Source organism: Mobula birostris, chromosome 1, assembly GCF_030028105.1.
Source record: "Mobula birostris isolate sMobBir1 chromosome 1, sMobBir1.hap1, whole genome shotgun sequence".
Classification (NCBI taxonomy): domain Eukaryota; kingdom Metazoa; phylum Chordata; class Chondrichthyes; order Myliobatiformes; family Myliobatidae; genus Mobula; species Mobula birostris.
In genome coordinates, this window is record NC_092370.1 from 151194143 (window position 1) to 151757048 (window position 562906).

Here is a 562906-nt window from a genome sequence, read left to right on the forward strand (position 1 = left end):
TTTTGGAAAGGTGCAAAAATAACAGGGTCATTATCATGGGTGACTTTAACTTCCCTAATATTGATTGGCACCTGATTAGTTCCAAGGGTTTAGACGGGGCAGAGTTTGTTAAGTGTGTCCAGGACGGATTCCTGTCACAGTATGTGGACAGGCTGACCAGGGGGAATGCCATACTAGGTCTAGTACTAGGTAATGAACCAGGTCAGGTCACAGATCTCTCAGTGGGTGAGCATCTGGGGGACAGTGACCACCGCTCCCTGGCCTTTAGCATTATCATGGAAAAGGATAGAATCAGAGAGGACAGGAAAATTTTTAATTGGGGAAGGGTAAATTCTGAGGCTATAAGGCTAGAACTTGCGGGTGTGAATTGGGATGATGTTCTTGCTGGGAAATGTACTATGGACATGTGGTCGATGTTTAGAGATCTCTTGCGGGATGTTAGGGATAAATTTGTCCTGGTGAGGAAGATAAAGAATGGTAGAGTGAAGGAACCATGGGTGACAAGTGAGGTGGAAAATCTAGTCAGGTGGAAGAAGGCAGCATACATAAGGTTTAGGAAGCAAGGATCAGATGGGTCTATTGAGGAATATAGGGAAGCAAGAAAGGAGCTTAAGAAGGGGCTGAGAAGAGCAAGAAGGGGGCATGAGAAGGCCTTGTCGAGTAGGGTAAAGGAAAACCCCAAGGCATTCTTCAATTATGTGAAGAGAAAAAGGATGACAGGGAGAACAAGGATGACAGGAGTGAAGGTAGGACCGATTAGAGATAAAGGTGGGAAGATGTGCCTGGAGGCTGTGGAAGTGAGGGAGGTCCTCAATGAATACTCCTCTTCGGTATTCACCAATGAGAGGGAACTTGATGGTGAGGACAATATGAGTGAGGTTGATGTTCTGGAGCATGTTGATATTAAGGGAGAAGAGGTGTTGGAGTTGTTAAAATACTTTAGGACAGATAAGTCCCCGGAGCCTGACGGAATATTCCCCAGGCTGCTCCACAAGGCGAGAGAAGAGATTGCTGAGACTCTGGCTAGGATCCTTATGTCCTCATTGTCCACGGGAATGGTACCAGAGGATTGGAGGGAGGCGAATGTTGTTCCCTTGTTCAAAAAAGGTAGTAGGGATAGTCCGGGTAATTATAGACCAGTGAGCCTTACGTCTGTGGTGGGAAAGCTGTTGGAAAAGATTCTTAGAGATAGGATCTATAGGCATTTAGAGAATCATGGTCTGATCAGGGACAGTCAGCATGGCTTTGTGAAGGGCAGATCGTGTCTAACAAGCCTGATAGAGTTCTTTGAGGAGGTGACCAGGCATACAGATGAGGGTAGTGCAGTGGATGTGATCTATATGGATTTTAGTGAGGCATTTGACAAGGTTCCACACGGTAGGCTTACTCAGAAAGTTAGAAGGCATGGGATCCAGGGAAGTTTGGCCAGGTGGATTCAGAATTGGCTTGCCTGCAGAAGGCAGAGGGTGGTGGTGGAGGGAGTACATTCAGATTGGAGGATTGTGACTAGTGGTGTCCCACAAGGATCTGTTCTGGGACCTCTACTTTTCGTGATTTTTATTAAATCATGTGGGGGTAGAAGGGTGGGTTGGCAAGTTTGCAGACGACACAAAGGTTGGTGGTGTTGTGGATAGTGAAGAGGATTGTCGAAGGTTGCAGAGAGACATTGATAGGATGCAGGAGTGGGCTGAGATGTGGCAGATGGAGTTCAACCCAGAGAAGTGTGAGGTGGTACACTTTGAAAGGACAAACTCCAAGGCAGAGTACAAAGTCAATGGCAGGATACTTGGTAGTGTGGAGGAGCAGAGGGATCTCGGGATACATGTCCACAGATCCCTGAAAGTTGCCTCACAGGTGGATAGGGTAGTTAAGAAAGCTTATGGGGTGTGAGCTTTCATAAGTCGAGGGATAGAGTTTAAGAGTCGTGTTGTAATGATGCAGCCCTATAAAACTCTGGTTAGGCCACACTTGGAGTACTGTGTCCAGTTCTGGTCACCTCACTATAGGAAGGATGTGGAAGCATTGGGAAGGGTACAGAGGAGATTTACCAGGATGCTGCCTGGTTTAGAGAGTATGCATTATGATCAGAGATTAAGGGAGGTAGGGCTTTACTCTTTGGAGAGAAGGAGGATGAGAGGAGACATGATAGAGGTGTACAAGATAATAAGAGGAATAGATAGAGTGGATGGCCAGCGCCTCTTCTCCAGGGCACCACTGCTCAATACAAGAGGACATGGTTTTAAGGTAAGGGGTGGGAAGTTTAAGGGGGATATTAGAGGAAGGTTTTTTACTCAGAGAGTGGTTGGTGCATGGAATGCACTGCCTGAGTCAGTGGTGGAGGCAGATACACTAGTGAAGTTTAAGAGACTACTGGACAGGTATATGGAGGAATTTAAAGTGGGGGCTTATATGGGAGGCAGGGTTTGAGGGTTGGCACAACATTGTGGGCCGAAGGGCCTGTACTGTGCTGTAATATTCCATGTTCTATGTTCTATGCACAAGCAGCATAAAGCATCGACCCCTCCTCCCTCCACTTATTCCAGCATAAAGCATCAACCCCCTTCCCCTTCCTTCCACTTATTCCAGCATAAAGCATCAACCCCCTTCCCCTTCCTTCCACTTATTCCAGCATAAAGCATCAGCCCTTCTCCCCCACCACTCCCACCAATTAATGTTGGCAAAGAAAAGAAGATATGATACTTCAATATTTCAGGCACAGAGAAACAAAGACAAAAGGGTTCATCAAAGTTAAGAGTGCAAGTACTGTCTCAACGGGGAAGAAGCTGTGAGTGACCTCAGGGCGAGATGCAGCATCTGTCAACCCAGGACGGGTGACTACTGTGGGGCCACAGCCAGAGTGCCGACCGCACAGGCCTGGGGCAGACACCAGCTTCTACCCAGTACTGGTTCAGCAAATCAAATGCTTTTAAATGCTGGAAGAAACAAATATAATGTTGTCTGTGCTCCTTGGAGTTACGGTTCCCTGATCACTAGAGTTGTTAGGTAGTCATTCAGTGATGACTTTTACTGGCCTATCTCTTCACCAAATATATTGAAGAACAATGAAATTAATAGCACATGTACAAAGAAGGGTGAATCCAACATTAGGTTGGATATAGTAAGAAAAACAGAGAGATGTATAGAAAAATTGGAATAAAGGTCACAGAAAAAGAGGTGAGGTGCAATTAAAAGTAGGATGTCACTCTGGACTAGTAATATTTCACTGCCAGGGTAAATCGACTTGACTGATAATAACGCACTCATGTAGTCGGCAGGGTGACGAGATGAGAAAGGGCAAGTTTAGTCTAAATCTGTCGGATGCATCAAATTCATGTCGTTCAATGCACGTCAGTAGTGAGGCCGAAATGCTATTTCCACAAAGCGAATGGCAGGGTGGTGCATCACAGGAGCTAGGCACTTTAAAAGCACATCTGCCTCTTGCTTGTCATTACTGCACCATTTGCGCATAAACAATGATGAAAAACATTAGTCTCCTCCTTGTTTGCCAGAACATTCTGGGCTATTAAGCAACATTTTTCTCATCGATGGAATACTGCAGCAGGAGCTGAGGTAGACTGAAGGTCAGCAGCAGTCTCCAAAGCTGAGTGTTATTGATCCTACAACTTATGGTAACACTTGAGCGGTGTGCTGATCATTACTGAAATATTATACCCTGAAACATGATAGGAGGACAGGAACACATTTGACAAGATAGATTGTAAGTGGCTTAGTTCTCAATAATTTACGAAGAATTAGAAAATGCAGTATTCTGTAAGAGAAAAGTCTGTGGCCATTTTCGGAAGTTACTGGGAAACTGTGCTCAGACATTACAGCAGCCATCTTCCAAGTACCATAGGACCCATGCTATTTTGCCAGACAAACTTAAATACATGCTTCACTCCTGTTTGAATCATTTCTTTTAGGACGCAGGGCCCAATTAACTGAGGAATAGCCATTTTAAGTCTGGTACCATCCATCAAGAATGGGACTCCTGAGCAAAAAGCCAAACTGCTAGAGGACACACAAAACACTGCAGGAACTCAACGGGCCAGGCAAAAGAGTACAGTCGATGTTTCAGGTCAAGACCCTTCCTCAGGACTAGAAAGAAAAAGGAGAAGTCAGGGTAGGATAGTGGGAGAGGGGATGAGGAAGTATAAGATGATAGGTGAAACCGGGAGAGAAGGCAGGGGTGAAGTAAGGAGCTGGGAAGTTGATTGGTGAAAGAGATACAGGGCTGGAGAAAGGGGAATCTGATAGGAGAGGGCAGAAGACCTCACCGTTCTTCTGTCTCTGCCACATCTGCTGTCAGGATGAGGCTTTTCACTCCAGAACTACTGAGATGTTCCTCTTCAATGAAAGGGGCATTCCTTTCCTCCACCATCAAAGCTGCCCTCACCTGCATCTCTTCCATTTCATGCATGATTGCTCTCACCCCATCCTCCTACCAACCCATCAGGGAGAGGGTTCTTCTTATCCTCACCTACCACCCCACTAGCCTCCGTGTCCAGCACATAAGCCTCTGTAACTTCTGCCATCTTCTACGGAATCCCACCATCAAGCACGTCTTTCCCTCCCCCACACTTCCTGCTTTCCGCAGGGATCGCATCTGTATGCGACTTCCTTTTTCACTCGTCCCTCCCTCCTGGTACTTATCCTTGCAAGCAAAACAAGTGCCCTGTCTGCTCCTACACCTCCTCCCTCAGGGTCCCAAACAGTCCTCCCAGGTGAGGAGACACTTCACCTGTGAGTCTGTTGGGTTCGTCTACTGTGTCCGGTGTGGCTTCCTGTATATCGGTGAAACCCCCCATAGATTGGGTGACTGCCTCGCCCAGCACCTATGCTCTGTCTACCAGAATAAGCAGGATCTACCAGTAGCCATCCATTTCAATTCTACTTCCCATTTCCATTCCCATTCCAACACATCAGTCCATGGCCTCCTCTTCTGCCGTGATGAGGCCCCACTCAGGGTGGAGGAGCACCACCTTATGTTCTGTCTGGGTAGCCTCCAACCTGTTGGCACATACATCGATTTCTTAAACTTCCAATAATTGCTCCCTCTCTCTTCCTGCCCATCACCTCCCTCCAGTGCTCCTCCTCCTTCCCTTTCTTCAATGGTCTTCTGCCCTCTCCTGTCAGATTCCTCCTTCACCAGCCCTTTATCTCTTTCACCAATCAAATTCCCAGCTCTTTACTTCACCCCTCCCCCTCCCGACTTCACCAACCACCTTGTACTTTTCCTCCCATCACTCCACCTTCTTGTTCTAACTTCTCTTTTCATTCCAATCCTGATGAAGAGTCTCGGCCTGAGATGTCGACTGCTTATTCCTTTCCATAGATGCTGCCTGAGCTGCTGAGTTCCTCCAGCATTTTGTGTGTGTTGCTTTGGATTTCCAGCATCTGCAGATTTTCTTGTGTTTGTGAGACTGCTAGAGAAACTCAGCATCGGTGAAGGGAAGTGAACAGTCTACATTTGGGGTCGAGACTCTTCTGGACTGAAAGATAGCCAATAAAGAGGTGGAGGCAATGAGTGGGACAAGAACTGGATAGGTGGATGGGTGGCAGGCATGCAGAGGGGAAGAGAGTGGAAATACCAACAGAGGCCGGGAAGTGACAAAGGACTGAAGATAATGGAATCTGACAGGAGAGGAAAGTGGAACAGGGAACCAAGAACACACAACAAATGCTGGAGGAACTCAGCAGGCCAGGCAGCATCTATGGAAAAGAGTAGAGTCGACGTTTCAGGCCGAGACCGTTCAGCAGGACTGGAGAAAGAGATATATGAGGAGAAGAGTTAAAAGGTGGGAGAAGAGGAGGGAAAAACAGAAGGTGACAGCTGAAATTAGGAGGGGGAGGGGTGCAGTAAAGAGCTGGGAAGTTGATTGGTGAAAGAGGTAAAGGATTGGAGAAGGGGGAACCTAACAGAAGAGGACAGAAGGCATTGGAGTACTGCACAGATGCAACAGGAGCATTCCAACGCAGGTCCAACAAAGAGCTTGAAAAAAAACAGTCTCTATAAAAGAGAGGTACTGACTGGTGGAGCGGTCATCGTCCGAGCAGTCTTGAGTCAGTGTAGTAAGGCTTTGGCTCAAACAGGTCTTCGGAGAGAACAAGTGGAGGCAAGGTAAGTAGGTGAGTCCATTCCTTATTTTTCTACAGAGAATAGGGAGTATGTCTATAGAGCCAGTGTTCTATTCTGGCTGTCAGATGTGGGATTTCCAGGAGACTCCCAGCCACATCTGCACCAGGTGCATCAAGATGCAGCTCCTTGGAGACCATGTTAGGGAACTGGAACTGCAGCTTGATAGGGAAAATGAGGCAGTAACAAGCAGGGGGGGTAAAGGAGAGGCAGTGGATGTCATTTACTTGGATTTTCAGAAGGCATTTGATAAGGTGCCACACATGAGGCTGCTTAACAAGATAAAATCCTATGGCGTTACAGAAAAGATCCTGGCCTGGATAGAGGAATAGCTGACAGGCCGGAGGCAGAGAGTGGGAATAAAGGGGGCCTTTTCTGGTTGGCTGCCGGTGACTAGTGGTGTTCCTCAGGGGTCAGTATTGCTACTTTTCACAATGTTTGTCAATGATTTGGATAATGGGATTGATGGCTTTGTGGCAAAGTTTGCAGATGATACAAAGATAGGTGGAGGGGGAGGTAGTGCTGAGAAGGCAATACACTTGCAGCAGGACTTAGACAAATTGCAAGAATGAGCAAAAAAATGGCAGATGGAATACGGTGTTGGAAAATGTATCATAATGCATTTTGGTAAAAGGAACAATAGTGCAGACAATTATTAAAATGGGGAGAAGGTTCAAACATCAGAGGTGCAGAGGGACATAGGAGTCCTCTTGCAAGACTCCCAAAGGTTAATTTACAGGGTGAGTCTGTGGTAAAGAAGGTAAATGCAACGTTGGCATTTATTTCACGGGGAATGGAATATAAAGGTAAGGAGATAATACTAAGCCTTTATAAGACACTAGTCAGGCTGCACTTGGAGTATTGCCAACAGTTTTGGGCCCCATATCTTAGAAAGGATGTTAAACACGAGGAATTCTGCAGATGCTGGAAATTCAAGCAACACACATCAAAGTTGCTGGTGAACGCAGCAGGCCAGGCAGCATCTCTAGGAAGAGGTACAGTCAATGTTTCGGGCCGAGACCCTTCGTCAGGACTAACTGAAAGAATGTGTGTATATAAATAAATAACGGATGGGGTACGAAGGGGAGGTGGGGCATTAGTGGAAGTTTGAGAAGTCAATGTTCATGCCATCAGGTTGGAGGCTACCCAGACGGAATATAAGGTGGTGTTCCTCCAACTTGAGTGTGGCTTCATCTTTACAGTAGAGGAGGCCATGGATAGACATGTCAGAATGGGAATGGGATGTGGAATTAAAATGTGTGGCCACTGGGAGATCCTGCTAATGCCCCACCTCCCCCTCGTACCCCATCCTGCTTTCTCTGGTGGACAGAGCGTAGGTGTTCAGCAAAACGATCTCCCAGTCTGTGTCGGGCATGAACACACATTCTTTCTCTCTCCTTTTTCTCCCTCTGTCCCTCTCACTATACCCCTTGCCCATCCTCTGGGTTTTCCCCCCTTCCACCTTTTCTTTCTCCCTAGGCCTCCTGTCCCACGATCCTCTCATATCCCTTTTGCCAATCAACTGTCCAGCTCTTGGCTCCATCCCTCCTCCTCCTGTCTTCTCCTATCATTTTGGATCTCTCCCTCCCCCTCCCACTTTCAAATCTCTTACTAGCTCTTCTTTCAGTTAGTCCTGACAAAGGGTCTCGGCCTGAAATGTCAACTGTACCTCTTCCTAGAGATGCTGCCTGGCCTGCTGCGTTCACCAGCAACTTTGATGTGTGTTGTTAGAAAAGATGTGTTGTCACTGGAGAGAAACCAGGGAAGGTTCACGATGATGATTCCGGAATGAAGCGGCTAACATAGAATGTGTGGGGATCTCACTGAAACCTATTGAATGTTGAATGGACTAGATAGGGTGGATGTGGAGTGGATGTTTCCTATGGTGGTGGTATCCAAAACTAGAAGGCACAGCCTCAAAACTGAGGGGTGACCCTTTAGAACAGAGATAAGGAGGAATTCTTTTAGCCAGGGAGTAGTAAATCTGTGGAATGCTCTGCCACAGACTGCGGTGGAGGCCAAGTCCATGGATATATTTAAGGTGGAAGTTGATCATTTCCTGATAGGTCAAGGCATCAAAGGATATGGTGAGAAGGCTGGTGTATGAGGTTGCGTGGGATCCGGGATCAGCCATGATGGAATGGCAGAGCAGACTTAAAGGTCTGAATGGCCTAATTCTGCTCCTATGTCTTATGGTCTAAAGAAAAGGGGAGGAGCACCAGTGGAGATGTTGGGCGGGTAAGGAGATAAAGTGAGAGAGGGAAAAGGGAATGGGAAATAGTGAAATTGGGGTGGGGCCATTCCCAGAGGTTCAAGAAATTTATGTTCATGCTCTCAGGTTGGAGGCTACCCAGATGGAATACAAGGTATTGATCCTCCAACCTGAGTGTGGCCTCATTGCAATAGTAGAGGAGGCCATGGATAGACATATCGGAGTGGGAATAGGAAGTGGAATTAAAATGGATGGCCACCGATTGATCCTGCTTTTCTGGCAGATGGAGTGTAGGTGCTCAGCAAAGCGGTCTCCCAATCTACGTTGGGTCTCACCGATATACAGCAGGCCACACTAGGAGCACCAGACACAGTATATGACCCCAACAAACTCATAGGTGAAGTGTCGCCTCACCTGGAAGGACTGTTTAGAGCCCTGAATGGTATTGAGGGAGGAAGTGTAGAACTTATTCCACTTGCAAGGGTAAGTGCCATGAGGAAGAGCAGTGGGGAGGGATGAATGGACAAGGGAGTTGTGAGTTACACAGGGAGCAATCCCTGCAGAAAGCAGAGAGTGGTAGGGAGGGGGAGGAAGAGAAAGATGTGCTTGGTGGTGGGATCCAGTTGGAAATGGCAGAGGTTACGGAGAACTATATGCTGGATACGGAGACTGGTGGGGTTATAGGTGAAGACAAGAGGAATCCTATCCCTGGTAGGGTGGCAGGAGGATGGGGTAAGTGCAGATGCATGTGAAATGGAAGTGATGCAGTTGAGGGCAGTGTTGATAGAGGAAGGGAAGCCCATTTCTTTGAGAAAGGAAGATATCTCCTACGTTCTGGAATGAAAATCCTCATCCTGAGAGCAGATGCAGCGGAGATGGAATAATTGAGAGAAGGGCATGGCGTTTTTACAAGTAGTAAGGTGGGATGAGGTGTGGTCTAGGTAGATGTGAGAATTCCGTGGGGCAGGAACAAGCTGAAATAATGGGTCTACCTAGACAAGCGCGTTTGTGGATCTTGGGAAGTGGGAGATGGCAGATGGGAAGAGTAGATGAGAAAGCTATGGAAAGACTGATCTCAGTGGAAAGCGGAGAGGGGTGGGAGGGGAAGACATGAATGGTGGCGTGATCATGTAGTACTACTGATCATGTTTTATTTTGCTTTACCTTAAATCTCCAATTTTCCATTAAAGTATCCATCGTAAAATTTTATAAAAAAAACCACTGTCCCACTCTATTGAAGGTTATCTATTAACATCTTGACTTCAGGACTCCTCCCCCCTATTCGAACCTCATGTCCTCTGTCCATTTTCTGCACCAATCCCAACCTCATTATCACACCTGCAGACAAAGGGGTGCTATTGTAGTCTGGCAAACTAACCTCTACCTTGCTGAGATCAGGCAGCAACTTTCAGACACCTCTTCTTACTTACAGGACCCCACTAAGGATCATCAGGCCACTGTCTCCCACACTTTCACCAATCTCATCGATTCTAGAGATCTCCCATCCACTGTCACCAATCTCATAGTTCCCTTAACCCAATCTGCTTATTCCTATCTCCTATCTGACTTGAGTGTCTGGGTAGGCCCATTGTTTCTGCCTGCTCCTGCACCATTGAACTTGGAGTCAACACACCTCTATTCCATTCTGTCCGCCTTTGGTGCAGTCCTTCCTATCTACATCTGTGACAGTCACACCCTTTCGCTCACTTTAATCACTTTAAATTCCCTTGGCCCTGTTGCCTCATTTTCACTATGGATGTCCAGTCCCTGTACACTTCTCTTCCCTCATCAGAAAAGCCTTCAAAACTCTTTGCTTCTTTCTGGACAACAGAGGTAACCAGTTCCCCTGCACCACCACCCCCCTCTGTATGATGGAACCAGTCCTAACGCTCAACAATTCCTCCCACTTTCTCCAACCCCATACTTTTGTATAGGTCATACCTTTCACAGAAGAGATCCCAATGATACAGAAATCTGAAAACTCTGAACCCTGAACCAATTCCTCTGCCAGACATTCGTGGCACAGGCAGTAAGAAACCATAGAAACCATAGAAAAACTACAGCACAGAAACAGGCCTTTTGGCCCTTCTTGGCTGTGCCGAACCATTTTCTGCCTAGTCCCACTGACCTGCACACAGACCATATCCCTCCATACTGATTGAACCTGCATCTACCATTCCCATTGGCTGCTCATTCAATATTCACACTACCCTCTGAGTGAAGAAGTTCCCCCTCAGGTTCCTGTTAAATATTTTCTCTTTCACTCTAAACCTAGAGGTCATAGGTTAAGGTTAAAGGTGAAATATTTAAGGGGAACTTCACCTTCACTTAGAAGCTGGCGAAAGTGTGAAACGAGCTGCCAGTGATATTTGTGGACGTGGGTTCATCTGCAAGTGAAGAGAATGTTGTATAGATACAGTACATGGATGGGAGGGGTATGAAGTGCAACAGTCCAGGTACAGGACGATGGGATTAGGCAGAGTACCAGTTTGGCATGGACAGGATGGGCCAAAGGGCCTGTTTTTGTGCTGTAATGCTCTATGACTTTATGACTGAATGGCACAATTCTGCTCCTAGATCTTATGGTCTTATGGACTCCTGGTAGCATGTATGGAGGGAATTGGACACTCAACATTTCAAAGTTCAAAGTAAAACTTTTTGTCAAAGAACTACATGTCACCATATACAACATTGAAATACAAAGAAATATAATAGAATCAATGAAAGACTGTACCCAACAGGATGGACAAACAACCAATGTGCAAAAATCAACAAAATGTGCAAATACAAAAGGAAAAACAAACAAACAAGTAAATAAATAAATAAGCAAACTATAAATATTGAGAACATGAGATGAAGAATCCTTGAAGGTGAGTCCATAGGTTGTGGGAACAGTTTAGTGTTAGGGTGAGTAAAGTTATTCCCGCTGGTTCAGGAGCCTGATGGTTGAGGGGTAAGAACTGTTCCTGAGGCTCCTGTACCTCCTTTCTGATGGCAGCAAGAAGAGAGCATGGCCTAGATGGTGGGGTCCTTGAAGATGAATGCTGTTTTCTTGTGACAGTGCTCCATATAGATGCACTCGATGGTGTGGAGGGCTTTACCCGTGATGGACAGGGCTGTATCTACTACTTTTTGTAGGCTTTTCCATTCAAGTGTATTGGTATTTCCACACCAGGCCATGATGCAACTTGTCAATATACTCTCCAATGCATACTTACAGTATAGAAGTTTGTCGAAGTTTAGATGACATGACGAATCTTTGCAAACTTATGTAAAGGGGTTTCGACTTCTATGTTACTGCGGAGGCTAATTAAAATGGCGTCTTTGTTATGTTAATCTGGGGAATGTGGCTTTGTTGTGTTAAACGCTGAGAAAGTTTGCGCTAGCAGCTTGTTTTTGCTTTAGAGTGTGATAAGAGGGTACTATTAACCAATTGGGATAGTCGTTATGGTTTTGGTGTATTTGAAGATACTGTATGCGCAGGGTTTTGGGGCGGAAGGCGGGAGAGCGAGACAGAGGATGGACGAGGTGCTGTGAGTCCACTAACGGGGTCGGACCCCGAGCGGGACGTTCGGCGAGGAGAGGAGACAGAGACGGACTCGGACTCGTATGGAGCGTCTGGTCGACCACCGTTGTTGGTCCCAGGCGGCCGGTTGAGGTGGTCCGAGGGGGTCGCAGGGTGAAGAAGAAGGTCCTTGAGCTCCAACGGTTTTTGTGCACGAAGAGATTGAACTTTGATAAGTGTGGCGCCTTTTATTTTCCTTTTATATTTTATTCTCTTTTAATTATATAGTTCCAGTAATATCTATAAACTGTATATCATTTAATTGCATCTGGTGTATTGTCTGTTATTTGGGTGGGGTGGGGTACATCACACAGCATCCACACAAACGAATTACCCAGTTTGCCGGGGCCAAGGCTGTTTCCCTAGACGACAGAGCCGAGCGACCCTGAGGGTGGCCAGGGGGGCTACACTTATAAGGAAATAGAGGCACTGCCTTGCTTTCCTTGTAATGGTATTTATAAGCTGGACCCTGGACAGATCCTCTGAAATGATAACACTGAGAACTGGAGTTACTGACCCTCTCCACCTCTGATCCCCCATCAGGACTGGCTCCGCTTTCCTCCTTCTGACGTCAATAATCAGCTCTTTGGCCTTGTTTGCACTGAGTGAGAGGTTGTTGTTGTGGCACCATTCAACCAGATTTTCATTCTCCCTTCTATATTCTGATTTGTCACCACTTTTGATTCGGCCAACAGCTGTGGTGTCATCATCAAACTTATGTATAGCATTGAAGCTGTGCTTTACCTCACACTCATTAGTGTAAAGTGAGTAGAGCACACAGTCTCATGGTGCACCTGTGCTGATGGGGATTGTGGAGATGTAGTTGCCAATCTAAATTGACTGGGGTCTGTAAGTGAGGAAATCGAGGACCCAGTTGTACAAGAAGTTACTGATGCCTAGGGCTTGGAGCTTATTGATTAGTTTTGAGGGGATGCTAATTTTGAACACCAGTCTGTAGTCGATGAAGAGCATTCTGATTGATGTCCCTTCGCAGTCCAGGTGTTGCATGATTGAGTGAAGAGCCATTGAAATGGCATCTGCTGTTGATCTGTTGTGATGGTAGGCAAATTGGTGTGGATTCAGGTTGTTTCTCAGGCTGGAGGTGATATTTTTCATCACCCACCTCTCAAAACATTTCATCTCTGTGGATGTAAGTGCTATTGGATGATAGTCATTAAGGCAGGTAGCACGTTCTTCTTAGGCAGTGGTATAATTAAAGGCTGCTTGAAGAAGTTGGGTAACTCAGACTGCCCACTGGAATCAAGACCCATCATTAGGCCTTTGAGTGTTGCTCCAAGTTTCCAGGATGTGCAGTCTCTAAAGTCTCTGAAATAAACTCTCGCCCTGGTAGGAGTGGAAAGACCAGTATCAGACTGACATTACCAGAGACTGGGGGGAGATGAGAAGTTTATTCATGCAGTGGACTGCTGTGACCTGGAATCCACTGCCTTGGGATACCTGAGCACCAACTGTGATAATGACTTGCCTGAGGAGGTGAAATGAGAGGAGGGGTTGGGTATTTGAAAAAGGGTGGTGGGTTTAACCTCACAAATTTGCAGCAATAAAACTAAACTGGATCATTTTTTTCAGCTGAATTTACTGTGCGCTGAAAACGGAAAACGTCAGGAATACTCAATAGGTTAGGCAGCTTACATAGTGAGAGACCCTTCATAATTTTTTTAAAATACTTTATTTTCAAAATTTTCAAAATACACTGAAATCAACAAGAACATATAAACTCAGATATGTGTAAAAATAAAATAAGAAAAAAAAAGGAACACAACATCAGACGGATGCCTATTGTACAAAGTGCTCAAAAGTGCTAAACATTAAGTCTCAAATGAGGGCCGTGAGAAATCAGCTGGGGGGGAATTATTCATCTGCCCCCGGCCTCATCTAGGTAGGCAAGAAATGGATCCCAGATAGCTGAAAATTTTATAATTGAATTGGTTCTCAAGAACCTAAGTCTCTCCATCTGTATGACTGAGATCATGTCAGTCATCCACCTCCGGAAGGAAGGGAGAAGAGGGTGATTTCCATTCCCTCAAGGTAAGTCTTTTGGCGACAATCATCCCCAGCATCAGAGACTGTTGTATGGCTGTAGAGAAACAAATAGTAGATTGTGAACAGCCAAAGATGGCAAGACCAACTTCCAAGGGGAAGGATCTTTTATAGGCCTTTGAGTATCAGTCAAATATTTTGGACCAAAATCCAGTCAGTGAAGGGCAAAACCAAAAGGTGTGTGACAACGTGCCCTCAGTCCCTTGGCATCTGTCACACATTGGCGAAACAGAAGGGTAAATCCTGTGCAATCTAAGTTTAGAGTAATGGAGACGGTGGACAACTTTAATCTGGATCAGTTGGTGTCTGCTGTTAACAGAGCAAGCCTGTATCATACAAAACTCTTGTCCCAGGCAGCTTCAGATAATTCAATGCCCAACTCCTCTCTCCAGGCCTCCCTGATCTTCACAGTAGAGGCTGTAGTACAACCACTGAACAAACGTACAAACTTAGAAACGACGTGCTTGGAGTCAGGAGTGTTCGTTAAGATATCAAAAAATATATGCTTCCGTGGAAGGATTTCAAAATTACAAATCTTAGATTGAATGTAGTGTCTCATTTGTAAGTAACGAAAAAAGTGCAAATGAGGTAGTTCAAATTTCTCTTTCAGAAGACTAAATGTTGCAAACCGTCCCTCTTTGTACAGGTCTTCAATAGAAACTAGATCCCTCTCCTTCCAAGCAAGTTTTATCTGACCATGAGGGTAGGGAGGAGTGATTGAAACAGACTGGTGTTTGTACAAAGGTCTCTGGTAAATTCAGAACACTCCTAATCTGATTTAGAATTCTAAAGGAGTTTTTCAAAACAAAACTTAAACTTTTTAAAATCCCAGGCTTTCTAACTTAGAGAACAGCATGGCTTGCAAGGAGGAATTGACAACAGAGTTACACTCCATATATAGCCACAAGGGGGCCCCAGGGACTAAGTTATCCAGAGCCCCCGGTTGCCAAAACATTGGAGCCCTAACATTGACAGCTCAATAATAGTGTCTGAATGCAGGTATTCCCAGCACTCCTTCAGACTTGGGCTTTTGCAAATGGATTTTCGAAATCCTGTGGTTCTTGTAATTCCAGATGTAAGACAAAATTATGGAGTCCAACTCTTTAAAGAAGGCTGATGTAAGAAAAGTGGGGAGATTTTGACAAAGATAGAGAAACCTAGGAAGGGAAACCATTTTAATTGAATTTATACGACCAATCATGGACAGAGGAAGGGTTTTTCAACTTCCTATATTCTGTTTAAGTTTTGAAATAAACTCCACGAAATTTAATTTAAAAATTAATTTAGGATCTTTGGGTATTGCCAAACCAAGATAAGTAAAGTGATCTTTAACTACGTTTGTACTTTAAATGGGACACTTCGCAAAAAACCCGACGCATAGACGTCGGAGAGGGGCATGAAGTCACTTTTTGTCCAATTGATTGAGTATCCCGATAGTTTACCAAATGAAGTGATTAAATCTAGAAGAAGAGGGACTGACTTTTCTGAGTTTTGTAAGTAGAGTATCACATCGCCAGCATATAAACTAGTAAGTGTTTCAATACCTCCCACTTTCAAACCCACAGTATTTGGGTGACTTCTTATTTTTAGGGCGAGGGGCTCTACCGTGACGGCAAAGAGGACCAGTGAGAGAGGACACCCCGCTGAACTGAACGGTGTAGGGGAAGCAGAGTTGAATTGTCACCACTAGGAAATCTACAGGTCCTGACGAAGGGTCTCGGTCCAAAATGCCGACTGTACGTCTTCCTATAGATGCTGCCTGACCTGCTGCGTTCACCAGCACTTTTTGTGTGTGTTGACTTGTCACCATTAGTTATAATAGAACACATTGGGCTGGCGTATATCAGTTTTACCCAAGATACAAGTGACTCCCCGAACCCAAACCTGTACAGTGACTCAAACAGGTAAGGCCACTCAATCTGGTCAAAAGCCTTCTGTGCATCAAGGGATAAAATTACTGCCCCACTGGCTTTCCCATGATCAGCATACATAGTGTTAAGGAGGCATCTGACATTGGAAAAAGAGAACCTACCCAGGATGAATCCTGTCTGATCAGGATGAATGATAGATGACAAATGCTTATTTAGCCGGTTAGACAGCATTTTAGTGATTACCTTTCTATCAAAATTCTGGAGTGCAATGGGCCTATAGCTGGCCGGGTCTGTTTCCTCTTTACCTTTCTTTCTCCTCGTACAATGTTTTCAGCAAGGCTTTGTCCCTCTTAGAGCAAGATATCATTCTGAGGAGAAGTGGGGCAAGGATATCATAAAATTTCTTATGAAGTTCGCAGCCAGATCCACCTGGCCCAGCTGCCTTACTAGACATCAATGACCTAATGGCAGAAATTATTTCTTCCAATATGAAGTCAGAATCTAGGTCCTGCCTAGCAGCATCACTAAGTTTCGGCATTACAAGAGAGTCAAAGAAGTCATTCAAATCAGATTGAGTGGCATGCATTTAGAAGTGTAGAGTTCACTGTAAAATTCTTTAAAACAGTCATTTACCTCCTTAAGATTGGTTAACAGGATACCTGCCCTCGATCTAATGCAATGAATTGACCTTAGGGCCTGGGCGACCCTGAGCTACCAAGCCAGGAGCCCCTCAGGCTTGTCCCCCATTTCGAAATGCTTTTGTCTTACTTTGACTACCCAAGATGCAATTGTACTCATATTTAAGCTTCATTATCTTACTGTAGTCTTCAAAGGATTTCGAGGCCTGGTATGTCACTTCGAGGGTTGGGAGAGTATTCTCAATCTCTAATAATCGCCCCTCTCTCTCCCTCTTAGCAGCAGATTCATATGAAATTATATACCCATGAATTACAACTTTTAATGTCTCCCAGAGTGTGGAATCTGACACCACGTCATTATTGTTAATTTCTATAAAATCTTCTAATCTGTTGGTGGTGTTTTCTATAAATTTCATATCAGTGAGTAGGAAAGGGTTAAAACACCAAGAATAGATTCATTTGGGAAGGGAGAGATTTAGGGACATTGTCAAGGGGCTATGGTCAGAGATTAATATATTATGATATTTTGTATTGGTAACACGAGATATTAAATGAGAATCAACCAAAAATAGTCTATTCAACTATAGGATTTGTGAACATGAGAATAATAAGAATAGTCCTTGTCGGTGGGATATTGAACTCACCAGATACCTAGTAAATTCCTAGATATAATCAAATTGTTTAGGACCGGCACTGACATGATATTTGAGGGTGGGCGGAAGGACAATTTATCTAAATATGGATCTAGGTAGCAATTCAAATCACCACCGATTATTATACTTGAATTACTGGCATCCGAAAGTAAATCAAAAACTTTCCTTAAAAAATTTGGCTCATCTGTGTTTGGACCATAAATATTGAGGAAGGTTAGCTGAAACGAATTAGTGGTGCCAGAGGCCATGATATACCTGCTGAAAGGATCCGTGGTCATGGAAGTGAGTTGAAATGGAATATTCTTCCTAAAGAGGATAGCCACACCACGGGCATGAGAAGTAAATGGTGACTGGTAAACCTGTGATATCCAGCTAGACCTCAATCTGCGTTGCTCAGTTACTTTGATATGGGTTTCTGGTAGAAAAGTCACATCTGCAGATAGAGATTTGAGATGTCTAAAGTCTTTGTCCCTCTTAACAACATGACCAAGCCCCTTAACATTCCACGAGACTATTGTAATATCTTTGCCCTCTAGCTGTGTTCTACCACGAGACTTCTGCATATGAGAATAAAAAAGAGACTATTACAGTTGAGCACAAACATAGTAAACAGTGCAAAATGGCTGGCAGCCTCATAAAAACACAACATACACAAAAAAACCTGTTACAAATCAGTACCACAAAATAACAGAGAGTACACTGTGTACAATTAAATGATTTAGCTTTATAATTCTTAATTTGGTTAGAGGGTTAGTAAAGAAAGACTAAAAAAAAAGGGCCCATTTTAATGGAATAGTCTAATGTGCACAAGTTGGAGCTCACGGTTTCCCCTTCACCGATCCTCCTTTGATCTCCCCGGCCTTCGACAAGTCATGGATTTGCTCCGGCGTCTTCTCTCTTCATCGCCCGTTGAACAAAAGACCCAGATCACCCTGGTGTCAGGCACACGGCACGAAAACACTCTCCCGTCATTGGACAGCTCACATTCCAAAGCACCCGTCATCTCTAACCATAACCCAAATACTGCTCCTACAGAAAGACCATTACATCAGCAGTGAAACCTTTCCCAAGGTGTTACACTCTTCCCCCCACCAAATTTAATCATGTCCTCATAACATTGAGATAATTTGCCAACACTTCATTCAAAGCACAAAGTCCAACCCAGGCGTAAATGGCAGTGACATAGCTCCCCAAGGTAACAGGTGCCACACTCTGTTCCCCCAGTGCTACATAGGCCAGCCTATCCAGTGGTCTCCTGATTCTTTGAGACCTCCTTACCCCCTCATCTACTTTTTCAGGTTCAGGCATTCTTTGGGATACTTCAGCTCTACCTGGTGAGGTCTCCCTCAGTCTATCACTCCTGCCCTCCTGCAACTCCGACCCCTCTGTCCCTTGGCTGAGCCCCACTTCATCCTTTGCAGGGTCCCTCTGAAACTCAGTCTGTCCACAGATAATCCCCCCGACTTCACCTGACTCAGTCTGAGAAGGGTTGGGAATCTCTTCCTCAATCAGTGGGAGTTAGCAAAAGGCAGCATATACTGCACCTCCATTTCCTCATCCTCCGAGTCTGTATCTCATTTATTGGTGCGGGCTGGTTTAATCTTTCCTGCTGCTGGTCCTTCAGTCTCTCTGCATTGTCGCAGAGTTCTCTAACCAGGTGTAGGCTCCAGGTCGGGCTCTGGGTTAACCCGCACCTCTTGTCACGAAGGCAGAGGTTGGTTCCGATGGAGAATCTTGACAGGCCCATTCTCATCCTCTGGTTTTACCCGGAAAACTGGTACGTTTGGCACCTGACTCTCCAGCATATAGGGCATAGCTGCCCAGTGGTCAGCTGATTTACACATCCCAGGTAGCCTCAAATTCCTTATGAGGACTCGGTCTCCCGGAATGAGTTGGGAGAACCTCACCTTTCGATCATACCTCCTCTTATTTCCTTGATTCTGCTTGGTAGCCATGACCCCAGCTAATTCATATGCCTTTTTCAGCTCACTTCTCATATCAGACACATCAGATAAGTCTTCGGTGGTAGGTCTTCCTCGCCAGTCCCAAAACAAAGGTCAATGGGCAACCTCACCTCGCGCCCAAACTTCAGATAATATGGTGAGTACCTGGTAGCTTCATTTCGTGTACAGTTGTAGCAGTGGACCAGATGTTCAATATGTTGACTCCACTTGTTCTTTTGCTGATTTCCAAGTTTCCGAGTATGTCTAGCAAGGTCTGATTAAGCCTTTCTGGCTGGGGATCATCCTGCGGGTAATAAGGCGTAGTCCTTGACTTCTCGACTCCAAGTATGCTCAATAACTCATGGATGAACCTACTCTCAAAATCCCATCCCTGATCACTATGTATCAGGCTGGGAAGGCCAATATAAATGAAATACTTCTCCCATAACACTTTGGCCACCCTGGACACCCTCTGGTCCTTGGTAGGGAAAGCCTGAGCATATCTGGTGTAGTGATCCGTGATGACTAAGACATTCGCCATGTTGCTGGCATCTGCCTTTATTGACAGGAAATCCATACGCACTCTGCGAGTGAGACAACGGAGTGGCCCTCATAGGCAGCATCTTCCTCCGTATGCATCGAATGCATGACTTGCAGTATTCTTCAACCTCCAGCTTCATTCGGAGCCAGTAGAACCAGTCTCTGAACAATCCATAGGTGTTTTCAACCCCCAAATGTCCAGAATCATCATGAAATGACTTCAACACAATCCTCCGATACTTCTCAGGCAGAACCAGCTGGGAACAGCAAGGTCGGTCCAGAGGTTATGTGACCCAGTATAGAATCTGGTTCCTCAACTCCAACCTCGGCCATTCTCTCAGTAATGGAGGCACCACAGTGTGTTTCGTCTTCTCCACCTGAGCCATGACTCCCTTTTCGACCGCTGACCAAATGGTACTGATACCTGGGTCATCTCGTTGAGCAGCTGCCACTTCCCCAGGACTCAATTCCGGCAGCTGATTTGTCTTCAAAGCAGTCAGGTTACAGTAAACTTGTGGATTAGCATCGTCAGAAGCTCCCAATTAATCTACCACTCAATCCTGTCCTTGCTTTCCGTCTGCCTTCACCATGATGGCAAACTGGGACATGGCTTTCACCCCTCGAGACAGTAACACTCTCCCACTCTTCGTCTCCGTCCAGCCCTTCATGCGTTCATTGGGACAAAGCATCAGCATCAATGTTCCTACTTCCTGGCTGGTACTTCAAGCTGAAATCATAGGCAGACAATGCCGCCAACCACAGATGGCCTGTGGCAATCATTTGGGAGGTGACTGTGGGAGGTCAGGATATAAGTTAGGGGATTGTTGTCCATCCTCACCTCAAACTTGGCACCAACATCCACCATAACCCGTTTCAATGCCAGAAACTCCAACTTGTGCATGGGATAGTTTTTCTTGGAGGGCGACAGACTCCAGCTGACAAACGCAACAGGTTTCAACCCAGTGCCCTAATCCTGGTACAGGACACCCCGTAAGCCCTCTCTGCTGGCATCCATATGCAGTACATATGGCAATCAGGGGTCTGTAAAAGCCAGCAAGGTCAGCAGCTCCTTCAGCGACTGAAAGGCCTCCTCACATTTTACATCCCACCTCTGTCCAAAAGGCTCCAAAGGGCTAAGATACTCTTTACCCTCTTCTCCTTTTGTCCTCCTCCCTTTCTTCCCCAAGGGAAGGTAAACACACAGAAGCTGATTTGAAGGATGACTCACTTTCGTAAAGCCCTTCACAAACTTCTGATAGTAACCACAGAACCCGAGGAGCAAGCGCAGAGCGCTCACAATCTGGGACCTTGGCCATGTGGTCACTGTCTCTATCATAGACGGATCTGTGAGACTATGTGGCCAACATAGCTGACAGACGTCTTTCAGAACTGACACTTGTCCAGGGGAGGTATTAACCCTTCAGCTTTCAGGCAGCCCAGCACTACCCAAACACTATGAGGTCATCCAGATACACCAATACCTCAAGCAAGTTCATATCCCCCACCATTTTCTCCATGACACGCTGGAAGGTCGCAGGGGCTCCCGATATGCCCTGGGGCATCCTTTTGAACTGGAAGAATCCAGTGGACATATAAATGCTGTCTTCTCTTTGTCAGCCTCACTCATTGGATCTGGTAATATCCTCTTCTCAAGTCCAGCACACTGAACCACTTCACACCACTCAGATGGGCCAGTGCATCTTTGATGCTTGGGAGCATATACTCGTCAGGTACAGAACGCTTGTTTAGAGTCCTATTGTCCACACATCTGTACCTTCCCATTCTTCTTCCTGGCCACGACTATTGTGGACGCATAGGGTGATGATCCCAGCTTCCTTCAACTTACACAAAGGGGGAGGAGAAGATGGCAACGCGACGCAGCACGTGGCCACTCCGAATTGATATTGTATTTGTGAAATAGGATACCGTGCACAATCCTGATTTGATGGAGACAGCCGTGAGAAGCACGGAGGAACATCTGGAGAAACTTCTGAAAAGCCTGCTTTGCTGCCGCTGCTACTGTGCGATCAAGAATCTACGGAGGGGCAGGCCCCAAATCCTTGGCTTTACCTATTGGCTGTTGCCCAGGCTGGGGTCAAAGCGCTCGGCAGAGATGGTGCTCGGTGTCGGAGAGCTGGTCAGAGGCTTGAGGTTTTCGGACGGACTCGGAGTCGGACTGTGGTCGGGTGCTTCCAGGATGCTGCATCAGCAAGTTTGTGGCACTGGAAGCTTCCTTCAACCGTCTGCATGAGATGATGGGACTTTCGAGAGACTTTGAGACTTTTTTTACCGTGCCCATGGTCTGTTCTTCCATCAAATTACGGTATTGCTTTGCACTGTTGTAACTATATGTTATAATTATGTGGTTTTTGTCAGTTTTTTTCAGTCTTGGTTTGTCTTGTGTTTCTGTGATATCATTCTGGAGGAACAAATTGTATCATTTCTTAATGCATGCATTACTAAATGACAATAAAAGAGGACTGCGTGTCCTCATAATCTTATCTAATGCTGCCGAACGCCTTACACCTCTGCAAGGGCCAGTTGCCGCGACCTCTCTCTGAACAGGGTATCCTTGGTCACCTGGACAGTGTGGTGAGTGCTCTTGGAACAACCCACATCAAACGCATCAGTAGAAAAGACACACCTTACAGCTTCAACATCATCTATATCAACCTCCTCTTCCAACCCGCAGGTACCGGGAAGTCCCTAAAGTTGAATGATTCAGCAGTCAACTTTCCCTCTTTTGCAAATAGTTTCTCCCCGGTTTGTCTCACAGGGACACTAGACATTACCATCACTGGGAAGAGATGTGCCAGGGGAATTCCCTGCTTGAAGGTGACCTCCCTCTTCGTAGTGTTCCTGACAGTCACTGCCATCATGTTCGTCTGTACAACCGAGGGTTTCTGCAATTTGGACCTCACCAGTACCCCAGCAGGCATTTCCGACTCCTCTCCGTGGTCTTCCGGATCATCCACCAAGAGGGTCTTGCCCTCAAGCATTCTGGGAAATTTGGGGTTTCCCATTATTCTCTCTACTTCCCCAGGCCATAACACGATTGGCTTTGACTGGGTGAACCACACAGTCCCTCGTCTAAACTCGTTACCTGGCCCAGTGCAGACATGCACTTCCTCAAAAACAGCTCGAAACACCAGGTGAATGGACAATGTCCTCAGGAACCTCTCTCCAGCTTTCTCCTTGCAGGCTCCCATGAGCCTCCTCGCAATAGGAGTGTTGGTCTCCACAAGAATTGAAACACCGACTCTCTCAATGGGGTCCGGACAAACTAGCGCTAATGTATCAAGGACCTCAGCCACTCTCACATCGTCCTCTGAAAACTCCAGCTTCACTGACAAATAATCATCATACAGATAATCACGCGCACTAAGACCCCAGATCTCTAGTGCACTGACTGGCATCAATGGTAAATGCGTCAAATACTGGTTGTAAAATGAATGGTACAGCAAAGTGACCTACGACCCTGTGTCAAGAATGGCTCTAGCATAAATACCCTCTATCTGTAGCGATACACTGGAGCTTGGCCCCACTAAGCCTTCAAGAATATCATCTTTTGCTTTAGGATGTTCCTTGATATATTGCTGGGAATGTGTTCCCCCGATACACCAGGCTGTACCCTCGATGGGTCTCTTTTAAATTTTCCCAACGACTCTGTTTGCTTAGGTAACTGGGTCTCACTCTCCGAGGGGTTTCCTGTCATTCACACTCCCACCTGAGGTGTCCCTCTTCACCACAGTTATAACAGACAATACCGCTCACTCCCTTCTCGTGTGACACTGGCTGCTAGCAGCCCTCCACATAGTCCATCCACTTAGAGGATCCACCTCCCTATCAGCTCCTTCATATGGGGGGGGTGGTCACACCTGCTGATAACAACTGGGACATCTCAGTTCTCAACTCTACCACAGTCTCCTCTACTCCCTGGGGCAGGCTATCCGTGGTCATTTCATCGCAGGGGACCACTACCGGGGACTGTACCCTGCTGACGGAGGCCTCCTGTAACCTCTGACGCATTCTCCTCCTCTCGTACCTCTGATCAGCTCAACAAATGAGGGACGGGGTGTGTCTTACGAAATAGTTGGAGACCCCAAGCGATCAGGTCCTGGGACTGGGTGCCTTTCGCTATCTGGTCCATTCTTAATTGATCCACCTCAGCCGTCTGAATGGCGCCTCTACGCTGCAAGCAATTTAGCTACCTCTCTAGCCGAAAGATGTAGACAGAAAGCTTCTCCCCCTTCTCCTGACACATGTTCTGAAACCCCACCATGAGCTCCATTGGGCTTCCTGTTGCACCAGACACCTTCTCTAGTGCTTGCATGTAGGGTGCAGAAGTGGCAAGGGGGTTCTGTGCCTTTACAGCTCTCACTACGTCAGCAGCCCGCCCACTCAAACTTTCAACCAATCACTATCGCTCTATGTCATCAGAGCACTGCCACTCATCTACAACTGAGAGGTTTGCCTCACTCAAGTCTCATACTCCTCTTCCCCTTTAGGGGTGGGCTTCGTTCCTCAGAACAGGCGGAACCTACAATAGCTGGGACTTCAAAACTGGGCATTTTTCATTTATTTGCCAAGGAGGTAAGGGCTGCTACCAATGCACTCTGCACTGGGGGGGGGCTAATTAGACATTCCAGATCACACTACTACTTCCCCTCGCTCCGCAGAAATGAGAGCACCCTATCTTTTAAGTCTCCGTCCCCAGCTACGGGAGACTTGACTTGTGATTTGGCCTGCTCTCCTACACTGTTCCCCCCCCCCAAAGGGTATGGACAGTTCACAGCACCCCCTCTCCTGGGGCCCCAATAGTACCAGGCAGTTTCACTGCCTTTACGTCAGCAGTAGACTGAACTAAAACAAAGACTGTGCCCACCATTTTATCAAACCTCCACCCCACAATCATAACTTTCCCTGCAGCTTTAACAGCTCTTAAAAGTTCAATTAACAATTCATCAGGAGTACGAATATCTACCCCACTCAACACACATGCATTTGTTACCAGTAACCCCGTGGATTCACACCACCGGTCACCTGGCAGCATCCATACCCATGTATCGTAATCACTTTATCAGACAATAGTTTGGCACAGGCTTAAACACACAACCCACTGGTTCAATGCTCAGGGAATCACACAGCATCCAATGAAATCGATCCCGGACCAGCCCCCACAATTGTAACCCTCGTGTTCTGTCGGCTGTGTAAGTCTGGGGAAGACAATCTCTGGCTCTGTTAAACAGGTGAGATTGAGATGTGAGTCCACCCTGAAACCCCCGTTTGTGTGGATGCTGTGGGATTTGTTACCCTGTTACAAAACAGTACCACAAAATAACAGACAGTACACTTTATAATTCTTAAGTAAATAGTGAAGAAAAAGCAAAAAAAGAAGAAAGTCCATTTTAACGAAACAGTCTAATGTGCACAAGTTGGAACTCATGGTTTCTCCTTTACCGATCCTCCTTTGATCTCTCCGGCCTTCATTGGGTCATGGATTCGCTCCGGTATCTTCTTTCTTCATCTCCTGCCAGACAAAAGATCCAGACCACTCTGGTGTCAGGCACACGGCATGAAATTACCCTCCCCTCATTGGACGGCTCAGATTCCAAAGCACCCATTATCTCTAAACATAACCCAAACACTGCTTCTACAGAAAGACCATTACATTAGCAGTGAAACCTTTCCCAGGTGGTTCCTGACACCACCACAATCTCTTCAGCCACCTCTTTCCGAACTCTGGGGTGTGCACCATCTTGTCCAGTTGACTTACCTACCTTCGGACCTTTCAGTTTCCCAAGAACCTTCCCTCTAGTTGTGGTAACTTCACACACTCCACGACTCCTGACACCTGGAACTTCCACCATACTGCTAGTGTTTTCCACAGTGAAGACTGATGACTGATTTCATTTCTAGCTCTTTATTGAGAAGATCTTACCAGACGGACAGACCAAGAGATTCAAGGATATGTTCACAGCCTCCTTGAAAAGTCACAACATCCCCATTGCATGGAACACCTGCCCCTTTACTGCTCAAAGTGGAGTAGAGACATTTTGGATGGAACTGAGCTGGGGAGCATACAGAGGCCCTTGAGCAAGTGACAGGAAGAGTGCAGCAGTTCACCAACAATCCCCAGCCCTGCAGAGTTGCTGTTCCCACTTTGGCCTCATCAGAGCTTGCATGGAAGCAGATGATTTCAGGACAGCCTAAGGGTTACGCTAAATGGCAGCAGGAGGTCAGAGCTTGCATGGAGTGCATGTTGATTGTTTAGATGTAGCTGCTACAGAAAGCCTCTTCCCAGTGATCACACAATGGGTCAATATGTGGAAGCTAGATGGCAACATTCTCCTCTAAAATGGAGTCCCTTGTAGGTCTGGGGCTTGAGGAAATTTGCAATATTAAACAGTTCCTGTGAGGATACGCCTTTCACGTCATCATTGCTGGTTGTTGGCAGGAACGGGACTCAGGGTCCAGGGTCATTGGGATATGGACAGACGGAAGGTGCCGTGTGTGGTGTGTTTAATGTTTCAGTAATATTTGAGTAATACTGCGAACATGTTGTTTGATTAAGCATTCTTTGTTTCTCTAAATCACATATTACAGTATATATGTAATAGTACATGAATTGTATACGTCATCACACCCCCACATCACATGTGTGTGCCTAAAGTAAAAATGAAGGTACAAGATCTCCCAGTCTCCCCCTGTTCTTATTCTAATTGATTTATGTTTTGGACTTACAAAACATAGCAGTGATGAGGAAGTTTTAAAAGAACCCGAGATGACTACCTACCTCTTGAAGTGCAGCGAGATGTTAGAGTTTAAAAACAAGCAGAATCAGGATAATTCATGGGTTCCTAAACTGTAAGTACCATATGAAAATAATCATAAATAAAACAAGAGAGCAGAAATAGCTGGCTTCAATCGAAAGATAGATGTGTTCAATTACTGCCAGTGTCTTCCACAGTGAAGACTGATGGAAAATACTTTTCAGTTCATCCGCCATTACCTTGTCCCCCATTACTACCTCTCCAGCATTGTTTTCCAATGGTCGAATATCCACTCTCACCTCTCTTTTAAACTTTATGTATCTGAAGAAACATTTGGAATCCTCTTTAATATTATTGGCTAGCTTACTTTTATATTTCATCTTTTCTTTCTTAATTACTTTTCTAGTTGCCTTCTATTGATTCTTAAAAGCTTCCCAATCCTCTAACTCCCCACTCATTTCTGCTCTATTATATACCCTCTCTTTGGTTTTTATGTTGGCTTTGAGTTCTCTTCCTAGCCATAGTTGTGTCATCTTGCCTTTAGAATACTTCTTCCTTTTTGGATGTATATATCTTGTGCCTTCCAAATTGCTTCCAGAAATTTCAGATCCCTGCCAATGTTCTTTTCCAATCAATTTTGGCCAACTCTTCTCTCATGCCTCTGGAATTTCCTTTACCCCACTGTAATACTGATACATTTGACTATCTTCTCCTTTTCAAATATCAGGGTGAATTCGATCATGTTATGATCACTCTCCCCTAAGGGTTCTTTTACTTTAAGCTCTCTAACCATTTCTGCTTGACTGCACAACACCCAATCCAGAATAGCCGATCCCCTAGTGGGCTCAGCCACAAGCTGCTCTAAAAAGCCATCCCATAGGCATTCTAGAAATTCCCCCTCTTGGGATCCAGCACCAACCCGATTTTCCCAATCTACCTGCACATTGAAGTCCCCCATGACTATTGCAACATTACCCCTTTGGCATGCATTTTCTGTCTCCCACTGTAATTTGTAGGCCACATCCTTACTACTGTTTGGGTATCTGTATACAACTCCCATCAGGGTCCTTTTACCTTTGGCTCTGTTCACAATCATTCAACATCTTCCGACCCTATATCACCTCTTTCTAATGATTTGATTTCATTTTTTACCAACAGACCCACACCACCCCTCGGTCTGTCTGCTTGTCCTTTCAATACAGTGTGTGTCCTTGGACATTAAGCTCCCAGCCATAATCTTCTTTCAGCCATGATTCAGTGATGTCCACAGCATCATACATGCCAATCTGTAACTGTGCTACAAGTTCATCTACCTTATTCCATATACTGCACACATTCAAATATAACACCAGTCCTGTATTCGCCCTTTTCAATTTTGTTTGCCTTTTACATTGCAACTCATCCTGTTGACTGTAAGTCATCAGCCTCTCCTTGTTAGGAGTCTCATTACAGATTGCCTTTGTTTGTAAACCAACTACCCCATCCTCAGCACTATCACTCTGCTTCCCACCCCACTGCCAAATTAGTTTAAAACCTTCTGAACAACTCTAGCAAATCTACCCACAAGGGTATTGATCCCCCTCAGGTTCAGATGTAACCTGTTCCTTTTGTACAGGCCCTATCTCCCCAGAAGAGATCCCAATAATCCATAAATCTGAACCCCTGTCCCATGCACCATTTCCTCAGCCACGCATTCACCTGTCAAATCATCCTATTCTTACCCTCACTGGCACGTGGCCCAGGCAGCAATCCAGAGATTATTACCCTGGAGGTCCTGTTTCTCAGCTTTCTTCAGGACCTCCTCTCCTTGCCTATCTACGTCATTGGTGCCAATATGCTCCAAGACCTCTGGCTGCTCACCCTTATCCTTAAGAATGCCTCAGACTCGATCCGAGATATCCCTGACTCTGGCACCAGGGAGGCAACATACCTTCCTGGTGTCTCTATCGTGTTCTCAGAATCTTGTCTCTATTCCTCTGACTAAGGAATATCCTGTCTACACTGCAGTCTGCTTCACCTCTCTGCTCTGCTGAGTCACTGCACTAAGTGCCAGGGATACGGTTACTGTGGCTCCTCCTCGGTAGGTCGACCTTACAACAGTATCTAAGGTTATATTCCTATCATCGAGCGGACCAGCCACAGGGGTACTCTGTGCATTTCCCCTCCTTCTCCTGACAGTCACCCAGTTACCTGTCTTCTGCAATCTAGGGGTAACTACCTCCCTGTAGCTCCTGTCTATCACCTCCTGATGAGTCGAAGGTCATCAAGCTGCAGCTCCGTTTCCTTAATTCATTCTCTCAGAAGCTGCAGGGTGGTAATCTCTGGATTGCTGCCTTTAATTGTGCCAGTGAGGGCAAGAATAGGATGATTTGGCAGGTGAACGTGTGGCTGAGGAACGGGTACAGCGGGCAGGAGTGAAGACCGAAAGAGAAAGTTGCCTCACCCAAGGTTGATGAGCCAAAGCCACCCTAAATACCAGCACACTCAAAAGAATGGCCACTCCACTTGCACCTGCGTTACTTTTATTCGCCCTTTCGAATGAATCCCTCTCTGTCGATTGGTTGCCACACAACTCAGAGAAACTGCCGTGAAGCTCTGCCTGTTAAACCTTGATCATGGAATTAAGAAAGGTACTGGATGACCTTCAAGGCTGGCATTGAAAAACTCAAACATATCAAGGGTAAAATAGTTAAATGAAAATACCACAAAGTTTTACAAGGTCTGTCTGGTTTCTTGTACCATCTGTGATAAAATATCCAATCAGCCAGATCACATGGAGGCTGAAGGGATTCTTTCCAAGGTTAAGTGGAGCCCATGGGCAATGCCAATGGTACCAATAGCTAAGAAGAATGAGTCTGTCAGGATCTGTGGTAATTTTGTGGTAATCAACTGATTAACAAAAGTAGATCAATACCCTCTGCCCAGGATAGAGGATATCTTTGCAAACCTTTTTGGAGGACAACTCTTTGGCAAAGTGGACTTAGCTGAGGCCTATGTACAGATGGAGATGGAATTAAGAGTCCAAAGTGTTTCTCACTATCAACACTCACAAAGGGCTTTATTGCTATAATTGGCTTATTTCTGGAGTAACATCTGCACCTGCACTCTGGCAGTATGGACTATGGACCAGGTGCTGCAGGGCTGCCCAGGCACTCAGTGTTACCTGGATGACATTATTGTTACTGGAAAGATGACAAGAAACACCTCCAAAATCTTAAGACAGTGTTAAAAAGATTAGAAGATTATGTAATCAGAGTACATTGCAACAAGTGTGAATTCTTTAAACCAAACATCACTTACTGTGGTCACACCATTGTAGCACAAGATTTTACACAAGAACTCTGAGAAAACTCAAGCAGTGATGGATGCCCCAAGGGCAAAATATGTGTCACAGTTGTATTCCTTTTTATTATTTATCAATTACTACAACAGGTTCCAGCCAGACCTGGCTACTATGCTCCTCTTCTTAAACTCATTACTACAGATCAGGAATAAATAGCAGTGGACAAAGCTGTGTGAGGTGGTTTCCAAAAAGGTAAAGGAAATGGTGATGTCAGACGTTGTACTTACCCTGTCCCGTGAAGTTTGCTATGCACTGTTCCGGATGCCAACACATCCAGAAGAGAGGTGTCCAGAGCTGGCAGAACCTCTTCCTGCAGTCCAGAGTCAACTCCTACAACCCAGGAGGAAGCCCCTGAACCTGAGACTGTCTCACAGCCACAAGTCTCACCTGCCAGCAGAGTGACTCCTTTGTCAGGAAAGGCATTACCCCACAAGAGTAAGAAATCCTCCACAATGATTAGATCTCTAGGCCTGAATGGGACAATTTAAAGTTTACTACGCTGTGGACGCTATAGTAGTTGAATTACTTATTTTTTCTCTTTTTTTTAAATTTTATTTTTATTTGGGTAAGGAATTCACAAGTATCATGTACTTTTTTCACATGTATAACCTTTTCCATTTTTTTATATGTATAAAACTATAATTATTTATACATTTTTAAGTACACATTGAGATGATATAAAAGGAAGTTAGACACTTAAATAGATAATTATGTACAGTGGTAATTCTAATCTATTAGGCTAAGTAATGGTATTAGTTGTTAAGAAAAATAGTAATAATAGTTTCCATATATCTCTTCTGGACCATTTCTACTGGTCCAAAATGTTGTATGTAACAACCATTGTAGGCGTTTATATCCTAATTTGTTCATGCTTGCTCCTGCCCCCCAACATAATTATCCAATCCCTATGTACTTATTTACTTAATTTTATCATTTTTTATCCCTTTCCCAAATCTTTTCCTTTACTTGTATTAATTCTCTATTTTCCAAAAGAAAACAAAAAACAGTAAACATTTAGACTAGGGGTGCTTACGTTAGCAATATCACTGTGTTGGTGAGAAGAGCAGTATAAATCATTAAGAGAGTCACCTAAAGTCTGCTCCCATTGGGGTTATATATTCAATCCATTTATTCCAGATTTGATAAAATTTTTCTTTTTGAATTCTCAGGGAGTAAGTCAACTTTTCCATTTTAAATATTTCCAAGATAATTCCGTGCCAATCTTCTAATGTAGGTGGTATTGGGTTTAGCCACTTTCTAGTGATTGATTTCTTACATGCCGCTAAAAGGGCCTGCAGCAACCTTATATCTTCCTTCTGTTCAAGAAACAATACATGCCTCAAATAGAGCGTCTCAAAGTTCAGAGGTATCTGGGTCCTAAGTACCTTAACTAATGTTCTATGAATACCTTCCCAATATATACTTAATTTAGGGCAATCCCAGAAAATACGAAAATGATTTGCCTCCTTGGAGCCGCACCTTCTCCAACACGTCACGTTTGTATCTTTATATTTTTCCTGATATGGGGTCTTGAAGTATCTTATAATATTTTTCCAACAATGTTCTCTCCAAATCAAAGAATTAGTCGAAGACCACTGAAAGCTGCAGATTTTCCCCCAAGCCTCCTCTGAAAGTACCAACCCCGCTTCTTTCTCCCACTTCTCTTTAATATACAATGTGTTTACATTTTTAGCATGGGAGAGTGCATTATATAATCGAGAAACTGATTTACTAGGTATTGAACTGCAAGCCGAATTCAGAATCTTGAAAAATTCTAATTGTTGATAGGTCTGTATATCTACAACTCTGGTTAACATAATTTCGTACTTGAAGGTACCTAAAAAAGTCATTGTGTTCTAGGCCATGTTCGTCCTGCAGGATTTGGAAACTTTGTAATACTCTTTTATCTATAAATGAGAGGTAGGTTGTAAGACCTTTTTTTATCCATAGTTCAAATCTTTTATCTCCTCTGTTGGGAAGGAAATCGGTATCATATGCACACCATCTGAAGAGCTTTAACATGTTATTAATTCCACACGAATTAACCACCTTCTGTCATACTTTTAATGTAAGATTTATCCAACTGTTTTTAAATTTTTCCAATTGGGCCATCAATCCTTTGTCAGCTATTGAGGCCTGTAGAGGAAAACTGTCAACTAATCCAAATTCTATTTCCTTCCATCTAGCCTTATATTCCCTATTACACCAATATAACAGAGGGGTTATCTGTGAGGCATAAAAATAATTTCTTAGGCAAGGAAGAACCATACCTCCTCCTTCCTTCCCTAACTGTAAGGTGTTATATCGAATTCTAGGTTTCTTTCCTTGCCAAATGAAGCGGGAAATCCATTTGTCCCATTCCCTGAATTGATTATCATCCACCTCCACAGGTAAAGTACGGAAAAGATACAGTAACCGAGGAAGAATATTCATTTTTATAGTATTTATCCTTGAATTTAAACTTAAAAAGGCGATAAGATTCCATCTATGCATATCTGCTTTTATCTCTGAGATTAATGGCCCATAATTTACCTGTGACAGCATTGAAAGATCCTTCGGCAGGGTTATTCCTAAATATTTTAACGATTTAGCTTCCCACTTAAGATCGTATGTATCCTGCAATTTTTTGGATGGTGTATAATTTAGGGACATAATCTGCGTTTTCTTTACATTTATTTTTTAACCTGATATTTTCCCAAAGTCATCCAACAGTGTAAACAATCCTATAAATAATTTTTCTGGTTCACTCAGATAGACCAAAACATCATCTGCGAATAACGCCACTTTCTGTTCAATCCCTGCCACCTTGATACTGAATATATACTGTATGTACATGGGTTGACAAGCATTCAGTCCTGATAAAGGGCCTTGCCCAAACCATCCACTGTTTATTCATTTCCATAGATGCTGCCTGACCTGCTGAGTTCTTCCAGCAATTTTTGTATATGTTGCTTTAGATTTCCAGCATCTGCAGATTATAAAAACAAGAAGTAAGCAATGTACACAAAATGCTGGAGGAACTCAACTGTTGTGATGAGGCCACCCTCAGGTTGGAGGAGCTCCACCTATTATTCCATCTGGGTAGCCTCCAACCTGATGGCACGAACATCGATTTCGCAAACTTCAGGTAATGCCCCCTCCCACTTCACCAGTCCTCATCCTGTCATGGTCCGGTCCGTGAAGTCCATATTCCGGTTCATGGTCCAGTCCATTGACCCTTGCTCCAGGTTACCCTGCCAACTCTGTTTCTGTTCTTGTTGAGTATTAATTGAGGCAGCTGATGCTCGTTGGGGCTGGCTGCATAAATACCTTCAGAGACCAGGGCATGGCTGCTGGATTGTTCTTGTCCTTACTCTTTGTATCCCTTCCTCTGCCTTCTGTTTCGCCTGAAGCCCTGCCTTGTCTTGCTGGTAACTCTCGCCTCGCCTGAAGTTCTCATCTTGCCTTGCCTTGCCTTGTCTTGTCTTGCTGGTAACTCCCGACTCATCTCGCCTGCAATCTTATCCTGGAGCCACCCTGTACCTAGCTCCCTTCCCGTCCCTTGCCTCCGCCCAGGTAAGCCAGGCTGTCTTGCCGTTACCTGCGGTTGGTTTTGTCCCTTCCTGTCCCATGCCTCCGTCGGGTGGTGATCCGCGCCCTGCCCAGGAGTACCACGCCCTGCCCGGGAGGAGCCTGCCTAGCCTCCTGAAGACTCCAGCCTCCTGCCAAGCCTCGCCTCAAGTCTCTAGCCTCCAGCCTGAAGACTCCAGCCTCCTACCAAGCTTCGCCTCTAGCCTCAAGCATGAAGATTCCAGCCCCCTACCTCCTGCCAAGCCTCACCTCTAGCCTCAAGCCTGAAGACTCCAGCCTCCTGCCTCCTGCCAAGCCTCGCCTCTAGCCTGAAGACTCCAGCCTCCTGCCTCCTGCCAAGTCTCAAGCCTGAAGACTCCAGCCTCGTCCTGCCTGCCTGCCAAGCCTCGTCCTTGCCTAGTTCTGGGGTCTGAGCCAGAGGCAAGACCCAGGTACTGGGTCCTTGTCCAGTCTCTGACTTGGAGTCCAAGCCTAGGCTCCCAGCTCTCTTGTCCAGTCCTGTTCCAGGTTCCTGGTTTTCATGTCCATGTTCTTGCCCTCACCCTGTATCCTATTCCTGTCCCTAGTACTTCAGTGTCTGTGTCTTGCACTTGGGTCCATTCCTAGCCACCTCCGTATGACACATCCTTTTTGTTTTTCTCACCTTATCTCTTTGCCTGCCCATTTCCTCCCTCTGGTACTTCTCTTTTTTTCTTCCATGGCCTTCTATGCATATCAGATTCCCCCTTCTCCAGCCCTGTATCTCTCTCACCGATCAACCTACCAGCTCTTTACTTCACCCCTCCCCCTCCCGGTTTCACCCATCACCTTGTGTTTCTCTCTCCCCTCCCCACTACCTTTTAAATCTACTCCTCAGCTTTTTTTCTCCAGTCCTGCCAAAGGGTCTTGGCCCCAAGCACGGACTGTACTTTTTTTCCATAGATGCTGCCTGGCCTGCTGAGTTCCTCCAGCAAAATATTATCTGCAGATTTTCTCGATTTTCTGCATCCTATGTTGAGTTGGAGCTTATAGCTAAGCACAGTGTGTTGTGTATTTAACATTTCAGTAATATTTGAGTAATCTTGTAAATATGTTTGATTAAACATCCTTTGTTTAAATAATTCATTGTGGGTTCTATGTAATACTATCATATGCGCGCGTCTCACTTAACGTGTAAAGGAAGCTGACAAGTTCCCACTTCTCCCGTGTTTTTCTTCCAATTAGTGTGATATTGTGCACATCGCCGAGGCGTGGCACCCGAATGGGTAAAACATTAAAGGCACCTTGCAGTGAAGCGGCAGTATATTCCTCAGTGCAAAACTAGTATCAGGAAAAGAACATCAAACCATTTATCAGTGTATACAACAGAATTAATGGCAGTATTGAGTGCATTATCTTGCATAGAAGAAAATAATATCAAAAAGGCTGTAATCTGTCTAGACAGTTTATCTGCATTAACCTCGATCAAATCAAGAAAATCAGAGAGTAGACAGGATATTTTATTGGAGATTTTGTGCAAGTTATATACACTGACCAAAAATGGGGTAGAAGTAAGCTTTCTTTGGGTTCCTGCTCATTGTGGAGTGGAGGGTAATGAAAAGGTGGATAGTGTAGCTAAACAGTCGCTCAAATCATCTATAATGGAGGTCCAGATCCCTCTCAGGAAAGAGGAAGGCAAGAGCATTATTAAAATACGTATTGAGGAGGCATGGCAGAAGCATTGGGATGAGAGTGAAACAGGGAGACAACTGTACAAAATACAGAGGCAAGTCAGATACAAAAGATTGTCAAGTGGATATAGAAAGGCAGAAGTGATCATCAGTCATCTGAGAATTGGACACACAAGTCTTAATTACACATTACACAAAATAGGGAAACGTCCAACTGGGTTGTGTGAATACTGTAATCAACCAGAAACAGTTGAACATGTATTGATAAAATGTAAGAAGTATCAAAAACAGTGAAGATGATAGGAGCATTTAAGATAAACAAAAAAAATTGATGTGGGTATAGAAGACATTTTAAGTGGGAATTCAAGAGAAATATAGACCTATATCATGAAGTATCTGAAGGATTCAGATTAGGGAATGCAATTCTTTTCCCTTCTCCTGTTTATCCAACGATCCACACTCCAGTCTCGCAGGTGGCGGTAATGCACCAACCGCCATAAAACAACACAGGAAGAAGCAGAAGCAGCGGCAGTATCATCATCGCAAATGAAACTCGCATTTACCAGCCAAAGCTTCTCCTGAAATTCCGCAGCCCGTCACTTAAGAAAATCACAGGGGGGGGGGGGTGTGGCATTACGAGAAAGGAGGGAAGGGCAGGTAAATGTGAGAGGAAAGGACGGGAGAATTGTGAGTGGGAATGGATAGGAGTGAGGAGGAATTTCAGTAGGGAAGGGGAACGAGGATATGCGGAAACTGGTAGGAGAGGTGCGGGATGTGGAGGGGCGGGCTGCGGGGGAGCTGTGGTAGAGGAGGGGCGGGATGCGGAGGAGCTGCGGTTGGGGAGGGGTGGGATGCGGGGGAGCTGCGGTAGGGGAGGGGCGGGATGCAGGGGAACTGCGGTTGGGGAGGGGCAGGATGCGGGTGAACTGCGGTTGGGGAGGGGTGGGATGCGGGGGAACTGCGATTGGGGAGGAGTGGGATGCGGGGAACTGCGGTTGAGGAGGGGCGAGATGCGGGGGAACTGCGGTTGGGGAGGGGCAGGATGCGGGGGAGCTGCGGTTGGGGAGGGGCGGGATGTGGTGGAGCTGCGGTTGGGGAGGGGCAGGATGCGGGGGAGCTGCAGTTGGGGAGGGGGCGGGATGCCGGGGAACTGCGGTTATGGAGGGGCGGAATGCGGGGGAGCTGCGGCTGGGGAGTGGCTGGATGCGGCGGAGCTGCGGTTGGGGAGGGGCGGGATGCAGGGGAGCTGCGGTTGAGGAGGGGCGGGATGCGGGGGAGCTGCGGTAGGGGAGGGGCGGGATGCGGGGGAACTGCGGTTTGGGAGGGGCGGGATGCGGGGGAGCTGCGGTAGGGGAGGGGCGGGATTCCGGGGAACTGCGGTTGGGGAGGGGCGGGATGCGGGGGAGCTGCGGCTGAGGAGGGGCCAGATGCGGGGGAGCTGCGGTTGAGGAGGGGCGGGATGCGGGGGAGCTGCGGTTGAGGAGGGGCGGGATGCGGGGGAGCTGCGGTTGAGGAGGGGCGGGATGCGGGGGAGCTGCGATAGGGGAGGGGCGGGATGCGGGGAACTGCGGTTGGGGAGGGGCGGGATGCGGGGGAGCTGCGGCTGGGGAGTGGCTGGATGCGGCGGAGCTGCGGTTGGGGAGGGGCGGGATGCGGGGGAGCTGCGGTTGGGGAGGGGCGGGATGCGGGGGAACTGCGGTAGGGGAGGGGCGGGATGCGGGGGAGCTGCGGTTGAGGAGGGGCGGGATGCGGGGGAGCTGCGATAGGGGAGGGGCGGGATGCGGGGAACTGCGGTTGGGGAGGGGCGGGATGCGGGGGAGCTGCGGCTGGGGAGTGGCTGGATGCGGCGGAGCTGCGGTTGGGGAGGGGCGGGATGCGGGGGAGCTGCGGTTGGGGAGGGGCGGGATGCGGGGGAACTGCGGTAGGGGAGGGGCGGGATGCGGGGGAGCTGCGGTTGGGGAGGGGCGGGATAGCGGAATGGACCCCAGGGTCCCACGAAGTGAAAAATAAAAACAGCAGATGCTGAAAATCCGAAACAAAAACGGAGAAGTCCCGATGAAAGTTCTCCGCGTGAGACGTTTGTTTCCCTCGATACCGTCTGACTTGCTGAGTTCCTCCAGCAAGTTTGTGTTGGTCAAAACCGGAAAGTGTCCCCGACAGGAAACGTTGATGCAGTTTACGAGCCCTGACCTGACTACATTACTGCCAACATTTTCTGTTCATTTCCGGCTGGATGCACCTGCATGACAATTGAATTTAGAACTTGAACGTGTTCACCCAGTGCCGCCAGAAATACGGTGTGTATGTCAGCGAGAGATTTCCTGTCCCCGTTGCTCGCCTCTCGGTGTGGAGACGGGACGCTGCCTGCCTCGCTCTTTAAAACCCAGGGATTTGAAGCCTTTGGGTGCCAATGAAGAGGTTCATACGGATTCGGTCCAAATTAATATTAGAAAGATTAGTTTAACGCTTTTGATTTTGTATACCTAGTGAACGAATATATCACCTTAAATACAATAATGTTAGAGTCAGCTCTTCTATTCAGCGCGGTTACAGTAAGTTTTAAAGGAAGTCAGGAATCTTCTGAATCACATTTGGTCCCGTGTTTATTTCTGGAGGATTACGGCGGTGGCAGAAGGCGTTCCATTTTAATCCATTAGCCCCAGGGCCGGCCGGGAGACCAGCTCCGTCCGCTTCACCAATGCCACTGCCAACGGCTTCATCCGCAGCCGCCCCAGAGCAGCCCCGCAGCTGCGGAAGCCCCGCTCCATCTCGAAGGTTTGTGCTTTAAAGTATTGGAATGGCTCCTCGAGCGACGCTCTCTGGTGGGCGGACGGCTGGGCCGGTCGGTCCAAAACCGGAGAACATTTGACCAAAGTACAGTACAGTTTTCCCCTCATCATTCGCGACCGGAATGTGGGGGCACCACGGATTGGAAAGGACATTCAAGTGTACTGTTGGGAAGAAAGAGTTAGCGAGAAAGAAGCCGGGAGGTTAGATGATATGTTGTGATTCGAGCCCACGCCGGACGTCCCAGATACGTGCTTGTGGCAGGTTTATTCTTTGTCATGAGCTGCTGTTACGTTTTGGCCAGCCTGTTATAGGAAAGATCATTAAGCTGATAAGACGTGCAAGAATGTTGCCAGGATTCGAGGGGTTGGGGCACGCTAGGACTTTATTCCTTGGAGCAGAAGAGTCCTATAGGCGATCTTAGAGATGTATGAGATCACGGGAGGGGCATAAATAGAGTTAATACACACAGTTTTCCCTTCGGGATTTGGAGAACCAAAAAACGAGAGGACATAGTTTGAAGATGAGATTTACTGGAAAGATGAATGGCAAGTTGTTCGTGCAGAGGCTGGAACAAGCTGCCGGAGGAAGTGGTTGAGGCAGGTAGACGGATAGGACAGGGACGTGGATAGGAGAGGTTTATGGTGTGCTGGGTCGGTAAGGACTGATCTGAAGGGTTTAATTCCCTGGTGTATTACTCTGAGGTAGAACAGAGTTTGGTCAGACCCAGTGCAAACAGCTGACAAAAATGGTGGAAACACAGCAGTGTCTGGGGTGGGGGGGGGGGAGGGAGAAACAAACCACATCCTATCTGTAGATCTGGGTGGAGGCATCGAGCTGCCAGTGGGCTGCCAACATCTGTGGGTGGGGTTGGGCTGGGATGGGCATCCTTTGCCTGTATCCGCACCCTTGCCCACCCCACACTCTCTGCACCCACTGTCCCTAACCACCACCATCCTTTACTCCACTAACCTTGGCCACTGAACCACTTCTGCCTCCCATCCACCCTTTGGCTGTTAACCCTTTCATGGGCCTGGAAAGGAACTACCCGCATCCCCTCCACAGTGGCCGCCCAACCTATTGTGGACGTTCTGCTAAAGTTTAAGCACTTGAGACGGTTCTTGGGGTGTGTTGGTGACGAATGTGCTTTTTGCAGGAAGGTTTTCCCGTGATCTGCACTCGGGCCAAGTCTTCATGTGGACTTGTCCATGGCTGTTCTGGGCGTGCGGTTCACCAGGAGACAGAGAGACAGACTGGCCCAGGCGCTGCGGATGCTGAACTGGGTGTTGGTGCTGACGGGGATGGTTTTGATCAGCCTAGGGATCTACCTGACCCTGGAGGTGAGGAAACGCAGTGAGGTAATGGTGATCAGTGGGGGAACCTCTCTCCCCAAAATGCTGGTGGTGGTGGGAGCCATCACCTGTGGCATCAACCTGCTGGGGAGCAAGATCTGCCATGACTGCTGGGACAACAAATTCTCCTGCTGGAGGCTGCTCATGGTTCCCTACATCACCTGCACCACCTTCTTATCCATCTTCATCCTGGTGGGGGCCTTGATGTGCTACAGCATGAGGAGCACACTGGAGGAATCCCTCGACCTGGGCCTCCAGCGTGCCATGAGGTTCTACAAGGACACCGACACCCCGGGCCGCTGCTTCCTCAAGAAGACCATGGATGAGCTGCACGTGGAGTTCCGTTGCTGCGGCAACAACGGCTTCAGGGACTGGTTTGAGATCCAGTGGATCAGCTCTCGCTATCTGGACATGAACTCCAAAGAGGTTCAAGAGTAAGTGGAAGGGAGGGGTGGGGTGCGGGGTGGGACAGGACCTGTGATTCCCCTTGCCATTCCCCTCATCTTCAATATATGTATTGAATGTGGCTGCTTGGAGATTCAATTGATACCGATAAATTGAGACATTTCCATTTCCTCTCCCCCCACCCCACCCCGCCCCGCCCCTCCCCAATCCTAGTATTTGACCAACCGGCAAATACCCGTCTTCCTCCTCCGCTCCATCTTCAGTACGGGTTATCTTCGATTTAATTCAAGAATCCCAAATCCCTCATTCCCAAACCATGAATGCACTTTGCCTCACAGGACAGGATTACAGAACTTGGGCCCAAACTCTCAAAGCTCAGGGCACCATTCTCACCGGCTGCCCTCTCAACACAACATCTGTTGTAAGTGGTTCTGGCCACCGTGGGTTTGAATTCTTCAGACCCGGAGGCTTTCCCAGGACACCATGCTGAGAAGGAAGTGGCGAAAGATAGCTGTACAAATGGTCTAGGGCGGTACAGTCGCAAAATCTGCAATAGATTAGGCTACTATTGGTAAATCAAAATTTTTAAAGAACCAATGCTGAAAATCTTGAATAAAAAGAGGAAATGCTGGAGGTGCTCAGCAGGTTAGGCCGTATCCTCAGAGAGAGAAGTTCATTTAGACAATGAGTCTTCAATTTGAAAGGTTAACCCTGTCTCAGTCTGCCTGTCATGTACTGAACGTTGAAATATGGATGCAGTGGGGGCAGGTTAACAGGAGCAATAAAGCTATGATGAGTGGAGCAACGGCTGGATACTTGAATTAATTGCACTGGCGGCGAGAAGGGTGGGGGGAATACACATGAAGGGTTTGAGGAAGTGCGAGCAAGGACGGAGTGAAAGTGGTGTTCGAACAAAAGCAGAACACAACTAGTGAATCAGAGTAAATGCCCACCTTTGGCACGTTGGGTGAAGAGCTAAACATCCACTCTTCACATGTCTGAACTCCAGCAACATCATTCGCATTACTCGAAGAGATTCCTGATACAAGGTGGAGAAGCTGGGAGAAGGAAGGGATTAATGAAGGAGGATGGGGGGGAGAGGGGATGAGAAGCTGGAAGAAGGAGAGGATGAGGGTGGGGATCTGAGGAATGTGGTATGGGAGAAAGTGGGATCAATGTGCGTGTGTGGTTAGAGTACAGGGTGTCATTGTGCAGTCGGCGTCAGTGCATGGGAGGAGAGGGGGCGTCAGTGCATGGGGGGGAGTGGGGTGTCGGTGCGTGTGGGGAGTGGGGAGAGGGGGTGTCGGTGCGCGGGGGAGTTGGGGCGTCAGTGCGCGCTGGGGAGTGGGGGTGTCGGTGCGTGGGGGCAGTGGGGGTGTTGGTGCGTGGGGGAGTGGGGTGTCGGTGCACGCGGGGGAGTTGGGGGTCAGTTCGCGCGGGGAGTTGGGGTGTCAGTGCGCCTGGGGAATGGGGGTGTCAGTGCGTGGGGGGAGTGGGGATGTTGGTGCGTGGGGGGGGGGAGAGGGAGTGTCAGTCCACGCGGGCGAGTTGGGGCGTCTGTGCGTGTGGGAAGTGGAGATGTCTGTGGGGGTTGGGTGTCTGCGTAATATACTGTATTAAAATGAATGTGAATAAAACCAATGTGTAAATAAGGTCGAGTTATAAGGATTGGTGTTAAGTTCCTGTCCTCTGTATGCTGCACCATATCTCTCAGAAACACAGCTGATCAGTCAACAAGAAATGCAGTATAGCTTAAAAATATGATGAAATTCTAAAACTGTGCAGAAATCAGAATAATTCATTTTTGTTAAACTTACTGTTCATTATCAAAGAAGTGTCTCATAAACTGCTTCTATCAATATCACACAAAGCACTGAGGGAACTCGGTGGTCAGGCAGCATCTATGGAGGGGAGTGGACAGTGAATATTTAGGGTCGAGATCCTTGATCTGGTCCAGATGAATCTTCAAAGGTGGGATAAACTGGGAGTGTGAAATATTCACTAATTATGAACCATTGTTATTACTGAAAATGTGCAATCCCCATTAAGCTATATTCTGAAAGCAAAAATATCAAATCATTCATACCATACTTACGGTAATATATTTATATTTTTCCTGTAAAAAGCAGCACTTTGATAAACAGCTCAACGTTGGGGGTCGGGGTCGGGGGTGGGGGTGGGGGTGGGAGCCAAATAGAATTGGCAGCACTTGATTAAAGCCCGGACAAGAGTGACTGTGTGCCCATCGTAACTCGACATGTTCGGGAGTCTAACTTGCACTATTACACGTTCTAGGAGTTGGTTTTCTTGGCACATTTGTTTGTTTATTTAGCGATACAGCGCTGAGTAGGCTGTTCCAGCCCTTGGACCCACTCCGCCCCTGCAAGCCCTGATCCTAACGCCGTGCCCGGTAATAGCATTGCTCTAACCGCTACAACGCCATGGTATCTAAAATTTAAGTGGAGTAAAGCTACAGGGAGTTCTGGAGGAAGCAGAGAGTCTCTGGCACTTCTTGCTCCGTGGGTCTGTGGGATAGAGGCAGTGTCCTGAAAGTATGAAAAGATTAACCATAAATGCATTGGGTTCTTCAGCTGCTAATTACAATGTAATTTAATGGAATCATCTGCAAGTCAAGTAGCAAGACATAATCAAAAGGACAGAAAATGGTAAATGGGAATAATATCGCTACCAATTGGCTTCAGATTTCGGTCTGATCAGTAATCTCATTGTTAATCCTAATGGTTGTCAATCAAAAGATTTAGAAACGTGTTAGTCTGTGCCCCGAGGATGCGGATGTCACCATTGACAGAAGATACACATGAGAAATAAAAATGGCAATTTGGAAAAATGTTACAAGAACCATAGAGCTGTGGAGGCAGATTGGTTCTTGCCTTTCAATACAAAAAGTATTTCCAGCCACGAGGAAGGAGGAAGGAATGGGACTAATGGAATAACTCTTTCAAAGAGCTTGTCTGGTTAGCTGGCTGAATGGGTTGTCTCTGAGAGCTCATTGACTTATTTTTTGGGTTAATTGAAGTTAAATTGGTGTTGTATTATGTTCACATGTGAGCTGTTCTCCCACTGTAGCCGTTTGAGGAGTAATGTGGATGGGAAGTATTTGTTGGATGGCATTCCCTTCAGCTGCTGCAACCTCAACTCGCCCCGTCCTTGTATCCAATTTCAACTCACCAACAACTCAGCCCACTACAACTACGACTACCTGACTGCAGAGATGAACCAGTGGATGATAGGCTGTCGACAAGCACTACTGGATCATTACACCCCAATTACGCAGTCTATCGGGCTCTCCATGCTGTTCATCTGGCTCTTTGAGGTAAACCATCGCAGCAGAGTGTGCAGTAACTCCCTTCCCTCCCTTTGTATCGATGCTGGCTGCACCAAGCTGCAAACTTAAAACGATTTTTTTTTGAGGACTCCAGCTTCTCAGTCAGAAGGTTGTGGGGAAAAAGCCCATTGATGGAATTGAGTCCAAAACCCTGAGCTGATGAACCAAGGGCACACTGAGAGTGTGTGCTGTAACAAATGCTTCTTTCAGGTGAGGTGATAAACAGAGGCCTTACCTGGCCTCTGAGTCTGTGGAGGAGGAAATATGAAGTTCCACTCTGTCTGAGCTAATATTTTCTTCTGATTTACAGAGAGTCCCCGGTTATGACAGAGTTCTGTTTGTAAGTCAGAAATGAACAGAAACAGTGTGTGGGAGAGGATCATAGGAACAGCTGTGGTGGAGAGCAAGCGGACGCAGGAAGAGTAGACTCCCTCGGTGAGGGAGGGAGTGGGTCCACTCCATGCTCACAGCTCTGTTCAGCTCCACTCAGCACCTAGTTGTCATGGCTGAGGGACTGGGGGTTGCAAGGGAGAGAAGGCACATGGGAAAATTCCTGTTCCCAGAAGATGCAGCAACTGGCAGGTCCATCTTCTTGCATCTAAAGGCCCCCCAAACATTAGAGGGTTGCATGTAGAGGGTTGTGCATGCGTGACCCAGGGAGAATCTGTATCTATCAGTGTGAAATCCTACAGTGTGCAGAATTTCTCTCAGTCTGTGTCACCATAATTTCAAAAATACCTAACAGATTGTAGTGTGCATTTATGTTGGCTATAGAGATGCATCTCTCTGTCTTTGCTAACAAAATAACTACTGTTTGGCTGCAGATTTTGCTTCTGATTGGTGTCAGGTATCTGCAGACTGCAATGGAGAACGTTCAGAACCATGGTGACCCAGACAGTGCATCGGAAGGTTGGCTACTGCAGAACAACTTTGTGGAAAAAGCCAAAACAAATTTCAACATCATTAAAAACCTGCACAAAGTCGATCAGATATCCACGATCTCAGGATTGGAAGATCGCAATAACGTTGCCAAGTATGGACCGGACAATACTCTGCCCCAAATTATCACTACCAGTTAACATTGGCGGCGTCTCTCTTGGCTCTTTAAGCTCCTGCTTCAGAATGATGTGGATTTTAGTTTCAGTGTGATTGAGTGTACAATCTCACATGGCTGCAGAGAGGTAACTACTCTAACAATGCTGTGACTGAATGTTTATAATCAATGGACATCTTTGAGTAATATACCTTAAATCTGTAATACAGCCTTCAACTGATACCATTGATATTGTGGGTACTTAGGTTAGCTTCAGTGGAAATTTCAGCACCCTCTGGTAGAAAAATAGATAAACATATTTTCCTTTAAAGAATTAGCATTGAAGGATGAAAATCCAAGATCATTGTAGACCATCACAGGAAATCTATAGTGTCTGCTGGAATCTGTTTTTGTTGAGAAAATTGCATTCATGAGGACAATTTTAAGTTGGAAATATGGAAACAACGGCAAGCTGCGTGACACCTCTCTTCCCCTTTATTAGAGAGAGAGAGACTGGCATGTTGAATTTGCCCTGGTGAATGATTAGATTTTGTTGGACTGCAGATCACAATCCCTCTTTGGGGGCTTTGCTGTTGCTTTCTTTGTGGGTGATGCTTCCTGCTGAAATAAGTGTGGAGAGGGAGGTGGGGTGGTTGATGCTTGTGCATGGGAGCGGGGAGAACAGGGCTCTGGGGTTCCAATATTTTACAGTTGCTCATTCTGTGCGGTGCTCTTCTGTTTTTCGCGGATGCCTGTGAAGAGCAAGGATTTCTGGTTGTATAATGCATACGTTCTCTGATATTAGATGGAACTACTTGAACCATTTTGAATATTGATCCACCAGTCAAAATCACATAAAAAATATGGAAATACAAAGTAAACCCAGATCATCGAATAGACATGCACAAAAACCTCAATAATGCACATCCAAATTATTTACTACCTTGTGCATGCAAAACTGATATCCTTAAAAAAAATCTTTTTATTCCACCCCTCTCCCTGGGTGAAATCAGAGATGGAATCAAACTGTTGCAACTTTGGCCTGTGGCTGTGCCACGTGTGAGCTATTGAGGATACATTCGGGTTAAGATCACAATTTATATTACCAATTCTGTCTAGAATCAAAAGTCCAGGCTGGGAGTGACAATTAGTTTTAAGGACTGAAACGACTTACTAAAATTTAATAAATGGAGATACAACTGGCCAATTAAATTCATTATATAAATGTGATGTGAGACATTTGACAAAGAAAAGCAAGAATGTTGTATTATTTAGGAAAAAGGCATCTAAATAGAGAAGGAAAGGCACCTGAGGGAACCAATTTGGATGGAATTCACTAAGGCCACAACAAAAGCAAACCAATCAATTGGATTTATTCGTGACTGGGTGTCTATAGAAACTCAGCTCATTAGCCCCTTGCTAACAGCCACTGGACTCAGCGGTGAGAAAACCATCTTTCTCGAACTCTGTGCATCTAGGGTCAGCATGACTTGGGTCCCACCAAAACCGTGAAGTTGGGATGTTTCAACTATCCGAACCCCGGTCTGTGTAAATACTGCTCAAGTGCAATTAGTCATTGGCAAGAAATAACAGATTTTACACTATTGAATTATAAACAAAGTATATTTACAAATTTCAGCTTTATTGAACAGTAAGCAGGAAAAAGGAAGAGAAAAAATAAATAAAAGGGCCCATTACTGTTATCCCAGTCCAAATGTGCACATGAAGTTGGAGATCTTGTTGAAGTTGTCTTTTACTCACACATGGGACCCATGGTCTGTGTGAAAGCACACACCATCTTCTGAACATCACTCAAAATCCATCTCTAACAAATGGGCTCTTCCATGAGAGTATTAGCCCTTCCTCCTTGAAGCCACCCATCAGCATAAAAGGACCCCGTGCAACCGAGATGGCATCCTCAGCCATCTTCTCACCAGTATTCTCCCAGCTCCTGCCAAAAAGACTTCAAACCAAACCTCTCCACCCAGCTTTCTCTCGAACCTTCTCTCAATTCCACCATCCTGATTGGCTGAGCCAACCTTCCTAAGTTGGACATCACAACCCCTTATCTCTAACTGGAACCCAAACAGTCAGCAGAACACACTGCTTCTATACAAACACTATTAAATGAAATACCCTACAGCATTAGCAGTAAAATCTTAACCAGGGCTCTACAGGGATGGGTTAGAGATAGAGATTACACCATATTTGAACCTTGGATGAACCTCACCTGTGATGGCTGTGCATGTTATGGTTGCTGTATAAAGAGGATATAAATTCTCTAGCGGAGGTGCTTTGTTGCTGAAAACTGACGTCTGAAAAGGAAGCACGAATCTGCTGGGTCCGGAGCTTGGATCTTGGAATGGTGCTGAGAAAACCAAACAGGGGTCTTTAAAATGATGATAGTGTAGACAGTGTTTTCACAAGGGAAAGAGGAAAAAAACTAGTGAACTAGACAAGGTAGTCATCCATGAAATCAAGTCAGAAATGTAAGAAAAACTTAAAATATGGTGCCTAGAATTGGACACTACACTCCAGCTGAGGCTCAATATTTTACAAATGTTTACCATAGCTTCCTTCTATACTGCAGTCTCCTATTCATAAATCTATCTTTCCAACAAGCAACTTGGCAACTTGAGCAACACACAGGAATGTGGGAGGAGCTCAGCATCTGTGAGAGGGAATAAACAGGAGACATTTCAGAATGAGACCCATCGTCAGGATAGAGTCTCCAGTATTTTGCGTGTGGTGCTGCTGGAGTCTTTACTCGCCTTGTGTTGATATAAACAAGGAGCAGATTGATGTTACTCACTGTCTCTTCATGGGCAATAAATGATGACCTTGAAAGTGATACCATATGCTTAAACTTCAATAGGTTAAAAACAAATGACAACTGAAATACCAAGAAAGAGAGATGCCCAAACTGATAATCTTGTATTTTACAGAAAGAAGGTGAAGTTTTTCCACTTCTGGAAATGGTTTCTATGGTATGTTAAATGGTGAATTAGGCTTTGAACGGTGCAAGAATCAAATCAGGACTTGAATTGACACTAATCTCCTATTCAGTTAAATGCAAGATATTAATTTCATTAGGCAGAATTTGCCAGGCTGTTAAGGGGTAAGTTTGCTGTGTATGTTATGTGTTACGTTGCACGTTATTACGTTTTGGAGCAGGGTTTTTTCTGATAGATATATATATATATATAACGTTGCCATTTGTTGGGGAATAAAGTGCACATTAGAGTAATTACACTCCTGTCAATCTTTGTCAACGCTCCTACAATGTCACATTTCTGGTCTAGTTACAATGCAACTCAAGAACATTAAGTTATACAATTTATGTACAATTATACACAAATATGTATATTTTACATGATTACTTTCAGTCTTAACATAATAAAATCACTCATTAGAAAGCTACATGAATCCTTGATGGAGACAGACACCTCTTCAATGATAGGTTCTGTTAAGACTTGCATCAAAACATCACATTGCCAATAGTTCAGTGAAAACATCCATGTTATGTGGATAATTCATATCTCAGTTTTTTTTCCTGTGGTCCCCAAAAAACCTTCTGACCAACTTTGACCCCTTCCCTTAGAGTAGTGTTATAACATTTTCACTCAGACCCTTTCTTCTTCTTTACCTCAGCCCTATCCATGATTCAAATATCCAGTCAATTCCACTGGCACAGGTCATCCTAGCGATACTTCTGTGTCATGAAGTGAGCCCTTCGTTTTCACATCATTCCTTCAGCTTTCAATTCCTTAATCTTCACTTTGACCCAATTGCAGAGTGATAGTCAAAAGATCAGAGGTTTGGTCAGTTCATTTAGCTCCTGGAACCTGCCTCTTTCCAACGCTATGATCTCAGGCTGTATCATACTGACGAGGTTGTCCCTGGCTCTCATTGAACCAGGTTGCTGAGAGAAGGTCCAAAAGTGACCTCAACTCCAGTTAGGATGCCAGTTATCCCACAATTTGTAGGATTCCCATAAACAGGAAGTGGATAACTTCCAAGGATCGCGGTCGGATTCTGACTGATCTTCCGACAATCTTTATTCTCCTCCTGACAGGTGGCAAATACATTATTCCAGATAGAATTAAGAACAATACAGCACAAGAACAGGCTCATGTTGTCTGTGCTGACTACATTGATAACTCAGTTTAATTATATACCGAGGTACAATGAAGAACTTTGTATTGTATTCTATCCACACAAATTGGTGCATTGAGATAGTACAGGGGACAACAATAAAGTGCTACAGAAAAAATGCAGGGCAAGTTAGCAATCCAGTGCTGGCCGTGCAATGACAGATTGCGAGGTTAACCGTGCCTTTTATCATAATAGGGGACTATTCAATGGTCTTATAACAGGGAGAAAAAGCTGTCCTTGATCCTAGTGGTACATGCTTTGAGAATTTTGTATCTTCTGCTTAGCAGGAGGGAAGAGGGAATACCCAGAGTGGATGGGTCTTTGATGATGCTGGCTGCTTTACTGATGAAGTGAGAAGTGTAGACAGAGCCCATGGGGGTGGGGGGAGGCTGGTTTCCGTGATGTTCTGAGCTGTGTCCACAACTCTGTAGGTTTTTATGGTCACAGGCAGAGCAGTTATGGTACCAAGCTATGATGCAAAACTCAGCTGCACACACCTGATAACCCCCTGTCTGTTTACATGTTGGAAGGAATCAGATTTTCAGATCCTAATTTACAGAGAAGATTTACAAGGATGTTGCCAGGACTTGAGTTATTGGACTGTGTCAGGGAACTGGAGTTGCAGCTCAGTGACCTCTGGCTTGTTAGGGAACGTGAGGCAGTGATGGACAGGAGCTACAGGAAGGTAGTCACCTCAAGTCTACAGGAGACAGATAACTGTCGGTGAGGGAAGGGAGAATGTCAGATAGTGGAGAGCACCCCTGTGACCATCCCCCTCAACAATAAGTACTCCATTTTGTGTACAGTTGGTGGGGGGTGACCTACCTGGGGGAAGCAACAGTGGCCGTGTCTCTGGCACTGAGTCTAGCCCTGTGGCTCAGAAGGGTAGGGAACTGAAGAGGCAGCAGTAATAGGGGACTCTATAGTCGGGGGACAGATAGTCAATGCTGTGAAAAGGAAACATGGATGGTAGTTTGCCACCCAGCTACCAGGGCCCAAGATGTTTCTGAACGCATCCACAATGTCCTGAAAAGAGAGGGTGAGTAGCCAGAGGTCGTGGTACATATTGGTACCAACGACATAGGAAGAGAAAGGGAGGAGGTCCTGAGAAAAGAATACAGGGAGTTAGGAAGGAAGTAGAGAAGCGGGACCTCAAGGGCAGCAATCTTGGGATTGCTGTCTGTGCCACACGACAGAGAGGATAGGAATAGAATAAGGTGGCAGATAAATGCGTGGCTGAAGAATTGGAGCAGTGGGGGGCAGGGGTTCAGATTTCTGGATCATTGGGACCTCTTCCGGGGCAGGTGTGACCTGTACAAAAGGGATGGGTTGTACTTGAATACAAAGGGGGAACAATATTCCTGTGCGCAGATTTACTAGAACTGTTGGGAGTGGTTTAAGCTAACGTGGCAGGGTGATGGGAACCAGTATGAAAGAGCTGAGGATGAGCCAGCAGGTTTACAAGTAGGTGATGGACAAGCCAGTGATTGGGTACAAATACAGGCAGAGCAGAGGGTTAAATTGTACCACAGATGCAAGATTCAAAAGGGCAAGGAATGCAGGACTGGAGGTGCTGTATTTAAATGCGCGTAGCATTTCGAATAAGGTGGACGAACTCGTGGTGCAATTAGAGATCGGTTGGTTTGACATTGTGGGCATCCCTGAGCCATGGTTAAAAGAAGGCCATAACATCAAAGGATACACTTTGTATCGAAAGGAGAGGCAGGAAGGCATTGACGGTGCTGTGGTGCCGTTGATAAGCTAAGGAATTACATCTTTAGTTAGAGGTGACATAGGGTCAGAGAATGTTGAATCTTTGTGGGTGGAGTTAAGAAATTCCAAGGGTGAAAAAATACCATTATGGGAATCATATATAGGTCTCCAAATAGTAGCCAAGATGTGGGGCTGAGATTGCAAAGTGAGCTGGAAAAGGCCTGTAATAAGGGTAATGACATAATTGTGATGGGAGACTTCAAGGGTATTGGAAAAATCAGATTGGTGTCAGATCGCAAGAGAGGAAATTTGTTGAATGCCTACAAGATGGCTTTTTAGAGCAGCTTGTGCTTGAGCCTACTTGGGGAAAGGCTGTCTTAGATTGGGTGTTGTGTAATGACCCAGATCTCATTAGGGAGCTTAACGTAAATGAACACTTAGGAGGCAGTGATCATAATATGAGTGAACTCAAACTGCAATTTGAGGGGGAGAAGCATAAGACACATGTGTCAGTATCGCAATGGACTAGAAGGAATTACAGAGGTATGAGAGAGGAACTTGGCCAGGTGGATTGGAGGGGGATACTGGTGAGGATGGCGGCAGAGCAGAGGTGGCTGAGGTTTCTGGGAACAGTTCACAAGGTGCAGAATAGATATGTCCCACAGAGGATGAAGTTCTCATATGGCAGGGGTAGGCAACCGTGGCTGACAGAGAAAGTTAAGGACCATATTAAAGCCAAGGAAAGGGCATATAAGGTAGCAAAAGTGAGTGGGTAGTTGGATGATTAGGAAGCTTTTAAAATACAACAAAAGACAACAAAAAAGCTATAAGGGAAAAGATGAAAATATGAGGGAAAAGTAGCCAATAATATAAAGCAGGATACAGAAAGTTTTTTCAGTTCTATAAAGAGTAAAAGGGAGGTGAGAATTGATATTGGACCTCTGGAAAATGATGCTGGTGAGGTAGTAATGGGGGACAAAGAAATGGCAGATGAACTTATGGGTACTTTGCATCAGTCTTCACTGTGGAAGAAACTAGCAATGTGCCAGAGGCCTCTGAGTGACAGGGAACAGGAGTGACTGCCATTGCTATTACAAAGGAAAAAATGCTAGGCAAACTGAAAGGTCTTAAGGTGGATAAGTCACCTAGGCCAGATGGACTACATCCCAGAGTCCTGAGAGAGATTACCAAAGAGATAACAGATGCATTGGTCATGATCTTTCAAGAATCACTTGATTCTGGCATGGTCCCGGAGAAGACAAAAGAAAGGAAGGTAAAGGGCCAGTTGGCCTGACCTCAGTGGCTGGGAAAGTGTTGGAGTCTATTATTAAGGATGAGGTTTCAAGGTACTTGCAGACTAATGATAAAATAAGTTAAAGTCAATATGGTTTCTGTCAAGGGAAATCTTGCCTGACAAATCTGCAAGGAAGTAACAAGCAGGGTGGACAAAGGAGAGGCAGTGGATGTCATTTACTTGGATTTTCAGAAGGCATTTGATAAGGTGCCACACATGAGGCTGCTTAACAAGATAAAATCCTCTGGCATTACAGGAAAGATACTGGCATGGATAGAGGAATGACTGACAGGCAGGAGGCAGAGAGTGGGAATAATAAAAGCTTTTTTTGATTGGCTGCTCGTGATTATTGGTGTTCTGCAGGGGTCAGTATTGGGACTGCTGTTTTTCAGATTGTTTGTCAATGATTTAGATAATGGAATTGATGGCTCTGTGGCAAAGTTTGCAGATGATACGAAGATAGGAAGAGGGGTAGGTAGTGCTGAGGAAGCAATGCGATTGCAGCAGGACTTAGACAAATTAGAAGAATGGGCAAAAAAGTGGCAGATGGAATACAGTGTTGGGAAATGTATGATAATGTATTTTGGTAAAAGGAACAATAGTGCAGACTATTATCTAAATGGGGAGAAGGTTCAAACACCAGAGCTACAGAAGGACTTAGGACTCCTCGTGCAAGACTCCCAGAAAGTTAATTTACAGGTTGAGTCTGTGGTAAAGAAGGCAAATGCAATGTTACCAATTATTTCAAGGGGAATACAATATAAAAGCAAAGAGGTAATGCTAAGGCTTTATAAGACACAGATCATGCCACACTTGGAGTATTGTCAACAGATTTGGGCCCATATCTCAGAGAGGATTTGTTCTCATTGGAGAGAGTCTAGAGAAGGTTCATTAGGATGATTCCAGGAATGAAGGGGTTAAGATATGAGGAGCTTTTGGCAACTTTGGGGCTATACTCACTGGAATTTAGAAGAATGTGTGGGGATCTCATTGAACCCTACCAAATGTTGAATGGACTAGACAGGGTGGATGTAGAGATGATGTTTCCTATGGTGGGGTATCCAGAACCAGAGGGCACAGCCTCAAAATTGAGGGGCGACCTTTAGATCAAAGGTAAGGAGAATTTTTTTTTTAGCCAGGGATTAGTAAATCTGTGGAATGCTCTGCCACAGACTGCAGTGGAGGCCAAGTCCGTTCATATATTTACAGTGGAAGTTGATCGTTCCTGATCGTTCAGGGCATCAAAGGATATGGTGAGAAGGCAGGTGTATGGAGTTGAGTGAGATCTGGGATCAGCCATAATGGAATGGTGGAGCAGACTCGATGGGCTGAGTGGCCTAATTCTGCTCCTATGTCTTATGGTCTTATAAAGAAAGGTTGAACGTTAGGACTTTATTTCCTAGAGCATAGGAGAATGAAGGGAGATTCAATAGAGGCATTCAAAATTATCAGGGCTATAGATTGGGTAAACGCAAGCAGGCTTTGGGTGAGAGTAGAACTGGAGGTCATGGGTTGACAGTGAAAAGTGGAATGTCTAAGGGGAACCTGAGGAAGAACTTCTTCGCTCAGAGGGTGGTGAGAGCTGCCAGAGGAAGTGGGGGATGTAGGGTTTGATTGCAACATTTGAGAGAACTTCGGATAGGTACATGGATGGAAGGGCTGTGGAGGCTTAAGGTCCGGGTGCAGGTTGATGGGACTAAGCAGATTGATAATTTGACATGAACTAGATGGGCTGAAGGGCCTGTTTCTGTGCTATAGTGTTTTATGACCAGTTACTATCCCGGTAGGTTTCTTATTCTTCCATCAATCACCTTTCACTCGATTCTTGGGACTCCACCTAGACCGACAAATCACGATTGATAGATGCTGAGGACGACCCAGGGTGATTTCTTGAGTCAGAGTTTGGAACTTCTTCCAACAACAGTGGCATTCGAGTGGTGGCTGAGAATTGTGAACCCTGGAATCTTTGTAACCTACTACGTAGTATTTAGTGTGATGTATTTGTGCTTTCTGTTTTATGAAAATAAATTAGGCTTCTGACTTTATTGTGCTTGTGTTCCTATTATAGAATTTCATTGAAAACTCCAATTGGTTTGGGTCTTCCGGATCTGATTGCCCAAGCCCAGTACAGATTTCAACTCCAACACCATAAGACAAGGAAGCAGAATTAGGCCATTCAGCCCATTGAGTCTGCTCTGCCATTCCATCATGGCTGATCCCAGATCCCACTCAACCCCATACATCTGCCTTCTCACTTTACATCTCCTTTGATGCCCCGACTGATCAGAAACTATCAACTTCCACCTTAAATATACCCACGGACTTAGCCTCCACTGCAGTCTGTGGCAGAACACTCCACAGATTTGCTACTCTCTGGCTAAAGAAATTCCTCCTTACCTCCGTACTAAAGGGTGAGCCCTCTCCACATCCACCCTATCTAGTCTTTCCAACATTCAGGAGGTTTCAATGAGATCCCCCAAATTCTTCTAAATTCCAGTGAGTACAGGCCCAAAGCTGCTACATGCTCCTTACATGTTAACCCCTTCACTCCTGGAATTATCCTCGTGAACCTCCTCTGGACTCTCTCCAATGACAACACATCCTTTCTGAGATATGGAGCCCAAAACTGTTGACAATACTCCGAGTGCAGCCTGACTAGTGTCTTGTAAAGCCTCAGCATTATCTCCTTGCTTTTATATTCCATTCCCCTTGAAATAAATGCCAACATTGTATTTGCTTTCTTTACTACATACTCAACCTTTAAATTAACCTTCTGGGAGTCTTGCATGAGGACTCCTAAGTCCCTCTGCACCTCTGATGTTTCAACCTCCTCCCCTTTAAGATAATAGTTTGCACTATTATTCCTTTTACTAAAATATATTATCATACATTTCATATATAACAACCATATAACCATTTAATAATTACAGCACGGAAACAGGCCATCTTGGCCCTTCTAGTCCGTGTGGAACTCTTACTCTCACCTAGTCCCACCGACCTGCACTCACCCCATAACCCTCCATTCCTTTCCTGTCCATATAGCTATCCAATTTAACTTTAAACAACAACATTGAACCTGCCTCAACCACTTCTGCTGGAAGCTCGTTCCACACAGCTACCACTCTTTGAGTAAATAAGTTCCCCATCATGTTACCCCTTAAACTTTTGCCCTTTAGCTCTCAACTCATGTCCTCTTGTTTGAATCTCCTCTACTCTCAATGGAAAAAGCCTATCCACGTCTACTCTATCTATCCCCCTCATAATTTTAAATACCTCTATCAAGTCCCCCCTCAACCTTCTACGCTCCGAAGAATAAAGACCTAACTTGTTCAACCTTTCTCTGTAACTTAGGAGATGAAACCCAGGCAACATTTTAGTACATCTCCTCTGTACTCTCTCAAATTTATTGACATCTTTCCTATAATTCAGTGACCAGAACTGTACACAATACTCCAAATTTGGCCTCACCAATGCCTTATACAATTTCAACATTACATCCCAACTCCTATACTCAATGTTCTGATTAATAAAGGCCAGCATACCAAAAGCTTTCTTCACCACCCTATCCACATGAGACTCAACCTTCAGGGAACTATGCACCATTATTCCTAGATCCCTCTGTTCAACTGCATTCTTCAATGCCCTATCATTTACCATATTTGTCCTATTTTGATTAGTCCTACCAAAATGAAGCACCTCACATTTTTCAGCATTAAACTCCATCTGCCATCTTTCAGCCCACTCTTCTAACTGGCCTAAATCTCTCTGCAAGCTTTGAAAACCTACTTCATTATCCACAACGCCACCTATCTTAGTATCATCTGCATACTTACTAATCCAATTTACCACCCCATCATCCAGATTATTAATATATATGACAAACAACACTGGACCTAGTATAGATCCCTGAGGCACATCACTAGTCACCGGCCTCCAATCTGACAAACAGTTATCCACCACTACTCTCTGTCGTCTCCCATCCAGCCACTGCTGAATCCATTTTACTACTTCGATATTAATACCTAATGATTGAACCTTTCTAACTAACCTTCCATGTGGAACCTTGTCAAAGGCCTTACTGAAGTCCATATAGACAACATCCACTGCTTTACCCTCGTCAACTTTCCTAGTAACCTCTTCAAAAAATTCAATAAGATTTGTCAAACATGATCTCTCACGCACAAATCCATGTTGACTGTTCCTAATCAGACCCTGTCTATCTAGATAATTATATATATCATCTCTAAGAACACTTTCCATCAACTTACCCACCACTGACATCAAACTCACAGGCCGATAATTGCTAGGTTTACTTTTAGAACCCTTTTTAAACAATGGAACAACATGAGCAATATGCCAATCCTCCGACACCATTCTCGTTTCTAATGACGTTTGAAATATTTCTGACAGAGCCCCCGCTATTTCTACACTAACTTCCCTCAAGGTCTGAGGAAATATCTTGTCCGGACTTGGAGACTTAACCACTTTTACATTCCTTAAAAGTGCCAGTACTTCCTCTTCTTTAATCATCATACTTTCCATAACTACCATTCTTGTTTCCTTTATCTTACACAATTCAATATCCTTCTCCTTAGTGAATACTGAAGAAAAGAAATTGTTCAAAATCTCCCCCATCTCTTTTAACTCCGCACATATCCGTCCACTTTGATTCTCTAAGGGACCAATTTTATCCCTCACTATCCTTTTGCTATTTATATAACTGTAGAAACCCTTTGGATTTATTTTTACCTTACTTGCCAAAGCAGCCTCGTATCTTCTTTTATCTTTTCTAATTTCTTTCTTAAGATTCTTTTTACATTCTTTATATTCCTCCAGCACCTCATTTACTCCAAGCTGCCTATATTTGTTGTAGATCCCTCTCTTTTTCCGAACCAAGTTTCCAATATCCCTTGAAAACCATGGTTCTCTCAAACTTTTAACCTTTCCTTTCAACCTAACAGGAACATAAAGATCCTGTACCCTCAAAATTTCATCTTTAAATGACCTCTGTTACATCCTTCTCATAAAACAAATTGTCCCAAGGAACACTCACAATGTGCTGGAGGAACTCAGCAGGTCAGTCAGCATCAGTTGAAAAGATTAGTCGACGTTTTGGGCCGAAACCCTTCGTCAGGACTGAAAGAAGAACTTTGAGGAGGGTTTGAAGAATGCTGGTAGTTGAAAAAAACAGTAATTGTCCCAATCCACTCCTTCTAAATCCTTTTGCATCTCCTCAAGGTTAGCCTTTCTCCAATCAAAAATCTCAATCCTGGGTCCAGTCCTATCCTTCTCCATAATTATATTGAAACTAATGGTATTGTGATCACTGGACTCGAAGTGCTCCCCAACATATACCTCCGTCACCTGACCTATCTCATTCCCTCACAGGAGATCCAACACTGCCACTTCTCTAGTTGGTACCTCTATGTATTGCTGCAAAAAACTATCTTGCACACATTTGACAAACTCAAAACCATCCAGCCCTTTTACAGAATGGGCTTCCATTCAATGTGTGGAAAATTAAAATCTCCCACGATCACAACCTTGTGCTTAATACAAATATCTGCTATCTCATTACAAATTTGCTCCTCCACTTCTTGCTCCTCATTAGGTGGTCTATAATACACCCCTATAAGCATCACTACACCTTTCCCATTCCCATTCCTCAATTCCACCCAAATAGCCTCCCTAACAAGTCCACTGATCTATCCTGCCAGACCACTGCTTTTATATTTTCTCTGACAAGCAATGCAACACCTTCCCTTCTTGCCCCTCCTATTCTATCACACCTGAAGCAATGAAATCCTGGAATATTTAGTTGCCAATCACACCCCTCCTGCAACCACGTTTCACTAATAGCTACAACATCATATTTCCAGGTATCAATCCATGCTCTGAGCTCATCCACCTTTCTTACAATGCTCCTAGCATTAAAATAGATGCATTTAAGAAACTCTCCACCTCTTACTCTCTGTTTATCTTTAATGGAGCAAACAACTTTGTTATCTTTTTCTACCTTCTCCCCTACATCTTTGGTCTGAGTGCTCCCGATCATACATTTATATATTTCATACATTTCCCAACACTGTATTCCATCTGTAAATTTTTTGCCCATTCTTCCAATTTGTCCTGCTATGATCACATTGCTTCCTCAGCACTACCTACCCCTCCACCTTTCTTCATATCATCTGCAAACTTTGCCACAAAGCCATCAATTCCATTATCCAAATCATTGTCAAACAATGTGTAAAGTAGCGGTCCCAATACTGACCCCTGAGGAACACCACTAGTCACTGGCAGCCAACCAGAAAAGCCCCTTTTATTCCCACTTGCTGCCTCCTGCCTGTCAGCCATTCCTCTATCAATGCCAGTATGTTTCCTGGATGTTATCTTGTTAAGCTTGTGAAGCACTTTGTCAAAAGCCTTCTGAAAATCTAAGTAAGTGACGTACACTGCCTCTCCTTTGTCCACCCTGCTGGTTACTTCTTCGAAGAATTCTGACAGATTTGTCAGGCAAGATTTCCCTGAACAAAATCCATGCTGTCTTTGACTTATTGTATCATTAGTCTCCAAGTACCCTGAAACCTCATCCTAACACTGGACTCCAACATTTTTCCAGTCACTGAGGTTAGGCTAACTGGCCTATAAATTCCTCTCTTTTGTCTTCCTCCCTTCTTAAAGAGTGGAGTGCAACTTGCAATTTTCCAGTCCTCCGGGACTATGCCAGAATAAAGTGATTCTTGAAAGGTCATGACCAATGCATCCGTTTTCTCTTCGGTAACCTCTTTCAGGACTCTAGGATGTTGTCTGTGATCGAAATGGTTAAAACTAGTGTATGATGGGATACTTGACCATTCTGGATCAGCTGGGCTTAAGACTGCTGATGCTTGTCGAGAATAACCTTGGATGATAAGCGCAGAACCAGGAACTCCAATTAATAAGATACTAGGCCCCTGGAAACAGGAGGGAGGATGCGTCTGGGGGTAAGTTATGAGTCCTGATAACAGGAAGCAGGAAGAACTGTTAGACTCGCGCTGAGAGATAATTGATATGTCTTTTAGACGATTGATCATATACTGACCATGGGATGCCAAACAAAGTTATGTGAAGTTGTTTGTCTTGCTGTATAAATATGAGCTCGGTACAACCTAAAAATCAGAGTTCTGGTGGCAGTGGAGACTGCTGCAGACTCTCCGTGATACCATGTTAATAAACTCTTAAAACAAAACTCGAAGTCACTCTGGTGTTCTTTGTTAGTGATTCCATAATAAGTCCATCTGGTCCAGGTGATTATCCTGCTTAAGACCTTTGAGTTTGCCTAGCACTTTTCCTTTGTAATAGCAAGGACACTCCTGCTCCCTGACACTCACGGACCTCTGGCATTTATTTAGTGTCTTCCACAGTGAAGACTGAAGCAAGTACTTATTAAGTTCATCTGCCTCATTACTACCTCACCAACATCATTTTGCAGTACCCCAATATCAATTCTCACCTCCCTCTTACTCCTCAGAAAACTAAAAAAACTTCTGGCATCCTGCTTCATATTATTGGCTAGATTGCCCTCATATTTCATCTTTTCCCTTCTTATAGCTTTTATAGTTGCCTTTTGTTGGATTTTAAAAGCTTCCCAATCATCCAACTTCCCACTCACTTTTGCTACCTTATATGCCCTTTCCTTGGCTTTTATGCAGTCCTTAACTTCCGTTGTCAGCCATGGTTGCCTACGCCTGCCATTTGAGAACAACTTCTTCTGAGGGACATATCTATCCTGTGCCTTGTGAACTATTCCCAGAAACTTCAGCCACCTCTGTTCTGCCGCCATCCCCACGAGTCTCCTCCTCCAATCCACCTGGGCAAGCTCCTCTCTCATGCCTCTGTAATTCTCTTTATTCCATTGTGATACTGATACGTGCGAGTTGTGCTTCTCCTCTCAAATTGCAGTATGAATGCAATCATACTATGATCTCTGCCTCCTAAAGGTTCCTTTATGTTAAGCTCCCTAATAAGATCAGGGTTATTACACAACACCCAATCCAAGATCAGAATCAGAATCAGGTTTATTATCACCGGCATGTGACGTGAAATTTGTTAACTTAGCAGCAGCAGTTCAATGCAATACATAATCTAACAGAGAGAGAAAAAATAATAATAAACAAAATAAAACATAAATAAACAAGTAAATCAATTAAGTATATTGAATAGATTATTAAAAAATGTGCAAAAACAGAAATACTGTTTATTAAAAAAGTGAGGTAGTGTCCAAAGCTTCAATGTCCATTCAAGAATCAGATGGCAGAGGAAGAAGCTGTTCCTGAATCTCTGAGTGTGTGCCTTCAGGCTTCTGTACCTTCTATCTGATGGTAACAGTGAGAAAAAGGCATACCCTGGTGCTGGAGGTCTTTAATAATGGACGCTGCCTTTCTGAGACACCGCTTCCTAAAAATGTCCTGCGTACTTTGTAGGCTAGTGCCCAAGAGGAGCTGACTAGATTTACAACATTCTGCAGCTTCTTTCGGTCCTGTGCAGTAGCCCCTCCATCCCAGACGGTAATGCAGCCTGTCAGGATGCTCTCCTCGGTACAACTATAGAACTATAGCCTTTCCTCTAGTAGGCTCGAGCACAAGCAGCTCTAAAAAGCCATCTCATAGGCATTCAACAAATTCCCTCTCTTGCAATCCGACACTAACCTGATTTTCCCAATTCACTTGCATATTGACATTCCCCATTAAAATGGTGACCTGCTGCCTCACCCTCCGCTCTATCGTACTGGTTCTCATCACGCTGCCGTATTAGTTTAAACCACTTCAATAACTCAAGTAAATCTGCCCGCAAGTATATTGGTCCCCCTCAGATTAAAGTGCAACCCATCCCTTTTGTACAGGTTACACCTGCCCCAGAAGAGGTCCCACTGATCCAGAAATCTGAATCCCTGCCCCCTGCTCCAATTCTTCAGCCACACATTTATCTGTCACCTCACTCTAGAACAAAACACAAGAACCAGGATCAGGAGTAGGCCATCTGGCTTCACCATTCAATAGGAAAGATGTCAATAAAATTGAGAGAGTTCGAAGAAGATTTACCGGAATGTTACCCAGGTTTTATCTCCTAAGTTACAGAGAAAGGTTGAACAAGTTGGGTCTTTATTCTTTGGAGCGTAGAAGGTTGAGGGGGGACTTGATAGAGGTGTTTAAAATTATGATGAGGATTGATAGAGTTGACGTGGATAGACTTTTTCCATTGAGAGTAGGGGAGATTCAAACAAGAGGACATGAGTTGAGAGTTAAAGGGCAAAAGTTTAGGGGTAACATGAGGGGGAACTTCTTTCCTCAGAGAGTGGTAGCTGTGTGGAACGAGCTTCCAGCAGAAGTGGTTGAGGCAGGTTCGATGTTGTCGTTTAAAGTTAAATTGGATAGATATATGGACAGGAAAGGAATGAAGGGTTATGGGCTGAGTGCAGGTCGGTGAGACTAGGTGAGAGTAAGAGTTCAGCATGGACTAGAAGGGCCGAGATGGCCTGTTTCCGTGCTGTAATTGTTATATGGTTATATGGTTAATAAGGTCATGTCTGATCTGGCCATGGACTCATCTTCACTTACCTGCCTTCTCCTCACAACCCTTAATTCCCATACTATGCAAACATCTATCCAACTTTGTCTTAAACATATTTACTGAGATAGCCTCCACTACTTAATTGGGCAGAGAATTCCACAGATTCACCACTCTCTGGGAAAACCAGTTCCTCCTCATCTCTGTCCTAAAACTACTCCCCTGAATCTTGAGGATATGTCCCCTAGTTCTAGTCTCACCTACCAGTGGAAACAACTTTCCTGCCTCTATCTTATTTTCATAATTTTCATAATTTTCTGTTTCTATAAGATCTCCTCTCATTCTTCTGAATTCCAGTGAGTACAGTCCCAGGCGACTCAATCTCTCCTCACAGTCTAATCCCCTCGTCTCTGGAATCAACCTGGTGAACCTCCCCTGCACTGCCTCCAAAGCCAGTATATCCTTTCTCAAGTAAGGAGACCAGAACTGCACTTAGTACTCCAGGTTCGGCCACACCAATACCCTGTACAGTTGCAGCATAACCTCCCTGCTCTTAAATTCAATCCCTCTAGCAATGAAAGACAAACTTCCATTTGCCTTCTTGATAGCCTGATACACCAGCAAACTAACCTTTTGTGGTTCATGCACAAGCACTCCCAAGTCCCTCTGCACAGCAGCATGCTGCAATCTTTTACCATTGAAATAATAATAATCTGTGCTTTCAATTTTCCTTCCAAAGTGGATGACCTGACATTTACCAACAGTGAACTCCATCTGCTAGATCCTTGCCCACTCACTTAACCTATCTATATCTCTCTGCAGACTCTTTGTATCTTCTGTGCAGTTTGCTTTTCCATTCAATTTGGTGTCATCAGCAAAATTGGATACACTACACTCGGTCCTCTCTTCCAGATCATTAATGTATATCATGAACAGTTGCGGGCCCAGCACTGACCCCTGCAGCACACTGCTCACTACTGATTGCCAACCAAAGAAACACCCATGTATCCCGATACTTTGCTTTCTAATAGTTAAGCAATCTTCTATCCATGCTAATACATCACCCCCAACTCTACGCATCCTTATCTTATGGATAAGTCTTTTATGCAGCACCTTATCAAACGCCTTCTGGAAATCCAGGTAAATAACATCCATCTGTTCCCCTCTATCTACTGTGCTCCAGTAAGTCTATCAAACAGGACCTGCTTTTGCTGAATCCATGCTGTGTCTGCCTGATGGATTAATTTCTTTCCAGATGCCTCACTATTTTTTCTTTAATGATAGCTTCAAGCATTTTCCCGACTAGAGATGTTAAACTAACTGGCCTGTAGTTACACACATCAAAGTTGCTAGTGAACGCAGCAGGCCAGGCAGCATCTCTAGGAAAAGGTATGGTCAACGTTTCGGGCCGAGACCCTTCGTCAGGACTAACTGAAAGAAGAGCTAGTAAGAGATTTGAAAGTGGGAGGGGGAGGGGGAGATCCAAAATGATAGGAGTAGACAGGAGGGGGAGGGATGGAGCCAAGAGCTGAACAGGTGATTGGCAAAAGGGGTATGAGAGGATCATGGGACGGGAGGCCCAGGGAGAAAATCATCATCAAAACCTCTATTATAACTTCTGCCATTTCTTACAGTACCCTGGGATGCATTCCATCAGGACCAGGGGACTTTTCTATCTTCAGGCCCACAAGTTTGCTCAGCGCCACCTGTTTAATGATAGCTACTGTATCGAGGTGCTCACCTCCCATCGCATCCATAACATTTCTCTTCGGCATGTTAGACGTGTCCTCCACAGTGAAGACCGATACAAAATAGTCATTGAAAGCTTCGGCCATTTCTCATTACCCAGTATCAATTCCCCCTTCTCGTCCTCCAAGGGACCTACATTCACTTTAGCCACCCTTTTCCGCTTTATATCATTATGAAAACGTTTACTAATTGTTTTTATATATTTCGCTAGTTCATTTTCATAATCTATCTTCGCTTTCTTTATTGCTCACTTAGTGGTACTTTGTTGCTTTTAAAGTCTTCACAATCTTCCAGTTTCCCACTATTCTTGGCGACTTCGTATGCACAAGTTTTTAGTTTGATGCCTTCCTTTATTTCCTTAGTTATCCAAGGCTGGCTCTCCCCACACGTAACATCTTTGCTTTTAACTGGAATATACTTTTGTTGAGCACTGTGAAAAATATCTTCGAAAGTCTTGCAGTGTTTCTGGATCGTCCCACCATATAGCCTGTGTTCCCAGTCTACACTAGCCAAATCCTCCCTCATCCCATTGTAGTCTCCATTGTTTAGGCATAATGCACTTGCTTCAGGTCGAACTATTGCACCCTGCATTTGTATGAGAAACTCATTCATACTGTATCACTCTTTCCAAGAGGATCCCTAACTACAAGATCACTAATTTTACCTGTCTCATTGCACAGGACCAGATCTAAGATAGCACGTTCCCTTGTAAGTTCAAGAAAGCCATCACGGATGCATTCTATGAAGCCTTCCTCAAGACTGCCTCAACCAACTTGATTCACCTAATCTATGTGCAAATTGAAGTCCCCTACGATAACTGCCGTTCCATTCTTACATGCCTCAGATATTTCTCTGTTTATTGCCCGTGCCACTGTAACGTTATTATTCAGTGGCCGATAGACAACTCCTACCAGTGATTTTTTTCCCTTTACTAGTCCTAATCTCTACCCAGATGGATTCAACATTCTGCTCCTTAGATCTTATATCGTCTCTCACTATCGCCCTGATCTCATCTATAACTAAGAGTGCTACCTCACCTCCCTTACCTTCCTGCCTATCCTTCCGTATTACCTGATATCCTTGGATATTTAATTCCCAATCTTCTCCACCTGGCAACCACATCTCCGTAATGGCTATGAAATCATATCCCTTTGTACTGATTTGTGTCAAAAGTTCATCAACCTTCTTTCGAATACTATGGGCATTCAAATAAATTGCCCTTACACTCACTGTGCTTTGAAAATCTTGTAACCTTTTACTCTTTTGCACTTGACTTTTCTTCACCACTCTTACTTTTCTCTTTTTGATCTTTTGTTTTTTTCTTTATCTTTATCCACAGACTTGAGAGGGAAAAAACAAAATCCAATGTGTTGGTATTTCAGTGGAATAAAGGAAATTACAATGGCATGAGAGGGGAACTGGCCAAAGTTGACTGGAAAGGGGCGTTCGCAGGAAGGACAGCAGAGCAGCAATGGCTGGAGTTTCTGCAAAAAATGAGGGAAGTGCAAGACAGATATATTCCAAACAAGAAGAAATTTTCAAAGGGAAGAAAGACAAGTGAAGTCAGAGACAAAGTAAAAGCAAATGAGAAGGCATACCAGGATGCCAGAGCTAGTGGGAAGATAGAGGATTGGGGAGCTTTTAAAAACTTGCAGAAGGAAACTAAGGAGGTCATTAGGAAGGAAAAGATGAATTATGAAAGGAAGCTGGTGACTAATATCAAAGAAGATATTAAAAGCTTTTTTAAGTATATAAAGGGTAAAAGAGAGTCGAGGGTAGATATAGGATCAATACAAAATGACCCTGGAGATATTGTAATGAGAGGTGCAGAGATGGCAGAGGAACAGAATGCATATTTTGCAAAGGTCTTCACAGTGGAAGACGTCTGCAGTATACTAGACATTCAAGAGTGTCAGGGAAGTGAAGTTTGTGCAGTGGAAGTTACAAATGAGAAGGTGCTCAGGAAGGTTAATGGTCTGAGGGTGGATAAATCTCCTGGACTTGATGGAAAGCACCCTCGGGTTCTGAAGGAAGTAGCTGGAGAGATTGTGGAGGTGTCAACAACGATCTTTCAAGAATCGATAGATTCTAGCATTGTACTGGATGACTGGAAAATTGCAAATGTTACTCCACTATTTAAGAAAGGTGAAAGGCAGCAAAAAGGAAACTATAGACCTGTTAGCCTGACATCAGTGGTTGGGAAGTTGTTGGAATCGATTGTTAGGGATGAGATTACAGAGTACCTGGAGGCACATGACAAGATAGGCCAAAGCCAACATGATTTACTGAAAGGAAAATCCTGCCTGACAAACCTACTGCAACTCTTTGAGGAAATTACAAGCAGGGTAGACAAGGGAGATTCAATAGATGTGGTGTACTTGGATTTTCAGAAGGCCTTTGATAAGGTGGCGCACATGAGGCTGCTTAGCAAGATAAGAGCCCATGGAATTACAGGGAAGTTACTAGAATGGGTGGAGCATTGGCTGGTCAGCAGAAAACAGAATGGGAATAAAGGGATCCTATTCTGGCTGGCTGCCAGTTACCAGTGGCGTTCCATAGGGGTCGGTCGACATTTCGGGCCGGAACCCTTCGTCAGGACTGAAGAGGGAGGTGGCAGGAGCCCTATAAAGAAAGTGGGGGGAGGATGGGAAGGAGAAGGCTGGTAGGTTCCAGGTGAAAAACCAGTAAAGGGAAAGATAAAGGGGTGGGGGAGGGGAAGCAGGGAGGTGATAGGCAGGAAAGGTGAAGAAGGAATAGGGGAAAACACAATGGGTAGTAGAAGGAGGTGGAACCATGAGGGAGGTAATAGGCAGCTGGGGGAGGGGGCAGAGTGACATAGGGATAGGGGAAGGGAGGGGGAAGGAATTACCGGAAGTTGGAGAATTCTATGTTCACACCAAGGGTCTAGAGACTACCTAGACGGTATATGAGGTGTTGCTCCTCCAACCTGAGTTTAGCCTCATCATGGCAGTAGAGGAGGCCATGTATGGACATATCTGAATGGGAATGGGAAGCAGAGTTGAAGTGGGTGGCTACTGGGAGATTCTGTCTATTATGGTGGAGGTGCTCGATGAAGTGGTCCCCCAATCTGTATCGGGTTTCACCGATGCAGAGGAGGCCGCACCGGGAGCACCGGATGCAATAGATGACCCCAACAGACTCACAAGTGAAGTGTTGCCTCACTTGGAAGGACTGTTTGGGGCCCTGAATGGTGGCAAGAGAGGAGGTGTAGGGACAGGTGTAGCACTTGTGCTTACAGGGATAAGTGCCGAGTGGGAGATCCATGGGAAGGGTCGTGTGGACCAGGGAGTTGCAGAGGGACCGATCCCTGCGGAAAGTGGAGAGGGGTGGAGAGGGAAAGATGTGCTTAGTGGTGGGGTCCTGTTGAAGGTGATGGAAGGTTCTGGCCCAAAACGTCGACCGATCTTTTCCACGGACGCTGCCCAACCTGCTGAGTTCCTCCAACGTGTTGTGTGTGTTGCTTTGACCCCAACATCTGCAGATTATTTTGTGTTCCACAGGGGTCGATGTTGGGACCACTGGTTTTTACAATGTATGTCAATGTTTTGGACAATGGGATTAATGGATTTGTGCCTAAATTTGCTGATGATACAAAGATAGGTGGAGGAGCGGGTAGTGTTGAGGAAACAGAGAGCCTGCAGAGAGACTTAGATAGTTTAAGGGAATGGACAAAGAAGTGGCAAATGAAATACAATGGTCATGCATTTTGGTGGAAGAAATAAATCGGCAGACAATTATTTAGATGGGGAGAGAATTCAAAATGCAGAGATGCAAAGGGACTTGTGCAGGATACCTTAAAGGTTAACCTTTAGGTTGAGTCAGTTGTGAAGAAGGTGAATGCAATGTTGGCATTCGTTTCGAGAGGTATGGAATATAAGAGCAGGGATGTGATGTTGAGGCTCTATAAGGCACTCGTGAGACCACACTTGGAGTATTGTGTGCAGTTTTGGGCTTCTTATTTTAGAAAGGCTATACTGACATTGGAGAGGGTTCAGAGAAGATTCACAAGAATGATTCCAGGAATGAAAGGGTTACCGTATGAGGAACGGCTGGCAGCTCTTGGGCTGTATTCCCTGGAGTTTAGGCGAATGAGGGGGGAATCTCATAGAAACATTCCGAATGTTAAAAGGCCTGAACAGATTAGATGTGGCAAAGTTATTTCTCATGGTAGGGGATTCTAGGACAAGAAGGCACGACTTCAGGATTGAAGGACGTCCATTTCGAACTGTGATGTGGAGAAATTACTTCAGTCAGAGGGTGGTAAATCTGTGGATTTTGTTGCCACGAGCAGCTGTGGAGGCCAAGTCATTGGGTGTATTTAAGGCAAAGATAGAGAGATTCTTGATTAGCCAGGGTATCAAAAGGTATGGGGAGAAGGCAGGTGAGTGGGGATGACTGGAAGAATTAGACCAGCCCATGATTGGATGGCAGAGCAGACTTGATGGGCCAAATGGCCTACCTCTGCTCCTATATCTTATGGTCTTATGGTCTTCTCCAATCTGTTGTACCCTCCCCCCTACTACTTAGTTTAAAGCCCTATCCACAACCCTAGTTATGCAATTCGCCAGGATCCAAGTCCCATCATCGTTCAGGTGGAGCCCATCCCAGTGGAACAGCTCCCTCCTTCCCCAGTACTGGTACCAGTTTCCCATGAATTCAAACCCACTTCTCCCACACCAATCCTTGAGTCACGCATTGAACTCTCTAATCTTCTTAACCCAGTGCTAATTTGGATGTGGCTCAGGTAGTAATCCAGAGATTACCAGCTTTTTGGTTCTGCTTTTTAATTTAGTCCCTAGCTGCTCAAATTCCCTCAGCAGAACTCTTTCCTCATTCTACCTGTGTCGTTGGTGCCCACATGGACACGACAACGAGATCTTTCCCCTTCCACTGCAAACTCCTCTGCAGGTCAGATAAAATGTCCCGAAGCTGGGCACCAGGCAGGCAACACAGCCCTTTGGGGTGCTCTATCCTCACGACAGAGAACTCTGTCTATTCCCTGACTACACTCTCCCCAATTACCACTACATTTCTCTTCTTTCCCCCCTCTTGAATGGCTCTCTGTACTACAGTGCCATTCCTATCCTCACTGTCGCATGGCACAGGCAACAATCCCAGGATTACTACCCTCGAGGTCCTGCTTCTCAGCTTCCTTCTTAACTCCCTGTATTTTGTCTTCAGGACTTCCTCCCTTTTTCTACCTGTGTCATTGGTACCAATACGTACCACGACCTCTGGCTTCTTACCCTCCCTTTTCAGGATATCGTGGACTCAGTCAGAAACACCAGCTCTTCCTTTCTTCACATGCACTAAGACAGCTGCTGAATATTTCCAGCACTTTATCTTTTTCCGGGTTTTCAGCAGCAGGTTTCACTTTTCCTTGTTTTAGAGAATTTTTTTTCAATGGCTCAAGTGATCACTATCAAATAAGCAGAGTTTCTTCATGATTAGTAGTGACAAGCAATACTGACAAGTTCTGAATCTTTACCACCAGCTGCATTGACTGAACTGTAAATGTGTACATAGCATTTAACCAAATTAACCTTACATGAGATATACATTTAACCGGATGCTTGGTTGAAGTACTGGCCAAATTGAGCTGCCTCTCTGCACATTTATCAAGATACCAATTGTCTCGAGAAAACAACACATGCACACATGCCCGTGAACTGCTTAAGATAAATCTAATGCAATTAATTTAATTGGTCTATTAAGTTGCAGCCATTAACTAGATTGAATTTTGAGCCGGATCTCTGTCTGCCCCCTATCCAGCATGACTGTTTGACCCTTCCTCTTTCTCTAATCATTATTAACTGAATTGTAATTTTCTGTAGCTTATGCCTGAAGCAATTACTCTCATAGAAGCGTGGAGTTGCATAGGATGAAGAAAGGTCTTTCAGCTCATACTTGTCCATTCCAACCAGAATGTGCATTCAATCTAATCTCATTTCACAGTATTTGGCCCACATTCCTCTAATCTAAACTCTTGTTATCCATATAGATGTTTGTGTACTCCTTAACTGTTCCAATGCAGCTGCCTCCGCCACTTCCTTTGGCAGCTGGTTCCACGCACTATGTAATAATAGTGTTCTTCAGTTTCTTAACAAACCTTTCACCTCTAACCTTAAACAGCAGAAGAACGAGGAAAGATACTGAAGAGGGACAGTGGGTCTGCTTAGAGAAGTAGTGGATATGCAACATTTTAATGCATATTAAGTTTTATAAACCAGTTTAATATCTAGAACTTAGGCTGCAGCTTCCCGGTCTTACAAGGGTCTTTCTAAAAACAGAGGATCTTCCAAACAAATGGATCTAAGAGTTGTCCAAATTCTGTCAGAACAGCATCCTTTCCAACTTTAGGTTTTTGCAGGTAAAATGGTGGAGGCATTTTATGTTTCAGAAAAGCTGTAGCTACCATTTATTGAACACCAAGATCCTGAACTCAAAGCATGCTAAAAACCCCTTTATGTAATTATGTCATCACCTCAGGCCAGCCTCTTAAAGTGAAACTGCAACTCAATGTCGGTGGTTGTGAATGATGTTCATTTCTTCCGTTTACGTTACCCTACACAGGACACCCCCGCCCCCCCCCGTCCCCAGAATTCACTAAAACTGCATTGTGAGCCAGTCTGGAGCCCAGGTCCCATGTTGCATGGGTGGAGGAACAGCAGGAACACCTGGCTCGTCCACAGGTGTGTTGACATGCTCATGGTCATGTCGTGACGGCCGGGGCAAGCTAATGGAATCCTCCAAACCTTGGTGGGCCGGTTTAAGGTGAACTACCGAAATACGTTCGGGTTTAGTCCTCTTATCTATGATAGAAGTCTTTTCTCCCCGTTCCAAAATGCAGAACGGGTCATCATAAGGGAGCCTAAGGGGATGTTGGTGGATGAAAACAAACAAGGTGGAATGTAGGTCAACAGGAACCCAAGGGAGGTAGGAATAGGAGCAAAGGAATTGAATTTACTGAGGAGGGTGGAACGCTGTCGAGAGGCCGACCAGGCCGTGTCAGGAATGAAATCATCTGACACTCGTAATGGTTAACCGTATACCAACTCAGCCACGGACAGCTGCAGGTTCTCTTTTGGAGCTGTTCTGAGCCCCAGCAAGACCCATGGGAGATGATCATGCCAGCAATCATCGGTCAGGGAAGCCCTCAGAGCAGCCTTTAAGGAGCAGTGAAACCGCTTGCCTGGGGCCATTGGGCTGCAGGTTTGGACTGTACTGTGATGTTTCCTAATGCTGAGGTTCTGGGCCATCGCAGCCCAGAGGTTTGATGTGAATTGGGGACCATGGTCAGAGGAAATATCAAATGGGGCACCAAACCGAGCAACCCAGGTGCTGATGAATGTCGAGCCACGTCTGTCGCCATTGTCGATGCTGGAGGCACAACCTCTGGCACCTGGTGGTGTGGTCCATCGTGGTAAGGAGGTGTGTGAAACCACGGGAGGGGAGAAAAGGACCAACTAGATCCTCATTGACATGGTCAAACCATTGCTCAGGAACCTCAAAAGGTGCCTGAACACAACGATTAATTTTTGCCTGCTGACACTCCACACAGGCTGCAGTCCAATTGTGCACATCTTTCTGAAGCCATGCCAACAAACTTCAGTGCATTCGGTTTCTGTGAGGCCTTCTGGCCCGAATACAAAAGGCCACGTATAGAGTTGAAAGCAGCCTGTTTCCTGTTTGGGATGACGGTGACTGTGGAGACATTGCACAGGAGTGGAACCCCATCTTAATGTCAGCCACCCTCAGGTCTGTGACTGCTGTTCAGTAATCCTGGATCTCTGGGTCAGTAACTTGGTCAGCTACCATACCGGCATAGTCAACCCCCATGTGTATGGCTACAATGGCTGGCCGTGAGATGCAGTCAGCCACAGCGTTATTTTTGCCTTAACCATATAACCAAAAAACAATTACAGCACGGAAGCAGGCCATCTCGGCCCTTCTAGTCCGTGCCAAACTCTTACTCTCACCTAGTCCCACTGACCTGCACTTGGTCCATAACCCTCCATTCCTTTCCTGTCCATATAGCTGTCCAATTTAACTTTAAACGACAACATCACACCTGCCTCAACCACTTCTGCTGGAAGCTCGTTCCACACAGCTACCACTCTCTGAGGAAAGAAGTTCCCCCTCATGTCACGCCTAAACTTTTGCCCTTTATCTCTCAACTCATATCCTCTTGTTTGAATCTCCCCTACTCTCAATGGAAAAAGCCTATCCACATCAACTCTATCTATCCCCCTCATAATTTTAAATACCTCTATTATGTCCCCCCTCAACCTTCTACGCTCTAAAGCATAAAGACCCAACTTGTTCAACCTTTCTCTGTAACTTAAGAGATGAATCCCAGGCAACATTTTAGTGAGTCTCCTTTGTACTCTCTTAATTTTATTGACATCTTTCCTATAATTCGATGACCAGAACTGTACTCAATACTCCAAATTTGGCCTTACCATTGCCCTATACAATTTCAACATTACATCCCAACTCCTATACTCAATGCTCTGATTAATAAAGGCCAGCATACCAAAACCCTTGTTGTGAACTCGGATGTGTTCGTCAGGTGGTATTGCTGCTGTGCAGTCTGATGCTCTAATATTTTGGCCACTGTGTGCACGAAGGGTTTATGGTCAACGAACAATGTGAAATGTGAGCGTCTAAGTGGCGGATAGCGAGATAGAGACAGAGATATGTTTTTCCCGTGATATGTTGTACATCAGTTGTGAACTCTGGTACATAGGCCAGGAGGTGTTGCTGCCGTGCAGACTGACAGTCTGATGTTTTGGCCACATGTGCACGAGAGGTATGTGGTCAATGACTGCTCTGATATGGTGACCCTCTAGAAGATAATGAAAATGGCAGACAGACAGCTACAGATTGAGAAGCTCACAGTCAAACGTGCTGTACTTCATTTTCGGGGGGATGGAGCTGCCGGCTGAAGAAGGCGAGCGGCTGCCTCACGCCTCCGAACAACTGTTCATGCACAGCACCCACGGCACAGTCTGAGACATCAATAGCAATGGCTACGGGTGTGTTGGGGAGTGGGAGCGGCCATAGAGTCTCATTGGAAACAGCTCGTTTGGTGTCACCAAATGCCCTGGTCATGTCCACTGACCAGTCAAGCACGTGATTGGGGGTATTACCTTTAAGCGCACTCTACAGGGGGAGCATAAGTTCAGCATCTTGCAGAATGAAGTGGTGATAGATATTCACCGTGCCTAAAAACTCCTGTCATTTTTTAGTAGTGCCGGGTGGCGTGAAATCTATAATAATGTCTACCTTTGAAAGGTGTTTCACACCTTCTGCGGAGATGCGATGGCTGAGAAAATCAATGGTTGCAACCCAAACTGGAATTTAGCAGGGTTAATAATCAACCCGTGCTGGCTTAAGGACTGGAAAAGTACAGAGATGAGATACGTGTTCAGATTTGGATGCACTGGGGACAAGTATGTCATGTGGGTAAACAAAAAGAACATCTAAGTCTTTTAATACAGAGTACATCAGCCGTTGGAAAGTCTGTGCTGCATTTTTCAGTCCAAATGGCATGCACAGAAACTGAACAAGGCCAAATGGGGTTATCTCTGAGCACATGGGCACCTGATGGTAGCCTTTAACTAGATCAACTCTGGAAAATATTAACTTTTCATCTAAATGTGTCAAAAGATCTTGGATGTGTGGAACTGGGTGACAATTGGGGGAGGTGGCCTTGTTCAGGCGTAGGTAACAACCACCATTGGACTATTTGGGGACCGTGTGGAGGGGTGAACCCCAGGGGCTATTCGACCGGTGTACAATGCCAAGTCTCTCCATGTTGACAAAATCAGCCTTTGTGGTTGCCAGCTTTTCTGGGTCCAGTCTATGCGCACAGGCAAGGACTGGTGAGCCAGTTGTGGGAATGTGCACGACCCCATGTTTTATGACTGTAGTGGAGAATGTGGGCTTGCTAAGGTCTGGGAGTTCACCCAGCGGTCGAGTAAACTCACATGCAGTGGTGCATGTGCTTGACAGGGTCGTTGTGGGGAACTTACTGGAGGAGCTGGGTAACGACACAAAGTCCTTGACATCCACAAGTCGGCAGTTCTTCAGATCGAACAACAGTCCTTGGGCACACAGGAAATCTGCACCGAGCAGAGGTCTAGTCAGTTCAGCGAGGACAAAGTCCCATGTGTAACGTTACCTACTGAAGCAGAGCATCACCCATCGTGTCCTGTAAGTCTGGATCCTGCTGCTGTTGGAGGTCTCCAGCGAGGTTTTGTCGCTCTTTGTCTTCTCATCAATAGACGATGCCGACAACACACTCACTTCAGCACCCGTGTTACACAGGAAGGGTGTCTGTAATGAACAGTAGACGACCCTGCCAGCTGGAACCCACAGTGTTCACAGACCTCTGATGGCCTGATGCAGTAGCACTGTCAAAGCTGCAAGGAGCTCGGCACTTTCTAGCATTTGTACCAAACCAAGTGTGGTAAAAACACAGGCTTGGCATCGTCTGTCTCTCAGACACGGCATCCTTATGTTGGGAGCCTTGCTGACCGGGCTTATTGAGAGAGAGAAAGGAGGAGGAATGATGCACCACTGCCTGGCTGAGTGCAGACCATCAGCCATCTTAACAAGCTCCCTATAGTCCATCACGGGTGCATTAGTGAGGACTATGCAAGCTCGGTCAGGCATTTTCTACATGAAGAGTTCTTGCTGGTGTTGTGTTCTGAGGCATGGCAGAAGCAGCAATATCGAAGACAGCGAGAATGGCTGTCGGAGGGGTCAGCACTCGGTAATTGATTTGCCGATTCTTGAGTCGGGGAACTCGAAATAAAAAGCAATGCTTCAGACTGACTTTAACATCAAAATAGTGACTGTTGTCTCCCTGTTGCTGTGGAAGGAGGGATATCCGTCTCTCCCTTGTTAGTGAGAGGGAGAATATCGGAGTGAACAGTTAGTTTTGATGGACTGTAGACCAGTCTCTTTTTGGGGGCTTTGCTGTTGCTGGCATGGTGGGTGGGTGGAATGCTGACACTTTCTGCTTAGAATAAGTGGGGGATGGGGTGGGGGAGGGTTGATGCTGTTTGAGTGTAGGAGGGAGACAGGGAGCTTTGGGGTTCTTTTGTTTTTTCTGCTATTCATTCTTTGGGGGTGTTTCTGTTTTGTGGATGTCTGCAGAGAGTAAGAATTTCAGGTTGTATTTTGTATACATTCTCTGATATTAAATGGAACCATTGAACTATTCAACAACAACACACACAAAATGCTCAGCAGGCCAGGCAGCATCTGTGGAAAAGAGTACCGTTGATGTTTCGGGCCGAAACCCTTCATCAGGACTAGAAAGGGAAGGGAGAATTCAGAATAATAAGGTGGGAGGAGGGAATGAAGATATGCAAGGTGGGTAGGTGATAGGTGAAACCGGGAGAGGGGGAAGGAGTGAAGTAGAGGGCTAGGAAGTGGATTGGTGAAAGAGATACAGGGCTGGAAAAGGGGGAATCTGTTATTTAACCACACACAGTCCTTAAAATTTTAATTATAATGGAATTGTAATTAAATAATTCCCTCAATTATTTTGAGATTCCATATTTTAAATTAAATCTTTTGTATTGTTTCATATTCTATAATCCATTTATTGGTATTTTTCACTTTCTCTAAATTCAGTAAGTTGAGCATTAGCAAAGAAAGTTGCAAAAGCACTGACTGAAAATTCTTCAGTGTGATTGCTTGCTCAGCCTCTATGATGTTGACAGTCATTCTGCACACCAGGGATTCCCCATGACAACAACTGATACTACATGTTCAAAGTTCCAGGCAAAGCTATTGTCAAGGCATGTATATGTTACCGGGCATGTACTCTGAGATTCATTTTCTTGCAGGTATTTAGAGGGGAGAAAAGAAGTACAATAGAAATTTATGGAATCCTATAAATAAACAAAGCCTGACAAACACCAACATGCAAAAGAAGACAAACTGGAGAAATAAATACAACACTGATAATGGATATGGAGTTGTAAAGAGTCCTTGAAAATGAGTCTGTAGATGATAGAATAAGTTCAGAGTGGTGGTCAATGCCAGCTCAGGAGCTTGATGGTCATCACTGATCCTGAACCTGATGGTGCGGGACCTGAGGCTTCTGTACGTCCTACCCGATGGTAGTAGCCAGAAGAGAAGGTGACCTGGATGACGGAGGCTGCTATCTCGTGGCAATGCTCCATGTAAACAAACTCAGTGGTGGGGAGGGCGGGCTTTGCTGGCAATGAACTAGATTATTTCTACCATTTTCTGCAGCCTTTTCTGTTCCTGGGCACTGGCATATCCATACCAGGCAGTGATGCAACCAGTTAGGATACCCTCCACTGTGCATCTATAGAAGTTTGTCAAAGGTTTTGGTGACATGTCAAATCGATGCCAACTTCTAAGAAAGTAGAGGCGCTGTCATGCTTTCTTTGTGCTGGGCCTAGGAAAGATCCTCTCATATGTTAACTCAAAGGAATTTAATGCTACTGACCCTGAAGTGAACTGGCTCATGGAGCTCAGGCTTCTTGCTGTGATCAATAATCAGCTCTTTGGTTTTGCTGACATGAAGTGAGAGGTTGTTGTTGTGACACCACTCAATCAGGTTTTCAATCTGCTTCAATATTAGGATGTGAACTTAGTCTTTCTGTGTTTGCTAGATGTTTCTAAGGTCAGCAACAAAGCACCTTAAAGACATATTGCTTCTTGAAATGTCAATTAATAGATTTGCAATTAGCTGCTTGGTGAGATGATGATAAGGGCTTCCTTGGTCAGGGTTGACCATGGATGTTGTGTCCTAGTTGTCTAGATACACAAGCCCGGGCAGTACGATATGGAGAGCAAGCTGTTGCCCATGTAGCAGGTTCCCCCTCTCCACGCATCTGTTAAACCAAATGAACAGCAGAGACCGATACAGTTTGGCACCAGCAGTGACACAGGATTTGCCAGTCAGCATTGAGCTCAACGTAGGGCTGCCTCAGGGTCTCCAGCTCTGGAATTTACCTCGGGGTTTACTCCCGAGGTCTTACCCATGTGTGGGTATAGCTGCAAGGCAGCAAAGATTTGATATCAGAGATTTCCTTCTCCTAGACGAGCTGCCAACCATGGCTGACAAGCCCCATCTGCCCAAAGGTGCTAATAACCCACCTTTGCCCCTTCTTCTGTCAGTAGAAGTGGTTCTGCTGGGCTTAGTAACTAAGCCACATGTGAAGGTCCAGGAGCTGGACTTGGTTGTCAGAGTCTAGTTGAGCTGCATGTCATTGGGAGCATTTAATAAGTCGAGGGAGCTTATCCCCACTACCACACCTGGCTATAACAACCTTAAGGAAGCAATTAGCTGCTTAATCAGACAGATATCAAGACTATCATGAATTTCAAAGCAGACATTGATAGATATCTGCATGATGCTTAAAATGGGCTGTCTGGAGTCACAACATACATTTAAAATATATAATTAGCATTTTGCAGCACTTTTGTAATCAGGACAGAGCTTTGGTTTTGAGGACAGTAGCATTATTGTGTGCAAAACAAAATGCAAGTGTTAATCTGTGGTTCCAGAGGTCTTTGAAAATCAATTATATATGGAAGGTAACACAGTGGAGGCAGATTATTCCAGTCACATTCTTGAGGAATGGGTTAAAGATTATACACAAGACTGAGGAAAGCAATTCAGCTTGCACTTGTCTTTTGAAATACAATTGTAAAAACTCAAAGCCCAAAATACAAGAAGACGAAGTCCCTGAATTAACTGCCCACTCAAGGGGATGTGATTGTAAATGCAAGTTTCTCTTTGTTCATGCAATGACATGAGACTCTGTACTCTTACTCACTTAGGTGGAAGTGAAGCCATAGGTGGGGATCAACACATATCAGAATCAGGTTTATTATCACTGGCATGGGACATGAAATTTGTTAACTTAGCAGCAGCAATTCAGTGCAATATATAATCTAGCAGAGAGAAAAAATAATAATAATGTTGTGTATGTGGCCGGGTTACACAACAAAACTATAAATGAAAACACTGGAGATGGGAGCTAAGTTAACAGGGTTCTTTACTGACTGAAACCGAACTGAACACACACGTACAGATCAATACGCGCCTAATAGCGCATGCAACGATGTGTTACTACAACATAAAGTAGTCCCATAATATACAGTAGGCTATACAGTACACTCCTCCCCTTTTATTTTAATAGTGTATCAACTGTTCCTTTTCTGGGGCACTATGCTAAACAAATATGTGTACCCTTAACATAGAAACGCCTACCAATTGTTTACTAAGCACCTTAATAATATCAAATTATTACAAAATAACATAATAATAATAATTATAACTCAAATCTCTAGGGAGGGGGTGGGGGGGGGGTTCTTCTCTGCCTTGCCAGGTAACATCTGCCCTGAAACATTTGCTTTGGGGAATGAGTCTCCACAGGTACATCAGGTGGGTCCTCAGCACTGATGACAGGCTTATCTGTGGATGAGGCTGATGTGGCCACATCAGGGGTGTTTGTTTTTATGTCCGGGGAGTCAGGGCAAGGTGTTGTTGTGTTTTTCACCTGAGCATTCAGGATTTGATCCTCATGACGTCTCTATACGTTCTCTCCCACCTGTACTCTATACATCAGTGGCCCATCTATGGCAGAAATTATACCCGGTTGCCACTTTTCAGTCCGGTAATCATGTGCAAGAACTGACTGTCCCACGCTGAAGCTTCGTGTTGACTGAGCAATCAAGTGTTTGAACTGTCTGTTCTCCACATCACGCCGTACATCTGGTCTGAGAAGATCCATGAGGGACCTCAGGTTCCTGTTCAGAAACATCATCGTTGGAGTCTGGTTAGTGGTTGCGTGTACTGCATTACCATAGGCAAGGAGGAAGTTGTCTATCTTGTGTTGCAGTGGTCGATTTTCGCTGTCCATTGCCTTGATGGCTTTCTTGAATGTCTGTACAAATCTTTCTGACAAGCCATTTGTGGATGGATGGTAAGGGGCCGATGTAAAGTGCTTGATTCCATTGTTCTTCACAAAACTTTGGAATTCTTCAGAGACGAATTGTCATCCATTGTCTGTGCAGATTTGTTCTGGTATGCCATTCCTGGCGAACATGGTCCTCAGAAACGTAATGGTCTTTTCTGATGTGGTTGTTTTCATTTCGATAACCTTTGGCCATTTGGAATGTGCATCAATGGCGTTTAAAAAGATAGAGTCCATGAATGGTCCAGCAGAGTCAATGTGCTCTCGTTGCCATGGTGATGAGGGCCACTCCCATGGATGGAGAAGGGCTTATGGTGGTGTGTTCTGGATCTTCTGACATCCAGAGCAGTTCTTGGTCAAGTCCTCAATCTGTTTATCGATTCCTGGCCACCACACATAGGCACGGGCAAGACCTTTCATCTACACAATACCCAGGTGCCCCTTGTGAAGTTCCTCCAGCACTGTGGTGCGTAGCTTGGGAGGAATCACAACTCATGAGCCACGCATTAGTGTTCCTGGACACACTGACAACTGCTCCTTCCTCACTGAGAAGGCTGGAAACAGTGTGTAACCCCGCACTGGCCATCCGTTTACCGCGATGTCATACACTTTTGACAACGTAGGGTCATTGCGTGTTTCCCTTGCAATGAGGCTGTTTGTCACTGGTAATCGTTCAGCTATTGTTCTGTGAAAGACCTCTGCTGAATCCATTTGCGTAGTTATCTCGGAAGCGGGCAGTGGTAAACATGACAAACCATCTGCATTGCCGTGTTGCTTGGTCCCCTTATCTTCGATGTCATACCTGTGACCTTCTAAGAAAAGAGACCATCACTGCAGCCTTTGTGCTATCATCACTGGAACGCCTTTCCTTGGGTTGAAGATTGACACGAGAGGCTGATGGTCAGTCAACAGAGTAAACTTCTGGCCATACAGGTAGTGACTGAATTTCCTGACTCTCCACACGAGGCTTAGGGCCTCTCTGTCAATCTGTGCGTAGTTGTGTTCAGCTGAAGTTAGCATTCTTGAGGCAAAGGCTATTGGTCTTTCAGAGCCATCTGGAAACTTGTGCGATAACACAGCTCCTATCCCATGGGGCGAGGCATCACAAGCTAGTTGGATAGGTAAGGAGGAGTCAAAGTGCGTTAGCACCCTTTCTGAAATTATGAGTCTTTTAGTTTCCTGAAACGTTTTCTCACAGCTCTCAGTCCACTTCCAATGTGTCCCTGACTGTGATAATGCATTTAGTGGGTGTAGGACTGTGGATAGGTTAGGCAAGAACTTGTGGTAGTTCACTAGACCAAGATATGCTCTCAGCTGAGACACATTTTCAGGTGGTGGTGCCTTAAGCACCACTTCTATCTTGTCTTGAGATGTGTGTAAGCCATCCTTATTGATTCACATGCCCACAGTATGAAATTTCCTTTTTGTAAACCTCACATTTCTGTCGATTAGCTCTGAGCCCATATTCTCGTAACCTGGTGAGCACTTGTTTTAGGTTAGAAAGATGTTCGTCGTCATCTTTGTTGGTGACAATGATGTCATCCAGGTAACACTGAGTCCCTGGATTCCCCTGCAGAACCTGGTCCATTGCCCTTTGCCACATTGCAGGAGCTGATGCTATCCCAAACACCAACCTATTGTACTGATAAAGTCCTTTGTGTGTATTTACTGTCAGGTATTTCTTGGATGCTTCCTCGATTTCCATTTGAAGGTAAGCCTGGGTCAAATCTATTTTTGTGAAATGTTCCCCTGACAGGGAAGCAAAAATGTCCTCAGTTCGGGGTAGGGGTACTGTACTGTGTGGAGCACTGGATTGACAGTCACTTTAAAGTCACCACACATGCGCACCTTGCTTGGTTTTCCTGGTTTTGTGCTGGAGGTTCACTTCATCACTGGAACAATAGGGGTGGCCCATTCACTCCAACCCACCTTCGACAGGACCCCAGTCTGCTCCAGATTTTTCAGCTCTGCATCTGCTGTAGGACAGATTGTATATGGCTCTGGTCTGGCTTTGTGAAATTTTGGACATGCATTTTCCTCAATCTCAATCTTTGCCTTCATGCCCTGAAGTGTTCCTGTTCCTTTCGTGAACACTTGCTCAGAGTCAGCAAGAATTTGTGACAGTCTCTTAGATGTAGCCTTGCTGCCCTCCTTTGCTGACACATCTAGTGCCTTGATGGTGTGCCAGTCCAACGGAATTTTCCTGAGCCATTCACGTCCCAGCAACGGTGGTCCTCCATTTTTCAGTACATAGAGGTTCAGCTGCTGAGTTTTGTCTCCGTAGGTCACTTTAATTTTACCTTTGGGACGTACTTTCTGTCCTGTGTAAGTCTTTAGCAGCAGCTTAATTCGTTTCAGAGGTATGTGAGAAAACAGTTGTCTGTAGTCGTGTACAGAGATCACTATTAAAGCTGAGCCTGTGTCCAACTCCATTTTCAGTCTCACGCCTACCACTTCTGGAGTGATCCTTATTACTCTTCGATCATCTGTCTCTTTCACGCTGTGAAGTTGCAGACAAGACAATTCGCTTTTGTCTAAGTCGTTTTCATCAGAATTGCTTTCTTTCATTTTGTGTACCTTGTTGTGTTTTCCTTTCTGGGGTTTCTTGTTTCTCCGTATCTTGCCCTTTTTCTGCTGTTTACTAGCTTTGCATACTGTGCCAATGTGGCCCTGTTTGCCACAGTTTCTGCATTCTTTGTCTTTAAACCAACAATCATCAGGGTCATGTGACCTGTTCCCACAACAGTAAAATTTCTTTCCTTCATTTCTGTTCAGTGACATTTTATTAGTGGCATATTCCAGACATTTTTGTTGTATCTCGGAAGCACCCCGTGCCGCTGTTTCCGTTGATATTGAGATGTTTAGCACTTTCTCGAATGTATGGTCTTTTTCACACAGGAGCTTCTTCTATGTGATTTGACAGTGCATGCCACACACTAACCTGGTCCTCAATGCATCTGATAGACCAGGTCCAAATTGACAACATTCTGATAATTTGCACAATTCAGCACAATATTCAGAAATGCTTTCATTTTTGCTCTGATTCCGTTTATGGAATTTAAACCTTTCAGCAATGACCAGTGGTTTGGGGTTTAAATGCTGTTGGAGGGTGTCTACTATTTGCTTGAACGTTTTGTCAGCTGGCTTTTCAGGGGTTAACAAGCTCCGTAGCAGCCCGTATGTTTTTGCTCCCATAATACTGAGTAAGGCTACGTCCACACTAGACTGGATAATTTTGAAAACGCCGGTTTCATGTAAAAACGATAGGCGTCCGCACCAGGTGTTTTTGAAAATACCTCCATCCACATTAAAACGGGTAATTGGGCGAATCTCCTCCTACTGGGCATGTGCAGGACACATCTACAGAAAACAAGCGACATGTTTGGTGTTGAATCTCGCTGTGAAAGTGCGTGTTTGTGCAGTTACAGACTAGAAAAATTTAGAAGGAAATTGCCAAATGAGGGACAGCTGTTGGCTCTCGCGCAGGAGGACTTAAAACTAAAAAAAAACAAATACTGGAGCATATGGAGGCAACCAATAGGGAGTTCATGGACAGTATGACATGGCTGATGACGAATATTGGAAAACTGACTAACTCTGTTGCATTAATAGATTAGGTTAGATTATGATGACACTCAGTCCTCATTTATTGTCATTTAGAAATGCATGCATTAAAAAATGATATAATGTTCCTCTAGAATGATATCACAAGAAAAACACAGGACAAACCAAGACTAAAACTGACAAAACCACATAATTATAACATATAGTTACAACAGTGCAAAACAATACCATAATTTGATAAAGAGCAGACCATGGGCATGGTAAAAAGAAGTCTCAAAGTTCCGATAGACTCATCATCTCATGCAGGCGGCAGAAGGGAGAAACTGTCTCTGCCATGAACCTCCAAGCGCCGCAAACTTGTTGATGCAGCACCATTGGAAGCACCTGACCACAGCTGACTCTGAGTCCGTCCGAAAACTTCGAGCTTCCGACACCGCCTCTCCGAGCACCATCCTCTGCCGAGCACTTCAACCCTGCCCTTGTTAATAAAGCACCTTGTTAAATGTATAAAACATGTCTGCATCAGTGTTATCTTGTATTTTCATACAATGTTACATTAGGCTGTTACACATCTACTGTCAGAGAAGTGCTTGCGTCAATAGGCAAACCACCTTCATACAAGCAAGGACAGAAAACAGGGCAAAGTGAGTATACTTATTTATTCAGTAAGCTATGGGTCAAAGTATTTGGTGAGTACATTTCTAACTCTTCTGGCTTCAGTCTTGTTGCCGTCTGTTCTGAAACTGTTAGGTTGTGTGGGGAGTCGCGTTCAAGAAAACAATGAAATGCCGCGCTGCCGCTGTCTGTTCCGGCACGTCATGACAGCGTTTTTATAAATCTCTGGTTACCCCGTCCACACTGCTCTGCAAAATCGGCATTTTCAAATTTACACACTCTGGACGGCATTTTAGAAAAGCTCCGTTTTTGGGGGAGGAAAACGCCGTTTCAGTGTGGATGGAGGATCAAGGTGAAGAGAAAAAGCTTTGGTTATGGATTTATCCGGTCTAGTGTGGACGTAGCCTAAGACGCTGGCTTTCTTTTCATCATTAACACCATTAGCCTCACAATATAACTCCACCCTTTCAATATAAGTTGCCCAGTCTTCAATGCCACTATCAAATGCTGTAATGGTTCCAATCACTGCCATCTTTGTTATGTTAATTAAGCCCCGCTCGCCCCTTATTTTCTTTTTTGACTCACGTGTCCTTTTGGCTAGCACCACGAGCGCACTCCGCCTAGATATGTGTGTCGCTTCTTTTTATCTCCCTTCTGGGGCAGGCAGACCCTCAGCCCCTGGGGTCAGCACCGGCTGTGGTGTCGGCTGGATGTGCTGTGGCTCCGACTGTGTCGCTTGGTCTCTCGATGTTCCCGACCTGCAGCTGTGCTTCCGTTTCCTTTTGGACTCGTGGCTTCGCTCTGCCTTGGCTTGTACCTTGCGCTCTTCTTCCGAGTGTCGTTATCAATTAAAACACAGCGTTCCGATACGATGTAGTTTCATTAACCTCATCGCCAATTTGTTGTATATGTGGCCGGGTCACACAACAAAGCTATAAATAACAACGCTGGAGATGGGAGCTAAGTTAACAGGGTTCTTTACTGACTGAAACCGAACTGAACACACACGTACAGATCATGAAATGACGTATTACTACAACATAAAGTAGTCCCATAATATACAGTAGGCTATATGGTACAAATAATAATACATAAAATTTTAAAAATAATAAATAAACAAGTAAATCAATTACGTATATTGAATAGATTTTTAAAAAGGTGCAAAAACAGAAATACTGCATATTAAAAAAAATGAGGTAGTGTCCAAAGATTCAATATCTATTTAGAAATCGGATCTCGATTTCTATCCGTGAACATCGAGAACATGAGATGAAGAGTCCTTGAAGGGGATCCCATTGGTTGTGGGAACATCGAACATCAAATGTAGAACAGTACAATACAGGAACAGGCCATTTGGCCCACAATGTTGTGCTGACCCAGCTAAAAACCAAATCAAAAACATCCAAATATTAATCCCTCCTACCCACACCATGTCCGTATCCCTCCACGTTCCCCACATCCATGTGCCTATCCAAACATCTCTTCAAAGCCTCTAATATATTTGCCTCTACCTGCACACCAGCAGTGCATTCCAGGCATCAACCACTCCGTGAGCAAAAAACTTGCCCCTCACATCCCCTTTGAACCTAGCTCCGCTCACCTTCAATGCATGTCTTTGATATTAGGTAGTTATACTCTGGGAAAAATACTCCCCGTCTGATCCATCGATGCCTCTCATATTCCTATAAACCTTTACCAGATCTCCCCTCAGCCTCCAGCACTCCAGAGAAAACAGCCCAAGTTTTTCCAGCCTCTCGTGACAGCACATGCTCTTCAGACAAGGAATCATCCTAGTAAACCTCTTCAATAGTGAGGCAACCTATCCTATTGAAACTATCCTTTCAATAGTGAGGCAACCAGAACTGTATGCAATACTCTAGATGTGCCTTAACCAGAGTTTTATAAAGTTGCAACTCCTGACTTTTGAACTCAATGCCTCAACTAATAAAAGCAAACATCCCATAAGCCTTCTTAACCTCATCATTGACGTGTGTAGCCACTTTCATAAGAATATAAGAGATAGGAACAGGAATAGGCCAACTAACGAATGAGCCTGCTCCACCATTCAATAAGATCATGGCTGATCTGGCCATGGATTCATCTCCACTGACCTGCCTTTTCCCCATAACCCTCAATTCCTCTACTATGCAAAAATCTATCCAACCTTGTCTTAAATATATTTACTGAGGTAGCCTCTACTGCTTCATTGGGCGGAGAATTCCACAGATTTACCATCCCCTGGGAGAAGCAGTTCCACCATCGTAAATCCACTCCCCAAATCTTGAGGCTATGTCCCCTAGTTCTAGTCTCACCTATCAGTGGAAACAACTTTCCTGCCTCTATCTTATCTATCCCTTTTATTATTTTATATGTTTCTGTAAGATCTCCTCTCATTCTTCTGAATTCCAGTGAGTACAGTCCCAGGTGACTCAATCCCTCCTCACAGTCTAATCCCCTCATCTCTGGAATCAACCTGGTGAACCTCCTCTGCACCACCTCCAAAACCAGCATATGCTTCCTCAAGTAAGGAGACCAGAACTGCACTTAGTACTCCAGGTTCGGCCACACCAGTACCCTGTACAGTTGCAGCATAACCTCCCTGCTCTTAAATTCAATCCCTCTAACAATGAAGGCCAAACTTCCATTAGCCTTCCTGATAGCCTGCTGCACCTGCAAACCAACGTTTTGTGATTCATGCATAAACACTCCCAAGTCCCTCTGCACAGCAGCACACTGCAGTTTTTTTACCATTTAAATAATAATCTGATCTTCCATTTTTCCTTCCAAAGTGATGACCTCGCATTTCCAACATTGTACTCCATCTGCCAGACCCTTACCCATTCACTTAACCTATCTATAGCTCTCTGCAGACTCTCCGTATCTTCTGTACAATTTGCTTTTCCACTCAATTTAGTATCATCAGCAAACCTAGATACACTACACTCGGTCCTCTCTTCCAGATCATTAATGTATATCATGAACAGCACCGACCCCTGCAGCACACCACTCACCACTGATTGCCAACCAGAGAAACACCCATGTATCCCAGCTCTCTGCTTTCTATTAGTTAAGCAATCCTCTATCCATGCTAATACATCACCCCCAACTCTACGCATCCTTATCTTATCGATAAGTCTTTTATGGAGCACCTTATCAAACGCCTTCTGGAATTCCAAGTAAATAACATCCATCTGTTCCCCTCTTTCCACTGCAGTCATTGTATCCTCAAAGAACTCTAGTAAGTTTGTCAAACAGGAGCTGCCTTTGCTGAATCCATGCTGCGTCTGCCTGATGGATCCATTTCTTGCCAGATGCCTCACTATTTCTTCTTTAATGATAGCTTCAAGCATTTTCCCAACTAGAGATGTTAAACTAACTGGCCTGTAGTTAATTTTAAAAATGCAAACAACAGGAATTCTGCAGATGCTGGAAATTCAAGCAACACACATCAAAGTTGCTGGTGAACGCAGCAGGCCAGGCAGCATCTCTAGGAAGAGGCACAGTCGACAAAGGGTCTCGGCCTGAACCGCCAATTGTACCTCTTCCTAGGGATGCTGCCTGGCCTGCTGTGTTCACCAGCAACTTTGATGTGTGTGGCCTGTTGTTACCTGCCTTTTGCCTATATCCTTTTTGGAACAGTCATGTGACATTCACCAGTCTACACTAGCCAAATCCTCCCTCATCCCATTGTAGTCTCCATTGTTTAGGCATAATGCATTGGTTTTTGATTGAACTATTGCACCCTCCATTTGTATGAGAAACTCGATCAAACTGTGATCACTCTTTCGAGGAGCATCCCTAACTACAAGATCACTAATTTTACCTGTCTCATTGCACAGGACCAGATTTAAGATAGCACGTTCCCTTGTAGGTTTAGTAACATGCTGTTCAAGAAAGCCATCAGGATGCATTCTATGAAGCCCTCCTCAAGACTGCCTCAACCAACTTGATTCACCTAATCTATGTGCAAATTAAAGTCGCCATGATAACTGCTGATCCATTCTTACATGACTGAGATATTTCTCTGTTTATTGCCTGTGCCACTGTAATGTTATTATTCAGTGGCCGATAGAAAACTCCCACCAGTGATTTTTTCCCTTTACTATTCCTAATCTCTACCCAGATGGATTCAACATTCTGCTCCTTAGATCTTATGTCGTCTCTCCCTATCGCCCTGATCTCATCTTTAGTTAAGAGTGCTACCCACCTCCCTTACCTCTCTGCCTATCCTTCCATATTACCTGATATCCTTGGATATTCCCAATCCTCTCCACCCTGCAACCACATCTCTGTAATGGCCATTAAATCATACCTTTTTGTACTGATTTGTGTCACAAGTTCACTGACCATCTTTTGAATATATATGGGCATTCAGATAAAGTGCCCGTACACTCACTGTGCTTTTAGAATCTTGAAATCTTTTCTCTTTTGCACTTGACTTTTCTTTATTCCACTCTTATTTTTCTGTTTACCTTTAGCTTTTACTTTATCATTATCTATACTTTTCTTTTTTGACTTTATCCATACTTCTCCAATCTGTTGAACCCACCTCCCTACAATTTAGTTTAAAGGCCTATCCACAGCCTAGTTATGTGACTCACTAGGAGCCAGATCCCATCACAGTTCAGGCAGAGCCCGTCCCATTGGCACAATACTGGTACCAATTTCCCATAAATTAAGTCCACTTCTCCCACACCAATCCTTGAGTCACGCACTTAACTCTCTAATCTTCTTGACTCTATGCCACATTTCTTTCTCACATTTCTTTACATAACATTTCTTTCTCATTCTGATGTTTGGTCTGAACAACAACTGAACCTCTTGACCAAGTCTGCATGCTTTTATGTATTGAGTTGCTGCCACAGAATAGGCTGATTTGCATTAACAAGAAGTGTACAGGTGCACCTAATAAAACGGCCACTGAATGTAGAAAGTGAGTTATCTCAAATTGTCAAACTTAAACTGGAAAACTGCTATGTGCAGAAATAGAAGATAGAGTGTGGTTTATGCTTATATTGAGTCTCATTGGAATCAAACAAGAGGCTATAAACAGAATAGGAATGGCACTGAGTAACCATATAACCATATAACAATTACAGCACGGAAACAGGCATCTCAGCCCTTCTAGTCCATGCCAAACTCTTACTCTCACCTAGTCCCACCGACCTGCACTCAGCCCATAACCCACCATTCCTTTCCTGTCCATATAGTCATAGACATAGTTATAGTCATACTTTATTGATCCTGGGGGAAATTGGTTTTTGTTACAGTTGCACCATAAATAATTAAGTAGTAATAAAACCATAAATAGTTAAATAGTAATATGTATTATGTCAGGAAATAAGTCCAGGACCAGCCTATTGGCTCAGGGTGTCTGACCCTCCAAGAAAGGAGTTGTAAAGTTTGATGGCCACAGGCAGGAATGACTTCCTATGACGCTCTGTGTTGCATCTCCGTGGAATGGGTCTCTGGCTGAATGTACTCCTGTGCCCACCCAGTACATTATGTAGTGGATGGGAGACATTGTCACAGGCTCAGGTTGAATACACGGCGAAGTACTCCACGTAGCTGAGGGGCACAGGCTTTGAGCACCCTGGTACTGACACCATCCGGTCCTGCAGACTTGCTTGGGTTGAGACGTTTCAGCTGTCTTCTCACCAGTTCAGCTGTGAAGCCCACCATGGTGGTTTCATGTGGAGAAAGGGTATAGTCATGAGATCAGGGTGGGGGACTGTGAGGAGGGGTAGGAGGGGAGAGTGGAATATGTGTTGGTTGGGGGCCGACAACAGATGGCTCATGTGGGGGATGGGCTGTCCAATTTAACTTTAAATGACAACATCAAACCTGCCTCAACCACTTCTGCTGGAAGCTCGTTCCACACAGCTACCACTCTCTGGGTAAAGAAGTTCCCCCTCATGTTATCCCTAAACTTTTGCCCTTTAACTCTCAACTCATGTCCTCTTGTTCGAATCTCCCCCACTCTCATTGGAAAAAGCCTTTCCACATCAACTCTATCTATCTTGCTCATAATTTTAAATACCTCTATTATGTCCCCCCTCAACCTTCTACGCTGCAAAGAATAAAAACCCAACTTATTTCACCTTTCTCTGTAACTTAAGAGATGAAACCCAGGTAACATGCTAGTAAATCTTCTCTGTACTCTCTCAATTTTGTTGACATCTTTCCTATAATTCGGTGACCAGAACTGTACACAATACTCCAAATTTGGCCTTACCAATGCCTTGTACAATTTCAACATTACATCCCAACTCCTATACTCAATGCTCTGATTTATAAAGGCCAGCAAACCAAAAGCTTTCTTCACCACCCTATCCACATGAGATTCCACCTTCAGGGAACTATGCACCATTATTCCTAGATCCCTCTGTTCTACTGCATTCTTCAATGCCCTACCATTTACCATGTATGTCCTATTTTGATTAGTCCTACCAAAATGTAGCACCTCACATTTATCTGCATTAAACTCCATCTGCCATCTTTCAGCCCACTCTTCTAACTGACCTAAATCTTTCTGCAAGTTTTGAAAACCTACTTCATTATCCACAACTCCACCTATCTTAGTATCATCTGCATACTTACTAATCCAATTTACCACCCCATCATCCAGATCATTAATATATATGACAAACAACATTGGACCCAGTACAGATCCCTGAGGCACACCACTAGACACCAGCCCCCAACCTGACAGTTATCCACCACTACTCTCTGGCGTCTCCCATCCAGCCACTGCTGAATCCATAGAACCATAGAACCATAGAAACCACAGCACAGAAACAGGCCTTTTGGCCCTTCTTGGCTGTGCCAAACCATTTTCTGCCTAGTCCCACTGACCTGCACACGGATCATATCCCTCCATACACCTCCCATCCATTTATCTGTCCAATTTATTCTTAAATGTTAAAAAAGAACCCGCATTTACCACCTCGTCTGGCAGTTCATTCCACACTCCCACCACTCTCTGTGTGAAGAAGCCCCTCCCTAATGTTCCCTTTAAACTTTTCCCCCCTCACCCTTAACCCATGTCCTCTGGTTTTTTTCTCCCCTTGCCTCAGTGGAAAAAGCCTGCTTGCATTCACTCTATCTATACCCATCATAATTTTATATACCTCTATCAAATCTCCCCTCATTCTTCTACGGTCCACGGAATAAAGTCCTAACCTATTCAACCTTTCTCTGTAACTGAGTTTCTCAAGTCCCGGCAACAAACTTGTAAACCTTCTCTGTACTCTTTCAACCTTATTTATATCCTTCCTGTAATTTGGTGACCAAAACTGAACATGATACTCCAGATTCGGCCTCACCAATGCCTTATACAACCTCATCATAACATTCCAGCTCTTATACTCAGTACTTCGATTAATAAAGGCCAATGTACCAAAAGCTCTCTTTACGTCCCTATCTACCTGTGACGCCACTTTTAGGGAATTTTGTATCTGTATTCCCAGATCCCTCTGTTCCACTGCACTCCTCAGTGCTTTACCATTAACTCTGTATGTTCTACCTTGGTTTGTCCTTCCAACATGCAATACCTCACACTTGTCTGCATTAAACTCCATCTGCCATTTTTCAGCCCATTTTTCCAGCTGGTCCAAGTCCCTCTGCAGGCTCTGAAAACCTTCCTCGCTGTCTACTACACCTCCAATCTTTGTATCATCAGCAAATTTGCTGATCCAATTTAGCACATTATCATCCAGATCATTGATATAGATGACAAATAACAATGGACCCAGCACTGATCCCTGTGGCACACCACCAGTCACAGGCCTCCACTTGGAGAAGCAATTCTCTACTACCACTCTTTGGCTTCTTCCATTGAGCCAATGTCTGATCCAATTTACCACCTCTCCATGTATACCTAGTGACTGAATTTTCCTAACTAACCTCCCATGCGGAACCTTGTCAAAGGCCTTACCGAAGTCCATGTAGACAATATCCACTGCCTTCCCTTCATCCATTTTCCTGGTAACCTCCTCGAAAAACTCCAATAGATTGGTCAAACATGACCTGCCACGCACAAAGCCATGTTGACTCTCCCTAATAAGTCCCTGTCTATCCAAATCCATTTTACTACTTCAATAATACCTAACGATTGAACCTTCCTAACTAACCTTCCGTGTGGAACCTTGTCAAAGGCCTTACTGAAGTCCATATAGACAACATCCACCACTTTACCCTCGTCAACTTTCCTAGTAACCTCTTCAAAAAATTCAGTAAGATTTGTCAAACATGACCTTCCATGCACAAATCCATGTTGACTGTTCCTAATCAGACCTTGTCTATCCAGATAGTTATATATACCATCTCTAAGAATACTTTCCATCAATTTACCCACCACTGACGTCAAACTCACAGGCCAATAATTGCCAGGTTTACTCTTAGAACCCTTTTTAAACAATGGAACAACATAGGCAATACGCCAATCCTCCGGCACCATCCCCATTTCTAATGACATTTGAAATATTTCTGTCAGAGCCCCTGCTATTTCCACACTAACTTCCCTCAAGGTCCTAGGGAATATCCTGTTAGGACCCGGAGACTTATCCACTTTTATATTCCTTAAAAGCACCAGTACTTCCTCTTCTTTAATCGTCATAGTTTCCATAACTACCCTACTTGTTTCCCTTACCTTACACAATTCAATATCCTTCTCCTTAGTGAACACTGAGGAAAAGAAATTGTGCAAAATCTCCCCCATCTCTTCTGGCTCTGCACATAGCCATCCACTCTGATTCTCTAAGGGACCAATTTTATCCCTCACTATCCTTTTGCTATTAATATAACTGTAGAAACCCTTTGGATTTATTTTCACCTTACTTGGCAAAGCAACCTCATATCTTCTTTTAACTTTTCTAATTTCTTTCTTAAGATTCTTTTTACATTCTTTATATTCCTCGAGCACCTCATTTACTCCAAGCTGCCTATATTTATTGTAGATTTCTCTCTTTTTCCGAACCAAGTTTCCAATATCCCTTGAAAACCATGGCTCTCTCAAACTTTTAACCTTCCCTTTCAACCTAACAGGAACATAAAGATTCTGTACCCTCAAAATTACACCTTTAAATGACCTCCATTTCTCTATTACATCCTTCCCATAAAACTAATTGTCCCAATCCATTCCTTCTAAATCCTTTCACATCTCCTCAAAGTTTGCCTTTCTCCGATCAAAAATCTCAACCCTGGGTCCAGTCCTATCTTTCTCCATAATTATATTGAAACTAATGGTATTGTGATCACTGGACCCGAAGTTCTCCCCAACACAATCCTCCATCACCTGACCTATTTCATTCCCTAACAGTAGATCCAACACTGCCCCTTCTCTAGTTGGTACCTCTATGTATTGCTGCAAAAAACTATCTTGCACACATTATACAAACTATTAATGTGACAGCAGACTGGAAGGTCACAGGTGAACCTATGCACTGAGCACATGTCCTCCGAAAGCACTCATCTAATCTATATTTTGTTTCTCCAATATAGAGGAAACAACAATGCAAACACTAAATGTAGTGCAGGAAGTTGTAAATGCAAATGAATCTGAACGATTTGATTTGGTTCCTGGATAGTGAGAAAGGACAAAGTGAAAGTATAGGCATTGCACTTCTATAGGTTGCTTGGCGTAGTGCAGTCAGTAGAGGAATGATTAGTGGAGATTGAAGATCTTAACATAGTCACATAGACCTTTCAAAATGCCAAAAAGGAGAGGAAGGAAAGATGTGACAGCTGGTGAAGTCTCAATGAAGGGGAAATAAATTGTTAAGAATGATTCACTAAAGTAGAGGTTTGTAGGGTGGAAGAGGGATCTTTTCTCTTTCAAGGAGACAGCATGAGGGCACAAGTGTAAGAAATAAATGAAATGTATTCAAGGTCTCTGTCAACTATAACTGTCACAGAGCACTTGTATGGAAATTCCTGGAAGCAAATACAACAGAAGCAAAGAGGCTGGAAGAACGGTGCCCATACAAGAAGCAGAGTATGTGTATGTGTATAGCTAAAATAGCTGTTGGGGTTCATAGGGTTAAAATCTTTGTGTCAGAACTGTTGAGTTCTACTGTAGTGTACCCATCCCTGTAATAACTCACTTCTTACTCTTTCTACTGAAGGTGCCTGATCTGCAGAGCATCTCCTGCAATTCTAGCCTCCATTTGATCTTGGATCCTCAGATGTCTTTGCTCAGCAACACTGTTAAGGACCTTGCCCGGAACAGTGTACTGTCTCCTTGAATGTGCCCTATCATCCACAAACTTACTAACCTCACCCCTCCACTACGTTTTCATACATCACCAACAGCAGAGGTCCCAGCATGGATTCCTGTGGAACTCCACTAATACAGACCTCAAGTTTTAACAAGTCCCTTCAACCACTACTGTCTGTGCAAGCCAGTTCTGAATCTGAACAGCAAATTCAGGGCGGACCCCATGCATCTCAATCTTCTGGATCAGCCCCCCATGAGGGACTTTGTCAAAATCCATGTAGACAACATCCACTGCCCTACCCTCATCAATCTCTCTCATCATCTTGTCAAACAACTCAATCAGGTTGGTAAGACACAGCCTGCCCCACACAAAGCCATGCTGGCTCTCCCTAATTAGGCCTGGGTTTCCAGATACTCATATATCCTATTCCTTAAGAATTTTCTCCAGCAATTTCCCTACAACTGACATGAGACTCACTGGCCTATAGTTCCCAGGACTTTTCCTTGTTCCCTTCATAAGTAGACATACAACATCAGTCACTTGCCAGTCCTCTGGGACATTGCTTGTGCCTCTCTCAATAACCTGGGGACTCATTAAGAGACCCAACACTTCATCTTCCTTGACCTCTAAATGCCCTAACGCATATACACTCAGCACTGATCTCCTGGTCCCCATGTCCTTTTCCTTGTTAAATACTGAAGCGAAGTACTCACTAAATACCTCACACATATTCTCTGCATCCAAGCAAATGTTTCCCCCTGTACCCTTGAGTGGTCCCACCTTCTTCCTAGTTATCCTCTTGCTCTCGACATATGATATAGAATGGCTTGGAATTCACCTTAATCCTATTTGTCAAGGACTTTTCATGGCCCTTGTTGGCTTTCCTAATTCCCATCTTGAGTTCTCTTCTGGCTTCTATACACCCTTCAATTGTTTTGTTACTAGAATATAAGAGGAAGGGTATAATGCTGAGGCATTGTCAGACCACACTTGGAGAACTGTATGCAGTTTGGTCCCCTTATCCAGGAAAAGATATGCTGGCAATTGGAGAGGTTCTAGAGGAGGTTCACAAGAATGATTCCTGGAATGAAAGCATCAAATGTAGGAGGAGTGTTTGATAGCTCTGGGCCTGTATTCACTGGAGTTTGGAAGAAAGGGTGGGGGTGGGGTGGTGGATCTCATTGAAATCTATTAAATATTGAAAGGCTCAGGTAGAGCGAGTGTAGAGAGAATGTTTCTTATAGCAGGGGGTGTCTAGGACCAAAGGGTACAATGTCAGAATAGGGATATGTCGATTTAGAACAGAGATGAGGAGGAATTTCTTAAGATAGAGGATAGCGAATCTGTGAAATTCATTGTTATAGACATGCGTGGAGGCCACATCATTGGGTATATTTAAAGCGGTGGTTGTTAGGTTCTTGATTAGTCAGGGCATCAAAGGATATGCAGAGAAGGCAGGAGAATGGGGTTGAGGGGGATAATAAAGAAGAGACTGGGGAAGAGGTGGTTGACTCACAAATAGAGAAAGCTTGAAGACAGTGCGAGAGGGAGGATAGGCAGGTGATAGAGAAGGGACACGCTCAGATCGACAGTTTGAGATGTGTCTATTTTAATGCAAGGAGTATTGTGAACAAAGCTGATGAGCCTAGAGCATGGATCAGTACTAGGAGATATGATGTGGTGGCTATTACAGAGACTTGGATGGCTCAGGGACAGGAATGGTTTCTTCAAGTGCCGGGTTTTAGATGTTTCAGAAAGGACAGGGAGGGAGGCAAAAGAGGTGGGAGCATGGCACTGTTGATCAGAGATAGTGTCACAGCTGCAGAAAAGGTGGACGTCATGGAGGGATTGTCTACGGAGTCTCTGTGGGTGGAGGTTAGGAATAGGAAGGGGTCAATAACTTTACTGGGTGTTTTTTATAGACCACCCAATAGTAACAGGACATTGAGGAGCAGATAGGGAAACAGATCCTGGAAAGGTGTAATAGTAACAGAGTTGTCGTGGTGGGAGATTTTAATTTCCCAAATATCGATTGGCATCTTCCTAGAGCAAGGGGTTTAGATGGGGTGGAGTTTGTTAGGTGTGTTCAGGAAGGTTTCTTGAAACAATATGTAGATGAGCCTGCAAGAGGAGAGACTGTACTTGATTTGGTATTGGGAAATGAACCTGGTCAGGTGTCAGATCTCTCAGTGGGAGAGCATTTTGGAGATAGTGATCATAATTATGGGTAAGTTCCTTTAATAAATCTAATTACCTTAAGAGTAGGTAATGGAGGCAGCAGTTAGGGCAGTTGAGTGTTCCGTTTGCAGGATGTGGGAAGTCAGGGTTAGCACAATCGTTTCTGATGACTACACCTGTAAAACGTACATCCAGCTGCAGCTCCTGACAAACTGAGTTAGGGAACTGGAGCTGGAGCTGGATGAACTTTGGATCATTCGGGAGGCAGAGGTAGAAATAGAGAGGAGTTACAGGGAGATAGTCACCCCTAAGAGTCAGGAGACAGGTAGCTGGATGACTGTCAGGAGAGGGAAGGGGAATAGACAGAATGAGCAGAGCACCCCTGTGGCCGTTCCTACCAATAATAAGTATATCATTTTGGATACTGTTGATGGGGACGACCTACCAGGGACAAGTTGCAGTGGTTGTGCCTCTGGCACCGAGATGGTACCCTCAACTGAGAAGGGAAGGAGGAAAAAGAGGAGAACAGTGATAGGCGATTCGATAGTTAAGGGGACAGATAAGAGGTTCTGTGGAAGAGATCGAGAATCCCGGATGGTCTATTGCCTCCCTGGTGCCAAGGTCCACGATATCTCGGATCGAGTTCTCGGTATTCTCAAGAGGGAGGGTGAGCAGCTGGATGTCGTGGTCCATGTAGGGACCAATGACGTGGGTAGGAAGAGTGAGGAGGTCCTGAAGGGTGAGTTTAGGGGGTTAGGTGCCAAGTTAAAGAACAGGACCTCCAGGATTGCAATCTCAGGATTGCTACCAGTGCCACATGCAGGTGGGTTTAGAAATAGTAAGATAGCGCAGATCAACACATGGCTGAAGACATGGTGCAGAAGGGAGGGCTTCAGATTTATAGATAATTGGGAGGTTTTCCAGGGAAGGTGGGACCTGTTCCGGCGGGACAGTTTGCATCTGAACTGGAAGGGGACAAATATTCTTGCGGGTAGGTTTGCTAGAGAGGCTCCAGTGGATTTAAACTAGATACACTAGATACAAGGGGGGAGGGGAACCAGAGTGTAGGAACAGATATAGAGAAGAAGGAAGAAAAAGAAAATAGTAAAGTTGTTTGCACCGTTAGTGACAAACAGACAGTAAGAGGTGGAAAATTTCTTAAATGCATTTATTTTAATGCTAGGAGCATTATAGGAAAGGTGGATGAGCTTAAAGCGTGGATTGATACCTGGAAGTATGATGTGGTAGCTATTAGTGAAACATGGTTGCAGGAGGGGTGTGATTGGCAACTAAATATTCCTGGATTTAATTGCTTCAGGTGTGATAGAATCGGAGGGACAAGAGGGGGAGGTGTTGCATTGCTTGTCAGAGAAAATATTACAGCGGTGCTCTAGCAGGATAGATTTGAGGTCTTGTCTAAGGAGGCTACTTGGGTGTAATTGAGGAATGGGAAAGGCGTAGTAACTCTTATGGGGGTGTATTATAGACCACCAAATGGGGAGCGAGAATTAGAGGAGCAAATTTGTAAGGAGATAGCAGATATTTGTAATAAGCACAAGGTTGTGATTATGGGAGATTTTTAAATTTTCCACACATAGACTGGTAAGCCCATACTGCAAAAGGGCTGGATGGTGTGGAGTTTGTAAAATGTGTGCAGGATAGTTTTTTTGCAGCAATACATAGCAGTACCAATGAGAGAAGGGGCAGTGTTGGATCTCCTGTTAGGGAATGAGATAGGTCAGGTGATGGAGGTATATGTTGGGGAGCACTTCGAGTCCAGTGATTACAATACCATTAGTTTCAATATAATTATGGAGAAGGATAGGTCTGGACCCAGGGTTGAGATTTTTGATTGGAGAAAGGCTAACTTTGAGGAAATGCGAAAGGATTTAGAAGAAGTAGATTGGGACAATTTGTTTTATGAGAAGAATGTAATAGAGAAATGGAGATCATTTAAAGGTGAAATTTAGAGAGTACAGAATCTTTATGTTCCTGTTAGGTTGAAAGGAAAGGTTAAAAGTTTGAGAGAGCCATGGTTTTCAAGGGATATTGCAAACTTGGTTTGGAAAAAGAGAGATATCTACAATAAATATAGGCAACTTGGAGTAAATGAGGTGCTGGAGGAATATAAAGAATGTAAAAAGGAACTTAAGAAAGAAATTAGAAAAGCTGAAAGAAGATACGAGGTTGCTTTTGCAAGTGAGGTGAAAATAAATCCCAAGGGTTTCTACAGTTATATTAATAGCAAAAGGATAGTGAGGGATAAAATTGGTCCCATAGAGAATCAGAGTGGGCAGCTAGGTGTGAAGCCAAAAGAGATGGAGGAGATTCTGAACAATTTGTTTTCTTTGGTATTCGCTAAGGAGAAGGATATTGAATTTGGTAAGATAAGGGAAACAGGTAGGGAAGTTATGGAAACTATGATGATTAAAGAAGAAGTAGTACTGGAGCTTTTAAGGAATATAAAAGTGGATAAGTCTCCAGGTCCTGACAGGATATTCCCTCGGACCTTGAGGGAAGTCAGTGTTGAAATAGCAGGGGCGCTGACAGATGAGAGAGATAAGGGAGAAGCATTCAAAATGTTAATGAGAGATGAGAGAGATTAACAAAAAGAGACACAGTTCCGAGTATTGACAGACCGGTTGCTTTGAACCTGAACTGTTTGAAGTTTGATGGACAGGCGATACCCCAGCAGGGGGATAAAAGGAACAGGTTCGCTAAGACAAGACAGACACCATGAGATTACGAGATAACGAGACCCTGGAAGTGCGGTGTGCCCCCACAAGTTGGTGGGAGTTTGGAGGTATGGTTGCGGGACTGACCATAGACGCACAGGGTGAAAAGGTACGATCGGCGGGAACCTGGTGTGTGTGTCCGCCCTTGCCTGGGTGCTGGGTTCACTGCGGAAGAACGATCGTATCCGGAACAGAGGGGTCACAGTCGGTGACCTCAGAAGACATTAAAAAGGGCTCGCCCGAAAGCTAACTGTGAGGAATATCAAAGGTCTGTGTGAATCTGATTTGCATATCATCATTCGCTCTCTCTCTCTCTCTCTCCAATGGCACAACAGCGATTGCTGCAAACTGTACTGAGCTGAGCTGAACTCTGTGTCACTTGAGACTGATCATTTTACCCCTAGACTGCGATAGAGCTTGATTGATTCCTATTATCCTAGTTCTGTGTACATGTGTGTCTTATCATTGCTAACCCGTTGCATTTATATCCTTAAGATTAGAGTACTGTGTTACTTATTTCTTTAATAAAACTTTCTTAGTTCCAGTAATCCAGACTCCAACAAAATAGAGAGAGTACAGAGAAGATTTACTAGAATGTTACCTGGGTTTCATCACCTAAGTTACAGAGAAAGGTTGAACAAGGTGGGTCTTTATTCTTTGGAATGTAGAAGGTTGAGGGGGGACTTGATAGAGGTATTTAAAATTATGAGGGGGATTGATAGAGTTGACGTGGATAGGCTTTTTCCAATGAGAGTGGGGAAGATTCAAACAAGAGGACATGAGTTGAGAGTTAAAGGGCAAAATTTAGGGGTAACATGAGGGGGAACTTCTTTACTCAGAGAGTGGTAGCTGTGTGGAACGAGCTTCCAGCAGAAGTGGTTGAGGCAGGTTCAATGTTGTCATTTAAAGTTAAATTGGACAGCTATATGGACAGGAAAGGAATGGAAGGTTATGGGCTGAGTGCAGGTCGGTGGGATTAGGTGAGAGTAAGAGTTCGGCGCAGACTAGAAGGGCCGAGATGGCCTGTTTCCGTGCTGTAATTGTTATATGGTTATATTATTCTATCTCCTTTACAATAGCATTGGAGAGAGATTGGAACAGACAAGCTAGAAAAGTGTTTAATTGACGTAAGGGGAATTATAAGGCTATCAGGCAGGAACTTGGAAGCTTAAATTGGGAACAGATGTTCACAGGGAAAGGTACTAAACAAATGTGGCAAATGTTCAGGGAATATTTGTGTGGAGTTCTGCATAGGTACGTTCCAATGAGACAGGGAAGTTATGGTAGGGTACGGGAACTGTGGTGTACAAAGGCTGTTGTAGATCTAGTCAGGAACAGAAAAAAAGCTTACAAAAGGTTCAGAGAGCTAGGTAATGTCAGAGATCTAGAAGATTATAAGCCTAACAGGAAGGAGTTTAAGAAGGAAATTAGGAGACCCAGAAGGGGCCATGAGAAGGCCTTAGTGGGCAGGATTAAGGAAAACCCAAGGCATTCTACAAGTCTGAGAGAATAAAACCTATCAAGTGTGACAGTGGGAAGTGTGTATGGAACCAGGGGAAATAGCAGAGGTACTTAATGAATACTTCAGTATTCGCCACGGAAAAGGATCTTGGTGATTGTACGGATGACTTGCAGCAGACTGAAAAGCTTGAGCATGTAGATATTAAGAAAGAGGATGTGCTGGAGCTTTTGGAAAGCATCAAGTTGGATAAGTCGCCGGGACCAGATGAGATGTACTCCAGGCTACTGTGGGAGGCGAGAGCGGAGATTGCTGAGCCTCTGGCGATGATCTTTGAATCATCAATGGGGACGGGAGAGGTTCCAGAGGATTGGAGGGTTGCAGATGTTGTTCCCTTATTCAAGAAAGGGAGTAGAGATAGCCCAGGAAATTATAGACCAGTGAATCTTACTTCAGTGATTGGTAAGCTGATGGAGAAGATCCTGAGAAGCAGGGTTTATGAACATTTGGAGAGGTATAATATGATTAGGAATAGTCAGCATGGCTTTGTCAAAGGCAGGTCATGCCTTACGAGCCTGATTAAATTTTTTGAGAATGTGACTAAAGACATTGATGAAGGAAGAGCAGTAGATGTAGTGTATATGGATTTCAGCAAGGCATTTGACAAAGTACCCCATGCAAGGCTTATTGAGAAAGTAAGGAGGCATGGGATCCAAGGGGACATTGCTTTGTGGATCCGGAATTGGCTTGCCCACAGAAGGCAAAGAGTGGTTGTAGACGGGTCATATTCTGCATGGAGGTCAATGACCAGTGGTGTGCCTCAGGGATCTGTTCTGGGACCCTTATTCTTCATGATTTTTATAAATGACCTGAATGAGGAAATGGAGGGAGGGGTTAGTAAGTTTGCTGATGACACAAAAGTTGGGGGTGTTGTAGATAGTGTGGAGGGCTGTCAGAGTTTACAGCGAGACATTGATAGGATGCAAAATTGGGCTGAGAAGTGGCAGATGGGGTTCAACCCAGATAAGTGTGAAGTGGTTAATTTTGGTAGGTCAAATATGATGGCAGAATATAGTAATAATGGTAAGACTCTTGGTAGTGTGGAGGATCAGAGGGATCTTGGGATCCGAGTTCATAGGACACTCAAAGCCGCTGTGCAGGTTGACTCTGTGGTTAAGAAGGCATGCAGTGCATTGGCCTTCATCAATCGTGGAATTGAATTTAGGAGCCAAGAGGTAATGTTGCAGCTTTATAGGACCCTGGTCAGACCTCATTTGGAGAACTGTGCTCAGTTTCGGTCGCCTCACTATTGGAAGGACGTGGAAACCATAGAAAGGGTGCATAGGAGATTTACAAGGATGTTGCCTGGATTGGGGAGCATGCCTTATGAAAACAGGTTGAGTGAACTTGGCCTTTTCTCCTTAGAGCGATGGAGGATGAGAGGTGACCTGATAGAGGTGTATAAGATGATGAGAGGCTTTTTCCCAGGGCTGAAATGGCTGTCATAAGAGGGCACAGGTTTAAGGTGCTTGGGAGTAGGTACAGAGGAGATGTCGGGGTAAGTTTATATGCAGAAAGTGGTGAGTGCGTGGATTAGGCTGCTGGCAATGGTGGTGGAGGTAGATATGATAGGGTCTTTTAAGAGACTTTTGGATAGGTACACGCAGCTTAGAAAAATAGAGGGCTATGGGTAACCATAGTAATTTCTAAGGTAGGGACATGTTTGGCACAACTTTGTGGGCCGAAGGGCCTGTATCATGCTGTAGGATTTTTTCTATGTTAAATCAAACATGATGGAATGGTGGAGCAGACTTGATGGGCTGAATAGCCTATGTCTTCTGATATAAGAATCCTAAAAGAAATACCAGAGCACTGAGGGTCCAGTGAGAATGAGGATCAGAGGGCAGCAAATCCAACTCCACTATATAGGGAAGAAAGGAGAGAGAAAACTGACCAGATTAGGGAAACGATAGAAATCAATACTGAAATGTAATGGGAGCACACTTTGAACAGAATGACAGGATTGAGAGGAGTCAGTGTGGATTTGTGAAATGCAAATTGTGTTTGGCATATCTGCTGGAGTCCTGAGAATGTGACAGATAGAATTGATTAGGTATTGGATTTTCAGAAAGGCCTTGAGGTTCCACACAGGTTGGCCAACAAGGTTAAGCAGAACTGACAGGGATTAAGAGTTACTTATCCATTGGGAAGAGAGAGTTTTTTTTTTCTCATGATGACAGGCTGTTAGTGGTGTTGAATGGGACCAGAGATCAGAACTTGGTCCCAAAACCTTTTGTGACTGATTTGGCTGAGAGGGTCAAATGGCATTTTTATGGGTTTACAAAGACAAGAAAGTGTAAGAAGCTTCAAAATGATATGGATAAACAGAGTAAAGTCAAAGTTGCTTATTGTCATCTGCACAAATACATGCACACAGAGGTGTAATGAAAATCTTGTAGCAGCATTACAGACATATAACATCAGAAATACAAAGTCTTAAATCAGCAACAAAATTATGCATGTGGACAACATGATGGATGCAACATGAAGTGTAAAAATGTGAAGCTTTTTCCTTTAGTCCACTGAAGAGTGTATTTATATATGGTAAGATACTGGGTAATGTTGTGTAAAGTGGTCTGAGTGGCATCACTGAAAACCAACATGTTAATAGAAACACAGAAAATAGGTGCAGGAGTAGGCCATTCAGCCCTTTGAGCCTGCACCGCCATTCAGTATGATCATGGCTGATCATCCAACTCAGAACCCTGTACCTGCCTTCTCTCCATACCCCCTGATACCTTCAGCCACAAGGGCCATATCTAACTCCCTCTTAAATATAGCCAATGAACTGGCCTCAACTGTTTCCTGTGGCAGAGAATTCCACAGATTCACCACTCTCTGTGTGAAGAAGTTTTTCCTAATCTCGGTCCTAAAAGGCTTCCCCTTTATCCTCAAACTGTGACCCTTCGTTCTGGACTTCCCCAACGTCGGGAACCATCTTCCCGCATCTAGCCTGTCCAATCCCTTTAGGATTTTATACGTTTCAATAAGATCTCCCCTCAATCTTCTAAATTCCAACGAGTATAAGCCTAGTCAATCCAGTCTTTCATCATATGAAAGTCCTGCCATCCCAGGAATCAATCTGGTGAACTTTCTTTGTACTCCCTCTATGGCAAGAATGGCTTTCCTCAGATTAGGGGACCAAAACTGCACACAATATTCCAGGTGCGGTCTCACCAAGGCCTTGTACAACTGCAGTAGTACCTCCCTGCTCCTGTACTCGAATCCTCTTGCTACGAATGCCAGCATACCATTTGCCTTTTTCACCGCCTGCTGTACCTGCATGCCCACTTTCAATGACTGGTGTATAATGACATCCAGGTCTCGTTGCACCTCCCCTTTTCCTAATTGGCCACCATTCAGATAATAATCTGTTTTCCTGTTTTTGCCACCACCAAAGTGGACAACCTCACATTTATCTACATTAAATTGCATCTGCCATGAATTTGCCCACTCACCTAACCTATCCAAGTCACCCTGCATCCTCTTAGCATCCTCCTCACAGCTAACACTGCCGCCCAGCTTCCTGTCATCTGCAAACTTGGTGATACTGCATTTAATTCCCTCATCTAAGTCATTAATATATATTGTAAACAACTGGGGTCCCAGCACTGAGCCTTGCGGTACCCCACTAGTCACTGCCTGCCATTCTGAAAAAGTCCCGTTTAGTCCCGCTCTTTGCTTCCTGTCTGCCAACCAATTCTCTATCCACATCAATATCTTACCTCCAATACCGTGTGCTTTAAGTTTGCACACTAATCTCCTGTGTGGGACCTTGTCAAAAGCCTTTTGAAAATCCAAATATACCACATCCACTGGTTCTCCCCTATCCACTCCGCTAGTTACATCCTCAAAAAAACAATGAGGAGGACAAATATATATTCTTATTGCAAGAAGACTTAAGACAGGAGCAAAGATGTCTTACTGAAGTACTACAGAGTCTTAATGAGTCTGCAGTGGGAATGCAGATTCAGTCTCCTTACCTAAAACAAAGGATATATGTGGCATAGAGGAAGTGTAGCAAAGATTTACTTTACTGCTATCAGGGACAGCAGCTTTACTGTACAAGATAAAGTACAAAATGTGTAGTGTACCAACCAGAGCTTAGAAGAGTGAAGATATCTCGTTGAGACTCAGCAAATTCTTATTGGACTTAACAGGCTGGATGCAGGGAAGATACTTCTCCTGCCTGAGGAGTCCAGGACCAAGGTAATAATTGTAGAATAAAATGGAACTGTTTGTGATTGAGGCAAGGATGAAATCCTTCAACCAGTGATTAAATAACAACACTGGTTAAGCAACATTATGACCACATTGACCACTTTGCAATGGAATTTGTGTTTTATGCTCTTTCTTGTACAATTTTGCTTTGTACTTTATGTTTTTCTTGTGAATGCTGTGTATCTTGTGCAAGGTACTCGTGATGCTGCTGTAAGGAAGTTTTTAATTGCATCCATACATACATGTAAATAAGATAAATTTTCAAGTTGGTACAGTGAAAAATGTCTTGCACACTGCTCATACAGATCAATTCATTACAACAGTTAGTTGAGGCAATACAAGTTAAAACAACAATGGATTACAGGATGAAGCATTAAAGTACAATGCAGATAGACAGTAAGGTGCAAGGCCAAAGCAAGATTGAAAGGTCAAGAGTCCATCCAATCATACTATGGAACCATTCAATTGTGGGGAGAAGTTGTCCTTGAGCCTGATGTAACATACTTTCAGGCTTTTGCCCAATGGGGGTGGAGGTGAAAAGAGAGAATGTCTTGGATGGATGAAATACTTCATTTTGCTAGTTGCTTCACTGAGGCAGTTAAGAAATGCAGACTGAGTACATAGAAGGGAGGCTGATTCCTGTGATGTGCAGTCTGGTCAAAGAGTTGAGAGTGTAGAGGGAAAAGAGTAAAGTGCAGCTTTGTGGGGCACCAGTGTTGAGAATAATATGGTGGAGGTATTGTTACCAATCCTTACTAATTGCTGTTCTTGGTTAGGAAATCAAGGGTCTAGGTACAAAGGGAAGCGTTAAGCCTCAGGTGGAGGAGTTTGGAGATGAATATGCATGGTTTTATAAATTCTGATGGCAGAGCTGCAGTCAATAAACTATGGTCTACTATCAGATACTGCAGAGATGAATGTAGACCTGTTTTGGCAGTAGGTCAAGGTTATGAGAGGCTGGAATTAATATGTGCCATAATGACCCCCTCATGTCACTTCATGATGATGGGTTCCAGAGCCATCAGGTAGTAATATTTAAGCAGGTTATCTTGTCTTTCCTAAGTACCAGGATGGCAGTGACTTTCTTTTTTAAAGCAGCTGAGAATCTTAGAATAAAATATAGAGAAGTTAAAAATTGTCTGGAAATACCACCAGCAGCAGATTGGTGCAGGGTTGAAGGACAGAGCCAGGGACACCCTCCTTCTGCAAGTTGACTCAACAGAAGATTGACACAACAGTATTGTAGTAGACCAGCACTAAATCAAAGAACAGCAAAGCAGGTCTGAAGGGCTTGATGGCCCTCTTTTTCTAAATATAACCTTTCATGTCAACTGGGGAACCATATCCACTGGTATAACAAAAATTCCTACATCTAACCAATTACTGACGATAAAGGAAAATTCATTACTAATGGAGAAACGAGACTGATGGTTGCTCCAGATTCCAGCAAATGCAATCTTAGTGGATCCAGCAACATCCATGGGAGGAAAGGAACTGTTGGTGTTTCAGGTCAAAATCCCTCAAGACCTGCATCAGAGTTGCAAGAACCCTGACTCCTGTCCTCATAAATGCAGCTTGACCCTCTGAGTTCCTCCAGCACATTGTTTGTTGCTCCAGATTAAGATGATGTTTGTTAACAGAACAATGTAATCTACATGATCAGTGTGACAACAGTAGGGGAGGCATACATGTGCTCTTGACAAATTTGGTCATTAATTTCTGAAAGTACTTGACTTCTGGCACACTTTTCCTGTGTGAGAAAATATTTAGTTCACTATGTCAAATTCTCCACAGATGTTGAACACCTGCTGGGCTTTCCCAGCATTTTTTCTGCTTTTATTTCATAACCTCTGGGTAGCTCTGTAGTTTACCAGGCACTAGGACACTGCATCAAAACACTGTGCATGTAGGCTGCTCCAACCAATATGACCGTGGCAACTTTTATTGAAATATACATAACCAGATTCTGGTTGGTAACAATACTGTTAAACTCCTTTTCCTCAATAGTGCTATGTTCTCTGGCTAACCTCAAATATGAGCTGTGTTTGCTACACAAAGCAGCCAAATGAAAAAGTAACACACATAAAAAATGCTGATGAACGCAGCAGGCCAGGCAGCATCTATAGGAAAAGATACAGTTGATGTTTCAGGCCGAGGCCCTTCTCCGAAATGTTGACTGTACCTCCTCCTATAGATGCTGCCTGGCTTGCTGCGTTCACCAGCATTTTTTGTGTGTATTACTTGAATTTCCAGCATCTGCAGATTTCCTCGTGTTTGCGAAATGAAAAAGTAGGTCATTGGGTGAGGTGGTCACTTTACGGGACTGTCATCCAAATGTGAACTGTCAGTAACTACTATCAGACTGGTTGTCAACAATTCACTTTCACATCATCTGCATTTGCACAATTCACTTTTTATTTAACCAGTTCCTGAAAAATCAATTCCAGTTTTAAATCAGTGTGCGATGATTGTAAGTCTTAAAATACAGCTCACCATATTCTTGCCAATGTCCTTATTCCTGATACGAGAGGTATACTTACGTAAATGCAAGCAGGCTTTTTCCACTGAGGTAGGGTGAGATGAGAACTAGAAGTCATGGGTTAAAGGTGAAACATTTAAGGGAAGCATGAGGGGGGACCACTTCAATGGTGGTGAGTGTGTGGAATTGGTGGATGAGTGATCAACTGCAACGTTTAAGAGAAATTTGTATAGGTACATGATGTGAAGTGGATGGAAAGCTATAGGCTGATTGCAGGTTGATGGGACTAGGTGGAATAAAAGTTCAGCATGGACTAGATGAGCCAAAGGATCGATTTCTGAGCTGTACTATTCAATGATTCTATGACTCTGACTTCCTAATGTTTTTCCCCACAACATGTGATATATTTGCAACAGGTAAAGAAGGGGTGAGGAACAGTCAAGACACTGAGCAAGATTCTATTTGTTATTGTGCCTGTATTGACAGCTGATCAACTGCCCTGGCGTTGTGGCAGTCCTCAGGAGAACTGAACAAAAACCACAGTGGCACTGAATAAACTACACTCATTCAATAACTGGTTCATGCCCATGTATGTGAAGTGTAACAAGCTATCGTAACTTACAACAGCGTGACTGTTAAAACACAAATGTTAATGAGCATCACCAGCAATTCACCAATAAACAACTTAGGAATACATAGCGTTTTATTTATTTAGTAACCATGTCATTTATTACAGTCCCACTCCAAAAGTAAAAACAGAAAATATGCTATATTTGGTATATTCTTTATTTGTAATTAACTTTATAAAATATTTGTTTAAACTTGGTAGACCCTATTACTAGGTCACATAGCTCTATTAAGACAAAGAGAATCAAGTGAAAGATCAGATACCTACAATGGAGCTCAGAGAAGATAAAAATCTTCCTTGTTCCAACAATTCTGTTTTCACCATGCTAAAGAGCATCACAATCAAATGCAATTCACTGTAAAGCATTATATGAAACAGGGCAGGCACACACAGATTCCACAACTTCCATTGTATTTTAATCACCAAATGTCCTTTTACATGAACTTCCAGCAATTGCGCATATTTTTGAGCTCTCTCAAGTTCAATATTGCAGTATCCCCTCTGAAAGTTTTCACATTTAATATTCAAGGATAAGATAAAAATCAGCTTCTCTTCAAAAGTTTTTTTTCATCGTACTACCCACACTTTAAGCCTTGACCGACTGAAGGCATTTGCATTGTTTCGGACTACAAGACACAGGGTCAGCCATGACCTTATGAATGAGGCGGCAAACTTGGGGGGTGGGCAGTTGGCAAACTTCTGCGATTACATTTAATTTCCTATCACTTCATACATTCAAGTGTGGATAATAATTTCTGCATCCATAAAACAATGTTATTTACAGACAGAAATTAAGCAAAACCAGAACAGAACCTGTCAGGTACTGTTAATTCCTGGCTGATATCAAATACATTGACTAAAATTATGGAATAAAGCAAACTTTATGGAGATAAATATGTTTCTCAAATCCCTGTGATCAAAACATGTGTATCTGGATCCCTGATACATCCCGAACATAGTTAAGGGCAGTAATTTTGTAAAAAATGTTTAGTGCATGCAAGGCGTATAAATGAATGGCCGTGATCACAGCTCACTAAATGTTTATCCTCCTTCAACTGTTCTTCAAACTGGTACAGTTACACCAATTCAAATATCAGTGCTTGGACTGATCTGACCTCTCCAGGGCTGGAAAATTACTTACACAACAAATATGGCAGTGCTGGGGAAGAATTGGGGTTGGAAGAAATATAACCATCAAGTTGAAGTTTCTAACTTTGCCCTCCAATTAGTTTTCCTTTTTTACTCCAAGGTCTCCATGTAAGACATATGGTCAAAAGGCATTTTAAGAATATCTGGAGGCCTGAAACTACAAGTTATTGGCTTCCTTGCTGGTGTGAGCTGGCTGCACTGTAACCAGATTACAGCCACAGCAGATTAGAAACAGCGCACATCAACTTAATCAGCTCTGAGAAACTAACCACTGACGTGATACAAATAGCAAGGTACAGTGATATTGCTGATCAAGTGTTCAAAGCTGCTCCCAATCAAAGACGATTTGATTTACATCTTGGTTCCTTGTGATCTCTTCGAGAATGCGGTGCTGTAGCCATAGCTGTTGGAGTTTCTTGTATCGCTCAGTGCACAGATGCAGTGGGTTGCCTCTCCTTTTAAGAAAAGCAACAAAATTCAGTATGCAGTTGGAAATATTAAGGTTTCAGGTGAAAGGTGCAACTAGCTCACAGAGATAATGTCTGTGAATACAAAGGGATTGGAAAAACCCAACATGACTGCGGAAAAAGGAAACAAGTTGATGGAAATATAAATATGCAAGCTACCAAAGGATCAGGTTCATAAATTTAAAAAAATCCTTCCCATTCGTCAACCACCCTTGTCTTTATAGGGATAGAACTCTCATACCACATTCAATCACCATATGTGTTTTTGAGTAAACTTGGAAAATTAAATTCCCTGGAAATCAGACCTCCTTTTGGTTAACCCTTTAGTAAACTACCCCATTGTGCTTCTCAGAGCAAAGAATGGGGAGTGAAAGCAGAAATTTACCATAACTTTAAAAATGGGGAAGAGAAAGAACAAATTAGGCAAAAATAAAACTGAAGGCTTCAGGTGGATTAGAAAGGTAAGGGGGCAATAAGATCAGAAAGTGAGTATTCGATATACCATCTATGGACACAACTAATCACAATGGAAAATTTAGGTAGCAAAAGCATAGGTGAGTTGTAAAGATGGTTCCATAAACAATACCTTCAACCAGCAAGACAGGGCTTTTGTCATCTAAGGATGAAGCAAATGTGATCCTTTAAAAGTTGCCAGGAAGGAGGATGGATCCTGTACCTGATATTCTTTTTGGGCTTGTGGGCTTGTTGTCTTGTATGCGTGAGAACTGGGCCTCAACCCACAGTGTCACCTGATTGGGGAGGGGCACTGGGGGCAGTGTGGCGCGGTGTCCAGGCAGGAGCTGGTGCTGGCCCCCTCAAGGCTCGCTCGGTGGGAGAGCTCTATTGTGGTCAACTGTGGACTGATGGCGTGAATTTTGATGTCTTTTTATTGTGTGATTGTGATACCATTTGGGCTTGCTATTTTGTGTGTGCTTGTGCTATGTGTGACTATTGGTACTGTGTTTTGTACCTTGACAAACGCTGTTTCATTTGGCTGTTTTCATGGGTGTTCACGTAGGGTTGAATGACAATTAAACTTGGATTGAAATAGTTTGAATTGAAAAGGCAGCGTTTGTGAAACTGTCTGTCAACAATGGCTTAATTTTAAACATGAAGATTGAAATTTCATCTCGTGCTAGGTGGCTTAAAGTAGCAGATGCAGATTAACAGAAATTTATATCAGAGATACCAAACAACACTTTCTAACTCTCCTTCCTTAGCCCTGTTACTGCTGTTCAAGTTCTCTTCAGAAGGGTTTCTGCCAACTCAGTAATGCCAGTCTTTCCATGTAACTCGCTCCCTGTCCTGGGTTACAGCTCTTGAGGACAGTATGATTACAGTAGTAAACTGGGACTCAGTATGATCCAGTGCAGAAGTAATTTGGAATAATTTACACTGGAATACTGATACAGACACACTGTTCTGAGCACTGTCATAGGAAGGAGGTTACAAAGGGAACAAGTACACAATATGAACAGGAGCAGGTCACTCAGCCCCTTAAACTTGCTCTAATATGATCATGGTTGATCTATGGTGGCTTCAACTCCTCTTCAAAGCTAACTCCACATAATACTTACTCAGGAGATGGAAACAAAATTGAGAAAAGAGATGCAAAGCAGAAAAGTCATCGACCATATACAGATTACAGAACAGAAGGGGATAAATCCTCATGTTGTTCTGTTGTTTAAGAAAGGCTCCAAAGGTAAGACAGAAATTAGGCTGGTGAGCCTGACATCAGTAGTGGATAAGTTATTGACAGGTATTCTAAGGGATCTGATATGTAAGTATTTGGATAGACAAGGACCTATTATGAATAGTCAGCATGGCGTTGTGCATTGTAAGTTATGTCTAACCAATCTTACTAGAATTCTTTGAGGTTGCTAGGAAAGTTGATGAAGGAAAAGCAGTCGATGTTGTCTACATGGACTTTAACAAGGTCTTTGACAATATCCCACATAGGAGAGTAGTCAAGAAAGTTCAGTTGCTTGGCATACAGTATAAGGTAGTACATTGGCTTTGTGGGACTAATCCAAAAAAGAAAGCCAGAGAGTAGTAGTAGACAGTTACCTCTCTGATTGGAGGCCTGTGACCAATGGTGTACCACAGTGATTGACACGGTGTCCATTGTTGTTTGCAATCAATATCAATGATCTGGATGATAATGTGGTAAACTAGATCAGCAAATTTGGATGACACCAAGATTGGGGGCATAGTGGACAGTGAGGAAGACTTTCAAAGCTTGCAGTGGGATCGGGATCAGCTGGAAAAATAGGCTGAAAAATGGCAGATGGAATTTAATGCAGTCAAGTGTGAGGCGTTGCACTTTGGGAGGACAAACTAGGGTAGGATTTAAATGCTAAGTGGTAGGGAACTGAGGAGTATGGTAGGACAAAGGGATCTGGGAATACTAGTCCATAATTCCTTGAAAGTGGCATCACAGGTAGATAGGGTCATAACAAGCTTTTGGTGCACTGGCCTTCATAGATCAAAAAATTGTGATGGGATATTATGTTGAAGTTGTATAAGACATTGGCGAGGCATAATTTGTAGTAATGTGTCCAGTTCTGGTTCCCTACCTATGGGAAAGAATATCAATAAGATTGAACGAGTACAGAGGAAAATGACAAGTATGTTGCTGGTACTGGAGGACCTGAGTCATATGAAAAGGTTGAATTGGTAGGATTCTATTCTCTGGAGTGTAGCAGAATGGGGGGAGATTTGATAGATGTACATTAAATTATGAGGGGTATACTGTAGGTACGGTAAATGCAAACAGGCTTTTTCCAGAGGTTGGGTGAGATGAAAACTAGAGGTCATGGGTTAAGGTGAAAGATGAGGTGTTTAAGAGGAACATAAGGGGAAACATTTTCATTCAGAGGGTGGTGAGAATGTGGAGTGAGATGCTAGCAGAAGCAGTGGATGTGCTGTCGATTTCAACACATGGGAGGGGTATGGAGGTCTATAGTCTGGCTGCAGGTTGATGTGACCAGACAGAATAATAGTTTGGCATGGAACAGATGGGCCAAGGGGCCAAGTTCTGTGCTGTTGTATTCTATGACTCTTCCATGGAGGCTAACCATTTGGTAAACCAACTGCGGCTCGACGCAGCAAAATTACTTGAAAGGATTCTTATTTCCATTGCTTTAACAATTTCCTGTACATTTTCTCACCATGACTCATTGCTCAGAAGAGCTTCTGTAACTGGGTCGTAGGCTTATTCTAACCGAGATTTCTTCTATAAACAGAATGGGATTCCCAATACAATGCAATATAATAAAATTGGATAGTTCACTAGTTAAACTTCAAACAGAATGAAAATCAAAGAACTGCAGTTGCTGAAAATCTGAAATAAAAGCAGAAAATGCTGGCACCCCTCAGCATGTCAGACAGCACCTGTGGACAATGAAAAAGTTAACATTCCAGTAAGATGGCAGATTGCTCAGAAGCAGTGGCCTCGCTGGGTCCGAGCAAAGGTGTGATTGCTCGTCCATTACATCTTTTTACAACTGCAAGACGCTGCTGCTTACCAAGGACATCAGGTACTGCAGGTTTACCCCACTAGCGAGTTGCTGGCTAGCAATGGAGCTGGACTTGTCGCAGCCTGTTTCAGCCACCCGAGGAAGAAGGCATTGTCGGTGCTGGTGTGCAATCTAATGGATGGTGTGGGACACTTTTGTTGCGATCGCAAAAGACCCTGTTGTACATTGCTAATGTAGAATACCGCAAGTCCGATTCACTGGTTCATTGGGAGCTGCATGGCCTTGGTTGTGGCATGAACCAGGCCTCATTCATGCCTCGGGCTCGCCTGTTGCGGCTGCCAAGGAAGGAGTTGCTGGAGCTGGCTGTGTGCCACTCGATTCCCTACTGAGCTGGGAGCTGGCCCCTCTCATCGGTGACAGCCTCCAATATTCACTCAGTGAAAGACAAAGGGTTTGACTGTGGCTGCACCGTGTGATGTGAGCAATTGCTATGGGCTATTCTTACAGAAATGTGGCACCAGGGCAACATCCATGTACCATCAATCTATAGGCCAATGGGCACTCAGGACTTGGACAAGGTACCATTTTTAACACTGAGTTTTTTTGCTATCATTTTCCTATGTGCTATATCTCTAGTGCGTGACTGTGCACCTTGGCTCCACAGGATTGCTGTTTTGTTTGACTCTATTCAAGTGTATGGTTGAACGACAACTAAAGACTTGAAGACTCTTCCTCAGAACCAAGAACTATGAACAGAAAGTTTGGCTGTTACACTGCTCTAATGGAACATTGTGTGCAAATAAGCTGCAACTTTTCATGAATTACAACAGGGCCTTCACTGTCAAATGCTGTTCACAGATTTCATTTCAGCATTCAACACAATCATTCCTCAGCACCCGATTGGAAAGCTGAAACTGCTGGGCCTGAACACCTCCCTCTACAACTGGATCCTAGACTTCCTGACTGGGAGACCTCAGTCAGTCTGGATCGGGAGCAGCATCCCCAACACCATCACACTGAGCACGGGGTCCCCCAGGGCTGTGTGCTCAGTCCACTGCTGTTCACTCTGCTGACCCACGACTGTGCTGCAACACACAGCTCAAACCACATCATCAAGTTCGCCGATGACACGACCGTGGTGGGTCTCATCAGCAAGAATGATGAGTCAGCATACAGAGAGGTGGTGCAGCGGCTAACGGACGGGTGCAGAGCCAACAACCTGCCTCTGAATGTGAACAAAACAAAAGAGATGGTCGTTGACTTCAGGAGAGCACGGAGCGACCACTCTCCGCTGAACGTTGATGGCTCCTCTGTAGTGATCGTTAAGAGCACCGAATTTCTTGGTGTTCACCTGGCAGAGAATCTCACCTGGTCCCTCAACACCAGCTCCATAGCCAAGAAAGCCCAGCAGCGTCTCTACTTTCTGCGAAAGCTGAGAAAAGTCCATCTTCCACCCCCCATCTTCACCACATTCTACAGAGGATGTATTGAGAGCATCCTGAGCAGCTGCATCACTGCCTGGTTCAGGAATTGCACCGTCTCGGATCGCAAGACCCTGCAGCGGACAGTGAGGTCAGATGAGAAGATTATTGGGGTCTCTGTTCCTGCCATTACAGACATTTACACTACACGTTGCATCCACAAAGCAAACAGCATTATGAAGGACCCCACGCACCCCTCATACAAACTCTTTTCCCTCCTGCCATCTGGCAAAAGGTACCGAAGCATTTGGGCTCTCACAACCAGACTGTGCAACAGTTTCTTCCCTCAAGCCATCAGACTCCTCAATACCCAGAGACTACACTGACACCTACATCATCATTATTTTGTAATTTGTTCTCTACTGTGCCTATTGTCTTGTTTATTATTTATTGTACTGCCCTGCACTGTTTGTGCACTTTATGTAGTCCTTTTTAGGTCAGTAGTCTAGTGTAGTTTTTGTGTTGTCTTACATAGTCTAGTGTAGTTTGTGTTGTTTCATGTAGCACCATTGTCCTGGAGGAACGTTGTTTCATTTTTACTGTGTACTGTACCATCAGTTTATGGTCAAAATGACAATAAAAAGCGACTTGACTTGACTTCAGAAATAAATCAATAGCCAAGGACCCCTTGAGACATTCCAAGATTGCAAGAGACATTATATAAACTTTTCTATGTACATCTAATACTTGAGATGAATAAACCATGTCTACCCTTGGTGTATCAAATCTTCACCTATGATAAAACTCTCTCTCTAGTCTCAGTATTCTTACTTTGCTTTCTTACTGAAACCATAACATTCATTGATGAATTTTTACAGTATCTAGTTATTCTGTAAGATTTATGCAATCCTTGATAACTCAGTTTTAAACTGGATGCTATTCAGGCCTGCTTGGAAAGACACTGTGGCCATACAGTAACTATTCTATCATAGCACAGGAAGAAATTTCTTTGAAATAATCATACCTGAGAAACTGATCCGTCTCTCCATAATCATCCAGGTATGGAGCAGGTATGAAACATCCTCTGTTTTTTCCTGCCAGCAGCAGGACATCACACTCCCGTATCCTGGTGGTAAATTGGTTTATTATTTACATGTACTGACGTACAGTGAAAAGTTTGGTTTTGCATACAGATCTTTTCTCATGAGCACATTGAGGCAGTACAAAGGGAAACAATGGAAGGAATGCCAACAGTGGAACAGCAACAAATTTTCTGATGATTTACTACGGTACCATGTTTGCCAAGGTGAATTTTCCAACTAGCTTCAAATATCGCAGTGGATAAAATAAATTTGCATTTACCATTTCTTTGTAGTAGAGTTTAAACTTTAAATCTGCTATCTCAAGGCTTAAAAGAATAGATTTTTTTTACTGAACTATCATATTAGGGAAGAGTTGCTAAAGTCTAGGTTTTTGTTTATTGTTCGAATGGTTCCTAGGATCCTTGGAAGTGCTACAACTCCAAGGTGTTGGAGTCTGCCTTCTTCTGGTGCCACCTGAGTACTGAACCCAACAATCCACAAGCGAGTCAGTATGTGGGCTGGACTGCAAGTGTAACCAGGCTACTGGGAATTCAGTTCTGTAAACACGTTAGGTCTGGGTCACTAGATTCCAATCAGAAATGGGAACCCCAAGATGATTGTTCAGTGTAACATACAAGATGCTGAAGGAAGTCAGTGGGTTAGGCAGCATCAATGACAGGAAATGGATAATTGATGTAAAGGTGAAGGAAAAACTTGTAAGCAACAGGTGGATCCATGTGAGAGGGGTGTGTGATAAGGGATGGGAAACTGGCAAGAACACCAGAAGCTGGGATGTGATAGGTGGAAGTGACAAAGAGCTGAAGGTGATGGAATGTCATAGGAGGATATTAATAAGGTTGAAAGAGTGCAGAGGTTTACAAGGATGTTGCCGGGACTTGAGAAACTCAGTTACAGAGAAAGGTTGAATAGGTTAGGACTTTATTCCCTGGAGCGTAGAAGAATGAGGGGAGATTTGATAGAGGTATATAAAATTATGATGGGTATAGATAGAGTGAATGCAAGCAGGCTTTTTCCACTGAGGCAAGGGGAGAAAAAAACCAGAGGACATGGGTTAAGGGTGAGGGGGGAAAAGTTTAAAGGGAACATTGGGGGGGGGGCTTCTTCACACAGAGAGTGGTGGGGGTATGGAATGAGCTGCCAGACGAGGTGGTAAATGCGGGTTCTTTTTTAACATTTAAGAATAAATTGGACAGATACATGGATGGGAGGTGTATGGAGGGATATGGTCCGTGTGCAGGTCAGTGGGACTAGGTAGAAAATGGTTTGGCACAGCCAAGAAGGGCCAAAGGGCCTGTTTCTGTGCTGTAGTTTCTATGGTTCTATGAATGGAATAAAGAGAGCGAGGTGGGGAAGGCAGCGAGGAACCAGTGCGAGGAGTATGTGAGTAACGGGCAGATGAAGAAGGTTAGAGAGGGGAAGGAGATCTGGATCAGGAAGAGAAAGAAGGGGACAGAGCTGGAGCAGTTAACCAGAGATCAGAGAATTCAAAGCTCATGCCACCAGGTTATAGACTCCCCAGGCTGAATACAAGGTGCTGTTCCTCTAGTTTGCATTTAGCCTGATCTTGGCAGTAGAGGCGGCTGAGGACAGATGCATCAGTATAGTAATGAGAAGTTATCTCCAGATTCCAGTATGGGGAGGAACTGCTGCAGAAGCTGCAAGCCCTTGTCTTTGTTGTGACTGTCAGATATAGCTGTAACATTGGAATCACTGCCCAGAGCAGTGAACCTGTGGAGTTCATCACCTATCAAGCTTATTGGTTATCATTAACTCACCCAACTGGATGGAATGGATGATTATCATCAGTGCTGAATACAGCATCTGAAGAATGAATTTATCAGATATCAGTAAACATGGATTTAAACCCCAAAAAAGGTGAAGAAATTGAAATGTGTTGAAGAAACAGTGAAGTATGTCTCTTTCAAAGGGGAATTGAATAAATACTTACAAAAAGAAAGCTCTTTCAGACATACTCTTTCCTCATGACATGATTCCATGATACCTTTATGTTTAATTAATCAATCAATCATGGTGCTATGTACCTGTGATACTGCTACAAATTTTTCACTGCAGACATGTAATTGTGTATCTGACAAAAAAAAAGCTTGACTTTGGCTTTGGTCACAAATTAGTTCGCACAACAAGATACCTGAGGAACATTCCCAATCCAGACCCGTAGTTGATAGTGTGAGCTACACAGGCGCCAAACTCTTCTCCATTCACTTCTTCCCTGCAACACTGACTCTGTGAACACAGCATAGCTCCACAAAACATGCAAAGGGCAAGGTTCTTGGGTTCATCATCTGACGATCTGGGGCAACTGAAGAAAAAGCTGAAATTAGCTTGAGGTTCTGGCACTTAATTTTAAATACAGTGGCATGCAAAAGTTTGGGCACCCCTGGTCAAAATTTCTGTTACTGTGAATAACTAAGCAAGTAAAAGATGACCAGATTTCCAAAAGGCATAAAGTTAAAGATGACACATTTCTTTAATACTTGAAGAAGACTTCTTTATTTCCATCTGTTACAGTTTCAAAATAACAAAAAAGGAAAAGGGCCTGAAGCAAAAGTTTGGGCACCTTGCATGGCAGTACTTAGTAACACCCCCTTTGGCAAGATTCACAGCTTGTAAACGCTTTCTGTAGCCCGGTAAGAGTCTTTCAATTCTTGTTTGGGAGATTTTCACCCATTCTTCCTTGTAAAAGGCTTCCAGTTCTGTGAGATTCTTGGGCCATCATGCATGCACTGCTCTTTTGAGGTCTATCCACAGATTTTCGATGATGTTTAGGTCGGGAGACTGTGAGGGCCATGGCAAAACCTTCAGCTTGCACCTCTTGAGGTGTGGATTTTGAGGTGTGTTTAGGATCATTATCCTGTTGTAGAAGCCATCCTCTTTTCATCTTCAGCTTTTTTACAGATAATGTGATGTTTGCTTCCAGAATTTGCTGGTATTTAATTGAATTCATTCTTCCCTCTACCAGTAAATGTTCCCCATGCCACTGATTGCAACACAAGCCCAAAGCATGATCAATCCACATCCATGCTTAACAACACACATCAAAGTTGCTGGTGAACGCAGCAGGCCAGGCAGCATCTGTAGGAAGAGGTGCAGTCGACGTTTCAGGCCGAGACCCTTCGTCAGGACTAACTGAAGGAAGACTGAGTAAGGGATTTGAAAGTTGGAGGGGGAGGGGGAGATCCAAAATGATAGGAGAAGACAGGAGGGGGAGGGATAGAGCCAAGAGCTGGACAGGTGATAGGCAAAAGGGGATACGAGAGGATCACGGGACAGGAGGTCCGGGAAGAAAGACAGGGGGGGGGGGGAACCCAGAGGATGGGCAAGAGGTATATTCAGAGGGACAGAGGGAGAAAAAGGAGAGTGAGAGAAAGAATGTGTGCATAAAAATAGTAAGATGGGATACGAGGGGGAGATGGGGCCTTAGCGGAAGTTAGAGAAGTCGATGTTCATGCCATCAGGTTGGAGGCTACCCAGACGGAATATAAGGTGTTGTTCTTCCAACCTGAGTGTGGCTTCATCTTTACAGTAGAGGAGGCCGTGGATGGACATGTCAGAATGGGAATGGGATGTGGAATTAAAATGTGTGGCCACTGGGAGATCCTGCTTAATCTGGAGGACAGAGCGTAAATGTTCAGCAAAGCGGTCTCCCAGTCTGCGTCGGGTCTCGCCAATATATAAAAGGCCACATCGGGAGCACCGGACGCAGTATATCACCCCAGTCGACTCACAGGTGAAGTGTTGCCTCACCTGGAAGGACTGTTTGGGGCCCTGAATGGTGGTAAGGGAGGAAGTGTAAGGGCATGTGTAGCACTCGTTCCGCTTACACGCTTAACAGTTGGACAGAGGTGTTCTTTTCATGAAATTCCGCACCCTTTTTTCCTCCAAACATACCTTTGTGCACTGCGGCCAAAAAGTTCTATTTTAACTTCATCAGTCCACAGGACTTGTTTCCAAAATGCATCAGGCTTTAGATGCTCCTTTGCAAACTTCTGACGCTGAATTTTGTGGTGAAGACGCAGGAAAGGTTTTCTTCTGATGAGTCTTCCATGAAGGTCATATTTGTGCAGGCGTCGCTGCACTGTAGAGCAGTGCACCACCACTCCAGAGTCTGCTAAACCTTCCTGAAGGTCTTTTGCAGTCAAACGGGGGTTTTGATTTGCCTTTCTAGCAATCCTACAAGCAGTTCTCCTGGAAAGTTTTCTTGGTCTTCCAGACCTCAACTTGACCTCCACCGTTCTTGTTAACTGCCATTTCTTAATTACATCACGAACTGGGGAAATGGCTACTAGAAAACACTTTGCTATAGCCTTCTCCTGCTTTGTGGGCATCATTTATTTTAATTTTCAGAGTGCTAGGCAGCTGCTTAGAGGAGCCAATGGCTGCTGATTGTTGGGACAAGGTTTGAGGAGTCAAAATATTTATAAAGCTTTGAAATTTGCATCACCTGGCCTTTCCTAACGATATCTGTGAACAAGCCATAGCCCTAACAAGCTAATTAAGGTCTGAGACCTTGGTAAAAGTTATCTGAGAGCTCAAATCTCTTGGGGTGCCCAAAGTTCTGCATGGTGCGCCTTTCCTTTTTCCCCCACTCTAAAATTGTACAAAACAAAAATAATACACTAATCTTGCTTAAAATGTTGAAAAGAATGTTTCATCTTTAACTTTATGACTTTTGGAGATCAGTTCATCTTCTACTCACTTAACTATTCAAAGTAACAGAAATTTTGACCGGGGTGCCCAAACTTTTGCATACCACTGTATACACTGTTTAGCATACAGTACTGTACAAAAATCTATTTGTCAATGCAGAGTGGAAAGTGAGTTTGTAAATCTGGCAGAAGCAAAGGATGCTGTGAATAGAATCAGAATCAGGTTATTATCACCAGAATGTGTCATGAAATTTGTCAACTTAGCAACAGCAGTTCAATGCAATACATAACATAGAAGAAAAAAAACAAAACATAATAATAAGTAAATCAATTTCAGTATACATATAGTGAATAGATTAACAATCATGCAAGAAACAGAATATATATTAAAAAAGTGAGGTACTGTCAAAAGGGTTCAAAGTCCATTTAGGAATTGGATGGCAGAGGGGAAGAAGCTGTTCCTGAATCGCTGAGTGTGTGCCTTCAGGCTTCTGTACCTCCTACCTGATGGTAACAGTGAGAAAAAGGCACGCACTGGGTGCTGGAGGACCTTAATAATGGACGCTGCCTTTCTGAGACTCCGCTCCTTGAAGATGTCCTGGGTACTTTATAGGCTAGTGCCCAAGATGGAGCCAAATAAATTTACAACCCTGTGCAGTTTCTTTCAGTCCTGTGCAGTAGTGCCCCCCATACCAGACAGTGATGCAGCCAGTCAGAATGCTCTTCATGGTACATTGGAGTGCATTTGTTGACATACCCAATCTCTTTAAACTCCTAATGTAGTCACTATCTTTCCTTCTTTAAAACTGCATCTTAGAGATCTTGACACCCAGGAACTTGAAACTACTCACTCTCTCTACTTCTGATCCCTCTATGAGGATTGGTATGTGTTACTTCGTCTTACCCTTCCTGAAGTCCACAATCAGCTCTTTCGTCTTACTGACATTGCATGCCACTGTGAGTTGTTGCTGTGACACCACTTCACTAGTTGGCATATCTCACTCCTGTACGCCCTCTCGTCACCATCTGAGATTCTACCAACAATGGTTGTATCATCAACAAATTATGGATAGTATTTGAGCTATGCCTAGCCACACAGACATGGGTATATAAAGAGAAGAGCAGTGTGCTAAGCACACACCCCTGAGGTACACCAGTGTTGATTAATCAGCGAGGAGATATTATCACTAATTCACACAGATTGTGGTCTTACATTATGAAATCGACGATCCAATTGCAGAGGGAGGTACAGAGGCCTAGGTTCTGCAACTTCTCAATCAGGATTGTGGCAAGGATGGTATTAAATGCTGAGCTATAGTCGATGAACAGCATCCTGACATAGGTGCTTGTGTTGTCCACATGATCTAAAGCCGCGTGAAGAGCCTTTAAGATTGCATCTGCCATTGACCTATTTGCGAAGGTGAAGTGCTGCGAGATGGTGTGGGACAGGTGGCAAAGGTGGATGCCAGGGGTGGGGGTGGTGTGAGTGCAGACATACGCAGTGAAACACCAGGCAAGGTCATTTGATTCCAAACAACTGGTTTATTGAGCATGTCAGACTTTCTCTCTGGTGTTTCCCACTCCCTCACTTCTCCCTTCCCCTTTTCCCAAACATTATTCCCCTTTCTTTGCCCCCTTTCTATTCTCAGTCTACAAAAGAGAATCAGGTTTATCATCACTCACATATGAAATTAAACTTGTTTATTTGAGACAGCAATACAGAAAATTACTACAGTACTGTAATTGGCAAGAACAAGGGAAAAGTGCCTTTTAATGTAGTGAGCAGTTTTGATTTGGAATGTCTAAAAACATGGAAGCATTTTGAACAGTAATAAACTGATGAATAGTTGAAATTAAACCATAAGCAGATTTTAAGGGAAATGAGCAGAGCATTACCATAACTAGCAAATGTTCATCTGAAGGGAGATTGGCCAGTTGGTCTCTTTTGGTACTGTGTTATTATCAGATTCCTTTACAGGAGCATATCAGAGCACTTGTCTTATCACTCATGCAGGTGTTCAAGAACAGGGGGGGCAATGAATGGCTTCAGTACCCAATCTGCGGACACCGAACCAAGGTAGCAAGACAAACACTAAGGATCCTGCAGATGTTGGAAATCCAGAACACACCCAAATACTGGAGGAACTCAGCAAGTCAGACAGCATCTGCGGATGGGGATAAACAGTCGATATTTCGGGCCAAGACCCATGAGCAGGGCTGACAAGTTGGGGGAAGAAGCTGGGGGAGGGGAAGGATTACAAGCTGGCAGGTGACGGGTGAGAAAGGTGTGGGGAAAGGTGACTGGGTGGGGGAGTGAAGTCAAACTAAGAAGCTGAGAGGTGATAGATGGAAAGGTAAAGGGCTGGAGGAAGAGGAATATGTTAGTAGAGCACAGCACACTATGGAAGAAAAGGAAGGAGGGGAACCTGAGGTAAGTGATGGCCAGATGAGAGAGAGAGTGAGAGGGGAAACAATATGGGGAATGGAAAAAGAAAGAAAGGGAGGGGGAAAATTACTGGAAATTAAAGAAATCCATTTCCACGCTGTCAGGTTGCTGGTTCCCTCCCACAGTCCAAAGACATCCCAGTTGGGAGGTTAATTGGTCAGAGTAAATTGTCCTGTGATGTGGCTAGGGCTAAATCAGGAGCTGCTGGGCAGCATGGCTCAAGGAGCTGGAAGGGCCTGTTCCATGCACATAAACATGAAGGGGTTCTTTGTAGAGGCCATGAACTGACGTGTCCAAATAGGAATGGGAAGTTGGATTGGAATGGCTGATTACCAGAAGACATAGGAGCAGAATTAGGTCACTCGGCCCATTAAATCTGCTCTGCCATTCCATACTGGCTGATTTATGATCCCTCTCAATCACATTCTCTTGCCTTCGCCCCGTAACCTCTGATGCCCTGACTAATCAAGAACCTAAACAGCTCTGCTTTAAAAATACTCAATGACCTGGCCTCCATAGCTGTCTGTGGCAATGAATTCCACAGATTCACAACCCTCTGGTTAAAGAAATTCCTCCTCATTTCTGTTCTAAATGGACATCTATTACGAGGCTGTGCCCTCTGGTCCTAGGTTCACCCACTAAAGGAAACATCCTCTTCACCTTCACTCTACCTAGGCCTTTCAGTATTCGATAGGTTTTCACACTGAGTGGATGTGCTGGACAGAGTGAAGGTGCTTAATGATGCAACCTTCCAATCTATGTTAGGTCTCACTGATGTTGAAAAGGCTGCATTGGATACAGTAGATGATCCCAACAGACTTGCAGGTGAAGTGTTGTCTCACTTGGAAGGACTGTTTGGGGCCCTGAATGGTGGTGAGGGAGGAAATGTAGGGACAGATGTAGCATTGTCCCATTTGCAGGGTTAAGTGCCAGAAGAGAGTTCAATGGGGAGGGAGGAGTGGACAAGGGAGTTACATTGAGTATGATCCCTGTGAAAAGTGGAGATTGGGCGGGGGGTGGAGTGGTAGAGGAGGGAAAGATGTGCTCAGTGGCAGGATCGCATTGTAGATGGTGAACTTACGGAGACTGATGTGCTGGTTACAGAGGTTTGTGGGTGGAAGGCAAGGACAAGGTGGGCATCTGATATGTTCAGAATGGAAAGCCCCATTCTGAGAACAGATGCAGCAGAGCTGGCAGAATGAGAAAAGGGAATAGCATTTTTACAATTGACAGGATGGGAAGAGGTACAGTCAAGATAGCTGTGGGAGTTTGTAAGTTTATAAAAGACATCAGTGGATAGCTTTTCTTCAGATATGGAGACCAGGGAGATTAAGAAAGGGAAGAAGGTGTCAGAGATGGACCAAGGGTAGGGTGGAAGTTGGAGGCAAAGTTGATGAAATTGATGAGCTCAGCATATATAACCATATAACAATTACAGCACGGAAAAAGGCCATCTTGGCCCTTCTTGTCCGTGCCAAACTCTTACTCTCACCTAGTCCCACTGACCTGCACTCAGCCCATAACCCACTATTCCTTTCCTGTCCATGTATCTATCCAATTTAACTTTAAATGACAACATTGAACCTGCCTCAACCACTTCTGCTGGAAGCTCGTTCCACACAGCCACCACTCTCTGAGTAAAGAAGTTCTCCCATATGTTACCACTAAACTTTTGTCCTTTAACTTTCAACTCGTGTCCTCTTGTTTGCATCTTCCCCACTCTCAATGGAAAAAGCCTATCCACGTCGACTCTATCAATCTTCATCATAATTTTAAATACCTCTATCAAGTCCTCCCTCAACCTTCTACGCTCCAAAGACTAAAGACCCAACTTGTTCAACCTTTCTCTGTAACTTAGGAGATGAAACCCAGGCAACATTTTAGTAAACCTCCTCTGTACTCTCTCAATTTTATTGACATCTTTCCTATAATTCGATGACCAGAACTGTACACAATAGTCCAAATTTGGCCTTACCAATGCCCTATACAATTTCAACATTACATCCCAATTCCTATACTCAATGCTCTGATTAATAAAGGCCAGCATACCAAAATTTTTCTTCACCACTCTATCCACATGAGATTCCACCTTCAGGGAACTATGCACCATTATTCCTAGACCCCTCTGTTCTACAGCATTCTTCAATGCCCTACCATTTACCGTGTATGTCCTATTTTGATTAGTCCTACCAAAATGTAGCACCTCACATTTTTCAGCATTAAACTCCATCTGCCATCTTTCAGTCCACTCTTCTAACCAGCCTAAATCTCCCTGCAAGCTTTGAAAACCTACCTCATTATCCACAACGCCACCTATCTTAGTATCATCTGCATACTTACTAATCCAATTTACCACCCCATCATCCAGATCATTAATATATGTGACAAACAACACTGGACCCAGTACAGATCCCTGAGGCACACCGGGTGCATGAAGCAGTCATCAGATCTACTTGCATCATACTTATGACTGTGAGGCTAAGTACAGCTTCTGTGCCATATCTAAGTTTGCTGATGACACTACTGTCGCTGGTTGAATCAAACGTGACAAAACAGCATATAGGAAGGAGATTGAAATCCTGGTTGAGTGGTACCACAACAACAACCTCTCACTCAATGTCAGCAAGACCAAGGATCTGATTATTGACTTCAAGAAGAGGTAACCTGGAGGTCCATGAGCCAGTCCTCATCTTGGAATCAGAAGTGGAGAAGGTTAGCAACTTTAAATTCCTTTATCATTTCAGACAATCTTTCCTCAGTCAGCATGTTAAGTGCCATTACAAAGAAATCATGGCAGCGTCTCTACTTTCTGAGAAGTTTGTGAAGATTTAGCATGTCATCTAAAGTGCTGACAAACTTCTATAGATGTATAGTGGAGAGTATATTGCATCTGGTTGCATCACGGCCTGGTATGGAAACACCAATGCCCTTGAAGGAAAATGCCACAAAGTAGTGAATACAGCCTAGCACTTTTGCAGAAAAGTAGCATCCATCATCAAAGACCCCCACCATCCAGGCCATGTTCTCTTCTCACTGCTGCCTTCAGGAAAAAGACACAGGTGCCTCAGGACCTACACCATCAGGTTCAGGAACAGGTACTACCCCTCAACCATCAGGCTCTTGAACCAAAGAGGATAACTTCACTTATCCCATCACTGAACTGTTACCACAACCTATGGACTCACTTTCAAGGTCTCTTCATCTCACGTTTTTGATATTTATTGCTTATTATTATTTCTTTTTTTTCTTTCTTTTTGTATTTGCAGTTTGTTGTCTTTTGCATATTGGTTGTTTGCCCATCCTGTTGTGTGCGGTCTTTCATCGATTCTATTGCGTTTCTTATATTTACTGTGAATGACCACAAGAAAATGAATCTCAGGGTTGTACATGGTGACATACGTGTACTTTGGTAATAAATTCAATTTAAACTTCGAAATGGGGAGAGCCAAAAGAAAACCCATTGAGGGTGAGAACCAGTTCCACCAGACAGAGGAGGAAGGTGGTGGAGTGGAACTGGTTAGGTTGGTTGTCTGGAAAGAAACGGTGAGGCTTAAAGCCTACCTAATGGGGGACAGATGGTTATAGGGACTGGACATCCAAGGTGGCAAGATCTTGTCTAATGCTATTGGTGGAGCCAGTTTTTGCACTTGATGCTTCTGGACATAGATCTCTTCTGATGTGAGGACACAGATAGGTCAGCAGCACGCCAGAGGATGACGACTTTGAGCTTCGAACTTTTTTGCGAAACAATGTTTCAATTGCTTTCTTTAATGCATCTTTTCTCGCTTTCAAGGTGCCTGGAGTACTGTCACAGACCATGATCTACAGCTGCACTCAAACTGCGGTTGTTCATGGCGGTACATTCCTGCCTGTGGAATTCGCCAAATGGCCGTTTTCAATGTACCCAGGAGTAGACTGGAAGACGTGCACCTTCAGGGTGCAGCCCCTGTGGACCGAATTCCTTGCCAGTGTTGTCAACTGAAACATCACAAGAGATCAAAACACTAAGACAGTGCTTGCGGTGGGTGTGTGTGTGTATATATATATATATGGTGAGTCTGCTGGCTCTTGAGTCAGGCAAGGTTGAATAAGCGTCACTTCAGACTGTAACATCAAAACAGCAATCTGTCGGTGTCCTCTCTTGCTGTGGAAGGGTTGACACCTCTCTGTCCCTTGTTAGCCTGTGGCATGCTGAAGTGCTGAGTCATTGACTGTAGTTTCTGATAGACCTGGATCATGGACTCTTTGGGGGTTTTGCTATTGCTTGTTTGGGGATTGGTGGGCGCTGCTGCTTCTTGCTGGAACAAGTGAGGGGAGGGGAAGGGTTGATGCTTTGCTGCTGCTTGTGCATGGAAGGGGGTGGGGGGGCTTTGGGGTTCTAACATTTTTCTGTCATTCATTCTTTGCGGTTTTCTTCTGTTTTGTGGATGTCTGTGAAAAGCAAAAATTTCAGGTTGTATACTGTATACATTCTGATATTAAATAGAACAATTGAACATGAAGCACAAAAAAATGGAATAAAATGGGGACATTGTGATCCAGATCCATTTCCATCCAGGTTGTCCTGCTTGGTTTGAATTGAAAGTTGTTTTGGGTTATATTGTTCTTTGCAATTAGAGGTACATACACCTGTAGCTTTACTCTCCCTCAACTTATATTACAGCACATTCCAAAGGAAGTGCACAATATAGAGTACCTATAAAAAGCATTCACTCCATTTGGAAGTTTTCATGTTTTATTGTTTTACAACATTGAATCGCAGTGGATTCAATTTGGCTTTTTTGACACTGATCAACAGAAAAAGACTTTCGTGTCAAAGTGAAAACAGATCTCTACAAAGTGATCTAAATTAATTATAAACATAAAACACCAAATAATCGATTGCATAAGTATTCAATTGCTTTAATACGATACACCAAATCATCACTGGTGTAGCCAATTGGTTTTAAAAGTCACATAATTAGCTAAATGGAGATCACCTGTGTACAGTCAAGATACTTCAATTGATTGTAGTAAAATAGACCCGTATCTGGAAGGTCCAAATGCTGGTGAGTCAGTATCCTGGCAAAAACTACGCCATGAAGACAAAAGAACACTCCAAGCAACTCCACAAGAAGGTTATTGAAAAGAACAAGTCAGGAGATGCATACAAGATAATTTCCAAGTCACTGACTTTCCCTTGGAGTACAGTTAAACCAATCATCAAGAAATAGAAAGAATATGGCACAGCTGTAAATCTGTGTAGAGTAGGCTGTCCTCAAAAACTGAGTGACTGTGCAAGGGACTAGTGAGGGAGGCCATCAAGAGACCTATGACAACTCTGGAGGAGTTACAGGCTTCAGTGGTTGAGATGGGAGAGGCTGTGCATACAACAGTTGTTGCCCGAGTGCTTCACCAGTCGCAGCTTTATGGGAGAATGGCAAAGAGAAAGCCACTGTTGGGGAAAAAAAAAACTTCACATGAAACCTTGATCAGCGTTTGGCCGGAAAGCACGTGGGAGACTCTGAAGTCGGTTGGAAGAAGGTTCTATGGTCTGATGAAACCAAAATTGAGCTTTTTGGCCATCAGATTAAACAGTGTGTTTGGTGTGATCCAAACACCGCACATCATCAAAAACACACCATCCCTACCGTGAAGCATGGTGGTGTTTGCATCATACTATGGGGGTGCTTCACTGTAGCAGTCCCTGCAAGGCTTATGAAGATAGAGGATAAAATGAATGAAGCAAAATACAGGGAAATCCTAGAGGAAAACCTGATGCAGTCTGCAAGAGAACTGCAACTTGGGAGATTTGTTTTCCAGCAACACAATGACCCCAAGCACAAAGCCAAAGCTACACGCAGGAATGGCTTTAAAAAACACAAAGTTAATGTCCTGGAGTGGCCAGGACAGAGTTCAGACCTCAATCCAATTGAGAATTTGTGGCTGGAGTCTGGGTAGCCTCCAACCTGATGGCATGAACATTGACTTCTCTAACTTCCGTTAATACCTCACCTCCCCTTCGTACCCCATCCGTTATTTATTATTCATTATTAATATATATATTTTTCTCTCTCTCTTTTTCTCCCTCTGTCCTTCTCACTATACTCCTTGCCCATCCTCCTCCCCCTTTCTTTCTCTCTAGACCTCCCGTCTGTCCCGTGATCCTCTCACATCTCTTTTCCCAATCAACTTTCCAGCTCTTGGCTCCAACCGTTCCCCCTCCTGTCTTCTCCTATCATTTTGGATCTCTCCCTCCCCCTCCCACTTTCAAATCTCTTACTATCTCTTCTTTCAGTTAGTCCTGACGAAGGATCTCAGCCCGAAACATCAACTGTACCTCTTCCTATAGATGCTGCCTGGCCTGCTGCATTCACCAGCAATTTTTGTGTGTGTTGCTTAAAAAGGACTGTTCACTCACGATCCTCTTGTGATCTGACAGAGCTTGAGCAGTTTTGTAAAGAAGACTGGAGAAGAATTGTAGTGTCCAGATGTGCAAAGCTGATACAGACCTATCCACACAGACTGAAGGCTGTAATTACTGCCAAAGGTGCATCTACTAAATACTGACTTGAAGGTGGTGAATACTAATACAATCAATTATTTTGTGTTTTATATTTGTAATTAATTTAGATTTTGTAGAAATATGTTTTCACTTTAACACAGAAGTCTGTTTTCTTCTGTTGATCAGTGTCAAAAAAGCCAAATTAAATCCTCTGTGATTCAATGTCGTAAAACAATAAAACATGAAAACTTCTGGGGGGGGGGGGGGCAAATACTTTTTTTTAGGCTCTATGAGCACTTGTGAAATCATCATATCTAGTAGTTCCCAAATATCAGCTCAAGAATCGAGCTGTAGAAATGCCAATTTAAAAAATTCATATAAAAAACTCCACCCCAGACACACTGTTCCAGTATCAAAGTACACAATAAGATAAATTAGAAATGTTTCTGAATGAACTCACCTGTGCTGACTTCCCTGATTCAGAAGCGAACTGTAATCCTCCGGGAGATGTATTAACTGATTTCTTTCCCTAGGATATCTTTAAGAAAGAATTTGTCAAGCATCAAAGGATATTGTTTGAAGAATATAATTTTAAATGTACAATATACAGCTTCAGTAGGGGTCCTATACTGTGTTTAATTCATCCGCCAAAGAAAGGCTAATTTCCCACTGGTTCTTGCAAACTCCAATACAGAAAAATGGAGGGCTACGAGGGAGGAAAGGATTAGATTGTTCTCAGAATAAGTTAAAAAGGTTAGCAGAACATCACAGGCAAAGGGCCTGTACTCTGCTGTACAATGTGTGTATGCTCTGGCTGGATAGAGATACAGTATCAGATGTGCTAATCATTGCTTAGGATCCTGTAGAGATTCACTGAGATCCATAGAGCTATACAAGACAGAAACAGGCATTTCAGCTCAACTTGTCCACGCTGTGCAAGATGGCTATTTATGCTAATCCTGTTTGCCTGTGTTTAGCCCGGAACCCTCTCTACACCTTCTCTATGCAAGTACCTGCCCAAATGTCTTTTAAACGTTGTAACTGCATCCTCCTCCACCACCTCCTCGAGTAGGTCATTCCATATTCCCACTACCGTGTGTGGGAAAGATGTGCCCCTCGGATTTCCTTTAAATCTTTACCATTGCACCTTAAACGTAGTTTTAGGTTCCCCTACCATGGGGGCAAAAGGTCATCTACCTGATCTATGCTCCACATACTTTAAGAAACTTTAGTTGCCTCCACTCCCAGCTTATGCAACCTCTCTTAGAACATTGCTGTGAATTATTTCTGCACTTGCTCCAGCTTACTCACATCCTTCCTACAGTGTGGTAACCTGAGCTATGCACAATACTTCAACTGCCCTTTAACCAATAATTTGTACATCTATCACCATGGCTTGCTCAATGAAAGCAAGAACACTTTAAAGCCTTCTTCATCACAATCTACCGATATTGCCACTTTAAGGCGAGCTGATTATGAAATCTGAGCTGAAATTTAATTGACTTTCTGAAAATCCACATTGGCAGCAACATACCTTCCCTGTCTCAGATGATTTAAGAAAACCCACTGGGTTGGTATTATAGAACAAAATACAACTGGGTGATACAACCCTTTGAGCCTGTTCCACCATTCAATATGATCATGGGTGATCATCCAAATTCAGTCCCTATGCCTGCTTTCTCACAAAGAACAACATTTAACATATCTTTGAATATATTTAATGATTTAACCTCAACTGATTTCTATGGTGGTGAATTCTGTAGGGATCACAGAGGGATGGCTTGCCCCTTATCCTTTACCCTGGTCCATCTGGCCATTGGGAACATCTTTCCTGCATCTCATGTTCAATCATGTTTGACATTTTGTAGAATTCTTTGAATTCCAACGCTCATTCTTTTAAATATAATAAAACTTAAAAGGCATGATTAAGTGAAAAACGATTGATGGCCCATTTGAAATCCTCTCCAGCCTCTAACTCATTATGAAACTTGTTGTTTTTTCCACTAATCCTTTGGTTCAAACATTTCTACAGCTTTCAGTCAGCTTTTATGTTCTACGCAGACTTACTTTTATACAGTACTTTCCCCTTCTTAATCAATTCTTTGTCATCTTTGCTGAATTCTAAACAGCTCCAATTCCTCTGGTTTGCTATTTTGACTAACCATTTTATCTTTCTCCCCTTTGGACCCAATATGATCCCAACTTCTCTTGTAAAGCACAGTTAAATCACACTCAAAAGAGTTGCTGAAGCATGCATTAACTAGCTAACAGCAGAAACCTTTCCATCTCCCACTGGCTTCCTTTAGTTCGAGTAAAGGACTGCTCATTGTTATCAAACCAGAACTGGGTTCAGACAGATGACGTCAATGCAAGCAGTCTCAGTCACTTGCTATTAGGTGCAAGAGCTGCAATGCTTTACTGTTCTCAGTGTGATATCACATATTATAAAAATCCAATCCTTCATGACTCTATATGTACAAGGGTTACTCCTCCTCGTATTCAGACTCCTTCAGTGATCTCCCACCTGCCCGTCCTTACAACTACCTGCACAATCCTCCAAGACCTCATTCACACTCTCAACCAATTATGGATTGTGAATGCCTTGTCAAAGAGAAAACACAAATTATGTTTCAAGACATACTGACCGGACTGATGTTCTCTGCCCCTTGAGAAAGCTTTGCACGGAAGAATCAAAACACCATCTGTAATAAAAGAAAAAAAAATCAAGAGAATATTTAGCTTTAACAAGTGTAGTCAGGTGCTTATGCTCCGAAATATGGGAAGTTGCTTTTTCAATTAAATAGATCTAAAAGCCCAAGCCACTATGTCTATCAACAACATATTTATTTTAACCCAGAAAATGTTGTGCAGTAATCAAAGGACTCAATAAATTTTTAGTGTACTAAATATAATGTTAATTTGATACAAACCAATGTAACTACTTGTGTTTGTTATCATATATACATGAAGTTCATTTTTCAAATTTTACTTTATCAGGACAACAGATTGTAAAAGCCCAAATAATGATTCAACAAGTCATAGAAGTTTGGAAGTGTAACATGATTAGAAAAGGAAAGGTGGACATGACTGTATAGAAGCATCTCTGAGTCTCATCAAAGCCCTGCACAATGGTAGCAAGACTCCTTTACCCCTGTATTCAATTTCATTTCGGTGAAAGATGCAAGGTCCTAAAATATCTTGATAGGTTAGATGTGACCGAATGTTTGCTGTTATAGGAGCCACTGTTTAAAAAAATATTCTGCCATTTAAAGCCAACATAAGGGAAAACGTTTACTCCCTGAGGGTTGTGAGCCTTTTGAATTCTCATTGTCGAAGTCAGTGGGAGCAGAGTCATTAATTTTTTTTTAAGGAAACGATTGTGGTAAAGCAAAGGTGAGTTCAGGTTAAATCAGATTAGTCATAAGCTTGTTAAGTGGTAAAGCATACTCAAGAGGCTGAATGGTCTACTCTAGTCCCCAATTGATTAGTTTGGTCTATTTCTGTTCCTACAGGTCCTCCCCAGATTAAGGCAGAACTTCGTTCTCATGAACTGTTCATATCTTGAACGGATTGCAAGTTAGCCAGAAAATCCAACCCTCTGGTCTTCCAAACACTCACTTCTGTAGAGCATAAGCTGAACACAAGATCATAAGATATAGCAGCAGAATTAAGATATTTGGCCCATCGACTCTGCTCTGCCATTTCATCATAGCTGATCCAGTTTCCCTCTCAACTCCAATCTCCAGCCTTCTCCCCGTATCCCTTCATGCCCTGACCAATCAAGAATCAATCAATTTCTGCCTTAAATATACGTAAAAGCTTGGCCTCCATAGCTGCCTGTGGCAACGAATTCCACAGATTCACCACTCTCTGGCTGTAGTTCCTCCTCATCTCCATTCTAAAAGGACGCCCCCTCAATACTGAGGCTGTGTCCTCTGATCTTAGAGTCTCTCACCATAGGAAACATCCTCTCTACATTCACTCTATAAAGGCCTTTCACCATTTGATACGTTTCAATGAGTTCTAGTGAATACTGGCCTAGAGCCATCAAACGATCTTCATATGACAAGCCATTCAATCCTGGAAACATTTTCGTGAATCTCCTTTTAACCCTGTCCAGTTTCAATGCATTCTTTCTAAGTTAAGGGGCCCAAACCTGCTCACAATATTCCAAGTGAGGCCTCACCAGTGCTTTGTAATTTGTCAGCATTACACCCTTCCTTTTATATTCTAGCCCTCTTGAAATGAATACTAACATTGCATTTGCTTTCCTCACCACAGGCTCAACTTGCAAATTAACCTTTATGGAATCATGCACAAAGATTCCCAAGTCCCTTTGTAGTTCAGATTTTTGTATTTTCTCTTCAGTTAGAAAATATTTCTTATACCCAGTACATGACCATACACTTCACGACATTGTATTCCATCTGCCATTTCTTTAACCATTCTACTAATCAAAGTCCTTCTGTAACCTCTCGACCATCCCCTCCACCTAACTTCATATTGTCTGCAAACTTTACAACAAAGCCATCAATTCCGTAATCCAAATCATTAACATGTAACGTAAAGAGAATTGGTGCCAACACAGATCCCTGTGGAACACCACTGGTCAGCGGCACCAACCAGAAAAGGCTGCCTTTATCCCCACTCTTCATCTCCTGCCAATCAGTCACTGCTTTATGCATGCGAGAATCTTTCCTGTAATACCATGGGGTCATTACTTGTTAAGCAGCCTCACGTGTGGCACCTTGTCAAAGCCTTCTGAAAACCAACCGATTCTTCTTTGTCTATCCTGCTTGTTATTTCTTCAAAGAATTCCAAAAGTTTTGAGAGGCAAGATTTTCCCTTTAGCATGCTGATAACCGCCTATTTTGACACATGCCCCCAAGTACCCTAAAACCACATCCTTAACAGTCAACTCCAACATCTTTCCAACCACTGAGGTCAGACTAACTGGTCTATAGTTTCCTTTTTTCTGCCTCTCTCCCTTCTTTCCAGAACCATTCCAGAATCTAGTGATCCTTGAAAGATCATTACTAATGCCTCCACAATCTCCTCAGCCATCTCTTTCAGAATCCTGGGGTGTACACCATCTAGTCCAAGTGACTTATCTACCTTCAGACCTTACAGTTTTCCAAGAATCTTCTCCCTAGAAATGGTAATTCACACACTTCATGACCCCTGACAGCTAGAACTTCCACCATACAGCTAGTGTCTTCTACAGTGAAGATTGTTGTAAAATACGTATTCAGTTTGTTCACCATTTCCTTGTCCTCCATTACTATCTCTCCAGCATTGTTTTCTAGCAGTCTAATATTCACTCTCACGTCTCTTTTACACTATGCATCTGAAGAAACTTTTGGTATCCTCTTTAATATTACAAGCTAGCTTACTTTTGTATTCCATCTTTACCTTCTTAATGATTTTTTTCGTTGACTGCAGTTGATTTTTAAAAGCTTCCCAATCCTCTACTTCCCACTAATTTTTGCTCTATTATATGCACTCTGGCTTTTATGTTGGCTTTGACTTCTGATAGCTACAGTTGCATCATTTTGCCTTCAGAATACTTCTTCCTCTTTGGGATGTATATATCCTGTGCCTTCCGAATTGCTTCCAGAAATTCCAGCCATTGCTACTCTGCTGTCATCCTTACCAGCATTCTTTTCCAATCAATTCTGGCCAACTCATCTCTCTTACCTCTGTAATTCCCTTTACTCCATTGTAAATCTGCTACATCTGACTTTAACCTCTCTTTCTCAAATTTCAGGGTGAATTCAATCATATTATGATCACTTGCCCCCAAAGGTTCTTTTACCTTAAGGTCTTTAACAAGATAAAATCCTATGATGTTATAGAAAGACACTGGCATGGATAGAGGAATGGCTGACAGGCAGGAGGCAGCGAATAGGAATAAAAGGAGCCTTTTCTGGTTGGCTGCCATTGACTAGTGGTGTTCCTCAGGGACCACCACTTTTCACATTGTCTGTCAATGATTTGGATAATGGAATTGATGGCTTTTTGGCAAAGTTTGCAGATGATACGAAGATAGGTAGAGGGGTAGGTAGTGCTGAGGAAGCAATGCGATTGCAGCAGACTTGGACAAATTGGAAGAATGGGCAAAAAAGTAGCAGATGGAATACAGAGTTGGGAAATGTATGATAATGCATTTTGGTAAAAGGAACGATAGTGTGGACTATTATCTAATAGGAGAAGGTTCAGACATCAGAGGTGCAGAGGGACTTACAAGTCCTTGTGGAAGGTTAATTTACAGGTTGAGTCTGTGGTAAAGGTAAATGCAATGTTGGCATTTATTTCAAGGGTAATGGAATATAAAAGAAAGGAGACAATGCTAAGCCTTTATAAGACACTAAGGACACACTTGGAGTACTGTCAACAGTTTTGGGCCCCATACGTCAGAAAGGATGTGTCGTCATAGGAGACAGTCCAGAGGAGGTTCACGAGGCTGATTCCAGGAATGAAGGCATTAACAAATGAGGAGTGTTTAGCAGCTTTGGGCCTGTACTCACTGGAATTTAGAAGAATGTGTGGGGATCTCATTGAAACCTACCGAATGTTGAAAGGACTAGTTAGGGTAGATGTGGAGATGATGTTTCCTGTGGTGGGGTATCCAGAACCAGAGGGTACAGCCTCAAAATTGAGGGGTGACCTTTTAGAACAGAGGTGAGGAGGATTTTTTTTTGCCAGAGAGTAGTGTATCTGTGGAATGCTCTGCCACAGACTGTGATGAAGGACATGTTTGTGGGTATACTTAAGGTGGAAGTTCATAGTTTCCTGATTGATCAGGGCATCAAAGGATACGGTGAGAAGGCAGATGTATGGGGTTGAGTCGGACCCAGGATCAGCCATGATGGAATGGCGGAGAAGACTTCGTGGGCTGAATGGCCTCATTCTGCTCCTATGTCTAATGGTCTCTAATCAATTCCATTCATTGCACAACAACCAATCCAGAATAGCTGATTGTAGGCTCAACCACAAGCTGCTCTGAAAAGCCATCTCATAGGCATTCTAGAAATTCCCCCCTTGGGATCGACCACCTGATTTTCCCAATCTATATGCATATTGAAATCCCCATAACTATTGTAACATTGCCCTTTTAGCATGCATTTTCTATCTCCCATTGTAATTTGTGGACTACATCCTTACTAGTGTTTGGGGGTATGACTCCCACCAAAGCCTTTTTACTCTTGCAGTTCCTTAGGTCTATCCACAATGATTCAACACCTTCTGACCCTATGTAACCTCTTTTAATGATTTGATTTAATTTTTACCAACAGAGCAATGCCACCCCCTCTGCTTACCTACCTGTCCTTTCAATACAATGTGTATGCTTGGACATTAAGCTCCCATCTTCTTTCAGCCTTGATTCAGTGATGCCTACAACATCATACATGCCAATCTTTAACTGTACTACAAATTCATCTACCTTATTCTGCATACTGCACATATCCAAAAAACACCTTCAGTCTTACATTCATCCTTTTCAATTTTGTCCACTTTTTACATTGCAACTCATCCTGTTGACTGCAATTTTGCCCTATCGTCAGCCTCTGCTTGCAAGGAGTCTCACTGCATAATGCCTTTTTCTGTAAACCAAATACCTCATCCTCAGCAGAATCACTTAGCTCCCATCCCCCTGACAAGTTAGCTTAAACCCTCCCAACAACTCTAGTCAAGCTGTCTGCAAGGATATTGGACCCCTTGGGTTCAGATGTAACCTGTTCCTTTTGTACAGGCCGTACCTTCCCAGAAGAGCCCCCAATGATCCATAAATCTGAACCCCTGCCCCCTGCATTAGTTCCTCAGTCACACATTCATCTGCCAAATCATCCTGTTCTTACCCTCACCAGCACGTGGCACAGGCAGCAGTCCAGAGATTACTACTCTGCAGGTCCTGTTTCTCAGCTTTCTACTTAGCTCCCTGGCATCTCTCTTCAAGACCTCCTCACGTTGTCTACCTGTCATTGGTACCAATATGTACCAAGACTTCTGGCTGCTCACAAGCTGGAGGACGCTAATTGATTTCTTTGGTTTAATCCTGCCCCATATTTTTAGATTAGTCACGGAACTGTCAATTTAGGCATATCCTGGGAAAGACACATTTACAGTTGCTAAAGGTTTATGGCTGGGAATTTAAGACCCAGGTTGAAGGAGTCAGGTCTCCAGGCTTCTGATAAGAGAGACTTCATAATAGAAAGAAAATACGTGAAGATGCATTTTGATCTTAAAAATGTACCAAAATGTTTTTCTTTGCAAACTAATGATTTTTAGCTGGCACTATTTGGAGGTCTGATCAGATAATTCTAGTCTCATTACCCTTCTTACTGAATTAAAGCAGAAACACGAGAAACATAGTAATTAGGCAGCATCTGTGGAGTGAGAAAAGCAGGTTTTAATACTTCAAGTCAATAGCTCTGATAAAGTTAAAAATAAAGCAAGTAGTAATCTGCAGAGAGAGGGGAAGGAGAGAGAGAGAGAAATGAAATGTGTGTGATCAGGTGGAGACCAGAAAGAGTGAATGAGGCAAGATGAAAGGAGGTAATGAAGATGTGTCTGCAGGAGGCATAAGGAAGAGAGTTGGTGAAAAAATAAGAAACAAAGACTGACTGAAGGCCAATTCTAAATTTGTAAACAAGATGGCACTTTGACAGTTGACCATGACGAGATTAATAAATCCTTTCAAGAATTTTATACCTCCCTTTATCAATCAGAATTTCCTGATGACTCCACTATAATGCATGAATTTTTTAAGAAATTGAATATTCCAAAATTATCTAATGAATGTTCAAAACTAGATGTACCTATTACAGTAGAGGAAATAAAGAATGCTATTTTTTCAATGAACTCAGGTAAAGCACCTGGTCCAGATGGAGTTACAGTAGAATTTTAAAAATTTTTCTCAACTACACTAACTCTTCGGCTATGTAGTGTTTTTAGGGATGTAGTATCTATAGGTAAATTACCACAATCTTTCTATCGAGCTTCTATTTCTCTAATTCTTAAAAAAGATAAGGATCCTACTGAAAGTGCATCTTATAGACCTATATCTCTGCTGAATGTCGATTCTAAGATTTTTTCTAAAATATTGGCAACGAGATTGGAGAATGTATTACCCCAAATTATTTCTGCAGATCAAACTGGATTTATTAAAAACTGTTACTCTTTTTTTAATATTAGGAGATTAATGAATATCATTTATATGCCTTCACCCAAAATTCCAGAATGTGTCATTTCATTGGATGCTGAAAAAGCTTTTGATAGAGTTGAATGGATATATTTGTTCAATACCCTTGAGAAATTTAATTTTAGTCCGATATTCATTTCCTGGATTAAACTGATATATTTTACCCCTTTAGCTTTGGTATTTACTAACAACCAAAGATCCCCTTTTTTTCATTTATTCTGTGGTACTAGGCAGGGTTGCCCTCTTAGTCCATTACTATTTGATATTGCTTTGGAACCGCTAGCTATTGCCATTCATGACTCCCCTAATATATTTGGTGTTACCAGTGGAAATGAGACTCATAAATTATCACTATATGCAGATGACCTACTATTATATATTTCTAACCCAGGAAAATCTATTCCAGCAGTATTAACTTTGCTTGCTCAGTTTAGTAGCTGTTCTGGTTACAAACTGAACCTAAGTAAGAGTGAACTCTTTCCATTAAATATGCAGGTTCCCATTTATAGAAGCTCTCCATTTAGACTGATTACTGATTATTTTACTTATCTGGGAGTTAAAATTACTAAGAGACATAAGGATCTATTCAATTTCAACCTTTTACCATTAATTAATCAGGTTAAACAACTGATTTACTAAACAGTCCCCTTTGTCTCTATCATTGATTGGCTGTATTAATGCTTTTAAAATGATTATTTTACCCAAATTTTTATATTTATTTCAAGCAATACCGATTTTTATTCCTAAATCTTTTTTTGATACTATTGACTCTAAAATTTCCTCTTACATATGGCAAAATAGAAATCCCAGATTAAGTAAAAAATACTTAGAGAAATCTAAGAAAGAGGGTGGTTTGGCATTGCCTGTCCTAAGATTTTACTACTGGGCAATTAATATTCGATACTTAATATTTTGGACACAAGATTGGAATATAACTGCAAGCCCACATTGGGTAAACCTTGAAGGCCACTCTGTACAAGGGTTTTCTTTAGCCTCCATTTTAGGAACTTCACTGCCTTTTGTACTATCTAAATTGAATAAACAAATTTTCAACCCTATAGTTAAACATACATTGCGAATATGGTTTCAATTTCGTAAATTTTTTGGCCTGAATGAATTTATGTTATCAAGCCCTATTATATCTAATTTCTTTTTCCAACCCTCGGTAATGGACCAAGCCTTTTTGATATGGAAAATGAAAGGCATAATATGTTTTTGTGATCTACTTCTGGATAACTGCTTTATGTCTTTTGAGCAGTTATCTGAGAAATTTGATTTGCCTAGATCCCATTTTTTTTAGATACTTACAAATAAGAAATTTTTTAAATACTACGTTGCCGACCTTTCCGATTTCAAATCCTTCTGGCATTTTGGATAAAAATTTTAGGTTTTAATCCTTTGCAGAAGGGATTAATAGCAATAATTTATGATATAATTATGAAATTACAGCCAGATATATCTGATAAAATTAAAAATGAATGGGAAAGGGAACTTCAACTTTCCCTACCTACAGAGAAATGGGATAAAATTTTTCAATTAGTTAGTACTTCTTCTATATGTGCTAAACATACTTTAATACAATTTAAAGTAGTACTCATATGTCCAAAGATAAACTAGCTCATTTTTATTCCCATATAAATCCTACCTGTGATAGACGTCACTCTGAAGTGGCTTCTTTAACTCATATGTTTTGGTCCTGTCCTCTTTTGGAAAAATATTGGAAAGACATTTTTGATACTATTTTAACAGTTCTATGCTTTGATTTAAAACCCCATCCTATTACGGCAATCTTTGGATTGCCAATGGTAGAACATAGATCTTTATCTTCTTCAGCCTCTTGAACGATAGCTTTTGTTACTTTAATAGCGAGAAGATTTATTTTGTTGAATTGGAAAGAAATTAATCCTCCAACTATATTCCAATGGTTTTCTCAAACCATATTAATTTTAAATTTAGAAAAAATTAGAAGTGATATTTTTGACCCTTCGGTTAAATTTGAAGATACCTGGAAACCTTTTATGCAACATTTTCATATGATGTAATCTGACCTTTCCGAATCTTTTTTCTAAAATTATATGATGAGAGGAGCGGAGTTAGCAACATTATGGATCATGTCTGATACAAGTTGTTGGTCTAGCCCTGTTTTGCCTTTTTTTTGGGTTTTTTTTTTCTCTTTTTCTTTTGGGTTTTTTTTGGTTTATATATATTTTTTTCTTTTTATTTCTTTGTTAACGTTTAATCTCATTATGAGTTTGGAAGTCTTTTATTTCTATGTTACTTAAAATTCATTTTATATATGCTGATGAACATTTTTCCAATCTCTTTGTACCAACTTTGTTATTGAGTTTATAATTTTGAAAAATTAATGAAAAAATTTAAAAAGAAAAAAGACTGAAGGCCAATTCTGAAATTGCTGAATTCACTGTCAAAACCTTAAGGCTGTCATGTGTCTTATTAGGCAATCATTCTGAATTGTTAACTCTGTTACTCTCTACAGATGCTACCTGAGCTGCTGATCACCTCCAGCATCCCAGGCCATGCTCAATTCTCACTGAGGAGGAAGGCAGAGGAGCCACAGGACCCATACCACCAGGTTCAGAAACAGCTATTAGGGCCATCAGGGCCTTGAACCAGAAGGGTTAACTTCACTCACCTCATCACTGAACTGTTCCTACAAACTAAGGACTTTTCATCTCAAGCTCTCTGTAAGTATTGCTTATTTATTAATTCCTTTTTCTTTCTTTCTTTTGTATTTGCAGTTTGCTGTCTTTTGCACATTGGTTGTTTTTCCATCCTGTTGATGTGGTCTTTCAGTGAGTTTATTGTGTTTCTTTTACTTACTGTGAATGCCCGCAAGTAAATGCATCTCAGGTTTTTATAAGATGGCAAATAGGTACTTCGGTTAAAAAAACTGAACTTTTGAACTTTGAACTAAATTTTAAAACTGAAAAAAAATCTCAATTACCAGAATTTCATTTGAGTTGCTACAATAACAGAAACAATACCTTTGCAGTAAAGGGTTCATTATGTCCTTATAATCATGAAAAAGCTTGAAAAGATTGGTAGGTAAAGCCAGGTAATAACATAAGGCTTCAAAATGCCCTTCTGAAGTACCTAGGAAGAAAGGGAAAACTTTGATGAGATGCTAGATTAGTACTTTTAAAAATTAAGCAGCAGGCTTGTACAGATGTTACTTGCTGATAATTGCAGGGGATTTAACTCATTTTAAGCAAAAATGTTTACCATAATCTCACAAAGGGACACCTGAAACTACTTTGCATTGAAACCATTTTTATTCCAACTCCTGATATTTATGTTGCTGAAAGGTTCTGTTCCTCAGCACCAGGTTCAGGAATGACAGGTCTAGGAGAAAGGACAAAGGATAACGGGACCAGATTTAACAGAGTGAACATGAGGAGACAGTTAGTGCCATAGAAACAGGAATTAAAATTGTGTCTTTGTAAAAGGGCAATTAAAATAACGTACACTTTTTGGTTATTGATTCTCAAGCAATGCTGCAACTATAAAAAAGTCATAACAATTGACAAAAAGTTAACCAAAAAGTGTACGTTTTAAATTTAAAGTCAGTAGTTTAATAACTGTGGGGACTTCCACCACAGTATGCATCCATTGTCACGTGGGGACTTCAGGATGCACAACCATATTTGCTGATGCCTTTGCAGTGGACCCAAGATTCAAAATTTGAACACTTTGGGGGGCTGTCATTCCACAGCTGAAGAACATGCAGGTAGTAGGTAATGAGACAAGACAAGCTACACAGAAATCCACAGAGCACTTACTCTCAAATTGGTACTCAATTTTGAATACTGAAGATAGTAATTCTTTGCCAATAGGAGTCCAATGCTCTGCGGTCAAAGGAGGGAGGAGGTACATACGCATTTCAGCACTGACAGGCACATTACCTGCCCAGTGCCCAAGTCAAAGACGTCACCGAATGGCTGCAGAACCTTCTGATGTTGTGTAGTGCAGAGAGGTGAACATAGGTTGTGGAATATGTTGGAATCAATGACATCGACTGAAAGAGTCATTAGATTTTGTTGGCATTTTATAGAGTGTTAGGAAATCAACTGAAAAGCAAGTCCTCACTAACGATCTCTGAATAATTTGTGGTGCTAGGGAATAGTAAATATGGAAACAGGACAACACATGGCTGAAGGTGCAAGAGGGAGAGCTTTAGGTTCCTAGGTATTGGGAGTGGTTCTGCTGGAGGTGGTACTTGAAATAGCTGGATGGGTTGCATCACTGGGATCAACAACGTTACAGGGAGATTTACTTGTGCTGTCAGAGGGTTCTAACTAGTTTTGCAGAAGGCATTGCAGCAGTATCAAACAAGAGAGAGAGAGGCAAAATTAGATACAGAAGCTGGAATTTAGAAGATGTTTGATTAAAAAAAAAGGACCAAAAACAAACTGTTGTAGGAACTCAGAGGGTCAGGCAGCATCTGTGAAGGGAAATAGACCATCAATATTTCAGCTTGGAACTCTTCATCTGGATTCTAACCCACTGAGTTCCTCCAGCAATTTGTTTTACAACAAAGAACAGTACAGCATAGTATAGGGCCCATTGGCCCCCAGTGTTGTGCTGACCCTTTAAACTGCACGAAGACCTAATCTAACCACTCCTTCCTACCTAGCCCATAACCCTCCATTTTTCTTCTATTGAAGTTCTCATCATCTTCCCTAAATCTTCCTCTACACACCTTAAAAGGATGTCCCGTAATAGTCATTCCACCCTGGGAAAAGGCACTGGCTGCTCCTACATCCATATCTCTATCAAGTTGCCTCTCATCCTCCATCACCCTAAAGAGAAAAACTCTAGCTAGCTCAACCTTTCCTTACAAGACATGTTCTCTAATCCAGGTAGCGTCCTGGTAAATCTCCTCTGCATCCTCTTCCACATCCTTCCTATAGTCAGGTGACCAGAACTGAACAAAATACTCAAAGTGCGGTCTATAGAACTGCAACATTACCTCGTGACTCTTGAATTAAACCGCTTCTAATGCAGACCAGCACACATGCACCTTTTTAACCACCCTGTCGGCTTGCGCAGCGACTTTGAGGGATCTACTGACTCGGACCCGAAGATCTCTCTGTCCCTCCATACTTCTGAGAATCCTGCAATTAACCTTGTACTTTGCCCTCAAGTTCGAACTCCAAAGGTGCATCACTTTGCACATTTCCAGGTTTAACGTCGTCTGCCACATCAGTTCAGCTCTGCATATGTCTATGTCCTCTTGCAACCTACGACAATCTTCTACCCACAACACCACCAACGTTTGTGCCATCTACAAACTTACACTTGCACTTCCTCATCCAAGCCCTGCAAAAAGTCACGAAAAGTGGAGGGTTATGGACAATATAGTGCAGAAGGGTCAGATTGATCTTGGAGTAGGTTAAAAGGTTGGCACAACATCATGATCTGAAGGGCATGTACTGTACTGTTCTATGTTCTAAAACAAACTGCTGGAGGAACTCAGAGGAAGGGGTTCAAGCTGAGAGTCAGCAGGTTTTGCTGCAAATTCCAGCAGCTGCCATCTCTTGCAGCTCTATTTGAAGAATGATGAATTAGTTTGGAAGGCAGAGAAACAGAAAGGAGTAGAAGAAAAACATAACCACTCTGATAGTTATCGACACAGGAATAGTATATAGAATTCTTAATTTTTTTTAGATTTTTACAATGCAAGACAAACAAGGGAGGGATGAAAGAAAATCAATACAATGCAGAAACAAAAAATCATGTTGAAAACATTCAGAGGAGTTGGCATTTGTGAGCAGAGAAGCAGTTACCATTTCAAGTCCAGGAGTCTTCATCACAACTGAACTGGACTCTCTGACGGTGGTGTCTGAAAAGAGGATGCTGTCCAAGTTGCATGCCATCTTGGACAATGTCTCCCATCCACTACATAATGTACTGGCTGGGCACAGGAGTACATTCAGCCAGAGACTCATTCCACCGAGATACAACACAGAGCGTCATAGGAAGTCATTCCTGCCTGTGGCCATCAAACTTTACAACTCCTCCCTTGGAGGGCCAGACATCCTGAGCCAATAGGCTGGTCCTGGACTTATTTTCTGGCATAATTTACATATTACTATTTAACTATTTTTATTACTATTTATTACTTATGGTGCAACTGTAATGAAAACCAATTTCCCCTGGGATCAATAAAGTACGACTATGACCATGACTAACACTCGAAATATGTATAAAGAAATCGCAGGATCATTATAAGCACTCAGCCCATTAAGCTTATGCCAGCTCCCGTACAGCAAACCATTCCCTCAATGTTTTCCAATAGCCCTGCAATTTTATTTCCCTCAAGTATTTATTTAATTGTCACAACTGAACTAACAAACATCCCAGTTTCAAGCACATTGCAAAAAAATGTGTAACATCACACGAAAGCCAGTTACTTTAAATCTATGTATTCTGTTGCTTGGACCATCTATTAATGGTAAGTTACTGAATACTTTTATTTTCTAAAACACCACTCCTTTCTTCGCAGCTTCTCATTTAATGACTGAAGACTAATTGGATCAGAGTCACAGAGACGTCGAGCACAAAAACCAGCTCATCTAGTCCATGCTGAAACCTTTGAAACTGCCTGCTCCCATCAACCTCCACCAGAACCATAGTCCTCCATATGCCTACCATCCATGTACCTATTCAAACTTCTTTTAAATGTTGAAATCGAGCTTGTATGCACCACTTGCGCTGACAGCTCATTCCACATACTCACAACTCCCTGAGTGAAGTATTTTCCTCTCATGTTCTCATTAAATTTTTCACTTTTCATCTTTCATCCTTAACACATGACCTCTGGTTGTAGTTCCAGCTGAACAGAGTGGAAAAAGCCTGCTTGCATTAACCCTATATATAGCCCTCATAATTTTGTACACCTAGCAAGTATAAGTGAAACCATTCCAGAAACTCTTTTCTGCACCTCTCTGGGACCTTCACATCTTTCTGAAAGGGCAGAACCAGTACAATTCTTCATGCAGCCTACATTTTGATGGCAGTAAACATAATACGAATTGATTGAGCAAAGTAATTGAAGGGGACAATGATAGTCATCACCGGAGCCAAGCCCAAATTTATTAGATTAAGATATGATTTTGCAAAAGCAGACTGGAATGTGTGACTTGACGTGTCACAGTGGTGAAAGGCGTTCACAGAGAAGCCAGTGAAGATTTGGAGCAAAGATGCTTCCATTAAGAAAAAGGGTGAAATCCAAAGCTAGACATCTCTTGGATATGTTAGACTACCATCTAGGATTTGATTATGTGAATAAGGGAAGCTTATTTTAGCTATGAAGGCCTCAGAATCTGTAGAAAATGCAGGTGCAGCTTCTAACACTCCATATCCACAATATTCTGAAAGGGAGGGTGAGCAGCCAGAACTCTTGGTACATATTGACATAGGAAGAAAAAGGGAGGAAATCCTGAAAAAAGAAGGGAGTTAGGAAGGAGGTGAGAAACAGGACCTCAAAAGGTAGTAATCTCGGGATTACTATCTGTGCCATATGACAAGTGAGGATAGGAATAGACTAACGTGGCAGATAAATGCATGGCTAAAGAACTGGAGAAGGGGGCAGAGATTCAGATTTCTGGATAATTGGGACCTCTTCTGGGGCAGGTGGGACTTGTATAAAAGGAACGGGTTGCACTTGAATCTTGGGGGACCAATATTCTTGTGGGCAGATTTACTAGAACTGTTGCAAGTGGTTTAAACTAATATGGCTGGGTGATGGGAACCAGTACAACAGAGCTGAGGATGAGCCAGTAGGTTTACAAGTAGTTGATGTAATATGTAATATGAATGACACGCCAATGATTGGGTATAAAAGTAGAGTTGTACCATACAGGCAAAATTCAACAGGGTAAAGAACGCAGGACTGAAGGTGCTGTATTTAAATAAGCGTAGCTTTCAGAAAAAGGTGGACAAACTCGTGGCACAATTAGAAATTGGTCAATATGATGTTGTGGGCATCACTGAGTCATGGCTGAAAGACAACCATAGTTGGGAGCTTAACGTCAAAGGAAAGACTTTGTATCGAAAGGACAGGCAGAAAGGAATAGGCAGTGGTGTGGCTCTGCTGGTAAGAGATGGAATTACATCTTTAGAAAGAGGTGACATAGGGTCAAAGGATGTCAACTCTTTGTGGGTGGAATTGCAAGGGTTAAAAAAACCATTATGGGAATCATATATAGGCCTCCAAATAGTAGCCAGGATGTGGAGTTGAGACTGCAAAGGGGGCTGGAAAAAGCATGTAATAAGGGGAATGACTTGATTATCGTGGGGGACTTCAAAATGCAAGGGGTTTGGGAAAATCAGGATGGTATCAGATCGCTGAGGGAATTTGTTGAATGCCTACGAGATGACTTTTAAGAGCAGCTTGTGCTTGAGCCTACTCAGGAAAAGGCTATCTTAGACTGGGTGTTGAGTGATAACCCAGATCTTATTAGAAAACTTAACATAAAGGAACCCTTAGGAGGCAGTGATCATAATATGATTGAATTCAAACTGCAGTTTGAGGGGGAGAAGCATAGCTCACATGTATCAGTATCGCAATGGAATAAGGGGAATTACAGAGGCATGAGAAAGGAGTTCGCCCAAGTTGATTGGAGAAGGATTCTGGCAAGGATGACGGCACAGCAGAGATGGCTGAAGTTTCTGGGAATAGTTCACAAGGCACTGGATAAATAGAATCCCACAGAAGTTGTTCTCAAATGGCTGGGGTAGGCAACTGTGGATGACAAAGGTAGTTAAGGACTGCATGAAAGCCAAGGAAAGGGCGTATTATGTAGCAACAGTAAATGGGAAGTTGGAAGATTGAGAAGCTTTTGAAGTTCAACAAAAGGCAACTAAAAAGCTATTAGAAGGGTAAAGATGAAATATGAGGGCAAACTACCCAATAACATAAAGCAGGATACCAAAAGTTTTTTCAGTTCTATAAAGAGTAAAAGAGAGGAGAGAGTTGCTATTGGACCACTGGAAAATGATGCTGGTGAGGTAGTAATGGGGGACAAAGATATGGCAGATAAACTTAATTGGTACTTTGCATCTGTCTTCACTGTGGAAGACACTTGCAGTGTGCCAGAGTTCTGTGAGTGCCAGGGAGCAGGAGTGACTGCCATTGCTATTACAAAGGAAAAAGTGTGAGGCAAACTCAAAGGTTTTAAGGTGGATAAGTTACCTGGACCAGATGGACTACATGCCAGAGTCCTGAGAGAGGTTGCTTAAGAGACAACTGATGCATCAGTTACAATCTTTCAAAAATCACTTGATTTTGGCATGGTCCCAGAGGACTGGAAGATTGCAAATTTCACTCCATTCTTTAAGAAGTGAGGAAGGCAAAAGATAGGAAATTATAGGCCAGCTAGCCTAACCTCAGTAGTTGGGAAAGTGTTGGAGTTTATTATTAAAGATGAGGTTTCAAGGTACATGGAGACTAATGATAAAATAAGTCAAAGTCAACATGGTTTCTGTAAAGGGAAATTTTACCTAACAAATCTGTTGGAGTTCTTTGAGAAAGCAACAAGCAGGGTGGACAAAGGAGATGCAGTGGATGTCATTTACTTGGATTTTCAGAAGGCATTTGATAAGGTGGCACTACTTACAACATAAAATCCTATGGCATTACAGGAAAGATACTGGCGTGGACAGACAGGAGGCAGCAACTGGGAATAAAAGGGACCTTTTCTGGTTGGCTGCCAGTGACTAGTGGTGTTCCTCAGGGGTCAATATTGGGACCGCTACTTTTCACATTGTTTGTCCATGATTTAGATAGTAGAATTGATGACTATGTGGCAAAGTTTGCAGATGATATGAAGATAGGTGATTGGCTAGGTAGTGCTGAGGAAGCAATGTGATTCGGTTACGGTACAGGGCTAAGGTAGGAAACTTTGTCACATGGTGTGAGCAGAATTATCTGCAGCTGAATGTGAAAAAGACTAAAGAGCTGGTGGTAGACCTGAGGAGGGCTAAGGCACCGGTGACCCCTGTTTGCATCCAGGGGGTCAGTGTGGACATGGTGGAGGATTACAAATACCTGGGGATACGAATTGACAATAAACTGGACTGGTCAAAGAACACTGAGGCTGTCTACAAGAAAGGTCAGAGCCGTCTCTATTTCCTGAGGAGACTGAAGTCCTTTAACATCTGCTGATCGATGCTGAGGATGTTCTACGAGTCTGTGGTGGCCAGTGCTATCAAGTTTGCTGTTGTGTGCTGGGGCAGCAGGCTGAGGGTAGCAGATATCAACAGAATGAACAAACTCATTCGTAAGGCCAGTGATGTTGTGGGGATGGAACTGGACTCTCTCACGGTGGTGTCTGAAAAGAGGATGCTGTCCAAGTTGCATGCCATCTTGGACAGTGTCTCCCATCCACTACATAATGGACTGGTTGGGCACAGGAGTACATTCAGCCAGAGACTCATTCCACCGAGATGCAACACAGAGCGTTATAGGAAGTCATTCCTGCCTGTGGCCATCAAACTTTACAACTCCTTCCTTGGAGAGTCAGATACCCTGAGCCAATAGGATGATCCTGGACTTAATTCCTGGCATAATTTACATATTACTATATAATTATTTATGGTTTTATTACTATTTAATTATTTGTGGTGCAACTGTAATGAAAACCAATTCCCCTCGGGATCAATAAAGTATGGCTATGACTATGATTGTAGCAGGACTTAGACAAATCTGAAGAATGAGGAAAAAATGTGGCAGATAGAACACAGTGTTGGGAAATGTACAATAATGCATTTTGGTAAAAGGAACAATAGTGTGAACTATTATCTAGATGGGGAGAAGGTTCAAAAGGTATATTTAATGTCAGAGAAATGTATACAATGTACATCCTGAAATGCTTTTTCTTTGCAACCATCTACGAAAACAGAGGAGTGCCCCAAACAGCACAGGTACAGAGGGACTTAGGAATCCTCATGCAAGACTCCCAGAAGGTTAATTTACAGTTTGAGTCTGTGGTTAAAAAAAAAGGCAAATGCAACGTTGGCATTTATTGCAAAGGAAATAGAATATAAAAGCAAAGAGATAATGCTGAACCTTGATAAGACACTAGTGAGACTGCACTTAAGAGAATTGTCAACAGTGTTGGGCCCCATTTCTTAGAAAGGATGTGTTGTCATTGGAGAAAGTCCAGAGAAGGTTCACAAGGATGATTCTGGAAATGAAGATGGAATAGACTTGATGGGCTGAGTAGCCTAATTCTGCTCCTATGTCTTATGGTCTTTATGGTTAAGGAGCTGGAGCTGGAACTGGAATAACTCTGGCTGAGGGGGGTGATAAGAGAGGATTTCTAGAGAGGTAGTTAAATCCAAGGTGCAGGACACAGGAAACTAGGTGACAGTCAGGAATGGGAAAGGGGTTAAACAGCCAGTGTAGAGTAACTCTGTGACCATCCTACTCAATGACAGGTATAACACTTTGGATACTGTTTTATTTGGGGGGTGGGGGTGGGGGTAGTTTTGCAGGGGAATACCCAAGCAGAGGAAAGTCACAGCTGTCGGTTCTCAGATACTGAGTCTGGTCCTGTAAACTCAGTGGGTAGGGAGGACAAGAGACAAGCTGTGGTGATAGGGGATTCGTTAGTTAGGGGAACAGAAAGGAGGTTCTGTGGACGAGAACAAAATTCCAGTGTGCTATGTCGCCAGGATTCAGGTCATCTCGGATCACGTCCTTAGCATTCTGAAGTGGGTGGTTGAGCAGCAAGAGGTCATGGTCCATGTACGTACCAGTGACGTAGTAGGAAGAATGATCTTCCAGTTCCTCATTGGTAAGGGTTTCTCTCTGTGCTCGTCTGTGTTCCTCAACGTCATCCTCGATCATGTCAGAGAAGCCTTCCCCACCAACTTCCTTTGCAACATTCAGGATATTCCTGACTTCTGCATCAATAGTGGGGAAGCCCCTGAAATCATTGACTACCTCACTCCATAATGGCTTCCAACATACACTGACTGTCTCCGGCTTTAGGGCATCTACAGCCTCTGCAATAAGCACATCACTCCATTCGCGTGGATTAAGCGTAGTGCTCAGCACACGGCAAATTTAAGTTTTGCTTTTTGGAACTTCCTGGAATTTTTTTTTCAAATATTTTCGATCCATGGTTGGTTGAATCCGCAGATGCGGAGGGCCAACTGTATGTTACTTTATTCCTTGGAACGTGGAAGATTGAGAGGAGATTGATAAAGGTATATACAAAATTATGCAGGGTATAGATAGGTCAAATGCAAGCAAGCTTTTTCACTTGAGGTTGGGTGGTACCATAACAAGAGGGTTAAGGGTGAAAAGTGAAAAGTTTAACATAGAAACATAGAAAACACAGCACAATACAGGCCCTTCAGCCCACAAAGCTGTGCTGAACATGTCCCTATCTTAGAACTACCTAGGCTTCACCCATAGCCCTCTATTTTTCTAAGCTCCATGCAGCCATCCAGGAGTCTCTTAAAAGACCCTATCGTTTCCACCTCCACCACTGCTGCCGGCAGCCCATTCCACGCACTCACCACTCTCTGCGTAAAAAACTTACCCCTGACATCTCCTCTGTACCTACTTCTAAGCACCTTAAAACTATGCCCTCTCATGCTAGCCACTTCAGCCCTGGGGAAAAGCCTCTGACTATCCACATGATCAATGACTCTTGTACATCTCTATCAAGTCACCTCTCATCCTTCGTTGCTCCAAGGAGAAAAGGCTGAGTTCACTCAAGGTATTCTCATAAGGCATGCTCCCCAATCCAGGCAACATCCTTGTAAATCTCCTCTGCACCCTTTCTATGGTTTCCACATCCTTCCTATATTGAGGCGACCAGAACTGATCACAGTACTCCAAGTGGGGTCTGACCAGGGTCCTATATAGCTGCAACATTACCTCTCGGCTCTTAAACTCAACCCCAAGATTAATGAAGGCCAATGTACCGTATGCTTTCTTAACCACAGAGTCAACCTGCGCAGCAGTGTCCTACAGACTCGGACCCCAAGATCCCTCTGATCCTCCACACAGAAAAGAGTCTTACCATTAATACTATATTCTGCCATATTTGACCTCCCAAAATGAACCACCTCACACTTATCTGGGTTGAACTCCATCTGCCACTTCTCAGCCCAGTTTTACATCCTATCAATTTCCCATTGTAACCTCTGACAGCCCTCCACACTATCCACAACACCCCAACCTTTGTGACCTCAGCAAATTTACTAACCCACCCCTCCACTTCCTCATCCAGGTCATTTATAAAAATCACAAAGAGTAAGGGTCCCAGAACAGAAACCTGAGGCACACCACTGGTGACCGGCCTCCACGCAGAATCTGACCCGTCTACAATCACTCTTTGCCTTCTGTGGGCAAGCCAGTTCTGGATCCACAAAGTTCTTGGATCCCATGCCTCCTTACTTTCTCAATAAGCCTTGCATGGGGTACCTTATCAAATGCCTTGCTAAAATCCATATAGACTACATCTACTGCTCTTCCTTCATCAATGTGTTTAGTCACGTCCGCAAAAAGTTCAATCAGGCTCGTAAGGCACGACCTGCCTTTGACAAAGCTTTTTCCTGCATGTTCCCCTCATGTTTAAGGGGAATTTCTTCAGAGAGTCTTGAGAGTGTGGAATGACCTGCCAATGGAAGTCAAGCTTGATTTCAATGCTTAAGAGAAGTTGGGATAGGTACATGGATAGTCGGGTATGGTCCTGGAGCAGTTTAAATAGTTTTGCATGGACTAGAGGGGCCAAAGGGCCTGTTTCCTTACTGTACTTTTCTACGACTCCATGCAAAACTACAAGGGAAATGAAACACTTAAGAAACAAAGGCACATAAAATCAGTGAAAGACTTGACTCCAGTAGAATCGAAAAAGAAGCTGCATGTGATGTGGAGGACCAGTTGTGCTGATGAGGTGTGTTCTGCATGGAAGTGCTCCATCCTCTCTCATCTGTGGGCAAGCCAAATCTGAATCCTTTCAGCCATCCCCATGGATCCCATGACTTTCAAATGAGCCTACCATGGAGAACCTTGTCAAATACCTTACTAAAATCCATATACATCATTTCAACATTTTGTCACCTCTTTGACAAACTCAATTAGGCTCATGAAGCACAACCTCACCTTCAACAAAACTATGTTAATTATCCCTCATAGACTTATGCTTCCTCAAATGCTTGAAAATCACGCACCTAAGAATCCTATCGAATAGTTTGCTCACTAGTGATGTCAGAATCACTGGTCTGTAATTCCCAGTATTATCTTCATTAACTTTATTACAATAGAACAACATTTGCCATCCTCCAATCCTTTGGTAACCACTCCTGTGGCCTGGGAGGTTGCAAATATCATCAAGGCCCACCAAATTTTATTCCTTGCTTCCCATAGTAACCTGCAGTAAATATCTCATCTGGCTCCACTGACTCATTTATCCTAATGTTTTTCAGAAGTTCCAACACTGACTCGTTCTCAACTGCAGCATATTCCAGCACAATAGCCTGTTTCACACTAAACTCACATTTGTCCAAGTCCTCCTCCTTTGATGAACACAGAAACAAAGTATTCATTAAGGTCCCCCCTTACCTCCTCTGCCTTCAGGCATTTCCCCACTTTATCCCTGACAGTTCAAACCTCACTCTAATCATCCTCCTGTTCTTCATGTATGTGTAAAATACTGCCTTGGGGTTTTCCTTAATATTTCTTGTATCTCTTTCTGTTTCTCCTAAGTCCCTACGTCTCTTCTTAAGCTTCTTTCTGACTACCTTATAATTCTCAGGAGCCCTGCCTGACTTTTGCTTCCGAAATCTGAAGTCGGCCACCTTCTTTCTCTTGACTAAACATCCCACTCTTCTTGTTCTTAACTCTACCATCATTTTCCTATGAGTGGGAAAAATCTAGTTCAAAATCTGTTTTCCCATCTTCAAAACTGTGCCTTCCTCCCCTCTAAAGGACTTAAAATCGACAGCTGTGACCAAACATTTGGTCACCCACCTCTTAAGGTGATTTAGGTGGGATATTTTGTTTGACAGTACACAAAAGATTGCTGGGGAATAGTTAACAAGTTTAAAAATGCTATGTTAATTTAATAGTCATTGCTTATGAAACCCCGCTGGTTTCCTTGGCTGCATACGTCTAGGAAAGACACACTCCAGTCCTGCCAATCCCGTGAGATTGAGCTGGCTCTCCCACCTCAAACCTCGGTTCGTGTGGATGCTCTTTAATTTGCAACCCTGTTACAACTCAGTGCCAAGAAACAACAGACAACACACTGCATATGGTTAAAGGAATTATAATTATGTATCCTATCTTAATTAAAGGGTTAGTAAAAAGAAAGAAAAAATACAAAAAAGGGCCCATTATAATTAAACCGTGCACAACTTGGAGCTTAGCTCTTCCAAACATCATACACATTCACTGATCCTCAGCAGACCCCGACACCTTGCTCCATCGAATCATGGTCCCCAACAGAGTCGAATCCTACAACCGGTTCTCTCCACCGTCCTCTCTGTTCATCTCCCGTCATTGGACGGCTCACATTCCAAAGCACCTGTTATCTCTAACCACAACCCAGACACGGCTTCTACAGAAAGACCATTCCATTAGCAGTGAAACCTTCCCAGGGTGTTACACTTAGCTTTCAGATTGGAATTTTGTGTGTGTTTTTTGCCCTGTTTTCTTACATAACCTAGACTTCCTATTCATGAAAATATACTTCCCCAAACTTATAATAGTCTTTCACTTACCTTTTGAGAGATCCCCAGGTGGTGGCACACCAAGTAGGTAGTTGAAGAACAAAGCAGAACAGCGGAGGAATGGAGTGATGCCACACTTCACACAATTCCACAAGTACCAGCCATGGGGCTTACTTTCTAAACATCTATTAATAAATGCAAGTTATTTCAATGTATTTGGCCCAAAGTAAACAAAACCTTTGCTTTGCCGTACAAACAATAGAAAATCTGTAGATGCTGGAAATCCAAGCAACATACACAAAATACTGGAGGAACTCAGTACGCCAGGCAGCATCTAGGGTCCTGCCGAAGGGTTCTGCCCTGAAACATCGACTGTACTCTTTTCCTAGATGCTGCCTGGCCTTCTGAGGTCCTCCAACATTTTGTGCACATTGCTTTGCTGCAACCTGAATTTCAAGAGAGAATAAGCAAAATTACAGTAATTCACATTAAAATATTAGCTGAAATACCCAAACACTGCACTGAATTCCCTTTTCAGTAAATGAAATGACAAGATTTAAAAGCGAACAGTTTCATGCTAATGAAACATGCCAGAGTGCTTTGATAAAAGTAGACCTGAAGAGTGAAAATAGTCTTATGAAACCAAGACCAAATTTAGAAGTCATGGAATTGGTTTGTGGCAGCAGTACAGCGCAAATGAAGGAGACTGGGGCTGGCCACAATCTGACCTGGAATTAAAGAGACAGGGGCTGGCTACAAGGAGAATGGCAACATTGCTATGATCGACTGAAGGTGACTGAAGGGCACTAATGAAAAAGATCAAGGTGATTTAGCCCATGCCCCATCTTAGTTCAATTTTTTTTCATTGACTTCAATTTTCCTCCAAGGTTAAGATATTATCTCACATATTCAAACAAAATAAAAGGCATGCTGCTTCTGGTAAAAGAATCCAACTTCTAATACATTCACATTTCTCACTTGGTGACTAGTGGAAGTAAGATCCAAAGACTAAGATTGATTGACATTATTAATCTTCATACTCTGGTTGAAGATTCCTAAAACATTGTGCTACACACATAAAAAATGCTGGTGTTTTTGAAAAAATGCTGCTAAATTATTATTTTAAATTTTTTTCCCCTTTTTTTCTCTCTCTTTTTTCTCCCTCGGTCCCTCTCACTATAACTCCTTGCCTGCTCTCCATCCTCTGAGCTTCCCGTCCCATGATCCTCTCCAGCCTTGTATCCCTTTTGCCAATCAGCTTTCCAGCTCTTAGCTCCATCCCTCCCCCTCCTGTCTTTTCCTATCATTTTGGATCTCCCCCTCGCCCTCTCAAATCTCTTACTATCTCTTCTTTCAGTTAGTCCTGATGAAGGGTCTCGGCCCGAAACGTCAACTGTACCCCTTCCTATAGATGCTGCCTGGCCTGCTGCGTTCACTAGCATTTTTTTGTGTGTGTTGCTTGAATTTCCAGCATCTGCAGATTTCCGTGTGTTTGCGTTTTTCGAACATCATGCTGATGATTTAATACCTTGGTTAGTCATTGATCAACCAAGTCCAGTTAGGAACAGCATGCCTGCTATAAGTTATACAGATCAAGAAGCCATTTGACCACAATCATTTTTGCCTCCTGATGATGCATACCTGCCTGTGTATTCTTGAAGAGTTTCATAAAGTTCTGCTGCTGAACGGGTCTCCTCACTTTCCTCTCCATCCTGCTCCATGGGACAGTCTGTTCATTAAAAATGTGCCATTACACTTCATACTAGTATCTTCAATTGTAATCAGGTAAATTATTTGGTTTAGAAGGGGATCCAAATAAAATGGACGAACAAAATCTAGGTTAGTTTATATGCAGATACACGTTGCATCATGTGCTTCAAGAACTTGTGACACCTAAGGGCTGATAAGCAGAAAGGTCAAACAATTCCAACCAAATGAGAATGCAAGTCTCAGAAACCTACTATTGGGGGATTTGGACAGAGCACAGACACTGCTTGCCACCTCAAAAAAAACCAAAATATTATGGTATTTGGAACTATAGTTCTCACAGATCAAATCTTTTATTCAGGTCAAATACTTCCATATTGTCTGTAGGACACACTAATCCTACACTCTCCCAAAAAAATGGCAACATCACCACTTTTCTGCACTTATACCCATCAATTCAAAGGCTGTTGTAAATCTAGTCAAGAAGAGCTTACAAAAGGTTCAAAAAAATTAGGTAATGATAGAGATCTAGAAGATTATAAGGCAAGCAGGAAGGAGCTTAAGAAAGAAATTATGAGAGACCGAAGGGGCCATGAGAAGGTCTTGGCAGACAGGATTAAAGAAAACCCCAAGGCATTCTACAGGTATGTGAAGAGCAAGAGGATAAGACGGGAGAGAATAGGACCAATCAAGTGTGACAGTGGAAAAGTGTTTATGGAACCGGAGGAGATAGCAGAGGTACTTAATGAGTACTTTGCTTCAGTATTCACTACGGAAAAGGATCTTGGCAACTGTCAGGATAACTTACAGCTGACTGAAAAGCTTGAGCATGTAGATATTAAGAAAGAGGATATGCTGGAGCTTTTGGAAAGCATCAAGTTGGATAAGCCACCGGGACCGAACAGGATGTACACCAGGCTACTGTGGGAGGCGAGGGAGGAGATTGCTGAGCCTCTGGCAATGATCTTTGCATCATCAGTGGGGACTGGAGAGGTTCTGGAGGATTGGAGGGTTGTGGATGTTATGCCATTATTCAAAAAAGGGAGTAGAGATAGGCCAGGAAATTATAGATCAGTGAGTCTTACTTCAGTGGTTGGTAAGTTGATGGAGAAGATCCTGAGAGGCAGAATTTATGAACATTTGGAGAGGCATAATATGACTAGGAATAGTCAGCATGGCTCTGTCAAGGGCAGGTCGTGCCTTACGAGCCTGATTGAATTTTTTGAGGATGGGACTAAACACATTGATGAAGGAAGAGCAGGAGATGTAGTGTATATGGACTACAGCAAGGCATTTGATATGGTACCCCATGTAAGGCTTATTGAGAAAGTAAGGAGGCATGGGATCCAAGGGGACATTGCTTTATGGATCCAGAACTGGTTTGCCCACAGAAAGCAAAGAGTGGCTGTAGACGGGTCATATTCTGCATGGAGGTCAGTCACCAGTGGTGTGCCTCAGGGATCTGTTCTGGGATCCCTTCTCTTCGTGATTTTTATAAATGACCTGGATGAGGAAATGGAGGGATGGGTTAGTAAATTTGCTGATGACACAAAGGTTGGAGGTGTTGAGTGTTGAGGATAGTGTGGAGTGCCGTCAGAGGTTACAGCAGGACATCGATAGGATGCAAAACTGGGCTGAGAAGTGGCAGATGGAGTTCAACCCAGATAAGTGTGAGGTCATTCATTTTGGGAGGTCAAATATGCTAGAAGAATATAGTATTAATGTTAAGACTCTTGGCAGTGTGGAGGATCAGAGGGACCTTGGGGTCCGAGTCCATAAGACACTCAAAGCTGCTGCACAGGTTGACTGTGTGGTTAAAGAATACAGTGCACTGGCCTTCATCAATCGTGGGATTGAGTTTGGGAGCCGAGAGGTAATGTTGCAGCTTTATAGGACCCTGGCCAGACCCCACTTGGTGCACTGTGCTCAGTTCTGGTCGCCTCACTATAGGAAGGATGAGGAAACCATAGAAAGGGTGCAGAGGAGATTTACAAGGATTGGGGATCATGCCTTATGAGTGAACTCAGCCTTTTTTCCTTGGAGCGATGGAGGATGAGAGATGATCTGATAGAGGTGTATAAGATGATGAGAGTATTGATTGTGTGGATAGTCAGAGGCTTTTTCCCAGGGCTGAAATGGCTAACACGAAAGGGCAGTTTTAAGGTGTTTGGAAGTAGGTGCAGAGGAGATGTCAGGGGTAAGTTGTTTTTGTTTTTTAAAAACGCAGAGGGTGGTGAGTGCATGGAATAGGCTGCTGGCGACGGTGGTGGAAGTGGAAATGATAGGGTCTTTTAAGAGACTCCTGGACAGGTATATGGACCTCAGAAATTAGCTAGGGTTACCCATAACCCTCTATTTTTCTAAGGTAAGGACATATTTGGCACAGCTTTGTAGGTTGAAGGGCCTGTATTGTGCTGTAGGTTTTCTAAGTTTCTACGTTTCTAATTCCAACATTCCAACGGTCTGCTCTTCCACCCTCCATACACAGACATCCCACCTCTGCCGGAAGTTTTGGGAGCCTCCCGCATATTGATAGCGGCTCCGATGCCCGGAAGTTATATACAATATCCCGCAAATCGATTTTTTTTGAGAGGGAGAGGGAGCATCCTGATTGGTCTCTCTTCGTGCTAAGTAGACCTATCAGCTTTCTCTGTGGGTGGGCTTTACAGTCGACTTCAAAAATAATGACAGTGTTGCTCGCTGCACTGTTTGCAACAGTGACTTTTCTATTGCCCATGGTGGGTTAAAATGTAAAAGACAAGTTGAGGTGAGTTTAACAGGTGTCATTCATTCATTAGTGTAGCTAATGTTATTTAAACTAGCTGCCTAGCTGCTAAGGAGCTACCCTATTGATGTCCTACGTGATGAGGCCAAACTCCCTGTAGACTTGCTTAAAGTTGTAATAGAATAAACATGATAATATATGTACACACTTTAATGTCACATTTTCTGCATATACCCAACTTGGTTTACAGATTAGACAAAATCACTAAACAAAGTATTACATACACTGTTGGAGGTCGACCGGGGGGGGGGGAATATGGGGTTGCGGGGGGCGGGGCTGCTACCCTGAAATGAGTTTTTGCAGGGTGAGATGTCTGCATACACATCTTTTGGCCAACCAACATGTTTCTCTGAGTAAACATATCAGCTTGGTCACCTGCACTGATTCCTGGTTCTAAGACACACCCCTCTTAAAATTCTCCTTCTCAAGTCCATGGCCTCAATGTATCCCATCATTAAACTCTCCAATTGCCCCACCCCCCCAAAGTGTTTCCATCTGGTCCATAATCTCCTATTTATCTGCCTCCACTTTACACCTTCTTAATTATTAGACTCCAGCATTTGTAGCATTTTGTGTCTCTACTTCACACCTTCAATCCAATCCTCTACCTCCACCCTCCCCCTGCATCTGCCTCTACCCTATCACACACTATTTCCCTTCATCGTAAAAGACTTTCAGCCGAGCTGGATACAGGGTCTGAAATCTGATGTTGTTTTCCTTCAGGACCCTCCGTGTTTCCGCATATTCCTTCCGTCTGGCAAGGATCCCCGGTGCGTAATCGTGGTCTAAACTGATTCTACAGTTGCTCCACATGAAACCTTTCTTTTGCCATGCCCATTTAAGCACCTCTTCCTTCGTTCTGTAACTGAGAAATTTGACCAGAATCGATCTGGGCTGCGCGCCTGCCGGAGGCTGTGGTGCCAACGCGCGGTGAGCCCTTTCTATCTGTAGGTCTTTTGCGGCTGGTATATCAAGGTTCTCTCTAAGCAGCTTCTCCACAAAGGGAATCATCAATCCGGGTTTACCTTCAGCTCCTTCGGGAACTCCGTAGATCCTCACGTTTTCCCTTCTTGAGCGGCCTTCTTGGTCTATGAGCTTCCACTGGAGCTGCTCTTGCAGCTTTAGCATTTCTGCTATCACTTCCTCTGCGTTTTGTAGCTTCTCTTCAATTCCAACAATCCTCGCTTCGGCTTCATCTATCCTTGAGTTAGTTTTTACTATTTCTCCTTTAATGTCCTCCAGCTGTTTGTTGTTATCTTGTCGGAACTCGCGAATTTCTCCAAGAAACAAAGACAGAGTCACCGATTCTTCCTCATTATCTCCGTCCTGGCTTGCTGTGGGGGAGCTCAGCCCGTTGCCTTGCTGCGTCTCTTTACGTTTATCAGCCTTCGGAGCAGACTTTTTAATCTTCTTCTTAGACATCATCCTTGCTCCTTTTATTAATATAGTTATACAATATTAAGTATTCGTCTAAATTCGATTTTGGGGCAGTTTACACACACCATTTCCCAACTCCAGTGCTTGCCCTTCTGGCTCAGTCAGCCCTTCATCCCCCTCCTCACCTGGTTCTACCCATCACCTACCAGGTCCCACCTCACAACCCTCTCAATCTCTTTATATTGGATGCCTCCCATCTGCATTCTCTTTGATGCAGGGTCTTGACTCAAAACATTGAGTATCTTTTTGCCTCCCACTAAGTTCCTCTAGTAGTTGTTTTGTTTTTGTTCTAAACTCTTCCAGGTTTAGAAATACTCTAAGAATGTGAAATTCTTCAGCTTCTTCTTGGAACAATATTCACCTAGTCCCATCAATGTTTGTCCTTAAGGTCTTGGATTTGTATTCCAAAACTTTTATTCCAATTCCTCTTTGTTTCACTCTACTAATATTGTCGCCTTTGACATTAATTTTTGTTAGCTTGCTCTCTTGTCTAATGTCTCTGCATATTGTGCCACATGAAAACGTATTACATAAATCCATGAGCACCATGGTAGTTTAGCAGTTAGCATGATGATATTACAGCTCAGGGTGTTGGAGTTAAATCATGATGTCCTCTATAAGGAGTCTCTGTACATCCTCCCTGTGGAATGTGTGGATTTCCTCCAAGTTCTCTCGTTTCCTCCGACAGTCCAACAGTCAGTTAAATGGTTATTGTAAATTGCCCCATGATTAGGTTTTTGGTTAAACTGAGGTTGTGTGATATTTCTCAAAATAAATAAATGCAGTAGCAGTAGCTAAGCACGTTTTACCATGGGTAGGGAGTAAAATTTGTTGATGCAATCACTCCGAAAGTTATTTTGAGATGTTTCAACAATTTGTGGCCATCTCTAATTGTCATTAACTCCGATCACTAGGCATTGAAATGAGAATAACAAGATAGCTGATACTAGTTCAGTTTCATTCACATTAGAGGAACACAGGAAATTCTCTCAAAAGTAGGTATGACCTGCATTTGTTTAAAAGTGTAAAAATGTAAGTGTCTTCTAGGTTTCAACCTGTATATTGGCCAAAAAAAAACCACAATGTGTCTAAGGGACTTAAGATTTTAAAAATATGCAGTCAAAGACAAAATTTATGTTGAGATGCTAAATGTTAAAAATATCAGAAGACTTCATTTAATACACTGCCCTGAGTTTTTTCCACAATCACTCAACTATGTAGATGAAGGAAAGAGCAGGTATGAAACCTAGAAAATATCCATTATTCCCCTGCTTCACCTTTAGTGTTCAGGTACTCACTGGAAAGTGAACATTAAAGGATTTACAGAAATGGGAGTTAACCCTTATTTTATTTAGTATCATTTTACTCAACTATTCTTTCCAATATAATAGTTAATAACTTATTTGCTGCTAGCGTTGATGAGTCATAGAATCCAGACGGGAATGCAGAGAGAATAAAAAGGAATAGGTGTAGACTGATTACAGACGAGGTGTGAATGCATGCTTGATGGTTGGCACAGATTCAATGGACCTGTTTCTGTGCTGGATGACTATGAATTTCTAAACACTGCAACGGTATGTCTTATTCTGTGGGGAAAAAAGGACATTGAGATAATTCTATACTTACAATCCCATTTGTGTTGACAGTAACATTTGGATTATAGTGACTGTTGCAGTATTTGTATTTGTAAGTCTCACCTGTTGTTGAGGTAAAAAGTATCTGCACGATATGTGCCATGGTAACCAGATGGAAGAGGTAGAGGTTGTTGAAAGCACAGCTGATATCAGAGGGTTGCAGCTCCACAGTCTCTTCCGAGTACAATGAAGGAAATGCTAAGACTAGACTTACCTTGAAAAAAAATTGCAAAAAACCCTTTAGAATTAAACTAAAAGATTCTTTTAAAAAAAAGCATATAATTAAACATACAAATCCAGCAACTACTTGCAGCTTAAGCATGGAACTCATTCACATCTTTGAAGAGAAAACTCCAAGACTTCTGGCACGGGAGATGTGGTCAAAGAAAAGTTTACCGTTACAACCAATCATAAGACTAGTGTTGGATGACTTCCTTTGTCTCAGTCTGTGACCAGAATTTAATTAAAAACCTTTAAAATGTTGAGGTCAGGGACACAGGCCAAGGAAAGAAATTAATGTTATACATTATGTTTGAACTGCTTACAAAGTTCTTCCCATCAACACTTAAGGTAAAAGACGTGAATTTTTGTTTAAGTCACCTGAACAAGAGATCAATTCCTAATGGATAAGCTCCATGAAATAGGTAGAATTATAAAAAATATTTGGTCAACATGGACATATTGGGCTGATGAGCTTGCTTCCATGCCATGTAATTCTATAATTCTCAAGAAAAGGCTGAGAACAATGAATTTAGAGATTCAAGACCTCCTGATTGACTCTGTATTTGAGGTATTTAAAGTACTGTATCATCCTATTAATTCTATAAATCCTATTCATTCGATTAATTCTTAATACAAATACTAGTTTTATCAACATTCAATGATCAGACCACATTGCATTTACATTCCTTCAGAGCGTACAGAGGGTTCCAATGTCACCTCTGGCAGCTGATATCAAAAACAAAAAGCTAATCAGACCATAGATGACAGATGGATTTGTGCTTCAGAACATGATGTTTATAGGCACAAAACTCCAAGCTTAACCCATTAAAATAGAAATAAGTTATTTAATGCTCCTAACCCTATTAAGGCATTCAATTAGATCATGGCCAAACAACATCATAACTCCATAATCCAATTTTGCTCCATAACTATATTCTATAATAATTATAAATAAAATAGATCAACTCAGTTTTGAAGAAAGAGATTTCTACCCCCATCTGTGTGAAATCTTTCTATACAAGATGAAGTTCATAAATTTACCAAAGAAACATACCATGAGGTGGAAGAAGTCAATATCCAGAAAAGACCAATTGTTTTCAACATCCAAGGGAGGCACAAAAACTAAAATTAAAAGACATACCATATGATATAAAAACACTTTTCCTGGCAAAGTTGATCATCAAAAGTGAATGAATATGAACACAATTGAATATGAAGTTACTCTCAATTAAATAATATTCATAAAACCAAACTAACACTCCACTATAGTTTCAACATGCAGGCATACATATGCACAATTCCTTTGCCGGAATCCTTTACTCAACATGACTGAGAAGGCAATGATGTGCCAGGTTTGAAGAAAGCCAGGAAGGAAGGTAACTTGCCTTCAGCTAGCTGTGCAATACATGTCAGCATTATTTCTATTCAAAGTCCCAGCCATGATCATGATAATCACAGTGCTGGTGGGGAAACGGCAATCAGTTGAGTAGATCATTTCAGATTAGAAAAGAGACAACTTTTCCTTTTGACACAACCTCCGATTTACCAAAAGTTGTTGTGTGTGGATTATGAGATCGGTGTCCCACAAACTGTTTCCCATTTACCATGAATGACACAATAACCTTTAACTTTATATTTCACATTATATCTATTGAAGGCTATGTCATGTAATTGTAACTGAAGTCTTGCCTGAATCTTCAATTACAATGGCAATGGTGCTTTAGTTGTTGACTTAACATTGTGGTATAATAATAATAGTACAAACTCTACTGGAACTTCCAATTTTGATCTGATAATTTCTCTACCTACTTCTGAGTAGGCACTGCTACAAACTATAATGGACTTTAGTAGCAAATGTGTTATGACTGATGAATACTAGCATGATTTATAAAATAAACAGTGTCAGATATCAACAAGGTCAATGTACATAGAATTTCCCATTCTGACATGTCAGTCCTCTACTGTCACGATGAGGCCACACTCAGGTTCAAGCATCAACACTTTCTGTTCTGTCTGGGTAGCCTCCAACTTGATGGCATGAACATCGATTTCTCGAACTTCAGGGGATTGCACCCCCCCCCCCACTCATTCACTATTCCCTGTTCCAGTTTCCCTCCCTCACCTTATCTCCTTACCTGCCCATCACCTCCCTCTGGTGCTCCTCCCCCCCTTTTTTCTTCCATGGCCTTCTGTCCTCTCCTATCAGACTCCTCCAGCCCTCTATCTCTTTCACCAATCAACTCCCCAGCCCTTTACTTCAACCCTCCCACTCTCCCTTGTACTTCTTCCTCCCCTCCCCCACCTTCTTACTCTGACATCTTTTTCTCCAGTCCTGATGAAGGGTCTCAGCCCAAAACATCAACTGTTTACTCTTTTCCATAGATGCTGTCTGGCCTGCTGAGTTCCTCCAGCAATTTGTGAATTGCTCCCTCTACAACTCCATTTTCTAAGACTCTATCCTTCTCCCTGTAACTACCCAGACTACCATGTCTCAACGTACACGGAGTTTTGTTCACACATCATCCACAAACCCCAACTTTAACTAACCTCTTATTAAGTAACATATATATTACGAAATTCTAAACCTTCTTTCAATCCTCTCCACAATCTCCTTCCTCCTGACATCTAACCTCCTCCAGCACGACAATCTTTAGTTTTTGTCTGAATTTACCCAATTTGCCATGTTGTGAGTTGTCAAGGACCAAAACAACTTTATATCCCATGACATACTTGGTGGAACTGCTTTTGTACTGTAAATGAAATGTAACAACGACCCTTAACAATTTTTATTGATACATCTTAGAAAGCATCCTATCCCAATGCATCATGGCTTGGTATGGCAACTGCTCTGTCCAAGGTCAGAGGAAATTGCAGAAAGTTGTGAAAAGAGCCCAGTCATCTGAAAACTAGCCTCCTTTCTGTTGCCTCTTTCTACATTTCCCACTGCCTCAGAAAAGCAGCCGGCATAACCAACGATCCCTCCCATCCCGGATATTCTCTTCTCCCTCTTCCATCGGGGAGAAGATAGAAAAGCTTGAAAAATACACACCACTAGGCTCAAAGACAGCTTCTATTCGCTATTATAAGGTTAGTAAACATTTGTATGATGAAGTCTTGACCTCACAACCTATCTAGTTAAGGCCCCTGCATTTTATCGACCCACACTGTACTTTTTCTGTAAATGTAACACTATGTTCTGCATTGTTATTGTTTCCCCCTTTTTCACTACCTCGATGTATTTATGGTGATCTGCATGGATGAAGGCAAAAAAGTTGTTCTCTGTATCTCAGTGCATGCAGGAATAATAAGCCAATTACTAGTTTGAACATAACAAGAAACTTCATGCAGAATATTCAGTTGTCAGCCTATTGGAAGTTTGCAATTCTGCCCATATTCAAGAATCCTGAGCTTTGGTCCTGTTAAGTGTTTAAAATTTAGCAGGTCAGAGCAGAATTGCTTTCTTGCTCAGGAAATTAAAACAGTTAATGACAGAACAAAGAACCTGTAGTTAGCTAAATTCACAATGAAGCATTCTCAATATGCAGGGCCAGTATGTCATTTCACTCATTATACTGGAATAGACCAGCAATCAAGTTCATAGACTACAACCTCTCAACTGTCTCGTATTTCCCTTGTATGAGATTTAAGTCAGGACCCTTTCTGCATTACTCAAAAACAAACAGAGATTTTTCCTAGTGCCTGGTTGATATTAATGCCTCACCTCTGAGGCAGTAAAACAAATATTCTGACCATAGGTTGTTCACTGAACCTTACTGTGCTAATCAGCTGCCATTACAACAATCACTACAGGACAGATGTATTTTAGTGACTGTATAGTACTTGGACAAGCCAGGTTGTGAAAGGTTCCATTTACAGGTTTCCCCCGCCATCCGAAGGTAGAGCGTCCCTATGAAACGGTTCGTAAGCCGAAATGTCGTAAAGCGAAGAAGCAATTACCATTTATTTATACGGGAAAATTTTGTGAGCGTTCGCAGACCCAAAAATAACCTACCAAATCATGCCAAATAACACATAAAACCTAAAATAACGGTAACATATAGTAAAAGCAGGAATAATATGATAAATACACAGCCTATATAAAGTAGAAATACTTTTCCACAATCATTGCCGGCACAGATCTCCATAGCAAAAATCTCACGCAAGCGCCGTCAGCAGAAAATCTCACGCAAGCGCTGTTGGCAAAAACACAGCACAAGCGCTCTCCAGTAATCTTTAAACTATGAAGCTGCCAAATCATACCAAATAACACGTAAAAATACACAGCTGATATAAGTAGAAATAATGTATGCACAGTGTAGTATCACTTACCGGAATCGGGACAGCGCAGACCACACTGATGATGGTGTGTTAGGCTGAGTCGTCGCAGGCTGGGTGGTGCAGTAGCCCCCACCCTCCGGGCCACCAACCGATACATTGCTGCGAAGCACGCAGGGGTCCAGTGGTAGCCGGGACGCACCCAGCACATCTTTAAGAAAAAAGCCGAAATAAACATGCTAATTAATTAGGTGCTGCCCGACACATAATTAATTAGCTTGTTTATTTCGGCTTTTTTCTTAAAGATGTGCTGTGTGCCTCCCGGCTACCGCTGCATTCTCCGCGAATCGGTATCTGTCCGCGGCCTGGGGGTTGGGGTGGTGGGACACTGGGGTGTCATCTTGTCTGTTACCATTAGCGCAGGCAGCTCATCTTCTCCTATGACTGCCCGCCTCGATGTCGAGGTTCGTCGTCTGCCGTGGCTGATGTGGAAGGTTTGCTTGACTGTTGAGCCTCGCGCATTTTTCTATCATACAGTTCTTTATAAGGACTCAAAGAATCTTGCAAATATCCCCTAAACCTACATACCCTTTCAAAATTAAAGTCGTACTTTATCATTACTCATTCGGTTTCGATTGTTATCCTTTCTTCTTCTAATTGCATCAGCTCTTCATCTATCAGTTCTTGGTCATGGGATGCCAAAACCTCTTCAACATCATCTTCATCTGCTTCCACAAGCCAAACTCACTTTGTCCTTGCTTCGTTCACCATGATCCAAAGGCTTAATTATGTCTAGTTTTACACTAAGTGTAACACCCTTACGAGCTCTTTCAGGCTTTTCCGACACCTTAGAACTCATCTTGCAAACGACTGCTCACAGGCTCTTGTTAAAGCAAAGCCGTTCCGAATCTGGGGAGAGCGGCTGCTCGGGGCGCGTGCTGCTTTTGATCGTGCGCTGATTTTTTTTGCACGCTGAATTTTTTTCGTAACAGTGAAAACACCTTCTGAAAGCGAAAACAGAGTACTAATGTAGGTCTTTCATAACAATGAGGTTTCGTAAAGCGAACGTTCCAAAAGCGGGGCACACCTGTAATACGTCTTTCTTTTCCAAGGACAGTTTGTGCCACTTAAAACCAGGCTGATATCTTATTTAATATATAATGTGCGGAGATACCAAAGAGTCATCTTCATCCAATATTTCCAACCTAAAATCACATGTACTGCTTTAGTACAAATTCTCCATCCTGTTTTGCATCAAGCAGTGCATTTCCAAGAAAAAAAAAGTTAACATAAGCAATGTTATGATAGTGGCTAGCATCAGTATAAGAATTCTCCACTAGAAACCTAAGAATGCAAATGGAAAACAGACCCTTTCAACATAGAGGATAAGTTGGTTTATTATTGTCACATGTACTCAGATATAATGGAAAAGCTCAACTTAATGTCATCCATACAAATCATTTCATCACACCAGTGCACTGAGGTAGTACAAGAGAAAATCAATAACAGAATGTAGAATAGAATGTGACAGAGTGAGTGGCCTTGAAATTATATTGAGTACACAATTGGTTTGGATATACAACTATGAAAATTGTTCACATCGCAACTAAAAATTTCACCTTTACTTGTCACTCATGCCATACTCACCAGATAGTAAGCGAGTTAGGTGCTTCTGGATAACTTTGGCTGAGGCCACCACTCTCTGAGAAGCAGCAAACTGTAGAACTGCCTTCAGGCTTATACCCTAAAATAAACATAACTAGTCATTGTTCAAATTTGTTCATCAACAGCAACACAACTTCTGAAGTTATAGATAAAGAAAATAAAATTACAATATTTCTCATATCTTCCTGCACTGTCAGAGGATATTTTCAGCTTCCTTGGCAAATTGGTGACAATTCATTAACTGAGCAGCTGTCCTCTTAGGGACACCTTCCTACAAGGAAGGTACTAACTCATCTAGAAAGTTGATCTTGGGTTTCTCTAATTAAGAACTCAGAACCTTATTTTCTTGTGAAATTACATATGAATTTATGAGTATGCAATTCTTAACTGGAACGTGGAATAATATTGAACTTGCCAGGACATGAAGGTGAGATGAAAGGAAAATTGTAACTGAGAACGTGCTTTGAGAAAATAGTACATAATGTGAAAAGCTGTTAGGAAAGTCTCAATAGACATGGTGTATTGAAAGCTGAAGAAAGTAGTCAGAGAGGTCTGGTTGGGGGGTGTGAAATGTAAACAGCAATACCACAGCAATGAATGCCAAAAACCCTGCTCTTTTATAAAATGATCAGCTAAAGAGGCTGGAGAGTGACGGGGGTTAAAAATGTAATTTAATTGAACTGAATATTAATCTTGATGTTTTGAGAAAATGGCAAAATGAGTAGATGAACAAATTTTTTTAAAAGATGGAAAATACATATTTTTTTAATTCAGTAAGTTCAATGCGACTTGATGCTGCCCATCTAGCTCCTAGTTTGAGCTGTAATGGATAGGGAGAGTATGAGCTGTAATGAATAGGGAGACAGAGTGACTAAAGGCTTCATTAAGGGCTGGTCACTAAATCTCATACTGGTTACTAAACTACATAAACTAAAGAAATACAAAAGCTAAGCTAACCACTGTACAAACTGTTACCAATCTGCAGTTAACTGTGCAACAAAATTATATCCAGTGCAGGGCAACAGGTGACACAAAACAGACTCAGTGAAATGATTCCAAGATTGAAAGTTTACTTTATGGGTTCTTACCACAGAGTGGTAAGGTGAACGTTGCTAGAGGCATTCAAAATGATATAGTATGAATAAAAAGATTAAGAAAATTTCAGGAGAACAAGGCTTTAGGGAATGATGTTCCTAGTATAGGAAGATCTTGTTGTTTATACACAGACACACACGAGGTTTATTCAACAACTGTTAAGAGAGAATGGAGTACACAGTTCTACCTGTCTGTCTGGCAATGATCCAAATAAAACTTTGTCCTCTTCATGAAGTATGTTCTCTATAGAAAGTGAAAGTTTTGTTAAAATAATTGATTTCTTCAAATTCAAATATTGATCAATGTAGACTGAAAAGTTCAAAGTAAATTTATTATCGAAGCAGCTACATATCATTCAGGCATTCATGATAGAACAAAGAAACAATGGAATCAATGAAGAGCTATGTTTAAAGATTGACAACTAACCTATGTGCAAAAGAGACAAACTCTGCAAACAAATATATAACCTCACAACCAAGAGACTCACTTTCTAGGACAGTGTGAGAATGGGGGGTGGTGGAGAGGCAGATTAGGAACGGGGGTGGTGGAGCAGCAGAGCAAGAACTCATAATAAGATAAGAAACAGAAGCAGGAGCAGGGCAACTGGCTTGCTGACACCGCTCCGCCATTCAATAAGATCATGGCTGATCTAGCCATGGACTCATCTGCACCTACCTGCCTTTTCCCCATAACCCTTAATTCCCCTATTATGCCAAAATCTATCCGACATTGTCTTAAATATATTTACTGAGGTAGCCTCCACTGTTTCATTGGGCAGAAAATTCCATAGATTCACTACCCTCTGGGAAAAGCAGTTCCTCTTCATCTCCGTCCTAAATCCACTCCCCTGAATTTTGAGGCTATGTCCTCTAGTCCTAGTCTCACCTATTAATGGAAACAACTTTCCTGCTTCTATCCTATCTATCCCTTTCATTATTTTATATGTTTCTATAAGATCTCCTCTCCTTCTTCTAAGTTCCAGCGGGTACAGTCATAGACTCAATCTCTCCTCATGGTCGAACCCCCTCATGTCTGGAGTCAACCTGGTGAACTTCCTCTGCACCACCTCCAAACCAGTATATCCTTCCTCAAATAAGGAGACCAGAATTGCACGCAGTACTCCAGGTATGGCCTCACCAGTACCCTGTACAGTTCAATCCCTCTAGCAATGAAGGCCAACATTCCACTTGCCTTCTTGATAGCCTGTTGCACCTACAAACCAACTCTGGCAGCTAAAGAATGGAGCAGGAAGACAAAACAATTACTTTAACCGAAGAGATTTTCAATTGCGAGTAATGTGCTGTGGCTGTTGAAATCTGGCCCATATCTATGACACATAGGAGTTAACACTTAAAAATTATGGAAGTTTGGATAAATTGATGTTCTAAGCACAACCCGAGGCAGTGAAACAGAGTGGGATTGTGCGGGGTAAAAGAATAAAGGACAGGTGTGTGTTAAGGTGGAAGACTGGAGAAATTATGAAATGATTAATCTTTTATTATCTCTTACTCCACTTCTGTGACCCATATTTTGCCTTGTATCATAACTTGTCCTGTTTTAACCCCTTGCACTTTTTTATATCTTACTACTTTATCCTCAACTTTTCCAAGCTATAATGAACATCAAACTGGAATATTATTTTTTCATGTCTTTAATATTGCTCTATCACGTCCTGAGTATTCTTTTAACATTTTCTGTTTCCTTGTCCATATCAGCAAAGAGCTTTGATCAATTCAGGCAGAAGTTGGGCTGTTTAGTTGCAATTTACAAGATATAGTGAGGCCCTATTTGGTCGATTTGAGGTTTTATGTTCGGTTTTGGTCACCCTACTAATGATGTCGTTAAACTGGAGAGAACGCAGAGGATGTTGCAGCTACGTGAGGGACTGAGTTATGGAAAGAGATTGAGTAGGCTGGGACTTCTGTTATTGGAAAGTAGGGTTATCTTATAGAGAAGCATAGTTAAAGTTAACATGTATATTCTTTTTAACAGTGCTGGGGAACCAAGAACTAGGAGCAATAGGTTTAAGGTGAGAGGGGAGAGACTTAATAGACTTCTTTCATACCTAGAGAATGGTCAGTATATGGAATGATCCGCCAGAGGAAGTGGTCAAAGGAGATATATTCACAACATTTAAAAGGTACTTAGATAGGTTCAACTATAGCTCAGAGGAATATGGAGCCAGTTGGGATGAGCTCTGATGGGAATCATGGTCAGCTTGGACCTGCTGGCCCTAAGGGCCTCTTTCCTTGCTTTTTGACTCTATAAACCCAAGCAATTTCAAGATAATGCATACCTGTGGATTGAATTGTAAAGGCACAGGCACTCCACGCCATCAGCGGAACTCGAGGATCAACTTCATTCGGGTCAACATTCAATCCCACCCGGTACACAGCGGTAGCAAACAGCAGCAGCATTTCCACAATGCTCTTTGAATACTTGACTCTGTCAAAACAGAAGGACATTTTAGAAATCAACTTAATTTTATTTTTAGGATTAATATACCACAAGAAATGGAGCAGGCCACATGCGCCTTGCGTCTGCTCTGTCATTGAGGAAGATCTTTCACTCCAATGCCTCCAGTCTATCCTGTTTCATATGCCTTGATTATCTCATTACCCACATTTTTAATCTGACTGCCTTTTAATTTCTAAATCTTCCTTATATGTGTGCTAGAGTTCAGCTGCACAAGTAGAACTTCTGCTTCAGTGCCAGTGACCAAAGTGGACCTGCAATCTGGGCGGACAGTCTATAATCCAATGGTATAAACATTGCATTTTCCAGTTTCAGATAACCCACACTCCCTGTGCTCTTTTCTTGTTTCTCCTGATCCACAGAGGTCTCACATCCATCTGTCATTAAAGTTTCATGCCCCTCCCTTATTTTGTTCTACTTATCACCTTCCTTCCTTATCAGATTCCAGCATCTGCACCCTCTTGTCTCCACAGCACCTTGCAGCCTCTGCTTTTACCTTCACTCTGTTTCCATTTGCTTTTTCTTTTTACTCTTATCAGTCTCTACCAGCCACTACATCCCAACTCCACCCCTTCCCCATCTGTCCATCATCTCCCTCCTTATCTGAGTCCACCTATCGTCTACCAATGCCTATTTCACACTTCCGCCCACACCTCTTTATACAAGCTATTTCCCCTCTACACTCCCAGTCCCGATGCAGGGTCTGAAACCAGAGGTATCACCTATCCACAGATATTGCCCGACCCATTGAATTCCTCCAGGAGTTTGTTGCTCCAGTGACCACAGTTTTATCTGGCTCTCTGGTGTCATCTCTGTGGCATGTGCTTATGTGTCTGCATGGAAGAGGAGCAGAGGCCAGCATGTTTCAAGCCATGAGCACACAGAATGGGGGAATACTTGAGGGACCTTGTGGCCTACTCCCACTTCTATTTCTTGTGTTTTTGTTTTGCCTGGGTACTACGGTTTCTTCTCACATCTCCACACATCCTTGTGGGCAGGTGAACTGGTAAATAACTTTCAATGCAGGCAGATAAGGGTTGTAGAAGATCCAGAAGGATGTTAATGGATATACAAGGGATACAAGCGCTGGAATGACCTGTCAAGAAAATATCACGAGGAAGTATGAGAAATACAAGCTGCCCCAAGAACTCCACCTTTCAGGGTCTTTCCTTACTGCAGCTGGACTGGAACCCACCTCAGCCAACCATCGCACAACTTTTCAATCTTTCATTCTCAAGATCTGAGCACAATGGGCCCATGCTGCCATTTTCATTTACCTCTCACTGTGCTTAAGGTGGTGATGGTGGAATGCTTTGTAAAGGTAGTTGCTTTAAGGGAATTTCAGGACTTTGAACAATTTTGCAAGGTAAAGTTAGAAAGCAGGATGCCTCAGGTCTTTTTAATGCTTTCTCAGCTGATGAATGCTGATCTCAATCATACAGACCACATCAGCACTTTGCCAGAACTGAACTAGTTCTATGAAATCATGGACAGAAGCACCCAAAATAACAGAGGCAACATCCAAGAGCTGTGTTAGAACTGCCCAGATATTTACCTCAACCCTTTATCATTCTTCCCTCTAAAGCAGGGGCAAATATATGTAGAGCTAATTTTCTGGAACAGACTAGATTAGAACTCAAAGCAGTAATCTAATTAAGTTTATTGTTACTCCAAGCCATAGTTACTGCCTGTACAAATAGTATATAGCATTGATTTTAGTATTTTTGTAATTTTAACTAAATATTCATGAAAAAACAAAAATGCTGGATTACGTACGGTGATTGGACTCCAAAGCTGAGGATGGACCTAAAGTCCACAGGACTTTCCCACAGAACTGGGTTCACTTGAATGAGACCGGTTTCCTCCTCTAGATAAAAAAAAACAACCACTGACTGCTGCAAAACTGAACAGCACAGAGACACTTCAAATAAAAGAGTAGCTCAGCTCAGAGGTAAACTTTTGGACTGATTAACTGACAGCAAATTATAAAACATGTTATGGCTTTGTGGAATACCCTCAATAGGTAGGCTGCAGCAGAAATGTTGACCTTGGAAAGAATTAGGTTAAAAGGTGCTTAGGTAAACTTAACCTGGAATCCAACCTCTTTGTTCTGGTCTCCTTTGCTGGATGTTAATACAGTAAAACATGCATCGCTCTGGATTTTGGGCATGCTGCGCTTGTAGATTTTGTGGTCTATTGGACAGTATTCTTTTTAATATTTCAATGTACTTTCAATCACACAATTTTTATGCAGACAATGTTTAAAGTGCATGCAGCAGACATTCCCTTCTTCCATGAGTTTGAAGAGCGTGGGAAACATTCCTCCATCTCCCCTGCGAGTTTTAAGGAAGTATTGGAAGCATTCCTCCCACTCCACCACGAGTTTAAAGGGAACGTGGGAAACGTGCCAAATCGGCAAGATTCCCAACAATGGGATTGAAAATTGTCTGAGTTTTACTATTATCCCAAAGCTATACATTTCCATCATTTTGTTTTTGTTTTGGGTTTTCAGCATCAATGGTATCTTGCTTTTCAAGTATTTTTAAATTTTATTTAGAAATACAGTCCTTCTGGCCCAATGAGCCTGTGACACCCAATTACACCTATTGAATCAATTAACCTACTAACGCGTATGTCTTTGTGGAAGGAAACGAGCACCCGGAGAAAACCCACACGGGCAAGGGAAGAATGTCCAGGCAGCAGCAAAATTAAACCTAGACTGCTGGCTATGTAATAGCCGTGCATTAACTGTGCAACCCTAATACACCCACTTTTAGAAAACACAGAAAACCTACAGCACAATACAGGCCTTTCAGCCCATAAAGTTGTGCTGAACATGTCCCTACCTTAGAATTTACTATGGCAGACAACCTACCTCTCCTGGAAGTTCCAGGAGTCTCCCGCATATTAATAGTGGCTCCCTGATGCCCGCAAATTATATACAATATCACAGAAATCAATTTTTTTTTGAGAGCGAGCGAGTGAGAGAGAGAAAGCAAGAGAGAGTGTGAGAGTGACCACGAGACAGAAAGTGTGCGCATGAGAGAGAAAGCAAGCGACAGCGCACGAGCGAGAGGGAAAGCGAGAGCGCGAAAGAGCGCGTGAGTGACCACCAGAGAGCGCGAGCAAGCAAGCGATAGCGCGTGAGCGGGAAAGCGAGTGAGAAAGCAAGTGAGAGCACAAGCGAGCGCGCGAGCGAGAGGAAGCCATGGCAGAGCGTTCCAAAAAAAGAAAATATAAAACGTACGTCACCCCAGACTACACTAAAGTGTACCCCTCCCTAATAGGGGTCAAAATAATGACAGTGCTGCTTGCTGTGCTGTTTGCAACAGTGACTCTTCTATTGCCCATGGTGGGTTAAGACTGTAAAAACATGTTGAGGTGAGTTTAACAGGTATCATTCGTTTATTAGCATAGCTAACATTATTTAAACTAGCTGGCTAGCTGCTCAGGAGCTACTCTATTGCAGACATTCTACCCCTCCCGGAAGTTCCGGGAGTCTCCCGTAAATTGATAGTGCTACCTCCCTGAAATGAGTTTTTGCAGGGATACCCATAGCCCTCTGTTTTTCTAAGCTTCATGTACCTATCCAAAAGTCTCTTAAAAGACCCCATCATATCCGCCTCTACCACCGTTGCCGGCAGCCCATTCCATGCACTTACCACTCTCTAAGTAAAAAAAACTTACCCCTGACATCTCCTCTGTACTGACTCCCCAGCACCTTAAACCTGTGCCCCCTTGTGGCAGCCATTTCAGCCCTGGGAAAAAGCCTCTGACTATCCACACGATCAATGCCTCTCATCATCTTATACACCTCTATCAGGTCACCTCGCATCCTCTGTTGCTCCAAGGAGAAAAGGCCAAGTTCACTCAACCTGTTTTCATAAGACATGCTCCCCAATCTAGGCAACATCCTTGTGAATCTCCTCTGCACACTTTCTACAGTTTCCACATCCTTCCTGTAGTGAGGCAACCAGAACTGAGCACAGTACTCCAAGTGGGGTCTGACCAGCGTCGTATATAGCTGCAACATTACCTCTCGGCTCCTAAATTCAATTCCACAATTGATGAAGGCCAATACACCGTACACCTTCTTAACCACAGAGTCAACCTGCACACCTGCTTTGAGCGTCCTATGGACTTGGGACCCCAAGATCCCTCTGATCCTCCATACTGCCAAGAGTCTTATCATTAATACTATATTCTGCCATCATATTTGACCTCCCTAAATGAACCACTTCACACTTATCCAGGTTGAACCCCATCTGCCACTTCTCAGCCCATATCAATGTCCCGCTGTAACGTCTGACAGCCCTCTACACTATCAACAACACCCCCAACCTTTGTGTCATCAGCAAACTTACTAACCCATCCCTTCACTTCCTCATCCAAGTCTTTTATAAAAATCACGAAGAGTAAGGGTCCCAGAAGATCCATGAGGCACTCCACTGGTGACCGACCTCCATGTAGAATATGACCCGTCTACAACCACTCTTTGCCTTCTGTGGGCAAGCCAGTTCTGGATCCATAAAGCAATGTCCCCTTGGATCCCATACCTCCTTACTTTCTCAATAAGCCTTGCATGGGGTATCTTATCAAATGCCTTGCTGAAATCCATATACACTACATCTACTGCTCTTCCTTCATCAATGTGTTCAGTCACATCCTCAAAAAATTCAATCAGGCTCGTAAGGCACGGCCTGCCCTTGACAGAGCCATGCTGACTATTCCTAATTATATTATACCTCTCCAAATGTTCATAAATCCTGCCTCTCAGGATCTTCTCCATCAACTTATCAACCATTGAAGTAAGAATGTCACTCATCACTTTTGTATGTCACTCATGTACACTGTGATGATCATCAGCATTTGACAGTGGGCAGCTGATGCCTGACAACTCTCTTCTCTTCTCACTCCCACCACATTCCTCCAAGGCTCTAATCAAGCACCAGAATGCCAAATTCTTGTCTCACACTGAGTAATTTTTTCTGATCAGATATCAGACTGTGTCTGGATTGCTTTCAAAACATAACCTTTCTGATTAAAATCAATTTCCCTCACATACGTACCTTTTGTGCCTGAAGCATTCAATCCCATAATTCTTGCTGAGACATTTTCTAGCCAGCGAGATATTGTGAGTGTAGGTGCTATTGCTTCGATATCTTTGCTGCAATATACAATAGATTGAACGTTATGAAGAGAATTCTCATACTATTTACATTTTCTAAAACTGTGAAGCTGGTTATTTGGTTGCCTTTCCAATACTAGATTTGCATTACACTCGGTTTAAACTTATCTCAGTTGAACCTAGTTGACAGTTTTGAGAGTGCAGTATTGGAATGTCAGTGACAGGCCTCTGGAATAGAGCACAGATAGGAATAGATCAGGGTAACAAGCAAGGAAGCCAGGATAAAATAAAAAAAAACAGATCAAAAGATTTAAGTGGGAAAGTGGAAACATCTTTTGAACATATTTTTAATTTTTAAAAAAATCAACAGTAGTGAGGTTATTAATTGAAAAGCAATTAACTACAGATGTTGGAAACAAAATATATATGACCAGTGCAAACAACAGGAATTCTGCAGATGCTGGAAATTCAAGCAACACACATAAAAGTTGCTGGTGAATGCAGCAGGCCAGGCAGCATCTGTAGGAAGAGGTGCAGTCGACGTTTCAGGCCGAGACCCTTCGTCAGGACTATATATGACCAGTGGACTGTTCAAACACCAAGCTATTTCCCACATAAGCTTTTATACATGCAATGAAGAATTAGATTGCTAACAAACATACCTGTCTAGACTGTGTGCTTGCAGTGGAATGACTGGGATGACAGTATTACAAAGAGTCTTGCACAAAGGGCAGAGGTACTCTCCATCTTCCAGACCAAAAGGAAGTTCAACATGAACTCGGTTGCGTGTTGGGTTCTGCATAGATCCAAAACATCTAGAAACGGTAAAAAAGAAAATCTAAATTTTGTGACCGACTACTGGAACATGTGGGCTTTAGATTTATATGTACAAAATATGATTTGTGAGCCGACTCACCAACCCTCTCATTAAGCAGAACCTTAACATTATCCACGTCAGGACCACCACCGTTGGGAGTGAGTGACAAATATGATTGGAATGAAATTATGGCTTGAATGACTGAAGATATTTCACAGTAACCAGACATGTTGCAAACCTCCAGGTACATGAAGATTAACCAGCTTAAGTCAGCTTGAAATCAGAATCAATACTCAATACATCTCTCCCCACATCAATATTATCTACAGAAGGCGCTGCCTCAAGAGTAACAAAATCCATCATTAAAGATACCCACCAGTTGAGCCATGCCATCTTCTCTCGTACAGAAACCAGAAGTTCCATACAATAAGTTTTAAGAACAGCTATTTCACTTCAAACATTCGGCTGTTCAACCAACTGGTACAACCTAATCACTGCAGTTTAGCAACAGTATGACCACTAAGATGGCCGTGCACTAAAATGGACTTGATTTTTTTGGTTTTAATTCTGCTCTTTAGAAGTTGTATACAATTAATGTTTTTCTCATGATGCTACTACATATAGGTTTGTCACTGTACCTGTGCACACACATACTTGTACATATGACAATAAACTCGACTTTGAATACCTTGCTACACCACTCAAATGTACTCCTACTGCCTCTGTGAAATTAATTCCTACCTGTGACATTTTTCCCCTTCAATTCTCTATCCTTCCAAGGCATATATTGCAGATGACAACATCTGCTCAACTTAATCTCATTTTTTATGGACTCCAGACTTCCATTGCATTGTATTCTTCAAGTAAAGACAGTAGAAATTGCGGCTTTTCTTTAGCACACCATTCTCACTCTCTGCCAAGTACCTATTCCACTCAGGATATCAAGTTTCTGCCGTCCATTTTATGCACTGTGAATACATGTCCTCCCAAAGTTACCACAGCTTCCACTTCTGAGAAAAGTTCTAACCCAAACAGTTTGGCTGTTGGCAATGTAGTTAAATAAGAACATAGGCCAACCAAGGGTAACAAGCAGTTTAGCCAGAGAGTTCAACCCAACTATTTATATATTGCCATAATCTGAGGTCCCATACAGTAGAAGAAACCTGTAGCTCAGCAGCAGCTGGCAAATCCATTCTATCAGCCTCCTAAGTGCTCATTCATATGTATACACTGTACATGTCGGAATCTCACAATTTTGTGAGGACTTGTAATTTAAACTCAATAAATAATGTTTGTGGAACAAGAATTAGAGGTTAAGACAGTGGAATATCTCCTTCACAAAGTATAGTTACTCCCTGTTCCACTAAGTTAATTCTTATAGCTGGAATGAAAGAACAGAAATACAGTGGTACAGATCTTGGACATAAAGTAGAAAGATACAATCCAGAAGTATAATGCCATGTTAAAAGGAGAAGAGCAGAACTTACAACAGACAGAATCTATGACCGTGTGGCATGCTGTGACTATAGTTTCATTCTCGGCAAACACTAGGGAGGACTGCAGCTCTGGAGATATCCAATTTTAGAGTGCACTCTCTGTGGCTTTTTATAAAATCAGCTCATGCACAATAATTAATGTTGTCACCTCTTAAAGGATTGTGTCTGATTCAGAGACAGAGAGCTTAAAAGAAAGGATGCCTGTTGCTGCCAGTGACTTCATGAATGAAGTACAGTGCTTTAGTTAGCAGCAGGGGCCATGCCCTGAGGTCTGACCTGACTGAATTCCTGACCTGCAGAGGCACCTGATGCCGACGCCCCAACAAGTCTAAAGCCGGCACCAACAGAGCACCCAGAGCCAAGTCCTGATGCCAAGGCTCCCAGAGATGCCCCCAACTTAACTGGTGGGACAGCTCACTCCTCGGCTGGTCTTTCAGGCCTGTATGTGAATCTGACAGCCGAGCTTAATCCAGTCCAGGCCTGCCCTTCAGCAGTCATTTACCTTCCAGCCCAGATGGTTCCATTTCAAGACCAACCAGAGGTGGTCACTTATCTTGAAAGTGCGGTAAGAGGGCTGGGCTGCAGCTGAGGTTCAAACAAGTTCTCCTTCTCCGGCATACTACCAGCTAAACTAACTGGGATGATAAAAAAAAATGGCGGGCTATTGTAGGGAAAAATGGAGGGAAGGGTTATTAATCTAAGAGTAGGTTAAAGGTCTGTATAACATCGTGGGCCAAAGGGCCTGTATTACACTGTAATGATCTGTGTTCCAGGCCATTAAGAACAGAGTTAATGAATTAAGAGTGAGACTGACCTATCAAAGAGAACGGAAGGGCTGCTATGTGCTAAACACACTAAATGCTGGAGGAATTCAGCAGGTCAGGCAGCATCTATGAAAATGAATAAACAGTCGACATTTCAGGCTGAGATCCTTTATCAGGACTGGAAAGGAATTGGGAAGAAGCCAGGATAAAAAGGTGGGTGAGGAGATGGAGTGAAAGCTAGAAGATGACAGATAAGGCCATATAGGTGGGAAAGGTAAAGCACTGGAAAAGTAGGAATCTGATAAGAGAAGGAAGTGGACCACAAGAGAAAGGGAAGAAGAGGGGACTGGGTGGGCGGGGGGGGGGGGGGGTGAAAGGCAGCTGAAGTGAAGTTGTAAGAGACCTGAGTAGGGAATAGAAGAAGAGGGAGAGGGGAGAAGAAAAAAGAGAAACAAAAATTACTGAAAGCTGAAATTGATGTAGTACAGGTTGGAGGCAACAAAGACAAAATATGAGGTGTTGTCCCTTGAGAGTGGCCTCATCATGACAAAACAAGCAGCTATGGACTGACACGTTGGAATGGGATGGGGGGAGGAATGAAAATTCTGCATTTTAGGAATGGAGCAGAGGTGCTGAACAAAGCAGTCCCCCAATTTACACTGGGTCTCAACAATGCACAGGAGGCTACATCGGGAGCACCGGATACAACAGTTACATCCCAGAGTCCTGAGAGAGGTTGCTGAAGAGATAATGGATACATTGGTCATGCATGATCTTTCAAGAATCACTTAATCCTGGCATAGTCCTGAAGGACTGAAAAATTGCAAATACCACTCCACAGGAAGACAAAAGCATGGAAATTATAGGCCAGTTAGCCTAACCTCAGTGGTTGGGAAAGCGTTAAGAGAACATTATTAAGGATGATGTTTTGGGGTATTTGGTGACTAATGAAATAATGTCAAAGTCAGCATGGTTTCTGTAAAGGGAAATCTTGCCTGAGATCTGTTAGAAATCTTCGAGGAAGTAACAAGCAGGATGGACAAAAGAGAGGCAGTGGATGTCATTTTGTTAGATTTTCAGAAGGCATTTGATAAGATGCCACACATGAGGCTGCTTAACAAGATAAAATCCTATGGTGTTACAGGACAGATACTGGCATGGATAGAGGAATGGCTGACAGGCAGGAGGTAGTGAGTGGGAATAAAAGGGGCCTTATCTGGTTGCCTGCCAGTGACTAGTGGTGTTCCTCAAGGGTCAGTATTGGGGCAACTACTTTTCATAATGCTTGTCAATGATTTAGATAGTGGAATTGATAGCTTTGTTGCAAAGTTTCCAGATGATACGAAGGTAGGTGGAGGGGTAGGTAGTGCTGAGGAAGCAATGCAATTGCAGCAGGGCTTAGACAAATTGGAAGAATGGGCAAAAATGTGGCAAATGGAATACCATGTTGGGAAATGTATGATAAAGCATTTTGGTAAAAGGAACAATAGTGTGGACTCTAAATGGGGAGAAGGTTCAAACATCAGAGGTGCAGAGGGACTTGGGAGAGCTCGTGGAAGACTCCCAGAAGGTTAATTTACAGGTTGAGTCTCGTAACGAAGGCAAATGCAATGTTGGCATTTATTTCAAGGGGAACAGAATACAAAAACAAGGAGATAATGCTGAAGCTTTATAAGACACTAGTCAGGCTGCACTTGGAATACTGTCAGCAGTTTTGTGTCAGAAAGGATGCATTGTCATTGGAGAGAGCCCCGGGGAGGTTCAAGAGGATGATTCTGAATGAATGGGTTAACATATGAGGAGCGTTTGGCAGCTTTGAGCCTGTACTCACTGGAATATAGGAAAATGCACTGAAACCTACCGAATGTTGAAAGGACTAGATAAGGTGGATGTGGAGAGGATGTTTCCTATGGTGGGGGTATCCAGAACTAGGGAGCACAGGGATGACCCTTTAGAACAGAAGTAAGGAGGAATTTTTTTTAAGCCAAAGAGTAGTGAATATGTGGAATGCTCTGCCACAGACTGCAGTGGAAGGCAAGTCCATGGGTATATTTATAGCAGAAGCTGATAGATTCCTGATTGGTTGGGGTTTCAAGGGATATGTGAGAGAGAAGGTATATAGGGTTGAATGGGATCCAGGATCAGCCATGATGAAATGGTAGGGCAGACTCGATGGGCTGAATGGCCTAATTCTGCTATGTCTTATGGTCAAAGATGACCCTAACAGATTTGCAGGTGAAGCCCTGAATGGAGGCAGTCATTCCTGAATGGTTAGTAGGCTCTAACCTGATGACATTAATATCAATTTTTCCTTCCAGTAGTTTTCTCCTCTTCCCCTCCCCTTTTCCTCTTCTACTTCCACTCTGGCTTCTTGCCACTGCTCCTCAACTATCTGTTTAATTTAGTGGATGGACCATTCAGCATCCTCTGGCAAAGCTAGAGGTGGAGGTCTGCTTCCTAATCAACAAATCATGGTGCTTGGATATATTGATTCCAGCAAGATTCTGCTTACACAGCTTGGAATATCCAATGGTGATAAATTGTCCATATTACCCTTCACAGGAGTTCACTTCAGAATCAGGATTAAGGTTAATATCACCGGCATATGTCGTGAAATTTGTTATGCGGCAGTAGTACAATACATAATTAAAACAGTGAATTACAGTAAGTATATACAAGTAAAATTAAATTAGTGCAAAAATAATAGTGAACTAGTGTTCGTGGGTTCAATGTCTATACAGAAATTGGATGGCAGAGGGGAAGAAGCTGTTCCTGAATTGTTGAGTGCTCCTTCAGGCTTCTGTACCTCCTTCCTGATGGTAACAATGAGAAGGGAGCATGTCCTGGTTAATGGGGATCCTTAATGATGGACACCACCTTTTTGAGGCACTGCTCCTTGAAGATGTCCTGGATGCTGTGGAGGCAAGTGCCCATAATGGAGCTGACTGAGTTTACAACTATCTACAGCTTATATTGATTCTGTACAGCGCCCCCATCCCATACCAGACAATGATGCAGCCAGTTAGAATGTTCTCCACAGTACATCTGTAGAAATTTGAGAGCATCTTTAGTGACAACCGAATCTCCTCAAACTCCTAATGAAATATAGTCATATTGCAGTGGAAGGCAAGTCCATGGGTATATAGAAATATTGTCGTGCCTTCTTTGTAACTGCATCGATATATCAGGCCTGGGATTTACCCTCAGAGATGATGACACCCAGGAACTTGAAATTGCTTGTTCCTTCCACAGCTGATCCCTCTATGAACACTGGTGTGTATTCCCTCGTTGTACCCTTTCTGAAGTCCATAATCAATTCTCTGGTCTTACTGATATTGAATGCAAGGTTGCTACTCCGACACCACTTAACTCTACCTCACTCCTGTAAGCCTTCTTGTCACCATCTGAAATTCTGCCAATAGTTGTTTCTTCAGCAAATTTATAGATGGCATTTGAGCTGTATCTAGCCACACAGTCATGGGAGTAGAGAGAGAATAGAGCAATGGGCTAAGCACACATCCTTGAGGTGCATTAGTGTTGATTATCAGTGAGGTGGAGATGTTATTTCCAATCTGCACGACTGTGGTCTTCCAGTGAAGAATCTGAGAATCCAGTGAAGAATCTGAGAATCCAGTTGCAGAGGGAGGTACAAAGGCCCAGGTTTTTGACTTTTTGATCAGCCTGTAAGAATGATTGTATTAAATGCTGAGCTGTAGTCAACAAACAGCAGCCTGACATACAGTTGCAAGAAAAAGTTTGTGAATCCTTTGCAATTACCTGGTTTTCTGCATTAATTAGCCGTAAAATGTGGTGTGGTAAACACAACCTGTCTAAGCAAATAACACACAAACAATTGTACATTTTATAGAAACAGAAAACCTACAGCACAATACAGGCTCTTTGGCCCACAAAGTCGTGCCAAATGTGTCTCTACCATAGAAACTACTAGGCTTACCCATAACCCTCTATTTTTCTAAGCTCCATGTACTTATCCAAAAGTCTCTTCAAAGACCCTATCGCATCCGCCTCCACCACCATTGCCGGCAGCCCATTCCAAGCACTCATCACTCTGAGTAAAAAAAAAAACTTACCCTGACATCTCCTCTGTACCTACTCCCCAACACCTTAAACCTGTGTCCTCTTGTGGCAACCATTTCACTCCTGGGAAAAAGCCTCTGACTATCCACACGTCTTTGTTGAACAGATTGTTTAATCATTCACAGTCTAGGCTGGAAAAAGTAAATGAACCCTTGCACTTAATAACTGGTAAAACCTCCTTTAGCAGCAATAACCTCCACAAAAATGTTTCCTGTAGCTGCTGATCAGACTTGCACAATGACAAAGAGCAATTTTAGACCATTCCTCCATACAAAACTGTTTCAGGTCATCAATATTTCTGGGATACCTTTTTTGAACAGCCCTCTTCAGGTCACGCCAGAGCATCTCAATTGGGTTGAAGTCTGGACTCTAACTTGGCCATTCCAAAACATGACCAATCGTTGTCTTGCTGCATCTTTCAACTTCTATTAAGCTTCAGGTGACAGACCAACTACATTGACATTCTCATGTAAAATGTCTTGATACAATTTTGAACTAATTGTTTCCTCAATGATCGCAAGCTGTCCAGGCCCTGAAGCAGCAAAGCAGCCCAAACCATGAAGCTCCTTCCACCATGCATCATAGTTTATTAAGGCTTTGATGTTGGTGTGCAGTGCCTTTTTCCCTCCAAGCATAGCCATTTATCAGAAGATCAGAATCAGAATCAGGTTTATTATCACCGGCATGTGACTTTGTTAACTTAGCAGCAGCAGTTCAATTTAATACATAATCTAGTAGAGAAAAAAAATAATAAACAAGTAAATCAATTACTTATATTGAATAGATTTTAAAAATGTGAAAAATCAGAAATACTGCATATTTAAAAAAAAAAATGAGGTAGTGTCCAATGCTTCAATGTCCATTTAGGAATCAGATGGCAGATGGGAAGAAGCTGTTCCTCAATCCCTGAGTGTGTGCCTTCAGGCTTCTGTATCTCCTACCTGATGGTAATAGTGAGTAAAGGGCATGCCTTGGGTGCTGGAGGTCCTTAATAATGGCCGCTCCCTAAAGATGTCATGGGTACTTTGTAGGCTAGTGCCCAAGATGGAGCTGACTAGATTTACAACCTTCTGCAGATTCTTTTGGTCCTGTGCAGTAGCCCCTCCATCCCAGACAGTGATGCAGCCTGTCAGAATGCTCTCCACAGCACATCTATTTCTGCCAGAAGTTCAACCTTTGTCTCATCTGTCACAGAACATTGCTGTAGAAGTGTGTGGAACATTCAGGTAGTCTTTCGCAAACTTGAGATGAGCAACAATGTTTTTTGTTTGGAAAGCAGTGGTTTCCTCCATGGTGTCCTTCCAAGAACACCATTCTTGTTCAGTCTTTTTCTTATAGTGGACACATGAATAGAGACTTCAGCAAGTTCTAGAGATTTCTGCAAGACTTTTTCTATTACCCTTGGGTTCTATTTCAGCTCCTTCAGCATTGTTTGTTGAGTTCTTGGTGTGACCTTTGCAGGACGCACCCTCCTAGAGAGATGCATTTTATCCATTTGTAGACTCTCTCTCTTACTGTGGACTGATGAACACTCAGGTCTTTAGAAATAATAAGGTCTTTTGCAACCTTTTCCAGCTTCATGCATCTCTTCAGTTCTTCTTCTAAGGTCCTTTGAAAGTTGTTTTGATCAAAGCAAGGTGCACATAAACAGATCTTTCTTGAGAAAAGCAGGTTCTGTCAGTAACTTGATTTTGAGTGTCTTTTTTTAGGGCAGTGCACCTCTACAAATCACACCTCCAATCTCACCTCATTGATTGGAACGTCCGTCTCCAAATAGCTTTTGTCATAGGCATTACCCCAGAGGTTCACATACTTTTTTTGAACCTAGACTATAACTGTTTAAATGGTGTACTGAGTATTGACAAGTACAATTGTTTGTGTTATTAGTTTAGGTAAATTGTGTTTGTCTATTATTGTGACTTAGATGAAGATCACAAACTTTTTCTTGCAATTTTAAGCATTAGTATTGTCCAAGTGATCCAAGGCCACATGAAGAGCTCATAACATAGAAACCTACAGCACATTACAGCCCCTTCAGCCCACAATGTTGCACTGACTATGTAACCTAATCTAGAAACTGCCTAGAATTTCCCTACCACATAGCCCTCTATTTTTCTAAGCTCCATGTACCTAACTAAGAGTCTACTGTATTCTATCGGCCTGTACAAACCTTTGCTGGCAGTGCATTCCATGCACCTACCACTCTCAGTGTGAAAAATTTACCCTGATATCCCCTCAGTACCTATCTCCAAGCACCTTAACACTATGCCCCCTCATGTTAGCTATTTCAGCCCTGGAAAAAAGCCTCTGTTACCCACAGGATCAATGCCCCTCATCATCTTATACACCTCTATCAGGTCACCTCGTATCCTCTGTCGCTCCAAGGAGAAAGACAAGTTCACTCAAGCTATTCTCATATGGCACGCTCTCCAATCCAGGCAACATCCTTGTAAATTTCCTCTGCACTCTCTCTATAGTATCCCCATCCTTCCTGTAATGAGGTGACCAGAACTGAACACAGTACTCCAAGTCCGCTGGCTAGTGGTGCAATGGGATCAGCACTGGATTCCAGAGCAAAGGCTCCCGAGTTCGAATCCAAGTCAGGCCACCCCCGAGCACACTTTCCATCCGTACCCATGTTTCCATCCGGGTTGAGCATCGAGCTAGCCACTCGGCCTCATAAAAAATACAAGGGTCAAGTTAGGAACGTTCACGTCGTGACCCGGTTAATCCTGATACCACGTGCCAGACAAGAACGGCTGGTGTGACAAGCTTAAAAAAAAGTACTCCAAGTGGGGTTTAACTAAGGTCTTACAAGGCTGTAACATTACCTCAAGGCTCTTGAACTCCTGATGAAGGCCAACACACCATAAACTTTCTTAACACCGTCAACCTGTGCAGCAGCTTTGACTGTCCAATGTACATGGACCCCAAGATCTCATTGATCCTCCACACTGCCAAAGTCTTACCATTAATATTATATTCTGTCTTCAAATTTGACCTGCTGAATCACCACACTTATCTGGGTTGAACTCCATCTGCCACTTCTCAACCCAGTTCTGCATCTTATCGATGTCGCGCTGTAACCTTTGACAACCCTTCAGACTACCCACAACACCCCCAACCTTTATGTCATCAGAAAACTTACCAACCCACCCTTCTACTTCCTCATCCAAGTCATTTATAAATATCACAAAGAGTAAGGGTCCCAGAACAAATCCCTGCGGAACACCACTGGTCACCAACCTCCATGTAGAACATGAACCATCCACAGCCATCCTTTGCCTTCTGTGGGCAAACCAATTCTGGATCTACAAAGCAAGGTACCCTTGGATCCCATGTCTCATTAATTTGGGAATGAACCTCACATGGGGAACCTTATCAAATGCCTTACTGAAATCCATATACAGGTTTCCCCCGCCATCTGAAGGTACAGCGTTCCTATGAAACGGTTCATAAGCCAAAATGTCGTAAAGCAAAGAAGCAATTACCATTTATTTATATGGGAAAATTTTGTGAATGTTCGCAGACCCAAAAATAACCTGCCAAATCATGCCAAATAACACATAAAACCTAAAATAACAGTAACATATAGTAAAAGCAGGAATAATATGATAAATACACAGCCTATGTAAAGTAGAAATACTTTTCCACAATCATTACTGCACTGTTCGCTAAAGCGAAAATCTCACGCAAACGCTCTCAGCCGATTGCTGATTGCGTCGTCTCTGATCTGGGCCACCATTTACGTGTGGGGTGGCACCTAATTAAATAGAATGTTTATTTCGGCTTTTTTCTTAAAGATGTGCTGGGTGCCTCCCGGCTACCGCTGCATTCTCTGCAAATTGGTATCTGTCCGTGGCCTGGGAGTTGGAGTGGTGGGACACTGGGGTGTCATCTCGTCGTCTGTTTCCATTAGAGCAGGCAGTTCATCTTCTCCTATGACTGCCCGCCTCGGTGTCGAAGGTCGAAGTTCGTCATCTGCTGTGGCTGATGTGGAAGGCTTGCTTGACTGCGGAGCCTCGCGCATTTTTCTACCATACAGTTCTTTGTAAGGACTCAAACCATCTTGCAAATATCCCCTAAACCTACGGACCGTTTCAAAATTAAAGTTGTACTTTAGCATTACTCATTCGGCTTCGATTGTTATCCTTTCCTCTTCCAATTGCATCAGCTCTTCATCTATCAGTTCTTGGTCATGGGATGCTAAAACCTCTTCAACATCACCTTCGTCAGCTTCCACAAGCCAAACTCACTTTGTCCTTACTTTGTTCACCACGATCAAAACGCTTAATTATGTCTAGTTTTACGCTAAGTGTAACACCCTTACGAACTCTTCCAGGCTTTTCCAATACCTCAGAACTCATCTTGCAAACGGCTGCTCACAGGCACGTGTTTAAGCAATGCTGGCCAGAATGCTGTTCCGAATCCGAGGGAGAGCGGCTGCTTGGGGCGCGCGCTGATTTTTTATCGTGCGCTGATTTTTTTCATAACAGTGAAAACACCTTGTTAGTGAAAACAGGGTACTAATATGGGTCTTTCATAACAGTGAGGTTTCGTAAAGCGAACGTTCGAAAAGCAGGGGACACCTGTACAGTACACTACATCTACTGCTCTACCTTCATCAATGTGATTTGTTACATCCTCTAAGAATTCAATCCAGTTCATAAGACATGGCCTGCCCTTGACAAAGCCATGCTAACCATCCCTAATCAGATTATGTCTCTCCAAATACTCATAAATCCTGCCTCTCAGGACCTTCTCCAACAACTTGCCCACTACTGAAGTAAGACTCATTGGTCTATAATTTCCTGGGTTATCTCTACTCCTTTTCTTGAACAAGGGCATATTTGCCACCTTCCAACCCTCTGGTACTTCTCCCGTCCCTATTGATGACGCAAAGATCATCGCCAGAGCTCAGCAATCTCCTCCCTCACATCCCACAGCAGCCTGGGGTACATCTAGTCCGGTCCCAGCAACTTATCTAACTTAATACCTTTCAAAAGCTCCAGCACATCCTCTTTCTTGACGTCTATACACTCAAGCGTTTCAATCCGCTGTAAGTCATCCCCACAATTGCTAAGGTCCTTTACACTGGTGAATACTGAGGCAAAGTATTAGGTACCACCGCTACCTCCTCCGGCTCCATGTATGTTTCCACTCTCGCTCCTGATCAGTCGAATTCTCGCACAGCTCATCCTCTTGCAGAGCTCTAACAGTACCTAGTTTCTTGAACCTTTCATAAGATTTTCTTTTCATCTTAACTAGATTTTCTACATCCTTTGTACACCATGGTTCTTTCACCCAATCATCCTTTGCCTGCCTCAATGGAACTTACCTATGCAGAACATCATTCAAACGTTCCTTGAACACTTGCCACATTTCTGCTGCGCATTTCCCTGAGAACATCTGTTCCCAATTTATGTTCCCAAGTTCCTGCCTAACAGCATATTTCCTCCTACCCCAATTAAATGTTTTCCCAAATTGTCTGTTCCTATCCCTCTCCAGCGCTATGGTAAAGGAGATAGAATTATGATCACTATCTCCAAAATGCTCTCCCACTGAGAGATCTGACACCTGACCAGGTTCATTTCCCAATATCAGATCAAGTACAGCCTCTCCTCCAGTTGGCTTTATCTGAATATTGTGTCAGGAAACCTTCCTGAACACACCTAAACCTCCACCCTATCTAAACTCCCTGCTCTAAGGAGATGCCAGTCAATATTAGGAAAGCTAAAATCACCCATCACAACTACTATTATTATTGCACCATTTCAGAATCTGCCTCCCTATCTGCTCCTCGATGTCTCTGTTACTAGTTGGGGGGGGGCAGGTGTTTATAAAAACACTCAGTAGAGTTACTGCCCCCTTCTTGTTTCTGACTTCTATCCACAATGACTTAGTAGACAATCCCTCCACGACTTCCTCCTTTTCTGCAGATGTGATACTTTCCCTGATTAATAGTGCCACTTTCCCACCTCTTTTGCCTCCCTCCCTGTCCTTTTTGAAACTTTTAAAGCCCAGCACATTGAGCAGCCATTCCTGCTGAGTGCCGAGTACTCCAAGACACTGTAATGGCCACAAAATCATAGTTCCAAATATTGATCCATGTTCTAAGTTCATCCGCCTTGCTCATGATACTCCTTGCATTAAGATCGACACATCTCAAACTATCTGGCTGAGTGCTTCTTTGCTCCATCATCTGCCTATCCTTCCTCAAACTCTCTACAAGCTGTCACTACTTGCACACCAACCACCCCATCCTCTGCCTCTTCACCTTGGTTCCCACCCCCTTGCAAATCTAGTTTAAACCCTCCTCAACAACCTTAGCAAACCTCCCTCCCATATATTGGTCCCCTCCAGTTCAGGTGCAACCCGTCCCACTTGTACAGGTCACTCCTTCCCCAGAAAAGGTTCCAATGATCCAAGAACTTTGCCCCCTCTGCACCATCTCTTCAGCTACTCATTCATCTGCGCTATCTTCCTGCTCTGACCTTCACCAGCTCGTGGCACTGGGAATAATCCAGAGATGACCACTTTGGAGGTCCTGCTCTTCAGCCTCCTTCCTAACTCCCTAAACTTACAGCGCAGGACCTCTACCCTTCTCCTGTCTATGTCATTGGTGCCAACATGTACTACAACCTCTTGCTACTCACCCTCCCCTTCCAAAATATTCTACGACCACTCAGACATCCTGGACCCTAGTACCCAGGAGGCAACACACCATCCTGGTGTCCCTTTTGCTGCCGCGAATCTATCTGTCCCCCTAACTATTGAGTCCCCTATGATTACTGCTCTGCCTGACTTCACCCTCCCCTTCTGAGGCTCAGAGCTATTGGTCTGGCTGCTGCTGCCTTGCCAAGATAGGTCATCCCCCTCATCAGTGTCCAAAGGGGTATACCTGTTGCTGAGGGGAATGGCCACAGAGGGACCCTGTACAGACCTTTACCTCTCTCTACTCTCCGAATTCTGCACTCTGGGTGTAAGCACCTGCACCGAAACGTTGACTCTTTTCCATAGATGCTGCCCGACCTGCTCAGTTCTTCCAGCATTTCGTGTGTGTTACTTCCTATAATACTTCCATTGGAATGTGTGCAGCATCCAGTTATTAATGGATACCATAAAACATTTTTGTATTCATGCTTGAAACACGCTTTGAAATGTATGGGAGAATTGTCATGAAGTTGAATTTTTGAAAATCAGATCATTTGTAACTTGGGGGAGCCATATATTTAACATGATCTTTGAAGCTTTGAATTTTTACTACTACACATTTGTAGAATAGTGTATGGTGTGATACACATTCACAACCCTCCACAAAGTAAAAATGAGAATTTAGAAAATGTTTGAGGATGCAAACATACAATGTCAAGATTTGGCACCATCTGTGCAAAGGCAGAGCTGACACAGTTAACAGACCTTATTTCAAGTATACAAGGAATGACATGGATATTCAGCTCAAGTACATCACCAAAAGACATATTCTAATCTTTCTCTGCTATTGATGCATGAGATTGATGAACCTACCAGACTCAATGATACAGATTGGAAAATAGCCAATGTGACAAGAGTACACACAGATTAAGATGTTAACTGTCCTGTGCTGGCACCAGTGGGATCAGCAGTTGGTCTGCCACCTGTCTTCAGGAGAAACAGAGAGAAGGAAAACAATGGAGCAGCGTTTGGAGATGTTAATGAAGGGACGGAAGGAGAGCTGTCAAGATTGGCTCCCCTTTGAACCCTGAACTGTTTGAAGTGATGGACAGGCGATACCCCAGCAGGGGGATAAAAAGGGACAGGTTCGCTAAGGCAAGACACACACGACACCGCGAGGTAACAAGACCCTGGAAGCGGTGCGCTTCCCACAAGTCGCTGGGAGTTTGGAGGGCTGGTCGCGGGACCAAGCCATAGACGCACAGGGTGGAAAGGTACGATCGGCGGAAACCTGGTGTGTCCGCCCTTGCCTGGGTGCCAGGTTCACTGCAGAGAAACGATTGTATCTGGAAATGGAGGGGTCACAGTCGGTGACCTCAGAAGACATCACAAAGGGCTCGGCCGAAAGCTGACTGCGAAGAATATCGAAGGTCTGTGTGGAAGCCGTTTGAATATTCATTCGTTTTTGCTCTCTCTCTCCTTCCCCCCACCGTCCATCGCCACGGCAGTGATTACTGTGAACTGAACTGAACTCAGTTGAACTGAACTTTGCGTCACTTTGAAACTGGTCATTTACCCCTAGACAACGATAGAGCTTGATTGATCCTGTTATCCTAATTCTGTGTACATGTGTGTTTATCATTGCTGAACTGTTGCATTTATTATCCTTCTGATTAGAGTACTGTGTTGCTTGTTTCTTTAATAAAGCTTTCTTAGTTCCAGTAATCCAGACTCCAACTGAGTGATCCATTTCTGCTGGTTTGGCAACCCAGTTACGGGGTACGTAACATAAGTGGGGTTCTCATCCGCGATTTTGAACGCTAAATTTGGGACGGAGTAAATTGGGTTAAAATTCCTGAAAGAATGAAAAGACAAACAGCAGAAATGGAGATTGAGGAATTTATAAAGGCGCCGACCTTGGAGGCATTAGAGGATGCCAGGAAAGCGGAATTGGCAGCTGTGGCCAAACAGTTGAATTTTGTTAAGGGGAAGTCGACAATGAGGAGAGAGGAGATACACAGAGCTATCGTAGAGCACTATGTATCTAAAGGTGTGTTTCCCCAAGGGGAGCTGGGGGTGGTGTCTATTGAAAAACCTGCTGGAGACGCGGTACAGGTGCAGCTTGAAAAACTGAGACTCGAGCACGAGTTCCGAGTACGGCAGCTAGAACATGAACAGAAAGAGAGGCAGTGGGAGTGAGAAGAGAAAGAGAAACAGTTAGAAAGGCAGGAGAGAGAGAGACAGTTGGAGCGAGAAGAGAGGCAGTTGGAGAAACAGAGGGAAAGGGAATTTGAGCTGGAGAAGTTAAAGATAAGGGCAGAGCAGGGGCCCGTGCCGAACCAAGGTGGAGGGTTCCGGGCGACCCAGGAGGTTAGGCTGGTTCCCCAATTTGACGATACCGACGTGGATCGGTACTTTCTCCATTTCGAAAAAGTTGCTACAAGTCAGAACTGGCCGAGGGATAAGTGGGCTGTTTTGCTTCAGAGTGTACTGAAAGGGAAAGCCCAACAAGCTTACTCAGCTTTGTCCGCGGAAGATGCCCAGAGGTATGAGGTGGTGAAAGAGGCCATCCTCAGGATTTATGAGTTGGTCCCGGAGGCATACCGGCAGAGGTTCCGGAATGCGAGGAAGCAGTGGGACCGCACATATTTAGAGTTTGCTCGTGAGATGCAGACACATTGTGAGCGTTGGTGCGCCTCGAAGGGGGTAGAGGGGGATTATGACAGACTGCTACAGCTGATCCTGATTGAGCAGTTTAAAGGTTGTGTCCCTGAGGGTACGAGACCCTACCTAGATGAGAAAGAGGCAGCCATGTTAGCCACAACTGCTAAGTTAGCGGATGAGTATGCGTTGACGCATAAAATGAAGTTTGCCCCGAGTAAAGGCTACCAGAAGGGTAGTCAGGACGGCGGGGAGAGTCCGCCAGAAAAGTCAGAAAGTGAGCCAGGGACTAGTGAGAAGGATAAGGTAGACCGGGAGCAGCCTGGTAGGAAGTCTCCTGGGGTCATCTGTTATAATTGTGGGAAAGTCAGACACTTTGCGTCCAGGTGCTTTGCCCCAAAGAAGGAGACGGGAAAAGGAAAAACGGCGATTTTGACTGGCTGTATTGAGCTGGTAAACCAACCGCTAGGAGAGGAAAGGTCTGCCAAAGTTCAGGAAGGGCGCGAGAGGTTTATCTCGGCCGGATTGGTGTTGGTGAATGAGGGGTTAAAACCAGTTCCAGTGCAGATCTGGAGAGACACGGGAGCATGTCAGTCATTGATATTGAAGAGCGTATTAGAGTTCAGCTCAGAGACCCAGACTGGGGAGGTCAAGGTCAAAGGTATTGGGGAAGGGACAGAGGCAGTCCCTTTGCACCAGATACACCTACAAAGCAACCTGGTCTCTGGACTAGTCACGATCGGGGTGAGGCCCGAATTACCGATGAAAGGCGTGGAAGTCTTGCTCGGTAATGACCTCGCCGGGGGAATCGTGTTCCCAGCCGTGAGATTGACAGGTCAGCCTGCCAGCATTGAGGCCCTGCCCATGGACTCACAGGTTCATCCCGGGACTGCCGAAGTAAATTTAGCTGAGACATACCAGGAGGAGGTAGAAAGTGAAAAGAAGGAATGCAGTGAAACAAGAGGTAGTGAGGGAGCTGAGACAGACCTAGCATTAGCCAGGAAGGAATTTGTGCAGGCGCAGGAGCGAGACGAGGGGCTGATGGTTTTGGCGGAGACAGCTCTCTCTGACGTAGAATTAAGAAGGGAGCCAGTAGGCTATTGTGTGGAGGAGGAAGTGCTTAAGGAAGAAAGGGAGACCAAGTACCGTACCCACAGATGAGGAATGGGGGGTGGTGCAAAAGAGTTATGGGGAGGAGATTTTTAACCTAGCCCACAAGGTACCCCTCGGTGGACATTTTGAGGTGCTGGAGGAAACAGTTGGTGGAATCATGAAAGAGGTTTACCGGCTACACAGGAGGAAGGATGTTATTGATTATGGCAGACGTGAACTGAGACGGTCACAGGCTTTCGATATGCTAACAAACCTAGTCGGTGTTAGCACGGAAATCAATGAAGCTAGGGTCCCCCTGATAAGAAAAAAACACCATTTTTTAAAGATTAGTATGGTATCGACCAGATGGGGGAAGGCTATTGTTTTGGCCAGCTCTGCTGATAAGGTCTCTCCCTTAATCCCCGAACAAAGCGACTCTTTAGGAGAAGTAATTAAACAACTCACACATGTGTGTTCGATTGTCCCGAGGCGATGCAAAGAACTGGGACGTTGGGTGGTGTTTGTTACGCTAGGTCGGCCTAGTGAGCAACACCCCTATAGAATGAGTAATTCAGTGACAAAAGGGCTAACGAACACAGAAGTGTGTACTGGCGATGTGATACGGCGGTCTGAAGCCAGCTTGATAGTGAACCTTGAAAAAAGTGAGTTCGGCCACACGAAGGTCACTTATCTGGGAATTGTGGTAACACAGGGGCAGCTGGCAGCGATACAAGCTAAAGTGCGGGCTATCTCTGTCATCCCAACCCCGACAGACAAGAGGGCCCTTAGAAGGCTCTTGGAGATGGTGGGGTACTGTAGGAAGTTTTGCAATAACTCTGTGGTTACTACCCCTCCCCCTCCTACTAAGCCCTTGCGAGAGAAAACTAAGTCGGAATGGGACAACCCTTGTTATTGTGGTCCGGGACGAAACCCAATGAGAGGTTACACTGATCGCAATTCAGTGTTTTTGGCCACTATGAAGTTTGCTAAGTTGGAGCCTGGTTTGAGGGATTATTAATAACACATATAAAAGGAACAGAAAATGTGATGGCTGACTGTCTGTCAGGTGTGGACAACTTAAAATTCGCTGTATTAGCCAAATAGCTGATGAAGATGTATATTTGTGTGTATCAAATAATGTATTCATGTTTGTAATTTTTACCCCGGTAAAAATCCTTAAAGGTGAGGGGTGTGACGAGAGTACACATAGATTAAGATGTTAACTGTCCTGTGCTGGCACCAGTGGGATCAGCAGTTGGTCTGCCACCTGTCTTCAGGAGAAAGAGAGAGAAGGAAAACAACGGAGCAGCGTTTGGAGATGTTAATGAAGGGACGGAAGGAGAGCTGTCAAGATCAGCTCCCCTTTGAACCCTGAACTGTTTGAAGTGATGGACAGGCGATACCCCAGCAGGGGGGTAAAAAGCGACAGGTTCGCTAAGGCAAGACACACACGACACCACGAGGTAACGAGACCCTGGAAGCGGTGCGCTTCCCACAAGTCGATGGGAGTTTTGGAGGGCTGGTCGCGGGACCAAGCCATAGACGCACAGGGTGGAAAGGTACGATCGGCGGGAACCTGATGTGTGTCCGCCCTTGCCTAGGTGCCAGGTTCACCGCAGAGAAACGATTGTATCTGGAAACGGAGGGGTCACAGTCGGTGACCTCAGAAGACATCACAAAGGGCTCGCTCGAAAGCTGACTGCGAAGAATATCAAAGGTGTGTGTGGAAGCCGTTTGAATATTCATTCGTTTTCGCTCTCTCTCTCCTTCCCCCCACTGTCCACCGCCACGGCAGTGATTACTGTGAACTGAATTGAACTCAGTTGAACTGAACTTTGCGTCACTTTGAAACTGGTCATTTACCCCTAGACAACGATAGAGCTTGATTGATCCTGTTATCCTAATTCTGTGTACATGTGTGTTTATCATTGCTGAACTGTTGCATTTATTATCCTTCTGATTAGAGTACTGTGTTGCTTGTTTCTTTAATAAAGCTTTCTTAGTTCCAGTAATCCAGACTCCAACTGAGTGATCCATTTCTGCTGGCTTGGCAACCCAGTTACGGGGTACGTAACACCAATATGACTCCCTTGCTCAAAATTGTCGGAAGGCACAAGGATAGCATGGTGTGGGGGGTGCTTTAAGCCACTTAGTGTAACATCTTTTTCTGTAAAGATGCTAGAATTAATAATCAAAAAAGAAATTTCTGCAAAGTTAAATCTCAAATTTTGTCTACATGGTTTCAATGAAAGGTTTGCTTAAATTCTGAGGATATGACAGGGTGTGTTGGTAGAGGGGAAGCTGGTAGCATATTTGGATTTCCAAAAGGCATTTGATAGGTTGGGTGCCACATAAGAGGTTGGTGCATTGATTAAGAGCTCAAGGTAATGCAGGAAGACCAGAAAATTATAAGACATAGGAGCAGAATTAGGCTATTTGGCCCATCGAGTCTATTCTGACATTCCATCATAGCTGATTTATTAACCCTCTTAACCCCTTTGATACCCTTACTAAATAAGAACCTATGAAGCTCTGCTTTAAGTATACCTGGGACGAAAAGTGTGTTGACCAGAACTGAAAACTGGTTGTCACGTAGAAATAAATGTTGGAATAAAAGTGTGCTTTTCAAGCCAGAGGTGCAATGCTTCCAAGTATATCAATGAAATGAAAATAGATGGCTGGACATTGTTCTAAAGAGGACATTGTGATTCTGTCAGATAGATTGAATAATTGCAGAAATCTCAGCAAACAGACTTTAATGTGGGAAATGCGAGGCCATATACTTCAGTGAGTGGAATGAAAATTGGGATTAAAGAAAAATTTGGTGTTCTAGTGTATGAACTACTCAAAGTTGGCAAGACAACAAATGGAGTCATCCGGACCACTTTATAGAATCAAAGAGTCATAGAGAAATACAGCACAGAAACAGGCCCTTCAGCCCATCTAGTCCATACCAAAACCTTTTAAACTGCCTGCACCAGGACTTTAGCCCTACATATCCCCACTATGTACTTATCCAAACTTCACATAAACATTGAAATCAAGCTCACATGGACCACTCGTGCAGGCACGACCCTGAGTGAAAAAGATTCCCCTAATTTTCTCCTTTATCTTTTCACCTTTCACCCTTAAGCCATGACCTCTGGTTGTAGTCCCACCCAGCTTTAGTGGAAAAAAGCCTGTTTACATGTACCCTATCTATAACCCTCACAATTCTGTATACCTCTATCAAATTTCCTCTCAATCTTCTACATTACAAGGAATAAAGTCCTAACCTATTTGACCTTATCTTCTAACTCAGGCCCTTCAGACCCAGCAACATCTTTGTGAATTTTCTCTGCACTCTTTCAATCTTGTTTACATATTTCCTGCAGGAAAGTGACCAAAACTGCACGCAACACTCCAAATTAGGTTCATCAACGCCTTATACAACTTCAGCATAACATCCCATCTCCTGTACTCAATGCACTGATGTATGAGGCCAATGTGCCAAAAGATTTTTTTTTACAACCCTATCCACCTGTGATGCCGCTTTCAACAAATATGCACCTGTATTTGCAGATCCCTTTGTACTACACACTCCTCAGTGTCCTACTGTTCACTTTGTAAGACCTACCCTGGTTGGTCCTACTGAAACGCAAAACCTCACACTTGTCTGCACTCAATTCCACCTGCCATCATCCTTCCTCACTGTCCACTAAACCCCCAATCTTAGTGTCATCTGCAAATTTGCTGATCCAGTTTTCCACATTATCATCCAGATCATTGATCCAGACAACAAACAGCAATAGACCCAGCACCAATCCCTGTGGCACTCCACTAGTTACAGGCCTCCAGTCAAAGAGGTAACCTCTACTACTGCTCTCTGGCTTCTCCCACAAAGCCAATGTCCAATCCAATTTACTACCTCGTCCTGAATGCTGAGTGACTGAACCTTCTTGACCAGCCTCCCAGGTGGGACCTTGTCAAATGCCTTACTTTTCAGAAAAGGATCCTTTTCTGGATGGCTGCCATTTAGAACGGAGTTGAGGAAAAACTTTTTCACCCAGAGAGTGGTGGATATATGGAATGCTCTGCCCCAGAAGGCTGTGGAGGCCAAGTCTCTGGATGCTTTCAAGAAAGAGATGGATAGAGCTCTTAAAGATAGCAGAATCAAAGGTTATGGGGATAAGGCAGGAACTGGATACTGATTGGGGATGATCAGCCATGATCACAGTGAATGGCTGTGCTGGCTTGAAGGGCCGAATGGCCTACTCCTGCACCTATCATCTATTGTCTATTGACTTGTGGTGTTTCGCAGAGTTTGGTATTGGGACCATTGATTTAGATGATAGAATAAGTGGCTTTGTTCCCAAGTTTGCAGATGATACGAAGATTGGTGGAGGGACAGGTAGTGTTGAGGAAACAGGAAGGCTGCAGAAGGACTTAGATAGATTAGGAGAATGGGCAAGAAAGTGGCAAATGAAATACAATGTTGGAAAATGCATGGTTACGCACTTTGGTAGAAGAAATAAATGTTCAAACTATTTTCTCAATGGGGAGAAAATCCAAAAATCTGAGATGCAAAGGGACTTGGGAGACTTTGTGCAGAACACCTTAAAGGTTAACTTGGAGGTAGAGTCGGAGGTGAGGAAGGCAAATGCGATGTTAGCATTCATTTCAAGAAGTCAAGGATGTGATGCTGAGGCTTTATAAGGCTGGTGAGGCCTCACCTTGAGTACTGTGAACAGTTCTGGGTTCCGCATTCCGCAGGGATCACTCCCTACGCAACTCCCTTGTCCATTCGTCCCCCCCCCATCCCTCCCCACTGATCTCCCTCCTGGCACTTATCCGTGTAAGCGGAACAAGTGCTACACATGCCCTTACGCTTCCTCCCTTACCACCATTCAGGGCCCCAGACAGTCCTTCCAGGTGAGGCAACACTTCACCTGTGAGTCGACTGGGGTGATATACTGCGTCCAGTGCTCCCGATGTGGCCTTTTATATATTGGCGAGACCCAACGCAGACTGGGAGTCCGCTTTGCTGAACATCTACGCTCTGTCCGCCAGAGAAAGCAGGATCTCCCAGTGGCCACACATTTTAATTCCACATCCCATTCCCATTCTGACATGTCTATCCACGGCCTCCTCTACTGTAAAGATGAAGCCACACTCAGGTTGGAGGAACAACACCTTATATTCCGTCTGGGTAGCCTCCAACCTGAAGGCATGAACATCGACTTCTCTAACTTCCGCTAAGGCCCCACCTCCCCCTCGTATCCCATCTGTTACTTATTTTTATGCACACATTCTTTCTCTCACTCTCCTTTTTCTTCCTCTGTTCTTCTGAATATACCTCTTGCCCATCCTCTGGGTCCCCCCACTCCTTGTCTTTCTTCCCGGACCTCCTGTCCCATGATCCTCTCGTATTCCCTTTTGCCTATCACCTGTCCAGCTCTTGGCTCTATCCCTCCCCCTCCTGTTTTCTCCTATCATTTTGGATCTCCCCCTCCCCCTCCTACTTTCAAATCCCTTACTCACTCTTCCTTCAGTTAGTCCTGATGAAGGGTCTCGGCCTGAAACGTCGACTGCACTTCTTCCTACAGATGCTGCCTGGCCTGCTGCGTTCACCAGCAACTTTGATATGTGTTGCTAAGAAAAAATGTGTTGGCATTGGACAGGGTTCAGATGAGATTCACAAGGATGATTATGGGAATGAAATGGTTATCTTACAAGGAATGTTTGATAGCTGAGTCTGTATTCATTGGAATTTAGAAGGATGGGGGTGGGGGGGAAGGAGCTCATTGAAACCTTTCTAATGTTGAAAGGCCTAAATATAGTAGATGTGGAAAGGATGTTACCCATGGTGGGGGAGACCAGGACAAGAGGGCACAGCCTCTGGAGAGAGGGGTGTCCTATTAAAACAGATGCAGAAAAATTTCTTTGGCCAGAGTGTGGTGGATTTGTGGTTTCTGTTACCATAGGCAGCTGGAGGCCAGGTCGCTAGGTGTATTCAAGGCAGAGATTGCTAGGTTCTTAATTGGACATGGTATCAAAGGCTAAAGGGAGAAGGCCAAGAATGGGGCTGAGGAGCGGAAAAAGGATCAGCCATGATTGAATGGTGAAGCAGAGTCAATGGGCCAAATGGCCTAATTCTGCTCCTATATCTTATGGTCTATAGTCTTACTGAAGTCCATGTAGACAACATCCACAACCTTGCCTTCATCCACTTTCCTGGTAAAACAGCAAATGGCATGATATCATTTATTGTGAAGTTGTTGAAGTTCAAGTACAGCGAAGTTTTGTGTCAGTTGGACAAGGTGTTGGTAAAGTCATACCTCAAATCCTGTGCATAATTTTGGTCTATTATCTTAAAAAGGATGCAGTGTGTATTTGGAGTATTGTGTGCAGTTTTGGGCTCCTTACTTTAGAAAGGATATACTGACGTTGGATAGGGTTCAGAGAAGAGTCACGAGAATGATTCTAGGAATGAAAGGGTTACTGTATAAGAAACATCTGGCAGCTCTTGGGCTGTATGTCCTGGAGTTCAGGAGAACGAGGGGGGATCTCATAGAAACATTCAGAATGTTAAAAAGCCTCAACAGATTAGATATGGCAAAATTATCTCCCATTTTGCCCAATGCCGGCCCCCTAGGCCTGAGTCGACATAGTAATATCTCCCATGGTAAGGGATTCTAGGATAAGAGGGCACGACTTTGAGATTGAAGGACGTCCATTTAAAACTGAGATGCGGAGAAATTACTTTAGTCAGAGGGTGGTAAATCTGTGGAATTTGTTGCCATGAGCGGCTGTGGAGGCCAAGTCATTGGGTGCATTTAAGGCAGAGATAGATAGGTTCTTGATTAGCCAGGGCATCAAAGGGTATGGGGTGAAATCAGGGGAGTGGAGATGACTGGAAGAATTGGATCAGCCCATGATTGAATGGTGGAGCAGACTCGATGGGCTGAATTGCCTGCGTCTACTTCTATATCTTAAGGTCTTATAGTGGCATTGGAGGAAATTCACCAGGCTAATTCCTGAAATGAGAAAGTCGTCCTATCAAAACGAGTTAGGTAGTTTGGTTCTGTATTCACTAAGGTTAGAACAACAGGCAACTTTATTTAAACACAAGAAACAAAAGAGTGCGTTACAGGGTAGATGTTGATGTGTTTCCACCCTTTAGAAGAATCACAAACAAGAGGACATAGCTACAAAATAAGGGGCCATCCATTAAAAACTGAAATGCAGATTTGCTAAGTTCCTTCTCTGAGATGGGAATGAGTTTCTGGAATTATCTGCCCCCCCCCCCCCCCCAAGGATAGTGAAGGCCTAGTCATCAGATACACTTACGGTGGAGACACATAAATATGCAAAAGGTAGAAGAATTAAGGTAATGGAAAATCGGTACAGAAGAGGATTTGAGGTCAGCATGGATCAGCCATAATGATATTGAATGGTGGGGCCTACTCCTGTATCTATTGAGGAGCAGGATACATGTTCATGCTACTCCTTTATCTATTGAGGAACAGGATACAGAAATGGGCCCTTCAGCCCATCATGTCCATGCTGATCTTTTGGCCACCTCCACTTTTTTTTTCAACAAATTGTTGCAAAGGTACTTGGGGATGGAGAGTTTCAGGTGGTAGCTCCTGGAAAGAAAATGTCAGTAAGGATTATAGCTGGCTCTGTAAGCTATTTTATAACAGAAGGACTGTTGTTAATAGTTAAAAACCACCAACTACTTTTAGTAGCTCAGCACGTGAACATGGGAGATACTGAGATGCATTTGCCCTTAATTTTAGATATGAATTTTAGAAGTGGTTTCAGTACTCTGACACAAAGGTGAACATTAATGACAAATCAAAACTCATTCCCAGCACTGGATCTGAAAGATGCACAGCACATTCTTGTATTAACTTACTTTTGCCAGCAGGTGGCATGCATCACATGCCCACAGCTTCCTATATGAGTGCCACAGCCGAGGTCAGGATGCATAATGATTGGATCGTAGTTGTCTAAAGTAAACAGGGAAAAAGGAAAACTGATCAAAATGATGTCAGAGATATGCAGCACAGAAAAAAACAAGCGCTTTCAATCATCAACCACCATGGAACTCCCTCCATGTCCATCAGCTACGATGCATTTACAGCAATCCTCGATAAACGCCACTTTGTTCTCCCCACACTCTCATCAACTCACACTCGATTCTACTATTCAAACACAAAGGGGCAATTTATAGCAGCAAGATAATCAACCCATCTGCATGACTTTGGGATGTGGGAGGTAGCCAGAGCACCCATGGAAGCCCATAGAAACATAGAAAATAGGTGCAGGAGTAGGCCATTCGGCCCTTTGAGCCTGCACCGCCATTCAGTATGATCATGGCTGATCATCCAACTCAGAACCCTGTACCAGCCTTCCCCCCATACCCCCGATCCTTTTAGCCACAAGGGCCATATCTAACTCCCTCTTAAGTATAGCCAATGAACTGGCCTCAACTGTTTCCTGTGGCAGAGAATTCCACAGATTCACCACTCTCTGTGTGAAGAAGTTTTTCGTAACCTCGGTCCTAAAAGGCTTCCCCTTTATCCTCAAACTGTGACCCCTCGTTCTGGACTTCCCCAACATTGGGAACAATCTTCCTGCATCTAGCCTGTCCAATCCCTTTAGGATTTTATATGTTTCAATAAGATTCCCCCTCAATCTTCTACCAATTCTAACGAGTATAAGCCTAGTCAATCCAGTCTTTCATCATATGAAACTCTTGCCATCCCAGGAATCAATCTGGTGAACCTTCTTTGTACTCCCTCTATGGCAAGGATGTCTTTCCTCAGATTAGGGGACCAAAATTGCACACAATACTCCAGGTGTGGTCTCACCAAGGCCTTGTACAACTGCAGTAGTACCTCCTTGCTCCTGTACTCGAATCCTCTTGCTACGAATGCCAGCATACCATTTGCCTTTTTCACCGCCTGCTGTACCTGCATGCCCACTTTCAATGACTGGTGTATAATGACATCCAGGTCTCGTTGCACCTCCCCTTTTCCTAATTGGCCACCATTCAGATAATAATCTGTTTTCCTGTTTTTGCCACCACCAAAGTGGACAACCTCACATTTATCTACATTAAATTGCATCTGCCATGAATTTGCCCACTCACCTAACCTATCCAAGTCACCCTGCATCCTCTTAGCATCCTCCTCACAGCTAACACTGCCGCCCAGCTTCCTGTCATCTGCAAACTTGGTGATACTGCATTTAATTCCCTCATCTAAGTCATTAATATATATTGTAAACAACTGGGGTCCCAGCACTGAGCCTTGTGGTACCCCACTAGTCACTGCCTGCCATTCTGAAAAGGTCCCATTTATTCCCACTCTTTGCTTCCTGTCTGCCAACCAATTCTCTAACCACATCAATACCTTACCCCCTATACCGTGTGCTTTAAGTTTGCACACTAATCTCCTGTGTGGGACCTTGTCAAAAGCCTTTTGAAAATCCAAATATACCACATCCACTGGTTCTCCCCTATCCACTCTACTAGTTACATCCTCAAAAAAATTCTATGAGATTCGTCAGACATGATTTTCCTTTCACAAATCCATGCTGACTTTCTCCGATGATTTCACCGCTTTCCAAATGTGCTGTTATCACATCTTTGATAACCGACTCTAGCATTTTGCCCACCACCGATGTTAGGCTAACCAGTCTGTAATTCTCCGGTTTCTCTCTCCCTCCTTTTTTAAAAACTGGGGTTACATTAGCCACCCTTCAATCCTCAGGAACTAGTCCAGAATCTAAAGAGTTTTGAAAAATTATCACTAATGCATCCACTATTTCTTGGGCTACTTCCTTAAGCACTCTAGGATGCAGACCATCTGGCCCTAGGGATTTATCTGCCTTTAATCCCTTCAATTTACCTAACACCACTTCCCTACTAACATGTATTTCCCTCAGTTCCTCCATCTCACTAGACCCTCTGTCCCTTACTATTTCCAGAAGATTATTTATGTGATGATCACAAGGAGAATGTGCAAATTCAACAAGCATTGAACTGGGGTCTCTGACGCTATGAGTTAACAGCTCTAACCACTGAACTATTCTTTAAAAAAATACCACATTAAACAAAATGATAACACAAGTCTAGTACAACTGAAACAACATTTAGACCTGGTTCTGTCACGAGACACAAGACACTAGAATACTACAGCACAGTACAGGCCCTTCGGCCCTTGATGTTGTGCTGATCCATATATTCCTAAAAAGTACTAAACCCATACTACCCCGTAACCCTCCATTTTTCTTTCATCCATGTGCCTGTCCAAGAGGCTCTTAAACACCCCTAATGTTTTAGCCTCCACCACCATCCCTGGCAAGTCATTCCAGTCACCCACAACCCTCTGTGTAAAAAACTTACCCCTGATGTCTCCTCTAAACTTCCCTCCCTTAACTTTGTACATATGCCCTCTGGTGTTTGCTATTCATGCCCTGGGAAACAGGTACTGGCTATCCACCCTATCCATGGCTCTCATAATCTTGCAGACCTCTATCAAGTCCCCTCTCATCATTCTACGCCCCAAAGAGAAAAGTCCCAGCTCTGGTCAACTTGCCTCATAAGACTTGTTTTCCAATCCAGGCAACATCCTGATAAATCTCCTCTGCACCCTCTCCATAGCCTCCACATTCTTCCTATAATGAGGTGACCAGAACTGAACACAATACTCTTAAGTGTGGTCTCACCAGAGATTTGTAGAGTGCAACATGACCTCTCTACTCTTGAACTCAATTCCCCTATTAATGAAGCCTAGCATCCCATAGGCCTTCTTAACTATCCTATCAACCTGTGCAGCGACCTTGAGGGATGTATGGATTTGAACCCCAAGGTTCCTCTGTTCATCCACACTCTTAAACTCACACTTACACTTATCCGGATTGAACTCCATCTGCCACTTTTCTGCCCAACTCCGCATCCTGTTTATATCCTCTTGTAACCTTTGACAACCTACAGCTCCATCCACAACTTCTCCAATCTTCAAGTCATCTGCAAACTTACTCACCCATCCTTCTGCCTCTTTATTCAGGTCATTCATAAAAATCACAAAGAGCAGGGGTCCCGGGACAGATCCTTGCGGCATTCCACCAGTCACCGAACTCCAGGCAGAATACCTTCCTTCCACTACTACCCTCTGCTTTCCTCCTGTAAGCCAATTTTTTATCCAAACAGCCAAGGTTCTACTGATCCCATGCCTCATGACTTTCTGGACGAGTTTCTCGTGGGGGACCTTGTCAAATGCCTTGCTAAAATCTATGTAGACCACATCTATTGCCCTACCCTCATCAATTTCTTTTGTTACCTCTTCAAAAAACTCAATTAGGCTTGTGAGGCACGACCTTCCCTTCACAAAGCCATGTTGACTATCCTTGAGTAGAGTGTACTTCTCTAAATGCTTGTAGATCCTATCCTTAAGAATCCTTTCCAATAGTTTGTACACAAGACTCATCGGTCTATAGTTCCCAGGATTCTCCCTATTATCTTTTTTAAACAAAGAAACTACATTTGCCATTCTCCAATCCTCCGGCACCTCCCCTACAACCAAAGAAGCTTCAAAGATCATAGCTACCGTTCCAGCAATCTCTTCTCTCACTTCCCACAGCAACCTGGGGTATATCACGTCCGGCCCTGGGGACTTATCAATCTTGATGTTTTTAAGAAGATCCAACACTACTTCTTCCTTAATCTTATAGTCATAGTCACAGTCATACTTTACTGATCCCGGGGGAAATTGGTTTTCATTACAGTTGCACCATAAATAATAAGTAGTAATAATACCATAAATAGTTAAATAGTAATATGTAAATTATGCCAGTAAATTATGAAATAAGTCCAGGACTAGCCTATTGGCTCAGGGTGTCTGACCGTCCAAGGGAGGAGTTGTAATCTTCACATTGTCCAGCACACAGGCCTGTTTTATTTCAACCTCACCCTGATCAAGGTCCTCTTTACTTGTGAATACTGAAGCAAAGTATTCATTTAGGACCTCCTCAACCTCCTCCGCCTCCAGGCACATGTTGCCTTCTTTATCCTTTAGCCTTCATTCTTGTCATCCTTCTGTTCTTCACGTACGCGTAGAATGCCTTGGGGTTCTCCTTAATCCTATATGCCAAGGCCTTCTCATGCCCCCTTCGAGCTCTCCTAAGTCCTTTCTTAAGCTCCTTCTGACTATCCTATATTTCTCATGAGACCCTCCTGCTTCCTGCTTCTGATATCTAACATATGCTTCCTTCTTCCTCTTGACGGGTTGCCTCACGTGTTTCGTCAGCCACGGTTCCCTTTTCCTATCATTTTTTTCCCTTGTCTCAGTGGGACAAACCTATCCTGAACCCAGCACAAGTGGTCCCTAAACTTCCTCCACATTACTTCTATGCTTTCACCCTTAAACATCTGTTTCCAATTTACTCTCGCTAATTCCTGCCTCATTCCTTCATAGTTAGCCCTTCCCAGTTAAGCACTTTCTCATTTTAAGACCATAAGACAAAGGAGAAGGCCATTCGGCCCATCGAGTCTGCTCCGCCATTTTATCATGAACTGATCCATTCTCCTATTTAGTCCCACTCCCCCGCCTTCTCACCATAACCTTTGATGCCCTGGAAACTCAGATACCTATCAATCTCTGCCTTAAATACACCCAATGACTTGGCCTCCACTGCTGCCCGTGGCAACAAATTCCATAGATTCACCACCCTCTGACTAAAAAAATTTCTTCGCATTTCTGTTCTGAATGGGCGCCCTTCAATCCTTAAGTCATGCCCTCTTGTACTAGACTCCCCCATCATGGGAAACAACTTTGCCACATCCACTCTGTCCATGCCTTTTAACATTCGAAATGTTTCTATGAGGTCTCCCCTCATTCTTCTAAACTCCAAGGAATACAGTCCAAGGGCGGACAAACGTACCTCATATGTTAACCCTCTCATTCCCGGAATCATCCTAGTGAATCTTCTCTGTACCCTCTCCAACGTCAGCACATCCTTTCTTAAATAAGGAGACCAAAACTGCCCACAGTACTCCATGTGAGGTCTCACCAGCGCCTTATAGAACCTCAACATCACATCCCTGCTCCTATACTATATTCCTCTAGAAATGAATGCCAACATTGCATTCGCCTTCTTCATTACTGACTCAACCTGGAGGTTAACTTTAAGGGTATCCTGTATGAGGACTCCCAAGTCCCGTTGCATCTCAGAACTTTGAATTCTTTCCCCATTTAATGTCCCCAATGTCTGTTTTTATCCTTTTCCATAGCTATGCTGAAGCTGAGGGAGTTGTGGTCACTCTCACCAAAATGCTCCCTCAAGAAGTCTGCCACCAGACCAGGTTCATTACCCAGAACTAGATCCAGTATGGCCTCTCCTCTCGTCGGCCGGTCCACCTACTGTGTCAGGAATCCTTCCTGAACACACCTGACAGATTCAGCCCCATCTATCCCCCTTGCAGTCAGGAGGTGCCAATCAATATAAAGTAAGTTAAAATCACCCATAACTACAACCTTGTAATTCCTGCACCATTCTAAAATCAGCCTGCTTATCTGCTCCTCGGTGTCCCGAGGGCTATTTGGGGGCCTATAGACTACTCCCAGCACAGTGATTGATCCCTTCCTTATTTCTGACTTCCACCCACACAACTCAGTGGACACTCCCTCTGCAGCGTCCTCCCTTTCTATAGCCAAGATACTATCCCTGACCAGTAATACTACTCTCCCCCCCCACCTCCCATCCTATTCCTTTTAAAACACCTAAACCCCAGTACCTGCATCAGCCAATCCTGCCCTTCCTCCAGCCAAGTTTCAGTAACGGCCACAACATCGCAGTTCCATGTACTGTACTGATCCATGCTCCAAGTTCATCCCCTTTATTTCCAATACTCCTAGCGTTGAAATAGACACGTTTCAACCCCTCTAACTGGCTACATTTATGTTTTGTCCCCTGCCTGTCTTTCCTCACCAACTCAGAACACACAGCACCATGCCCTTGTCCTTCTACCCGAATCTCTGCACTCACATTCTGATTCCCAACCCCCTGCCAAACTAGTTTAATCCCTCCCCAACAGCTCCGGCAAACCTGCCCCCCATTTCACGTACATCTGCTCTCACTCCATCCTCCCGCCACCCCACTAGGAATAGGGTTCCCCTGGTCCTCACCTACCACCCCACCAGCCTCCGGGTCCAACATATTATTCTCCGTAACTTCCGCCACCTCCAACGGGATCCCACCACTAAACACATCTTTCCCTCCCCCCCTCACTCTGTATTCCGCAGGGATCACTCCCTACACAACTCCCTTGTCCATTTGTCTCCCCCATCCCTCCCCACTGATCTCCCTCCTGGCACTTATCCGTGTAAGCGGAACAAGTGCTACACATGCCTTTACACTTGCTCCCTTACCACCATTCAAGGCCCCAAACAGTCCTTCCAGGTGAGGCAACACTTCACCTGTGAGTCGACTGGGGTGATATACTGCGTCCGGTGAATATTGGCGAGACCCGACGCAGACTGGGAGACCGCTTTGCTGAACATCTACGCTCTGTCCGCCAGAGAAAGCAGGATCTCCCAGTGGCCACACATTTTAATTCCACATCCCATTCCCATTCTGACATGTCTATCCACGGCCTCCTCTACTGTAAAGATGAAGCCACACTCAGGTTGGAGGAACACCACCTTATATTCCGTCTGGGTAGCCTCCAACCTGATGGCATGAACATCGACTTCTCTAACTTCCGCTAAGGCCCCACCTCCCCCTCGTACCCTATCTGTTACTTATTCTTATGCACACATTCTTTCTCTCACTCTCCTTTTTCTCCCTCTGTCCCTCTGAATATACCTCTTGCCCATCCTCTGGGTCCCCCCCTCCCTTGTCTTCCTTCCCGGACCTCCTGTCCCATGATCCTCTCGTATCCCCTTTTGCCTATCACCTGTCCAGCTCTTGGCTCTATCCCTCCCCCTCCTGTCTTCTCCTATCATTTTGGATCTCCCCCTCCCCCTCCAACTTGCAAATCCCTTACTCACTCTTCCTTCAGTTAGTCCTGACGAAGGGTTTCGGCCTGAAACGTCGACTGCACCTCTTCCTACAGATGCTGCCTGGCCTGCTGCGTTCACCAGCAACTTTGATGTGTGTTGCTTGAATTTCCAGCATCTGCAGTATTCCTGTTGTTTGCGCCAAAATATTGGTCCCTTTCCAGTTCAGGTGCAGTCCGTCCTTTTTGTTCAGGTCAGACATTCCCCAGAAGAGATCTCAATGATCCAGAAACCTGAACCCGTCCCCTGCACCAACTCTTCAGCCACGCATTCATCTGCCATAACTTCCTGTTCCGAACCTCTCTGTCTCATGGCACAGGCAGCAATCCTGAGGTTACCTCCTTTGAGGTCCTGCTTTTTAACTTCTTTCCTAACTCCCTATATTCTTTCTTCAGGACCTCATCCCTACTCCTACCTATGTCATTGGTCTCCATGTGGACCACAACATCTGGCTGCTCACCCTCTCTCCTGAGAACACTGAGAACTCGATCCGAGATATTGTGGATCCTGGCACCAGGGAGGCAACAGGCCATCCGGGATTCTCGATCTCTCCCACAGAACCTCTTATCTGTCCCCCTAAATATCGAATCCCAAAAGACCATAAGACAAAGGAGCAGAAGTTGGCCATTCGGCCCAGAGTCTGCTCCGACATTTTATCATGAGCTGATCCATTCTCCCATTTAGTCCCACTCCCCCGCCTTCTCACCATAACCTTTGAATCTCCTATCACTACTGCTCTCCTCTTTTCCCTCCTTCCTTTCTCAGCTGAGGGTTCAGTCTCGGTGCCAGAGACGTGACCACTACAACTTGTCCCTGGTAGGTCGTCCCCACCAACAGTATAGTCATAGTCATACTTTACTGATCCCGGGGGAAATTGGTTTTCGTTACAGTTGCACCATAAATAGTAATAAAACCATAAATAATTAAATAGTAATATGTAAATTATGCCAGGAAATAAGTCCAGGACCAGCCTATTGGCTCATGGTGTCTGACCCACCAAGGGAGGAGTTGTAAAGTTTGATGGCCACAGGCAGGAATGACATCCTATACAAACACATGGCAATGTTACAAACAGCGCTATTTGACCACAGATTTTCCATATTTCCAATGATGGTCCCTCAGTGGCAGGTTTGCAGTAATTGTTGAAGCAACAGCAAGTCCCTTCACCCAAAGTGAACAATTATGACTGAGAGACACAAAGCCCATAATAGGATAAACTATTAATTACTTTAAACATAACCAAACACTAAAATAAATGAAGTCAATAAAGATCGTTTCAACTCTACATTAATTTTTTTTTGAGGAAATCAGATTCCACACTTATCAGTGCCACAGAAAGACTTCAGCAGTGGTTGCTTCCTTAATTTCTCCTATAATTTCCTATTCCCAAATGTCACAATCCTTATTTTAGCAGGACATTTTAATCAAACACACCAAATTCACACTATTGCAGTAATTTCAAAAACTGTACCGTATGGAAAAAATGTACTAGATTCTTGCATCTTAACTGTGTCAGCAATCAGCTGATAGTACATTGTAGATTCCAGTTCCACTCCAGAGATTTCACAATATTCTCAGCTGATACCCCATCAGCTTACTACAGAGATGTTACCATTCAGATGTTAAATCAACCTATCATTTGCTCTCTTAGGGACACATAAAAACTCTCCTCTCACTACTTCTAAAGAGCTAAGTTATCTCCAATGTTTCTACCAATTCTTAACAAAATTATTAAATCATCACTTATAGGAAATTGCTGGGTACAAATTAGCTGTTGTATTTCCAAAAGGAGCATAGAGACTGTATGACAAAAGTAATGCTTTAATGCAGAGCACTTAGGCTATCTCATTGCCACACCTCTTCACCAGTATGTTGTCTGAAATGAAGGGTTAGAGGTAAAATGAGAGATTGGATAGGCTGGCCTTATTCTTACTACAGTGTATGAGGCTGAAGGCTAACTTTATAGAGGTTTACAAATTACATAGATAGGATAGATGATCAGTTTTTCTGCCAGGACAGGGTATTCCAAAACTAAAGTTTTAAGATGAGATGGGAGAAATTTAAATATCTGAGGGGCAAGTCTTTTTTCCAAAAACACATCAAGTGATAATTTCTGGTATGAGCTAACAGAAGTAGTTGTGGAGGCAGGGTACCTCTGCAAAACTTAAAAGGCACTTGATAAGCACTTTGAGTGGGATTTGAGAGAGTAGAAGGATATGGGCCTCATGTGGGTAAATGAGAATAGATCTTATAGGCATTATGGATGGTATGAGGAGGTAGGCCCAAAAGGTCAATTTACATGGGGTACAATTCTGATTCTATGATCTGAAAGGAATATAATGGCATATCAGTGCAAACATTCAACAGGAATTCTGCAGATGCTGGAAATTCAAGCAACACACATCAAAGTTGCTGGTGAACGCAGCAGGCCAGGCAGGCTGCGTTCACAAGCAACTTTGATGTGTGTTGAGTGCAAACATTCACATTGTTTTTGTTAGATTCAGATTACAATAATACTAATGGCTGATGGTTCTGCTATTATTAAAGTAATACAGAGCTTATGATTTGATCAGGAAATACCATGCATACCAAGGGCTAAATAAGAAAGGCTGAGATATCAAATACAGGTGTACTTTGTACTCCTGGATAACAATAATCACAACCATGCTCTGCCTTGACAATGAATGTTAAATGCAATGGACAGTATACCTCTCCACCTTGTACATAGTGCTAACTCAATGTGGGTGCATGAAGAGAAACAAAAGTTAGAGTGCTTCCAACCACGTATCCAGCTACAGGGGTAATTTATGGGCCCAAAACCCAATAACTGACACCAGACTGAGGCCAGTGTAAAACCTCTGGTTAACTCGTCATTTGCTACTTTTGGGATAGAGTGTGTTGATTACTCAGCAGAGTAAATTATGGACAGGAATGGTGTGGGAAGAAAAGAAGTTGGGTCTGGTTAGAAGAATAAACCTTATTTCGAATTCCCATTTAATGATTAGCGCTCACAAGTGTACACCAGGTGGCTAGAGGCTTTGTGACTTAATCAGAAATTCCTCTTGCGTTTCAGATTAAAAGTTGAGGGAACATTATTTTTTCCAAAGAACGTGGCTTTACCTCCTATACTTGTTATGATTTGACACCTATGTTTTGTCAAGGCCGTTGATCTCTGAACACAAGCTGCTAGTACCATGGCCATTTCATCTGTTTTCACTTCCTGCTCTTCCTGACACAAGATGCAGGTCAGTATTATTTTCTCGGTTGCTGTTGCACCTTGCATCGGTCCCAGCGCTATACCAGAACCTTCCACCGGAGGAATGCTGAGGAAAAACAAATTGCATATGGATTTTAAAAAGCAGCTTTATTACATGGGAAAAATAATGTTTTGTGTTTAATACATTTCCCTTCATGCACTTTGAAAAATATCAGACTAACTGTTCCAAATCCGTGAATTTATAGGAAAATACGTTTTCTCTTTCACTTGGGACTTGTATGTCCAAAAAAGTCAGTAGTACTGCACAGCAAAAGGCCCTTCAGCCCATCTAGTCCTGCACCTGGATCATAACCCTCAATGCCCCTCCTATCCATGTACTTATCCAAACTTCTCTTAAATGTTGCAATCGAAACCCCATCCACCACTTCTGTTGGCAGCTCATTCCACATTCTCACCACCCCAAGTAAAGAAGTTCCCCCTTAGTTCCCCTTAAATATTTCACCTTAACCTAATACCTCTTGTTCTAGTCTCAGTCCTCAATGGAAAAAGCCTACTTCAATTTACCCTATCTATACCTCTCTCAATTTTATTTACCTGCAAAAGATCTCCTCTCCTTCTCCTGCACTCCAGGAAATAAAGTCCTAACTTATTCAACCTTTTCCTACAACTCAGGTCTTCAAGTCCTGGCAACATCCTTGTCAATTTTCTCTGTACTCTTTCAATCTTACTGATATCTTTCCTGCAGGTAGGTGATCAGAGCTGAACACAATACTCCAAATTTACTTTCACCAATGAATTATAAACTTCAACATAACATCTCAACTCCTGTACTCAATACTTTGATTTATGAAAGAATGTGACACAAGCCAAAAGGAATTATGGATCTGTATTCCCAGATTCCTTTGTTCTATCACACTCCTCAGTGCCCTACTTTAACTGTCTAATCCTACCTGGTTTGTCCTCCCAAAATGCAACATCTCACAAAAAATTCCATCTCATTTTTTTCAGCCCTTTTTTCCAGCTGGTCCCGATCCCACTGTAAGCTTTGGTAGTCTTCCTTGCTGTCCACTATGGCCCAATCTTGGTGTCATCAGCAAGTTTGCTGATCCAATTTACCACATTATCATCCAAATCATTAATATAGATGACAAACAACAATGGACCCTGCAGCACACCACTAGACACAGCCTTCACTCAGATAGGCAACCATCTCTCTGACTTGTCCCACGAAGCCAATGTCAAATCTAATTTACTATCTCATCCTGAATGCCAAGCAACAGAACCTTCTTGATCAACCTCCCATGCAGGCCTTGTCAAAGGCTTTGCTAAAGTGTATGTGGACAACATCCACTGCCTTTACTTCATCATTTTCTTGGTAACCTTCTCAAAAAACTCTAAAATTGGTTAGACATGACCTAACATGCACAAAGCCACATTGACTAAACATGTCCTGACTATCCAAATACAGTGGATTTCAGTTAATTGGGCCCTCAATTAATCAGTGTCGCCACTTTTATTTGGGACAACTCACAAAAAACAAAATCTAATTGAGATAATAGCTGGGATTCCCTTTGTTTATTTGGGACGCTATTCCACTTAATTGGGACAGAAGACTGTTGCTGAACATTTTCTAACCAGTGCCAGTTGCATGCAAGTTATCTGGCTGTTAGACACTACATCATGCTTAGAGCGAACAGTTTTTAAATAGTGTCACTTGTGTGTTTGTGTTCAAAAAGCTGTGATTTTTGTCACTGATAATTGGCAAGTAATAAACAGTAAGACAATTCAGAACGGTTTTGCTCACTGCAGTTTCAAGCATTCAGGCTTGAAGATCCTAGAAATGGGTAGGAGTGAAAATGAAACGGTTTTGCTGCTTCAACAAGTTAGTGACTACAAAGAATTTGAAGATATTGTCAATTATCTTGAATGCTACAATGAAAATGAGGATTTGAAGGACACAATCAGCAATAGCACTGTATGCAGGTAGTACATTATCTGCATTAGGTATCTGTGCAGATTTTGTTCATTTATAGTCAATCAAAAGTACATGGCATCATGGCTACCACGGTAGTGTAACGGTTAGTGGGATGCTATTACATCTTGGGTGTCGGAGTTCAATTCTCATGTTATCTGTAAGGAGTCTGAACACCCTCACCATGGAACGCATAGTCCTTCCTCGGGTGCTCCACCTTCCTCTCACAGACCAAAGACGTACGGGTTGGTAGGTTAAATGGTCATTGCAAATTGTCCTGCGATTAGGCTCAGATTAAATTGGGAGTTGTTGGCTCAAAGGGCGAAAGGACCTATTCTGCACTGTACCTCAAAAATATAACAAAAGTTGTTTGTAACTCAGGTAAATGTATTTTGTCTTTGTTTAAACTTTAAAAAATTATTTTCATGAAATTTTGGCTAATGGGGAAGCCACTTAATTGGGCCGCCACTTAATTGGGCCAAAATATTCTGGCTCCACTCCAGTGTATCCCAATTTTAACCAGAATCCACTGTAACTTTACTTGTAGAATATCTTTCAGTAATTTACCCACGACTGACATCATGCCTCACAGAAACACCAGATGATAAAAACTATCTATGGACTGGAAGGAATTGAACAGAAGTACATCTCTGAACCCCTAAGTTGCAAGAAGTGATTTAGACTTGAGAAATGAATTTGCAAATATTATGAAAATTTTACAGTACAGTGCAAAGGTCTTAGACATTGTGTGTGTGTGTGTGTGTGTATATATATATATATATACACACACACACATATATATATTTAAGATTTTTGCACAGTACTTTACACACATGCAATTCATGAAAAGGCATTAAAATGGTAATCCGTGCAAATGATGAATAAGATTGAATGTGCATTTTCATACAAATAAGAAGCCATTTATTTTTATAATGTACATGGAAAAGAAGAACAAATCTGGGAATACAGATGAAATACTAAGGCATTGCAATGAGTGTGCAAGTGAGGTATTAAGGTTAACTTTCTGGTAAATGTAATGCAAAGGCAGGCAACTGTTATTAAAGTTATGCAGAAACATTTTAATTTGAGCACTGCAAGCTGATGCTAGATTACAAAATGAATATTTAATTACTGCAGGAAGACTAAGAATATCACTTGAATTGGGAAGTAATAACTATCCAGGCAGAATCTTAGACTGGAGCTTTTCCCTACAAGAATATACAAAAAAGAAGCTTTTAAAATTATAACAGGGATGTGTAGAAACTAAGCAGAATGCTGACTTTTCCAGGGCCATTGTACTGTTGACTATCTATTTCATCATCTTTCCTTTGCATCACATAGCAGAATTAGAATGGCTGCTTGTCCTTCTGTGTCACATACCTTTCATTCTCAGCTATGATTGCTCCTTGTTTTTGAACTTCTGTCACCTTTTCATATAGGTGTTTGTTTGATTCAATGAAGTTTTTCTGCATTGCAGACATCTGTGCCATGATCTTCTGTCGATATAATTTGGCAGCATCTGCTTTCCGTTTTCTCTCAGCCTTATCTTTGTCCTGTATGGACTGGAGTGCAAAAAAGAACTTCATGCAACAATGTGCACAACTTGCATTTTACAATCAAAGTAGTACTTTTGAAGCGTAGTCACAATTATATCACCATATAACATTTAACCATATAACAATTACAGCACGGAAACAGGCCAACTTGGCCCTTCTAGTCCATGTTGAACTCTTACTCTCACCTAGTCCCACCGACCTGCACTCAGCCCATAACCCTCCATTCTTTTCCTGTCCATCTATCTATCCAATTTAACTTTAAACCTGCCTCAACCACTTCTGCTGGAAGCTCGTCCACACAGCTATCACTCTAAGTAAAGAAGTTCCCCCTCATGTTACCCCTAAACTTTTGCCCTTTAACTCTCAACTCATGTCCTCTTGTTTGAATTTCCCCCACTCTCAATGAAAAAAGCCTATCCATGTCAACTCTATCTATCCCCCTCATAATTTTAAATACCTCTATCAAGTCCCCCCTCAACCTTCTACGCTCCAAAGAATAAAGACCTAACTTGTTCAACCTTTCTCTGTAACTTAGGAGATGAAGCCCAGGCAACATTCTAGTAAATCTCCTCTATATGCTCTCAAGTTTATTGACATCTTTCCTATTATAAAAAGGAAACACTGCAATTTGTACTGTATGTGCTTCTCATAACAATGTATTGTGCTAATGACCAGATTTTTTTTTTGGGACATGGGATAAACATTCACTCTGATTTTCTGGACAGTTCCCTTAAGTTTCTTTGAATATTTGCATTGTAATGGTTAGTGGGGTCTCAGTTTAATGTTTCATCCATGAGACACGAAGCTCACAAAGCAGCAACTCCACCAACACCACTCTGGATTGTCAACATAGACTGTGAACTTGAATTCATAACCTTGGCCTCACTACCTCTGAGTTACATCAATTGCTTCAGCCACTACTCAAACCATCCATTGAGCATCTATAAACTAAGACAAGTACCCTCAGTTACTTTGTTCAGCTGCCATTAACATGTTGAAAGGATTTTTTAAAACTATGAAATTAACTGGCTTTAGCTTGGCAGAGTCAAAGCTGAGACAGGAAACCAGCAGACTGCTCAGCTTTGTTTTTCTACGTATAACAAAATAAAGTCAAAATAGCATTACCTCATTTGCCCTTTGGATGTCAATGTCTGCTGAACTGGGGCTCGATTTCTCTCTCAGCCTTTTCACAACATCAAACATCTGGAGATATATAGATGTACATTTATTCCTTCAAATGTTCTATCTGGAGAGCACATGGTGCAAATGTCTCACCTTTCATTCACATTAACCATACTATAGTTTTGAAAGCTATATGGCAAGGCTACCTGAGACTATCTAAAGTATAAAGTTTTCTTACAAGTTAACTATTTCTCCCAGGTGAACTGGAGTGAAATCTTTTTCTTTGAAAAAAGTCCATTGATTTTAAGGAAAGGTTCTGCAATTATTCCAGATGTAACCCAAATAACTGTCAATTCATTGCATAGTTTAGATAATAAAATAAAAACAGAAGGTTATGGAAGTACTCAGCATGTCAAACTGCATCTGTGACAAAAGTCATTTTTCTGACAAAAGATCTTTGATATGAAATGTTTGCTTCATTCCTTTTCCCTACAGTCGGACATGCTGAATATTTCCAGCACTGATTTTCACTTGTATTAGATTACATAATGACAGCATTCGCATTGTGATGAATATAACAAGGGCTTACTGCTTGTGATAAACCTTCAACAGAACAGTGGAAGATGACTGCAGGATACTCAAAATATCATTTAAAAATCAAAAATCCATTACAACTCCGAAGTTCATAAATTACAATTTGGTATTCTTGCAGATCACATGGCAACTTCAAATCGTTTAGGATGAACCTCACTCCAAACATAATTCCATGAATTTTATAATAGCTTTTAATAAACTATGTTAGAAAATGTTGTAGATTTGCAATTCAAAGAACTGAAAGGGCCTGGAATCTCTCCATTTCAGATGAACTGACCCATTTCCCAAACAGTAGTCAATCAAGCCCATGCTCAGATGCTCACCAGAACTACCTTAGGCTGCAAGGCTAATTCCCATTAAGTTTGAGTCACAAATCAAAGTAAGTCTTGTTGTATACAATGTTACAGTTCTAAGTTTTTAAAAATCAGGAAATATTACAATGAAAATAAATGTCAGTTATTTATTTATAAATGTCAGCTATTTCAATCTATCTTTACAATAACATATTTGGTCAGAAAGCTTCAACAATTGGGGACTTCCGGTAGCGCTCATGGACTGAAGTTGTCTTCTTGACTCGCTCTATTACCTCTGAGTTTTTTCCTATGATCAGCTACATTTAAGCCAACCATTAAGGCACCGATTTTCATAACTCCTTGCAACAAATTCTTTTTTTTTGATATTTGGATGTTTTTAAGATCTGCTGTGTCTAAGAACGGGAAAGAACGCAAATCTCCAGTTAGACCGTAAGTTACCGATCCTCCTCCGACTGAACCAGCGTAAACTTTGAAAGCTATATCGGATCTGATTCAAACGAGAATTTCAACTACTATAACGGATCTGATTCGTGTGGAAATTTCAACTAAATTGCAGAAAACTATCGATGTAATCGACAAAATGGAAACATCTATCATGGAACATCAGACTGCTATATCTAATCTTCAAAAATCCACGCAACAAAATGAACTCAAGATGGGGAAAATTGAAGAGACAATTACTGGAATGAAGAAAAAACTTGACTTTCTGACTTTTAAAAACTTGGACTTAGAATGCAGAATGCGACGATAGACTATTCGAATTATTGGTATTCGTGAAGCTGCTGAATCTGATGACCCTGTAAAGTTCTTTTCTCAACTTTTAAAAGATGCGTTCCCTACCTTATTTCCTGACCAACCACCACTATTGGATCGGGCTCACAGAGTCCCATTATATTCGTCTAAGTCAGATAAACCTCGGCATGTTATTCTACGATTTCATTATTTTCAAGACAAGGAGAAATTGCCTCCATTCGCTCCACCTAAAGGTTACATTCATTATTCACAGCTTTGGTTCCGGCTGGTAGAGGATTTTAGTAAGTCGGTTCGGGATCAACGTGTCCGTTATAGATCTGTGATGTTGGAACTCTACAAGATGGATTTAAAACCAGTGTTGCTTTATCCTGCACGTTTGAAGATTCGTTCGCCTGATGGCTCTTCCCATTTTTTCGACTCTCCATCGGAAGCCCAGAGTTACCTTGATCAATTTTCGCCTTCAACATCTTAATCGCAATTATTAAACCATCTCTGTTTGTTCGGACGCAGTTAATCTGGTTTTTTTTCCCTTTATATGAGGGCAGAAAAGTTTTTTTTCGGTTAATTAATATGGTTGCCAAATTTTTTTCTAACTGCGTCATTCCTTTCTTTTTCCTTCGGGATTCTGGGTGGTTATTTCCTCTGCATCATTTTATGTATTTCCTTTGAGGCCTTAAATTTTGTAGTGTTCAAACGTACTTTTTGTAGTTTTCCTCGCTAGTCTATGTTAATTGTCTCATTTTCTTGTTTAACTACATGGTATGTTGTTGGTTAATGGTTTTCTTTATATTTACCTGTTTTTTCTTTATATTATATCGGGTTTGCTTTAATCGGTGTACTTTTTTTTATTTCTCTACTGTTTTATAACTTTAGCTGATCCTCTTATATATACACTTTTTTAGCGAGCGTCTATCCGAAGTCATAGGGGTAGTTCTAGTGCTTGCTTCTTTCTGGCTGGTCTATCTTAGATTTAGCTTTGGGGGTTCGGGGGGGGGGGCGGTGGGAGGGGCTTCACTTTTTAGTTTTTTTTCTCTTGGGCTACTTATATTACTGAACTATTGGTCGCGTTCTCCTTCCCGTTATCTCGTTTGTTCTGTTCCCTTTCTGGGTGCATGGGTTGACTTTAGGGTTTATGGAGTCTACTATTAATTTTGTCTCTTGGAATACTAATGGTCTTAATCATCCAATAAAAAGGAAAAAAGTTTTTAAAGTATTCCGGAGACTTAAAGCACATGTTCTATTTTTACAAGAGACCCATGTTCGGAGGGGGGAGAGATTACATTTTTTCAAATTCTGGAAGGATCAACACTTCCATTCGAATTCCAACGCTAAGATTCGAGGGGTTTCTATTTTTATAGATCCCTCAATCACTTTTGTACAACACGATATTATTTCTGATCTGAATGGCAAATTTCTATTAGTTAGTGGTTTACTCTTTGATAAAAAGGTAGTTTTGGTTAATGTTTACGCTCCCAACATGGACTGTCCGGAATTTTATAAATCATTATTTAATTTCTTCCCCAATTTGAATGAGTTTTCACTAATTTGGGGCGGGGATTTTAATACTTGTTTATCTCCATCTTTGGATCGTTCAGCTCCTTTACGGACCTTACCCAATAAATCTGCAACCTTGATTAACTCATTCCTTTCAGATTCCGGATCGACGGACATTTGGCGTTTTTTGCACCCTCAGGAAAAAGATTTTTCCTTTTTTTCACATGTTCATCGTTCCTATTCAAGAATCGATTATTTTTTTATTGACTCTCATCTTATTCCTTCAGTGGTCAAATGTGAATATGACTCTATAACCATTTCAGATCATGCTCCACTTAAACTTTCTATTAAAATATTGGCCAACACACCAAATAATAGACAATAGCGTTTTAATTCGTTGTTGCTTCAGGACTCGGATTTTGTTAACTTTATGAATGAACAGATTGATCTCTTTTTTACAATCAACTATACAGAAGATATTTCTATGAACATCCTTTGGGACACTTTTAAAGCTTATATTCGTGGTCAGATCATCTCGTATTCTGCCGCTTTGAGGAAGAGGTTGAAGGATGAGGAAGTAGTCATTGTAGACAAGATTAAGGAAATTGATAAGACATACGCTACGGCTCCCTCTAAGAAGTTGTATAAACAAAGAACTGAACTTCAAATGGAACATAGTTTATTACTTTCATCCTCGATTACAAATCAATTAATGAAAACAAGAAGTGAATTTTATATACATAGCGACAAAGTTGGTAAGCTGTTGGGTAACCAGTTGAAGACTAACTATTCCAAATTTCAAATTAATCAGATTTATAATCAAAATGATCAACTGATATCTGATCAAGCTGAGATTAATCAATCTTTCTTGATTTTTATTCCTCTTTATATCAATCAGAGTTTCCACGAGACTCTAAATATATGTATGACTTTTTAGATAACCTAGATTTCCCTAAGATTTCACATGATATATCTTCTATGCTTGACACTTCCTTTACTACTGATGAGATTAAGAAGGTTATTTTCTCTATGAGTCCAGGGAAAGCTCCTGGTCCTGATGGGTTTACCGTGGAATTTTGTAAATGTTTTGCATCTTCATTAATCCCTTGGTTATTCAGGGTTTTGGAGGCCTCATTAAAACTTAGTAAACTTCCTGAATCCTTCTATAGAGCATCGATCTCTTTAATATTAAAGAAGGATAAAGATCCTGCTCAATGTGTATCTTATAGACCAATATCCTTATTAAACGTTGATTCTAAAATCTTTTCTAAATTATTAGCAAACAGATTAGAAAAAACACTTCCTTATATTATTTCCGAAGACCAAACGGGTTTTATTAAAGGTCGTTACTCTTTTTATAACATTCGTACACTGTTAAACATTGTTTATACTCCCTCACAAAATGATCCTGAGTGCATCATTTCCTTAGACGCTGAAAAAGCCTTCGACAGAGTCGAATGGCCTTACTTATTTAAGGTGCTTGAAATGTTCAATTTCAGTCTGAAATTTATAGCCTGGATAAAATTGGTATATCACTCTCCTATGGCCTCAGTCCGTACTAACTCTTTAAGCTCACCTTTTTTCCCCTCATTTTCGAGGTACCAGACAAGGTTGTCCTCTTAGTCCCTTATTATTTGATATTGCATTAGAACCTCTTGCAATTGCCATTCGAGAATCTCCAAATATTATTGGGATAACTCGGGGTTTAAAGTCCCATAAAGTATCACTCTATGCTGATGACTTACTTTTATATATTTCTCATCCTCAAAAATCTATCCCTGCTGCTTTAGATTTATTAGCACAATTTAGTCTTTTTTCAGGTTATAAGTTAAATCTCGGTAAGAGTGAACTTTTTCTAGCAACTTCCCTTGTATTAGAATCTTCCATTTAAATTGGTTAATAATCATTTTTCATATCTTGGGATTAAAGTTACCTGTAAATATAAAGATATATTTAAGACTAATTTCCTACCCTTAATCGATTATATTACTCAACTTTCATTTAAATGGTCTCCATTTTATTTAACTTTGATTGGTCGTATTAATGCTGTTAAGATGTTTATTCTTCCAAAATTTTTATATGTATTTCAGGCACTACCGATTTTTGTTCCCAAATTCCTTTTTGATAAAGTTGACTCTAAAATTTCTTCATTTATTTGGCAAATAAAAACCCGAGATTGGGTAAAATACATCTACAGAAAGCTAATAGAGCTGGAGGTTTCACATTACCTAACCTTAGATTCTATTATTGGGCAATTAATATTCGACACATGAAATTTTGGTTACTTGATCAAGATACACTATCCATTCCTAAATGGGTAGTATTGGAATTACAATCTGCTCAAGGTTATGCACTTGGTTCCATTTTAGGTTCTTCTCTTCCTTTTGATTTGAAACGCTGTAAACTGGTTTGTAACCCGATAGTTAAATATACCTTACGTATTTGGTTTCAAATCCGAAAATTTTTCGATCTTAATCAATTTGGGCTTGCGATTCCTATTTTAGGTAACATATTCTTCCCTCCCTCTTCCACTGACCGTGCCTTACAAATTTGGAAGACTAATGGTATTTCACGGTTTTTAGATGGTTCCCTTATGACCTTTGAGCAATTATCTAACAAATATAACTTACCAAGAATACATTTTTTTTAGATATCTCCAAGTTAGAAATTTCCTAAGTACTATACTCTCTTCCTTTCTGACGCTACCTCCTACATATATTTTAGATACTATAATTAACCTTAATCCATGTCAGAAAGGTGTAACGGCTATTATTTATAATACTATTATGAAATTTAGGAAAGCTCCATTTGATAAGATTAGGTCAGATTGGGAAAAGGAATTGGGTCTTATTATTCCTGTGGATGACTGGGCGCATATTTTACAACTAGTTAATACTTCCTCTATCTGTTCTAAACACTCCCTAATTCAATTTAAAGTTGTCCATAGAGCACATATGTCTAAAGATAAATTAGCTCGTTTTTATTCTCATATTAACCCTTTGTGTGACAGATGTCATGGGGAGATAGCTTCTTTAACTCATATGTTTTGGGCCTGTCCTACTCTGGAAACCTTTTGGAAAGGTATTTTTAATATTATTTCAAAAGGTATTGAATATAGATATTTCTCCCCATCCTATTACTGCTATCTTTGGATTACCTAGAATTTCCAGTAATCTTTCCCCCTCAGCCCGTAGATTGATTGCATTTCTTACTTTAATGGCGAAAAGATATATCTTACAACATTGGAAGGAGATTAATGCTCCAACTACATTCTTTTGGTTTTCCCAGACGATACTAAGTTTAAATCTGGAGAAAATTAGAAGTAATCTTTATGATTCTTCAGTTAAATTTGAACAGACTTGGAGATCTTTTATTCAACATTTTCATTTAATGTAACTTTTTTTTTCTTTCTCTGGCCATATTTACATTCCCTTTTTGCTTTTTAACTGTTTTTAATGGAGGTCGGGTTTGAGGACGTGATTGTTTTAAGTTGTTTAACTCTACTTGATACCTAGTTAGCCCATTGCTTTGGTTTGCTTTTTAGTTTACTTGTACCGTGGGTTTTTTTTGGGTTTTTTTTCCTTATTGACATGTTTGAAAATTAGTATACTATTATATTACCTGGTTATTTTATATCTAAACTGCACTGTTTGTACTAACTTTTTTTTGTGTATTAATATCTCTTGTAAAGTTATATTGCAACTGTGTATCAGTGCCTATATGGTTTACCTTTTGTGTACTAATTCAATAAAAAGATTTAAAAAGAGAAAAAAAAAGAAAGCTTCAACAATTAAATTTAACAGTCCTAGTAAAGAACACTAGCGAGTCAGTCTCATGAGCCTACCTTCACCATTCAGTCACATCACTCTAACCACATTTACTCAAACCTGGTCTGTATTTCTCATTAAAAACAAAAATCAACAAATTTTAGTCTGGCAAATTCTCTACCAATTACAAGAAAATATTTTCTGATTTCAGTCGTGAATGGAGTAGCTCTAATTTAAGGATAATGCACTCTTACTCTTTCTCATCTGAGGAAATATCTGTAAGCAGCCCTGAAGAATTTTACCAAAATGTTTGTTCAGTCACAAAAAGCTCTTCAGATGGCCCATCATCAAGTTTGGGCAAGACTGTGGAATTTATTTTCCATGAAAGAAATAGAGTGTACAGGTCTTTTAACTTACAGCCCAGGTGTAGAAAGCTAACATTCAACTACTAAATCATTGTGCAATGAAAGAACATGGTAACAGAAGGAAGCTTCTCAGGTACACAAGACCATTCTATCATTGTGTTATGAGAGAGCTCTTTTACTCTTATTTGCTTGCTTAATTCCATATCTCTCAAATCTTAGTTCTGAAACTTTCAAAATCAGAAAACACGACCAGAAGTCTAGTACGTTATCAGCTTTACCTGTAAGGTATAAACAATCATGTCCTTCTGGGCATCTAATTGATGTACATGTTTTAGTTTCTCCAGGAGTGTCAGGATGCTCTCAGCATTCACGGCAGAACTACCTATCCCTTCAAAATACCAAACAATGATTTTAAGAAAACCAAATGCACACCTAATAGAATAGAAGTAAACTGGTCTTGTACTATATATTGACTAAGATATTTTCACATGAAATGCTGTGTAAAGTCAGATAATTTTAAAAAATCATTTAAAAATTCTGATTCACTTCGCAGTAACAGCAGCAAGGCTATATATCTGGAAAAAACTGTGCTCGGACGGCACTTGTAAGCAAATGAAAAGGCAGTCAAAATTCAAATGTGCAATAGCTGAAAAGTTTACAAATTCAAGAAAAATAATAACATGGCATTAAATATGAAACTCCCTTAATACGAAAAAAATTAGAAGGAATCATGTAAGGAATTTTAATTTTGACAACTGATGGAAGAGACAACTTTGGATAATATGTTATCTCCTGACAAAACACATACCACCCAAGGGAAGGGAAGATCTGTGCCATGTGCTAACAAAGATAGCTAACAGGATGACAGCAGCATGCTCATCAGACTGTGGGAAGTTCATTTCGGGGTGGGAAGGGATGGGGGTGCACAAGTTCAAATCCCTTGGATAGAAATCAAGACAGTCAACTACAGTCACGAAATATTGTGACCCAGTTTACCTGGAACCCATCCAAAACATCAAAATGTAATTTTGAATAATAAGCCCTTGAATAGTATTGGTGCTGACATTGGTCTACTATGATCTCAGTTTTAAAGTGGGAATGCAGTTTCTATGCAGCGTGATTTTGATTTAACTGCAAAGGAACATTATAAACCATTAGCATAGAAGCAGGTTCCAAATGCCAAAGCAGCCAACTTACTTGTTGCTTTGAGGTACACATCAAATGTCACATCCTCCTCTGCAGTGACTCCTTCGAGCTGTCTCTGTTCTTCTTGCAAAGCCAAGCAGATGAGATGAAGGGTCTACATGATGATGAAAAACACGCTCTGATGCCACAAGCCACACAAAATATGTTAACAAAGTAAATATTAAAACGAGTCAACTAATTTAAAAATCAACTTTGAAATGCTTTGGTATTTGATCTACCATCCTCCCCCTGCTCCACATTCTGGGATTTCTACTTTCAGCAAGTACCACTAATGGAAGTGGTTCAAATGAATTTGAATTTCATGCCACAACAACTTAGACTTCAAGCTGCTCTGTGACTTTTCACATGGAACTGCACTTTAAGAGGAACTGCATTTGGGCAAATCTTACAGTATCTGTATGCAGGATTTGTGGCATCCAAACAAATAAAAATAAAGGTGAGAAGTAGATCAACAAGACTGTCCTTTTTGCAAACTCCTATTTAGCACTCAGTTTTAACATGAAAGATCCAACAATCTCCAGCAATTAGGATACAACTTTAGTTTTTACACAGCTGAAAGTCGATAGTTGACAGGTTAAAATGAAAAGCTGAAGGAACATGGAATACAAAATAAAATTACTTTTACAAATGCAATATAAAAGACAAGAGTCTCCATTTCTTTGTTCTCAAAATGCAGGCTAATAGTTGCATTATACCATTTTTGAATTACTGCAAAGTACAGTAAAACCATTCTATTTTTTCAAAATTAACTTGGAGGTAATCAACATGTTCCAAGTCCATACCTTCTGCACCATTGCTTCATTGCACAACTGCCCAATGGAATCTACAGCTCGTTGAAGAACTGTTCTGATGATCAGCATAAAAACGTCACATTTCAAAATGTTTGCAACCTTTGCAAATGTTGCGTAGAACTGAGGGGGGACAGGAGGTGGAAGAGCTGCAAAACAAATTATCTTCATTTAAGGGGTTGAAGAGAGCGAAAACAATTGGTGCACAAAAGTTATAGTCATCCAAACATTGGTATAAGACTTTAGTTGCCAAGGATCCTCATCAAGTAAATTCCTACACTTATAAGCTCCCTCATTTTCTAAATGAATGGGGCAAAACTTCCACTGATGGATAGTGAGGAAGTAATGTGTCAGTTATGAGAGCCAGGGTTGGCTGAGGTAGTCTTCTGAGCACAGACAGCAGAGGAGCAGCCTGAAAGGATTAACACCATTATGAAAAGCATAGACTGGGTAGATGGTAAGAGAAACTTCTCCCCATGGCAGAAATAGTCAAAGAACAGAAAGGATAGGTTTAAAGTGAGGAGTAAGAGCCATAGGAGTAACGAGGATTTGAGAAACTTTTTACTGCAGGTAGAGGGTGGATGGAATCAGGAATGTGCTGTCCAAAAAGGTGGCGGAGCAGATAATCCACATATAAGCATATACGAGGAATAATTATCGAGTTCAGTTTTGGCCATCCTGTATAGGAAGGATGTGATTAAACTAGAAAGAGGTCAAAAAAGATTTACAAGGATGTTGAGGGACTGAGTTATAGAGAGAGGTTTGACTTTGCTCCTTGGAGCACAGGAGACTGAATGGTGACCTCAGGAGGTATATAAAACTGAGGGCAGAGACAGGGTGGGCAGTCTTTTTCCAGGGTTGGGAAATTAAAAACCAAGAGAACATAGTTTTAAGATTAGAGGTGAAAGGCTTGGAAGGATGCTTCTTAAAAAAAACACTACAGGTGGTAGATATACAGAACCTGCTGCCAGAAGTGGTTCAGGCAGGTATATCAGTAGGTTGTGGATAGATATATGGATGTCTAGAGTTTAGAATGATATGGGCCAAGTGCCAGTAGATGGGATTAGTTTTTGAATATTTATCTTGGTTGGTATAGACAAGTATGGGCCAAAGAGACCTTTTTCCATGCTGCAATACTCAATGAATAAGTGTTTGTGCTTCTTAATTGCTTTCTTTTTCTAGAGCAACTGCTTCAGGCACGAGCTAGAGAAAATTTAAGTTCCATCTGAATTTGCAGTTGAATCATTATAGTTTACAGAGTAAATGCTGGCAACAGTTTGGCACGAACGTGGTGAGCTGAAGAGCCCATTTTTGTGTCAATGATAATATGATTATGATACATTCTCTCTTCTTCAGGACACCATAGTTCACAGTGTGTGGAGTGGCTGCCTCTCTCTTCCACTGACCAGGCTGTGCCCTGACGCCTGGCACTGTGTGGGGTTTACACATTCCCCCGTGACTGGATAGGTCTTTTTCCCCAAGTCCCAAAAATATGCGAGTTGCCAAGCTATTTGATCACTATTAACTGCCTCCAATGTGTAAATATGTAACAGAATAAGAGAAGTTGATTGGAATGTTAAGGAGAATAAAATGCATTAAAGTATCATTATTGTAAAACTGGGTATGATAGTTGGCACAGAGTGAAGTCAGTTTTGGTGTCATATCTCTCCATGACTTGTGCCACCCAACTCAGTGCAGGTTTTCTCTCCAGAAGAATTATTAGAAAGGCTTCAGAAGATGATGAAGCTCACTCTAAGGCTTCCTGGTTATCCAAGCTACCGAAATTTAAATAGAACACCTGTAGATCTCCTTGACATCCAAGCAATCAAAAACACCAAGTATTAAAATGTAAAAAAAAATAGAAAACTAAATTTAAAAGAAAAATTAAAAATACAAAATATGTTTAAATCTATTTAATTAAAAAATAGTAAGGATTATTTATTGGAGACACAAAATTTAGCAGATGTTGGAAATGTGGAGTAACACACAAATTATCGAAGGAACACATATCAGGCATGATCATGGACCATAAAATATAGGAGCAAATTAATTCCATGATGAATATGGTGAGAGACCCTTCAGCAGAACATGGAACAGTACTGCACTAGACAGGCCATTTGGCCCATGATATAGTGCCGAACTTGACACAATTTATACTAAATGAACTCCTCCTGGTTATCATCATATTCCTCCATTCCCTTCATATTCACGTGTCTAAAAGCCTCTTAAACTCAAACAAATTGCATGCTTCCACTTCTACCCCTTGTAACCCTTTCCCAGCAACTACCACTCCCTCTTAAAAAGAATCTTCCTCCAACCTTAAAAGTATGTCCTCTGGTTGACATTTCCACTCTGGGGAATAGATTCTGACTGGCTAACCTATCTATGCCACCCAATTATAAAAACATTTATCACATCTCCCCTCAGCCCCTGACACCAAGGAGACCGATCCTTATTACTCATATCATCTAATCCAGACAGCACTCTGGAAAACTACATTTGCACCTTTTCACAACATCCACATCCTTCGTACAATGGTGTAACCAGAATCACACACAATATTCCAGGTGTTGCCTGGCTGAAGTTTTATATAGTTGCACCATGACTTCTTTATTCTTGTATTCAACACACTTCCAATACAGGCAATGATTCCATAGGCTTCTTGTGTATATGGGCCTTGATCTCAAGATCACTCCCTGCACACCAAGTCCACTCCAGCAAATCATTGGCTGGTTCCGGAATTCTGTCTAGTCAGAAGGAATAATTGCTGGCAATCCATGAGGTAAATGAGTCGGTGTGACTGGAGTTCAAGGCCTAATGTTCAGTGTCACATCATCGGCAAGTCTAGGGTTTGAAGGCCTGGAGTTCAGGGTCCTCATTTATTGCTATGATTGGTGAGTCCTGGGGTCAATACTGAAGATCAAAGCTCAAAGGTCAATTAGAAATTCAAAAGTCAAGGCCCAACAGTTAAAGCCCTGAACCTGCACCCAATGTTCATGAATAAATGAGGACGCTGGAAGCCGGAGGTGACCTGTCCTATACTTTCAGAACTGTGTGTGCGCACTATTCGGGAGGGATGAACAGGACTTGTTTTGCTGTTATTGTTTTGTTACTTATATGTTCTGTTTTGTTGTGCTCTAAGACGCTCTGTCGAGGATCATGGGCTTGCAGGGTGGCCCCAGCACAAATCATTAGGTTGTGTTGATTGTTAACATGAATGACACATTTCACTGTGTGTTTCAATGCACGTAATAAATAAATGAATTTGAATCTGAAGTGTACACTTCCTCCTACCCTTTCACCTCCCAAAGTGAAACACCCCACACTTGCCCAGGTTAAACACCATCTGCCACTTCTCTGTCCATATCTGTAACTGACTTATGTATCTCTGTATTTGATAGTCACTTACACTTTCCACAACTCAACGAATCTGAGTGTGCTTCGCAAATTTGCTAATCCAGTCATCTACATTTTCATTCAAATCTCAGGGTTCTTTTGAAGACTCTGACCTGAAGTTACACGCTGGCTTTGGTTCTTTGCGGGAATGGGACCTGCTCTCGGGGTCTCACAACTGGCCGCTTTCGACATACCAAGGTCACGGCCTAGAAGACTAGCATGGCTTCTGGGGGGGAGGGGGGGGGAAAGGAGACACATACACACACACACTGTGGTATACTCAGTGCTAGGTGAACGAGTAGTCTTTGGGGTACTGCAAGTCTGTGTCTTTGCTGCATGTTTGAATGCTCGGTGGTGGGTACCAATGCTTTTTTTTTGCTGGTGGGGGAGGGGAGATCGTTGCTTTGCTGCTGTTTACGCGTGGGAGCAGGGCTCTGGGGATCTAATATTTAACTGGCATTCATTCTTTGGGGTCACTCCTCTGTTTTCATGGATGGTTGCGAAGAAAAAGTATTTCAGGATGTATATTGGATACATTCCTCTGACATTAAATGTACCTTTGAAACCTTTGATATACAGTGGATTCCAGTCATTGGACCATTGGTTATTCAGGGCAGTTGTTTATTTGGGACCAATCTTAAAGAACAAAAACTAATTGAGAAAATAGCTGGGATTCCCTCCATTTAAGCACAAAATAATCTGCAGATGCTGGGGTCAAAGCAACACTCACAACACGCTGGAGGAACTCAGCAGGTCAGGCAGCACCTGTGGAAAAGTTCGGTCGACATTTCGGGCCGGAACCTGATGAAGGGCTCCGACCTGAAACGTCGACCGATCTTTTTCACGGATGCTGCCCATTCCCTCCATTTACTTGGGACACGATGTCACTAAAGATCTTTGACCACCGATCAATCCTGACATTGGAAGTTTTGAGAAAAGGGGGTTTCACTCAGATCCATAGACCAAGTAGAAAAGCCAGCTGTGGGTTGCTACAGTGAAAAACAGCTTTCACCAGTGACCAAATGTCATTTTGGATTGATTAGCAAGAGTAAACTGTCTAGTGCCTAGTGAAAGCAGGGGTAAGCACAGTGGCCATTGCCTGAGCGGACAGAGTCAAGAGTAGTGATCTTGAGGCTTTAGCACTTCAAGGCTTCAGTCAGAGAAAGCAAAGGACAGAAAAGTTCAAAATTGTTTTTTTTTCTCCTCTTCTTTATATCTGCTCAGCTAGAACAGCAGAGATGATCGGCAGGAGAGCTGAATGCTCCTCTTGCAGGATGTGGAAAGGCAGGGAGACCGCCAGTGTTCCTGATGACGACAACTGTGAGATGTGCGTCCAGCTGCAGCTTCTAACAATCCACATTAAGGAGCTGGAGCTGGAAATGGATGAACTCAGGATCATTCGGGATGCTGAAAGGGATGATAAATAGTATAGAGAGGTAGCTACATACAAGGGGCAGGACACAGGAAACTGGGTGACATTCAGGAAGGGGAAAGGAGTTAAACAGTCAGTACAGAGTACCCCTGTGGCCATCCCCCTCAACAATAGGTATAAAACTTTGAATATTGTTGGGGGGTGGGGTGGGGGGGGCTGATGACCTAATAGAGGAAGGTCACAGTGATTAGGTCTCTGGCACTGAATCTGTTTTTCTGACTCAAAGTGGGGAAGAAGAGGCACACTATGGTGATAGGGGATCCGTTGGTTAGGGGAACAGACAGAAGATTCTGGGGGTGAGAATAAGATTCCCAGATATATGTTTCATCCAGATGCCAGGGCCCGGGATAGCTCGGATCCCCAGGATTCTTAAGTGGGAGGGTGAAGTTGTGGCCTATGTAGGATGGGATGAATGACAAGGTTCTGCATAGGGAATTCAGGGAGTTAAGTGCCAAATTAAAGGGCAGGGTTTTAATCTCAGGATACCTATGCCATGTGCTAGTGAGCCTAGAACTAGGAAGATTATACAGCTTGATACGTGGCTAAGAAGTTACTGTAAGAGGAAGATTTTTGGATCATTGGGTTCTCTTCCAGGGAAGGTGGGACCCCTAGAGACGGGAGGGTTTGCACCTGAACTGGAGAGGGACTAACATCTTAGCATGATGGTTTATTAATGCTGCATGGTGGGGTTTAAACTGGAGTTGCAGGGGATAGGAACAAGAGTGCCAAAACAATTCGTGGAGAAGTTGTGGAGGCAAAATGTTGGTAAGATCTCACAGTTAGGAATCAAGAGTTGAGCAACTAGTGTCCTGAGCTGTGTATATTTCAATGCAAAAAGTTTTGTAGGAAATGCAGATGAGAGTGCTGAAGATGAGGTAGCTGGTTTACAGAGGCAATGTGTAGTGAGGAGAGGCTATTGATAGGGCCAAATTGCAGCCAACAGTATGAATTGCAACATAAAAGGCAGACAGAATTGAATACAGGACCGAAGGTATTGTATTTGAATACATGCAGTATATGGAATAAGGCATATGAACTTGTAGCACAGCTACAGATTGGCATGTATGATGTTGTAGTCATCACTGAATCATAGCTGAAAGATGATAATAGCTAGGAGCTCAATGTCCAAGGATACACATTGTTTGTAAGGACAGGCAGGAAGGCAGAGGGGCGGCGTGGCTCTGTTGGTAAAAAAAAAATGAAATCAAATCATTAGAAAGAGGTGACATAGGTCAAAAGGTGTTGATTAATTGTGGATAGAGCTTAGAAACTGCAAGGGTAAAAAGACACTGAAGGGAGTTGTATCCAAACAGTAGTAAGGTTGTGGTCAACAAATTACAACAGGAAAATGAATGCCAGAAAATGGACCAGATGGTGTACACCCTAGGGGTCTGAAAGAGGTGGCTGAAGACATCATGGAGGCATTAGTATTGATCTTTCAAGAATCACTAGATTCTGGAATGGTTCCAGAACACTGAAAAATTGCAAATGTCACTCCAGTAAGGGAAAGAAGTAGGAGGAGGAAACTATAGGCCAGATAGTCTGACCTCAGTGGCTGGGAAGATGTTGGAATTGATTATTAAGGATGAGGTCTCAGAATACTTGGTGGTACATGATAAAATAGGCTATAGTCAGCAAGGTTTCCTCCGAGGAAAGTCTTGCCTGACAAATCTGTTGGAATTCTTTGAAGAAATAACAAGCAGGATAGACAAAGGAGAAATGGTTGACGCTGTGTACTTAGATTTTCAGAAGGCCTTGGCAAGGTACCAGTCTAAGCTGCTTAACATGCTACGAGCCCATGGTATTACAGGAAAGATTCTAGTGTGGATAAAGCAGTGGCTGATTGGCAGGAGGCAAAGAGTGGGAATAAAGGGAGTCTTTTCTGGTTGGCTGCCTGTGACTAGTGGTGTCCCACAGGGGTTCATGTTGGGACCGATTCTTTTTATATTATATGTCAATGATTTGGATGAAGGAATTGATAGCTTTGTTGCAAAATTTGCAGACTATATGAAGAAAGGTGGAGAGGCATGTAGCTTTGAGGAAATAGAGGGGCTTTAGAAGGACGTAGACAGATTAGAAGAATGATAAAGAAATGGTAGATGGAATATAGTGTCAGGAAATGTATGGTCATGCACTTCTGTAGAAATTAAAGGGTTGACCATTTTCTAAATGAAGAGAAAATACAAAAAAAAACTGAGGCACAAAGGGACGTGTGTCCTTGTGCTGCAAGATTCCGTAAGGTTAAATGGTAGGTTGAGTCTGTGGTGAGGAAGGCAAATGCAATGTTACCATTCATTTCAAAACGGCTACAATATAAAATCAAGGATGTAATGTTGAGACTTTACAAAACACTGGTGAGGCCTCACTTGGGGTATCGAGAGTGGTTTTGGGCCCTTATCTTAGAACTGATGTGCTGAAACTGAAGAGGGTTCAAAGGGTTTCATGAAAGTGTTTCCATATTGAATGGCTTGTCCTATGTTGGCTCTGAGCCTGTATTCAGAAGAATGAGGGGTGACTGCATTGAAACCTATTGGTTGACGTAGGATCGGAAGGTGTACAGTCTCTATGGCAAGGGTAAAAGGACCCTAATGGCAGTTGAAAACAGGCCTCCAAACAGCAGCCGGGATGTGGATTACAAATTACAGCAGGAGATAGAAAAGGCATGTCAGAAGGGCAATGTCATGATAATCATTAGGAATTTTAACAAGAAATTGGATTAGGAAAACCAGGCCAGAACTGGACCTCAAGAGAGAGAATTTGTAGAACGCCTAAGGGATGGCTTTTTTAGAACAGTTTGTTATTGAGCCCACTATGGGATTGGCTGTGCTGATTGGGTGTTGTGGAATGATCCGGAGGTGATAAGAGAACTTAAGGTTAAAGAACCCTTAGGAGACAATGATCACAATATGACTGAGTTCACTTTGAAATTTGAGGAGGAGAAACTAAATTCCAAAGTGTCGGTATTTCAGTGGAATAAAGGAAATTTCAATGGCATGAGAGGGAAACTGGCCAAAGTTGACTGGAAAGGGACACTAGCAGGAAGGACAGCAGAGCAGCAATGGCTGGAGTTTCTGCGAAAAATGAGGAATATGTAAGACAGATATATTCCAAATAAGAAATTTTCGAATGGAAGGAGGATACTACCATGGTTGACAAGTAAGTTAGAGCCAAAGTAAAAGCAAAAGAAAGGGCATACAAGGAAGGCAGAGCCAGTGGGAAGATAGGCAATTGGGAAGATGTTAAAAACTTGCAGAAGGAAACCAAGGTGGTCATTAAGACCAATAGAAAATTACGCTGGAGATATTGTAAAGAGAGACGCAGAGACAGCAGAGGAACTGAATGCGTATTTTGCACCAGTCTTCACAGTGGAAGATATCTGCAGTACACCAGACGTTCAAGAGTGTCAGGGAAGTGAAGTATGTGCAGTGAAAATTACAACTGAGAAAGTGCTCAGGAAACTTAATGGTCTGAGGGTGTATAAGTCTCCTTGGGTTCTGAAGGAAGTAGCAGGAGAGATTGTGGAGGCATTAATGATGATCTTTCAAGAATTGATAGATAGTGACATTGTACCGGATGACTGGAAAATTGCAAATGTTACCCTGCTATTAAGAAGGGTGGGAGGCAGCAGAAAGGAAACTATAGACCTGCTAGCATGACATCAGTGGTTGGAATCGATTGTTGGGGGTGAGATTATGGAGTATCTGGAGGCACATGACAAGATAGGCCAAAGTCAGCATAGTTTCCTGAATGGAAAATCCTGCCCGACAAACCTATTGCAATTTTTTGAGGAAATTACAAGCAGGGTAGACAAAGGAGATGCAGTAGATGTGGTGTACTTGGATTTTCAGAAGGCCTTTGACAAGGTGCCGCATATGAGGCTGCTTAGCAAGATAAGAGCCCATGGAATTATAGGGAAGTTACTAGCATGGGTGGAGCATTGGCTGGTCAGCAGAAAACAGAGAGTGAGAATAAAGTGATCCTATTCTGGCTGGCTGCTGGTTACCAGTGGAGTTCCACAGGGGTTGGTGTTGGGACTGCTGCTTTTTACGATGTATGCCAATGATTTGGACGACAGTATTAATGGATTTGTGGCTAAATTTGCTGATGATACAAAGGTAGGTACAGGAGCGGGTAGTGTCGAGGAAACAAGAGAGCCTGCAGAGAGACTTAGATAGTTTAAGGGAATGAGCAAAGAAGTGGCAAATGAAGTACAATGTTGCAAAGTATATGGTCATGCACTTTGGTGGAAGAAATAAATGCACAGACTATTATTTCGATGGGGAGAGAATTCAAAATACAGAGATGCAAAGGGACTTGGGAGTCCTTGTGCAGGATACCCTAAAGGTTAATCTCCAGGTTGAGTCGGTGGTGAAGAAGGTGAATACAACATTGACATTCATTTCTAGAGGTATAGAATATAAGAGACAGGATGTGATATTGAGGCTCCCTGCAGAACACCACTAGTTACTGGCAGCCAACCAGAAAAGGATCCTTTTATTCCCACTCACTCCCTTACACCAATCAGCCAATACTCTAACCATGCAGGTTATATTGGTGAAGATGACAAATGTAATGTTCACATTGATTTTGAGAGGACAGAAATATAAAAGCAAGGACGTAACGCTGAAGGTTTATAAAGATATTGGTCAGACCACACTTGTGAGTATTGTAAGCAAGTTTGGGTCCCTCATCTAAAAGATGTGCTCGCATTGGAGGAGGTCCAGAGTAAGTTCACAAGAATGATTCTGAGAACTGAAGTGTTAACGTATGAGGAGCATTCATTGGCTCTGGAGCTGTACCTGCTGGAGCTCAGAAGAATGTGGGGGAGGGGATCTCACTGAAACCTATCAAATATTGAACGACCTAATTAGAGTGGATATGGAGAGGTTATAGGGGACGTCTCAAACCAGATAGCACAGCCTCAGAATTGAAGGATGCCCATTTGGAACAGAAATGAGGAGGAATTTCTTTAGCCAGAGGGTAGTGAATCCGTGGAATTCACTGCCACAGAAGGCTGTGAAGGCTAAGATATTGGGTATATTTGAAGCAAAGATTGATAGGTTCTGATTAGTCAGGGTGGAGAGAAGGAAGGAGAATCGGTTTGAGAGGGATAATAAATTAGCCAAGATGGAATGGCAGAGCAGACTCAATGGGACTAATTCTACTGCTATGTCTTATGATCTTAAGTTATTGTGGTTCTTGCAACATAGTAACTCATCATTGAGGTCTCCATGAGAAAGTTTTAATTCAGAAGCAGGTAAAGGCATAGATACCATGGGTGGAATGATTAAAGTATAATTAGAGGTTTCCAGTGCTGGAAGAAATTACTAAGATAAAGAGTGGTGAAGAGGGCAATAAGAAACTTCTTTTCCCCTCAGTGCAGAATAAAGATTTAGGGTAAGACATAGGAGATTTGAAGATTTATTTTAGCCATTGACATTATATCCCATGCATCTCATTCTTATTTATCCCAAATTCCTATCAATATTTCCCCAGATTCTACCACTCAGCTGTAAGAGAGTGAGTTATGTTGACCAATTGATCTAGTAATATCCTAAGCACATCCTTGGGATATGGAAAGAAACTAGCATGCAGAGGAAATACAGTCACATGGAGACCCTTACAGACAGCAGCATTGAACCCCATTCAGTGGAGTTGAATGGCAGAGTTCTACTAGTTGCAACACAGTGCTGCTCCCTGTCTGATTTCCCTCTGTTCCTCCTCCAGTTCCTTTTGTTGTACAATGGCATTTTATTAGCAGTTCTCCAGCCCTGGGGACCTCTCTCCTACTTCCCATCCTGTGTGAGTGAACTTTATGCTTGCCAGCCTTTTCAGAAAGTTGTTCTTTAACGATTTTTGCAGTTGTGTGAAACTTTAGTTAGATCACTTTTGGAGTAATAAAATAGCAATAAAATAAAATAGCAATTCTGGCCTTCTGAGCCAAGCTGCCCAGCAACCACACAACTCTGATTTACACTAGCCTAATCACAGGACAATTTACAATGACCAACTGACCGACCTGGCACACCCTTGGACTGTGTGAGGAAACCAAAGCACTGCACGTACTCAATGGAGAGGACATCCAGAGACCTCTTATAGAACAGCGCTGGAACTGAACTCCAAACTCTGGAATACCCCAAGCTGTAATTGCACTAGCTACTACAGTACTGTGGCATCCACTCTATAGGAGGAGGTGGAAACTTTGAAGAAGGAGTAAAAGAGCTTCACTGGGATGTTCTCTGGATTACAGAGTATTAGCTATAAGGAGAGGCTGTTCAAACTTGGGTCATTTTTTCTGAACTGGAGGCAAAGGGGAGACCTGACAGATAAAATTATATGAGGCAGAGATATGACAGAGTTTCCCCCGATGAGGAAATGTTGAACAATAGATAGCATAGATCTAAGGTTTCAGGTGGAAAAGTTTAAAGGAGTTTTATGAGGCAAGTTCTTTTTAAATACAGAATAGTAGGTGCTTGGAATGCACTGCCAAGGGAAGTGGTGGAATGACACATTCAGACGGACACATGCGAATGGAGGTATCAGCCACGAGCAGGCAGATAGGATTAGTTTAGACTGGCACCATGGGTGAGAAGGCCTGTTTCTGTACTTTCCTATGTTTTAGTAAAACTTTTGTTTTAAAACTATGATTACAGCATCACCACCCTGTTAACATCAATTACAAGGTAATCATTTAATACCTCAGTCAAGTCCTCTTCCTCCATGAGTAGGCACCCATCTTGCTCCCTAAATGGCCCCATTCTCCATGTCTTATTATTTAAATACATGCAGCACAGACATTTTGGTTTCATTTTATGTTAGCTACCACTCTCCTTCCTATTTGCTCTTTGCCCCCATCTCCTTTTCCCCACTTTCCCTCCATTTACATTTAGCCTGGTTCTCAGGTATCATCAACCAAGCACATGCCTGAGTCCCCCAGTTATTGTGTTACATGCTTAAGGAGATCTGTTTTTTTTTGAGAGAATGATGTAATGGTCTTTTGGAGGTCACCTGATGTGATTTTCCCGCCGATGTGAGGTCACATGATGATGTTTTCCCCCCGCCCCCGTGACTATATAAGGGTCGACTCAGGTGACGCAGTAGGTTTTTGAGTTTGTAGATTTCCAGGTGGAACGTGTTATGCCTCCATTTCTGTTGCATGTTTGTTTTTGTGACGCAGTTTCATTTTAAAAACGGAAGGTGCGTTCTCTTACAAGATATGGTATTTGGACTGGAAATTTGTGGCTGGAAGTGCCAATTTATTCAATTCCGACAGTTTTGAAGGGAGAGTGAAGAATTCATCGAAGTGAAGGATCGAGAGCAGTCGGCATCGTTTGGCAGTTTAATAAAAAATCGACCTTATTGAGTCTTCGTCGGAGAGAACCTGCATCGAGATAACTCTTGTAAAAGGGCAATGAGTTCATGCAAAAAGGTGCTCTCTCTAAAAGGAATTTAAGGTCAGTCGATTTAAACTGTTTAATTTTGGCATCGGGAATCCTGTGGACAGAACCAGCAGTAAAGTTGCGTCTGTGAAGAAATCTTTCTCCAGAGAAGTCTCTCCCAATTGAATGTGTAAAACCGTTGGACTTTCAAAGTTATCGCTTTAAGAACTATATCTGACTGTATCACTTTAAGAACTGTTTTCAGCATTTAACGCTTTCAGAACCAGAGCCGAGTGGCGAGTTGGTGAACGGCTGCGTACCTGTTAACCTCCGGTTAAATTTTTCCTTTGTTTTTTTTTTCCTTATCATTTAGACATGTTTAATAAATGTTTTGTTGTTTTTATATAACCAGTCTCGATTAATATTCATTGTTGCCGGTTATGTAACAATTGCTTCCATCATGCTATTGCTTGTACAATCTAGAGAGGTCTTTACACGATTGTCAGACTTTTCCTAATGAGGAAGTGAACTTAATTAAAGTGAAACAGTTCTCATTACTTTTACCAGATAATCTTTGACTGTAATTCAGCAATTCTCAATTCCCTGATTTTTCAAAAATCTCTCAAAATGCACCAGGAGTGATAGTGCCTCCACGACCCTCTGGGTAGAGAATATCAGAGATTTAATACTCTTGTGAGCTAAGGTTGTTAAGCACCTCAGTTTTAAGATTGCCCCTCACCTTGACTGGTCTTTTTATCATCTCTCATTAGTGGAAACAGTTCAACCTCAACTCTGGTATGCCCCCTTTGGAACTTATTTTTCAGTAAGATCATCCCTTACTTTTCTAAACCACAAAGAATAAAGGTCTAACATAAAAGGATAACCCTTTCATCTGAGAAATTAGCCTTCTGAATAAACTGTCTTTGATGTTAGCTCAATCTTTTAAATAAGAGATCAAAATTGTACAAGGAGTGGCTTCACCAACATCATATACCTCAGAAAGCTGAAACAGGCCAAACTCCCACAAAAGCTGTTGCTTAACTTTTACAGAAGCACAATTGAAACCATCCTGACCAACAACGCCACAGTGTGGTATGCCAGCTACACAGCCGCTGAGCAACAAGACCTGCATCGCGTGGGGAATGCGGCCCAGCAAATTGTCAGGATGGAGCTCCCAGGACTGGACACTGTCTGTTCCAGCAGACTCAGGAGGAAAGCAATCAGCATAACCAGAGACACCACACACCCCGGCCACTCCCTGTCTGACCCGCTGCCGTCCAGCAAAAGGTTCAGGGCACTAAAAGCCAGAACAAATAGACTGAGGAACAGCTTCTATCCCAGAGCTGTGGCCTCCATCACTCCACTCCCACAGAACAATGACTGAAACTGAGCACACATGGACTCAAATACTTGCACTAACGGCACCTTGTGCATTACTGTGATATTCTGGTGCTGCTGCTGCTTATATTCTGTAACTTATCTATTTAATACTGTTTTTCTATTACTGTCTTGTTTTTATCTACCGCGTTATTTAATTGCCTGAGAGGAAGCCAAACAGAGTTTCATTGTACCTATGTATAATGACAATAAAGATCATTCAATTCAATATACAGCCAACTAAGTCTGTGGTGACCATTGTGTCGATCTATCTCATCCCATTTGGCAATACTACAGCAATACTTTCCTAATTTTAAAATTCAACCTGCTAGCAGAGAAGACTGATAACCTTAACTACAGCAGTTGCAATCTAACCTACTGCATTTCGTACACAGCTAACTGGATCCTTCTGTGCTCCACTTCTATGCAATAGTTCTCTCTTTAGATAATAATTTATCTTCTAATACTGCCTACTAAAATGCATCACCTCGCATTTTCCAGCTAAATTTTCATTTGCCAAGGTCCTGCTCATTTCCTCAATTCCTATCCTGCTGAACCATCACGAACTGTGCAATGTCAACAGTGCTTTAGTTCATTTCACTATGCCAAGTTTATTCTTTTATTCTTTGTGCTGCAGATTAACTGTACTCCAAATCCTCAGACCATCCAACAAACCACTTATATAACCGAGAATTTTTATTTGTTTGCAGCAGTGGTTCAGAACAAGCTTGCTTGATTAAATAATGCATCCCACATTTGTCGTAAATAAGGACGAAATATTAGATTAAGCATTCAACTATTCTTTAATTGAAGTCCCATGCAGTATTATGTTTATGTGACCTGGAAAGAGCAGCTGAACCTGTGATTGAACTGCTACTGTATGACATTCGCCCATTTCTCCCGTAGCTAAACCATTATAATATTTAACCTCAACAACTTTATTGATGCTGGCTATCCCACTGTAAAATATAAAACTACAACCTGCAAATGCATCCTTAAATAGAAATTTAAACCTGAATTACCTTCATCACTGTTGGTTTGTTTTTTCTTTTTTTTCTGCTCTTCCTCAGCCTTTAATAAATAGACAAATAATGAAACTTAGTACTGGAATATCAAAATAACAGTTTTTATATCTCTCAATTTTAAAATTTGTAGGTCCCGGAGGCCCAATCAGATTGAATTTTAGCAGCCTTTGTCAGGTTGGAAAGGTCCATTGGAATAGTTTGTGATTTTAAGCAACTTAATTATGATTGTTCAGTTAATTGTTCAAAAGCCAGAGAGTGGAGAATCTGTGGAATTCGTTGCCACAGTCAGCAGTGGAGGCCAAGTGTATAATTAAGGCAGAGGTAGATAGATTCTTGATTGGTCAGGGAATGAATTGATACCAAAGGTAAGGCAGGAGATTGGGGCTGAAAGGGAAAAATGGATCAGCCATGATGAAATAGCGGAGCAGACTCAATGGGCCAAATGGCCTAATTCTGCTCCCACATCTTATGGTCTTATGAAAAGGTTTGCTTTCAATTAAGACTTACATACTGAGCAAGAGATTGCAACGGCTTTCTGAGCATGTTGAATGTTACTTTATCAATAAGTCACAATTGTGTAACATCAAGAGGTGGAAACAATTCAAGGTGCATCAATAACCTTAACATACATGGACAGTACATCAAGCACAGTGGTGTAGGAGTTAGATACACCATTTTACAGATTAATCTTGGCCTTAGGGACTGTATATACAGTGTTTGTACATTTCCCTGGTGTTTCAGTTTCGTTTACTATCTCAAAAGTGCTATGTTAATTACTATGATTTAACATGACTGTAAATTACCCCAATAATTGAGTAGCAACAAATTTAAAGGGGAATCGATGGCAAGTTTGACAGAATCAGTCACAGGGTAACAGAGATATGAGAGGAATGGAGCTGAGACATTCTACGGGGTTATTAATGGCACTAGTTAACTTTATAAAATCAAATATTATACAGCAGGGTGAAGTTTAAGAGATGATGGCTCCTAGTGGCGGCTCCTTTGTTTGCATCTTCAAAAACAGTTCTATTTCTATCTTTAGTATCTCTACTTTTCTCTTTCAGGGTTCTTTTGAAGACCCTGACCTGGAGTTACACACTGACTTTGGTTCTTTGCCAGAATGGGACCCGCTCTTGGGGTCTCGCGACTGGCTGCTATTCGACATACCAAGGATGCGACCCAGAAGACCAGCATGCCTTTGGGGTTCTGGGATTTTGTGGCTCTGGAGGTAGGCGTACTTGAGGTTGATGCCTCCACAGAAAATCACTGTGTTGTGGGAGACAGAAGATAGAAAGCAGCAAGCTGGCTGCGTGCCCAGAGATCCGAGTGCTTCGGGCACAGAGCTAGGAAAAAGCGACGCAATAGACTTTTAACATCGTAAATCAGCAAGTTGTTTGTTATGTTTCCCCTCTTGCTGTGAAACGGGGACACCTCTTTTTCCCTTATTAGGGAGAAAGAGAGCTTGTGGTATGTGAATTACTGGGTGAACGAGTAGTCCTTGGGGTACTGCAAATCTGCGACATTATTGATGCTTTGCTGCATGCTTGAGTGCTTGGTGGGGGGAACTGATGCTTTTGTGCTGGTGGGGGGGAATCATTGCTTTGCTGCTGCTTATGCATGGGAAGGGGAGCTGGGGAGGGGCTTTGGGGTTCTAACATTTAACAGTCATTCATTCTTTGGGACACTGCTCTGTTTTCAAGGATGGTTGTGAAGAAAGTAGTTCAGGATGTATATTGTATACATTTCTCTGACATTAAATATAACTTTGAAACCTCTGAGATAAAGAAACTTAGTAAATACAAATACAAAATAATCTGCAGATGCTGGGGTCAAAGCAACACTCACAACATGTTTCCACGGATGCTGCCCGACCTGCTGAGTTCAACAGACAATAGGTGCAGGAGTATGCCATTCGGCCCTTCGAGCCAGCACCACCATTCACTGTGATCATGGCTGATCATCCACTATCAGTATCCAGTTCCTGCCTTATCCCCATAACCTTTGATTCCACCAACTTTACGAGCTCTATCCATTTCTTTTTTGAAAGCATCCAGAGACTTGGCCTCCACAGCCTTCTGGGGCAGAGCATTCCATATATCCACCACTCTCTCGGTGAAAAAGTTTTTCCTCAACTCAGATCTAAATGGCCTACCCCTATTTCTTAAACTATGGCCTCTGGTTCTGGACTCACCCATCAGTGGGAACATGCTTCCTGCATACAGCGTGTCCAATCCCTTAATAATCTTATATGTTTCAATAAGATCCCCTCTCAGCCTTCTGAATTCCAGTGTATACAAGCCCAGTCGCTCCAATCTTTCGACATATGACAGTCCCGCCATCCCGGGAATTAACCTTGTGAACCTACGCTGCACTCCCTCAATAGCAAAAATGTCCTTCCTCAAATTTGGAGACCAAAACTGCACACAGTACTCCAGGTGTGGTCTCACCAGGGCCCTGTACAGCTGCAGAAGGACCTCTTTGCTCTTATACTCAATTCCCCTTGTTATGAAGGCCAGCATGCCATTAGCTTTTTTCACTGCCTGCTGTACTTGCATACTTGCTTTCAGTGACTGATGTACAAAAACACCTAGATCTCGTTGTGCTTCCCCTTTTCCTAACTTGACTCTATTTAGATAATAATCTGCCTTCCCGTTCTTACCACCAAAGTGGATAACCTCACATTTATCCACATTAAACTGCATCTGCCATGCATCTGCCCACTCACCCAGCCTGTCCAAGTCACCCTGTATTCTCATAACATCCTCCTCACATTTCACACTGCCTCCCAGCTTTGTGTCATCAGCAAATTTGCTAATGTTACTTTCAATTCCCTCATCTAAATCATTAATATATATTGTAAACAGCTGCGGTCCCAGCACTGAACCCTGCGGTACCCCACTAGTCACCGCCTGCCATTCCGAAAGGGACCTGTTAATCACTACTCCTTGTTTTCTGTCAGCCAACCAATTTTCAATCCATGTCAGTACTCTGCCCCCAATACCATGTGCCCTAATTTTGCCCACTAATCTCCTATGTGGGACTTTATCAAAGGCTTTCTGAAAGTCCAGGTACACTACATCCACTGGCTCTCCCTTGTCCATTTTCATAGTTATATCCTCAAAAAGTTCCAGAAGATTAGTCAAGCACGATTTCCCCTTCGTAAATCCATGCTGACTCAGACCAATCCTGTTACTGCTATCCACATGTGTCATAATTTCATCTTTTATAATTGACTCCAGCATCTTTCCTACCACCGATGTCAGGCTAACCCGTCTATAATTCCCTGTTTTCTCTCTTCCTCCCTTCATGAAGAGAGGAACAACATTAGCCACCCTCCAATCCACAGGAACTGATCCTGAATCTACAGAACATTGGAAAATGATTACCAATGCGTCTATGATTTCTAAAGCCACCTCCTGTAAGTACCTTGGGATGCAGACCATCAGGTCCCGGGGACTTATCAGCCTTCAGACCCAACAGCCTATCCAACACCATTTCCTGCCTAATATAAATTTCCTTCAATTCATCCACTACCCTAGGTCTTTTGGCCACTATTTCATTTGGGAGATTGTTTGCGTCTTCCCTAATGAAGACAGATCCAAAGTACCTGTTCAACTCGTCTGACATTTCCTTGTTCCCCATAATAAATTCACCCGCTTCTGTCTTCAAGGGCCCAATTTTGGTCTTAACTATTTTTTTTCCTTTTCACATACCTAAAGAAGCTTTTACTATCTTCCTTTATATTCTTGGCTAGTTTACCTTCGTACCTCATTTTTTCTCCACATATTGCCCTTTTAGTTACCTTCTGTTGCTCTTTAATAGTTTCCCAATCCTCCAGCTTCCCACTCGTCTTTGCTATGTTATACTTCTTCTCTTTTATTTTTCTGCTGTCCATTACTTCCCTTGTCAGCCACGGCCTTCCCTTACTCCCCATTGGATCTTTTTTCCTCTTTGGAACGAACTGATCCTGCACCTTCTGCATTATTCCCAGAAACACTTGCCATTGCTGTTCCACTGTCATCCCTGCTAGGGTACTGTTCCATTGAACTTTGGCCAGCTCCTCCTTCATAGCACCATAGTTCCCTTTGTTCAACTGTAATACTGACACTTCTGAGTTTCCCTTCTCCCTCTCAAATTTTAGATTAAAACTTACCATATTATGGTCACTACCTCCTAATGGTTCCTTTACCTCGAGGTCCCTGATCAAATCCGGTTCATTGCACAACACTAAATGTAGAATTGCATTCTCTCTGGTAGGCTCCAGTACAAGCTGTTCTAAGAATCCATCTCGGAGGGACTCCACAAACTCCCTTTCTTGGGGTCCAGCACCAATCTGATTCCTCCAGTCTACCCTGCATGTTGAAGTCCCCCATAACAACTGTAGCATTACCTTTGCGACATGCCAATTTTAACTCTTGATTCAACTTACACCCTACATCCAGACTACTGTTTGGGGGCCTGTAGATAACTCCCATTAGGGTCTTTCTACCCTTACAATTTCTCAGTTCTATCCATACTGACTCTACGTCTCCTGATTCTTTGTCATGCCTCGCAAGGGACTGAATATTATTCCTCACCAATACAGCCACCCCACCCCCTCTGCCCATCAGTCTGTCCTTTCCATAGGACGTATACCCTTGAATATTCATTTCCCAGGCCCTGTCCACTTGAAGCCATGTCTCTGTTATTCCCACAACATCAAGTTCCTCCAGCGTGTTGTGAGTGTTGCTAGTAAAAACAAATGCTTTCACAAATGCACAAATTTACTCAAAGAATCATACATTTATTCATCATTCCTGTTTCAGAAAGGTCCATTCACTTCATTAATCTTCCCTTGTAAAGAATTCCTTACTGCTTTCACCAGTCTTTTGGATATAATGCAACATTAGAAACTTCTTAGGTCAACTTGTTGATACTTTTTTGCCATTATCTTTATCTTAATATACTTAAACTGTTCTTTGGCTAAATTATATTAATCCTTTTCATGGACACCTATGAAAACTTAAGTTCACTCAATTAGAATACTTAAATTATCAATTGCAATACTGGTATCAATTTTTAGCCCTCAAGCAAACTATAACCAAAGAGAACTTACCTTTGTTTGTTGTGACTTGTAGTAATGGTAGAAAAAGAGATTGAAGTGCTTCTGACATTCTGGCTTCAGCTCATAAACACCATGCCCAGTTAACCCTGGTTTTCTAGAGAGAGCACAGCGGTCATGAAGCTCTTCCTGTGGAGTGTATATACAGTCCTCCAATACCCATAACAGTTACAAGCACTTTGAGGATGCAAATGTGAGTTGACTCTGCTTTTGGAATTCTGAGCAGATATTGATTCCAATCAGTCACCTCAACAAAGATCACTTTGTAAAACTGAAACTTTGCAGATTCAATCTGACATGCTGGAGAAGATTAAAATAATCTATAAAGATCAACTACATTGTGTTTTAGTGATAGGAAGGAACTTTCAAAGTACTTGAGCTCAAATTTGCATTGAAAGCAATAGAACAGCTCCATATAAATTTCTAGCCTATGGATTATAACAAACAGTTGGAAGGGGGCTGATGAGATGCACCCCACAGTCTAATTGCTCTGAAAGGAATTGTCTCTGGTGACCCTTCTTCTATTGATCAAGAGCATATCTTAATGAGGGTGATAAAAGTCCTAAGGTATGTGGAAGCAATATTTTAGAGTACCTATGAATGAAAATATTTCTAATTTTCCAAAAAGAAAATGACTTATAACTGAGAAAATTTAATTCTTCAATAACTAAACCAGCATATTAGCACCGAAAAAAATTAGCCTTTGCTCAAATAATTATACTAGTATATTCTACGGAAGTTTAGACTTACTTAAATGTAGCCACTTGATGTATAACTTTTTCCAAACCAGTTTCATTGTTCTCCTGTAAAAACATTTTGAAAACAGAAATGGCATTTTTGGATGCTTCCCCCAAAGGGTGGCTGATAATAATCACATTTTCATGGTGATCATTTACATCACTCACAGTATTTAAAATTGTACCTGATATTCTCCCAAAACAGTGTCATCACACAGGACAGTAGTAGATATAAAAAACACATAAATTGGAGATAGTCACATCAAAACGGCTTACATTTCTACTCTAATACACAAAATGCTGGAGGAACTCATCAGGTCAAGCAATATCCATGGATGAAAATGGACAGTCAACGTTTTGGGCTGAAACCCTTCATCACAACTCTTAACAAATTCCTATTTCCTTCATTAAAGCAGCCAGCAATGAGTAACATTGGCACTGATTACATCCTAAGCCAAAAAAAAATACACCAAACACCACAGGTATTAAGTACAATAATAAACTGGAATTTTAATTCAGGGTGCAATTACAATTGCAACAGATTTGTCAGGTGAGATCTCCCCTTCAGGAAACCATGATGACTTTGACCTACTTTATCATGTGCCACCAAGAAGTCTGAAACCTCATTCTTTATCATGGATTTCCAACCACTAAGGTTAGGCTAACTGGCCTGTTCTTTCTCCTGCCTGCCTCTCTCACCCATCTTAAAGAGTGGAGTAACATTTGCAATTTTTCAGTGCACAGGAACCATTCCAGAATCTGGTGGTTCTTGAAAGTTAACTACTAATGTCTCCTGCAATCTCTTCGGCGACCTCTTTCAGAACCCTGGGGTGTAGTTCACTACCCTTTCCAATCTTTTAGCTTCACAAACACCTTCTGCAAAGTAATAGCAACTGCACTCTCTGCCCCTGACACTCTCCAATATCTGGCATATTGCTAGTGTCTTCCACAGTTAAAACTGACACAAAATACTTAAGTTCATCCACCATGTCTTTGTTCCCCCATTAATACCTCTGATGGTGTCACATCTCATCACGAGTGGGTAAGTGTGCCTGACGAGGGTCACCAGTTAAAAATAAAACAGCTCATAAGCCATAACAGCATGTTAGTGCAAGGGGTTTTATTTAGTGCCAGGTGAAAAAAAGAGCAAAAGCTGCCCAAAAGTTGTGAAGAAACTAAGTGTTTACAAATAGACAAATGAAAACAAACACGTCAACAAATACACTCAAAAAACTTCTTGGCATGTCAACAAGTACTCTCAAAAACTTCTATAGGTGTACTGTGGAGAGCATTCTGACAGGCTGCATCACTGTCTGGTATGGAGGGACTACTGCACAGGACCAGAAGAAGCTGCAGAAGGTTGTAAATCTAGTCAGCATCTTGGGTACTAGCCTACAAAGTATCCAGGACATCTTTAGGGAGTGGTGTTTCAGAAAGGCAGCGTCCATTATTAAGGACCCCCAGCACCCAGTGCATGCCCTTTTCTCACTGTTACCATCAGGTAGGAGGTACAGAAGCCTGAAAGCACACTCTCAGTGATTCAGGAACAGCTTCTTCCCCTCTGCCATCTGATTCCTGAATGGACATTGAATCTTTGGACACTACCTCACTTTTTAAAAAAATATACACTATTTCTGTTTTTGCACTATTTTTGTAATCTATTCAATATATGTAATTGATTTACTTGTTTATTTATTACTGTTACTTTTTTCTCTGTTATGTATTGCATTGAACTGCTGGTGCTGGGTTAACAAATTTCACATCATGTCCCAGTGATAATAAACCTGATTTTGATTTTGACGTACAAGAATTTACCAATATACTTTCTCCATAACACACTTTGTTGTTAACTTTCCAATATAACCATTCACCATCAACAGCTCTCAGCAAAGCCAAACTGAGATATTAAATCTACCTGCGTAGGGTGTAGTGCATCTGCTCCCACAAACCTATGCATCATTTTAGGATGCCCCAAACTGTCCCTTGGGTCTTTTGGGGTCGTTCTGTTGTCTACAAACAGTGCGTGGAAATAAATGAAACTGTTTGGAATGTCTGTGTCTAGAATCCTTATTTGTATGAATTACAAACCAGTAGAGCACGTTAACTGAAGGAATTGTTTTGATTAACCAAGCTAGCAAATGTTTTACTGTTGGGGTGTGTAAATGGTGAACTCGCAAGAACTGCAGAATAGGAGGGCAAACTGTGTGAACTATGGGAGAGACTGGACCAGGGACAGAATAAGGAGGAGTGACTAACCGGGCAAAGGGGCAAGGTTAGTGGGAGAATTAGCAATGTCAACCTGTTCTGTTTAAGATGGCTTTGTGGCCACGTTTGCAGACAACATGAAGATAGCTAGAGGGACAGGCAGTGTTGAGGAAGTAGTGAGTCTGCAGAAGGACTTAAATAGAGTGGGCAAAGAAGTGGCAGATAGAATATACTGTAGAGAAGTGTATAGTCATGCACTTTGGTAGAAGGAATAAAGGCATAGACCATTTTCTAAATGTAGAAAAATTTCAAAAAAATCAGGGGTGCAAAGGGACTTGGGCGTCCTTGTGCAGGATCCCCTGAAGGTTAACTTGCAGGTTGAGTCAGTGGTGAGGAAGGCAAATGCAATGCTAGCATTCATTTCAAGAGGATTAGAATATAAAAGCAAGCTTTATAAAGCACTGGTAAGGCCTCCCTTGCAGTATTGAGAGCAGTTTTGGGCCCCTTATCTAAAAAAAGACGTGTTGGCATTGGAGAAGGTCTAGAGGAGGTTCACCAGAATGATTCTGCAAATGAAAGGGTAAATGCATGAAGAGCATTTGATGGCTCGAGGCCTGTACTTGCTGGAGTTTAGAAGAACGAAGGGAGATATCACTGAAACCTATTGAATATTGAAAGGCTTAGATGGAGTGGATGTTAAGAAGATGTCTCCTATATTGGGGGAGACTAGGATCAGAAGGCACAGATTCAGAATAGAGGGACTCCATTTAGAACAGTGATGAGGAAGAATTTATTTAACCAGAGGATAGTGAATCTGTGGAATTCAATGCCGCAGAAAGTTGCGGAGGCCAAGTCATTGGGTGTACTTAAAAGTGGAGATTGATAGGTTCTTGATTAGTCAGGACATCAAAGGTTACGCGTAGAAGGTCGGAAAACATGATTGAGAGGGATAATAAATCAGCCATGATGGAATGGTGGAGCAGACTCAATGGGCCGAATAGCCTAATTATTAGAATCAGGTTTAATATCATCAGCATATGTAGTGAAATTTGAAAATTTTGCGGCAGCAATAGAAAGTAATACATAATAGAGAAAAATGAACCACAGTATGACTATATTAAATAGTTAAATTAGTGCAAAAAAAATAGTAATATGGTAGTGTTCATGGGCTCAATGTCACACCACTCAGAAATCCAATGGCAGGGGGAAGACACTGTTTCTGAATTGTTGAGTGTGTGCCTTCAGGCTTCTGTACCTCCTACCTGATGGTAGAAATGAGAAGAGGGCATGTCCTGGTTAATAGGAGTCTTTAATGTTGGACACCACCTTTTTGAGGCACTGCTCCTTGAAGATGTCCTGATTATTACAGAGGCTAGTGCCCAGGATAGAGTTGACTAAGTTTATAACTCTCTGTAGCTTACTTCGATCTTGTGCAGTAGCCCCCAACCCCCCATACCAGACAGTGATGCAGCCAGTAAGAATGCTCTCCACAGTTAAATCTATATAAATTAGCGAGTGTCTTTAGTGACAAACCAAATCTCCTCAAACCCCGAATGAAATATAGACGCTGTCTTGCCTTCTTTATAGCTGCATCGATATGATGGGTCCAGGTTAGCTCCTTGGACATACTGACAACCAAGAACTTGAAATTTCCACTTCTGATCCCTCTAGGAGGAACGAAGCATTCCCTCATCTTACCCTTTCTGAAGTCCACAATCAACTCTTTGGTCTTACTGATGTTGACTGCAACACCACTCAACTATCTGGTGTATCTTGCTCCTGCACATCCCCCGTCGCCATCTGAGATTTTGCCAACAATAGTGGTATTGTCAGCAAACTTACAGATGGCATTTGAGATGTGCCTAACCACACAGTCATGGGTGTAGAGAGACTAAAGCAATGGACTAAGCACACATCCCTGAAGTGCCCAGTGTTGATTTCAGTGAGATGGTGATATTATTTCCAATCAGCACAGACTGTGGTCTTCCAAATTGCAATGGGTCCAGGTCTTTGCTGAGGCAGGAATTGATTCTAGCCATAACCAACGTCTCAAAGCACTTCATCACAGCATCCTGGCCTGCTGCGTTCACCAGCAACTTTTATGCATGTTGCTTGAATTTCCAGCATCTGCAGAATTCCTGTTGTTCATCACAGTATATGTTAGTGCTACTGGACGACAGTCATTAAGGCAGCTCACACTACTCTTCTGGTGTAATTATTGCAGGTCAAAACTTCCGACTGTAGCAATGAGAGATTGTAAATGTCTTTGGAAACCACCACCAGTTGGTTGGCATAGGTTCTCAGAGCCTTACCAGGTACCCCATCAGGACCTGTTGCATTGCGAGGGTTTACCCTCTTGAAAGAGGGCCTCCGAGATAAAGATCACAGGGTCACCGGGTGCTGCAGGGATTTGCACAGGCGTAGTTTTATTCTCCCTTGCAAAGCGTGCAAAAAAGGTGTTGAGCTTGCTTGGGAGTGAAGCATCACTGCCATTCATGATGTTGGGTTTTGCTTTGTAGGAAGTAATGGCCAGCAAACCCTGCCAGAGTTGACATCATCTCCAACCTTGCTCAGAACTGTTCCTTAGCTCTTGAATAGCCCTCTGCAAATCATACTCGGCTTTCTTGTAGAGACCTGGGTTGCCAGACTTGAGTGCCACAGATCTATCCCTCAGCAGACTATGAACCTTCTGCTTCATCCATGGCTTTTGATTTGGGTATGTATAGTATGTTCTTGTAGGCACACAATTATCCAAGCAGGCTTTAATGAAGACAGTGACAGCTGTGGCATACTTATTCAAATTCAAAAATGAATCCCTGAATACTGTCCAGTCCACCAATTCAAAGCAGTCCTGTAAGTGCTTCTGTGCCTTCCTTGTCCATACATTTTTGGTCCTGACTACTGGTGCTACAGTCTTCAGTTTTTACCTATATTCAGCCAGGTGTTTAGACTATCCAAAGTGTTTGGCATGGAATAGCATGGTAAGCACTCTTTGATGGTGGTATAACAGTGGTCCAGTGTATTGTTTCTGCTGGTACTACAAGTGACTTGATGGTAACAGAGACTTTTTCAAGTTGGCTCGGCTGAAGACCCCAAAATGATGGGGAAGGCATCAGGATGTGCTCTTTCATTGCTCAGTTTGTCTAGAGATTGTCTTTCATTAGCCTGAGGTGGAATGTACACCACAACCAGAATGATTGCTTAAATCTCACATGGAGGTAAAATGGACGACACTTGATCGCGAGGTTTTCCAGGTATGGTGAACAGGTCTGGGATACCACTGCCACATTTATACACCACAAAGAGTTGATCATTAAGCACAGTCCTCCTCCCCTGCTTTTCAAAGACTCAGCAGTCCTATCTTGGCGGTGTATCGTGAACCCATTGATCTCAATTGCTGCATCCAGAATGGAAAGGGTTAACCAAGATTCTGTGAAACAAGAGAGGCAAGTGGTCCTAATGTCCCTCTGATACATCGCCTTAGCTGAGATCTTCAATCTTATTTACCAAAGACTGTATGTTTGCAAACAAGATGGTTGGTATTGGAAGTCAAAAGATGTGCTTCTTTAAGTGAACTATTGGTTCAACTCAGCATCCCCTCTTCTACCATCTTAAGGAGAATCCGTGACCAGGGTCTGTTCGAGTTCTGTCAATTTTAAGTAATGATCGATTTTTAAAGTCACATTAAAATGATGTTATTAACTGTACAGACCTTAGATGTAGTTGTGGTTCTCAGCTGTAGTAGGCTGAAACGGGACTATTTGATGGTATCCATTATAGTTGCATGCACAAGTTGCCTTGTCGGTGGCGCCCCAGAAGCAACAATTATGCTCCTACGTCATATGGTCTGATAGCAATTCAATTGCTTTCAAATACTCTGAAGCAGCATGAGTTGACAAATGGTCAATATCAATGGAGGTACTATCTTTATCCTACTTTAAATATACAGCTCAAAGTGTCAAGAAAAATATTTGATGAGCTAGGTACACTCACGTTCTCAGGTAATAATTTTGCCAGTTCACTGTGAGGCATTGGTTCAATACACAGTAAATGGATCACCTCTCTGAGAGTGACATCATCTTTCATCACATGGCCTACTCCAGGAACATACCTCTCCCCTGCATGGAAACAAGATGTAAACTTATTAGTCTATGATGGTGGAAGGTTGGTATTCAAACTAATATGCCAACAGGTTAAAAGAATAGAATATCAATTACAGGCATAGATAGGGTGAATGCATACAGTCTCAACATAGAACCACATAGCAAGATACAGGCCCTTTGGCCCATGATTTTTGTGTTGACCTTGTAAAATTTCCTAGATCAGTCTAACCCTTCCCTCCTACAAAGCCCTCCATTTTTTCGATCGTAAATGTACCTCTTTAAGAATATATTTAATGTCCCTAATTTACCTGCCTCTACCTACACCCTTGCCAGTGTTCCAGGCAATAATCACACTTATTTTACCCCCCCCCCCATACTTACCCCTATCACCTTAAACTTATGCCCTCTCATATTAGTCACTTCTACCATGGTAAAAGTCCTTGGCTATCCACTTGATCTTTGCCTCTTATCATCTTGTACACCTCCATCAAGTCACCACTCATTTTCATTTGGCCCAAAGAGAAAAGCCCCAGAACAGATCCCTATAAAACATCTTGTTGACTTCCAGGCAGAAAACGCTCTGCCTTCTATGGGCAAGCCATTTGTGAATCATCCAATCAAGTGGAACTGGTCCTGTGATCAGTGAGGACACAAAGATCATTGTCAAAAGTGCAGTAGTCTCTTCCCTCACTTCCCATAGCAACCTGAGGTATATTCCATACAGCCCCAGGGCCTTGTCTATCCGAATGTTTTTCAAAGATTCCAACTCAACCTCCTCCTTAGCACTGATATGTTCCAGTACAGCAGCCTGTTTTACACTGTACTCACAAATGTCATGGTCTGGCTCACTGGTTAATACCAAAGCAAAATATTCATTAAGGACGCAATCACAAGGAAATCTGCAGATTCTGGAATTTCAAGCAACACATATAAAAGTTGCTGGTGAACGCAGCAGGCCAGGCAGCATCTCTAGGAAGAGGTACAGTCGACGTTTCGGGCCGAGACCTTTCATTGGGACCTGAAGAAGGGTCTCAGCCCGAAACGTCGACTGTACCTCTTCCTAGAGATGCTGCCTGGCCTGCTGCGTTCACCAGCAATTTTTATGTGTGATGTTATTCATTAAGGACATTCCCTACCTCCTCCAACACCAGGCACATTTTCTTTTCTTTCCCTAAACGATCCTACCTTCACTCTACTCATCCTCTTGTTCTTGATAGAAATGTGGAACACTATGGTTTTCCTTAATCTTACTCGCCAAGACCATCTTGTGCACCATTCTAGCTCTCCTTGGCCATTTTTAAGCTAGTTCCTGATGACATTGTAGCTCTCTTGAGTCCTGTCTGATCCTTGCTTACTAAATCTTAAGTAAGCTTTCTCCTTCTTCCTGACAAGATGTCCCATATCTCTTGTCAACCATGGTTCCTTCACCCTACCATATTTTCCCTGCCTGAAGGGAACAAAGCTATCTCAAACCCCATACAAGTGCTCCTTGAACAACTTCCACATTTTTGGTGTTGATTTCCTAGTACATCCGTTTGCAATTTATGCTCTCAAGTTCCTGCCTAATCGCACCATAATTTCCTCTCCCTTAATTAAATATGTTCCCATACTGTCTGCTCCTATCCCTGTCCAACACTATAGTAAAAGTCAGGGAGTTGTAATTAGTGTCTCTGAGAGAGATCTGATACCTGATCAGGTTCGTTGCCTAGAACCAGATCCAATTTGATCTTTCTTCTAGTCAGCTTGTCTACATACCGTGTCGGGAATCCTTCCTGCACACAGCTAACAAATTCTACCCCATCTAAATCGTTTGCACGAAAGAGTTGCCAATTAATATCAGGGAAGTTCAGGCCACTCATGAGAACCACCCTGATATTTTTGCACCTTTCCAAATTGTACTTACTAATCTGTCCTTTAGTGTTCCTTCTGTTATGGGGGGGGGGGGGTTTACAGAATACTCCCAATAGAGTGAATGCTTCCTTCCTGTTTCTGACTTCCATCCACAATGATTCAATAGAAAACCCCTCCATTACCTCCAGGATGTCCTCCCTTTGTGCAGCTGTGTTACCATCCCTGATTAGCTGTGCCATTCTCCCACCACTTATTTCCTTCCCTGTCCCTTTTGCAACAACTAAAACCCAGAACATCCAGCAGCCATTTCTGCCCTTGTGACAGACAAGTCTCTGTAATGGCCACAGTCCCATGTACTGAACTATGTTGCAAATTGATCACACTTGTTCCTGATACTTCTTGCACAAAAATAGACAAAATTTCAACCCTTACCACTGACTGCAATTTTACTCCATTAACTGCCTGCCATTACTCACAAGCTACAACTACAAGTAGCTGTACACCAAATGCCCCATCCTCTGCCCTGTCACTGATTCCCACCCCCCTGCCAAACTAGTTTAAATCTTTCCCAACAGCTCTGGCAAACCTGCCCACAAAGATACAGGTTGACCTTCACTAATCTGGCACCACTGAGACCTGAGGAGTGCTGGATTAGTGAAAATGCCAAATTACAGAAGGATCATATTAAGCATAATCAGTGCTGGATTATCGAAGGAACCAGATTACAGGTAGTCGGATTAGTGAAGGTCAACTGTATTACTCCCCCTCGAGTTCAGGAGTAGCCCATCCTTTATACACGTCATACTTCCCCAGAAGAGATCCCAATGATCCACAAATCCAAAACCATGCCCCTGCACAAATTCCTCAGTCACATATTCATCTACCAAATCATCTTGTTCTAACCTTCACTGGCACGTGGCACAGGCAGCAATCCTGAGATTACTACCATTGAGTTCTGCTTTTCAGCTTCCTACCTAGCTCCCAATATTCTCTTTTCAGATCCTTATTCCATTTCCTGTCCATGTCTTTATATCACAACCTCTGGCTGCTTACCCTCTCCCTTTAGAATGCTGTGGACCCAATCATCCCTGACCCTAGCATCTGGAGGCAACATACCATCCGAGAGTCTCATTCAGGTCTACAGAACTTCCTGTCTGCTCCCCGAACGACTAAATGTCCCATCACCACTACACTCCTCTTCTCCCCCGTTCCCTTCTGAACCAGGCTCAGTTCCAGTTATCTGGTCACTGCGGCTTTCTTCGGTAGGTTAACCACCCACCCCCACCAAACAGTACCCAAAGTGGTATACCTGTTATTGAAGGGAACAGCCATAAGGGTACTCTGCACCATCTGCCTATTCCCTTTCCCTCTCCCTCTCCTTACAGTCACCCAGCTACCTGCCTCCTGCAAGTTAGAGGTAACTAGCTCACTGTAGCTCTTATTTATCACCTCCTTATTTGGACATATGAGCTGAAGGTCATCCAACTTCAGCTCCAGTTCCCTGAGTAATAAGTTCACGCACATTTAGTTATCAAGCAGACAGAAGGTCTCTCACTTCTTTAGCTAGGCAAAGAAAGGAAGCTTACCAGAAACTTACCTTTGCCTCCACCTCTTCTTGCCAAAGCCCTGGGGGGCTCCACTCTGACACTGGCCACTCACACAATGATCACTTCGCTTAAACCCAACTTCTTTTTATAGAACTTTGCCAAATCCCTAATAAACTACAATATTTCAAGCCCACCAAAAAGTTCCAAGAGCTCAGAGTTTGTGCTCACCTCCCTCACCTCCAAACAAGTAACTGTTCGCAATACCTCAAGTCTGTCAAAAGTTCCGAAAAGCCCCACTCCCGTTTCAAACCTTGAGCTTAGCTCACTCACCTCCAAATAATTTCCCAGGGATGTGGAATCAAGAACTAGAGTCATCACAAACAAAAGAAAATCTGCAGATGCTGGAAATCCAAGCAAGACACACAAAACGTTGGCCAAGCAGCATCATGAAAAAGAGTACACCCAACGTTTCGGGCCAAGACCTTTCATCAGAACTGGGGGAGAAAAGATGAGGAGTCAGAGTAAGAAGGGTGGGGCAGAAGAGGAAGAACCACAAGGTGATAGGTGAAACAGGAGTGGGGGTGAGGGGTGAAATAAAGAGTTGGGAAGTTGATTGGTGAAGGAAATACAAGGCTGAAGGGGGAATCTGATAGGAGAGGACAGAAGACCATGGAAAAAAAGAGGGAGGAGCACCAGAGGGAGGAGATGGGCAGGTAAGGTGAGAGAGAGAAATATTAGTAGGCAATGGTGAAGGTGGGGGGGGGGGGGGCGCAGGGACAGCATTACCGGAAGTTCAAGAAATTGATGTTTATGCCATCAGGTTAGAGGCTACCGAGATGAATATAAGGAGTTGCTCCTCCAACCCGAGTGTGGCCTCATCGCGACAGTAGAGGTGGCCATAGATGGACACGTCGGAATGGGAATGGGAAGTGGAATTAAAATGGATGGCCACTGGGAGATCTCGCTTTTTCTGGCGGATAGAGTGTAGGCACTCGGCAATATACAGGAGGCCATACTGGGAGCACCAGATACAATAAGTGATGCTAGATTCACAGGTGAAGTAACACCACACCAGGAAGGAACACTTGGGGCCCTGAATCGTAGTGAAGGAGGAGATGTAGGGGCAGGTGTAGCATGTGTTTTGCTTGCAAGGTTGTGCCAGGAAGGACAGCAGCTGGGAGGGATGAATGGACAAGGAAGTCGCGTAGACCGCGATCCCTGCAGAAAGCAGAAAATGGGGGGGGGGGGGGAGGGGGAGGAGGAAAGATGTGCTTGGTGAGGGGACCCTGTTGGAAATGGCAGACTTCCAATTGAAAACAAGGAAAAATCTGCAGATGCTGGAAATCCAACCATTCCAATCACAAACAATACTGCCCTCAACTGCATCTCTTCCATTTTGCACACATCTGCCTTAGCCCATCCTCCCGCACCCCACCAGAGATAGGGCTCCTCTTGCTCTCAACGACCACCCCACCAGCTTCCATGTCTAGCACATAATTCTCCATAACTTCCGCCATCTCCAACGGGATCCCACTACCAAGCACATTTTTCCCTCCCGTCCACTTTCTGCTTTCCACAGAATCGCTTCCTACGTGACTTCCTTGTCCATTCGTCCATGGCCTCCTCCATTGTTGCGATGAGGCCACACTCAAGTTGGAGGAGCAACACCTTATATTCCATCTGGGTAGCCTGCAAACTCATGGCGTGAACATTGAGTTCTCAAATTTCCAGTCATTCCCCCTCCCCCAACCCTTCACCATTCCCCTTTCCCTCTCTCACCATATCTCCTTACCTGCCCATTACCTCCCTCTGGTGCTCCTCCCTCTTTTCTTTATTCTATGGCCTTCTGTCCTCTCGTATCAGATTCCCCTTTCTCCAGTCCTGTATCTCCTTCACCAATCAACTTCCCAGCTCTTTAGTTCACCCCTCCCCCAGCCTCCCTGTTCCACCTATCACCTTGTGTTTTTCCTCCCATCACTCCACCTTCTTACACTGACTCCTCAACTTTTTCCTCTAGACCTGATGAAGTGTCTCAGTCCGAAACATCAACCGCACTTTTTTCCATAGATGCTGCCTGGCCAGCTGAGTTCCTCCAGCATGAGTTGCAAGAACTAAAGTGCAAAGGCTTAAGGAGAAAAAAAGGCTTTAATAGAAATCTGAAGAGCAACTTTTTCACCCAGAGAGTGGTTAGTACATGAATGAGCTGCCAGAGAAAGTGGTTGAGGCAGGTACAGTAACAGCATTTAAAAGGTATTCAGGAAAGGATCAGAAGGATAAGGGCAAATGAGACCAGCTTAGATGTTGATCTTGGTTAGTATGGACCAGTTGGGACGAAGGGCCCATTTTCATTGTTTATGACTCAGGATAGAAAACTTGGACTGCAATTAAAATGTTACATAAATTCTGCATCTAACACATTAGAGCCTACACCAAATAGTTTTCAGGCCAAGAGTCATCTGCCTCTCAAGTGTATGTTGATTGATTAAATAAGAGGCTAAAAAAATCTTGCAGATTGAATATAATCTGGGGAAATATGAGAGTCTTGAAAGAATATAAAATCAGAAGTCTGTTTAGAGAAATTGTAGAATGCTGATGAACAGAAGGATCTCAGCATCTTCACTCAGGAAACAAAATCAGAACATTATTCCCTAGTTACCTACAAACAAGCCAAAAGAAATATTGACTCAAAGGTTTCTAACAAAAATAAAATAGGGTAGTCCTGCAGGCCTACATAGCATTGGTAAGACTAACCCTAGAATTAAATTTTCGTGCCTTTAACTGAGGATGAAATAACTGCAATACAGACAATTCACAACAGATTTTTATTTATTTAGAAGAAGAAGAAAGCCCTCAACTCCGAGTGGAGTCATTGGGACGCTGTCATGATGGCGTTTTTTTTAAAGCAGGCTTTCTTATTCTTACGAGGCCAAGTTGCTAGCTCAACGCTCAACCCAGCACGGATGGAAAGTGTGCAAGGGAGCCGGCTGGATTCGAACACAGGAGTTTGCTCTTTTTAAATTTAGCGATACAGCACGGAGTAGGCCCTTCGCTGCCCCAACAACCCCCTGACAAACCCCAACTTAATCATGGGACAATTTACAATGACTAATTAATCGCTAAGCCTTTGGACTATGGGAGGAAACCAGAGAACCCAGGGAAAACCCACGCATTCAAAGGCAAGGACTCGTTATAGAATTGCACCGGAATTGAACTCCAAACTCCAGAACATCTGAAGCTGTAATAGCAGCAGTGCCAAGGTTAATTAAGTTGATTGAGGGGGTGGGACTGTATTTGTGTTAGAAGAATTAACAGCTTCTTAACGAAACTTTAAGATTCTTGAGGGCACTAGTCAAGACCAGAGAGGATCTTTCACTCATGATGGATGCAAGAACAGAATGGCATAATTAGGTTTATTCATTTAAACTGAAGAGTCAGAATGTCCACTTTCTGAGGATGGACAATCTGGAAATATGTAGCTTAGAGTATGGTGGTGAACAAGCTTATATATCCAATGCTAGCAATTTTTAATGTAAGTAAAGGTTATTGAAAGCAGGTTATTGAAAGTGGCGTTGATGTCACTGATCAGATCTAGGCTCAAGAGAGGGACCATTTAGTATACTCTATTTAATGTTCTATACCATCAGCATAAGAGGGCTGTTGACTATACTAAGTTCTGCTCAATTTCTTATACTCTAATGCTGGTTTACAGTCTGCTATTGTTTTTCCTATCAGATATATTTAAACAAGTTGTTAATCTGAAGCATTAGCATGAGCCATCATCTATTAGTTTGAATTCATGCGACAAATGCTTTGTGCATCATCTGGTTTTTCACTGAATTGGATTCAGCTGGAACTCTAATTGGACTCATTTGTACATTACATTCAGCCTTTAATTAATAAAATGAAGTCTTACCAACAACCATAATAATGAGGTGGAGTAATTCATCTATTAAAATATTAGTCTGCTGGATTACATCCTGCAATATATAAAAGGCAATTAAAAACTCATTAACAGATTGGACAATTTTAAGTTAAGCTGTTTCATTGTTTTAATATATTAAATGACTCTCATGCAAAAATTGAGATTAAATACAAAAGTAAAACAACTTTACATTTAAACCAACTTCTTCCATTAAGCTGAGCATGTCGCTGAGTCAATCAGATACTGACAGAACTGCAAGTTACAGCTACCTGTTTCTTCTTTATCTACTCTACTTGATACTGTGCACAAAGGAAGACAGTTGTAGTTGCAGGAGGTGAATCATTCCAGCCCCAGAATGCCACTGGAAAAGTTCCCAGGGCAATGCCTTAAAGGTCCAATCATCCTCAGCAGTTCTGGATTGAAATGTTCTCTGATGATTGCAATATTCAACTCCATTCATGCTTTCTAATGTAGCATGGTACAAGGCAAGAACAACATTCATGCTGGGGGCGATAACAGCAAGTGACATCCACTGCCATACTAATACCAGGTAACAACCACCTCCAACAAAAGAATCTAAGACCATACATAGGAGCAGAATTAGGCCACTTGGCCCATTGAGTCTGCTATGCCATTCCAACAGGGCTGACTTATTATCCCTCTCAACCCCATTCTGCCTTCTCCCCGTAACCTTTGACATCCCAATTTATCAAGAAACTGCATTAAATACCAAACCTCTGCATTACGTATCCCAAATAATTTAGCCCTCAAAGTTGTCTGTGGCAACAACGTCCACAGATTCACTGCCCTCTGCTTAAATAAATTTTCCCTCATCTTGGTTCTAAATGGATGTCTATCTGAGTCTGTGCACTCTGGTGCTAGACTCCCCCACTATAAGAAATATCCTTGCCATATCCACTCTAACTAGGCATTTCAATATTCAATATTCTTCATTCTTCTAAACTCCAACAAGTACAGGCTCAGAGCCATCAAATGCTCATGTTAATCTTTCATTCCCAGAATTATTCTTGTGAACCTCCTCTAGACCTTCTCCAACGCCAGCACATCTTTTCTTATACAAGGGGCCCAAAACTGCTCACAATACTCCAAGTACAGTCTGACCAATATCTTAAAAAGCCTCAGCATTACATCCTTTCTTTTGTATTCCAGTTCTCTCAAAATGAACACTAACTTCCTTGCCACTGACTCAACTGCAAGCTAACCTTCAGGGAGTCTTGCAGAAGGACTCCTAAGTCCCTTTGCACCTCTGATTTTCTCCCCACTTAGAAAATAATCCACATCTTTATTCCTTCTACTAAAGTGTACGACCATGTGCTTCCCTACACTACATTCCTTCTGGCATTTTTTTGCCCATTCTCCCAATCTGTTTAAGTCCTTCTGCAGGCACTCTGCTTCCTCAACATTACCTGCCCCTCCACCTATCTTTGTATTGTCCGCAAACTTGGCTAAAAAGTCATCAATTCCTTCACCCAAATCATTTGACACATAACGTGAAAAGAAGCAGTCCGAACACTCACCCCTGTGGAACACAACTAGTAACTGACAGTCAACCAGAAGAGGTATATTTTATTCCTGCTTTTTGCCTCCTGCCAGGCAGCCAATCTTAGACCACAAGACATAGGAGTAGAAATTGGGCCATATGGCCCATCATGTCTGCTCCACCAATCAATCATGGTTGATCTTTTTTCCTTTCCTTAGCCCCACTCCACAGCCTTCTCCCTGTATCCAATCAAGAACCTATCAATCTCTGCCTTAAATACAAACAACAACCTGGCCTCCATAGCTGCCTCTGGTAACAAATTTCACAAATTAGCCACCCTCTGGCTAAAGAAATTTCTCCACATTTTGTTTAAAATGGACACCCCTCTATCCCGAGGCTGTGCGCTCTTGCCCTAGACTCCCCCACCATGGTAAACATTCTTTCCACATCTACTCTGTCTAGACTTTGCAATGTTCAAAAGGTTTCAATGAGATTTTCCCTAATCCTTCTAAATTCCAGCAAGTACAGACCCATCAAACATTCCTCATATGATAATCCTTTCATTCCCAGAACCACACTTGTGAATCTCCTCTGAGCCCTCTCCAATGCTAACACATCTCTTCTGAGATGAGGAGCCCAAAACTGTTCACAGTACTCAAGGAAAGGCCTCATCAGTGCCTTATAAAGCCTCAGCATCACATCCTTGCTCTTGTATTCTAGGCCTCTTGAAATGAATACTAACATTGCATTTGTCTTCCTCACCACCAACTCTACCTGCAAGTTAAATTTTAGGGTGTTCTGCACCACGAGTTCCAAGTCCCTTTGCATCTCAAATGTTTGGATTTTCTTCCCATTTAGAATATAGTCTGCATCTTTACTTTATACTACCAAAGTGCACGACCATGCATTTTTCCAGCATTGTATTTCACTGGCCACTTTCTTGCCCATTCTCCTAATCTTCAAAGTCCTTCTCAGCCTGTTTCCTCAACACTACCTGCCCCTCCACCAATCTTTGCATCATCTGCAAACTTGGCAACAAAGCCATCTGTTCCATCATCTAAATCATTTATATACAGCATAAAAAGAAGTAGTCCCAACACCGACTCCCGCAGAACACCACCAGACACTGGCAGTCAACCGGAAAAGGATCCTAAAAAGAAGTGGTCCCAACACCGACTATTATGATCACTGCCATTCTAGTACCCATGGATCTTCCATTCACACTAGTATCTTCCCTGTTAAGCAACCTCATGTGCAGCATCTTATCTTAGGTGTATAAGATGATGAGAGGCATTGATTGTGTGGATAGTCAGAGGCTTTTTCCCCCAGGGCTGAAATGGCTAACATGAGAGGGCACAGTTTTAAGGTGCTTGGAAGTAGGTGCAGAGGAGATGTCAGGGGTAAGTTTTTTTTAAAATGCAGAGAGTGGTGAGTGCATGGAATAGGCTCCAGCAATAGTGTTGGAGGCAGACATGATAGGGTCATTTAAGAGACTCCTGGACTGGTACATGGAGTTCAGAAAAATTGAGGGCTATGGGTAACCCTAGGTAACTCTAAGGTAAGGACATGCCTGGCACAGCTTTGTGGGCCAAAGGGCCTGTGTTATGCTGTAGGTTTTCTACGTTTCTATGTTTGATCAAAGGCATTCTGAAAATCCAAATAAACTTCCAATCTCCTTTGTCTACCTTGCTTGTTACAAGTACCCCAAAACTGCAACCTTAAGATAGACTCCAACATCTTTCCAATCAGCTAACTTTCCCATAATTTCTGTTCTGCCTTCTGCCCTTCTTAAAGAGTAGTGACAGTCGCAATTTTTCAGTCCTCCGGAACTATCCAGAGCCGTTAAAGATCATTAATCATGCCTCCAAAAAATCTTCAGCTTACTCTTTCAGAAGCCTGGGTTGTAGTTCCATCAGATACAGGTGTCTGATCTACCCTCATATTTTTCAGTTTCCGAAGCACTTCTCCTTAGTAATAGCAAAAACACTCACTTCTGCCCGTCACTCTCACATTTCCAGCATTCTGCTGGTGTCTTCCACAGTGAAGACTGATGCAAAATACTTGCGTTCATTCACAATTTCTCTGTCCCCCATTATTACATCTCCAGTGTAATTTTCCAGCCATCAACACTTACTGGTCACTCTTCATATATCTGAAAAACTTCTTGTATCCTCTTTTATATTATTGGCCAGCTTACCCTCATCTTTTCTCTCTTTTGGCTTTTTAGTTGTCTTCTGTTGGTTTCATAAGTTTCCCAATCCTTTACTTTCCAACTAATTTTTGAGATATTATATACTCTCTCTTTTGCTTTTATGAAAACATAAGTCTTCCCTTCTTAGTCTCATTCCCCTTTAGAATACTCCTTCATCTTTTGGAAGTATTTTGCCTGTGCCTTCCAAATTGCTCGGGAAACTCCAGCCATTGCTGTGCTGTTGTCATCTCTGCTCACGTCCCCTTCCAATCAACATTGGACAGCTTTTCTCTCATGCCTCAGTAATTTCCTTTACTCCATTTAGTACTGACACATTCGACTTTAGCTTCTCCTTCTCAAACTGTAGTGTGAATTCTACTACTTTTTGACATCTGATGGTCAAAAGGGCAAGATTACCACTGGAGTTCAAAACTGGATTAATTGGAGCACTCACATCAAAGTTGCTGGTGAACGCAGCAGGTCAGGCAGCATCTCTAGGAAGAGGTACAGCCAACGTTTCAGGCCGAGACCCTTCGTCAGGACACTGACTGGTCAGCAGAAAACAGAGAGTGGGAATAAAGGGATCCTATTCAGGCTGGCTGCTGGTTACCAGTGGAGTTCCACAGGGGTCGGTGATGGGACCGCTGCTTTTTACAATTATATCAATGATTTGGACTACGGTATTAAAGGATTTGTGGCTAAATTTACCCATGATAGAAAGATAGGTGGAGGACCAGGTAGTGTTGAGGAAACAGTGAGCCTGCAGAGAGACTTAGATAGTTTAAGGGAATGGGCAAAGAAGCGGCAAATGAAATACAAAGTTGGAAAGTGTATGGTCATGCACTTTGGTGGAAGAAATAAATGAGCAGACTATTATTTAGATGGGGAGAGAATCCAAAATGCAGAGATGCAAAGGGACTTGGGAGTCCTTGTGCAAGATACCCTAAAGGTTAACCTCCAGGTTGAACTGGTTGTGAAGAAGATGAATGCAATGTTGGCATTCATTTCTAGAAGTATAGAATATAAGAGCAGGGATGTGAAATTGAGGCTCTATAAGGCAATCATGAAACCACAGTTGGAGTACTGTGTGCAGTTTTGGGCCCCTTATTTTAGAAAGGATATACTGACATTGGAGAGGGTTCAGAGAAGATTCACAAGAATAATTCCAGGAATGAAAGGGTTACCGTATGAGGAATGTCTGCCAGCTCCTAGGTTGTATTCCCTGGAGTTCAGGAGAATAAGGGAGGGGATCTCATAGAAACATTCCGAATGTTAAAAGGCTAGATATGGCCAAGTTATTTCCCATGGTAGGGGATTCTAGGACAAAAAGGTATGGCTTCAGGATTGACGGACGTCCATTTAGAACAGAGATGCAAAGAAATTACTTTAGTCAGAAGGTGGCAAACCTGCGGAATTTGTTGCCATGAGCAGCTGTGGAGGCCAAGTCATTGGGTGCATTCAAGGCAGAGATAGATAGGTTCTTGATTAGCCAAAGCATCAAAGGGTATGGGGTGAAGGCAGGGGAGTGGGGATGACTGGAAGAATTGGATCAGCCCATGATTGAATGGCAGAGTAGACTCAAAGGGCCGAATGGCCTACTTCTGCTCCTATATCTTAATTCTAAGGCTGGAGAAATGCAGGTGATTCATTAGTTTCACTTTTATTGTTGGTGGGTCAAATTTCTGGGAACTCCTACCTAACAGCACTGAGGAATAACACTGCCACTACAGACTGGACAACAATTGATGAGCAATAAATGCTGAGTTTGCTGTTAACACTGATATCCCATGAATGATTAAAATAAGGGAAGAAGGGAGCTTTAAGAAAGCCAGGTTCATGCCTTTTTCACCTACAGAAGTGGAATATATTCAGCAATAAACCTGACTTCCTTGTGTTCACAACATATTGCTGGGAAGCACCTGGCTTACAAATGGGTTTCAAAACAGAACAAGGTCAAGTTCAAAAAAATCACTGGACGTGATGAATAATGATATACTTGGTTAGTATGGTTGAACATCACTTACTGTCCTACAAATTGTGAAGATGGTACAGGGAAGCTGCAAAGTTATACAGACAGTTAAACTAGTTGGAAAAGATTGCATAAAAGGAGAACTATGAAGAAATTCATGACATTGCCCATGTTGACATGAAAAATAAAACAGAGCATTTGTACTGAAAGATTGGAGAGCTGACAGGTAGAACAATCTAGTTGACCAAGCTAAATGTGAATCGAAGACGATGCCTAACATAAATACTGGAACTGATAAGGAAAGCTAACAGAATGTTAATTGCTAATGGAATTGAATACAAATGTCGATTATATTTGTGTATAGTCATACTTTATTGATCCCGGGGGAAATTGGTTTTCGTTACAGTTGCACCATAAGTAATTAAATAGTAATAAAACCATAAATAATTAAATAGTAATATGTAAATTATGCCAGGAAATAAGTTCAGGACCAGCCTATTGGCTCAAGGTGTCTGACCCTCCAAGGGAGGAGTTGTAAAGTTTGATGGCCACAGGCAGGAATGACTTCCTATGACGCTCTGTGTTGCACCTGGGTGGAATGAGTCTCTGGCTGAATGTACTCCTGTGCCCAACCAGTCCATTATGTAGTGGATGGGAGACACTGTCCAAGATGGCATGCAACTTGGACAGCATCCTCTTTTCAGACACCACCGTCAGAAAGTCCAGTTCCATCTCCACAACATCAGTGGCCTTACGAATGAGTTTGTTGATTCTGTTGGTGTCTGCCATCCTCAGCTTGCTGCCCCAGCACACAACAGCAAACATGATAGCACTGGCCACCACAGACTCGTAGAACATCCTCAGCATCATCCGACAGATGTTAAAGGACCTCAGTCTCCTCAGGAGATAGAGACGCCTCTGATCCTTCTTGCAGATAGCCTCAGTGTTCTTTGACCAGTCTAGTTTATTGTCAATTCGTATCCCCAGGTATTTGTAATCCTCCACCATGTTCACACTGACCCCCGGATGGAAACAGGGGTCATCGGTGCCTTAGCCCTCCTCAGGTCTACCACCAGCTCCTTAGTCTTTTTCACATTAAGCTGCAGATAATTCTGCTCACACCATGTGACAAAGTTTCCTACCATAGCCCTGTACTCAGCCTCATCTCCCTTGCTGATGCATCCAACTATGGCAGAGTCAAGAGAAACAAGAGAGTCCCCAGTGCTACTGATCACTCTGTCGGACACACAGTGTTGTAAGCACACGTACTGTGGTCTGCCAGTCAGGTAATCAAGAATCCATGACACCAGGAAAGCATCCACCTGCATCGCTGTCAGCTTCTCCTCCAGCAGAGCAGGGTGGATGGTGTTAAACGCACTGGAGAAGTCAAAAAACATGACCCTCACAGTGTTCGCTGGCTTGTCCAGGTATATAGACATTGGTGAGCATCACATTATATCATACGGAAATGGGCTGGAAAAAGTTCAGAGATAGTTTACTGGACAACACCTGGAACGACAGGGCTGTCTTACAAGGCTGAACTGGCTAAGCTTTTGTCTATTGGAGTTCACTTGATTGAAACATACATGACCATGATGGGTCTTGACAAAGTGATGTGCAAGAGATGCTTTATTTATTGGAGAATCTACAACTAGGGGCCACTATTTCCAATCAAAGATTGACTACTTAAAACAGATCTGGTGAAATAATTCTCTCAAAGAGCCATAAAACTTCCAAACTTTCTTTGTCAGAGCAGTGGAAGTAGGGTTTTCATTTTTAAGGCAGAGTTTGATACATTTCTGTTAAGAGGTACCAGGCATCAGTAGGAATGCGGAGATAAGCTCATTTAGATTAGTCATGATCTTATTAAACAATGGAGCAGGGTTGAGAGTCCAAGTTGCCTACTCCTGCTCCTAATTTGTTTGGCATATTCAAAGCTATATTCAATCTGCAGATAATAGACCTTACCTTATTTCGAGCAAATGCAGGCTTAGAAAAAACTTCAAATAACTCATATCTATTGAGTACAAATATTAGAAACCGATTTGGATCCATAATAGAGGCAGCAATCTGTAATATAAAAACAGATATCATTGATACCACAGTTAATAAGCAGAGCGAAAGTGGCTTGCGGCAGTCAACGCCCATTATTTACATTGTCTGTATTCATCCAGCTATACGATTTCTTAAGAAATCGGATGAACAATTCCTGGTTTAATTTAGGCAGTAACAGAAATCGCAACAATTCAAAAGGAAACCTTCAGGCTATATCAGATTCTATTTCACAGCAGCAAATCCATGTGATGAATAGCCCTTTGCAAAACTGCTAATCAGCTCAGCAACACTAATCAATGAAGAAAACATGTGCTTTTAAATTAATCCAACTCAACCCCAATTTGTAACCCACTGTACTTGCAGTTTTATAATGTAGATTTTGAACACAACTTAGAGGAAAGATGCATAATCAACCATAGTATTCCAATCTACACTAGGAAGGTCCAAGTTCCACATTACCACTACTCTATAGTTAGTAAACCTCTTAGTAATTTCTCTGATCCATATACCCTTCCTAGCAGCCGGTGGTGAAAATTTGGTGGCCTAGCAGTGAAACAGTACTTTAATTGTTTCTGAACCCTAACCATTACCTTTCCATACGAACATAGGGATACTACATCTACACTTACACTCTGGCCTTGCCAACCATCAAAGGACACAAACAATTATTTCTGGCAAAGCAGCAATTTACATAGGCACTTCTTTCAATTTAATGCACATCTCTGATGCAAATAACTGGAGAAACCGAATGCAGACTATCTCTATTCAGTCTGCAAGGGTGATGCAGCACTTCCAGTTGCCTGTCAAGTTAATTCTTCATCCCACCCTGACCTGCATCTCTACACTGCTTTCTACACTGCTCCAACAAAGCCCAATGGAAACTCATGATTAGTATCTGATCTTCTGTCCAACTTCAAGGATTACATATTCAATTATAAACAACCAATCTTTCCTGTTTTACAAGTTGCCAGCTATTGTAAAGACAAGTGACACACACAAGATGCTGGAGGAACTCAGCAGACCAGGCAGCAGCTAAGGAAAAGAGTGTAGTTGACGTTTCAGGCTGAAAATCTTCATTAGGACCGAAGAGAAAAAGATGAGTCAGACTTAGAAGGTTGGGGGGGAGGTAGGGGGGAGAGGAGGAACAACAAGGTGATAGGTGAAACCGAAGTAGGGGTGAGGGGTGAAATAAGAGTTGGGAAGTTGATTGGTGGAAGAGATACTGAGCTGGAGAAGGGGGAAGATCATGGAAGAAAGAAGAGTGAGGAGCTTCAGAGGGAGGTGATGTGCAGGTAAGGAGATAAGGTGAGGGAGAGAAATCGGAATAGGGAATGGTGAAGGAAATGAGGGGACATGACCAGAAGTTCAAGAAATCAATGTTCATGCCATTAGGTTGGAGGCTACCCAGACGGAATATAAGGTATTGCTCCTCCAATCTGAGTGTGGCCTCATCCATAGAGGGGGCTATGGATTGATGTATCAAAATGGGAATGGGAAGAAGAATTAAAAATTGCTGGCCACTTCGAAATCCTGCTTTTTCTAGTGGATGTTTCATAGGTGCTTGGTGAGCCAGTCTCCCAACCTATGTTGGGTCTCACCACTATATAGGAAACCACATCAGGAGCACCAGATACAGTAGATGACCCCAAAAGATTCACAGGTGAAGTGTTGCCTCACCTAGAAGGACTAGTTGGGGCCCTGAATGGTTGTGAGGGAGGTGGTATAGGGGCAGTATTGTCAAACATTGACTGTACTCTTTTCCATTGTTGCTGCCTGGCCTGCTGACTCCCTCCAGCATTTTGTGTGCGCTGCTTGGATTTCCAGCATCTGCAGATTTTCTCTTATTTGTAGTGCAAGGTCAATATGTGATACAGATAAGGAAGATCATTCAACACAGATACAAACTGTCTTGCTGAATATTTCCAGCATTCTCTTCTATTCTAGAATTCGAAGAAAAGTGGTGTTTTGTATCTCAGAATTCCAGCATGTTTATTTCTTTCCACTCTTTTCCTCTGCCCTCATTCACCTCCAGTCGGATCAGTTATCATTAACATTCACCTGACATCAACAGCATTTGTTACGTCAGATTTTCTTCCTCTTCACTCTATCAAATACATTTTGCCTCCATTCTCTATTCATAACTTCCTTTTGCAAATTAAAACACATTTGTTTCTCACTTTCCTAGTCTGGTAAAAGATCACCAGCTCAAACTCCACTTCTCTCCCCACAATTGTTCCTGATTCTACTGAGTACTTCCAGCATGATCTTTTTTTTTTAAATCATATTTCAGCATCTACAGCTTTATTGCTGTTTCTCATAGATTCTGCCCTTAACCCCTCAAGTATCTTGGCTCCCTCCAGCTCCTGAATCAATCCTGTCACATCCACTGTCTTCTTTAATTCCTGATTTTCTTTAACACCTTGCACCCACGTATATTTATACTCAATCTTGCACTTCCGCTGGGGTCTATTACCACAACAACATATGGTTCTTTTGACTAACTACCAGTAAATTTCTTTATTGAATAAATAGGAATATTCATATGTATAGCTTGCAAGTGACCACTGTACCTGTAACATAATTATGTCTTTGTCAAACATCTCTTCCCTCCACTTTACATTACGGTAGTGATACACCTTGAAGGGAAAGGAACATCAGTATTTGAACATTGGAACAGCATTTTAATATAATCATAACTTAACCAACTGATGAAAATTACTATAGCTCTTTCGAGTGATATAATTTTTACTACATTAATTTTGCACTGTAGTATAGGTTTAGCAAACCCCTATTTTACTTTAAAGTTTTGTTATATTCATTTACAGTTTACATAAATGAATCTCATCGAACACCATACTTCCCACTGGTGACATCTTGCAAATGAAAATTTGAATTAATTCCTCAAGCTCTGACAGACTCAAAGATATAAAAGTTGAATCCTTTTTGTTACCAGTTATTTCAAGGATTGAAGTATATTTCAATTATAAAATAGCGTAAGCAACTGGACAAGATTTACAGCAATTATTTGCTGAAATTTACCTGGCCAAATTAAAATTGAAAAGAATCTGATTTGCATTTTGTAATTTGATACCATAGACGGCTTCAATCTCTTCATTCTCAGATTTCAATGTTTTCACACTTTCAAAGTGACCTCTGCCTCACTTATTCCTGATAGTCAAGTCATTTGACTCCATCTGAAAATTCCTCACAAATACTCTCAAGATTTGAAACAGAGTGTAGTGGAATAATTAATAATATGTAATGATGATACATCCACACATGGCCAAGTTTATTGATTGAGGTACAGCATGGATTGGTCTTTCGAGCCATGCTCAGCCCAGCAATCCCTGATTTAATCCTAGCCTAATCACAGCACAATTTACAATGACCAATTAACCTATCAACTGGTACATCTCTACACTGTGGGAGGAAACTAGAGCATCTGGCAGTCACCGGGAGAATGTACAAATTCCTTACTGATAGTGGTGGGAATTGAACACTGGTTGCTGGTACTGTATAGCGTGCTAACCACTACACCACCACGCCATCCCTTACAATGTCCTTACTTATTTTCTTTTCTTATAAGTAGAATCTACCATCTGACATGCTCAGTAATTGTTTGTCACACAAGTAACAAGTCAATACATGACAATACCTGATTTACTAAGGAAAATCCATTTCTTCTCCACATTTCAGCCGTGACTTGAGACATCAGCACTAAGCAACGCAATGGGTAATCCATCAGTTTTTCTACATGAAATTCCGACTGCAAGAATTGGTACATTATATCGTCATCATCACCAAGAACATGCTTCAAGATACAACTTCCACTAAGTGAGTTAAGGTGTCAGATTTTGGGCAGTGGGTTTAATTATCTCTTGTATTTTTTGTTTTCTTTACTGAAGTTTCCATCCAACTGGCCTCTGCCACTTTGATCTGGGCCACACTTTCATCAGCCTGGTCCAACTTCAGTTGCCTTTATTCGAGTTTCCTGCTTAGGGAAGGATAGGCGGAGAGGCAGAGGGACAGAAAAACAAGTAGAAAGATAGAGAGACAGCGAGTGTGTGCACTCTCTGGGTGGGGGGGGAGAATGAGTGGGCATCTGTTCAACTTTGTATATGCAAGGGTTTGTCAACCAAGAAGGGAGGGGGTTCTTAAGTCTGGGTCAGGTCCAGTGTCAAGGACATTTGGACGAGTATTAGGGGTAGGGATAGAGTGGACTGGGACTCCAAACCAGGATAAGGAATATTAGGATAAGAGGTTGGAGGGGAGGGCAACCTTCATGGTGAGGAGCATTAGGAATAGGGTTACACATTCTACCAACTATCCCACTAGTGCTAACATAAATATCAATGCTGTACAAGTTTACATTCATACAATTTATTCTGACATTTTAGTAAATCCAAGTTCATAACTCAAAAATTGCTAAGAGATAGTAAATATATTAGGGGTAGGGTGTTACCATGTTACATAATAACCTTCCTCATTATCAGCTAGGGAAGGTATTTTTGTTTGTATTTAAACGACAAACCCTGCCAGTGCTCTAAATTCGGAAGTTACAAAACATTTTTGAATTTCTCAAGTGTCTATCATAAATACCACAGTAAAATGACAGAAATACCAAAAAAAGACAGAATTATAGATGATGGATATTGCTGTTTACTTACTGGTGGTACAAGCTCCTCGAGCTTGTTAATTGCTCCACTCTTGCTTAGGTGCACATGCAAACCTAAAACACAAAGCAATGTTTAAGAAACTGTAGACGAATAGTTGTGAACAAAGCAGCTTTGCACTCTATTAGATCATGTCAGTTTCAATGCAGATGTTAATTTGCCCAAGTACTACATAATACTCAACATGCTCCTGATGTAAGGTGCTTCAGTAATTAAACTAAGTTCAAAGTAAATTTAATTATCAATGTACATATTTATCATTTTCTTGCGGGCATACTCAACAAATCTATAGAATAATAATAACCATAACAAAGTCAATTAAAACCACACTAACTTGGGCATTCAACCTGTGTGCAAAAGACATCAAAAAGAAAGAATTAATAATAAAAAATAAGCAATAGCTATCGAGACCTGAGATGAAGAGCCCTTTGGACTGATTGTGGGAACATTTTAATGATAGGCAAGTGAAGCTGAGTGAAGTTATCCTCTATGGTCAAGAGCCTGATAGTTGAGGGATTAAAAACTATTCCTCAATTTAGGCTCCTGAGACAGAAGTTTGAATCTTACAATAGCTGGTGGGGAGTTTAAAATTCACAAAACTATTTGCAGCTAGTATCAAAATCTAGCATCAGTAAAATTGTACAAAACAATTCTGCTTCACCAATGCTTATTTTGTCTGGTTTGTATGCAACTCCAGACCCACCACTGTGGCTACTCTACCAAGATACAAATTCCATTTTGGTAGCCACCATTTATTTCCTATCCCTAATGATCTGATTGAAACATACAAAACTGTTAACTAGGTGGATGCAATGAAGAGTGTTCTCTGGCCGGGTAATCTGAAGCTAAGAGGCCGTGCCTCAGACTAGGGGAAAACCATTTAGGACTGAGATGAAGAATAACAACTTCTTCCAGTGGGTGGGATTTGGGATTTTCTATTGCGGTAACTGCGAAGGCCGAGTCATTCATAGATTTGTTTAAAATTAAAACTGAAAACTAACAGGTTTCTGGATATCAAGGAAATTAATAGGTAGCAAAGAAAATAGTGTTCTGAGGGAAATTGAGATCAATGGTCCATCTCGATACAAGAGGCCTGTTCAATAGTCTTATAACAGCAGAAGAGAAGCTGCCCTTGAGCCTAGTGGTACATGATTTCAGGCTTTTATCATCTTCTGCCCAATAGTGGGTGGGTGGGGGGAGGTGGGGAGAGCAGAGAGAATCCCCGAGATAGGATGGGTCTTTGATTACGTTAGCTGCTTTATAAAGGCAGCAAGAAGTGTACACAAAAGTCCATAAGACCATAAGACAAAGGAGAAGAAGTAGGCCATTCGGCCCATTGAGTCTGCTCCACCATTTTATCATGAGCTGATCCATTTTCTCCTATTTAGTCCCACTCCCCCACCTTCTCACCATAACCTTTGATGCCCTGGCTACTCAGATACCTATCAATCTCTGCCTTAAATACACCCAATGACTTGGCCTCCACTGCTGCCCGTGGCAACAAATTCCATAGATTCACCACCCTCTGACTAAAAAAATTTCTTCGCATTTCTGTTCTGAAAGGGCACCCTTCAATTCTTAAGTCATGCCCTCTCGTACTAGACTCCCCCATCATGGGAAACAACTTTGCCACATCCACTCTGTCCATGCCTTTTAACATTCGAAATGTTTCTATGAGGTCTCCCCTTATTCTTCTAAACTCCAAGGAATACAGTCCAAGGGCGGACAAATGTTCCTCATATGTTAACCCTCTCATTCCCGGAATCATTCTAGTGAATCTTCTCTGTACCCTCTCCAACGTCAGCACATCCTTTCTTAAATAAGGAGACCAAAACTGCCCACAGTACTCCAAGTGAGGTCTCACCAGCGCCTTATAGAGCCTCAACATCACATCCCTGCTCCTATACTCTATTCCTCTAGAAATGAATGCCAACATTGCATTCGCCTTCTTCACTACTGACTCAACCTGGAGGTTAACTTTAAGGGTATCCTGTACAGGGACTCCCAAGTCCCGTTGCATCTCAGAACTTTGAATTCTTTCCCCATTTAAATAATAGTCTGCCCATTTATTTTTTCTGCCAAAGTGCATAACCATACACTTTCCAACATTGTACTTCATTTGCCACTTCTCTGCCCATTCTTCCAATCTATCCAAGTCTCTCTGCAGACTCTCCGTTTCCTCAGCACTACCAGCCCCTCCACCTATCTTCGTATCGTCAGCAAACTTAGCCACAAAGCTATCTATTCCATAATCTAAATGGTTGATGTACAATGTAAAAAGCAGTCCCAACACTGATCCCTGCGGAACACCACTGGTAACCGGCAGCCAACCAGAATAGGATCCCTTTATTCCCACTCTCTGTTTCCTGCCAATCAGCCAACGCTCTATCCACGTATGTAACTTTCCCGTAATTCCATGGGCTCTTATCTTGTTAAGTAGCCTCATGTGTGGCACCTTGTCAAAGCCCTTCTGAAAATCCAAATATACAACATCCACTGCATCTCCCTCGTCTAGCCTACTGGTAATTTCCTCAAAAAATTGTAATAGGTTTGTCAGGCAGGATTTTCCTTTAAGGAATCCATGCTGAGTTCTGCCTATCTTGTCATATGCCTCCAGCTACTCTGTAACTTCATCCTTGACAATCGACTCCAACAACTTCCCAACCACCGATGTCAAGCTAATAGGTCTATAATTTCCTTTTTGCTTCCTTGGCCCCTTCTTAAAAAGCAGAGTGACATTTGCAATCTTCCAGTCCTCCGGAACCATGCCAGAATCTATCGACTTTTGAAAGATCATCGCTAATGCCTCCGCAATCTCCACAGCTACTTCCTTCAGAACACAAGGGTGCATTCCATCTGGTCCTGGAGATTTATCTACCTTTAGCCTATTCAGCTTCCTGAGTACTTTCTCTGTTGTAATTGTGACTGCGCACACTTCTCTTCCCTGCCACCCTTGAGTGTCCGGTATACTGCTGTCTTCCTCAGTGAAGACTGATGCAAAATACCTGTTCAGTTCCTCTGCCATCTCCTCATCTCCCATTACAATTTCTCCAGCATCATTTTCTATCGGTCCTATATCTACTCTCACCTGTCTTTTACTCTTTATATACTTGAAAAAGCTTTTAGTATCCTCTTCGATATTAAGTCAATGGAAAGGAGGCTGGTTTGCATGACGTACAGAGCTGCAGCCACAACTCCCTGCAATTTCTTGCAGTCTCCGGCAGAGCCTAAACAAACCATGGTCCAGCCTGCATATTATAAAAATTGGTGAGGGTCAACAGGGGCATGCTGAACTGTTTTAGCCTCCTGAGGAAGCCAAGACTTTCTTGGTCGCCGTATCTACTTGACTGGACACAGGACAGACTATTGGTGATGTTTACTCCTAAGAACTTGAAGTTCTCGACCTCTGCACTATTGATCTAAATAGTATCACCCCAGTTCCTAAAGTCAACAACCAGCTCTTTTGTTCTGTCGATATTGAGGGAAAGGTTGTTGTCATGGCACTGAGCTCTATCTCCTTCTTGAGCTCAGACACTTATTTGAGATTTGGCCCGTTACAGTGGTGTTAACTGCAAACTCGCACAACAGAGATGATTGCATAGGGAGTAAAGAATGGCACTAAGGACACAGCTTTGTGGGGCATCAATGTTGAGGATAATCATGACAAAGGTGCTGCTGTCTAACCTTACTGATTGTACACTGTTGGTCAGGAAGTCAAGGATCTAGTTGCAAAAGGAGGTGCCGTATCCTAGGTCAAGGAGTTTGGAGGTGAATTTGTACTGAAGGCAGAGCTGTAGATAAGCGATTGACTTTAGTGGCTTTATTATCCAGATCCTCTATGAGTTTAGGGCCAGTAAGGTGGTGTTCACTATGTACCTGTTTCAGTGGTAGGCAAATTGCAGTGGGTCAAGGTTGCTTGGGAGGCTGGAGTGTGCTTTGACCACCTCTTGAAGCAATTCATAATGGTGAGCATCGGAGATACAGAATGGTAGTCATTAATGGCATATTACATTGGTAGCAGGGTGACAGTGGTCTTCTTAAAGCAGGTGGGAACTTCAGACTGAAGCAAGGAGAGGTTAAAAGTGTCTGCAGATATCATCAGCAGCTGATCTGCACAGGAACTAAGGACATGGCTGGGACTTCAACAGGGTCAGATACTGGCTGGTGGTTCACTCTCTGGAAGAATGATGTGATGACTCTGGGGACAGGTGCACTGGAGGTTGTCAGGGAGGGTGATGACACAGGAAGTGATGCATTGTTGTCAGTGATGCTGCTTAATTTAACTTCATAGCTCATATAGCCTTGCTACAAGTTATGGTTGGTCTAGGATTTGATTTTGAACTAGTATCATCTCTTGGTATTCCTGATAGATTTACTAGAGTCATAACTCAATCTTTTGTATAGCTCAGGGTGATCCATTTAGAATGCCACAGACCTGATCTTCAACAGGAAATGGATCACCCAGTTAACCAATGTTTTCTTGTTTGGAAACACCCAGACTGACCTCTTTTGAATGGCTTACTCTTGCACAAATGGGAAACATTCTTATGTTCTAATTGGAGGTGTGTAGCGTTTTACCTTCATGAACTGCCGTAGTCCTATCGGTGATGGCAGTGCTGCTGGGTAGGAGTTCTGGATTTAGACCTAGCAGTGATGAAGAAAATGTGGTATCTTCCCAGCTTGGCTAAAATCTTACACATGGTGCTTTCTATTTATTTACTTAGAAGTGCAGCGCTAAATAGGCCCTTCCAGCCTTGTCCCCAGCAATTTAACCCCAGCCTAATTCATGAGACAATTTACAAAGACCAATTAACTAACTACCCGGTATTCTTTGGACTGTGGGAGGATACCCATGCATTCCAGAGGGAGGATGCAAAAACTCCTTACAGATGATACCAGGTTTGAACTCCGAACTCGAATGCTCTGAGCTGTCATAGTGTCGTGCCAATGGCTATGCTACCATGGCAATATCATGCTCTTCCCACTCGGCTGCTGCTCGTGTTGCTTTAATTGATAAAGGTTCTTGGTTTCAACGGTACTGTCAACGAAGTCTCAGCATGTAATTTCAGCACATTTTGTAGACAGCACACTACATCTGATTTGGGGAATGAACGAATGTTGAGGGGATGTTTAGGGATGAACAATAAATGCCAGTCTGTCCAGTATTGCCCACACTCTGAGTATTACTAATCAATACCACTCCCACCAGAACCAGCAGCTTGTATCATAAATAATTTTTAAATTAGATTACTGTATTGTAATTAGTCCACGTACTCCACATTATTTGAGATGTTTATGTAAATTATTTACATTTCTACCTATTATTTACACCTAAACACTCAAAAACACAAATAAAAAGACACTCACAGTCACTATAGCTAATAAATAAATAAATCAGTCTTTCCAAAACTGATCTGCACCTCAAAGTGCCAGAACTAATACTTAGTTAAATTTCCAAATCAAGGGTTTAGTCTTCCATCACAAGCATAGGTCATAAAGATATAAGCCACGTACAAGGTTCCTAGTGTAGTTTTGTCTCTCGTGAGTTGGCTAATCTCAGTCAAGATATAGTAGTATGTTACAGCTATTTTGGGAAAAGGCAAAGAATGGAGAAAAAAAATCTCAACTAGGATACTCCTTTAAAATTTGTTGAGAAACTTTAAGATTAAGAGGAATGCCAACTGGGAAGGTATTGCTAAGAATCAGCTCTAAATAGCAATTTCAATACGTCAAGGTGGTGCCGACTGTTCTGTACTTTGTTCATTATAAAGGACCCTCTTCCCATCTCTTACCTAATGTGAAGCTGCCCATTAGTAGAAAATATTTCTAATGCCAATAAAAAAGTAGAGCATTTGTTTTGTCACTTGCAAGACAGTTGTATTAGCCTATCATCTAAACTATCCAATTACACTTCCCTTTATTGCATTTTTTTTTAATAACAAGGGTCTGGGAACAACAAATCGGAGATGTGACCATAAATTGGTTGCATAGGCTGAAAATAATTAGAAAACCAATAAGGCACAATTTCAATATATAGGCATTTTTTCACCCAAGGGTTGGGACAATAACAATATTTCTATTAATTGCCTTGTTACTACATTCAATAAATTGTAAATAATTGAAAACATCAATGCCATCATAGTCTTCTGTGGAATTATTAGATAATTAACATAAATTTACTGGCATGTAAAAATCAGTATAGAACAACATAGTGGACTGCCTCAACTAATCAGGGTTCTGGTGAATGGTCTCCATTTGAAAGAGGCACAATGTATTTTAATCCATGTTACTGGGAACTGGATAGTCCCCTTCACGTTGTTGCCATATCATAGTAGTATCCAGAGTACTCAATCTCGCTGCATTCAAGCCTGTGAGGCAATTTCCTTAAACCAACCTGCAAGGAGCCTGGATAAGGGAAGGTGAATACTGACAGACTCTCGTGATACCAAATAGCGTTTCAAGCTGATGGAGTGACCACACAGAGTCAGAGTGTTGTACTGCCTCCTTGCATTGCGTTGACTGCACTCATTAGAACACTGGGACAAAACACGGTGGCACTCCTTATAAGCTCGAAGTAGAACTTGTTCCTGCATGTAGACATAAGAAATAATATAAATAGAAGGTGTAAGCTTCCAGCTCATTAAAGTCTCCTCTATTTCCTGTAATTTTGATCTCAACTTTACTTTCCTTTTCTATCCCACTCATATCCCCCTTTTACCTGTTTTACATTGGTGATATAGCAGTGTAGAATGCAAGCAGTTTCAAACTCCTGGGACTGCACATCACGCACAACCTCTCAAGGTTCTAGAATACATCTGACATAAGAAACTCAGCAAAGCCTCTACTTTCTGAGGAGACTGAAGAGACCTGAACTTTGTACATCCATACTCACGTCACTCTAGTGTTGAAAATCCAGACAAGCTGCATCACTGCTTGGTCCAGAAACTGCACTGTAGCAGCCAGGAAGGCTCTGCAAATGGTAGTCAAAACTGCCCAACGCATTATTGGCACTCACCATCAAGAAATGTGCCAGAAAAGGGTCAGTAACATCATGAAGGATCCCACCCACCCTGGTTGTCCAACTTCGATCGAGTTCAGTTCATTGTCATCCAACCAAACACATGTATATCGCCAAATAACATTCCTTCAGATCAAGGTGCACAACATAGTACATATAACTCACACACATAACACAAAGTAATATTACCACAAATAAATTAACAAATAATAAAGTGCATATACAAGTTAAAAAATAAACAGTATAACGCTACTGGCAATGTATACATGATGAGACCTGAGTGGTGGCAGGGGGTTACAACCTGGGGCAGGAAGCAGTGTCCCTTCTTAAGGTTCTTGCCCTAATGCTACAGTACCTCCTGCCTGATGGTAGGGGGTCAAAGAGATTATTGAACAGATGGGAGGGATCATTGACAATACCAAGGGCCCTACATACACAGTGCTGCTGATAAATATCTCTAATGGGCGAAAGAAAGACTCTGATGATCCTCTCAGTAGTTCTTGCAATCCTCTGCAGGGACTTGTGGTCAGATGCCTTGCAATTCCAGTACATGACTATGATGCAGTTGGTCAGGAACTTTCGACAGTGCTCCTGTGAAAATCGGGTGGGAGGGGAGCCTTACTCGCTTCAATCTCCTCAGGCATTGGACAATGCTGTGCTTTCTTGACCAAAGAGGTGACGTTGAGGTACCAGGTGAGATCATCCATTATGTGCACTCCCAGAAACTTGGTGCTCCTAGCTCTCTCCATGGAGGATCCATGTATGTGCAATGAGGAGTGACCAGCCTCCTCAGTCCCAACACACTGCAAGTCATCCCCATAATCACCAAGGTCCTTTTCCATAGTGAATACTGAAGCAAAGTATTCAGTAAATTCCTCCACTACCTCCTCCAGTTCCGTACACACTTTTCCACTGTCACACTTCATTGGTCCTATTCCCTCACGTCCTATCCTCTTCCTGTTCACATACTTGTAACACCACTAGTCACGACTGCAAGTTGCCTCCTGCCAATCAGACACTGCTTTATCGATGCTAGAATCTTTCCTGTAATACCATGGGCTCGTAGCTTGTTAAGCAGCATCATGTTGTGCACCTTGTCAAAGGCCATCTGAAAATCCAGGTACACAACACCAACCGGTTCTCCTTTGTCTATCTTGCTTGTTATTTCTTCAAAGAATTCCAACAGATTCGTCAGGCAAGATTTTCCCTTGAGGAAACCATGCTGACTACAGCTTATTTTATCATGTGCCTCCCTGAGGAATGCTGTCTCATTCTGCCCTGCAGAGCTGATGCATGGTTAGAATGACAATAAAGTTTTTTGAATCTTGAAATACCGAGACCTCATCCTTAATAATTCTCTTCATGGTTATTAGGGAGATCTGGACTGGAATAATTTTAATGAGATAACTGATACCACTCACAAGAATAACGTTCTAATTCCTACTTGACTAAAATTTTTTAAGAGGCTATAAGCAACTTTGGAGCATTATGAAGTTGTGTCAAGTATAACAAACATCTGTTTTCCTTCAAATTCTTTCAAGGCCCTTAAAATCTAATCTCCCTTTAACAATAATAGGAGAGGGGAGCAGCGTGCAGGGGATTTAAAAGATTTCTCATGGTAATGACCACACAAGTCTTAACGATGGACATTTGAAACCAAAATAAAACTACAATAGAAGTAACAAGAGTAGGAGGAACTCAGTGGTCAGGCAGCACCTGTGGAGATAAAATACACAGATGATGTTTTGGGTTGAGACCTTTCATCTAAAGTGGTTTACATTTCACGTAAAGTGGGAGGAAAGAATTTTAAAGGGGATTTCTAGAGATTTTTATTTAAATAGGTAGTGTATTTGATAACTGGAGCACACTGCCAGAGGTGGTAAAATCACTGTGTTTTAGATTATTAAGCAGATATTTAAATAAGGCATAAAAGGATATGGTCCTAACACTGGCAAATGGGAATAGTGCTGTTGAGCAAAAAAATTTAGCATGGATGTGGTGCCAGTCTGCTGAAAATCTACAAACATCACCTGATCTCCGCACGAACCCTGACCTTTACTTTTGTTCTTTCTGCTCCACCCTTTTCTTTCTGACTTCACACTCATCTCACTTCTCATTTCTCCCAGTTCTGTTTAAGGATCACCAAACGAAGGGCTAATTGTTTCTCTCTAGAGATGCTGCCTGACCTACAGAGCATTTACATCATTAAAAAAAAATTCATGTCCATATTCGTGGCAAATATTCCTGTGATCAACTAATTTCCCTCTACTGGTATAATTTCAAAATAATCAGTAAATTGGTAAAATCTCAGTTCAGAAGTACCTCTCCAACCACTGCAAATCCTCTCAAAAATGTAAAACAAGAAAATCTGCAACAATGTATGTCAAATGTATGGAGCAAAAGAAGAACACAGTCATACAAAATTGACTATTGATTAACATGACCCATTAGCATAGCACAGCTATCGCATACAGTTTGTAAAGAGTTTAGCAGTGAGAGATATTCTAAAGGTAGGCTCTCTTACTGGGGCTAGAGCTACATTAGTACCTTGTACCTTCCTGATTAGATCAGTGCCTCATAATCATGGTATCTGAAAATCAGCCTCTGCTTAATCTAATCTCAGGGTTCAGAACATGTTGTTAATTAGCTTTACTGCAGCAGATGGAGTTTTGAACATTTATTGTGGAATATAGATAGTCAACCTAATTATATTCTACAATGAGTGGCTGACATATTCTCAGAACTTATCCAGTCCTGGATGGAGGGAAACAGCTTACATTTGTTTTTTCTTTCAACTACTGTGGCACAGTAAATGGGAAGCTTATGAACACAGATAGAATCACAGTACTTACATCAGATGCACACCACTCCCGAATCATGGACAGAATACATTTCAGAAGCATTTGGATATTGAATGCTTGTACCCACTCTGGCTCTATCTCAAGGTGTTGCCCAATCTGGCGGCTCACTGGCTCCATGTTCTGCATAAAATTAACCAGTTCACTTTTTGTTCCAAAACAAAATGAATTAATTCCTTCAAAAATGCAACTTTCTTATTCACGCATACAAACAAAGGTTACTGACAAACAAAACAACAATCTTCTTTCTCAATCTTGAATCACATTGATTAAGATAAATATTAAAAAGTTCCCAAAGTTGCTTTTGTTATTCTTAGAACTGACCATAAAGTGTGAATAATCATTTGAAGTTACAACTCTAACTGTAAGGTATATCAGTGCAATAAGTAAAAGAACAAATAGTCCTGTCCTATTAAACAGTCAGGCACGTTCTTTGTAATCAAGTACATGGCTGGGAAGGGCTTTTTGACTTGCTGCTCCAAGTGGAATATTCCATAAAACAAAGGGACAAAAAGCCTGTTCATCATGCAATTAACATTTACCAGAAAGAAAGAAAGAAGTAATAGGTTTAGAGACATTTGATCAAAAAATCAAGTATGCTTCCCAAAAATAATGTCTGACAGGTTCAAATGACTGATTGATTGGTTGAATGAAAGTTTCATTATGATCTGATACTGACTAGAAGCAAATGGCTCTCTGATCTCCGGAGAACGATGAGGTAACGCTTGATGATTAGTCAAGAAATCCTACAAAGTGTAACCTCAGCAAACAAACACAAAATGCTGGAGGACCTCAGCAAGCCAGGCAGCATTGATGGATAAGATTAAACTCGACCTTTTGAGATGAGACCCTTCATCAGGACTCTGACAACACCACAGTTTATAGCTTTTTATGAACACTCAACTTTACCTCCACCAAATTTTATTTAATATTTGACAAAATAACATTACTATCCTGAAATCTCTTACTCCTCAAATTTCCTTAATAGTCATACAGTAGGAAAGCAGGTCATTCAGCCTATCACATCCACAATGACCAGTGGGCATCCATCTGTTATTAATCCCATCTGACAGCATTTGGCCCGAGACTAGGTAATTTAAGTACTCACTTTAGACACTAAAATGATGTCACTGACTCTGCTTCCACCTCTGCCCCTTGCAATATATTCTAGGCACATACCAGTCTTAATCCCTTTTAATCTATTACCCCTTAACACCCAAATCCATGTCCTCCGGTTTTTTACACCTCTGATAGAGTGAAAACATTCCTGCACTCTACACTATGATTAATTTTTATACCTCAATTATATCTCCTCTTCATCTCCTCTGCTCCAGGGAAAACAGACCTAATCACTCAAATCTCTCCTCCTAACTACAATACTCTATTCCAGCGAACATCTTGGTGAATCTCCAATACGCATCGTTTTTCCTATTGCGTGCTGACCAAAACTGCACAAAGTAGTCCAGCTGAGGTTTGACAATGTTTTATAAAGTTGGAGCATAACCTCCCTGTCCTTGTGTTCAATATACTACTTCATGAAGGCCAGTATCCCATATACCTTTTAACTACATTACCTACCACTTTTAAGGATTGACTTACACACCAACATCACTCTGTTCTTCAATATTCTCTAGGACCTACCATTATGGAAATATCTTAGGATTGGTAGTACTCCCAGAGTGCATTACCTCATTTTCCTCATTTAAACTCCATCTGCCATTTCTCAACCCATTTCACAACACATTAATACCACCTTGCAGCCTCTAACTATCCTCAACTTCTTCGCAAGTCTTAGTGTCACCTGACAGCTAAGTGATCAAGCCTCCTACATCCACATCAAAATCATTCATGAATGTAACAAACAGCAAAGGATTCCACACCAATCCCTGAGGAACACCACCAGTCACAGACAACCAACAAAAACCTAAAACAAGAGAAAATCTGCAGATGCTGGAAAACAATGCAATACACACAAAATGCTGAAGGAACTCAGCAGACCAGGCAGCATCTATGGAAAAGAGTAATCAGTCAACATTTCAGGCCGAGACCCTTCATCAGGACTGGAAAAAAGAGATGAGAAATTACAGTAAGAAGGTGGGGGAAGGAGAGGAAGTAATACAAGGTATAATTGATAGGTGAAACCAGGCAAGGGTAGGAGTGAAGTACAGAGCTGGGAAGTCGATTGGTAAAAGAGGTATAGAAACACAGAAATCTACAACACATTACAGGCCCTTCAGCCTAAAATTTCCCTCCGCATAGCCCTCTATTTTTCTGAGCTATAGGGCTGGAGAAGGGGTAATTTGATCAGAGACACAAAAAGCCATGGAAGAAAGGGAAAGGAGAGTCACACCAGAGAGAGGTAATGGGCAGGTAAGGAGATAAGGCTGAGAGAGGGAAATGGGAATGGGAAATGGTGAAGGGGGGGGTTACTTACTGGAAGTTTGAGAAATCGATGTTCATGCCATCAGATTAAAGGCTATCTTGACAGAATACAAGGTATTGCTACTCCAATCTGAGTGGGCCACATCGTGACAGTAGAGGCGGCCATGGATTGACATGTTGGAACAAAAAAACTCATTTGCTCACCATTCCCCGAGGAACACTCACCAATCCCCAAGGAACACTACTTGTCAAAGACACACATTTCGTATCATCCTGACTCCTATTGTCAAGTCAATTCTTGGTCCAATTTGCCAACTTGTTCTGGAGTCCTTTTTGACTAGTTACCAAAGTGAAATCAAATCATGTCAAAGGCCTTACCAAAGTCCATGTGAACCACATCTACTGCATTGACTTATCAATATACATTGTAACCTCCTAGAAAAATTCAATCAGATTGGCCAAACGAGATCTGCTCTTGTCAAAGCCATACTAGTCATCTCTGAACAGTCCCTGCCTTTCCAAGTGATTATTACTCGTCCTTCACAATTTTCACCACTAAATTCCTTACTCCTGATGTTAGGCTCACAACGATAGAAACATAGAAAACTTACAGCACAATACAGGCCCGTCGGCCCACAATGCTGTGCCAAATATGTCCTTACCTTAGAAATTACCTCAGGTTACACTTAGCCCTCATTTTTCTAAGCTCCATGTACCATTCCAGGAGTCTCTTAAAAGACCTTATTGTATCCGCCTCCACCAACGTCAGTGGCAGCCCATTCCATGCACTCACCACTCTCTGCGTAAAAAACTTACCCTGACATCTCCTTGGTACCTACTTCAAAGCACCTTAAAACTGTGTCCTCTCGTGCTATCCATTTCAGCCCTGGGAAAAAAAAACCTCTGACTATCCACACGATCAATGCCTCTCATCATCTTATACAGCTCTATCAGGTCACCTCTCATCTTCCATCGCTCCAAGGAGAAAAGGCTGAGTTCACTCAATCTATTTTCATAAGGCATGCTCCCCAATCCAGGCAACATCCTTGTAAATCTCCTCTGCACCCTTTCTATGGTTTCCATATCCTTCCTGCACTGACATGACCAGAACTGAGCACAGTACTCCAAGTGGGGTCTGATCAGGGTCCTATATAGCTGTAACATTACCTCTCGACTTTTGAACCCAATCCCACAGTTGATGAAGGCCAATACACCTTATGCTTTCTTAACCACACAGTCAACCTGCGCAGCTGCTTTGAGTGTCCTACGGACTCGGACCCCAAGATCCCCCGATCCTCCACGGGTCGAGTCTTACCATTAATACTATATTCCACCATTGTACTTGACCCACCAAAATGAACCACCTCACACTTAGCTGGGTTGAACTCCATCTGCCACTTCTCAGCCCAGTTTTGCATCCTAGCAATGTCCCGCTGTAACCTCTGAAGCCCTCCACACTATCCACAACACCCCAACCTTTGTGTCATCAGCCAATTTACTAACTCATCCCTCCACTTCTTCATCCAGGTCATTTATAAAAATCACAAAGGGGTCCCAGAACAGATCCCTGAGGCACACCACTGGTCACCAGCCTCCATGCAGAATCTGACCCGTCTACAACCACTCTTTGCCTTCTGTGGGCAAGCCAATTCTGGATCCACAAAGCAATGTCCCCTTGGATCCCATGCTTCCTTACTTTCTCAATAAGCCTTAAATGGGGTACCTTATCAAATGCCTTGCTTAAATCCATATACCTTCAATGTGTTTAGTCACATTCTCAAAAAATCCAATCAGGCTCATAAGGCACGACCTGTCTTTGACAAAGCCATGCTGACTATTCCTAATCATATTGTGCCTCTCCAAATGTTCATAAATCCTGCCTCTCAGGATCTTCTCCATCAATTTACCCACCACTGAAGTAAGAATCACTGGTCTATAATTTCCTGGGCGATCCCTACTCCCTTTCTTGAATAAGGGAACAACATCCACAACCCTCCAATTCTCCGGAAGCACTCTCATCCCCATTGATGATACAAAGATCATCGCCAGAGGCACAGCAATCTCCTCCCTCGCTTCCCACAGTAGACTGGGATACATCTCATCTGGTCCCAGTGACTTATCCAACTTGATGCTTTCCAAAAGCTCCAGCACCTCCTCTTTCTTAATGTCTAATGTTCAAGCTTTTCAATCCGCTGTAAGTCATCCCTATAATTGTCAAGGTCCTTTTCCATAGTGAATACTGAAGCAAAGTATTCAGTAAGTACCTCTGCTACCTTCTCTGGTTCCATACACACTTTTCCACTGTCACACTTGATTGATCCTATTCTCTCATGTCTTATCCTCTTGCTCTTCACATACTTATAGAATGCCTTGGGGCTTTCCTTAATCCTGCTCACCAAGGCCTTCTCATGGCCCCTTCTCGCTCTCCTAATTTCATCCTTGGGCTCCTTCCTGCTAGCCTTATAATCTTCCAGATCTCTATCATCACCTAGTTGTTTGAACCTTTCTTAAGTTTTTCTTTTCTTGTTGACTAGATTTTCAACAGCCTTTGTATACCATGGTTCCTGTACCCTACCATCCTTTCCGTCTCATTGCAACGTACCTGTGCAGAACACCACGCAAATATCCCCTGAACAATTGCCTCATTTCTGCTGTACATTTCCCTGAGAATATCTGTTCCCAATTTATGCTTCCAAGTTCCTGACTGACTGCTTCATATTTCCCCTTACTCCAATTAAACGTTTTCCTAACTTGTCTGTTCCTATCCCTCTCCAATGCTGTGGTAAAGGAGATAGAATTGTGATCACTATCTCCAAAATGCTCTCCCACTGAGAGATCTGACACCTGACCAAGTTCATTTCCCAATACCAGATCATGTACAGCCTCTCCTTTGTAGGCTTATCCACATACTGTGTCAGGAAACAATCCTTATCACACCTAATAACTTTCACCCCATCTAAATCCCTTGCTCCAGGGAGATGGCAATCAATATTGGGGAAATTAAAATCCCCAATTATGACAACCCTGTTATTATTGCACCATTCCAGAATCTGTCTCCCTATCTGCTCCTCAATGTCCTTGTTAACTATTGGGTGGTCTATAAAAAACACCCAAAGTTATTGACCCCTTTCTGTTTCTAACTTCATCCACAAAGACTCAGTAGACAATCCTTCCATGACTTCCTCCTCTTCTGCAGCCATGACACTATCTCTGATCAGCAATGCCATGCCCCTACCTCTTATGCCTCTGAAACATCTAAAGCCTGGCACTCTACGTAACCATTCCTGCCCCTGAGCCATCCAAGTCTCTGTAATGGCCACAACATCACAGCTCCAAGAACTGATCCATGCTCTGAACTCACCCGCTTTGTTCCTGATGCTTCTTGCATTAAAATAGACAGGTCTCAAACCATCAATCTGAATGCATCCCTTCTCTGTCACCTGCCTATCCTCCCTCTCACAGTCTACACACATTCTCTACTTGTGAGTTCTTCAGTTCAGTTCCCACCCCCCCTGCAATTCTAGTTTAAACTCTCCCCAATAGCCTGAGCAAACCTCCCTGCCAGGATATTGGTCCTCCTCGGATTCAAGTGCAACCTGCCCTTTTTGTACAGGTCACATCTGCCCCAAAAGTCATCCCAATGATCCAGAAATCTGAAACCCTGCCCCTTGCTCCAGTCCCTCAACCACACATTTATCCTCCACCTCACTCTATTCCTATATTCACTGCTGCATGGCAGAGACAGTAATCCCGAGACTACCACCTTAGAGGTCCTGCTTCTCAGCTTCTTTCCTAACTCCCCTCTTCCTCTCTTTTCCTACCCATGTCATTGGTACCAATATGTACCACGACCTCTGGCTGTTCACCTGCCCACTTCAGGATATCGCGGATGTGATCAGAAACATTCCGAACCCTGGCACCTGGGAGGCAAACTACCATCTATGTTTCTTTCCTGCGTCCACAGAATCGCCTGTCTGACCCCCTAACTACAGAGTCCCCTTGGCGACAGCTGTGTAGGGATAGGGTTCGTATTCTGGAGATGAGAAAGAACAACCAGAAGACAGCAGAAGAGAGCCAGGAGAAATGCAGCCATGGTTGCCACCACTACCACCATACATACATGTCCCACCTGCAATAGAGCTTGTGGGTCTGGATAGGACTGTATAGTCATCAAAGATCTCACTGTTAAAAGGAGTGGACGTCGTCATCAGATTTCGATGGACAACCGAAGAAGAGTACCCTATCACTGCTGCCATTCTCTTCCTTTCCCTACCCTTCTGAGTAACAGGACCAGACTTTGTGCCAGAGGCACAGCCACTGTTGCTTCCCCCAGGTAGGCAATTCCTCCCCAACAGTACTCAAACAGGAGTACTTATTGTTGAGAGGGACAGCCACAGGGGTACTCTATAGTATCTGACTCTTGCCCTTCCCTCTCCTTACTTTTACCCACTTGTCTGTCTCCTGAGGCCCCGGTGTGACTACTTGCCTATAGCTCCTATCTATCACCTGCTCACTTTCCCTGACCAGACAAGGGTCATTGGACTGCACCTCCAGTTCCTTAACACAGTTCCTCCGGAGCTGCAGCTCAACGCACCTGGCGCAGATGTGACCGTCCATGAGGCTAGGAGTCTCCTGGACTTCCCACATCTGACACCCAGTGCAGAATACTAGCCTCACAGACATACTTCCTATTCTTCATAGGCAACTTACCTTGCCTCGACCCATCATCGCCGAAGCTCTGTGGAACCCACGGCCTCCTACTCCGACTCCCTCTCCCTCTGGCTCTGTCACCCGCTTTATAAAGCTGTCTTCTTTTTAGATCTTTCTCCCCGGTCTAACTTGCTGACGTCCACACGTTTGTGCAGTTGTCCCTTGATCAAACTGTTGAAGAAAAAGCTGTCTTCTTTTTAAATCCTTCCCGCCAGTCTAACTCGCTGATATCCACACGCTTGCGCAGTTGTGCCTCGATCAATTGCAATTGGCAGGATTTTCCATGCTGCCTTCCTTGGTGTTTATCAGTGATGAGATGATATAACCTATCCACACTCACTGTGGTCACCTGAGAAAGTTGAAGATCCAATGACACAGGGAGGTGCAGAGGCCCAGGTTTAGGTAGTAAGGGGATGATGGTGTTGAACACAGCCTATAAAAGAGTAGCCTGATGTACAGATTATTTTGCTGTTGTCTTGGTGCTCCAAAGCAGAACAAGAGACCCAGTGAGATTGTGCCCACTATAAACAGTTGAAGCAGTAAATAAATTGCAGTGGGTCCAGGACCCCACACGGGCAGGAGTTATTCTAGCTATGATCACCCTCTTAAAACATTACATCACAGTAGATGCGAGTGATGCTAGATGATAGTTATTGAAGCAGCTCACCGTACTCTTCTTCAACACCAGTATGACTGAATACTCTTTTGAACCACATAACAACCTCTCACTCCAGTCAGTTGGTTAGCACAGGTTTTCAGTACCCGGTCAAATAGTACATTATCAGGGCCTGACACCCTTTTGAAGGATGTACTGGCATCACCTTCTGAGACAGAGATCACAGGATTGCCAGATGTTGTGCAGATTCACATAAATGTAGTCTACTTCTTCCCTTCAAAAAGTGATTAAAAGACTCTGAGCTCATTGGGAACTGAAGCATCTTGCCATTTATGCTATTAGGTACCTCACTTGTGGATGTCAAGGATTTTAAAATCTGTCAGAAACCCAACAATCTCTTGCATTGTCTTCCATAGTAGCTGGGATAAACCAATCCATTGACTTCATATATACTTCCCATTGCCTCAAGAAAACAGACAACATAATCAAGGACCCACTTCTACCCTAGTCTTTCTCTTCTGTTCCTCTGCTGCCAGGGAGAAGATATCATAGTGGGAGAGCACAAACCACCAAGGTCATGGACTGCTTCTATCCCACTGTTATCAGATTCCTGAATGTATACTAAAAGATGACTTTCGATCTTCAAATCTTGCATTTTATCTGTATTGTACTTTCTGTAAATGTAATATTGCACTCAGTATTGTTTTCTTTAACTATCTCAATGTCATTATATATGGAATGATCTGTCTGAATGGTAAGCAAAACAAAAGCATGTCACTGGTTCATTATTATCACATTTACTGAGATACACTGACAATCTTATCTGGCCCTGGAGATTTATGCACCCTTAAAGCCTATTATGGTATCGAGCACCTCCTCTTCATGCAGATACCACAGAATTTCACTTTCCTTTTCACCAACTTATCCAAATACAAATTCCATTTCCTTTGTGAAGATCGATGAAAAATATAAATTTTTCACCTCATTTATAACTGCTGGCTCCACATAGAGCAACTTAATGAGCCCTACTCTTGCCCTGGTTATTATTTGTTCTTAATCTAATAAAATGCCTTCATATTTGCCTTAAATCTGTACACTAGTGACTACTCTTTGCTTTCCTAACTTTTTTAACCATTGGCCTATACTTTGTATATTCTTAAGGGCCTCCCACGTCTGTAGTTCTGCCCTTTGCTTCCATGTTCCTATTTATTCAACATGTGATATCCCTTGACATTCAGGTTCGCTATACATTTTATGTAGTCACCATCTCCAAAATACCTCCCTCAACACCCCCTGCACCAAGATATGTTTCTTGTTGGTTCCATATACTGTGTCAAAAAAGCTCTCAAAAATTACCTAAGCCACTTATGTTAAGTCTTAACTTTTTATGTAAACCTTATATTAAGGTTAGTAATTGGGAAATTCCCTAATACTATAACCCTACATTTGTTACACTTCTCTGGTCTTTACACATATACCTGTTCCACTTTCTCCTGTGGATTGTTGGCAGATCAGTAATAAAGACCCAGCAAAGTGAGGACATCCTTTTTAATCCTTATCTCTACCCATATGGTGACACTTGAGAAGCCTTCTTGTATATTCTCCCTCAACACTGAATGAATGCAGTTCCTAACAGTGCATTGCTACCACTTTCTTACAAACACCACACAGCCCCCACAATATCACATGAAAAGTCTGTACTTCAGAATACCTGACAGTCCTGCCCATATTTCAACCATGTCTCAGTGATGGCACAGATCTTTGATAATTAGAACTTCCAGTTCTTATACCTTATTCAAGACTTAAATTAAAATAATATGTAATTTATCTTTGAATTTCCCTCATGTACATTTAGTCACCTGTTCTGTCCAGTGGACTAATTTTTCTTCTCAGGGTGACTGTACATCTATTCTGGTTGCCCTGCCAGCTCAACTTGAAACTCCCCACAGAAAGCTAATCCCATTCTGATTTAGGTGCAACACATCCCTCTTATAAAGGTCCCAACGAACCAACCAAAAAGCCAATTCCCTTTCACCATCACATTTTTAAATGCCTTTAAACTCCTACGAATGGAGTAACTGCAGTTATTTTCTGTTGATGATGGAAATCCAGAGACATTCTTGCTCTCTAATTGCTCACATGTCACACAGGCAGAACACAGTTTACCCTGTTATTTCCTTTGGTTCTTGTTTACTGATAGCCTGAAGTAAAATTAACATGTTTGCTTTAATTAAAATTAGGAAAGCAGTAGAAGCCAAAATTATACCATAAATATTTCTGAGGGCTGTAGGGCGGAAGGAACTTTGATAACTTTGAAGGAACTTTGAACTTTGATCATGATATCTCAGAAAAATATTAAAATTTAAAATAACTTAAAACAGCCAACACTCATAACAGTATATTTGATATGTAATTTTACACACCTGCATTGATTTTAACAGCTTCAAAAAGGTTCTAAAACCTTCTAGGAAATGTTCTCTCTGCCGGTCTGTCCAAAGAGGTGGTTTGCTGATTAACACATATCTGCAAAAAAGATACAGACACTGGAAGAGAAATTACAGTGCTCTTTTCTATCATATTACAAACTATTTGTCCACATCTTCCCACTGTATTTTATACAATTCCTACTTTTTTCACCCTTGGGGTTATCTACTTTAATTTATTCATTTTTTCCTCAGTATTGTTGTTAGACAATAGACAATAGGTGCAGGAGTAGGCCATTCGGCCCTTTGAGCCAGCACCGCCATTCACTGTGATCATGGCTGATCATCCACTATCAGTATCCAGTTCCTGCCTTATCCCCATAACCTTTGATTCTGCTATCTTTAAGAACTCCATCCATCTCTTGAAAGCATCCAGAGACTTGGCCTCCACAGCCTTCTGGGGCAGAGAATTCCATATATCCACCAAAATTATCCATCATCTTGTTAAGATGAATATTTATCACCACCCCTAACTGGCCAGAAGAGGTGGTGATGTACCTTTCTGAACTGCTGCAATCCTTCTGGGGAAGACAATCCTCGGATTTAAAGCCCATTAATGTGAAGGCAGTGACATACAGTTGCAAGAAAAAGTTGTGAACCCTTTGCAATTACCCAATTTTCTGCGCTAATTACTCATAAAATGTGGTCTGATTTTCATCCAAGTACCAATAATGGACAAACATTATCTGCCTGAACTAATAACAAACAAACAACTGTACTTTCCTGCAGCTGCTGATCAGACTTGCACAACGGCAAGGAATGTTAGACCACTCTTCCATACAAAACTGTTTCAGTTCATTAATATTTCTGGGATACCTTGCATAAACAGCCCTCTTTAGGTCATGCCACAGCATCTCAATTAGGTTAAGGTCTGCACTCCGACTTGACCATTCCGAAACATGAATTGTCTTCTTTTTAAACCTTTCTGTTGTTGACTTACTCTTCTATTTCAGGTCACTATCTTGTTGCATCATCCAACTTCTATTAAGCTTCAGGTGACAGACCGCTACCCTGACATTCTAAGGCGGGAGGAGAAGATAGCAGCACACCACTCTCTGATGAAAATGATATCGTATCCATTAAATAGGGGCCATGGACAACTCTGATTTGATGGAGACAGACGTGAAAGCACAGAGGAACATCTGAAGAAATTTCTGAAATGCCAGTTCGCTGCCGCTGTTACTGGGCGATCGAGAATCTTCCGGAGGGAAGGCCTCAAAATCTCCGACTTTGCCTGCTGCTGGCGACTGAGACGGAGGTCGAATCGTTTGGATAGAGATGGTGCTCGGTACTCGGTGTCGGAGGGCTGATCGGAAGCTCAAAGTTTTCGGACTGTGGTCGGGCATGGCAGGGAGAGTTTTCTTCCTTCTCCTGTCTGTGTGAGATGTGGGACTTTCGAGAAACTTTGAACTCTTTTACTGTGCCATGGACTGTTCTTCATCAAGTTATGGTATTGTTGCACTGTTGTAACTATATGTTATAATTATGTGGTTTTGTTAGTTTTTTCAGTCTTGGTCTGTCCTGTGTTTTGTGATATCACTCCAAAGGAATATTGTATCATCTCTTAAAGCATGCATTACTAAATGGCAATAAAAGAGGATTGCATGTCCTCATAATCTAAAAATGTCTTGACACAATTTTGAACTCATTGTTTTGTCAACAATTGCAAGCCATCCAGGCTCCAAGGCAGCATAGCAGCCCCAAACCATGATGCTCCTTCCACCATGCTTCACAGTTGGGATGAGGTTTTGATGTTGGTTTGCAGTGCCCTTTTTCCTTCAAACACAGCAGTGTGCATTTCTGTCAAAAAGTTCAATTTTTGTCTCATCTGTCCACAGAACATTGTCCCAGAAGCAATGTGGAACATCCAGGTAGTCTTTTGCAAACTTGAGACTTGCAGCAATGTTTATTTTTGGAGAGCAGTGCTATCCTCCATTGAGTCCTTCCATGAACACCATCGTTTTCAGTGTTTTTCTTATAGTAAACACATGAACAGAGACTTCAGCAAGTTCTAGATATTTCTGCAGGTCTTTTGCTGTTACCCTTGGGTTCTCTTTCACCTCCTTCAGCATTGCATGGTGAGCTCTTGGTGTGATCAATGCAGGATGTTCACTCCTAGTGAGAGTAGCAACAGTACTGAATTTCCTCTATTTGTAGAGGATTTCTCTTGGTGTGGAATGATAAACACTCAGGTCTTTTATAAATTCTTTTGCAGCCTTTTCCAGCTTCATGTATCTCTACAATTCTTCTAAGGTCCTCTGATTGTTGTTTTGCTCATGGCATGGTGCACAAAAACAAATCTTTCTTGAGAAAAGCAGTCTCTGTCAGTAACCTGACTTTGTGGGTATCTCTACAACCCACACCTCCAATCTCATCTCACTGATTGGAACTCCTGACTCCATATAGCTTTTGTAGAAAGCATTACCCCAGAGGTTCACATACTTTTTTGAACCTGGACTGTGATCGTTAAAATTGTGTACTCAGTATTGACAAGTAGTAGTACAATTGTGTGTTATTAGTTTAAGCAGATTGTGCTTGTCTATCATTGTGAGTTGGATGAAGATCAGGCCACGTTTTATGGGTTATTAATGCAGAATACCAAGCAAAGTGCTCCTAAACTTTTTTTTTGAGCAACTGTACATTTCGAAGTCAAGATAGCATATTGTCAAGTAGTTGTGATTCCCTATGCCTGTTGCCCTCAATTGATTTGGTGATAGTAGTCACAGGTTACAATTTGGAAAGTGCTTTCAGAGAAGCTGGGCAAATAACTCCTGCACATTTTGTAAATGGTACACAGTACAGTGCTTGTGTGATGGTGGATAGAAGAAATGTTTAGAGTTGTGGACAGGTACCAATCAATTGGTGTTAGGTTTAGATTACTGTTGGAGCTGTACTCATCCAGACAAGTGTGGAGTATTCTATTACACTCCTGACACACCTTGGAAATTATGAATAAGCATTGGGTGTCAATGAACTGGGCATTGTAGATGAATTGTCTTCACACCTTGAAAACTCCTTTTGAAACCGCATGGGATAGATGGAAAATGCCACAGCTACCAATTGGCTCAACTTTAATCACAATTTTAGTCAGCAGCTGAGGTGAGAGCACCAAGGTGCCAATTGATTTAGTGTGGAATCAAGGAGTTATCCAGAACAAAGTAACCAACTTCATTGATATGCCATCTACAAAGCAAAATATTTATTCTCAAACATATGACCTCTCAACAACCAAGACAGAAAGTGCATGGGAACACCTTTGAAGCTGCATACCATAGTGACTTGGTCCTTCATCGCCCAGGACCTAAATCCTGGAACTGCCTCTCTAACATCCCCTCTCCATTAAAGTATTGTGACCACAATGAGGCCCATCATCAAGGACAATTCGGAAAGGGCAATAAAAACAACCCTTGTCAGTAACATCAATATTCTCAATCACATTATCAGTGTAAACTGCAATTCACCACAAACAAGAGATTCATTCTGCTACTTGAGTTCTGTGTGAATGGAATAAGTACACATTGGTCAATGATAACACAGATTGGTCCATTTAAAAATGTTGTTTTCTGCAGAGTGACTCCAAATTGTGAGCTGGTTCAGATTACCCCTGTTCCCCCACAAACCCCCCCACCCCAGCTTGCAATTTGGGGCATCACAATAGCATAGCAGTTAGCATAATGCTATTAAAGAGCCTGCAATCCGGGTTCAATTCAATCACTGTCTGTAAGGAGCTTGTACGTTCTCCCCATGACTGCGTTGGTTTCCTCTGGATGCTCTGCTTTCCTCCCACATCGGTCACATGGCTATAACTGGAAGGCACAAACTCGTTTGGCCAGAAGAGTATGTGCTGTATCCCTAAATAAAAAAAATAAATCCTATGTCACATTTAATTATCTCTGACACAAAGTGACCAAAATGGAAAAGTATTTCAAACAAAATTGGTCACTTTTGAAGAACAATGAATGAAGAAAGATTCCAGTGGCAAATCAGAGTGAATGCATTATATTGTGTGGCAAAGACCAATAAACTACAAAGGTCTAAACCAACATGAAAAAAAATCTTCTGAATTAATTATTTCTACAAAGTCATTCTTCCTCAAAAAGCATTTCATATCAAACCACTTCATAACTTTAAAAGACAATTTTTATTATTAATTTTTTGAAGTCTCTTCTTTTTCTTGTTTTACGGCGGTTGGCACCCAGCTTAATGGTGCATTACCACCAACTTCTGCTCCGGAGTGTATAATAGACTTGCATTCTAAATCCCTTCACCCAATCTCTCACAAACACATACCCTAACCTACACTTTATCCTTCCATCTTTGGTCATTCTATTCCTGCTTATCCATCATATCCTATATAAAAAAAAACCCTGTACCCCTTAAGAAAGCTAAAAATACCCTGACCTGTGCTCTCTCACTCATGCCCAGCAACCCTTTTAATGTGAATTACTGCACCCCCAATTCCCTTAGATTGATTCTCATCCTCTCTCTGTATCCCATACTTCCTGCAACTCAGAACTACATGTTCTACTGACTCTCTTCCTGACATTCCTCACACAATCCTGGTGTTTCCCTATCATCTTCAATGTTTTGTTTAACATAGTGCCCCAGCCATAACCTAGTCCACACAGTCTCCTCTCTTCTGTATCCACTACCTACCCTAGTAGCTGCAACACTCTTTCGTAGTTGATATAAATGCCTCCCTTTCCCCTCCCTGTCCCATCTTTCTTGCCACATTTGGTTGATTTTTTCCCAGATTACACACTTAACTGCTGCTTTACTGATACTAATGTGCATTTCTATATTTTCTTTCGTTAACACCCTCTTCGCCAACTCATCCACCCTCTCATTCCCCTTCACCCCTACATGTGCTGGAACCCATAGAAATTTTACCAGACCTCCCTGATTTGCAATTCTTGTGACTGACTGAAGGACTTCACAAAGTACATCTTGCCAACTGTTTGAGTGAAAAGACTTTAAACTTGTTAGAACTGAGGATAAATCTGAGCATATCAACACTTTGACTTGTCTAGCTTTCTCCACCCATTGCAAACGCAACCAACACTGCCAGCATCTCCACTGTATACACTCCTAACTTATTTGATGTTCTTCTGCTGATTCCAATTTCTTTTGCTGGTATAGCCACCCCAAACCCTGTCATTCCTGTTTCAGGTTCCTTAGCACCATCTGTATAAATCTGAGTATGATCACTATACTTTTCCCTCACATGACAGTTAAGTGCACTTACCAAATCAGTTTTACATTTTCCTTTCCTTTTTACCTCTAACAAATGCTAGTCTATGTTAGGCCATACAAGCTTCCATGGAACTACAACTAGATACTAAGTACTGAAGGACTTAACCTTAGATCAAATACTCCACATTATTTAGCAGTATCATTCCCTACCCGACTAAAGTTATCCCTCTGAAACCTCCCACTTTCCCAGCACTCCGGCGACACTCCTTTTGCAGGGTGAGAATCATTGTGCCCATTTTTGAAGTCTCTTAGCACTTCGAGGCAATTGCAGCATATTCCTGTGGAGGTGCAGCAGGGACACATCACAGACTGTTCTCACTGGAGCAATAAAGGTACAGATAACAAAGTGCTGGAGGAATTCAGGCAGGTCAGACAGGAGGAGGTCAGGCAGCAACTGTGGAGGGAAATAGACAGTTGATGTTTTGGGTTAAGACCCTTCATTTGGATACAAGTTTGAGGTGGAGGGGAAAAGTAAAGCAAGTAACAATTCAGGAATGATGGAAGTGATGCAAAGGTTTGCGAGGCTTCCTGCAAATGGCCACTCAGTGAAGTACCACAGACGAATCAATGGAGTCATAAAAATGATCTACATGTGCATCCATATTTCTGCAGTACTTTTCCTTAAGTATAAGAATCACAAGGTTTTTGTCAGCAATTAAGTATTTTTTGAAGTTTAGTTGTTATAGTTGTAGTTGTTACATCACAAATGTATCAATTTGTACCAGATCACCTATTTGATGTTAAAGGAAAAAAAGTGGGCTGATTCAAGAACAGTTCATGGATTCACATCTTTTTTTCCTTTGCTTATACAAAAGCAGCCTGCATACAAGATTAATTTATTTGATTCATGCTTTGTTGATTTTATCACTCCACATTATGCAATTCAAGTCCTTCAAAATAAAAACTCAAGAAGTTAAACAATCCAATCAAACTGAGAAGTGCGGTTGAGCAACTGTGTCATTGTACCAGAACTCCGAATAGCTGGGTTTGAAGATGCACTTACTTAAGATCATAAAAGACCATTTGCTTCCTTAGTGATTTTTCCTGGTAGCTACTCTGAAAGTGAAGCTTGCCATTATCCATGTGCTCAGAAAACAGCTCAATTATGGTCTCGATGATGATTCTTAGTGCACCATGTTCTTCAATCAAATAACGAGCCTAACAAAAAGTAAAAGTTCACTGTAATATTCAATCAAAATTGATTATAGAGCAATTAAATTAGAACCACTTCACTTTTTGCTACAATTTTTCCTGTGAGGCTGAGGAACAGATAAGCTGGTGAGAAAAAGGAACAAAAATTGTAGCATCTCTGAGAAACAAAGAGATTTTCCTCTCAAAGATGGTGCCAGATCATTGATTAACAATTAACAGCTCAGGTTTCAAACTGATCTTCATTACAAATGTAATTTATCTAATGTCAATCATTAATCCCTGATGATCTTCGGAGAAGGCAAGTTCTAACCTGCGCACCTTAGGTTCGCAGAACGTGCACACAATACTTGTCCTACTTACCAGTGTTGGAACAGTAAATATTTGTACAGACTGAGCAGTCACAGATATGTTTCGATCGTGATCATCCTCCACAAAATTAAGCTGCAATTGCTTGTAATGCTGTTGGGAATAAACAGATAATCTTTAAATCACAAAGCACATAGAGAAAAACTTGCTGGCCCAGCCACCAAGGTGAAAAATTTGTAGAATTTACTGCACAGGAACAGGTCACTTGGCTCACAAAATTCATACTGATGTTGACACTCCATACAAGGTTTCACTCACTATTTACTTCATTTTACCTACAGAAACAATGAATATGCTATTTAGCCCCGAGTGTATAAATACGCTAACGCTAACCTTTATTCCTTGATACAAGCTCTCTGTAACCTTGATTACAGCATGGACCAAAAGCAATTTTTGGTCCAAGCTGTAATCAAGTTTATAGTACAAGGGAATAGGAATGGCCGATGAAGGATCAGGGACAAATTCCCCTTCTCTCACTTGTTCAATTAGATCACAATCCACCCACTTCAAGAACATGTTAATGTTTTGTAAAACTTACTAGGCTTTAAATACACTTATGACTTGGCTCCACAGCCCTCCATGGCAGTGAATCCACAGATTTCAACCCCCCGCCCAACTTTACCTAAAGAAATGTGTCCTCTTATCAGTTTTAAAGGGAGATCCCTTAATTATGAGGACTTACTCTTAGATCCTAAACTTCCCTACCAATGGAAACACCCTTTCTATATCCTTATCCCCACCGGTTCTTCCTCGTGCACTGAGCTTCATGGTAAACGCATCTGTTGTAGTCACCTCAACTCTTCCATGGAGTTGCAGGTTCTACATTCCAACCACAAACTTAGTAAAGAAATTCCTTTTGAACACTTATTGTATTTATTAATGATCATGCTATACTTACTATCTTTGGTTCTGGGCTTCCTCTCCAATAGTAATATCACATTAACATCTATACTATCAAACACCACTGTGTTTACCAAAAATGTGGCATCTTTGTCTAAGGAATTACCCAAATTATTTGACTAAGCCAGGGAATGTTCTTTTGCTGTACTTATGTTTTGCTATTACAACAAAAATATTATGCTTTGATCCTCTCTACTTGTCCTCGGTTCTGAATACAGGGCAAACATGATACAAACCCACTTCCAAATCTCACCGACTGAAGTACAGCAGGGATGATTGACAAACAACGAGACAAATGGTCTCCTGTGGTGTAAATTTTCTTTAATTCATTAAATGATAACACTTACTGTGATAAATTCAACAGCAAAGAGTCGCTTGTATTCTGTTTCCATCAGCAAAATGCACACTATTAATTCATGGAAGACTTTGCGAGCTCCTGCATTCAAAAAATTGCACATTCACATCGTATTTTTATTTTTCTGCTTTTGCAAATGCCACATTTTTGTTCTCAACGATTAAAAAACTACAGCTCAATGAAATTAATTAATTTCTGCAGTCATGGGCACAGAGCTCATTCTGATTGCCAAATGCATCCAAACACTCAAAACGTTTTCCATTCAGAGCACTTCAGAATACTACAGGTCCTTCCAGCCTTTTGAGCCGCACTGCCCAGAACCCACCTATTTAACCCTGGCCTAATCACAGGACAATTTACAATGACTAATTAACCTACTAATTTGCATGTCTTTGGATAGTGGGAGTAAACCCATGTGCACATGGGAAAGATCATACAAACTTGCTAACAGAGTGTTAGTGCATATTCTGGAATTAAAGTATGTAGCAAATATTAACCTCAGCAACTAACTTCAGCAACCAATCATTAGACCTGAATGGGGATTGTAGATAAAATTTAAAATGCATCTCTGGACAATAGTTTCCTGAAGCTGCGAACACTAGTTAATTGCAAACCAGTCAAAGCTGATTAATATTCATTTTGGGTGTCTGGAGCATGGGGATGAAGGAGGAGATGAGAAAATTCAGTACATTGAAACTACAGAATTGTCCTTTTTTATATGCTAAAGATCAATGTCATGTAAAATTGGTTCAAACGGGCCTCTTCCTCCAGGACTGTCTCATTTTGTTGAATAAAGCACTTCTATATCTATTAGCTTCAGTGTCTCTCCGGTGGCTATATTCATGTTACAACACAAGACGACATCAAAATTGAACTCTGACCATCCTCAGCTGTAATAATGTCGCACTAACCACTGCATTACGATGGTGCCCCATAATAAAGAAAAAGCATAGCTAGAGTTGTAAATTTTATAGGTTCCTGTTCATGCAAACAGAAGGGAGAACTGTTACAGCACCAGCAAAAAACAGATAGCATTTAACAGATCGGTCAGTGGGTTAACCAACAATTCTACTATGAAGGTTTCCACGAAGTACCATCAGATTTGGTGGTGAAAGAAACCATGAAATGAATCTATTTCAAATGATGCCCTCTTCAGCAAATCAGCTGTCAATCAAGTGAAAATTATGCATAGAAATCAAAAAGCTGCAGATGCAGTAAATCTGAAAAAACAGGGAAAGCTGGAAACACTTAGCATGCAAGGCAATAAATTTGTAAATTGTCTTTCTTTGTCACATGTACTTTGCTTGACATGCCATCCATACTTATCTTTTGTTTCATACAGAGAGCAAATCTGCATGGAGTATTGCAGGTACAATCCCAACAATACCCTCTAAAGTGCTATCCTCAAGTGAGAACTCAATCCGAAGTGCTCAGTTAAGTGGAGAAAAGTTAAGAATGGAACTCATTTCAGATACAATCCTGCATTAGGATGGCATATTCATTTTGAAATTATTGAGCATCAGAACAACCAAAGGGCACCACAGTGGTGAAGCAATTAGCGCGACACTATTAAAGCTCAGGATACTCCAGAGTTCAGAGATCAATTCTAGCACTATTCTGTAAGGCGGCTCTGTACATCCTCCCCATGGAACGGGTGCTCCAGTTTCCTCCCACAGTCCAATGATATACTGGGTAGATTAGTCAGTCACTGTAAATTGTCCCATGATTAGGTTATGGTTAATCGAGGTTATGGGGTTGCTGGGACAGCATGGCAGAAATGGCCTACTCCGCTCTGCATCACTAAATAAAATTATGTCAAATCCAGTCTTCTGAATGAGAAAGAAAAATTCTTTTAAGAACACAGGAAACAGTATAAACATATTTGTGGATATCTTGTGCCTAATCAATTAGAATTGGATGTTTAAGACCCAATTAGAAAATACCAAAATATTGACTAACTCACCTTTCCACAATTTGGTGTCAGCTAACATTAATTTGCTGACCAGGCAAGGTTGATCCGAGCCTGGAGGTTGGTGAAGTACAACTTCACAGAAAATTTGACGCAATCCAGCTATACAAAAGAAGAACAAACATTTTGTATCTACTCAAACAAACTCCCAAAACGCTTTCTATTAACAGACTATGGACCCATGGAATAATTCCACTTGCCAGGATGAACGCTGTTGCAACAACATTCATAGTTTGATCCCATAAAGTATTGGTCTCCAACCACCGGGCCGCAAAGCATGTGCTACCAGGCCACAAGGAAACATTATGATCTGGCGATATGAAACGATATGAGTCAGCTGTACCTTTCCTCATTCCCTGTCACGCCCACTGTTGGAACTTGAACGCACGCGAGGTCATTACATAAGGAACCCCCTTCGAGGATCGCTGTCTCCCATCACTCCTCGATGGGACTGTCTTGTTGCAAGGAAACAAGCCCAGGGCTCCCATTGATTCAGTCATATTGGTGTGTTGCAATGATTTTATATGTTCATACGGGGAAAATATATGCTGTATTTAACACTAAATTCGTTAGATAAACCCTTTTAGAAACGAAATTGAGTGTATTAGTCACTTATAAGTGACTTATAGTTGACTTATTATCTATATCCGGTCGTGATTAATAACCAACCCCCCAACCCCCCACCCCGGTCGGCTGGTCCGCAAGAATATTGTCAATATTAAGACGGTGCAGAAAAGGTTGGGGACCCCTGCCATAAAGCATATTGCTTGATTGACATACCTTTAAACATTCACTACTACTGCGTCCTTGCTGTTGTGTATACCATCTCAACAGTTTACCATGACTTTTTCCTGTAACACTTTCCAAACCTATTACCCCCTCTGCATGCAGAGGAACAAAGGCAGCTAGCAGAATCGATACCACTGTCTGCAAGTTATCCTCTAGATCTCACACAAACATGAAATGTAAAGACTCCAAAGTTCCTTCGTTGCTGCTGGGTTGAAATAGTGGAACTTCCTATAGTGGCAATAACAGCTGGCCCTGCTTATGAGCACTTTATAAAAATCTTTAAATGATGCAAATTTATCCTAACAATGCTTTTGGCAGTCAAGCTTGTTAAATTTATGCATTTCTGCATTTCCATGTAGTCTCAAGAGGCGGAGAAAAGTGCATTAAGTCAACGGCTCATCCAGTTAATAAGGACTGGAGAAATACTTATTTGGACCACATATCCAAGCAGGTGAAGACATTAAACTCCAGGAAGTTAACCTGCATGTACAATTAACTGCAATAAAAAGGAAAGTATTGTGAAGGAGGTGATACTTGAATTGATGCTGCTTTAAAATAAATACACACCTTGTTTCTCTAACTTGATCAAGTTAATTTAAAAAAGAAAGATTAAATAGATTAGTGGATAATATATACCCCAATAAAGTTTCACACAGTCAGATAAAAGATTTTGGACTAGGTGCAACTTTGAGTACCTAACTTATCACAAAATTTCAGGCTGAAGCTATCTATTAACAGAAATAGGCAGACATTTCTTAAGATATTCATGTCTGTCTGGCAGTGCATTATGTTGGGTCTAAACTATTGATCACCAGTGATGGTCTAAGAGACAGTATTAATAGAAATACAAGTTTGCAAATCTCTTTCACACATGTCATTATATTGCAAGTGTTTGAAGACAACAGACGCAACACACAAAGTGTTGGAGGAACTCATCAGGCCAGGTAGCATTTATGGAAAAGAGTACCATCAACGTATCAGGCTGAGACCCTTCATCCTGATACCCTCGAGCAGCGGTCCCCAACCACTGGGCCACGGATCAATACCGGGCTGCAAAGCATGCGCTACCGGGCAGCGAGGAAACGATATGATTTGGTGATACGAGTCAGCTGCACCTTTCCTCATTCCCAGTCACGCCCACTGTTGAGCCATTACACACACGAGGTCATTACCCGCACGTCATCCATGTCAGTGCGGGAAGAAGATCAACTCTTTGAGCTTGCAAATGACGGCGGGCTGAAAAGTATGTTTGACATAACATCTCTGCCGGCATTCTGGATCAAAGTCAAGGCTAAATATTCTGAGATAGCCACAAAAGCACTGAAAATGTTGCTTCCATTTCCAACATATCTCTGCAATGAATGCAAGGAAAACTAATTGCGGAATAGACTGGACATAAGGAACCCCCTTCCAGTATCGCTGTCTCCCATCACCCCTCGATAGGACCATCTTGTTGCAGGGAAACAAGCCCAGGGCTCCCACTGATTCAGCGACATTGGTGTGTTGCTTTTATATGTTCATACAGGGAAAATATGTCCTGTGTGTTTAATATCCAGAAGTTACTTAAAATGTTATGATGCTATTGACTTACTTATATAACCATATAATAATTACAGCACAGAAACAGGCCACCTCTACCCTTCTAGTCCATGCCGAATGCTACTCTCACCAAGTCCCACCGACCTGCGCTCAGCCCATAACCCCCATTCCTTTCCTGTCTATATTCCTATCCAATTTAACTTTAAATGATAATATCAAACCTGCCTCTACCACTTCTACTGGAAGTTTGTTCAACACTTACTTCAAGCTCCCCTGTCCTCCCCGATAATTGACTTATTGCTGTATTCACATGAGTAAAATATGCGCTGCGTTTAATATTAAATTCGTTAGATAAACCCTTTTAGAAACGAAATTGAGTGTATTAGCCACTTATCACCTATATTCCAGTCGTGATTAACACCCCCCCCCCACCCGAACAGAATGGCCAGAAATGATTTGTGGAAAACATCGGCACGTACACGCATACGCAAAGCACGCATGCGCACTGGTGCCCGCGCAAGGCTTCATGGTCATTGTAGTCTCTTTGTGTAAACAATGTATTTGGCTCTACTCTTGTCCGTTGGCAACCCTACCCCCCCCCCAACTCCCCCCGCAGGACCGCAAGAATATTGTCAATATGAAACCGGTCCGCAGTGCAAAAAAGGTTGGGGACCCCTGCTCTTGAGCATGTTCCACCACTGAATAAAATGGTAAGTGATCTGACTTCGACTTCAGCCCCACATCTATGGTAAAAATCTCCAAAGATTCACAGATCCTTTGAGAGGAGAAAATCCTCCTCATCCTCTTTTCCTAAATGGGTGATCTCTTATTCTGAAGCTTTGCCCTAGTCCCAGATTCCCTCTTGAATGGAGAAAACTTCCTCTTCATATCAACTAAGTCCTTTTAGAAACTTAAGTTTCAATAAGATGTGTCTGACTCTTCTCAAATCTGATGAACAAAAGCCCAACCCACTCAATCAAATATCCATTACAAACAAGCTTACTCTCCCACATCTAATTTGACAATCCCACCTTTCTCCTGTAATGATTCCACTGGGGTCATTCAGTTCTTCTGCCCATCTACTCCAAATATGAGACTTTCCCATAGGTACCTCTAAAATACCTTCCTTCATGAACGCAAACAGAATCTGCAGATGCTGGAAATCCAAGCAACACATGGTCTTGGCCCAACATATCAATTGTATTTTTTTCCCCATAGATGCTGCCTGGCCTGCTGAGTTCCTCCAGCATTTTGTGTATGTTCCTTAATGAATTTTGGTTTCCCTTCTACCACAGTTGACAGGACCCTCCATCATATTTCATCTATTTCCACACTTCTATTTCAGGTTGCACTCATACTTGCACAATTTCCAGATGGACCTTTACCATGCTCTGCTGGCCTGTGATATCACTTACTGTCTCTCCAGTTCTCCACACCATCATAGACCTACCCTTTCATTCTTCCCACATTCCCAATCCACCTCTCAGCCCCTTCTGCTCTACTTAAAAATTGCTTCTAATTTTTCCCAGTTCTGATGAAAGACCATCATATGTTAACTGCTTCTCCCTCTAAAAAATACTGCCTGTTCAGTATTTCCAATATGTTCTGTACTTGTTCTAAACTGACTTTTCTTTACAATGGTTCAACATTATTCAAGAGATACACTTGGAATTTTCCATTTCAGTTTGATCTTTCCAGAATTAAGAAACTTTGGAAAATCACAAGTGCACCTATCATTGTGGCAGCCACTTCTGAGGTTGACAGTCTGTAATCCCTATAGCTTTCTTAATAACAATTTGCCCAATTTTCTTATTCCTCCCTTTTGCCCTGATTTTATTCGGGAAGAAGAGTCTTCCACCATGAAGACAGATACATAGGATTTGTTTAAAATCTCCATTTCCTTATTTCCTACCATTATCTATTCAGTCTTGCTCTCAAAGCGTCCAATATTTAATGGAGCTACCATTTGTTATCTACTCTTTCTGGTAGTTTTTTTTTCTCCTAGACGTAACAAAACACATTGATGAAGGTACAGCAGTGGATGTAGTAAAGCATTTGATAAGGTTCCCAATGTGAGCCTCAGAAAGTAATGAGGCATGGGATCCACGGAGACCTTGCTTTGTGGATCCAGAATTGGCTTGACCACAGAAGGCAAAGGATGGTTGTGGATGGTTCGTATTCTGCATGGAGGATGGTGATCAGTGGTGTTCTGAAGGGATCTGTTCTGAGACCCCTCCTCTTTGTGATTTTTATAAATGACCTGGATAAGGAAGTAGAAGGGTGCTTTGTAAGTTTGTTGATAATACAAAAGCTGGAGGTGTTGAAGACACATTGATAGGATGCAGAACTGGGCTGAGAAGTGGCAAGTGGAGTTCAACACAGATAAGTGTGAAGTGGCTCATCTTGGTAGGTCAAATTTGAAGACAGAATATAATAATAATGTTAAGACTCTTGGCAGTGTGGAGGATCAGCGAGATCTTGGGGTCCGTGTGCATAGGACACTCAAATCTGCTGCGCAGGTTGACTGTGTTGTTAAGAAGGTGTATGGTGTGTTGGCTTTCATCAGCCATGAGGTAATGTTACAGTTATATAAGACCTTAGTTACTGGAGTACTGTGTTCAGTTCTGATCACTTCATGGCAGGAAGGATGTGGACGCTATAAAGAGTGCAGAGGAGTTTTACAAGGCTATTGCCTGGATTGGAAAGCATGCCTTATGAGAATAGGTTGACTGAACTTGGCCTTTTCTCCTTGGAGTGATGAGGGATGAGAGGTGACCTGATAGAGGTGCTTAAGATGATGAGAGGCATTGATTGTATAGATAGCCAGAGGCTTTTTTTCCCAGGGCTGAAATGGCTAACAAAAGGGGGCATAGTTTTAAGGTGCTTGGAAGTAGGTACGGGGGGGCATGTCTGAGGTAAGTTTTTCCACACAGAGTGGTATAAAAGGCATCCGTTCGTCTTGCGAGACCATGGATCTGCACCTGGAAAGTCTTCACTCTCCAGGGTGCAGGCCTGGGCAAGGTTGTATGGAAGACCAGCAGTTGCCCATGCTGCAAGTCTCCCCTTTCCATGACACCAATGTTGTCCAAAGGAAGGGCATTAGGACCCATACAGCTTGGCACCAGTGTCGTCGCAGAGCACTGTGTGATTAAGTGCCTTGCTCAAGAACACAACACGTGCCCACAGAATGGTGGGTTGTGTGGAATGCACTGCCAGTGAAGGTAGAAGCAGAAAAAATAGTGTCTTTTAAGAGATTCTTAGATAGGTACATGGAGCTTAGAAAAATAGAGGATTATGTAGTAGGGAAATTCTAGGCAGCTTCTGGAGTAGGTTACATGGTTGGCACAACGTTGTGGGACAAAGGGCCTGTAATGTGCTGTAGGTTTCCTATGTTCTATTTTCTAGGTTATCCTGATAATCTACTTTCACCCTCTACTTTCTGTTAGACCAGGGGTTCTCAATCTTTTTCACGTCATGAACCCCTACCATTAACTGAGGCGTCCGTGAACCCCAGGTTAGGAACTCCTTTGTTAGGTATTCTTTGTTGGTTTTTAAGCATTCCCATTTTTCTGTAAGATCATTAATTAACCACCCTGTTTAATTGCAGATGAGCTGATTTAAAGTATGTTGTCTAGTTGATTGAACAGCATATTCTAATAAAAATCTACACTGAATACACAAACAAGAGAAAACCTGCAGATGCTGGAAATCCGAGCAACACACACAAAATGCTGGAGGAACTCAGCAGGCCAGGTAGCATCTATGGAAAAATGTACTGTTGACACTTCGGGCCAAAATCCTTCAGCAGGACTCGTCAACTGTACTTTTTTCCACAGATGCTCTTTGGCCTGCTGAGTTCGTTCAGCATTTTGTGTGTGTTACACTGAATACATACGTGCCAACTTATGTAAAGATTAAAATTACCCATAATTATTGCAACACCTTTCTTTTAAAAAAAGATTCAGCCAAAGTTTTGTACTTGCCCGAACGACCAATAAGGTGGCTAAGCCAGGAGAGAAGACGCAAAGCAAATGCCTGATGGGATACAACACTTGAGTGAAGAATCTCAACATGAAGAGGTGACTGCAAGACACTGTCTAAAATATTCTGGAAGAAAAATTCGCAATAAACATTGTAATACTCTCCTCAGATTGCCCAAAAACATTTAAACGAATTTATTAGTTGTATCAGTGCTATTGTTACAATGGTAGTAACTACTCAGCAATTCATTCATATATCAAATGTCAGCAATCTGAAATATCAATCTACATCCTCCTTCAACTGCTGCTTGATCTGAGTACTGACAACATGCTCTCCATAACATCATGAATCAGCCTGTTTGGTTTACATGTGCTTTTTTCATTCTCCCACCACTTTTCATTTAGATTATGAGAACACTCAGTCCTCTTTTATTGTCATTTAGAAATGCATACATGCATTAATAATTTAGCAAATTACGTTTAACTTTACACCCTTATGCATCTCCCTCCAGCTTCTCCTTGTCTCATTTACTCCTTGTGATAATTCATTCTCTACATCACAGCAGCTTGAAGAATTCTTCCTGGGATTCATTAGTGACCACTTTATGTCTATTTCTCCTCACAGAAAACCAAAAGGTAACTAGGTATTTGTCAAAGGGGCTGATCAGCCAAGAAACATTATGATAATTTTGTTTCATGGCATGCATCACTGATTTCTATTAAATCACTGCCATGTTGCAAAATAGGGTTGTTCCTACAGCTGTTGAGCAGTTATCTTAAACAATGTGTGTTGGATGCATAGTGCAAAAAAATGGTACTACGTACAAAAACTTCAAGCTTTGTTTCTTGACACGAAAGCAATGTTCCATGTTTTACAGCTCTACGACCCTAGAGAAGAAACACAAAACTGCCAAATTGAAAAGAACTATATTGCAATGAAACAAAAAAACAACAAGTACACATGACTCAATATAGAAGCAAACTTGCAGTACACAATTATTTGCTAGTTTACTAATACTACAAACAGCTTATTCCAGATTAAGTGATCAGATCTCTCTCAAGGTAATACTTCTTAAGCTGCTGGCTAATGATTGTGCTTATGTGCATTATTTTACACAAGCATGCAGAAATCTATCATGGTAGATACTTAATATTTTGAGTAAAGGAGACTTGAAAAGTATGACAAAAATTTCATGCAGACAAGGAAGGCAAGGATAGAGACTATATAAAGTGTGTCACAAGGGTCAGTTCAGAAGTCTTAATCCAGAGATAAAAATCGAAAATGCTGGACAATCTAAGCATATCAGATTGCATTTCTGAAAAGGGAAACAACTAATATTTCAGTCCAAAGCCTCCTCATCAGACTTCCTCAGTTACATTATTGGACCCAATAAACTATTTCTCTTTCCTCAGATGCTGCCTGACCTGAGTTTTTCCAGGTACAGTCATCCCTCGGTACCCGTGGGGGATTGGTTCCAGGACCCCCCACGGACACGAAAATCCGCGGATGCTCAGGTCCCTTATATAAAAGGGCGTAGTATTTGCATATAACCTACACACATCCTCCCGCATACTTTATATCATCTCAAGATTACTTATAATACCTAATACAATGTAAATGCTATGTCATTCTACTGTATTGTTTAGGGAACAATGATGCTTTGGAAGAGGCTCAATAATACTAATGTCAGGATCTGTGGAGGTTGAGGGATGAGGAACTTCAAGCGTTGAAGGTTGAGGCTTCACAGTTGAGATGCTTTAGTTAGGAACACTGTTATAGGAAGCTGTTTCTTCTTTTTTCTTTGCATCATCAAACAAATCTTGCAGTGGTTGTAGGCATGTTGTTATCCCTCCGGTGACACAGAGGCTTTGTTCTATTGAAGGATCGTACTCAAGGATCATATCCTTTAACACTTGCGCCTGTTGAAAAACTGCTGCAAATTTTTCAAGAGTCCAAATTGATGACTCTGCCTCCGCTAAATCTTCTGCATCATCATCCGTAGAGGATTTCAGCAGATCTTCAAGTTCCTCGTCGGTAAGGTTTTCTCTATGCTCTTCTATGTGTTCCTTGACATTGTCCTCGCTGTCAGAGAAGCCTTCCCCACCAACTTCTCTTCCAACATTCAAGATATTTCTGACTTCTACATCAATAGTGGGGAAGCCCCTGAAATCATTGACTACCTCACTCCATAATGGCTTCCAACATACATTGACTGTTTCAGGCTTTAGGGTGTCTACAGCCTCTGCAATAAGCACAATTGCATCTGCAATTCTGAAGCTCTTTCATAAATCCATGATGCTGCAGTCAGGGTTAGCGTCAAGTGCAGCACGAATCCCCCCGAAGGTGAGGCGGGTGCAAGTCACCTGAACGCACCTGATGATGTGTGTGATCAAGTGGCTGCAGCAGGGACGCAGCGTTAGGAGGCAGGACATCACCTCCACGTTATCCTCGGCGAAGCCGAGAGGTTGGGGATGGCCGGGAGCATTGTCAATTATGAGGACCTTGAATGGCAGCCTCTTCTCTTCGAGGTATTTCTTCACTTCAGGAATGAAGCACTGGTGGAACCATACCAAGAACAAGATCGCTGTCACCCAAGCCTTCTTGTTGTGTTGCCAGAACACAGGTAGGCAATTTTTGTTTTTGTTCTTAAGGGCCCGGGGATTGTTTGCTCGGTAGACGAGTCCTGGCTTGATCATGTGACCAGCTGCATTGCCACACAGCACCAGAGTAAGACGATCTTTCCAGGCCTTGAACCTCAGGACCTGCTTGGCACTCTTATGGATGTAGGTACAATTGGGCATCTTCTTCCAGAACAAGACTGTTTCATCACAATTGAAGACCCGCTCTGAAAGGTAGCCTTTCTCTTCTATGAGTTTCTTGAGCTGTTCTGGGAACGCTGATGCTGCCTCGGCATCAGTCGATGCCGATTCGTCCGTGATCTTTAAGTTCTTGAGGCTGTAGCGCTTTACTTAGCTAGCCAGCCATCCCTTACTACCCTTAGAAACTCCTTCCTCTCGCTCTCCTCAACCCCCTCACAGTATGCTCATAGAGGCTAAATGCTTTTTTATGCATAATTTTGCCATCAACAGGGATATGCTTCTGTGACATGTCCTCTAGCCACACACTTAATGCTTTCTCAGTCTTCGCAAGCACTTTATCACGAACCAGAGAGACCATTTTTGCCATTGTAGGGGTAGCACTAACACTTCCACGAATTTCACCTTCTTTCTGCTTTATTGTGCGAATGCTCGATTCATTCTTACCAACTTTACGGCCCACTTCGGCGAGTGACATGCCACTTTTCAAAAGATCTAAGATTTTTATTTTCTCAGCGAGAGATAGTACTTTACACTCTCTCTTGGCCTTTGAGGAATTGCTTTGACCACTTAATTGCTTTTTAAGAGCCATTTTTTCACAGAAACAAAGGGGGCACACAACACAAGTAGCAAGGCCAACAATGCTCAAACAACGAGTGCTGGAGAGAGACTGAGGATCTGTGAAATGGTGGGAGGCTACAGCAGGGCATGCCTACACATCACTTCATTGACGTGGATTAAGCACATTAATTCAAGTTTTGCTTTTTGGAACTTGCTGGAATTTTTTTTTCCAAATATTTTCGATCCACGGTTGGTTGAATCCGTGGATAAGGAGGGCCGACTGTATTTCCTATCTTACATATTTCCTAATTTTCCTATTCAAGATCCAAGCCTGTTTGTTTTTCTGCACAAGAAAAGAAAGCGAAGAATATAATCCAGTCTCGTGCTTGTATTTTTTTTGGTATTGACACCCTATCCAAATCCCTAAACTGTGAGAATTCTGCAATCTTCTAAATCTAGTCAATTGGACATTTTTGACCCCACATTGATGGCTAAGTCTTCAGTTTTAAAGCCTATGCTGTATAATTATCACTCTAAGCTTCAATGTACACTCTCTTTCCCAACCTTTGCCAGCTTAACTAAACTTGTTTGGTATGAATATTTTTTCATGTTAATATAGAGAAAGTTCTATACAAACTTGTTTACACAAGAGCCCACAACAGCAAACAGCACTTACCTCTCTATCTATCAAGGCAGCGTAATTCTGTGCTTCTTTTTGTGAACAGTCTAATGCCCGCTGGAGCAAGTAAATTATGTGGTCAAACAAAGGCTGCTTATCATTAAACAGCAAACAGAAATAAGAGTCCGACTTCTCCCTTTGGGGAATAAAAAGCACAAGAGTAAGACTTTGCATCAACACATTTTATTCAGATTGTCATCAATTATCATTACCAGACAAAATTGGCAAGCATAGTACAAGACATTAGCTGACTTCTCCGCCCAAAACTATGGAATCCTCTACCACTGACAGCACATTTAAATTTCCAGACTCATCTATTAGACAGCACTAATCAGAGAATCAGATGTCGCCTACTGCATTTTTTACTAATTAATAAACAATAAATACTTCTGTGGTTCTGAGATCTTAATACTTGCATTTGAAAGAAAAACTGAACCCTACAGTTTTTATGAATTTATTTATAGAATGGAAGATGGGGGCAGCATGGTAGTGTAGGGGTTAACACAATGCTATTACACAGCCAGTCCAAGGGATTTAGAGTAACAACTTTGTAAAGAGATCGTAGCCGATTGAAAGAAGGCTGTTATAGTAGTAGGTGATTATAACTTTCCACTGGGAATCCTATAATATAAAAAGACTAGATGGGATACAATTTGTCAAATGTGTTCAGGAAAGCATCCTTCATCAGTACATGCAAGTCCCAACAAGAGCATGTGCGATACTGGATCTGTGATTAAGGAAAGAGACAGGGCAGGTGACAGAAGTTTGTGCAGGGGAACATTTTGCACCTAGTGATCATAATGCCATCAACTTCAAAGTAAATATGGAAAAAGATAGGTCTGATCCATGGGGTGAGGTTCTAAATTGGAGAAAGACCTATTTTAATTGTATTCAAAATGGAGGTGGTTTAAACTTCTATGGTACAGGATGGGAATCAGTAGGAGGAAGCTGAGGGTGTGCCAGCAGTTTTATAAGTAGATGACGGATGTGTAAGTGGTTTCTTCTTTCATGTTATTTGCTAAGGCTAATAAAATGGCTCCTCTGTAATGTTAACTGCTGAGTTAGCAGTAGCAGCTTGTTTGGGTTATAATTACTGATAACGAGAATTGTATTAATTTGCTAACCAATTGGGATAGATGTTATTCTTTCTTGTGTGTCTGTAAGCTATTGTTTTCGCAGGCTTTGGGCAGAAGGTGCGATGGGGACAGAGACAGGAGACGCGATGACAGAGATGCTGTAAACTGGGCGAGGATCAGACCCAAGAGGGAGTCCGAAGCCCAGGGCTTTTTGGGAAGAGAACCGAAGAGGAAGAACGTGCTGGACGCACTCTGGTCAACCACTGTGGTTGGTCCCAGGCGGCAGGTCGAGGAGGTCGGAGGAGATCAAATGGTGGAAGGAAGACTCCATTAATTGAGCTCCAACGGTTGAGCACAAAATGGTTGAACTCTGATTAAGTTTGGCACCTTTTACATTGTATCTCGATTAATTACATAGTTCCAGTAAGATCTATAAAGTGTAATCTGTAAATCGTACATTGTGTGCTGTCTGTTAATTGGCGGTGTGGGGTACATCACACGGCATCCCCACAAACTTGATTACCCAGTTTGGCGGGGCCGAAGACTGCTCCACCAGACGAAAGCGAGCTGAGCGAGCCTAAGGCTTACCAGGAGGCTACAGATGTAACATGAATGCAAGGAAGAACAAGCCAATGATTGGGTACAATGCAAACAGAGCAAAGAGTTAAATTGTACCACGGAGACAAAATTCAAAAAGGTGAAGAATGCAGGACTGAAGGTGCTGTATATAAATGCAAATAGCATTCAGAATAAGGTGGACAAACTCGTGGAGCAATTACAGATTGGATGGTATGTCGTGGGCATCACTGAGTCCCAGCTGAAAGAAGGCCATTGTTGAGAGCTTAACATCAGAAATTATACTTTGTATTGAAAGGACAGGCAGGAGGGCACAGGCAGTGGTGTGGCTCTGTTAGTAAGAGATGGAATTACATCTTTAGAAAGGTGACATAGGGCCAGAGATTGTTGAATCTTTGTGGGTGGAGTTTAGAAACTGCAAGGGTAAAAATATCCTTTGTGGGAAATCATATATAGGCCTCCAAATAACAGCCACGATGTAGAATTGAGATTGCAAAGGGAGCTGGAAAACGCATGTAATAAGGGTAATGTCACAATTGTAATGGGGACTTCATTATGCAAGGAGATGGGGAAAATCAGGTTGGTGTCAGATCATAAGCGAAGGAAAGCCGATTAGATGGCTTTTTAGAGCCACTTGGAGCAAGGCCATCTTAGATTGGGTGTCGTGTAATAACCCAGATCCTTTTAGGGAGCTTAGCATAAAGGATCCCTCGGGAGACAGTGATCATATGATTGAATTCCTACTGCAGTTTGAGAAGGAGAAGCATAACTCACATGTATCAGTATCGCAATGGGATAAAGGGAGTTACAGAGGCATAAGAGAGAAGCTTGCCCAGGTGGATTGGAGGAGCATACTGGTGGGGGTGATGGCAGAGCAGAGGTGGCTGAAGTTTCTAGGAATAGTTAACAAGGTGCAAAACAGGTATGTCCCACAGAAATAGTTGTTCTCAAATGACAGGGTTGGCAACCGTGATTGACAAGGGTACTGCATAAGACTGCATAAGACTGCATAAAAGCCAAAGAAAGGCCATATAAGGTAGCAAAGGTGAGTGGGAAGATGGATAATTGGGAAGCTTTTAAAATTCAACAAAAAGCAACTAAAAAAGCTACAAGGGAAAAGGTGAAATATGAGGGCAAACTAGCCACTAATACAAAGCAGGATACTAACAGTATTTTCAGTTCTATAGAGAGTAAAAGGGAGGTGAAAGTTGATACTAGACCCCTGTAAAATGATGCTGGTGAGGTAGTAATGGGGGAAAAAGATTAACTTAATCAGTCTTCACTGTGGAAGACACTAGCAGTGTTCCAGAGGTCCGTGAGTGTCAGGGAGCAGGAGTTAGTGCCATTGCTATTACAAAGGAAAGCATGAAAGGCAAACTCAAAGGTTTTCTGGTGGACAAGTCACCTGGACCAGACTGATTACATCCCAGAGTCCTGAGAGAGGTTGCTAAAGAGATAATGGATGCATTGGTCATGATTTTTCAAGAATCATTTGATTCTGGCATGCTCCCAGAGGACTGGAAGATTGCAAATGTCACTCCACTCTTTAAGAAGGGAGGAAGACAAAAGAAAGGAAATTATAGGCCAGTTAGCCTAATCTCAGTGGTTGGGAAAGTGTTGGAGTTTATTATTAAGGATGAGGTTTCAAGGTACTTGGAGACTAATGATAAAACAAGTCAAAGTCAGCATGGTGGAGGATTACAAATACCTGGGGATATGAATTGACAATAAACTGGACTGGTCAAAGAACACTGAGGCTGTCTACAAGAAGGGTCAGAGCCGTCTCTATTTCCTGAGGAGACTGAGGTCCTTTAACATCTGCCAGACGATGCTGAGGATGTTCTACGAGTATGTGGTGGCCAGTGCAATCATGTTTGCTGTTGTGTGCTGGGGCAGCAGGCTGAGGGTAGCAGACACCAACAGAATCAACAAACTCATTCATAAGGCCAGTGGTGTTGTGGGAATGGAACTGGACTCTCTCACGGTGGTGTCTGAAAAGAGGATGCTGTCCAAGTTGCGTGCTATCTTGGACAATGTCTCCCATCCAGTACATGATGGACTGGTTGGGCACAGGAGTACATTCAGCCAGAGACTCATTCCACCAAGATGCAATACTGAGCGTCATAGGAAGTCATTCCTGCCTGTGGCCATCAAACTTTACAACTCCTGCCTTGGAGGGTCAGACACCCTGAGCCAATAGGCTGGTCCTGGACTTATTTCCTGGCATAATTTACATATTATTATTTAATTATTTATGGTTTTATTACTATTTAATTATTTATGATGCAACTGTAATGAAAACCAATTTCCCCCGGGATCAATAAAGTATGACTATGACTATGAGTCTGTAAAGGGAAATCTTGCCTGACAAATCTCTTCTTTAAGGAATTGACAAGCAGGTAACCAAAGGAGAGGCAGTAGATGTCATTTACTTAGATTTTCAGAAGGCATTTGATAGGGTGCCACACTTGAGGCTGTTTGACAAGATAAAGTCCCATGGCGTTTCAGGAACGATAGTAGCATGGATAAAGGAATGGCTGACAGGCAGGAGGTAGTGAGAAGAAATAAAGGTGGCCTTTCCTGGTTGGTTGCCAGTGACTAGTGGTGTTCCTCAGGGGCCAGTATTGGGACCACTACTTATTACATTTTTTGTCAGTGATTTAGATGATGGAAGAATAATGCAGACTATTATATAAATGGGGAGAAAATTCAAACATCAGAGGTGCAGAGTGACTTAGGTGTCCTCGTGCAAGACTCCCAGAAGGTTAATTCACAGGTTGAGTCTGTGGTAAAGGCGGCAAATGCAACGTTAGCATTTACTTCAAGGGAATAGAATATAAATGCAAGGAGACAATGCTGAGGCTTTATAAGACACTAGTCAAACCACACTTGCAGTACTGTCAACAGTTTTGGGCCCCATATTTCAGAGAGGATATGTTGTCACTGGAAAGTGTCCAGAGGAGGTTCACAAGGATGATTCTGGAAATGAAGGGGTTAACATACGAGTGTTTGGCAGCTTTGGGCCTGTACTCACTAGAATTTTGAAGAATGCCGGGGGGGGGGGGGGTGCGGGGAAATCTCATTGAAACCTACCAGATGTTGAAAGGACTAGATAAGGTGGATGTGGAGAGGATGTTTACTATGGTGGGGGTACCCAGAGCTATCAAAGGATATGGCAAGAAGGCAGGTGTATGGGATTGAGTGGGATCCAGGATCAGCAATGATGAAATGGCGGAGCAGACTCAATGGGATGAATGGCCTAATTCTGCTCCCATGTCTTACAGTCTTAGGGTCTTTATCTGTCAAGTGTGGATTGGGACAGGCCGTTTCTAGCAAAGGTGTACTTGGTAAGTGGGAGACCTTCAAAAACAAAATTTTGAGACTACAAAGCTTGCACGTGCCTGTCGGAATAAAAGGTAAAGATAATAGGTGTAAGAAAACTTGGTTTTCAATAGAAGTTGAGACCCTTGTTTAGGAAAAAGAAGATGCACAGCAGGTCTAGGCAAGTAGGAACAAATGAGCTGCTTGTGCATTAGAAGAAAGCACTTAAAAAAGTAATCAGGAAGTCTAAAGAAGGCATGAAGTTGCTCCAGCAGACAAGGTAACGGAGAATCCCATGGGATTCTATAGGTACATTAAGAGCAATAGGATCACTAGGTACAAAATTGGTCCTCTGGAACAGCGGTCCCCAACCATTGGGCCGCAAGGAAACAACATGAGTCAGCTGCACCTTTCCTCATTCCCTGTCACGCACTGTTGAACTTGAAATAACCTACCAAGTCATACCAAATAACACATAAAACCTAAAATAACACTAACATATAGTAAAAGCAGAAATGATATGATAAATACACAGCCTATATAAAGTAGAAATAATGTATGTACAGTGTAGTTTCACTTAACAGAATCGGGAAGATTAAGCCAAAACCGATTTGTAGGAAAAAAAATTGGCACCTACCCGCATGTGCACACAGGTGCCCGCACAAGGCTTCATGGTCATGGTAGTCTTTCTCGAGGTAAACACAAGCATCCCGTATTTGACTGCTACTTTTGTCCCTTATTTGGGAGTGAGAAAGTTGGCAACCCTACTTGAACGCGCACCCACACATTTCCCCCCCCCCCCACCCCGGTCGGCTGGTCTGCAAGAATATTAAGAATATTGTCAATATTAAACCGGTCCGCAGTGCAAAAAACGTTGGGGACCCCTGCTCTGGAAGCCCAGAATGGTAATCCATGTGTGAAGCCAAAACAGATGGGAGAAGATCTTAAATGAACACTTTGCATCTGTATTTACTCGGAAGACAATTACAGAGTCTATAGAATTGAGGAAAAACATCATCAACTTCGTGGACCCTGTACCAATTACAGAGGAGGAGATGTTTTGCTACCCTGAGGCAAATCAGGATGGATAAATCCCCAGGGCCTGACAAGGTGTTCCCTCGGACTCTACGGGAGGCAAGTGTAGAAATTACTGGGGCCTTAGCAAAGATATTTAAAACCTCCTTAACAACAGGAGAGATACCACATGATTGAAGATAGCCAATGTTGTTCTGCTGTTTGAAAAAGGCTCTAAACAGAAACCATGAAATTATAGGCCAGTGATCTGACATCAGTAGTGGGAAAGTTATTGTAAGGTATTCTAAGGACTGAATACACAAGTATTTAGATAGACATGGACTGACTAAGGATAGTCAGCATGGTTTTGTGTATGGTAGCTCATGTTTAACCAATCTTAGATTTTTTTTTTCCCCAAGCAAGTTACCAGGAAAGTGCATGAAGACAAGGCAGTGGGTGTTGTCTACATGGACTTTAGTAAGGCATTTGACAAGGTCCCGCATGGGAGGCTGATCAAGGAAGTTCAGTCGCATGGCATTCAGGATGAGGTAGTAAATTGGATTAGACAGTGGCTTTGTGGGAGAAGCCACAGAGTGGTCGTAGAGAGTTGCCCCTCTGTCTGGAGGCCTCCAACTAGTGGTGTACCACAGGGATTGGTGCTGGGCTCTTTGTTGTTTGTCACCTATATCAATCATCTGGATGATAATGTGGTTAACTAGATCAGCAAATTTGCAGATGACACCAAGAGTGGGGGTGCAGTGGACAGTGAGGAAGGCTGGAAAAATGGGCTGAGAAATGGTAGATGGAATTTAATGTAGACCAGTGTGAGGTTTTGCACTTCAGCAGGACCAACCAGGGTAGGTCTTACACAGTGAACGGCAGGGCACTGAGGAATGTGGTAGAACAAAGGGATCTGGGAATACAGGTACATAATTTGTTGGAAGTGGTAGATGGGTCATAAAGAAAGCTTTTGGCACACTGGTCCTCATTAATCAATGTATTGCAAACAGAAAATGGGATATTATGAAGTTGCATAAGACATTGGTGAGGCCTAATTTGGAGTACTGTGCGCAGTTTTGGTCACCTACCTACAGGAAAGATGTAAACAACGTTGAAAGAGTGCAGAGAAATTTTACATGGATGCTGCCAGGACCGGAGGACCTGAGTTATAAGGAAAGATTGAATAGGTTAGGACTGTATTCTTCAGAATGCAGAAGATTGAGAGATTTGATAGAGCGATACAAAATTATGAGGGGCACATACAGGGTAAATATCAGCAGGCTTTTTTCCACTGGGGTTTTGTGGGACTACAACCAGAGATCATGGGTTAAGGCTAAAAGGTGAAAAGGTTAAGGGGAATATGAGTGGAAACTTCTTCACTCAGAGTCATGAGAGTGTGGACTGAGCTGCCACAAGTGGCCCATGTGAGCTCGATTTCAATGTATAAGAAAAATCTGGATAGGTACATAAATAATAGGCATATGGAGAGTTATGGTCTTGGTGCAGATTGTTGGGAGTGAGCAGTTTAAGTGGCTTTGGCATAGTCTAGATGGGCCAAAGGGCCTGTTTCTATGTCATACTTCTCTATGATTGGATAAAGCGCTCCTGATACAGCCTCCTCTACATTGATGAGACCCATTGAAAATTTGGAGGACTACTTTGTCGAGCTCCTCCACTCCATCTGTCAAAAGCAGAACTTTCTGGTGGCAAACATTTTAATTCCAATTCCCATTACAATATGACTATCCATGGTCTCCTGTGTCACGATGAGGTTACTCTCAGGGTGAAAGAACAACACCTTATATTCCATCTATGTAGCATCCAACCTGACACATGAAAATTGATTTCTCACTCCAGGAAAAACATTTATCCCTGCCCTCCCCTCTTCTTTTATTCCCTACTCAGGCCTTTTACCTCTTCTCACCTGCCTATCGCCTCCACTGGGTCCTCTCCTCGTTCCCTTTCTCCTATAGTCCACTCTCCTCTCCTATCAAATTCCTTCCTCTCTAGCTGTTTACTTTTCCCACCTCCTGGCTTCACCCAAGGCCTTCTCACTATCCTCCTTCCCCTCCTCCCACTTTATTCTGGGGACTTCCCCCTTTCCAGTCCTGAAGGTAGGTCTTGGCCTGGAAGGTCAACTGTTCATTTCCAGAGACGCTGCCTGACCACCCGAGTTCCTCCAGCATTTTGTGTGAATTGCTTGGATTTCCAGTATCTGCAGAATCTGTCTTTTAAATTTTATTTGCATACTTTTTGGTGTGCATGAGTTGTTTTTTCCCCTGCACATTGGGTGCTTGACAGTCTTTAATGGGTTCTGTTAGGTTTCTTTGTTTTGCAGATTCTTGTAAGGAGATGACTCTCAAAGCTATATATAGCATACATACTTCAATAATAAATGTATTAAATTTGACCTTTTGAACTTCAAATTACTGATGTTTGTCAACTTTGAAATGAATTGCTTTTCAGTATTGATCAAGATTCTTATGCACAAAATCAAGATTTCACTAGGATGCCCTTTCTCAGGGAGACCCTCAAGATTTTGTCTCCACTTCAGCCTTGTGGGTTCTGAGGTAGTTGATGAGATCAGAGTGGAATCTGCAAACTACCACAGATGGGATTGATAAAGTTTACAACATTCTCAAGCAGGACTGTACATAAAAAATAACTTAGCAAGAATAATTTTAAAAATAGTTCTATGAGCTTTAAAATATAAATTCCAGTTTTTAAAAAAATCACTAATTCACTGTATGTCCTGGAAAGGCTGGTATTTTTTTGTAATCACTCTCATTTTCCCCAAACAATCAGTTCCCTCCTAAACAGATGATTAACTTCTAGTATCGATATTCCTACAGTCCTAATAGGAATAATGTCAACAAGACAGAGGAGATGGTCATCGACTTCAGGAAAACCACACCCCCCTTCACATCAGCAGCACAGCAGGGAAGACGGCAAGCAGTTTCAAACCCAGGAACAGCACATCTCCCACAACATCTCAGTCCCAGAACACAAACTCCACAGTCAAGAAAGCACACCAATGCCTCCACTTTCTCAGGAGGCCGAAGAGGACTATGCACACCAATATTCACCATCTTCTTCAGATCCAGTAAGGAACATCCTGACATGCTACAAAACCACACTGCAGTGGACAGGAGTGCTTTAGAAACAGGGAAACAGGGAGTTGAAACTGCCCAATGCACCACTGGCACCTGCCTACCTGCCATCAATGACCTATATACAAAAAGATGCCACAAAAAGGCCAGCATTATCATTAAAGGATCCCACCCAACCTGGTCATGACTGTTTGCCCCCTCTCCTATCAGGGAACAGGCTATGCAGCATCCATGCCAGGACACCAGACTCAAAATCAGTTTCTTCCCTAAGCCACAGGCCGATCAACACCTCCATCCATTATCCTACCATCAATACTTTATCATTTCCTGTCAGTCACCTTATGTACAGACACCCGTGTAACCAAGTGTCACTTTATGTACATATGATCAGTTTATCTATATAAACTAATCTTATGTATCTTACGTTAATTGTACATGTGATTTTTTTTGTGTTCTATTGCTGAGCAGCAGTGAACCATCTGATTAGCCTATCAGAGTTCTCTTTGGGAATTAGCTGACTTGATCAGCATTTCTGATCTGGCTATTGTTCACGATTGCATTTAATTAAAAAAAAATGTTTTTAATTGTGTTCTTTATACACCCTATCCTCGTTATATGCGTCTTCAGACAATGCAGCTTCACAGTTATGTGAAGAACCTATTTGTACCAACGTCTCGTTATATGCGTCCAAAATTCACAGTTATGCGAAGAGCACTGCCTTCCCGCCAATACAAGTCAAGTGCACACACCTCACAGTCTCACCGTTGGTACAAGAAGCACTGTTTTCCTGCAATACAAATCAGGTGTGCGTGCACCTCACAATCTCTCTCCTGCCACTCTCGCATTGGTTTTGGCAAGGTGTGGATACGCGATCTTAAACTTCTGTTGGTTTAACCTACGGTGCAGTGACTTTGCGCTTGAAATATTTAACTATGCCTCCTAAGCGTCCGATGTCATGTCCTGGGCCGTCAGCTGAGCGGCACAGAACCGCTTTAACACTTGAAAAAAGTTGGAAATTATAAACAGCGCAGCATCAGCTGAAGGTAACACAGCTCTGGGACACTACTGCCAGGAACAGAATCTTGCCTTTAAAGTTAGTTTGTTGCTTGTCAATGCGCTAACCCATCCTAAACATTTGGACAGTATTCATCCTAACATAACAGTGCGTTTCCTGCCGCTTAACACAACATCACTGATTCAACCACTCGACCAAGGTGTAATCCACATTCAAGGCATGTGTATTTTTTTTACCGCGAACTATCTCTCAGATGCTGCAAGCAACAGACAATTTTGAAAATCCCAGGAGTTTACCCATGGTGAGGGAATGCTGGAAGTCGGAACACTTAGCACAAATGGTGATGGACATGGACCCACGTTTAGAATGGAGTCAGCATTTCAGTCATTCCCTGCTGTCAACCCTTCTTCCCTACAAGCAAATTTAAAACAAAATGCTGCCAAGCAAACAACCCTCACCACTTTCTTCAAATCAGTAACACCTTCTGCTGGCAGTTCTAAGAGTTCTGTGAGTCTTCCTTCACCCCTTGCTGTGCTTGAAATGATCCTGACGACCACAACCATCCACCTTATCCATGTAAAGCTGCCCGACACCACAACAACCACTCATCTCCCGGAGCAAACACACCTGCCACTGTTGGTAAGTACTATACACCCTAGGATGTTAACTTTCTATGATTTATTACACTGAATATTACCATAAATTGATGAAATATAATACAAATGTCTTGTAGTACTGCTTTTGTGTCGTATTGGTATGAAAATGTGAATAAATTACAGATAAAGCATATTTAGAAAACCCGCACTATTTTCTCTTTTTAAATAATTCACATTATGCGTCAACTGCGAGGAACGTATCCCCTGCATAGGGTGTACTTATTGTGTTTTTTATGTTGCATCACATCCAGGGTAACAATCATTTCGCTCTCCTTTGCAGAAATCAACAGAGCATGGATAATGATCCAACCAGTTATCCTCTCATTGAAGCAAATGACACAAGAAAACAATTACCATATATTCCGGAGTATAAACCGACCCCCCATTTTCAAGGTTTAAAAAAGTGACATTTTTATGCTACCTTTGTATAAGCCGACCCCTTTTGTAGAGGTTTTTGATTTAACTAGAAAGGAATGCAAGATCTCACATGCCGGTACTCAGCAGTGTTGTGGAGAATAAAAGGGGTAATATCGGAAATGTTGAGCAGATCAGATAGTCGAGTGTGGGATGTTAATATTACAGCTGGTTAACCCGCAGCACAGATATACCTCTAACTGTGCTGCTGCTTCCTCCTCCGTCAATAGCATAACAGTGGTGCTGTTCATGTAAATGAACTTGTTTGGGCTCCTGCCATCCAGCATTGGTACTGCAGCTGCTATACATCTTCCAACTTTTTCATTTGCCTGTCTACACTACACTTTCACTGTAACTGCAACAATATTCTGCATTGTTTACCTTCTTACTACCTCAACATACTGCATCTAGATACAAACAGTGAAATCTGATATTGTTTAATTTGAACTTAGACTTGAAGGCCGTATGGAAGGCACGGTGATGTTCCTCAAGCGGCTTATTATCCAGTCAGTTCTGCTGCAAATTTATCAACCTATAACAATAACAACTTGGTTTTCCCTTTGTGCAAGGCTCCCTACACCCATTCTAACAACTTTCTCCAGGAGCACCAGGGAGAAGGTCCCGTCTGGCTGCATCATTGCATGGTACAGAAGCTGCAAGGCATTGGATTGCAAGATCCTACAGCAAAAACTGCCGAGAGGAACACTGGCATCTCCCTCCTCCTCACCCCTTATTTATGACATTTTTTGGGGAGTGTGGCAGATGGAGGGCCCAAAGCATTGTTGAGGACCCCTACCACCCCATCCCACTATCTCTTTGACCCACGACCTTTAGGGAGGTGGTACAGGAGCACCAGCATTAGGACTGCCAGAATGGGTAACAGCTTCTTCCTTCAGGGTGTGAGACTAATGAATAACCAGCCACCACCGAAACCTTATCACTCGGCTAGCGAGCTGTTTACCTGTGCTGTACTGTATTACATGTATTTTGAATTATATTTTAATTAACTTATAGTATAATATTTTGGCTTATGTGCTATAGTTGATATATGTTGCGTGGGAGCACCATGATGCAACAAATATTGTTTTGCATGGTTGTATATGTGTACAGTAGAATGACAATAAACTTGAACTCTCTCGATGAATATTGCCTGATCTATAGGACATTTCCAACATTCGTGTTTTGAATTCATTCTCTGTAACAGCTTTGAACTGCATTTCGCAACACACACAAAACACTGGAGGAACTCAGCATGTCAGGCAGCATCTATGGGAAAGAGGAAATAGTGTAAATTTTGGGCTGAGACCCTTCTTCAGGACTGGAAACACCCAAACCGTCGACTGTTTACACTTCTCCATAGATACTGCCTGACCTGCTGAGTTCCTCCGGCATTCTGTCCATTTCCAATTTCCAGACCATAAACTCAGCTTATTCCTTTTGGTTATGTTTACTGGATTTCTCTCCATAGGCCAAGTAATCTAATAGAGTTCAGTCAATAAAACTGAATGCATTCAGTGAAATAAACTGCTTTTGCATTGATGTTTTCCTTTGTAAGCCTTTTTGGTGTTTAATAAACTGTATCTAGCCTGAAACTCAATTTCCTGCATGACAGATCTGACTACCACATTCAATCGTAAAAGCAAAGAGAAATAATAAACTGGTTTCTCTCTGATTGGGAGGCTGGGACTACTGGGGCAGTGCTACTGTTGTTTGGGGCCCCAGCTATTCACAATCAATTCGACCAAAGGGGACCAAATGTCACATTTCTAAATTTACTTACATGGAATTGTGGTGAGAAGAATATTGTGACTCATCAAGATGGTACAGAGAAACTAAGTGGGGAGAATATAGCAGATGGAATATAATGTGGAACAATTTGAGACCATTCACTTTCGTGCACAAAACAGAAATGCAGAGTACATTTTATAAAGATATATATAAATAAAATAATGTTTATACGGACCTGTACACAAGTCATTGAAATCTAATCTGCAGATACAGCAGGCAATTAAGATAAAAATTCTGTTTGCCTTCATGAGAGGATTTGAGTTTAGCCGTAAAGAACTGTTGAGCAACAAACAATCTGCTGAAAGAATTAAATACGGTGAGCAGCACCTGCATCTATTCTCAACTCCATTAACTATGTGTATAGCAGGTCTACTGCATCAGTGGGCTGCTCATTGTTCAGAGAAGCCGGCCGGGTTGTCATGAGAGCTGGCCAGCAGTTCAGAGAAGGTGTGTTGGCCCATCGGGTTGAGGGATTTGGGACGGGCTGTTGGGAAGAGCTGACTTGGGTAGGGACCAGCCTGCTGCCTATAGTCATAGACATACTTTACTGATCCCGGGGGAAATTGGTTTTCGTTACAGTTGCACCATAAATAATAAATAGTAATAAAACCATAAATAATTAAATAGTAATATGTAAATAATGCCAGGAAATAAGTCCAGGACCAGCCTATTGGCTCAGGATGTCTGACCCTCCAAGGGAGGAGTTATAAAGTTTGATGGCCACAGGCAGGAATGTCTTCCTATGACGCCCTGTGCTGCATCTCGGTGGAATGAGTCTTTGGCTGAATGTACTCCCGTGCCCACCCAGTACATTATGTAGTGGATGGGAGACATTGACCAAGACGGCATGCAACTTGGACAGCATCCTCTTTTCAGACACCACCGTCAGAGAGTCCAGTTCCTTCCCCACAACATCACTGGCCTTACAAATGAGTTTCTTGATTCTGTTGGTGCCTGCTACCCTCAGCCTGCTGCCCCAGCACACAACAGCAAACATGATTGCACTGGCCACCACAGACTCGTAGAACATCCTCAGCATCGTCCAGCAGATGTTAAAGGACCTCAGTCTCCTCAGGAGATAGAGACGCCTCTGATCCTTCTTGCAGATAGCCTCAGTGTTCTTTGACCAGTCCAGTTTATTGTCAATTCGTATCCGCAGGTATTTGTAATCCTCCACCATGTCCACACTGACCCCCTGGATGGATACAGGGGTCACCAGTACCTTAGCTCTCCTCAGGTCTACCACCAGCTCCTTAGCCTACTACTCAGATGCACTAGAGTTGGCACAAAAGCAGTGTGTAATGAAACTGTCAGTGACTGTCTTGGATGTTTCTTTTACAATTGCAAGGCCCTGCTGGACATTGACTGCCCCAGGTCTACTTCCCTTGTTTGGTGGTAAGACAGGCAGCAAGGCAACAGCATTATCTTGGTTGTCGCAAGGACTAGGTCTCAAGCCACCGGTTTGTGTTGTAGCGTGGCATCTGGGAATGGCCTCTCCCGTCAGTACTGGACTGGTGGAATTGCAAGCTGGACTGCTGGGAACCGTCAATTTGCAGGGTTTGCCACTCAGGGTCTTGGACTAAAAATGTGTTTTCTTATGTGATCATGATCTTTTTTTTTTTTCCCTTTCTCGTTACTGAATGCACATGTATGTTTTTGCACCTTGGCTCCAGAGGAATGTTGTCTTCTTCAGCTGAATCCACGAATAGTATGGATGACAATTAAACTTGATTTGAATTTATTTTGATTTGATCTGTGGGAGGAACGGAAATGCTGATGTTTTCAGTTGAAATCCTGCATCAGGACTCATCTACAACTCCTTACTTCCCACAGATGCAGCTTTACCTGCTGAGTTCTTCCAGCAGATAGTCTGTTGTTCCAAATTCCAGCATCTTTGGTCTCCTACCTCCAGTAAAAAAAATCTCGTATTGCAATTGTATACGGCTTGGTCATACAGCACATGGAGTGTTATGCATAATATTTTTCTCCTTGCCAATGCTAAAGGAGGAATGAGATGAAGATTCACTACCTTGATTCCACCGATACCCTTAGAAACTTGCCTTTTGTGAACCTGAACAAACAGGCTTATATTCTCCTTAATTTAGAACAAGTAATCTCATTGAACCTTACAGGACTCAATGGACTGGTTGCAGGGAGAACAATCCTAGTAATTGAGGAGAATAAAGTTAGGGGTTACAGTCAGATGAAGAGAAATTTCTTCACTCAGAGGGTGGTGAACCTTTGGCATTCTCTACTTGGAAGGCTGTAGAAGTTCAGTCATTGGGTTCATTCACGTCAGATTTCTTGACATTTAGGGAATAAAAGGATATGGGGATAGGGCAGGAAAATATGGGAATAGGACATGATCTTGATAAACAGATCAAGCAGAAAGGGCTGGATGGCCAACTCCTATTCACGATTCTCCTATTCTTGTATTTTCAATTATCAGCATGTTAGTGATAAAATGGACATTTCACATCATATACCTTGGTTGCAGTCTTGGATGCAGCTCTTTGTCCTCTGTCCAAATCAGCATGTCCACAATATACATGAATATAATAGTGAACAAGTCTTGGGCTCGTTCAGCCACACCTACAGGTAATTGGCTCGCAGGATTCTATGGAAACACAAATCCAGTATTTAGAATAAACACAGATTGCAAATTTTTTTTACTTTTGTACAAGAATTCCAACACAGATCATTTTCCATGACAAAGCAGTTTTGTGGATCAGTTGATAACATAACTGTTAAAATGCATTATAGTTATCATAAGTCCTGAAATATGCTCCCACTTCAATTCATCCTGGGGCGCTCTGCCACACAATGGTATTTTTCTTTCACCACCTGTCTGCTTCACAATTACAAAGATACTTGGTTTGATTCATACTAGTTTACCTTTTCATTCACACTTTTGCTCTCTTCTGATTACACACCACTAACATTTGTTGCTCACACTTCCAACTGTCCTCCCCTATCAATAGCTTACCAGTGTTGTTGTCATATAAATCAAGGGTTCCCAAACTTTGTTATGCCAAGGACCCTTACCGTTAACCGAGGGGTCTGTGGACCCCAGATTGGGAACCCCGATCTAAATGAACATTTTTTTTTCCTGACGCTTAGCACTGATGTGGCAGCTGCTATACCTCTTCCAACTGCACTTTGTCTTAGCTACACATCATGTCCTCTGTAACTGTAACACCATATTCTGCATGATTTTACTATCTCCACATACTATGTCTGGAATGATTGGTCTGAATTGCACAGCAACTAAAGCTTTTCATTGTATTCTTGGTACATATGACAATTATTATGGAGAACGCTTAGTACACACACTCTGTACACATGCGCATTTACACACACAACTATTGCCTTGTCATTCTGCTGTCACTGCACTGAGTGTGCGCACTTCAATGCCTTTATATTCTTATAATGCGTTGGCTTTATGGTGCTTTCCCGCCACACAGGGCAGAATATTCCATTAGTAATGGAGATGTGTAAATGTGTGTAGATCGTATATTGTATTAGGATACTCTATTTTGTAATATGATCGTAACTACATTGTGGGGTGCATCATATTTATTCATGTGCAGTCTTAAATTAACTTTGTGGGTAATTAAAGATGGTATGTCCTGGTGTCTTCTGGTTTAAAATAGTGCTACTCACTAGTTTGAGTGGCAACTTTCTGGTGGTCAATGAAACAAAGAAGGCAACTAAATACTTCGCTATTCACACTTTTTCTGGTAAACAATTGCTGCAAACTGTGACCTGTAGCTTCCTGTCAGAGTTGAGCTGAGGCTATCTCCACACTACGCCAGATAGTTTTGAAAACGCCGGTTTTGAGTAAAAACAACAGCCCTCCACACTAAGTGTTTTTCAAAATATCTCTGTCCACATTAGATGGATATTTGGGTGAATCTCCTCCTACTGGGCATGCACAGGACACACAGAAAACAAGCAAAGAGGAAACGGTATACTTGGTATGCGTTTGTCCAGTTACAGAGTAGAAAAACTTAAAAGGAATTGCTCTTGGCTCTTGCGCAGGAGGACTTAAAACTAAAAAAAATACTGGAGCGTATGGAGACAACCGACAGGGAATTCACAGACAGTATGACCTGGCTGACGACGAACACTGAAAAACTAACTGTTGCATTAATAAAGCACCTTGTTAAATGTATAAAACATGTCTGTATCAGTGTTATCTTGTATTTCCATACAATGTTACCTTAGGCTGTTACACATCTATTATCAGAGAAGTACTTGCATAAGTAGGTAAACCACCTTCATACAAGCAAGGACAGAAAACAGGGCAAAGTGAGTATACTTATTTATTCACTATGGGTCAAAGTATTTGGTGAGTACACTTCTAACTCTTCTGGCTTCAGTCTTGTTGCCATCTGTTCTGAAACTGTTAGGTTCTGTGAAGTGCAGAATCAAATATCGCTGTGATGATATCGCTCTAGTATCGTTTGGCGACAGTAAAGTACTAATAAGAAGAAGATGACAATGAAATGCCGCTCTGTCGCCATCTGTTCTGGCACGTCATGACAGCGGTTTTAAAAAGCTCCGGTTACCCCGTTCACACTGCAAGGATATTAGGCGTTTTCAGATTTATTCACTCTGGAGACAGTTTCTGAAAATCTCCATTTTCGGGGGCTGAAAACATCGTTTCAGTGTGGACAGAAACGAAGAGAAAAAGCTTAGTTTTCAAAATTATCTGGCGTAATGTGGACGTAGCCTGAATTGCCTTTGTGATCTGGCTCTTTCGTGCTGTGGCTGGAGTCTTGCTGGGGCAGGATGGTCATAGTGTGTCCAGGCTAGAGGTGCTGGAACAGACGGAGGCAACGTGAGGTGTGGAAAGATCCAAGGTCGTAGTAAGAATCCTACAATGTCAGTCAGAGAGCCCAAGGAACAATTGCTGGGACCAAATGTGTGATGTGTTGGGGAAGGGTGACCTGGCTGCTGGGTAACCAAGGTATTGTCTCTGCAGACCTAGGCCTGTAGTGCCCAAGGTAATGGTCACGTGATGGGTTGAGCTGGACAAAGGATCAACCTAGGTGGGGTCAGAGAGAAGTGACCAGAGTATATTTAAAAAAATGAGCACACCGCTGGTGAGGTCTCTTGCATTTGGACTAACCACAGGTTAGGTCACAACTGACACTGTGGAATGGGGCGCTGCAGTTAAAGGAACCCAGGCGTGCTTCCAAGACAAGTACCACTTTTAGTAACTTGGCAATTAAATGAGTTGTTTACAGCATTGTGTGTTCAAAGCTTATTTCTATCAGATCTGTGAACAGTCCTTAACTTTTGGCACAAAGGTTTGATTGATTTAAGAGATGAGCCAAATTGGAAAGGTCAGGTACTGGCCTTATCGAGGAAGCGAAGCCCAAGCCCATGGGCAAGAAACAACCCACTGTTAGGATGATTTAAGCACTTAGCCGGGTTGAGTTAGTTGGGGAGTCAAGTTTAAGTTTGCTCAACTCTGCTAGACCAGCAGCAGTGATGCCTGGTGTTGTGAACTTCAGTTATGAATGCTGTTTGCTTGCTTTATTGTTCGCAGAATTTGTATTTTTCTCTTTGCACATTGGTTGTTTGACTGTCTCCTTTTGTTTTTAATGGATTCTACTGGCGTTCTTTGTCTCATAGCTGCCAGTAAGGAAATGAATCTGAAGGTTGTATAAAGTACTTTGAACCCTGGACGATTTTAATTACCAATTATTAGCTGGGATAGTCAGTGCAAAGGTGTGATGGACACACAATTCTTGCACTGCATACAGGAATGCAGAATATAGAAAACCCTCTCTTTTGGACAGGGAAGGCAGTGCAATTATGTACTTAACTTTAGGATATGAAGCTTTTGGCAGATGGAGCTGGAATGCTTGGCAAGGCGATTACCAATTTATGTTGGGTCTCACCAATACTAGAAAGCTGCAATAGGAGCATCAGATACAATAGATACCCACAATAGATTTGTATGTAAAGTGTTGCCTCACCTGGAAGGGCTGTTTTGGACCATAAATGGGGGTAAGGGAGGAGGTGTAGCATTTCTGTCGTTTGCAGGGAAATATGCCTGGAGGGACATTAGTGGGGAAGGATAAATGGAGAAGGAAATCATGAAAAGAGTGTAGAAAGTAGCGAGTAGCTGGTGAGGGGGGTGGGGGGAAGAGGGTAAAGATGTGTCTGGTGGCAAGACCCTGTTGAAGAGCTAATGAAAGTTGCAGAGAATGATGCAGATGCTCTTGGGGTGTTACGTGAGGACACACAGAACTCTATCCCCATTAAGGCAACGAGAAGATGGTGTGAGCACGCATGTCTAGGAAATGGAAGAGATGGGCAAGGTGAGAAGGGAAACTCTGTTCTTTGAAGGAGGAGGACACCTTCGATGTCCTGGAAAGAAAAGCCTCATCAAGGAAAAGATGCAGTGGAGATGAAGGAATCAGGGAAAGGGAATAGCATTTTTACAGGACACAGGGTGGGAAGAGGTATAGTCAAGATAAACGTGGAAATTTGTAGGTTAATAAAATATGGCAGTAGACAGTCTGACTCCAGAGATAGAGGCAGAGAGATTGAGAAAGGAGAGACAGAAATGGACCAAATGATTTTAGGGCAGGGTCAATGTTGGAAATCAGACGATAAGATCTGACACCCAGCACACTATTTGGGATCTGCATTGTATTTGTACCTCATGAGATGATTTGCAAGGCCATAGGGAGCTTATTTTTTGAAGCAAGCATCAAGTTCAATTAGCTAGATAAAAAACAGCAGCCATGTCACGTTGTACACAAAATAAGAACAAAGTAGATCAGTTCTGTAATCTTAGCTCAACATTTACCAGGCTAATTAGTTAGCAATTTGATGGGATAATCTGCACACACATCATGTTCCACGATAAACTGCTGATCCCAAAACAAAAATAACCACTCTCAGCATTAACCATTTCTCATAGAACATATGCTCGAGTTACATTGAGTACTTTCAGCAACTGAAGTACTGCAGTCTTGAGCACGAGATCAAAGTTCAAAGTTAATTTATTGTCAAAGTACATGTCACCATACACTACCCTGCGATTCATTTTCTTGCAGGCATTCATAGGAGGGCAAAGAAATACAGTAGAACCAATGAAAAACTACAAAGAATGACAAACTGAGCAAATACAATACTGAGAACGCCAGTTGTAGAGTCCTTGAAAGTGAGTCCACAGTTTGGGTGAGTGAAGTTATCCACATTGTTTCAGGAACCTGATGGTCCTAGGGTAATAACAGTTGCTGAACTTGTTGGTGTGGAACTCAAAGCTACTGCACCTCCTTCCCGATGGTAACTAGAAGACAGCATGGCCCGGAAGGTAGCTGTCCTTGAAGATAGATGCTGCCTTGTGGCAAGGCTCCTTGTAAGTTTTCTCAATAGTGGGAGGACATTTCCTGTGATGGTCTGGGCTGTAACTAGCACTTTTCTAGGCTTTTCTGTTCTTGAGCATTGTCGTTTCCACACCAGGCAGTGATGTAAGCAGTTAGAACAATCCACTGTGCATCTATAGAAGTTTGTCAAAGTTTTTGATGATAGCCAAATCTGCACAAACTTTAAGTAGAAGCTATCGTATCTTCTTTGAAATGGCACTTAATGGGCTGGTCCTTGGACAGATCCTCTGATATGATAATGCCAAGCAGTATAAAATTACTTATCCTCTCCAGCTCTGATATCTACGGTAGGAAACTTCGTCACATGGTGTGAGCAGAATTATCTGCAGCTTAATGTGAAAAAGACTAAGGAGCTGGTGATAGACCTGAGGAGAGCTAAGGTACCGGTAACCCCTGTTTCCATCCAGGGGGTCAGTGTGGACATGGTGGAGGATTACAAATATCTGGGGATACGAATTGACAATAAACTGGACTGGTCAAAGAACACTGAGGCTGTCTACAAGAAGGGTTAGAGCCGTCTCTATTTCCTGAGGAGACTGTGGTCCTTTAACAACTGTCGGACAATGCTGAGGACGTTCTACAAGTCTGTGGTGGCCAGTGCAATCATGTTTGCTGTTGTGTGCTGGGGCAGCAGGCTGAGGGTAGCAGACACCAACAGAATCAAAACTCATTCGTAAGGCCAGTGATGTTGTGGGGATGGAGCTGGACTCTCTGACGGTGTGTCTGAAAAGAGGATGCTGTCCAAGTTGCATGCCATCTTGGACAATGTCTCCCATCCACTACATAATGGACTGGTTGGGCACAGGAGTACATTCAGCCAGAGACTCATTCCACTGAGATGAAAAACAGAACGTCATAGGAAGTCATTCCTGCCTGTGGCCATCAAACTTTACAAATCCTCCCTTGGACAGTCAGACACTCTGAGCCAATAGGCTGGTGCTGGACTGATTTCCTGGCATAATTTACATATTACTATTTAATTATTTATAGTATTATTACTAATTATTTATGGTGCAACTGTAACGAAAACCAATTTCCCCCGGGATCAATAAAGTATGACTATGACTATATCTAATGAGGACTGGCTCATGGATCAGTAAATTCTCTCTCCTGTAGTCAATAATCAGCTAGTTTTGCTGACATTGAGGGAGATATTGTTGCTGTGGCACCATCCAACCTGATTATCGAATTTCCTCCTATACACCAATTCATCACCAACATTGATTTAGCCAGCAACTGTGGTGTCATCAGACACCTATTATCCAGTGGCTGTGAAAGTTAGGTTAGATTTAACAACTTCCACTTTTGCTTGGTCACACAGGACCAACAAAACCTTGATCAAACTGGCTTACCGTCTAAGCAGATTCACATGGAGTGCATACCTCAAGACCATCTAACAGATCTTTTGCTTATAGTTAATTCAAGACTACCTGTGGAATACAGATCTGTCAAAGTTTGCTAAGGCTACAAGAACAAACAAGGCATCAATAAACTCTATATTACCACTGATAAATGCCAAATCTAAGAAGTGGAGTCAAGACTGAGGCAGTCACTTCAAACAGCAACCAGGCAGCCTAAACTAAACTCAAAAACCCTGCAAAAAAAAAAGTGGGAAATCAAAATATACTCTAACATCCCCTGGTGATTGTACCTGCATTCTCCGTGAAGTTTCTCGCTTGTACTTTAGATTCTTCTACACCATTGATCTTGCTGCGAATCCCTTCTTGTCAAAATGTTGACTTTCTCAAGTCCAGTGACGATATCCTGCTCTACATCACAAAACCTTTTTCAATTTCTCCAATGGTTTAATATAATCACACTACTTCTCCAATGGATGATATAGAACAGAAATTCCCTCTTGATATCAGGAAGGCTTCATCACCAACCGTCTTATCGACCAACTCCATCTGTCTGACAACTACCTGAAACTGAATCACTGGATATTCACAACTATGTACAGTTGCAGACATACCATCTCTTGTTAGGGTAGTCATTTATTTTTCATGATGTGAGTACTGCCGGCAAGGTTAGCATTTATTTGCCCATCTCTAACTTCCCTAAGGGTGGTGGTGATGAGCCACCCTCTTGAATAGTTGCGGATCTTCTCATGAAAGTGTTCCCATGGTGCTATTGACTAAACAGTTCTAGGATTCAGAACCAATGACTACGGAGAAACAGCAATTTGTTTATAAATCAAGATGGACTGACTTGGAGGGGAACCTGAAGGTGGTTTTCCTTTCTGCTTACTGACTTTGCCCTTCCAGGTACAGAATTCCTGGGTTGAAGAGATTATGTCACAGTAGCCAAGGTCATAGAGTAATAACGCACAGATACAGGCCTTTCACACCAATCAGTCCATGTGATCACGGTGCTCCAATTTCCTGCATTCAGCCCATATTTCTTTAAGCTCTTCCCTTCTGTGCATCTAGTAAATGATGCTGTTGTACCTGTCTCAACCTCTTCCTCTGGTAGCTTATTCATATATTCACCACTGTGCGAAAAAGGTTCCCTTTAAATCTTTCTCCACTCACCATAAAACCTATGTTTTGGCTCTCAAATCCAGGGGAAAAGACTGTTACAACTCACCTCAACCATTCCCCTCACAAGTTTAAACACTTCTACAAGGTTGCCCTTCATTCTCCAACATCCCAAGGAATGATGACTTAGCCTAGCCAAATCCCCTCTATAATTCAGGTCTTCTCATCCTAGCAACATACTTGTAATTATTTTTCCATACTATTTCCAGTATACCATCTTCCCTATAATAGAATGACTAAAATTGTACATAGTACCTCAAGTGCAGCCACACCAATGACTTACACAACTACATGTATCCCAACTCCTATAATCAATACCCTGACTGATGAAATACAGCGAGCTAAACACCCTTCTCGCCAATTTGACTACCTGTGACAGTTTCAATCAAATATGCACCTGTACTCATAGGCCCTATTCCATAATACTCTTGTCCTCCCATTCATAATTTAAGTCCTGTGCTTGATTGACTTTCCAAAATCTATACTTAGCTGCACAGAAATACATATTGCACTCAGTTCCCACCTGCTGGATCCTGCTTTTCCCCCCTGAGTTAGCCCTGCTCCAATTTAAGAAACCTACAGCACAGTACAGGCTCTTTGGCCCACAAATAATAAAATACTTTATTGACCCCCAGAGGGAAATTTAGGAACATAACTTGTCCTATCCTCTTCCATTCCATCTTAAAACAAATAGAATATGGTCACCAGAGCAAAAGTGCTCCTTAAATACCACTTCAGTTATTTGGCCTGCTCATTCGTTAAGAGCTAGTCCGGTATTCCACCCTTCCTAGTAGCACGGAAACTTTCCTAAATATATTTCAAAATTCTACCTCATCCACTGGAGCTGCCCTTCCCTTAGTGCTTATACATTCTCCCACATGGGCTCACGTTGTCCTGCAAGTACTGCTGTTACCTCCTCCCTTATGAAAAAGGCAATATCCTCCCTTGCTTACCTGTATCTCTGTCATGGCTGTAGAATCTGCACCTCAGAACAGTGAGCTGCCAATCCTGCCCTTCCCTCAGCTATGTTTCTGTTTTGGTTGTAACACCCCAGTCGCCAGAGCCAATTGCTCTCAGAGATTTTACTCCAAGTTCATCAACCTTACCTGCTAAGCTTTGTGTATTGAAATAAGTGAAGTTTAACTGAGTATTCTTTCCCTGGCTTCACTGAGCCCCACTTAATATAACTATATTTGTCGGCTACCTCGTTAACCCATGACTTGTTCCTGCTCATAATCCCAGCTCCACACACACCAATCCAGCTTAAACCCTCCCATATAACACTAACAAATTTCCTTGCAAGAATATTAGTCCATCTCTGGTTCAAGTGCAACTCGACTGCCTTGTACAGATCACCTCTAACCCAGAAGAGATCCAAGAATAGTCCAAGAACCAAAATTCCTGCTTCCTGCACCAGCTTCTCAGACATGCATTTATCTGGCTAAACTTAGCATTTCTGACCTTATTAACAGATGGCACTGTGAGTAATTGCAAGATCACCACCCTTGAAGACCCGCTTCTTAACTTCTTACTTACCTCCCAAAATTCATCCCTTGAGGAAACCTACGTAACTTGTACCAATATGTAAAATGACCTCTGACTTCACCCTTCTCTCAAGAATATTTTGCATTCACTCAGGCACATGCTTGACCCTCACACCCAGAAGGCAACACACCATCCTGGATTTCTTCTGTAGCCACAGGATCTCCTATCTGTCCTCCTCACTATTGAGCTAGCAATCATCAGTGATCACTCATGTTTGAGTATGATTCTTCTCCTGGTCACTTGAAGGTCTTGAGATGATTGAAGAGGCCGATCCATGATCCACAAGTCCTACTGCAGTGTTGGCAGGTGTATATCATAGAAGTGGTGGTGGATGTACCTGGTTGGGCCTTTCCCAGTCTCTCCCTATGTTGAAGTCGCTTAATCTCAGTGCTCAAAGACAGTCCTTTTCCAGCTTTCCCATTCCTGTGCTAATTTCTCCCATCCATTCAGGTTGATGTGGCACTTCCTCAGGTGGGTCTTGATACTGCCTTTGAACCGCTTTTGCTGCCCTCCAGCAGTGCACTTAACATCCTTGAGCTGGCTGAACAGGAGTGATTTAGGGAGGCGGGAGTCAGGCATACGGATGATGTGGCCAGCCCATTGCAATGGGTGTTGAGTCACAATTGTGGCTATGGAGTTAATGTTAGTTTTCTCCAGGAGGCTGAGTTAGTACACATGTTCTTCCAGCTAACTCTCAATTTTTCGGAAGCATTTTGATGGCAATTTTCTAGGGATTTAATGTGCCTGCTGTATGCTGTCCATGATTATGCTCCATATAGTTTGGGGGGGGGAGGGGTGGACTACAGTTTTATAGACCAGAAGCTTAGTGTTGGTCTCGATATCCCGATCTTCAAAAACACTCTCTCAGCCTGGCAAAAGCTCCACTCGCACAGCCTGTTCTGTGATTTATTTCAAGGTCAATGGTGGCTCTTGAAGGATGAAGGCTGCCAAGATATGGGAAATTATCAGTGTTCTCCAGAGGGATGTTGTCAACTTGGATGGTTGGAGGTTTAGGAGCTCGATCGGAGCAGATTGGTGCAGGGCTTTGGTTTTCTTGATATTTAGATCAAGTCCCAGGAGTTTGTATGCTCTGGCAAAAGCATCCATTATGCACGGCAGATCCTCCTCAGGATGAGCTATGATGGTGTTATCATCTGCATATTGGAGCTCCATGATGGAAGTAGTTGACACCTTGCTCTTTGCCTTGAAACTGTTAAGGTTAGGAGCCCCCACCCCTTCTGCCCTATAGAGAATCTGAACTCCTTGTGGGATGTCTCGGCCTGTGGGGTAAAGAATGGTTGCAATGAAAATGGCAGAGTTGGGGTAATGATGCACCCCTGTTAGCAATATCATCGCCTGACTGCACAACTCCCCTCTAAGCCACTCACAGTACAAGAGACCTGATTGCTGTTACTAACTCCTGAAAGATCATTCTCTCTCCACTGCCACACCCCAACAGTATCTAAAAAGGTATATACCTGTTAAAGAGTGGAACTCTGCACTGTCTGCCAACTCCTATTACTCTTCCTGATGAGCACCCATCTTCCTGAAACAGTCACAATGGGCTTGACCAGCTCAGTAAAAGTTTCATCAATGATGCTCTCATCACAGTGTACCTGTAATTGGTACACACATGACAACCATTGCACACTGGTAGTGAAGAGAAGAGTATTTAGCATGAAAGGGTAGCAATAAAGTGGACTGCTTTGACTGGTTGGTGTCCAGTTAGTGTTGGAGCTACACTCATCCAAACACATCCACATCACTGACTTGTGTCTTCTAGATGTTGGAAAGGCTTGGAAGTGCTAGGTAGAGAGTCACACCCATAGCATATACAGTATTTATATGGCCAGGTTAGCTGAATTTCTCCCCAGGATGATGATAATGATAGAGGATTCGGTGCAAATGCCATTGAAAATTTATGGTCGGCTGTTACTCTTGCTTGTTGGAGATGATCACAGCCACCTCATGGTACTGCTTTATCAGTTTATTTTGATTACCTTGCCGCACTCTGATATGAGCTGCTTCATTTGTAAATAGAATCAAACTTTATGCAGTTAGTGAATTTCCCACCTTCTGGACTTAGGCTGGATAAAAAATAATTGGCTAAGCAGCCAAAAAGGAGTGGGTCTTTGAAACTGATTCCAAGGGATATGATATTTAACCAATGCCTACAAATATCAGGTAGCATTTTGGATGTAGAAAAGAACTGGCGAGTACTTTCAGCATGCTGCATTTTTATTTTAAACTCATCAACTTATTGCTTTAATTGGACCACATCATTTCTCTGGTCATCTTTTGATTAAAGTAAGGAAAATTAACTATATTCATTTGAAAATGACAAGCATTTCATTGGTAAACTAAATTCTTCGGAACATACAAATCTGAAAAAAATTGCATCAAGACTGATAACTGATGAAAGAAAGATTGCCATTGCTACCCATTCACATACAACCTGCATGAACTCAAATGTTTACTTCACATTTTCACTCTGGGAAATACTCCAGGAAAATCTGATTCAAGTGTTTACAGTACGTGTCTCCAGTTGATTTCAGAGCTGCGTTTAACTCATTGTCCTCTGGAACACTGCCAATTTCTCAGGAAGAAAAGAAAGCAAGGAAAAAAACCTAAAGCTACATGGACACACCAAAGCTGAAACCATACAAAATCTTGGTTATTGTCAATTAATATTTCTATCATTCTACTCTACCAATTCACCATTGTAGATTAAGCTTCAATCTAAAATCAAAGCTATTCGAGTAGAATTCAAAGAAAATGAAGTTACCAGACAGCACCAACAAGCATTATCCCTTTCTATCATCCATCACAATTTATTCCTCATCTCTACAGAATTTCTTCAATTATTACACTTGTTTGAGGTGTGATAAAAATGCTCGTTCTTACACATCAGAGAGGAATTCAATGCAGTAGCATTGAGGGATTGAGATAAGGAGATAACAGCTGTTTTAGTGGATGCAAATTGAATGGGACTTCATGTGTAGAATTACCAGTTTTCAATTTAGTTATTTCAGTAATCTGAGAAGAAGCAACCAAATTGTTAAATTGGAACACTAATACCGATAGAGGGGTTCGTGAGGTGCTTGGAAACTTGCACACATCAGATACATGAGGAATTTCCCTCCAGGTAGTTCCAACTACAGAAGCACTTGCCCATCTGCAATCACCAACTTAATCTGATCTGCAACACATAGTAGCAAAAGTACATCCCGTCTACTGATACATCATACAGCTATAAGTTGTGTATATAACTTATATTTTCAGGATGTTCCAATGTTAACGCTTAGTCAAAGGTAGGTTTTAAGCTGCATCTTACAAGAGACAGATCTGGTGGCAGGCTTCCAGCCTGACAGAAAGATTGAAGGAACAATCAGTGGGAGTGGGAATTGACAACAGGCGAGAATTAGTAAAAAAAAATTATCTGATAAATTAATTCACACACTAGTCTTTCCTGCTGCTCCGGACTCACTTTCAAGGACTCTACAACTCATGTTCTCACATTAATTATTTTGTTCGTACAAAAAATAAACTATAAATACATTTGCTGTTTATCTTTGTGTTTTTCATTGATTCTATTGTATTTCTTTGTTCTGCTTGTAAATGCCTGCAAGAAAATGAATTTCAGGGTAGTACATAGTGACATACTGTCCAGAACTTTGATAATACATTTATTTGAACTGCTCTTGCCCATAACTGCAAGAAGCTGCAGTGTTGTGGACATACCTTGGCACTTCACAGAAGCCAGCTTCCCTTCCATGCACTGTCTGTACTTCTCACTGTCAGTAAACCAGCCTATATAATCAAACCTCACCCACGCCAGTAAATCTCTTTTCTCCTCTTTACCATCATGCAGAAGATACAAAAGCCTGAAAGCATGTACCACCATGCTCAAGGGCAGCTTCTGCCCAGCTACAAGACTACTGAATGCTTACCTGGTGCAATAAGATGGACTCTTGTCCTAACAATCTACCTCATTGTGACCTTTCACCTTAGCCTTCATGCACTGTACTCACTCCGCTGTAATACTTTATCCTGCATTCTTATTGGTTTATCTTGAACAACCTCAATGCACCATTGTAATGACACTATCTGACTGGACAATATGCAAATTTTTCACAGTACACCCTATCCTCAGGGGATACGTTCCTCGCAGTCGACGCATAATATGAAATCGCATAATGTGAGTAATTACTTAAATGGAGAAAATAGGGCTGAGTTCCAGCAGGCTTCCTAAATAGGTTTTACAGGTATCCCCTGCTTTTTGAACGTTCGCTTTATGAAACCTCACTGTTACGAAGACCTACATTAGTTACCTGTTTTCGCTAACAGGTGTTTTCACTGTTACGAAAAAAGGCAGCGTGCAGAAAAAGCAGCGCACGAAAAAAAAGTCAGCGCACAGCCCGAGCAGCCATTCTCTCCCGGATTCAGAACTGCATTCTCGCCGGCATTGTTTAAACACGTGCCTGTGAGCACCCGTTTGCAAGATGAGTTCTAAGGTTTCGGAAAAGCCTGAAAGAGCTCGTAAGAGTGTTGCACTTAGAGTAAAACTAGACATAATTAAGCTTTTTGATCGTGGTGAACGAAGTAAGGACAAAGTGAGTTTAGGTTGTGCAAGTTGATGAAGATGATGTTGAAGAGGTTTTGGCATCCCATGACCAAGAACTGATAGATGAAGAGCTGATGCAATTGGAAGAGGAAAGGATAACAATCCAAACCGAATGCAGTAGTGAAAGTGAAGTTGTCCAGGAACTGAACATGAAGCAACTGCGTGAGATTTTCGCGGCAATGATAAAGTATGACTAATTTTGAAAGGGTATGTCAGTTTAGGGGATACTTGTAAGATGTTTTGATTTCTTACAAAGAACTGTATGATAGAAAAATGCGCGAGGCTCAGCAGTCAAGCATACTGTCGTTTTTCAAGCCTTCCACATCAGCCACAGCAGACAACAAACCTCAACCTTCGACAGAGGCAGGCAGACATAGAAGATGACCCGCCTGCCCTAATGGAAACAGATGACACCCTGTGCGGACAGATACCGATTCGCAGAGAATGCAGCGGTAGCCGGGAGGTACACAGCACATCTTTAAGAAAAAAGCCGAAATAAACATGCTAATTAATTAGGTGCCGCCCAGCACATAATTGTCAGCCCAGATCAGAGGCAACACAATTGGCAATCGCCTCTGATCTGGGCTGACAATTACGTGCCGGGGGCACCTAATTAATTAGCTTGTTTATTTCAGCTGTTTTCTTAAAGATGTGCTGGGTGCATCCCGGCCACCGCTGTACTCTTGCGTGCTTCGCGGATCAGGATCGGTTCGCTGCCCAGAGGGTGGGGGCCACTGCACCACCCCAACCTTCGACGACTCAGCCTAGCACACCATCATCAGTATGCTCGCTGTCTTCCCGATTCCCGTAAGTGATACTACACTGTACATACATTATTTCTACTTTATATCGGCTGTGTATTTTTACGTGTTATTTGGTATGATTTGGCAGCTTCATAGCTTAAAGGTTACTGGAAAGTGTGCTTTTGCCGACAGCACTTGCGTGAGATTTTCGCTACGGCGAACAGTGCCAGCAATGATTGTGGAAAAGTATTTCTACTTTATATAGGCTGTGTATTTATTATATAATTCCTGCTTTTACTATATGTTACTGTTATTTTAGGTTTTATGTGTTATTTGGCATGATTTGGTAGGTCATTTTTGGGCCTGCGAACACTCACAAATTTTCCCCATATAAATAAATGGTAATTGCTTCTTCGCTTTACGATATTCGGTTTACGAACCGTTTCGTAGGAACGCTCTACCTTCGGATAGCGGGGAAACCTGTATCTGTAATTTATTCATTTTCACACCAATACGTCACAAAAGCAGTACCACAAGGCAACATTTGTATTATATTTCATCAATTTACAGTAATATTCAATGTAATAAATCATAGAAAGTTAACATCCTAGGGTGTACAGTACTCATGAACAATGGCAGGTGTGTTTGCTCCGGGAGATGAGTGGTTGTTGTGGTGTCGGGCAGCTTTACATGGATAAGGTGGATGGTTGTGGTCGTCAGGATCATATCAAGCACAGCAAGGGGTGAGAGAAGACCCACAGAACTCCCAGCAGCAGGAGATGACACCGACTTGAAGGAAGTGGTAAGGGTTGTTTCCTTGGCAGCATTTTGTTTTCCAGCATAAATCTGCTTGTAGGGAAGAAGGGTTGACAGCAGGGAACGACTGAAATGCTGACTCCGTTCTAAACTTGGGTCCATGTCCATCGCCATTTGTGCCAAGTGTTCCAACTTCCACCATTCCCACGCCATTGGTAAACTCCTGGGATTTTCAAAATCATCTGTTGCTTGCAGCATCTGAGAGATAGCTCTCCGTAAAAAAAAAATACACATGCCCTGAATGTGGATCACACCTTGGTCGAGTGGTTGAATCAGCGATGTTGTGTTAGGGGGCAGGAAACGCACTGTTACGTTAGGATGAATGCTGTCCAAATGTTTAGGATGGGCTGGCGCACTGTCAAGCAACAAAATAACTTTCAAGGCAAGATTCTGTTCCCGGCAGTAGCGACCCAGAGCTGTGTTACCTTCAGCTGATGCTGTGCTGTTTATAATTTCCAACTTTTTTTCCAAGTGTTAAAGCGGTTCTCTGCCGCGCGGCTGATGGCCCAGGACATGACATCAGACGCTGAGGAGGCATAGTTAAATGTTTCAAGCACAAATCACTGCACCGTAGGTAAAACCAACAAAAGTTTAAGAGCGCAAGATCACGCATCCACACCTTGCCAAAACCAATGCGAGAGTGGCGGGAGTGAGATTGTGAGGGGCGCGCACGTGACTTGTACTGGCGGGAAAGTGGTGCTCCTCGCATAACTGAGTTTTGGACACATATACGGAGACGTTGGTAGAAATAGGTTTCTCGCATAAATGTGAGGTTACAGCATCCTCTCTAAAGCTGCAATTGATCATCCCTGGTCCTTTTTTTAAAAAAAAAAGACCAATCACAAGAACACCAAGTAGTGTAAGTCTATTGAGCTGCTCAACAGCAAAGTAGCTGAACCACGTTGTAGCCTGTTTCAGCCACCTAGGGACTTCAGATGCACTGAGTGACCCAACAAATGGAATGATTGCCTTGGATGTTTTTATTGAGATCACAAGACACTGTCGGACATTGGTAATGTAGAATGTTCCAAGTCTGATTCACTGCTTCATTAGCGTCGCTGACGGCAGGGGAACAATGTAGCCTTGGTTGTGACACAGAACAGGCCTTTATGCCTTGGGGTCACCTATTGCAACCGCAGGATAAGGAGACGCCAGAGCTGACTGAATTCTGTACTGCGTTGGGGTTGGCCCTTCCAGTGTTCAGTTGGTGGAAGACAAGCTGGGTTGTGTTTGTGTCTGCATGAGTATGTGATGGCAACTGCTGCAGGCTTGTGTTTGCAGAAACATAGCTCCATGACAATATCCATACACCAATCTACAGGCCTTGACACACAAGGATTTGGACTATTTTTTGTAACTATGCTTTACTGCTTTCATAATTACATGTTCTATATGTACTGTGTGTTACTGTGCTTCTGTGATTTCCACCTTGGCCCCTGAGGAACACAGCTTCATTTGGTTTTATTTACCTGTACAGTTGAATGACAATCAAACTTGAACTTAAGAATTCCTAGTTTTGCTGCTGATACCAAACTGCTGCTGATACCAAACTACAGCTGTATGGACTGAGGATGCAGAGACTTTTGGGAGATATGGATAGGTTAAATGTGTGGGCTCAGAACATGCAAAATAATAAATAATGCAAAGTATGATGTCATTCGCTTTGAGAGAAAAAAGTGTAATGTGTACTTAAATACTGAAAGTTTGAAAGGTGTACTGAGGGTTCAGATTACCTTTATACTTGAATCACTGAAAATTACCATGCAGCAATTAGAAAGACTAATGATATTTTGGCTTTTACTGTCAAAGGACAAGAATACATGAATAGGGATATCTGACTCCAATTGTATCAGACATTATGTAGTGCTACAATCTCCCCATCAAAGCATGAATACATTTGCAACAGAGTGTCATCAATATTCATTGAATTGATTCCGGGGAGAAATTAAACATCCTGTAAATTCTATAGTGTTTAAGAGAACGGGGTGAGCTCAATGAAATAATCAAATAGGGCTTGACAGGCAAGATGCTAGGGGTGTCTAGAATCAGAAAACTGTCTCAACATAGTCATTCAAGTCTAATGATAGAAAATGTCTTAATCCAGACAGTGGTGAATCTTTAGCACTTTCTACCCGTGAATGGAGGCTTGGTCATCAAGTATATTGAAGACAGATCAATACATTAAGATATTGAAGAAATCAGGAATTGGTGGTTGCTGAAGGAAAGTGGTGCCGAGATAAAATGTCATCCATAGCCTTACTGAATGGCAGAACAGGCAGGCGGACATCAATGGACGTCCTTCTATTAATGCTCGTGTGCTTGATTGCTCAATTGCTATTTAAACTCAGGTATTGGTGAGCTGGTAATAGATCCTAGGAGTGCTATCAAGTTACCATCAAATTCAAGAAACTTATTTTCTGTTTCTCTGGCCACTTCTACTTAAGTATTTCTCTCCATTATCATATCCTAATCTGCTGTGCATGTCCAATAGGTTAGTATTTTGCAATTTTTATCTTTCTGTGTATTCTTACTCACCAATTTTATAGCTTTTGTTCATAGTCTCCCTCTTATTGTCCCCTTAACTACTGGCCAGATGATCTCTTTAACTTACCCCCATGGCAATCCCAGCTTCACCACATCATAACTATTCTATTTGTTCTATCTAACCCTTGTCCTATCTATCTATCCTTTGTCCTACCTTCTCAGCATCTTAAATACAAACAAGAGACAATCTGCAGATGCTGGAAATCCAAACAACATATACAAAATGCAGGAGGAACTCAGAAGGCCAGGCAGCATCTATGGAAAATCATACAGTCGACATTTTGGGCAGAGACATCAGCAGGACCAGAGAAAAAAAGATGAGAAGTCAGTAAGAAGGTGGGGGTGGGTGGAGGAGGAGAGAAAGTAGTACAAGGTAGTAAGCAATAGGTGAAACCAGGAGAGGGGGGAGGAGTGAAGTAAAGAGCTGGGAAGTCGATTGGTGAAAAGAGATACAGGGTTGGTGAAGGGGGAAGTCTGATAGGAGAGGACAGAAGTCTATGGAAGAAAGGGAAGGGATCAGAGTACCAGAGGTGGTCAGGTAAGGAGATAATGTGAGAGGAGAGAAAAATAGGAATGGGGAATGGTGAGGGGGGTGGGGAAGAGAGAGAATTACTAGAGTTTGAGACATGCTTATGCCATCACGTTGGAGGCTATCCAGACAGAATACAAGATGTTGTTCCTCCCACCTGAGTGTGGTCTCATCATGACAGCACAGGAGGGTACTAGGAGATGCCACTTTTTCTGGCAGATGGAGCATAGGTGCTCGGTGAAGCGGTCTCCCACTCTACATCGGGTCTCACTGATACACAGGATCACCGGATACAGATGATGCCCTCAACAGACTCACAGGTGAAGCGTCACCTCACCTAGAAGGAAGGTTTGGGGCTCTGAATGGTAATGAGGGAGGTGGTGTAGGGACAAGTGTGACACTTGTTCTGCTTGCAAGGACAGGTGCCTAAAGGGTGATCAATGGGGAAGAACGAATGGACAAGGGAGATATGTAGGGAGCAGAAAGTAGGGCAGGAGGGAAACGTGCTTGGTGGTGGGGTCCCACTGGAGACAGCGGAAGTAATGGAGAATTATGTACTGGATGCCGAGGCTGATGGGTGGTTGGTGAGGACAAATGGAACCCTATTCCTGGTGGGGTGGCAGGTGGATGGGGGTGAGGACAGACGTGCACGGAATGGAAGAGATGTGGATGAAGGCAGAGTTGATGTTGGAGGAAGGAAAGCCCCTTTCTTTGAAGGAGGACATCTCATGAGTTCTGGAATGAAAAGCCTCGTCCTGAGAGCAGACGAGATGGCGCACAGGAATTGAGAGAATGGGGATGGCATCTTTGCAAGTAGCAAGGTAGGAACAGGTATAGTCCAAAAGCTGTGACAATCAGTGGGTTTAAAAAAGATACTAGTAGATAAGACATCTCCAGAAATAGAGACAGAGAGATCAAGAAAGAGGAGGGAAATGGACCAGGTAAATTTGAAGGCAGGGAGCAAGTTGGAGGCAAAGTTGATGATGTTGACGAGCTCAGCATGGGTGCAGGAAGCAGCACCAATGCAGTTGTCAAGGCAGCATAGGAACAGTTAGGGAGTGATACCAGTGTCGGCTTGGAACATGGACTGTTCCACAGAGCCAACAAAACGGCAGGCATAGCTGGGAACCATGCAAAATGGCTACGCCACTATGTATGAAGGAAATGAGAGGAGATGAAGGAGAAATTATTGAGAGTTCCACCAGATGGAGGAGAGTGGTGGTTGAGGGGAACTGCTTGGTTCTGGTGTCCTGAAAGCAGAGAGCTTTCAGGCATTCTTGGTCGGAGATAGAGGTGTGTAGGGACTGGACATCCATAGTGAAAATAAGACGATCGGGGCAACAAACTTGAAATCATTAAGATCAAGAGTCATGGATGTAGGTAGGAAAGAATTGAATCCGGGAGATTAAACTGAGTTGAGGCATCTTAAAACACACTTCTGTCCTAGTTCAAATGCTACCACGTTGCCCTTATCATCAACAATGGAAAACTCCTAGTTCAAATGAAGGGTCTTTCATCCAAAACATTAACATTGCATTAAGATGCTATTGAACTGCTAACTGGTTTCCAGAGTTTTCCATTGTTGATGATAAGGGCAACATGGTAGCATAGTGATTAGCACATCACCTTACAGCACCAGCTTTCACCAGCTGGGGTTTAATTCCCAATGGCATTGCCTGTAAGGAGTTTGTACGTTCTCCGTGACTGTGGATTTCCTCCTGGTGCTCTGGTTTCCTCCCACATTGCAAAAGACGTTCAATTAGCATCATTAAGTTGTGGTCATGCTACGTTGGCACCGGAAGTATGGCGATATTTGCGAGCTATCCAGCATAACCCTTGCCGATCTGATGCAAATGATGCACTTCACTATGCTTCAATGTACATGTGACAAATAAAATTAATCTTAAAAATTGTATAACTGAATCACAATATTGAAAAACTTCTGGGAAGTATTTTTCCAATGCCCATAACTAGAATCTTTGCCATCAGAACATCCCTATCAAGTGGTCTACTTAACACGGTCCATACAAGAGCCTTGTCTCAAGAAAAGCCCTATAACATTATACCTGCTAGTGAATGTGTGAATTTTTAAAAATTTTATTACACATCATTCACTAGACCCTCCTTTAAGCCTCAACTTTAAATTGAAGTGAAGAGCTCTGTTTCTGATTACATGGCAAGTTTTGCCATTTACAAAACAGTGGGCAGTAACCTCAATGGTTGGAAGTCCTACTTTTCTGCACTCTAACTAACTCCCTAAATTCTCTCTTCTTCTCTTTTCCTACACATGTCATTTAGTGCCAATATGTACCAAGAATACTTTCAAGGGATACTTTCAATCAGTAACCATCCAGTCTTACTTAATCACCAAAACACCAAGCACCAAATAATGAAGACAGAATACTGTACAAAGAATCTTACCTTTATGTCCTCAGATGGACTGCGTTCATGCTTTATACACGTTGGTCCAGTCTTCCAGGCTTCAATATCACCACAGTCACAAAAACCTCCTCCAGGGGAAGAATTCATCTAAACACAAAACCATACCATGTATTGACTACTGTAATAATACCTGCTTCAAGAAAACCGGTTAGAAAAATGGCAGGATCTTACTGACATTAACATATTTCAACATAGATACGATACCAAAAAAGGAACAACTACGTCTGCACAAACTCAGAGCCTGAGATCCCCTTGTTCCTTAGTTATATATGGTTTACTTGAGAATTAGAATCCAATAATTGCAGCAAGACTGGTAATCCCACACATTCAGACTTTGCTGGTACAGGTTGAGTACCACTTTTCCAAAATGTTTGGGGCCAGAAGTGTTTTGGATTCCAGATTTTTTCAGATTTTGAAATATTTGCATCTATATAATGAGACAGTTTGGGGATGGGACACAAGTCATAACATCCATTTACATTTATGCACAGCTTGTACATATAGCGTGAAGGTAGTCTATATTGTTTTTAAAAATAATTTTGTGCATGAAATAACGTGTACAATGAACCATCAGAAAAGTAAGCCATCTCTTCCTCACTGCCTAGGTGGACAGTCAGTGGCCGTTTGGCATCACCATCATGTCAGACTGAATTTATGTGCTACCAGTAAGCAGTCTTTGTCTTAGACTTGTTCATCACACATATGTATTAACAGTAAAAATTGTTACATACCATTAATATAATGAAGATATAATGTGTGCAGGGCAGCATCGGGAGAATACCTGAATCAGCTGTTGATCAACAACGGCAGGCTTTCAGCCTCCACCAATGATGCAGTCAGAGTTTGATTAAAAAGTACACTGTATCCGTATTTTACTTTTTTAAAAAAAAAGGTTTTATGTATGGTGTAAATACAAAAAATTACATTTACCTGTAATTAAATTCAATGAAGACTGTGGAGAAAAGTCAACATTTTATTTTAATGCAATAATGATGCTGGTCATGGTACACTCAAACATGGGATTTTTTGTGGAGATGAAATTCAGACTTCATGCAAAAATAATATGTTCTGTAATTACCAAAAGAGATAAATACAGCATCAAACACTACAACTACATCAGGTCTGAGAAACTTGAGGGAGAGAATACATCATCGTGAAGAGGACATCAGAAGTGGTTGAGGGACCTGAAAGCAGATGCTCTCACAATGAGGCGGCACTGTGCTGGATGACTTTTTTTCCCTGCAAATGTTTCTTCCAGTCTTATGTTTCATTAAGAGTTTTTGTCATAACAATCTTTCTTTTATTTTATAACTGACATGATTTCTTGTTCTGTATGAATGCACACTGCTCTAACCCTTCAATTTCTCTGTTGCTTCATGATACATGCCTTTCCTTAAATTTCTGCAACCAACCTGTTGAATATTCACAATTACCTCAATTTTCAGTTTATCGCGATAGATCATTACTTGTTTCATGACTGTTAAGAGGCATATGTTCACTCCAACGTTGACAAATCCACTCTTTCAATACACAATCGAGATAATTTTTCATTATATGCAGTGTTTTTCTATTTTTCCTTAAATTCGGTATATTACTTCCAGCATGAAACTAACAGTTTTTTTCCTTGTGTTCCTTCCGGTTGTAGGTGGTGGTCAATCCAACACTATACTCCGTCAGGTGGTTCACATTTACACAACTGTCAAGTTTTTCCAACAACTTGACTTTGTGTTATAACCATAAATGCTTCCTCTTTTACCACTATTACCCATAAGGATAAATGCAGGCCTTTTTGACATTTTCAACAATAACTTTACAGCACAGACATGGAATAGGTATAAAACACATGGTAATCATTGAGTGATGCATGAAAATCAGGCTGTGATGACTACTGAAAACGAACTGGCACCAACAAGGTGCCACTCAGAGAAGTATGTAAGAAGTATCTCAGAACCTGCACAGCGCCTGGGAACCTTACCAGTGCCTTGTGGAATTTTCAATTGTGGCATCATGTCAGTGCTCAAAATAATTTTGGATTCTGAGGTTTGCAGAAAGGTTAGCTCAACTTGTATTGGATATTCTCATATTCCAAACATTGGGATATTACTATTAATACCTCAGTACATGTTCAAAATTGAGTCAATGATAGTATAACAAATTTTGCAATGAATCCAGGATGCTTAGAGTTCTAGAGACAACAGAACCCTGGTGAGCTGAAATAGAAGCAGGAGAAACAGCTCAGTGAAACCACTGCCATTCCATTGGGATTTTTCAAACAATGTATTTTATCAGAGTTTTACAGTATTTATCATGTCATTTTGGCTTTCTGAAATTGACTTGTGGATTTTTTTTTAATATTGAAAGCTTTTTGCAAAAAGAAACAATTTTCTATAAAGACTAAAGCCCTATCTGCTTTCAAATGGATACAAAAGATCTCTATTTCACCACAAAATCTCCAGTCTCAATCCTTGGTCCCCAAACAGAATTTAGACAACAAATACCAATATTTGACAAATGGTAGGCATTTGAAATGCACTGCCATGGATGGTAGGGGAGGCAAATACGATGGAGGAATTCAAAAGGGTTGCATGGGGCAAAAGGCCTGTTCCTCTGTTCAGGAGCCACTAGGTAATGTTGTTTCTCTATAAAATGCTGGTTACAGACATTCCACCCCACAAAAACTCATTTCAGGGAGGTAGCACCATCAATTTGCGGGAGAGTCCCGGAACTTCCCGGAGAGGTGGGATGTCTGCAATAGAGTAGCTCTTTAGCAGCTAGCCAGCTAGTTTAAATAACAAGCAACACACATAAAAGTTGCTGGTGAATGCAGCAGGCCAGGCAGCATCTATCCAGCAATTTTTATGTGTGTTGCTTGAAATTCTAGCATCTGCAGATTTCCTCGTGTTTAGTTTAAATAATATTAGCTATGCTAATGAACGAATGACACCTACTCAACTCATCTCAACATGTCTTTAACAGTCTTAACCCACCATGGGAGATAGAATAGTCACTGTTGCCAACAGTGCAGCGAGCAACACTGTCATTATTTTTGACCCCTATTAGGCAGGGGTACACTTTAGGATAGTCTGGGGTGACATACGTTTTATATTTTTTTGGAACACTCTGCCATGGCACGTGCGCTCTCTCTCTCTCACACTCCCTCTCTCGTGGTCGCTCTCTCTCATGCTCTCTCTTGCTCTCGCACTCTCTCGCTTGCTCTCAAAAAAATTGATTTCCGGGATATTGTATATAATTTGCAGGCATCAGGGAGCCTCCCGGAACTTCCAGGAGAGGTGGGATGTCTGTGGTTAGACCACACTTGGATTGTGTTCAGTTCAGTTCCAGTCACCTCACTATAGGAAGGATGTGGAAGTTTGACAGGGTGCAGAGGAGATTCACCAGGATACTCTCTGGATTACAGAGTATGTCATAGGAGGATAGATTGCGAGAGCTAAGACTTTTCTCTGGAGAGGAGGATGAGAAGCGGCTTGATAGAGTGTAAGAGGCATAGATAAGACCGGACAGCCAAAGACTTTTCCCCAGGGCAAAAATGGTTCATACAAGGGGCATAACTAAGCTGTTTGGTGAAAAGTGTAGAAGGGATGTCAGAGGTAAGTTTTTTTTGTAGGGATGGGTAAGTTTGTGGAATGAGCTGCCAAGGTTGTTGGTAGAGGTAGATATATTAGAGATATTTAAGAAACTTAACTAGGTACATAGATGAAATAGAGATTATGAGCTACGTGGGAGGGAAGAGTTAAATTGATCTTGGAGTATCAGCACAACATTGTGGGCCAAAGGACCCTATAGCAACTGTTCTATGTTCTATATACTTAAATCTTCATCTCCATTCCTAACAAGATCAATTTCTGTAACAATGCAAGCATTTAATTTTCAATTTGAACTGAAGATCATTAACTACATTGAGATAAAAGGTGGGACTTAAGATCCCTTTTAATTCTTCACCTTACACCAACGCCCTCTATTTCCAGATGCCTGCATTTGGAGAGATGGTAAGAAATTTTCTCTCATTTTCACCATTCAGATTTTTGTATACCTCATTCAGGTGCCTTTCCACTCCTCTGCTCCAATGAAAACAAAACCAACCTATCCAATCTCTCCTCATAAATAAAATAATCCAGCCCAGGCAACAGACTGGAAAACTACCTCTATAATCTTCTTCTGAGCAACTGCATCCTTTCTACCATGCAGCAATCAGAATTGCACACAGTACTCCAAATGAAGCCTAACTGAAGTTTTATGAAGTTTACCATGACCTTGATATTCTCTACACTGGCCAATGATGTCTATTAGCCTGTATGCCCTCTTCACCACTAACTGTTGCCATGTTTAGGGGTCCTTTGACTTGTACAATGTTCCTCTGCTCAACTCTCTAGAAGCCTACAAATTACTGTTAACCCTACTCTTATTTGGTTTCTCAAAATATATCAGATTGGATTTCACCTGCCGATGCTCTACCCAATTTATCAACTGACCAATAATATTATGTAACCCAAGATGATCTTCCTCAATATCAACATCACCTCAGTCTACCTGGCAGTAGAAAACTGAGTGTTCCTGACATGTCACCAGTCCAATAATACATCACAGTCTTTCAAGTGTGGCACAGATTCAACATGCAACTCATCACAAAACAAAGAAATTGATTTTTGTCATTTGTCCATTCCAAAGGACAGCATGATCAGTCTCTAAAACTCTGCTGTAATAATATACTAAACAGGTTTTTCCTTCCTGTACTATCCTTGTCACAAGAAAATCGGGTCATGGACGGGTCAGGAGCAGTTTGCCTGGTATTAATATTCCCTAATGATTCTCAGTAATAACAGATCAGAGGCAGAAAGCCAAGTATATATGAAACTACTCAGACATGCCACTGAAAATTCCTGCAAGTCTTCGTCTGCAATGCCCAGCCCTTACCCTTTACCACCCAGAAGGAAAGTGATATCAAATCACCAAGTTGCTCTCCAATTACACAGCTTTCTGATTAGGACAGAACAACAAGAAACAAAGTCTATATTCTGAAACTAGCAACATTACAAGGCCTGAAACAATGCTAGTATAGCTAGCAATGCATAATCAACCTTATGCACAAAACCTACATGATGATTTCTACTGCCCAATCCCCATTCAAATACTTCCACTAACTAAAAAGAACTGCTAAAAATTTTCTAGAAACAGCTATCATTCAAGTATAAAAACAATAAAACAAAAAAGATAGGACAAATACCTTGTACCGATGATTTCGGTGAACACTGTTTTGGAAACAGTCCATGCATAGTACACAAGTAAGATCTATTGCACAGTCTCTGTAAAGAAAAAAAAAGATACAAGCCTAGTGTTAAAATATGGTCATGTGTCAAACATCATAATCAGTCACAGAACAACAGCATGTGGCTGCTGATCCACATTCAGATCCTTGATAAAGCTGCTCAATTAATCCCATAATCCTATCCCTACAGCGTGTAACTGCTCAAGTATTTATTCAATGCAAACACGAGGAAATCTGCAGATGCTGGAATTTCAAGCAACACACATAAGAGTTGCTCGTGAACGCAGCAGGCCAGGCAGCATCTCTAGGAAAAGGTACAGTTGACGTTTCGGGCCGAGACCCTTTGTCAGGTATTTATTCAACACCACTTTAGAAGATGCAACTGAAACTGCTTCTACCTACCCAGCCTTTCAGATCATAAGGCAAAAACAATTTCCTGTAATTTTACCAATTACTTAAATTTTATGAACCTTGGTCATCTATATCCTTGCCACTAAATGTTTCTCCTCCCTTCAACTTTGAATACTTCCATTAAATTTTATATTGCTCTCATTTAACCTCTAGCCAAAGATTCTATTGAATCATGCAATTCTGCTATTTGTATTCTTCAGTTTACTTGTCATCATTTTTATATTTGTCTCAGCTCTTATTTGCAATACTCAAGATACATTACAAAATACCATAGGTTCTGGTGGCTTGACTACACATAACAGAAATTCAGAAACAAGTGCAATGCCCATTTTTGGAACATGAAAATAGACTATTAAAAAGATTACATTTGTGTACCATTTTTGACTGAGATCTTTGCTTACCATTCAAACAATAAAAAGCCAAAACATAACAATGAAATGATCATTGTCAAATGAACAAAATCTTGTGTTTCAGAGTGGAAACACCACAGAGGTTCCTGTGACTCTGCAATGGTAGCACTTAGCTCGATATGTACATTGCCAAGCTCCTGGCTGCATCACTGCGTAAAGAGTCATACTGGAGACCAGAACAGTACAGGAATAGGCACTTTAGGCCACATCACTGTGCTAAGCTACCTAATGCCTTCTGCCTGCATGTGAACCTATCTGTCCATATACTGCATATTCTCATAACTATCCAAGATATCATAGGAAAATTTGGACTAGGGGAAAGAAATGAAAGAGGTGAGAAATGGGTAGAATGGTGCAAGATGAATAATCAGGTCATTATGAATACCTACTTTAAAAACTATCCAAGACACTTGTGGACCTGGAAAAGTCCAGGTGATAACATGAGAAATCAAATTGACTTTATTACTATAAACCAAAGATTTAGAAACTCAGTGACTCAATGCAAAACATATCCAGGTGCAGACTGTAATAGTGACCATAACCCAGTACGTCATGTAAAAGTAATACTTAAAAAGCTAAAGAAGCAAAAACCTGAACAATCCCTTGACTACTTGCACATCTAGAAATAGAATCTGTTGAAGATGATAGCAATCATGTAGAAATGAAATTTAACTCTCTAAAGGATGCCTTGGTAGAATCAGCAGTCAGTGATTCCCAAAAAAGAAAAAAAACACAAAGAATAAATGGGTGGCAGATAAAATCAAAAATCTAATGGAAGAAAGGAGACGGAAGAAAGCAAATCCTATAGAATATAAGTCCTTAGATAAAAAAGTTAAAAGCTTATGTCAAAAATCCAAAGAAGAATGGTTAAACCAGGAATGTAAGCAAATAGAAAGAATCTCTATTACTGATCCAAAAAGGTTACGTCAATAAATCAAGAATATCACTGGTAAATAGCTCCTCTGTTCTTCAGGTGGATGTTTGAAAGCAAAGGACGGTACCAGTATCATGAAAAAAGATGAGATTATGAACACATGGACTGAGTATATTCAGGAATTCTTTGAAGACGATCAAGGCGAAAAACCAGAAATTAAGAAAAATATTGAAGGTCCAAGTATTTCAAAATCTGAAGTTCGTAATGCAATAAATAAGATGAAGAAAGGAAAGGCAGCAGGTCCTGATGAATTAGTAATAGAACAAATTATCACCCTTGAAGATTATGGAATTGAAAAACTTACTGATTTAATCAATGGCATTTATGAGACTGGAATAATACCAGAAGAGATGAAAAAAAAAATCAGTACTTATCACTCTTCCTAAGAAAGCTGAAGCAATAGAATGTGAATTACATAGGACCATAATTTTAATGAGTCATATCACCAAGATACTTCCAAGAATTTTGATGACAAGAGCTGAAGATACAAGCTGAAGTAGGCAAAGAACAATGTGGTTTTGTGAAAGAGAAAGGTACAAGAAACGCAATATTGATGTTAAGCATACTATCAAAACGAGCTATTCAAGTGCAAAAAGAATTGTTTGTTTTATCGACTACACAAAAGCATTTGATAAAGTGAAGCACAATAAGTTATTCGAAATATTACAAAAAACTCTAGATCTAGATTCGAAAGACCTCCGCCTAATCAGAAATCTGTTCTGGGAACAAACTGCCGCTGTAAGAATAGATGGAGAAGCGAGTCAGTTTACGAAAATCAAGAGAGGCATTAGACAAGGGTGTGTTTTCTCCCCCGATGTATTTAATGTGTACAGTGAAACAATATCACAAAAAATAGGAGACATCTTGGGAATCAAAGTTGGCAGTGAAAACATCAATAATTTCAGATATGCAGATGACATTGTGTTAATTGAAAGTACAGCACTTAATTGATATAATTGTTGAAGAAAGTACAAAAATAGGTCTATCTATCAATTGCAAAAAGACAATGTATGGTGATATCCAAAAAGAAGGAGAATCATATGTGCAGGCTGAGAATAAATGGGGAAGATATAAAACAAGTACAGAACTTTTGCTGCTTAGGAAGCTGGGTGACATCAGATGGCAGGTGCGACTTGGACATCAAAAGAAGAATAGGGATGGCAAAAAATACCTTTACGAGAATGAAGAGTATACTGACCAATACTAAAGTAGGCATGACAACCCACCTCAGAGTACTGAAAAGTTACATTTATCCAGTTATGTTATATAGCTCAGAATGTTGGATAATACGAATATCTAACAAGGATGTCATGAACAGAGCAAACACAAAAAGAGAAATAATGTATGAGATCATGAAAAGGCAACACAACTTCATTGGACATGTGATTAGGAAAGAGGAGTTGGAATGCATGGTAATTATGAGCAAGAATGAAGGGAAGAAAGCAAGAAGAAGACAAAGACAAATGATGGTGGAGACAGCAGCCAGACAACCGGAAATGAATACCAATGAATTGATCCACTTGACCCGAAACAAGAGTGTGTGGGCCATGGCAGTCAAAGCTCAAACTGGGCATGGCACCTGCTGATGATGATCCAATACACTCTTAAATACCTCTGCCTGGTTCTACCATCACCATGGGCAGCACGTTTCACACACCCACCACTCTTTTAAAAAAAACATACCTTGCACATCTCTGAACTTTTCTACTTTCACATTAAATATATGCCCTCCAGCATTAGATATTTCAACCCTGGGAAAAAGATACCAACTGTCTAACTTGTCTACGCCTGTAACTTTTATAAACTCATCAGGTCTTCCCTCAGCCTCCTTTGCACCAGAGAAAATAACCCTAGTTTGTCCAACCTATATTGAAAGCACCTATCCTTTAATACAGGCAGCATTCTGGTACACCTCTTCCATGTCCTTCCTGTAATGGAGCAACCAGAATTGAATACAATGCAGCCTGAAGTTTTATAAAACTGCAACGCAACTTGAACTCTGAACTCAATACCTCAATAAAAGCAAACATGCCATTCACCACCTTTACCACACTATAAACTTCCATGGAGATATGGACTTGGACTCCAAGATCCCTCCATACATCAGTGTTGCTGAGCATCCCCTTTACAGTCCACCTCCCCAAGTGCAATACCAAAGGGATTAAACTGTCTGTCCACCCACACCTGCAACTGATCTATATCCCACTGTATTCTTTCGCAACCTTCTACACCATCTACAATGCCACCAACCATCCTGTTAACTGCAAACTTGCTCATACGCCCATCCACATTTTCATCAAGTCATTTCTATCTCAAACAGCAGCAGTCTCAGTACAAATCCCTGCAGAATACCACTAGTCAAACATTCAATTAATCAAACCTTTTAGCTAGCATATAAACTATCAACCACTACCCTGTCTACCATGGAAAGGTCAATTCTGAATCCAAATGGCCATCACTGTGGATCCCACACACCTTTATCTTCTGGATGAGCCTGCATTAAAGCACTTTCAAATGCCTTACCAAAATCCACATGGACAACTTTCACTGTTCTACCTACATTGATCATCTCTTTAAAAAAAAACTCATTAGTAAGACACAAACTTATCCCACAACAAAGTCATGCCAACTGCCGCTAATTAGGCCATGGTTTTCTCAATGCTCATAAATCCTACTTTAAAGAATTCTCTCCTATAGTTTCCCATTGATGTATGATGAACTGGTCTATGATTTCTAGGATTATCCCCATTTCCCTTCCTGAACAAAGCAACATTAGGGTACTTCAACAGTCCTCTGGGACTTCACTGTAGATAGAGACGACAGATTTTGGTTAAAATCCTAGCAATCTCACCTCTTGGTTCTCTGACTATCTTGGGGTATAATCACATCAGGCACAGGAGAATTATCCACCTTAATATTCTTCAAGAGACCCAGCACTACTACATTCTAAATCTCAAAATGCCCTAGCATATTATCATGCTCCACACTGATTTCACTAAGTGATGAAAAGCAAGGAGCTTGCACTTGTGAAGTACATTTCAAAACTTCACAATATTGTTTGGAAATGAGGATGAAGTTTTCAAGTGTAATTATTTGCAGCCTCAAAATTGAGTTGCGTACCCAAGGCAATAATCTGCTGGAGGAACCCAGCTACTTAAACCACGGCCTGCCATGAGTCCCTCCAGATTCCAGCACCTGCGGTTTTGTGCCATAGACAACACAACCATCTTCAAATAGAAAGGCCCAATAGATTAATCATCTGCTTCCTCCCAAGTGTGGTGGAACACTACCCATTTACTTGTAAGAAAGCATCCCTAAAACAACATACTCCCAGCACCACCAAGGAAAAACCAGCCTACTTGATTAGATTCTGTCCATTAACTTAAGAATTACTCAAATACAAGAGATGCTGGAAATCCGAAGCAACACACACACAAAAGACTGGAAGAACTTGGCAAGTCAGGCATTATCTATGGACAGGAATAAGTTGCTGGCATTTCAGGTTTAGACCCTTCATCAGGACTGGAAAGGAAGAGGACAGAAGCTGAATAAGGTGGGGGGGGGGAGGGGAGAGAAAGAAGAAGAAGTGCAAGTTGCAAAGGTGATAGGTGAGGCCAGGAGAGGGGGAAGGTGGGTGGGTGGGGGACAGAGGATGAAGAAGCTGGAAAGGAATAGGTGAAAGAGGCAAAGTACTGAAGGAATCTAATAGGAGGGGACTACCCAGCAACCCATGGAATGGGAAGGGGGAGGGAAACCAAAAGGAGATGATGGGCAGGAGAAGGATGAGACGGTAATCAGAAAGGGTCTTGGAAAAAGCAAGGAGGAATAGGGGAGAAATTATTGGAAGTCAAGAGAAATTGAGACTACCCAGGCGGAAAATGCTGTGTTTCTCTTCCAAACATAGTTTGGAGACATTGTGGTAGAGGAGGTCATGAATAGACATGTCGATATAGGAATGGGAAGTCGAATTAAAATGGGTAACCACCGGGATATCTTGCCTTTTGTAGTGAACAGAACGAAGGTGCTCAATTAAGCAATCCCAAAATCTATGTTAGGTCTCACCATTAGATCTACACCTCCTCTCTCACCATCATTTAGGGACCCAAACAGTCCTTTCAAGGGCAGGAGTTACCAGAAGCAACACTTCACTTGCAACTGTTGGGTTCATCAATTAACCTGGTGCTGTTAGTGCAGTTTTCTCTACATCTGTCACCTTTCCAGCTTGTACTCCTTCCTCCCCCCCCCGCCCGTTTCTTATTCTAGCTTCTGTCCCCTTCCCTTGATGAAGGGTTCAGCCCAAACCATCGACTGTTTATTCCCCCACAGATGCTGCCTGACTTGCTAAATACTTATTCCCTCCTTGCTGCTACATATTGGCTTCAAGACATACCATCTACAGAATTAACAAAACTTATTCACCCAGCCTTCTCGAAAACACCCCCTTAACCTGGCAATACAAAGTCACCAAGCATCGGGAACAGTTCTACCAGCAAGATATCCATATTTGACATACTTAGCAATGTTTCACCTTTCCTACATCCTGGAGCTTGCTGACCCAGCACCTGGGTGCCATGGTAATGTAGCAGTTAGCACAACACCATTACAGCTTACGTTGTTGGAATTCAGAGTTCAATTCTGACATCCTCTGTAAGCAAGTTTACATGCTGTTTCCCATGTGCACGTGGGTTTCCTCCGGGTGCTCTGGTTTCCTCCCTCAGTCCAGAGACACTCTGTTTAGTAGGTTAATTATTCATTGGAAATTGCCCTGTGATTAGGCTACAGGGGTTGCTGGGTGGTATGGCTTGGTGAGCCTGGAGGGCCAGTTCCACATTGCATCTCTAAATAAACAAACAAACCTCCTTTAAAGTTCAAAAGTGCAGCTCCCATAACCCTTTCAACAGCAAAGGATTGTGGGCGGAGCTACCATGGCACTAGATACCTTCTTCGAGCTCATCTGCTTAATTTCCACATTTAATGCCTCTTTTTTTTTTAACTTTTTCAAGGTGGAAGGGTTCTGTCAGTGCCCGTGACATACAGCTGTACTCAAACTGCAGTTCTTTATGATGATGGTTCTTGCTGCTGGGGCTCACCAAGTGGCCATTTTTCAATATCCCATGCGCGTGGCCTAGAAGACGAGAGCGCCTTCATGGTCCCGAGGCTTTGCAGCCCCGTGGATAAGCCAGTTCTATGCTGGTGCCGCCAAATGAAGCATCACAGGAGAAAAGCGGAATATCGGAGACAGAGGGTCAACCAGAGATCCCTGTACTCGATGAATTGCTCTCTCTTTCCCTCTCTCTCATTGGTGGGGGAAGAGTTTGCTGCCAATCAACGAGTCACAGCACTCGACTACTGCAAATGATTTGAGCGGCATAGCCCCACTTTTGGTTTTAAAGTTTTAAGAGTGGCAGTGTCCAGTTATTCACTCACATCTGTCCCACTTGACTGCTTCTGACTTGTAAAAGAAAGCTATTCAATTTGTTCATCATCTGCTATGTCTCAATTGCTCTACACAGCTGACTCACCTCCTTGTTTTGAAATGTTAAACTGAGACCTATGGGACGCTCAGGTACATTAAGGAGTCCCAAGACAAACTTCAAAATAACAAAGGTCACCTCAGTGATTGAGCAAATCATAAAAACAGATTATCATTTTGCCAATCTTTATAGAATCTTACTCATGCAAATTCACTGGCATAGTTCCCAAAACACAACAGTGACTACACTGATTGAAACATATAAGATTATTAAGGGATTGGACACGCTAGAGGCAGGAAACATGTTCCCGATGTTGGGGGAGTCCAGAACCAGAGGCCACAGTTTAAGAATAAGGGGTAGACCACTTAGAACGGAGTTGAGGAAAAACTTTTTCACACAGAGGGTTGTGGTTCTATGGAATGCTCTGCCTCAGAAGGAAGTGGAGGCCAATTCTCTGGATTCTTTCAAGAAAGAGTTAGATAGAGCTCTTAAAGATAGCGGAGTCAAGGGATATGGGGAGAAGGCAGGAAAAGGGTACTGATTGTGGATGATCAGCCATGATCACAGTGAATGGCGGTGCTGGCTCGAAGGGCTGAATGGCCTACTCCTGCACCCATTGTCTATTGTTCTATTGTACTTCTGGTGTACTTCACCTGTTGCAAAGTGATATCATTTGCCCTGAAATTATGAAAGGCACTATATAAAAGCAAGTCTCCTTATTCACATTACTCTTAACTATCAGCATATATTATGTGCTCAAGTTACTACATCAGCAAAGCAGATGAACAAGATCATACAGAGGCATATTGACATTGATGCGTTAAGAATTGATTACTGGTAGCTCTACATGATTTATGGAATTACTATCCTGATGGTGAACACATGGAGTACACATCTTCCTGAGACACGGCTCCATATTCATTCCCAAAACTATTTTAATATTACTATCTATTACCTTACACAATGGCTATACTTCTAAGTTACTTCCTTCATACTTTGTGATACCAATAAGTCAATATAATAGATGACCTATTTCTTTTTCCAAATTAATGGTACTTCAGCTTCTTTCAAATCATTGGAACTAACACAGATATAAAAGAGTTGGCCAAAAGGTGGTTAAAACCATATGTAAATCAACATGAAAAGTAATCAGGGTAAAGTGAGGTGCTAAATTCACATGACTTCTCACCGACAGGAATATGTGGTTTCTCCTCCTTTGAAAACTCGGCCACATAGTTGTGAAGTATTATTTTGTTCCAGCTTTGCAAAACCAGCTTCGGGGCACTCCCCAAAGAGAAACCATTCCAGGGTTTGAAGTAACACATGATAGGCCTGTTCCTCCTCAGGTAACTTGACTTCTGATCCTGAACAGTGTACTAGAGGGACATATTCCATGAAGTATTGGTATATTCCAGAACACAGATCAACTCCTTCCTGCCAAATCTGCAAGACAAAATAAAACTGTTAGCTGCAGTGTTCATCAACTGAATATTCCAACCTCATTTGCTGAATATATTCTTGCAAACATAAATCCAATCATTAATCCATCAAATGCACAGATGCTGGAAATTCAAGCAACACACATCAGTTGCTGGTGAACGCAGCAGGCCAGGCAGCATCTCTAGGAAGAGGTACAGTTGACGTTTCGGGCCGAGACCCTTCATCAGGTCTTGGCCTGAAACGTCGACTGTACTTCTTCCTGGAAATGCTGCCTGGCCTGCTGCGTTCACCAGCAACTTTGATGTGTGTTGCATTAATCCATCAAATTGCCATTAACAGAGGTTAAACATCAACAAATATTTTTTAATATTTATTGTTGCCTACTTTAACTATCCTAATAACAAATATAAGCAGACATGGGCTGGTGTTACACATCACCCAAGTGTGTTTAAGTGTCAACAGCACCTCCTTAACCCACAGCCAAATATTCAAACTAAATGGTAAACAGGTATACTATTATCTTCAATTCTCATATTTGGTCTGAGTTTATTTCTCCTTCAATGCTCTTGAACTCAAATCCAAGAAAACCATATCCTATTTTATCTGTGCATCTCATTTCCCTGTAATTTATTTTCTTTTGCATACCTGCCCCCGACTCACCAGCAACACTCCCACACTAAGGGATGAACTACAGTGGCTATTTAAGCAACTAGCACATAGTTGGGATCTGGGGAAAACCTTACATGACTCCAGACGTACCAATACAGTTAACTGACGTGACCCACCAAGCTACTTAGCTCAAAGGCTACAAGGATAGGTAATAAATGCTGGCTTCACCAGCAACACTCAATTCCTGAAAATGAAATACATTAGAACTTGAAAATTAAAAAGACTACAGATGCTGGAAATCCAAAGTATAAACAAAAAAAATTACTAAGGTCAGGCAACATCTAAGGAAAGAGAAACAGTGAATGTTTCAGATCAAAGACCCTTCATCAGAATGCGAGCTTACCCAAAACACTGTTACTAATCTCTAACGTTAATGGTCAATCAACTGAGTGCCCCTGAAACATACTCACTCCCTACAAACAAAAATGGATACGTTCATCTCTCACCGGAAACATTCAAAAAAATCAAAACAAGGTGCAGATGAAGTTGTAAAGGAAGAAAAAGAATCAGTTTAACTTCCAAAATATTAAGGTGTAGAGTGAGAAAAGGATTTAATAGCTGAGATTTTGCTAAGGCTACTGGGGAGAGTTTAAACTAGAATTGTTGTGGGGTGGGAACCAAAGTGAAGAGACTGGGGAAGAGGAGGTTGGCTCACAAATAGAGAAAGCTTGTAGACAGTGCGAGAGGGAGGATAGGAAGGTGATAGAGAAGGGACAAGCTCAAACCAAAGGTATGAGATTTGTCTGTTTTAACGCAAGGAGTGTTGTGAACAAATCAGATGAGCTTACAGCATGGATCAGTGCTTGGAGATATGATGTGGTGGCCATTACAGAGATTTACAGGGACAGGAATGGTTACTTCAAGTGCTGGGTTTTAGATGTTTCAGAAAGGACAGGGAGGGAGGCAAAAGAGGTGGGGGTGTGGCACTGTTGATCAGAGATAGTGTCACGGCTGCAAAAAAGGTGGACGTCATGGAGGGATTGTCTGAGTCTCTGTGGGTGGAGGTTAGGTACAGGAATGGGTCAATAACTTTACTGGGTGTTTTTTATAGGCCGCCCAATAGTAACAGGGATGTCGAGGAGCAGATAGGGAAACAGATCCTGGAAAGCTGTAATAATAACAGAATTGTCATGATGGGAGATTTTAATTTCCCAAATATTGATTGGCATCTCCCTAAAGCAAGGGGTTTAGATAGGATGGAGTTTGTTAGGTGTGTTCAGAAGGTTTCTTGACACAATATGTGGATAAGCCTACAAGAGCAGAGGATGTACTCAATTTCGTATTGGGAAATGAACCAGGTCAGGTGTCAGATCTCTCAGTGGGAGAGCATTTTGCAGACAGTGATCATAATTCTATCTCCTTTACAACAGCATTGGAGAGAGATAGGAACAGACAAGTTAGAAAAGTGTTTAATTGGAGTAAGGGGAATCATGAGGCTATCAGGCAGGAAATTGGAGGCTTAAATTGGAAACAGATGTCCTCAGAGAAAAGTACAGAAGAAATGTGGCAAATGTGGGGATATTTGTGTGGAGTTCTGCATAGGTACATTCCAACGAGACAGGGAAATTATGGGAAGGTACAGGAACCGTGGTGTACAAGGGCTGTAATAAATCTAGTCAAGAAAAGCTTACAAAAGGTTCAGAGAACTAGGTAATGTTAGAGATCTGGAAGATTATAAGGCTACTACTACTACTACTACGTCGACTCAGGCCTAGGGGGCCGGCGTCGGGCACGATGACGGACTCTCCACTTCTCCCTCTCCCTCATCAGTGTGTTCAGTTCATCTACATTAACCGCACTGCTGTCTTCTACGGGCGTGTTGACCATAGTCTTGGGAGGGCGCCCAGGGTTCATCCTCCCGTGTTTCAGCTCCCAAATAATGACTAAGCTGGCAGGTAGCTCGGGGTGGCGTAGACAGTGCCCCGCTAGTTGCAGTCTTCTCGCCTCGATTTTAGTGGAGAGCATCGGTAGGTTGTTATAGAGCTCAACATTCGTCATGTGCTGTTGCCATCTCACGTCAACAGCCATCCAGAGCATTCGTGTATAGCAACCATCTAGGGACTTTCGCATCGTCTTGGTGAGTGTCCACGTCTCGCATCCATACGTGAGAATGGACTCTATGACTGCTATGAAAATCCTCTTTTTAAGCCCTCTGGTCAGGTTCGACTTCCAGATTTCCTTCATGTCGTTCATAGCCTTCCACGCCAGCGCCTTCCGTATCTTTATGTCCTTCTCTGAACTCATCATTCTTGACCCGAGGTACTTGTAGTCAAAGACCTTCTTAATGGTATCATTCTCTATGGTCTTGAGAGTACCTTCGTCGCAGTTAAATGCCATGTACTCTGTCTTTTCAGCGTTTAGGTGAAGTCCAACTTTATTGCATACTATTTCCATTTTGTCAATAGCTGCTGTGCTTCCTCCATCTGGTCAGAGAGTAGGACTATGTCATCTAAAAGGTTAATAGAAAGGAACTCAAGAAGGAAATTAGAGCCAGAAGGGGCTATGAGAAGGCCTTGACAGGCATGATTAAGGAAAACCCCAAGGCACTCTACAAGTACGTGAAGAGCAAGAGGATAAGATGTGAAAGAATAAGACCTATCAAGTGTGACAGTGGGAAAGTGTGCATGGAACCAGGGGAAATAGCAGAGGTACTTAATGAATACTTTATAAAATTGCTGGTAAACACAGGAGGTCAGGCAGCATCTATAGGAAGAGGTACAGTCGACGTTTCGGGCCGAGACCCTTCGTCAGGACTAACTGAAAGAAGAGATAGTAAGAGGTTTGAAAGTGGGAGGGGGAGGGGGAGATCCGAAATGATAGGAGAAGACTTTCAAATCTCTTACTATCTCTTCTTTCAGTTAGTCCTGACGAAAGGTCTCAGTCCAAAACATCGACTGTACCTCTTCCTATAGATGCTGCCTGGCCTGCTGCGTTCACCAGCAATTTTTAAGTGTGTTACTTGAAATTCCAGCATTTGCAGATTTCCTCGTGTTTGTGTAATGAATATTTTACTTCAGTATCCACTATGGAAAAGGATCCTTGTGATTGTAGTGATGACTTGCAGCAGACTGAAAAGCTTGAGCATGTAGATATTAAGAAAGAGAATGTGCTGGAGCTTTTGGAAAGCATCAAGTTGGATAAGTCGCTGGGACCGGATGAGATGTACCCCAGGCTACTGTGGGAGGCAAGAGAGGAGATTGCTGAGCCTCTAGCGATGAGCCTTGCATCATCAGTGGGGACAAGGGAGGTTCCAGAGGATTGGAGGATTGCGTGTGTTGTTCCTTTATTCATGAAAGGGAGTAGAGATAGCCTAGGAATTTATAGACCAGTGAGTCTTACCTCAGTGGCTGGTAAGTTGTTGGAGAAGATCCTGAGAGACAGGATTTATGAACATTTGGAGAGGTATAATATGATTACGAGTAGTCAGCATGGCTTTGTCAAGGGGAGGCCGTGCCTTACGAGCCTGATTGAAATTTTTGAGGATGTGACTAAACACATTGATGAAGGAAGAGCAGTAGGTGTAGTGTATATGGATTACTGCAAGGTATTTGATAAGATACCCCATGCAAGGCTTATTGAGAAAATAAAGAGGTATGGGATCCAAGGGGACATTGCTTTGTGGATCCAGAACTGGCTTGCCCACAGAAGGCAAAGAGTGGTTGTAAACGGGTCATATTCTGCATGCAGGTCAGTCACCAGTGGTGTGCACCTCAGGGATCTGTTCTGGGACCCTTACTCTTCGTGATTTTTATAAATGACCTGGATGAGGAAGTGGAGGGATAGGTTAGTAAGTTTGCTGATCACACAAAGGTTGGAGGTGTTGCGGATACTGTGGAGGGCTGTCAGAAGTTACAGCAAGACATTAATAGGATGCAAAACTGGGCTGAGAAGTGGCAGATGGAGTTCAACCCAGATAAGTGTGAAATGGTTCATTTTGGGAGGTCAAATATGATGGCGGAATATAGTATAAATGGTAAGACTCTTGGCAGTGTGGAGGAGCAGAGAGATCTCGGGGTCCGGTCCACAGGACGCTCAAAGCAGCTGCGCAGGTTGACTCCGTGGTTAAGAAGGCGTATGGTGTATTGGCCTTCATCAATAGTGAAATTGAATTTAGGAGCCGAGAGGTGATGTTGCAGCTATATAGGACCCTGGTCAGACCCCACTTGGAGTACTGTGCTCGGTTCTGATCGCCTCACTACAGGAAGGATGTGGAAGGCATATAAAGGGTGCAAGGAGATTTACGTTGCCTGGATTGGGGAGCATGCCTTATGAGAGTAGGTTAAGTGAACTCGGCCTTTTCTCCTTGGAGCAACAGAGGATAAGAGGTGACCTGATAGAGGTGTATAAGATGATGACAGGCATTGATTGTGTGGATAGTCAGAGGCTTTTTCCCAGGGCTGAAATGGTTGCCACAAGAGGACACAGGTTTAAGGTGCTGGGGAGAAGGTACAGAGGAGATGTCAGGGGTATGTTTTTGTACTCAGAGTGGTGAGTGCATGGAATGGGCTGCCGGCAACGGTGGAGGAGGTGGATACGATAGGGTCTTTTAAGAGACTTTGGGATAGGTACATGGAGCTTAGTAAAATAGAGGGCTATAGGTAAGCCCAGTAATTTCTAAGGTCGGGACATGTTCGCCACAACTCAGTGGGCCAAAGGGCCTGTATTTTGCTGTAGGTTTTTTATGTTTATATGTAAACTAGAAAAATGGTGAAAGGAAATATATTGCCAAAGGATTTCGAAGGGGAAGAGTGTCTAGGAGGAAGAAACTGATCAAGGTGTGTTTTTGTGGCAAGAGCAACAGTACAACCTTGATCTCTGTAAACTGTCTGTTGTAGGAGAGGCAGAAGACATCAGCGAATCCAGCTCTGAATTTGCTGTCAGTTGGAATGTAGGACCAAGGACGAGGGAGATTGAAACATTGAGGCAAACGCAGAAGGTGACTGTTGGCTACCTGCCCTTCGATCACTGGTGGGATTGCTCTGCTACGGAAGGGGGAGACTACCCTTTGATCACTGGTGGGATCACTCTGCTACGGAGGGGGAAAGGCCTGCCACTGGGCCCCAGAGAATGTTATCCAGATTTTCTGCATGTTTCATATGGACTAAAGACTCTTTCTTAGTCTTTTTTTAAAAATATATTCTTTGTTTTTCACCTGATCTTTCTCATTTTTATGTGTGCAGGGGAGGGGGATTTGAGGGTTGGTGTGGCTGTTCAGTTTGTGGTTTTTTTGTGCTGGGGAGGAAGAATTTGGGGTTGATGATTTTCTTTTCTTTCTTGGTTTCATGGCTACCTGGAGAAGAATAATTTCAGGGTTGTATACTTTGACAATACACGAACCTTTGAAATCATGTAATTTCACTGAAAGACAGATGATTAACAATAAAACTATTAAACAAGGGAGGAAAGTGAATGAAAACAGAAGTGATAGGATCAGGTTTACAACACAAGTATCACAATATGGAAAAAAAGCAGCAACCTACATGAGCTGGTTATACAGAAACTTTTACAATACTAATGCCCTACAAGTGTTTGGGAACTGAATAAATAAAATAGTTGATAAGTGAGGGATCTTGAGGCCAGATAAAGAAGAAGTCAATGGAATGTCAATCAACTCTGCCCAAGTTCAGAAACCAACAAAGCAATGGAATGAAATTGGGAAGCAATCTGAAAGAGAATAGGAAACAATCGCCTCTGATCTGGGCTGATATTTACGTGCCGGGTGGCACCTAATTAATTAGCTTGTTTATTTCGGCTTTTTTCTTAAAGATGTGCTGGATGCGTTCCAGCCACCGCTGTACCACCGCATTCTTCGCAGCCCGGAGGCTGGGGACCACTTAATTATAAGTCACTTATAAGTCAATAGCATAATAACATTTTACGTAAGGTTTGGATATTAAACACGCAGCGCATATTTTCCCTGTATGAACCTATAAAATCATTGCAACACACCAATATTGCTGAATCTGTGGGAGCTCTGGGCTTGTTTCCCTGCAACAAGACGGTCCCATCAAGGGGTGATGGGAGACAGTGATACTCGAAGGGGGTTCCTTATGTCCAGTCTATTCCGCAATTTAGTTTTCGTTGCATTCATTGCAGAAAACTCCGCTTTGCAGAGATATGATGTTGGAAATGGAAGCAATGTTTTCAGTGCTTTCGTGGTTATCTCAGGATATTCAGCCTTGACTTTGATCCAGAATGCCAGCAGAGATGTCATGTTAAACATACTTTTCAGCCCACCGTCATTTGCAAGCTCGAGGAGTTGATCTTTTTCCCCCGCGCTGACATGGAAGATTCACTGGAAACATTCACAAATGGGTCACGGACCCATTCCTTTGCGCGTCTTGGGCCACTGATGACCTCGCATGTGATAAAGTTCAACAGTGGGCGTGACAAGGAATGAGGAAAGGTGCAGCTGACTCATATTGTTTTATATCACCAAACCATATTGTTTTCTCGTGACCTGGTAGCACATGCTTTGCGGCCCGGTGGTTGGGGACCACTGATGTAGGGGGTGTATGGGATGTCAAGGGAGGGGTAGCACCTCTCATGAAGGGGCTTGTCTTGTCCATTCTGGGAAGCTCACTCACCTTTGGTCCCAACTGGACACTGTGGCTCCAAGTGGCTGTTTGCATGCAACCCAGTACAGCATTCTCCAGGTAGGCGAAACCAGGTGAAGGTAGCCGGCTGGCCTCATCCCCCAGAGAGACAGGAACATGCCTGTCCGAGCATGCGAAGTCAGCTCTGGCAGACTGGGCGGATGAGATAAACAACGAGATCCAACAGGCAGGAAGGCAGTTCTGCAACACTTCATGGAGAGCGAAGGACATGACAAGGCACAGAAGATGTCTTGGTAATCTACTGCAACCAAGTCCCCTGTTTTATGACAACTATTTTGTACCACTGGACTTGGACCTCCAAGTTAGAAAGAGTGGAAATGCCCCAGTGCAATAGCTTTCCCACTTTAAAAACTCTCTCGCCCAGGTCTATCACCCCACCAAGGGTTGGAGGCATTGCTGGAAAGAATGATTTCAATACCCACAACTAAATTGCTTCACCAGTTGAACCACTTATAGTAAAGATTGCACCATACTAGTGTAAGTCACTGCCATTTTTAACCAGCAACAATGAAAAATCAGTGCTAAGTTTCCTTAGGACATTGAAACAGAGAGCAAAGTTACCTGCCCATTTCTGTGTCTGTTGCCCTTATAATTTTTGGTGGGTGGAAGTTGAAAGTTTGGTTGTTTGAAGCTGGGGTTTATTTTTCGGATGGCGTTTTTCAACAATAAGGGTAAAGTGTTGTAGTTTGGGGAATAAAACTTGTACAGTGAACAGTTAGCTCCTGAGAAGTGTTATGGAACAGAGAAGTTCAAGTACTGTACATAGCTTTCTGACAGCAGTATCACAGTTAACAGGGTGAAGTTTGCATTAGGCATACTGGCCTTTATTAGTCAGGGTACTGAGTATACAAGTTGGGACATTATTTTATTTAGAGATACAGCACAGAACAGGCTTTTCTGACCCAAAGAACTGCACCAGCCAGCAACCCATCTATTAGGCACTAGCCTAATTACAGGAAATTTACAATGACCAATTAACCTACTAACTAGTAGGTTTTTGGACTATGGGAAGAAACGAGAGCAACCAGAGAGAAAATCCACGTGGTCATGGAGAGAACATATCAGTGTGCTACCAACACACAGAGTACTGTGTTTAACTTCAGTAGTCACTCTGTTTTAAGAAAGACACTATTAAACTGGAAATAATGCAGAGAAGGTATGAGGATGTTGTCAAGACTTGAGGGCCTAAGCTACAGGGAGAGGTTCAGTAGGCTAGGACTTTATTCCTTAGAACCGATAGAAGTGTAAAAAATCATGAGGGGTATTGATAGGGTGAATACTCATAGTCTTAGTCCCAGTGAAGATGAATCAAGAATAAGACGTACAAGGAGAGAAGAAATATTTAATAGGAACTTTAATTTTTAAAATTAATATGTATATATGGAATAAGCTGTTATGGAAAGTGGCTGAGGCAAGTATAACAACATTGAAAAGACATTTGGATGGGACAATGGATAAGAAAAGTTCAGAAGGATATAAGCCAAACGCTAGCCTGAATGGGCAACTTGGTCAGCACAGACCAGTTGAACCAAAGGGCGTACTTCTGTACTGCAAGACTGAATTTGAGACATGCAAGGTTGGTTAGATTAACATTTATAGTTAGACCATGAAGATGCTGTAAAGTATTCACAAACCACTGTAGCAGTTTTGGAGCCATTGTTTGGGCAATTATTCCACTGGCCTGAGATCACCACTCATGAAGAAGAATCCAGCTTCCCAGATCCTGGATTTGGTCATTTCTTCCAGTGCAGACCACAATGCAGCCTGGCTTCAGGTTAATCAGTGCAACCACTGGCAAAGAAAAAAGTCCCTTTGAAAATGTGGTCCACTGTGCTAATAGAAGCTGACACGCTGACCCAGGCTTTCTACTTCGAAAGCTCAACATTCACAATAATCCAAAAGTCAGTCAAATCTGTTGATAGTATTCTTGGAAACAATTTTAAAAAATAGATGACCTAAGATACAGCATGCATATGCAAAAAACAAATTAACAGTACATTTTACCAATGAACCCCATGAGTTTAAATTTAATTATCATTCAACCATGCATGAATATCGCCAAACAAAAGTGTTCCTCCAGGGCCAAGGTGCAAAATTAATTACCAACAGCACATAGCACAAATAGCACATATGATCATAATTTCAGAAACACAGTCAAAGAACAAACAAAATATAGCCCAAGTCCCTGAATGCATGACTGTAGAATAGATGGCAAGTTGTCCAGGTTCAGCTTGGTTGCAGTGGACCAAACAGTAGCCACTGCATCCAAGTGCACTACAATAATACCACAATGTACCTACCATCACAGCTCTGAGTGCCAGAGTCAGCCTTTCTGAGCAGAAAAATAACGACAGTCTCCAAACAAGAATGGGCCTGTCACAGGCTTATTTACTGGCAATGCCATTCAGATTATCTTGCCGGCACAACCAAGTTTGTTGGACCACTTTGTATGTCAATATAATAGAACGAGAGTCCCAGATAAATCAAAAGTGAACAGCAAGATTATTTTGCTCAAACGGCATGAGCAAAACTTAATTTGTTCATTATTTACACAATGTTAATGCCAATAAACAATTTTTAATCATTTTCAATATCAAATTCTTTTAAATTCTCACTCTGGATTGAGCTCAATTCCTTCATTTATCATAATGACAAAGCTAGCCAAGTCCTTCCTTAGGCTGTACTGCCAGACACTAAAAATTAAGCAAACAAGGTCCTTAAAGATGGAAAATCCTTTCCTTCTGATCAATTTCCCATGATGAACATCTTACAGCTACTGTTACACAAACCTCCTCTGCATTCTCAGTGCTGATGCAGGGTCTCAAATCAAAATGTCAGCTATCCTCTTGCCTCCACAGATGCTGCTTGACCCACTGAGTTCCTCCAGCAATTTAATTATTGTTCCAGATTCTAGCAACTGCAGTCTTGTGTCTTCACACACTGTTTTTGCTTTATTTCCACACAACCAATGACTGATAATTTCAGCAATGAGGTTTTCATCACATGGACCTGAACCCACATTTCAAAGATGAACAATCAAACCAAATGAGTTTTTCCCATTATCCAAACTGTTGTATTTGCCCTGCAAACTCCTGCTTGTTTCCACACTCTCTTCTCAATAAACAATGCGGACGATGACAGAAAGGTTAAAGTGGTGGAGTCCCACACAGGAGGCTGATCAACAAGGACAGGCTACAAAGAAGCTTTGTATATTATACTAACATAAATTGAGAGTTGTTTTGAAACAAAATAGGAATAAGCAGATGTTTCTTAGAAACTTTAGTAGTACAGGAATCAGTGCTTGTGCCTCAACTCTTACAATTTTTATCAAGTTTGACTGCTACACTATTATAGCTCTTGGCAGAGATCAATTCCAGCACCGCCTATTCCCTGTGAACACCTGGGTTTCCTCCAGGTGCTCTGGTTTCCTCCCATGATCAAAGACATACCAGGCAGTAACCTAATTGGTCATTGTAAATTGTCCTGTGATTAGACCAAGGTTAAATTGGTGGGTTGCTGGGCAGCACAGCTCGGTGGGCTGGAAGGGCATGTTCCACACTATATCACAAGATATCTGCACCCCACATCCTAACTACTGTTTGGGGGCCTGTATATATCTCCCACCAGGATCTTTGTACCCTTGCAGTTTCTTAATTCTACCCACAAGGAATCACATCTTCTAATCAGATTTCATTTCTTTCTAAAGATTGGATTTCTTTGCCTACTTCTCATTGCTGCCATCAAGGTGGTGGTATAGGAGCCTCAAGGCACACACTCAATGTTTTACAAACAGCTCCTTTCCTTCTGCATCAGATTTCTGAAAAGACTAAGAACCAACCCATGAATGTTACCTCACTTTCTTAAAAATTATAAATTAGTGCAAAAAATGCAAAATAAAAGAAAAAACTGAGGTATCCTTAATGTATATTTTTCTCCAGTTCTCACCAGTGAGGGGAACCTTGTGTCTGAGGACAAAATAAAACAGGCTCATACTTGGGGAAAAAAAATACTGAGAGGATATGCAGGAACTTCTGAAAAACTTTAGGATAGTTAAGTCCCTGGAGCCAGATGGGATATACAGGTGTCCCACGCTTTTCGAACGTTCGCTTTACGAAACCTCACTGTTATGAAAGACCTACATTAGTACCCTGATTTCGCTTTCAGAAAGTGTTTTCACTGTTACGAAAAAAATCAGTGCGCGATAAAAAGCCGCAGCCGCTCTCCCCCGGATTTGGAACGGGATTGCTTTAACACGTTGCATTGAGCAGCCGTTTGCAAGATGAGTTCTGAGGAAACGCCTGAAAGAGCTCGTAAGGGTGTTACATTTAGCGTAAAACTTAGACGCAATTAAGCATTTTGATTGTGGTGAACTAAGTAAGGACAAAGTGAGTTTGACTTGTGGAAGTGACGAAGATAATGTTGAAGAGGTTTTGGCATCTCATGACCAAGAACTGATAGATGAAGAGCTGATGCAATTGGAAGAGGAAAGGATAACAATCGAAACCGAATGCAGTAGCAAAATGTACGTAAAGCCACTGCATGAGATTTTCGCTGCAATGATAAAGTACGACTTTAATTTTGAAAGGGTACGTCAGTTTAGGGGATATTTGCAAGATGGTTTCAGTCCTTACAAAGAACTGTATGATAGAAAAATGCACGCAGCTCAGCAGTCAAACAAGCCTTCCACATCAGCCACAGCAGACGATGAACCTCGACCTTCCAACATCAAGGCGGGCAGTCATAGGAGAAGATGAGCCGCCTGCTCTAATGGAAACAGACGACGAGATAACACCCCAGTGTCCCACCACCCCAACACCCAGGCCGCGGACAGATACAGTACCGATTCGCGGAGAGTGCAGCAGTAGCCGGGAGACCCACAGCACATCTTTAAGAAAAAAGCCGAAATAAACATTAATTAATTAGGTGCCCCCCACATGTAAATGTCGGCCCAGATCAGAGGCGATGCAATCAGCAATCAGCACTGATCTGAGCCGACAATTACGTGCCAGGCAGCACCTAATTAATTAGCATGTTTATTTCGGCTTTTTGCTTAAATATGTGCTGTGTGCCTCCGGGCTACCGCTGGACTCCTGCGTGCCTCACAGCAATGTATCGGTCGGTGGCCTGGAGGGTGGGGACCACTGCACCACCCCAGCCTGCGACGACTCAGTCTAACACACCATCGGCAAGCTGTCTTCCCGATTCCGGTAAGTGATACTACATTGTACATACATTATTTCTACTTTATATGGGCTGTGTATTTTTACGTGTTATTTGGTATGATTTGGCAACTTCATAGCTTAAAGGTTACTGAAGAGCGCTTGCATGAGATTTTTTGCTTCGGTGAACAGTGCCGGCAATGATTGTGGAAAAGTATTTCTACTTTATATAGGCCATGTATTAACCATATCATTCCTGCTTTTACTATATGTTACTGTTATTTTAGGTTTTATGTGTTACTTGGCATGATTTGGTAGGTTATTTTTGGGTCTGCGAACGCTCACAAAATTTTCCCATATAAATAAATGGTAATTGCTTCTTCACTTTACGACATTTTGGCTTATGAATTGTTTCATAGGATCGCTCTACCTTCGGATGGCAGGGGAAACCTGTACCCCTGGTTACTACAGGAAGCAGGGAAGAGATTGCTCTATGTTTGGCAATTATCTTTGCTTCTTCACTGGCCAGAATGGTACCAGATGATTGGAGAATTGCAAATATTATGCCTTTGTTCAAGAAAGGAAGAAGGACTAACCCTTGCAAAACCTGAGAACAGAATCTTACTTCAGTGGTGGGCAAATTTTTGAAGACTCTTAGAGACGAGATTTACAGACACTTGGAGAAATATTGTCTGATTAGGGATAGTAGGTGATGCATCGTGAGGGACCACAAGACATGAAGCAGAATTAGGCCACTTGGCCCATCAAGTTTTCTCCACTGTTCCATCATGGCTGATTTATTATCCCTCTCAGCCCCATTCTCCTGCCTTCTCCATGTAACCTTTGACCTCCTTAATCAAGAACCTATCAACCTCCACTTCAAATATATTCAATGACTTGACCTCCTCATCCATCTGTGGCAATGAATACCACAGATTTATGACCTGGCTAAAGAAATTCCTCATCTGTTCTAAATAGATTTCCCACTGGACTTCGACTCACCCACTGTAGGAAACATCCTCTTCACATTCGCTGTCTAAGCCTTTCAAAATTCAGTAGGCTTCAATGAGATTTCCCCCCTTCATTCTTCTAACCTCCAGCAAGTACAAGCCCACAGCCATCAAATGTTCAAACATACATCAACCCTTTCATTCCTGCAATCATTCCCAGAACCTCCTCAGGACCCTCTCCAATGCTAGCGAATGGTATGCTGGCATTTATAGCGAAGGATTCGAGTACAGGAGCAGGGAGGTACTACTGCAGTTGTACAAGGCCTTGGTGAGACCACACCTGGAGTACTGTGTGCAGTTTTGGTCCCCTAATCTGAGGAAAGACATCCTTGCCATAGAGGGAGTACAAAGAAAGTTCACCAGATTGATTCCTGGGATGGTAGGACTTTCATATGAAGAAAGACTGGATGAACTGGGCTTGTACTCATTGGAATTTAGAAGATTGAGGGGGGATCTGATTGAAACGTATAAGATCCTAAAGGGATTGGACAGGCTAGATGCAGGAAGATTGTTCCCGATGTTGGAGAAGTCCAGAACGAGGGGCCACAGTTTGAGGATAGAGGGGAAGCCTTTAAGGACTGAGATTAGGAAAAACTTCTTCACACAGAGAGTGGTGAATCTGTGGAATTCTCTGCCACAGGAAACAGTTGAGGCCAGTTCATTGGCTATATTTAAGAGGGAGTTAGATATGGCCCTTGTGGCTATGGGGGTCGGGGGTATGGAGGGAAGGCTGGGGCGGGGTTCTGAGTTGGATGATCAGCCATGATCATAATAAATGGCGGTGCAGGCTCGAAGGGCCGAATGGCCTACTCCTGCACCTATTTTCTATGTTTCTATCTTAGATAAGGGGCTCACAACCCTCTTACAACAGTCTAAGCACGGTCTGACCAATGCATTATAAAACTTCAGCATCACATCCATCTCTTGTAATCTAATCCTCTCGAAATGAATGCCGACATTTTATTTACCTTCCTTACCACCAGCTCAGCCTGCAAGTTAACCTTCAGATAATCCTGCACAAGGACTCCCAAGTTACTTTGCACTCAGATTTTTGAATCCCCCCTTATTCCTTCTTCCAGTCAATAACCGTACACTTCCATTCACTATATTCCATCTGCCACTTCTTTGCCCATTCTCCTAATGTCAAAGACTTCTGCAGACTCCCTGCTTCCTCAACACTACTTACCCCTCCACTCATCTTTGTATCATCTTCAAACCTGGCCAGAAAGCCAACAATTCTGTCATTTGACATACATGAAGAGAAACAGTCCCAACACCAACACCTGAGCTACACCATCATGAGGCTATTTTAAGAGCAAAATAATAATTCCAGCTGAAGTTAGAGATGGAATTGGAAGCATGGCAACTCTGGCGGGGTTTATAGGCTGTTTCTTCCTACAAGGCTAAACCTATCATAAATGGCTGTGAAGCTTCATTCCAGATAAGGTTTACACCTTTTATGCACACTTTGAAAGGAAGAATAAAACTGCACGTGCGAATCCCTGCAGGATTTGATGGCCCTGTGACCCCTGTCTCAGAGGCCTATAACAGAACATCAATGATGAGGGTGAACCCTCGCAAGTCATAAGGCTCCAATGGTGTACCTGCTTGGGCACTGAAAACCTGTGCCAGCCAGAAAGTGAGTGTGTGTGCAGTTGGAGCTTCCCACCTGCTTCAAAAGGGTATCAATTACACCAGTGCCCAAGAACAGGGCAAGGTGCCTCAACAACTATCACCTAGTTGCACTCACTTCTACAGTGATGTAGTTCTCTACAGCCCCGTCTGATCCTTACTTCCTAAACTTACTAGATGTTCCACATCTCGTCAACCATGGCTCCTTCACCTGCCATCCTTTCCCTGCCTCAATGAGATAAACCTACCCAGACCCTATACAAGTGCTTCCTAGACAACCTCCACATTTCCATTGTGCATTCCTTTGCATACATATTCACAATTTATGCTCCAAATTCCTGCCTAATAACATAATTCCCCCTCCCCCAATTACTTTCCCATACCATCTGCTCCTATCCCTCTCCAAGACTATGGTAAAGGTCAGGGAGCTGTGGTCACTCTCTCCGAGTGCTCACCCATCAAGATATCTTTCACCCAACCTGGCTCATTACCTCATACCAGATCCAGTATGGCCTCTCCTCTTCAAAAATGATATGGAAATACCTGGAAATTAAGGAATAGAGGATAGCACAGGAAACAGTAAAAAGATTCATGTATTTGGTTGTCAAAGCCTGCGTTTTGACATTAGCACATCGTTGTTTGTCTTCCTCCCTCTTCAAAGGAAATCAAAAGGCCCCTCAACCCTGTTCCCTCTTCTTTTACTCCAAATTACAATCTCTTGTTCCAAGCCCCTTTTCTCTCAGTCCTCTCCCCAAAACCCCTCTCCAACCAAAGGTCACCTTCCCATACCCATGGTCTCCAAATCCCTCCCCACCCTCTACAAGTCCCACCTTTCAAAAACCCCTCCCATTTGAGTCCCCTCTCTTCTATTGCTCCTTGATTTTCTTCCCCAAAAACCTGTCACTAGCCACATCAAGCAGTTATAAAAGTGATTTCCATGGAGGCAGTTACATGTCCTAAGAGGGCATTAGGGGAAATAGAAGTTGCCGGAAGGGGCATTCAAGATTCCTGGGGTGGGGGGAGACAGTAAGCAGCACCCAACTTGATGCACGAGACCTGACCAACTGCTAGTAGAGTAAAAGGATGAGGCACTGGAACACTGGAACAATCACAGCTCTGCAGGCGGTGTACATTCGTTGTCACAATGTGTCTGAAACCCTGGAATCCGACCTTACCAACTAGACAGACGTTATTGGGTGCCCAACAGTTCCCCTTGACTTGCAGCACGGAATGATTTCATGCAATTTAACAGTTTGTAAGTCAAGTACATCCCCTCAACTTTCTCTACAGATCTACGGTAAACAGGTCACCATACAATACAGCACTGGCCAGAACCTAACGGTGAAATACAGCCAGTGAACCTGCCAACCCCAGCTTCATATGTACGATCAAGAACCATCTTTGTGCATACTGAGACCTTAGTTCAATTGTCCCAACTGAAATAGTACAAAGGTAACTTGTCAAACACCAGCTCTATCTTGACTAATTCAGATTCCAATCTGAATCCTTGCCAATGTAATTTTCACAGTTATGATCATTTTCAGTTTTGCCTCGCTACTATCATCATTTCATCCGTGTCAACTCACTGCCATTTTTAACATCCAATAGGCATTCCCAATTTTTTATTTTAATTTAGCCCTGTTAATGATGGATTATATGTATGGCACAATCTCTTTTTTAGACTGAAGGTGGTGAAGCCTTGAATTTTAATCCTGCTAAGAAACAAACTATAGAAAGTGTGTCAATACAATGTTACCTACCTGGAGTATGGTTTTATTCCGTTGTAATCAGCAACACCCCATGTGTCTATTTGTAATACTGTACTATCTAATCATGAAACCACGAAACCAAGATTGCAGGAACACTTCGGTAAAAGACACCAGGAAAAGGCTACTTAGGCATTGGAGAATCAATCTACAATGAACTCAAAATGTAAATTGAGGATAAAAGTATTCCAATTAGGAACATGATTTCCTGTGCAACAGGTGGAGCATCACATATGAAAGGTCACCATGCTAGTTTAGTAGCATTTATATAAAAAAATAAATTTCATGTTTGTTTGCAATCCATTGTGTAATTCATTATCAACATCTCACAGCCAAAAACCACAGCCAGCAACTTTTTTCAAGCATGACTCTTGTAGTATCTGCTATCAACAAAATTAAAGCTCATCCATTAAACAGCAGAATATTTTGCCAGTTATGTCAGGATAACGATGAAGAGTTTGAACACCTTGCTTCTTCACACTGAAGTGCACTGGCTGTCAAAAGGCCGCTGCTTAAAATGTTTCTTTGATCTTTTTGGCACTGTGGTTGAATTTTTGCTCAAAGTCAACAAGAGCTTGGGAAACAAGATTGAACATCCACATGGAGATGTGGCATATTAGCTGATCTGTATGACATAATGAACATTCTAAATAAGAAACTGCAGGGTCAGAATTTCAATTTAATCCACGCAAAAAGTGCAGTGTCCACTTCTGGTGGAGCATTGGAGAAGAATGCACCCTTTCACAAATGGTGATTTGCAAGAGAACTGCTTATACCTGCAGTTACTGAAGGATTTTCAGAATAAATTCAATGGTTTGTGTGAAATTCCGGCCTGGGTAATTAACCCATTTCTTTGCAAGGTGGAAGAACAGGAAGAAAGCTTGCAAGTTATCAATATTCAGAATGATGAAGCAAAAATGCTTTTCAAAAACGACAGCTTTTGTGGTACGTGGCTACACTGTCATGGTCTTTGGAGAAGAGCCAAATTACTTCTCATTGTATTTCCATCCTCCTACCTTGTTTAAAGAGGCTTCAGTGCAGTGCACCACATACTCACACAAAGAAAACAGAAAAACCGCTTGGACATTGTTACATGTGGGGACTTGAAACTTTTGCTGTCACAACTTGAACCACATGTTTCAACTCTTGCTGAAAACCATCAAGCTCAAGGATCACATTGACATCGAAGGTACTGTGCAGGCTAGGTTTAAAGACAAAAATTTTAAGCAGATTAATTTTTCTCATGTTAGCATATGGTAGACATGTTTTTACACTATGGGGGAGCTGGAAAGTATATTGTGCCTAAGAGGCGTGTTGGCAAGTATGGAGGTGTTTGGAGGGGGCGGGGGGGGCGTTGAGCTAAAAAAAGGTTGGGATACACTGAGTTAGAAGAAACTTACTGGAACTTAAAAGCTGCAAATTGCAAAAATGAACAAAAGAATTCTACCCATAGCCAATCACAAACAAGAGAAAATCTGCAGGTGCTGGAAATCTGAGCAACACACACAAAATGCTGGAGGAACTCAGCAGGCCCGGCGGCATCTAGGAAAAAAGTATAGTCGACGTTTCGGTCCTGCCAAAGGGTTCCCGCCTGAAACGTCAACTGTACTCTTTTCCTAGATGCTGTCTGGCCTGCTGAGTTCAAGTATTTCGTGTATGATACCCATGTGGTTAAATAGCTAAGCATTTCTCCTCCTCGCCTCACCACTATAAATAAGAAAATTGCCCATCCTAAAGGGTGAGTACTACAAACATGAAAAGACTGAATTAATTGCAGAATTTCTGCTCCACATGATGAATGATGCAGTACCAGTCAATATATCATTCTGTAAGGTGGTCTGAATTCATTACCCAAAAATCCATCCCATGGATGAAAAAGTTATTGTAGGTTTCATATCATTAAAGGTGGATAGACATCCAACTTTCTGCATTAGCTGGGCTTGAATACAATTAATCATTTATAATCAATTACTTATTAACATAACTAGAATACATAAAACAGTATATGTCACCAATCACAAAGTATTACATTTACTTCTATTGAATGTGATTGAAATAAGGAAACATGCAGACAAAATTGTGTGTTGTGGGCTGAATTTTCACCATGAGCAGATGGACTGTAGCTCTCAAAATTATGGTTCAAAGCTCCTATCCATATATCAGAGGATACAAGCCAAAGCAAGAGCCCAGTGTAGTACTGAGCAATTGCTTTCAGCCAAGATTAAGACAACATCTGCCACTGAGGTGAAGTTACATGATTAGGACACAAGAAACATAATTAAGAGAAAGCAACACAATTTATTAGGTGTGCATAGATAAGATAACTAATTGTGCCCAATCTGAATGAGGCCCTCAATGCTATTAACTATTACCTTTGTATTATCAATAAACTTAAACAAGTAATTGAGACCTAAACTATTTCACATTACAGTTTACCAATTTAACCTTCTTTCATCTAAAAATACGAATGGATCATCTTCACCAGGGGTCCCCAACCTTTTTTGCACCGCAGACCGGTTTAATATCGACAATATTCTTGCGGACCGGCCAACAGGGTGGGGGGGGGGGGGGGCGGCGTGTTAATCACCACTGGAATATAGGTGATAAGTCAAATATAAGTCACTTATCAGTGGCTAATACACTCAATTTCATTTCTAAAAGGGTTTATCTAACCAATTTAATATTAAACACACAGCACATATTTTCCTTGCATCAGTATAGTGATAAGTCAATTATAAGTCATAAGGGGGTTCTTTATGTTCAGTCTATTCGGAATTTAGTTTCTCTTACATTAATTGCAGAAAATTCCGCTTCGCAGCGATGTGATGTTGGAAATGGAAGCAACGTTTTCAGTGCTTTCGTGGCTATCTCAGGATATTCAGCCTTGACTTTGATCCAGAATGCCAGCAGAGATGTTATGTCAAACATACTTTTCAGCCCATCGTCATTTGCAAGCTTGAGGAGTTGATCTTCTTCCCACGCTGACATGGATGATTCACCGGGGACATTCACAAATGGGTCACAGACCCATTCCTTTGCATGTCTTGGGTCATTTGCGGTTGGGAAGTAATGCTCGAATTCTGTCGACAGCGAAGATAGGTGATCACGCACCAGCTGTGAGAAAGACGGTGCAGCCTCAGTCTCTCCCAACATCCCAGCTAATGTTGGGAACATGTCAAATATGTCCCTGTCCACTCGCCGTCCCCACAGTTCCAGTTTAGCTTTGAAAGCAGACACTGTATCTGCCAATTTGAAGACAATTATCATTCTCCCCTGAAGTGACAAATTGAGTTCATTGAGCAGGTTGAAGATGTCACACTGATAAGTGAGTTCTGCTATCCACTCCTCATCACTGAAGTTTGCTGCCAGTGGTGACTTTTTTCCTCTAAGAGATCTCTGTAGCTGCTCTCTTAACTCAAAAACTCTGGCCAGGGCTCTCCCCCTTGATAGCCACCTGACTTCAGTGTGTAAGAGAAGGCGTTAATGCTCTGCATCCATTTCCTCGCAAAGCTGCTCAAACAGACGTGAGTTAAGGGCTTTTGTTTTGATGTGATTTATAACTTCAACAACGTTACTCAATAGGCTGTTAGGATCAGGTGACATTTTTCGGCTAGCCAGCATTTCCCTGTGTGTAGACTAGCATTCAGGAGCAACTTCTTTGACTCAGGTAGTGAAAGCAGACTCGTTAAGTTGTTCCAACAGCTGTGCTTCGATGTCCTCCACTATATCATCGAAACTGTGGTAGCTGAAAGAGAAACCTGTGCCATCTTGTTAGCTGCAGCTTCTCCCAACAGTTCATGGCACATGTCCTTGGCAGCAGGCAGAATCAATTCTTCACCAACAGTGAAAGGCTTCTTAGCCTTAGCAATACGGCTAGCCACTAAGTACGATGCTCTCAGAGCAGCAGCATTTGTGGAGGTGGTGGCTCTCAGCACTTGCTTCTGTCCTGCTTGCTCACGTTTTTTCCGCTCAAAAAACTCAAACGGGTTTGTCTTTAAGTGCAGGGTGCTTGGACTCAAGGTGCCAAAGCAGTTTTGAGGGCTTCATTGCCTCATTAGACAGCTTGTCTCCACATATCACACACGGGGCTTGGGAGCATGCAAGTCACCGGTCACAATAAAGCCATATTTTATGTACGAATCGTCGTATTTTCTGTTGAAGGAAGCTTTCTTTTCTTGCAGTCTCGGCCTCAGGTGTCTCTGCGTTATCATCATTGTTAGGTCTTTTATGTCCCCTACCATCTCTTCCAAAGAAACTTTCAAGCGACATTTGTTTTTTTTTACTCATCGAGTAGTTGTAGGTTAATGGCCGACTGATGACCTCGCGTGCGTTCAAGTTCAACAGTGGGCGTGACAGGGAATGAGGAAAGGTGCAGTTGACTCATATCGTTTCCTCGTGTCCCGGTAGCACATGCTTTGCAGCCCGGTGGTTGGCGACCACTAATCTTTGCCATGGTATTTGTTTTTTCACTTGTGTAAATTCCTCCGTAGTATGAACAGGGGAATTTCCACAGGTCCTGACTTTATTCCTTAAAATGAATAAGTATTGTTTATCGGAGCCTCTGTACGCCATATTTCAAAACTGACTTGTTTCCACACATAAAAAATTGCTGACTTATGACATATTTTAAAATCACCTGTAATTTAAATATGCCATATGAATGCAACTTTACCCCACCTCAATGGTTTCACAGCATTAGCCTTTATTCATTTGTTGATTTTAAAACAAAGAACCATTAATCAGTGTATCTCAGATACAGTTCCTCATAAATTGCATTAATCGTCATCCATTTGCACATCCCCAAAACAATGAGCAGAGAATAGCCATTTAAAATTTACTGAACAATCAACTGTTAACAGTAAAAATAAAATGCAACGTAACTTAAGTTTCCACGTAACTGATGAAGTTCCCAGAACAAATTATTTGCCCAGGACCGAGCAATGAACCTCCATTCACAAATTCAGAGAAAGCAAGCAATTCTTAAAATCAATCCAAAATTTCTTTCAAAAAATGGAATCAAAACATGCCTTCATAATTCCAAGTCAGGCTTAACAGGACAAATAACCCCTTTTGCTGTATATGACATATTCCCCTCTAAAACCTAAACTGACCCAAGCTGTTTGAACTGCCTTAGTATCAATGTTCAGAAGGAAGTTGGCCAGATGCTTGAAGGAAGAAAAATTCTGAGGTTAACAGGGAAAGAGAAGGGGAGAGTTGCTACAGAAGACACTCAAATGGAGTGAAATGTTAACTGAGTGCCTACACAAAAAAATGATCCAGTTGAGAAATAGATTCAAGATATATTTCATTTTATAACTTGTAGTATTTCAAATTTAAGCTAATGATTAGTGCAGTTACAAAATCTAAAGAAATGCCAAATAAATTACACTTTTATAACTTTCAATAATCTTACAGACTATTAAATAAATCAAATCATTGTGAATACAGAACACAAAACTTACCGCCAAGTGTTGATGTGAACAAAGGATATTGCAGACTAGTTCGGTGTAAAAAAAAGAATATCTACAATAGACACTTCCTTGAGAGGAAGGTCAAAAACAGCACACTGTCTTGCTGGTGCCAGTTAAAGAAATATTCCTTTACATGCTTGCTGCTATTTATCCATGAGATAAGTGGGCTGGAATGGAAGGATGGGAGAGTGAAGCAGTTTACACATTCACTTTGTTACTGCAACACACATCAAAGTTGCTGGTGAACGCAGCAGGCCAGGCAGCATCTCTAGGAAGAGGTACAGTCGACGTTTCGGGCCGAGACCCTTCGTCAGGACTAACTGAAGGAAGAGCTAGTAAGAGATATGAAAGTGGGAGGGGGAGGGGGAGATCCAAAATGATAGAAGACAGGAGGGGGAAGAAATGGGGCCAAGAGCTGGACAGGTAATTGGCAAAAGGGATATGAGAGGATCATGGGACAGGAAGCCCAGGGAGAAGGAAAAGGGGGAGGGGGGAAACCCAGAGGATGGGCAAGGGGTATAGTCAGAGGGACAGAGGGGAAAAAAAGGAGAGAGAAAAAGAATGTGTGTATATAAATAAATAATGGTTAGGGTACGAGGGGGAGGTGGGGCATTAGCGGAAGTTTGAGAAGTCAATGTTCATGCCATCAGGTTGGAGGCTACCCAGACGGAATTTAAGGTGTTGTTCCTCCAACCTGAGTGTGGCTTCATCTTTACAGTAGAGGAGGCCATGGATAGACATGTCAGAATGGGAATGGGATGTGGAATTAAAATGTGTGGCCACTGGGGGATCCTGCTTTCTCTGGCAGACAGAGCGTAAGTGTTCAGCAAAACGATCTCCCAGTCTGCGTCGGGTCTCGCCAATATATAGAAGGCCACATCGGGAGCACCAGATGCAGTATATCACCCCAGCTGACTCACAGGTGAAGCGTCGCCTCACCTGGAAGGACTGTCTGGGGCCCTGAATGGTGGTAAGGGAGGAAGTGTAAGGGCATGTGTAGCACTTGTTCCGCTTACAAGAATAAGTGCCAGGAGAGAGATCAGTGGGGAGGGATGTGGGGGACGAATGGACAAGGGAGCTGCGTAGGGAGCGATCCCTGCCGAAAGCGGGGGGGGAGGGAAAGATGTGCTTAGTGGTGGGATCCTGTTGGAGGTGGCGGAAGTTACGGAGAATAATATGTTGGACCCGGACGCTGGTGGGTTGGTAGATGAGGACCAGGGGAACCCTATTCCTAGTAGGGTGGCGGGAGGATGGAGTGAGAGCAGATGTGCGTGAAATGGGGAGATGCATTTGAGAGCAGAGTTGATGGTGGAGGAAGGGAAGCCCCTTTCTTTAAAAAAGGAGGACATCTCCCTCGTCCTGGAATGAAAAACCTCATCACGAGAGCAAATGTTACTTCGTTACTGTACAAGTTTGCCGTCGGTGTTCCGAGTTTTCTCACATATCCCAAGAATTCATTGGTAGGTTATCACTGTGTGGGTTAATGGCAAAAAGAATCAAAGTGGAATTGATCGGCCTCTGATAATAGGTTGCAGGATTATAAGGAAATGAGGGGAGGGGAATGGAAATAAAAGCTTGCTCCCCTGACAGCTAGACAGCTTTTTCCTCTGTCATTAAAGGATCCCATTGTCAAGGTCAATGTAGAAATCAAGAATATAGATAAAATCAAGAACGAGATTCCTCAAGATATATCCAGAAGCTTGGGCTGAAATTTAAAAAGTCTCACTGACGGTAATGTCAGTATTGTTAACTTAACAGCATGGAGATTGGTATTCCATGAATGAAAGTTTGAATGAAAGAATAATTTGGGAAAAGGATTTCAATTCACAGGACACTAGCATAAAGTACTGGAAGAGTGCTGCTGCTGCACTGGAGCAGAGACTCTGCATATTTTGCTAAACTGTTTAACAAAGGTTGTAGATGACACTTTAAAGGGTTTCAAGTGTGGGAAAGCTTACAGATTTAAAGGATAAAGTAGCAATAGGTTAACCAGATTAAGTGAAGGAGACACTTAACAGTGGTTAATTGAAAATAAAGAAAAAAGTTCAAATTAAAGGTACTATATTCGAATGGGAAAATATGGGAAGCCTTGGAGTTAACATAGTATCAAATTACTGAAGTGATTCCTTTGGGAAAGAGGTTGTCCTATGAGGAAAGACTAATAAAAGCACCCTATAACCACAGAAGAGTTTAGATGAACAAGAGCTGACTTCATTGATACCAGAAAAAAACTCAGATAAGGAATGTCAGGGTAGATATCAATAGCCCATTTCCTCTCAGAGATTCTAGAACCATTGAGGGTGTTGGATACAATACCCTTCCTGTTATGAATTACTTTGGGAAATGTACTCACTCCATAGATTACAAACTTTCAGAATTCTCTACTTGAGAGCAATGCATTTTTGGATATTATAGGAATCAGAGGATAGAGATCAGGCAATGGGGTGAACGTTGAGGTACAGGAACTGATTAAGAGTATTTCCAAATGCCAAAAGTCAGAGTAACTTGCCCATCACATCGCCCTTGAATTTTCTTCCTCTCACATTAAATGCATACCCTCTGTTATTGGACATTTCAACCCTGGGAAAACATACTGTCTGTATCTATGCTTCTCAGAATCTTGTAAATCTCCATCAGATCTCCCCTCAGCCTCTGCTGCTCCCAAGAAAACGACCCAAGTTTTTCCAACTTTCCCAAGTTATAACACATGCATTCTAATTCTTAGTGCATGTGCTGGTAAACCCCTTCTCATACTTAAACAAAGTCACCTCCTCAGCCATCTATACTCCAGGTAATAAAGTCCCAGCCTATCCATACATTACTATATTCCGTTATTCCTTAGCTTCCATTACCTTCTCATGGAGGTATCAGATGAGATTTATTCATTGAACACCTCAACCAGCTCTTGGGGCTCCAAATGCAACCACATTGATCCTCAAGATCTATTTATTCCCTAATTCTGGAAACATCCTTGTGAATCTTTTCGGCACCCTTTCCATTTTAATGATATCCTTCCTATAGCTGAGTGATCAGTATTAAGCATAATCTTCTATGTGGTCACATCAATGATTTGTCCAGTTTCAAGATGATGTCCCAACTCCTAGATTCAACACACCAATCAATGAAGGCAAGCATACCCAACACCTTCACCACCTATCTGTGTACAACATTACAGGAATTATGTACCTGTATCCTAGATCTCTCTTTTCTACATCAATTTTCAGGGACCAAGTGCTGCCCTGGTACAACTTTTCAAAATACAATACCTACCACTTGCCTGAGTTCTACTTGCCATTTCTTGGCCCACTTCCCCAGTTCAGCCTGTGGTAATCTTCCTCACTGTGAACTGGACCAACAATTGCGGTATCAGTTGCAAACATACTAATCATATTAACAACACTCATCCAAATCATTAATACAAATGTCTTTTTCTTTCTTTTCAAATCTTTTTATTGTTATATTATACAGGAAAAATAACATGAATACATTGAAGTAACAACACTTACAATGTCTCAAAAAAGACATTATCTTAAAGATTGAAAAAAATTTTTTATGATAACAAAAAAAACCTACTAAGCAGAAAAGTGAGGAAAAAAAAAGAACCCATTAGGTGTACAAACCCGGAGTCATGTGTCATACAAAAAGCTTCTAAAAGTAAACATCACACCGCCAGCAAGAAAATATACTAAAAAATTTACAATTAGATCATGGAAAAATATCAATTAACTCAAATGATAATAATGAGCAAATGAGCCCCATCTTCCACAAAAACAAATAAAGGTTCAAAGGTTCGACTTCTAATTTTCTCCAAACTAAGACATAGTATCACTTGACAGAACCATTGTGACAAAGTGGGAGCTGATGTATCCTTCCACTTCAACAAAATGGCCCTCCTAGCTATCAATGTAACAAATGCAATAACATGTTGGTCAGACACAGAAATACCATGAATATTTTGAGGAATTATTCCAAAAAGCACAGTTAATTTATTAGGTTGTAAATTAGTTTTAAGTGCTTTAGAAATTGTTGAAAAAACTGACTTCCAGAACTGTTCCAATATAGAACAAGACAAAAACATACGTGTCAGTGTAGCTGTCTCAGTTTTACATCTATCACAATGACTAACATTAGAAAAGATTTTAGAAAGTCTCTCCTTTCTCAAATGATAACGATGTACAATTTTAAATTGAATCAATGAATGGCTAGCACAAATTGAAAAAGAATTAACCAACTTCAAAATCCGCATCCAATCCTCCAACATAAAAGTCAAATTAAGTTCCTTTTCCCAATCCTGTTTAATCTTACATAAAGGACGCTTATCCAATTGTAATAATAAATTATAAATTCTTCCAATAGAACCCTTAATCAAAGGATTCATACTCATAATATTATCTAACAGGTCAGCCTCCAATATGTAAGGAAAATTACTAAATATTTTTGTAAAAAATGTCTAACTTGAAGGTATTGCAGAAGTGTGAGTATGAAAGAGAATATTTATCAATTAATTGTTCAAAAGACATCAATCTATCTTCTTTAAATAAATCCAAAAAAGAATTAATACCTTTATTTTTCCAAAGTAAAAAAATTGGATCACTCAAAGGCGGCTAAAAAAAAGTAATTTCAGTAAATTAAACTACAAAGTTTAAATTTTTTAAGATTAAAAAAAATTGCGGAACTGGAGCCAAATTTGTAAAGAATACTTAATCACAGGATATAGGTTTAAATTAACAACTTTAACTAATTGCATAGGTAAAGGAGCTCCTAATAACAAGGTTAAATAAAACTGTTTTACAACTTCCAGTTCCAGGTCTACCCAAATTGGCCGATCACTCCTATCAATGTAATATAACCAAAAAGACATATATCGCACATTAACAGTCCAATAATACATTCTTACGTTAGGCAAAGCAAGACCTTCATCCTTTTTCAATTTCTGTAAGTGACATTTACTAATTCTTGGTCTTTTATTATTCCAAATAAAAGATAAAATAATAGAATCAGTCCGATCAAAAAACTTCCTAGTCAAAAAAAAGGAATATTCTGAAATAAATATAAAGATGTCGGTAAAATCATCATTTTAACTATATGAATACGACCAACAAGTGAAAATGTAAGTGGACTCTATCTACTAAATAAATACTTCATAGAGTCTACTAAGGGAACAAAATTGGCTTTATAAAGATCCTTATATTTTTTAGTAATTATAATACCTAGGTATCTAAAAGAGTCTGTAACTTTAAAAGGAGTATTATCATATATAGACAGAATCATTTAAAGGAAACAATTCACTTTTACTAAAAATTATTTTATATCCTGAAAAATCTCCAAATTAATTAAATAATTTGAGCAAGGCAAGAATGGATTCGTCAGGGTTAGATATATAAACCAATAAGTCATCAGCGTAAAGACAGATCTTATGCATGGTCTCATTCACAAAAATCCCATGGATATTTTTAGCCTCACGAAGAGCAATAGCAAGGGGTTCTAATATTAAATTAAACAACAAAGGACTTAATGGACAACCTTGCCTTGCCCCCCGTGAAAGCTGAAAAAAAAGACCTACAATTGTTAGTGACAAGTGTAGCAATAGGGGCTTTATATATCATTTTAATCCAATTATTAAAATTAGCAAAGCCAAATTTCTCTAAAACATTGAATAAATATTTCCATTCGACTCGATCGAACGCTTTTTCAGCATCCAAAGATACAACACATTGTGGAGTTTGAAAAGAGGGTGAATATATAATGTTAAATAGTCTCTGAACATTTGAAAAAGAATAGCGACCCTTTATAAAGCCTGTTTGATCTTTAAAAATAATTTTACCCAAAATATTTCTCCAACCCATTGGCCATTATCTTTGACGAAATCTCAGCATCAATGTTCAGTAATGAAATAGGTCTATATGAAGCACAGTCAGTAGGATCTTTATCTTTTTTAAGAATTAAAGAAATAGAAGCCTCATAAAAAGTAGAGGGTAAGTCATCTTTCACAAAAGAATCCTTAAACATTTCCAACATATACAGAGAAAGCAACTTTCCAAATTTTTTATAAAATTCTACAGGATAGCCATCAAGTCCCAGGGACTTACCAGATTGCATTGAAAAAATAGCTTTATGAATTTTGGCTTCAGTGATTTGAGCAGAGAGTTTTTTGATCCTCAACCAAGATTTTAGGAAAAACAATCTTTTGTAAAAAAGCATTCATTTCAGAGGAATCTAACAGACATTGAGATTTATAAAGCTCAACATAAAAATCTTGAAAAATCTTATTAATTTCTTCATATTCCTGAGCTAGGGTACCATCTTTCCTACAAATTTTCATGATTTGCCTTTTGGTTGCAGCTATTTTTAATTGAGATACAAGTAGTTTATCATTTTTATCTCCAAACATATAAAATTGGCTCTTTAACTTAAGCAAATATCCTTCAATGGGATGAGTTAATAACAGGTTATATTGTGATTGAAGTTCCACCCTTTGCTTAAATAAATCAGTATTGGGGGAAATTGCATAGATATTATCAAAATCTTTAATTTGTTTTGAAATTCTATCTAATTCTGCTTTAGTTTGTTTTTTTAAGTTCAGTTGAATAAGAAATAATCTGACCATGTAAAAATGCTTTAAATGTATCCCATATAACTAATTTAGACATACCGCCTATATCATTAAAAAGAAAAAATTCTTTTATCTGTGTTTCAATGAAACTGACAAAGTTTCAATAACGTCTGAGACATGTGCCAAGGTGGGCGGGCAAGAATGACATCATCAAATTCAAAAGACAAACTCAGATACAGCAATAGCGTCATATTTGCAAGTTTTAACACTAGGTAAGAAGCGGGGATCGATTATAATATAATCAATCCTGGAATTTTTTTATAAACATGTGAGAAGAAAGATTATTCTCTATTATCGGGATGGAGATACCTCCACAAATCACTCTGAGAAGTAGAGTGAAATTGCAAACCATTCCACCATCTAAAAAATCTATTTTGATCCCCCCACCCTAGTATGCGTCTCAAGCAAAAATTATATCAGTTTGGAATCAGTTAATAATTTTAGAAGTCTTTTTTCATTTAATAGAATGATTCCAACCAGGTATATTCCAACTTATTATATTAATCCGTTTAAATACCATACTATAATTTTATTCTACTTTATACATGCACAGAGCACATACCAATACGGGATGATCAAAAATGGCAGTGATGAAGAATACAACCAGATAAAAAACACGCATGCTCCGGAACCACCCAATGGAAAAATACTCCTAACTCTAAACCTACCCACCCACACCCAGAAGCCTGAAAAGGCAAGCGATCTACGATAGAATTCAAAGCTACTGACTGCTCTGTCTGTGTTTTCTTTCCCTCCCCCCAGTTAGTAAAAAAGTAGAATGACCTTGTGGAAAAAAAACAATAAAGTCTCAGCAAAAAAGTATTTACATTCCATCAACTAATAAACAAGAACCAAAATAATGTTATCTCTTAGAGAAAAACCAGCGCCATCTTTAAGTTTAATATTAATTCCCTAAAAAAGCTTTAAATTCAATTATAAAATGTTATAATAAAACAGAAAAAATACATAAAAAGCCCTATTAGTAGGAAAAAACTACCAATTAGCTGATTAAAAAAGAAACAAACCAAGTATTAAATTAAAGGAACAAATCCCCTTATCTTCTTCTCTCAGTCGTAGAATGTTCAGAGATCATTTAGACAGATGTACTTAAGCCATAAATCTTTCCAAAGGAAAACCAACAGTATGCAATAGTGAACAACTCTCCTTGTCTTCTTTAATTAGTCTCTCAATGAAATATACAAATGACCTTCATAAATCTTCTTCCCAAAATGCGAATAATATACAGATAGCCAAACAGCCTTTCAGATAGATCATTCAACAGCAGCATCAGTAACAGCGACGGGTATAGCCTGAACAAAGTCCAGTGCAGCTTTTGGATCAAAAAAAGTACGAGGAGAATTAGAAAGGAAAACTTTAATTCTTGTCGGGTATCTCAAAGATGGAAAACATTTTTTTTCTCATATGCTTGTTTCATTACCAGGGCAAATTTTGATCTTTGTTCCATTATCTCTCTTGGATAATCTTCATAAAAGTGGAGCTCAGATTCCATAGATCTAAAAACTGTTTTCTTGCCTGTCGCATTATTTGATCTTTAATTTTAAAGTGATGAAAGCAAACCAGAACAGATCTTGGTTTACTAGAATCCTTCAATTTTGAGATAAACGCCCTTTCTATAGCAGGCGGCTTTGATAGAATGGTAGGAAATAAAGTGTGGTAAGCAGTTAAATCTCCATCTTCAGCTCCTTCTTGCAGCCCAACAATTCCCATATTCTTTCGTCGAGACCTAGTTTCCAGGTCTATAATCTTATTTTGATATCTTTCCAAACGAGTTGTAGCTTCAGACAACTTTTGCTTAGTTATCTTCAATTCCTCTTCATGTGAAATAACTTGAGTTTCCAGGTCTTTAAGTTTTCCCAGAAATAACTATTCTTTTCCAGTTGGTCTTTAATTGATCCATTCTGATCCTTAATTGAATTCAGTGTCCGAACGATATCTTCAGCCCACGATGGCATTTCATCAGATCTTTCCTTTTGCACCTTTCCTTTCCCATAACCTTTATCACTAGGTTCAGGTAAATTCTTCCCACTTCTTGTAGACATAGACATATTGTTCGCCCTCAAGAATCAGCAAGTAAAAATTTTAAATTCAAAGCTTAAACTAGGGGGAGAGAAAGAAACTAAGAGCAGCACAAAAATACTGCTACTCCATTTGCAGACAGGGCGGGCCTCCTAATACAAATGTCAAACAGCAGGCCTAGCACTGGTCCCTGTAGCATATCACTGGTAGCAGGCCTCCAATATGACTAACAATCCTGCGTTACCAGACTCTGTCTCTTTCTATCAAGCCAACGGGAGAGTTTACCCTGAATCCCGTGAATCCTTACATTACAAAATAGACTTGTGGGCCTTGCTAAAATGTATACTGTTCTGTTATCAATGTGCTGTTACCTGTTCAAAAAAAACTGAATAAAAACAGATCCTATACTGCAGAATCCCCTGCAGTAACATTCCCAAAGCTGATGTTAGGTTGTACAGCCTGTAGTTCCCTGGCTTACCTTTGCAGCCCTTCTGAAATAAAAGGGCACTGCTCATCACCCTCCAGTCTTCTGGTACCTCATCAATGATGCAAGTATCTCTGTCAGGGACCCAGTATTTTTTTCTCTCTGGCTTCCCACAATGTCCTGGAATTTATTTGATCAGACCCTGAGGATTTATCCACCAGCTCCTCCTCTGCTGAAGTATGGATATGCTCCAACACATTACTATATTTCTCAATTCCTTTGCTTCCATTACCTTCTCCAGGAGGTATCAGATGAGATTTATTCATTGAACACCTCAACCATCTCTTAGAGCTCCAAACACAACCACATTGATCCTCACAATCTATTTATTCCCTAGTTAATCTTTTACTCTTAATATACTTGCAGAATTTCTTACCAGACTCCGTTACCTTATCTGACAAAGCTATCATATGCCCACTTGTCCTCCTGGTTTCCCTCTTAAAGGTACTCATAGCTCCAGGTGACCCAGCCACCTGACACACATTATACACTGCCATATGTGTAAGTGAAAAATTTATCAACCAATACACAGAGTTAAACTCTTACATTATCAAATTCGCATACACATTAATCTATTTCAAAATGCTGAGTTTTGGAATTACAAAATGAAATTAATCCACACGTTCTAACCCACAGAATGTCCTCTGTTTCAATAAACCAGTTAACTAGACGACGACAACCTGCAACATTAAACTTTACTTAGCATTGCTCCACTCCAGCCAGACCAGACTCCATTGCCACCCGTCCCTCACCTCCGCCCATCCCCTCCGCACAGTCCCAATCCCTCTACCTCCCCTCCCATTTCCAACCCCTCTTCCTCACCCTTCCCCCCTCCATCAGGTCCCGACCCTCCTGCCATTCCTCCCCTCCGCATGGTCCTCACACACTCCATCTCCCAACCTCTCCCTTCCCCACAGTCCCAACCCCTCAACTCCCATTCCCACCCCCCGTGCAGTCCCAATCCCTCTACCTCCCCTCCAATTTCCAACCCCTCTTCCTCACCCTCCCCCTTCCATCGGGTCCCGACCCTAACATCACCTTCCCCGCAAACCTTCTCTGCCTGTCCCCGGACGATCTTCCAATCCCAATCCCAGCAACCAGTCGTTGCCAACACCTGCTGAGTCGTTAACAACCATCACCCCCGCTGGTTTCTTTTGCTCGCTCACCCTGACTACTTGTTCGGGCTCCAGCCAAACGCCGGCTAACTCCCCTCGGCCGTCAGTGGGCTCCTTCACCTCCTCCTCATCCGCCATCTTCGTCCCTCGTCGCCGATTCACGGAAATTTTGCAGCTGCGGCCGTCGACGTTCTACGGCAACTCACAGGAAGCGAGGCTGCGGTGTCTAACGCCACCTCTCGGCGCTCGTCGGCATCAACTCAAAACACCACGGCCAGGCTCACTGCCAGCCGATTTGTATCATTTCTCTGAGCTCGGAGTAGAAAAGCAACAGTTTACGGGTAATGAAAATCTGACCTATAGGCAGAAAAGGCTGGAGATACTTAGTAAGTCGAGTAGCATTTGTGGAGTGCGAGGAATGGTTGCCGTTTCATGTTCTTCCAGCAGAAGAGTTACTGTTTCAGGTTAATGACCCTTCATCGGAGCTAAATCTGCGGCTTGTTGATCTGGTTGTTGAGAGGTTTTCCAAGGGTATGCTGCAAAGAGAATAGAGCCGCTGTTTTATAGCTGTCGTGACAACAGTTCAGTCCTGACCTCAGGAGCTGTTCGAATGGAGTTTGCACATTCTCCTTGAGTTATGGGTTTCCTCCGATTGCTCCGGTTTCCTCCAACATTCCAAAGACACTGTAGTGTGGTCCGTACGTTCACTGTAAAATGTCTTTAGTATGTAAGTAGATGGTAAATTTGTTGGGAAAATAGCTTAACAGAAAAAAACAGTGAAGAATATACCATACTGTACTAAGTAGCCAGGATCCTGCATCCTAACCCACCTCTAATTCATTGAGGTACAGCGTGAAATGGTCCTTCAAACCACGCTGCCCAACAACTCCTGACTTAACCCTAGACTAACCACGGGACAATTTACAATGGCTAATTAACCTACCAACTAGTAGGTCTTTGAACTTTTGGAGGAAACCAGAGAACCTGCAGGAAAACCATACAGCCACGTGGAGAAGGTACAGGCAGTGGCAGGAATTGAACCTGGGTCTTCATGGCAAATAGTGTGCAAGATCGATAAAAGTGAATTTAAATTGTATTGAGGTATTACCAGGGATAACATTGAGTAATTTGGAAAATCTGCTCTTCTGACACCACCAAAGTCCCAGAGTTAAGTTGACTTACAAGACACAGCTGTGTAGGTTATGAGGAAGCTTCGCGGTAAAATATGGGCAGCTTAATTCAATGGAGTTGAGATATAAGACACACAATGCTGGAGGAACTCAGCAGGCCAGGCAGCATCTGTGGAAAATGTTTTGGGCTGAGATGCTTCATCACGAACATAGTGTTGAAAAAATGCTGTCACCACTTCAGTAGAAAAATAGAAAACGGAATATTTTTAAAAATAGAGCGGTAGAGTTATACACATGAAGATTAGATTAGATTATGAGAACACTCAGTCCTCGCTTATTGTCATTTAGAAATGCATGCATTAAAAAATGATACAATGTTCCTCCAGAAAGATATCACAGAAACACAGGTCAAACCAAGACTAAAACTGACAAAACCACATAACTATAACATATAGTTACAACAGTGCAAAGCAGTACCATAATTTAATAAAGAGCAGACCATGGGCATGGTAAAAAAAAGTCTCAAGTCCTGATAGCCCCATCATCTCACACAGACTGTAGACCAACTCTGAGTCCGTCTGAAAACTTCGAACATCCCACTAGCCCTCCAACACTGAGCACCGAGCACCATCTCTGCCGAGCGCTTCGACCCCACCCCAGCCACCGAGCAACAAGCAAAGCCAAGGTCTCGGGGCCTTCCCCTCTGGAGATTCTGGATCACACAGTAGCAGCGGCAGTGAAGCAGGCATTTCAGAAGTTTCACCAGATGTTCCTCCGTGCTCTCACGTCTGTCTCCATCAAATCAGGACTGTGCCAGGCACCCTACATACAGATAACAGATACCATCACCGGAGTGGCTGCTGCACGCTGTGTCACGCCGCCGTCTTCTCCTCCCTCCTAATTCCTCTGCCAACCAAGATAACTACTTGAGCTGGTCCTATTTGCCTGCATATTCCTTTAAACATTTCCTATCATATCTAAGTATCTTTCAAAGTTGTAATTGTAACTGCCCCTATCACTTTCTCTGGCAGTTTGTCTCATATACCCAGCTCCCTCCGCGTGGAAAAGTTGCCCCTCAGATGCCCTTTAAATGTTGGCTTGCTCAACACTTTTTGCATCATCCTGCTGTTCTGAATTTGTCAATATATTTATTGTTGTATTTATTCTGACTGTGTGTACCGCTGCTCAGTGACCCTCATGCCAGCAAGGACTTTCTTCGCACCCAGTCTGTATGACAATAAGCTAATCTAATCACCTTAAAACAATATCTTTAGATTTAAATGGAAAAAAAATGTCTGTGATATACACCTCTACAAAGTCACCCCCTCAGCCTCCTGCTCTCCAGCCTATCAAGTTTCTCTTTGCAGCTCAAAGTCGTTACTTGTAGTAGCATCCTGGTGAATTGGTTCAGCACCCTTCCAAGCTTCATGATATTCTTGTTATCGTTTGGCAGCCGGAGCTCTGCACAGTACTCCAAGTAGTCGTCTCACCAGTGGCTTGTACAGTTGTAACATGACGACTAATTCTTGCACTCAGTGCCCTGACAGAGAAAGAGAGATGTACCCCCAAACATGGTTACAGATTGAAAGTGTTGGTATTTACAGTGACCCATGTGGTCTTATACAAAAATCACCGAAAATTACCACTGATATCTCACAACTCCAGCTTTGATATTGACCTCCAGTGGATCCTCTGTGGAGTTTGTACATACTCCTGGTGTCCTGTTTCCTCCCCTCATATCCCAAAGATGTGCTGATCGTAGGTTAATTGGATGTTGTAAGGTGTACTTCGGCGTAAGTGGGTCATAGGAGAACGAGCAGATGTAACCCAGCGAGCTATACCCTACAATATCTATCAGTGGATTGTGAACTTCCCAACAGGAAGGCTGGGCTCCTACTGGTCTAATCCAATGTCTAAAAGCACAGGCTCTCCCCAGGGCTGTGTTCTTTCAAAGGTGCATTTAATTTCCAACCTTGTGCCCAAAGATCCCTGGTCTCTGGGCAGACAGCCTTAGATCTTCCATCTCCTGCGACACACCAATCTCCTGCCAGGACACCAACCTTTGACCTGCCCGTTTCTAGAGCCACGAGATCTTGGCCCTCTGAAGGTGAACTGAGCTCTTGAGCCGAGCCCTTAGCATGCCAGTCGTGAGACCCCAAGAGCGGGTCCCATTCCCACAAAGAACCGTAGTCAGCGTGTAACTCCAGGTCAGGGTCTTCAAAAGAAACCTGAAAGGAAAAAATAGAGATATTAAAGATGAAAATAGAGCTGTTTCCGAAGATGCAAGCAAAGGATTTGCTGTTAGGTGCCATTAATCCTCCTAAACTCCTTCACCCCTCCTGTTCTTACTTTATACAAATGACTGTACCTCCCCAGGCAAATCCTTTCAACCCTGAAGTTGGTAGATGACACGGCTGTCGTTGGTCTAATCTCTATTAAAAAGGGGTCGGTCGTCTTGCAGTATGATGGAGCTTAATGCTATTAAGGCAGTGAAAATTAGATTTACTTATGCTGGCAACACCTATCAGCCCACCCCCCCCCCCACCCCCTGGAAATTAATGGTCGGGCTGTGTGCGTGATTGAGTCATTCAAATTCCTGGGGACTACCGTTACCAATACATTGAAGTGGGGCAAGCACGTTATGCTCATCACCAGGAAAGCCCAGCAGAGATGGTTCTTCTGATGCCAGCTTAGGAAACGTAACATCTCAGGGTGTATCCTGATGAATTTTTACTCAGCCATCAGTGAGAATGTTGTGACTGCTTCTGTCACCATTTGATTTCCTGCCACCTCCTCCCTCTCCAAGTCCACATTGCAGCAAGTGGTTCACCCAGCAGAGAAGATCATTGGCTATCAGCTACCAACATGAGAAGACCTGCTCATCGCCAAAGTGAAGAAAAGAGTGGAAAAAATCACTGCTGACCCCACCCACCCTAGCAGTCATCTATTCACCAAATTGCCATCAGAGAGACGCTACGAGTCCATCACCACCAGGACTACATGTCACCTCCGAAGCTTCTTTCCTGTAGCTCTCCAGCTTCTCAACAAAACTCACTCATGTGTAATACCCTCACTGTCCCTGCACAATATCCGTTAAATGATCTTTGCTCATCTCCTTGTTCATTTTTTTAAATTTAATTTTTTATTTAATCTGTTCATCAAGAGTCATAGAAAATTACAACACAGAAACAGGCCTTTTGGACCATCTAATCTGTGCTGCACTTATTTATACCGCTACTCTCACCAGCCTGCACTGGAATCATAGCCCTTCATGCATTTACCATCCATGTACCTATCCAAACTTCTCTTAAACTTTGAAGTCAAGCTTACATGAACCACATGTGTTGGCAGCTCCTTCCACATTCTTGTCACCCTCTGAGTGAAGAAGTTTCCCCTCATGTTCTCCTTAAACTTTTCACCTTTCATCCTTAACCCATGACCTCTGGTTGTAGTCCCACCCAACCTCAGTGAAAAAGTTGCTTGCATTTACCCTATCTGTACCCCTCATAATTTAGTATATCTCTATCAAATCCCCTCTTAATCTTCTATGTTTCAAGGAATACAGTCCTAACCTATTCAATCTTTCCATTCAACTCAGGTCCTCCAGACTTGGAAACATCCCTGTAAATTTTCTCTGCACTCTTTCAACCTTATTTATATCTTTCCTATAGGTAGGTGACCAAAACTGCACACAATACTCCAAATTAGGCTTCACCAATGTCTTATACAACTTCAACATAACATCTCATCTCCTGTACTCAGTATTTTGATTTATGAAGGCTAATGTGCCAAAAGCTTTCTTTGTGACCCTATCTACCTGTGACTCAACTTTCAACAAATTATAGATCTGTATTCCCGGCAACACACATCGAAGTAGCTGGTGAACGCAACAGGCCAGGCAGTATCTCTAGGAAGAGGTACAGTCGATGTTTCAGGCCGAGACCCTTCGTCAGGACTAACTGAAGGAAGAGTTAGTAAGATTTGAAAGTGGGAGGGAGGGGGGAGATCCAAAATGATAGGAGAAGACAGGAGGGGGAGGGATAGAGCCAAGAGCTGGACAGGTGATAGGCAAAGGGGATATGAGAGGATCATGGGACAGGAGGTCCGGGGAGAAAGACGGGGGTGGGGTGGGGAACCCAGAGGATGGGCAAGGAGTATAGTCAGAGGGACAGAGGGAGAAAAAGGAGAGTGAGAGAAAGAAAGAATGTGTGTATAAAAATAAATAACGGATGGGGTACGAGGGGGAGGTGGGGCATTAGCGGAAGTTAGAGAAGTCAATGTTCATGCCAACAGATTGGAGGCTACCCAGACAGAATATAAGGTGTTGTTCCTCCAACCTGGGTGTGGCTTCATCTCTACAGTAGAGGAGGCCGTGGATAGACATGTCAGAATGGGAATGGGATGTGGAATTAAAATGTGTGGCCACTGGGACATCCTGCTTTCTCTGGCGGACAGAGCGTAGGTGTTCAGCAAAGCGGTCTCCCAGTCTGCGTCGGGTCTCACCAATATATAGAAGGCCACATCAGGAGCACTGGACGCAGTATATCACCCCAGCCGACTCACAGGTGAAGTGTCGCCTCACCTGGGGCCCTGAATGGTGGTAAGGGAGGAAGTGTAAGGGCATGTGTAGCACTTGTTCCGCTTACAAGGATAAGTGCCAGGAGGGAGATCAGTGGGGAGGGATGTCTACTATAAGCCTACTGACTCTCACAGCTACCTGGACTATTCCTCTTCTCACCCTGTCTCTTGCAAAAATGCCATCCCCTTCTCGCAATTCGTCCGTCTCCGCCGCATCTGCTCTCAGGATGAAGCTTTTCATTCCAGGATGAGGGAGATGTCCTCCTTTTTTAAAGAAAGGGGCTTCCCTTCCTCCACCATCAACTCTGCTCTCAAACGCACCTCCTCCATTTCACGCACATCTGCTCTCACTCCATCCTCCCGCCTCCCCACTAAGAATAGGGTTCCCCTGGTCCTCACCTACCACCCCACCAGCCTCCGGGTCCAACATATTATTCTCCGTAACTTCCGCCACCTCTAACGGGATCCCACCACTAAGCACATCTTTCCCTCCCCCCCCCCCCCGCTTTTTGCAGGGATCGCTCCCTACGCGATTCCCTTGTCCATTTGTCCCCCCCCCCATCCCTCCCCACTGATCTTCCTCCTGGCACTTATCCTTGTAAGCAGAACAAGTGCTACATATGCCCTTACACTTCCTCCCTTACCACCATTCAGGGCCCCAGACAGTCCTTCCAGGTGAGGCAACACTTCACCTGTGAGTCAGCTGGGGTGATACACTGCATCCGGTGCTCCCGATGTGGCCTTCTATATATTGGCGAGACCCGACTCAGACTGGGAGACCGCTTTGCTGAACACCTACGCTCTGTCTGCCAGAGAAAGCAGGATGTCCCAGTGGCCACACATTTTAATTCCACATCCTATTCCCATTCTGACACGTCTATCCACGGCCTCCTCTACCGTAAAGATGAAGCCACAATCAGGTCGGAGGAACAACACCTTATATTCCGTTTGGGTAGCCTCCAATCTGATGGCATGAACATTGACTTCTCTAACTTCCGCTAATGCCCCACTTCCCCCTCGTACCCCATCCGTTATTTATTTTTATACACACATTCTTTCTTTCTCTCACTCTCCTTTTTCTCCCTCTGTCCCTCTGACTATACCCCTTGCCCATCCTCTGGGTCCCCCCCCTTGTCTTTCTCCCCGGACCTCCTGTCCCATGATCCTCTCATATCCCCTTTGCCAATCACCTGTCCAGCACTTGGCTCCATCCCTCCCCCTCCTGTCTTCTCCTATCATTTTGGATCTCCCCCTCCCCCTCCCACTTTCAAATCTTACTAACTCTTCCTTCAGTTAGTCCTGACGAAGGGTCTCGGCCTGAAACGTCGACTGTACCTCTTCCTAGAGATGCTGCCTGGCCTGCTGCGTTCACCAGCAACTTTGATGTGTGTTGCTTGAATTTCCAGCATCTGCAGAATTCCTGTTGTCTGTATTCCCCGATCCTTTTGTTCTACCACACTCCTCAGTGCCCTACTATTCGTTGTGTAAGTCCTACCCTGATTTGTCCTCCCAAAGAGCAACACCTCACACTCATCTGCATTAAATTCCATCTGCCATTTTTCAGCCCATTTTTCCATCTGGTCCAGATCCTGCTGCAAGCCCTGATAGTCTTCCTTGCTGTTCACTACGCTCCCAATGTTGGTGTCATTCGCAACTTTGCTGATCGAGTTAACCATATTATCATCCAAATCGTTGATCTAGATGACAAACAACAATGGACCCAGCACCAATCCCTGCAACACACCACTGGACACAAGTGTCCGGTCAGAGAGGCAACCGTCTACTACCACTCTCTGGCTTCTCTCACAAAGCCAATTTACTGCCTTACCTTGAATGCCGAGCGACTGAACCTTCTTGAACAAATTCCCATGTGAGACCTTGTTAATTGCCTTGTTAAAGACCACGTAGACAACATTGGTAACTTCCTCAAAAAACTCTATAAGATTAGTTAGACATGACCTACCATGCATAAAGCTATGCTGACTATCCTTAATCAGTCCATGTCTATCCAAATACTTAGAATACCTCCCAATAACTTTCCCACCATTGATGTCAGGCTTACCAGCCTAAATTTCCTGGTTTATTTTTAGAGCTTTTCTTAAACAGGAGACAACATTGGCTTTCCTCCAATCCTCTGGTACCTCACCTGTTACGAAGAATGATTTAAATATCTCTGCTAGTGCCTGGGCAATTTCTTCAGATGCCCCCCACAGTGTCCGAGGGAACACCTTGCAAGCCCTGGGGATTTATCCATCCTGAATCACATCAGGACAGCAAACAGTTCTTCCTCTGTAATCTGTGTAGAGTCCATGAAGTTGATGCCGTTTTGCCTCAATTCTACAGACTCTGTGTCTGTATTCTACTGAGATGCAAAAAATTTATTTAAGATTCCCCGACCTCCCCCCGCCATCTCTTTTGGCTCCACACTTGGATTACCATTCTGATCTTCCAGTGGACCAGTTTTGTTCCTTGCAATCCCTTTGTTCTTAACGTATCTGTAGAATCCCTGAGGATTCTCCTTCATCTTGTCTACTTGGGCAACCTCATGCCGCCTTTTAGCCATCCTGATTTCTTTCTTAAGTTTCTCCTGCATTCCATGTACTCGATAAACACCCCAATTGTTGCTACCTGCCTATACTTGCTATACACACTTTTTTTCTTAACCAAGACCTCAATAATTCTTTAAAACCAACACCTTGTAGCGATGTGCTACACACAGAGCTAGAAATAATGACACGCAGTCTGTAAGTTGCACTCGAGACTAGTTTATTCAAACTGTGGCATTGGCTTTTATGCAGTTCCGTTCCCACCCTCTCCGGGCGGAAATCACATCCGAGGTGCATTACAAAAGACTCTTCCTGCGAGCGGGCTTTCTCCCCTTGCTGGTGAAGAAGAAGGCCCAGCACCATTCTGCTGACACGCACACCATTTTGTGAGCTGGTTCGCCTGTGTAGAAAGCAGGTCGCCACATAACCCCCTCCCAGAGCCAGCGATACACCCCCCCAATGTCCACAGTCTGGATCAGTCTCTGTTTGGGAGGTCTACCTCTGTGCCACGGTGCCTGAACCTCGACCGGCTGTGCCAAGTTCACATGGGCCAGTTTGAGTCGGTCCACCGTGAAAACCTCCTCTCTCCCCCCAATGTCCAGAACGTACATGGACCCATTGTTCCTGATCATCTTGAACGGCCCCTCGTACGGCCGCTGTAGCAGTTCCCAGTGTGCGCCCCTTCGTACAAAGACAAACTTATAGTTCTGCAGGTCGGGATCTGTCCGTGCTGTGAAATCGGTCCGGGGGCCAGGTTACCAAGCCTCTTGCGTAGTCTGTTCAGGACTGCAGGTTCCTCCTCTTGCCCCCTCGGGGCTGGTATGAATTCTCCTGGGATGACCAGGGGTGCGCCGTACACCAGCTTGGCCGACGAGGTGTGCAGATTCTCTTTGGGCACTGTGCGGATTCCAAGCAGGACCCAGGGAAGCTCATCAACCCAATTAGGCCCTTTCAGGCGGGCCATGAGAGCCGACTTCAAGTGACAGTGGAAACATTCCACTAGTCCGTTCGATTGTGGGTGGTAGGCAGTTGTGTGGTGTAGCTGTGTTCCCAACAGGCTGGAGGTGAACTGGGCGCCCCTGTCGGAGGTAATGTGGGCCGGTACCCCGAAGCGGGCTACCCAGGTTGCAATCAGTGCTCAGGCGCAGGAATTGGCGGTGGTGTCGGTGAGCGGGACCGCCTCTGGCCATCTCGTGAACCGGTCTACCATAGTTAGGAGGTACCGCGCTCCTCGCAACACTGGCAGGGGCCCCACGATATCCACATGAATGTGGTCGAACCTCTGGCGGGTGGGTTCGAACTGCTGCGGCGGGGCTTTGGTGTGCCGCTGCACCTTGGCTGTTTGGCACTGCGTGCACGTTTTGGCCCATTCACTGACCTGTTTGCGAAGTCCATGCCACACGAACTTGCTGGAGACCATCTGGATGGTTGTCCCGATAGATGGGTGTGCCAAGCTGTGTATGGAGTGGAAAACTCGCAGCCGCCAGGCTGCCAGGACAATGGGGCGAGGTTGGCCGGTAGCCAAGTCACACAGGAGGGTCCTCTCACCTGGGCCTACGAGGAAGTCTTGCAGCTGCAAACCCGAGACTGCGGTCCTGTAGCTGGGCATCTCGTCGTCTGCCTGCTGCGCCTCTGCCAGTGCTGCGTAGTCCACCCCCTGGGACAGGGCCTGGATAGCTGGTCTGGAGAGCGCATCTACCATGATGTTGTCCTTTCCCAAGACATGCTGGATGTTCGTCGTGTACTCGGAGATGTAGCACAAATGTCACTGCTGGCGGGCTGACCAGGGATCGGACACCTTCGTGAATGCAAAGGTCAACAGTTTGAGGTCCATGAACGCAGTGAAGGGCCTGCCTTCTAAGAAGTACCTGAAGTGCCGGATTGCCAGATATAGTGCCAACAGCTCCCGGTCGAAAGCACTGTATTTGAGTTCGGGTGGCCTGCTGAAGAACGCCAGGGGTTGGGGGTTGCCAGCACCCCTCGATGAGTTGCTCCAGCACCCCACCAATTGCTGTGTTGGATGCGTCCACTGTGAGGGCGGTTGGAACATCCGTTCTGGGGTGCACCAGCATCATGGCATCTGCCGAGGCTTCCTTGGCTTTAACGAAAACGGCCGCAGCCTCTTCGTCCCAAGCAATGTCCTTGTCTTTACCCGACATCAGGGTGAACAAAGGGCGCATGATACGGGCTGCTGAGGGGAGGAAGCAGTGGTAGAAGTTCACCATACCAACGAACTCCTGCAGGCCTTTGACTGTGTTGGGCCGGGCGAAGCGGCAGATCGCGTCTACCTTGGCGGGCAGAGCTATTGCCCCGCCTTTGGTAATCCTGTGGCCCAGGAAGTCGATGGTGTCGAGTCCGAACTGGCATTTGGCCGGGTTGATCGTGAGGCCGAAATCACTCAGGCGGGAGTAGAGCTGGCAGAGGTGGGACAGATGCTCCTGGCGACTACTGCTAGCTATGAGGATGTCATCCAAATAGATGAACGCAAAGTCCAGGTCGCGTCCCACCATATTCATTATTCGCTGGAACGTCTGTGCGGCATTCTTCAGGCCGAACGGCATTTGGAGGAATTCGAACAGGCCAAACGGGGTGATGAATGCTGTTTTGGGGATGTCTTCAGGGTGTACCAGAATTTAATGGTATCCCCGGACAAGGTCTACTTTGGAAAAGATGCTTGCCCCGTGCAGGTTTGCTGCGAAGTCCTGTATGTGTGGCACGGGGTAGCGGTCTGGAGTTGTAGCTTCATTCAGTCTGCGGTAGTCGCCGCACGGTCTCCAGCCCCGGGCTGCTATGGGCACCGTGTGCAGTGGGGAGGCCCATGGGCCGTCGGACCGCCGTATGATGCCCAATTCCTCCATCTTCTTGAACTCCTCCTTCACCAGGTGGAGCTTGTCTGGGGGGAGACTTCATGCGCAGGTGTGGAGGGGTGGTCCCTGGGTCGGAATGTGGTGCTGTACTCCGTGTCTGGGCATGGCTGCCGTGAACTACGGTGCCAGAACCGATGGAAAGTCCACCAGGATTCTGGTACATTCGTTGTCAGACAGCGTGATGGAGTCCAGGTGTGGGGCCGGCAACTTGGCTTCACCCAGGGAGAACATCTGGAAAGTCTTGGCATGGACCAGTCTTTTCCCTTGCAAGTCGACCAACAGGCTGTGAGTTCGCAAGAAGTCCGCCCCCAGGAGTGGTTGGGCCACGGCAGCCAGTGTGAAGTCCCACGTGAACCGGCTGGCGCCAAACTGTAGCCGCACCGTGCGGGTGCCATAGGTCCGTATCGTGCTGCCGTTTGCAGGCCTCAGGGTGAGCCTCGGCTCTCTGTTGCACGTGTCGTACCCCGTGGGGGTAAGACACTGATTTCTGCTCTGGTGTCAACCAAGAAGCGGCGTCCCGACTGTTTGTCCCAGATGTACAAGAGCCCAAGAGGCTGTCCTGGTGGCCAGCCACTTTAGCCATTAGTGGCAGCTGGCCCTGGCATTTCCCAGGAACTTGCAGGGCGGGCAACAACAGCGGGCTTCTGTGCCCCACCACTGGTGGTAGAAACACCACTGTTCATTGGCCTCCTCACTCCTGCCCCTGGATTGTGTGTGCTCCGTTGCTGGGGCTGGTCTGGCCTGCTGTTGGGCACACGGCTTGGTAATCTGCTCTCCCTCTTGGCTTTTCACAGCATGTCTGTCCGGGCCACCATCTTCCGGGGGTCACTGAAATCTGCGTCGGCCAGCAGCAGTTGTATATCCTCTGGCAGTTGTTCTAGGAACGCCTGCTCAAACATGAGGCAGGGCTTGTGTCCTTCAGCCAGGGCCAGCATTTCGTTCATTAATGCTGATGGCGGCCTGTCTCCCAAACCGTCCAGGTGCAGCAAGCGGACACCTCCCTCACGCCTTGAGAGGCCAAAGGTCCCTATGAGCAGTGCTTTGAATGCTGCATATTTGCCTTCTTCCGGGGGTGACTATATGAAATCCTCAACCTGGGCAGCTGTCTCCTGGTCAAGGGAGCTCACCACATAATAGTAATGCGTGGAATCAGAAGATATCTGCCAAATCTGGAACTGGGCTTCTGCTTGGTCAAACTACACGCGTGGTCACAGCGTCCAGAAAGTTGATAGATAGATACATACTTTATTGATCCCGAGGGAAATTGGGTTTCATTACAGTTGCACCAACCAAGAATAGAGTACAAATACAGCAATATGAAACCATAAATAATTAAATTATAATATGTAAATTATGCCAGATGGAAATAAGTCCAGGACCAGCCTATTGGCTCAGGGTGTCTGACCCTCCAAGGCAGGAGTTGTGAAGTTTGATGGCCATAGGCAGGAATGACTTCCTATGTCACTCAGTGTTGCATCTCGGTGTAATGAGTCTCTGGCTAAATGTACTCCTGTGCCCAACCAGTACATTATGTAGAGGATGGGAGACATTGTCCAAGATGGCATGCAACTTGGACAGCATCCTCTTTTCAGACACCACCGTGAGAGAGTCCAGTTCCATCCCCACAACATCACTGGCCTTACGAATGAGTTTGTTGATTCTGTTGGTGTCTGCTACCCTCAGCCTGCTGCCCCAGCACATAACAGCAAACATGATAACACTGGCCACCACAGACTCGTAGAACATCCTCAACATCGTCCGACAGATGTTAAAGGACCTCACTTCATTTTATTTGCGAAAACCTGCACCATTAGTTTCAAAGTAAATATGCTAAAAAATGTTGGCAGTTTTAGCGAAACTGCGTGAACAGATGAAGAGTCGATCATCTTTGGTCCAAATCCTGTTTGAACCGTCGGGGTCACCAATGTAGCGATGTGCTACACACAGAGCTAGAAATAACGACACGCAGTCTATAAGTTGCACTCGAGACTAGTTTATTCAAACTTCGCAGCACTGGCTTTTACGCAGTTCCGATCCCGCCCTCTCCGGGTGGAAATGACACCAGAGGTGCATTACAAAAATCTCTTCCTGCGCATAGGCTTTCTCCTCTTGCTGGTGAAGAAGAAGGCCCAGCGCCATTTTGGGGGGCGGTTTGCCTGCGTAGAAAGTGGGTTGCTACAACCTATTATATTTACCTTTTATTCTGACATGCACATACTGGTTTTGTACTCTCAAAATTTCACTTTTGAAGCCCTCCCATTACCATATACACCTCTGCCAGAAAACATCCTGTCCCAGTCTATACCTGCTGATGCCATCAACAGTGGCCGTGTTCCAAATTAGAACCTCAACCTGTAGACTAGACTTAACTTTCAGCATATTTACTTTGAAACTAATGGTGTAGGTTTTCGCAAATCAAATGAAGTGAGGTATTTTATGTTTAATGAAACCTGTAACACATTTTAGTGAACTCCAAAACCAAAACATAAAAACACCCCAAAAATTCTTATGTAACAACATCATCACATCAGACCAGCCTCCTAAAGAGAAACTCCAGCTCAATGTCAGAGGTTGTGAACTATGTACATTTCTCTCAATTACACTCCCCTACACAAGCCCCCTCAGTATTCACTTAAACTGACATTGTGAGCCTATCTAGAGCTCAGACAAGCCAGCTAGTTCAGGTCCAATGTCCCTGGGTGGAGGAACAGCAGGTACCTTTGGCTTGTCTGGAGGTGCGTTGACACGCACAGGGTCACATTATGATGCCAGGGACATGACAGCAGAATACTTCAAATCTTAGTGGGCCTGTTTAAGGAAATCTACCAAAATACATTCAGGTTTGCCCCTCTTATCTATGACAAAAATATTTTCTCCCTGTTCAAAAACATGGAACAGGGCATCGTAAGGGGGCTGAAGGGGATGTTGGTATGCGTTATGAAAACAAATGAGGTGGAATGGAGGTCAACAAAAACCCAAGAGTGTTGTACACCATGGGAGGTAGGAATAGGTGAAAAGGAATTTAATTTACTGAGGAGGGTGGAATGCTGTTGAGAGCCTGACCAGACGGTTGTGGCGTCAGGAATGAAATCACCTGACACTAGTAACAGCTGCTGGTATACCAACTCAGCTGCGGACAACTGCAGGTCCTTTTTCAAAGCTGTTCTGAGCCCCAGCAAGACCCACGGGAGACGATCATGCCAACACTCATCGGTCAGGGAAGCCCTCAGAGCAGCCTTTAAGGAGCAGTGAAACTGCTCACATAGGCCATTGGACTGCGGGTGATTCACCGCGTTGTGATGTAGCCTAACACTAAAGTTCTGGGCCATCACAGCCCAGAGGTCTGAAATGAATTGGGGACCATGGTCAGAAGAAATATCAAATGGGGCACCAAACCGAGCAACCCAGGTGCTGATGAATGTCGAGCCACGTCTGTCGCCATTGTCGATGCTGGAGGCACAACCTCTGGCACCTGGTGGTGTGGTCCATCGTGGTAAGGAGGTGTGTGAAACCACGGGAGGGGAGAAAAGGACCAACTAGATCCTCATTGACATGGTCAAACCATCGCTCAGGAACCTCAAGAGGTGCCAACGTCCTTTCAGAGGCCGTGCCAAACAAACTTTAGTGCAAACATTGTGTGCATGAGCGGTTCAAGGTCAATGAATGCTGTGAAATGGTGACCCTCTGGAAGAGAACTAAAATGGTGGACAGCCAGATAGAGACCGAGAAGCTCACGGTCAAACATGCTGTACTTCCTTTCATAGGGGACTGAGCAGCTGGCTCAAGAAGACAAGCGGCTGCCACACGCCTCCAACCAATTGTTCGTGCACAGCACCCACAGTATAGTCTGAGGCATCGGTAGGGAGCAGATGCATCAGTCGGGCTGCGTTTGAACGAGCTCGTTTGGTGTCATCAAGTGGCCTGGTCATGTCCGCTGACCAGTCAAGCACGTGATCAAGGGTATTGTCTTTAAGCACACTATACAGGAAGAGCATACGTTCAGCAGTTTGCCGAATGAAGCGGTGATAGATATTCACCGTGCCTAAAAACTCCTGTCGCTTTTTAGTAGTATGAGGTGATGGGAAATTTATAATAACGTCTACCTTTGAAAGACTGAGAAAATCAATGGTTGACAACCCAAACTGGAATTTAGCAGGGTTAATAATCAACCCATGTTGGCTTAAACGCTTGAAAAATGTGCGGACATGAGATACGTGTTCAGACTTGGATGCACTGGGGCAAGTATGTCATGTGGGTAAACAAAAAGAACTTCTAACTCTTGGAGTCCATCAGCTATTTGAAAGTCTGTGCTGCATTTTTCAGTCTAAATGGCACGCACAGAAACTGAACAAGGCCAGACGGGGTTAACACAGCTGTAAACACGAGGAATTCTGCAGATGCTGGAATTTCAAGCAACACACATCAAAGTTGCTGGTGAACACAGCAGGCCAGGCAGCATCTCTAGGAAGAGGTACAGTCGACATTTCGGGCCGAGACCCTTTGTCAGGACTAACTGAAGGAAGAGCTAGTAAGAGATTTGAGAGGGGGAGGGGGAGATCCAAAATGATAGGAGAAGACAGGAGGGGGTGGGATGGAGCCAAGAGCTGAACAGGTGATAGGCAAAAGGGATATGAGAGGATCATGGGACAGGAGGCCCAGGGAGGAGGAAAAGGGGGAGGGGGGAAAAACCCAGAGGATGGGCAAGGGGTTTAGTCAGAGGGACAGAGGGAGAAAAAGGAGAGTGAGAGAAAGAAAGAATGTGTGTATAAAAATAAATAACGGATGGGGTATGAGGGGGAGGTGGGGCACTAGCAGAAGTTAGATGTTCATGCCATCAGGTTGGAGGCTACCCAGACGGAATATAAGGGGTTGTTCCTCCAACCTGAGTGTGGCTTCATCTTTACAGTAGAAGAGGCCGTGGATATACATATCAGAATGGGAATGGGTCTGTGATCTCCGTCCGCCAGAAAAAGCGGGATCTCCCAGTGGCCACACATTTTAATTCCACATCCCATTCCCATGTCCCATGATCCTCTCATATCCCTTTTGCCAATCACCTGTCCAGCTCTTGGCTCCATCCCTCCCCCTCCTGTCTTCTCTTATCATTTTGGATCTCCCCCTCCCCCTCTCAAATCTCTTACTAGCTCTTCCTTCAGTTAGTCCTGACGAAGGGTCTCGGCCCGAAATGTCGACTGTACCTCTTCCTAGAGATGCTGCCAGACCTGCTGCGTTCACCAGCAACTTTGATGTGTGTTGTTTATCACAGTTGTTTTGGGAATGTCCTCCAAGCACACAGGCACCTGAGGATAACCCTTCACTAGATCAATTTTGGAAAAAATTAACTTTCTGGTTAAACATGGAGTAAAGTCATAGATGTGTGGGACTGCATGACAATAGGGGGTGGTGGACTCGATAAAGCATTGGTGATCACCACATGGGCGGCAACCACCATTGGACTTGGGGACCGTGCGGAGGGGTGAACCCCAGGGGCTATTCGACCGGTGTATAATGCGAAGTCTCTCCATGTTGACAAACTCAGCCTTCGTGGTTGCCAGCTTTTCTGGGTCCAGTCTATGCGCACAGGCAAGGACTGGTGAGCCAGTTGTGGGAATGTGCACGACCCCATGTTTTATGACTGTAGTGGAGAATGTGGGCTTGCTAAGGTCTGGGAGTTCACCCAGCGGTCGAGTAAACTCACATGCAGAGGTGCATGTGCTTGACAGGGTCGTTGTGGGGAACTTACTGGGGGAGCTGGGTAACGACACAAAGTCCTTGACATCTTCCTGTGGCAGAGAATTCCACAGATTCACCACTCTCTGTGTGAAGAAGCTTTTCCTAATCTCGGTCCTAAAAGGCTTCCCATTGTTTCAGCTTGTCCCTGTCCCACTGAACTCATATCTACATGCCTCGACTCTGTTTTATTACCCCCACTCCTGGTTCAGTCCCTTCCTACCTACATCTGTGAAGCATCAAACACTCTCAATCTTTTCAATGCTTTCAAGTTCCCAGGAACCAAGCATCTTACTTTCACTATGGATGTTCAGTCCCTATCCACCTCCAACCCCCACCAGGAAGACCTCAATGCTCTCTGTTTCTTTCTGGACACCAGACCTAACCAATTCCCCTCAACCACCACTCTCCTCCATCTAGCAGAATGTCCTCACTCTCAATAATTTCTCCTTTGGCTCCTCCTATTTCCTTCAAACAAAAGGGGTAGCTATGGGCACCTGCATGGCTCCCAGCTATGCCTGCCCTTTTGTCAGCTACGTGGAATGGTTTATGCTCCAAGCCTACAATGGTGTAGTGCATTGGTGCTGCTTCCTGCATCCATGCAGAACTCATCAACTTCATAAACTTCACCTCCAACTTCCACTCTGCCCTCAAATTTACCTGGTTCATTTCTGACACCTTCCTCCCCTTTCTGTCTCTATCTCTGGAGACAGCTTATCTACTGATGTTTATTATAAATCCACTTGGACTATACCTCTTCCCATCCTGTTACTTCTAATAATGCTATCCCCTTCTCTCAATCCCTTGGACTCCACTGCATCTGCTCTCAGGGTGAGGCTTTTCATTCCAGAACGAAGGAGATGTCCTCCCTCTTCAAAGGAAGGGGCTTCCCTTCCAACACTATCACGCTGCCCTCAACTGTATCTCTTCCATTTCACACACATCTGCCCTGACCCCATCCTCCCGCCACCCAACAAGGGATAGGGTTCCTCTTGTCCTCACCTACCACCTGTCCAGCACATAATTCTCCGTAACTTCCACCATCTCCAAAGGGATCCCACCACCAAGCACATCTTTCCCTCCCCCCACTTTCTGCTTTCTGCAGGAATCACTCCCAATGCGACTCCCTGGTCCATTTATCCCTCCCCACTGATCTCCCTCCTGGGCCTTATCCTTGCAAGCAGAACAAGTGCAACACCTTCTCCCTCACTACCATTCAGGTCCTCAAACAGTCCTTTCAGGTGCGGTGAATCTTCACCTTTGAGTCTGGGGTTATCTACTGTATCTGATGCTCCCGGTGTGGCTTCCTGTACATTGATAAGACCCGATGCAGATTGGGAGACCACTTTGCCAAGCACCTACACTCCAGCCACTAGCAAAAGCAGATCTATCTCCCAGTGGCCACCCAATTTAATTCCATTTCCCATATCCATTCTGACATGTCAATCCATGACCTCTTCTACTTTCACAATGAAGCCACACTCAGGTTAGAGGAACACCTTATATTCCGTCTGGGTAGCCTCCAACCTGATGGCATGAACATCGATCTCTAAAACTTCCAGTAATGGCCCCTCCCCCTTCACCATTCCCCATCCCCTTTGCTGTCTCTCACCTTGTCTCCTTGCCTGCCCATCACCTCCCTCTGGTGCTCTTCCCTTTTTCTTTCTTCCACGGCCTTCTGTCCCCTCCTATTAGATTTCCCCTTCTCCAGCCCTGTATCTCTCTCACCAATCAACTTCCCAGCTCTTTACTTCACCTCTCCCCCTCCCAATTTCACCTATCACCTTGTGTTTCTCACTCCCCTCCCCTCACCTTCCAACTCTGACTCCTCATCTTTTATTCTTCAGTTTTGCCGAAGGGTCTCGGCCGAAATGTCAACTATACTCTTTTCTGTAGTTGCTGCCTGGCCTGCAGAGTTCCTCCAGCATTTTGTGTGTGTTGCTTGGATTTCCAACATCTGCAGATTTTCTCTTGTTTGCTGAGACCATTGCTTTATTATGTGAAATGCAGACTTACAGGACTCAGTATTTGGCTGACCTGGTTGAAGTGAGTGGGACAGAACAAAAGAAATCACCAAAGCCACAAGGCTGAAGGGAGAGCCAGAAAGCAAATCTGCTTGTAGCCCTGGATCACATCCAGTAAGAACTGACACAGGTCAGTCAGATGACCTTCAGCCAACAAAATAGAGACACCATAGATAAGGAAAAGAATAAGAATGGGGGATTTTGGGAGCGCAGACAGTGACCATCGCAGAAGTGGATGACCCCACATTGAAACATGAAGAAGACATTTGGATCAAGAAGAAGTCCTGGCCAGTGTAGACTCCTTTTCCTAGTCATTACCTTTTCTCACCATTGACTCTTCATAGAGAGTCAAAGCAACCTAGTGATTGTGCACACAGGTCACCAGTTGTGTAAATTCAAGTGCTTATGAACTGAGCCAATATAGGTACTTGTCAGTGAATTCAGATTCTCTCTGTGCCGAATTGGTCATCATTATTGAAGGGAAATCCTTGGAACACTACCATCCTGCCTACACTTGTTATACCTTTGCCTCTAACTTCTTAAGCTGAAGTTCTACAGTCAACTAAATGACTCCAAAAGACTCAGTACCTTTAGCCTTAACCTGTTCTCACCAAAGCTTGATCATCCTAACACCGGCCCAGTCACACAACGGCCACTTCGCTTACATCTCCTTTCTTTTTATTAGATCAAATAAGACTCACTTCCAAAAAGACCTGCTGTTTTAATAGATTTTTAAACTTACTTTCATAGGTACTGCAGCGGGGGCCCTCAACTCACAGGCAGGAGGGGCTATCCCCCACAGCTAGATGTTTCCTCTAGCTCAACCCAGGGTCATCTGGAGATTTGGAATCACACCTTCGTTACCTTTTTTTTTAATTATTTGCATTTCTTGGCTCTTATTTGTTCAGGGAGTAGATTGATTAAATTATATTCTGCAAATTTCAATGATATACTAACACATGGCTAAGGACAAAGTAAAATTCATTTCTTTTGATGTCAATCCAATCAAACGAAGTAAAATTCTATCAAAAATGAAAAAAGAACAAGCCCATGTAGTATATTTACAGGAAACTCACTTAAGTGATAATGAACATGGAAAACTGAAGAGAATGGGCTTCACTAATTTGTTTTCCTCCTCATATAAATCAGGACATAGAAGAGGAGATGCTATTCTCATCTCAAGCAAGCTAAATTTTGAAAAAGTATTCGAAATGGGAGATAAGGAGGGCAGATATATTCCGGTAATGGGGAATATAGATGGAAATCCAGTTACTTTATTGAATATATACGCACCCCCAGGAAGTTATATTAGTTTCTTCCAGAAAATTACTAATATTATGGTAACAGAAACAGAAGGTCTCTTGGTACGTGGGGGAGACTTAAACTTACAATTACAACCAAACTTAGAATCTTCCAATAGAAGTCACCAGGATCAGATGGATATACGGCAGAGTAGTATAAGGAGTTCAGAAATGAGTTAATTCCTGTTTTACTCCCCACACTGAACTGGGCTCTAAGAAAGGCGCAAATGCCACCCAGCTGGAAGGAGGCGATAATCTCAGCTATACCGAAAGAAGGCAAGGATAAAATGGAATGTGGGTCATTTAGACCAATATCTGTTCTTAATGTAGATTATAGATTATTTTCCTCCATCATGGTCAAACGATTAGAAGAGTTTCTACCCACACTGATACACAATGATCAGACAGGTTTTATACAACAATGCCAAACACAAGACAATATACGAACGACACTTCACATTATGAATCATACAAAAAAATGAAATTGAAGCAATAGTGATAAGCGTAGATGCTGAAAAGGCATTTGATTCGGTTAATTGGAATTTTCTTTACAGAGTTTTACATAGATTTGGTCTACATGACACAATTGTTAAAACTATACAGGCACTATATGACAATCCTACTGCTAGGATTAAAATCAATGGATATTTATCTAATAGTTTTACCCTAGAACGGGGCACGAGACAGGGTTGTACATGGTCACTTCTACTCTTCGCGTTATATCTGGAACCATTAGCTCAACACATCAGACAAAATGAAAGTATCAGGGGAATTACTATTAAAGGGACAGAACATAAATTGGCCTGTTATGCAGATGACATTTTGATCTATCTAGAGCAACCAACAGACTGAATTGATGCAATCCTTTGAACAATATGGCCAATTATCAGGATATAATATCAACATAGATAAAACCCAACTACTTTCATATACTGTAACTATAGCCCACCAAGAGAAATTGAAAGTAGATATCCTTGGGCATGGCAAACAGAGTCTGTCAAATATTTGTGCATCATTATGCCAAAAGATTTGGCAAAATTATCAGAATGCAATTATCAGCCTTTTATATATAAAAAAATTAAAGAAGATATAGCAAGATGGAATCTAATTCCTTTTCTTGGTCTCAGTTCAAGGATTGAATCTATTAAAATGAATATACTGCCCAGACTACTATATCTCTTTCAGACCCTGCCAATAGAGATTAACCAAAATCAATTCAATGAATGGAACAAGATGCTAACGAGGTATGTATGGCAAGGTAAAAGGCCTAGAATTTGTCTCAAAACTTTGCAATTAGCCAAGGAAAAGGTGGGGATGGGGCTTACCTCCTCTTGGAGATTATTATTTTGCAGCACAGTTGAGAGCCGTGATATGCTGGTGCAACCCATCATATGGCGCTCAATGGAAAAATATTGAGGAGAGGATACTTTCCATCCCCATACAGGCAATTTTGGCTAGTAACAACCTACAAAACTACGTAAATACTATTGATAACCCATGGGTGAAATGGACTCTTAAAATATGGAAATCTATTATAAAAGAATATAAACTAGAGAGAGACATTGCAATTCTTAAATGGTGTGCATATGACTCGGATTTTATGCCGAACAAACTGGATGCTAGATTTAAGTGCTGGACAGCTAAAGGAATAACAGCTATTTGCAATATAATGAAAGAAGGAACACTGTTCGGTTTCTCTATTCCCAGTTCCTCCGTCTCCGCCGCATCTGCTCCCAGGATGAGGCTTTCCGTTCCAGGACATCTCAAATGTCCTCTTTCTTTAAGGATCATGGTTTCCCTTCTGCCATCATCAATGATGCCTTCACCCGCATCTCCTCCATTTCCCGCACTTCGGCCCTCACCCCATCCTCCCGCCACCACAACAGGGACAGAGCTCCCCTTGTCTTCACCTACCACCCCACCAGCCTCCAGATCCAGCACATTATCCTCCGCAACTTCTACCACCTTCAACAGGACCCCACCACTAAGCACATCCTTCCCTCTCCACCCCTCTCCGCTTTCCGCAGGGATCATTCCCTCCTCGACTCCCTGGTCCACATGTCCCTCCTCATGGATCTCCCACCTGGCACTTATCCCTGTAAGCGTAAGTGCTACACCTGTCCCTACACCTCCTCTCTCACCACCATTCAGGGCCCCAGACAGTCCTTCCAGGTGAGGCAACACTTCACTTGTGAGTCTGTTGGGGTCATCTATTGCATCCGGTGCTCCTGGTGCGGCCTCCTCTGCATTGGTAAAACCCAACGCAGATTGGGGGACTGCTTCATCAAGCACCTCCACTCCGTCCGCCACAACAGACAGGATCTCCCGGTTGCCACCCACTTCAACTCTGCTTCACATTCCCATTCGGATATGTCCATACATATGTCTCCTCTACTGCCATGATGAGGCTAATCTCAGGTTGGAGGAGCAACACCTCATATACTGTCCGGGTAGTCTCCAGCCCCTTGGTATGAACATCGAATTCTCCAACTTCCGGTAATTCCCTCCCCCTCCCTTCCCCTATCCTAGTTTCACTCTGCCCCCTCCCCCAGCTGCCTATCACCTCCCTTATGGTTCTGCCTCCTTCTACTACCCATTGTGTTTTCCCCTTTTCCTTCTTCACCTTTCCTGCCTATCCCCTCCCCCACCCCTTTATAAACATAGAAACATAGAAAATAGGTGCAGGAGTAGGCCATTCGGCCCTTCGAGCCTGCACCGCCATTTATTATGATCATGGCTGATCATCCAACTCAGAACACCGCCCCAGCCTTCCCTCCATACCCCCTGACCCCCGTAGCCACAAGGGCCATATCTAACTCCCTCTTAAATATAGCCAATGAACTGGCCTCAACTGTTTCCTGTGGCAGAGAATTCCACAGATTCACCACTCTCTGTGTGAAGAAGTTTTTCCTAATCTCGGTCCTAAAAGGCTTCCCCTCTATCCTCAAACTGTGACCCCTCGTTCTGGACTTCCCCAACATCGGGAACAATCTTCCTGCATCAAGCCTGTCCAATCCCTTTAGGATCTTATACGTTTCAATCAGATCCCCCCTCAATCTTCTAAATTCCAACGAGTACAAGCCCAGTTCATCCAGTCTTTCTTCATATGAAAGTCCTGCCATCCCAGGAATCAATCTGGTGAACCTTCTTTGTACTCCCTCTATGGCAAGGATGTCTTTCCTCAGATTAGGGGACCAAAACTGCACACAATACTCCAGGTGTGGTCTCACCAAGGCCTTGTACAACTGCAGTAGTACCTCCCTGCTCCTGTACTCGAATCCTCTCGCTATAAATGCCAGCATACCATTCGCCTTTTTCACCGCCTGCTGTACCTGCATGCCCACTTTCAATGACTGGTGTATAATGACACCCAGGTCTCGTTGCACCTCCCCTTTTCCTAATCGGTCACCATTCAGATAATAATCTGTTTTCCTATTTTTGCCACCAAAGTGGATAACTTCACATTTATCCACATTAAATTGCATCTGCCATGAATTTGCCCACTCACCCAACCTATCCAAGTCACCCTGCATCCTCTTAGCATCCTCCTCACAGCTAACACTGCCACCCAGCTTCGTGTCATCCGCAAACTTGGAGATGCTGCATTTAATTCCCTCATCCAAGTCATTAATATATATTGTAAACAACTGGGGTCCCAGCACTGAGCCTTACGGTACCCCACTAGTCACCGCCTGCCATTCTGAAAAGGTCCCGTTTATTCCCACTCTTTGCTTCCTGTCTGCTAACCAACTCCCCACCCACACCAATACCTTACCCCAAATACCGTGTGCTTTAAGTTTGCACACTAATCTCCTGTGTGGGACCTTGTCAAAAGCCTTCTGAAAATCCAAATATACCACATCCACTGGTTCTCCCCCATCCACTCTACTAGTTACATCCTCAAAAAATTCTATGAGATTCGTCAGACATGATTTTCCTTTCACAAATCCATGCTGACTTTGTCTGATCATTTCACCACTTTCCAAATGTGCTGTTATCACATCCTTGATAACTGACTCCAGCAGTTTCCCCACCACTGACGTTAGGCTAACCGGTCTATAATTCCCCGGTTTCTCTCTCCCTCCTTTTTTAAAAAGTGGAGTTACATTAGCCACCCTCCAATCCTCAGGAACTAGTCCAGAATCTAATGAGTTTTGAAAAATTATCACTAATGCATCCACTATTTCTTGGGCTACTTCCTTAAGCACCCTGGGATGCAGACCATCTGGCCCTGGGGATTTATCTGCCTTCAATCCCTTCAATTTACCTAACACCACTTCCCTACTAACATGTATTTCGCTCAGTTCCTCCATCTCACTGGACCCTCTGTCCTCTACTATTTCTGGAAGATTATTTATGTCCTCCTTAGTGAAGACAGAACCAAAGTAATTATTCAATTGGTCTGCCATGTCCTTGCTCCCCATAATCAATTCACCTGTTTCTGTCTGCAGGGGACCTACATTTGCTTTTACCAGTCTTTTCCTTTTTACATATCTATAAAAGCTTTTACAGTCCGTTTTTATGTTCCCTGCCAGTTCTCTCTCATAAACTTTTTTCCCCTTCCTAATTAAGCCCTTTGTCCTCCTCTGCTGAACTCTGAATTTCTCCCAGTCCTCAGGTGAGCCATTTTCTCTGGCTGATTTGTATGCTTCTTCTTTGGAATTGATACTATCCCTAATTTCTCTTGTCAGCCACGGGTGCACTACCTTCCTTGATTTATTCTTTTGCCAAACTGGGATGAACATTTGTTGCAGTTCATCCATGCAACCTTTAAATGCTTGCCATTGCATATCCACCGTCAATCCTTTAAGTGTCACTTGCCAGTCTATCTTAGCTAATTCGCGTCTCATACCTTCAAAGTTACCCCTCTTTAAGTTCAGAACCTTTGTTTCTGAATTAACTATGTCACTCTCCATCTTAATGAAGAATCCACCATATTATGGTCACTCTTACCCAAGGGGCCTCTCACGACAAGATTGCTAATTAACCCTTCCTCATTGCTCAAAACCCAGTCCAGAATAGCCTGCTCTCTAGTCGGTTCCTCGACATGTTGGTTCAAAAAACCATCCCGCATACATTCCAAGAAATCCTCTTCCTCAGCACCTTTACCAATTTGGTTCACCCAATCTACATGTAGATTGAAGTCACCCATTATAACTGCTTTCCCCTTACTGGTTTTTCACCTGGAACCTACCAGCCCTCTCCTTCCCACCTTCTTTATAGGGCCTCTGCCTCTTCCCTTTTCAGTCCTGATGAAGGGTTCCGGCCCGAAACGTTGACTGATCGTTTCCACGGATGCTGCCCGACCTGCTGAGTTCCTCCAGCGTGTTGTGACTGTTCAGTTTTGAAATGCTCAAAGAGAAACACTTATTAGAAAAACACGACTTTTATCGATATTTACAGATGCGACAGTATGTTAATAGGACGGTTAAAAATGTAACCAAGGCAAGTACATGTTTGATAGAGCTATTTAGAAAAGCATATAATTCAGACAATGGTAGTAGAATAATTTCAAGCGTGTATAAGGGTTTGTCAAATCTTAAAACACATTCCACTTCTTACATTGAAACAAAATGGGAGAAGGAAGGAGGGATAATAATATCTGAGGAAGACTGGACAATAATATGGAGGTATCAATGGAAGTGTACCAGTTCACAGAAATGGAGGGAGTTTGGGTGGAAAAACTTGATAAGATGTTTTATTACACCCTCTCAGAAATCCCATTATGATAGTAACCTCCCTGTTTGCTGGAGAAATTGTGGAAATCAAAATGCAAACCATTATCATGTTTTCTGGGAATGCCCTGTTATCAAAGACTATTGGAGTGGGATACATAATGCCCTACAAGACATCTTTAAATGTGAAATACCCTTAGAGAGTAAGACCATATATTTTGGGTATATACCTCAAGAATGGTTGAAAAGAGATAAATATTTAATGAATATACTGCTGGTGGCTGGTAAAAAGACCCTTACCAGGAAATGGTTATCACAGGAGAGCCCAACTTTAAATGAATAGATGGAAATTACAATGGACATTTACAAAATGGAGAAGATAACAGCATCTGTTAATCATAAGTTGGAACAATTTGATTGATACCGGGAAAAATCGTTTAATTATGTAACACCTCATAGGCCTGATTTTATTCTCACAAGTCAATGAATATGTTGTTAAAAAAAGATCACTCCCTACTTAGTTTTCTTCTTTCGATGTTCTTTCTTTCCTCTCCTTTCTATAAGTGTATACCTCAGATAATTATTATGTGGAGATTTGTGACAAATATTACTATATGATATATATGTACAGTATCTGAAATATATCTTATGGAAAGTTTTGTTTGATGATGAACTTCAATAAAAAATAAATTACAAAAAAAGGACCTGCAGTTTTCAAATGGCTCCTGCCCTGCAAGGTGTCGCTCTCTCACTTGCTACTTCAAACAATGACTCACTACTGAAAAGACTTGCAGTTTTCAAATGGCTCCTGCCCTGCAAGATACCATTCTCTCTTTTGCCACTTCACATTGTGTACACCATCCATGATGTGATGGCGAGCGTATGACAAAATTAGCAAATATCCTTTCCAAAGGAGATATTTTTCCATGAGTCAGTGATGCCCATAATGTCATACCAACCAATCTTGCACTGTACTGTTACCACAAAACAAATTTCGCAACATATGTCAGTTTGGGGTCAGGTTAGGGTTGAGAGACAGGGATGAAAGAGAGTTATATCTCTTGTAAATTTATATTGCAACAGTGTATTAGTTTCTACATGGTTTACCTTTTGTGTACTAATTCAATAAAAAGATTTAAAAAGAAAAGAAAGAGAGAGAGTCAGAGGTCAGGTGCAGTAATTGATGAGAAAGGATGTGAAAATCTGAATCTGTTAATAAACTTCATTCTGATCTGAGTTATTAACAGTTTGCCTCTGGGCACTGGGTTCTGACTCATTACTTAGTGCACTCTGCTCTATATTCTAGCAGGTAGATTTCTGCATTGCAATGATTCAGAACAAGATTAGGCTATTTCTGTTCTTGCTGGTCACCGCTCTGCTTTTGTTTCAGTTCATCTTTGGATGTTTTCTCAAGAACTTGGAATTAGAGAATTTGATAATGAGTTTCAAAAGATTCAGTGCTCAGTTGGAAGATGCGGTGTTGTCCCTCAAGCCTGAACTGGGCCTCAGTGTAATAGTGCAGAAGGCAGATGGCTCAGAGGGGGAGTGGGACAGGGAATTAAAATAATATGCATCATGGAAATTTGAGTCATCCCTATAGATTGAAGAAACCAGGAAGTGTCTGTGTTCAACACAGAACAGACCACAGTGTGAACGCCAAAAGTGATTTACTGGGAAAATGGCAAGTGAATACTATTTCATTTGGAAGGACTTTTTGGTTCCCTGGATGATGGGAAGGGATGAGGTAAAAAAAAAGGGCAAGTGTTTCATATCTTCTGTGATTGCATGGTAAAGTGCCAGAAGACAAAAGTAGTTGATGGGGACTGGCAATTTCAGATGCTAAAACAAGAGGGAAGTGAAAGATGTGCCAGCGGAGGCTGGCGAAATATAATTTCTTTGTTCAGACTTTAGAACAGGAGTGGTGACAGGGGCCATGCTGTTTTCCTTTTTCATGAACCACACTTCATTTACTTGTGCACAAGAGTCCAGTTAATTGAAAATAACAAGTGCATAGTTTGTCGAAAGCAGTGCCATAGGTAGACAGGGTGGTGAAAAAGGCATTTAACATACTGCCTTTCATCAATCAGATCTGTACATTGAGTACAGAAGTTGGGACGTTGCAGTTGTGTTAGTCATTGATGAGGCCACAGTCACAGTACTGTGTACAGTTTTTGTCATCTTCATTTAGGAAAGATGTGAATAAACTGGAAAGGAGTACAGAAAAGATTTACAAAGCTCCTGGCAGTTCTATGGGGGGCTGAGCTGTAGGGAGAGGTTGGCCAGCCTAGGTCCTTATTCACTGGAAACAAGGAGAAGGAGAGAGAGCTTATAGCACTCTGACAGCTGCATCAGCCTGGTATGCAGCCTCCAATGCACAGCATCACAAAAGGCTGCAGAGGGTTGTAGACTCAGCTAGCATTTGCACAACCTTCCCCACCATAAATTACATCTTCAAGAGGAGGTGCCTCAAGAATTACTGTAAAATTTTTTCTATAGCACAAGTGGTGCATGAGAGCTCGATTTCCAACGTTTAAGAAAAGCTGTAGAGGTACATTGATAGTAGGGGTATGGACAGCGATGTTCCTGGTGCAGGTTGTTGGGAATGGGAATTTAAATGGTCTGGGCATGAACTAGATGGACCTGAAGAGCCTGTTTGTGTATTTATTTCTCTATCACTCTAAGACTCTAAGAAGGCAGCATCCAGCATTGAGGAGAGGTGTAGATAAGGTGGACAGTAACAGCTTTTCTTCAGAGTAGCAAAGTCCAAATTTAGAGGGCATAGATTTAGGATGAGTGGGAAAGATTTAAAAGGAACCTGAGAAGTAATTTTTTTCATACAGATGGTGGTGAGTATATGGAACAAGCTGCCAGAAGAAGTGGTTGAGGCAGGAACAATAGTATCATTTAAGAAGCACGTGGAGGGATATGGACCAAATGCAGGAAATTAAGACTAGCTAGGAGGGCACCAGGGCCATATTTCTGAGCAAGGGAGACACAGAGAGGTTGACTTGCTTGAAGAGCTACCTGAATCTGGAGACACTAATACTGCAGATTCTTCAACAGCCTGAAGGGGGATGGCTTTGATGCAAGTTTAAAAAGCAACAAAAACAAGGGAAATTATTTTTTCCCAGTGAAGGGCAACAAAATATTCTTCCCTTTTAATTAGGCAAATAACAGATACCAAGAAAGAACTTGCCTTGGTCTGAGTCACATTCAATGAAACAGTTGAAGGTATATTGCCTCCTGATTTCTGAGTTGAAGATTTGGCAAAACAATAGACCTACATGAAGAATTTCATTAGTAACTCTGAAGTAAGACTAGAATTACCAACAAAAAGGTGTGTATTGCAGGAACCACTACCCAGGATATGGTCTCTCACTGCTGCCTTCAGGAAGAAGGTAGAGGGGCCTCAGGACTCACACCACCAGGTTCAGAAATAATTAGCCCTCAACCATCAGGCTCTTGAACAAAAGGGGATAACTTCACTCAACTTCAGTTGCCCCATCATTAAATTGTTCCCATACCTATGGACCCACTTTCAAGGATTCTTCATCTCATGTTCTTGATATTTATTATTTTTTTATTTATTATTATTATTAGTTCTTTAATTTTGTATTTTCAGTTTGTTTTTTGTACAGTGGTTGAACAGCCAAGTTGGTGCAGTCTGTCATTGATTCTATGGTGGTTATTACTCTATAACGGACTTATTGAGTATGTCCACAGAAAAATTAATTCCAGGGTTGTATATGGTGACATATATGTACCCTGATAATAAACTTACTTTGAACTTCTGAAGATTCAAATAAAGCAGTTCTGCCTTTCTCCACTGTTCTAATGAGGCTCAAGAACGTACTTAATTAGTTTACGTCTGTTTCCATCCTCTGAACTGAAAATAAAATTTAATTGTGTTCAGAAACCATCGCTTCAGAAGGGTCATCGTTACATGATTCAGGGGCAGTCATTTAAAACTGAAACTCCTAGGAGCTTCTACTTACAGAGATGGTGAAAATCTGGAATTCCCTGCCCAGAGGGATGTAGATGCTAAATCAGTGATTCCCAGCAGGGGCAGTTATGTGTCCTAAAGGGGTGTTAAGAGGATATAGAAGTCATTGGGGGGTGTTCAAGATTCTTGGGTGGGGGGGGGGTGGTAAGCAGCACCCTAACTTGAGGCATGAGACCTGAACAACCGTGTCAATTCACTGCCGTCATCAACATCTGAAAGGCATTCCAAGTTTGAGTGATTTTTAAAAATTTAATTTAGCCCCATTAACGATGGATAAATATGTACATCGTGATCCCTGAGTCTGAAGGCGGTGAAGACTTGAATTCTACTCCTGCTAAGAAACAGAAACTACAGAAAGTGTGTCAATACAATGTTACATACCTGGAGTATAGTTTTATTCTGTTCCCATTAGATCAGTGACACAGAGTACAAAGAAGGTTCACCAGATTGATTCCTGGGATGGCAGGACTTTCATATGATGAAAGACTGGATGAACTAGGCTTATACTCGTTGGGATTTAGAAGATTGGGGGGGGGATCTGATTGAAACGTATAAAATCCTAAAGGGATTGGACAGGCTAGATGCAGGAAGATTGTTCCCGATGTTGGGGAAGTCCAGAACAAGGGGTCACAGTTTGAGGATAAAGGGGAAGCCTTTAAGGACCGAGATTATGAAAAACTTCTTCACACAGAGAGTGGTGAATCTGTGGAATTCTCTGCCGCAGGAAACAGTTGAGGCCAGTTCATTGGCTATATTTAAGAGGGAGTTAGATATGGCCCTTGTGGCTAAAGGGATCAGGGGGTATGGAGGGAAGGCTGGTACAGGGTTCTGAGTTGGATGATCAGCCATGATCATACTGAATGGCGGTGTAGGCTCGAAGGGCCGAATGGCCTACTCCTGCACCTATTTTCTATGTTTCTATGTTACCCCATGTGTCTTATTTGTAATACTGTATTGTCTAATGAAGCCATGAAACCATCAAGATTGCAGAAACATTTCCGTAAAAGACACCCTGAAAAGGCTACTTATGGTATTACTCAGTTCCAGAAAATGAAAGAAGCACTTGTAAAGCATTGTACACTCAAGTAATTTGCCAAGAAAGCTAAAAATGACCTTGATAATGGTCTCATTGCTTCTTACAACATTTCCAAAATGATAGCAAAGTGTGAAAAATCTCATACAATTGGTGTAAGATTAATAATGCCTGCAGTTATCAGAATTGTACACAAAGGTTCTCAAAATGGACACCAGTATTTTAAAATCAGTTCCTCTGAGTGATAACTCTGCAGTTCTTTGAATTGACTAATTAGATTATGAAAACACTCAGTCTTCGTTTATTGTCATTGTGACGAAAAACCAAGTTATCAGAAGATTGATGCTAATGAGAGAGATAAGTGAGACAATGGAGAAACACTCAAAATGTTAACAAGAGAGGAGAGAGAGATAACGGAAAGAGACACCAGTCCGAGTATTGACAGACCGATTGCTTTGAACCTGAATTGTTTGAAGTTTGATGGACAGCAGGGGGATAAAAAGAACAGGTTCGCTAAGGCAAGAGACACCACGAGATCACGAGATAACAAGACCCTGGAAAAGCGGTGTGCCCCCACAGGTTGGTGAGAGTTTGGCGGTCGGATCGCGGGAAATGACAATAGACGCACAGGGTGAAAAGGTACGATCGGCGGGAACCTGGTGTGTGTGTCTGCCCTTGCCTGGGTGCCGGGTTCACCGCGGGAAGAGCGGTCGTATCCGGAACGGAGGGGTCACAGTTGGTGACCACAGCGGAATAAAAGACATATAAAGGGACCACCCGAAAACTAACAGCAAAGAACAAAGGTCTGTCTGAATCAGATTTGCATATCTCCCTCTCTCTCTCTCTCCAACGGCACAACAGCGATTACTGCGAACTGTGCTAAGCTGAACTGAACTCTGCGTCACCTGAGACTGATCATTTTACCCCTAGACTGCGATAGAGTTTCTTTGATTCCTATTACCCTAGTTCTGTGTTCATGTGTGTTTTATCATTGCTAACCTGTTGCATTTATATCCTTACGATTAGAGTACTGTGTTACTTATTTCTTTAATAAAACTTTCTTAGTTCCAGTAATCCAGACTCCAACTAAGTGGTCCATTTCTGCTGGTTTGGCAACCCAGTTACCGGGTACGTAACATCATCTAGAAATGCATGCATGCATTAAGAAATGATACAACGTTCCTCCAGAGTGATATCACAGAAAAACAGGACAAACCAAAGACGAACACTGACAGAACCACATAATTATAACATACAGTTACAGCAGTGCAAAGCAATACCATAATTTGATGAAGAGCAGACCATGGGCACGGTAAAAAAAAGTCTCAAAGTCCCGATTGACTCCCGAGTCCCTGATAGCAGGTGGCAAAGGGAGAAACTCCCTGCCATAAACCTCCAGGCGCCGACAACTGCCAATGCATTGGAAGCACCCGACAACAGCCGACACTGAGTCCGTCCATCCAAAAACTTTGAGCCTCCGACCAGCTCCTCCGATACAGCCTCCCGAGTGCCGTCCTCTGCTGAGCGCCTTCGACCTCGCCCCGGCCGCCAAAACAAGCAAAGCCAAGGATTCAGGGCCTTCTCCTCCGGAGATTCCGGACCACACAGTAGCAGCGGCAGCGAAGCGGGCATTTCAGAAGTTTCTCCAGATGTTCCTCCGTACTCTCACGTCTGTCTCCATCAAATCAGAATTGTGCACGGTACCCTACTTGACAGATTACAGATATCATTCACCAGAGTGGCCGTGCATGCTGCATCGCGCTGCCATCTTCTCCTCCTCCTGTAAGTGAAGTGAAGTGAATTAAGTGAAGACATTGAGTATTAACTATGCACAGAGCTACAAAAAACAGAATTTTGGATACAACTGGATGAGTCAACTGTGTAAGACAAAGAGGCATTGCTAATAGCATATGTATGGTTTACTAAAATGGAAAAGTTTATGAAGAGATTCTCACTTGCAAAAAGTTTAAAAACAAATATCAAGGGAGAATCAATCTACGATGAACTCAAGTGTATATTGAGGATAAAAGTATTCTGATTAGGAGCATGATTTCTTGTGCAACAGATGGAGCACCATATATGACAGGTCACCTTGCTAGTTTAGTGGCATTTATGAATAAAGAAATTTCAAGTCTGTTTGCAATCCATTGTGTAATTCATCATCAATATCTCACACCCAAAAACCACAACCGGCAACTTTTTTCAAGTCCTGGACCATGGGTACTGCAACTCTGGTAGTCACTGGTTCGTCGAGCAGCATCGTCTGTGGCTATTGAGGCCGATCCTGGAACGGCAGGCTCTGCCACAGTTGCTGCATGTGTAGGGCATCGTGGAATTGTTGTCCACTGTCCGCTGTGTTCTCCGTTTAGCTCTCCGCTCCTCAAACTGACTCAGGATCACTCTTTCACCTTGCTCTAGGTATTGCTGAAAAGTACCTCGCTATTTTGTTGCGGTCATCTGCTGTATCCTTCCAGCACTCTGTGTTGATTTTTAAGGCTTTCATATCGCACTTGCAGAGGTCCTTGAAGCGAAGCTGGGGTCTACCAACGTTCCTCTTGCCTGTTGCTAGTTCTCCATAGAGGATGTCCTTTGGCAGTCTACCATCCTTCATACGACGGATGTGGCCCTGCCAGCGCAGTCTGCGTTGTCTTAAAAGTGTGAACATTGTGGGAAGTTCAGCACGGGACAGGACCTCAGAGTTTGGGACTTTGTCTCTCCAGGTGATACCGAGGATGCAGCAAAGGCTGCGCAGGTGAAAACTATTGAGTTTCCTCTCCAGCTTGGAGTAGGTGGTCCAAGTCTCGCTACCATACAGGAGGGTGCTGACAACGCATGCATTGTACACAGCAGTCTTGGTCTTTGTAGCGAGTTTTGGATTCTCCCAGACCCGCAAGGAGAGTCGAGCAAGGATCGATGCTGCTTTGCCGAAACACCTATTGATTTCAGCATCGAGGGAGAGAGTGTCGCTAATGGTCGACCCCAAGTATGTGAACTCATGGACCACTTCTAGATCGTAATTGTCGATGGTAATGGCTGGTGTCGCCACCACATTCTGGGCAAGGACATTTGTTTTCTTTAGGCTGATGGTAAGCCTGAAGTCCTTGCATACCTTAGAGAAGCAGTCCAAGAGAGTTTGTAGTTGCTGTTTGGTGTGCGAGGTTATAGCAGTGTCATTGGCAAAGAGCATGTCACGTATTAAGATCTTTCGCACCTTTGTTCTTGCTCTCAGGCACGCAGGGTTGAACAGCCGCCCATCAGACCTGGTGCAGATGTAGATGCCTTCTGTCAATGTCCCAAACGCATGCTTCAATAGCATAGAGAAGAAGATGCCAAATAATGTTGGGGCCAACACGCATCCTTGTTTGATTCCACTATGAATAGCGAAGGGTTCTGATGAGCTGCCATCGTACTGAACAGTAGCCCTCATGTCATCATGGAATGACTTGATGATACTTTGGAGTTTTGGGGAACAGCCGATCTTGAGGAGAATCTGAATGAGCCCATCCCTGCTGACAAGGTCGAATGCCTTGGTCAAGTCGATGAAAGCGACTTAGAGGGGTTTCTGTTGTTCCCTGCACTTCTCCTGCAGTTGACAGAGTGAGGAAATCATGTTGACAGTTGACCTCCTTGCGCGAAAACCACATTGGGACTTAGGGTAGACCCGTTCTGCCAGAGTTTCTAGACGTGCCAGAACTACATGAGCAAAGACTTTGCCGACAATACTCAGGAGGGAGATCCCCCTGTAGTTGTTACAGTTGTTCTTGTACAAAGTGATGATTTTGGAGTTGCACATATCCTGTGGTATTGCTCCTTCCTTCAAGCAATGACGGAGGACCTCGTGTAAAGGTTGGAGGAGTGAGCTCTTGCAGTGTTTGATCAGGTCTGGAGGAATCCCATCATTGCCAGGAGCTTTCTCTGGGGCCAGACTGTCATGCATGACCCTTGTAATATCTGCTATCAACAAAATTAAAACTCATCCATTAAATAGCAGAATATTTTGCCAGTTATGTCAAGATGACAATGAAGAGTTTGAAGAGTCATAAGGCTGCTGCTTATAACATTTCTTTGGTCTTTTTGACACTGTGGTTGGATTTTTCCTCAAAGTCAACAGGAGCTTGGGAAACAAGATTGAACTTCTACATGGAGATGTGGCATACCTAGCTGATCTGTATGACAGAATGAACATTCTAAATATGAAACTGCATGGTGAAAAATTCAATTACATCCAAGCAAAAAGTGCAATGTCCACTTTTAGCAGAAAATTATATATATATAAACAAAACATTGGGAGAAGAATGTTCTTACAGTTTCCCCTGCAAGGAAAGTATGACACTCTCTTATACAGATGGTGATTTGCAAGAGTACTACTTACACCTGCAATCACTGAAAAAGCATTTTCAGAATTGATTCGTGTTTTTTTTTCTTAGTCGGGGTTCTTTTTTTTCTTTCAAAAAATATTAACACTTTATTTTTTCTTCTTATTATTGATATATTGCCTAGCTTTGTTAATCAGTTATTTGCTAGTTTAATTCTTCATTGTACATAGTGACATATTGACTTGATTACCTTAAAGTATTTTTGCTTGATCTTTAATAATAAATAAAAAAGATTTTAAAAATGAAATCAAGTGTTTGAATGATCTGAGCAATTAACCTATTTCTTTGTAAGGTAGAAGTACAGGAAGAAAACTTGCAAGAAAAAACTATCAAAATTCAGAATAATGAAGGAGCAAAAATGCTTTTCAAAAATGCTAGCTTTTGTGGTATGTAGCTACATGGTCATACAAAGTTTCCTGGTCTTTGAAAAAGAGCCAAACTGCTCTTCATTGCATTTCCATCCTACTACCTTGTTGAAGGGGGCTTCAATGCAGTGAACCACATACTCACAAAAGACAGAAACTGCTTGGACATTGTTACACGTGGGGACTTAAGGCTTTTGCTGTTACAACTTGAACTAGATATTTCAACTCTTGCTAAAAATCATTAAGCACAAGGATCACATTATATCGAAGCTGCTGTACAGGTACTGTGTAAGCTAGGTTTAATTTTCTCATGTTAGCATATGGTAGACATATTTTTACACCATGGGGGTGCCAGAAAGTATATTGTACCAAAGGGGGCTGTTGGCATCAAGCTCAAGGATCACATTGATATCGAAGCTGCTGTACAGTGCACAGGTACTGTGTAAGCTAGGTTTAAGGACAAATAAAAATTTACAGCAGAATAATTTTTCTTATGTTAGCATATTGTGGACATGTGTTTACACTTTGGGGGTGCTGAAAATTATATGGTGCCTAAGAGGTGTGTTGGGAAGTATGAGGGTGCTTTAGGTGTTGGGCTGAAAATGGTTGGGAAACACTGGCCTAGATTATTTGGAGGTACAGTAGATTCCAGTTAATTGGGCCATTGGTTAAATGGGGCACCTGTTTATTTGGGATAACTTTTAAAGAAAACTAATTAAGAAAATAGCTGGGAACGCTTTTGTTTATTTGAGACACCGTGCCACTTAATTGGAATAGGATACTGTTGCCAAACAGTTTCTAACTAGCATCAGTCACGTACACTTTGTGCGGCTGTTAGATATTATATCGTGCTTAAGTGAACAGTTTTTAAACAGGGTCAGTTTTATGTACTTGTGTTATGTTATCCATTTGGGCAGATGGACACCAATTCAAAAAGCAGAGAATTTTGATAACTTTGTTTTCCATTTTGACTTTAAAAAAATTTCAAATCCTGCCAAGATGCCATGCAAAGATTTGACACTAGCCGAAACAATTCTCCTATTGGACCAAATTGAAAGCCATCTGCCTAACACCCCTCATTATCAACTGATATGATTATGAGGTCACGCAGTCCCCTTTTATTGTCATTTAGTAATGCATGCATTAAGAAATGATAAAATGCTTTTCCAGAATGATATCACGAAAACACATGACAAACCGACTTAAAACCGACTTGATAGGTATCTGAGGAGCCAGGGCATCAAAGGTTATGGTGAGAAGGCGGGGCAGTGGGACTAAATAGGATAAAATGGATCAGCTCATGATAAAATGGCGGAGCAGACTCGATGGGCCGAATGGCCTACTTCTGCTCCTTTGTCTTATGGTCTTATGGTCTAAAAACTAACAAAAACCACATAATTATAACGTATAGTTACAACAGTGCAAAGCAATACCGTAATTTGATAAGAACAGACCATGGCACAGTAAAAGTCTCAAAGTCTCTCGGAAGTCCCATCATCTCACGCAGACAGTAAACCTCCAGCGCCACCAAATTGCTGATGCAGCATTCCGGAAGCATCCGACCACAGTCCGACTCTGAGCCCATCCGAAAACTCCGAGCTCCCAACCACCTCTTTGACACCGAGCACCGAGCACCATCTCTGCCGAGCGTTTCAGTCCCGGCCCCGGCAACAGGAGATACGCAAAGCCGAGGATTTGGGGTCTTCATCTCCGGAGATTCTTGATTGCACAGCAGCAGCGGCAGCGAAGCAGGCATTTCAGAAGTTACTCCAGAAGTTCCTCTGCGCTTCTCATGGCTGTCTCCATCAAATCCAGATTGTGCACGGCACCCCTAGTTACACATATCGATATCATTCGGAACGGCCGTGCGTGCTGCATCGCGCCGCCATCTTCTCCTCCCTCCAATACTGGAATACCGAAATCTACTGCCAGATAAACTGTGAGAAGAATGGGCATTTTGCCACTGCCAACAGGAAATATCCCAAAAACAAAAGTGTGAAGGTAAGGATCCAGATGTTGGAGGACCTCAGTCAATGGCTTTCCATCATAACCGGACGAGGTGTGCATGTCAATGGACTAACGTTAAAAAGCAAGTCAGATGAGCTAGCTAAGAAGCTGGTCATGAAGGTTTTAAAGCAAAGATGGTTGTTTGTCTGAATGGAAGTGTTGGCTCCACATTAAATTCAAGAAAGCGCACGATGAGAACAATAGTATTGATGCTGTAAGAGCATCAACATGGAAATCTACAAAACTCCCCATCTTGCTTCAAAGTTGTGCAAATGATTATCTAGAATAACAACGAAACAGGCCTTTTTTTATCGGGCCAAGCTGAACAGTTCCCTTGGCTATAAGCATGTAACACTATCAGCTTCAAAGAAAGCAATGGATCACATAATAGGTCGATTATCTTCACTAGGTGTCTGTGCTGATTTTGTTTATCTGCACTCAATCAAAAGAACATGGCAGCATGCACTGGATGAATTATCTGTTGATAAAATTTTGGAACTCATACAGTTTTGTAGTACTGTAGTAGTATTGCTAGTGTTCTAATAATTCTGTATTTTATTTAAATTCGTAATTTGTTACTCAGTTAAACGGTAATTTGTCTTTTTCATACCTTTTTAAATATTACCATGAAACTTCCGCTAATTGGGACAGCCGCTTAATTGGGCCAAAATGTACTGGTTCTGATGTGTCTCAATTAACCAGAATCTACTGTATGAATGAAAAATCATAGAATTGTGGACTATGGGGATCTGGCACAGCAGAGAAAAGGTTGGGTGGATCTGCCATAAACGTATTGAATGGCAAGGAGGTCTTGAGGTGCGAAATGGCCTACTGAGGTGCCTATGGAGTACATGCTGGGGTATACTGCTGTTGCTACTGACAGAGATGCTGTAGACACCCAGTTCTGAGCTGCTGGATCTCTGAGTCTGACCTTAGATGTTCATTCTCATATTGGCTCACTCACTAGCTATGTTGTCCTTCAGAATTTAGCCAGCTGATTTTGTCGTGGTTTCTCCCTTCTCACAAACGACAAGGAGACGCAGAAAACCCTTCAAGGTGTTTTAAACTTTAATTTGCAAATCAAAGCTGAGACAATCAGAAAGCTAGTAGCTGACTGCCTGACGAGGCTTGCACACAGCATTTTTTATAGCAATTTTCCTTTCTTAGCCACGTCATCATATCCAATCGGCCTGTGATTACATATCATCAATATATCCACTCTCGACTTTCCACTATTGTTTTATTCCCCAACTTAATTATGTCCTAGTTTACATTTTAGACCATATGTCTTCTCATCCCTAACCACAGTTATTTCTTAATTAATCTTGCATCGACATACTGCCACATATTTCATCATCTTACCTGCCACCGTTATCTTTCTACTTGGTTTCATTCTAGTTCTCTTCATGAATTAATAGCAAACAGGTCAAAAGTCATGGCTACATAGTGAGTACCTTCTAATGAGCTAACAGTGGTTACATAGAGAATATTGTAGAGAATACAATGTGTGCATTTGAGTAAATACTGTAATACATTTAAGTAAATACTGTAATACATAGAAAATGTGTGCATTCGCATTTTCCAATAGTATCAAGCCACTCTTTGTGACGAACACTGCAGGATCCCCATCCAGAGTACATTTTTATCCACTGAGACAACCATTGTTTCTTCCAAGTATTTTTCATCAACTGGGCACAGTTTGGAGGTGGTGATCAGGACAGTCCTTAACCATATTTTAACTTGGTGCTCTGTGACCTAATGGACTATGGAGATAATGTTCAAAGCTGACTAGAAAACCTCAGACTCCTCTCGGCATTACTGAAATGCACCTGAAAGATAGGAATCACATTTTAAAATTCCTGATGAAGAGTCTCAGCCTGGAACGTCGACTCCTCATTCCTCTCCATAGATGCTGCCTGAACTGCTGAGTTCCTCCAGTGTTTTGTGTGTTGCTCTGGATTTCCAGCATCAGAAGAATCTCTTCTGTTTAAAATTTCTGATTATGTAATTTGCAGATGAAACTTTGGTATGAGTTGTTGACAGACATCCCACCTCTCCCGGAAGTTCCGGGAGTCTCCTGCATATTAATCGTGGCTCCCTGATGCCCACAAATTATATACAATATCACGGAAATCAATTTTTTTGACAGCGAGCGAAAGAAAGCAAGAGAGAGCGCGAGAGCGACCACGAGAGAGAGAGAGAGCAAGAGCGCGCCATGGCAGTGTTCCAAAAAAAATATAAAACGTACTTCACCCCAGACTACCCTAAAGTGTACCCCTGCCTAATAAGAGTCAAAATAATGACAATGTTGCTTCCTGCACTGTTTGCAACAGTGACTTTTCTATTGCCCACGGTGGGTTAAGACTGTAAAAGACATGTTGAGGTGAGTTTAACAGGTGTCATTCGTTCATTAGCATAGCTAACGTTATTTAAACTAGCTGGCTAGCAGCTAAGGAGCTACCCTACCCGCAAATTGATGGTGCGACCTCCCTGAAATGAGTTTTTGCAGGGTGGGGTGTCTGTGTTGAGGCAGAGAGAGGATGGTAACAGTAGTGACAATATTAGTTCTGAACATTCACGGCTATGGGAACAGGTAATGTATTAGGAAGATTATCAAATGGGGCTGTACCAGTTGAGTAAAGAATAAAAATGCGGCAATCACACTCTTGGATGTGGACTGCACACCTCAGACATCCAAGGAAAGTTGAAAAATACATTTGCTGGCAAATTTCTGTTCTACAGATTTCAATCACATTCTGTTGCTGGGATGCAGGGAGTGTCGAACGTATTGAGGACGCAGAATTCCTACATTGCATTCAGGAATTTTTAAGCTGGTACGCCGCAGGCCCAAGGAATGGTGGCGGTGAGGAGATAATTCTAATGTTTAGTTTTAGGGAAAGGGGCTGGGCAGGTGAGAAGAGGATCCATAACCGCCTTTAATCCCAAAGCGCACTTCTGCCGAGCCCCGGACGCTATAGGCCGCTCCAGATGACGCGAACAGCTTGGCAGAAACAGGATTGACGCAGGTGGAAGGCCGCCCCTTTAAGCGGTGCTTCACAGACGGTTCCCTGGCGGGAGGGCAGGCCTTGCTGCTGTGGGTGGGGCTGCTGTCAGCGGCGTGGTCCAGTCTCTCCTCAACCTGGGCGAGGACGCCCAGGCGGTCGTTAGGGATGTTCGCCCTGTTCAGCGCGCTGATCGCAGCCGGCCTCCTGCTGGCCTGCCTCACCGGCTACGTGCTGGAAAACTACACGGTGCAGCTGCGGCCGCGCGGTGGAACCGGCCAACACTCGCGGGGAGAGCAGCCTCCGTACCCGGCTGGGGGCATGGACAACATCTTTTGGTTCCTGCAGGTAGGCCCTTCGGCGACGGTACAGGCCTCCAGCTCGACTGTGCAGCATTGGGGCGAACGTGAATTAACCCGCCCAACACTGTAAAGTAATAACGCTTCCTCCTGCGCTAGTTTTCTGGATCCAAATCAAAACTTCACCTGCTCCGTGCCCTGTATTTTCTATTTCATTTATGAGCTATCTTTTAAACAATTCTGTAAAGTCCTAGCCGGCGATGTAGTTGAAATTATGTGCGATTACTTTCCGCCCCTTAACAAGTCTTTTACTATCTTAATAATTGGAATTTGGCTTGTTTATATATGTTTTTTTCTTGTGCTTAAGCGTGACGTATTTTTCATGTGAACCGGAGCAGTGGGTGAGATAGTTTCCTACAGCAACTAAAACCTTCAGTGTTAAATTAAGAATAACACCCACATCTGAGTGTCTGGATGTTTTGTGGCGGTGGCTGGAGTTGTGTTGTATTCTGAATGAAGTAGAGGTTAGAGTCGGGTTTCGAGAGTGTAGAATATTAAAACTTGAAGGTATTATAGTCGCAATGTTCATGGTTGAGTTAACTGAGACCTGTTTTTCTGCTTAGGTGTCTGACATCCACATCAGTAAGTTTGTCGATCCCCAAAGAGCCCCTGACTTTCAGAAATTTTGCACGGAGACTATTGATGTAATTAAGCCAGAAATCGTTTTCGTCACAGGTAGGTTATGATACTAATAATTTGGTTATTGGTCGATCTATAGTTAATCAGATATTTAACTGCAGCATCCAATGTGATTAACAGAACGCATTCTTAGTTATAAAGCTGAATTATCATTTATATTGCTTATTTTGACAATTTTCTTTCTTAAAGGTGGACAGTATTTTTTTCCTTTTCATGAAAGGCAGTAATGTTTGGGAAAAAGAAGATAATTGAAGGGCAAACATTGAATTGAGTGGTTTTTTGAATCAATATCTTGGAGATCCCCTTTCCCCACATAAGAAACCAACAGTTTTTCTAGCCAGGGCAGAAATGGCCTTTTCCCAACTTAAATATTTAATAGAATAGTGTAAATGCATTGACATTGGTTTTTGGATTGCACCACTATTGCAAGTTTAAATGGTAAGTTTCATTATTTATAACTGTGCGATATTAACATCAGAACTGCAGCAAGAATGCACAGAGTGTAGAGGCATTGTAAATCCACCTGGTTGTCAAAGTGATGTTGGTGCTGACTTTGGAACAGTGATGTTGTTAACCTCTAATTTGCTCATCCTCTTATTTTATCCCTTCCCTTTAAGCTTAAATTCATGAAATTACTACTTCATTACATCATTGGCATTAAGGTTCTCCTGTAGAAGCTAATACTATTTTTGGATTGAAAATTCCATCTGATTTCTTGTAATCCCATTTCTAATACCCCATTTCTAATAGTCCAGCATTGTGAATAATTGGATGAATCAAGTTTCAATGAAAAAATGACACTAATTAGCACCCCTTTTAAATTGCATAAGCCCCATGATGAGATCACTGAACTCAAACCCAAAAGATGGTGGTTGATCTACATCTGAACTCCAATTACCTGCATTTCTCAATGTGCCTAAATGTTTTTAATGTACAAAAATTCAACAGTCTCATTCTCAAATGTTAATTGGTGCCCAGTATTCATCAGTATTTGGGAAGAGTTCCAGATTTCTGTTTAGTGTTTGTGTCAATAAGTGCTTTCTGATTTTGCTCTGGTGTGGCTTAGCTCTAGCACTATGCTCCTTTCTGCTTCCCCCCGCCACCATCACCACCACCCCAATTCCTTCATTGAAGGAAATAGCTTTTCTATGTCTGTACAGTTACATTGATTTATATTTAAGATAAATTCTCAATTACATGAATTCAATGGAACACAGCTTAAATTTAAGAAACCTGTCATTTTTAGCTTAAATCCTAAAGTCCTTCCTGTGAATCAGCACTGGAGTGATGGACATAACTTTCTAAGGTGTTTCCCATTGTCCTATGGTTAATTATACTCTTTCCAGTTTAAAGACAGCCAGTGAAGGAAGCAGCATACAGATCCTGGCTAGTGTTGGTATGTGCAAGTACAACACCAAGTGCCTTTTGTTAACTTTGTGAGGAGAAAGTGCTATGCTGACTATCAGTCATACTATTCGGGTAAAAAAGGCATCTGCTGAGATTTGCAGTCACATTTTGATTTTTGCTGTACATTAGCATTCCACTTGTGTGCTATGTCCATTTCAAACCAATATACCACAAACCTGAGTAATAACAGCAGAGTGCAGCTAGATTAACTTGTTCTTCCAAAAATCTACTCTTCTGTGGGAAATCACTTTTACATCAGTTTATGTGAATTGAGAGGAATTAGGTAAAACATTTTAACGAACATTTAGTATTAATGAGCATAACTTTGTTCTCAGTAACAAATCGTGGAGGCATTAGTAATGATTTTTCAAGAATCACTAGATTCTGGAAAGGTTCCAGAAGACTGGAAAATTACAAGTGTCACTCCACTCTCCAAGAAGTGAGAGAGGCAGGAAGAAAAGGAAATTATAGGTCAGTTAGACTGACCTCAGTGGTTGGGAAGATGTTGGAGTCGATTGTTAAAGATGTGGTTTTGGGGTACTTGGGGGTCACATGATAAAATAGGCTGTAGTCAGCATGATTTTCTCAAGGGAAAATTTTGCCTGACAAATCTGTTGGCATTCTTTGAAGAAATACCAATTAGGATAGACAAAGGAGAATCGATTGAGGTTGTGTATTTGGATTTTCAGAAGACCTTTGACAAGGTGTCACACGTGAGCCTGCTTAACAAGCTATGAGCTGATGGTATTACAGGAACGATTCGAGCATGGATAAAGCAATGTCAAAGAGCAGGAATAAAGGGAGCATTTTCCGGCTAGCTGTTGGTGACTAGTGGTATTCCACAGGGGTCTGTGTTGAGACTGATTCTTTTTACATTATATGTCAATGATTTGGATGATAGAATTGATGGCTTTGATGCAATTTGCAGATGATATAGAGATAGTTGGAGGGGCAGGTAGTTTTGAGGAAGTAGAGAGGCTACAGAAGGACTTGCAGATTAGTGGAACGAGCAAAGAAATGGCGGATGGAATACAGTGTCAAGAAATGTATGTTTATGCACTTTGGTAGAAGTAATGAAAGGGTTGACCATCTTCTAAATAGAGAGAAAATTCAAAAAACTAGGGTACAAAGGGACTTGGCAGTTCTTGTGCAGGATTCCGTAAAGATTAATTTGCAGGATGAGTCTGTGGTGAGGAAGGCAAATGTGATGTTAGCATTCATTTCAAGAGACTAGAATATAAAAGCGAGGATGTAATATTGAGACTTTATAAAGCACTGATGAGGCCTCACTTGGAGTATTGCAAGCAGTTTTGGGCCCCTTATCTTGGAAAGGATGTGCTGAAATTTGAGAGGGTTCAAAGGAGGTTCATTAAAATGTTTCCATGATTGAATAGCTTTTCATATGAAGAGCATTTGATGCCTTTGGGCCTGTATTCACTGGAATTCAGAAGAATGAGGGGTGACCTCATTGAAACCAATTGAACGGTGAAAGATCTTGATAGAGTGGATGTGGAGAGGATGTTTCCTATGGTGTGAGGGTCTAAGACCAGAGGACATAGCCTCAGAATAGAGGGGCATCCTTTTAGAACGGAGATGAGGAGGAATTTCTTTAGCCAGAGGTGGTGAATCTGTGGAATTCTTTGCCACAGGCAGCTGTGGAGGCCAAATTTTTAATGTATATTTAAGGCAGAGGTTGGTTGCTATGGTTGTTATAGCTGGGGTGGTAATGACGACAAGCTCCCACTACCTATTAAATGCTCCCAATGGTGTGTGCCTCAAAGAAACCTCTGACAACTAGGTCCACCTCCTGGTCTTCACGTGTGGCTTAGGTACAAAGCCTGGCAGAACTGTTTCTACTGACAGGAGGAGGGGCAAAGCCAGGTTACTGGCGCCTTAAAGCCAGTTGCTTTGAGCAGATGGGGCTTGTTAGCCATGGTTGGCAGCTCATCGAGAAGGAAAACTCCGATCTCAAACCTCCACTGCCTTGCAGCTATACCCACTCATGGGCTTCGGGAGTAAACCCCAGGGAAAAATCCAGAGCTGGAATCCCTAAGGTAGTGCTGCATTGAGTTCAATGCTGGCTGGAATTCCTGCAACGCTGCTGGAACAAAACTGTATCAGTCTCTGCCGTTCAGATGTGTGAAGTGGGGGAGCTTGCTACATGGGCAACAGCTTGCTCTCCGTATCGTACTGCCCAGGCTTGTGGACACTTGAACAGCTCGGATGCAACATCCATGGTTGACCCTGACTGGTGGAGGCCTCACCTCACAAGGCAGAGGTTGATAGATTCTTGATTGGTCAGGGCATGAAGGGATACGGGGGGGGGGGGAGGCAGGAGATTGGGGCTGAGAGGAAATACGGATCAGCTACGATGAAATGGTGGAGCCAAATTCTGCTTCTATATCAAATGGTCTTGAAAAAACAGAAAGGGAGAAGAGAGAAAGAAAAGCAAAATGAGGAAGGGAGGTTGGGAGAGAGAAAGCAAAGCTAGAAGGAAGTAATAAAACAGTAATTTAAAGAAGACACAGATCACCCATTTTCCCTGCTACTCTACAGCATTGAAGGTGACCAGCAGAGATAAAAGTGAGCAACTTATTCAAAACACTTCTAGGTTCATGCATTAAGATAAGTAAAGTTAGTAATGTCCACATTTTTTCAGCCCTTTCGTCCTGTGCTGTGTTTGATTGTGAACCAATTTATTACAGCTGATAGCTTCCTATTTTTACTAAAGTTTACTTAATCATTTAAAACGTACAATTTCGAGATAAGTATATAGCATTCAGACTGTGATGTAAAAATGATTTTCAATGTCTTTAGAAGGACAAAGCTTGGTATTTTGCTCTATGTTCCTGGAGAATATGGCATGTGGATTCTGATCTATTGTTATCTCACTAATTATTAACCAGATGCTGCTGTTTCTGAAAGCAGCAATAGACTGTTTGGTCTCTGCTCATTACTCATTAAACTTTTACTTCTGTGCCTATTTCTTGCACTAACTCCTTTATTTTCCTCATATATCAAAAAGTTGTTCACTGTTTTAAATGCATTCAGCAGTAGAATCTCTGGAACCCTCTTGGTTCAGAAGTTTCTCCTCTGTTCGAAAGAGCTGACCCCTTAAGAGGCTAACTCCTGGTTCTTGGCATTCAAAATACAAAAGAATAAGTTTACATCTGTCCTTTCAAACCCTGGGAGAGGTTCAAGTTTCAGTAGAACATCTCTTAATCTTTGAAACTCAACAGTGCAACCTACCATCTCAGGAGTCAATTTGGTGAACCATTATTGTACTCTCTCCTTTGCAAGTTGGGAGACCATATCAGTGCACAATAATCAAAGTGCATTTTCACCAGGCCTGATATAGTTGTAGTAAGGTGTTTTTGGTCTTGGATTATTTTATTAAGTTATTTTTTCAGTAATGGCTGACCTACAATTTTCATGCTGTAACTGGACACTCTAGTCCCATGAATACTCTGGCTTTTAAATCTCTCACTATTTAACAAGTACTGGAATTTTTATATTTTGCACTGCAGGTTAGCCTTACATTTTCTGTATTATATTCCATCTGCCAAACCCTCGCCTAATCATGTAGCTTGTTTATATCCTGTGAAAACCACTCTGCACAGGTCTTTTGCACAGGTTACTCTGCTATATCATCAGCAAACATGGATATATAACACTTAATCCCAAACTAAATCATTGACCAAGATCATGAACAGCTCAGTTTTCTGCACTAAGCTTGCAGCACCTCATTGGTTAGAACCTCTCAGCGATCTAACAATTAGATTTATTCAGCTATCTAACAAATAGATTTTTGTTTCTACTGGAACAAAACTGTATATAAAGCATTACTTGGCACCATGTTCTAGTCACTGTTAAGTAACACCAATAGGTAATTGGTCACCTTTGCACCCTTTTTGTATAGGAACAACAGTCATTTGAAAAAATAGAGAAGGGAAGCCAGCCACTTAATCTGAGTGCTAAGTTGATACCAGAAAGATAATTGAAATATAATTACTGTTAAGTAAATATAATATAGTCAAAAAGACTTTATATTAGGGATACATCTCTATCATGGCAGTAGAATGATACATAATTTTGATACAGCACACTCATCCTTAATGTTGCATCATCCACTGATCCACTGATGTCAGTGATGTCACTGTTGGTAATAATTATCATATTTTGAGGATAATCCACATGTTGTGACATGTTAAACGTAAAGGGAACTGCTGTGGAGAAAGGGAGAGACAATGCTTCTTCATTACAAAATAATTCCTAAGTGCTCACCAAGGTAACAATAATTGGTATTTTGTACAGAATCTGTAAAGTAGTAATGTCTGAAAATATTGTTGAATAAAGTTTGACAGTAAACTACATAGAGACTGTAGGGAAAGTTACCAAAAGCTTGATCACAGATTTGAAGAATATATTTCACAGAAGTGGGTGGGGGGCAGAGAAACCCTCTTACTTTTCATTTTCTTGCATTGGAGGCCATTTGGCCCATTAAGTTGTTGCTCTTCTGTCTTTCCTGTATTCCCATTTTCCTGCTTATTTCCCTTAAGCCTTTTCTCTCTTATGTCCATCAACTCTCTTAGTTCTCCTGCCACCTACCTAGACTAGAAGCAATTTACAATCATTAGGTAACCTGCACCTTTGGATGTGGGGGGGAAATAGAGCATCTGGGGGGGAAATACATGTGGTCATAAGGAGAACGTGCAAACCAATCACAATGAGCACCAGAGCTCAGAATTTAACCCAACTGCAGGAGTGGCCTGGGCTGGTTGGGAAGGGGGAGTCACTCCAGACTTTAACTCCTTGGAGGTTCCAAGTTGAAGTTGTGCCCTGGTAGTGGATGACTTTGTGGAGGTTGAAGGGGATGAATTTAGCGATGGTTTGGCTGTGTGTGGTTGGGGGTTAAATGCAATATCTGTAAGTAACTTTGTAGGTGAATACACTTCAGAAGGACACTGTCAAATGATACAGAGAATGTACCCTGATACCTATGTAAGCTTGAGAATGTTTAATGTCTGCTAGCAGATGGCACCTCTAACACTGCAGCATTCTTTGGTGTGGTTCTGAGGGAGTTGCTCAGCTTTGTCTCTTCTGTGTCAACTTGAATCTACAATTACTGGATGTAGAAGTGGAAGTATCACTAGTAAGCCATGGCTACATTTCAGCTCTTGCTTATTGAACGTCTATCTACCTATGCCTTAAAACAGTTAAAATGTTGCATCCACCTTGCCTTCAATGGTTGAAATTTTGTTTTTATCACGTGAACCCCCAAGTTCTAGATTTATACACAAGAGAAAACATCTCCAAATCCATTGTCAAGATATCAAACATGACAACCACCTTTTTAGCCCACTGAGTCTGCATTGACCATGCAGCACCCATTTACACCATTCCTATTTTATTTACATTCCTGGCAATTCCTTCCCCACCACCTTTCAACCACTCACCCTCTTGATGGGGGTGATTTACAGCAGCCGAAGAATCTTTCTTCCTGCACGTATTTGGGATGTGGGATAAAATGATAGCAGCTGGATGAAACCCATAAGTTCACCAGAAAAAAGTGTAAAATCTCAGCCAGAGGTGAGGATTAAATTGTAAAGCAGCAGGTGTAGTAGCTTTGTCACTGACCATCGTTTTACATTTCAATCATGCCTTCCAAACTACTGTCTTACTCACTTAGCTTGTCCCCCTTATAAAACAACACATCCATTCCTGGTAATAACTAGTAAACTTTATCTTCGCTGTTTCTGTTGCATTAACATAATCTTTAAATAAGCAAGAGGAGTACTGAGCACAGGCGGCACTGTAGTGTAATGGTTAGCACAATCACTTTACAGTGCCAGTGATGACTGGGATTTGATTAACGCCACTATCGGTGAGGAATTTGTACATTCTTTTGTGACCGCAGGGGTTTTTCTCCAGGTGCTTCGGTTTCCTCCCATGTTCTAAAAACATTGGGGTTAGTGAGTTGTGGGCATGCTGTGTTGGCACTGGAAGTACAGCGACACTTGCAAGCTGTTCCCAGAACAATCCTCGCTGATTTGATTTTACCCAAACAACACATTTCACTGCGTGTTTCAATATACCTGTTACAAATAAAGCTAATCTTTATCTTTATGTTCTAGATGTCGTCTCAACAATGCTCTGTATAACTGAAGCACGACCCAGGAGACTGCTGATTGGAAAATACAAATTGCTGTACTTTGGTCCTTTTGTGCATTTCCTCAGCCCCGGAATATTAGTTGTAAAGCATATGTGAGGTCAGAAAATGTTAAGTATCTCAGCACATTCGAAAAATAGGATAGGGAAAAATACACAAAAGCAAGGAAAACTGGCAAAACACAAATCCCTAAGGACGGTTGATACTGATGGGGAGGTCAGGATTGGTGGTGAGAACAGAGTCTTTTTCCAAGCTGTGTTCGAGTCTGTCTGAAAGCCTTGATTTCTCTTTCTTATTGTATTTGCTTTTCACAGGAGATCTGACAGACGCCAAAGAAAGGAACAGGATAGGATCTCGTCAATATGAGATTGAGTGGCAAACCTATCAGACTATCTTGAAGAAATCCAGAGTTTTGGAAAAGACCAAGTGGATTGATATCAAAGGAAACCATGGTATGGCAGTCTTCTGTCATCACCTACCAATTAGGTGGCGATTCAATCATAGTGCTTCAAAAGAAGAGTAACAGGTGTCCTTAAACTCTCTGGAACCTTAGAGATTTACAAGTACCTAGACCATAACATTAAGGGGCAGAATTAGGCCATTTGGCCCATTGAGACTGCACTGCCATTTCATCATGGCTGATTCAATTTTCCTTGCTTATTAAAGTGTTAACACTTCGTAAATGAAGGAAGATAGAATGCAAGAGGCAAACAGCACACTAGTGCAACTATTAGAGCTGCTATCTCACAGCACTAATAACCAGGGTTCAGTCCTAACCTCTGCTCTCTGCATACAGTTTGCATGTTCTATCTATGGCTGTTTGGGTTTCCCTGGGTGCTCTGGTTTCCTTCTATATCCCAAAGGCATGCAATTTGGCAGGTTAATCGGCCGCTGTAAACTACTCCTGGTGTGTCTGTGAGTGGGAAGTTGCTGGGATATAGGACTAGCATAGGATCGGTATAGGTAAGTTGCCACTGAGTGTGGATGAAGGATGGGCTTAACTTGAAACCTTAACTTTTCCGGGCTGGTTTATTGGACAGGTTTAGTGAACTGAGGAGCTTGATTCTGTGCTATATGATTATAATTGGTATACTGCAAACCTTAATATTAGAAGCTTACGAGTTCACAGCAGCAATATTCTCCACTGAACCGTGGGGCTGTCCTAGTTGATGTTGGTGTTTCTCCCAATATTATGGTGATGCCCACCACCCTCTAGACATGAGCTCTCCTTGTGACCCTGCTGTCTGAATCACTGGATGCAAATCAGGGCTTTGTTTAGAAATTATGGGAAGCAATTAAAGCTGGCTGTGAATTCTGGCTGTATATTTTCTTTCTGCAAAGAATGTTGTGAGTCAAATAAGGAAGATGGTATTAATCAGAAATGGAACATTGTAAGCTGCTTTCAGGATGTGGTTGGGAATTTGAACATCAGGATTTGGGAGAGTTGGAATTTTAAAATGCTTTATTTTCAAATTAAATTGCATCACACTTCATTCTCTCTAACCTGTTTCAGCCCTACAACTTCATACCTTGTCTCTCAAAATCTCTGTATTTGTCAGTTACTGTTCCTTTTGAGTACAACCCCACTCCATTTGGCAGTCATGTCTGCAAGTCCCTCTTCCTCCATCAGTATCACCTCATTTAAGATGCTCATTAGAATATACCACTTCAATCAAATTTTGCTCTAGATTTTTTTTGCATTTACGTTTTGTCCTATTAATCCCTAAGAACCTATGGATGTTTTATTATATTAAAAGTGCAATATAAATGCCTAGCATGATGCAGTCTTCCTCTTTCTTACCACAGATGCTTTCAATATTCCGTCACTTGAGAGTGTCAATAACTACTACAGGTATTGTGCTTAAAAACTATCTAAAATTTGGTATTTAATGAATGATGTGTTGTTTATTCATTCTTGGGCTGTGAATTATGATTAATATAGGTGGAAAAAATACATTCAGCTCTCCTTTCTTGGAAAATTAACAACTGAGTCTCACCTCAGATATTTTCTCTTTGTTTTCCTTGTACCAAGTATCACCTCTAGCTAAAACCAGTAGTAAGTTTGCATTTAGCTGTCTATTCTGATTCCAGTGACTCAAATGGGTGCACAAGTCTGGGAACAAAGAAGTTCGTGTTTAAATTTCATACTTCATGGGAAAACACCTGTCTCTCAAAGTGGCTTTTCATAACGTACAAAGGAAAGGGTGGGGCAGTAATAGAGACTGCTGGAGTATTTTAGGCAACCAGAAGGAGGGGGCATGTGAACTGAGCCAGGCTGCAGGATTGGGGATTGCATAGTGTTGTGGGGAAGTATTAAATACACTGGAAATTCTTGCATAACTTAGTGAAATAAGACTTGCCTGACAAGTGTTAGAAATATGTGTTTCAGAGGTTAGCACTTGTGTTTATTATGGTGCTCTTAGAGACCATGCCATTCATCAGTCCTTACCCATAACATTGCAGTTTTGTTCTTCATCCCTCTGAGAAAATACTGAAGCTGCATCTATTTCACTCTCAGTCAGAACATTCAAATTCTTCATTGTGTATGTTTCTCTTGCGTGTTTTTTTTTGAAAGATATCAACATATGCCATTTGTACAACAAAAATGTGGAGTTTGTTTAGGGAGTACTTGCTGGGGGTTCTCGATAAGTTTGTCCATTCAAGGTAGGGAGAGGATGGTAGGGTGAGGGAACTATGTGTGACGAGATGTAGAACATTTGTCAAGAGGAAGAAAAAAGCTTATGTAAGGTTTAGGAAGCAAGGATCAGTCAGGGCTCTAGAGAGTCACAAGGTGGCCAGGAAGGAGTTGAAGAATAGACTTAGGAGAGCTAGAAGTGCAAGAGAAGGCCTTGATGAGTAAGATTAAGGAAAAGCCCAAGGCATTCTACTTGTACAGTGGTGCTGTAAAGTTTGTGAACTCGGTAGAATTTTCTCTATTTCTACATAAGTATGGCCTAAAGTGTGATCAGATCTTAACATAAGTCCTAAAACTAGATAAAGAGAACCAAATTAAATAAATAACACCAAAATCTTCTGTTGGGAAAGAGTATGTGAACCTCTAGGGTAATGCCTTCTCCAAAAGCTATTTGGAGTCAGGTGTTCCAATCAATGAGATGAGATTGGAGGTGTGGGTTGTAGAGGTGCCCTGTCCTATAAAAAAAAGACACCCAAAGTCAGGTTACTGACAGAGCCTGCTCTTCTCAAGAAAAATCTGTTTATGTGCACCATGCCTCAATCAAAACGACTTTCAGAGAACCTTAGAAGAAGAATTGTAGAGGTACATGAAGCTGGAAAAGGCTACTAGAGCATTTCTAAAGACCTGAGTGTCCATCAGTCCACAGTAAGAGAAATTGTCTACAAAAGGAGGAAATTCAGTACTGTTGCTACTCTCTTTATGAGTGGGCATTCTGTAAAGATCACACCAAGAGCACAACGTGCAATGCTGAAGGAGGTGAAAAAGAACCCAAGGTTAACCGCAAAAGACCTGCAGAAATCTCTAGAACTTGCTGAGTTCTCTGTTCGTGGGTCCACTATAAGAAAAACACTGAACAAGAATGGTGTTCATGGAAGGACACCATAGAGGAAACCACTGTTCTCCAAAAAAAAACATTGCTGCACATCTCAAGTTTGGATGTTCCATGATGCTTCTGGGACAAGGTTCTGTGGACAGAAGAGACAAAATTTGAACTTTTTGGCAGAAATACACACCGCTATGTTTGGAGGAAAAAGGGCATTGCACACCAACGTCAAAACCTCATCCCATCTGTGAAGCATGGTGGAAGGAGCATCATGGTTTGGTGCTGCTTTGCTGCCTCAGGGCCTGGACAGCTTGCAATCGTTGCGGGCACAACGAATTCAAAATTATATCAAGACATTTTCCAGGAGAATGTCAGGGTAGCGGTCCGTCACCCGAAGTTTAATAGAAGTTGGATAATGCAACAAGACAATGATCTGAAAGATGAGTAAATCAACAGAATGGTTTAAGAAGAAAGTTTGTGTTTTGGAATGGCTGAGTCAAAGTCCTGACCTTAATCCCATAGACATGTTGTGGAAGGACCTGAACCCAACAGGTCATGTAAGGAAGCCCACCAACATCCAGAGTTGAAGCAGTTTTGTAAGAAGGAATGGCCGAAAATTCCTCCAAGCTGACATGCAGGACTGATCAACAGTTATTGGAAACATTTGGTTGAAGTTATTGATGTACGGGGGGGGGGGGTCACCCTGGGTTCTGAAAGCAAAGGTTCACATAAATTTTCCAGCAAATGCATGTAATATTGGATCAATTTTCTCAACAAATGTTTTTTGTGTTATTTATTTAGTTGGGTTTTCTTTATCTCGTTTTAGAACTTGTGTGAAGATGTGATGACATTTTAGGTCATACTTGTGCAGAAATAGAGAAAATTTTACGGGGTTCACAAACTTTCTAGCACCACTATATGTGAAAAAAGGAAGGATGACCAGAGTAAGGGTAGGACTGATAGGAGAAGAAGCATGTTGCTGGAGTCAGAGGAGGTAGGTGGAGGTATTTAATGAATACTTTGCTTCAGTATTCATCAGTGAGGGGGAACTTGACGTCTGCATGGACAGCGTAAAGCAGTCTGATATGCTGAAACATGATGATGATAAGAAAGAAGATGTGCGTTAGGATAGATAAGTCCCTGGGTCCAGACGGGGTTTGCCCCAGGTTACTAATGGAAGCAAGGGAAGAAATTGCTGTACCTTTGGCGATAGTGGCAAATGTTATTCCTTTGTTTAAAAAAAAAGGATGTAGGGATAATCCTGGGAATTAGGCCAGTCAGTCTTACTTCATTGGTGGGCAAATTATTGCAAGATTCTAGGGAAGGGGTTCCCAACTTTTTTTGGGACCCCTTGCATTAACTGAGGGGTCTATGGACCCCAGGTTGGGAACCTCTATTCCAGAGACAGGATTTATGAGCATTTGGAGAAGCATGGTCTGATAATGGATAGTCAGGATGGCTTCGTGAGGGGCAGGTTATGCTTTAATGTCCCTGATTGAATTCTTTGAGAATGTGACAAAGCACGTTAAGTAAGGTAGAGCAGTGGATTTGGTGTATATAGATTTTGGTAAGGTGTGTGTTAAGGTTCCCTGTGGTCAGCTCATTCAGAAAGTTAAGAAGTATGAGATCCAGGGAAACTTGGCTGTGTGGATACACTGTAGAGCGGGCTTTGTCTGCTCACAGAAGGCAGAGAGTGGCTGTAGATGGAGTTTATTCTGCTGGACCCCTGCTCTTTGTGATTTTTTTTTATATATACATAAATGACTGAGGAAATGGAAAGGTGGGTTAGTAAGTTTGCAGATGACATGGAAGTTGGTGGAGTTGTGCAAAGTATGGAGGGTTGTTGTAGGATGCAGCAGAACATTGAAAGGATGCAGAGCTGGGTTGAGAAGTGGCAGATAGAGTTCAACCCAGAAAAGTGTGAAATGATTCATTTTGGCAGGTTGAGTTAGAAGGCAGAATACAGGGTTAATGACAGGATTCTTGGAAGTATAGAGGAACAGGGGGATCTTGGTATCCATGTCCATAGATCCGTCAAAGTTACCGCATAAGTTGATAGGGTTGTTATGAAGGCATATAGTGTGTTGGTCTTCATTAATTGAGAGAATGAGTTCAAAAGCTGCAAGGTTATGTTCCAGCTCTATAAAACCCTGATTAGACCACATTTGGAATATTGTGTTTAGTTCTGGTTGCCTTATTGCAAGAAGGATGTGGAAGCTTTAGACAGGGAGCAGAGGAGATTTGCTGGGGTGCTGTCTGGACTAGAGGGCATGACTTTTGAAGATAGAGGTGTACAATATGATTAGAAGCATAGATCATGGACAACCAGAGTCCTTTTGATGAAATGGCTAATATGAGGAGGCTTAACTTTAAGATGTTTGGAAGAAAGTATGGGCAGATGCCAGAGTTAGGCTTTTTAACTCAGAGAGTGGATGCATGGAACTCCCTGATGGGTAGTAGTAGAGGCAGATAGACACATGGATGATAGCTCCCCATTTTTCTTTGCAGGAGAGAAAGATTAGATTGATCTTTGAGTAGGTTAAAAAGTCATCACAACATGTGGGCCAAAGGGCCCGTAATGTTCTGTGTTATCTGACCTTCATCTGTTAAAAACAGTTTCCCTCTATTTATCTTAAAGCTTTTTAAACTATTTGTATCAAATTTCTTCCCAGCCTACTGTATTATAAGGAGAAAGTATGAGATTCTACCATCTGTCTATGTAACTTTAATCCAATTTTATTTGGATTATAGCACAACTTCTACAACTTGGAAGGAAGGAAGGAACATCACTTCCAAGTTCCCTTCCAAGTCACATATAGTCTTGACCTGAGTCAATACAACTATTTCTTCTCAGTCAAATCCTGAAACTTCCTTCCTAATAGTTCTGTGGAACACTCTGTAGAATTTTAGGAAGATGGCGAGAACAAGCAGTATCGGTCCTTCAAGCAATGTCCATATTTTGTGGGAAATAACTGAAAAGAAATGATTCCTCTTTCCTCAGGTAATTGGTTGAATTACTCTTGTAGAGTCACACAGTACAGAAACAGACCCTTTCAGTCTACCATATCCATGCCAGCCACCAGAAGCCTATCTATATTAATCCAATTTATCAGCTTTTGATTTTTAGCTGTACCATTTGTAATTCAAATACTCATCTAAATTCTCTTTAAATGTCTTCACAGTACTCGCCTCCACCACCTGTGACTGTGTGTTCTAGATTCCAACCGCCTTCTGCATTTAAACAAAACTCTTCTCTTGGGTTACAGGTTGATAACGCCATGGATTTGGCAGCACAAGTAGATAAGCTGATAAAGAAGGCCTGTGACATACTTGCCTTTATTGGACAGTATTGAGTAAAAAAGAGTTTGAAAGTCATGTTGCAATTGTATGTAACTTTGGTTAGACTATATTTAGAGTAGTGTGTGGAGTTCTGGTCACTGCATTACAGGAAGGGTATGAAGGCCTTGAAGAGAGTGCAGAAGAAGTTCACAAATGTGTGGGCTTGAATGAGAGACTAGTTAGTGAGAGGCTTATTTTTCCCCGAGTGGAAATGTCAAATACTTGAGGGCATAGATTTAAAGTGAGGGAGGCAAAGTTTAAAGGAGATTTATGGGGCAATTTTTTTTTTTGAACAAGGAGAGGTAGGTGTCTGAACTGCACTGCTCGGGAAATGGTGGATGCTGGTACAGCAAATGAATAGGCAGAGTATGGAGGGATATAAACTATATGAAAGCAGATAGGATTAGTTTCAATTGGCATGATGGTTGGCATAGACAGAGTGGACTGAAATGCTCTTCCTTTTTTGTTGTTATTCTATGTTTGAAGTTATAACTGATCTCTGTCTCGGGCAACGTCCTGCTGATTCTCCTCTGCACCCTTTCATGCAATCATAGCATGGCAACTAGACCTGTACATAATACTTAGCTATTATGAATGCTTTATAATATTTTATAACCTCCCTGTTCTTGTATTCTATGCATGGTGAATGAAGGCAAGTATCCCATATGCCTTCTTGATCACACTATCTACCTGTGCTTCCACCTCCAACAATCCTGGCACACAGAGATTCCTCAGTTCCTCAATATCATCTAGACCCCTACCATTTGCTGTACTTCTCTCGACATTTTTAGTCTTTCTTGTTCCTCCCCAAATGTATCAGGGCAAAATTCCATCTTCTATTGCTCTCCCCATTTGACTATTTGATCAATGTAATCCTTTAGTTCAATGCTTTACTGTTGATGCTACAGTTTTGGTGCATCTGAAACTTCTACATCCATATCTTGATTGATACTTAGAATAGAATAGAATAGTACAGCACACTACAGGCCCTTCAGCCCACAATGTTGTGCCGACCCTCAAACCCTGCCTCCCATATAAGCCCCCACCTTAATTTCCTCCATATATCTGTCTGGTAGTCTCTTAAACTTCACTAGTGTATCTGCCTCCACCACTGACTCAGGCAGTGCATTCCATGCACCAACCACTCTCTGAGTAAAAAAAAATTCTTCCTCTAATATCCCCCTTGAACTTCCCACCCCTTACCTTAAAGCCATGCCCTCTTGTATTGAGCAGTGGTGCCCTGGGGAAGAGGCGCTGGCTATCCACTCTATCTGTTCCTCTTATTATCTTGTACACCTCTATCATGTCTCCTCTCATCCTCCTTCTCTCCAAAGAGTAAAGCCCTAGCTCCCTTAATCTCTGATCATAATGCATACTTTCTAAATCCAGGCAGCATCTTGGTAAATTTCCTCTGTACCCTTTCCAATGCTTCCACATCCTTCCTATAGTGAGGTGACCAGAACTGGACACAGTACTCCAAGTGCGGCCTAACCAGAGTTTTATAGAGCTGCATCATTACATCGCGACTCTTAAACTCTATCCCTCGACTTATGAAAGCTAACACCCCATAAGCTTTCTTAACTACCCAATCCACCTGTGAGGCAACTTTCAGGGAACTGTGGACATGTACCCCGAGATCCCTCTGCTCCTCCACACTACCAACCTGCCATTTACTTTGTACTCTGCCTTGGAGTTTGTCCTTCCAAATATTATATTTCATGTAATAAACCATATGGATTCCAGCACTAATCCGTGTGCGGTTTTCTCTCCAAAGCCTTCATGTTATTTCTGGGGTTTGGTATCCTGGTTTTGCGTAAAGTGTTTGATTGGGCACAGTTTCCACCCTTTCTACTGTTTACATCTGTTCATAAACTGGAAAACAAAATATTGGAAATTTGGAATGAAAAACTGAAAATGCTCTGCAGGTCAGGCAGCATCTATGTAGAGAAACAGAGTTAATGTTTCATGTCAATGATCCTTTATTCAGGCCATTGACCTACAATATAATAACTTTCTCACTACAGATGCTGCCTGACCTGAACAATTCCAACATCCTGTTATTATTTCCTTTTATTTTAAACTGCTCTGCTCACCCTTCCTACCAATTTTAAAGATTTATATGCACCCTGGGTTTCTTTCTCATATTCTTTTAAGATTGTAACACAAGAAAAACGAGAGGTAAAAGAGGAGAAGAGGTTAGCTAAAACAGTGGGCCTGGCCAAACAAGGGGCTTGGACCTGGCCAAACAAGGGGCTTGGACCTGGCCAAACAAGGGGCTTGGACCTGGTGGGAAAGTGTTGAACAACGACATCTATCTTGGAATGTTCTATGGCAGATGGAACCGCTCCGCATTTCTTTTCTACGCAAAGCAGTGTACGATCTGCTCCCAGCACCTGCCAACCTCAGCACCTGGTATGAAGATAAGACAGACAGGTGTGCTGCTTGTGGCGAGAAAGGAACAGTTCAACATGTTTTGAGTGCATGCAGAGTCAATCTTTCCAGCAGCATGTACACTTGGAGACATTACAATGTTCTCAAAGTAGTAACAGAGGTGGTTGAGCAGAGAGTACTGCAGCACAACTTATCTCATGCCCCATGCTGCACAGAACATCGTATATCATTTGTGAAAGAAGGCTCCAAGTAAAGGGTGTACAGCACAGGCTCACGATCAAGCATACTTTCTTCAGCCAATGATTGGTGTGTCAAGGCTGACCTGGATGGGAAAGGCAGTTTCCCAGAGCAAATAGCTTTCACCACATTGCGTCCAGATATAATTGTATGGTCTGAAACCAGTAGAGAAGTGGTTATTGGTGAACTCTCAGTCCCCTGGGAAGACAACATCGATGAAGCCCATGAGCGCAAGTTAACCAAGTATGCAGAATTAAGATCAGAGTGCAGAGACAGAGGGTGGAAGGTCTCATGCTATCCATTCGAAGTAGGCTGCCGTGGGTTTATTGCGTTCACTTTCCAGAAGTGGCTGCGTGAGCTTGGCTTCACTAGAAGAGAGATCAAGTCAACCAGCAGGTCTGTAGCTGAGGCAGCAGAGACAGGATCAGCATGGGTGTGGACCAAGTACATCCAGAGGGGCAGATAGTCGGACAGTGTATACATCTTTTGCAAACCCTTCAGTAGTTGCATAGAGGCCTGAAGAGTAGACTATCTGTTGAATGGTAGCGACCAACAACTCTGATAGAGGCAGATGCCAAGTTTTTAAGCTCACCAGTGGGAGATGGTGCTTTAGCACTGCTGGCCCACCACCTCGAGGGAGTCTTGATCATAAGCGGGCTGAAACTCCTGAAGACAGGTGGCAGGTCAACTGATGATCCTACTGGTGATAGCACAGGACAGTTAACATCTTAGTCCACGTGTATTTTCAATTCTGCACCCTGGGTTTCTTTTCTCATATTCTTTTAAGATTGACCTTGTAGTTTGTATTATATTTTTCTTTTCCTTTCAATCGTGTAAATTTTCATTTGCACGTGAGTTACCATTCTACCAGATCCCCAGCTTACCATTTGTATAGTTTTGTGATATCTACGGATTTTGAAATTGTGCCCAAGTCTAGTTCATTAACATGTGGATACAGCAGCACAGAGATTAAGCTATTGATCAAGCAAACAATGTCCTCAAACAATGGTTCAGAAACATAGTTTGGAACTTGCAATGGGATCTGGGAGCCTGACATTCTAGAATATAAATAATATCTGGAACTTAAAATAATGCATCAGTAGCAGTAATTATGAAAGTGGTAGAATGGTACAAAGCCAAATAGGTTTTCTAATATTCTTCACAGAAGGATATATCCAGTTTGGCCTGCACATAATTCCAGAATCAATAATATGATTGATAGTTAACTGCCTCCTCATTTCACAGGCAACTGGGAATAGACAATAAATGATCATTTTGCTAGTAACATTTACTTCCCATGAATGAAATAAAATAAAAATCAAAGCCAGCAGTGGTCATGGAATCAGACCCTGTAACCTACTGACCCTGTCCCAAATATTTGCAATGATCTGACATTAATACCTTTTCATATTCTTCCCACATTCACTTCAACTCATCCCACATTCTACATCCCACATTCAGAGGGGCAATTTACAACAATTAATCTCCCACCTTACACATTTTTATAGTACGGAAGAAAATCTGGGGGGAAACCCACTCCATACAAAGAGTAAAAGGGAATGAAGAGTTGATATTGGACCACTGGAAAATGATGCTGGTGAGGTAGTAATGGGGGACAAGGAAATGACAGATGAACTTAATGGGTACTTTGCATCCATCTTCACTGTGGAAAACACTGGCAGTGTGCCAGAGGTCCATGAGTGTCAAAGAGCAGAAATGAGTGCCATTGCTATTACAAAGGGAAAAAGTGCTAGACAAACTCAGTGGTCCTAAGGTGGATATGCCAGCTGGGCCATATGAGCTACATCCCAGAGACCTGAGGGAGGTTGTTGAAGAGATAATGGATGCATTGGTCATGATCTTTCAAGGATCAAGAGAAATCTTGCCTGACAAATTTGTTAGGGTTCTTCAAGGAAGTAACAAGCAGGGTGGACAAAGGAGAGGCGGTGGATGTCACTTACTTGGATTTTCAGAAGGCATTTGATAAGGTGCCACACATGAGGCTGCTTAACAAGATAAAATCCTCTGGCATTACAGGAAAGATACTGGCATGGATAGAGGAATGACTGACAGGCAGGAGGCAGAGAGTGGGAATAAAGGGGGCCTTTTCTGGTTGGCTGCCAGTGACTAGTGGTGTTCCTCAGGGATCAGTTTTAGGACTGCTACTTTTCACATTGTTTGTCAGTGATGTAGATAATGGAATTGATGGCTTTGTGGGAAAGTTGAGGGATGATATGAAGATAGGTGGAGGGATGGGTAGTTGTGAGGAAGCAATGCGATTGCAGCAGGACTTGGGCAAATTGGAAGAATGGGCAAAAAAAGTGGCAGATGGAATACAGTGTTGGGAAATGTATGATAATGCATGTAGGTAAAAGGAACCAAAGTACGGACTATCATCTACATGGGGAGAAGGTTCAAACATCAGAGGTGCAGAGAGACTTGGGAGTCCTCATGCAAGCCTCCAGAAGGTTAATTTACAGGTTGAGTCTGTGGTAAAGAAGGCAAATGCAATGTTGGCATTTATTTCCAAGGAAATAGAATATAAAAGCAAGGAGATAATGCTAAGCCTTTTTTTTTTAAGACACTGGTCAGGATACATTTGGAGTATTGTCAACTGTTTTGGGCCCCATATCTTTAGAACAGAGATATGGAGGAGTTTTTTTAGCCAGAGATTAGTAAATCTGTGGAATGCTCTGCCACAGACTGTGGTAGAGGACAAGTCTGTGGGTATATTTAAGGTGGAAATTGATCGTTTCCTGGTCGGTCAGGGCATCGAAGGATATGGAGAAAAGGCAGGTGTATGGGGTTGAGTGGGATTCGGGATCAGCCATGATAGAGTGATGGCACAGGCTGAATGGGCTATTCTGTTCTGTCTTATGGTCATCACAGGGAGAACATTCAACTTCCACACAGATGGCACCTAGCTACTAGTATGTGAGACAGTGGCGCTACTAGCTGGGCTAGTATTGTTGTCCTGAACCTTGTAGACCACATTCCAGCTTGCCCGTTAGCCAATTCTGTATTTGTGCTCTTGGTCCCCTTTTTACCCCAAATATCAACTTTGCTATTGCATATATAGAATCCATTGTACAAAATACAAACTGAACTTCTCCATCCTTGCTATTATCCCACAAAATCTCTGTCTCTGTGTCTCTGCCTCTCTCGTTGGTGGGGGAGAGTTTGTTGCTGATTCTCAAGTCTGAGAATGCAGGGGTGGGACACAGTAGACTTTAATGCCATGAATCAGCGAGTTGATTCGTTTATATTTCCCCTCTCATGAGTGACTCCTCTCTGTCCCCTTGAGAGCCTGTGGTATGTTGAATTGTTGTAAAGGCATCCGTTAGTCTTGCGAAGTCTTCACTCTCCAGGGCGCAGGCTTGGGCAAGGTTGTATGAAAGACTAGCAGTTGCCCATGCTGCAAGTCTCCCCTCTCCACGACACCAATGTTGTCCAAGGGAAGCGCATTAGGACCCATACAACTTGGCACCAGTGTCGTCGCAGAGCAGTGTGTGATTAAGTGCCTTGCTCAAGGACACATCCCGTTGCCTCGGCTGGGGCTTGAACTCACGACCTTCAGGCCTTAATGCCTTAACCACTTGGCCACGTGAATTGTTGTACTGCAGATTATATCTTTCATGGAGGCTTTGCTATTGCTTGCTTAGGGGGTGCTGATGCTTTTTTGCTGAAGTAAGTGGGTGTGGATGGGGGAGGCTTGTTGCTTTGCTGCTGCTTGTGTGTGGAAGGGGGAGTAGGGGAGCTTTGGGTTCAAATGTTTTAACTGTCACTCACTCTTCCGCTTTTGTGGATATCTGTGAAGAACAAGAATTTCAGGTTGTATATTGTAAACATTCTCTGATATTAAATGGAACTGTTGAACAAAGAAGCAGGTTCTTGGGATGTTATTTTCCATATTTCTTCTGGCACATAGATGTTAGAAAAATGGAGGGCGATGTAGGAGAGAAGGGTTAGTTTGATTTTGGGGTAGATTAAAATGTCGGCATAACATTGTGGATCAAAGAACCTGTACTGTGCTGTGATGTTCCATGTCCTATCCATTAAAAGCTGCATTGTAATATGGAAGATTCTGTGCTTGGAAGTGGATGGCGGATTGGAATTGGGGAAAAGTGACACGGTTAGAGGGAAACCAGCTCCAGTCATTGATATGCGCTTCCCAAGTTGGCAAATGTCCTGAGAGAGACAAACTTAAATAAATTTACTTTGAACAATATCTCCTCCACAATCTGCTTCAGTACAGGTGCACCATGCACCCTTATCTAATTTAACAGCCTCACATGCAGCACCTTGTCAAAGGCATTCTAAAAGTCCAAGTAAACAAACACCCATTGATTTGCCTTTGTTTATCCTGCTTGTTACTTCCTCAAAGAATTCCAGCAGATCTCCCCTTACAGAAGCCATGCTTATTGGCTTATTTTATGTGCTTCCAAGTACCCTGAAACCTCATCCTTAATAACCGAAAAAACATTACTAAACACTGAAATCAGGCTAGCCAGTGCATAATTTCCTGTTTTTTTTTGCCACCCTCTCTTAAAGTGTGGAGTGACATTTGTGATTTTTCCAGTCCTCTGGAACCATTCCTGACCCTACAAATTTATTCAGCTGCAGTACTGTATTTGTCAGTGTGGAGCAGAGCGCGAGTTTGTGGGAGCAAAGGATGCTGGAATGGCAAGGGTGGTGTGCTGCAGGAGGGACGTGGGACAGGTGGCTGAGAAGCAGTGGCAGGTGTTAACACCAAAGACACGTTTTTCTTTTGTTTAAACAACTTTACCTTCAACAGCTCAGTTCAATCCTGAGGGCTGCTACCCCTTTATCCCACAATTCCCTCCCCCCCCCCCCCAATCTGGCATGCATGCGTATAACGTGGAAGTATGTATGCCCACTAAATCCAAATGAACAGAACTCAACAATCTCCCCCTCCTTTTTTATGTATATAATTTTTTAAAATGTAAAGACAATTCAAATATCCATTAGGACATGAGAATTAGTTCTAACCCCATGAAGAACCAGTTCTTAAGGTACCAAATGCCTTCACTAAGTGCCTTTAACAGCACAAGAGCTGGAGCTCCCTTGTTGTTCTTTGTGGTTGACCGCAGCATATGATGAATTTTCTGTGCTTGGACAAGTTCTTTGGTGCTGCTTATCTCTAGACGAAGCCTATTCCCTGTAACTGACTTGGTGATTTGATGGCATCAACCAAAGAGTAGTTGTCTATGACACAAGTTATTTGTAAAATGCTCTTCTTCGGATCACCATGGAAAAGCGCAGAATAGAGTGTGGCCAGATAAACAGCATTGTCAATACCTTCAGACATTGTAAGGGTTTCTCTTTTCAGCGTACTTTGTACAACTCTTTGGATCCTTTTTGATTGCCAATAGGGAGGTGAAAATCCTCCCTCTTCCACCATCAGTACAATAAAATGTCCCCTTGAGTCCGTCCATCAGGAAGATTTCCAAGTGAGGCCTCACTGAGCTCTTTTCCAAGCTGTTGAAACTTCAACCACTTTTTCAGATTGAATTCTGTGCACTATCTTGTTTGCTTCATGTAAAGTTTGTACTATGGCATTTTTTGTGCTGGATGCCAAGTTGCAGGCATCAAGCATGATGTCATGTCTGCTCTGCGTTGCCACCAATCAAATCTGACCTATCTTTGACCTAAGTTGCTTGGCTTCAGCTTCACTGAGGGGTGCATCCCATTGTGTGGCATGTGAGGGTACCATGTGGATTGTCTGAAGATTCTTGACGTAGCTTTCTTGGTGGAGTTGTACAGTAACGTTAAAAGCAAGGATGTCTATCCCTACATAAGCAGAATCTGTCATGTTTCTTGCGCCCAACCTGAAAGGCTGATTTTAGCTGAGGGATAACTGTTGTGACAAAGTTTTATGAGCCTCCCCATATGAAGTCATCTTTATGACATACAGTACTCCAATCACATCACATTGTGAATCTTGCCAGTAAAAAAAAAGCTGGATCCACTTGTGACCTCTTTTCACCTGTTTTCAACATTTCCTTGACCTTTTTATACCAGTAAAGTGATGCATCTGCTAGACCACACACACTTTTTGAGTTTCCACGGTGTTCCTTCACTTCTGGCTTCAGCTCGGGCGGGTGGGAGTGGGGGGGTTTTAATGTAAGTGTCACGTGATAGCTCCATCCCCTATAAGAATGCGGATTTTATGTCCATGCAATGGGTTTGCCAATGCTTTTGACATATCGCTGAGAGAAGTAGTTGGAGAGACTCTGATGCACATGTTAGTGAGTCTTTTTGGAATTCTTTTATGTTTAGTTTTTCAAAACCTCTAGCTACCAGACATGCTTTTGGTGTAATTTCTGTCTGGGTTTCTTTCAAAGTGCACACCCATCTTCTAGACTCTGTCTTTTGACAATGTCTCTGGCTTTCTCAACACTCCACTATTTCTCCAACTTCTGATTTCATCCTGTTTTGCAGATTCCAACAACACCTCTTTAGTTACTAGGGTATCTTCATCTTGACATTTCTCGGATGATCCAGCCTCATCTATACTTGATTCAGTATGAAGTCTGTCTACACATGACACGTAGACTGACGTGCCAACAACTGTGACTGGTTCTAGGTAATTCAAGTTGTACCAACTTTTGTTTCTCCTAGTGGCTTTGTCTGCTCATCCTAAGACTTCGGCTTTGTATGAGATACCAGTGCTTTGGTCTAAAAATCTCAGTTTGTCCTGTTTTAAGGCTAAAACTTCATGTTGTCTTTGTACTTGATAATTTCTGTACAAGCAAGTCTGAGTTCCCAACTGCACTCTCTTCCACACTGTCTGTGCCACTGTCGAGCAACTCTGTTGGGTCCTTAGCTGCACTCTCCTCATCTCCGTCTGTGCTATGTGACCGTGTGCCAGGTAAGTGCTTTTCATTTTTTGTATCGTTCTCTATGGAGTTCTGATGGTCTTCAGCTTGTGCTTTACGTAGTCTGGAACGATGCACTCTGATGTATGTACCTCCATGTCTCATGAATAACACAACTCCATTCTGACCAAAGACAACTCCAGGACCTTTCTGTTCTGTACAGTCTGCTCTTTTGTAATACACATTGTCCCCTGTATGATATTTGTCATCTATAAGAGGGACCTGTGCCCTCAGTGCTTTTCAAATTCTCTCTGAACACTCTACTTCAGTGAAAGCCTTCCTTGATACATGCAGTGTTGAAATATGTTTCCCAACCCATTCACTCCTTGTAGTGCCCGCTAGAGCAAGTGGTCTGTCAACCAGTACAGAGGGAAGGTTTGGATTCTGGCCAAACACCAGTTGACACAATAAGGGCCCAGTCCAGGGCTATGTTCCAATCACAGCTATTCCTTTTCTTTACCTTCAGCATTATTTCAGTAAGCATTTGTGTCGCTCTAGAAGTCCATTACTCCTAAGACTGTTGTACTTGTTTCAATGTTAAAGTTTTCTGCCATATCTCTGAATTCATCATTATTAAATTCACCACCATTATCATTGAATACTTTCCGAGGTGGGCCAAGCACACTTATCCAGAATGGATGAAGTTTTTTTTACCATCTCGGGTGAGTGTCTCTTTGTATTTACAATGCTACCAGCACTGAAACGTGTGAACTCATCAGTGAGATGGAAGTACTACACTCCTTGCTCTGGTTCATGTAGGTCTATGGCTCCTGTTTCATTGTATTCAGATGCTAGCGGCAGACCAACCGCAGCCTTGGGCTTTCCAAACTTTTGCGTGTCACACAGCTGTCAATTATCTGCTTTAGAATGGAAAAATAATCTGCATCTTTGTTTCCTGAACTCCTGAGCAGTTTCTGAAGTCTATCTGTTGAAGTGTGTCTAAACTGCTTGTGAAGTTTGAGCACCACTTTGCATTTCTCATCTATGGTCATGTTTTGTGTGACAGTTAGTACTTCATTCTCCCACTGGTTCTCAGTAATGTCTTTATCGAGAGTGTTCACATAGTAATGTCCAAGGCTGGTGAGCTCAAGAGACACTGGCTGTTGAAGCATCATTGCTTGGTCATTCTCTATATCTAGTACTGCTCCTTTTTTCTTTAGGGAAGATTTACTCAAGAGTAATGGAATGTTCACTGGTACCACCTCCATTTCAATGTAACATTTTATCTACCCTGTTTTTGCAGGAATTTTACCTCTTTTGGTGGAATGCACAAACTTTCCATCTCCAAATTTGAATGCATTGTTACTAAGTGTATCTGTGTTCACTGGTTTATGCACTTCATTCTGGTTTAGTTCACTTACATAGCTTTCAAGCTGTTTTTCTCCACACACTGTGTGTATGCATTCTGTATCAATAACAGCAGATACTAGAGATCCTACCATCAAAACCTCTGCCTCAGATATCTCTGCATTAGTAAGTGATTCCTTCACAAACAATGTGATATGACACTCTTCTACTTCTTCGGATTTGTTATGTTCTTCAGTTGGCTTAACTTGTTCATTTCTGTGTGGACAGTTTCTTGCCCAGTAGTAAATATTTTGATATGCTGCACATTTCTAATGGTACCATTGTCTGGTCAGTCTGGGAACTACGCTTGCTATACTTCTGTTTCTGCTCAGTGGAATATGCCATTTCCTGAATCAAACTAATTCTGACTGTTGTCTTAGCAGCCTTTTCTCCAAAAATTCTCTTGAGTGCTAATTTCATAGATCGAAAAGTAAGTTTTCTGCATGCAATTAACAGTAGCTGTCTGTCTTTCATGTCTAAACACGCAATATGCAACAATTTAAAAGCCACAGCATCAGGAGGTTCCATTTGTATTTATGCATGCGAGTGTACTTTTGTTCAAAATCAATAAGATAATCAGCCATATTTTTAGAATTGTCTCTGTAAATATTGTCAAAGTCTGAGTATGCTTCATAAATCCAATCCTTTTCTTCCTTCAGAAAACAGTCAATTGTATTTATTAGTGTATTCATTCAATCAACTTTGTTCAGGTCTTCCACTGAAATTCCTATCTGGGTCTCTCCTGCTGTTCCCAAAAAGCAACAGCCAAGGCTTGCTGCTTCTCCAGTTCTGTAACATGAATCCATATTCCAATTTCATTTCTCCAGCTTTCGTAAGGCTTGCTGTCATCAAATGCTGGCAGGATCCTATAATTGGAAATCATCCTCTACTACCACTGTTAACACCCAAACAACAAGGACACGTTTTTCTTTTGTTTAAGCAACTTTCACCAGGTTCAGGAACAGTTATCACCCCTCAGCCATCAGACTCTTAAACCAGAGAGGATAACTTCACTCCGTCATTCATCCCATCATTGAGCTGTTACCACAATCTTTGGACTCTTCATTTCATGTTCTCTATTTATTGTTTATTTATTTATTATTATTATTTCTTTTTGAATTTGCACAATTTGTTGTCTTTTGTACATTAGCTGTTTGTCCTCTTGGGTATGGTCTTTCAATGATTCTATTGTGTTTCTTATACTTGCGGAGTATGCCTGCAAGAAAATGAATCTTAGGGTTTTATATGGTGACATATATTTACTTTGATAATAAGTTGACTTTGAACTTTGAACCTTGAACCTTCTGTGTGGAGAAAAGTTGCTCCTCAAGTTCCCTTCAAATTGTGCCCATCTTACTCTGAACTCGTGCCCTGTAGTTTCAGATTCCCCTTACTCAGGGAAAGTGACCGGCACCTCATCATTCTATAATTTATAAAGCTTGTATAATGTCATCTCCTCAGCCTCCTAAACTCCAGGGGAAACAGTCCATAATACAAAATTATGCCATTTCACCCATCGTTTGCTCCACCATTCAATCATGGCTGATCCTTTTTTCCTCTCCTCAGACCCGCTCCCCAGCCTTCTCCCCGTAACCTTTGATGCCATGTCTAATCAAGAACCTATCAAGCTCTGTCTTAAATACACCCAACAAGTTGGCCTCCACAGCCGTCCGTGGCCACAAATTCACCACGCGCTGGCTAAAGAAATTTCTTCGTATCTCTGTTTTAAATGAATGCCCTTCTATCCTGAAGCTGTGCCCTCTTGTCCTAGACACCCCATGAGGGGAAACATCCTTTCCTCATCTACCTTGTCTAGGCCTTTCAACATTCAAAAGTTTCATTGAGATACCGTCTCATCCTTCTTAATTCCCGTGAGTACAGACCCAGAGCTATCAAATGTTCCTCGTATGATAACCCCTTCATTCCCGGAATCATCCTTGTGAACCTCCTCTGAATCCTCTCCAATATCAGCACATCTTTTCTTAGATGAGCTGAAACTGTTCGCAATACTCAAGGTGAGGCCTCACCAGGACCTTGTAAAACCTCAGCATCAAATGCTTGCTCTTGTATTCTAGACCTCTTGAAATGATTTTATTTTTCTCACCAACTGAATCTACCTGCAAGTTCAGTCCCAACCTATCCACTCCCAGCAACATTTTAACACTCTTTATAGTTTAATCACATCCTGCCTGTAGCTGGAACGCCAGAACTGTACACAGTAATCCAACTGCAGTCTTGCCAGCATCTGAACAGCTGCAGAATTGTATTCCATTCACTGGCTGATGAGGGCAAGTATGGCATGCCTTCTTCACCACCCTGTCTTCCTATACGGTCTCTTTCAAAATTATGTAGTTTCCATGAGATTGAGGAAGTTTTTCATTGAAGAAATGCTTCAACCCTTATGAAATTTCTTCTGGAAAGTTGGGTTTGGGCACATCACTACTGTCAGTTCAGCCCATTTCAGAGCATTGTGAAATAAATTTTCTAAGCCCATTGTATTATACTGGCTGTGCCTCAGAATCAGCTGTTAAACATGTCTGTTGCTTATGGAAAGAGGCAGAATGTTAATATTTAAAGTGGAAGACCCTTCTTAAGTTCTTAAAATAAAACGAGGTGAAATAGCACAATCTCCGAATGTAATTTGCCAATATTATTTGGCGGCAGATGTGATGCTGGAGGACGGGGTAACTCCTCATGTGCAACACACTTTCAGTGTATGCAGTAAATTTCTATGATTCAGTGATTTATTTTCTGTAATTTTTTTCTGTATACTCACTAAAGACTATAACACAGAATCCAGAATTAGTCAGATTAAATGAATAAGACCAAACCTGGATAAGATTAAACAATTTTTATGTCTACTTTTCATTTCAATCCTTCTAGAAATGAGTTATGCAGATTTTTAATTACTTGTGTCTTGTGAATCTCGACTCTTTAATGTTTCAGTTCTTTCATTTAGGCACATTTTATAAGAAGTTTGTGGCCTTTTTATTCCTCCTATCAAAAATGTTGAAAATTATGCACATTCTTTTTGTTTAAAGGAACCTTCCTGTAATTTTTCACAGTCCTTTTCTGAATGAACTAAATCATATTATAAATTTTGAACATTAAAATAAATGGTGGACAACACTAATCCTAGCACTGATCTTTGTGGAACCCCATTTCCACTTTTTTCTGTTTGTGACACCAATTATTTCCCAGTCTGCTCACCACCGTTCACTTATCCCTTGACATTGTAGATCCCTATTATTATTATTATTATTCTGTAGTACTTTGAGTTCTAGAAATATTGTAGATTTTTACCTTTTTGGTATACTTATATCTTCAGTTTGCATATGAAAATCCATTACATTTCCTTTTGCCTTACTGAAATTAATTAGTTATCTGGTCCCTAGCTTGCTTCTCTTTTTCTGTTTGAATGAAGGAACTGTATTGGACCAGTAATGAATGTGTGGGTTGCAGTGTTTCATATAGTTCATGATTACTAACGCATGATTTTGGATAAAGAATTAAAATAAACTCCCCGAGACTGACTTTATAAAAACATAATTGATACATATCATAACTAACAGCTTTATACTGTCCTTTCCACAGGAAGTATTCAGCATTTAAAAGGGAAGGTTCCTTCCATTATGTATACCAGACTCATTTCGGAAATTACTCCTTCATCTGTGTCGATGCCACTCCAAGCCCTGGCCCCAAAAGACCATTCAATTTCTTTGGGTTGTTGAATCAGGTGAGAAACATGTGGATATACAGTATATGGGTGAAATTGGGTCAGGGCAAAGTGGGGAGTTTTATGTTGGAAAGCAAGCACTTCCACTGAAAGATCAGGAGGCAAATTTCCTAAAGAGTGCTCAGACACCCAGAAAAGTGCTCAACTTTGTTCTGCCGAGAGTTGGGTTTGGGTATTTGGGTATTTGATCCTCTACAATATTCCATGTGGGAATTAAAACTGGAGGTGGCAGTTTTTTTTTTTTTTACGAGGTCAAGTTGCGAGCTGGATATCAACCCGGCACAGATGGAGAGTGCGCTCGGGAGCAATCTGTCACTGGATCGAACTCAGGAACCTCCGGTCTTGAGCCTGGTGCTGATCTCACTGCGCCACCAGCTGACCAAAAGTTAAACCAAAATGCAACTGTATAACTCCTGAGTAGGACTGTAGGAACCTCTGATTTTGAAACTTGACTTCAAATTCTCAGACAACTTCACTGGAAGCTGTGTTGTACCTCTCATTCTTTAGAGTATCAGTCGGCGATAACTGACCCAGTGTACCCAAGTAAGATGGTAATGATCCAGGAAGATATATGGAAGTGCATTTGTTCTTTCAGCTGGCCTTCGAAGTTCTTTAAAATATAGTAGCAAAAGCAGGCCATTCGGCCCATCGAGTCAGCTCCGCTGTTCAATCATGGCTGATCCAGTTCTTCCAGTCATCCCAACTCACCTGCCTTCTCCCCATACCCTTTGATATCCTGGCTAATCAAGAACCTATCTATCTCTGCCTTAAATGCACCCAATGACTTTACCTCCACAGCCGCTCGTGGCAACAAATTCCACAGATTTACCACCCTCTCACTAAAGTAATTTCTCTGCATCTTTGTAACTACTTTCATATCCAATGACTACTCTTCATCAATATCTTTAACTCACCACCATTCCTTAATATTTCTGGGTACAAACTGCTGCGTTTCAGCAGTTCAGAGATCCGGAACATATCTGTCATTGTAAACCTTACATTACATCGCAGGCACAGGCACTCCTATTGAGCCTGGCCTGGAGTTTCCCAGTTTGATGTGGTAGGCCTGCTTACCTCACGTGTTGATCCATCCCTTGGTATATTTACAGCAGTTGACAATAATATTCTACTAATGATGAAAATAGCCTGTTTATTATGAGGAAGGAATAAATAGAACAACATGCATTGAATGCAGTAAAAAAAAATTTTAATTTAGTATCGTCCACAGTTTTAAACATCCCAAAGTGCTTCACAGCCAGTGAAGCATTGTGAAGTGTAGTTCCCTGTTGTAACATGGGAAAGTGTGAAATTTGACACAGCAAGCTCTCAAAATCATTAATATTGCAAAGATGAACTTGTCTGTTTAAGTGAGATTGATTAAACTGAAATGTGCTATGTTCAAGTCCCAAATGACTTAAGGATATAATTGAGACTGCCAATTCTTTTGCAGTGTTTTACCATTGAAGGAATTAAGGAAAAAACCCTCATTCCTCCCAGCCAAATGTGCATGCTTGAAGGGTGGGAATCAAACAGAAGCAAAGAGTTTATTTAGTTGGAATCAACATTTATTCTTTGGATACCGGAAACACAATGATCTTATTGTTTTTTCTTGAACTTTGCTGTGCAAGTATTGGCTCATGCATTTCTCGGTATTTTATCAGTGACTGTACAGCTGCAATCATACACCAGATGCAGTCCTTTTGGGCAATTGTCAGCTACAAGTGTATGTTCCTCCTCTTTGCTGTGTGGGCACCAGCTTGCAAGCTGAAGCACATATCACTGCAGTGCAGGGATAAACGAAGCTTCTGAGCTTTACTCAGTCAGCTGTGTCTTGCAAATTCCTGTTTAGGGATATAGTCTGCTCTAAAAGGTTAGGATGAGAAGTCATGTAGCTGGAAAGTGTATCTGATTAGGAGCTTAGCAAATTATAATGTTAGAAGTATATGTTCTTCACAGAACAAGATGGCTGAATTATCAAAGCTAGCTTCTGAAGCAGTCCACAGTAATCAAACCATTTGGTTTAGCCATTATACTACTTCCACAATCATCTCGGCATCTCCTGGAATACGGCGAATCATGAGGTAAGGACTTACTGTTTCTTTTTAAATTTCACTTGATTGGTTTTGGAATACTGAGAAGATTTACTTTTGAATCACTGTCACCATTCAATAGATCATTGTTGATCTGTACCTGTCTGAGTTCCATAATCCTTAATATCAGACCTAATGTAAATCAATCAAACATAATGCTGACATTTTTTACTTTTAACAACAATTGTGTTTTGTTTAAAGGTTTCTCCATGAAGTCACATGCTTTGTTTTAATGTTGGTTTGATGCCCTCCTGTTCTAGATTTACTTCACAGGAGAAATAGTTTCTTATCATCTGCAATGTTAGCTCCTTTGATTATCATCTCAATTACATTATTCCCCAATCTTTTGTACTCCAGGGAATAGAAGCTAGTTCTTACATTTTGTCTTACATTTTAAGTGGAAAGTGTTTTACATTTTAACTGGGAATGTAACAGCTATGTTGGCATTTTCAGAGAGAAAATCTAAATTTGCATTCAATAGGAGGGCAGGATTTCGACAGAGTCATCATTCAAATGGTTTAAAGTGCTATATATCTGGTTTGCTTTGCAGTGATTTCTATTAACTATAATTAAATGCAGGCCACGACACAGGAATACATCCAACAACAGGCTAACAAACACTGAATGGACCCACACAGTGTCACTTTTGTGCAGGAGAAACAGGCATTTCCTACCACACCCCACACCCACCTGAATAAATAGATGTTCTTCATCCTGGTAGTTCTTAGTGTGGATGTGTTTAACTGACATTTTGGCATAATGTAGAGTTGACAGTTTGGGTACTGATAAATATAAATGCTTGTGTAGTACAAGTTCAGAATTAAACATTCTTCTTCTTCCCTCATTCTAATGATTGTTGCAGTAAAGATCAATAACTTCTGAGGCCTAGAGAGTACTGGCAAAAAAAGGAAGAAGCAAAATCATATGGCATTAAGAGACAATTTGGCCCATTGTACCTGTTCAGATCTTTGAAAGAAATGTCCACTTAGTTTCACTTTATTGGTTGTATTGTAGCTCTGTGATAACACCATAAAGAGGAAGAAAGATTTAGGAAGAGGATGATTAAGGTTTAGGAAGCAAGAATCAGACAGAGCTTTAGAAAATTACAAGGTAGCCATGAAGGAGCTGAAGAATGGACTTAGGAGAGCTTGAAGGAGCCATAAGAAGACTTTGGCAAGTAGGATTAAGGAAAATGCCAAAGTGAAGAACAGGAAAATGACTAGAGTGATAGTAGGAATGATCATGGATAGAAGAGGAAATGTTGGCCTGGAGTCGGAGAAGCTAGGAGACATCCTGAATGAAGACTTTGCTTTTGTATTTACCAGTGAGAGGACGTAAACATTTGTAAAGTGGGCTGATGTTGTGGAACATGTCAATGTTAAGAAAGTGGATGTGCTGGAACTTTTGAAAAACACTAGAATAGATAAGTTCCTGTGGCCGGAAGGGATATACCCCAGATTACTGCTTGGAGTGATGGAAGAGATCACTGCACAATTGGTGATGCTCTTTATGTTCTCACTGGCCACAGTAATGGTATCAGATTATTAGGGGAAGGTAAATGTTATTCCTTTGTTCAAAAAAGGGAGTAAGGATAACCCTGGGAATTATAGACCAGTGAGAGGGGAAACTCTGAGAGAATTCTTATAGACAGGATTTATGAGGAGCATGTCTGATTATGAATAGGCTGTGAGGGACAGGTCATGCGTTATGAGCCTGATTGAATTTTTTGAAAATATAACAAAACAGATTGAAGGTAGAGCAGTAAATGTGTGTATGGATTTTAAATGGCATTCAACCAGGTTCCTCATGGTAGGCTCATTCAGAAAGTCAGGAGTCGTTGGGTCCAGGGAAATTTGGCCTTGTGGCAGAGGGTGGTAAAGATGCAGTGTATTCTTCTTGGAAGTCGGTGACCGGTGGGTTTCTACAGGGATCTGTTCTGAGACCACTGACCTTTGTGAATTTTATAAATGACTTGGATGAAGAAGTGGAAGGGTGGGTTAATAAATTTGCAGTTGACACAAAGGTTGGTGGTGTGGGTAGTGTAAAAGGTTGTTGTAGGTTGCAACAGGACATTGACAGGTGCAGAACTGGACTGAGAAGTGGCAGATGAAGTTCAAGCCGAAGAAGTTTGAAGTGATTCACTTTGGAAGGTCAATACTGAAGGCAGAATAAAGGCTTAATTGCATGATTTTAGCAGTGTGGAGGAGCAGAGGAATCTTGGAGTCTACATCCATAGATCTCTCAAAGTTATGGGAAAGTTGATAAGGTGTGTTGGCCTTCATTAGTCAGGGGACTGAGTTCAAGAGCCATGAGATAATGTGGTTCCATAAAGCCCTAGTTAGACCATACTTGGGCTAGTCAGTTCTGGTCAGATTAGGAAGGGTGTAGAAACTTCAGAGAGGGTGTAGAAGAAACCTATCAGGATGCTGCTTGGATTAGAGAGCATGTTTTACGAGGATGGGTTGAGTGAGCTAGGGCTTTTTTCTTTGGAGTGAAGGAGAATGAGAGTTAACTTGACTGGAATGTACAAAATGGTAAGTATAACTGGAGTGGATAGCCAGAGACTTTTTCAAAGAGTGGAAATGGCTAGTACTAGGGGGCACAATTTTGAGGTGGTTGGAGGAAAGTATAGGGGAGATATTAGTTTCTCTTTACACAGAGTGGTGAGTGTTTGGAATGCTCTGCCAGGGATGATGGTAGAGGCCGATACGTTCAGGGCATTTAAGAAACACTTGGAAGAAAGAAAAATGGAGAACTAAGTGGAAAGAAGGAGTTGGATTGATCTTAAAGTAAATTAAAAGATTGGCACATCATGGGCCGAATGGCCTGCACTGTGCTATAGTTTTATAATTGGCAGGAAGTTGTGAATTCAGATATTGCCAGCATTCAAGGCCAATCAAATCAAACATTAGGTCATAGAATTATCCAGCACAGAAACAAACCCTCGTGCCCAACTGGTCAGTTAAACTTTTCCTATTCATATACCAGCCCAAATGTCTTTTTAACTGTCATAATTGTACTCTACCACTTCCTCTGTCAGCTCCTTGCATACATACACCACCTTCTGCGTGAGAAGATTACTCCTCAGTTATCTTGTGCCCTCTAGCTTTGAACTCCCCTGCCTTGAGGAAAGGACTGTGGCTATTCACCTTGTCTATGCCCATCATGATTTTGTAACAACCACTACATGAGGTCATCCTTCAGCATCCTATGCTTCAGGGACACTGGTCCTAGCCTACTCGGTCTCACTTTATAATGTAAACCCTCTTGTCCCAGTAATATCCTCATAAATCAGTTTTGTACCTTTGAAGTTTGATGATATCATTCCTATTACAAGATGACAAGAACTGTACATAGTTCTCCAGATGTGGCTTACCAATACCTTGCATAGCTGTAACATGAAATCCTAACTCCTGTATTCAATAGTCTAACCAACGAAGGAAAGCTGTTAAATGCCTTCACCAACCTGTCCAACTGTGCGGCCACTATCTTCATACCTGCGCACCTCTGCTGCGCAGCACTCTCCAGGGCCCTACCATTTATCTGCTTTGTCATATCACAATGTAATACCTCACATTTATCTGAATCAAGCTTCATCTGCCATTCTTCAGCCAGTTGATCTTGTAAATTAGAAAGTTATTTTAATCTGGTAGAGCTAATGCAGAATGACACATTAAAGTGACCACATGCATTAAGCAATTCCAGAAGGGAGGGACAGCTTCTCAATGTTTCTTTTAGCAAGTCAAACACAGATTAATCCTCCACTTGTGAAAACAATATACAGGTTTCCCCCGCCTTCCGAAGGTAGAGCGTTCCTATGATACGGTTCGTAAGCTGGAATGTCGTAAAGTGAAGAAGCAATTACCATTTATTTATATGGGAAAATTTTGTGAATGTTCGCAGACCCAAAAAAAACCTACCAAATCATGCCAAATAACATATAACACCTAAAATAACAGTAACATATAGTAAAAGCAGGAATGATATGATACATACACAGCCTATATAAAGTAGAAATACTTTTCTACAATCATTGCTGCACTGTCCACCGTAGTGAAAATCTCACGCAGGCGCTCTCAGCAGAAACACGGCGCAAGCGCTCTCCAGTAACCTTTAAGCTATGAAGTTGCCAAATCATACCAAGTAACACATAAAAATACCCAGCCTATATATAGTAGAAATAATGTATGTACAGTATAGTATCACTTACCGGAATTGGGAAGACAGCGCCGAGCACACTGATGATGGTGTGTTAGGCTGAGTCGTCGGAGGTTGGGGTGGTGCAGTGGTCCCCAACCTCCAGGCCACCAACCGATACCGATCCACGAAGAATGCAGTAGTGCAGCGGAAGCCGGGATGCACCCAGCGCATCTTTAAGGAAAAAAGCCGAAATAAACAAGCTAATTAATTACGTGCCACCCAGCACATAAATGTCGGGCCAGATCAGAACCAACGCAATCGGCAATCGCCTCTGATCTGGGCCGACATTTACGTGCCAGGCAGCATGTAATTAATTAGCTTGTTTATTTTGGCTTTTTTCCTTAAAGATGTGCTAGGTGCGTCCCGGCTACCGCTGCATTCTCCGCGGCCTGGGGGTTGGGGTGGTGGGACACTGGGGTGTCATCTCATCGTCGTCTGTTTCCATCAGGGCAGGTAGGTCATTGTCTTCTATGTCTGCCTGCTTTGATGTCGATGGTGGAGGTTCGTCGTCTGCTGTGGCTGATGAGGAAGGCTTGAAAAACGACAGTATGCTTGACTGCTTAGCCTTGTGCATTTTTCTGTCATACAGTTCTTTGTAAGCACTCAAACCATCCTGCAAATATCCCCTAAACCTATGTACCCTTTCAAAATTAAAGTCGTACTTTTCTGCAATCATTGCAGCGAAAATCTCACGCAGTTGCTTCACGTTCAGTTCCTGGACGACTTCACTTTCGGTCCGTTTGCTACTGCATTCGGTTTCGATTGTTATCCTTTCCCCTTCCAATTGCATCGGCTCTTCATCTATCAGTTCTTGGTCATGGGATGCTAGAACCTCTTCAACATAATCTTCATCAACTTCCACAAGTCAAACTCACTTTGTCCTTACTTCGTTCACCACAATCAAAATGCTTAATTATGTCTAGTTTTATGCTAAGTGTAACACCCTTACGAGCTCTTTCAGGCTTTTCCGATACCTTAGAACTCACCTTGCAAACGGATGCTCAAGGTAAATCGACTTAAAGCACAGATGCTCAGAGGCACGTGTTTAAGCAATGCTGGCTAGAATGCAGTTCCGTGGGAGGAGCTTGGCTACTTAGGGCATGCGTTGCCTTTTTTCGTAACAGTGAAAACATCTTCTGTTAGTGAAAACTGGTAGCTAATGTAGGTCTTTCGTAACAGCGAGGTGTCGTAAAGTGAACGCTCGAAAAGCGGGGGACACCTGTACTGTAAATACAGTGGGCTAATATCCTAGTGGAACACACCAGTGGAACAAATTTGATGCCGTTGGTGTTTCTTTAAATATTTCTCATTCCCACTACTTTGGACATGTGAAAGTATTTGTGAAATGTGGCTGGTTAGGGTTGAACAGAGAAGGCTGCCACTTTCAATTGTCAGTGCAGTATTTGAATGCCCGAGGGGAGAATGGAAGGAGTGCTAATGAAATTATTTGGCTGACTAAATGCCATTTTTTACATACTTCATGTAAGGAGAGTGAATACAACATTTACACCTGTTTCTCTGTAGGTGTGAACAATATATTGACATTGATGGCTGCCTCACTGGGGTAGATATTAACAAGTATTTAACTAGCAGGTTTGATAGAAGGAAAGTATTACTTTTGGTGGCTGATTTTTGTGTGTTGTATCGGACTTGATGTGGAACATCACTTTGGCCTAACTGTGAACTAGACTTGAAAAGATGCTGAAAGCCATGTCATTTGCCAGAATCAAGTTAATACTCAAGTATCCTCCTGGTCGCATAGGAATGCACCTGATTTAAAACGGGCATCAATCACCAGAGACATATATGAGTTATCATTGTTCAGGCTACAGATTTAAAGTGCTGTGGTTCCAATTGCATGTCTGGGTCACCGACACTTTGCAGGAAGGGCAGGTTTAGTGGGAGGTAGGATCTGGTGGACTCAGGAGTTGTACTGTTCAGCATAATCTGTAAAGCTGAGTTGTTCGTCTTCCTCAGATAGGGCTGATTCTGACCATCTTTCCAAATGGATAAAATAGAGCACAAGACAGTAATGAAACCAGCATGTACTTTGGCCACTTTAATGATTACAATAGCCCCTGGACGTTGTCAATTCTGAAGGGTTATTCTGACACTAGACTGATGTTTAGCAACTGCTTATTTATTTTTGCAAGTAGAAATTCCTGCTGCATTTGACCCTTCCTCACTCCAGCCCCTGGATATCTCTGATAACACCTCTTCGATCTGGGCATCATTTCTTTAACTCCACCTCACTGCAACCTTTGTAATCTCTGACTTGCCACTCCAGTTTCCCCTACCTCCACACTCCCTTCCAAATCGGCTCCATTTGCCTTTGGTGCCCAACCACTGAAACCCCCAGTTTTACTGGTTCCCACTCCTTCTCTCTCCCCCCCCCCAAAAAAAACTGGATGACCCCAGAGCAGTGTGGGCAAAATATTCTATGTACTGAGGCAATTCTGCCTGCATACAACCCAAGGAGTAGGGGTTGTTGGTAGAAGTAGAAGGTGACTGGGGACTGGGTCAGGACAAATGGCTGAAGGGGCAGTGTGTCCAGGTTGAGAATAATAGGTAAACCCTTTCCTATTATCATTCAGGATGGGATCAAGGAAGGCTCTCGTAGATCAGCATTGCTGTGATCAAATGTGGTCACCCTGCTCAGGATGCAGAAAACCTGACCTCCACCATGTGAAAAATTGGTGAGCTCCAAGCCCAGCAGCTCTCACTACAGAGTAAAAATAAAAATCATCACTGAACTTTATATAGATAGCATATGACAGATCACAATGGAGTTCCTCAGTGCAATAAAGGTCCGGAATTTGAAAACCTGACAAAGTGCCACACATGAGGCTGCGTAACAATCTACGAGCCCATGATATTGCAGGAAGGATTCTAGCATGGATAAAGCAGGAGCCAAAGAGTGGGAATAAAGGGAGCCTTTTCTGACTGGCTGCTGGTGACTAGTGATGTTCCACAGGGGTCTGTGTTGAGACCAGTTCTTTTTTTAATTGCATGTCAATGACTTGGATGGTGGAATTGATGGCTTTGTTGCAAAGTTTTCAGACAATATGAAGTTAGGTGGCGGGGCTGGTAGTTTTGAGGAAGTAGAGAGGCTACAGAAGGACTTAAACAGATGAGGAGAATGGGCCTGAGTCGATGTAGTAGTAGGCAAAGAAATGTCAGATGGAACATAGTGTTGGGAAGTGTATGGTCATGCACTTTGGTAGAAGAAACGAAAGGGTTGGCCATTTTCTAAATGGAGAGAAAATTCAAAAAACAGAGATGCAAAGGGATTTAGCAAGTCCTAGTGCAGGATTCCTTAAAGGTTAATTTGCAGGTTGAGTCTGTGGTGAGGAAGGCAAATGCAATGCTGTCATTCTTTTCAAGAGGACTAGAATATAAAAGCAAGGATGTAATGTTGACGCTTTATAAAGCACTGGTGAGGCCTCACTTGGAGTTCTGTGAGCACTTTGGGCCCCTTCTGAAACTGGAGAGGGTTCAAAGGAGGTTCACAAAAATGATTCCAGGATTGAATAGCTTGTCATACGAAGAGCGTTTGATGGTTCTGGGCCTGTGTGCACTAGAATTCAGAAGAATGAGGGGTGACCTAATTGAAACCTATCGAATGGCAGAGGTCTTAATAGAGTGGAAGTGGAGAGGATGTTTCCTCTGGTACAGAGTTTTAAGACCAGGGGAGGCAGCCTCAGAATAGAGAGGTGTCCATTTAGAATGGAGATTAGGAGGAGTTTCTTGAGCCAGAGAGTGGTGGACCTGAGGAATTCTTTGCCTTAAATATACATAAAAACTTGGCCCCCACGGCTGCCTGTGGCAGAGGTCAGTAGATTCAGTGCATGAAGGGATACGGGGCAAACTCAGGAGATTGGGGCTGAGAGGAAAATTGGATCAGCCATGATGAAATGGTGAAGCAGATTCGATGGACCAAATGACCTCCTGCTCCTATGGTCTTGTGATTTAAAATGTGGCCGGATCTATTTCATGCATTCTACGCCACTGATGAGGCTGTCAAGACATCAGCTCATCTCGGGTAATCTGATTAGTCTCATTTCATCTTTGTTTCCCTGTACCAGTGTAATGTATTGTCTCAGCCATTCCTATCAACTTACACTAAGGGGTAGTTTATAGTCAGTTAACCTTCGAGCACGTTGTTAGGATATCGGAGGAAACGTTGGCGAAAGCAGGCGTGTGTGGGGGGAGGGGAGGTTTGCAGTACACGTAATCATTCTGCAAACAGCCCTCAAGATTGAACCCGGTTCCCATTTCCTGGAGCTTTGAGGCAATAGCATTTCTTGCTGCGTCACTATACCACTCGCATACCTGCCCTTGAGTGGTACAGTGACGCAGTTTCTAACACTCTTCAAAGTTTTGATAATATGTATAATGACGTAAGTAAGTTAAATATGGAATGAGAGAAAGTATTCATGTCCAAACTGGTCCTTTCAAGCTTCAATGCTCTCCTAGGGTATTTAAATGTTGTATCAACAGTTTAAAATAATTACCTTCATTGTTCAACTCTGAACCGATCGCATTCCACAAATACATTTATTTGTATGGACAAATTGTGCAGAATGAGAAACCTTGCATTACATTGGGTATTTCATCATGTGCTTGCGTTTGATTTAAATTAAAGGCATCTGTTAGTCTTGCGAGACCATGGATCTGCGCCTGGAAAGTCTTCACTCTCCAGGCCTCAGGCCTGGGCAAGGTTGTATGGAAGACTAGCAGTTGCCCATGCTGCAAGTCTCCCCTCTCCACGCCACCGATGTTGTTCAAGGGAAGGGCATTAGGACCCATACAGCTTGGCACCAGTGTCGTCGCAGAGCAATGTGTGGTTAAGTGCCTTGCTCAAGGACACAACACGCTGCCTCGGCTGGGGCTCGAACTCACGACCTTCAGGTCGCTAGTCCAATGCCTTAACCACTTGGCCACGTGCGCACATATATACCTATGATGGGTAGCAAAGTACAACTCCAATGTCACATTTGATTACAATAGCTAAATTTAGAGTGGAAAAACAGGCCACCTGGATTGATTGATCTGCACTGGTTAATATTCCCCACAAGCCTCAGCACTACCAACTTCAGATAAATCTCTGTGCATACCATTGCAAGCTAAATTTTGCTGTTTAAACCTATTTATCCATGCGTTGCTAAATTTTAAAACCTAGGTCAACCCCTCAGCATCCACACTGTGTCTTCAGTTTCTCTTTTAACCAGTGAAATCTGCAAAGATTTAGAAGAAGCAATTTTAAAAACTAGTCATTTTGTTTTAAAATTCTGGAGATTTTGGAAAGGTACCTGTAGATTAGAGGGCAGTGAATGTGGCCTCATTATTTAAGCAAGAGAGAGGGAGAGTAGTAGTCAAGAAAATGCAGGACTATGTAATAAAGGGTAACTTAGAAAAAAATAATGGGAGTCTGTAAAATTAACGTGTATTTATGAAAAGGAACTTGTCGTCTATTGTACCAATCACATAGATTTGTTAACCTATTAGAGTGCGACACTGATGATGTGCCTAGTGGAATATATACAAAGGGACCTGTGGGTGAGCTTGCTGTATTTAGATCTTCCAAAGACTTCCTGTAAGGTCTGGTTAACAAAGTTCAAACGTGTGGAACTCGGGGTAAATGTACTGACATGGATTAAAAATGAGTTAAGAGACAGAAAGATCGACAGTCTGTGACTGGTGAGGAAAAGCAGAGATTAGTTTTTGGCTATTCACAGTATATTTCAGCAGTTTGGTTAAAGAGATTAAGTGTCACATTTCCAAGTTTCCTGAAGAATTAAAACTAAGTGGGATTGTAAATAGGGAGGAGGATATAAATAAATCTTAAGGGACTACAGATTGAGTGAGTAAGGATTTGGTTGATGGAATACATTTTGGAAAAATGTGAAGCCATCCACTTTGGTTTCTCAGACTAAAAAACAGGATCTTTTAAATAGCAGTGATTGGATAATGTTGATGTTCAAAGGAAATCTGGGTGTGCTTGTACACACATCACAGAAAGCCAACATGGAGGTGCTGTAAGCAATTACCAAAGCAAACGGTATGTTTGTCTTACTTGGAAGATTTGAGCATAAATATGTTCGTGCAAAAATCTTTAAGATAGTCCTGGATTGAGTATGACTTGCTCCTTCTCCAATTCTTTGGGTGATGAGGTGGCTGAAGAGACCACAGACACTATCCAAGTGGAGAAGGTAGTGGCCAATGGGCATGTGTGTAGATTGTGAAGTGGTCCATTCCTCTGCTGTTTATGTTGGGATTCTTTGTGCTCTCCAGGTTCTCAGTCATCCTGAATGCTTTTTTGAGTGTTTATGGGCCAGGGGTTCCGTAAGAGAATTCCCTGGAGTTGAGTTGGTGCATTTTGTTTTGAAGTCACATCCTTGAATCTTTTTCTCTGCATGGTAATTTTTTCCTTTTACTGAGTGCTTTAGGAGTTTGGTGTTAGGCATGCAAATGATCTGGCTTGCCCAGTGCAGTGTAATTACGGATATTAGCCTGAGGATAATGCTGACAGTGTTTGCATATTCTGTAGAAGATTTTGCACAGACAAAATCGGGGGTAGTAGGTCAAGTCTCTGGAGACCAGGGATCACTGTGACCCTGTAGATACCAAGTTCCAAGCCGGAATTGAGGTCTTAACCTCCAGACACTTCCTTCAAGACACCAAAAGCTGTGTTGGTTCATTCAAGGTAGTTGTAAATTTCATTATTGTTTGGTTTAGTTGAAAAGTGATTTCCCAGATGAAGGAAGTAGTCCGCATTTACTGGGCTGCTCCATACAGAATCCACTCTGAAGGGGGATAGCTGAAGAGGAGCTTAGCTGATCTTACATGGTGCAGACAATTACGCAGGACCTTGGTGAGCCTACAACCTGTAGTATTCTGCAGAATTTTGGTCTCTTACTTAAATAAAAAAATATGCTTGTCATGGGACAGCACAGCAAAGCTTCACCAGACTGTTTCCCAGGATGGTGGATTTGCTGAATGATGGTTAAGCCATTATTCTCCAGAGTGTAGAATGGGGATTCTCACTGCAGTATGCCTTTACTGGGCTTGATGGATGGACATAGGAAGAATGTGTTCCCTGGCCGAGGATCCTAAAAAGTAGAAATGATCATCTCAGAGTAAGGGGTAGGACATAAAAGAGTGAAATAGGGAGACATTTCTTTGGAGTGGTGAATCATTGGAATTCTCTGTCCTGGAGATCTGTGAAGGCTCAGACATTGAGTTTATTCATGGATAGATTTATGGATATTGTGAGAATCAAGGCATATGAGGATAGTTCAGGAAAATAGAACTGAGATATAGAATCAGCCATGATCTGGACAGTTCTAAGTAATGTGTCTATGACAGAACCAATCTTAGGACTGCATCATCACCTGGACCTTTTTTTATCCCCAATCTTTCATGATCTTTTATGCTTGCTTTGACTGGCAAAATATGGAGGCTCCTTCACAAACTCACACAGCTCCCGAGGATCTTGTGATTTCAGTCTCCGAGATTGACATGAGAGCATCGTTCAAGGTGGTGAACAAACAGAAAGTATCTGGCCGAGTACTGAAGACCTGTGCTAATCATTTGCTGATATCTTTAACCTCTTGCTTCAGCGGTGTGAGATGCCCGCCTGCTTCAGTCATACTGGTACCATCTTCCTGCTACAGTGTACCCTTTCTGGTTCGCTTATCACACAAATCAGTCCACTGGTGATGTCTTCGTCCCTACACTCCACTCTATCCTATCCCACCTGGAAAATGGTGCCTCATATGCCAGCGTGCTGTTTACTAACTTTCATCTTGGTGTTTAATACAGTCATCAGTCAGAAGCTGGTGGGTAAGTTGTCTGTAACTGGATATTGGACATTGGCAGAAAGGTCAATTCTAACCAAATCAAATTGCCACTGCTAGCAACCCCACAGATTTGTTATACTCGCATCACATGCCCTCAGCTCCAATAATGATTGTTCTAAAAATTGAATCCTTTGTTCAATCCTTTATTAGCAATTAGTAAATATACAGCCTTGAAGCAATGAAACTTAAGTGTACCAGAGTGTAAGTTAAGCGTAATTGAGTGGCCAACAAAAAATATGACATCCATCGGTTCTCAGTTGCAAACTGCCTCGAATGAAGTACGAATACATTACTTATTCCCTTTGCTTTTACTATGCCTCCACTAGTTACCATAATAAACGTGCAACACAGAATATAATGCAGATGGAAAACACATGCAACACACAGAATGCTGGAGGAACTCAGTAGGTCAGGCAGCATCTATGGAAAAGAATAAATAATTGACGTTTTGGGCCAAGGCTGAGTCCTGATGAAGGGTGTTGGCCCAAAATGTCAACTGTTTACTCTTTTCCATAGATGCTGCCTGATCTGCTGAGTTCCTCTAGCACTTTGTGTGTATGTTGCTTTTGATTTCCAGCATCTGCAGATCTTCTCAAATTAGAGAACAGATGTATGGCTCCTACAGCGGCAGCCACAGCCAGTCTGTGTTGGCAGAAACATCTCTAGCCCACTGCTGTTGACACATTTCTGTACTACTAGATCAGGTTCAAACTGAATCATCGAGTTTGCTGCTGATGCACAGTGGTTGGCCTCATCAACAATGGTGACGAGACGCTGTACAGAGAGAAGGGAGAGCGGGTGGTGGAATGGTGTGAGCACAACAACCTGAGTCACAACGTGGATAAGACTAAAGTGATGATTATGAACTTCAGGAGAGTGCTCACTGCACATAAATGGCTTCTCTGTGGAGAGAGCTAAGAGCACCAAGTTTCTAGGAATGCACATAGTGGATGATATTATCTGATCCCTCGACACCACCTCGTCAGTCAAAACACACCGCAGTGTCTCTGCTTCTTGAGGAGGTTGAGGTGAGCGAGTCTCCCTCTCCCCCCCACCAACCAATTTTTACAGGAGCACTATCAAGATTGTCCTGAAGAGCTGCATCACCTTGTGATGTAGGAATTGCAAAGCATCAGGGGATTGTGAGGATTGCTGAGAAGGACTCTCTTGTACCCATCCAAGATACCAGGACCCTTAGTATTGTCAATAATCCCTCTCATCCATCCAACAATTCTGTTAACCCCCTCCTCCCCACTCCACCATCAGCCAGGAGATATTGTAGCATTAGGACAGAAAATGTTAGAATGAAAAACAGCTGCTTTCCGCAGGCTGTAAGACTACTGAACTCCCTGCCAACACCCGGGTCTCATCACATACTGTTTACTTTTTAACTTGTGTCATAACTGCATCTTATTATTTATGGTAACATTACTTTGTGTTGTACATCTTAGTCCAGAGGAATGTTTGGAGGTTTACATGTGTACAGTTGAATGACGATAAATTGAACTTGAAGAAGAGTGTGGTACCCTGCCTCAGTGACAGTTGTCCAGTAGCACTTACAGTAAAGCACTGAGAAATGCTTTGAGAGGGTGACGATGAAATATATCAACTCCTGTCTGAAGGGTGACTTCGATCTGCACTTTTTGCCTACTGTCACAACGGGTCAACAGTAGATGCCATTTCATAGGCTCTTCACTCAATCCTGGAACATCCAGGCAGTGAAGATGCATATATCAGGGTGTTCTTGACTGTAGCTCTGCATTCAAAACCATCATCCCCTCAAAGCTCCACACATCAAAGTTGCTGGTGAACGCAGCAGGCCAGGCAGCATCTGTAGGAAGAGGTACAGTAGATGTTTCAGGCCGAGACCCTTTGTCAGGACTCAACCAACGAACCTGATGAAGGGTCTCGACCTGAAACGTCGAATGTACCTCTTCCTAGAGATGTTGCCTGGCCTGCTGCGTTCACCAGCAACTTTGATGTGTGTTGCTTGAATTTCCAGCATCTGCAGGATTCCTGTTGTTTGTGTTGATCCCCTCAAAGCTAATCAGTAAGCTGCAAGACCTATGATTAATACCTCCTTGTGCAACTGGATCCTCAATTTCCTCACTTGCAGACCCCAGTCAGTTCAGATTGGCAGCAGCATCTCTTCCACAGTCAGCATCAGCACGAAGCACCGCAAGGCTGTGTGCTTAGCCCCCTGTTCTACTCGCTTTTTACTTATGACTGCGAGGTTAAGCACAGCTCCAATGCCATAATTACCTTTTGCTGACAGCACCAGTGTTGTTGGCTGAATCAAAGGTGGTGACAAAACAGCGTAAAAGAGGAAGATTGAAAATCTGGCTGAGTGGTACCACAACAACAACCTCTCAATCAACATTTGCAAAGCCAGAGAGCTGTTTATTGATTACAGGAGGAGGAAATCAGAGGTCCCTGAACCTAGTGCTTATTAGGGAATCAAAGGTGGAGAGTGTCAACCACTTTAAATTCCTCAGTGTTATCATTTCAGAGGAAGTGTTCTGGGTCTAGTAGATAAGTACCATTACAAAGAAAACACAGCAGCGCTCCTACTTTCTCAGAAGTTTGCAAAGATTTGGCATGCCATTTGAAACTTTGACAAACCTCTTTAAACTTTTGAAGGTGTACGGTGGAGAGTATACTGATTGGTTGTATCATGGCCAGGTATGGAAACATCAATGCCCTTGCAGAGGAAAGCCAACAAAAGGTAGTGAAGACTGCCCAGTCCATCATGGGTAAAGCCCTTCCCACTATTGAGCATATCTAAATGGAGCGCTGTCACAGGAAAGCTGCATTCATCATCAAGGACCCCCACTATCCAGGACATGCTTTGCTTTTTTTTCTCACTGCTGCAACAGGAAGAAGATACAGGAGCCTCAGGGCCCACACCACCAGGTTCAGGAACACTTATTATCCCTCAACTATTAGACTCCTGAACCAGTGTGGATAACTTCACTCACTCCAACACTGAGCTGATTCCACAACCTATGGACTCATTTTCAAGGACTACAACTCATGTTCTCAGTATTTATTTTTTATTATTTTGATTTTTCTTTATGTATTTGGACAACTTGTTGTCTTTTGCACATTGGTTGTTTGTCCACCTTTGTATGCAGTTTTTCATTGATTGTGTTGTATTTTTTTGTATTTACTGTGAATGCCCACCAGAAAATAAATTTCAGGGTTGTACATGGTGACGTGTATGTACTTTGGTAATAAATCTACTTTGAATAGCAGAGCCGAATCCAAGGGCCATATTGTCTGCTTCTGTTCATTCGTATATTGTGTGACTTTCCAAGGAGCTTGAAAAATAATGTTTACTTGGTATCATCTCCAATGTTCCATTGCCTTCTTACAAGCTTCATCACAGTTCTATTGCTCTGAGTTGCAATCAAATGCTGGCAAGCTACACCTCTGCCTTAAAATATTCCAGTTCTTAATTGTACAAACTAAGAGATATTCCAGAAGAAAGCCACACATTTTAATCTGGTAATTGAACTAATCTCCTTCAAAGATGTAACTTGGTCACAATGGTCCAAATGGTCTCTATTGTTTCAGGAATTAGATTTTTCTTTTTCTTGCCTAATCTCTCCTTTGCTCATACTGAAGGTGCTGACTTATACTGCGACATAGCTTCACATTTCTTCAGTTCCTTCTCTCAATACTCATAATTTAAAGTTTAGACATTGCAATAAAGCAGCCCGTTATTCCAGTGCTTCATTCCTCAAGAATTTCTGACTTTTGTCATGCAATAAGGATTTGCATAACTCTCAGGTAAGCACTTAAAGCTGGCCATCTGAAGATGCTTGGATAAACAGATAAATATTGAAGAACAGGGTGCATTACTTTACTTTATACTTTATTGTCGCCAAACAATTGATACTAAAACGTACAATCATCACAGCGATATTTGATTCTGCGCTTTCCGCTCCCTGGATTACAAATCAATAGTAAATATTAAAAATTTACATTATAAATCATAAATAGAAAGTAGAAAAATGGAAACTAAGGTAGTGCAAAAAAACTGAGAGGCAGGTCCGGATATTTGGAGGGTACAGCCTAGATCCGGGTGAAGATCCGTTCAGTAGCCTTATCACAGTTGGAAAGAAGCTGTTCCCAAATCTGGCTGTACGAGTCTTCAAGCTCCTGAGCCTTCTCCCGGAGGGAAGAGGGACAAAAAGTGTGTTGGCTGGGTGGGTCGTGTCCTTGATTATCCTGGCAGCACTGCTGTGACAGCATGCGGCGTAAAGTGAGTCCAAGGACGAAAGATTGGTTTGTGTGATGTGCTGCGCCGTGTTCACGATCTTCTGCAGCTTCTTCCAGTCTTGGACAGGACAACTTCCATACCAGGTTGTGATGCACTCTAGAAGAATGCTTAAGTTTATATAAAAAAAAAAGATCTTCTCTGATTCACTGTTGAATATGTTTGAGAACCGCTTAGTGTTTGGCTTATATTTAGATACGAATAGAAATCACTGGATAAGCGATTTGGAAATGTCAGAACTTTGATTACTTGGACTGCTAGAACTAATTGTCATCTTTTTGAAGTGCAGGTCCATGGCAGAAATTTAATTCAGCTTTTCTCTTTAAAAAGGCTGATGGACTCTTCATGCTCACTGTGCAGTTTCTTTTAATATTCAGAACTTTAATTGGTCTGTGATCATTTAAGGTGTTCATTGAAAGGAATTTATAATGAAGGGAAATCATTTCCTTTGAGCTGAGAGACATTCAAGCTGCTGCACCTATTCTCAGTTTGCTCCATTAAAGAGATGATGAGGCTGGGAGTCAGTTGCAGATTTCAGAGGTTAGACTGAGAAGCTTTTTGAAATGCCAAAGGATACAGCAGGATAATAAACATTTGCAGAATTGGCAGCAGAGTTTAATCTGGTCAAGTAAGCTATTGCACACTGAGAGTTAACTATAAAGGGGCAGAAATGGCAGCATCTTTAATAGTGCTGATATTCAGAGAGATCTTGGGGTCCTAGTCCGTTGTTCCCTGAATGTGGTACACTAGTTGATGGGATGGTAAATAAGATATATGGCATGCTTGCCTTTATTTGTTGAGGTATTGAGTTCAAGAGACGGGAACTTGTGCTACTAACTTATAACACTCTTTAGACTCCATCTGGAGTATTACAGGAAGGATGTGAAGGTTTTAGAGAGGGTGCAGAAGAGAATGACCAGGAAGTTGTCTGGATTCAAGGGCATGTGATAAAGGAGAGGTTGGACAAACTTGGGTTGTTTTCTCTGCAACAGTGGAGGCTGAAAGGAGACCTCCCATATGGGAGACCAAATGAAGGATCTTGGTCTTGGTTAGTGACTCATTATCAGAATTATATTGTCCTACTTCAATTACTGATAGGTTTATTTGTGGGCACGTGGCCAAGTGGTTAAGGTATTCGACTAGCCATCTGAAGGTTGTGAGTTCGAGCCCCAGCCGAGGCAGCGTGTTGTGTCTTTGAGCAAGGCACTTAATCACACAGTGCTCTGCAATGACACTGGTGCCAAGCTGTATGGGTCCTAATGCCCTTCCCTTGGACAATATCAGTGTCATGGAGAGGGGAGACTTGCAGCATGGGCAACTGCTGGTCTTCCATACAACCTTGCCCAGGCCTGCGCACTGGAGAGTGAAGACTTTCCAGATGCAGATCCATGGTCTCGCAAGACTAACGGATGCTTTTAATTATTTGAGGGAAGTACACTGTGAATAGGTTGAGCACCGTGATTCAGTTGACGTGCCCTCAAGGTTCCAGGTCTGAATGCCCTTTTTCTCACTATAAACATTCAAATGTTAAAAGGATTGAGTGGTGGGTAGGAGAGGAACAAACTATACCTGTGTATGAGCTCATTGCATTAAGTTTTCCTCTCTTTCACAGTTCTGCCATTGCATACCTCTGTGGACATCTCCATACACTAGGTGGCTTCATGCCTGTTCTACACAGTAGGCATGAGCACGGGACACTCGAACTGGAGCTGGCTGACTGGATGGACAACCGGAGGTTAGAGTCTCTGAAATAACTAATTTAAGACTGTACTTCAGAAAAGCTTTGGAAAGATATTCTTATCTCAAAGCTTTGAACTTGATTCACTGCTTCAATAGTCCATCGCTGAGATTTTTATGCTCTTACAATATATTATTACAGCTATGTATTAGTGAACTGATTTTGGAAGACCAAATTGACCTTGGTGATAAACAGCTACCCCAATTAGCCAAAGTTTCATGGAAAATATTAAAAATGTACTGTATAAAAAAAGACAAACTGCCATTTAACTGAGTAACAAATTAGGTATTTCAATGAAATAAGGAACAAATTAGAACACTATCAATATTATTTTGGTACTATAAAACTGTGTATAATTTCTAATAATTAGTGGTGCTGTCGCATTCTTTTGATTGACTGTAAGTGAATAAAATCAGCACTGACATCTAGTGTAGATAATCTAGTCTTCATACAATGCTATTGATAATTGCATCCTCCAAATCTTCATTTTCATTGTAATATTAAAGATGATTGTTGATACCTTCAAATTCTTCGTAGCTCCTAACTTGTTGAAGTAGTGAAGTTGTTTCAATTTCACTCCCAGCTATTTCTGGCAGCTCTAAGCTTGAATGCTTGAAACCACAGTGAGCAAAGCAGTTCTGAATTGTCTTGCTGCTCATTTCTCACCAGCTATCAGTGACAAAAATCACTGCTTTTTGAACACAAGCACACGCAACTGATGCTATTTAAAAACTGTTCACTCTTGTCATGGTGTAATGTCCAACAGCATATCTGACACTCGTTAGAAACTGTTCGACAACAGTCTCCTGTCGCAATTAAGTGGCATAGTGCCCCAAATAAACAAAGGGAATCTGGGCTATTTTCTCTATTTTTTGTTTTTGAGTTGTCTCAAATAAGTGGCTGTCATTTATAAACATCACAGACAGCAGAGGTCCCAGTACAGGTCCCTGCAGAAAACCAGTAATGACAGAAATCCAGCTGGAAAAAGTTCCTTGGACCACTACCCTCTGTGTTCTATGAGCAGGCCAATTCTGAGGCCAAACAGCCAATTGACCATGGATCCCTAGCATCTTAATCTTCTGGAAGAGCCTCCCACGGAGGACCTTGTCAAACACCTTACTAAAATCCATGTATGCAACCTCTACAGCTCTACCTTCATCAATCACCTTTAGCACCCTGTCAAAAAACTTAATCAAGTTAGTAGGCACAACTTGCTCTGCACAAAGCCATTTGGCTCTCCCTAATTAGGCAATGGTTTTCCAAATGCTCATTAATCCTATCGCTAAGAATTCTCTTCAGTAACTTTTTTCTACTGATGTGAGACTCGCCAGTCTATAGTTTCCAGGATCAACCCTGGCTCCCTTCTTGAATAATTGACCAATATTAGCTACTTGGCAGTCCTTCAGGACCTTCCCTATGGTTAGAGAGGACTTAAGGTCAATGCTCCAGCAATCTCATGATTTGCCTCGGGTATATCACATCAGACCTTGAGGACTTAAACACTTTGATTTTATTTCTAAAGACCCAACACTACATCCTCCTTTCCCTTAAAGTGCCCTAACATATTAATGCACTCAGTACTGATGACCCTATCTCCATGTCCTTCTCCTTGTTAAATACTGATGTACTCATTTAGGACCTCACTCACATCCTCTGCATCCAAGGGAATGTTCCCTCCTTCAACCTTGAGTAGTCCTACCCTCACCCTAGTTATCCTCTTGCTCTTGTTGTACAGAATGCCTTAGGGTTCTCTTCAATCCTACTTGCTAAGGACATTTCATGGATCCTCCTGGCTTTCCTAATTCCTTTCTTGAGTTCTTTCCTGGCTTCTGTTTGATTGTAGCATCCCAAGCTTTACAGAATTTTCCTTTTTCTTATTAACTAAATTCGTCACCTTTCTCGACCTCAAAGTACAACTCTCTCACTGGGCTCTTATGGAAACTTGACTTGTTGCCGGCCCCCCTAACAGCCACAGGACTCAGTGGTGAGGAGCTAACCTTTCATAAACAATAGGCATCTAGGGTCTATATGATCTGGGGTTCAACCAAGCAGGTGCGTCATGATGTTCTGATGAAAGAAGCTTAGATTTGAGTGAATGCTGCCTAAGTATTGCCCATACACAATTGTCGGTTGGCAAGAAATAACAAATTGTACACTGCATAAAGTTGTAAATTTCAAATTTCAACCACTTCCTCTGACAACTCATTCCATATAGATTACCCTCTGTGCGGGGAAATATATTTGCAAATTTCAGCTTTATTGAACAGTTAGTAGGAAAAAGAAAAGGAAAATAAATAAAAGGACCCAATACAGTTGAACCAGTCCAAATGTGCACATAAAATTGGAGCTCATCTTGATGTTGTCTTATACTCACATGCTGGACCCACGGTCTACATGAAAGCACATATCACCTCCCAAACTTCACTCGAAAACCATCTTGAACAAACAGGCTCTTTCCTGGGAGTATTGGCCCTTTCTCCTTGGAATTATTTATCTGCACAAAGCATCTTGTGCAACAGGTGTTCCTTCCCACGGCATCCTCAGCTATCTTTCTCCCCCCCCCCCCCCACTCCCCGTTCTCTCCTCAGCTCCCACCAAAAAAGAAAACCTATGAGCCACACTGTCTGTCACAAATCTCTCTCTAGCCCGCTCCTCTTGAACTTTCTCCCAGTTTCACCATCCTGATTGGCTGACACAAAGTTGAACATCAGAAACCCTCATCTTTTAGCTGAAACCAAAGCATTCTGAAAGCAGAACACACTACTTTTACAGAACTGCTGAAATGAAATTCCTACAGCACAGCAGTAAAAATCTTAATCAGAGCATTACACAAGGTTTTCTCACTTTGCCATCTTTGTTCTCCCTTCTGACTGGAACATACCTGTCTTCTCTGCAGTTGTTTTTAAACATCCACCACATGTCGAATGTGGGCTTGCACAAAAACAGCTATTCCCAATTAACTCTCTCTGGTTCCTGATTATTGCTGTCGTAATTTGCCCTGCTTCAATTTAATACTCTTGCAAGCTCCACACTTATCCTTATCTATAGCTATCTTAAAACTTAAGAAATTGTGGTCACCGTTCCTAGCTACTCACCCACTGAAAGGTCAGTCACCTGACCAGACTCATTACCTAATACCGAGTCCAGTACAGCCCCTTGTCTTGTTGGAATATCTACACACTGATTTAAGAAACCCTTTTGGATAACTTATTGCTATCTTTCCTGTAGGTAGAACTACACACTATACTCCAAATTAGGCCTCACTAACGTCTTGTACAACTTCAACTTAACATCTCAATTCCTGTACTCAATACTTTGATTTATAAAGGCCAATGTGCCAAAAAATTTCTTTACCACCTATCTACCTGTGATACCAGTTTCAAGGAATTATGGATCTATATCCCTGGATCCCTCTGTTCTACCGTACTCCTCAGTGCCTTACCGTTCACTATGTAAGTCCTACCGTTGTTTGCCCTCCCAAAGTGCAGCACCTCATACTTGTCTGCATTAAATTCCATCTACCAGAGTTGAAGTTCACTTAATATTTGTCCTTCTTGGCACTTTCTCCAATACCTTGAAAACCTCTAGTTACTTAATTCAGCTGACATCCTTATCCTTCAAAGTGTGGCATGATTTGAGAGGTACCATTGAACAATAAGTCATGATGCTCCATTTAGAGACTAACTTGTGATTTACAATATTTTTTGAGAATATGTCATTCTATTCATGACACATGAATGTGAGTCATCAGTAGTACAGTATTGTGGAAGTAGGTTTAAACTATTGTGGGATTTCCCAAATTTTGCTTACTTGTCATTAATGTATTGTGAAAGTCTTCCAAGGAAACTGAGGTCCTGTTCCACTGATGTCCTCGGGTTGATGTAACAGGTCTCCTTCTGATGGTCAGGAGCACAGTGGAAGGTGGAATAGTTCTTTATGTTCCCAATCATTGAGCATATCTACATGAAACACTGTCATAAAAGAGCAGTATCCATCATCAAAGATCCTCACCACCCAGGCCATGCTCTTTTTTCACTGCTGCCATCAGGTTGAAGATATAGGTGTCTCAGTACTTGCGCCTTCAGGTTCAAGAACAATTCCTACCTCTCAACCGTCATGCTCTTGAACAAAGAGGATAACTACACTCACCTATTGAGATGATCTCACTTTAAGCACTCTTTATCATACTCTCGTTATTTATTGCTACTTATTTATATTTACATTTGCACAGTTTGTTGTCTTCTGTGCTCTTGCTCTTCCATTGATCCTGTTTACAGTTACTATTCTATAGATTTGCTGAGTGTGCCTGCAAGAAAAAGAACCTGAGTTGTACGTGGTGACATGTATGTACTCTGATAATAAATTTTACTTTGAACTTTATAAATTGATAGTAGAACTTAAAGTGAGTTAAGGAGTATGGTTCTGAAGGCTGTTTAATGCATAAGATTGAGCAAAAAGTACCAAATTAAATAAGTTCCCAATCAGTAAGGGTGTAGAGAGAAAACACACACCCCTTTGTATTCTGTGATTGAGGAGTTCAGAGGAGCTTGTCTCTAAGGGTTGAATGTACAGTAGCAGAATAGGGAAGGAGGATGCTGCAGAGGTTAGAGAAAGAAAGCAGCCTTGGTAGTAGGGAGGAGTAGACTTTAGGTTCAGTGTGATTCAAGACTTTTCACTAGAGTCTGATGTGCCGTCAATGAATAAAGGTGGTGCGACTGAGCCAGAGAAGATAGTGCAGTGTTCTGTTGACTTTGAAAGTTGTAGAATATTTGAATCATCCTGATCTTAGTTTTGGGGTGTGTAAGTGGCAAAGTTGGTAGTTAGTAGCGGGGGTTTGCCGTCAGCAAACAGCTAATACTTAGCATAACCCTGCCAAGAGACAGGGTGCAGTTTGGAGATGGTGCTTGTAGAGAAGGGATTGTATAATAGGTTTCACCACAGGTGTGGCTATTGATGGGGAAACTACTTCTGGTATGCACAGGGGAAAGGATTCCAGGAACAAGCAGTGACACAGAGGAGAGGTGCCTAAAGTGCATCATTGAAGGTAGCAGTAAGTCTGAGAAAGAAATTAAGCCACATGGTCATGAGTTGAACTTGAGCAATTCCTTTCCTAATAGATGACCCCACCATTATAGGCAGTTGATACCAACTAATTTATTAGCAATCAGGAATGGAGAAAAACTTCCTTGTTTTGTTTACTCAGCTAGGTTGGCATGCCTTCTAGGAAGATAAATTTGTCTTCTGAGCATACCTGAAATAATTTGCTTTTCTACCAAAGCTTCTTTAGGCTTAACTGCGAAGTTCTAACCTTCCAAATTCTGCATTCTTGTTGGTTTGCTCTTGGCAGGTACCGTGTTTTGGTGTTTGACCATGATCTATTTAGCTTTGTGGATCTGAAATTCGACAAGTGGCCTGTAATTGTCATCACTAATCCAAAATCCACTCTATATAGTAGCCCTGTACATGAACCGCTGGGAAAGATCAAGCACTCTACACACATCAGGTATGAGCTAATCTATCTGCAGTTATATTGCTTCTGCCTGTCTTTTCACTCTAAGTAAGACTAGAGCGAAACAATTTTAATTTCAGCTGTGTGACGGGTACAGGAACTGAGCTTAGCTGTTATTTAACATACTGTAGATTCCAGCTTGCATTCAACAATTATTTTCTGTGTAAAATAACAATGTGGGCAGTCAAGCCTTGTACTTGTTTTTTTATATATACCCAGTTGATATGGCAATTGGGGCCTCTTCTAATACACATATGGCCTTTGGCCCAACTGATCCGTAATTTCCCATAAAACCAAATCCTGTTTGGCTCATATCCCTTAAAATTTTTCCTAACCATGTACTCATATTGTTACTACACTTACCTCAACCACTTCCTCTGACAACTCATTCCATATAGATTACCCTCTGTGCGGGGAAGAAAATATTGCCCTATGGTTCCTATTAAGTCTCTCCCTTCCCACCCTAAACCTATGTCTCTACTTGATTTCCCAACCCAGTGAAAAAGACTAAATGATTCACCCTATCTGTGTCCTTTATGATTTTATGCATCCTATAATATCACCTCATTCTCTTACGATCCAATGAATAAAGTCCCAGCCTGCTCAACCGCTCCATAACGCAGTCCCTAAGTCTCAGTAACATTCTGGTAAATCTCCTCTGCTCTCTTTCCAGCATAATAGCATTCCTAAGGCAGACTGACCAAAACTAAGCACAATATTCCAATATCTTGCACAACTGCAACATATTATCCCAATTTTTATACTTGACATCCTGACTGATGAAGGCCAGTATTCCAAAAGCCCTCTTTACCACCCTGTGTTCCTGTGAGGCAGCTTTTAGGGAACCACGTTGTTGTTCTCCTTTTTTTTTCAATCTTTTTATTAAGTTTCAGATTACTATACATAACAATATTAATGATACAAAGAGATCAGTGTAACATTGATAATGGTTAACATATACAAACATAATTAGAGTAAAATATATAATTCAAGCCTCCCAATCTCAGAGTAATTGAACATGAAAGAAGAATTTTATAAAGAACCCCCTAAACTGAAAAAAACAAAACGGGGATGTCCTATTCCTTCGGATAAGATCATTATTTGTCATTAACTCAGCTCCTCCATAGATAAACAAAAGACTATTTTAAAAAAAGGTTCTGAAAGGGACAGCTTACATCATATGAAAATGTTGAATAAATGGTCTCCAGGTTTCTTCAAATCAACTATACCACACCTAATTTTTTCCAGGTTTAAACATAGTATAGTTTGAGAAAACCACTGAAAAGTAGTAGGAGGATCAGAATCTTTCCACTTAAGTAAGATGGATCTTTTAGATATTAGTGTAACAAATGCAATTAAACCATAGAAACCATAGAAACTATAGAAAACTACAGCACAGAAACAGGCCTTTTGGCCTTTCTTGGCCGTGCCGAACCATTTTCTGCCTAGTCCCACTGACCTGCACATGGACCATAAGCTGAAAAGGATAAATGACCAACATCTGTCACTGGTAATCCAAAAATTGCAGTAATAAGGTGAGATTTCAAATTAATATGCAAAACTTTTGAAATAATATCAAAAATATCTTTCCAATATTTATCTAAAATAGGGCAAGACCAAAACATATGTGTCTGAGAGGCCACCTCAGTGTTACAGCTGTCACACACAGGATTTATATGTCGGTAAAAATGAGCTGATTTATCCTTAGACATATGAGCCCTGTGGACTATTTTAAATTGTATCTGTGTATGTCTAACACACATTGAGGAAATATTAACTAGTTGAAGAACTTTCACCCATTTCTCTATAGGTAAAGATACCTGAAGTTCTCTTTCCCACTCATTTTTTATTTTTTCAGATGTACCTAGATATATTTTAGTAATTAAATCATACAAAACTACTATTAAGCACTTCTGATAGGGATTTAATCCTAATTTTTTCAAATTAGATATAATAGGACTAGAAAATATATTTGTTCAATCCAAAAAATTTGCGAAATTGTAACCGTATTCATATTGTATGTTTAATTATTGGATTAATTATCTGTTTATTCAGTTTGGTTAATGCAAAGGGGAGCGAAGCTCCTAAAATAGAAGCTAATGACCGGGTCTCTGGCACTGAGCCTGGCGCTGTTGTGCAGGAGGGAAGGAGGGAGAAGAGAAATGCGGTAGTCGTAGGGGATTCCATAGTCAGGGGAATGGACAGGACAGGAGATTCTGTGAGCTTGATAGAGATACCCGCATGGTGTGTTGCCTCCCAGGTGCCAGGGTACGGGATGTCTCGGATCGGGTCCTGAATATCCTGAAGGGGGAGGGTGAGCAGCCAGTTGTCTTGGTACATGTTGGTACCAATGACATAGATAGGACAAAGGAGGAGGTCCTGAAGAGAGATTTCTGGGAGTTAGGAAGGAAGCTGAGAAGCAGGACCTCCAGGGTAGTAATCTCGGGATTGTTACCTGTGCCACGTGCTAGTGAGGGCAAGAATAGTAGGATCAGGCAGATGAATGTGTGGCTGAGAGTCTGGTGTAGGGGGCAGAGCTTCAGATTATTGGATAATTGGGATCTCTTCTGGGGGAAGTATGACCTGTTCAAAAAGGACAGGTTACACCTGAACCCAAAGGGGACCGATATCCTGGCGGGAAGGTTTAATAGAACTGTTAGGGAGGGTTTAAACTAATTTGGCAGGGGGATGGGAACCGGAATGACAGAGCGGAGGAAGGGGAAGACAGAAATAAATCTAAGATAGTGAGCAGTAAAGATGTCAGGAAAGACAGGCAGGTGATGGGGCAAATTTGTAGCCATTGGGATGAGTTGCAGTGCAATAAAGTTGCAGTGAAATCAAAGTGAAAAGTACCAAATACTGGTCTTAAGTTGTTGTACTTAAATGCATGCAGCATAAGGAATAAGGTGGATGATCTTGTCGTACAGCTACAGATTGGCAGGTATGATATTGTGGCCATCACTGAGACGTGGCGAAAGGATGCATGTCTCTGGGAGCTGAACGTCCAAGGATACACAGTGTATCGGGAAGGTAGGCAGAGGGGGAGATGTGGCTTTATTGGTAAGAAATGATATTAAATCATTAGAAAGAGGTGATATAGGATCGGAAGGTGCAGAATCTTTATGGGTTGAGCTAAGAAATAGCAGGGGTAAAAGGACCCTGATGGCAGTTATTTATAGGCCTCCAAACAGCTGCAGGGATGTGGACTACAAATTACAACTGGAAATAGAAAAGGCTTGTCAGAAGGGCAGTGTTATGATAATTGTGGGGGATTTTAACATGTGAGTGGATTGGGAAAATCAGGTCGGCACTGGATCTCAAGAGAGAGAATTTGTAGAATGTCTGCGAGATGGCTTTTTAGAACAGCTTGTTGTTGAGCCCACTGGGGGATTGTCTGTACTGGATTGGGTATTGTGTAATGAACCAGAGGTGATTAGAGAGATTGAGGTGAAGGAACCCTTAGATGGCAGTGATCATAACATGACTGAGTTCACTGTGAAATTAGAAAAAGAGAAGCCGAAATCTGATGTGTCAGTATTTCAGTGGAGTAAAGGAAATTACAGTGGCATGATAGAGGAACTGGCCAAAGTTAACTGGAAAGGGACACTGGTGGGAAAGTCAGCAGAGCAGCAGTGGCTGGAGTTTATGCGAGAAGTGAGGAAGGTGCAAGACAGGTATATTCCAAAAAAGAAGAAATTTTCGAGTGGAAAAAGGATGCAACCGTGGTTGACGAGAAGTCAAAGCCAAAGTTAAAGCAAAGGAGAGGGCATACAAGGAAGCAAAAATTAGTGGGAAGACAAAGGATTGGGAAGTTTTTAAAACCTTACAAAAGGAAACCAAGAAGGTCATTAAGAGGGAAAAGATTAACTATGAAAGGAAGCTAGCAAATAATATCAAAGAGAATACCAAAATCTTTTTCAAGTGTATAAAGAGTAAAAGACAGGTGAGAGTAGATATAGGACCGATAGAAAATGATGCTGGAGAAATTGTAATGGGAGTTAAGGAGATGGCAGAGGAACTGAACGAGTATTTGGCATCAGTCTTCACTGAGGAAGACATCAGCAGTATACCGGACACTCAAGGGTGGCAGGGAAGAGAAGTGTGCACAGTCACAATTACAACAGAGAAAGTACTCAGGAAGCTGAATAGTCTAAAGGTAGATAAATCTCCTGGACCAGATGGAATGCACCTGCATGTTCTGAAAGAAGTCGCTGTGGAGATTGCGGAGGCATTTGCGATGATCTTTCAAAAATCGATAGATTGTGGCATGGTTCCAGAGGACTGGAAGATTGCAAATGTCACTCCGCTATTTAAGAAGGGGGCAAGGAAGCAAAAAGGAAATTATAGACCTGTTAGCTTGACATCGGTGGTTGGGAAGTTGTTGGAGTCGATTGTCAAGGATGAGGTTACAGAGTAGCTGGAGGCATATGACAAGATAGGCAGAACTCAGCATGGATTCCTTAAAGGAAAATCCTGCCTGACAAACCCCCTCGTACCCCATCCGTTATTTATTTTTTCCCCCTCGTACCCCATCCGTTATTTATTTTTATACACACATTCTTTCTCTCACTCTCCTTTTTCTCCCTCTGTCCCTCTGACTATACCCCTTGCCCATCCTCTGGGTTCCCCCCCCCCCTTGTCTTTCTCCCCGGACCGCCTGTCCCATGATCCTCTCATATTCCCTTTGCCAATCACCTGTCCAGCTCTTGGCTCCATTCCTCCCCCTCCTGTCTTCTCCTATCATTTTCGATCTCCCCCTCCCCTTCCCACTTTCAAATCTCTTACTAACTCTTCCTTCAGTTAGTCCTGACGAAGGGTCTCGGCCTGAAACGTCAACTGTACCTCTTCCTAGAGATGCTGCCTGGCCTGCTGCGTTCACCAGCAACTTTGATGTGTGTTGACAAACCTATTACAATTTTTTGAGGAAATTACCAGTAGGCTAGACAAGGGAGATGCAGTGGATGTTGTATATTTGGATTTTCAGAAGGCGTTTGACAAGGTGCCACACATGAAGCTACTTAACAAGATAAGAGCCCATGGAATTACGGGAAAGTTACATACGTGGATAGAGTGTTGGCTGATTGGCAGGAAACAGAGAGTGGGAATAAAGGGATCCTATTCTGGTTGGCTGCCGATTACCAGTGGTGTTCCACAGGGGTCTGTGTTGGAGCCACTTCTTTTTACATTGTACATCAACGATTTAGATTATGGAATAGATGGCTTTGTGGCTAAGTTTGCTGACGGTACGAAGATAGGTGGAGGGGCCGGTAGTGCTGAGGAAACGGAGAGTCTGCAGAGAGACTTGGATAGATTGGAACAATGGGCAGAGAAGTGGCAAATGAAGTACAATGTTGGAAAGTGTATGATTATGCACTTTGGCAGAAAAAATAAACGGGCAGACTATTATTTAAATAGGGAAAGAATTTAAAGTTCTGAGATGCAACGGGACTTGGGAGTCCTCGTACAGGATACCCTTAAAGTTAACCTCCAGGTTGAGTCAGTAGTGAAGAAGGCGAATGCAATGTTGGCATTCATTTCTAGAGGAATAGAGAATAGGAGCAGGGATGTGATGTTGAGGCTCTATAAGGCGCTGGTGAGGCCTCACTTGGAGTACCGTGGGCAGTTTTGGTCTCCTTATTTAAGAAGGGGTGTGCTGACATTGGAGAGGGTACAGAGAAGATTCACTAGAATGAGAGGGTTAACATATGAGGAACGTTTGTCCGCTCTTGGACTGTATTCCTTGGAGTTTAGAAGAATAAGGGGAGACCTCATAGAAACATTTCGAATGTTGAAAGACATGGACAGAGTGGATGTGGCAAAGTTGTTTCCCATGGTGGGGGAGTCTAGTACGAGAAGGCATGACTTAAGGATTGAAGGGCGCCCATTCAGAACAGAAATGTGAAGAAATTTTTTTAGTCAGAGGGTGGTGAATCTATGGAATTTGTTGCCACGGGCAGCAGTGGAGGCCAAATCATTGGGTGTATTTAAGGCAGAGATTGATAGGTAACTGAGTAGCCAGGGCATCAAAGGTTATGGTGAGAAGGCGGGGGAGTGGGACTAAATGGGAGAATGGATCAGCTCATGATAAAATGGCGGAGCAGACTCGATGGGCCGAATGGCCGACTTCTGCTCCTTTGTCTTATGGTCTTAATGAGAACCCTTGCACAGACTCACCCTCCAGGTTCACCCATCGTGGACAATGAATTTCATCCCAATCTTGCATCCAAAACATTAAGTATCAGATAGTAATTGCTCAATAATAAAATCTAAAATTCAGCAATGCTAAACCACCATCCTTTTTTGATTTCTGTAGATATTGCTTACTCAATCTATGATATTTATTCTGCCATATATATGAAGAAATTTTAGAATCAATAATATTAAAAAAGGATTTAGAGATAAAAATTGGTGCCATTTGAAATAAATACAGAAATTTAGGTAAAACAGTCATTTTAATAACATTAATTCGACCAATCAATGATAAGGACAGTGGGGACCATTTAGTAAACAATTGTTTAACATGGTCAATTAAGGGTAGCAAGTTAACTTTAAATAGATCTTTATATTTTTTTTTACTAATTTTGACACCCAAATAAGTGAAATAATCAGTAATTAATTCAAATGGTAATTGTCTATAAATTGAAACTTGCATACTTAATGGAAAAAGCTCACTCTTAATAAGATTTAGTTTATAACCAGAAAAACTACTAAACTGAGCTAGTAGTGATAATCTGCCAGGATGGATTTCTCTGGGTTAGAGATATATAGTAACAAATCTGCATACCATACAATGATACCTTATGCATCTCCTTCCCATTAGTAATTCCAAATATATTAGGTGAATCATGAAAGGCAATTGCCAAGGGTTCCAAAGCTATATCAAATAACAAAAGACTTAACAAACAACCCTCTGAAAAGCCTAAAAAAAGGGGGATCTCTGATTACTGGTAACTACGGAAGCCAAAGGTGAATGATATATCAATTCAATCCAAGAAATAAATTTTGGGCTAAAGTTGAATCTTTCAAGCGCATTAAGTAAATATTTCCATTCAACTCTGTCAAACGCCTTCTCGGCGTTGAACGAAATAACACATTCCGGTACATTCAACAAAGATAGGTCTATATGATGCACAATCAGTAAGGTCTTTATCGTTTTTAGGAATTAAAGAAATAGATGCTTCATAAAAGGATTGTGGTAATTTACCTACAAGTAAGGCATCCTTAAACATTTTACATAGCCATAGTGAAAGTAAATTTGAAAGAGAGTGTTGTTGTACTCCTAGGTATCTGTTTTACAACATTCCTCAGGGCCTTGCCATTCATTGTGAAAGTCCTAACTTGATTTGTCTTCTAAAAATATGCTTCACAAGTACCTGAATTAAACACCGTTTGCCACTCCTCAGCCACTCATCAAGTTGATGAGTCGCACTGTAGTCCTTGGCAAATTAAGTCTCATCTAAATACTGCTTAAATGTTGTGAAATTACCTGCCAGCAGTGTGTACCAGATATCAACCACACTCTGATCAAAAGAAAAATTCAATAAATCCTCCTCAAAATCTCCTTCCCTTAAACCAAGGACCGTCAAGTTTTATATACTACTGCCAAGGGTAAAACATTTTCTTCTATCTGCTATTTCTATACCCCTCTGTGTTGTATACCCCATCAGGTGCTGCCAGTATCACATCGGACCTAAATATTACAAACCCAGTCTGTCCAGTCTCTCCGCCAGGCAATATCCTGCTGATTCTGTTCCAGGCATATCCTGTTTTTCAATGTTGGTGCTCCACAAGCACAACACTGCAAAGGCAGCTTTGGCTGTGGCTCATGACGTTAGCATGGTACTTGAACCCTGGTTGAGAGGCAATGGCTGATACCAGAACAGTTACTTAAAGAGTAAGTGAAGAATCACACTTGCACACCTGTGATTTCAGACAGCATTAGAACAGACTCAGTGTATTGAGATTTGTAGGCAATTTTCTGAATATTTCCATCATGACTATGCTGTTCCACTGGATCAGGCAGTACCTGCTGAGGGAATCTGAATTAATGTTTTGGACAGGTGATACTCAGGACTGAATAATGTTGACAATGGAACAGGTTTCTAGTAAATACAGAGATAAGAGAAGGGAAGAATCAAAGGATAATTCAGTGATCGGATGCAATGCAGAAGGCTTTAACAAAAGAGATGATGCTACAGGGTGCTAAGGAAGGATTCAGGTCTTCTCTCAGCCTTTTCCACTCAAAGGAAAACACCCACCTCTCCTCATAAATATTCCATTCCAGCCACATCCTGGTGAAGCTTCTGTGCACTCTCTCCAGTGCAACAAGTACTTCCTCATAGTGTGACTAGAATTCCAATTGAATAATTACTTTGGTTCTGTCTTCACTAAGGAGGACATAAATAATCTTCCAGAAATAGTAGGGGACAGAGGGTCCAGTGAGATGGAGGATCTGAGCGAAATACATGTTAGTAGGGAGGTGGTGTTAGGTAAATTGAAGGGATTGAAGGCAGATAAATCCCCAGGGCCAGATGGTCTGCATCCTAGAGTGCTTAAGGAAGTAGCCCAAGAAATAGTGGATGCATTAGTGATAATTTTTCAAAACTCGTTAGATTCTGGACTAGTTCCTGAGGATTGGAGGGTGGCTAATGTAACTCCACTTTTTAAAAAAGGAGGGAGAGAGAAACCGGGGAATTATAGACCGGTTAGCCTAACGTCGGTGGTGGGGAAACTGCTGGTGTCAGTTATCAAGGATGCGGTAACAGCACATTTGGAAAGCGGTGAAATGATCGGACAAAGTCAGCATGGATTTGTGAAAGGAAAATCATGTCTGACGAATCTCATAGAATTTTTTGAGGATGTAACTAGTAGAGTGGATAGGGGAGAACCAGTGGATGTGGTATATTTGGATTTTCAAAAGGCTTTTGACAAGGTCCCACACAGGAGATTAGTGTGCAAACTTAAAGCACACGGTATTGGGGGTAAGGTATTGGTGTGGGTGGAGAATTGGTTAGCAGACAGGAAGCAAAGAGTGGGAATAAACGGGACCTTTTCAGAATGGCAGGCGGTGACTAGTGGGGTACCGCAAGGCTCAGTGTTGGGACCCCAGTTGTTTACAATATAAACGATTTGGATGAGGGAATTAAATGCAGCACCTCCAAGTTTGCGGATGACACGAAGCTGGGTGGCAGTGTTAGCTGTGAGGAGGATGCTAAGAGGATGCAGGGTGACTTGGATAGTTTGGGTGAGTGGGCAAATTCATGGCAGATGCAATTTAATGTGGATAAATGTGAAGTTATCCACTTTGGTGGCAAAAATAGGAAAACAGATTATTATCTGAATGGCGGCCGATTAGGAAAAGGGGAGGTGCAACGAGACCTGGGTGTCATTATACACCAGTCATTGAAAGTGGGCATGCAGGTACAGCAGGCGGTGAAAAAGGCGAATGGTATGCTGGCATTTATAGCGAGAGGATTCGAGTACAGGAGCAGGGAGGTACTACTGCAGTTGTACAAGGCCTTGGTGAGACCACACCTGGAGTATTGTGTGCAGTTTTGGTCCCCTAATCTGAGGAAAGACATCCTTGCCATAGAGGGAGTACAAAGAAGGTTCACCAGATTGATTCCTGGGATGACAGGACTTTCATATGAAGAAAGACTAGATGAACTGGGCTTGTACTTGTTAGAATTTAGAAGATTGAGGGGGAATCTGATTGAAACGTATAAGATCCTAAAGGGATTGGACAGGCTAGATGCAGGAAGATCATTCCCGATGTTGGGGAAGTCCAGAACGAGGGGTCACAGTTTGAGGATAGAGGGGAAGCCTTTTAGGACCGAGATTAGGAAAAACTTCTTCACACAGAGAGTGGTGAATCTGTGGAATTCTCTGCCACAGGAAACAGTTGAGGCCAGTTCATTGGCTATATTTAAGAGGGAGTTAGATATGGCCCTTGTGGCTACGGGGGTCAGGGGGTATGGAGGGAAGGCTGGGGCGGGGTTCTGAGTTGGATGATCATAATAAATGGCGGTGCAGGCTCGAAGGGCCGAATGGCCTACTCCTGCACCTATTTTCTATGTTTCTATGTACCCTAGCTGTTGCCTCATTAATAATCTCTTTGCTTTTGTATTTTATACCCTGGCTAATGAAGTCTAGGATCCCTTATGCTGTCTTCATTTACCTTGCTGTTCTGCCACCTTCAGAAATCCTTAATTTATACTCCAAGATCCCTGTCTTCCTCAGTACTCCCTCACTTACTCTCTTTGTCCTACCATTGTTAGTTCTCCCAAGGTGCATGTTCGTGTTGTTTTCAGGATGAACCTGTTTTCCTATTTGACCAACAGATCAGTACAGTCCTGTACCCTGTGGCTATTCTCTTCACGAGCTCTGAGAATTTGGCTTTTTCATGTTACTGTTCTGAAAAAAGGTGTGAATATAATTCTAGCTTCACTGAAGGATTATTTTGGAAGATTATAATGTCTATTTGACAGTGACTACATGTGAATACTTAAAATATGAGGTTCAGTTTGGGTCCTAAATGATAATACTGAAGCTTGGAACACTTCACTTCAATTCTAACTGTAAGGACCAGCTGAAGATTTCCAAGATGGCACTGATAAATGATGACTCTTTGCATGCAGCTTGATGGGAATCATCAAATATTCCCCCTTAGTAACTCTACAGCTTTTTTTTAGCGTGTCACACCAGACTTGTCTGGCGCGTGGTGTCAGGATTGGTCTCCTTTCGAATTAACTGGGTCATGATATGAACGTTCTTGACTCGACCCTTTTTTTTTACGAGGCTAAGTGGCTAGCTCAACGCTCAACCCGGCACGGATGGAAAGCCTGACTTGGATTCAAACTTGGGAGCCTTCGCTCCGGAGTCCAGCGCTGATGCCATTGCGCCACCAACTGGCCATACTACAGCAGAAATCCAGTCACAGCCATGGGGACTTCAGTTTTAAGACTATTTAAAATACAATTGATTCTCAAACTCTGATACCCAAGCAGCAGACTTAAGATGAGAGTGCCTTTCCCCTTTAAGAAAAAGAAAGTGGGGAAAGCATGCTGGGGTACAGGTATGATTGAAACACAGTGAACTTAGACCCCCACCCCCAGTCATCCTGCAGGCAAATGTATAGTCTCTGGAAAATAAAATTGAAGACCTCAGAGTGAGATTGCAGTACCAGCACAACATTGGGGACTGGTTGTGTACTTTGCTTCATGGAGACGTGGCTCACTCCCATCCAATTTGGGTGCAGTGCTGTAGTCTGAGGTCTTCACCATCCACTGAAAAGACAGGTCACCTGTTGAGTCTGCTAAAAACAGAGGAGGTGGAAAATGCTTCATCAATAGCTCATCATGGGGCACAGTCGTGGCAGTTCTGCCTCAATCTTGCTCACCCGACCTGGTACATCTAGCAGTCAAGCGTCATCCATTTTATCCGCTGAAGGAATTTTCTACTGTCAACCCAGTAGTGGTGTACTTTCCACCTTTGGCCAAAGTCAGGCAGGCACTGGAGTTGCTGAGCAGTTTTTCACCTGCTCTTTCCAAGTCAGGCAGGCCCTGGAGGAGCTGAGCATCGCAATCAGCAAACACGAAACTGATGCCTTTCCTATCATTGTGGGGTTTTCAACCAAGTCAGCTTGAAGAAGTCTCTGAGCAACACATCACCGTGGAACCAGAGGAGCCAACACACTTGGCCACTGTTATACCACCATCAAAAACGCTTATAGTGCCGTCACTTCTCTGTACTTTGGAAAGTCCTAACAGCTAACTTCTACTCCCAGCATACAGGCAGAGACTAAGGTGAGGAGCAAGAAAGTAAAGTCAAGGGAGGCAGAGAGGCACTTGGAGAACTGCTCTGCGTCAGTGGACGAGACAATATTCAGGGATTCATCTTTAGATCGGAATGACTTCATCATGACCTGTATAGATCAGTGTGTACCTTTGAGAACATACCGGACATTCCCAAAACAAAAGCCATAGGTGAACCAGAAGATTGTAGTCTGCTGAGAGTTGGATCTATGGCATTCAAAACCGGTGATCCAGAGCTATACACAAAGTTCAGGTATGACCCTCAGAAGGCTATTTTAAGAGCAAAACAGCAATTCTGATTGTAGGGACAGGATCAGATGTACGTCAGCTCTGGCAGAGTTTGCCTTTCAAGCTTGTTTTAAAAGGGAGAATAAAACTACACCATTCAAATCCCTGCAGCATCTGGCAACTCTGTGGGAAGCCAATGTTAGAACATCTTTCAAGAGGTTGAACCGTCGTAAGGGTTCAGACCCTGAAGATTTCCCTGCTAGGACACAAAAAACCTGTGCCAACCAACTGGCAGGAGTGTTCAAGGACATCTTCAATCCCTCACTACTACAATCAGAGGTTCCCACCTGCTTCAAAAGGATGATAATCATACCAGTGCCCAAAAACAGCAGGGTAAACTGCCTCAATGCCTATTGCCCAGTGGCACTCACAGCTACTGTGATGAAGTGCTTTGAGAGGTTGGTCATTGCCAGAATCAACTCCTGCCTAAGGAAGGATCTGGACCCATTGCAATTTGTCTGTCACCACAATAGGTGTACAGTGGATGCAATCTCACTGGCTCTCCATACAGTCTTGGATCACCTGAACAATAGCAATTCCTACATCAGGCTGCTGTTTGTTGATTACAGCTCAGCATTGAACACTATCATACCCTTAGTTCTAATCAACAAGCTTCAAAACCTGGGCCTCTGTACCTCCCTCTGCAGCTAGGTGCTTAACTTCCTCATGAGGATACTACAGTCAGTGTAGATCAGAAATAACATCTCCTTGCTGACAGTTAACACTGACGCACCTCAAGAAAAAAATATGTAGTGAGGTTCATTGTACAGTCAGATGTCTGATGGCGGAGGGGAAGAAGCTGTTAGAGTGTTCACCCCACTCTTTACACCCTCTACATCCATGACTGTGTGGCTAAGCACAGCTCAAATGCTGTCTCTGAATTTGCTGATAACACAGCCATTATTGGCAGAATTCAGAATTTCGGATGGTGACGAGGCGTACAGGAGCAAGATAGATCAGCTGGTTGAGTGGTGTTGCAACAACCTTGCACTCAACATCAGTCAGACCAAGGAATTAATTGTGGACTTCAGGAAGGGGAAGTCAAGGAAACACACACCAGTCTTCAGCAAGCAATCAGCAGTGGAAAGAGTGAGCAGTTTTAAGTTCCTGGGTGTCAACATCTATGAAGATCTATTGATGCGATTACAAAGAGGGCACGACAACAGCTGTATTTCATTAGGATTTTGAGGAGACTTTGTATGTCACCACAGACTCTCCCAAATTTCTACAGATGTACCATGGAGAGCATTTGAACTGGTTGCATAATCATCTGGTTTGGCAGGGCCACTGCACGTGATTGGAAGAAGCTGCAGAAAGTTGTAAACTCAGCCAGCTCCATTATGAGTACTTGCCTCCCCAGCATCAAGGCCACCTTCAAATGGTGATGCCTCAAAAAGGTTGCATCCATCATTCAGGACCCTCATCAAGGAGGAAGTACGGAAGTGAAAGGCACAAACTCGAGAAGAGCTTTTTCCTCTCTGCCATCAGATTTCTGAATGGACAATGAACCCATGAACACTACTTCACTATATATTTGTCTTTTTTGCTCTCTTTTTGCACTAATTTAATTTAGTTTTTAAATTTCTTACTAAAATTTATAGTTTTTATATTATTATGTATTGCATTGTACTGCTGCCGCAAAACACCAAATTTCAGATAGACTGGCAATTGATACTTAAAGGGTTGACGGTGGATATGCAATGGCAAGCATTTAAAGATCGCATGGATGAACTACAACAATTGTTCATCCCAGTCTGGCAAAAGAGTAAACCAGGGAAGGTAGTGCACCTGTGGCTGACAAGGGAAATTAGGGATAGTATCAATTCCAAAGAAAAAACAGACAAATTAGCCAGAAAAAGCGGCTCACCTGAGGACTGGGAGAAATTCAAAGTCCAGCAGAGGAGGACAAAGGGCTTAATTAGGAAAGGGAAAAAAGATTATGAGAGAAAATTGGCAGTGAACATAAAAACTGACTGTAAAAGCTTTTATAGATATGTGAAAAGAAAAAGGTTGGTTAAGACAAATGTAGGTCCCTTACAGTCAGAAACAGGTGAATTGATCGTGAGGAACAAGGACATGGCAGACCAATTAAATAACTTTGGTTCTGTCTTCACTAAGGAGGACATACATATTCTTCTGGAAATAGTAGGGGACAGGGGGTCTAGTGAGATGGAGGAACTGAGGGAAATACATGTTAGTAGGGAAGTGGTGTTAGGTAAATTGAAGGGATTAAAAACAGATAAATCCCCAGGGTCAGATGGTCGGCATCCCAGGGTGCTTAAGGAAGTAGCCCAAGAAATAGTGGATGCATTAGTGTTAATTTTTCAAAACTCTTTAGATTCTGGAGGATTGGAGGGTGGCTAATGTAACTCCGCTTTTTAAAAAAGGAGGGAGAGAGAAACTGGGGAATTATAGACCGGTTAGCCTAACATCAGTGGTGGGGAAAATACTAGAGTCAGTTATCAAAGATGTGATAACAGCACATTTGGAAGGCGGTGAAATCATCGGACAAAGTCAGCATGGATTTGTGAAAGGAAAATAATGTCTGAGGAATCTCATAGAATTTTTTGAGGGTGTAACTAGCGAGCAGATAGGGGAGAACCAGTGGATGTGGTATATTTGGATTTTCAAAAGGCTTTTGACAAGGTCCCACACAGGAGATTAGTGTGCAAACTTAAAGCACATGGTATTGGGGGTATGGTATTGATGTGGATAGAGAATTGGTTGGCAGACAGGAAGCAAAGAGTGGGAATAAACCGGACCGTTTCAGAATGGCAGGCAGTGACTAGTGGGGTACCGCAAGGCTCGGTGCTGGGACCCCAGTTGTTTACAATATATATTAATGACTTAGACGAGGGAATTAAATGCAGCATCTCCAAATTTGCAAATGACATGAAGCTGGGCGGCAGTGTTAGCTATGAGGAGGATGCTAAGAGGATGCAGGGTGACTTGGATAGGTTAGGTGAGTGGGTAAATTCATGGCAGATGCAATTTAATGTGGATAAATGTGAGGTTATCCACTTTGGTGGCAAAAACAGGAAAACATTATTATCTCAATGGTGGCCGATTAGGAAAAGGGGAGGTGCAACAAGACCAGTCATTGAAAGTGGGCATGCAGGTACAGCAGGTGGTGAAAAAGGCAAATGGTATGCTGGCGTTCATAGCAAGAGGAATCAAGTACAGGAGCAGGGAGGTACTACTGCAGTTGTACAAGGCCTTGGTGAGACCACACCTGGAGTATTGTGTGCAGTTTTGGTCCCCTAATCTGAGGAAAGACATTCTTGCCATAGAGGGAGTACAAAGAAGGTTCACCAGATTGATTCCTGGGATGGCAGGACTTTCATATGATGAAAGACTGGATTGACTAGGCTTATACTCTCTGGAACTTAGAAAATTGAGGGGGGATCTTATTGAAACGTATAAAATTCTAAAGGGATCGGACAGGCTTGATGCAGGAAGATTGTTCCCAATTTTTGGGGAGGTCCAGAACGAGGGGTCACAGTTTGAGGATAAAGGGGAAGCCTTTTATGACCGAGATGAGGAAAAACTTCTTCACACAGAGAGTGGTGAATCTGTGGAATTCTCTGCTATAGGAAACAGTTGAGGCCAGTTCATTGGCTATATTTAAGAGGGAGTTAGATATGGCCCTTGTGGCTAAAGGGATCATGGGGGTATGGAGAGAAGGCAGGTACAGGGTTCTGAGTTGGATGATCAGCCATGATTATACTGAATGGTGGTGCAGGTTCGAAGGGCCGAATGGCCTACTCCTGTACTTATTTTCTATGTTTCTATGTTTCAGGACAAATGCCAGTGATAGTAAACCTGATTCTGAGATCCCTTGCATGGATTAATTCTGTTCTTCTGTTCTTTATGTAATGAGGAGTAATTGATGTTTATATGAAAGCCACAATCTCACTGAGGGCTTATGTGAATATACAATGAATTCCAGTTATTTGGGACATATCAGGAGCAGTATGTTTTGACCCAATTAAGCAGCTGCCCCAATTAGCCGAAATTTCATGATAATTGTTAAAATGTATAAAAGAGACAAACTACTGTTTAACTGAATAACAAATTGTGTATTTAAATGAAATACAGACCAAATTAAAACACTACTAATAATACTATAGTAGTCTTATACGTATTAGTTCCTAATAGTTACCAATGGAGGAATTCATCCAGTCTATACTGCGGTGTTCTTTTCATTGACTGTAAATGAAGAAAGTCAGCATAGACACACAGTGTAGATAATGGACTGCCTTCATACAATGCTATTGCTGATTGCCTTCTCCAAATCCTTATTTTTATTGTAACATTCAAGATGATTGTTGATCTATTCAAATGCTTCTTAGTGTGAGTAGTGAAGGCGTTCCATTTTCATTCATAGCCAATGCTTGAAACTGCAGTGAGCAAAACGGTTTTGAATTGTCTTATTGCTTATTTCTCACCAACTATCAGTGACAAAAATCACTGCTTTTTGAGCACAAATGATACTATTTGAACACTGTTCGGCAACAGCCTCCTGACCCAATTAAGGGGCATAGTCCCAAATAATGAAGGGAATCCTGGCTATTTTTTTGAATTAGTTTTTGTTCTGTAAGAGTTGTCCCAGATGGGCAGCTGCCCTGATTAAATGATGGCCCAATTAACTGGAATGCACTGTATACAAAATGACCGATTGGGTATAATAAGCCTTTATCAAAGCCATGTAACCTACTCACCAGTATCAAACCCATTTATTATTCTCTACCTCTACAGTCATGCAGGTTACCACAGGAAGATATACTTTGGAAATAGAGCAGAATACCACAGTAACTTCTGCTGCAACTCTTAGTCACTAATTATCATTGGACTTAATCTAGAAGATTACTTCAGGGCCACGCAGTTGGTTGAATGGCTGTATAAAATAACTTCCCTCATCTCCTCTGATTTGCTTGTCACTTATAATCTGTGTTGTTTGATTACTACCTCACCTGCCATGGGACTAGCTTTCCTCTTTGACCATCAAAGCTCCATGTCTTTTGAATGGCATCTTGTATCATTGTGAACTTTTGTATGCAGTGGAAAACTGTAAATGAAGATCGAGTCTCAGTTTAACTGAGTTCCTCATTACTGGCACCAGTTTTAGGTTCTCTCTTCACTGATCCTCAAAGTCCTGCTGTTAGAGCATACAACAGTATAGCACAGGAACAGGCCCTTCATCCCAGCATGTGTGAGCCAATCATGTCAGTTTAAAGTAATCCATCTGCCTGTACGTGGTTTGTATGCCTCTGTACCTTGTCTGTTTTTTAAAACATGCCATTGTACATTATCAGCTTCCACCACTTCCTGCAGCCTGTTTCAGGCACTAACCACTCCCCTTGTATAACAAAAAAAAATGCCTTGCAAAGCTCCTTTAAAGTTTCCCCCTTTCAACTTAAATCTATTCCCTCTAGTATTTGAAATTTCCATCTGACATTCCAACTTCTTTTTAATTTTGTAAGCTTCTACCAGGTTGCCCCTTAACCTGCCAGAGAAAACAATACAAACTTGTCAGACCTCCTCTTGTAGCTGATACTCTTTCATTCTAGCAACATCCTGGTGAACCTCTTCTGCATAATGTCCACATCGTTCCTGTAATGTGGCAACCAGAACTCCACAGAATGGTTCAAATGTGGCCTGACCAAAGTTTTATACTTAACTTGCCCACTTTCATACCCAATATTCTGACCAATGAAGGTAAGCATGGTTTTTATCTGCTTTTCCATCCTATTTCCTGAATATTGATGTGCTCTAGAGTATCAGCATACATCTCCTTGACCTTTCCATCACCCATGTCCTTCACCTTAATGAATAGCAGTGTAAAGTACTCATGAAGGAGCTCACCCTCTTTCTGTTTCTCTAGGCACAAATTTCAACTTTTGTCCCTGAGTGGACCTATGCCTTCCGTCACTTACCTTTTGCTCCTGATATACAAATAAAATGCTTTGAGATTCTTTTAATCCCTCTTGTTAAGGACATTTCATGGACCTTTGACCTCCTAATCTCTTGAATAAGTTCTTTCCTACTTCCTTTATACTCCTAATGGCTGTTGTTTGATTTCAGTTTCCTAAATCTTACATATACAGTATTTCCGTTTGCTTTTTGACTAAACTTACAATATCACTTGTCATCCAAGGTTCCTGAACCTTGTCATCCTTACCTTTCATCTACACAGGAATAGCTGGTCCTCACTCTACAACTTCTGTTAAAGACTCCCACATTAGAATCAGATTTACCATTAAGTAATGTTTTCAGTTCCTGCCTAATGTTTTAGTAATTAGTCATTCTCCAATTTAGCATTTTTACCTGTAACCTGCTTGTCCTCCCTGTAACTATCATAAAATACTAGTCATTGCTCCCTAACAGAAACTTCAATAAACTGGCCTGACTCATTCCTCAATATAATGTTTAGTATGGGCCCCATCTCTATTGTACTATCTACACATTGTTTCAAGAATCCCTCCTAATACACGGTACAAACTTGCCCCTTCCATGCCCAGGAATTAAGGAAGTGCCAGTCAATATTGGGGATGTTAATATCACCCACAGCAGTGCCCCACACAAGATGCTAGAAGAACTCAGCAGGCCAGGCAGCACCTGATGAAGGGTGTCAGCCCAAAACGTCAACTTTTACTCTTTTCTGTAGATGCTGCCTGGCCTGCTGAGTTCCTTCAGCATTTTGTGTGTGTTGCTTGGATGTCTAGCATCTGCAGATTTTCTCGTCTCACTGCAGTAACCCTGTTGTTTCTTGTGTCTTTGCATGGCCTGCCTGCTTATCTGTTTCTCTGAGCTCTACTTGTATGTCCTCGCTGGATGAACCATTCAAGATGCCTCATTGCAGCCTTAACATTTTCCCTAATCAGTAATGCGGTTCCCCCACCTGTTACATTCCCCTTTGTCGTGTCTAAAGTATCTGCACCCTAAACCTTAAGCTACCAACCAGTCTCACCCTTTTCTCAACCAAGTTTCTGTAATGGCTACGGCACCATACTTCCATGTACTAATCCGGGCTGCGTTATACTCCTTGTGTTTAAATTAAATTTCCTATACTACATGTGAAGTTGGATTATTTGGAGATCTGGTGGCTGATATTAAATGTGTCAATAACAACTGTGAGATTGAATACAGCCTTGTGGTCTAATTATTGTTGGTAACATGGTTTACATTTCCTCATCAGGGTCCTAGCCTTCTCCCCAGCTCAAGTCACTTCAGTTCTCATCAAAATTGATGGTGTCTTAATAGGCAATGCAGTCCATATCGAAGGTCCACTTCATACACTGCCCTGGAAGGCCAAGGATTACAGTAAAGGAATGCATTTCATTGAAGTCCAAGCACAGGTAACAAAATACATGGTTTTCTTCTATCCAAAAGCAAAATACAGCAGAAAGAACTCTGAAATGGGAGAGAACACTGATGCTCAGTGCAGCTCTGTCAGGCAGCATTTGTAGAGATAATATTTCATTAGAAGTGGAAAGTGAGTATTGGTTTATTTTTGTCCTGTGTACTGAAATACAATGAAAAGATTTTGTTTACATGCCATTCAGACTGGTCATTCCATACATATGAAAGAATACAGTGCAGAATATACAGTAGTGTTGCATTTATAAAGAAAGTACAAGGATTTTTAGAAGTAGGAAAAGTGAGTGAAAAATAAAAAACAAGTTGAGTTCTGGGAGAGGACTGGATACAGCATTAAGCAACACAAGGGAAAGGACGGGCTAGAGATGGCCAAAAGCAAGAAGTGGGATTAAAGGAAGTGTAAGTGGAGGTAGCAGAGTGATTGCAAATGGAGATCATGGATGTGATGTGAAATTGTCAAACTCATTGAGTCTGGCAGGTTGTAATCTGCCAAAGTAAACAATGAATTGCCATTCCTTGAACATCCATTCATCTCTGTTGCAACAATGTAGTAGAACAAAAGCATAAGAACTCATAATCGAGGATGACTTATTTCTACTTTGACTTTGAGGAGGCTGGTGAGGTCAATGTGTGACCGAGACACACTGCTTGATAGAGTGTGGGTAGTTCATTTGGTGGGTTGGATGCTCATCCATGAATTGTACTGGGTTTTTAGCTTCTTCTGACAAAGGCATTTGCCATTCTGAATGCTCCTTCATTTTGAGTGTCATGAACCAGAGGTTTCCACAATTGGTGAGTATGTTGCACTTATTCAAGGAAATTTTGAAAACACCCTTAATCATTTTTACTGTTTCTGTGGCCGTCTTTTGGTGTCACAGAGCTGGGAATAGCATCTGTTTGGAGAATCTGGTGTTGGGTGTGTGAATAACATGGCCCAACCATCAGAGGTGGCTGTGTAATTTATCTCCATTCTTTGGAGGCTGGCCTGGGAGACAAAGCTGATGTTGGGTTAGTGCATCCTTCCAGTATGTTTGAGAGGTTTTGTGAAGACAGAGGGTGGTACATCGATGGTGTTTTAAAGTGCCTGGCCTATACCTTAGAGGTGTGCAGCAGGGCAGGGAACACTGCAGACAACCAGAGACTCAGCTGACTGGGCAGAGTTGTTCTGTAAAGTGGTTGCTTGTAGCAAGACTGTTTGCAGAAAGTTGGTGAATGTATAAGTTTGCTGTTGAAAAGAGCAAGAAAGCAAATATCAGGTCACATGATCTTTAAATGAGTTAATGGTCATTGTTTTACACCCTGTTACACTATGCTCAACAGTGGACCCTGCCCCATTATCAGGTGTCAGCAGGATGTTCAGTCCCAAGGGGCATCACTTCCAACATCTTTTCAGCTAACACTCAGTCACTGCACATGTGACCAATATATACAGACTGTACTCCCAAATTATTATCTTTAAAATAATAAAGGGATATAAGAAAAGTATTTCTTTGGTTGTAAGAATCTAGGGAAAGGACAGAATTGTAAATCCAGATCTAACTGATACAAAATAAGGAAGAGTGGCTTCGTACAAAAGAAGCTGTTACCCTCTCCCTCAAAGATTACCAATCCTCATGCAGAATTGAAGGTATGACACCGAACAAGAGGTGTTTAAAATCTAAAATACTGGAAATAAAAATAGGCGGTACTGGAAAGCTCAATGTTGGTAATGGAGAAAGAGGGAAGATGAAGAGAATAGGTTAGATCAGTAAGTGGACTCTAATCTCTCTGCCCCAATCTCTCCACCCAGACCTGCACCTTAACACATTTCATTTTTCAAAATATTCCCCAGTTCTGATAAAAATTTTGTTCATTCTGAAATGACAACTTTCTTCTTCTCTCCCCTCTATCTACTTAGTTTCCACCTTTTTTTATCAATAGATATTGGTCAGCTAAGGCTATTGAGAGAGCATATGAAGAAAGGTGAGGTTGAGGTACAGAGCGGCCATGATCTGACAAATCCTTCCAACTTTGGAGTTGGACTAAACTTTATTCAAACAAGCCCTACTCTTCTTCATCCAAAAAGATAAGTTCACATGAAGTTCTGCTGCCCATACTAACTTGCATCAAGTACAGTTAATCTATCATTCCTTTGCTCACTAACCAAATGGACTGCCAGTCCAACAATGCCTTTTAGTTGTTCTTGGTGTTTATGATTATTTAGTATTTCCTCTGTCTACATTTAAAGAGCTGCACATTTCCAAAGTTAACATAGAAACATAGAAAACCTACAGCACAATACAGGTCCTTCGGCCCACAAAGCTGTGCCAAACATGTCCTTACCTTAGAAATTACCAGGGTTACCCATAGCCCTCTATTTTTCTAAGCTCCATGTACCTATCCAGGAGTCTCTTAAAAGACCCTATCATTGGTGGAAATGATAGGGTCCTTTAAGAGACTCCTGGATGGCTACAGGGAGCTTAGAAAAATTGAGGGCTATGGGTAAGGCCTAGGTAGTTCTAAGGTAGGGACATGTTCGGCACAGCTTTGTGGGAGGAAGGGCCTGTATTGTGCTGTATGTTTTCTATGTTTCTATTCCCGCCTCCACCACCGCCACCAGCAGCCCATTCCATGCACTCACCACTCTGTGTAAAAAAAAAAACAACAACAACAAACAAACAAAAAATAAACTTAGCCTGACATCTCCTCTGTACCTACTTCCAAGCACCTTAAAGCTGTGCCCTCTCATGCTAGCCATTTCAGCCCTGGGAAAAAGCCTCTGACTATCCATACGATCAATGCCTCTCATCATCTTGTACACCTCTATCAGGTCACCTCTCAACTTCTGTTGCTCCAAGGAGAAAAGGCCAAGTTCACTCAACCTACTCTCATAAGGCATGCTCCCCAATCCAGGCAACATCCTTGAAAATCTCCTCCGCACCCTTTCTATGGTTTCCATGTCCTTCCTGTAGTGAGGCAACCAGAATTGAGCACAGTACTCCAAGTGGGGTCTGACCAGAGTCCTATATAGCTGCAACATTACCTCTCTGCTCTTAAACTCAATCCCATGGTTGATGAAGACCAATGCACCGTATGCCCTCTTAACCACAGAGTCAACCTGCGTAGCAGCTTTGAGTGTCCTATGGACTCGGACCCCAAGATCCCTCTGATCCTCCACACTGCCAAGAGTCATACCATTATTACTATATTCTGCCATCATATTTGACCTACAAAATGAACCACTTCACACTTATCTGGATTGAACCCCATCTGCCACTTCTCAGCCCAGTTTTGCGTCCTATCAATGTCCCGCTGTAAACTTTCGACTGCCCTCCACACTATCCACAACACTCCCAACCTTTGTGTCATCAGCAAACTTACTAACCCATCCCTCCACTTCCTCATCCAGGTCATTTATAAAAATCATGAAGAGTAAGGGTCCCAGAACAGATCCCTGAGGCACACCACTGGTCACTGACCTCCATGCAGAATATGACCCGTCTACAACCACTCTTTGCCTTCTGTAGGCAAACCAATTCTGGATCCAAAAAGCAATGTCCCCTTGGATCCCATGCCTCCTTACTTTCTCAATAAGCCTTGCATGGGGTACCTTATGAAATGCCTTGCTGAAATCCATACACACTACATCTACGGCTCGACCTTCATCAATGTGCTTAGTTACATCCTCAAAAAAATTCAATCAGGCTCGTAAGGCATCACCTGCCTTTGACAAAGCCATGCTGACTATTCCTAATAATCATATTATGCCTCTCCAAATGTTCGTAAATCCTGCCTCTCAGTGTCTTCTCCATCAACTTATCAACCACTGAAGTAAGACTCATTTGTCTATAATATCCTGGGCTATCTCTACTCCCTTTCTTGAATAAGGGAACAACATCTGCAACCCTCCAATCCACCGGAGCCTCTCCCATCCCCATTGATCATCGCCAGAGGCTCAGTAATCTCCTTCCTCGCTTCCCACAGTAGCCTGGGGTACATCCCGTCTGCTCCCGGTGACTCATCCAACTTGATGCTTTCCAAAACCTCCAGCACATCCTCTTCCTTAATATCTACACGCTCAAGCTTTACAGTCCGCTGCAACTCATCCCTACAATCGCCAAGATCTTTTTCTGTAGTGAATACTGAAGCAAAATATTCATTAAGTACCTCTGCTATCTCCTCCGGTTCCATACACAATTTTCTACTGCCACACTTGAATGGTCCTATTCCCTCACGTCTTATCCTCTTGCTCTTCGCAATGCCTTGGGGGTTTCCCTTAATTCTGTCTGTCAAGACCTTCTCATGGAACAAGCTCCTTCCTTGTTAGCCTTATAATCTTCTAGATCTTCTAGATCTCTATCATTACCTAGTTCTTTGAACCTTTCGTAAGCTCTTGTTTTCTGCTCAACTAGATTTACAACAGCCTTTGTACACTACGGTTCCTGTACCCTACCATCCTTTCTTTCTCTCATTGGAACATACCTATGCAGAACTCCACGCAAATATCCCCTGAACATTTGCTTGTTTACCAGCCATGACCTTTAGTCTCCAATACAGTCTGTAACATTGAGAGTGCATATAATCCTGATCAATATCATTTGTATATACTTGCAGTTTGTGTTGAAAATACTCATTTCCAGATCATTAATGTAACCACTAACCAACAGTAACCCCAATAGTGATTCTTGCAGAATGTTACGTTTAATATCAGACATACTATTAAGTGTTGCAAAGCAGGAAGCGTGACAGACAGTTTGCACCCAGCAGGTTCCCACAGACAGTAATGTGGTTAACAAGATAAACTGCTGTTGGTTGCAAAATGAATATAGGGGTTAATGCATGAAGCAAGGTTGGGCTGTACCCATTGGACTGTGTAAGAAAGAGAGGTGATCCTATTGAAACTTTCAGGCTTCTGAGGAGATTTAGCGGGTGGATGCTTTCCTCCATGGAGTTCTCTACAACCGTGGATTCATATTCAGAATAGGGAGTCACCCATTTCAGATGGAGGCGGTGTCCTTGTTCATGAATCTTCCCAATTCACTATCCAAAGAACTATAGAGGCACAGAGTTGTTGAATATGTTCAAGTCATAATGAGAAGGGAGTGCAAGCGTGTGCAGAGACTGTGAGGAAGTGGTGCTGAGTTCAAGACTGGATCAGCCCATCACACTGATTAAGAAAGCAGGTTGGACGGCTGACTTCTCCAGTTCTGTTCCTGTTTCTTGCATTCTCTGTAATGAGGCTGGAACCAATTACTTCTGCCATTTGAGAACCCTACCATTGTTCCTGTTGTAGAGACCTTTGAGAGTTTGTTGCCTTTCCAGGTGATGATCCTCCATTTTGAGTGATCATGGGATGAACATTCCTAGAAGTTGAAGATGGTGGTCCAGTTTTTCAAGGATGGCCTGAAAGTTCAAGTTCAAGTTTAATTGTTATTCAGCTATACACAAATACGAATGAATACATTCAAATGACCAGCATTCCTCCAGGGTGACGATGCAAAACGTCTATCAACAGTCATACACAGCACATGGAATGTACAGCATACATACAACAAATAGTCACAAAAAAAGCTTAAGAGTCCTGCCCTGGGCAAGTGCAACAGGCAACGTTGTGGTATGAGGGCCAGGGCCAGGCAACAACAGAGGGCAAACAGCTCCCCACCTCGGTCTTGCCAATGAACCAGTGAATGGAAGTTACCAGTCTTCAACAGGGCCCCTCTGACTGTAGTTAGGGCATCAGTGTTTGGGACATTGCTCTGGGAGAGAGCGCGGATGTTTGTTCACATCTTGCCAATGGATTTGTGGAATTTTACTGAGATACCCACTGGTGTCATAACAGGAGTAATCTGAAACTCTCTGTGCCTCAAGTAGATGAAAAATTCCCACTCCACTACCAGAAAAAAGTAGTGTAGTTTTCCTTAATATTCTGACCAATATACATTCTCGACTAATTTAAAATTGTCTTATCTTGTCACAAAGGTGTTGCTGGGTTGCAAATCTTACTCTGTGTAGTCTTTTACATTTTCCTGAACTACATTAGTAGCAAGGCCTTAAAATGCTCTTTATTACCAAAAGAGAATATTCGTAAATTGAATGGTGTCATAGGCAAAGGTAGATTTATATTTTAATTAATCCCCAGACTACTATGGGGACAGGTAGCTTTCGTTATACAAGGATGTTAATTTTGTTCTATGGTCTATAATAGCTATGGAACATCATTAAAGACATGGTTCCTCCTCCTTCTACTATCCATTGTGTTTTCCCCTATTCCTTCTTCACCTTTCCTGCCTATCGCCTCCCTGCTTCCCCTCCCCCACTCCTTTGTCTTTCAAATTACTGGTTTTTCAACTGGACCTACCAGCCTTCTCCTTCCCACCCTCCCCCACCTTCTTTATAGGGCCTCTGCCCCTTCCCTCTTCAGTCCTGACAAAGGGTTCCGGCCTGAAACGTCGACTCATCGTTTCCACAGATGCTGCCCGACCTGCTGAGTTCCTCCAGCATGTTGTGAGTGTTGCTTTGATCCCAGCATCTGCAGATTATTTTGTATTAAAGACATGCAAATTGCACCAGATCATTTGAGAGACAGGGTAACTCTGATAGTGGGTAAGAATAATTAATCAGTGCTGAAATGGACATTTAATCCAGTCTTTAGAAAACTAACTGAAATTGCTCCTGAATAATATCTTAATGTAGGTTATGACTGTATTCCATGCCGGTTAAAAGCAAGACCAGCTGGTGGAACTTAGCAGGTCAGGCAGCATCTACGGAAATAGTCGATCTTTTGGGGCAAGACCTTCTTCAGGATCTAACCAATCTTAGAATTTTTCAAGGAAGTTATAAGGAAAGTTATTGAAGGAAAGGTAGTGGATATTGTCTACATGGATTTCAGCAAGGCATTTGACAAGGTCCTGCATGGGAGGTTGGTTTACAAGGTTCAGTCACTCGGCATTTAAGATAAGGTAGTAAATTGGATTAGACATTGGATTTGCAGGAGAAGCCAGAGTGTGGTAGTGGAGAGTTGCCTTTCTGAATCCAAGCCTGTGACTAGTGGAGTGCTGCAGGGATCGGTGCTGGGTCCATTGTTGTTTGTCATCTTTATCAATGATCTGGATGATAATGTGGTTAACTAGACCAGCAAATTTGTGGATGACACCAAATTGGGGGTGTAGTGGACAGCAAAGACTATTATGTCTTGCAGTGGGATTTGGATCAGCTGGAAAAATAGGCTGGAAAATGACAGATGGAATTTAATGCAGACAAGTGCGTGAGGTGTTGCGCTTTGGGAGAACCAACCAGGATAGGTCTTACACAGTGAATGGTAGGGCATTGAGGAATACAGTAGAACAAAGGGATCTGGGAATTACAGGTCCATAGTTCATTGAAAGTGGCGTTATGGGTAGGTAGGGTTGTAAAGAAAGCTTTTGGCACATTGGCCTTCGTAAATCAGTGTATTGACTACAGGAGATGGGATCTTATGTTGAAGTTGTATAAAACTTGGTGAGGCCCAATTTGGAGTATTATGTGCCGTTTTAGTCATCTACCTTCAAGAAAGATGTAAGTAAGGTTGAAAGAGTGCAGAGAAAGTTTACAAGGATGTTACCAGGTCTGGAGGACCTGTGTTATAAGGAAAGATTGAGTGGGTTAAGTCTTTACTCCCTGTTACATGAGGGGAGATTTGACAGAGGTATACAAAATTATGAGGGGTATAGATAGGGTAAATGTAAGCAGGCTTTTTCCACTGAGACAAACTAGAGGTCAAATTACAAACAAGAGAAAATTTGTAGATGCTGGAAATCCAAGAAACACACAGAAAATGCTGGAGGAACTCAGCAGGCCAGGCAGCATCTATGGAAAAGAGTATGGTTGATGTTTCAGGCCGAGTCATGAAACGTCGATTACGTGTTGCTAAAACCAGAGGTCATGGATTATGGGTGAAGGGTGAAATGTTTAAGGGGAACGTGGGGGAAACTTTTTCATTCAGAGGATGGTGAGAGTGTGGAACAAGCAGCCAGTGCAGATGGTGGGTGCAGTTTTTGATTTCAATGTTTAAGAGAAGTTTGGCTAGGTACGTGGATGGTCGGGGTATTCAGGGCTATGGCCCTGGTGCAGGATGATAGGAGTAGGCTGTTTAAATGGCTGAGCATGGACTAGATGGGCCAAAAGGCCTGTTTCTATGCTGTAGTTTTCTATAACTTTATGGAGATGAAGTGAAACTGCTTTTCCCGGAGTCTAATGAATCTGTGGAATTCTCAGCCCAAGGAAGCACTAGAGGCCATCTCATTAAATATACTTAAGACACAGTTAGATTTTTGCATAGCGGAGGCATTAAGGATTATGGGGAAAAGGCAGTTCTGTGGAGCTGAGTCCACGTCTAAATCAGCAATGATCTTACTGAATGGTGGAACAGGCTTAATAGGCCAGACGGTCTATTGCTCCTGTTTCTTCTGTTCTTGTGTAAAGGAAATGTGCACCAGCCTCAGAGAACAAACGGTGATTTATTTCATCCTCATTCACATTCTGTTAGGTCTTAGTCACAGCAGGTCTAAGGGAAAAGGAAGAGGGAAATTGATCTCAAATCCTAACATTGATTGCTCTGTAGGAAAGAGCAATGAAGGTTTAACTCAAGTCCCTGAGACTTGAATTGTTTTAGACTATTAGGAAAAAAGGACAGTGCCTTGTGTCTGAGGACAGTAAGCCTTTAAGAATAAATGCCTTCATTAGAAAACAGAGGGAGAAAACTGTCAAAGGAAATGCCAAAAAAAATAGAAAAAAAAATTTTTTTCAATATGAACTTTATACACAAGATGCTGAATTTGTTAAAATATGCTCCCCATATTTTAAATCATATTTTGGCTTTAAAAAATTGTTGAGTCATTTAAGAGCCAGTGTTGTCTCCCTATTTTCCATGGAGCTTTGATGGTCTGGTTGGACTCTTCCCTCAGCAACAGGCGTGTCGACAAGTCCTTTGGTGGTTGATTAGGTTACAGCAATGGCTTGGGAAGTCACTTGTAGTCAGATCCAAGGAGAAGCTCATCACACCTTGTATCTGCTTGTCAGTTTGGAATCCACTTAACCCGGAGATGTATCTGCTTGTCAGTGGCATTGGTATATTTCAGACTTGCTTCCCTTAAACAGAAGTAAGCTACTCATACTTGCTGTTCTCCAAACACACTGAATCACTTCTTTTCCTGTTGTCAGGACAAAGCTGGACGAACCACAATTATAGGCCATAAGTTTACAATGGAAGAGGTTGAGCTGCTCACTTTTGACATTATGGCTTCATTCATCCTCCAGTCTTCTCACTACATCATGGTAAGCATAACGGGTGACTGTAGAAAGACAGCAAGAGTCTGGTTTACAGCTTAGAGTCTCCATTGTAGAATGGTAGCAGAGAAGAGGTGGGAAACAGTAGGAATTAGTATGTGTGGACCTCCTGCAATGTGATTCAGTAGCACTCCCTCTTGCAAGTTAGAGGCTTAAACAAAGTCAATTAGCATTGAGTTGACTGAGATTAGTGGAGAAGTTGAATACACATATATTGAATGGCAGATATTCAATAATTCAAAGATCTCAGAAATCATATTCAGACATAAAAACATAGCTGCAAAAAATTAATGGTGTCCATCTGGTTGAGAAAAATATTAAATTACGTGAGGTGAAAATGTTGCTAAAATGAGAAAGGATTGTGTGGACATCAAGAATTCAAAGGATGGTTAAGGGGAAAAATTGCCAGCATTTTGTAATTTGCTCTGATTCGCTGTCACTCTGCTGCTTGCTTTTATCCTGAGGGAGCTCTTTTGTGCAAATGAATAAATATTATTTTCTCTTTTTATTTTACGTAGTTTTTTTGTTTTATGATTCATTGTAGCTTTGTTATGTACATGAAAAAATAGGAGATTCAATAGTGGAGTATGCACTCCAGGCCCTACTGTTCGGCCCGTTACAATAGTGTCACATGAGCAGCGGAAACCATGTGCACCCTTCATCGGGTTATCAGTGTTTGCATTCCAAGGCATTAAACCATTGGTATCAGCCAGTCCTTGCAATTCTTCAGAATTCTTTAAATGCTTCTCAATGGCTGATCATTAAGTAGTGGAACAGGGCTTGGCAGTGCGTGGTGTGACAGTGGGCCATCATTTGCCTTGCGTTAGCTGCGCCAGCTTGTATAGATGTGGCACAAGGACGTATAGAGCTGCACAGGGCATGTCCTAGCCACTATTGGTAAATAATTATCATGGTTCCAAGGCATGCCACAACTCGGTCTCACAAAGACAAAAAGACGTAGGAGAAGGATTCTAAATCCAGTCCATTGAGTCTGATTCACTGTTTGATCATGGCTGATTTAACTTCCCTCTCAATCTCATTTTCTTGTCTTCTCCCCATAACCTTTGATGCCTTTACGAATAAAGAACTTATCAATCTCTGCTTTAAATACCCCCAATGATTTGGCTTATGCAGCCATCTATGGCAATGGATTCCACAGGTTCCCCACCCTATGGTTCAAGATATACCTCCTCACCTCTGTTCAAAAGGGACATCCTTCTATTCTGAGGCGTCCTTCGGTCCTAGACTCTTTCATCATTGGAAACATCTTCTCTGTCCACTGTCTTGGCCTTTCAGTATTCAATAGGTTTCAATGAGATTCCACCCCCCCTTTATTCTTTTAATCTCCAGCGAGTACAGGCAAAGAACCATTAAAGAGCTCCTCATTCATTAACCTTTTCATTCCCAGGATCATTCTCATGAACCTCCTTTGGACACTCCCCAATGCCAGGTCATCCTTTCTTAGATATGGGGCCCCACACTTGCTTACAGTACTCCAGATGTGATCTGACCAATCCCTTATAAAGCATTAATTGCATCCTTCCTTTTACGTTCTATTCTCTCGAAATATTGAACATTCCATTTGCCTTCCTTACCATTGACTCAACGTGTAAGTTAATTTTTAGGGAATCCTGTACTAAGACTCCAAGTCCCTTTTGCATTTCCAATTTCTGATAGGTTATTGATTAGTTGGTGGCATTGAAGTCCAAAATACCGTGAATTGGATTTTTCATAATGGTGTGACTTTATTTTTTGCAGCTCAGAGTTATCTTTATTTTGGTCCTTCTGGCTAATATCCTTGTAATCATTGTCTTCCGATACCTGACGAAGCCACAGCTTAAAGGTAAATTTGTGTGCTTTACAGTTTGGTGCTAATTGGTATTGCGGGTGGTATTGATGTGGATAGAGAATTGGTTGGCAGACAGGAAGCAAAGAGTGGGAATAAAAGGGACCTTTTCAGAATGGCAGGCAGTGACTAGTGGGACACTGCAAGGCTCAGTGCTGGGACCCCAGTTGTTTACAATATATATTAATGACTTAGACGAGGGAATTAAATGCAGCATCTCCAAGTTTGCAGATGACACGAAGCTGGGCAGCAGTGTTAGCTGTGAGGAGGATGCTAAGAGGATGCAGGGTGACTTGATAGGTTAGGTGAGTGGGCAAATTCATGGCAGATGCAATTTAATGTAGATAAATGTGAGGTTATCCACTTTGGTGGCAAGAACAGGAAAACAGATTATTATCGCAATGGTGGCCGATTAGGAAAAGGGGAGGTGCAACAAGACCAGTCATTGAAAGTGGGCATGCAGGTACAGCAGGCGGTGAAAAAGGCGAATGGTATGCTGGCATTCATAGCAAGAGGATTCAAGTACAGGAGCAGGGAGGTACTACTGCAGTTGTACAAGGCCTTGGTGAGACCACACCTGGAGTATTGTGTGCAGTTTTGGTCCCCTAATCTGAGGAAAGACATTCTTGCCATAGAGGGGGTACAAAGAAGGTTCACCAGATTGACTCCTGGGATGGCAGGACTTTCATATGATGAAAGACTGGATCGACTAGGCTTATACTCTCTGAAATTTAGAAGATTGAGGGGGGATCTGATTGAAACATATAAAATTCTAAAGGGATTGGACAGGCTAGATGCAGGAAGATTATTCCAGATGTTGGGGAAGTCCAGAACAAGGGGTCACAGTTTGAGGATAAAGGGGAAGCCTTTTCGGACCGAGATGAGGAAAAACTTCTTCACACAGAGAATGGTGAATCTGTGGAATTCTCTGCCACAGGAAACAGTTAAGGCCAGTTCATTGGCTATATTTAAGAGGGAATTAGATATGGCCCTTGTGGCTAAAGGGATCAGGGGGTATGGAGGGAAGGCAGGTATAGGGTTCTGAGTTGGATGATCAGCCATGGTCGTACTGAATGGTGGTGCAGGTTCGAAGGGCCGAATGGCCTACTCCTGCACCTATTTTCTGTGTTTCTAATTCTGTTCAATAATCAGGTTATATTTAAAACCTCTGTTGATTTGGGAGAGAGGAAGAGATGTTGAAGGAAACAATGCAGTCTAATGGAGGATGTCTCCTCCCTGTGGCTTCCTCTGGCTGATGACAATAGGTTTTGAGTGAGCTATGTACTTAGATAGACAAGTCATTAAAATTATGACTGTATATTTTCAGGTGATCCATATTCTGCACCTTGGCAAATTAACATTGCCGGTTTTTAAAAAACGTATATATAAAATATATTGCACAAGACTTTTGTGCAGTCCTGTAGTAATTTTATGTATTGCTCTGCACTGCTGCCATGAAAAAAATAAGCAAATTTCATGACATATGTGAGTGATGATAAACCAGATTATGATATGAGTCTCTATGGTGGATTGAGAATAGGAAGGGGTCAGGGAGAGGGGAATCATGGTTGGGAAAAGGGGAGGGGAGAGGGAGCAGGAAGTACCAGAAAGACATTCTGTAATGATCAATAAACCAATTCCTTGGAATCAAATGACTTTACCTTGACTCTCAGGGCTGGGTCGGTTTGTACCTGCGTCGCCCCAAACCTTGACAGTCCTTCTCTGCCATTTTCCTACAGTGCTTCACCCTCGCCATTCCCAACATTCTTTGCTCCACGTTGACAAAAACAGTACTGTGCAAAAGTCTTAGGCACCCTAGCTAAATTATATGTACTGAAGACTTTTGCACAGTACTGTATCTCAATCCCTTGTGATAAAACAAGCCTAACTGCATCTTGTGAGATGTCAGTGATGTTACACTGGCAAATCACTAGGTTATTTCTCAAGCTGTCTGTGTGTTATATACATATATATTTCTATCTGCCTGTGTGGGCGAAGGAAAACATCAAACGTCACACACAGAGTAGCTAAATTGCAGGTTATTAAATTGGGCTTCCTGTGAAATGGTGCCTCTTCCAGAGCCTCGTAGATTGAGGGCAGAAAGTGTTTAAAAATTTCTACTAATAAAAAGCAGCAGCAGCAGCAGAACCAAAGGAGAATCGCCCTTAGCGAATGGCTGAATCACATGAATGTACAAACTGGGAGTGGGATAAGGCCACTCTACCCCTGCATTTCTGACAACCACAGGAAGCCTTCACTCTCGTGTATTAAACATCTTTTTACTTCTGCTTGAAAAATATTTATAAATCGTCTTGTGGCCAACTCAAGGAAGATAATTACAAATATTCACAACTCTCAGAGGTAACGTTGCCTTGCCCCTAGTTCTGAATTCTCCCACCAGAGAATCATATCCACCCTGTCAGGACCAATCAAGTTATCTCTCACTCATCAAAACTACAGTGATGCAAGTCAGCTATTAATCTTCTGATTAATCTTCGAACTATTTCCAAATCATTAACAACCTTCCTTAAGTAAGAAAACTAGTACAGCCTGATGTGGTCTTAACAATGTCCTGCAGAAATGAAGCATAATCTCGCTCCTTCCACATTCATTTTGCCTGTCAATAACATTATTAACTGAGCTGGCAGAAGATAGAGGAGGGTACAATTCTAACATTTAAAATATTGGGATAGGATCATAGGTAAGAAAGGTTTAGAGAGACATGATCCAAACACAAGCAAATGGGATCAGCTTAGCTCGGTAACTTGGTTGCTCTGAATAAATTGAATGGAAAGGCTTGTTTCCATTGCTGTACAGCTGTAAAGGTCTATGCCTTTTTTTTTAAATGTTTCCTCTCAAAATGGACAATTTCATATGTTCCTACTTTATGTTCACTTTGCTAAATCTATACCTATGCACTATCCATGTCCCTTACGTCTTCTGTAAAACTTGACTAACTAGCTATCCCCGTGCAACCTGCAAATGTAGCAACCATATCCATTTGCGTAAAATGTAGAAGTAGGAATTCTCAGCGCTGATTCCTGTCACACAATACTTGTTGCATCCTGCCAACTAGTCGTGAATTGCAGAGTGCAGGTACAAGTAGGGAAAATGTGACAAAATGTAGTCAGGCTACATTTAAAGTATTGTCTGCACAGCATTAGTCCCCATTGGGTGGGGCACAGAGGAGGGTGGCACAGTAGCACAGTGGTTAACACAATACTTTACAGTGCCAGCAATCCGGGGTCAATTCCCACTGCTATCTGTAAGCAGTTTGTACCTTCTCCCTTCTCCCAAAGGAGGGTTTTCTTTGGGAGCTCCAGTTTCCTCCTACATTCCAAAGATGCACAGATTAGTAGATTAGTTGGTCATTGTAAAACTGTCCCGTGATTAGGCAAGGGGGTTGCTAGGCAGCATGGCTTGAAGGGCCTATTCCACACTGTATCTCAAAAAAAAAACAATCAATTAATTAATTTACTAGACCTGGTAAGGACATGTTCTCTTCAGAAAGATTAGAAAAGTAAGAGGCAATTTGACTGAAGTGCTGTATCCTGAGACATTTTGTCAAAATAGATACAGAAAGGACATTATCTTTCTGGTCAAATCTTGAACTAGGTGTCAGTTTGGAAAATAGAAAGTTTCAGTCTCTTTGGGTAGAGATGAGATAGAAACTTCTTCGTCCAGATGGTTACACAATTTTGGAATTGCAAGAGGACTGTGCAGACATAGTCTTTAAGTAGTTTTAAGATCAATTAATAGGTATTGTGTGAATCAAAAGTTTGTGCAGGGACAAAAGGCCATAATAAAAGATTGGCCATGATCTTATTCATTGGTGTAGTAAGGCTGAATATGACCTACCCTTTTTCTATTTATATTTCTTTTATTCATAAAGCATCCATCATTGCACTCCATCTACTATCATCTCACCACAGGCACCCCATTAGAGACTGAGGCATTCACCAAAGATTTTATGATGTGGTGTGGGATTTCTACCACTTAAAAGGATGAGGATGCGAGTTGTGTACCATCAGTACAGGGTAAAAGTCCTGTAGCACCCTTCCTGATAGCATTACCACTGAGCCTCCAACATGAGCATTGAAATAGTTTATGGCAGCATCTCGTCAGAGTTTGGGTGCATGATAAACACTGCCTTGCCAGTAACAACCTAGTTGGATGAGAGAAAGAGAAGTGTATTTTAATGCAGTCAGTTGTCCTGGCATTGACTGAATTGACTCAAGAGATGGTGGAAGCCAATTCAATTAAAAAAACTTTAAAGCAGAATTGGACATACGCTTGAAAAGGTATTGTGCAAAGCTACTGACTAATGCAACAGTTTTGACCATTGGCACAGTGGACTCTTCTGCTTTGTTTCCTTGAAGTTCTCTCAAAATTTAAGATCAGCTTAATTTCTTGTAAAATAGTTTCAATCACTTTTCCCCTTCAGAGAGCCCTGGTTTCTTCACTCTTGCGAACTTTTCATTCCATGTATTCTCTAAGACCAACGTACTGTATTATCCCGTCTTGCTGTTCACGTGCTACATAGCAGTGGGTGAGTACTTTAATCACCTTTTCTAAACAAGTGCTGCAGTATTGTCATGTATTCTACATGATGAGCAATATTTCTCAAATTCCTTCCCTTGTCTGGATTATGCCAAATGCTTTGTATGATTCTCAGCTCCTCCTTCCAAGCATCCAGATTCCCAACTATAGTATGTGTAATCCTGGGATTTATCATAAGGACTTGCATCTAAATTAAACAATCCACTCTAATTCAGTGACTGGACACATAACAAACCAAATCTAACCAATTATTCAAGTAACTCACAGAGGTTTGAAGGCTGAAGAACTGGAGGTGACTGAGGTAGAGTACACAGGGGGACTTGAACACAAAAGAGAATTTTTAAATTGTATGATTAAAGATTTTTGAGACAGCGTTTTCCTTTGGACCATTCAAAAATGGTTGGTGGTTGGCATCCGTCTGTCTCAAAGGACAATGTGTGATGATCATCATCACTACAAGCCTGGGTGGAAGGTATGGAGATCCTGAGATGCCCAGTCGTCAAGATCCCCTGCTCAGCCTCACCAGTGTAGCCCAAAGGGAAGCTTATGAAGCAATACGTTTGGCACCAGCTTGACTGCATGAGCTGCCAGAAGGATGTTCAAAGACATCCAACTGCCTTAGGGGCTCCACTCCAGATTTGCTGTTTGGGTTTACTCCCGTAGCCTTCCCGAGGCTGCCCACAAGGCAGTGCGGCTATTTACCCACAGTTGGGGATCTGGTTCACGAGCACCAGCGTATGTCCACACACTGGTGGGCCTGCGTGATATGTGTGCAGGGACCAGACCTCCTCCCCTTCCAAAAGGAGCTCAGTTTCCATGTGTCGCCAGTGAGGAGGCACGACATGAGGCTTGCTGTTGGAGAGGCTACGTACCGGCAGGGAGAGACTTACACATTCAGCTCTCCTTTTCGCAAGACTACTAGCCAGTGGTGGAAGCTGAAAGTGAGAGCGACAAGCACCACCCACTACACTACCACACTAGACATAGCACACAGCCATTTTGACACCATTCAAAAATAGTGGTTATAATATTCAAATATATAATTAAAGTTGCAATTAGTTTATCCATTTCAGATCTTAAGATTTGAATTGCGAAACCAAATATAAGCTTACAAGAAATTTTCATAAATTTGATTGAATTTTTATTTTCATCACATTTTTATTTATTTATTTAGTGATGAAGTGTGGAGTAGGCCCTTCTGGCCCTTCGAGCCACATTGCTCCAGCAACCCCGAAAAACCTGATTAACTGTAACCTAATCACAGAACAATTTACGTTGACCAATTAACCCACCCACCCGGTATGCCGTGGAACTGCGGCAGGAAACTGGAGGACACGGATCACACCTACATGTTCCATGGGGAGAACATACAGAGACTTCGTACAGACTGGCACTAGATGGAATTGAACTCTGAACTCTGGGATGCCCCGAGCTGTAATAGCATTGTGATAACCACTAAGTTACTGTGGCACCTATAATTGTATGATATAAAGCATTAAAAAACTGTGACCAATCATAACAAGTCACAAGTCTTAATATTCAGTTGTAGCAATGTTGTAACCCAGTTTATTCTTGATTTAAAGAATGAAATTAAGCACAGGGGCAAGAGAGACTGCAGATGCTGGAAATCTGGATCAACACACACATAGGAATTCACTGGAGGAATTCAGCAGCTCAAGTTGCATCTATAGAGGAAAATGAACAATTGATATTTTGGGCCAAGACACTTTATCATGATCCCTAAATATCAACTTTCATTTCCCTCCATAGACGTCACCTGACCTGCTGAGTTCCTCTAGCATTTTGTGTGTATTTATCAAAATTAACCTATAGTTGTACATATGTCTTCACTGGTGTCCATCATTTGCTTCTTGTAACAGTTATATCATGATGGTTTCAATCCTGGAATCTTAAGGGAATCAGATAGGGAATTTTTCAAATGCATGGATCCTGGTACCTCAGAATGGTGCAACAAAAGACAAAAGGTAGCAAGCACTACAAAATTGTAGAGATATAGCAATTTAAAATCAACATAACATAATTAGTACTATTGTTAAAAAAAAGGGGGAACCAGCATAATTCGGGCCCATTAAACGTTTTTTAAAAATTTACAGAAACAGACATTGAATCAAGAGTTACAGTAAAGGAAGATGATGTTGATCATTCCAGAAACCTAATATTGAACTAGGACCATGGACTTAGCAGAAGTAACTTACACAAAATAACAAAGAAAATAATCACACCAAGAAGTAACAAAATCCCATGTTGGAAGTGAAATAGGTGTATAGGAACATTGCAGCTACCATGACTATAATTATTCTGTTTCCATAGATGGTAAATTTTTCAGGTCCAAAAGAGACATTTTAAGATCTTGAGGGAAGCTGGACTGGGAAAATGCTGAGAGGATGTTTCTTTAGTGGGAGATAAACAAGGAAAGCAACATGAAATGAATGGTCTATAATTAAATATGGAGTGACCTTAAACTCTAAAGGTATTTGTTAGTCAGGATAGGTTTGTAAAGGGATATTTGATTAACTTGAACATGAGAAAATCTGCAGATGCTGGAAATTCAAGCAACACACACAAAAGTGCTGGTGAAGGCAGCAGGCCAAGCAGCATCTATAGGAAGATGTACAATTGACGCTTTGGGCCGAGACCCTTCGTCAGGACTAACTGAAAGAAGAGATAGTAAGAGATTTGAAAGGGGGAGGGGGAGATCCAAAATGATAGGAGAAGACAGGAGGGAGAGGGAAGAAGCTAAGATCACCCTCCCCCATCAGTTTCCATCTACCCACCACCCCATACGTATTCTCGTGGGTTTCTTCTCCCCGGATCACCTCCACAGCCAAGAAGGGGGAGCCCCCTTCTCCAACTCTGTATCCCTTTTGCCAATCAACTTTCCAGCTCTTAGCTTCTTCCCTCCCCCTCCTGTCTTCTCTTATCATTTCAGATCTCCCTCTCCCCCTCCCACTTTCAAATCTCTTACTATCTCTTCTTTCAGTTAGTCCTGACGAAGGGTTACGGCCTGAAACGTCGACTGTACTTCTTCCTATAGATGCTGCCTGGCCTGCTGCGTTCCACTAACATTTTGTGTGTGTTGTTTGATTAACTTGAAATGTGATTGAAGTGCTTGACAGAATGATTATGGATGTTATATATACCCCAAGGATCCAGGGGCAGGGCCAGGGGTCCAAACTATTCACTGCATTTATGAGGAACTTAAGTACATAACAATATATTTCCAAGTTTTCCAAAGATGAAAAAGGGTGTAATTGCAAATAGTGTTAATTAGAGCAGAAAATAGAAAAAGATAATTAAACAGAAAATAAGGAAAATTGTTATGACAAACTGTCTTCAACGTCAGCAAGTGTGATATCATGTATTTTAAACTGAAATCATACTTTATTCATAAATTCTGGAAGTATGAAGTGTGAGAACCTTAAGGCAGAATGTGAATTTCACTGGCAGATTCAGAAAATCAAAAAAAGTTAATTAGATCTAGGCTAAGTGTTGATGGGAAATGATTGGTGAAGAGAGAAGAAATTTTGTTTGGGGAATCTGGGATACAGGAAAAAAAATTACAGACTTTTAGTACTTAACACTTCCACATATGGCGTCGTGGAAGTACGTAACTCATTTTAATAACAGCCAGTTAATGCCAGGTCAGCTGTTAAATTTAAATCTAATAAACTTATTTTAACCAGAGGTGGAACCATATTCATAGAGGTTAGATCACAGATCAAGCATGATCTGGGTCTTGGGGTTAATTAGCTTAATAATAGCTTATGATATTTCTTGCAAAAATTCTGTTTGCAGAGGTGATGCTATGGTTTGAAAGGGAATAAATACTTTCCAGCCCTTCCACTATACTTTGTAATGCAGTTGATGTAAAACTTCCAGCACTCACTCTTGCCATCCTGCAGGGCCCTGGTTCATCGGTGAGATAGTTGATGGCTACTTTGGAGCTTGCTTTGTCTTTGGTATCGTAGTTGACGGTCACTTCTTGGAGGGAAGTCTGACTTTTTTCATTGGAATCCTTCAGGTAAATGGACAACTTCTTGAACATTGTAAACAAGGCCACTCACTACATTTAAATGCTAAAATAACATTTATAGTTGTGTATAATAACATTCTGAGTATGGATCGTGGTTTTGGTAGAGTAAAAGAGGAAATGTTTTCCTCTAGCTGGATGATGGGTAACTGAAAAAGTAATTGGCAAAAGAAACAAAGCTGATTAAACATAGAGCTGTTTAGGTACTTCCATTCCCCTGTCTGGTCTGTTACATTGTAGGTTGCAGCTTTCAGCTGCTCATCCAGGTATTTGTTTTAAATGTGATGAGGTGATGGTGAGTTCAGGAAGGAAGTCCTTTTCAATTCCTCTCTAATGCATCTAACAATTCACCATTGTAGTTACTTGCACCTTTTCCAAGGGAAATGCATCCTTGTTCACCCTCTCAGAAGTTACACACCTCATAAATTTCTCCTCAGTTTGCTTAATTCCAAAAAATAATAATTCTGCCCTGATATGTTCTCAGTACAGTAATTCTCCAGGCCATTGCCATTCTTGTAAATTTCCCTTGCATCTTCTCCTGGGGTGCCACGAGGAAATTTTTAGAATGAATTTTTAAAACACTAAGCCAAAGAATATGATTTCAAATTTGACTTTTACAATCAGAGAAAATTGATTTAGCTTAAAATACCTGAAAATGGCTGAAAGTAGCATATAAAAAGTGGGTATTAGTTTTACCTGCACGTGCCCATCGTCTGAAAGAGAAAAATGCCATGAAACTCTTTGATTATTATAAGAATTATTACTGTTCATTAATGCTCTTTAAGGATGGAAACCTGCCCCTGACTTGGTCTGGCCTGTACATCGTGTCACAGTGTTTACTAGCAGGACAACTAGTTTACCACCACTTTCTGACATCTGCACCCATTGGTATCACATCCCGCCAGAGACAGCTAGATACCGTTGGGGACAGATAGCCTCCAAGCTAAAATAAAATGCTGTCACAGAGCATTAACCATAAGACATGGGAGTAGATTAGGCCATTTTGGCCCATCAAGTCTGCTCCACCATTCAATCATGGCTGATCCTTCCCCCCAACCCCCTCAGCCCCGCTCCCAGCCTTCTCCCTGTAATCTTTGATGCTGAGTCCAATGAAGAATTTATCAAGCTCTGCCTTAAATATACCCAACAACTTGTCCTCAGCTGCCTGTGCTAACAGCTTCCACAAATTTACTACCCTCTGGCTAAAGACATGTCTCTGCATCTGTCTTTTAAATGAACGCCACTCTATCCTGAAGCTAAGCCTCTTGTCCTAGACTCCCCCACCATGGGAAACATCCTGTCCACTGTCTAGGTCTTTCCCTCATCCTCATGAGGAGCCCAAAACTGTTCACAATACTCAAGGTGAGGCCTCACCTGTGCCTTATAAAGCCTCAGCAACACATCCCTGCTCTTGTATACTAGACCTCTTGAAAGGAATGCTAGTATTGAATTTGCCTTCCTCACCACTGACTCTACCTGCAAGTTAACCCTTAGGGTGTTCTGCAAAAGGACTCCCAAGTCCCTTTGCATCCCAGCTCTTTGGATTTTCTCCTAATTTAGAAAATAGTCTGCACATTTATTTCTACCAGCAAAGTGCATGACCGTGCATTTTCCAACATTGTATTTCATTTGCCACTTTGTTGCCCATTCTGCTAATCTAAATCCTTCTGCAGCCTACCTGTTCCCTGACCACTGCCTGCCCCTCCACCAATCTTTGTATTATCTGTAAACTTGGCAACAAAGCCATCTATTCCATCATCTAAATCATTGATATACAGCATAAAAAGAAGTGACCCACACCGACCCCTGTAGAACAGCACTAGTCACTTGCAGTCAACCAGAAAAGGATCCTTTTATTCCCACTCACTGCCTCCTACCCATCAGCCAATGCTCTAGCCATGCCAGTAACTTTCCTGTAATACCATGGGTCCTTAACTTAGTAAGCAGCACCTTGTCAAAGGCCTTCTGAAAGTCCAAATATACAACATACACCGCATCCCCTTTATCTATCCTACTTGTAATCTCCTCAAAGAACTCCCAACAGGTTCGTCAGGCAAGAGTTTCCCCTTGGGAAACCATGCTGACTTTATCCTATCTTGTGCTGTGTCACCAAGTACTCCATAACCTCATTCTTAACAATTGACTCCAACTTCTTCCCAACCACTGAGATCAGGCTAACTGGTCTATAATTTCCTTTCTGCTGCTTTCCTCCTTTCTTAAAGAGTGGATTGACATCTGCAATTTTCCAGTCCTCTGACACCATGCCAGAGTCCAATGATTTTTGAAAGATCATTACTAATGCCTCCACAATCTCTACCACTACCTCTTTCAGAACCCTAGGGTGCAGTTCTTTGGATCCAGGTGATTTGCATATCCTTAGGTCTTTCAGATTTTTGAGCACTTTCTCCCTTTTAATAGTAACTGCACTCTCTTCTCTTCCCTCACACCCTTCAACATCTGGCACATTGCTAGTGTCTTCCACAGTGAAGAGTGATGTAAAATTAGTTCATCTCCTATCTCCTTGTCCCTGCTGTTTCTCTGGCCTAATTTTCTAGTGGTCCTACATCCACTCGTAACTCTCTTCTTTATTTTTTACATACTTGAAAAAGCTTTTACCATCCACTTTGTTGTTTGCTAGCTTGCTTTCATATTTCAACTTTTTCCTCCTAATGATTCTTTTACTTGCTCTCTGTAGGGTTTTAAAAGCTTCCCAATCCTCTGTCTTCCTACTAATTTTTGTTTTTACATTAGCTTTGACTCCCTCGTCAGCCATGGTTGTACTATTTTGCTATTTGATTATTTCTTTGTTTTGGGAATACATCAATTCTCCACCTTCTTCATTTTTCCTAGAAACTCACGCCTTTGCTGCTCTGCTGTCATCCCTGCCAGCATCTCTTTCCAATTTACTTTGGCCAACTCCTTCCTTATACCATTGTAATTTCCTTTACTCCATTGAAATACTGCTACATCAGACTTTACTTTCTCCCTATCAAATTTTAAGCTGAACTCAATCATATTATGATCACTGTCTCCTAAGGGTTCTTTTACCTTAAGCTCCCTAGTCACCCCTGATTCATTACATAACACCCAATGCAATATAGCTGATCCCCTAGTAGACTCAACAACAAACTGCTCTTAAAAAGCCATCTCGTTAGCATTCAACAAACTCACCCTCTTGAGATCCATTTCCAACCTGATTTTCTCAATCGACCTGCATGTTGAAATCTCCCATGACTATATAACATTGCCCTTTTGACATGCTTTTTCTATTTGGTGTTGTTAACTGTACAACTAAAATGAGATTGAAAAAACAAAAATAAAATGAGATTGTGGTAGTCAGGAGGCATTCAAAGAGGACTAGTAGCATTCTGGGGTCAATTTCACATTATTCCCACTGATAGAGCACAACGCAAACAGGCCTTTTGGCCCATCTAATCCATGCTGAACTATTAGTCTACCTATTCCCATTAGCCTGCAACTGGACGATAGACTTCTGAGTCTCCCACTGAAATGTCAACAGACCTTTCCCTTTGTAATGCAGTGTTAATTTGTTTTTCTTTTTACCAGCTGATATTTTTTAACATTCCGCTGATCTGCTACCTGTGCTGGTGCCTGCTTCTTCGCTGCCGAGGGGCCTTCTTCCGGTCCCACATCAAATACACTGGATGGATCCGTTCTGTCTCCATGCACATCATCATGATGGGACTTCTTGGATGGCAAGTCTATGCCTGCTACTTCCTGCAGAAAACCTATGGAACGGTTGCCTTTTTCCTTTCTCCAGTGAGGACATGGTCAGTGATTTTGGCTCTGGTACTTGTATGCAAGGCCTGGAATCTCAATAACTCTGCCATCAGAACGTTTAAAGCTGAAATGAAGAATTGCCCCTACTCTTGATGGCTTTTGGGAGGACAGCAAGAGTTTAATACTCACCCATCAAACTTCATAACACCCCATCGTATCTTTTCGAAAGCAACATAAACATTGAATTCACGTGGGTGACTGAAAAGTATTGCAAAGTTACTGCTCCTTTAGCCATTTTTGTCAAAATGCAAACACGGTTTAATTCAGGAATCATTCTGCAAACTGGTTAAAATGGAAATGATACTCATAAGACTGTTGGAAATCAGCTAATTTTTTTTGTTACAGGGCCCTTACTAGGTGGAAGACAAAGTGTTTGCTTCCTTTCTACAGGCATTCATTCACACTAGAGCTGGTTGTGAATTCAATAAGGTAGCTGCTGCCAGCCTTGATCTCAACATCAGTTTTCAAGAACAGCCAGTGACATAAAATGCATGTGGTCATGTGAAGAGTATTGAACAAAATTTTTAACATTTTACAAAATAATTGTGCATTACTCTGTAATTCATCTGAATAATTTAAGAAATGCAGCTTCACTGTAGAAGAGAAGAATATTTTGGATGCTGGGAATCTGAAATAACATGAAATAGAATTGCACAGTAAGCAAGACAGCATCAACTTGAGATACTTAGCCTATTTTTCTCTGACTGAGCAAGTGCTGTCCTGCCAGATGTGACCTTTTTAGGTGAGATATTAACCCAAGACTGTGCCAGCTTTCTCCAATAGACAAAAAGTGCATCAAGGAGTAAGGGAATTTGACAAAGTGTCCTGGTCAATATTTATGCCCAAACTTTAAAAGTAACTAATTGGTAGTAATGTAATTAGTGACCAGGAGATCCTGCGTTTCATAAATCAGCTGTCTCATTTTCTGCACTATATCAATAAGTATTCTTGAAAGCTACTTCAGTGGCTGAGATCCAGAGTAATACTGTACAAGTCTCCACAAATACTATTTTACTTACTGTGTTTGCAGACTACTGTATTTTTGATTGTAAATTGTTTGGGTTGTTATTGAGGCTGTACCTAAACTGTGATTGCCAGATGAACTGCAAATTTTCAGTGTTAAACCCCTGCCGCCACTTTTTTTGCCCCACACCATTAGTGGTGATTATTGCACATGTCCTGTTCTTGCTGTTCCAGCAGCAAGTGGAGAAAAGGATGCTGGTAGGGGTACACCCAGGTCAGGGCAACAGTCAGTAAAATTTGGATTTCTGGCTGGGATTTCATGGAATTCAAACTCTAGATTCTGGAAATAAAATAAAGCCATAAAATACCGGAAACTCTCAGTAGGCAGGGCTGCATCTTTTGGAAGAGGGAGCTAACATATCAGGTTAAAACCCCTTTCCAGTTCTGGGAAGGAGAGAAAAGAACTGAGGGGGTGTGGGGTGGGGGGAAAGTAATGTTTATGATATGGTAAAACCTGGGTGACCATGTGGATAAACTAAACAAGGTTCTCTGGTCGGAGTAAATGGGAGTAGAGTGCGAATGGAGAAGTAGAATGTGGTAGAACACAACAGATGCGGATCAAACATCTGCCTGATCTACCTTCACTTCCAGAGGGGGATAAAGCAAGCTGAGCAATATCCCAGGTGGATGACTGATACAGACTGAGCAAGCAGGTTACTTGAAGTTGGAGAATTCAATATTGAGTCTAGAGGGCTTCCCCGACAGAAGATTGGGGAGTGGGGAATGAAAAGTAGTCAAGATAGCAGTGAGAGTCAGTAAGCTTGTGAATAAAGTTAGTAGCTAGCCTATCATCTGAGATGGAAATACAATTGAAGTCAGAAGTTTACATACACCTTGGCCAAATATATTTAAACTCAGTTTTTCACAATGCCTGACATTTAATCCTAGCAAAAGTTCCCTGTCTTAGGTCAGTTAGGATCACTATTTTAAGAATGTGAAATGTGAGAATAATAGTAGAGGGAATGATTTATTTCAGCTTTTATTTCTTTCATCACATTCCCAGTGGGTTAGAAGTTTACATACACTTTGTTAGTATTTGGTAGCATTGCCTTTAAATTGTTTAACTTGGGTCAAATGCTTTGGGTAGCCTTCCACAAGCTTCTCACAAGAACTGGTGTAACTGAGTCAGGTTTGTAGGCCTCCTTGCTCACACACGCTTTTTCAGTTCTGTCCACAAATTTTCTGTCAGATTGAGGTCAGGGTTTTGTGATGGCCACTCCAATACCTTGACTTTGTTGTGCTTAAGCAATTTTACCACAACTTTGGAGGTATACTTGGGGTCATTGTCCATTTGGAAGACCCATTTGCAACCAAGCTTTAACTTCCTGGCTGATGTCTTGAGATGTTGCTTCAATATATCCACATAATTTTCCTTCCTCAGGATGCCATCTATTTTGTGAAGTGCACCAGTCCCACCTGCAGCAAAGCACCCCCACAACATGATGCTGCCACCCCCATGCTTCACGGATGGGATGGTGTTCTTCGGCTTGCAAGCCTCGCCCTTTTTCCTCCAAACATAACGATAGTCATTATGGCCAAACAGTTCAATTTTTGTTTCATCAGACCAGAGGACATTTCTCCAAAAAGTAAGATCTTTGTCCCCATGTGCACTTGCAAACTGTAGTCTGGCTTTTTTATGGCACTTTTGGAGCAGTGGCTTCTTCCTTGCTGAGCAGCCTTTCAGGTTACGTCGACATAGGACTCGTTTTACTGTGGATATAGATACTTGTCCACCTGTTTCCTCCAGCATCTTCACAAGGTCCTTTGCTGTTGTTCTGGGATTGATTTGCACTTTTCACGCCAAAGTACGTTCATCTCTAGGAGACAAAATGCATCTCCTTCCTGAGCAGTATGACGACTGCGTGGTCCCATGGTATGTATACTTGCGTACTATTGTTTGTACAGATGAACGTGGTACCTTCAGGCGTTTGGAAATTGCTCCCAAGGATGAACCAGACTTGTGGAGGTCCACAATTTTTTTTCTGAAGTCTTGGCTGATTTCTTTTGATTTTGTTTGTAAACTTCTGACCCACTGGAATTGTGGTATAGTCAATTAAAACTGAAATAATCTGTCTGTAAACAATTGTTGGAAAAATTACTCATGTCATACACGAAGTAGATGTCCTCAACATCTTGCCAAAACTATAGTTTGCTAATATGAAATCTGTGGTGTGGTTAAACAATGAGTTTCAACCTAAGTGTATGTAAACTTCTGACTTCAACTGTAGATGCAGAAAAGGACAGGAAGAATCAGATACTGACTGGGTGAAATTTGGCAGCAGAAGTAATAATATAGAGTTAGACCTTCTCCCTGTATCCCTTCATGCCCTGACCAATCAAGAATCTATCAAACTCTGCCTTAAATATACATACAGACTTGGCCCCCACAGCTGCCTGCGACAAAGAATTCCACAGATCCACCACCCTCTGGCTAAAGAAATTCTTCCTCATCTCTGCTATTCCGAGGCTGTGTTCTCTGGTCTTGGACTCTCCCACCATAGGAAACATCCTCTCCACATCCACTCCGTAGGCCTTTCACCATTTGATAGGTTTAAATAAGGTCACCCCTCTTGTATTCTAGTGAACTCTAGTAGAGTTCTGCATTTGTAAAGAAAGCAGAACTGATAGAGTGGAATTTGGTTACGGCTGAAATTGTTCCGTGTACATACTGATCACAACCCAAGAAGGTGCAGAGCACGTGTGCGCTGACACATGGCATTGTGTGCAGATCTGAATATGTGAACAGTGTGTTGAAAAATATTAAATAGGGTGAACATAACCTGTATGGCTCTGAATTGTGAAAAGTGGAATTTCAGACTCTGGTTTCTGTCTTTGTCAGACATCTACCTGTGAAATTGTTTTCTTAAAAAAAAGAAAAGAACTCCATAATATATTCAGTGGGAGTAGAGGACACACAGTTTGATTGTATTTTTTGATGTTCTCACTAGCTGACTGCTCCCATTCACCCAATCAACAGGTAACTTTGTTTAAAGCTTATCCCATGGTCAACACCCATTTTACTCTATCAGAATCATTCCCTGTTCCCACTGTTCCTGCAGCTTAACAACTTCCTTTTCTCTCCTTCCCAATTCTGATTAGCTTTGTTTCTCTTCTTACAAAAGTACCCTGATCTGCTGAGTATTCAGCTTTTTTGTTTTGATTTGAGGTTGCACAGATGTGGCCTGCTCCACTGGTGGGATATGCTTCCAGAGCAATTCCCAGTCCGCCAACTCTGAGACAAACCGGCTGAAAGAGAACAGCTGGTCCTCAACAGGAGCTACAACACTACTTTGATCTGCATTTTGTTCAAAAATTGAATGTGCCCAACCTTTTGTGCCCAAAATGATTGCTAATAAAAAGTAAATTTCACTTGTCTGCAATGTTGCTGCTTTGGTTGCCTCAGCCACAGTGTGTTTCAAACTCATCTGAAATTTAGGTAGGGAATTATTATAATGTTTAATTAAAAAAACAAACTGTTTACGAACGCTATTTAGCCAAGCATCAAACCTCCCACAGAAAGAGAGACTGTTAACATTTCAGGTCCAAGAACCACATTGAAACTAATAGTTTTAATTTCACTTGGTCAGTTAGTCTGTCTTAAGAAATGTCTTTAGTTACAATTTTAGGAAGCAATAAACGGTTATTTCTTCAGCGATTTGAACGGGGCATGACTACGCAAGCACATGGAGGTCAGCCAGTGAGAACAGCAAGAAGAGTTTAAAAAGAGGGCAGCCTTATACAGTGGGTGTCAGAATAGAGGGAGTCAGAGTAGGAAGGCTTTGGCTCAATGGGGCTTCGGTGATAAAGGGTTGAGGCGAGGTAGGTTTCTTGTGTGGAATACAGACAGAAAGTATGTGTGTGAGGCCAGTTTTCTGTGATCGGTGTCAGATATGGGAGGTCTGGGAGACTGCTAGCCTCCTGGACAGCCACATCTGCACCAGGTGCATCAAGCTGCAGCTCCTTAGGGACTGCGTTAGGGAACTAGAGATGCAGCTCAATGACCTTCATCTGGTCAGGGTAAGTGAGGAGGTGATAGAGAGGAGCTATAGGCAGGTAGTCACTCCAGGGCCACAGGAGACAGAGAAGTGGGTAACAGTCAGGAGAGGGAAGAGCAGGAGGTGGATGCTAGAGAGTACCCCAGTGGCTGTCCCCCTTAACAGTAAGTAGTCCTGTTTGAGTGCTGTTGCGGGGGTTGATCTACCTGGGGGAAACAACAGTGGTCGCGCTTCTGGCACGAAGTGTGGCCCTGTGGCTCAGAAGGGTAGGGAAAAGAAGAGGATGGCAGCAGTGATAGGGGACTCTATAGTTAGGGGGTCAGACAGGCGACTCTGTGGATGCAGGACAGAAACGCGGATGGTAGTTTGCCTCCCAGGTGCCAGGGTCTGGGATGTTTCTGATCGCATCCACGATATCCTGAAGTGGGAAGAAGAACTGCCAGAGGTCATGGTACATATTGGTACCAACGACATAGGAAAAGGGAGGAGGTCCTGAAAACAGACTGCAGGGAGTTAGAAAGGAAGTTGAGAAGTAGGACCACAAAGATAGTAATCTCGGGATTACTGCCTGTGCCACGCAACTGTGAGTATAGGAATAGAATCAGGTGGAGGATGAATGTGTGGCTGAGGGATTGGAGCAGGGGGCAGGGATTCAGATTTCTGGATCATTGGGACCTCTTTTGGGGCAGGTGTGACCTGTACAAAAAGGACGGGTTGCACTTGAATCCGAAGGGGACCAATATCCTGGCGGGGAGGTTTGCTAAGGCTGTTGGGGAGAGTTTAAACTAGAATTGCTGGAGGGTGGGAACCAAACTGAAGTGATGGAGGAAGGGCAGTTGGTTCACAAATAGAGTAAAGCTTGGAGACAGTGCGAGAGGGAGGATAGGCAGGTGATAGAGAAGGGACACGCTCAGACCGATGGTTTGAGATGTGACTGTTTTAACGCAAGGAGTATTATGAACAAAGTGGATGACCTTACAGCGTGGATCAGTACTTGGAGCTATGATGTTGTGGCCATTACAGACTTGGATGGCGCAGGGACAGGAATGGCTACTTCAAGTGCCAGGCTTTAGATGTTTTAGAAAGGACAGGGAGGGAGGCAAAAGAGGTTGGGCGTGGCACTGCTGATCAGAGATAGTGTCACGGTTGCAGAAAAGGAGGAAGTCATGGAGGGGTTGTCTACGGAGTCTCAGTGGGTGGAAGTTAGGAATAGGAAGGGGTCAATAACTCTACTGGGTGTTTTTTTTTTCTATAGGCCGCCCAATAGTAACAGGGATATCAAAGAGCAGATAGGGAAACAGATCCTGGAAAGGTGTAATAATAACGGAGTTGTGGGAGATTTTGATTTCCCAAATATCGATTAGCATCTCCTTAGAGCAAGGGGTTTAGATGGGGTGGGGTTTGTTAGGTGTGTTCAGGAAGGTTTCTTGACACAATATGTAGATAAGCCTCCAAGAGGAGAGACTGTACTTGATTTGGTATTGGCAAATGAACCTGCTCAGGTGTCAGATCTCTCAGAGGGAGAGCATTTTGGAGATAGTGATCATAATTCTATCTCCTCTACAATAGCATTGGAGAGAGATGGGAACAGACAAGTTAGAAAAGCATTTAATTGGAATAAGGGGAATTATGAGGCTATCGGGCAGGAACTTGGAAGCTTAAATGGGAAACAGATGTTCTCAGGGAAAGGTATGGAAGAAATGTAGCAAATGTTCAGGGGATATTTGTATGGAGTTCTGCATAGGTACGTTCTCTGGGTGAAAAAGTTTTTCCTCAACTCTGTTCTAAATGGCCTTCCCCTTATTCTTAAACTGTGGCCTCTGGTTCGGGACTCACCCATCAGCAGGAACATGCTTCCTGCCTCCAGCGTGTCCAATCCCTTGATAATCTTATATGTTTCAATCAAATCCCCTCTCATCCTTCTAAATTCCAGTGGATACAAGCCCAGTCACTCCAATCTTTCAACATATGACAGTCCTGCCATCACAGGAATTAACCTTGTGAACCTACGCTGCACTCCCTCAATAGCAAGAACATCCTTCCTCAAACTTGGGGACCAAAACTGCACACAATACTCCAGGTGTGGTCTTACAAGGGCCCTGTACAGCTGCAGAAGGACCTCTTTGCTCCTATACTCAACTCCCCTTGTTATGAAGGCCAGCATGCCATTAACTTTCTTCTCTGCCTGCTGTACTTGCATGCTTGCTTTCAATGACTGATGTACAAGAACACCTAGATCTCGTTGTGCTTCCCCTTTTCCTAACTTGACTCCACTTAGATAATAATCTGCCTTCCTGTTCTTACCACCAAAGTGGATAACCTCATATTTATCCACATTAAACTGCATCTGCCATGCATCCGCCCACTCACCCAGCCTGTCCAAGTCACCCTGCATTCTCATAACATCCTCCTCACGTTTCACACTGCCACCCAGCTTTGTGTCATCTGCAAATTTGCTAATGTTACTTTTAATCCATTTATCTAAATCATTAATGTATATTGTAAACAGCTGCAGTCCCAGAACTGAACCCTGCAGTACCCCACCGGTCACCACCTGCCATTCCGAAAGGGACCCATTAATTGCTACTCTTTGTTTCCTGTCTGCCAGCCAATTTTCAATCTATGTCAGTACTCTGCCTCCAATACCATGTGCCCTAATTTTGCCTACTAATCTCCTAGGTGGAACTTTATTAAAGGCTTTCTGAAAGTCCGGGTACACTACATCCACTAGCTCTCCCTTGTCCATTTTCATAGTTACATCCTCAAAAAATTCCAGATTAGTCAAGCATGATTTCCCCTTCGTAAATCCATTCTGACTCGGACCTATCCTGTTACTGCTATCCAAATATGTCGTAATTTCATCTTTTATAATTGACTCCAACATCTTTCCCCACCACTGACGTCAGGCTAACCGGTCTATAATTCCCTGTTTTCTCTCTCCCTTTTTTGAAAAGTGGGACAACATTAGCCACCCTCCAATCCACAGGAACTGATCCTGAATCTATAGAACATTGGAAAATGATTACCAATGCATCCACGATTTCTAAAGCCACCTCCTTATGTACCCTGGGATGCAGACCATCAGGTCCCGGGGACTTATCAGCCTTCATTTCTGGCCTAATATAAATTTCCTTCAGTTCATCCATTACCCTAGGTCCTTTGGCCACTATTATATCTGGGAGATTGTTTGTGTCTTCTCTAGTGAAGACAGATCCAAAGTACCTGTTCAACTCATCTGCCACTTCCTTGTTCCCCATAATAAATTCACCTGTTTCTGTCTTCATGGGCCCAATTTTGGTCTTAACTATTTTTTTCCTTTTCACATACCTAAAGAAGCTTTTACTATCTTCCTTTATATTCTTGGCTAGTTTACCTTCATACCTCATTTTTTCTCCACGTATTGCCTTTTTAGTTACCTTCTGTTGCTCTTTAAAAGTTTTCCAATCCTCCGGCTTCCCACTTGTCTTTGCTATGTTATACTACTTCTCTTTTATTTTTATACTGTCCTTTACTTCCCTTGTCAGCCATGGCCTCCCTTTATTCCCCTTAGGATCTTTCGTCCTCTTTGAAATTAACTGATCCTGCACCTTCTGCATTATTCCCAGAAATACCTGCCATTGTTGTTCCACTGTCATCCCTGCTAAGGTATTGTTCCATTGAACTTTAGCCAGCTACTCCCTCATAGCTCCATAGTTCCCTTTGTTCAGCTATAATACTGACACTTCTGATTTTCCCTTCTCCATCTCAAATTGTAGATTAAAACTTATCATATTATGGTCACTACCTCCTAATGGCTCCTTTATCTTGAGGTCCCTGATCAAATCCGGTTCATTGCACAACACTAAATCTAGAATTGCCTTCTCTCTGGTAGGCTCCAGTACAAGCTGTTCTAAGAATCCATCTCGGAGAGACTCCACAAACTCCCTTTCTTGGGGTCCAGTACCAACCTGATTCTTCCAATCTACCTGCATGTTGAAATCCCTCATAACAACTGTTGCATTACCTTTGCTACATGCCAATTTTAACTCTTGACTCAACTTACACCCTACATCCAGACTACTGTTTGGGGGCCTGTAGATAACTCCCATTAGGGTCTTTCTACCCTTATAATTTCTCAGTAGTCTGGATGTGGAGGGATGGGTTAGTAAGTGGAGGGATGAGGAAGTGGAGGGATGGGTTAGTAAGTTTGCTGATGACACAAAGGTTGGGGACATTGTGGATAATGTAGAGGGCTATCAGAGGATACAGTGGGACATTGATAGGATGCAAAACTGGACTGAGAAGTGGCAAATGGAGTTCAGCATTAATGGTAAGACTCTTGGCAGTTTGGAGGATCAGAGGGATCTTGGGGTCTGAGTCCATAGGACACTCAAAGCTGCTACGCAGGTTGAGAAAGCATATGGTGTATTGACCTTCATCAGCCATGGGATTGAGATTAAGAGCCGGGAGGTAATGTTGCAGATATATAGGATGCTGGTCAGATCCCACTTGGACCACTGTGCTCAATTCTGGTTGCCTCACTACAGGAAGTTTGTGGAAACCATAGGAAGGGTGCAGAGATTTACAAAGATGTTGCCTGGATTGGGGAGCATGTCTTATGAGAATAGGTTGAGTGAACTCGGCTTTTTCTCCTTGGAGCGACGGAGTATGAGATGTGACCTGATAGAGGTGTACAAGATAATGAGAGGCATTGATCATGTGGATAGTCAGAGGCTTTTTTCCCAGGGCTGAAATGGCTAGCACGAGAGCGCGTACTTTTAAGATGCGTGGAAGTAGGTACAGAGGAGATGTCAGAGTTATGTTTTTTTATGCAGAGAGTGGTGAGTGCGTGGAATGGGCTGCCGGTGGCAGTGGTGGAGGTGGAAACGATAGGATCTTTTAAGAAACTCCTGGATGGGTACATGGAGCTTAGAAAAATAGAGGGCTATGGGTAAGCCTAGGTAGTTCTAAGGTAAGGACATGTTTGGCACAGCTTTGTGGGCCGAAGGGCCTGTATTGTGCTGTAAGTTTTTTATGTTTCTAAACAAGAAATTTTGCAGGTTGGAAATTTTGAGCAACACACACACACACACACACACACACACACACACACACACACACACACACACACACTTTGAATTGAATTGACTTCATTACTTACACCTTTCATATACATGAGGAGTTAAAATCTTTACGTCTCTGTTCAAATGTGCAATTATAGTGAATTATAAATATTATGTACAACAGGATAGTCAATATAACATAAACATACAGTTGTGTCAGCAAGAGTTAATCAGTCTGATGGCCTGGTGGAAGAAGTTGTCTCGGCATCTGTTAGTCCTGGTTTTTATGCTACAGTACCGTTTCCCAGATGGAAGCAGCTGGAACAGTTTGTGGTTGGGAGTGATTCAGGTCCTTAATGATCCTTTGGGCCCTTTTTACACACCTGTCTTTGTAAACATCCTGGATAGTGGGAAGTTCACATCTACAGATGCGCTAGGCTCTCCACATCACTCTCTGCAGAATCCTACGATTAAGGGAGGTACAGTCCCCATACCAGGCAGTGATGCAGCCAGTCAGGATGCTCTCAATTGTGCCCTGTAGAAAGTTCTTAGAATTTGGGGGCCCGTATCAAACTTCTTCAACTGTCTGAGGTGAAAGAGGCCTTTTTCACCACCCAGCTGGTATGTACAGACCATGTGAGATCCTCGGTGATGTTTTGGAACTTAAAGCTGTTCACCCTCTCAACTCCAGATCCATTGATGTTTATAGGGGTTAGCCTGTCTCTAGTCCTCCTGTAGTCCACAACCAGCTCCTTTGTTTTTGTGACATTGAGGGAGAGGCTGTTTCCTTGACACCACTGTGTCAGGGTGATGATTTCCTCTCTGTAGGCTGACTCATTATTATTTGAGATTAGGCCAAGCAGTGTATTGTCGTCAGCAAATTTAATTAGCAGATTGGAGCTGTGGGTGGCACACAGTCCTGGGTATATAGAGACTAAAGGAGGGGGCTTAGTACACAGCCCTGAGGGGCACCTGTGTTGAGGGTCAGCAGGGCAGAGGTGAGGGAGCCTACTCTTACCAGTTACACAAGGCAGGGTGAAGGCCAAGGTCTCTGAGCTTCCTGTAGAGCTTGGATGGAATTATGGTGTTGAATGCTGAACTGTAGTCCAGGAACAGCATTCTCACATAAGCATCCCTCTTCTCTGGATGTGTAAGGATGGTGTGTAGAGCTGTAGCTATTGCATCGTCTGTCAATCGTTTGTGTCAGTAGGCAAGCTGTAGGGAATCCAGTGTGGGTGGCAGCATGCTGCAGATGTAGTCCTTGATCAGCCACTCAAAGCACTTGCTCGTTATTGAGGTGAGTGTGACAGGACACCAGTGGTTCAGTTTTCAGTACAGGGACAATGGTGGATGTTTTGAAGCGGGAGGAACTCAATGAGTCAGAGAGCATTTATGGAGGGGAATAAGCAGTCACTGTTTCAAGTCAAGGTCTGAGTTTCAGCAGCATTTTGAATGTGTTGTTTTACAAAAGGAGCCGGGCACGAAGAAGCAGAAAGCAATGGTAAGGTGTAGGAAAAGCATTTAGAAGTGATGAAACTGTAAACCATGAGGAGTTTTCACAGCCACAGCTGGGTATCCATAACTGCTGTTTGGCTTGACACATCAACAGCAAAAAGTGTTACTGCTGATGGGTGATTGATGGTTGGTGTGGAAGTGGTGGGATAAAGACCTATTTCCATGCTGCATGAATCTAACTATAATTCTGAAACTCATGCACAGTTAACCAAACTTCCTGGAATTTGCAGAACAGAAGCTTTAATTTCTTTGCAAAATCTAGACCATTAAGCCCTTTTATCTGTCCTTCCAAATGCGTTCACAGCACTTTCTGTTCCCTTAGAGCTCAAAGCACATGTCTAGTAGAACAAGAATTTGTAATATATGAGGTGTCAGGGTCAAACTCCATTTGTTACAATGCAGCAGTCAGAAGGCACAGGACCCAGTGTATAATCTTAAAATACAACAGAAAACACATTGGAGTTATGTGAAACAGCAGTGTCCAAAATCCATTCTTTTTTTCCTATCTTTGGTTTCAAAGTGGAACTGTATAGTGTAAAGGGGTCATTTGACGTGCAAGGTTAGCTATTGTCACAACACAGAATATCGGGTTCAAATATTACCTCATACTAGGAAGATGATTAACTGTTTGGGAAATATTGGTAACTCAGACAGCATACAAATATGCATCAGCCCACCATGTCGTTGCCGACTATCATGCCTAGCCATAACTAATTCCGTTTGTCTGCATTAATTCCAGATCCCTCTGTGCCTTGATCATTCATATACCCGTCAAGATAACTTTTAAATGTTGTTATTGTTCCTGCCTCCAGCATCTGCTGTGGTGGTTCATTCCAGATACAAACTATCTTTGAAAGATTTACCCCTTAAATCCTCTTTAATCCAACCCTCACCTTAATGACATGCTGCATATTTTAATCCTGACGAAGGGTCTCGGCCCGAAATGTCGACTGTGCTTCTTACTATGGATGCTGTCTGGCCTGCTGCGTTCCACCAGCATTTTGTGTGTGGGTGTTGCCTGTATATTTTAGACACCTTAACTGCAGGAAACGGACCTTGGCATTTACCCTATCTAAGCCTCTCAGACTGCCATCATGATACCTCTTGGCACCTTCACAAGAAGAAAGTAAGCACTTATTTAATTTCTCAGTATCGGTCAAGCCCTCCAATCCAGGCAACATTTTTGTTTGGCCAAGTGTGGCCTAACTAACATTACCTTGGCTGATGAAGGCATTTACCACCTTCAACACTCTGCCTTCTTTTAAGGAACTACTGTATGTATGAGCACAGGTTGTGCTATTGGGTACAGATGCAGACAGAGGCAAAATTCAGAAGGGAAAAGAATGCAGGACTGAAGGTGCTGTATTTAAATGCACGCAGCATTTGGAATAAGGTGGAGGACTCTTAGGGCAATTAGAGATTGGTCAGTATAACGTTGTGGGCATCACTGAGACGTGGCTGAAAGAAGGCCATAGTTGGGAGCTTAACAACAAAAGATATACTTCTGTATCGAAAGGACAGGCAGGAAGGCACAGGCAGTGGTGTGGCTCTGTTGGTAAGAGATGGAATTACATCTTTAGAAAGGTGACATAGGGCCAGAAAATGTTGAATCTTTGTGGATGGAGTTAAACTGAAAAGTTAAAATAAAACTTTACGGGAATCAGATATAGGCCTCCAAATAGTAGCAAAGTTGTGGGTTTGAGATTGCAAGGGGATCTGAAAAAGATATGTAATAAGGGTAATGACACAATTGTAATGGGGGACAAATATGCAAGTGGGTTGGGTAATCAGATTGGTGTCGGATCACAAGAGAGGAAACTTATGAATGCCTGCAAGATGGCTTTTTAGAGCAGCTAAAAAAGAAAGGCTGTTTTAGATTGTAAAAACCCAGATTTTATTAGGAAGCTTAATGTAAAGGAACCCTTTTGAGGCAGCAATCGTATGAATTCATGCTGCAATTTGAGGGGGAGAAGTAAAAGTCAGATGTATCAGTATCACAGTAGAGTAAAGGGAATTACGGAGGCATGAGAGAGGAGCTGACTAAGCACATCTTTCCCTCCCCCCCTCTGCTTTCCACAGGGATCGCTCCCTACGTGACTCCCTTGTCCATTCATCTCCCCCATCCCTCCCCACTAATCTCCGTCCTGGCACTTATCCTTGTAAGCGGAACAAGTGCTACACATGCCCTTACACTTTCTCCCTCACCACCATTCAGGGCCCTAGACAGTCCTTCCAGGTGAGGCGACACTTCACCTGTGGGCTGGCTGGGGTGATATACTGGGTCCGGTGCTCTCGATGTGGCCTTCTATATATTGGCGAGACCCGACGCAGACTGGGAGATCGTTTCGCTGAACACCTACGCTCTGTCCATCAGAGAAAGCAGGATCTCCCAGTGGCCACACATTCTAATTCCATGTCCTATTCCCATTCTGATATGTCTATCCACAGCCTCCTCTACTGTAGAGATGAAGCCACACTCAGGTTGGAGGAGCAACACCTTATACTCCATTCGGGTAGCCTCCAACCTGACGGCATGAACATTGACTTCTCTAACTTCCGTTAATGCACCACCTCCCCTTCGTACCCCATCCGTTATTTATTTATATTGTGACGAAAGTACACATAGACTAAGATGTTGACTGTCCTGTGCTATCACCAGTGGGATCAACAGTTGATCTGCCACCTGTCTTCAGGAGAGAGATAAGTAAGACAATGGAGCAGCATTTGGAAATGTTAATGAAGAGACGAGAGAGATTAACGGAAGGAGACACTGGTCTGGGTATTGTCAAGACTGGTTTGCTTTGAACCTGAACTGTTTGAAGTGATGGACAGGAGACACCCCAACAGGGGGATAAAAAGGGACGGGTTTGCTAAGGCAACAGACACCACACGAGACACCACTCACGACACCACGAGGTATCGAGACCCTGGAAGCGGTGCGCTCCCACAAGTCGTGGGAGTTTTGGAGGGCTGGTCATGGGACCAGCCATAGACGCACAGGGTGAAAAGATTCGGTCGGTGGGAACCTGGTGTGTGTCCACCCTTGCCTGGGTGCCGGGTTCACCGCAGAGAAACGATCGTATCTGAAAACGGAGGGGTCACAGTCGGTGACCTCAGAAGACATTACAAAGGGCTTGCCCGAAAGCTAACTGCAAGAAATATCAAAGGTCTGTTGAATCCGATTTTGAATATCAGCATTCACGCTCTCTCTCTCTTCAACGGCACAACAACGATTGCTGCGAACTGAACTAAACTGAACTCTGTCACTTGTGATTGAACATTTTACCCCTAGACTGCGATAGAGCTTGATTGATCCTATTATCCTAGTTCTGCATACATGTGTGTTTATTCAGTGCTAACCTGTTGCATTTATATCCTTACTATTAGAGTACTGTGTTGCTTATTTCTTTGATAAAGCTTTCTTAGTTCCAGTAATCCAGACTCCAACTGAGTGATCCATTTCTGCTGGTTTGGCAACCCAGTTACGGGGTACGTAACATAAGTGGGGTTTTCATCCGCAATTTTGAACGCTAAATTTGGGGACTAGGTAAATTGATTGGGTTAAAATTCCCAAAAGAAAGAAAAGACAAACAGCAGAAATGGAGATTGAGGAATTTCTAAAGGCGCCGACCTTGGAGGCATTAGAGGATGCCAGGAAAGCGGAATTGGTAGCTGTGGCCAAACAGTTGAATCTTGTTAAGGGGAAGTCGACAATGAGGAGAGAGGAGATGCACAGAGCTATCGTATAGCACTATGTATCTAAAGGTGTGTTTCCCCAAGGGGAGCTGGAGGTGATATCTATTGGAAAACCTAGTGGAGACACAGTACAGGTGCAACTTGAAAAACTGAGACTCGAGCCCGAGTTCCGGGTACGGCAGCTAGAGCACGAAGAGAAAGAGAAACAGTTAGAACGGCAGGAGAGAGAGAAAGAGAGGCAGTTGGAGCGAGAAGAGAGGCAGTTGGAGCGAGAGGAGAAACAGAGGGAAAGGGAATTCGAGCTGGAAAGGTTAAAGATAAGGGCAGAACAGGGACCCATGCCGGACCAAGGTGGAGGGTTCAGTGCGACCCAGGAGGTTAGGCTGGTTTCCCCATTTGACGATACCGATGTGGATCGGTACTTTCTCCATTTCGAAAAAGTTGCTGCAAGTCAGGACTGGCCAAGGGATAAGTGGGCTGTTTTGCTTCAGGGTGTACTTAAAGGAAAAGCCCAACAAGCTTACTCAGCTTTGTCCGCGGAAGATGCCCAGAGGTATGAGGTGGTGAAAGAGGCCATCCTCAGGATTTATGAGTTGGTCCCGGAGGCATACCGGCAGAGGTTCCGGAATGCGAGGAAACAGTGGGACCGCACGTATTTAGAGTTTGCCCGTGAGATGCAGACATATTGTGAGCGTTGGTGCGCCTCGAAGGGGGTAAATGGGGATTATAACAGACTGCTACAGCTGATCCTGATTGAGCAGTTTAAAGGTTGTGTTCCTGACGGTATGAGACCCTACCTAGATGAGAAAGAAGCAGCCATGTTAGCCGCAACCGCTAAGTTAGCAGATGAGTACGCGTTGACGCATAAAATGAAGTTTGCCCCGAGTAAAGGCTACCAGAAGGGTAGTCAGGACGGCGGGGAGAGTCCGCCGGAAAAGTCAGTAAGTAAGTCGGGGACTAGTGAGAAGGATAAGGTAGACCAGGAGCAGTCTGGTAGGAAGTCTCCTGGGGTTGTCTATTATAATTGCGGGAAAGTCGGACACTTTGCGTCCAGGTGCTTTGCCCCAAAGAAGGAGATAGGGAAAGGAAAAACTGCGATTTCGACTGGCTGTATCGTGCTGGTAAACGAACCACTAGGAGAGAACAGGTCTGCCAAAGTTCAGGGAGGGTGCGAGAGGTTTATCTCGGCCGGAGTGGTGTCAGTGAAGGAGGGGTTAAGCCCAGTTCCAGTGCGGATCTGGAGAGACACGGGAGCATGTCAGTCATTGATATTGAAGAGTGTGTTAGAGTTTAGCTCAGAGACCCAGACTGGGGAGGTAGAGGTCAAAGGTGTTGGGGAAGGGACAGAGTCAGTCCCTTTGCACCAGATACACTTACAAAGCAACCTGGTCTCTGGACTAGTCACGATCGGGGTGAGGCCCAAATTACCGATGAAAGGCGTGGAAGTCTTGCTCGGTAATGACCTCGCCGGGGGAATTGTGTTCTCGGCAGTGAGACTGACAGGTCAGCCTGCCAGCATTGAGGCCCCGCCCATGGACTCACAAGTTCATCCTGTTTGCGCAGTGACTCGCTGTATGTCCAGAGAGACTGCTGAGACGTTTCTACCAGCCTTGTACCAGGAGGGGGTAGAAAGTGAAAAGAAGGAGCGTAATGAAACAGGAGGAAGTGGGGAAATTAAGGTAGGTTTATCAGTAGAAAAGAAGGACTTTATACAGGTACAGGAGCGAGACGAGGAGCCAGCTCTCTGTGAAACAGAATTAAAAAGAGAGCCAGTAGGTTATTGTGTGGAGGAGGGTGTGCTAAGGAAGAAAGGGAGACCAAGTACCGCAGATGAGGAATGGGGGGGGTGGTGCAAAAGAGTTATGGGGATGAGATTTTTAACCTGGCCCACAAGGTACCCCTTGGTGGACATTTTGAGGTGCTGAAGGAAACAGTCGGCAAAGCCATGAGAGAGTTTTTGTGGCTGCACAGGAGGAAGGATGTTATTGATTATTGCAGACGCGAACTGAGACGGTCACAGGCTTTTGATATGCTAACAAACCTAGTCGGTGTTAGCGCGGAAATCAATGAAGCTAGGGTGCCACCTGATAAGGGGAAAAGCCCTTGAAAAGATATGGTACCAACCAGATGAGAGAAGGCTATTGTTTTGGCCAGCTCTGCTGATAAGGTCTCTCCCTTAATCCCTGAACAAAGCGACCCTTTAGGAGAGTTAATTAAATGGCTCGCACACATGTGTTTGATTGTCCCGAGGCGATGCAAAGAACTGGGACGTAGGGTGGTGTTTGTCACGCTAGGTCAGCCTAGTGAACAACATCCCTATAGAATGAGTAATTCAGTGACGAAAGGGCTAAAGAACACAGAAGTGTATATTGGCAATGTAATACGGCTGTCTGAAGCCAGCGTGATAGTGAACCTTGAAAAAAATGAGTTCGGCCACGCGAAGGTCACTTATCTGGGAATTGTGGTAACACCGGGGCAGCTGGCAGCGATGCAAGCTAAGGTGTGGGCTATCTCTGACATCCCAACCCCGACAGACAAGCGGGCCCTCAGAAGGCTCTTGGAGATGGTGGGGTACTGTAGGAAGTTTTGCAATAACTTTGCGGGTACTACCCCTCCCCCCTCCTACTAAGCCCTTGCGAAAGAAAACTAAGTCGGGATGGGACGACCCTTGTTATTGTGGTCCGGGACGAAACCCAATGAGAGGTTACACTGATCACGATTCATCAGTGTTTTCGGCCACTATGAAGTTTGCTAAATTGGAGCCTGGTTTAAAGGATTATTAAAATTACACATATAAAAGGAACGGAAAATGTGATTGCTGACTGTCTGTCAAGGTGTTAACAACTTAAAATTCTCTGTATTAGCCAAATAGCTGATGAAGATGTATATTTGTGTATATCTAATAATGTATTCATGCTTATAATTTTTACCCCGGTAAAAATCCTTGAAGGAGAGGGGTGTGACGAAAGTACACATAGACTAAGATGTTGACTGTCCTGTGCTGGCACCAGTGGGATCAACAGTTGATCTGCCACCTGTCTTCAGGAGAGAGAGATAAGTAAGACAATGGAGCAGCATTTGGAAATGTTAATTAAGAGACGAGAGAGATTAACTTAAGGAGACACCAGTCTGGGTATTGTCAAGACTGGTTTGCTTTGAACCTGAACTGTTTGAAGTGATGGACAGGAGACACCCCAACAGGGGGATAAAAAGGGACGGGTTCGCTAAGACAACAGACACCACACGAGACACCACTCACGACACCACGAGGTATCGAGACCCTGGAAGCGGTGCGCCCCCACAAGTCGGTGGGGGTTTTTGGGGGGGGCTGGTCGCGGGACCAGCCATAGACGCACAGGGTGGAAAGATTCGGTCGGCGGGAACCTGGTGTGTGTCCACCCTTGCCTGGGTGCCGGGTTCACCGCAGAGGAACGATCGTATCTGGAAACAGAGGGGTCACAGTTGGTGACCTCAGAAGACATTACAAAGGGTTTGCCCAAAAGCTAACTGCGAGAAATATCAAAGGTCTGTTGAATCCGATTTTGAATATCAGCATTCGCGCGCTCTCTCTCTCTCTCTCTCTCTCTCTCTTCAATGGCACAACAACGATTGCTGCGAACTGAACTAAACTGAACTCTGTCACTTGTGATTGAACATTTTACCCCTAGACTGCGATAGAGCTTGATTGATCCTATTATCCTAGTTCTGTGTACATGTGTGTTTATTCAGTGCTAACCTGTTGCATTTATATCCTTACTATTAGAGTACTGTGTTGCTTATTTCTTTAATAAAACTTTCTTAGTTCCAGTAATCCAGACTCCAACTGAGTGATCCATTTCTGCTGGTTTGGCAACCCAGTTACAGGGTACGTAACAATATACACACACATTCTTTCTCTCTCTCTCTCCTTTTTCTCCCTCTGTCCCTCTCACCCCTTGCCCATCCTCTGGGATTCCCCCCTCCCCCTTTTCCTTCTCCCTGGGCCTCCTGTCCCATGATCCTCTCGTATGCCTTTTGCCTATCACCTGTCCAGCTCTTGGTTCCATCCCTTCCCCTCCTGTCTTATCCTATCATTTTGGATCTCCCCCTCCCCCTCCCACTTTCAAATCTCTTACTAACTCTTCCTTAAGTTAGTCCTGACGAAGGCTCTCGGCCCGAAATGTCGACTGTACCTCTTCCTAGAGATGCTGCCTGGCCTGCTGCGTTTACCAGCAACTTTTAAAAGTGAGTGGGAAGTTGGATGATTGGGAAGTTTTTAAAATCGAACAAAATGCAGCTAGAAAAGCTATAAGAAGGGAAAAGATGAAATATGAGGGCAAACTAGCCAATAATATAAAGCAGGATACTAAAGGTTTTTTTCAATTATATAAAGAATAAAAGGGAGGTGAGGGTTGATATTGAACCAGTGGAAAATGATGCTGGTGAGGTAGTAATGGGGGACAAAGAAATGGCAGATGAACTTAATGGGCATTTTGCATCTGTCTACGATGTGGAAGACTCTAGCAGTGTGCCAGAGTTCCGTGAGTGTCAGGGAACAGGAGCGAGTGCCATTACTGTTACAAAGGAAAAGTGCCAGGCAAACTCAAAGACCATAAGGTGGATCAGTCACCTGAACCAGATGGACTACATCCCAGAGTCCTGAGAAAAGTTGCAGAAAAGATAACGGATGCATTGGTCGTGATCTTTCAAGAATCACTTGTTTCTGGCATGGTCCTGGAGGACTGGAAAATTGTAAGTGTCACTCCACTCTTTACAAAGGGAGGAAGGCAAAAGAAAGAAAATTATAGGCCAGTTAGCCTAACCTCCGTGGTTGGGAAAGTGTCGGAGTCCATTATTAAGGATAAGGTTTCAGGCTACTTGAAGACTAATGATAAAATAATTCAAAGTCAACTTGGTTTCTGCATAGGGAAATCTTGACTGAAAAATCTGTTAGAGTTCTTCAAACAAGCAGGGTGGACAAAGAAGAGGCAGTGAATGTTATTTACTTGGATTTTCAGGAGACAGGTGCCACACATGAGGCTCCTTAACAAGATAAAATTCTATGGCATTATAGTAAAGATATTGGCATGGATGGAGGACTGGCTGACAGCGAGTGGGAATAAAGGTGAGAGACCTTTTCTGGCCGTCTGCCAGTGACTAGTGGTGTTCCTCCAGGGTCAGTATTGGGACCGCTGCTTTTCACATAGAGTCCAGAGGAGGTTCATGAGGATGATTCTGGGAATGAAGGGGTTAACATAGGAGGCGCTTTTGGCATCACATGGGGATCTTATTGAAACCTACTGAATGTTGAAAGGAAAAGATAAGGTGGATGTGGAGAGGATGTTTCCTATGGCGGGGGTATCCAGAACTAGAGGGCACAGCATTGAGGGGTGTCTTTTTAGAACAGAGGTAAGGAGGAATTTTTTTGCCAGAGAGTAGTGAATCTGTGGAACACTCGGCCACAGACTGTGGTGGAGGCATAGTCCGTGGGTATATTTAAGGTGGAAGTTGATAGTTCCCTGTTTGGTCAAAGAATATGGCAAGAAGGCTGGTGTATGGGGTTGAGTGGATTCCAGGATCAGCCATGATGGAATGGCAGAGCAGACTCGATGGGCTGAATGGCCTAATTCTATGTCTTATGGTTTTATGGTGCCACAAGGTCTCATTCAACAAAATTCCCCTGGTCCTTGCTATTCACTGTGTATATCTTGCCCCATTTAACTTCACAAAACGAATCACTTTCTGAATCTAAAAAACCCTGCACTACCATCCACTGGCTTCTACCATAAAAATTTTATACCTGATTGGACAGCTCATCCTGTGTTCCGTTCTTTTGGATCAGCCATACTGGGGACTGTTTACTACCCCACCTTGTCAATCCTCTTGGTTACCTCTTCAAAAACCTCAAATCAAATTTGTGAGACACATTTCCTATATATAATGCTGTCCTGGCTATCCCTAATCTGTCCTTGAACATTTATTAATGAATGAAAAAACCAGAAAAGTGTCATTTTCTGACAATGCAAGTATAGACTAAAGGAAAGGTTAAAATTAATGCAGTGTAATGGCAAAGTAAGGGTTAAGCAAGAGGAAAATTGTCTTTTTTAGATAGTGCAGTAGCACAATTTTGAAAGAGGGTGATATGTAGAATTTGTTGACAGTACCCTGGACTTTAGAAATAGAGGCATTGGGGAAAGGAGGTCATGATTACCTTTTATAAAATTTATCCCCATTTGTAAAGAGGAGGATAAAAAAAGGAACAGAGAACGCTGTGTAGAAATCTGAAGAAGGTATTTTAAACCATGATTGGTATAGACAGAGTAGATAGAAGAGTCAAGAACAAGGAGACGGAATGAAGGTGACTGGCAAATGAATAAAACAACAATGAAACCTTTATTTTAAAAAAAAATGTCAGGTCTACCGTACTGCTAGAAAGAAGTGGGATGGGGTGAGGGGTGAGGGGGGTTCAACTGCAGGATTGAAAGAGGAGCTGGATGAGTATGTGAGAGGGGAGAGTTCGTGAGACTTTGGGAAGGGCAAGGAGAGTAGGTCTAGCTGTATTGCTCTAATTTAAAGCCAGTGTGGACTTAATTGGTCGAACATGTAGCAACCATTCTGTGAAACAAAGGGAAAGATGACAATGCAAGGGAAACCACAAGGAAGATTAAACTGGCAATGCAGGGAATTACTGGAGATGATGTTACTCTTGAAATTGCAGGGGAAACTAGAGGGAGATTTCAAACTCAGCCTGCCTAATGTGCTACAATGAAATTTCTAGTATGAATCCTCCAGGGGAACATTCACTTAAACTCAATACCTGGTCCAATGTAATAATCTTGGACCAGAATTTATGGCAAAAGTTTTCATTACTACTTATGAACAAAGGTGGTGGGGCGATGGGGGGGAGGGGTGCAGTAACTAAAGGCCTGGAATAGTGTGCATAATCTGCTTCTATTGGCCCATTTAGTCTCACCCTATTGGGGATAAAAAGTATATATTTATTTATTTATCTATTTATTGATTGATTAATTCATCTATTTACTGATTCCCTTGTTCTACCTGTCCCTCCACCACTTCTCTACAACTGAAAACTTGCTTTTTTTCCCTCTCCCAGTTATGACAAAGTGTATGAAACCCTAGAAAAATTGTGTTTCTCTTTCCACAGACTCTGCCTGATCTGCTGAGGTTCCAAGGTTTGCTGTTCTTATACTTTATCTGTCACCATTCTTAAGACTTCCTGGATATTCGAGAAAGCAATGGAATCAGAGGAAAGTGAAGTTCAGATCAATTGGCCATGATTTTACTGAATGGTAACACAGGCTCAAGGAGACGTTTCTAACATCCTTGCCTAATTGCTTGTATTGTCTATGTATCTTTGTGAATTTTGCGTTCTCCTAACAACCTAGTTACCATTTTAAATTGATATTGTCATCAAATATGGAAGCTCATCTGAATAACTGATCCGTAATAGACTACGGCCAAGCACTGATCAATGTTGCACTCCTCCTGATATCCAGTGCCATTCTACTCTGTCCAGTCTGTTCAACAATTTTGCTGTTCCTTTGTGTGCCTTGTGGCACATTGGGCAGCATTTTTGCCCTTTCTGTAGCATTTGACTTTGTTTTAAATGAGGTGGAGATGCCAGCTGGATGTGTGAAATCTGTGAGATGTGTGAAATCTGTTAAATGTGTGAAAGCTGGATGTGTCAAAGTGTGCAAAGACCTGGGTGCTCAACCTGCCACAGACGGGAAGTGTGCAAGGACCAAGCTGGATATGAATTTGAGACCATTCGTCTTGAAGTCAACTATTTTACTCCCCCCCAAAAAAAACCATAATCTTTTGTAGCAAACCTCATTTCACACTATCATTCCTTTATGAATATCAAAATAGTCTTTTCAATTACTCTGAAAGACGGTCAAACACCATTTTAAACAGCCTAATCTAATCTGATTATGAGATGCTGTGAGAAAAATACAAGTTAATTTAATTAATATAAATGGAGTTATGAGCACATAAAGCTCCCATAAATGCTCAGCAGATTTGATCTTATATCCTGCTTACACTAACATATCTCATTCTGTTATATTAATATAGCAATATATAATTATCTTGCTATATTAAGGCATGTGGAACAATACAATTCTTGCAAAAGACTGCATTCGAGTCTTAAACAAAGCCCAAAGATATTTTCAAGTGAAGATTATATGGATAAAATACTGGTATATAAAAATGCATTTGATATGTTGTGCTAAATATTTAACCAAGTTCCCTACTAACAATCAAGCAGACTGAGAGCTTACAACATTGAAGTTCATAAAACCTTTAAACACAGTATGATAGTCCCATTTACCCTTACAGGCAACAATATTTGTTGTGATACCATAGGCTTCTCCTCTTTGCAAAATGAAATAAAGGCAAAATTGATGTTATTTAGCCAATTTGATCATTCTCTGCTAACTTGCCACATTTGTCCAGTAATCAGCTTCGCCTAATGGAAAGAAAAAAGGACTATTGTACATCAGTAGCATGAGCTGACATGACAGAGAGTTTAAGTGATGGATTCAATTGCGGACTGCTGCACTCCACCTACGGTTTACACTGGGCACAGCCACGCAGCCTGATGAAGGAGCGTTCAGTCAGCCAGTATAAAGCCACTGAAAATAACATCAACAGCATCAACTTCCTAATCAGAATCACCGGCATGTGTCGTGAGATTTGTTAACTTCGCAGCAGCATTCAATGCAATACATAACATAGAATAAGAAAAATAAAGATAAAATAATAATAAATAAATAAATTTATTGAATAGATTAAAATTGTACAAAAAACAGAAATAATTGTATATTAAAAAAGCAAGGTAGTGTTCATGGGTTCAATGTCCATTTAGGAATCGGATGGCAGAGGGGAAGAAGCTGTTCCTGAATCGCTGAGTGTGTGCCTTCAGGCTTCTGTATCTCCTTAATAATGGACACTGCCTTTCCGAGACACCACTCCTTGAAGATGTCCTGGGTACTTTGTAGGCTAATATCCAAGATGGAGCTGACTAAATTTACAACCCTCTGCAGTTTCTTTCGGTCCTGTGCAGTAGCCCCCCCCCCACCCCCCCCCTCCATACCAGACAGTGATGCAGCCTCTCAGAATGTTCTCCATGGTACATCTACAGAAGACTTTGAGTGTATTTGTTGACATACCAAATCTCTTCAAACTCTTAATATAGTCGCTGTCTTGCCTTCTTTATAAATGCATTGATATGTTGGGACCAGGTTAGATCCTCAGAGATCTTGACACCCAGGAACTTGAAGCTGCTCACTCTCTCCACTTCTGATCCCTCTATGAGGATTGGCATGTGTTCCTTCATCTTACCCTTCCTGAAGTCCACAATCAGCTCTTTCGTCTTATTGACATTGAGTGCCAGGTTGTTGCTGCGGCACCATACCACTAGTTGGCATATCTCACTCCTGTACACCCTCTCATCTCCATCTGAGATTCTACCAACAATGGTTGTATCATCAGCAAATTTATAGATGGTATTTGGGTTATGCCTAGCCACACAGTCATGGGTATAGAGAGAGTAGAGCAGTGGGCTAAGCACACACCTCTGAGGTGCACCAGTTTTGATCACCAGCGAGGAGGAGATATCACCAATCTGCACCAATTGAGGTCTTCCAAATAGGAAGTCAAGGATCCAATTGCAGAGGGAGGTACAGAGGCCCAGGTTCTGCAACTTCTCAGTTAGGATCATGGGAATGATGGTGTTAAATGCTGAGCTACGTATAGCCGATGAACAGCATCCTGACATAGGTCTTCGTATTGTCCAGGTGGTCTAAAGCCGTGTGAAGAACCACTAAGATTGCATCTGCCGTTGACCTATTGTAGCTATAGGCAAATTGCAATGGGTCCAGGTGCTTGCTGAGGCAGAAGTTCAGTCTTGTCATAACCAACCTCTCAAAGCATTTCATCACTGTAGATGTGAGTGCTACTGGGCAATAGACATTAAGGCAATGCTTGGTATATGTTTATAATACATTAATAAAAATAATCAGTATTTGAAATAAAAATTTAAATTCTGGAATTATACAGGTCAGCCATCATCTGAAAGATGATCATCAGAAACTTACAAATAAAAGGGTTTATTCTTTATCCCTGTGTAACACACAAAATGCTGGAAATCAGCAGCTGAGTGACATTATCTCTGGATCCTAAGCATTCTTGACACCTACCAGGCAAAGTAAAGTGAATTCAGCAGGTCAGGCAGCAACTGTGGAGACATTTCGGGCTGAGGTGCTTCATCGGAATTAGAAGGGAAGGGGGAAGAAGACAGAATATAAGGATGGGGGGGGCGCGGGATAAGGAGTACAAGCATTTTATGTGTATCCAGCATTTGCAGAATTAGTGTCCTTATTTCATATTCCTCTTGCCAATGTTGATCTGTGCTTTTCTGATACTTTCTACTTCTGTTCTGGATACAATTACTATATTACAAATTAAATTTAAAAGAGATTTATAAATTGCTCAACTTAACTCTTTTAGATCAAATCGAATGAATTATCAAAATAATTGCCTCTGTTTGCAATTACGGAGTCTTTCACAATCTCAGAACATGCCTGAAGGCTACTTGCAAGCAATCTGGAAACTTTTACATGGGGATAATTTGAGGCAATTAGATCTGTCCTTTTATAAACATTAGTTATCGAGTTAGAGGTGAGGTGGGGCATATGACTTGGCTCAAAATAAAGGGTCTACTGTGTAGCAAGACCAATTTCAGAACATTATAAATAGTAAGTTATTTGGTCCTTCTTGCCTGCTGTTCCATTCGATAAAATCATAGCTGATCTTAACCCTCTTCTCCATGATCATACAAAAATCTGTTGATCTGTACTGACTCTGTCTACTGCCAAGGATCATCAGCACATGACCAAGCAGCGTCATTGTTGGTAATAGATTGCCAACAGCTGGGGCTACAGGACACAATCCATGAAGTGTATTATCTCTAAAGTCATCTGTTTTAATAAAACGTTTTCTGAAAATCCATACCCATTTTCTGAATCCATGATGACTTAGATCCAGTCCTGTATACCACAATAATATTTCCTTAACAACCGATCCCAGCAAAAATTCTCGTTCCTGTTAATCAAAACAAAGACCATTTAAAGAGGAGTACAAATAGAACTTGGGTGAGAGTGCTATCCACTTATTTAAAACATATTAAAATAAATAGGAAGTTCAGTGGGATTTCTGCAGGATCATCTTCCATTCCATTCTATCTTCAACTTAGCCAGTGATGCGACGGCTGGCCTTAGCGGTCTCAGGCATGGGTCAGAGATTTCAAATAATTTTGTCTGCTTACTTTCCTGTGAATTACCTTGGGCATTTTACCGCTTTAAAAGAAAGTGTACATTGTTGTTGTGAAATGATAGATATCAAAATGGCTATAACTAATTTTTATTATTATTAAGCACAGCACACCTGAATATTTCTGTGCCATTTTGAATAGGCCATGAACAGGTGTCGTTTAGATTATCACAGTGAAAATAAACTGCAGGAACAGCTGCCATCTTACAATTCTAGAGCTATACACCAGGCAGAAGAAAAACAGATTCATGACAGAAATCTGGGACATAGTCATAGTCATAGTCATAGTCATACTTTATTGATCCCGAGGGAAATTGGTTTTCGTTACAGTTGCACCATAAGTAATTAAATAGTAATAAAACCATAAATAATTAAACAGCAATACGTAAATTATGCCAGGAAATAAGTCCAGGACCAGCCTATTGGCTCAGGGTGTCTGACCCTCCAAGGGAGGAGTTGTAAAGTTTGATGGTCACAGGCAGGAATGACTTCCTGTGATGCTCTGTGCTGCATCTCGGTGGAATGAGTCTCTGGTTGAATGTACTCCTGTGCCCAACCAGTACATTATGCAGTGGATGGGAGGGATTGTCCAAGATGGCATGCAACTTGGACAGCATCCTCTTTTCAGACACCACAGTCAGAGAGTCCAGTTCCATCCCCACAACATCACTGGCCTTACGAATAAGTTTCTTGATTCTGTTGGTGTCTGCTACCCTCAGCCTGTTGCCCCAGCACACAACAGCAAATATGATCGCACTGGCAACCACAGACTCGTAGAACATCCTCAGCATCGTCCGACAGATGTTAAAGGATCTCAGTCTCCTCAGGAAATAGAAATGTTTTCCCGACATCTAATCGATATAATGTACACCACCAGCATAACTGCTCCAGCTTACAAACAAAGCTTTCTTTGGGTTCAGTTTATCATCGATATAGAAAGGAAAACAGCCAGAATCAACTACGGGTACACTGTAGTTAAAAGTCGTGCTATTGAACTTGCACTCCAAGACTAAAAGCTAATTATTCTATAAATATATTTACATATATTTATTTCTTGAAAATCTGGACATTGATGGAAAGAAATTGTCCATTCCTAGGTGCCTGTGAGAATGTGACAATGAATTGTCTGATATTGTTGCAATCCTTCTGTCCAAAGTGCTTTGGAGAGAGAGGGTTCCAGGGTTTGGATCCAGTGACAATAATGGCTTTCACTGAGCATCCAACAAAGATAACTAACCTTATCTTTAAGCCTAGTGTTCGCGTGGCTGGTCCAGTGTTGAATTTAGGGTGATTTGAGAATATTGCTAACGGGGGAGCTCAGTGATTATGTGAAAGATTAGTCGTTAGAGTCTCTCGAAATAATCACTACCTGGCACCTGTGTGATGTCAGTATGCCAATGTTTGCCTGAGTGCCAGCTCAGTCCTGTTATATGCAGGCATGAACTCCCTCATTTACCAAGGAGCTTGAAATAGAAAGAACCTTGTTGAATTATAAAACTTTCTGATCTCTGATGTTATGATGGAAGGTCAATGATGAAGCAGGCTGTAGCTGCTTGGGAATTTCTGGCACGGATTCATCATCCTCTGGCTAAAGAAATTCCTCCTCATCTCTGGTCTAAGGGAACATCCTTGTGTTCTGAGCCTGTGCCCCCCGGTCCTAGAATTCATGTTTCATAAATCCAAAAACTAATCAAAAGAGAAACACGAGAGCAGAGACACATTTTGTCTACTTTGTTTTACTTTAGTGAGGCGTGCACATATGACATGGTGGTGAAACGCCATTCACGTACTTTTATATATAAACCATGATGGATTATGTAAACAAACAAGAATGCTTAATCGAACGATATAAGTATTAAATACACAACACGTATACACACCATACGATATAGGAGCAGAATTAGGCCATTTGGCCCATCAAGTCTGCTTCACCACTCAATCATGGATGGTCCTTTTTCCCCCTCCTCAGCCCCAAGTCCAATCAAAATCTATCAATTTCTGCCTTAAATACACCCAACGACCTGGCCTCCACAACTGCCTGTGATATCATATTCCACAAATTCACCACCCTCTGGCTAAAGAAATTTCTCCACATTTCTGTTGTAAATGATGCCCCTCTATCCTGAGGCTGTGCCCTCTTGTCCTAGATTCTCCCACCATGGGAAACATCCTTTCCACATCTACTCTGTCCAGACCTTTCAACGTTTGAAAGGTTTCAATGAGGCTCATCCCCCCGCCACCCTCATCCTTCTGAATTCCCGTGAGTACAGACCCAGAGCCATCAAACATTCCTCGTATGATAACCCCTTCATTCCCGGAATCATCCTTGTGAATAACCTCTGGACCCTCTCCAATGCCAGCACGTCTTTACTTAGATGAGGAGCCCAAAATTGTTCACAATACCTCACCAGTGCCTTATAAATCCTCAGCCTCACATCCCTGCTCGTGTATTCTAGACCTCTTGAAATGAATGCTGACATTGCATTTGGCTTCCACACCACCACCTCTACCTGAAAATTAACATTTAGAGTGTTCTGCACAAGGGCTCCCAAGTCCCTTTGCATCCCAGATTTTTGGATTTTCTCCCAACGTAGAAAATCCTCTGCACATATATTTCTACCACCAATGGGAATGACCATGCATTTTCCAACACTGTATTTCATTTGCCACTTCCTTGTCCATTCTCCTAATCAGTGTAAGTTCTTCTGCAGCCTTCCTGTTTCCTCAACACTGCCTGCCCTTCCTTCCACCAATCTTTCCTCAACACTACCTTCCACCAATTTTCATATCTTCTGCAAACTTAGCAACAAAGCCATCTAAATCATTGATATACAGCATAAAAATGGGTGTTGGGACCGACCCATGTGGACCACTAATCACTGGCAACCAACCAGAAAAATCTTCTCTGAATTATCTCCAATGACAGCATACCTTTTCTTAGATGAGGAGCCCAAAACTGTTCACAATACTCAAGGTGAGGCCTCACCAGGGCCAAATAATGCCTCAGCATCACATCCCCTGCAACTTAACCTGCAGTCCCAACACCAACCCCTGCAGAACACCACTAGTCCCTGGCAGTCAACCAGGAAAGGATACCACTCACTGCCTCCTACCAATCAGCCAATGCTCTAATCATGCCAGTAACCTCCCTGTAATATATGGACTCTTAACTTGTTAAGCAGCCTCATGTGTAGCACCTTGTCAAAGGCCTTCTGAAAGTCCAAATATACAACATCCACTACATCCCCTTTATCTATCCTACTTGTAATTTTCTCAAAGAATTCCAATAGGTTTGTCAGGCAAGATTTTCCCTTAAGGAAACCATGCTGACTTTATCCTATCTTGTCCTGTGTCATCAAGTACTCCATAACCTCATCCTTAACAATTGACTCCAACATTTTCCCAACCACTGAGGTCAGGCTAACTGGTCTATAGTTTCCTTTCTGCTGCCTTTCTCCTTTCTTAAAGAGTGCAGTGATATTTGCAAGTTCCCTGTCCTCTGG

At 42.5% G+C, this 562906-nt stretch overlaps 3 protein-coding genes across 9 annotated transcripts; 2 read left to right on the plus strand and 1 right to left on the minus strand.

Annotated features, from left to right (window-relative positions):
* Positions 1 to 37146: 37146 nt before the first annotated feature.
* Positions 37147 to 53084, plus strand: LOC140200534 (photoreceptor outer segment membrane glycoprotein 2-like). 2 transcript variants are annotated; one of them, XM_072264024.1, is made up of 4 exons: positions 37147 to 37251; positions 38898 to 39527; positions 42586 to 42832; positions 43669 to 53084. In XM_072264024.1, exons 2-4 carry the CDS (start codon positions 38950 to 38952, stop codon positions 43921 to 43923), a joined length of 1080 nt encoding a protein of 359 aa, XP_072120125.1. In that variant the 5' UTR covers positions 37147 to 37251; positions 38898 to 38949; the 3' UTR covers positions 43924 to 53084. The 2 variants fall into 2 exon arrangements, with proteins under 2 accessions (XP_072120125.1, XP_072120117.1); XM_072264016.1 differs by lacking the exon at positions 37147 to 37251 and adding an exon at positions 37274 to 37729.
* Positions 53085 to 105561: 52477 nt separating this feature from the next.
* Positions 105562 to 393584, minus strand: ubr1 (ubiquitin protein ligase E3 component n-recognin 1). 4 transcript variants are annotated; one of them, XM_072264036.1, is made up of 47 exons: positions 393452 to 393578; positions 360577 to 360830; positions 352117 to 352195; positions 346854 to 346961; positions 326169 to 326299; positions 310710 to 310848; positions 307481 to 307543; positions 306659 to 306782; positions 300342 to 300449; positions 298371 to 298459; positions 297118 to 297216; positions 296609 to 296763; positions 290293 to 290392; positions 280156 to 280284; positions 276680 to 276872; positions 270280 to 270341; positions 269268 to 269378; positions 268183 to 268248; positions 265526 to 265627; positions 257888 to 257951; positions 250467 to 250591; positions 244282 to 244334; positions 243526 to 243628; positions 238428 to 238476; positions 223816 to 223970; positions 223025 to 223127; positions 222106 to 222215; positions 214544 to 214621; positions 213243 to 213424; positions 209794 to 209996; positions 199524 to 199617; positions 174704 to 174856; positions 173983 to 174080; positions 170690 to 170780; positions 168735 to 168883; positions 166626 to 166681; positions 165326 to 165422; positions 160458 to 160525; positions 159245 to 159395; positions 153260 to 153347; positions 151670 to 151803; positions 138910 to 139018; positions 129348 to 129404; positions 127163 to 127240; positions 115255 to 115425; positions 113027 to 113128; positions 105562 to 107090 (listed from the first exon to the last, which is right to left on the minus strand). In XM_072264036.1, exons 1-47 carry the CDS (start codon positions 393536 to 393538, stop codon positions 106955 to 106957), a joined length of 5256 nt encoding a protein of 1751 aa, XP_072120137.1. In that variant the 5' UTR covers positions 393539 to 393578; the 3' UTR covers positions 105562 to 106954. The 4 variants fall into 4 exon arrangements, with proteins under 4 accessions (XP_072120137.1, XP_072120145.1, XP_072120155.1 ...); XM_072264044.1 differs by lacking the exon at positions 105562 to 107090 and adding an exon at positions 107112 to 112136 and having other exon boundaries at positions 393452 to 393580; XM_072264054.1 differs by lacking the exons at positions 105562 to 107090; positions 113027 to 113128 and adding an exon at positions 123404 to 123566 and having other exon boundaries at positions 115338 to 115425; positions 393452 to 393582.
* Positions 393585 to 434070: 40486 nt separating this feature from the next.
* On the plus strand, positions 434071 to 537179 carry tmem62 (transmembrane protein 62). 3 transcript variants are annotated; one of them, XM_072264073.1, is made up of 14 exons: positions 434071 to 434385; positions 434960 to 435071; positions 442926 to 443063; positions 444418 to 444463; positions 463937 to 464078; positions 466035 to 466159; positions 484125 to 484247; positions 489598 to 489753; positions 509059 to 509218; positions 518418 to 518531; positions 520302 to 520386; positions 524834 to 524938; positions 528873 to 528991; positions 532568 to 537179. In XM_072264073.1, the coding sequence occupies exons 1-14, from the start codon at positions 434206 to 434208 to the stop codon at positions 532892 to 532894; spliced, it is 1932 nt and encodes a 643-aa protein (XP_072120174.1). In that variant the 5' UTR covers positions 434071 to 434205; the 3' UTR covers positions 532895 to 537179. The 3 variants fall into 3 exon arrangements, with proteins under 3 accessions (XP_072120174.1, XP_072120183.1, XP_072120191.1); XM_072264082.1 differs by lacking the exon at positions 524834 to 524938; XM_072264090.1 differs by lacking the exons at positions 434071 to 434385; positions 434960 to 435071; positions 444418 to 444463; positions 463937 to 464078 and having other exon boundaries at positions 442992 to 443063.
* The last annotated feature ends 25727 nt before the right edge of the window (positions 537180 to 562906 follow it).

Coding starts and splice junctions, on each gene's coding strand:
- LOC140200534 (XM_072264024.1), top strand. CDS start 38,950: ATGGCTGTTCTGGGCGTGCGGTTCACCAGGAGACAGAGAGACAGACTG. Junction 39,528..42,585: donor AACTCCAAAGAGGTTCAAGA/GTAAGTGGAAGG, acceptor CTCCCACTGTAG/CCGTTTGAGGAGTAATGTGG. Junction 42,833..43,668: donor TGTTCATCTGGCTCTTTGAG/GTAAACCATCGC, acceptor GTTTGGCTGCAG/ATTTTGCTTCTGATTGGTGT.
- ubr1 (XM_072264036.1), bottom strand. CDS start 393,538: ATGGCGGATGAGGAGGAGGTGAAGGAGCCCACTGACGGCCGAGGGGAG. Junction 326,300..346,853: donor GTCCATCTGAGGACATAAAG/GTAAGATTCTTT, acceptor GTGTTTCCATAG/AATCCTGCGAGCCAATTACC. Junction 306,783..307,480: donor AAACAAAGCTTGAAGTTTTT/GTACGTAGTACC, acceptor TTTTTCTTCCAG/AATATTTTAGACAGTGTCTT.
- tmem62 (XM_072264073.1), top strand. CDS start 434,206: ATGTTCGCCCTGTTCAGCGCGCTGATCGCAGCCGGCCTCCTGCTGGCC. Junction 509,219..518,417: donor TCATTGAAGTCCAAGCACAG/GTAACAAAATAC, acceptor TCCTGTTGTCAG/GACAAAGCTGGACGAACCAC. Junction 524,939..528,872: donor CACGTGCTACATAGCAGTGG/GTGAGTACTTTA, acceptor GCCATCCTGCAG/GGCCCTGGTTCATCGGTGAG.